Raw genomic sequence first — 488141 nt, 5'->3', positions numbered from 1 at the left:
TCTTTCGTACTGAGTCGCGGAACCATTCATATATATAAATCATATATTTACGGTATCAATACGGTCCTGGGATCTTATATACTGACGCTAATGTATGTGGTATCCACGTAAAGTCAGCACTTACATGTATGTACCTTGTATAGTAATCATTATAGGCAATCACCTAAGATAAAAAGTGGATTTCTTCTATATAAGGAATTACGGGAATACGGTATCGCAAGTCTACCCGGATCTACATAGTACGTAAAGGAGACATGTGACTTCCCCACACAAGTCCCTGGTCAGCAAGAACTTTGTAGTTGTAACTACCTATTTTATGGTGTGTTACTTCGTGCAATACAATATTTTAAATCTTGTTTCAATATTAAGCGCCGTAGTCGACGGAACCGCCACATTCTGAGCTCTGTTCATAAAGACATTATACTATATAAATTTGACCTGAATATTATAGATGGCCATTTATTATTCGGCTGTTACGGATGCTTTGGAACTATTGTTGTCAGTGCGTCGTACCCAGTACCCAGTAGCCCTAAACGGGCATTCCCGTCGGCCTTTGATCCAGATCCAGGGCGACGGTTTTCCTCCCCTGGATTTTACCCTCTAGCTGAATAACGAACCGGGGCTCTGGACAAAAACATGCAAGGGATGCTGTCGTCCAATAGGCAATGGTGAAGAGGTCCGTTTCTTTTTTCGTTATCAACATATCGAAATCGGGATTGCTAATTGGCCAATGAACGACACGGTCCGGAAGATAGCTACCTATCTTTCACCCAAGCTCGAGGTGCTAACTTCGCTAAGACAAATACGCTATACGACTTTAAGAAAAAATGAGACAACTACCTACATAAGTCTAACAAGAGTTCAAAACTGCGTGGGCGGCACAGTCACTACACGGACAAGAGTATACAATTATATGGAGGTTATTCGACCGCCTTTCCCGTTGTTTCCCAAAATACTGGATAATACCGGAGACATTGGTCATCACGACTTACGTTCCAAGCATTGGCGGACCCAGGTAAACTCAACGGTCAAGCTTACCGATATATCATACTGCGACTTTCTTCGCTGTCGCCGATATAATACCAACAAAGGAATGCGTGGTATTTTCTCAACCCCTTTTGTGCTTTCAACCACAAAAAAAGACAATAACGAGCCCATATTCAGAAGCAACCAATAGATTACCCAGTAACACAATGGCAAAACGGTAAACTCTGTCACAGCTCATTGCAAACTCGCTTGGATTGGAACGATATAATGGCGATCCTAACCCAATACTTAGCCAAGACGTAGGGCTGAACCAATCGATACCTAATCGGGAGGTAACATGCGCGAAACGAACAAATAAAGACTTATACATACCTACTATTAGTACCAACCCGGCGCCACCGCGCCCGCTCATCGAGATTGATACTACCATAGTACTAGTTCCGGCTATGAATACATATCAGAAAGAGACCGAGCATTATATTGCGTAGCTGAAAACAGTCGCCGGTTACACGGCTGAAAGGAAATTATTTCTCTCAGCATATGTGGTTGTAATCGACATTTGGAGGCCGCAGGCTATGTCAGATCGGCATCGGTCCCTCGGTCTCAAGTACAAATGAGTGGTCTCTTTGATGGCCGGGTGACGCTGAGATGATAGGAACATAGCATCAGAATATGCGACGCCAGTCTTGCGGGTGCCCGACCCCATCCACTTCCCCCCTGTCCGTCAGAACTAGCGGTAGACCGTTCGTGGAATTGACTCAGCTCGCTGCCGTTAGCGAATGAAACGCGAGCGCCGGGGCTGCGAGTTTGTGGAGGAACGTGGCTAACTTAGCTTGCAGACGACGTTGGATTGCATTTCCGTTTCCGATCCTATTAAAAGGTCTTCCCGATCAAGAATTATAATTGGTTGCCGGTCGAAAATCAATTTCTTCGTAACGATGATTTCTCCTGTATGACGATATCCTATCGAGTTAAGCGTAACACTCTCTTTAACACGCTGATATTCCCTGCCAACATACCTCAGTTAAACGGCAATTCTTCAAGGTTACGGGACTGAATCTGGAAATTATCGTCATTCCACTAAGACGGGTCAATTTACGAGATTCTCCTTTTCGAATTGGTCAGCCAAGGCTTCTGGAATTCGTATCGAGTTTTCCGTCGGTGCTTCTTATGCCATTAGACAATATCTGAGTCTGCTATTTTTGACCGGCTGCTGCATCCCTACAGGTACCTACATTGGTTACCTCATATGCCATACGCAGCGTAGACTGCAGGTACGCTACAACACCGCAGAGAGGCTGGAGACCCGGTGCCCAAAAAGAGGAACAGTCGTGAAACCCACCCCGCGAGTACGAACAGAGCTGTGCTTTTTATCTGATAAGCGCGTCATAATAGCACTGCCCCATCACCTCCATCTTATCTTGTGCTTCGATCAACTTGGTAGAGATACTCTAACTTACCGTCCGGTGTAGCACAGTTGCATAAGTGTCGCCGGCATCATCCCGTCCGCCATTCGCGACATCCCGGCGCAAGATCATGCCCTGCGGGTTCCCGTAAACGTGAATCTACAATATAACAACACCGTACGATCCCGTCAGCCCACTTCGTGCAAGTGTAGGTAAGCGCGTGTCGACGTAGCCCAGTTCCGTCGAAACAGCCCTAGGACTCGGTTAGATTCCGATCGGAAAGGATTTAAGTATTACGTTGGTCGCACCGGGGCCGCGGAGAATTTCATCATTCGTCGTAGATACCGCCGCCACTCACCCTCTTCGCCCCTCGAATTATCTGGGGACGGAGAGTAAAATTAGTGTATTAGGAAATCCAACTAAGAACCGTATCGCGGAAGGCGTGGAATTAGTAAGAGGCCCCTTCATTGGCCGCTATTAATAACGCCGTCTGACTTGGGGGGCAGCCTTTACCGAGTAACCTGCCGCTGAAGATATGCACACCTTTAAGGCCCGGGAAATAGGTAGTAAGCAAGAAAAAAAGGGACGATGCCGGCCTTTCGTAAACGACCAGGGACCCGAGATCCAGGTCAATTTAGATTGCGAGTGAGATTTCTCACATGGCAGCCCTGAGGAACGTACCTACATACAAATCCCCACCTCTCCAACCGGTCGGTTCGCCTTGCCTTGTCTCACCTCGTCCAGAGCCCCGGGATCCCTTTTCTCGCCACCCGTATGTAGGTAGGTACCTACGTACGAGCCACCACCAACGTACATTAACTGCACAGCATCGGTATCTACAACCGATCTGGATATGACGACGCGGCGTGGTCACGCGGATTGGTCACGCGGATTTACGTATATATATGATATGATATGATTCCTGTTCTGCCCCGGCCGTATAGGCGACCTGGTCTCGGTAGGTGATAGGCAGACAGACGTAGTAATTTGTCTACCTATGAGACAAAGGACCTGGGAATGATATGGTAGTATGTAGTAGGAATAGGATCGCGTTCGGCACCGGGGTCCGCCGCAGCGCGATATACCGACGAACTATACAAGATAATATCAATATCGGATGTCTCGACGTTGTCGGGTATAGCCCATGTCACATAACATTTATATGAGATAGATATCGAATACCCGGACTACTACTATCCTCCATCTTCAAAATACATACCTAGGCTAAGACTCAATCCCATAAACAAGCTCATTCGCCCCCGTCGACCCCCTTTCCGTCCGGGTCCATCATTCATACATGAAAGCACTCACTTCCACTCTCCAACTCCGCAGGCCACATATCGTGACCTAGCACATATTTCCCATCATAAAGATAAAAGATACAGATAGGTAGCTAGCTGAAAAAAACAAAGTCCTTAATACCACCTCGTCCGGGTCGGTGATCCAACCGCTCCCGCCCCGTCCTATCCCGCCGTAGCATTGCATCGGGGTTTAAACTCGTCCAATGGCAGTATATAGGTTGAATCTTGGTATATGCACCTCCGCTGCATGCATATATCATAATACATGAAGATAAAATGCATGTATATAGATAGAGAGGGAGGGGGGAGGGAGAAATGTAGTATTCCCATCGCTAAACGTGGAGAGTTGCAAAAATACTACCTACCTACCTACATACCTAACAATGATCGTCATTCATCCGGTCCCATTCCAGGCCTCCTTCAGCACCCATATAGCAGCAGCCGTAGGACGTTTGTGTGATATCATTTGACATCTACTCCAACACACATCGTCTCTTTTCCCTCTCTGGCCAATTTGCCTTGGGTAATTTTAGTCGAATACGAGAGTCAACATCTTGCTTGTTCATAAAAGTTCGTTTCGTTCGTTTTCATGTCCTACATACGATCCCCAATGCCCAGCTCTCCGAGCGCCCTATTCGCCCGAGAAAGGCACAGCTATTCCTTGGTAATCATATCATACATTGTATCGTAACCCGCCAGCCAGCCAGTTATCAATCCATCCAGCTGTCTGCCCTACGCCACGCCAAGTTCCCCCATGCCCGCACCTAGCTAAGGCATTCCTTCCTCGATAACGCAATGTGATCCGCCGGCTCTGAACGGCCCCCTGCATGCACGGAGACATGACATCGCGACGGCCCCCAACCGCGAATCCGACGATCGTCCAGCGACTCACCCGTCGAGACGTGAATCCTTCGACGTGATGGGCGGACTATAATCCAACTAATACGTCGTGCCTGACAGCCACGTCAGGCAGCTCACCACCAGTCGCCCTGGTCGTGCATAGCCTGAACGACCCTAAGGAAACCGGCAATGTTGCCTCCAGCGACCAAGCTAGGCAGCTCGCCCTCCTTAGTCTCGACATACTTGTTGGCATTCTCGATGCTCTGGTCGAAGATACCCTTCATGATCTGGGCAAGGCGCTCGTCGACACGCTCCTGCGTCCAGCTGAAACGGCTGCTGTTCTGCGCCATCTCAAGACCGGAAACCGCCACACCGCCGGCGTTGGACGCCTTACCCGGCGCATACCAGATGGCGTCGTTGCCCTTCTCTTTTCTAACGGCCTCGAACACGTCGATCGCATCCTGCGTGCAACCCATGTTGGACCCTTCGGCGACGAACTGCGCACCGTTCTTAACTAGCGTCTCGGCCTCCTCCTTGTTAACTTCGTTCTGCGTCGCGCACGGAAGCGCGATGTCCACCTTGCCGACGTGCACCCAGGGGCGCGCGCCCTCGATGTACTTGAATTGCGACTTGCCGCTGAACTCGGTGATAGGTTTGCGCTCGAGCTTGATGTTGGCGATTTCGTTGATGTGCTCAGGGGTAAAGTGCGCGTCGCCCTCGGCAATCAGGGAGCCCTTCGAGTCGGACAGAGACACGACCGTAGCGCCAAGTTCGATGCACTTCAGAGCAGCGTATTGTGCAACGTTTCCGGATCCAGAGATAGCAACGCGCTTCCCCTTGAAGCTGCCCTTGCCGGCGTACTTGAGCATGTGCTCGACGTAGTAGACGAGACCGTAACCGGTAGCCTCTGTTCAAAAATTGTTAGCTTCGTATGTTCTTCTGAGCAGCTCGACGGCGGTGTCGGCGCTTACCTGGTCGGATCAAGCTACCACCCCAAGAGAGACCCTTGCCGGTGAGAACACCTTCCCACTTGTTCCTCTCCTTGCGGTACGTGCCGAACATGTATCCAACCTCTCGGCCGCCGACGCCGATATCACCAGCGGGGACGTCAGTCTCGGCGCCGATGTGCTGGCAAAGCCTTCGCATGAAGGCCTCGCAGAATCTTCGGATCTCATTGTCACTCTTGCCCTTGGGGTCGAAGTCTGCACCTCCTTTTCCACCACCCATGCTCACTAAGACGGGCCATCGTTAGCAATGCTCAATTCTTCTCTATCGCGAGCGCAAACTTACATCCTGTCAAGGCATTCTTGAAGATCTGCTCGAAGCCGAGGAACTTCAGACTATTAGGCACTCATGTTAGTAGGACTGGTTCGGTTGAAATTGACTATTGCCGTTTTAGGTAAGAGGTCTTCTTACATGGACAAGTTGACGGTAGGGTGGAATCGCAGGCCACCCTTGTACGGGCCAAGAGCCGAGTTGAACTGGACGCGGTACCCGCGGTTCACTTGCAGGTTACCCTTGTCATCTTCCCAGACGACTCTGAATTGGATGACACGCTCCGGGATAGAAACGACCTTCAACGCGGTCCTGTACTCGGGATGCTGCTGGAACAGCGAGCTCTCCTCGAGGGTAGCCACAAGCTCTGTCTCTCGTGTTAGTCCAGGTCGGCATCTACCAGCCGTGTTATTTTTGGTTCTTTACCTTTGTAGGCCTGCTCGAATTCGGGCTCGGCGGGAAGGTGAGACATGGTTACGACGTCGGACTTAAGTCTGGGTATAATTGTTTTTATGAGAGGGGGGTATCAGCAAAATTGGGTATCTTAAACTGTGTCTGGCACGACGCTAATATAAACGAATAGGAAATATGCCTCCCGTGAACGAGTCGTCAGAAGTGCGAACTTTATTTTTCTACTTTGGAAGAGTCAAGAAAATATCAGAATTGAGGGAAGGGGAGGCATTATATGGACCTCCCGCTCGAGCAAGGCAAGACGGAAAAACACCGTCATCGGTGCTCCTCTAGACTAAACGATTAAGTGGTGAACATGCCGATCAAGGGTTTGACTAGACGTTGCCATTGTATAAAGGTGGCCCTCGATACCTGAGACACGCCAGGCAACCCGAGCCTTGACCTGGATGACCACAATCTTTCGCTAATGGGAGAAGGTAAAATTGTATGTAGCCTCGCCTGTCCGGGGAGAAAGGTGTGGGGGGCCTAGGCCACAAAGAACGATTCCGGCTGATTTTTTTCTTTTTACCTTGATATTATTCTGGCCTTGCCCCTGTCTGACTGAGGCAATTGTTGGCCCGTTGGATGAGATCAAGATATATGCCTCAATCTAGTCAACGCAGATCCATATCCTGGAGATTATACCCAACCTCTAAGTTCAGAGCGTTGTCGGCGAGGACCAAGGACCGCTCGCTGATGTTCGTACTATGCACGGTACAATAGACCAACTTCCGGAAGCCGAGCGGTCATCTTCACCAGAAACTGCTGGGTTAGCTACATAATAATGACGGGGCTATATTTTTCGATGCCCGCACAAATTTTCGTTAGCGAAAAAAAAGAAACCACCGTAAAACACCGTAGCACGTGCTCTTTGAAGTCAAGATGCGCATGCGAGCAGCAGAGCGGTGACGGAGTTCGTGGCGGCTACTCCGAAGCCATGTGGTTCCTCTGTGGGGGAAATGTGTGAACTATGAGCTGAATCGTAAGCCTGGGAGAGAATCAACCAACCATAGAGTCAGGTTCCGTTGCCCTACGGTAGGCTACGGTAGGCTACGGCAGGGTAGGGATCAAACCCAGAGAAGCGAAGAAGTTTAAGCTTCGCCACAGATGTGCGGCATCTTATCAAAGGACGATGATTCGTCAGTTGAGTTTGCGACGACAACAATATTCACGTCAATTTAAATGTTCGCTGACAGATTCGATAGGTAGATCTCCACGGTTGAAATCTGTCGAACATGGAATCCCCCAGCCGCCGTTCGCGGAACGACCCTGCCAAGGGCTTGGGACGACTAGGAATGAGAGCGGACCCTGCAAGACATGCATCTCGCGGAAATTTCGATCCAGTAGCATCTCTCCAATGCATATATGTTGCGTAATAGCTACCAAAGTTGCGCCGACTAGCGTCAAAAAGCTATTTGGCCGAGATGTCCCACGACCGGAGTAATTCGGATCAGGCTCTGTCTAATTTCATATTGAACATGGCTACGAAAACTAACCGCGAGCGAAGCTCATACGACTTTTAAGCTACGAGCATACGGATCCGTATCTCTTGGCAGCCAAGGAGTCGAGTGTTTGAGTCGAGCGTTTGTTCGAGATGACCTTGAGAAGAACCCCTCACTTTCGACACCGGTATTTGTGCTAGTTAACTAGGCTAGTTTGTTAGACCATGCCTTCAAAAAGCCCGAGGATTGAAACGTTACTAGTATAAACATTACTCGCACGCTAGCATATACCAAGACTGATATAAACCTCCACGGCAGGAACCTGTGGTTTTTTTTATTCCTCGGGTAGCTCTTCTCAGTCAACTTGCCTATTCTGTGAATTATTGCAGTGATGGTTGTTAGAGCTGTGCTGACAATTCTCGCGGCATCATCTTACAAGGTGGCGTGCTACTACGTGTACGACGTGATACCCCCCGCGATCCCAGAGAGCGTGATGATGTTGTCGATGAGATTGGTAATTCGAGGATGAGAGAAATGTTGTATTGGGGAAAGTTTCGGACGGGACTCGTTGACTCCGATCTGAGGAATTCCCGCTGCACAATGCTCATCGCACTTTCCCTAAGGTAGCTGAAAGGTAGCTGCCATCTACATGATGTGTGGTTATGATGTAAGCCACTCTACTGATTATAGTTTCTAATTTATTTTTGACTATGGAGTAACTTTCGAACCTTGATCAATCGATATGGCTTCAAAACCAGCATTGCTTTTATTCAAGTTGCGCCAAACTCCAAAGGAGTCTTAATATTAACAAGTGTGTCATTTTCGAGTATTCTTTATGGCATTGATTATATGGCATCAAAGCCGAGGACTTGAAAAATAACTAGTAGTAATTAATAGTTTAATTAACACTCACCCGTGTAAAGTTGTCAGTACATAAGAACCAGCAATAAACTTGATAGGACCTAATACCTTCCAGGACCAACATCGAAACCATACCAGCAAAGGAAAAAAAAAGTATCTAAAACCACCGCTTCAAAGTAACCATATCATCCCGCTATACCCAATAAACCGCCAGCTTCGCTTCGCCAGCAACGTACCACGCCCTCGGGGCTTCTCTCACTCATTCACTCGCTCACTCACCACCCTTACCACTACCACTACCACTACCACCACCTTTACCATTACCACTACCACCACCACTACCACCACCTTTACTACCACCACCACCACCACCTTTACCATTACCCTTCTCCCTATCCTTATCCTCACCATCCCCATCCCCATCCACAGGATCCATCAAAGTAAGCCTCAGCCCCTCAAACGCATTATGAAATTCACGAGTATACGGCGACATTTCCCCCATCCGGTTAAGCTGCTGGACAAGTTTATGCCTCTGGGCGATAGTCATCATACAAGTTTTTCGCAGCATATTACTGTAGCATTGGGAGTTAGGTTAGTTACCTATACGAGATCTGCACTCACGAATAAAAAGATAGGGGGAGGACTTGCGCTGCACTTATAGCACTTGCGACACGCTTTTCCCTCTGGACGTCCATTTCTGCTCGGATTCTTTCCCTCTGCTCGTTCTGGTAGTGGGCTGCGAGGTTGAGGGCGGTGAGGAGACACACCTGGTAAGATATACGCGTTAGGACTGTGCGGTGGTGATTTTTATTGTGTTTACATTACTTGCCCCGGTGATGAGCACCTTCTCGCTTGTCTTGATCACCATTTTGGTCTGCGTGGGCTACTTGGAATCGAAGTAACAAGTATGTGTAGTCTCGAGGTTGTAGCAAGAATGCTTCAAAGGATATTCGTAAAAGAATGGGATGGCAAGAATATTAGTAGAGGCGTGCTATTCCCGTCAAATTCGAAGTACTGATTTTGTCCTGAATGATGGATTGACTATATCGTATATATTGGCGAAAAGGAAGCAATAAATTAGAAACAGGATCATGGGGATACTAGTAGACTAAGAGTATTTGGCATCTGGCTATCTGTTCTATGTAGAAGGAACACACCTCAACTCAGGGGAAGTCGGATCCTCTCGGCCAGACATCTGGGTAAGGACATGGTAGTCTAATAACAAAATGTTATTGCCATGATCAAACATTGCCAAAGCCCCTGTAAATGGCACAACTTTACTATAATTGCAACGTTAATAGGTATATGGTATCTTCTCCCGTGGCGCTCGAGTCTGCGAAGCACTATTATATATCACTTTGCCATCCATAAATATAAAACCGTCGACCCGGACTCCATACAATCGTACAACCTTGACATAACGCCGACTTCTCCCGGGCTCGTGGATGCCTTTGACTCTAATATCTTATCGTTACCATATAGCAGATTGGTCAAAATCGAACCGCTTCAACTCCTTGCTCCCGTCTTCCACGTCCTTCTTCGCCTTCATGCGCATGTAGAAGATGGGACAGTCCTTGCTACTGCAGATGACCTCGCCATGCATACTACCCTGGCACCGCTGGCATTGTGTCCACAGCCGTCCAAATCGGACTTCTAGATCGGATACCTTGTCCAGTGTCTTCTTGTATAATTCACCCACGCGTGGCGCACAATCTTTGCAGACAGCACCACCACTTTCCTCTTTGCTCACGAGTGGCTTCTTGCAACCCATACATGTCATGGTCTTCTTTGCAAACTTCATGAGACCGCCCACTGTTGGCGCCGCTACTGATACGGAACGGGTATGATCACCAGTGAGGAGCGACTTCGACTTCGTTTCTCCAAGGATAGGGTCGAAGATACGGCCGAGCGGCTTGGCTAACTGGTTGTCGAGGTAATATCTCGTATCGATAGGCACGTTATTCTCTAGAACGAAGATCGGATCTTCCGACTTCTCGAAATTTCTCGCTCCGCTTGCACCTTTCACCATAACGTATGCTACTCGGTCACCTAACCCGGGCGCGGAACCAGCATCTCGCTTCTTCATACGCTGTGCAAGTTCGACGTGGGCTTGCTTCGCATCATAGCTTTCTTTGGTGAGAGCTTTCGTAATCACAAGCTTAGACATATCTACCTTGTTCTGAAGCAGATCCGAGATTGTATCCTTGACGTAGCTGTGAAATCGGTCAGTATGTTAATGTTTATAAACTAAGGAAGTAGACGTACTCTTGGGCCCCCTGGACATCCCGGTCGATCAGGATCATCCTCAGAACCTTCTCAATAACGGTCTGTACTAGCAGACAGTTATCTCTCCTGACGGTCTCGATACCTTTGGTATCCATCTTGTCGAACTTATCGGGTCTCGTCCAGAAGAGACCCGCATATCGCTTCTTGTTGATTAGCAAGTACGGAAAGTAGACTTTTTCAAACTCTAGCTTGATGGGCTTCACGAATTTTGATGATACATAATTCGCCGCCTCCTCGCCGAGCTTCATCGCTTCGGCTAGGTCCTTCGTCCCGAATTTAACCATGACGGAATCCGTGTCACCATAGATGACTTGGGCGTCGTGGGTATATCCGTTTGCGATATTGTACTTCTTCTCTACTTCAGCCTTGGTTTTCTCAATCATCTGTCGACCGAAACTTGTGGTACTACTGGCGATCTCGAGACAAGGGAGCTTGCCAGTTGTAGCACCTGTAAGACCGTAAACACTGTTGGCGCTGACTTTCAACGCGAGCTGACGACCGTTCAAGACGGCCTTCTTGAAAGGGTCGGTCTCGACAGCTAATTCTCTTTTAGCCTGCTTTCTTGCCGAGAGCAGTTCCTCGAGAATCTGGGCAAGAAGACCCTTTCGCTGCTTAACTGTGACGAACATATCACCATTAGGCGTAACAATATAGTCCTCGTCTTTTTTGAGGTTGAACTTCTCTACCGCCTTCTTGTTTACAAGAGTTGTGTAGCAAAGATTGTGCGCTTGCATGATACTGGGATATAGCGACGCAAAATCGAGAGTTGCGATAGGCACGTCATAGTAACCTCGAGTAGGCTCGATAACTGTAGCGCCTTCGTACTGGTCATCGGAGCTTTCTGATTTCATATTTGGAATCACGAGCTTTTGCTCAAGGGCCTTCCGGAATAGCTGGCTCATGAACTTGACCTGTTGTCCACGCGAAAGAAGGAAGTTGAACGGAACACCTGTGACCCTAGCCATTTCTGTGTAATTCGCAAGACAGGAGAGTTTGTCCATTAACCGCTGAGGTAGGTAGGCGTCCTTCAAGCAATACAGCGCCAGACGACGTCTAGACTCCGGTGTACCGTTAAATAATTCGGTAATCATCGTGTAGTGGACATCTTCTTTTTGTTCTCCTAGGAAGTGAGAACACACTGAATTGAGGGTATAACTTCTGAGATGATGATCTCTCTGAATCAATTGCAGGAGGTCAAGCTGTAGTCGACCATTCGTGTTCGTGGTCTTCGTATCCCGATTTCCCATTTGCTTACTCGAGAAATTCGTTTTTTTGGAGAAGGTTTTTACACTAGGCAGACGAGTCCAGTAATCGAAACCCTGGATCTTGAGGTGATCGGCACGATCAAGTAGATATGGGAAATCGAAGTTGGCAATGTTGTAACCAGTAATCAAGTCAGGGTCTACTTTGTCGAGAAATCGCTTCCAAGCCATAAGCATATCTGATTCCCTCTCGAAATCTAGGATCTGGGTTGCTACTATCGGGCTCGTCCGATCTAAGCAGAATACGTTCCGAACAAAGGGCTTGCTCTCTCCGTAGCGAGTTACGACGTTCGCAATTTGGATTACCGGGTCTTGGTTCGCTTCTGGGAAGATGCCTTTTCGCCCGGCGCATTCGATATCGAAGGACAGAATCCGCAGAGGTGCCATCTTAGACCACTCTCCTTTCGGTTCGTGGGAAATTAGGTCTCGGTAGCTAATCTCGGCTTCGATCTGACAGCTTGATTGCCGCTGGCCCTCTGGTATTAAACGGTATGACTTAGCGGGTGCTTCTACCCATGACATGCCAGGAATCTACAACGATCAGTATGCCTCCTTTGTATAGTTATCATAAATCGCGTACCTTGCAGTCAACCATAAATCGTAAAACGTATTGTAGATTGTCAAACGTCATTATTCCTCCTTCAACTCCCTTCCACATTCCCCTCCAATTTGCCTCATTTTTCTCGAAGGCCGAACGCACTCTCGGGATATGCTTTGGGTCTGTAACGGTGATTTTGATATATGGACTTTGCGTGTTGCCTTGGAAGCCGTATATATTCTCTCGTAGGACAATTTGGCAAGAATATATGACAGGTTGAAGTTGGGATAGCTGACTCTCAAGGTAGGCTTTAAATGGTTCGCAGTCCTGGGGCGTGAAGGAGACGGGAGCAGCGACGTAGAGGTAGTGCTTGAAGTCTGTGACGTGCATCATCACGGAGTGGCCATTTTCGGTGACACCGAAGAGCTTGACAGTAGTCTTTCCGCCATGTAGAGTACCTTCTTCGGCTTCAATCTGTTGGAAGGTGAGGTTGTCCCGAGCGGGGTCGAAGTTCACAACGGGAGGGCGTTCCCATGCTTGGTCCTTTTCTGAATTGGACTGCTTGAGCTCTGAAATATCTTGGCTTAGCTTCTCGAGAACTTCTGACTCGAATGCGCTTTTCGGCTGAGTTGATGTTAATTTTGAGCCGGGGCCCTGCTGAAAACTGTTGAGGCGCGACGCCGGGGCGGATGAGAGCGGCTCGAGACGGGGCTTCTTTGCGTTAGGGTTCGATTGGAAATTTCGACGACTTGAAGCATCCCCATGGGCGCGCTTCTGAGGTAGGAATTTAGTAGCCATGGCTATGTCTTTCGAGGACGGACTCGATGGGAAATAGAGAGATGGCAATTAGAACATTAGAACTACTACCTAAAGAACCACTGATGATGATGATGGTATATGGAGGTAGTGTAGCAAAGCACGAGTCACCCATTAAGTGGTTTAAGTGGTTTTTAGAAAAGCGCGTCGCGTTCAGAAGATAGCAGGGGTCTTTGGCGGGGCGCACGCGTTAAACCGTCACGTCACTAGAGTACAGCTCCGCTTATCATGCTTATCATGGGGCATTTGATTGGCTAGCGGTGCATCGGTTCATATGCGCGTATGCGTACCTTCTTTGATGCGATTCTTTGATGCGACTATCTTAGGTTTAGCTGAAGACGGCATAGAATGTTTGTTTATTATTTACTATATTACTGGTATATAACCACAACTCTTCAAATACCTACCTAGGTAGTTATGATATTAAGCAGTGTTAAGGGGCATAGCATGACATCGTTAAATTTTCTTTTCCCTATGCAGTATATGGAACCCGTCGAAAGCGACAGTTTTGACCGAATAACCACGCAGTAAAATTCGTATAGTTCAAATACGTGAGGGTAAGGCAACACAGTATTTCATTAAGTCAAGTATGACTGTCTATATAGTTAAGTGGTCTCTAGTGTATACTTTTCACGGTATGAAGATCTAAGCTGGTGAGATCTATAGCTCCCGTCCACTGGCCTTCTCAGCAACATCCTCGTCTTCCTTTTTCTCTTCGACCACCTTTCCGGTAGGGGTCCACTCCAGCGCCTTCAGTCTCTCCGAAAGGATGGGGTGGGAGAAATGGTAGCTCGCATACAGCGAGTCTGCATCCATCGTGCTAAGATTCTGGATCTGCAGCTTGATGAGAGACGAAGCTAGCTCAGCCTGGTAACCCAGATTGCGAGCGAAGGCATCAGCCTGGAATTCGAATCGTCGGCTCATGATGTTCATCAATAGCTTAATTACGAGGTCCATCGGTGCCAATGCGTCAGAGAATAGGATAAATCCGATAATAATAGGGTGCTCATTGATGAAACCGAAGTCGGCATACAAGGAGTTGTTATTGACGAATACCGAGAACAAGCTGAAGATGTAGAACACGTTAATCTATCGATTGTCAGTATACCTTTTATATCCGAATTGGGTATTTTGAACAAACCTGAGAGATACCGAATAGCCTAGTAGTGTGACCAAGGCTCCAGTGGCCAAGCTCGTGCGCTAGAACGGCAACGACCTCCTCCGGGCTGCTTTTCTCGATCAATGTGTCATAGATGACGATGTGCTTCTTCCACGGAAGTCCGAAAAAATAAGCATTGCTGTGCGCGCTGCGCTTGCTACCATCGATGACGAACAACTCATGGAGAGGGAAATTCAACTTCTTAGCCAATGCCTCAGTCTCGGTCTTCAATTTGCCTTCCTCAAGAGGGGACAATTTGTTGAACAGGGGTAGGATGAAGATTGGGTAGACCGTGATCATGAAAACCTGAAGAACAGCAGTGAAGAGCCAAAGATACGTGACAAACTGGGTACCCGTCTTCTTTACGATGGCGAGGAATCCGGCAAGAACAGGAGGCGCGATGACGAAAGCGAGCAAGTTTGACTTGATCATATCCGTGATAAACAGTTTGGGCGTCTGCTTATTGAAACCGAACTTTTCTTCCAAGACGAACGTATGGTAGATGTTGGCAGGGAGGGACAGGACTTGCTGGATCAGGATGAAAGTGAGGACGAAGACAATTGAGTGCGATATCTCGCCGCTAAACCGAGCGGGAGCGAAGCGAAGGAGGCCGCCAGTCCATGTCCACAGTTTGGGGAGAACATCGAAGTGAATGAATGCAATATTCTGGATTTGACCCCAGAGACCTCTTACGAAACCAAACTTTGCTTTAGCGCGACCATATTCCTGACTTTTATCGTAGACATCCTGAGCAACTTCTTTCTCGAGAACCTTGGGGGGCTTTGTCTTCTGTAAGACTCTGTACTGGCGCAGTGACAAGAATTCTTCGAAGAGATACTGGGCGACAGAAAACCCGATGATGAGCTTCTTCCACGGGAAGAGGGGTCGGTCTAAGAACCGAGCTAGACGCTAATTATACAATGTTAGGAATTTTCTAGTCGTAAAAAGGGTTTATAGGGCATACCTGAAGGATATCCATCACGCCGAGATCAGAATGTTTGGTGATGATGGGAGCATTAAGTCTTTGGTTGGCTGAAGGAAAGACCTATAATTAAGCTCGTAAGCAGTCATCGAGAAACCGTGTCAGGTCAGACGTCAATGTGGCTGGTATATGTGGTACGGGGGTACAAGGTATGGCACAGCGTCTGCACCGCCTCATGGACAAGTCTACTAGAGGTACCTGGCAGCCTGGCCAAACTTCAATTTTCAACACAATCACATTTACTACCTATTCGCCCATATCACGGGACCAAAAGGTCAGTAAGGAAGAAGATGATGTTCTGGGGAACCAGAACATCAATAGGCTGCGAGGCCTGAATATATACACATGTAAGGTGATGCCTGACTCAGGTACTGAGTCATGTAGGTGACTGGCGAAGCCAGGTAACTACGTGACTCCTGACCGTGACAGCCCAGGACGTATTTGTAAGAAATACAATTCTTCAATTTACTAATTAAATAGGTATCTCATGTAGGTATGCGCGTAAAACAAGACTTAACGGTCGATAAATCATTAACTCATAGATGGGAAACCTTATGCTTCCTTCTATTCTTTTCAATGCTTTGGTAAATGGCACTTTTCGACTTCCTGATCGCTCCTATACCAGACCGGAGTAGGCCGCTAGCATTGCGAACGGCTACTAATAATTCGCCCTACCTCATATTTGCCTTAACCCTCTCTAACAGTTGTTCTCGAGTATCTCCTTTCTGGGGATGAAGGTTGCGCTAGACGTAGTTAGCTAACAGAGTAGGTTAAATAGAACATGGGAATATTCTTACAGCCGCAAGCCATCTTCTGAGTTCCTCCCGTGTCCAAGTCTCGGGGTCTCCCTTCGGATCATCCTGAGACGGGAAGATACTCCCACCGGCAAACGACCAAGCGAGAGCGGCCGTAACGAGCCCGGAGAAGGCTTTGATATAAGCACTCATCAGTATGGCGAAGATGCAACGATTTATATATACTCAGCAGATGTACCTAGTACGGCGTTCTGCTCGCGTTGAGTTAGTTATAATATCTTTAGCTACCAATGAAAGACTGATAGACGATGATGTTGAGGGTTGTGCACCTTGGATCTCATGGCATTATCAAGGAGAGTAGGCATGGTTGATTGGTAAGTAAGACGGAACTTATATACGTAAAACGAATAAGTAGAGGGCTGTATTATGAATCACCGATATCTAAATTCGGTGATTAGGCAACTCTGTCCAGTTCAAATCACCTTTTGTAGAAGGACCAATCCCCTGTATCTACCTAATGGAATGGATGAGTCTTCGACTTGTGATAGTGGAAGCTAACGCCACGTCATCAGCCACGTACGGTATTAGTGGAAAGCCTCATCCTTCCACATCGATGTAGGTACCTAGGTACCTAGAAATGGACCGTGCACATAGTAACTGCCAGTGGGACTTATCTCTTATCAATCACAACAACCCTCCCCACTATCAAATTGGGAAGTCGCTTAGAACCCTGTCACGGAATTTCGCCCACACAATTTCGCAACACCGGCAGAAAAGTCAACTTCTCGATTCCTACCTCTATCAACATCGATTCCGCCATAATACCGTCAAAATGCCTCAGGAAATCGCCGATATCAAGAAGGTACAGTTGCGACTCTACGAATCTGTTTAATCGAATTTTGGCTAACAATTGAGTTATTTAGTTCATCGAGATCTGCCGGCGGGAAGACGCCAAGTGTACGTGACAAGATAATGAATAGAAAGAAAACAGTTATTTTGGTGTCAGCGCTGGTTCTAACAATTTGCTTTTTTTAATACAGCCGCCCGGATCAAGAAGAACAAGAAGTCGTCGCAGACCAAGTTCAAGGTCCGATGCTCCAAGCACCTCTACACCCTGATCCTTAAGGACTCCGACAAGGCCGAGAAGCTAAAGCAGAGCTTACCCCCGAGTACGCATTGACTCTTCGCAGACTGAAGCTTCGAATAATCAATCACTAACATTATAACCACAGACCTACAAATCAAGGAGGTCCCCAAGAAGAACAGGAAGGGCAAGCACACGGCATAAGTTCTGACCACGCGTCCGGGGAAAGGAAAACTACCAATCGCAACTGGGGAAGTCTCAGGGTGATGGACGGATAGGCGTCTACGAACGCGGTCATCGAGGACCAATGGGGAGTGATGCATATGCTCTTGTAGCTGGGCTGGTATTTTCATGAGGCGGCGTCTAAGGATACCTTCCGAATTGATGTTTCTCGAGCACGATAACGCTTGTAGACAATTCACAACAATTCACAACAATTGCACAAAATCCCGCGATCGGGGCCGTTATTTCTAAAGAGCAAAAGAGAGAACTTCTTATTGTGTGTGCCTAATCATGTCTTACAGGATCCTCTCGTAATGCTTGGCCTCGGTATCCTGCGAAAGAGACAAGAGCGCTGCCGAGAACTGAGGGAAGTCTTTTCCTCCTGCGAATTCCATGTGCTTCTCGACGCTTGGCCACGAGCAAGAAAGAATAAACTGCTCCAAGCTCTCGTCTTCCTTTTCGATGCGCCACCCGAACTTAATTAGTGGTGTATATGCCTCCAATAAGTGCTTATTTTCAACCCAGGCCTGCTCGAATGCCTTGCGTTTCTCGGCCGGAATGGTCACGCAGCTTAAACTAACGATAGGACTTTTTAATAGGGAGATCTCGCCATCCGGTCCTGATGCATCGAAGAACGCAGCGTCTTCGAGGTGAGACACGTCTGTCTTTTCTAGCGTGAAGTGCTCTTTGAGAGGGGGGTAGGCCGTCTTGTTCTCGGGCGAGGCCTGCCAAAGCCGGTGCTGGGAGACGGATTCCCAGTGTGCCGTTAGGAGGGCGATAGATGGATCCTCGATTTGTCGGAAGAAGCCTACACCACGAGCTTCTCTGCCCTTAGGTAATGTCGGAGTATTACGGGCGCACCAGTCATCCTGAACGATTAGGCCCCGGTTCATAGCTTCCTTGGCCTCGTCTCCAACGGGGCCGTGGGCACCTGTAAACCATGCCAACTCTGTGACTGTCATGATGACTTATTGGTGATATAGTAATGGGATCTGAACTGAACTGAACTGATAAATAACTTTTACCACGTAGGATGATGTAGAGGTAAGCTGATGACGAACGAGGTTATATAGCTTTCCTAGTTGGGCCGCGTTGCAGAGAGTTGCCTTGCCTTACCCACCCTACACCGCATTTACCCAATCGAGAATCCAGTCGGGTCCGTTACGTAGGGGTAATTCCGAGACGGGTTTTAATGGAATTAAGAGTGTGACATTGTCGTATTGGAATGTTCTAACTTCTAAGACCACCATCCACCTGGGGCCCGGGCAGGAGGTACATCTCATAATATCATCATCGAGTTTTATAATTCAGACGATCCGTCGCCTAAGTATTTTATTCTCCCATGTCCAGAATGAGGTACCAATGGAAGTGATTTTTCTATTTAAATATAACCAAGCGCCATGTGTGCTCACATATCGTATTATTCGGAGTTGCACTGCCGCTTGGAGGGGCGGATCTATAGGCTGACTCTGCGTATTTATGATATTTGGTAGTATTTATCTCAGCTGCACTCGCTTCAAAGCTCTGGCCGCCTGGCCATGCTCTGGTTCATGCCTCATATTCACTCATTCACTCAGCTTGAAAGTCTTACAGCGAGAATCGAGTCTAGAATAGGTGCTATAGAGGGATGGGAGACCCCTTAGGAGCAGTCGGCTCTATTGTGGGCATTGCAGCTTTTGGCCTTCAAATCGCAACAATGCTGCAGATGTATATCGAAGCTGTGTTCGAAGCGCAAGAAAGCTTAAAGGACATAGCCTTGGATGTCAGCGCAACAGCTTCTGCCCTGGAACAGCTCGATGAATTCATTAAACCTGATCAGAATAATAAAGCAATTGCGAGTAAATCAGGAGTGGAACAGGTAAAGCGACTGGCATCGCAGTGCGAGCAAGTTTACGGCGCTATCATCCATCTTATTGCCAAGGCCGTCGGCGTGCCAAAGGACAACAGCGGTAAAGTGACCCACGATGCATTGAACTTGCATAGTTTAAACGCCCCGAGTCGGATACAAAAGCTCATATGGCCCTTCCGGGAATCTCGTATCAAGAGGCACCAGGAAGACCTAAGATGGCTAAAGATCAGCCTGCTTTTTCACCTGAGGCTCATGGAGCTTGCAAAGACAAAAATGACGTTCGTATCGCCTGTAATTAATATTGACTTAACTGATACTTGTTTCCCGCACATAGGGCTCCAGCTAGATCTCCCGACGCTTATGAGAAAGAGGTAGCTTTACAAGCTGCTCTGGAAAAGCTCTTGTCTGAAAGGGAAGCGTATGCCAAATTGATAGCCGCCCAAAGGAGAGGAAGTAAGAAGGGCAAGACCAGAAGGAGATCCCTGGTTGAATCTACTTCCTCGATTGATTTACATAGGAGAACGAGCTCTAAGAGCGAGCAGCACTTTGTCAAAGTCCCTGAACCCAGTCATGCAGGGCCATCGTCCCGGGCGAGGGATGGGATGGGAATAAAAAGTACATCAGCAGCAGCAGCAACATCTAGTAAAGCTACCGACGATAAGCCAGAGTTCGTGTCACCAGAACGTCTTCCAGAGCCGCCTCAAGTTACGTCTAGATCTCCTAACAACCCAGTGTCACCTCCTATAACGTAAGAGAACCCAACGACGTTGCGATGCCCTGCGAACTAATAGGTACAGCGACGATACGCCTAATAAAAGAGCCGAGTTTCATGGTAGTTTATTAATCGAGGGCAATAACAATCTAGATAATGATATTGGCCACCCAAAGCGAACCGAACCATTTCGGCAACTCGTAGTTCAGGATACGCTTGACGCAAACCCTGCAGCTCCCCAGACGCAAACCAATACCCAAACAAATGCCCGAAGTTCGCCAGTAAGCGTAAATACTAACCGTCCAGCACCCAGCTCGAATCTAATAAATACCGACAACGAGGAGAACCCTCCACATAACCACACAACAAGACACTCCAAGGGCAAGAAAACGCACAAGCCCAGGCTCTCGCTAGGGGCCCTCGGCCATCTCCCACGGATACCAAGTCTCCTTGGGAACCGAAACAAGCAGCCCACCCGTGACTAGAAGAGCCTGGATCTCGAGGCATACCTCGTCGAGAACGACTTCCGCACATTCCGCAAGATCCCTTTCGGCCACGAGGAGCTAGCGGATGAGCTGAGCCGGCTCACCAAGTCGACAGGGGGCGGCGTGTGGACCCAATACGCGTCGCTTAATCCCGCCCAGCGGGAGAGCGTAGACCGAGTGGCGGCGGAAGCGAACCGTTCAAGTCACCGCTCGAGGACCTGCGTGGCGATAAGCCGGCAGCCCCAGGGGAGAGAGTCTTGCATCGTCGCGTTTTTCTCCCTCGGGCCTCCCGTCCAACCTGTCCACGTCAAGTACGGCGAACAATATTTCCAGTTCGCGTTCGAGCTGTGCCGGAAGTGGGAGGTAAGTCGACTTCTCTCTTGGCGTCATACATACCTAGATAACAAGGTTGGCAAAAGCTTATTTGCTTATTGGCATCAGGACATGGGCGACCTTCTCGAGGAGACCGTGCCCGATATGAGGGGACGTAATCATCGCTGCCGAAGCGATTTGTACCATCTTAAAGGCCTCGATAACCACGTCATCCCCCGTGCGATGTGGAGCGCTACCGTCTGTCCCGGCCTCGTCGTGTTCCTAGTCATTTACTTGCCTTCGTCTATGCCAACGTCACCGAAACCGCAATTCCCCTTATCTCTGCGCGACGCACGGGAGGATAGCCCGTCCGTAGACTATCGAAGCGGGGTCGCATCTCCGCGGGCTATCAGGGTGATAGGAGTCGATATAAGTGCAATAATAGACTTAGAGGACCAGATGACAATTCCACCCGCTGCAGAATCGGTCGAGGGCTCGTCATGTACGCCACGATCTATAAGTTCGGACATGAGGCTAAGAAGGGAAAGAGAATCTTTTTCTCGATGGGCCAGACAAATCGGGGTTGGGTATGACTCCTGGCCAGGTAACGAAAGGAACGGGGAAGAAGATAGCGAAGAAGACGATATCATTGACTTCGAAGAAGAGCAAATGCATGGAGGGCTCGGACTAGGCGCCCAACTAGGCATGTGGACTAACGTGTTCTCATCGGCGGAGAACAACGAGAATGATGAGAGCGGATCCTAACGTATACCTACCTCATGCCTACCTAAGGTACCTCGCAACCTCACTCTCTTAATAGGCGGCACAATTATTTTTATAAGATTTCATTCAATGCTGAGTCTAATATGAAAAAAGAACCGTAACAATGCATATGTATTCAATATATACTCACATGCCTAACGCAAACGCATGTGCACAAGGGCTATCTACAATTTTTCAGAAGCGAAGAGTTCCATCCCTCAACTAGGAGGTGCGGCCGACAGTATGTATAAAAAACTCGTTCCCATTTTCTCACCACGGCATTAATAGGCTACCACATGATTCTTCCCGAGAAACCACAAGCTCGCACGACCTAGGTCAAAAAGGAGATGGGGCTTAGAAGGCGAAGTACATGATTCCGCTGGCGATGACGAGAGCAGCCACGCTGGCACCGAGACGAGCCTCGGCGCGGGCTCCGGCTCCAGGGGCAACGGGAGTGGCGGTCGCGCTGCCGGAGGGGGCGCTGGAAGAGTAGCCTGAGGGAATGGAAGAAGGTCCAGTAGGGACCTGGCCACCGGAAGACGAGCCACTGGGAGCAGGGGTGCTGGATCCGGAAGGGACGGGGGTGGTAGGGACGCCAGTGCCAGTGGGCACGGTAGGGTAGCCAGTTCCCGAAGACACCGGGGGAGCCGGGGAAGAGGAAGAAGGCGGGGCGGCGGTCTCCGAGCTGGAGGGAGACTGAGTAGGGTAGCCACCAGCAGAGCTGGAGCTGGGCACCTCGGTGGAGCTGGAAGGAGACTCCGTGGGGTAACCACCGCTGGAGCTAGAGCTCGGGGCCTCAGTAGAGCTGGTCTCCTCAGAAGAAGAAGACGGCGGCAACGTCGGGTAGCCGGCGGAAGAGCTGCTGGTAGGTTCAGGAGTAGGCTCAGGGGTTGAGCTGGTAGAGGACCCAGTTGGGCCAGCGGCGACGTCGGCACAGAAGGTATCGATGCCCTTCATGACACTACCTATATTTGCTATTAATTTTCTATTCTTCCCTTTCATATCATGTACAAGTAGACGTACCATAGTCGGTCGCAGAGCAATCACTTCGCAGGCAGATCTCACCGTCGCGCTTGACGGTGTAGACGGCGGCGCAGATACAAGTGTTGTCGCCCTCATCGCAAGTAGTGTGCTTGTCGACGGTCTCAGTGATACACGGGGGTCCGCAAGCCGGGACGTAGTCAGCTATGTTGATGGCGGTGGCGACGGCGGCGAGAGCCGGAAGAACGAGAACGCGTAGAGGTGCCATTATTAAGTAACTGGTAGGTTTTGTTTGGGTATATTATTCCTTAGATTCCTTAGGATAAGTAGATAGCGAGCGAAAGTGTCGAAGCGAGCGTGTTTATAATTCGAAAAAACAAAAAACCTTTTCCCGATCTTTACAGGTGAATCACCTTGGCTACCTCGGTATGCAGTTGGATATGTTAAATTACAGTTGGAAGCAGATGGATGGGGAGGAGGGTTGTTTTATAGATGGGAATCGGATATGTGCACTTTCTTAGAAGGTCGGTAGAAGATGGGGCTGATCTACGTTCGGTGATAATGTAACTACCTTACGGTATAAGTATAGATGATCGACAACGGGGACGTAAATAGAGATTGCTCACGACAGGCCTAATTGCCCGAAACTTCAAACTAACCCATGTTCCTTTTCGCCCGTCGTGCGGTACGAAGAGGCACATGGGAAGCAAAGCTTGTACTATGTAATGCCATAACTGGGGAGATCGTGGAATTTGGAGAAAGCCACCCTGCCACCGTTCTTCCCCCTTGAATGGGTTAGATTGGCTGATTGGGCAAGATCGAGTTACGTACCCAGGTATAATCCAGGTATAATCCAGGAAGGTATACTGCAGTATACTAGGTATACCCAGGTAAGGTAGGTGCAGCTTCAACCATGAGTGGCCGAAGTTACAACCGCAGTCCCACATTCTTGATCTCTTAACAACCTCTGGCAGGGCTTTGGCACCTTAGCAAGTCACACCAACCACAATTAATCACCACTTCATGCGCGGTTGCGTTGTTCACATTAAAGTTTTTCGCCCCTGTCGTCCCTGCATTTAGATGGTAGAGCCAACCACAGCCCGTATACGACCCGGCATGGACGCCAAGATCCGTCCGTAGGCCTTGTTTCAAGGTCCCGATCTGGCAGGTGGAGTGCTTGAAACGCACCGAAGGAACAGCCCATACCTTACTCTATTGGCCTAGTGTAACGTGCCATCGTTTACCCCGGACTCACTATTTTTCGCTATTTTCACTATTTTCATACATGTATTTTAGGTATCTGAATTTGTACGACCGCTTCATTAATACGGTACTCCTTCGCCCGCTCCGTCTACGCAGGGAGGAAGCGGGAGGAGTCAACGCCTCCTTATTGGTCCCAGAATAGCAATATGCGCGCCGCAGACTAACAAGATAAAATCTTTACATAGTCCACTTCCAATGCACAACGGGGAGAGAGTGATGATCTTTTCTATTATCAGTTTGTCTCCTTCGTGTCTGTTGGATCTGATTCCCAAGTAGGATTGGTAGTTTCTTTCGTCCCTTAGCTTTTTGCCTTTATCGGTGTTGCTAGTTACCAGCCAACAAATTCAGCCATGTGAAAGCATCGTATTCCTGGCTTAGCTCTGAATCAAATCGTGGCTGTTTGGGCTTGGCTCGCGTGTGGTGGCCTGTCAGCCTGTTGGTGCGCCGCAGCCACATATATATAGGTATATATCCACTCGTATATTCCGTACTGCCAGATTTCTATTGGTATAATGGTAAGGTCTTGGTGGAGGTTACATCCGTGCGCTTCATGCCTCGTAAAATAGACCAACTGATATTTTTGACAATTCCCGAGCGGCTGGCCAAGAGTATAATAATGTTATAGTCTATATCTCGTATACGACGACATTTGACTAGCATAATCATATAGAAGTCATCGTATAAATTCTGTTGCTAACGATGAGAGTGCTATCCTTCTAGAGAATTTACGAACAGGGACTTAGAGGTACAAACGTTACATGGCCGAGTACCTAGCAATGGGCGTGAGGCCAAATCGGGCACCAAAGCAACAATAATGTTAGGTAATTATCCGCTCCATAAACAAAATCGGCTTTGCCATAGGATTGACTCTACCATGGATTGCCGCCAACGAGCTGTATGTACGGCCACATACCGAATATCGTCTTGGCGGGAACAACCCGCCTTTGAAAAGCGGGGGAAAGGTCGTGATAGCGATCTGTTGTTGGTGAGATTTACTAAGAAGACGACAGAAACGGCAACAAACCCATGCCACTGCCTGGGTGGCCTCACCCTTGGGTCATGTGAAGTGGCTAATGACACAGCAATGTACCATTTCGGCCACAAGCAGCAAGGCGATCTACACAATGGCCTCCAAAGGACTAGGTAGACTATAGGAAACTGAAAAGTCGTATCGTCGATCATTAGTCTAACAAATCTCAAGCGAATTATACTGTTGGGAAATGGCCGCCTAACTATGGATGTGTCGCCACATAAGTCGGCGAATAGTTTGAAAGCCATGTGAAGTCTGCTCGAGTACATTCAGGCCTAGTTTTCACCCTATGTACTCATCTGTCAGATAAGTCGAGTAACCCTATATTTTGAGAAAGTTTTATCTTCTTCTAGCCATATACCAAAGGTTAATTATTCTTTGTCATGGTATGTTTTACTACAATCTGCTAGTATGGCGGCGTATCGTTCAGTGGGATCAATGACCGACAAGATAATTGAAGTTATCTACGCAGGTACATCAGGTATATGAAAGCTCACTACCACTCGCAAATATCATCCAGTTTCTTCAGTATAATCAATTCACATTTACACTAAATAATATAGGTGCTGTTCAGTTAAATAGAAATGATATTAGCACGGCAATTGTAGTTAGAGTGACTATGCTAACTTTTGAACCGTGGTACCTTCTAGGGGGCACGGGATTGACGACGCCACTATCAGGGATACTTGTGAGGATAGGAATAGAGAATATAATATGAAATAGTTTCCGTGTAAATAGTTATAAACCTACCCAAGACTAGACTACTGTTATGACTATGAACATTCTCTCTAAATATTTCGGTAGTCCAGGGACCTAGCAATGTCACTCTTCAAGATTGGATGAAGAGCCGCATGGAATAAAGGAATTCGTCGGTCTAATAATTCTATAAAAATGACACAATACGGCACAGATGGGGTCTCGTAAACAGGTATAGCGAGGGGACTTTTTATAGGAAATAATCTAATCAGGCCTAAATATGAGTTATAACGTAGAGTACATAGGTAGATGGCGTTGTAAGTTATATTATAGTACACGGAGAGGTGATCAAACTTTTCTATACCTCATATCTTGATAGAAAAATCCTTTGGAGGTAACTCAGCGTCCACTTCATTATCAAGTCGTCGTATGTGATAAAGTTACCAATAGTAACAACAACGGTCAACTACCGGGAAATTTTCCTTCTATATATTTTCGAAATGATTGAGTAATCTAGAGCGACATTGCTGGGATGGCTTCTTGGTAGGCAACAATCACCTCCTATACCCCCTTTTAATTGCTTTACCTGTTAGACTTCTAAACATAGGTACGTTTATAACCCCCGAGGCGTATACGTAATTAAGCGTATTGTTCTTCTAATAAGAATTACCCTTATCCTTACCTCTTGAGCTATAGAGTTGAGCTCTATAACCAACCGCCACGACCGTGCGAGACTTACTCGAAGCTACCGTCAACCTTCATAAGGACACATGGCAACATTTAGACATTTAGCCGATCCGAAATAGACATAAATTCAAAGAACAGTGAGGCATTCTAACAATCGATCAATGGCCAGGTTGGTACGGTCTAGCAATGATTCTCCGCCCAATAACTAGCATAATTGCATCCTTATGGAAAGTCGCTAGGCCCTAGGGTTAGATTCCTTAGGTGGCTGCATTACTCTTTTTTTCTCTTTTTTATCTGCGTATACTACATCGCACTTATTAGATAGTTCGTATGCTACGTAGGTAGTCTACTCGGTTAATATCTCCGTGATACGTGATATTTCCAAGATTTTATGTAGCTCATCTAGAATCCCGGCGCTGGGTCTGTCTCGTGATAGACACAGGCAAGACTTTGGCAGCTTCGTTCTTTGCCTGACATATAGGTGGATATATGCATTCGCCATTAATATTTCATTATTCACACATATTTGGGGATGAAGTTTACTTGTTTATCTTGTTAGGATGTGATTCCTTTTGTTTGGCGTCCTGTATCAAATTGTTATGCGATCTGTTGATGCTGAACACACGATCAAATTTATACGAAGTGAAATTCTTGTCCCCTGATACGAAATATGTTCTTTATAGCTGCTAGGATGCTGTGAAACGGTATCGAATCCCATATATACGACCTAGGAACACTTGAAAATAAGAAACACTGCGCGGTCCTGATGTTAGTGACATAGACAGCCTTGCCAAATCTCCCGGTTCAAAGGGAGAAAATCGTGTAATAATGACCTGTCAGATATCACGATACCCCCAACCGCAGCCTTCCGCCCGCGCAACATCCCCTCAATTTCAAGAACGTACTGTGTAGCTTTTCCCCGGTCTGGAATCGAGTCACTTTAAGTGATTGGATTTAGGCAACTGATTGGAAGGGAACTTGCATAGTATTGGCCTAATTGAACTCGCGTTTGAGCAGCCGGTTGGTGCCACGACCTCCACGCTGGATGACTCGAAATGCATGTTTGGTCGCACAACGTAGTTATGGGCGGGATAATGGTTTCGAGTTGAGGCCGCGAGAAGACCTCGATTCATGTTATTTATTGTCGACTCCCAGCTTTCAGGAAACATGATGGTTCCTTGGAAAGCTAGTGAGAATGGGACCTAAGAAAACATCAGGAAGGCTGGGCATGGACCCGTACTCGAAATTACTTCATCGATTCTATGAACCTTTGATTCTATCGAGAGTCCTCGGCCAGACGCGAGGGACACATACTTCAGCTCCTCATGATGACGAGAGTCAAGCCAGACGTAGAAGGCTGCTCCGCAACCTTTCTTACCTTTGCGACTATGATAAGGGTGGTGATATGACTTCATCTATTGCTCTTGAGGATAACGCCCAATGCTACGTCTTCTGGGTTGCTTCGAATACAGTTCGCGCGGGCAACAAAATTATAGGATTCCTACGATCGTCCCTAGAAAAAATACATCACATCATCGAAAAGGAGGAAAGGAGTCTCCTCGAAGCTGAATTCGTCCGCAGATGTATAGCTTTTGCTGAACCGAGGGTGAAGAAGGAAGCCAAGTTACTATCCAAGGCGATCAAAGAGTGCAAGAAATCTATCAACAAGGAAAGTTCTGTACCAGGTTAGAGGTTTTGACTAACCACCAAGTTACTTCAAGCAAGCTTTACTTACGCCGAATATTGCAGATTCCCAATTAGCCAAATGGCTACAACAATTCATTCCGGACAAAGGGAAGCTTATGGAAGATGTTTGCTTCCAAGCCTATGATCAACGAAAGGCGCCGGAGTTGCGTTCGCTGGAGAGCGATACTTACTCCGGCAATGGAGATATCAATATCGGCAAATATGCGCCTCCTTTCGCAGAAGTACGCCATCGTTTGGGGCGATTGGCGCATCATGTGCGAGCGCCAAAGGAAGTTATCGAGGATTCGCTTGAATTGGGTCACCTATTCAACGAATATAAGATTTGTTTGGTTAATCCACCACCGAGTAACCCACGACCCCAGGCCGACTCTCTTACCGAGCTTCACAGTATCCTCAAACGGATGTTACCGGCCAACGACCCGAAATTGGAAGAATATATAGAGGCTCTAGTGTCTCTGGATCATAAGTTTCAAATCACAAACCGAATCCGCGGAGAATATAACAAGAAACACTTCCAGCCGCGCGTCCACGCCGAGGTTCAAATTCTAGAACATTTCTGTACGAACCAACTCCGTTACGTCGATGATGACCGCTACATCGGATGCAGCAAGCCGGCATGTTATTGCTGCCATCTCTACTTCCGGCACCACGAATCTAGGCCCGTGGAACCGGAATCGCATCAGAAGATATACCTGAATTGGGGGGTGCCGGTGTTGCCCGAGGGATCTAAAAGTCCGGGCTACAATACGCAGCGAGATCTGATGAATAAGATGTTGGAAACGATCAGGAAAGATGCCCTGGCGCAGATCATACGGAAAGCAGGGCCGCTTACATGGCACCCCGATTCGCTGACGGGGATTACTATTTCAACCATGGCACTTCCCGCGGAGAAAGTATATGAAGAGAACCCTCTCGAAAGGCAGTTGACAAGTTCGAGTTATGGTGTGTCTCACCATGTATTCACATTCATCCTCGCTTGAGCCTACTGCAGGAGACTAATACCTGTACACAGACTCAACCGTGCCGGAAGTCATTCCTGTTACAACAGATACACAATCATGTATTGCCGAAGAATCGAGTAGCTCCTCTCTCTCGAACGATAATTCGTCGACCTGCGAGACTCGAGGTGAAGCCGTGAGTGAATTTGACTCCGATTCGGACTCTGGTGGCGGGGTCTCTTTATAGTGTTGCGACTTCATGTCGCGTGTTACCTTTTAAAATAGGACGCCGTGTGAAGGTAGGTTTCGTTGACTTGCAGCTTTATTCTCGTTGAAATAAATTATCTTGATGTCGTGGACATGCTACGCTAGGACTGCAATTGTTTTATATCGGAAGCGGTCCCAAGTATAATTTGAGTATTCGTAACTTCATATCGTCCGAGTGAAGCTGCGATAATAATTCGAGGTTAATGTTGGTGTTGCAAAGTTAAAGTTTATCCAAGGCAGCGAAGGTCATGTCATTGTCTTAGACTGGACCTCGGTCATCAATACCTTGTTGGTCAAGGTCCGAGTCGGAAGGCGTGGCCGAACAGGGATATTTTCCTCTGGGGGACCTTCTGCCAAGAGTGAGACCGGCAGCCAATTCTCCCTGTTGTGTTCTAATTGGCTCTGTGTGACTGGTTCTTCTTAAAGAGGCTACGTCTCGGTTCCCACTGATTCCCATTGCAGCGGCGTCTGGGTTGCTATCGATACCCTGGTCAGGTACACGGATACATTCATATCGAATTGGGCTAGTGGAGCTTTGACAAGGTACTTTGACTCGTCCCTCTAGTTCCTCTAATCAACATTATCAACAAAAAGGGGTGGGAAAATTTCCCCCCCTTGCTTGCCAGCTCTGCAGCTTTGCGCCCACTCGCTTACCTTACGTTGATGGCCAACACCTACCTACATACACATAGCACTGCAGTATATCTCGTCTCGGATCCCTACACCGATTCTTGTCAACTCTGCAGCTCCGTTCAATTCTATAAATCAGTCAATATCGACTTGCAGCGTGTGTGGCTTACTGAAAAGAAAGAGGTGTGATCGTGATCTCATCACATTCACCTACGGTAGCAAAGGAGCATAAATAAGCAACATAATGCGACATAACCAAACATAATTACCTAGGAAGAGCCTTACCGAGATTACGACTACCTAATACTACTACTATTTTTTATTTAATAATCGTTACCAGTATCATCTCATTCCTACATCGCACGACTCGAACCTAAATCTTTCTTTTCTTTTCCTGCTCGTTTAACTCTAAGCCCTTCCAATCTGGTGCCGCTTATACCTTTTTTATACCTTTTACCACTCGCGTTGCTCTCTGGGCATATATTAGTCAAAATTACGTGGGGTTCTGTTCCGTGTTGGGAGCTACATAAGCCACCTACCCTACCTATCGTTTCACACGGAATTCTGCAGCAAAAGTAGTCGCATAGCGTAAGACCCTAGGAAGGATATTCTATTAACTGAACGATTCCACATGACTTTTACTCCAACAACCCTTGACAGCGCATCCTCGGAAATGTCCAACGGCATCAATGGTTTTCATAAGGAGATTGAAGCACTCCATATAAACGGCAATGGGAATAGTACGAACGGCACGAACGGCACGAACGGTACAAATGGTACGAACGGTACGAATGGCCGATCTACTTTAGATGAGAGCGACAAGAAGAAAAAGAGAATGAGTCGCAAGCTCTCTAGTCCTATGATGCCGTCCTTTATGGTATCAGCTCCGGGCAAGGTCATCGTCTTTGGCGAACATGCCGTAGTCTATGGCAAGGTATGATATAACTTGCTTTCTTAATAATTAATTACTTCTTGTGCACAAGTTCACCAGTTTTATAGGCCGCTATCGCTGCCTCCGTCTCGCTCCGCTCCTACCTCCTAGTGACGCACCTCTCCAAATCAAAACGCACAGTAACCATGCAGTTTCCCGATATCGACCTTATCCATACGTGGAATATTGACGAATTACCGTGGGACATTTTCCAACAGCCTTCTAAGAAAAAGTACTACTACGATCTTGTCACATCTCTTGACCCCGACCTCGTAAAAGCCATTCAACCGCACCTTTTAGACATCTCGTTAGGGAAGTCGGAAGCCGAGCGAAAAATACACCAAAATTCCGCAGCCTCGTTTCTATATTTATACCTATCGCTAGGGTCGCCGAAGTCGCCAAGCTGCAGGTATACCCTTCGTTCGACAATACCAATCGGGGCTGGTGTTGGAAGTAGCGCCTCGATTGGCGTCTGCTTAGCTGCAGCTATGCTGTTACAGATTCGCACACTGTCTGGCCCGCATCCCGACCAACCCCCCGAGGAGGCTCGTTTACAAGTGGAGAGGATTAATAGATGGGCCTTCGTGGCCGAGATGTGCATACATGGCAATCCTTCCGGCGTTGATAATACGGTCTCTACACACGGCAAGGCGGTGGTGTACCAGCGGACGGACTATAAGAAGCCGCCGACGGTGACGCCGCTATGGGACTTCCCCGAATTGCCATTACTCCTAGTGAACACTAGAACACCAAAGTCTACGGCTGTCGAAGTGGCTAAGGTTGCGAAGTTAAGGAGCACGCACCAGGAACTGGTGGGAACAATTTTGGATGCGATAGACAAGGTCACCAGAAGCGCCGAGAGTTTAATCGAGGAGGAATATTTCGACAACGAAGAAACGGAGAGTCTACGGCGCGTAGGAGAGTTGATGACAATCAACCACGGCTTACTTTCGGCTTTGGGCGTTTCGCATCCTCGCCTCGAACGAATACGAGAACTAGTCGACTGCGAAGGCTTCGGATGGTCGAAGCTGACCGGTGCGGGCGGCGGCGGTTGTTCGATATCGTTAATGAAGCCGGATATCCCTCAAGAAAAGCTGGATAAGCTGCAGCGCAAACTCGATCTGGAGGGATACCAAACATTTAGGACGACTCTTGGCGGAGACGGTGTCGGCGTGTTATGGCCAGCGGTGTTGAAGAACGGCTTGGACGAAGATGAAGAGGGCGGCATGGAGATTGATCTCGAAGGTTTCCTAAATGCACCGGGTAATGACGGCGTGGAGAAGTTGGTTGGAGTGTCTGGCGGCTTAGACGGAGCTGAGAGGGAAGGCTGGAAATTTTGGAGGGTTGAGAGCCAATGATGAAATTATGGGAGAATGGAAGGCGGTTTCGGGAAATAGTTGCTTCAATGGATTGTAGGAGTAATGTGGTATCCAACTGAGGGTGTATTCGGGGCTCTCGTTCCGGTTGCACCTGGTATAATAATTACCTATAGAGAAGCATCGATATAAACGAAATCGACGAAAGGGAATGACCTAGGGGGTTTACTAGAGCAATATTTTAAGTTTAAATTTTAATAAGACTAATCATTAGCCAAACGCGCCTGTCTCTTTTTTAAAAGAAATAAGAGGCAGGTTCAATGTTCTGAAGGGTGGTTGCGCTTGCCCCTCCATCCCTCTATATGTACAGTACGCCCCCTGAAATAATGTTACCTTTTCGGCCGTGCACGATACAAAACTCCAAAATAGGGCTTCGAATTCTGAATAGAACAACGCCCTTTAAAGCATCTCAACTATTATACCAGGGTTTTATAGCATAGAATACTCCGAAACAACGTTTTCAGAAAACTACAACGACCTCCCAGGGCGGCAATAGATATACGCTTCAGGATCTCAGCGAAGTAGCTCTAGGGGTCCGCTAAATAACATTATTACAGGGGGCGTACTGTAGGTCCATAACAACTAGTGGGATTTTTGTTGTCATCAACCCTCTATTCCTGAGACCCCAATTATAAGGGTATTTATCTGATTTATTTGAACCCCACCATTCACACAACATCGCAGCCATGCCTCCAAAGAACAAAGGAGGTGCTAAAGCAAAAGCACCCGAACGTATATTATTCTCATTTAATCTTTTTCTTTTTCTTATTCGTATAACTTAGAAGATTTGCTAATAAGTAGATCGCTTAGCAGCAAAGCAGGAACCTCCGAAACAACCACAGACCATTAGAGAGCTCGAGTGGCAGTGGTACTACGAGACGAATCCTTACCAAAAGTCCTTCGAAGAGCTCGGTCTCCATGGCATGACCCCAGCTGATCGACAAGCCTACCTCAACCAAGAATATCTAAAACCGGGCGCTGCCAAGACCCTCTCCAACAAAGCCCAAAAGGAACTGTGGAAGCAGTTAAACGAAGCCAACGTTCCTCTACGCAGCTTACCTCGGCCGCGAGATCACCAGTGGGGCCGCGACAAGAACGGCCGCGACGTCGGCGATTACACCGTCGAGGAGTACGAGGCCCGCGAGGCGAAGAAGGTTAAGCTTCTGTTGCTTCTAGACGAAAGCTCAGCTTTTAAGACCAAGCGCGCGAAGGCCAACGAAAACAATACCCACGACGAGAAGACGTTTACTTGCACCGAAGAGGACGTAGAAGCTGAAATGGCTAGGCGGAAAGAGATGTCACAATTACAGCACGAGCTGTACGGCACCAAGATGGATCCGTACGAGCTGGATCCGGACTGGGATGACGTCGTACCGATACCTCAGATCGAGCCCGAGGGAGCGCTTGCCGCTATCGCGTATCCGGACGAATATGCCGAAGGTATGTTCATATGGGCACCGGTCCGCTAGGATATAGTTGAAAAATATATATTAATGGTTTCCTAGCTATGTCCTACCTCCGTGCCGTTATGGCAGCGAAAGAGTACTCACCGCGATGCCTCAGACTAACCGAGCGCATCATATCCTTAAACCCGGCACATTATACCGTCTGGCTGTACCGGTTATCTATTGTACAGGCTCTAAACATATCCATCCCGGACGAAATCGAATGGCTTAACGAAGTCTCGCTCGCACACATCAAGAACTACCAGATTTGGAACCACCGGCAACAGCTGATGGAACATTACTACCCGGCGATCGTGACGGTGCCCTCGGAGGTAGCCGACCTAGCTAACAGCGAACGGCAGTTCCTAGAGAAGATGCTTCAGCTGGATACGAAGAATTACCACGTGTGGAGCTACCGACAGTATATAGTGCGCAAGCTGGGGATGTGGGGCGACGCCGAGCTGCAGAGCATAGAGACCCTGATCCACGAGGACGTGCGGAACAACTCGGCCTGGTCGCACCGCTTCTTCGTCGTATTCTCGGACCCGGCGTACGCGACGCCCGACTCTCACGCTACGGAGCACGACCCCAAGATACCGGATGCTATCGTCGACCGCGAAATCGAGTACGCTCAGCAGAAGATCGAGCTCGCGCCGCAGAACCAGAGTCCCTGGAGTTACCTCCGCGGCGTGCTAGTCAAAGGAGGCCGGAAGCTAGTGACGGTAAGGGGATTTACGGAGCAGTATGTTAGGAATCTGGGCGATGCGGAAGGAGAGGAGGTTCGGAGTTCGCACGCCTTGGACTTGCTGGCGGATATATATAAGGAGGCAGGAGAGCTGGAAAGGGCGGATTTGGTGCTTAGACGGCTGGGCGATAAGTGGGATCGTATTCGTCGCGGATACTGGGAGTACAGGCGGAAGTTACTAAAGGAGGACCAGCGTTAGAGAGAGCATGGTCAGCCCGGAGCTCCGCTGTGGGAGCGGGTGGTAAAGATTCATGAAGATTTTGTAAGGGGAGGGGAGCGGGAGGGTGATGAATAATATCAATATCCTTAGAGTGGGCAGAGTTATCCTAGAATTACTGGGTAGGCACTTATCTAAGTAGGGCCGTAGCGATGTGTCTAAAGCTACCTATGAATGCAGCGTTGACTTTATGAGACTTTACGAACAGTGATGAGGTTTAAGAGCCGTCAGTGCCGGACTTGTTGAGATAGATTTTGGTATATCTACCTAACTAACCCTTTTTCTATTCTTCCTCGGGATCAACCACGTCCTCTCCTCTTCTATGATCTTGACACCGTTTCTAGTTCTTTCCCCTCTGCTTTTTGTAAATACATGCTACCTTTCCTCCCTCTTTCTTCTAACAGGTACCTATAGGTATCTTATTATTCTTGGATAACCAAGTTGTAGTCTCATGGACTTTGTCATTTTCCCGAGATGAAATCCATAGTATATAGGTAAAGCTGTATGTATGTAGTTAGTTAGCGACGTACCAGAAAGCCTCGTCTAGATCTATCATCTCATATCTCATTCACCGGGATGTACCTAATGTATGTATGTATGTCTACCGTCCACAATCCTTACAGAAGCTGCCTTATCTATCAAAACATGCAAGGGCGTTAGAAATCCACGGCCTCGCTCCGTTTGCTCGCACCCTTTACGAGTTTGCTTCATCCCTCCCTTATCCCTCATCCCTCATCCGACTAACTACCTAGTCCCCCCCTCTCCCCCCTTACAGAGCGCGGAAGTTCTGGCTAACAATAACCCACTTCCTCAGGCCGCGGGGCGCATTCCTCCCCCAAGCCTCCCAATGCGGCACCAGTAGAAACGACTCGTTAAACAGCTTCTCGAGGGGCTCGTTGTCGTTGTTGCCGCTAGTATCCCCTCCAACTCCAACTCCCCCTACAGCCACCACCACTGCGTCCCCGGCCTTCCCGTCCCCGTGCCCCCGCCCGTACCTCACCACCCCGCTGACCTGGACCGCGAAGCTCAGCCTGTCGCCGTTCCGCACGGCCGCGGCGGTAGTAGCGTCGCGGCCTGGGCCGACGCTAGCTGTTGCTTCCGGCTCGCCGAGGCGGTAGCACGGGTTCACGGGGTGCGCGTCGAAGGAGGCGACGTCGTAGGTTACGGGGCCGCCTTGGGTTTCTAGCAGCGCCTCGTAGGCGGATGCGTCGGGGACTAGGAGGCCGTTTATGCTGATGTCGGGTTTGGCGCCGGCGGCGGTTAGGCGGGGCGAGGTGGAGGCGTAGAATTGGCTGATGGGACGCCGCTTGCTGAGGGCTTCGTAGAAGTGGTCTACGAAGGATTGGGCGGCTGGGGGGGAAAGTGTTAGTATGGGGGTTTGTGAGATGAGGTGAGATGAGATGAGGGATGAAATATGGTGAGGTGAGGTGAGGTCAGGTGAGGGCTGAGTCAGATAGAATAGATACCTTCGCTAGCTACCTTGGCTTGAGTCTCTGGGGTTGGTAACGCCATTTTTATAGAGCTTGAGGATCTTAATAAGATATTTGTCTCTGGTTTGGTGGTTTGTGACCCTTCGCTCTTATAAGCGACGAGCTGGGTAGTGGGTAGTGGATGTATGTATGTATTGCTGAACCAAGCAGGTTTTAATTTCACAAATTCGCAGTATTTGAGGTTATGAACAATAAAGAGCAACCAAGGCTTAGTCTTTCGATGTTATACAATGAGATATAAGTGTGGACTTTGGAAATTAGGTAGACAGGTTGAAGTTGTAAGGATTAAATTATTGGAGGTTTAACCACAGGGACGACAGTTGAGTAAGTGAGTGAGTGAGTGAATCAAAGGTTGAGATATCATGGAAACAACTAGTTTTGCCACACTGTGGGACTATTCCCCTCTTAGTTATGAAGGCTGCTAAATTCAACTAGCAGCACAGTCCGAACTACAAAATTAAATACGGTATACGTACGTATCTATGAACAAGAGCAACTGGCAGTTGATCGTTTACATTGAACTTTCTACTTTCTATACCTTTTAATATTCAAATCTTCCATCTATCTCACAACTAAAACCTCCAAGTTCAATTTCTTATAAATCCCCACCTCCTCCATAGGCCAAGCCATAAGATATCTATACTCCGGCGGCACCAACTCCTCAATCTTCACCAGCAGCGGTTTGACCCTTTCCTTCAGCCACCACCTATCCTCCACCCGATGCAGCAAGACGCACCAAAACGCCATGATGATAAGTGCCGCCGGATGTCTCGCGGCAAGATCATCCCCGATCCGCTGCTGATTCATAAAAGGCGGGAACCTGAGAGCAGCGTTCTTCCGATTGAGCGCCGTGTCCGCCCGGTCTGACAAGTAGAAACTTAGACGAAGCTTGTACATGACCTGCGCGTACGCTTCTTTGTGCTCGGGCGCGATGGGGAGTTCCTCGCTCAAGCGGAGAAGCCTCGCGTCTGTAGGTCCGCCGCTCAGTTCTTCGGGTTTAGGCGAAGATAGATCTCCCAGAAGCGCACGTAGAGGGGATTTCATAACAGTAGGACCGTGTTCTATGGTGACCGCTGCAGTTCCATGGATTAAAACCAGCCATTCGGCTAGAGACCCGGCCTCCTCGTTGAAAAGAAGCGACAAGGCGTCCTTTGCGACAGCGAAGTGATACGGTATGAACAAGCACGAGCAAGCAAACAGCGGGAGGGCCGTCTCAGCCGAACTAGCAGCCAAGGCTTCCCGAAACAGGGGAATAGCTCTAGCCTGGTGCTCGGTAGCCACGCGCTCTAGAAATTTCGCATGTTCCGGTGTAGCGGATCGGAGGTGCAGCGCCGCGACCGCGAGGACCTCGTGGAGAAGATAAGGATGCCGCGTCGCGAGATCAGGGATGAACTCTCGCCAGACCGCTATCGATGCGCTATCGTCGGCCTGCGCGGTAGAAGTAGACTTGATAAAGTGTTGATACAGACCGAAGTCGGTAAAGGTAAAAGACGGCTCCTCGTAAGGCCGGACGATCACTTCCGGCGTATTTGAGTCCGGTCTGCTCCCGGGTAGCGACGCCGGTACTAAGCTACACGGAAGCTGTCTCTTGGCGCAGTAGGAGCATGGTTGTTTCTCGTCGCATTTGACCTTTTTGGCTTTGCATGTGGTACATCCGGCCCGACTCTTGTGGTGATATCTCCGGGATGTGGATGACATTTTTAATTGAGTTCCTCTCTACCGCATCTTGTAAGATTTTATATTGGAGTATTGGAGTTATTAATAGGAAATTTATATCCATCAGAATATTATATAATAGTATGTATATAGGTTAGAATGCTTAGGTACGATCGGGAAGTACTTGTAAACTTGAGCACGGCATCCTTCTTTATGCATTTACTGAATCGTAAGCTATTCCAAATCAGGGCCGAGAGGAAGGCTTGCGGCCGGAACGCGTCTGTGGCTACAATCTAGCCCTCTAAATACCTACATATTAGCAAATCCAGGGAGGGAAACATTTAACACACCTTCAGATACCTCAACAAGGCTTGTTGTTGACGTGTCGAAAATGTGCGAATCCCAATTTGCCAACGGTAATATAATCAACCCACCGTTTTCCGACAGGCAATCCGTTTTCTCCGCATAACGGTTTGCAAGCATGCAAGTAGTCGATGCTGAGCTGAGCTAAGAATTCAGATCGTATCCCAGACCTTGAAATCAGCTCTGTTCGTCAAGCATACATAGCGAGCAGAAAGAGAAAACAAACCTGCTAGAGATGAAAATCCCGATTAGAAGTCATGATTATAGTTTTAAAGTTGAGTCTAAGGCTTGGATCTAAACAACCTTGTACAGTAGCGTCTACTGCACTTTCCTCGCCTGTATCTTTTATCCAACTCCCCGTTGAGAACTTTAAGACACGGATTAAAGGAAATATGACGTAGTAAATCCAGTAGTGTTATACAGTTGTATCAGTCAACAGCTTCAATTATAAGTTAAACAAACAAACGTAAGGGGGCATTTAGACAGCAGTTTGAAATATTAATTGCCAGTAATATGCTTGTGATGATGACTATATTTAATCATTAGAACATAGCTGGATCCAAGACTCTCAACAGCGCTCAATGTCTTAAAATAGTCTTGTAAGTATATTCAATGCTAATAAGCTCTAACGCTTGAAGTATATACTGCTATAATCGCGGGAAACGCGATTAAAGATCCGTAGCGACTGCTCGTTCGGTATAAGCCGTTCGTTAGATCAACGCTAGGTAGCGTAGTGCTATTCTTTCCTCCTCTTCTTGCATTGGAGTCGCAAAATATCTTGACCTTGCGCCTATCCTTCTACCAACCAGTAATCCTCGCGTTTCCCTCGCTATTTTCAAACGGCTAATACGTTCAGACCCGACACATAGGTGCCCGGATATTGGAGCGACATTTATAGTCGACTCTATAATATCATCGTCTTTAATCTCTTTTTTGTAGGTTCAGGCCGTGGCATTTATTTCGGGAACTGCCACAGGCCTAGTCGTTCCACCACGCTGTATCCCATACCCAAGAAGTCGCACAGCTGGACCCAGTTCTCCGCCTGCGAACTCGCCTTCAGCGCAAGCACGTCTAGCTCTAGGAACTTGCGAGAACGCTTCTCCTTGGAGAAGAAGTTCCGAGCCGAAAGTATGTAGTCTTCTTCGCCTATATGTCGACTGCCTCGGGGTAGTATGAACTTGGCATCGGGTTGCGATCGAGCGATCTCTGCTAGCTGCATGTTGGACGTTACTTCGACATAGGTGTTTGATAATATTGTCTGGTCTAGTATGTCTGATTCGAGGTCCAAACGACTGTATCCTAATGTGTCCAAGGCTTTACTGAGAGCGACTGTCGCAGGCGGCGACGTACTTAGGATGTAGACGGACGGAGATACTGTGGTTGTGTTTGAGGCGAATATGCTCGAGGCAAGCATGCCGAGCTCGAACGGCAGTGCAAACTTCATGGTCGATCTAGATCGTAAATAACGATTGGCTTCGGATATCGTTCTATTCGGCGAGCGTGTATTATTTTTTTCAGGGCAAAAAGAAATGGGCGTAGCTACTGTAGAATCAGGGGAGCGGTATCTACATATACGGCGACCAGCTTAAAGGGGTCTATTTCTACGGGTAATCTTAATATAGGACAGCGGTCTGGTCCCATGGCCCACCTGAAACTGGGGAGAGTAAAAGTCGGATAGAACGCTAACATACGTGGTGTACTATCGTATCAGGATCCATCGTTGGAGATACTTATATCATATTAGAGCCCAGTACGAGGTGTTCGGTATCCAGATCTCAGGCTATTCTACATATTCCGCACATGACCATAGTAGACAGTCGAAAAGGGCGATTTTAAGAGCCAATTGGTCCCTTCGCTCTCCATATTGAGACGAAGAGATATTCGGACACACAACTTTCATATTTTTGTTGCGCTTCGGACAGATCGTCAGGGATAGTCCAGATTTGAGCCCGATACCTTCCCATAATGGATGGTCTAGGGGTCGCGTTGTGCTGTAAAAGAAGCGGGACATGAGTCCGATCTACTAAATTCGATTCAGCTCAGCCCCGTTTGTCGCTTCATCGGCCGCCCTTAGATATTAATAACCCCTTTTGGTTACATGTACTCAAGAGGATTAGGGGTCTATGTACATATGTACAATACATGCAGGCATTAATGGGAGTCTGAACAAGGATCCTTCTGTCGAATCTGGTAACACTGGAAATATGATTGGTTGAATCGAAAGGGCTAGGACAAAGCTTAAACTAGGTTGTGGAGACGTACCGAAGCGATGAGGTACGTACTGTAAGTTTGAAACCGGCTTGGCTAATCTTGTCGCGACCCTGAAACATGCCACATGGGAAAATGCATATAACTTTTAAGAATTATTCTATGAATCTGGAAGCTTGTTGGATGTATTAGCACCTATGTACTCCATCCGATTCTAAAATGACTACCTAACATACACAGCGCATCTGTTTTTGATTGTAAAGGGATACTACAAAGTAAACCTATCTCGCCTCCCCCTTTGCAAGTATCTACATAAGGTAGTAACCCATGCACAGCCCCTTCGCCGTTATCATGTGTGGGTATGATTCTTGAGCATAATTTCGGACGTAAATGTAGTCGCTTACGGTTCGAATAACTATGGGAGCAAAGCTAAACTCTTCAAAGACTACATATGAAAAAGAGTGTTAGTCGGTGGCAGCAGCTAATAACACCACGATATAAAACTCCAATATAAACTGTGATGTAGTAGGTAACCACTTAGGTAACGATTATGTATAACGGTGGCCAGCATCGGCAATCGACGGTAGCCGAGCCCGTTCCCCAGTTTCGGGTACCCGTGGTTTCCACAAACCCTAAGCGGGCACCCGTAGCTTTGCATTAGACCCTTATCGACGGGACCTGCGGTGTTACCCTCCCCGTCTTCCCATTGGACGCAATCACGGGTACGCCTTAATGTCATGTTGCGTATAGCTTCGTCCGATACAGGAAGAGAAAGTATAATGCTTTTATAGGGATTTATAAACGGTGGTGGAATAGACTAAACTCGTCCTTGGGAGTATCTAAGAAATTTTGTTTAACTAACTAGACTCTTATTACATAGATTCTGAGAGAGAAAAGTTACTGGCTGTAGTGTTAAGAAAATTTAAACACCCCACGGATATAGGTACGACATATCACAACATATAATTCAGAGGAAGCAATGCTAACATCAATCTAGATACCACCGTTATTAAGCCAGACACACAAGAAGACGTAACAATTAGGTTCCAAAAGACCCTAACTACACATATATTCATCTGGCATTTATCGCCAATAAACCCAACGAAATGGGCTCCTGCAACCCAGAGCTTCAGAAGCTCTTCATAGAGACACCATGTATACCATCAATAGCTCTCTCGCGAGTAGCAGGTTGGTCAGGACCCCCTTCTCTCCAACCCCTTTACTCTCACGCCCAATTTAAACTAACACAGAAAAAAAAACAGCAACATCTTCCTCAAGCTCGAAAACCTGCAGCCCTCAGGCTCGTTCAAGTCGCGCGCCGTGGGAAACATGATGTACCAGGCGATGCTCGCGAAACCGGCCGGCGGTGACGTGCACTTCTACTGCTCGTCGGGCGGAAACGCGGGCCTGGCGTGCGCGACGGCGGCGGCTACCCTCGCACAGCCGTGTACTATCGTCGTGCCGACGACTACTTCCCAGTATATGATTGAGAAGATACGACGTGAGTTACTTACTTACTCACACACTGGCTTGCCCCCCCCCCCTGAAGATCTGCATTCAGCAGTAGATACCTATGTTCTAGCTTACCCCTTAGAGCCAGCCATGGTATTTCTAAAGGGGCTACCTCAAAGCCCAAGCCCCCCCCCCCTTTTTTTTCAAAAATTTACCTACGTTAAGGAGACAGTCAACTTCACAGTCAACTAACCTCCCCCTCCCCCAAACGCAGTCCTAGGCGCCCAAGTCCACCAAGTAGGCCCCAACTGGGCCCTCGCCGACTCGCACCTGCGCACCGCGCTCCTCGCGCGCGACCCGACAGGCATCTACGTCCCGCCCTTCGACCACCCGGACATCTGGGCGGGCACCAGCACCATCGTCGACGAGCTGGCCGCGCAACTCGGCGTACCCCGCGTCGACGGCATAGCGTGCAGCTGCGGGGGCGGCGGCCTGCTCAACGGGATCATGGCCGGCGTGCGGAAGCACTACACCGACGTCGGGGTAAAGGAACCGACCGTCCTGGCCGTCGAGACCGTCGGCGCGGATAGCCTAAACGCCAGCGTGAAGGCGGGAGCGCTGGTGACGCTGGCGGGGATTACTAGTATCGCGACGAGTCTGGGGGCGCCGCGGGTTTCGGAGCGTACGTTCCGGTGGAGTCAAGAGGCGGCGGGGCATCTGAAGAGCTTGGTGGTGACGGATGCGGAGGCGGTGATGGGGGCGGTGAGGTTTGCGGACGACGCTAGGATGTTGGTGGAGGTGGCGTGCGGGGCTACGCTTGCGACGGTGTATAATGGGGATTTGAGGAGGGTTGTGGGAGGAGAGGGGGAGGAGGGGATTAGCGATGAGGAGTGGAGTAGGAAGAATGTGGTTGTGATTGTGTGCGGAGGGGTGAATGTTACGTTGGAGATGTTGAGGAGTTATGGGGAGAAGTATGGTGTGAAATAGAAGTGTGTATCTTGTTTGTTATACCTAGGGTATTGGGATGAAGGGGTAGGTAGGTATATATGGTAGAGTTGGGAGCCGCTCTTCGCCATCGGGGAGTCACCTGTATAAATAATACATAAGATGCATATACCAATAGATCTCTACCCGTGACATCTCACATCTATATCATAGAGCTCACTCATCGTCTACTCTACCCTTCAGCCGCGATCTATCATAAACCAACTCCCTATACGTATCACCCATCACAGAAGGGCTCGTCTCTTCCCACTCCTCCATCTCCCCAAACCCTTCAAACACCATCTCTATCTCGCCAAAGTAATTCTTCTCGCCTCTCTGCTTGAACCCGAGAGCTTGGAATAGCACGATGCTAGCCTTATTATCAGCGTTAATCTTAGCCACGACATCTTTCAACCTAGGCTTGCTCTTTGCGGCAGAGGTGTCGAGGGAGCCCGTGTACTCGGCCAGGATACCGTCCAAATGCCGCCGTACGAAGTACAAGAACGTAGCGACGGCCGCGCGGCCGAGACCTATGCCCCGGAACTTGGGGTCCGCGATCATGATGTCGATTTCCGCCGTGTAGTACGTCTGGGTTTCCTTTTCGTCTCCCCTTTGCGCTTGATCCTCATCGTCGCCATCCCAAGGGCTCAGAAACAAATTAACGTCCCCCACCATCCTGTCTACCGCATCTCCTACTCCCGCCAGCACGGCTTCCCCCTTTTTGCCCGTACTCGGAACATCACCATCATCACCATCGCGCGGCAACGGCGCGCACACGATAAACGTGAGTTTATCTCGCGACTCGCGCCACGACGCCTGGTTCTCGTACTCCTCGTCTAGCGAGAGGCGTTCCGAGGCTGTGGCTTCGCGGATAGACTAGATGCTGTTGTCAGCGGGTACACTATGTATACCCTTCTCTTGCTAAGAAAGGGGAAAAGGGAGAGAATACGGGATCTTCCATCCACCTGTGGTATTGCTGTACATGGTGCGCGTCGTACGGCACGAGCAGGACCCTGCTGGTCGAGATGGCTGTTGGAAATATGTGTTAGCGATTGTTTATTCGGATTGAGTGAGGACCCAAGTAGGGCGGCCAAGGTAGAAGATAAGGTAGAACTCACCAATATTCTCATTCAACCTCATTTTCTATGATAAATTTGGACTTATTAACCCAGCTATATGTATGGTCGATGTCGCATATTTTTATATGTTTATGAGTTTAACTTAATAGCTTATACTCACGACTTATAATTGATGAGAGAAATGAGAAATTGTAGTTGTAGAATGATGTGAGGCGCAAATTATTTTATCTTAGTCACACGTGTTTATTTTAATAGCCTAGAACTTAAACTATCACCGAAATAGAAGATATCTTATGAATTGCAAATCTTATTATCGCAACGAGGTCATTAGAGTTCCCAGTAAATGTATATAATAAAAATATTTCAGCCCTACTCATAACCATAGCCTCAATTGCGCATAACTAATCATCACACCACTACCATGTATAAAGTTCAATGCATGTGAAAAGGGGAAATGCCTTAGGGTATCTATCTCAGCTTTACAGAATAACTATACATATCCAAAGCTACACATTTTATATATGATATACACAAGGCCGGTCCACCACAATTAAGTGCTTAATCCTCAACAGGAATCGGCGGGAACAAACTACTCTGCGCGTTCTCGCCCAGCCATATAGTCGGCGTCCCATATGTATCATCTGCAAATAGTCGCGCATGCTCAAAAGTCCTCCGATCGGGACTAACACCCAGCCTATCCAACAGCTCGCTCGACTTCTCCGGAATAAACGGCTGTAACAGAATGCCCGCGATGCGCACCGACTCCGCCGCGAAGAAGATGATCTGCTCTACGGCCGCTGTATCGCCTTCCCTGCTCCTTTCCCAGGGTGCTGCTTCTTGTAGGAATTTATTTACCTGTAGTACGTGTTAGGATGCTGCTGTGAAGACGAGAGAGTGTGGCGGCAATAAAGGTCCTGGGACTTACCTCGAACACGAATTCCATAATCTCTTTCAACGCCTTGCTAGGATTTAATTCATCCATATGGCTTGAGACCTGCTCTACGATAGACTCCAGGTATTTCTTCTGGGTATCAACCACCTTAGGGACCGAATGAGACTTCTTCGCGTGCATAGATATCACCGCGTTCCTCACGCTCCAGTTCTTCGACCTGGTAATTCGGTTGAGTAAATTACCTAGACCTCCCTGTAGACCCTTCTTGTACTTATCGACGATGAACTCGTTGCTGTAGTCTGCATCGTTGGCCATCGCAGCGTTGTATATCAGGAAATACCGCATGGTATCTACGCCCCAGCGATCGAGGGCGAAGAAAGGGTTCACCACATTTCCGGTTGATTTAGACATCTTTTGCCGACTCATCAGCCAGTGGCCGTGGCTGAGGACGCACTTTGGTAAGGGTAAGTCCAGGGCCATGAGCAGCGCGGGCCAGTAGATGCTATGGAAACGCACGATATCCTTCCCGACCACGTGTACGTCGGCCGGCCAACCTTTGGCGTGTTCGGAACCGGGTGGCCATACGGGATATCCCGCTACCGTAATGTAGTTAATCAGAGCATCAACCCACACATAGATGGTCTGACTCGGGTCGTCAGGTACAGGAATACCCCATTCCAGACGACTGACAGGCCGGGATATAGATAGATCCTCTAGATTATTCTGGACCCAACTGATCACCCCGGCGAAGCGATTATTGGGGACAACAAAATTCGGGTTATCGGCGTAGAACTTGAGCAGCCTATCTCGAAAAGCCGTCAGCCGGAAATGGTGATTCCTCTCCTCGGTCCATTCCACAGCACTGCCCGTCTCGATGCACGCCATAAACGGCTTTCCCGTCACAGGCGACACGCGCTTCTCGACCATAGAATCGGGGTAGTAAGTCTCGTCGCTAACGCAATACCACCCTTCATGTTTGGACTCGTATATATACCCGCTCTCTCGTAACCTAGCCCAGAAGTATTCGACCGCATCCCTATGTTCCAGGTCCGTCGTGCGAATGTAGTAATCGTATGAAATATTAGCCTTCTTGGCCAGATCTTTGAACGTTTCGGAGTTGGTATCGCACAGCGCCTTCGGGTGAATATCTTGCAGCTCAGCCGCGCGCTGGACCTTCATTCCGTGTTCGTCGGTGCCGGTGCTCAGTATGGCCTGTTTGCCTTTGAGGACTTGCCATCGCTTGAGCACATCTGCTATTATCATACTATATAGGTGGCCGACATGAGGAGCTTCCGGATCAACTAGTTAGCACATACTTGAACTGCTACACATTACTGATACATGACTTACACGCATTGACGTAGAAAATGGGTGTCGTCACATAATACGGCTTGTCCTTGAGCTCTCTGAGGGTTGCGCTGCTGGTGAATAGCTTCCGCGGGGCTTTGTTGCTTCTACATGACTGACATATCCACCCCATGCGCGCCCTTTGCCCGTTCCTAACTGTCGACAATTGCCGGCTCAAGGCCCCCCAGCGGCTCTTCATGACCTAAAGGCTTCCCGTCTTTTGTAATTGCGACAGAATGTTATTGGCCCATCAAGTATGTACTTGTGAAGTTGCTACGTTAGGTAAATACTAATAGTTACATTTTTTGAGTGGGATGATTAAAAAACATCGGCAAAAATGCAATATAACACCGATCAAAATCTTAGTGGGGTAATTTAGGGACTACTGGTACCTGGTACCTGGTTTTAATCTGTCGGTTTAATGCAGTTAGGCAGTATAATTAACTTCACTTTAAGCAATGCATGAAGAAGATATTAGGTATGCTTGAGAGAAGCAATCTCATAATTTATGAGAATGCATAATTACCTGGTATTGTTCGTGAATCAAAGTCATAGCTACCTAGCTAGGAAGATAGCAACAAAAAGCAGCAAGCAGCAAAAAGCAACCGTAGACACCTGCTCACAAATCATGCCATGCGTCGTCCACCTCGAAAAAAAACTTATGCGGAGGGGTTATCATCAACGATTTTGCCGCCCTAGAATCCCTAATATAGGGGCCAAATCATGCCTCCCTTAACTTGCCATAAAAGGGTGTATTGTGCCACTGGTACGAACCTATCGTACAAAACAACGATAGAAATTACGGTAAAACCCGAGATCTCAGTCGAAACGAAGAATAATTCTTGTCAAAGGCTGGAACAACTTAGTCAAAGTGAGACTAATGTTGCCCAGAGGTAGGTAAGAGAAGTCGAATCAGGGATGTGTATCGAACCCAGGCTTGGTACCGAGTCGAAAAAAGGAATTTTGTTGTCCATAAAAACGTTCGTCATGGGTCATCTTGTCCGTAAAAATGACGGCTTCGCAAATAAGACGAATTATAGTTTTCAAGGGTGAAATTGACATCATAGCTGTCAAGAGGTAGCGTTGCCGTGAGACCACCGTCTCTGAAGGTCTGAGAATCTCAGACTGAGATTGAGATCGTCGGAGCTGAAAACTGACATCCTCAAAAAAGTAAAAATCAAATCAAAAAAGCAAAAATCGAGTCCCCCGAGGGCATGGGTGACGTCGCCAAGACACATGTGGCGCCAATACAACGAAGGGGGGGAAAGCTAAGTTCCTTTGAAGAGGAACTGGAGGTCTTCATGTGTGAGAGCTTCTAGAGATGCTTCATCCGAGTTGACAGTTGAATTGATCATGCTAGTCTTCTTCTCCTGTAGCGAAACTATGCGGCTCTCCACAGAATCCTCAATACAGAGACGTTTGATGATGCATGGGCGCGTCTGTCCGATACGATGGCATCGGTCGGCCGACTGCCACTCTGCTGCCGGGTTCCACCACCTACACAAGAGAAATATAGTTAGCACACATTTATCATAGATAGATCAGGGCCAAGCAACTTACGGGTCGACGATGAAGACTCGCGACGCCTCTGTAAGGTTCAGAGCAACGCCGCCCGCCTTCAATGACACCAGGAAACACTCTACATCGACGTTTTTCATGAAATGGTCGATCGAAGCCTGTCGCTGAGCTGGTGTCATACTTCCGTCAAGCATGACCGTCGTGATACCGGCGCGTCGAAGACGCCATTCGATCAGCTGGAGCATCGTGGTGAACTGCGAAAAGATAATTGACTTGTGCGAGGCGCTGTCCGATCGCAGCCTGTGGAGTTCGTGAACAAGTAGCTCGATCTTGGACGACGATGTCCAGTTCTCCATCTTGATGCGATTGATGATGGACGATTTCTTGACGAGCATTGCGTCCTGTTCAATCTCAGGCTGCTCGAGGTCGATAGATAGGGAGATGTGGCAGCGGGGGCAGTCCGGTGCCTCCTGAGAATTAACGTAATGCTGCGCACACGAGCGGCAGAAGTCATGCTTGCACTTGGATCGGATCGCCTCCTCGGCAGGTTCGTCGCAGATGCAGCAGACCATCACGTTCTGCCCTCCCTCTGCATTCTTCTTCAGGATTAGATCGGGGTGGTTAGCGACCTGGCGCATCTGCATGATCAAACCAAAAATATTGGCGTAGTTGTTAAGCAGCACACCTTGAGCTACGTAGGTGTTAAACTTGCGCTGACTGTTGTCCGTAATACTGTTAGCAAAGTCGTTCTCCTCTTCGCTCAAGAATTGGCGATCAACGTAGATCTCCTTGACGGGGAGTTCCATAGCATTCGTATGATCTCGCTTGAGACGGCGAAGCATGATTCTGTCCGTGAGGAGACGGAGTTTGCTAAGGGCCTCCTTGCCTTCGCCGCGGTTACCGTTGCGAGTGATAGGGTGCAGAAGTTCTTGATTGAAGACTGAAATATGTGACATCATGTAGTGACCACCTAAAACTGGTTAGCAAATTCACTTCACCTAGTTTCTTGTATTCATGTAGAGACTTACAATGTGAGCAGTTCTTCATTTCATCTACACACCATTCAAGATTAGAACAAGGACACTCTCTACAGAAATATTCCGCGAATGGTGTAACCTTGAGGAACCGAAGCAGCGAGAAGAACTCTCCAATTCGGTTCTGCAAAGGGGTTCCGGTTAAGCACCAGCGGTACTCAACTTTGAGGGCAAAACATGCCTTCGCAGTCATGGTATTTCTAGACTTTAACAATCCGTTAGTATGGGGGCTGGTAGAGAGGGATTCTGTAATTCTGTAGGCCTACCTTGATACAGTGAGCTTCGTCAAGGATCACGCGGTGGAATTTGATCTGGTGGATAGCACTCTTCTCCTTATATGTACCCTCTTTCCTCGTGAAACCCTTCTCTTGTTTGCGGAATAGCGACTCGAGGGTATTGTAAGACATCAAGATAACGTCAAATTTCTTAAGTTCTTTGGTTGTCAAATTCTTGGCCTTGGCATTAGTACCATGAAATACCAGGGTCTTCAGCTTCCCATCTGTGTAGGACTCAATTTCCGATGTCCATTGCATCAAGGCGACGGGTGGCATCAGCACCAGCGACGGCATCTTCGCTGGGTAGTCGGACATGATCAAAGAAACTGCCTGGATTGTTTTACCAAGACCCATCTCATCTCCCAGTAGACCACCCTTCCACTTCGTTGCTTCCATAGCCTTCATCCAGGCAAGTCCTTCGAGTTGGAACGGCTTTAACTGGCGCGAGATGGTGGCGGGTTGCTCAGCCTTATCGGCCTTGAGAATGGGCATGTTTTCAAGGTCATCCCACATTGTAGTGAGCTCCGGATGGTGCCTCGTCAGTTTCCTCCTCATCGCCTCTTTTCTATTTAGGGGATGACGAACACGGATACCGCGAATGCGATGAAAGCTTCGGGGCTGGGGGGGAAGCGTATTTGTTTGCGAATTAGTTTGCGAATTAGCAGTCGGGTCGTCAAAGTCGGATTCCGAACTATCTTCATCAAGAAGTTCTGCACTGGAGATGTCGAACATGTCGTCAATGGGCTCCTCATCATCAATGTCTTGGTGGGGCTCATCATCACTTTCGGGGTCGGTAAGTTTTGGCTTCTTGAAAGCTGGAACTGACGAAGAAGTAAAACCGCTTTCAGCGCCGGAATCATGAGACATCGCAACACTAGGTCTCTTGCGACCAAGAACCATACCACTCTTAACCGGGGCAGGATCTTCACGGGGTGCCTCCATCATATTCATATCATCTTCCGAATCCTCCTCAGTGTAGGCAATGGGGGCAGGTCGGCGACGTGTAGAGACTCTAGATGAAGTCGAAGAGCCAAGGCCGCTGGACTTTGTGCCTGTTGCAATCGAGTCTTTAGGGAGCTTGGGTAGTTCAACGACCAAGCGCGACCGACTCCTACTTCCCAGCTGAGTAGGTTTTTTAGTTATAGAAGGCGCGGGAGTTACAGCATTGCTAGTTGCTGGGGTTGAATACTCGCTATCCGAAACAGTTGTAGCTGGTGTCTGTGCAGAAGAGGTTGAATTGCCATCAATAGCGGTGGCTTTGGAGGATCTTCCACGTCGTTGAGGAAGGGCAGGCTGTGAGGCAGGAGTACCCCCAGCGCCATCTATTGCAGAACTGTCTCCCGCAGCCTTCGAACGTCTAGTTCGCGGCGCCATGGTGTCGCAAATGTGAGAGTATGCAATTATGATTAGAAGTGAATGATAGTCAACGGAATAAAAGAGCGGTTAGCACATATACGTATAGGTCACGTACGTGAGGCTACCTAAATTAATGGTGAAGGAAATGGTGAATAGGCAGGTTTGGGTTAAGTGGGCTGGAGGGCTGCATGTAAGAAATAGGCAGGCAAAAAAAGGATAAGTCAGCTTTGCCTTTACTCCAATTATTAACGAAGAAACCCGGTGGATATTTCACTAGGGGTTGCTTGCAAAGATTGTATCACAGGCCCCGAGCAACAATGGCAGATCTCAGAGCGCTAAAGAGTAGCGCCAGATCGGGTTGGGTTGTTGATCATTGATGATGGGAAGATGAGAAAGATTCCAGACCGGAGAGAAAGGCGCATAAAGATTTTGGTGGGGAAGGATAGAAGGAAAAGAAGGAAGTGGGTCTTAGTAAGTTACCGGCGCGACCAATACACGCAAACTCGTGACTTGATCGCCCCGGGGGAAGGAACTAAGGGAGGGTCTTTGGATGGGCTGGCCAATAGGAGTACAAAGCTGGCACTTAAAGCCCCTGCAGGTACGCCGGTTCTCCGACTCTAGCGGGAAAGAAGGGCCCGCCACTGCCCCTCAGGTACGCTAAAAAGCAATTAAACTGATAAGATCGCTGCCTGAAACGGAACCACTTAACGCGCCGTTAGCTGCAGTAGGCGGCGTCAACCGTGTGTTAATTCTTTGCTCTATCAAGCTATCTTATTTGTTCAATGAGTCAATACACTTTCTTTTTTTCTTTTCTACCAGACCCCAGCACATAATCAAAACTGGCTGACTGGTAAACCTGAATAGGGGGCTGAGAAGATCCGTAGTTTCCGGCACCTACGTACTTACTCAGGTTTTTCCCTTTCTAGGTCATTAGGGAGATCTTAATAATTAGGTACTACATTCACTTTCACATTCACATTCACTTTTGCCGCCCGTGCTATTCCATCGCACATTCCTTAGACGAGGCTCAGCCTAACTCCGGATTCACACCATCGTTTCGTCTAATTCACGGTCGCTTCGCATCAAGCATTACCTATAGATCTTAATAAGGCCTTAATCGGAGTCCTTTCGGATTCCTTTCGGATTCCTTTTGGAGTCCTTTCAGAGCCCTTTCAGAGCATCTCCCAAGTTGATAAGATGTAAGCTGTGACTTCAGATTGTCTAACTAGCCATAAGAGCCACAAGCAAAACTAACAATTCAACCCAGGCAGCGAAACATTCGGGGGCCTCGATCTGCCCTCACAGATTATCTGGCTTCCCAGAATATTTCGGCCAGGCAAATCCGCGCTAATCACGAGGCTCGCCTTAGGTCTGCTGCTGCTACTGCTGCCTCAGACCAAGCCGTCGCATCCACATCAACAACACAGGATGTAGAAACTACAGAATCCGCAGGGGCCGCAGAAGCCGCAGAAACCGTAGAAGATGGTGAGGACGACGCCGACTCTTCAGTGGCTGCAAACACCCGTCAAGCAACGACCCGAAAGCGGAAGCAGGCAGTTGCGGCGCTTGAGAAAATCAAGAACTCCAAGCCATCCAAACAACGCAAGTCGCGCCGAAATGCCCCTGACAACGAATCCGACGACGAGGTACTTGATAGAAGCGCAGCTCCCGTGCCCGGCCAGCTTGAGAACTGTGAGCAGTGCGGCAAGCGATTCACGGTAACCACGTATTCACGTGCCGGTCCGGAGGGAGGCCTGCTTTGTGCCCAGTGTAGCATCAAGCTAACCAAAGAAGAGAATGCTGCTAAGAGCGCTTCTAAGAAAGGCAAGCAGAAAGCGACCGCGGTTCCTACTAGACGTGAACGAAGAAAGATTCAGAGCCTTATACTGGATGGCCAAATCGGAGTCAAGACCTTGATGACCCTCTGCGTCGAGACCCTAGCTAACAACATTCACCTTGCTGACGATCTCGGTGATCTACCTCTACCTGCTATTGATCGCATATCCAGACAGCTGTCTAAGCGCCGTCTTATGAGCCCTAAGACCCTAGATCTATTCCTCCAGCCCCAAATTCAGGATATCATGATTTATGATGGAGGTCGCCTAGGCTCGGATGACTACACCCGAATTTTCCAAATCTGCTCCAATCTTAAGACCCTCAAATTGCGCAACGCGATCCAATTCAAAGATGACGTCATGGAGTACTTGATCGGAAGACATTTCGCTCTGGATGCCTTCTACATATCTGGCGCGAACCTACTCAGCAATGAAAGCTGGGATAAATACCTAAAGGCGAAGGGACAAAGCCTTCAAAGTCTCCAAGTCTATTTCACAGATCGTCATTTCGGTAACAGCACTGTAGAGTCTCTACGCAAGTACTGCCCATCTCTAACCCGGTTGAAAATATGCCACAACCAAGCAGTCACCGACGAAGGAATAGAACATATTGCACAGCTTCATAAGCTCGAGCACTTAGGTCTGCGTCTTGTCAGTCAGACCCAGACGATGCCTTATGTCAATGTTGTAGAGAAGATAGGGAGCCAGTTGCGTACCCTCTCTATCAGAGATGTCCCTGCTGTTGACGATCGCCTGCTTGATGCAATCCATGAACACTGCGCTCGACTAGTTAAGCTTCGCATCACAAATAGTGAGGTCATGACCGATGCAGGCTTTGTTAGGCTCTTCAAAGATTGGAAGAACAGACCCCTCCTATTCGTGGACCTAGAACTATGCCGTCATATCGACGCAGGAAACCCCAGAATAAACCAGCATATGGTTGGCTTCTGCTCGGGCGGTTTCCGAGCCTTGATGAAGCATTCGGGCAAGCTCTTGAAAAAGCTCAACATCCACGGATGCAGACACATATCCGGTGAGGCGTTTGAAGATGTGTTCGCTGTTGGAAAGGTCTATCCTGATCTTTTAGATCTGGAGATCAGTTTCTGCGAGGAGGTGACAGATCTGATCGTTGGGCTGATCTTCAAAAGCTGTCCCAGTCTAAAGAGACTGAATGTCTTTGGATGCATGAAGGTAAGTCCATTATTTTCCCGTCCATGTTGATAGAATGAGTGGATGAGTGTCACGTCCCAGCCTCTATTTGATCCCCCCCTCCCCCCATACTACTATCACGCTTATGCGACACTTGACACCAGATGTAACTAACAATGTGGCGTGTATAGGTGAAGGACGTGCGAGTCCCTAGAGGCAAAATCTTAGTCGGTGTCCCGAACGCAATAGGGATGATCATCGAAGGTACCGAAGATTGAATCGGATGTGTTTATCCTCCTTTTAAGATACCCGACTTGAACGCATATTAAAGATACCAGGCGTAATGCAGGGCACGGCTCTAAGCATTTGGCGTTTGGTGTTGGAGGCATTTGGCCCTGGTACTGGTTTTTACGACGACATTTACGTGAAGCATAGGCGTTGAAAACAAGTCATTCTATCCGATCAATTATGGTGCATAGCCAGCCTAAAGTGTTTACGGTAGGAAATTGCTTTGCTTTGCTGATATTCTTGTGATTTTTCTTGCGGGACACTGCCGTCGTCAATCAACGAGCATGTCACATATGATGCCACCAAAAAGGTGTCGACGATAATAATCCTTCATTGCGAGTCAATAATCTCCGCGTGCTTTACATGGCTCACAACAAACGTGTACATATCCAGGTAGTCGGCCAGTTGAGTTATTAACTTAGATACCTTGGAGCACGATATGCTAGCTTAGCAATGCGAATGATTCCCTATAATTACTGCCTACCTAAGGTACCTTAGGTATATATAAGTTGATATGCGAAGTGTAGTGTTGTGGCGCCGGAGAGTCACGCCGTAGATAACCGTAGCTTAGAATTGCGCCATCGACTTTGCTCGCTCATAAGTGTGATCCACCTGATAATCATTCGATTACTTTGAAATATTTTCTTCGATTTATATATCGCCTATGCCTCGTCGTGTTAGTACACATTTTCCCTTGTACTATAGTTTTCAACCCTGCTATTTACCATATCCGTGGAGGCTTTCCCCAATAGCACAGCCAAGCCGTTACTTTAAAAACACCCTACTATTCTCATACCCATATCCATTTTTCTCCGCACGCCATCCCGGACGCCCCGCTCCGACTCCGCAGCCGTCCCGAGCGATGGGCTCATCATCCCTCTCCGCGGCCACGCCCGCCGCTCCGTTCGACGTAAAGAAGATCGCCGTCATCGGCGCCGGGCCCAGCGGCTTAGCGGCTGCGAAATATCTACTCGCGCAAGAGGGCGCGTTCCCGCGCATCGACGTCTTCGAGCAGCAGGCTGAGGTAGGCGGCGTGTGGAATTATAGCCCCGTGCCGCGGCCCGCTGAGGCGCTGCCTGTGCCGCAGACCGATGCGCATCCTAGGAGGCCGGATCCGCCGGTTTATGTCCCCCAGGGAAAGGAGAGGGTGCCGCTGTTTCCGTCTCCGATGTACGATGACTTGCACACGAATATCCCGCACACCCTGATGAAGTACTCGGACTTGGCGTTTCCCGAGGGCTGCGACATCTTTCCGACTAGGGGGGATGTACAGGCGTACTTGGTTGAGTACGCGAAGGACGTGCGGCATTTGATTAAGTTCTCTACGCAGGTCACTAATGTTTCGCTACGGAGTGTCGAGGGCCAGCCGAGGGAGCGGGAGCAGTGGGATGTGAGGACTACGGATTTACTTACCGGGGAAGAAACCACGGAGACGTACGATGCGGTGGTCGTGGCGTCGGGGCACTACTCGACACCGTATATCCCGGACTCTGTCGAGGGTATTGCTGCTTTCCACGCCGAGCACCCGGGGGTTATATCGCACTCGAAGCTATACCGCAACGCGGAGCCGTTCCGCGGGAAGAAAGTCGTTGTCGTGGGAACCGGCGCCTCGGGGCTGGACATCGCGGCGCAAATCCAGCGCGTGTGCAAGACGCCCTTAATCCTCTCGGCGCAGACGGCTGCGCCCCCCGAGACTCTCGAACATATTGGAAACCCCGTGCAGGTCGGGCAGATCAAGAGATTTTTGATCGAGGAGAGGGGTGTTGAGTTCTTCCCCCTTGACGGGGATGAGGACGATAGCGCTGAAAAGAAGAACAAAGAGACGGGAGAAACAAGAATCGAAACAGATATCGACGCCATACTCTTCTGCACGGGATACCTCTACACCTTCCCCTTCCTCCCCAACATCCCCCTCGTCACCAACGGCCGCCAAGTCCACGGCCTCGCCAAACACTTCCTACACATCACGCACCCGACCCTCGCCTTCCCCGGGCTCCCCATAAAAGTAATCCCCTTCCCGCTCACCGAGTCCCAAGGCGCCGTCCTAGCACGTCTATGGTCGAACACGCTGCCCCTCCCCCCCGTCTCCGTCCTCGAGCAATGGGCGCGCGAAGACGGCGAGGGGACCAGCGAGGGGAAGTACCACGTCTTCCCCAAGGGCGGGGACGGGCGGTACATTAACGAGTTGCACGAATGGTTGGAGAAAGAAAGTTCGGATTTGGGGAAGAAGAAAAAGGGGAAGGAGCCGCCGCATTGGGACGCCGAGATGCTCTGGCAAAGAGGCATTTACGCCGAGGCGAAGATGCGGTTCGAGAAGATGGGGAAGAAGGCCAAGACATTGGAGGAGCTAGGATTTCGGTATGTGCCTGAGGAGGTAGAGGTGAAGAAGGCGGAGGATGTGGAGGGGAAGGATCCTCATTTGGATGTTGCTGGGTAATCGTATGCATATATCGTTCTTCGGCTAGCAAGCTTTGAGATGGCTAGATGATATAGACCATAGTTAAGAGAAGGAGTATCACGGGGCTATATACCAATATAGATACCTAATTAAACTAGATGGATATAAAATCTACGCTCAAAGAAACGTTATATACAGGGTATACGATAATGTACAGTACAACACACACTTCAGACCCGTCTAAAATCCCAGATAGATCTTAAATCCTTAAATATGACCAATTACGCCATCTCCGTGTAAATGAATCCCACAGAATACAGCGTCGCGCTGCTTCATATCCAAAACCAAAATATCCTACCGGAGGATGGGACTAAGCCCTGGGCGAAAAAAAAAGAATTTACTGCGTCAGCGTCGCCGCGATCTCGCGGTCCTTCGCCGTCCAGTCGTTGAGTTTCGCAAGTATTTCCTCGTCCGAGACGTCTCTCCGGCTACCTCTCCCCTCGAGAGCGCCCTCGAGAACGATACCGCCTAGACCGCATGCGCTGATGTGCCTGAAGTAGAGTAAATGGGCAGGAATGTCCAGTCCGTCGGTACCGCCGTTACAATCGGTGTTCGCGAAACCCTCGCATATCTTGATATCCGAGGGTGCGTATAGAGTGCTATTGCCGTGCTCGTCGGATAACCAGTACTCCGGGCTAGTGTGTCGGTAATCGACGAAGATGGGAGGTACACGTGGGACCGGGTCGTCTAGATGCGTCACGCGGAACTCACCGCCCGGCTGGGCTGTAACGAAGTTGACAAAGGCCTGGTTGCCTACGCGCGGGCTACCGTAGGTGTAGAGGTCGAGTTTATAGCCCATATCTCGGGCATAGGCGGCAGCGATTGTGGCGACAGCTGCACCCAATGAGTGTCCCGTGAAGACGACCTTGTAAGAAGGATTGGCTAGTACAGCTGCCATTACACCGTCCAGCATTTTGTCTTCTATCTCTTTGTACGACAAGAAAAAGCCACTGTGGATTAAGCAGCCGTCCACGAGGTCACAGGGCAACGGTATAAAAACGAGACTATATCAATGTTAGACACATCCTTCGTGATATATACACTAAAGTATCGTAGACGATAAACTTACTCGGCAATGAAATTACGAATCGAATTAGATCCCCTTACGGACGCCACGATCAGCTTATTGGTATCATCCGTCGAGACAAAGCCTTGGATATCAGTGAGGTGTCCACTTATAAAGTGTTAGCCAGATATGTTATTTCTTCATATCCCTTTCACGCCTATGATTTGAAGTAATAGCCATGATAGTCAGTGACTTACGAGAAGGTCGCTACCACCTTAGCACCAGAAGAAGTGACATCCGGACAGGCGTCATTGGCGCAAGTGACAGTGGAATTCAGCTTTACCTTACTGTTGCAATAGGCTGCTGCGGAATACTGAGCGAATATTTTGAAGGTCGAAATGTCGCCCGCGGTAACCGAACCTGTTTATCTATTAACATAACCTTCCACTTGGGAAAATCTTTAAGAGACATACTGCCATTGCTAATCTCAAGGTGAGTAGCAGGAACCGGGCTCGCAGTAGCAAGCAAGGCAAAGGCAGAGGCTAGGACGCAACTAAACCGCTTCATCTTGGGATAGGATTAGAGAATATGAGAAGAAACTTGTGTATTCCGTGTGGATGTCTTGTACTTATTATCATTATTATTATGGTAAGGGAGAGAGAATATATGTCAGCGTGTGGTTTCGAGACACGCCGATCTCTCTCCCATATTGATCTTATATACCTACCTATGTAGGTAGGTTACTCTGTACAGACATGGAGACATGGAGAATCCGTGTTTCGATTTGGCTAAGTCGGCCCTAACAGCCCGAGTTTAAAACATGAAGAAACTCTTTTCCGATCTGGAGGTTTCAACTGTTTAGAAACGCTTTCCTGAGCCACAATCCTAGCCATACCAAGTCTAGCACGGGTACCGTGCATGGGTAGCAACGCAAGTATGTACGCGGTAGCCTTCCAGGTTCCCCATGTTTTAGAGTAACAGGTGAGTCAGCGCTGGGTAGTCCGAAGGGTTAGAAATCGGAAAACGGCCCCTATACGCAGGACCTTCTAGGCATTGTTTGAGGTGGTGGTTAGGGAAGCTTGGGGGCCCGCGGCGGTGAAGGATATTGATTGGTCGCTAGAGCATCCATGGAGCGACCGATTAATAACCCGAATCGGAATGCTTCTAACCTTCTTATTCGCTGCTTGATCCCGAAGTGAGAATATCTACAAGACATACATAGAAGCTCAGCGCTCGCATATGGCGTCTATCTCGGGGAATACACTGTAGTCAGCCATCCCAACGGTTCAGTCGTGTAGTAGAAACATGGTGACACTGACAAGATCTTTAGTCTGGAATAGGACATTGAATAATGAGACATTAAAGGGGCTATGGGGTATCAAAGAAGGATTATAAGATTTAAATCTACATATAGCTTAAATCCTATTAAGGTTCTTACGTCCTCGCTAATCGCTCCCCAACACAAACAGACGCAAATAGATCAACTTTGCCCACGTGAAGCTATGTACATTCTGGGTAGGTGCTTAAGGTTTGTGACACGTGCAAGGATAATCGCCTATGCGGACCCATGCAGACACATGCTTGGCACTTGATTGGATGAACCTTATATCGTGGCTTGCCTTACTAAAAGCCCCTTAAAGACATGATGCAACGAACCTTATTATTGAAACACCTTATTATTGAAACCGTCTCGACCAATCTCCTTGAACGTGGCTGAGTTTGCGAAGACCGCGCATACCTCTCTATATACTTTGAGCTTGGTTCATTGTCTAAAATCTTTAAAACCTCCAAAATAGTATTTCGCTTTGGTTAGTATGCAACTCTAGCAGCACACGTTCCAACATACGTAATCTAGTCGTTTACCCGGTCGCTAGGTACAGGATTATTCAAATGCCTCAGGTTAAGATTTCAACATTATTAACTCGGAACTTACTCAAAGGAAGAAGAGAAATGAGTAATGAGATATTATGAGTCAAAGAGAGTCGAGACAACATATTAGGTAGGTAGTGGGCCTTTAATAGGGACGCGGGAGGGTAACTTGACAGACGATATTATGTCCTCAATTGCCGGCGAGATAGGTTTATACTCTACCTCTTATTAACAAATCAAGACTTTGAGAAAGACTTGCAAGGCGCGAAGATAGTCCTCCCTAATACATAGCTGTTGGAGTGACAAGGTCCAGATGTGTATACACGTATTACGTAAGGAAATAGAGAGTATGAAATGACTGAAAACGATTGGTACTGATTGGTTGATTGATTGGGAAGATCTATGAAAGTGGGAGGGATCTCTATTTACATTTATGTGGGTGGGTATGCGCGTGTGTGTGAGTCTGACCCCAGTGTCACTGTCACGTGTGTACACCACATATATTAAGTTGGATCATCCCTCCTAGTAACTTGGACAATACAACCTTCTTATACTACACATATTGTGATAGTCACCCCAGTCATGTGACTGTGGTGACTGTGATCCCAACAATAGCACCAATATTTTAAGCACAAGGATTGCTATAAAACGCATAATAACAATAACGACAATCTTATAGGTATAGTAATTTCAGTATAGGTAGTGCTTATCATTATGTCCTACATAGATAAGGATCGTATAAACATTTTAGCTGTCGGTGGACAAGGTCTAACGTTAGAACTTCTAAGGTCAGAGATGGGTGCGCAATGGCAGTGAGAGAGATAGAGTAGATTAACGATGATATGAAAGTCTAAGTTCTAAGGAGACGACGCCTATATATGTTCACATATAGGTTACGTAAGGTACTACATGACTAGCACGTAGCCGGCGCGCAGCTAGCGCACAGCTGCACTCCCAACACTACATATTAAGATTAACTACCTAACGTATTAGTTGATAAGCGCAGTTACTAACTTATACATATTCATAATTCAGTTGTTATTATAACTTAATCAACTCGGTTCTAATCGAATGTAGCATATCAGGTAAGTTATATTGCTCCTTACGCGTTCGCCCGGTAAAAGACGATTGAAGGCTCTTAAAAAGGTATGGTTGCGAAGATTTCGAGATACACTAGAGATAGCACCAACTTTTAAAAGTCCGGGAAGGATTGAAGGAATAATGGAGTTCCCTAATTAAACTATCACTTCTAACCTATAGGATTTCTCCGCCTATGCCGTCACCCGATTCCCTGGTTTCTCAGTTTGCTATGCAGTGTCACATCCTCGGCATGCAAACGCATATCTAGTCCAAGAATCTCCCCTAAAATTGATCATAATCAATGTGGAATACGAAATACGATAATCGTACCTAGATCGTGGAGATATTCCAGGAACATACTTACTATTTTATAGCCACTTTGAGTATAGCATCGGAAGCTGAAATCTACATCGAGATTGCTTCCCCGATGTTGTGTAGCACCTATGCTGCAGTGGCCCATGTCGCTCTAATCTTGCAGCTTCGCAACACGTCACCAGCCCGCCCGACAAGGTCAGATGCTAAATGATGGCTGCCGGAATGCGATGCCGTGTCTGTCAAGCCTCTCTACTTCGTCGGTGCTGGTACCGGTGGACCTGGGAGGTGACCGCTATTTGAGTCGTCGTATGCGGGTGACAAAGTCGCGTACCACGTCTTTGCATGCTACACAACCTGACTACCTGCCTATGTAGGCCTTTGCCTTTGAATAAACCGGCTGTCATTATCGAGTCGTCCGGGTCGATGGACCGAAGAAGCTTTCGCGAACATGTCTTGGCCTAGCACTTACCTACCAAGCTGGTGATCCAAATCTCAAAGCCCGTAAGCAAAGCGAAATACGGAGATTATTCCTTGACCTGATCCACTTTTCGAGCTCAATGCCGAGTAACCATGTGCTGGGTATGCTGGATATGCCGGCATCACCCAAGATCTTGGTTCGGCATAGTAATGAATAGGAAGGAGAGCACCGCTCGTATCGAACCCGAAGAGCGACCTGCATGCCTCGTACAGCAAGCAGAACCATGTTTTGTGCAAGATAGGCAAGCTAGACAAGCTGGCTGAGCGGCTTCGACCGTCGAAAATGCAAGCTTCCCGTGCCCCGTACCTGGATCATCCTGCCTGTCATTCATATATTTATCTAAGGCAATCGCCAATCACGAGTGTGACAATGGTGTTGCCTTCCTGTCCAGCCACACAGCTCGCGTGTTCACGAGTCCGCGATGCACTTTTAAAGTGCTGCGAATATATACGCTTAATTACCTAGGGAAGCCCGTATTACCCTATCCTCTTTTTAGCATAATTATTATAATAATGGTAATCTTCAATATGGGGTGCCCTTCAGGACTCCGTAGCCTTTCGTTATGTTTGCTCGCGAGCACGGCGTCAGCCTCCGTATTACTCCCCCGGGATCCCGTCCCGGAGGGCTTCGTCGCCGCCCCGTATTACCCGACCCCTTACGGCGGTTGGGCCGATGACTGGTCCGAGAGCTACGAAAAAGCAATCAAGCTGGTGTCGCAAATGACACTGGCCGAGAAAGTTAACCTAACCGCTGGTACTGGTCTTTGGATGGTAGATTATATGCACGACTTATACGAGAGCTTCTTGCTGACTGTAGATTAGGGTACGATAACTAATCAGAACTACCCCAAGTAACGTTTTAAATACTAACGTACGACTTTAGGTCGCTGTGTTGGAAATACTGGCAGTGTACCACGGTTGGGGTTTCCGGAGCTATGCTTACAAGATGGTCCCCTGGGCGTGCGCACAACAGACAACATCACTGCTTTTCCTGCCGGCATCACTACCGGGGCAACGTTTAACAAGGATCTGATATATGAAAGAGGTGTCGCCATCGGTGAGGAATTCAGAGGTAAGGGAGCCAACTTCTACTTGGGACCAAATGTTGGACCCCTAGGAAGGAAGCCGAGAGGTGGCCGAAACTGGGAGGGCTTCGGATCCGACCCCGTACTTCAAGGTATTTCCGCAGCCCAGACGATCAAAGGCGTGCAAGATCAAGGAGTCATCGCCACACTGAAGCATTTGGTCGGATATGAGCAGGAGCTTTACCGCATGTACAACCCAGTACAGCAAGCATACAGCTCGAATATCGGTAGGTGTATATGGAAAAAAAATATTGCTAGTTTACGAGACTGATTGGGTCGTAGATGACCGAGCGATGCACGAGCTATACCTCTGGCCGTTCGCGGATGGCGTGAAGGCTGGAGTCGGCTCAATAATGGCCTCTTATAATGCGGTACGTTAGCTTACGATTGTACTTTGATCTGGGCGGGTCTTATTAATTAAGCTGTAGATCAATGGATCTGCTGCCTCTCAGAACAGCTATATTCTGAATGGCCTCTTGAAAGATGAACTTGGCTTCCAAGGCTTTGTCATGACCGATTGGCTTGCGCAGATTTCAGGCGTGGCGTCTGCTCTCGCCGGCCTCGACATGTCCATGCCTGGAGATACAGTTGGCAACAACATACCGCTCGATGGCTATTCGAATTGGATGTACGAGCTTACACGATCAGTATTAAATGGTTCCGTACCTGTTGACCGACTAAACGACATGGCTACACGTGTCGTCGCTACGTGGTATCAGCTTGGCCAGGATAAGGACTATCCTCCTCCCAACTTTTCTTCGAATACGGCGGATCGCGAAGGACCACTTTATCCAGGTGCACTCTTCTCTCCGGTCGGTGTCGTCAACGAATACGTCAATGTCCAAGCCGATCACAAAGTCGTTGCTAAACAAGTGGCCCAGGAGGCGATTACGCTACTGAAGAATAACGGCAGCTTTCTTCCGCTATCAACTTCGGCGCCCCTCTTCGTATTTGGCACCGACGCTCAGGCTGATCCCAAAGGTATCAACTCGTGCACAGACAAGAGCTGCAACCGAGGCTTGCTCGGTATGGGATGGGGTTCAGGATCCGCGAACTACCCTTACATAGATGACCCGATCAGTTCGTTCAAGCGAAAAGCAACCAACGTGACATACTACGCTACAGATAGCTTCCCGTCCGTCCCAGCGCCGACTGAAGACGATGTTGCCGTTGTGTTCCTCACATCTGATTCCGGGGAAAATTCATATACTGTCGAAGGCAACCATGGCGACCGCGATGCGTCCGGTTTGAAAGCTTGGCACAATGGTGACGAGCTTGTTCAGAAAGCAGCCGCGAAGTACAGCAATGTTGTCGTCGTTGTCCACACTGTTGGTCCTATCGTTGTGGAACCTTGGATTGATCTTCCTTCTGTTAAAGCTGTCCTCATTGCCCATCTTCCCGGGCAGGAAGCAGGCGACTCATTAACCGAGATCATATATGGCGAGGCATCACCCAGCGGACACCTACCGTACAGCATTCCCGTCTCCGAGGACGACTACCCTGATAGCCTCGACCTAGTAGCTACGCCTCTCAGTCAGACGCAGGATACTTACTCGGAAGGCCTCTACATCGACTACCGGTATCTAAACAAGCAGAACATCAAGCCGCGCTTTGCCTTTGGTCACGGCCTAAGCTATGCGTCTTTCAGTTTCTCCAACGCTACCATCACCCGCGTGACAGAGCTGTCCGAAGTACCACCAGCTCGGCCCGCCAAACCCACATCTCTTCTTGCTAGCCTAAACACTACCATCCCCGCTGCGTCCGAAGCGTACTTCCCAGACGGCCTTGACCGCATCTGGCGGTACCTCTACCCGTGGCTATCTAAGGGTGACGCTGATGCCGCATATAAAATCGGCGTAGCCGGCGACGAGAAGTACTCGTACCCAGAGGGCTATTCAGGCGTGCAGAAGGAAGACGTTCCGCCCGCAGGCGGCCCCAGCGGCGGAAATCCCGCCCTCTGGGACGTCGCGTACACGATCCAGGTGACGGTGACGAATACCGCAAAGGAGGGCACGACGGCCGGAAAAGCCGTCGCGCAGGCATACGTGCAGTTCCCCTCGGACGCGGGCGTCGACACGCCCGTCATCCAGCTGCGCGACTTCGCGAAGACGGGAGCCGCGCTCGCGCCCGGGCACAGCGAGACCCTGTCCCTGAGCCTCTCGCGCAGGGACCTAAGCGTCTGGGACACGGGGCGGCAGAACTGGGTTGTGCCGAAGCCGGATGGGAGGTTCAAGATCTGGGTCGGCGAGGCGAGCGATGCTTTGCCGGTGGTGTGCTACTCGGATAGCTTGGAGTGCGAGACGGGCGCTGAGAGTCCCGTTTAGGGGGCGGGAGATTTGCGGCTGGGGAATGAGACGGTGATGGTGGATATGAGTTTGGGGATGGGAATGGGAATGGGAATGGTGGATTGGTGGGGAGATGGGTGGGAGATGGACGGGGTATTAATAGAGCTATAAGGCTCTGTAACTACGCGTTTTCTAGTATCGTTATGAATGAATGGGTCGTATACGCCTAAATGACCCTTTGAAGCTATCAGTCTGAGCTTTCTCGTGAGACTAGACTTTCGTATGTTAGAGATATATCACTTATTCTCTTGAAAGCTATTATAAATTTGGGATTGGAGGTTAAAGTAGCATGCCTCTGATAATGGATCTGGGAAGAGGGTGACTACGAAGTACTCAACAAACAAACTTATATACTAGGTTAAAGACTACTTTGACCGGTTGAATCTTGGGGTCCCTGGTTTGGAGATAGTTCTTAGAATATACAGTTCTATATGTAGTATATAGTACATCCCACGCTCTCTCCTCTACTACACCGTCCTCAATGAGGGCCTCGAACCAGTTCCCACTCGTGATTTAGCCAGCATCCCCGTCACGAATTCCTCATAGAAGCTCGTCATTTCATCCCGTGCGTCGTCTCCCGCGTGTCCGGATACAGCGTATAGACCCCAGACCTTAGCGAGGCGCGGCACAAGGAGCCATGCATAGCACAGACGACCCTAGTTCGACAGCATAGACCTCTTCTTCTCCTTGCGCCGCTGCAGCGTCTTGCGCCCGTTGTGCGAGCGCACGCGGCTCAGGAACCCGTGACGCCGCTTGCGCACCAAGCGACTGGTCCGCGCCATCGTCGGCCGCGGGCCGAAACGGACCTGGGCTGCGCCGGAGAGCGACGGGTGCGCGGTTAGGGAGGTCTTGGGTACGAGGTCTGCTGTTGCTGCTCCCGCTCCGGCGCTGGGTTGGGGAGCGAAGGATTGGAGGAGGCTGTTGGAGGTGGAGGTGGGAGACCGGAAGATGGATCCGGGGGACGCGCGGAGCGTGGGGCGCAGCGTGGGGAGGGAGGAGAATTGTCTACGGAGGGTTAGAGAGAAAGAGGGAAAATAGATAAATATATAAATATATGTTGGGACTGGTGGATTGTTGTACGGACCTTCGTGTAGCTAGCGATTGTATGGATGCGGTTGTTGAAGTTAAAGCATGTTTACCGGCGCCGCGAGCTCGTGGCAGAGCGGCTAGAGCGAAAGACCGCATTGCGTGGGAGGAGGACAGATGATCGAGGCGGATTTGATTTGATTTGCTAGCGACGAGAGATGTGTATGTGTATTCCGAGGCGTGCTAAGGTTCAATGTATCTTCATGCTTCTTCTTCCTATCTGCCTTCCCCAAGCATAGATCCCCTGCCCGATTGGCCCTACTCTGGTTTTGGGCTGGTGGCAATTGGCGTTTCGGCGGATAGAAGGCGGTTGTGGTCGTTCGCTCTCGCGGGGTTTAGTGAGGCTTCTCGCGATGTCGAAAATTCGGATAGAAAGATTAATTGAGTAGATTTATGGATCGGCCCGTCAGAACCCGTAGTCAGCTGTCGCCTTATCGATAAGAAACAATATCGCAGCATACAAGGGCAGACTTGCGATTTGAGGAAGTATGGATTGGAGATGGATCGAATATGCACATTACATAGTCGTCTTCATGATGATATATGCTAGTTACTACGTAGAAGCATGCTAGCTAAACGTTACATATTGCTAGATAGGTGGTACCTATGTAAGGACATTACACGTTTGTCGGATACTATAAGACGCGAAGCATAAGATGGATGGCTGATATACATCAGGAAAAAATGCACCGAATGCAACAAGTCTTCATTCGAAATTTTATGTTTAAAAAATCAATGACCAACTGCCAGCACTGTTTACAAGATGACTCAAAATAGGCTGAGATCGATATTACACGTCCAACGATTCCTCTTCCTCATGCCGCTGCTCAAGGCACCGGTCATAATGAAAAGATGTGTGAAAAGCAAAAATTCCGCTCCCTACGATCCACGAGGGATAATAGAAGGGGGTCAGCTCCGCGCTGTGCAATGCAGGCGTCTCCCCTTAAGAACCCTCATGCTTGAGCGAAGGTTCTTGGAACAAGGTAAGTATGAAGAAGAAAAGGAAAAGAATTCTAAGATTCGGGGAGGGTGGCCAGTTATTTATACCCATTTCTGAGGGCGGTGAGTGGGGCAGAAACAAAGCAAACAAAGCAAGTGCGGCAGAATTCCAGGGCAAGGGAAGAAAGAGGCCAATCAGGAAACAACGATCCAATTAGCAAACAGTATCTTTCAGCCGCTACTACCCCACCACTTAGAATGCGAAAGGGTCTGTGCACGCATGCTCAATTACGTGTAGGTAGAAAGTGCGATACATTAAGAAGGTACTTTGAAATTGCAACATTTTTCTAAGCTCTGAAAGTACCTACCATGATTCTTGGGTCAATCAAATTGCATAGACTACATCGCACCTTCTCAGGTACACCTACCGATCTTTACAGATCTGGCCAGAATAGACACTTGTACAAGGTACCCAACCTACTGCGTCTGCCTCATGTCGGCGATATTTGGTATATACGCTATTCTTTCAAGAAGGTACGACAGAGAGCACGGTCCACATCCATATCCGATAAAAGGCACGGTCCAAGTCGAACGCGCTAACATGGCATTTACTCCACACTATATAAACGCTAGCCTTGATGGAGTAATTCAATTTGCCAGTCTCGACGCGTTTCCTTCCTTAGCAACCCTGGTTTTCGCGTTTGAACGCGTTGATCCACCAGCTAATCCTGGACAATCGCTCAACTCAACCACTCCTTCACCAATTGACTTCTAACCAAGACAATGTGGTGAAGCCTCATACTACCGCATATTCCTGTCTCCAAAAGAGACTTGCTGAGTTTGACTGTCTACATTTGCCTGCGATTCTTTATTGGATCTAAACTTCTCCAGTCTTCATTCTATAATCAACCTGATCTTAGATTGACTGCTAGTTTATTGCCTATTGCCCTTAACCTGTAATGTGCTAGGGAGAGCCCGCCCTTAATTAATTACCTCAATGCCTCTATTTTCGATATCCCCAAATATTCAGGAGTCACCAACAACACCGAGGAAAAGAACACACGAGGACTTTGTTGACACTCCTAGCCAGCTTGCCATTGGAGATCCTTCTCATTCAGAGAACCTAGGAAAGCTGAAATCTGCTGAAATGTCCGTCCCTGCTATCAACCCTCCGCGTAAGTATTGTCTTTTATGCTGTACCCGGCAGCCATAGTGGCTAATGCCTATGTTATAGAGTTGCCTACATTGATGGCGACAATGGATGCGACCCCAGGAAGCAGCCCCGCGGCTTTAACTGAAGCCGGGTCCAGTCCAGCAATGAGAAAATCACTCTCGCCGAATAAGACACCTCTATCATCTCCCTCGGCATCGGGAAGCACAGCTTCTCAGCCCACACAATCGGATCTTCTTTCCGCGCCTACAGCCCAAAAAGCCCAAGGAGCTAAGCGAAAGCCGTCAACCATCGAGGAGAAGCTCAACGCCACTAAGCGGCAGAAATTAGGGGTCAAGGCGACAGAAAGGCTAGAGAAGGAAGAGGCTAAAGGTGCTGAGAAAGCTAAGAAAGAAAAGGAGGCCGAGGAGAAGCGTCAAGCAAAAGAGGCGAAGGCAGCCGAGAAGGCCAAAAAAGAAGCCGAAGCAGCTGAGAAACGCCAGAAGAAGGAAGCCGAGGCGGCTGAAAAGGCTAAGAAGAAGGCTGCCGACGAGGCAGCTAAAGCAGCGAAGATAGCTGAGAAGGAGAAAAGAGATGCTGCTAAGGAAGCCGCCAAGCGCAAAAAGGAAGAAGCAAAAGAGCGACAGCAAAGCATGCTGGCGGGTTTCGTCCAGCGAGCTGCCAATGCGCCCCCGAAGACGAAGAAGGCTGCCGAGCAAACCGCGAAGCCTTCTGTGGAATCCGATGCCGCCGACAGCTCGCCGAAAGCTAAATCTAAGTCGGAGAAGTCGGCGTACGACCGATTATTCCAGCCCTTCTTCGTTAAGCCCGACGTCATGCTAGCTCCACAGCCGTTTGAAATGGACGACGAGACCAAAGATATCAAATCTAGAATTCTGGACCAGTACATTCGTGGCGAGCGAGGCGAATTCAACCCTAAGCCGTTCAACCCAACGGAAACCTTCAACTTAGCATTCACGCGAAAGCGTGGTATCATCCCGCCGAGCGTGAAGAGCATCATGGAAAGTTTGCACAGCGAGGCTGAGCAGGCGGGTACAAAAACAGAGTCGCAGACCAAAAAACTAGCTGAAAATGCTCAAGAACGACTCAACGCTATCACAACGAAATACCTGTCGTTCTACGAAGACGTCAGACCACCGTATTTCGGAACCGTCACTACGCCTATCGAGGCCACGAAACTCCGCTTCATATCCCGTAGACCCGTCGGGAAAGCCCTCCCACTGAATTACGACTATGATTCTGAGGCAGAATGGGTGGAAGACGACGGTGAAGACCTAGACGATGAAGATGACGATGACGATTCTCATGATGGCGATGGAGAAATGGAGGACTTCCTCGACGATTCTGAGGATCAACCTACTACGGCCCGACCAACTTTCCTTGGTGAAAAGGAGCCGGTCAGTACTGGTATTTGTTTTGAGGACGAGACGAGACTCGGCCCTTGTCCTACCACGTATAAGTATCAACTCGAGTTCCTCCTAGGTGAGTTCTGTCAAATTAACGATTTGATATCTTGGACTAACAAAGTTACAGATACACTCGACCACTCAGGAATTGATCCCTTCTCAACTTCCTACTGGCCAGCTCCTGCGAAGAGAGCCACAACGAAGAGCGCAGTTACATCTACACCTGCTCCTCCTACATCTATGCCTCCGCCTGACGTACCCACAGGCGCTTCGGCGCTTGCTTCGAGTACGGGCAGTTCTCTCCAGGCATTAGAAAACCAGAACATAGTTCCGAAGGACGTCTTTGATGAGTTCAGGCAAGCTATCATCAGCGATGAGCTCAAAGAATTTACCAAGGGAACGATTATAGAGATGTTGGCGAAGAAGTTCCCCAGCTGTACGAAGACACAAGTGAAAGTGACGTTGGACAAAGTCGCCCACCGTGTTAGTGTCCCGGGCGCGAAGAAGAACGTCAAGCAATGGGCACTTCTACCAGCATATGCCTTGTGATTTTGTTTTTGAGTTCTGCACAGCACATTCACATTGAGAGGAGTGGCGTTATGATACCAATGCGTGGGAGAAGATTCCTCTTCTGTTCAGGGGTTTATGCATGGCCTAGGTAAGGGGGAGGTACTACTGTATTGCATTACATTGCACTACCAGAAGCAATGGCGGACACACCATACAAGCTTTACTTTTCTTGCAACACGGAAGGAAAAGCCCACATCTACTGTACATTTTGTGTTTGAGATTGCAAAATCTCGTCGGCGGGGATCTTTGCGAGATCCGGTTTGGTAAGGGGGGATTCTGGACGGACGGACGGCTGGTTTTTGAGTTCACAGGACAAGGTCAAAATTAATGACATGGAACGAACTGATTTCGATTTCAGTGTATTTCTTTTTTTCTCTTCGGTGACGTGACGTGATGTTTGTGATTAGTTGCCATTGCGATTATGATGATTAATTGTTGTTATTCTTTCTTATGTCTTTGTGCCTTGATTCTTGATAGAACTTGTTGAATCGACTTTGCAGTTGCAGTTGCTTGATAGGACAATCATTATAGTGCTTAGGTAGGCTTCTAATTGAGTTGCTTTGCTTATAATATCTTGCCCCAGGTTTTGAAAGTCCGTAATAGAGGCTTGGACAAGTGTATGAGGTTCTGGTAAAGGGGACTAACTAGGTTATATCCTTATTTACCTAAACCTATAGGAAGTTGAATATGACGATTAGGTAAACGCTAGAGTAGTTGCCTCACATTCAAAAAAAAAAAAAAAAAAAAAAAAAAGAAAAAAAAAAAAAAACCCTCGTGATTCATGAGCTGCATTATAGCGTGATATACGGGAATCCTTGAATATTTAAGAACCCCGTACCATAGTATAGGTAATTTGCCGAGCCATCTTCGAAGACGGTAGGCCAAGTTCGCGTATAATAACGAACATAACTAAGGGTAAAAGTAAGGGGCATATATTCTCCCCTTTAACTATACGAATCCTCCTGGTAAATAGATTAGGTACCTATACATGTTCATCGGTATTTAGATGTAGAGAAGGAGTCGAGTAGAGGACCTCTTCGGGTTATTTTCCTAAGGCTTATTTCAAGCTTGTGGGACTAACTTCCTGGTTGAGCTTTGAGTTTCTTGGGGGAAAGGAGTATATATATATATGTGTGTGCGTGTGTGTGTACCTAGGTAGGTATACTTCAGGTATACTTCAGGACCAGACCACCATTGGCAAGAAAGTTCTTCTCTTGACCATAGTGAAACGACTCACATTGGGGTTGGTATCTTCCACAACATAATCACCAGTGTTACGTTATACTCCGGCCTGGAACATCTCACGGGCTAAGCGTCCAAATATCCCCTTTAAGTTCGCACCCAGAGTATCCATACAGCTTACGTCTTCCCCTTTAGGAGTCAACGTCCGATCCTAAGAAGCGTTCTCCCACTTGCCAAGCCCACGAACAGATTGTTTCATCTTTTATACTGTTTCGAGCATATATAGGTATATAGCACAATCCTCCTCCACGTCTACATTCATTCCGGAAATACTACCTACACATATCCCAGAAGACTCGATTCTTAAAGTCCTAGCTTCCTTAGATTTTCATCATGTAATTAGGCCACCGCCAGCCTCTAGCACCTGGATTTTAATACAGCTACCTATACAATACATCAAAGCGTGGAATCATACGGCCCGATAACCTAGTTCATGGGACCCGTCCTTACCAACCACAAAGGGGTGGGTGTTAGATATTTCGTTTCGTTTCTTTTTTTCCCGTCAGACACATTCAACCACACACACATAAAAAAGAAACCCAACATGCCGCAAGAACCTATCATAATCGTATGACACCCCCCCTCATAATGTACACATACAACACATAGACACACATATATGCAGACGTCATCGGCATCTGAAGATCCTAGTTACACATTCATCCTAAATCCGGCCTTTAGGGACAAGGAGGGTAAGTAGGAGGAGCCATTTGGGAGGGTTTTTGTTTTCTCGCGTCATGGCTAGCAAGCAAACATAGGGCGTCGTCGAGGAGGAGACGAGACGTTTGAGACGAGACGAAACCTCAACAGGCAGCACCAAGTAGCATAACGTAACAAACAAAAAATGGCCTGCTTTCGCATTGATCAGAACGCTTCTACCCTAATACAATTCGCTGCTTGTTTTTCTAGTCGGGACCGTCCTCACCGTAATGATTGTGCGCGGGAAAAACCATGCATGCAAATGCGAGTATTTAACAGCAAAGCCACCTCATCGTCGACGGCGCGGGGCTCGGAATAGTTGATCCCACTACGATCGTTGCTGTTCGTCTTGTAACTGTCGGGGTTTGTTATTGTTGTTGTGAGTTCGCTTGTCGCCGTGGTGGTTCTGCGCCGCCTTCTCGCGGCGCATCTCGTCAATAGCAGAACGCTGCTGCATGCTGGCATCATGACTTTTGAACTCGATGCGAGTTTCGGGTGGACAGTTCAGCACGCGCCGCATCGTCTCGCTAATAATCGTAAGCAAAAAGAACCTAACGAGAGCTATAGTGAATAGACGTACCGGATCTTGAGGACTTTCTGTCCAGTGCTACGGGTCCAAATACTCAGCACGTCCTCTCCGTTGCGCATACTCAGTACAACACCACAGAGCTCATCGGTCTCGTCTCCAAATTGATCGCCAATACAGGCCATTAGGAGATCTTCATAGTATCGATCGGCGACACCCTTCTTCAGTCGCAGAACCCACTTTCCGCCGAGCTTGTTTTCGTCGTCTTCCCATATTGGACGGATACCCTTCTTGAAGAGATGGTAGTCCGATACCGTGGGCAGCGACGAAGGCCGCTTCAAGTGTGAATAGGCCAACCAGAACTCCTCCACAGTCTTGACTGACATCATGGCATGTAACGTCTTGTCATATTCGATGTAGCCGTTAGCCTTGGTAATAGGCGGCCTGTACCAAAACACCCACGTGTCGCGGAGAGGGTGTGTTGATGCCGCGGACGCCTGCTGGGCGCTCGTCTCAGAGATGGAGCCCATGGAAGGTTTGCCGACGGTGGATCGCATAGCTTCCTTTGCCGTCTTCTCGGAGGAGGGGGTCTTGGCGCCGACTGCACCCATGGCTTGCTCGAAGGGATTTCCTTGAGATTTGGGAGTCTTGGCCGAACCGAACGATGCGAATGCGCCGGATCCGAGGCCAAACTGATTAGCCCCTCCGGCGCTAGTAGGAGAGGTCAGGGTGCCGCCGGGAGTCGTCGCGCCAAATGGGTTCGAGCGGCCGTGGGATGAAGTGGTGCCATTTCGACGTGCTAGACTCGAGAAGTCCCGCGGGGTTGTGGAATTATCGGACTGACTCGGCGTGGACAGAGAGAGGTTGGTAACACTACAGAAGTAGAAGTAGTTAGTACTCAAGACGAAGATGGAATCTCGACACGGACAAGGTCGGACTCACTTGTTACGACGAGTCCATATCGATTCTTGTCTATCCATGTTGAACTTCTAGCACGTACGTCGGTCGCTCCCAGTAGGACGAGTATGTTGAAACTCCCCAGTACCACCAATACACCGTCTACAATTCAAAAACTCGGCAGACCACGTTCTTTCTAACAACACTGTTGGGAAGCTTCGCTAATATGATACGCCACGTGCAGGTGAGAAGTGGGAAGTGGGAGATGGTGGGCGGTTCAAGTATACAGATCTAACGATGTGAGAAGATGAAAGTGATGATCTTAGGTTTGTGGATGAGGTAGTGGGTAGAAGGATTCTCGAATTTTAGTCGGTACTGCTGTATAGTATGTATTTTTGGTAAAGTGAATATCGGGAAGATTCTTGGTATATTGTATTGTATTGTATATTAAGTTATTCGGCGAGCTCATTCGTGGGGAAGAAGTTTCAAAGTTCCAACTTTTCCAGTGATCCTATGGCGTATGATAAATTGGGCCTAGCTCCCTTTCGTTACCTTTGTCGCTCCAGCGCTCTTGCCCATTGCTTAGGCGGTTTTATTTAGCCAGCCGATTGCCAGGTGATCACAACAGCATGTTTCTGTCCGCTCTTGCCTTCTACGGTAACTAATTCGGTGGAGCGGTGCAAGTGGAGCCGTTCCGAGAAAAATTTCGACGTTAAGTTTTCATGTTTTTTGTCTGTTGACTTTTTTCTCTCTTTCTTCTTTTTTCAACATTTGAAAGACCACCAACTCAAATCATCGCCAGCTTGCCAATTTTGATTTCCACGCTGCTGACGACTCCGATGTGTGTGTCGAGAGTAACTTCATTGTATCCCTTGTTTAAAACCATCATCACGAGGGCCCTTAACTGCTGGCTACCATGATGCGATGATGACCTGAAACAAGTCTGGACAGCCGATAACCATACCTGGAAATTTCTATAGATACCTCAGCCAACTTCCGTAAGCGCAGGTTAAGCCAGAGCTGTTTGATATTGTAGGTAAGCCATGCAGATTTTTTTATACCGTATTCTGCATTAGCTCTGATGACCTCTTTTTGAGCCTGGTAATCCAATAGTGTTCAGCCAACAAAATGTGTAATCTGTCGTCACGATAGTCTGCGCAGTGGTTGAGCTTGCGGAAAAATTCGGCATGTCTGAACCCTGTGCTACGAAACATCGACGTCTAGAGGAACCAGCGCGGATATTTACTAATACAAGTTAGCAGCATCCAATAACTAAACCGTCGCACAATGTGCTATATTTATAAAGTCGTTGTGCATTATCTCCTGACGAATGTCTACGTAAACGCTCCAAAGTCCGAAATATGACTATTGGTATAATCAAATTTCGGATAATCCATCAGTATATTCCTACTTGCTAGGGGCGCCGAGCCACTAAATTGCCCTATCACGTTATGATTATGCGTGCATGCACATACTGCAAGGTCGAGTACAACCTTTCGAATGTCGTAGGCATTTGATATCGACCTCGACATTTAGGATTGTGGTAAAATGCAATATCATTTACGGATTAACCTTTATACGCACCAACCAACTCAGTTCTATAATCGTCCAAGGAAACAATTTCTAGGAAAGGACATGGCATCCTCCAACACGATAGAGATCATTTCCCAACTGTATCACAACTATAGTTGTTCCATTCTTCTTTAGGGTGGAAAACCCTGGTCATGGACTGTCACTGACAAGTGCCAGTAGTCATGTCGACTTGACGAATTTGTATCCACTAGAGCATGCGTGGATTGCTCTGCTTGTCCATGCTCGTAGCGGCGGCCCGATCAAATAAGTTAGTTTACTGGTCCTTGCCAAAAGAGTCGGCCTTGGCGCGCAAGTTGGCAGCGGTTGAACCGGACTCGGAAAAGTGTCGTCCAAGCATTGGCTGTAGGAAAGATCGGAAGATAAGTTGGGCGCCGCTACATATTGTTAGTCCGATGAGGTAGCTGAAAGCTGTGTAATAAAATACGAACCTGAACACGGGCAGCGAAAGCCACAGCAAGAAGACGAACTTGAAGGTATAGTAGAAGGGGAACCAGTAGACAACGCTGACGGCACTCTCAATAACGCTGTAATATAAGTTAGTGACGTAGGACGATACGGGAGGGCCGCGTAGCTTGTTCGCTTACGAGAAGAGGGCAAAGACAACCCAATACTAAAGCAAGTTAGCTAAGGAAAAATTTTGTCCGGATCAATAACGGAACGTACGGTCAACCACTGAGTGTCATCTGCCTTGGTGGTACTGAATAGGGCAGCTAGAGAGTAGTATCCGGGGACAACGAAGCCGGCGAAGTTGGTCAGGAGTTGACCGCCAAGGTTGAAGATGATGAAGAATAAGTAGAGGGAGGCTACGCCGAGAACGGCATAAACCTTAGGAACTCCAAACTGCTTTTCGAGGTTGTTGAGAGCAGGGTATTTGGAAAGCTATCTTCTCGTTAGTCTTCAGGAGCATGCGACCCGGCTGATATCTAGATAGCCCAACAGGCTAGGACATAGGATATATGAATAGGGTATACGGTATGGCGTACCTCACGGTCGAGCTGGGATATATAATGCTGAACACGATCCTGCGCAGACATTTTTGCTATGATTTATTCGTAGAGCTGTAAAAAGGTTCGAAGAATGTCTGTGAGCTTGAAAGTTGATAAAAGACAATATAGTTGCGCAGAGGCGGGGGAATGAGTAGCTGCTGATGTCAAAGCAAAGTAGCTGTGGTAATTTTTAGGGTTAGCGAAAAGCCACCTTGCTTAATATGTACACGTAGGAATGGGGACAAGGCGGCTGGGATGTGGGATCCGGAGACTGCCGGACTTACGGCAAGGAAGTTTGATTTGTTGGTATTGCTGGTATGCTAGTATGCAAGAAAAGAGGTATCGCACGATGAAGGTAAGGTTGTTATTTAGGTGGTTAATGAACTAAACACGACTACTTATGCTTTTATAAGCTGTTAATAGGCTGGATAATGGTGATGGTATTGTAAGAAATCGGATGCCGGATTGTGGGAAAGGGGAGCAACGAAATTACGTAGTGGGTAGGATGCGAAGGAAACGATGACGGAAGGCCAACCACGGCTGCGAAATCAATTTACCGTAATAGCTAATTCATTGGATTGAGGACCATATCCGTCTACATACGCTACATACGCTAGGTTAGGTCTTATGTTAGGTACCTGATAGCAATTACCTCATACACGTCCACTACCTTCTATGCTAAATTTTACGTGGAATATGTCTCATATGTAATCCGTACGTGCATATCTAGATAGGTACGTATCTTACGGAGGTATTCTGCGTACCCCGCCCGGCAGCCCGGTGATTACACCAAGCAGATAGTAATCGCGAACGAAATTAAGTAGGTACTTGCACATACCCAATTGTGTGAGCAGGTACGCAACGTAAAATATTTGATGTCTTCATTTATAGCAGTGCTCCATTTATATAAAGTTGCATATATTCAGATTAATGATACTGCCTACATACATACCTATATAGGAGGTCATGTAGTCAGCGCAAGGGACAGTATTCAAAGGTAAATGCTTAGGTACATAGGTACGTTAAGGTACGGAGTGCGTCTGTGGATTGAATCCTACCGGAGAAAGTGCGGGTTAGTTATGTAAATAAAAACTTTGTTGTTAGTTAGCGCGGCTTCCATAGGCCAAAGCTTAAGCACTTAGGTAGCTTCCATCCGAGTACCCACCCAGGTCTATCTTCGCCCACCCCTGCTCTTTAAAAGGTATTTACCAGCCACAAATAAGTAACCTTCCGTACTTCTGGCTTAGGTACTACTTCCGCGCTCAATTTCCAGCCATCCACAGTTCAGCAATCCACCGTTGCCCCGACGAGAGTTTTCTTGTTGTTTGGCTAGTCGTCTCCGCCATTTTCTGCCTCTCATCCAACAGAATCGTCAAGGGCTTGTCGCTCGGACTGACGCAGCATCGCGATACTCAATATTCTACTGCATGCACTAACCTCGAGTAGTGCTTCTACTTTATCACTTTATCTTTATTCTGTATTCTTTCTTTAATCGCCTCGTGGCGCGTTTCTTTTCTTCGCTACTCGCCGCTTCTTTGCCTGTGTTTATATTGTGGTCGCATCTCACTGTTCGGGGGTAAACAACCCTAAGCACATGGAGACTGGTAAGCCCATCTTACTATTGAAGCCCGCGAAGCATGGCCGAGTGTCCACTATGATCTCACATCAATTCGATGCATGACTTTCCCTTATTATGTCCTCTAATTATCATATAGACTCTCAGCCTCTTGAAGCCGGCGCAATGTCGCAGCATAACCAGAGACAGAGGACTATATCGAGGGCTTCGACAGCCTCGATCCATAGCGTCGCGACACAACCAACGCTTGACCAACAAACCTTAATGGCGCACCACGGCGCTTTCACGGACCAGTGGGTTTCAAACGATCACGTCCCCCCGAGAGATATGTCATCGGCAGTTCAACCCATGCCAGCCGGAGATATGATGCTTCGTCCTGCCTCCCAGATGCCGGTCAACCAGTCGTTCGCGATGAGTTCGAACATGCACCCTGCCGTCGGGCTTGCTATGCCGTACGCTCAACATCCCAACCTGCATCCTGCTGTATCAACCGAGACCTTTACTGGAAATGCGAGTTTCACAGACGCCGATAGCCAGATGATGGATCGTGATGAGGCCGACGAGGTTGATTCGCTTGCTGGACGACCGCGAGGCTCGAAACCAACTTCGAGCCGCACTAGCGCGAACAACGAGCTTGAGATGCGCCAGCTATTTCAGGCCAATAAGACCCGTACTCTCGCCGATGTAGCAAAGGAGCTTCATGGCAATGAGCGTGGACCTAACTCCGAGCGCGCTCGCCAGATCTTCGCTATGCTATGGTAAGTTATTCAAGAGTTGAAAAAGGATGTTGCTAGTATAAATGGGATAGGCTCTGACTCTGTGTAGGATCAATGGGGTTTGTGCGAAGGGTAGAGGTTCCGTACCTCGAGGCCGTGTTTATGCCAACTATGCATCCCGCTGTGCGACGGAGAGAATAACTGTCTTGAATCCTGCTAGTTTTGGGAAGCTTGTTCGAGTCCTTTTTCCTGGTCTTAAAACTCGAAGACTCGGCGTCCGTGGAGAATCAAAATACCACTATGTCGATTTCACTCTGCTGGGTGATCAGCCCACGTCCAGAGAAGTCTCTATCCAGCCGGCGATTCCTTTCCCGGAACCAGCCCCTTTTACGCGTTCTTTGAGGTCCGTGTCACCCGCTACTAACTCGTTCGCAAGGCCTGTTCTCATGCCCAACAGTGTCGCGCAGTCCCAATCCCCTGCATTGGATGCACAACATTCAGCTCTTCCGTCACCTACGCTCGTACAGCAATCTGATACCCCGGCTGGCTCACGATCGGCCATCTCCCGAACTCACAGCTTATATAACCAATGCGAAGTCAAGCATCTCGATCAGTTGCATTCGTCTAACGCTAAGACTGCTATACGCTTAGCATTTATAGAGCCTGAGCATCCTTCCAAATCAGCCGAGGCTCTCGTTCTACCTAAGATCGAGCCGTTTTTACCCAATGGAACGGACCCAGATGCGGCAATGTCTCTAACTGCTCTCTACCGATCTCACTGCACATCCCTAGTGGAGTGCATTCGCTATTGCAAGGAGAAGGCTTTCTTTCACCTCTATACCTCTTTTCAGGGTACACTCACCATGCCCGTGCAGAAACTCTTCTCTCACCCCAGCATCGCGCCGTGGATAGAAGAGTGTGATTATGTACTTTACCAACGCATGATCCAGATCATCTATAGCCTCGTCTTACAAGCCATCCCGCAACCCGTACTGAACGCGTTCGAGAAAATATCGCAACAATTAGTCTCTCACATTCGCGAATCTTTTCATGGGCAGCCGAGGCATGTAGTCCAGGCCAAGGAGGCCCCCGCTACTATATTTGCCGGTCTACTCGACCGTACTCTACGAGTTAACCTCACAGCTCACGCTGCAGCAAATATGCTTTCGATTTCTGCGAATAGAGACCAGATGTATCTCGATTGGATGTCAGGGGTTAGGGTCCGCAAACTTGCTGAATGCGTCCCAACCAGAGGAATGGATGATTTAGTTGATCTCTTGTTTAATGAAATCCGAGACCTAATCGACCCCGTAAACGTCCCTTGGAGTGAAGAGTGTAAGTACCTTTATGGGGAGATAGCACTCAACAACAGACGAGGGTTACCGTCGTCAAATGCTTCTAATGGTAGCTCAGAGCACTTTCTTGAGCGCTGGGTCGACTTCTTATTGTCTCTCCAGAAACGTTTCCCCTACGCCACGGCGACGGATATTGTTTGGTGTGTGCAACGTGTCGGGCTAGAGGTCATGCGGGACCTTACCATGCGCCAGAGCAATAGTTTTGGAGCGTGGTGGGTGACAAAGTGCTGGCTCGACGAGATGGTTTCGTTCCTGGCCGAATACGGCGGTTTCATGAAGTCGAAGAACTCGCTACCGCCCGTTGCTGGCGACATCAAGCCCCCGGTAGATGGTAACGACGTGACCCTTCGAGGTTCGCGTGTTGGCAGCGACGATCAAGGCATCTCGCATATGTCCCAGCCGCAACCGGACCGTGCCCCATTCCCGTCTCAGATCGAAGTCAATGGGGCAGACTCCCTCCACATGTCCGTGAACCACGACGATAGCGGAATTGGGATCAGGACTCCAGAAGAAGACTTTCCTATTGAGAAATTCGACTACCAGGAGGGTCAGGACCAGAGCCTACATTCTCTCAATTTAGAGGAACCCGTCCAATAGGATCGGCGCGAGTCTTTATGGTTTTGAAGACTATATATTAATATTCGGTGTCGGTGGTGTTGTTTAACTATTTGCCCGATTGGGTAAGACATGACCTACGTACACGAAGGTATGACGGTATGACCGAAAACGATAGACAGCCAGGAGACCCCATGGTTCGAGGATTTCGGGGTATACGCCTGGCAGGAACGTTTGAGTGGTAATTTTGTAACGGACAGGGCGCACATTTTCGAGGTACGGAAAAGAGCTTTTGAGGGTTGGGCCGGTATAGTTGGTCCTTGTTTACATAAAGGACAAAGTGCATGCATGCATGGTCAGGAGGAGGGCTTTTAGCCCCAGGTGTATAAGGGGCGGCATGGATATTCGCCTTGGTACTTTGATAGGATCTTTGATAGGATAGGAGATCCGAATACTTGTGTAGCATGGCTTGTATGATACCCGTAGCTATTTACATCTGTCCACGCGCAGCCAGTTGCGCTCTGAAGGATTCTTATACTATGGCTGCTTTTCTTACGTGTTTTATGAGTGACGATCATGGTAGTTATGAGATGTGGTTTATGATATGTAAGATAGGGCACCGGACAGATCCAAGATACTAACCTAGATGACTACCTAATATAGGTATAGCGAGATGATTCGGGAATTTTGAGAGCTATTCCAACAACCTGCCGATTAAGCAATGAGTCACAATCAGAAGAGGTATGTTGCCAGTATTTCGTGGTGCTATGATATACCTCTCAAGGTAAGTCTCAAACGCATGTTAACTTATGACCTCAATTACACAAGAACAAGGCTACCTGCAAAAAGGGAATAGGGGTCCCGCCTTTATGCCCCACAATTCAACTATGAGCTATGTATTAGCCGGTATGCTGCTTCCACAGTTTCCACCATATGAAAACCCGAAACGGATACCATTTTTTCATTCGCTACCGATTAATTGTGGCGTGGCACCGCCGTTGAACCTCCGATTCGGGGCCCCTTTCTAGCGAAGACTAATTCAATTTTTATGTCTGAACCCGAAGAGCAGCAAGTAAACACCTACCAAGTATATCATAATTCTTCCAATCAACTGCCTACGTATTGTATTCTCTTTTCTTTCATTTGAAGTAAACATATGTGATTTGTATCACCAATTCTAAAAAGGACATTCAAATTGTAACTCAGTTTAGTTACACTGAATCTGCCCCGCCATCAACGCACACACTTTTACATCATTCAGACTCGGTATACAGACTCGGTATACAGACTCAGTTGCTTTTACTACATATAAAATCTCATCAACACCGAGGCGGAATTTTATTTCATTCATTCTTATCTCACAATGGCCATGGACGCTATACTCCAAGGCAATACCAGCAGCGAGGGCTGGATAGTACAGAAGTTCGGAGGCACAAGTGTTGGGAAATTCCCAGACAGCGTTTGTGATGCACCGACCCTTTCTTGCCTAATGCAGTATGACTGACATTGTCCTACTTGAATATAGATTGCTGAAGGAATTGTTCGGTATGGGATTGCAAATTTATCCCTCTACGAGACGTTACTAACTCTATGATAAGAGCCAGCTTAAGATCGAACAAAATTGCCGTCATTTGCTCTGCTAGAAGCTCTGGCAAGAAGGTGACCGGTACTACCAGCCGGTGAGTCACTGGATGCTTTATGAAAGGGCAACTGGCCCAATTGATCTAACACGATATATTCATATAGATTACTAGAAGTTTACAAGCATTTACGCGCTATATCGGCAGCGACGAGTAATGAAGTCACTCAGCAGGACCTCGTCGAGAAAGCGAAGCTTGTCATACGAGACATCTGCGTCGACCATGTCGCAGCAGCGCAGAAGTGGATAAAGAATCCCGACCTGCAAAAATCTGTATCGTCCAGCATAGAAGAGGACTGCCAGGAACTAATAGACTATATAATTGCGGCCAAGCGATTCAATTTGGAAGTTAACTCGAGATCAAAGGATCGAGTAGTCAGCTTTGGAGAGAAGTTGAGTTGCAGATTTATGACGTACTTGTTAAGAGATAGGGTTCGTTCGACTTTTACATGAAGGCGTCACAATGTTTAACTGACAATATTTGTAGCATGTTGACGCAGAGTATGTGGACCTGTCTGATGTTATGCATTATGACAGTTCCGACCGATTAAGTCCAGCATTTTACAAAGATGCAGCCGCCATTTTCCGAAAGAGGATACAAGCCTGCAATGACAGAGTGCCCGTAGTCACGGGTTTCTTCGGCAACGTCCCTGGAAGCTTGATGGATGGAGATATTGGGCGAGGATACACTGACTTATGTGCCGCTCTGGTCGCGGTTGGAGTGAAGGCCCAAGAGTTGCAGATATGGAAGGAGGTAGACGGTATATTCACGGCAGATCCCACCAAAGTCCCAACAGCGAGGTTACTCGCGTCTATCACCCCGTCAGAGGCAGCAGAACTCACATTCTACGGTTCTGAAGTCATTCACCACCTAACGATGGATCAAGTAATCAAAGCGGATCCGCCGATACCAATTCGCATCAAGAATGTGAACAATCCTCGTGGAAATGGTACCATCGTGGTTCCAGATCCAGTGCAGTCTCCGGCACAGAAGATCAAGAGGTCCCGGCCTTCGGACTCCTCGTTGCGGAAACATCCTCGGAGACCCACGGCAGTCTCTATCAAGAACAACATCACTGTTATCAACGTACACTCGAACAAACGTTCTATTTCTCACGGTTTCTTCGCCAAAGTGTTTTCAATCCTCAACAGTCATAGGATATCCGTGGATCTTATCTCCACAAGTGAGGTTCACGTGTCAATGGCCATCCACTCTTCCAGCCCATCCGTCCGCCATTTTGAAAAAGCCATGGCAGAGCTAGAAGAATGCGGAGACGTTAGTATCTTACTCAACATGGCTATTCTAAGTCTAGTTGGTGCAGAGATGAAGAATATGACGGGTATTGCTGGCCGCATGTTCTCGACGCTGGGAGAACATAACATCAACATCGAGATGATATCGCAAGGTATGTGACTACGTATACAATACGCGTGGTATGGCGCTTCGGGCATTTTGCTAACTACGATAACAGGCGCAAGTGAGATTAATATCTCATGTGTCATCGACGCAAGGGAAGCTACGAGGGCCATGAGCATACTGCATACAAACTTGTTCACATTCCTCGATTAGTAGCACGACATACTCGCATTTAACATGACATGCGTGTTTCGTGTTTGTGAAATAGGTCACTATAAAACGGTGGTTAGGTAGTCAGTGTGTACCGGTTGAAAAAGGGGCTTGGGCATCAACACGCCCCCATAACCAGAGCTAAAGCTACCTATGCTTGGCTACGTATAAAAGCTTGATAGATATAGAGGCGTCAATTTGCTTAAAGCGTGTTTAAATAAGAGCCTCTTAAATAAATGAGGCAATTTGCTTTTAAATTCGTGATGGCCGGTGTCTTTTCTAATTGTGTTTAAGACCACAGATGATTCAACAATATTCATTTAGGCAGTCCGTTGATATTCACATATAGATCAAGAGGTCTCATAAATTTAAAGATTCAAAATTTTAGTGATACACAGGTCCTGTTACTGGTACCCTTAAGCAGTGATGGTTATTTCCAGCATTTGCCTAGCTGGGTAAGTCTGAGGTTAAATCTGGGCGTTGATTCGTTGTTTGCATCTAGGCCAACCAAGTATGCCGAATTTCGGCGGCCACCTGTTGCTGTAGCAGGGGTAGGTACCTGTCTTTATCGATAAAGTCAATAGCTGCAGCGCCACACTTGACCTTTCTTATCTTCATCGCTATCCGTCGCATAGTCTTCATCATTCATCACCGCTGCAAATCGTCAATCTCTCCAACTACGACACGATACACTTTCTTACCCAACCAACAATCCAAACACCTAAATTCTAAGCTCCGATCATCCCACACCAATACCGCCAAAATGCCGAAAGCAGAATTCGGATCGACGAAATACCTAAACAATAAAATGAAATCGAAGGGATTACAACGACTTCGATGGTACTGTCAAATATGCGAAAAGCAATGTAGGGACGCCAATGCATTCAAGATGCACACCCAAAGCGAGTCTCACACGAGGAAGATGCTGCTAGTTGGCGAGGATGCGAAGAAGTATATCGACGACTTTAGCAACCAGTTCCTCAAAGATTTCTTACAGCTACTACGAACGTCTCACGGAGAGAAGCAAGTGCAGATCAACCACTTTTACCAGAACTACATCGCCAACAAAGAGCATGTCCACATGAATGCTACCAAATGGCACTCTCTTACCGAGTTCGCAAAGCACCTGGGAAGAGAAGGAATTTGCAGAGTCGAGGAGAATGATAAGGGAATTCATATCGCATGGATAGACGACTCCCCGGATGCCTTACGCCGAAAAGAGGCGGTGCGGAGGAAGGAGATGCAAGATAAAGGCGACGAAGAGCGCGAACACATGTTAATCAGGGAACAGATCAAGCGCGCGAAGAGGGAAGCGGGTGAGCAAAACGAGGACGAGGTCGACAATTCGGAAGGCAAAGAGCTTAAGAGACAGGAAGGAGAGAAAATCAAGCTCTCCTTTGGCGTCAAACCCGCTATCCAACCAGCACCAACATCCTCTCCAGATAAATCCACCCCAGAGACATCAGCGTCGCCGCCAAAAGACGCAGAGAAGAAAGAGGAGCCAACAGCTACACAAGAACAACCTTCCACGACCCCGAAACCTGCCGCCGCGCCCATTTCGCTTAAAATGGCAGCCAAGCCTCAGCCCAAGAACGTCTTCGCAGCTGCGAAAAAGAACGCGCTCGCAGGGGCGCCGAAGAAAGCACCGGCTTTTGGAGAGCCGAAGAAGATGAGCGAAGCTGAGCGTATCATGAAGGAGGAGATTGAGAGGAAGAGGGCTCGGGAGAGTTCGGGTAGGGATGGGGGTTCTAATAAACGCCAGAGAAATTGAAGTATACTGGTTTTTGGAGAGGGTCTTTAGGCTCTTTAGGGTTTTTTTTTCTTCTTAAAGCAGCATTGCGATAGGCGTTAAGGTATACCATCCGTTGAGGTTTGATAAGGGCATATGGAAATTGGTATGGGCGCTTAGGGCGGCTATTTATTCAAGAGAATAATAGTGTAGTCGTCAACTTTCAAAATGAGACGTTCGGCTGGTCCTACTAGGCTAGGATAGGACTTGAGAACAGTTCTAGTTTTATGCGTGAATATAATATTTCTTCATGTTTAACACATAAGCCCTATCTTCGTTTTTCCTATGATAATCACGTAAGGCTACGGCTACTCACAAACGTTTGTTTCTACCGGGGCCTTACGTGGGCTATTTGAGCCGCGTCATCATTCATGTATGATGCGATTGAGGCTCCATTTGGAGAAGCGCTTTCTACATACTACAACGTCACATGCGCGACCGGACGCTTTCGACTGCCTATACCTTACCTCCTGCCGTAAAATCCTTAGGGCTGGGGGAGCGGTGAGGTATAGTTTGCGTTCGCTTGGGGGGGTTTGTTGGGTGCTTACCTATTACTAGAGTCTGTAATGGGCAGTCCTATCCAGGAAAGGTATGCATCGTCATCGTGCCAAGAGTCTACATACATAGTATAGAACTGCGAAATATAGGTGCCTATGCTACGTATGTCCTGTATAACGCCGGAGAGGGGAAGAAGTATAGTATAGGATTGATTAACAATCACCACATGCGATCCCGAGGTAGAGTAGAGTCATCGCCGGAGGTGAGATGTGTAGGACTACGTATTTCTACGCGCACTTTCGATGGTCTATAGAGAGGAGATAGGCTAGGACTATAGCTTTGCTGACGTACCCTGCTATGAAGTGTGTGTCGCTTGTGAGGGCTAATCCACCGCTGGACATGATGATCGTGATGATGATGATGATAGAGAGATTAGGAGGCAGATAGGCGGCGTTGCAGTATGCATTGTGTATACTGACGATGTTGTATAGTCCGCGCACTACTCTTACACAACCCATGGCTATAGCTATGCCTATACCAGCATTGCTGGGTATCTCTGGACTGGCTCGATATCTCGGCCTGTTGCGCATTTGATGACGACGGCTTCTAGAAGTGACTCATCTGAAGCAAGTAGAACACATATCTCATTATTACGATGGAGTTGAGTATAAGATTGGGTTCACGGCGAGTGCATAGGCAACACTGTCACTGCAACGAAAGTAGACAAGCAAGCGAGTAACTGAACTCAACGACCCCTTTGCGACGATATCAACTCATAGACTAAAGCGCCTATACTTAATTCTAGTTCTAATACTAATATCTTAATGCTCGTCGCTACAATGGCCGGCCCATTTCCCGTGAAGAACGCAACAGTCCCGTACTGGCGGACACAGCTGCACCATCTCGACTCCCACCGTAGCACCCCGGAGCTCCCCGAGAAGCAGGACATCGTCATCATCGGCGCCGGGTTTGCTGGTGCGGCTCTAGCGCACTATCTACTCAAGGGCAGCCCCGAGAACGAACCTAAGCCAAGTATTACCATCTTGGAGGCCCGAGAAGCTTGCTCAGGGGCTACTGCTAGGAACGGTGAGTTTTGCCACGCTATACTTTACCTATAGTCTCATATCACTTTCGCTTGTGATCTTATAACTACTCACTAACGTTTACCAGGTGGGCACATCCGGCCCGATCTCTTCGTCGCGCTCGCAGCGCGCATGCAAGCGCAAGGCCTGCAGACCGCGAACCAAGTTGCGCTCTTCGAAGTCGCCAATGCGGAAGCCGTCGCCGCACTCGTCCGCGACGAAGGCATCGACTGCGACTTGCACGCGGTAACCACAGGCGACGTGTTCGTGGACGCCGCCGAAGCCGCCAAGATCAAGAAGCTATGGGACGCCATGACGAAACTCAACTGCCCGACCCTGCGCTCCGTCACGTACCACGGGCCGAGCGACGCGGAGCGCGTGTCGGGAATCGCCGGGGCCAAGGTCGCGTTCACGTACCCGGCGCACGTGGTCTGGCCGTATAAGCTGGTTATGCACTTACTAGAGGGGGCGGTGGGAAAAGGGGTTAATTTGCAGACCAAGACAACGGTGCACGGGATTTCCGAGACGGTGGACGAGGAGGGCTATTGGACGGTGGCGACGGCTAGGGGGGCGACTCGGGCGAAGCGGGTTGTTTTTGCGACGAATGCGTATACGGCGGGCTTGTTGCCGGAATATGACGATGCGATTTATGCGGCGCGGGGAACTGTGTGTAGGGTTGTGCCGGATGCGCAGAACAGGCCAGCTGCGGGCATACCGCTTGATTCGGCCGGGCTGGAGATGGAGAGCCCGAATTCGATCGATTCGTACTATGGTTTGCGCCGGGATGGGAGTATCATTGTGGGAGGCGGGAAGAGCGCGTTTGTTGATGAGAGGGAGGAGTGGTATAGGAATTACGACGACTCGACACTGATCAGGTCTACGGTGCCGTATTTTGACCGCTGGGCTGCGAGGACGTTTATAGGGTGGGAGGGGACGGAGACGGAGACGGAGAGTATTTGGACGGGGATTATGGGCGTGAGTGTCTTAGCTTTTCTTGATGCTATACTGAGATGTCGTCTCTTGATAGTCCGACTTAAACTAACACTCGGGCTTATTTATAGTACTCTGCAGACAGCGCGCCACACATCGGCCACGTACCGTCTAAGCCGGGGCAATACATCTGCGCCGGCTTCGACGGTCACGGCATGCCGAACGTGTTGCTATGCGCAAAGGGGCTGGCCGAGATAATCAAGGACGGCCGTCCCTTTTCGGAGACCGGGGTGCCGGCCGTCTACGAAACTAGCGCGGCACGGCTTCGGAAGATCTCCGAGCTGGTTGCGGCTCCTACCGTAGGACGGGCGCGGGCTGATATTTATCTGAAGTTTTAATCAAGGACGTTGGAGGGCAGTGGAGAGGAAATCTAGCACGGAGACAGGGAGAGCAAGGGGTATGTAGGTAGGTATGTAGCTATGAGATTGTGATAAGCCGGAATAGAAGCTTTTTTGCATAACTCATTATCGCCGTATCATATGTATTATGTATTCATCGTTCGACCTAAAGTTGACTGCTCAGCGGATACGCCGGCGATCAAGATTTAAAGAGTGCTTAGGAGTTGCTTGACGAACCAGAGACTTGAACCGGGGAGTTGGGAAGTCGGATATCGGAGCGCACCGTGCTAAGAGTCGATACCTAAAAATAAGCTTCCAGGGCTGGAGCTTGTATTGTTAATTGGCCGCCGAAGCTTTATAGAATCCACCTGGTTATGACCTAACCAATTACAAAGAAGGCAGGGAATGGAAGCAATGCAGGCACGGAATCAGGGACCCGTTCTGCCCGTACTTTACGTCGAGTTCCCATTTATGTACGGAATACGTGTGGAAGTATGTACATGATGTACTCATCTACCAAGATTCCGCCGTACATGTACATGTTTGGGTACTCATGTGCCTCGTCTCCATGTACACACCTACATTACCTAGAGGTACCTAGTGTAATTGTTAAATTAATAACGACTTAATCACTATCGAATAAGCAGAGATGCCAGATTTTGTTGCCCACCGGCAGAATAATATTCGGGCTTGAGAGATATAAGCTGTATATGGCCAAGTATTAACTCGATTAGTCGAATTACCTATTCGGCATGCGCTGACTTGTCGGATAATTACAATAGCGGACATGTTGTCTTTTCGGATTCCAATTCCATCTTGGTTATGTCATTTATTTCGCAGTCCCGCTAACCCAGGTGCCTCCTAGCGTGGGTTTGTGCTGTGCATAAGCAGTGTGGGTACATGGACCACTGAAGGACCACTGATGAGAACATTGGCCTCAACGGACGATAGTACCATGTAAAGTTCAAAGTAACCTCTTGTGGATCTGCCACTTTGCCTCAACTTTCCCATTTTTCCCTCCCAACTTCCTCCCAAGTGCCCCAAGAATGCAATAACGATAATTGCTCCTTTTAAAAATATGATCATGGAGTTTGGCTTGTAACGAGTCCAGAATAAACGTCTTTATTAGTTGTTCTTGTATAAGTGAGTTGGTTTCTGGTTTGGTATGAGTCGCGCGATCCATCCCATTCATTCCCTTGCTATCTAATTATGGCATCGCGCTGTTTGCCCCTATCAATTTCTGGCATGCGACTTTGTCCCATACTTGTTGATGACACGATACAATTGTAAATCACGAAGCTAACTGGTCCCGATCTCGCAGTACCATTTCCTAATTCTACTTCACGGGGGCCTTTCCATTTCGATGCTTATCTAGTTCGCGATCATTATACTCGGAGATGGATGCCCCAAGTGCGACGTGGCATCCGGCTAAGATGCCATACACTAATAACGATAACAATCAAATATCAGAGCTCGACTCGACGCAGAATCAAGATGTGAATGCCGGTAACGAGCACGCGATTGAGCAATCAGCTCAGGATATGTCAAATAACGAAATAATAGAAGAAGGCGCTAAGCCTCAAAAACCAAGCGACAGCGCGTTTCTAGACCAATTTAATCATGATGACGCTGAGGATAACCCGTGGGATCTTTCAGGAACTTCACCCGCTGCGACTGCGCAAGGTGACGATGCTGTCGTACCTGATTACGAACACGAAATTGCCCAAGCGGAGACTACTCGGACGAGCAACGCGGCCAAACATTCCAGCACAACCTCGTTTGCGCGTACCGTGTCTCACGAGGTAAGCTTTAACGATGACGATGAGAGCGAGTTAAGCCTTCAGCGATCGGACACGGACCCTTTCAAGTTCATGCCGCCGAATGAGAGGACAAACTCATTTCCCGCCGTACCGCAAAGGGAAGATGCGACTGAGGACGAATTCGATCGCCTACCCCCATCATCCCAAGCCCAAGACATCTTGCATGACTTGGAGAAGGACAATTCGGACGCCGACCCGGTCGTACAGTCTGAATTTCCCGATACTCTTGGCGAAGACCTGCCCGTCGACAATGAAATTGGTGAAAGTGGAAGCTCGTCTCAGCAATATGTTGGTGGAGAGCTTGTGGGTGCCGCAGAGGAAGAGTTGGATGCTCGATTCGAGGAAGGTTTACCGTTGATTCCACAAAGTGAACAGCATGACCCAGAGAACCATCATGGACCTAAGGCTTCAGGTCTTGGGGATGTTTTTACGCAGGATGATGTTGAAGGGGGTGATGACTTTTTCAGCCAGGTAACCAAGGATGCTTCTCGTTTAGAAGGAGATGCTAGCTTTGAGCATACTTTACAAAGAAAATCCACGGCTATGGTAATGGGACAAGTCACAGACTCTGTAACGGGGGTAGAAGAGTCGAATTCAGAGCTCCCGTCTCCGGTCAAGGATGCTACGCCGGAAGAACCGGCGAACTTAGATACGCCTACGCAGCAGACTGTGGACGGTGATTCTGAAGCTCATTCGAAGGAGGGAGCTGATACTCAGCCGGAACCCGTCGATATCGATGCGAAGTGGGCTGCTGCTTTTGATGATGATGAGGACTTCCTATTAGACTCAAATACCGAGACCAAGGAGCTTGATCCAGCAGATATTTTCGGAAGCGACGACGAGGGTTTCTTGGAGGATACGACTGAGCAGACGCCAGCGGCACCGGTAGTATCGATATCTCAGCCTAATATAGCTGCGCAACCTCGGTCGACAGGCTTGAACGGTCGTTATACTCCTGATATTTTCCAGCACCCGGCGCAATTAAGCCCAAACCCTTATGCACCACCTCCAGTTGTCAGTCAAATGCAGTCGCCGCAACCTCCTTCCTATGCGCACCCAACTACGGCTCCTCCGTCGATAAGGGGTGGATTTGAGCCACCTCCAAAGCCAGCCATGCCAAAAGCTCAAAGCTTTGCTGATAAGGCCAAAGGTGGATATCAATCTCCGTACGATCTCCCGATGGAAGTTGTCAAACCGAAGAAGCGGATTAGTATGCAACAGCTTCCACGAGCAAACAGCGCATCTTTGGGACCGCCACCCGCCCCCCCAAGGAGTGCGAGTTTGTATTCCCAACCACCACCACCGGGAGCCTCGAACGCCAGTTTATCGCCTCCTGGTTCAAGCCATTCAAGCCAACCGCCGCCACCACCAGCGGCAGCCCAGAAGTCTACCCCTCAGTTGAAATCTAAATCTAGCTTCTTCGAGGACTTACCTCTAGCGTCGAGGCCCCGGCCCGCGTCGCGACTCAGTCACCTTTCCGCCTCACCTCAGCTTAGCCCATATGGACAACCGCCACACGGTCCTCCTCATGGATCACCCTTAACATCGCCTGCTTCCTATCCTCCCCATTCTCCTCAAGAGCAAGGAGCTGGTATCGCGTCACTAGTTGCTCCAGAGCGTGTTAATCCTTACGCCTCGGTGCAATCCAATTCGCTACCTACGCCAAGTGCGCCTCCCGTCGCGGTCTCGAGATACTCTCCCGCTCCGCCTCAATCATCGGTAGCAAACGGTGTCCCACCGCCTGCTTCTAGCCGATATTCGCCCGCTCCGCCTTCTGTCCGGTCATCTAGTGGTGCATACGCCGCTGTTCCACCCCCGATGCTCGCACACCAACCGCGAACTTCTAGCCCCCTTGCTCACTCTCATTTTGAAGTCTCACGCGATAGGCCGATGCCGACTCCTACGAACGTTGAAGGCACCTCTGAACGTCGAAGCTCATCTCAGTATGAGCCTCGTCTTACAAGAGTGCCTTCATTACCACCGACGCAGGAAGTCGAGGAAGAGCAATCCTTACTACGCTCTCCGCCAGTTGCGCCCAAGGCTCCGTCCGAATCCAAATATAGTCCAAGACAAGTCAGGCATACCCCCCCGCCTCTCAGCTCTCCTGCATATAATGCGATATCTCCCCCTAAGAGAGCGATATCGAATTATGCCCCGATGTCCCCCGCATCCGTACCACACAAGGAGGTCAACTTTGTGCCACCACCTCGGTCTCAAACCCAATCACCTGGAGCTCTTTATGGAAATCGGGCTGGAATAAGGCCGATCGACCCTGTTCCTCGGCCGTCTTCCGTGCAAGGTGCTTCCTCTCCACGAGAGATACCGAATGCGGATGCAGCTCGACCTGCTGTTAGAGCCCGGGGCATGTCTCAGCACCTCAATCTTGTCCCGCCAACCGATGGTCGGGAACAGGACCCGTTAAAGAGATGGCGGGGTTGTCCCGTCATTACATGGGGTGTGGGAGGAATACTTGTAACCTCTTTCCCAACGGATGTCCCGCGGTATGGCATCAGCCAGGCGCTCCCGATGATCGTGCGTAGTCCAGGCGAGGTGAAAATACGGCATGTCAAAGATATCCAACCGTTGGAAGAGCGTCTAGCCAAATTTCCAGGACCTTTAAAGGGCAAATCGAAGAAGAAAGAAACTGTTGCATGGTTGACGGCTGGTATTGAGGTTCTTGAAAGAAGTCTTCCAAACCCTTCGTTCTTACATGCTGTTTCACATGAGGACAACAGAGCCATTGAGCGGGTATTATTATGGAAGATTCTACGGGTTTTTGTTGAAAATGACGGTCTTCTCGAAGGAAATCCTACAGTAGAAAAGGCTGTTAGAGAGGTTATCTCCCCTGGTCTCGACACTAGTAACCCTGAGCTTGCTGCTACGATCTCTAGCGGAGCCGATTTGACGGGGATATCTTCAACTGTAACTAATATGCAAGCGGACGCCGTCGATTCTACGACTGTCGAGCAGATCCGGCACCATCTGCTGTCCGGCGACCGAGAGAAGGCGGTTTGGGCTGCGGTGGATAAGAGGCTTTGGGGTCACGCGATGCTTATTTCGAATACGATGCAAAGTCCGGAATTGTACAAAAAGGTTGCTCAAGAGTTCATCAAGAAGGAGGTGAACCATCCGGGCCACGGAAACGAGTCGCTCGCTGCTCTTTATGGCGTTCTTTCTGGAAATTTTGAGGAGTCGGTAGACGAGCTCGTCCCGGTTCATGCGCGGGCAGGTCTTCAGCTTATATCTACTTCGGCTTCTACTGGTGCATCCCGGGATGCATTGGCGGGTCTCGACAAATGGCGCGAGACACTTGGCTTAATACTTAGCAACAGGAGTTTTGGCGATGCTCAGGCCTTACGGTCGCTTGGTAACTTGCTCTCTGGATATGGAAGAGCGGAAGCAGCTCATATCTGCTACATATTTGCTAGACATTCTGCTATTTTTGGCGGTCTTGATGACCCTAACGTCAATTTCGTCCTTGTTGGAGCTGATCATCGTCGCCAAGCCGACCAGTTCGCGAAAGAGACGGAGGCCTTGCAACTGAGCGAGGTGTACGAGTATGGGCTGTCCCTTGCGGGAGGCTCAAATGCTGTTCTGAGTTGCCCACACTTGGCTGCTTACAAGCTACAATATGCTATGACCCTTGCCGAACATGGGTTTAGAGATAAGGCTTTACATTACTGCGAGGGTATCTACAACGCCATCACTGCGCAGACGAAGAGGTCGCCTTATTATCACCCCGTTTTGGAATCTGCCGTGGACGATCTTATGAGAAGATTGAAGCAGGCTCCGAAGGAAGAGTCATCTTCGTGGATCCCGAAGCCTAGGATGGACCAGGTGTCTACCAACATGTGGAGCCGCTTTAACAAGTTTGTCGCTGGCGACGATGAGGATGGTTCCGGTAATGCAGCGTCGGGCGAGGCTGGCGCCGAGTCTGGGCCCTTTTCTCGTCTTGCAGGTGGGACGCCGACGATCAGTCGGTCTCCGTCCGTCTCGAACTTCGAAGCATACGGAAACGCTAACCCATCACCTACACTCCCAGCCACTAAAGCCGCTTCACGCTACGCGCCACTAGCATCTCAATCCTCTAATAACCCATACGAACCTAGTGCTTACAACCCAGCTCCTAGGTCTTCAATGGAAAGGACCTCGGGTGAGATTACACGAAGCTCTTTCGAGCTACCTGTAAGAAGAGGATCAGACATGCAGTCTGCGTTTGGAAGCCCTTATACCCCTAACAATAACTCGTCCACTTCTGCATACCAACCTGTAGCACCAGCCGCCTCTCAGGTATCCCCGTATATGCCAGTCTCCCAAGGATCAGACTCAGCTCCACAACCTACGGGTATTGGAATTTCGTTCCCGGGTTACGATCCGTATGGAGCCGCACAAACCCCGCCGAACCCCAATGCTTCCCAGTCGCAAGCCTCACCTACGGAGTCGAAACCGGAAGTTTCAGTAAATGACACCAGCGCGACGCAGGGTTATCAGCCTCCCTCGTACGGATATGAGCCGCCATCGACGAACTCCTTCGAGGCTCCTTCAGGACAACCCGAAAGTTACTCGGGTGGATACGAACCACCTTCATACCAACCTTCTGGCTTTGAGCCTCCGTCCTACGAGCCAGGTCCGGGTGATAACGAGGGCGATTCTCCCAGCGAGTCGAGGCCTAAGAAGAAGAGCTTTTTTGACGACGACGAGGATGATATTCCCGGCCTGAAGCCACAGGGGAAGAGCAAGGCGGATATAGACCGGGAGAACGCGGAGATGGTTAGGAAGATTGCTGAGGAAGAGGGTGAGTACAAAACTAACGTCTCTTATCCGCATGTTACTAACAGACTTTTAGAAAAACGCGCTGCCGAGGCGAAGGCGGCTAAGAAAGGCTGGGGCTTTGGAGGATGGTTCGGCGGTGGTGCCAAAAAGGAGTCACTCGAACCAGCCAATAAACCAATTAAGGCTAAACTCGGTGAAGCAAGCAGCTTCGTATACGATCCGGATCTCAAGCGCTGGATCAATAAGAAACCCGGTGCTGAAAACACTCCTGTTAAGTCGGCAACGCCGCCTCCTCCTCGCGCCGCGGCCACGCCTCCACCGCCGGGATCTACATCCGTTCCTCCAGGGGGCTTAGGGGCCCCTCCCGCCGGCCCTCCCCGTGCTCATCTTACGCCTGCGCCTACACTGCTTAGAAGTGCTATTTCCCACGATAACCTCATGGTTCCTGGTGGTGCCCCGCCTATGATGCGGTCCGTCTCGGGCCAGAGTACTAGCAGCGCCCCAGGCGGGCCTCCTAGCGCACCGCCTAGCAGGCCGGCTACAAGCCTAAGCAACGCGAGCAGCATCGACGACTTGCTCGGCGCGGCGGGGCCGAGGAAGGGAGGCAAGAAGGCGAAGAAGACAGGGCGCTACGTAGACGTCATGGCGAAGTAAAGAAGGAACGCATTGAATGGTGATAAATGATTGACTGACTGATACACGCATAACGGAGGTGATAGGGATTGGCACAGGCGCGGGCGCAAGGCTTACATTGATTGATACATCTGTTACGGCTCGAAGCTCGGATACATATGGGCGCGCTGCCGGCTTGTATTATATAGACCTAGAGATTTTTGTAATAAAAAGACGACCAGCTTTTGAGGCTGGTGCGTGTGTGCTAAGAGAGAATGAATTGGGTACTGTTTTGGATTTATGTATTTTGGTCTTTTTGGTGAAGCGAAACCGAACAGCTGCTGATGGACCCCTTTTTGGTGGTAGTGGTAAAGTAGATCTATATTCCGGTGTAATAAATCATCTTTTTGTTTAAAGGCGAGTTTTGTAACATATTGTATATAATTCAATATATGAGGCTTATAACTATATCTGAACCATCTTCTTTTCTAGGGTTATTATTTTTAACCTAGACGATGAATATCTCGTTAAACAAATCGACGGCGTAACAGAACAGGAGCTGCTTATAAGATGACATCATGTCGAACAAACCGCTATACCACTAAAAGGTTATTCGGTAATAGATTTGATCCTATTATGTATTTTATATGTCGGACAGATAGAATATCTGACACATCATGACGATGTAGATCCGCGTATAAGCCGGAGATGAACTTACTTTGTACCTGCATAGAAGATGACTCGGTCTCGGCCAACGGCACGGGGGACTGAGGTATTAGTATGTATAGGTGGACGGCCCCGTGGGAAGTAGAAGAACGCTCTCGTTTCGAGTATTCATATAACTACATGGCAGTTCTACTCTGAGTTCCCATTTCTATTAGTTATCTACTACATACCATCCATCTGTTGCTTATAACCCAACACCTACACAACATGTCATCCCAATCCCACCCAAGCAGCCGCCCCGACATAGAGAAACACCCCGACCCGGACCCCATCGCCTACGAGGCAGAGGTATACCAGCGCGGACTGCGCTACCAGCGACCCCCCTTCACCTTCAAGCCCCTCGAATGGGAGCGTCTAGCCGCGGAGCGCATGTCCGCCGACACGAGGGGCTACGTGCTCGGGTGCGCGGGCACGGGGGAGACGGCGCGCAAGAACAGGGAGGCTTTCGGGAAATGGTCTATCGTGCCGCGGCGATTGGAGCTAGGGCGATCCCCCAAAAGGAATACTACTACTACTGCTATAAGGGGCAAGGGGGAAGACAACAACAACAAGTCCGGAAAAGTAGGAGTATTCCCGGATCTTTCTGTCAACGTGCTGGGCAGAAAGCTCCCGTACCCTATCGCCTGCGCGCCCGTCGGCGTCCAGAAGATCATGAATCCGGACGGGGAGCTGGCGGCTGCTAGGGCGGCGGCAAGGGAGGGCGTCCCGTTTATATTGAGCACGGCGAGTAGTTCCAGCATCGAGGATGTGGCGCGGGCGAGCGATTCCGGGGCGGAGGAGGAGGGAGGGAAAGGGAAAGGGAAATGGGAAGGGAAGGCGGAGAGGTGGTTCCAGTTATACTGGCCGGCGAGAGAACACGATGATATTACCGTGTCGTTGCTGGAGCGCGCGAAAAAGGCTGGGTATAGGGTGTTGGTGGTGACGCTCGATACGTATATCTTGGGCTGGAGGCCGAGTGATATGGATAACGGGTGAGAGAAGCCGTGCCCCCTTTCTACAATACCTTTCCCTATCTATCTATCTATTGCTATACATACCCCCTATCCCCAAGTTCTAACCTATCAACCCTAAGATACAACCCCTTCCTCCGCTCCGACCAAGTCGGCATCGCCATCGGGCTCTCGGACCCGGCGTTCCGGTCCCACTTCAAAGAGAAGCACGACGGCGTGTCCGTCGACGATAATTTGGGCGCCGCGGCGGCAGAATGGACGCGGACCATCTTCCCGGGCACGAACCACACCCTCGACGACGTGTCTTTCCTGCGGCAGCACTGGGACGGGCCCCTCGTGCTCAAGGGCATCCAGAGCGCGTGCGACGCGCGCGCGATGGCCGCCTCGGGGCTCGTCGACGGCATCGTGGTGAGCAACCACGGAGGCCGCCAGGCAGACGGGGGCACGAGTTCGCTCGGTGCGTTACAAGGAATCGTATCCGCCATCCGCGCCGTCAACGCCTCTGCACCCGACGGCGGCGAGGGCAAGGGCAAAGCCCAAGTCCAAGTGCTGTTCGACTCGGGGATCCGCAGCGGCGCCGACGTCGCCAAGGCGCTTGCGCTCGGCGCGGATATGTGTCTTGTCGGACGGCCGTACGTGTACGGGCTGGTGCTCGGGGGCGAGGAGGGCGTGGCGCATGTGCTGCGGAGCTTGCTCGGGGATCTGGAGCTTACGCTGCATTTATCGGGGGTGGGGTCCGTGGCGAAGGAGGATTTGAATAGGGGGGTGCTTGTTAGGGAGGATGAGTTGTTTTAGGCTGGGAGGGGGGGATATATATGTGAGTAGTTAGTTGGATAGATAGATGTTTGGGGGGGTATGGAATAGGGGTGGGATTTAAGATGGAGAGGGAGTAAGTAAGAAAATGGCTTCGTTTTGACTGTGCTAGATATCTTGGATTTGTTAAGGAAGAGTACCTAAGGTATCTAATGTATCTTTACGATATTATGCTGATCCAATGTAGCCGTATAAGTGTTCAAGCAGTCCAAACAAGATAATACAGAGTCGTCTAGGCTACATACATAGATACCGTAAGGTACATACAGAAATAGGGGTGCCTAAAACGAACCGAGGGCTGCTGCATATGGTCCTAAATTTTGAACCTCCTAATAACTAAAAGCCCGGTGGTGCAGTGGGAGCACATTCCATCATTACGCGCTTCTGATAATAACCTCAGATGAGAGGTCGAGGTTGGAAAGACGTGGGTTCAAATCCCACCCAGGCTAACTTTACTTTTTTGCCCTCTTCTCCTAGGTATTTCATCGATGATACCTATATGCTGGGATGAGGTTTTTCGTCTTTACTCTAAATACTGAAAGTAAGTAACACCATGGGTTGTTGACTCAAGGCTTTTTATGAGAAGTTCATGAGCATTGTCCCTTGTATTTCTAGACGAAGTTAATATTTTATACATAGTAGGTGGCGGAGACGTGTATAATAAATATGACGGCACATTATGAAGCCTTAATACCTAGCACCCCTATTTTCAAGCCTCTCAACGTCCACTCAAATAAGTGAACCTTACAGCAGTTCCAGTGACAAGGTAGACTCAACCAAAATAAACAACTTTATGCCTTTAGGGCACTGCACATGTATAACCATCACCGCATCACCGCATCACATAAAAGTACAAGACAAGTTAAGCAAGAAGCGAATTATTAAGATATCCCTTGATCGTAGAGCCTACAAACCTAGGTAATATACTATGCGTATGTACGTCCCTTTTCCCACACACTTTCCCCTGCTCTTCCAACTAGGTAACCCTCGCCGGCCCTTATAAGCCCGCCCACCTTCCGACATGAGAAAAGGGTTTGGCCCGTCGGTCCGAGAACTCCCCCCCTTCCTTTTCCTCCGCTTACAAAGGGAATCTGGCCCGGTCTGGCCGTGTGTCTTCCTTAGCACCTCTAAAAGAGTCCCTTCTCTAGTAGCCTCGACTATCTTGCCGCCAAGCCAAGTGTAACTAATACACATTTATTGAAGATGAACGAGGTTGGCAATCACTCGTGGCGAGTGTGGTGACGCATTTGATCGAATCGTGGGCTTGTTTGCTCATATGCATCGAAGCCCTCGTCAAACGGAGGTACTGATTTAGCGATCCAAGGTTCAAAACTAGTAATTATACAGTAGGTTTATGCTCCGGGCTTCGCTCGCACGTGAGCCCTGGTTTCGAATTGCTCTACAATAGCTTTGCAAAGCTCCTTCGACGATGATCCGCATACAATTCCCCTGGGGCTGGCTTGGCAATATATTGTAGACATTATATATCGTATCGGTTGGATAGATGGAAGTGGTGGGGTTTCGATTCGACACTGCTTTTCACGCCGCCCTTTCATTCCTCTGCGGCTACTTCAGCCGCTGTTTCTTCGGGTATAGGTGTTTTGGCACCTTCGTCCGTTTCGGCGGTACCGGAGCTCGGACCGGAGCCGCCCTTCAGCCGCCGTCGTCTAGCCCTCCTTTCTTCTGCCGCTGATTTCCTCAAACTATTCTTCTCCGGATCGTTGTCATCCGCTGCATCACCGCTTCTCATATCTTGTAACAGCATTGCAGCTCTCTGAGCTAAACCATCCTCTCCATCTCCATCTCCAGCTCCAGCCGTTGAAGGAGCTTCGCTGGGAGATGGGAAGTCCGGGCTGAGGGGGTTACTATCAGAATCTGCGATACCGTTGATACTTTCTTTATTGATATTAGTTTCGGCCTCTGGCGACTCGTTGAGGTCGGGTATTTTCTGGCCTGAGGCGATGCGAACTTGGTGACGATCCTTGAGACGTGCACGCCTTCTTCGGTCTCTTTGATCTCTTGTTTGCGGTGCCGCAGCGCGCAACTTTTCCAGAAGCGAGTCCATCGCACCGGCGGAGGCCGGCGACGGTGGCCCACTCTCGACAGCTCCCGTGACCCTGAGCTGGCCGTGTTTTCGTTTCATGCTAGCTTCGTTCCTACGTCTCGTCTCCTCATATTGTATATTCTTCTCTCTACTCTTCTTCCACTCTTGGAGGAAGGAAGCAAGCTTGGCGAAAAAGTCGCGACGGGCGTTATCGTCCTTCGGGTCTTCGCCGTAGAAGACCATAATGTCGTCGTATGTACGGATCATTTCTTCCAAGTACAAAGACATCTGTTCTGCTTTTCGGCGAGCATCCTTCATACACCGCTGGACGATTTGCGAGACACGGTCCTGAGGATGGAACTTCTTAGGGTCGCTGAGGTTGCCGCTGTCTAGTGACATCTGTATGTTACGAATGTTATCCACGTATTTCCTGGCGTCCGCCTGTAGCTGCTCGATATTGATCTTTTGAACGGTAAGGACGGCTTGGATATCACCCGTGAAGCCCTCCCACTCGGGGTACTGGTTGCGAACGATACGCTCGACGAGATCTGCGAGCGTTGACTGGTTCTTGTCGTCCTTCACCATTCCTAAGCGGGCGAGCGAGCTGAGCTTGAAACCTCTCGCTTGCTTGTTGGCGTCGTTCATGTAGTTTCCGATATCGAGAATCAAACCAAGCACGTTCATCAGAGAGACGGAGTCTCTTAGAGCCTCCGATACTGATACAACGTGATGAATCTTTTCGTTGATTTCGTCGTAATCAGCTTCGTAACTCCTCGTCAAGGCCAACGCACGTATTCTACTCTTCCAGTAATGGTGTAGCTCAAAAGCCGTGTACAAATAGATTTGATCCTGTCTGGTAAGCTCATTTGGATCCTGTTCACGATTCTCCTTGCTGGCTTCCGGACCAGTCCAATCCTTGCTATATGGCGCCATGAGTTTCGCAGTGTTATCCGGAATGTTGCACAAATCATCTTTTTGGAGGAAATCCATGACGACAGGATTGTCAAGTATCTCCTTGTCGCATTGAATGATCATCTGGACGATCTTTTCTACAGAGCACTGTGAAAATTTGGCAAAAGCGATTTCTAGATCAAGTTAGTATTTTATAGGTTTTGGTAATTGCTATGTGGAGATTGAGCTTACCGTAAGCTTTTCGAAGGTCGCTAGAGATAATTTGCTTCTTGTCATCCTTCTTAGAGGTGCCAACGCCAAGCTTCTTGATCTCTTTGGCCATGAATAGCTTCTCAACTTCATCCAGAATACCCTTCTTGCTGAGCTCGGCATACTTCTCTTCTCTTGCTTCTGCGGAAGGAGCATGCGCTGCCCAGTGACTGGTTTCGGGAGTATCAACCTTGTCCCAGTGAAGGGCCTTGAGCTTCCTCTTCGGCCTGACAACAGGGAGGCCGATTGTGGGACCTGATGCGAAGTTATTTTGCGCGGAGAGGAAGTGACCGGACATGGCACCAGGCATTGGCGGAGGAGGGGGAGGCATTCCTCCTGGAGCTCCAGGCATAGGAGGCGGCGGAGGTGGAGGGGGTGGGCCACCTGCAGATGAGGGTGATAGCATTCCTGGCATTGGAGGAGGAGGTGGTGGCGGAGGTGGGGGTGGAGGAGCGGCTCCCGGAAGTTGACCGGGCAATGGAGGTGGAGGCGGAGGCGGAGGCGGCGGTGGTGCTCCGGGAAGTTGGCCTGGCATCGGAGGTGGAGGAGGAGGAGGGGGAGCAGCCGTGTCGCTAACTTGAATCTTAGGCGGCTCAACTTCGCTTGGGGTGATGGGTGACTGCGACTCGAGGCTTGGGTGAGATGGGTTGGTTGTCGCGCCATCTTCGGAGTCGCTAATATCGTCCCTCTTGCCCTTCGCTTGAATCTCCGACATGAGGCTGGCAGCCTGCTTGGGATCCATGACGGGCCTCCTAATCTCGACGACTCTTGGCTTCTCGTATACAATGTCATCGTCACCTTCGGTGACGCCTTCGTCAGCGCCGGAGATATGCTGTCCTGCCGAGCCGACGGGCTTCCTGGACAACCTCGTGTGTCTGTTGACTGTCCCAAGCATACCAGACGGTGGGAGTCCTGCGCCTTCCGGTGCCTCGGGGTAGCTCTCTGCATAGCCTTCCATCTCCTCACGTAGTGCACGCAAGCGGTCTGAAGGGCCAATAGCATCGCCCCAAACTCTACCCTCGAGTTTGTACTGGGTCTTCTGTCGTTCGAGCTGCATAGCAAGTCGGTCCATAAGCTTCTCGCGATCTAGAATACCTTGCATTCGAGCAGGATCCTCATCGGCCATCTTGTTCCCAGAAACGCCCTTGACGGCCTGAGAGGCGGCTACGTCTTGGGCGTCCCTAAGCATAAGATAAAGTTCTCTCGTTTCCAGCTCGTACCGCTGCGCTTCCTTAGCACGCACCGTCTGCATGTTCTCGATTTCAGCTTTAAGGCCATCTGCTTGGCGCTTCTGGGCTTCGATGAAGCGAGCTTGCTCATCCAATTGTCTTTGTAGCTTAGCAACGAGACCGTCCGCACCAAGTTCTAACTGAGCTCTCATCTCATCCCGCTCTGCCATGGCAGCATCGGCAATCTGCCGAGACTCCAAGGCCTCGTCCAGAGCTTGCCTGGCTTCGGAATCTGTATGTAGCTTATCTAAAAGACTCTGGACCGTGAAGTTCAAGCTTTGCTTGAGGTCCATGTTCGGCAGACGCCGATCCATGGCCACATAGCTTAACATCGAGTCGACGAGCTGGAACATGCGCAACCGCTCTTCTCCGTCATTATCTCGGATCAGAAGCAGATGTTGCAATGCGGATATGAAATAGTCATGTGTCTTAGAGCCTTGGAGTCGTTGCTGAATGGCGTCCACGATCTGGGTCGGGTCGTTGAGGTCCTTAACCTCGCCCTCGACACTATCTTTCATGCTACTATTCTCCCGCTCAAGCATATCCTCATAGTCGATAGCCTCATTTGTCCGGAACCGCTCGACCTGCTTGTCTATCAAGTCATATTGAAACGCCTCCATCTTCGTGAGGATCCGCTTGATCCCACAAGCGCCGAACTGCGCCCTGATATGCATGCGTAGCTGGAGGTCGTTCTCGGGCGCATCGATGATCGAGTTGACGAGGATGAGCGTTGCAACTGCGTATTCCATCAAGAGGTTCTCCATGCCGATACCGCCACTGCGGACTTCATCGCTGGCCCCGACGAGACTGCCCATCTTCCCTCGCCCGTCTACGGTGACCTCGACGAGTCGCATCCAGGAGTCGAAGCGGCCATTTTCGTTCTGCTGGCTCTTCACTACATCCATAGCCTGGATCACCTTTATGTGACCCTCGCCCCCGTCCCAGTGGCATAGGAAAGATAACACATCGCTGACTAGTTTTCGTGTCGTAAGCCTCGGTGATATGAGCGACGTGACGAGAGCCACGACCACTTGCTGATGGGCGAGCGCATCGTCAGCGCCATATTTGTTGTTGAGTAGGGCCTTTAGGCACTTTAGAATATCGTATTCCTTGTCGAGATTCTTATCGCTCGTTTTTACGTCGGACGGGGCCGCAGGTCCAACAGCGCTCTTCCGGTTGAGCTTCAACAAGACGTTGGTGAGAGCGACCTGCCCTTGACATTCGATGAATCGCTTCACCCAACCGATTTGCTGAGTACGCAAGTTGACCTCGAGGCTACCTAACCCTTTCAAATCCAATGTATTATCCATAACCTTTCGCACGTACCATTCGGGAGTTCCCTCCTCATCAGAGGATGCGGCGATATCAAGATTTGATGTCGGATATATTCCTGTTTTCGCCGCCTGCTGCCTCCTCTTTTGCTCCCCTTGCAGTTCCGTCAGACGATCCTGGTAGATAAGTGTCCATTTTTTGGATGATGGATATGCCTGCATTTGCCGCCGCGCTTGTTCCGGAAGATTATGCCAACCTCGCTTCTTCATCAACTCGAAGAACATCTGTTCCGTAATCCTATCGTCGTCCGGTCTGGTGAGTGGGAACCCGTCCCCGCTCCCGGGTGGAAATACTGGGTTCCCTGGAGGTTTGACTAGGCGATGAGAATCTCTACTCGAGGGCTGCGATGCAATGGAACTCTGGGAGGTAGCACTGGGTAGTGCTGTTCTGGATGAGCGCATGTTCGTGTAACTGTTAGGGGGTACTCCATTACCTGCTGAAAATACGCTGGATTGGTCGCTTTGTCTGGATGTTCTACCGAAACCGGGCACACCATAACCTGGTAGAGAATCCCACCTTTCATTGTAGCTGCTGTTTTGCATCGAAGAAGCTGTGCTTGCACGAGGCGCTGGGGAACCGCCCGAGGCTGGTCCCCACTGATGGAATTGAGGCTGTCGACCAGTAGACGCCATTGTGACATTCCCGCCGTTACCAGTACTGGGGCGTTGCTGAACCGAGTGCTGAGAACTGGCAACGCTTACAATCGAGGCCGTATCGAAAGATGGATACTGATGGAAGTCACCGGTGCCTTTATTCAAGTGATGGGGCTGGGGTAGAAGATCCCGGCGCACGGGTGGCTGCTCGCCTCGAGGAAGGTATTCGACAGGTATTGGACTTCGTTGGTCGGCATGCGTGCTGTCATATGGGATGGCAGTAATCACACCGGCGTTGGTATTAATGCCGGTTTCGGGAGAGCTCGGACGGTCGAGCGATACTATCGACGAGTCCCTAACATGTCGAGAGATACGCGACGAGGAATCATTATCCAAACCGAGGTATCGCCCTTCTTCGCTGCCAGTGTGTCTCTTATCACTCCTATGTTTACTCCTAGAGAAGAAGCCCTTACCACCGGACGACATGGCTGCGTGAGGCGGAGAGGGCGCGTTAAGACGCCGGCGCTTTAGTCGCTTTCTATTGATGATCTATTTACCCAGTAGCCGAACGTTTAGATTCGATTTTTAGGACGAGGCGAATGAAGCAATCGAAACCTATGGGGGATATCGGATTCGTGCCGTCAGTGTATTGGATGTTGGAGATGTTGGATGAGTTGCATCATGTTCTCCGGCGAAGAATATGGAGTCGGCAAGGAATATACAGGTTGAAATTGCAGATCTAGGATCGAATGAAGGCCTGCATTAATGTGTGGTGGTATTAGCATTATATTTGGCGATGAAGCATTGCAGGCGAATACAAGGGTATTTTTTTGTGTGTCGAATTCAAAATGATTTAGTGAAAGGAGAGAATGCGCAATGAAGAAGGGGGGGCCGTACGCACATAGAACTGAATACGGCGCTAGACTACATAAAATGCAGAAGGAGAGGAAGAAAAAAAATTAAAGGTCAACAGTTCTTCGTTATTGAGTCGGCAAACGTCAGTTGCTGAACGATTCGAATTCAAAGTAGGGGCGGGAAAGAAGTGGTCATAGTGGTTTGTAGTTATCGGGATGTGATATTGTTGCTCAAAGGAGGTTGCTACCGTCTGATGAGACGCCTGGACGCAAGGTTGCAGGCTGCGGGTTGCGGGTTCAATGTTGTGCAATGTCGCAGTAGGTACCATACATAATGCCGAGCACTTGTGGTTGGCTTGTGGGAGGTAGGATGCAACTTGTAGGGTACAAAGCCGATTACCAATTGAATTTACACGTTGACCATTTCCCATCTTTTAGCCCCCCCAATTTGCGATAAGCCCGTATGTATGAATTTGTCTTAAAGCGAGAGAGTTCAGCTGAGGACAAAAGACTCAGGAGGTATCCAATTTTTGCAATTACAATAATCAGGGGTCTTTCATGTACATAACATGCAGTAAGAGAGCGATAAGACCTGTCAGTAGCGCTAACGTTTAAGCAATGATCAATCAGATTAGCGATTTGTTTTAACAAACACCATTTTCATTTTTAATAATTCTTCAATGGTACATATCTTGTATAAGTCGTAATGTGGAAATATTTCAAAAAATCGATAAATCCCACAATGCCACCATAGAAAGGTGTGGACGATTCTGAAACATCAAGTGGAACATGAACCCCTGGAAGATCCCACATTGCGATGGCGATAATGATGCGATCTGGAGAGGTCCTGGGTCCCCGGCTGCTTGGGCACTTGATGCCACAGATTAGAAGTGTACCGTAGACGCAGAGACGGTAGACATAATTCAGAATGGAGGCTAATGTTGGCGTAGACACATTATAGTGCGTATATAAGAGGGCATCTACAAAGTGCCTAAGCTCGTGAAGAAGTCTTTAGCCGATGCGCAGAAAAGGGGCTGCATACTGTCGAACACACCACTATACCACCAAAAGGTAATTTCGTAGTAGTGTCTGTTCTACTCTTTTTGGCCCCTCGGTTCTAGTCAGGGGATGGTTACTACACTATGTGTACTTAGTGTAGGATAGCTAAGCGCTTAAGGTAGACTATTAGAGTACTCCATGTCGGATCTAGAAGGATTCAGGGTGACGATAGCCGTTCTACCTATTTTCCTATACTAATCGCGGGGCTTGCTATGCATATACTAGGATTATGAATACTTATCGCTATTACTGACTTACAGATGTGATTATTACCTCAACCCTACCCACGCCAGTAGACACAGAAGAATATCAGTCAAGATACCGAGAAATTACACAAGAGTACAAAATAATATCCAATACCGGCAATACGAAGTGACAGCAAGGTTGTTTAAGCTTAGATATTATATATGATAAGCGGCCCGTGAGAAGTGACCCGTGAAAGTAGCGCTGTCCTACCTTTCGAAAGCAATTCGGCCAATAGCAAAGAAGTCTGAAAATAACCTGTATCTGAGAAGGGTGGATACCGCTACTTATACTTATGTAAGCACTGACATGGGGGAGCTGGAAGTTGCGACTGCGCGTGCCGAGACGTACGTAACCATCTTCATCTTCAGCCTTACCAAAATACAATTGAACAAAGAGGCAAACTTATGCAGAGCTTCTACGTGGTGCAGAAGACGTGCTTGTTACCGAGACTTGCCGTTTCTGATAGCTCTATATAAACAGTCTCTGTCGATTCTTTCTCTCCCTTACAACTAATAATCGCACACGAACGCGGATTGCAGAGTCGGATCAGCCCGGTTTTAGAATCTACCAGACTTGACCTCATATCATGTCCTCCTGGTAGAAAGGAGTATTGCGCAGTACCGCCAGCATGATGAGCACCACAATATCCGTAATCAAGGTCAGTTTGAGCTATGACTTATACATAATGAGCTGTCGCAAACCTAACTCTTACAGACGCTTATAATACCCGCCGTCATCTCCCTCATCCTCTTTCTCCTATCCACCTACGTGTTTGTCCCATTATGGCGGCATTACCATGCGCGTTATAGCCAATACCTCCCTCTCGACACGATCTCGAGCCACACAGTATCCCTGCGCGTCAGGGTGCAAGATGCAATAGCCCGATGGATGGTCCCATCGAGGTGGCGCATTAATATGCATGATCGCGTGGTAGTCGGAGCCGATGACGCATCCGATATAGGTTTCAGCTCCGAAGAAGGCGAAGAATTGGACGAAGTCGACGATGATCGCCGGCACGCGCTATCGTTAGATACCCACGATCCCGAGCGTGCGGACAGCACAAGAAGACTAAGCAGAGAGTAGGTTAAGGAAACCCACTGTCTAAACTGTTGCAGTTTTACATTAGAACACAGGGCTAATTTCAAGGACCTAGTTTAGAGGAAGGCTTCCGAGATGATAGCGAAGAGGAAAACGACGCGCGTCAAAGCAGGCGGTAACGACCCCCGTTGTTAGATGATGATATTAGCAATACGGCTTTGGAATAACTACACCATCATTGGGCGAAATGATTCGCCGCTGTTTTAATACATGGGAAGGCGTTGGAAAACTACTACATTATTAATTGGTCATAATTCTGCTTGGTACCAGCTATACTGCAACGCGCGGCGCAGGAGGATCTTGTAAACAAGTCTAGTGAGTTTGGGGTTTCGAATGGATCTTCATTCTTTAGGGCTCGGCCTATGCATGTCTCTAACTATAGGTGGTTTGTTTCGAGAGCGACGTTCAGGGTTTATTATGTCAGATGGGTTCAATTATCTGCTCGAGTCCATATTACTGGATAGACATGACGGGGTGACTTATACGTTGGTAGACACCATCATGAAGCATTTCCCATAGATTATCGAGGAATAAACTGACAGTCCTCGCAAACCCCAGACCAAGCTAACTTTGCTAACTTTACTTCTTACCCAAACAAGTGACGGGCAGTATTTCAATACGCAGAGAATACTACCTCCTTTTGTGGATACCTAGGTAGCGTTATAGTTTGGGACGACATATACTAAGCCTGTCGGATGATTCTATATGTCGAACAGATAATGCCCGACTGCTGCAACTAGCGCTTAATTGATGCAATGAGGTTGTATCGGAAGTCATAGGTTGATTCATGCTATTTCGGGAATAGGTATTGGATCTATTAAGATAAGACAAGTCATCTCAACTAGGTGATTATTACTTTTCTGAACGTAACGTATGATATTTATAAACGCTAATGTCTCGTTAGACAATATGAACCTATCATTTTCCTAAAACTGTTCTAGAAATAATCTTGATTTATTCAAAACAGATGCCTATCTAACATATGGCCTAGTAAACCACATCCAAACCAACATCAAGTTGTATACACTATTTCCACGATAGCATCATTGCATTGGACGCCTGTTATGAGATAACAAAGAAGCCAGCATGTCATTTAAGATGAGCGTATCTATCGGCATATAAGTCTGCACGGATGATCCCTAGGTCAATCTGGCCGGCATGCAGCCTTTAATGGTCATAAAAAGTAACTTCATAGCAACTTCTCGATGACCAGCAGATGCTCGAAACCAACCTGTTACCTAGGCTACCATAGCGGCAAAATGTGGTTTCGTGGAATGATTGCTAAAATTGGAATGGCTTAATAAAATATGGAACCTACTACAAATTTAAAACCTTTAATTAGATGATAGGTAATAAAAGTAGGTAAAAACCTGGAATTATTCCGTAAATATCGGAATAATTTTTAAAAGTAAAATAATTTTATTATATTTTTTTTTAAATAAAAATTATTAAGTTTTTTTTAATATAAAATTTATAAAAGTAAAAATTAATTAAACTTTTATATTAATTTAATAAAATTAATCATTTTATTTTATTAATTTAAACGTTTAAATACTTTATTATAAAATAATATAAACGCGGGAGTTATAAGTTTAAAAATTAATCTTTTTAAATTTTTAACTTTTTTTTAATTTTTAAACTTATTTTTTTAAACATTTTATACTTTTAAAATTATTTTAATTTTTATAAAATTATTTTAACCTTTTTAAAATCATTATAAACTTTATAAAATTATTATAAGCTTTATAAAATCATTTAATTTAAATTAAAACATTATTATACATAAAATTATTATAATAAATTAAAACTATTTCACGAATTTACATTTTACCGTTATAATAAGTATTATAGCGGTAAAATGTAATTTCGTGAAATAATTATTAAAATTAAAATAGTTTAATAAAATGTAAAACTTATTATAAATTTAAAACCTTTAATTAAATAATAAATAATAAAAATGGGTAAAAGTTTAAAATTATTTCGTAAATATCGGAATAATTCTTAAAAATAAAATAGTTTTATTATATTTTTTTTTAAATAAAAATTATTAAGTTTTTTTTAATATAAAATTTATAAAAATAAAAATTAATTAAATTTTCATATTAATTCGATAAAATTAACTACTTTATTTTATTAATTTAAACGTTTAAACACTTTACTATAAAATAATATAAACGCGGGAATTATAAGTTTAAAAATTAATCTTTTTAAATTTTTAGCTTTTTTTTAACTTTTAAACCCACTTTTTTAAATATTCCATACTTTTAAAATTATTTTAACCTTTATAAAATCATTTTAACTTTTTTAAAATTATTATAAACCTTATAAAATTATTATAAGCCTTATAGAATTATTTGGTTTAAATTAAAATATTATTATACATAGAATTATTGTAATAGGTTGGAACCATTCCACGAACCTACATTCTGCCGCTATGGTAGTTATTTCAAATACGACTTAGCAAAGTTGAGGTGATGGGAAAGGAGTGACAAAAGTGGCCTTGGGTGCATATGTATGTATATTTACCGTTGAATTCAGTACATAAACGTCCCGACCAGATACTAAAAAGGTTTCGTGTCACTTTACCTAAGCCACCCAACACCCGAAAGCTTGATCGAGTATTACGGAGGTTAGCGCGGGAGTGGAAGCAATTGCCAAATCTTAAGGGAAGGGACTTTCGAAGCCGCATGCGGAATGACCGACTTGAACATATGTAGCTTCCTAGCTGACGCACCTGCCTACGTAGTAGTCTATCTCTACCCGCGCTTGCATCTACATAGCATATATGGAGGCAGGTATGGCATGTAAGTTACATGTACGTACGTATGTACATCGACGCAGTTATGTACGTGCTAATGAATATAATTGCGCCTGACTTGCACGTGGTTAGCATCACATTCCAGTCTTATCTCGCATGCTGGCAACCACCACGAATTCGGACAGCTCTAAACGGTAAATAACATGAACATGCGACGCTTATCTGCCTTTGGGGTCCAGGTATACTACGATATAATTCAGCGCACATGATGCTTTGAAGGAAGACTTGACTTAATTAGTTACCTGATTAACCTGTCAGCCATCGATATTATATCAGGTTATACCTGGACGTAGCAGGTATAATGCAAACTCGTATTTGGTGTAAGTTATTTCATCATTCGTTCTCTTATACCTACTACCAAGGTGCTTAGGTACCTATCTAATATGGTGAAAACCCTATGTAGGACTAAAGGTAGACAGACATATATATACCTAATCCAGACGAGAAAGACCATTGGATCTCACAATATCCTCTTCCTTTTTTAATACTGGACCTTACCCGAGCCCAACAGGTCCACAGGTCAGTGCTGATTTGAGCAACACTTTTGAGCAACACTTTTGAGCAGTCTATTTCGACCTACCCGGTTCACAGATGAAGCTGCAGCCGGACACACGTTGAGCGACTTAAAGCAGACGCCTAGCAACCAATCGTGTTTTGGCCGCGACCGTATCTGAATCATTTTGATCACATCATTAGGGCATGCTGGATCTTCCCTCCCTCAACACTTAATCTCTAGGTATTAAACCTCGCGACTGCATGATACTTCCGTAATCGTGAGCTATTCCACCGTACACCCGACCGAAATATTCCCGTCGCATCAAGGTCAACCCAAGTTGCAGACGGCAAGTTACGAGAGAAGCGACAAACAAGCAAACATACGGAATACATACAGTCAGGTCTGTCTCGAAAAGCAAAAGCGTCTTACTTGCACTGTCCATTGATTGGACCGGATTCCCCAGTCAAAAGCCGAAACAGGCTAACAGCTTACTTGAGTTAACTGTGTGTGTACGGTCTCGGACGTATACTGTAGCCTGTGGTTACAGCTCGCTTGAATTTCCCTCGACATTATCGCGTATCCCAGGTCAAATACAATACTTTCACGCTTGTATACCTACATTTACATTTGCGACCCAGAATTTTACTAGGCGGGCAGGCTTACAGCCTTGCCATCAATTCCTCCTACTTCTACTTCTCCTCTCATTCAAATACATATACCTTGTTCTTTACTACTTCGCGTTATCCGAAGTCCCAATCAGCGACCCACCAACCATGAAGATAATACCCAAGGTCGGCCTAAAGCTTCTAAAGAAGCTGTTGCCAAAAAAGAGCAACAATGGCAACCCGATAGCTTCGGACGCACAAGATGATAATTGCCCCAAGAATAAGAAGCAGTCGTTACCTGAACCTCGTGAAGAATGCCCTATATGTCACGATCCCGTCGGTATCGCTAATCCCGAGGGCATCGTTGAATCATGGACCAAACTACACTGCGGTCATAAGTTTGGCACGCACTGCATCCAAACTTGGCTACAAGAATCTGTCAACCGCGATCCGAATATCAATCCGAGCTGCCCCATCTGCCGAAGTACGGCCAAGCATCCTTGCGGACACTTGATAAGTCCCCCACCCTTCCCATCTCTTCACCTGGATTGGCAATCACCTCGAACCCCGCCACCACCTCCGCGACGCCACCAGGTCCGTCGCCGCCTTACGCGACGACCGGGTCATCCACTCCGTCCCCCACCCCAACCTCGTCGCCGAGCCCAGGTGGTTGGCGAGTGTAGAACCTGTGCCGAGAATGCCGACTTCGAGGAGCGGCTGCGCAGCAGGATTAGGGAGCGTGGACGGCAAGACACAGGCGGATCTTCCACTAGCGCTGGCGGCCGGTCTGCAGCCGCTATCAAGTCCATCATACCGGGACTAAAGAGATCCACGAACAACGTCCGCACCACCGTCATTCATGTGGGCGTTGACCCTCACGAGGAGGGACATCCACGAAGCGTCTTCTGCGTCTCGCCGCATGTCTCGTCACGCCGGATGCCTCGACACTCGACGCCGCCTCCGGGGTATAATAGACGTCTCAGCATATAAAGGACTACTTTAATGTTTAACAGCATTAAGCGTATGGCCTACGGGCTAGGTGGGGCGGAAGGGATAGATCACAGGCTGGATGGATGGATGGACGGAAGGATGGATTTCTTTGCAGTCTCTTGATGTTTTGACGTATCATGGGTTAGATCTGTCTACCCATCTTACTTGATAACGGAAGCTATGTATAGCTATAGCGAATAATCTATCGCATAGCCGGAGTGCACGGTTCATAAGGAAGCTTAGGAGTTCTTAGGCTAGGTCTACACGGAATAGCGCCCGGTTTTGGTATTTGATCTGCGCGATTGCATTATGAATTCGGTTAGGCTATAGGAATCTTTGCTGGGCAAGGTGAACGGGTGGATATCTACGTGATGTTTACTTGTCGAGTTAGTTGCCCAATCCATTCTACCGTTTTCCCTGCTACATATGTAGTGTATGTACCTCTTGCATATGTACAGCTGAATCTGATGGCGGGGTATTTTTCCACTCTCGTTGTTTTTTTCGTTAACGATAACGTCGTAGGCGGGGGTGGGAGCTGGGGGGAGGGGCTCGGATTTCCTCCACTTTCCTTGGTTCTTTGGTTCCTGAACGGGAAGCTGGATGGGGGCGGCAGGGGGTAGCTAGCATATCGCTTACCCCGCACTATAAACAAACATACCTACTAGGATCAACTAGGATTAGCGAGCTTTTTAGGCTTATCGATTAAGCTAATTAATACGGATTACTGACGAATTGCTATCATTCTGGAGCACGAGCCGTCGATATCCATTTCTTATCCGCGATCAACTTTTGTTTGCGCGGTTGTTTGTCGCGTCCCCGTCTTACATGACAGGTTCCTCACATAGTCGTACCGAGGATATGGTGGTGGTGGTAGTGCATTGCCTTTTGAAGATACAGCCAATATGAGGTTCAGATCGGATCTCAAGAACACGCGCACATTCTCGAGTGAGCTTAGCTTGGAACATGTTCGAAATATATGCCCGTTTCTAATTCTTGTCCTAACTATCTAGAATTGGTGGCCGCTCTTTCGTCCCTCGAGAAGATCGCATGGTTGCGTCTTGACGATGATACCGTTCGTTTCACCGTGATCCCGGATACCGGGTCGCAAGTTTGGGCGTTCGTAGACCCTTCTATACTCTAATCTTTGCGCGACCAGAGTCTGACCATACCGTCTTATCTAGCTCGTTTTCTATGGACTTCATCTTCGACAACTATGCCCTCCAATCCGCCGAACCGAACAACACCATCAACCTCGAACTACCTCTTGGACCTCTCCAGCGCGCCCTCAAGTCCGCTCTCAATGGGGTCTCGGCGTCCATCCGCCTGACCAAGAAAGACGGTATACCCGTGCTATCGATGACAATCACCACCACTGCCGCACCGACCAAGGAGCCCCAAGGCGTAGCTCGTCTCGGCGCTATAGGCGCCAACCCCAGCGTCGGGAGCCGAGAAAACTACGACGACGAAGACGGAGTTTTCGCCCACGAACCCCTCGAGACAAACCTGCACCGCGAGCGCGAAAAGATCATCACGCAGGACATCCCCGTGCGAGTCCTACACCCCGACACCGTGGAAACCATCATGCAGCCCAAAGTCCGCGAACCCGACGTGCACATCCAACTGCCCCCTCTCCTCCAGCTCAAAGCCATCTCCGACCGCTTCACCAAACTAGCCCTAGCCTCCCGCGCCTCCACATCCTCCAACCCAGCAGCGTCCGCGCCCTCGTCGTCCTACTCCCCCAAGCTCGAGCTCAGCGCCAACATGCACGGCGGCCTGCGCCTGCGCCTCGACACCGACACCCTCGACGTCGAGAGCCGGTGGTCCGGGCTCGAGAACCCGGAGCTGGACCCCGCGCAGCTGCCGTGCGCGCTGGAGGACCACCCTAGCACGCGGTTCCGCGAGGCGGGGCCGGAGAAGTGGGCGACTGTAAGGGTGGATGGGAAGGACTGGAGTAAGGTGCTTAGCGTGGGACGCTTGGAGGGCCGGGTCATTGCGTGTTTTGCGGATGATCATGCGCTGATTATGTATGTGTATGTGCCGCAGTATGATGATACGGGGGCGGAGGACTCGGTTGTTACGGTGAGTTTTTTTCCCCTTCTTATTGCCTGTCATTGGTGTGCTTGTTTTTGAGGATCGTGGTGTGCTGTGGTGTACTGATGCGTTCTAGTACTATGTGTCTTCGTATAGCATGTGAGTGGGTGAGTGAGTGGTACTCTGCGGGTAGGAGTTTAGGAGTATATGGCGGTGGCGTCTTACTTTTTTTCGAGTGCGGTTGGGGCATTTGAAGGTTCAAAACGGATTTGTAGATAAATAGGTAGTAATGCTGGCTTTGAAGTTTATAAGTTGCTTTAGGTGTGAAATTGCTGGATAGGTGGACTATAGATTACTTGTAGAATGAGACGCAAGTTGATAGACATAAAACTGGTCATCAAGCAACTAGTCTAAAGTGGTTTCATATGTGAGCTTTAAGTTACATTGGTTATAGGAATACGGGATATATCTAGTAGTCTAGATGCTAATTTGATTAACTTGGGTTGGGACTTTTTTTTTATAACTGTGAGATCTACATCTTAAAATCTATAGTTTATAGCTTATACACCCTATAAGATAACGTAGCACAATAGATAGGTACTTTACGCCCTTCATACATCCATCTATAAACCCATGCGCGTCTTATACACGTTCTATATCCCACACTGGCCCTTTCCCCTAGATAAATCCCCTTATATAAATAATACACGCAATCAATCACCTTGCCGGGCGAGCGAATTCTATATAATATCCATCCCCCTTAGCTCAGCCTGCACACTACATAAACTTCTTCCCCCCCTTTCCGGCATTATACCACCTATCTACAACTTAAGAACAAGCCAATTCCGCCCCGCCCCTCCCGTCTTACCTCCCCCATCCCGCATTATCTTCTCCAGCATCCCACGCACGGGGCCCTGCCTCTCGGTTCCCCCAAACCAGCGCTTCGGCCCCGCGTACGCCGCCACAAAGCCGTCCGGCCCGGACACGCAGATCAGATCTGCGCCTGTCTTGGTCTGCGGGGAAGAAGAAGATGATGATGGGTGGTCCCGTGCGCAGGTACAAGGCGAAGAATGTCGTCCGGCGTCGTTGTCGTCGGGAAGGGCTACGAGCTGCGCTGGAGAATGCCATGGACACGACGGGGAGGCGGGGAGGATGGGGGTTGGTGATGAGGAGGAGGAGGAGGAGAAGGAGGAGGAGAAGGAGGAGGAGTCTGTTAGAGCGAGGTGGAGATCCTGTTCTTTGATGAAATGTCTTTCCTCGTCGACGAAGTACGAGATGCGGAAGTGGCCGGGGTGTTTGAGTTGTAGCTCGCGGATCTGGAGCGCGAGGGACGACTCTGCTGGTGTTTGTAAGGCATGCCGATCGGTCTTATTAGATGAACGCTGCTGCTGCTTCTGTTGTTGTTGCCGCCCTAGCGCGTCGGCAGCGTACCGATTCGCCCACAGGATCGAGACGGTAGGTTTATCCTCCCCTAAAGTCGCCGAGCCGTGACCGTCCAGCACCCGCCGCGCAACCTGCAACGCGGGCGCTATCCCCGTGCCCCCGGCAAGAAACACGACTCGTTTGCCGGCATCGCCCAGCCGCCGCGCGACATCGAACCCGAGGTGCGGGCCCCGCAGCCATATCTTGTCGCCTACGCGCAGCTTCGACAGGTACGTCGACATCTCGCCGCCGTCGACCTTGCGGATCAGAAACCGCAATTCCCCCTCCTCCTCCCCTTCTCCATCACCACCGGCAATCGACAGACTCGTCGGAGGCAACGGCGTATAATGCCGCGCGATCTGCAACTGCGGCTGCTTGATCTCGACGGACCAGAGACCGTGGTCCCAGGACCGGCGCAACAACGAAGAAGAAGAACTCTCTTCTCCGTTCTTCCGAGCCGGTGGTGGTGGTTTCTGCTGCTGCTCGGCGCGGACGCTGAGCACGAAGGCTGTGGGCGAGACCTGCTCTTTGGCGGTGATGGTGAAGGGGCTGAAGGAGGTGGTGTTCATGGGGGCGTTCTTGGCAGCGCCGTCTTGGGCGTGTATGCTCTTGAGCACGACTGCCGTGATGATTACGCCGCTGATGCCGGCTAGGTTGAAGAGGATCTGCGCGCGCCATGTTGAGCGTTGTTTTGGGGGCGGCGGCGGTGGTGGTTGCTGCTGCTGCTGCTGCTGCTGCTGTTGGGCTGTTTGCGGCTCGTTTATTGGTGGAGATTGGGGTTCGGTGTTTTTCCCCGGTGGGAGGCTTGAGAAGCGGCGGCTGTGCGGAAAATAAAGAGTCTTGCTTAACTGCCAGCTTCTCGGAACGGCTCGTTGTAGAGGTCTAAGGCGGAAGGCCTGGGACCCCGGGAGCAGGCGCGGTACTGTCCGGCCGACGCATCTTATTGTTGTTGATGAAGGACTCATTTATTCTAACTCATACTGAACCTCTCGAATGTCAGTTTGGTAAGAACACGCTTATAGCTCGTGTTGTAGATACTATCTAGTATAAGCTCGTTGAGTGAGCTGGGTTTATGTAAGTGAGGTGAGGTGTAAGTGTGAAATCCAAGCTATCAAAATTATTTATTGGGTGCCAGCTGGAACACCCTGTTATACCGCACAGTGCCAGCCGTAATGAATCAATGGCACTTGGCTATCATGCAGCTTCAAGCCCGCGAAGTCCTCCTTAATTGAGAACTAAAACAATGTCACTTAATATAAGTATAGGTACTTATTTATTTCCAATCCGGTAGCACGCCTCTCATAGTTTATCTTGTATTGTGAGGCTATGGTCTATGTTCATGAGTTGAGGTTTAATGGCGTAGGTATGTAAAGTATAGTACAAGATCGCGCGTCTATCGAACGAAGCGACATCCCGTCAGTTCCGAATCCCTCTCTATAATCTAATAAGCTCGCTATTCTGGTTGATCCCACCTCTAAAATGGTCTGTGATAATGTTGCCGTTTATAATGGTCTCCTTAATCACGCCTTCTACATGCTTTGGATCTATCCTGCCGTACCAGATTCCGTGGCCGGCAAGCGGGTGCGGATTACCCGCGCTGTTTGTGAGGGTCGGCGGCAGGTAAATAATAACATTTCCGGCAAATTTGTGCCCTCCGATGTGGCTGATCTGGCCTACCCTCGCTGTGCGTGGCGTTTCTGTCCCTGTTGTGCTACCAGGGAGCGGCGGTGCCGATACACTCTCGTCTATCGCCGGCCCGTGAAGGACATCTATTCCTGCCCGGGGCAACTGCTTCTCGAATTCTTCTTGCAGGATGGGCCCGTAGATGCCACATCTCGTATCCCGTTGTCCATGCCCGCAGATCAACACGAGTACATCCTCAACATCGCGCACGCCGTATAGCAACTGCTGATATGCTTCTTTCCGCAATAGCCGGTCCTTATGTATAGGCGATAGTCCCTCATTCATCGGATGGAGCTTCTCCGGTAGTAGATACCCCTTCACTAGAGCTTGTACAGAGTCAAACGATACCCTCGGGAGGAACGGAATGTATTTGAAGCTGGGGACGAGGTAGACAGATGTGGTTTGCACCTCGGGCCGCGTCGAAATGGCGGAGGGGAACGAGGCGTTTACGACGGATATGTTATGGAAAGGCTATAGATTTTCTTGCGTTAGCTAACGTGGCTATTGATATACTATGTAGTATCCAGAGTATTTGGGAACAGTCCTCTAGGGATTAAGCAACCAAACTCACATCGCTGTACATTCCTCCCCGACCGATCAACTCCTTGAGGTCGGCAGCCAAGTTATCGCCGCTGTTATCCTCTTCTATGCGCGACGACCAGTCATCCTTACCGGTACATATCAAGACCTGTTGCGCATAGGATGCTATGAGGCCGTTCAGGTTGCCATCTTTATCGATACCCTTTCCCAACGGCATCGACGGCGTATCAGCACAATCGCACGTCGGTTCCGGGCATTTCGGGACCGTATTCAAACGTCGTCGGGCTGTCGTCTCAAGTGAAATTTGATGACTTATTCGTGATGAGGCGGCGCGCCTCCACCAAATCGCTCTAACTAACGGTCGCAAAGACATGGCAATTGTAAGACAGGTTCGCAACCCGCTTGAGAACTAGGTTAGTATGTTTAGTTGAAGCCATGTCAACAACGTCTAGGATTCTCGGCTTTGCGCATTTTCTAATCTGTGTGCGTGCGGTTCGTTCATTACGTCGACTTGCCGGCTGTACTGTACGTAGCTCCGACTTTTGTAGCTCCGAGAAGTCGGAGTTCCGAACTGGCGGGTCGATAAATTGGAGCAGTAGCGGCGTATTTATTGGTAATCGCATCCTCGGTGCGAATTGGGCAGGTTTAATTGGTTGAAACGGCTTACATGAATGAGGTTAGCAGAAAAGGGGTTACTTTAACAAGTACCTAGGACCTAGGTACTATGCAGTTAAAAAATGCAACTGTTAGGATTTAAGTAATGAGGGTCATTAGGAATAAAAGAATTAACCCAACTCCCGACACCTAACAACAGCAACCTCCCCATTCCTCGGGCACAGAAAAGACTTCTCCGCATCCCAGATAACACATAAAGACAAATTGTCTCTATTGATCCAATCCCCCGGCAGCACGAAAAGCTCCTTAGACTGCTTTATAATAGAATTATCAGATCCAGCAACCATACTACTGACAAGCGTCGTCCCCAGGTACCCAGGATCAGACGGGGCTTTCCAGGCGTAGACCGAAGAGTCTCTGGAGAGAAACGTGAGGTGTCTGTTAGAGTGAAATAGGAGTGGCAGCGCAATCTCTGATGATACCTCTTTGGGGAGTGTGATTGGGGTGATCGTCACCGGGTCGCTCTCCTGATCGTTGCTTGGGGCTGTTGGTGGTATCGATAAGTCGGAGGCCTTCAAATAATGCAATGCCTTCTTCTCCCTTGAGTTATGGTTTTGGGAAGATGTTTGGACTAGCAAGTGCTCTTTATCCTGGGTGACGAGTACTCTGTTCACAATAGCATGGTCCGGGTGGCCTTCCAGGTTGACCACGTAAGACTGTGTATGAGTCAAGTTCCAAGTCATAATATATATTCGCTTTGTCCCAAATCCAACCACTAGCTCCGGGTCTTCCGGGTGCGCAATCCATTCGTATTCAGCTGCGTCGAATTCTACCGATCGAGTTACCGATAGTGTCGAGGTTGAGATCGCGTGGGCTGTGGTGGAAGTGAAGACCAAGACAGCCATCGAATTGGGTTGGAAAAGCAATTGTGTGATCGGGCCTTTCGCCATATTCCTCACTGAAATCTCCGCCTTGGTTTCCGCAGTTGGCTCTGAAGTACCTGCGCCCGGATTTATCAACTTAATACAGATCTTTTTAGCAGAATCGGAGAAGCAAAGGTATCGCCCGTCGTCGCTCCAGCGCATTTTCTCAATACTCGGTGGGCCCTTTAGCGTATGGGTGTCGATAACTTTCTCCCTATGCAAGTCGACGATATAGACTGTTCCAGTCTCCGTACCGTGACTGTATAAGCGTCTGGTTGGTGATACTGCCACTATCGTAATAGCATCGATCCTCCAGGGTGGGCTGGAGTCGGTTAACGAGTTAGGATTCAAACTGTCCGTCTTGCTTCGTATCTTAATGCTATCCGTCTGCTCGGGGAATTTCATTAGTACGGTCGGTTCCCACACGTTTCCATAATTACCCCTGATATCGTAGAAGCGTCGATGATCCGGGCTGAACGCTATCCCTAGGACCGTGTCCTGGGATGTGAGGTGGTATAGTAAATTGAGATCAGACGTGTCATGGACCTTGATAGTTCCGCGTGCGTCGCCGGTAGCAAGAAGGTTGCCATCCCTGCTAATTGCTAGTCTAGCTGCTCCCGTTCGCATCTCAATGATATTACCATCGTGAGGACTCCATTTGAAAAGCACCCCTTCGATGTAAAGACCGAAAAGTTCGAGAGAGTATGGATGCCAGACGGCATCGATAACATCGCCTCTATCCCTCTCGTCGTGAGTTCGCCAGCAATGCCCTAAGTGGACCGGCCCGTCTATTTCCCATGCAGAAAGGGGGTGGCCTCGGTAGGCCACAGCAATCAGAGTCCCGTCCTTACTCATAGCCATATAGCTTGATGAGTTTAGGATGTGGCCTTCGAGCTGTGGTTCTTCCAGATCCGCTACGAGCTGCCAGACCGGAGATTGTTGGTTCAGATCAAGATATCTTATCTGCTTGTCTTCGCTACCAACAAGTAGAGTATTATTATCTTTCGTAAATAGCATACAAAGTGGCCGGGGCCGCGAAGCGATGTTATCAACCGAAAGTTTACAATTTCCAGTTGATGTTTCCCATACTTTGGTTGTCTTGTAACCATAGGTGGCCAGCAGGGTAGCAGTATTGTTAAGCTCCATCCGGTATATACTCTCGCCATGTTCGATGGGAGAGGCTATCATTTCTTCAAATGTCGAGGAGTCGTACACGAACACTTTCTTCCGGGAGGCGAGAATACCAACAAGAGGGCCAGACGCCGCAATGGATGACGCAAAGTTGCCAGGTCCCAGCGATATGCGGGCAAGAAAATCGTCCCAGCTCTCAGTAGATATACCTAGTACCGAAATATTCTTTGCCTCTCGCTTGCCGAAGATTTTATATATTGAAGAATTTCGGGGGCAGAGGGGCGGAATTAGCTTGTATATCGATTCCGGATTTCGTCGCAAATGAGCACCAAACTTCCCTACTAATTTCACAAAGTCTATCGACCAACTTTGAAGAAGTTCCTGTTCTACTATGACTCGTCCTCCATCTCGTTCTGCTGTGTTGTGTTGTTGTAGCATTGAACAATATTTTGACAGATTCCTTGAGGCTTGTATTAGTGTTTGCTGCTGGTTATATGAAGCGAGGACGTGTATCCATGTAAGAACCCAATGGTTAGTTAAGAACTTCTTGAGAATATCGCCAACTTGTTCACTCTCGGGGGATGTTGATATCAAGTGCGACGACCAGTGGCTTGATGCATAATCAACAAATTCCGGCTTCTGATTCTGGTTCACCTTTCCACGGAGGCCAATGGTCATAAGGCACTTCATGCAACTTTTAAACATGCGCTCGTGGGCATCCCTGGAATCAACGTTGAAGGGATGATCGCTATTATCTAGCAAGTACTCGCGCGCAGTTTGATGCATCATCGTAACATTGTCGCTGTTATCAACGACCAGAAACCCACCACATAAGTCTATAATCGACCGTTCAAGGTCTAGTATTTCAGATAGGTCTTCGTCTAGCGCTTGCGATAATTCCGCAACTGTCAATCCGCGAATTGAGCAAGTAACGCACTGAAGAATGGCCAATGCTAAAGCCTTATTAGATGACGATGGATTTTGGGAAATCGACAACGCCATGCGATGATAAACCGCATCCATGCCAACTGGTAGTTCCTGGAGCGCACGCTCAACATCTGCGCGTCTATGGCATAGATTTAACTCGCTAATGGCATGCCGTGCCCACTATAGGAAAATTTTAGTCTCAGGCAAGGGGTAGGTTAAGTCTACTATGAACTTCACTAACGAGGAAATTGTTCTGCGACTTATCCACCACTCGTTTTACTATCGATTCCTTGAAGTTGGGACCGCCAGGCATACTTAGTTCTTGGCGCGCATAACATTGTATATCTTCCAGATGGCCCTCAATATTTATAGATCCCGATTTTAGATACTTTGGGACTTTTTGGAATGCGAATTCAATCTCCGAGGTTCTGCGGCCGACAAGTAAGATGCGAAGCGGAATCGAAGAGGAAGAGACGTCTGATAAGAGTCTGAAGATAGCTCGAGGATCATGGGCCTCATCTAGGCCATCTATTACCCAGTAAAGGGGTTTCCGCTCTTCCATATTAAATAGGATGGACTTAAAGATCCTTTCCCAGATCGTCCTGGAATCTATGGTTTCAAAGTCAATAGCTTCGTCGGTCAGCTCGAGGAGTTTCTGTAGAAAGGCTGGGATGGCCAACGCTGCCTGGTAAGCTATTGAACGTAGTAGTGTACTCAGAGTGCGTTTCTTCTCATCGCCAAACCTTATGAAGAAATATTGACAACAGGCATCTCGCTCTACGAGGTGGTTGACAATGAACGAAGATAACACTGACTTTCCAGTTGCAGCCCCTCCATTCAGCCATAAGATGGACGATGTTTTATCAGGCGCCTGGAGCCATCTGTCAAAATTTTCATCTCGAAGGACCCATTCACAAGTGCCATGTGCCCATTGATCTCGGAAGAAACTGTAATCGACGGTTGGAACTTCTGTAATGGCCAAAAAGGATCTCAGGCCATGCGATTCCTTTTGAATCGACACGGTCGGCTTAGGATTGCTCGCCGATATAGCCTTCCTGAGGAGTGACTTGAGTACATTCCTTACGGCGATGTAGTCGGGGTCGTTGGGACTTCCATATTTGCAAACTCCATGGTGATCGGCATTTAGCGGTTTGGATATCTCTCCAGGATATCCAAGTACAGAAGAATCTTTCTCCACCACCATCTACAATACGTCAGCAGAAGACCGCGTCATAGTTAAGTCGTGCCTACAATTCGTTTAAGCACGACCGAAGTAGGCTGGGTTTCATAGAACGAAACGATATCCAATCGAGGCGCAATGTGACGAAATTGCTCATTAAGCCTCTGCAATGTAAAGGAATTATTCACAAGATCGGATATGTATGGCTTTGAATTTGTAACTATGGTAGCTTGTAAGATCCGGTTCAATGTTTCAGCAAGATACGTCCCTCGATGCGGCGTGGCTAGGAATATGATTGCCGATATAGCCTTGATGATAGATTGGTACTCCGGGTCATTCTGGCCTTGGATATACGCCTTTCATTATAAGCAATGTGGGATATACACATTAGAGAGTATGCTTACCTCCTTAATGATAAGTCCTCCCATACTATGCACAATGAAAACAAGGGGTACCTAGTTTCTGGATTAGGTATGTCTCATGTTAGGTATATGTATCATTTTGGGCCATGCCTACATTTCCCAGATTTAAATCTTCATTTTTATTGTCATTCGCATATTTCAGGTTAAATAGCAGATCCTTAGCAAAGTCTAACACGGAAATACCAATACTTCCGGCTTTAAGGAAGTTGGCATTGTAACCGAAGGTTAGTACTCTAGCTAGACAGATGTCGGACTCAAGGGGCAGAAACTTCGACGGCCAGAATAATTCTGGATCTCTGTTCTTCGACCATGTCCATCTACTAGTTCCGCCGAGCCCATGTATGAATACGATGTCAGCCTTGTGAGCATTTTCAGGGGTATAAACAACAGTGAGACCAAGTGGTCCAGCATCGTTATGACTTCCAAATTGGCTGGTACTGTCAATAGTTTTAATGGGTATTGGCGGATGGAGAGTTCTTGTAAGTTCATCTTGGTCTTCTTTAATAACCGACCCGGAGACACTAGATAGGCTCGGACCGGAGACTTGAGATTCGGACTCCGTTCGATGAAACCGTAGCGGACGACGCTCACTCCGATCTTTCCTTCTAAGATTGGAAAGCCTCCGAAACTGATCAAGTATTACTTTCTGGGTTCTGAAGAATGGGCGTGATAACTGACCATGCCGCAGAGATGCTATTCAATCCTACAAGTCTTGTTGACCCTAGACGCTGGCTATTGTGGGCGTGTTATGGGTTATGAGCGTAAGAAAGCATATACAATAGATAATTAGAGCTAATTTTCGTATTTATTGATTTGATAGATCGTATGCCCCTCTATTAGCTATAACAGGGGTCTTCATGCGTGGCGCAGGTACAGCTTACATGCTATATCTGAAGTGTTGCATTGTGCATCAAGCCAATTAAAGAACAAGTAATACGCCCACATACTAGGTATCCGCCTGGCATACCGTAAAAGCCAGCAAATTGCCTCAGGTTGAAGTTAAACTTTTATGACATCTCTTGTAGGCAGTTAATACCTTCTATGTTCATGTAGAATTTAGAGAAAACACCCCCTCTGTAGAATTGTGTCCAAAGTAGGTGAATCTTTTCTATTGCAAAGGACTTACAAGGCAATATTCATATAGGGGCCATAGTAGTTCTCCTATGCATCTAAGCAATAAATTGCTTGCTAATTCTCAGGTCTATCATAGTCAACACTATGAACTACAGGAATACTTGAAACTGATGTCGTTAATGCATACAGAAAAAAAGATGCTCTAAATATCTAGTTGGCGCCAGTGGGTATTGTAACATGTAGACTTAGAAATTCTAGCGTAATAACAAAGTGGTTTTCATGTCCCCTAGGTCGATCTTACGACAGTTATATCACACCTACCAAGTAGGTACATCACCGCTACATGATTCTACGTTCTTTTAGTTCTGAATAGCCGTATCTAACCTTAGAGGCAATCCGTAGGCTCTCTTTATCAGTTCCTAGTAACATGACTACAACCTAAGTTAAGAGATACATGATACATCACACAGTTAGCACAGTTAGCACCGACCACTTTCAAATATTTTATGTTTGCTCCTGACGAGGGAACATTTTTCAAGGTACTTTCGGTGAAGTAGAATCTCGTAGAAGGAAGGAACGAAGGAAGGAACGATAACTACGGCTTTCCGAGGGTAGCAGCTGCTAATAGCCTGGCCGTAGCAACGGACGGTTGTGGACACCTGAGGAACAAGTACCTGACTCACAGTTAGTTCCTTAGAAAGAACAGTTAGTTCCTTAGAAACTGCCGTGGGGCGGTGAAGTGAGGCCTTTCCGGGCACTATTAAAGAATCGCGTGCCGCCGCCGAAGATAATTTTTTCTTCCTTCCTTTCTCTCTTCAACTCATAACCAAACTACCTACCTAACCTAAACCAGCCTCCATTTAATGGCGCAACACAACTCAATCATCCGATAATAACTTAATAACACTTAATTATTTTATTAACTCCTTTCATCCAACATTAAGGACATATACTTTAATACTTTAACGTCTCTCTACAGTTAAAAGATGTACGCAACACCATTCAGTCAACACTTGGCGGAGCAACCATGTCTGAAGCCAGGAAAAGGGAAAAGAAAAGGTACCGACCAGGCTGGCGTTGCAGCACAACTATCCCTAGGCATCAGGGATGGCAATCATACGGTTTGTGCAAAACGTCTCAGTAACTAAGCCATAATTGCGACCTACCGTCGACAGGGGCGTGGGACACGAGCGTGGCCTGCGGACGGCGGTGGTGTGGTGCCGTGTTGCTAACTATACGTCAACACATCGCCGTCAACACATCGCCGTCAACACATCGCCGTCAACACATCGCCGTCAACACATCGCCGTCAACACATCGCTGATGACGGTGGTGTGGTGCCGTGTTGCTAACTATCCGTCAACACATCGCCGTCAACACATCGCTGATGAATGCGGCTGTGGGAACTACACTATTGGCTACTAAGGCGTACAAAGTACAGGCCGCGAAACCAGGCGGTTGCCCGAAGGCTGCTCTCGCCTCTTTCGAAACTAACAATTATTCTATCCTTTCTATTCCTACACAATCCATATCTTCTACTCCCTCGCCTACTTCTACTTTAACCTAACTACATCAACTCTATCCCTATTTCCACTCCCTACACAAAATCTTCTGCTCCCTCGCCTACTTCTACTCCAACTCCTCCTTCAATTCCTCCTTTAATCTAATCCCGTCAACGCAACGCCATTTCACAACAATGGTTATACACCTTCCAACATGGACATATACCTTCTAACAACATGGACAATAATAATTGCAGCCATCCTTCTTGTCCATGTCCTGGTGGCTACCGACAACAACAGTCTACTAGCCCGCATATTCTACCACATGAGATTGTCGAGGTGTCACCGAGGTCTCCTGATTCCCTCGGACTGGTCTGGATGTTATTTGCCTATATGTGGTGTCACTGCAGTAAGTACTATTTTACTTGAATGTTGTTTATCACCTACCTTTACCACACTGCCTACGCTGCACTATTCCTACTGGCACTACCCTATTCCTACTTCACCCCCTTCCTCCTCCACCCCGCCTTCATACCGCGAGTAACACTCATGACTGTTGCCTGAAATGAATAATATGGTTGCAAACGAGCACATGATGTCACTTAACAGCAACTACCTTCGATAAGTTGACTAAGTACTGACCCCATCTACCACAGGATTCAGTGGCAACCCCACTCCCCTCGAATACGGCAACGGCGATCAGACACTGGTCGGGCGTCATCATGCTCGCGCTCATACTCCAGCTCAAAGTCTACCTATGGTGGCTTCGTGTCGCCCTTATCGCAGAAGAGACGTCCGAAAGGCCCCCCACTCTTCGTGCGGCGCGCCTTATCGGTATTTGTGAGCTAAGCGCTCCGCGTGCTTTTCGCCATCGCCGCGGCCAACAGGCCAAAGATGCACTGGCGGGTGCCGGGTGGCGTGGTTGCGAATATCATTCTACTACCTTTGTTCGAGTTTGTCTTGGTAGCCGCTTTCCTACTATAAGCGATGGACTTTCTTGCGAGGCTGATTTGGTCGGTTCTATGGCTCGCAACTCATAACCTAAGGTCTACTATAACTCGGATTTTGACGAACCTACCAAGCCCCCGGATTCCTACGATAATAACCTAACTTAAGCAAGAGTTTGATACCGAATCTTTCGATGTCGGCTTGGGCACATAATTGTGCACTAGCTCGCATTGGTTTTTCCCATCTAAAGATGGAAGCTTAACGGATGATGAGGGAAATGATCGCAATAGATGGAAAGTCGAGGCGAGAAATACAAAATGTCGAAATCCGAATGATGAAGGGTTGCACTCTAACCTACCAACTCCTACCATGTACCTAATCTACCTAACTAATGTATGTAAAGGAGTCACATCACATGGAACAGCAGTTTTCACCAAATCAAGTCAACACAAAGAGGTGCGCCGAGTTATCAAGACTATCATAATAATAACAACACAAGGATCCTTTCGCGGACGCAGAATCTTCGCACTACGCATACACCAAGTCAAAAGACGGCAACTTCACTGCCATATACTTCCGCTGCCATATCCAGAACAAATCCAAGATCAGAACGGCATCAGGTACTATTCCTAAGGAAATCGCAACCTGGCTTCAAAGTGTCCAGAAAGAATAAACTGTCTACACGGATACTATGGTCTTAATCTGGCTAAGGCTCTTGTTTTTCGTGCAGAAGCATAGCAGGTGTACACTACTTGCTCACATCATCACGAAATGGTTGATTCCCAGAGCCATGATGATATGAAGCTAAACATCTTCGCCCCGTCTCCATATTGTTCAATGGTACGGATATTCGTAGCCCAGTTCATCTTTGCATTATGCGGTATGAGTTAGGTATTTATGTAATGTGGGAAGAGGTAGCAACCTAAGTCACGGCAGTTGGTCCATGTTCCATTTTAGTAGTGGGATAGCATATAAACACAGAAACCTCTACAACCTTAGATAGGTACACACACAATAATACAATAAGCATCATCACGCATCTAAATCTCCTTCACAACAATAATAACAATAATAACGTTACATTCCCCGTGAAACTAATATGCCCCCGCGTCCAACCAGATGTTGTAGGTGTGCCTTGACTATTCGGGCAGGTAGTAAGCGTAACCTATCGCGGCCTGTCCCTCGGTGCGCGCGGATCGACAAATATAGATCGGTACCGCCGATCTTGCATTAACAATGGATGCTGCTCTTATATGTATATGTATATGTATATGTATATAAACACCCGAACCCCTGGATCAGATGAGCTTGACCAAGAAGCTTAAGTGAGCCTCCCCCTCTTCTTCCTTTTCTTCCTAACCCTATCCATTCATTCATTCTTTACCCGTAGGAAGAATACAGATAGCGCGATGAAGCTCTCTACTTTCGCAAGTATCCTCGCCGCGACCGTTCTCGGCACCCCTGTCGCCGCAGCTCCAACTCCAACAGCGGCTTCGGCAGGGTCTGCAGGGTGCGGGAAAGCTCATTTGCTCCCCGGCGTAACGACATATAATAGCCTTACGAGCAGCGGGCGTGGGCGGAACTACTTCATCCACACGCCGGGGAACTACAGCGAGACGACGCCGTATCCGGTCGTGCTCGGCTTCCACGGCTCGAGCAGTATAGGGCTGTTCTTCGAGGTGGATACTGGGTTGAGCTCTGACAGCTTTAGCGCAGATGTATGTGGTTTTTTTTATAACTTCGCGTGTTTATAGAATACGATTACTGACAGAAGAATTGCCTAGAAAATCATGGTCTACCCGAACGGTGTCGGCGTAAGTCGCTAACACCCCATGCTCCAATGAACTGCCGTGTCTAACAGTACCCTAGGGCGCCTGGGCTGGCGCAAACTACTCCGAGGTCTCGGTGGAAGAGGACTTGCAGTTTGTCTCGGACCTGCTAGATGATGTCCGGGATTCGTACTGCGTAGACGACAGCCGGATCTACGCCACGGGGTGCGGCCCCTTCCTTTCCCCCAATCTAACGATCCCGCATCTCTTACTTAACACAACACAAATACTAACAAAAAGAAAAAACCAGCATGTCCATCGGCGGCGGCTTCGTCAACACCATCGCGTGCAGCGACGTAGGGGGGCAATTCGCCGCCTTCGCGCCGGCCTCGGGGTCGTACTACACGGACAACGACGCTACGCACGGGGCCTGCACGCCGGCGCGGAGCCCGCTGCCTGTGCTCGAGGTGCACGGCGGCGCGGACGGCAGCGTGCGCTACGACGGGGGAGACGGCGAGGGCGGCGAGGAGCCGAGTATTCCGACCTGGCTCGGGTGGTGGGCGCAGCGGAACGGGTGCGACGACGGCGCGAAGCTGGTCGAGGATAGCTTTGGTGGCGACGTGCATCATACTACTTGGAACAACTGCGGGGGCGAGGAGGGCGTGTTGCAGCATTGGAAGGTCGATGATATGGGTAAGTCTAACCTATTTTTTTTCTTTTCCTGTCCTTTGGATTTTACACGTGTGGTGTCTACTCGCTTGTATTCTGATACCTCCTGCAGGACACTGCTGGGCGTCGACCGAGATCAACTTCTCGCAGGTGGCGGCGGGACAGGGGCCGACGCATATCCAGGCGTCGCAGATAATCATGGAGTTCTTCGATAAGTTCACCAAGCCGTGAAGAGAGTAGATGCGCCCGTGTGGTATTTTTGGGGGGATGGAGTAATATTCGTATATATATATAGGGTACATAGGTAGGTAGCTGGCTGTATACTATTAGCTGTAAATACCGCTCCCGTCGTGTATATAATAATATATGTCGTGTTAAAGATCGGGTACCTACCTAACCTACCTAACATATATTCCAGGGCCTTTGTATTGCTTTACGATTGGATTTGTTTTCATATTCGTATAAATTAAGCCGACGAAGAAACACAACCCTTCCATTACCACTACCCCTGACCGGCACAGTCATACCGGCCACGTCCACGCTCTCCGGCTCGCCTTCACGAGGTTGCATATCCGGCCAATCTCTCCATATCTCGACTTCTTCTGCGTCGCTATTGCGTTCACGCGCCATCTGCACCACGCGGACAGCCTGCGCCAAGTCGCCCACCTCAAGGACCACAAACCGCGGCCGGAGTATCTCTGCGACATCCAGAATCCTAGCGTAGAACACGTCTTCGGGCAGGACAGTCGCATATGACGGGTTATCCGCCAACGGCTCCGGGACTAGAGCGAGACGGGGTTCGTGGTTGCGCACCGAACGTTCCGTGTCGCGGTCGAACCCCTCTCGTGATATATACGGCGGGTTGGAGACGAGTATATCTACGGCGCCTCTCTCCGAGTGCAGTAGTCTGCCTCGTGGGTTATCAGTAAGAGAAAAGCTCACTTGCTCGAGGATCGGCGCGAGCCAGTCCGCAGAGAAGATATCCGTCTCCTCGAACGAGATAGCGTCGGCATTTTGTTGCTGGAGCAAGCCGCGCTCTACATTATACGCGAGGTTCTCCTTCGCCAGCGAGACGGCCCTAGGTTCGATATCGAGCCCCTGGACACGTATCTTCGGAAACTTGCGGAATAAGAGGGAATGCAATAGCAGCGCGATGCAACCGGAACCTGTACACAGATCGAGAATCCTCAGATGCGCATGTATCCCCTCCCCCTTCATATGCCTATTCACTTTCCAGGCCCTGCGCATAAGCTTAGCGAGATGCGTAGTCCAAGCCTCCGTCTCGGGGCGCGGGATCAAGACCCCGGGACGGCACTTAATATCGATATGGCGGCCGAAGGGCTGGGTGCCCAGGATATACTGGAGCGGATACCCGCGGCCCCTGAGGCGGCATAGACGGCGGAGCAGGGCATTCCTGCTCTTCTCGTCGTTGCCTTTAGCCTCTGCGATGCTCTGGAACTGCGGCGCGAGGGTGCAAGACCACACGTGCTCGCGGATCCAGCGCAGCTCGTTGTGCGCCGAGTTCAGGGTTTTGCAAGTGGGGAGCAGAGCGGCCAGGAGCGGCGTGTTGGCGTGTAAGCGCCGGATGGCCGGCGGTGAGAGCCGTGGCATTTGAACTATAGGGAAGTAAGATATGTGAATAAGATATGTGATGGAAGGATGTATTACGAAATTATCTTTTGGTGGTGGTAAGCCAATCTGGCTGTATAAGCCCTGTGTTACTACTAGATGAGACGGACTTTGAAGGCAAATTTATGCCAAAAAAAAGGAAAAGAAAAAAACCACTCCAGCATTCGGCTCTACGAACATATAAAAGCTCGAAAAGCAAAGTATAAATATGCGCCAGGCTTGGCCGTGATGTGGTGTACCTACCTAAGTTAGTGGTTTGTCTCGATGGTTTCTCTAGGAATTAACTATGCAGTCCCACTTTAATAGAATTGAGCACGCCTATTGGTTAACGATTAATGTGTCTATACGTATACGCCAGCTTCAGCACCCCTTATTCTTGATAGGGGGTCGATTACAACCAAAACGAATATATATTGTAGAGGTTCATCGGCCAGAAGTGCTCCATATGTTACTCCTCTCTATTATATACATTCATCTATCTTTAGTAGTTATACACGTCTAGCCAAGCATTGAGCTGGGTATCTAATCAAGCATGTACTCCTTTATCCCCTTTATCTACACCTTTTTCTTTGGAATAACATAATTGACGACCGCGCCGCCTCTGACGGGGAACACCTTGCTCGCCTTCCTGATGTCGAGATCGCCAACGAGCTTAGCCTGCGCCTCCGGTGACTTGAGGATCTCCTCTGTAACCCAGTCGCGGAATTCATCACCACCATCTGCGATCTCTGCTGGCTTCGTTGGTATATCCACCACGCACCGCACCCTACCGTTTACCTGGACGGCGCAAGAAACGTGGCTTCGTCCTAGAAGCTGTATCGATCCGTCTAGGGTAGGCCAACTGCGTTCACCCTTGGCGAATATGCTTCGGCTGTTGGGCGCAAGGATGCTCCGGCACTCCTCAGCAAATGCAGGCGTGATGGGCGCCATCATCTGTATAAGCCGCCGTGTAGCTTCGCGCTTGATTATATCCGAAGCTAGCTGCTTTTCGACGAGTACATTTGTGAGGCCCATCAGGCTTGATACCGTAGTATTTAAGGGGTAGACCTTTTCCAGCGCATTGGTAACGGATGCAATAGTGTTCTGCGTCGTACGCCACACCTCCACATCAGCAGCCCATTGCGCTGATTCCTTTTCGTTCATCTTTTGTATTTCATCTACGGAGCGGTTGAAATAAGCTTTCCCATCGAAGTTAGTACTGGATATTGACTCAAATTCCCCTGATTTTCGAATGCCCTGGACAAAGTCGTATACTCGACGCAACCAGCGCGTGACGCCAGAAATCTTATCTTCGTCCCAGTTCAAAACCTCTCCAACGGGTGCTTGGAAGAGGATGTGAGCTCTTGTAGCGTCAGATCCATATTTGGAAATAAAGGAGGTCGGCTCTACACCGTTGTGTTTGGACTTGGACATCTTCTCGAACGATACTGTCGCGGTCTTTCCTGACGCCACTACTTTCGGCTCAGAAGGATTTGATAGGTCTACTTCGTCTGGCTTCAAGAAGCGCCCGCTTTCAGGGTCCGTGTACGTCTTGCCATGTACCATGCCTTGGGTGATGAGTCGCTTAAAAGGTTCTCCTGAGAAGTCTAGTGGCGAATTAAGATGTCCACCTTCTTTATTAGTGACGCCCATTTCGGGATACAAAATACTCATAACTGCCTTATACACAAATCTAGCGTAGAGGAGGTGGAGAATCGCATGCTCGACTCCGCCAATGTAGATATCTACTGGGAGGTGGCTTTTTGCCGCGGCTTCGGACACCGGGACCTCTGAATTGTTGGGGTCTGCAAACCTCATGTAGTACCAGCTAGAATCCACAAACGTGTCCATCGTGTCGGTATCTCGCTTGGCTGGGCCGTGACACTTTGGACACGAGGTGTTAACCCAATCGGCGGCGGACTCGAGAGGGTTACCGGGACGGCCACTTTCCCAGTGATGATCGACTTTGGGAAGGGTGACTGGAAGTTGATCTTCGGGGACAGGCTGCGGGCCGCACGTATTGCAGTGGATGAAAGGAATTGGAGTCCCCCAATACCTCTGCCTGCTAATTAACCAGTCCCTGATTTTCCATTTGGTGTTACTTTCTGCGAGATTGGATGCAGCTTTGATCTGAGAGACGATATCCTTCGCTGCAGCGCTAGAGGGCGTTGCGCAGTAAGAACCAGTAATAGGGGTCAAGAATCCTGCCTCTAAGTAAGGCCCATTCTTGAGGGTAGAGATAGATCCGTCTGAGTCGGGCGAGACAGCATATTTTAGTGGCTCTTCAGGGCGATGCCTTCTCCAAAATGCAAAATCTCTTGCGTCGTGGGCTGGGACTCCCATAATTGCTCCGGTTTCATAATCTCCTCTGACGTAAGGAGCAACATATACCGGAAGAGGTTTGAGATTTTCTTCTGGAACGTCCTTGAGGGAGGAAAGTGGGCTTATTGCATTTAGTTGTGATATCTGGTAACCTTCTGTGGTATCAGGGGGAAGATCCTTTACGCGCTCTATAAACTCCCGAAGTTCTGGATCATCTTGTGCTAACCTTTGTACGATAGGCGAATGTGGGGAGAGAGCGAGGAACTGGGCTGCGAATATAGTTTCTGGTCTTGTTGTGTATATCTTTACCTTGTGAGACTCGGGTCTTCCGTCCTCGGTATTGGCGAGGAACTCGTAGTAAGCACCCTCTGTGCGTCCTAGCCAATTTTTCTGCATAGTCAAGACTCTCTCGGGCCAGGCATCATCCTCGCCAAGCTTCTTAAGATCTCGTAGCAACGATTCCTTGAATTTGGTAATATGGAAGAACCACTGCTCAAGCTCGCGCTGCTCGATCTTTGCGCCCGATCTCCATGATCGACCATCTGAGTCGACCTGTTCGTTTGCCAACACGGTCTTATCAACAGGGTCCCAGTTCACAGTCGCTTTCCGCTGACTCACAAAGCCGTGCTTATGAAGGAGAAGGAATATTTTCTGCGTGTGCTTGTAGAATTCCGGGTCACATGTTGCAAATTCCTACGTGGTTATTAATATTCGGTGCCCTGATATTATCATGGTATATCTGAACGAACCCGTGACCAATCGAAGCTCGCATTCATCGACTCGAGCTGCTCTTTCATACGAGCAATGTTGTCCCTCGTCCAGACAGCGGGGTCAATGCCGCGTTCAATTGCTGCATTTTCAGCAGGTAACCCGAAGGCATCCCAGCCCATTGGAAGAAGAACATCACGGCCTTGTAACATGTAGAATCGTGCTACTACATCGGCTATGGTGTAAACACGAAGATGGCCGAGATGTAAGTTGCCTGAGGGATACGGGAACATAGAAAGTATGTACATATGGTTGCTGGTGGACTGAGAATTATCACGCTTTAAAGCAGTATCACCACCTGTTTCACCACGAAGCTGGCCACCCTCTCCGGGGCGCTCGCCGCGCCTCGAAGCTTGACGCCATTTCCGGTCTAAAGCAGGTAAGTCGAGCTGTGCCGTAGCATACGTCCGGCGAAGAATGCATGATCGAGAACTTGAAGACCATACGGTTTTAAGCTTCAAGTATGGTCCCGACCGACCTGCAATATTTCTTACAACGGAATACATCGGGTAGCTCGCATGGCCGCTGCCCTGCGAGAACGAGCCTGCTGGCTGAAGATAATGATATAACGAATTTTGTGAGCTTGACGAATAGCTTCAGGCTTCTACCTGTTATTCATTATTCAAAACAATCCAAGGTTGTTATCTTATCAACATGCCTCGTAATTGGCACTTTCTCCGTTTGTTACATAGGTAATAATACGTTTATGTGCCCATCCATCTCTTTCACACGATAAGTGCATCTTTATAGAACTATCCGATCATTCGAAACCTTTAAAATAAAATATAAGAGACATCATGAATTGTGAAGAGCTTTACCCAGACATAAGCTTTAGATAAAGACGAACTTGGCTTTAATTCCATTGGTAAATATTGGCCTATTCTTATCAGCACATACCAGCTACTTAAGGAATCTAGAGATGTTATCATAGTTCAATCACCTAGGAACAATATGGTAGTAAGTTTTAACAATTTGTCTGTATTATTAAGAAGTAGGTAACAAAACTAAACTTTTGCAATTGTAAACATTAAATGACGACTATCTGTATATATTTAGGTAGGTACCTAACTTAATTAAACGGCTTCTCCCAGGTCGGACTTACCATCTAAGGGATGAAGTAGATCTTCCTCAATGTGTCCCCCTGTTTCTTATAGCATTTACCATACTCATCCAGTCACCATCATCATTATCACTCCATTCAATTTCGTCATCGATTAAAAAGGGGTTCGGAGAGTCAACATCCTCTACTTCAGAGTCTTCGTCATCGCTTGAATCGGGGTACAGAGGGTCAACATCTTCTACATCAAAGTCTTCCTCATCCGAAGTATCAGGAAAGTCGTTAAACAACTGTTGAAGATCTTGCTGGACTGCATGTATATCATGGAAAACCATCTCTGAAACCCGCGCAAGCTTAAAGTTGTCTTCAGAGTCCCAGTCAGGGTAGAGCTCGTCAAACCTCATGAGGTGCGAAGAGATCGCCGAATTTCTAGTCCATGCGCGACCAAGTTTCTTGATCCAACCTTTTGCGGTTACGCGGCCTAGGGGAATGCTTTGGACCTGTCTATCAGCAGTCCCCGAATCGGCATCGTCGCCAAAGGGGGAAGTACCTTCTGATTTTAACAGGCGGACAAGCTTCGTTATTTGAAAGAGAATCACTTTGTGAATCTCATTAGCCTCTTCTGATTGCTCCGAAAAATTAACCTCGCGGCCTACGAGAGAGCTGACAAGTGCTACTACCCCAGGGTTGACATCCGGGGCATCTGTGCTGCCGGAGAGGATGGTGACAAAAGAGCTGCGCGAAGAGTTACTAGAAGATGATTCGCCAGAGTGGCTCTCGGTGTTGCTGTTAAGAGACATATTGGAGACCGGTTATAAAGGTAGATTAGTATTATTTTATTAGGTGTATTTTCTGAGATTGTTGTCCGAAGTTGTATTATGTGTATCTTCTAAGTTTGTTGTTCGAAGCTGTGATTAGTCTCATTTGAATGCATCCTGATGGGCGTATATATAGGGATATAAGTATTCAACGACAATGCAAACATGCTTGTTATATTCAACCATGACAATCATATGGTTTAGCTACAAACCTTTTTGCGAAGGTGAACAAGTCTATTCACCCCTATCTTCAAACAAAGACAACGTTAGGGTGTTTGTTTGATGATAAGAGCTTGTGTACATACATATATGCACCTAAGCAATGAAACTATATGTACCTATCGTATATCGATATTAGGTAATCACTGGGTAAGGTAACCATCATGCGCCAAGGATTATGTCCGGTACTTGAATTATTACTTGGTCCCGCACAGACCTCCCTATCATTGCTTGACTTGAATAAGGGGAAGGAGCTGTGGGGGGGCGTGTGGAAGATCCAGAAACAACCCATCGCAATCTCATTGTTCCATCTTCCGTAGTCATTTGGTTTATTCAGCCCTTTCAGCCTTTTCCTCCTTCTACATAGACTCCTACAATAACCTGTCCAGTCTATTTTCCTGGCTTGGGCTTTTCAAGATAATCATAGAAACTCTTGTTTCAATATTAGCATTGCATCTTCTTAATTCCAAGTCTTAATACAGATATTCTTGGCTATTTGAAGGTCTGACATCACAAGCTCTTGACGCCACGAATTTCCTCCGTACGTGCGCGACCACTTATAACCGACCATGATTCCTCTTCGACGACATAGAAAATAGACAATAGCCGAACTCACTATCTTTTGCCGGTACCGACATAACCTCAGCTAGCTGCGATGCCAGCTCAATATTCGTCCGCCCTCCACCCAGGCGCTCGGGATTCCCTCGAACTAGCCTCGTTAGCATCCTCCAGTCGCGGTCCCGATACCTACTCGGACACAGACTCTAGAGCGTCGCTATCCTCCTCGCGGAAACTTTCGCTCGAGCAAGACGACCCGTTAGATTACAATAATCCCGCGAGCCGTTCCGATTTGAGATCCGGTCACGGAAGAACGTACTCGGTCAATTCCAACTTCGACTACGCCGCGAATCTCTTCCCTCTCTCCTCATCTACCGCTCCTGGTTATGCCCCCTTAGGCGCGCCTACGTCAGCCGCTCAGCGCCATGGTGGGCTGGGCGGACCCTCGCTAGAAAAACACAAAACGCTGACGTACTTGAACGGGTTGGGTTTAATTGTAGGCTTAGTGATTGGGTCGGGGATCTTTTCGTCTCCAAGCCAGGTCAATGTAAATGTTGGCTCGCCTGGCGCATCCCTGATCGTATGGGTGATATCAGGCGTCCTCGCCTGGACGGGCGCGGCGAGTTATGCAGAATTGGGGGGCGCCATTCCTCTCAACGGAGGCGCGCAAGCTTATTTATCCAAAATAATGGGTGAATTGGCTGGTTTTCTCTTCACGTGGGTAGCAGTCCTCGTTCTCAAGCCCGGTAGTGCCGCTATAATCGCCATCATCATGGGCGAGTACCTCGTGCGCGCCGTGATTGGAGCAGAAGCAGAAACGGTAAACCCCTGGATCAACAAGAGTGTTGGCCTTGCCGGATTGTTCGTCGTGACGTTCTTGAATTGCATATCGACCAAGCTTGGAACCCGCGTAAACGACACGCTTATGTTCCTAAAATTCATTGCCTTGATAGGCGTTACTATTTGTGGGATCGTGGTGGCCCTTACTGGGTTTTCCACTTCTGGCAAAGCTAACGTGGATTGGAAGAATCACGCGTGGTTTGAAGGTACGAGCACGGACGCGACCCATTGGGCTGTTGCCTTGTATGCCGGACTGTGGGCTTATGACGGCTGGGATAATGTGAGTCTTCACCTCGGAGATGAGAAGAGTCCTGGCAGTTCAGTATAGCTAACTATCGCAACATAGACGAACTACGTAGTTGGCGAGTTTCGAAACCCCTCGAGGGATCTCCCGCGTGTAATTCACACGGCGATGCCTCTTATTATCATTTGCTATCTGCTCGCCAACTTTTCATATTTTCTCGTTTTACCTCTAGATGTTCTCAACTCCACTAATACTGTTGCCGTTATGTTCGGCAACAAAGTATTTGGCCCCATCGGCGCACTTATCTTTGCACTGATCGTTAGCGCCTCTTGCTTCGGCGCTCTCAACTCATCTACGTTTACTAGCAGCCGGCTTGTTTATGCCGCTGCTAAGGAGGGTTACGTCCCGGCCATCATTAGCCGTGTGGGTATAGGTTCTCGGGAACCCGGCATGGCAACTACGAGGACGAGGAATTGGTTTTCTAAACGACTACACAATATGATCGGCGATGAAGAAACGGGGCTTTTCTTTACGCCGTTGTACGCGTTAGCGCTGAACGGCACTTTGACGGCTATATATGTGATCGTTGGTGAATTTGGGGAACTCGTTACGTTTTATGGGGTAGCAGGATACTCGTTCTATTTCCTCACCGTTCTGGGATTGATCATCCTAAGGGTGAAGGAGCCGCAGCTGGAGCGGCCATACAAGACGTGGATTACGACTCCCATAATATTCTGCTGCGTAAGCTTGTTCTTACTCAGCCGCGCGATATTTGCTCAGCCGTTGAAGACGCTCATCGTCATTACGTTTGTCCTATCTGGGATTCCGGTATTTTTTTGGAGGATACAGGGTCGGGACCAGGTCTCCAAGCGGGAGACTAGCTCCGGCAATGCAGCGACGGGATGGAAGTTCTGGAAACGATGGCGGAAATGAGCTATGACTAAACATTAACATCCTAACTGCTTAGGAGGAGCGTTTTTTATGAAAGTTTCAGCAATTGGACATAGCGAGCATTTTGAATGAGCACCAAGGGCCACTGGAGTACATGGTGTCATACATACCAGTTTGTAGACTCGAGTTGGTGGTATCAGTAAATAGCGTATATTGCATAGTCGCGTGCATTATAGTGTAATATGAATGAGCCAATAGAAATAATGACACAAGCAACTGCTTTAGTGGGCTATGAAGAATAAATAATCTAGTTTGGATTTTAATCTAGAGCTACATTTTATTCTAAGTCCGTAGAATAGGCGATGAAAAGCATGAGGATAGGTAGGCATCAACTAAGCTGTAATGCTTCTACGAGCTGTCTTATCGTCTTCATGCGTCTTAATGGTGGTTGCCACTCAGACAGCCATCTAAGCTCCTTCCTGAACCTCTCGTCTTCAGCGGCTGGATCACGGCCCTCAAAAAGCTAGGGCCAACCTTCACAGGCCAACTCGACGTCGTCGTGTAGTTTCATGGTTATGCTGAGTCTTATGCGGAATAATGTAATTTTCGCTTCTTAAAACGAATACGATGCAGACATCCAGCCTGTAGTCCATGAATACGTGCTCCTACTTAGCGTTGATAAAGCATTTGGGTTGTATGGATTAGCCCCTGCAGCTCTCACTAAAAGTTAACGTTCGATAGTGTCTGGTCGACACAGACAACTGCTGGATATGTATCATCGGAATAGTAGCGAAGCCAGCAGTACTATCAATCGCACACCCTCGCCAGAACCCGACGAGGAGAATATCGGTGAATCGAGGATGCATTCTGTGGAGACTGCTGGTATGAAATTCCATAGTGTAAACAATCGTGGTGGCGCTGAGTAGCAAATGCTGTATTTATACGATGATGTAGTGCTGGTTATCCTTGCGAAACAGGGGATAGACGGGATGACGCGGTGGAAGAGAACGACGAAGAAAAGCCCTTTACAGTGGCAAGTGCCGTCCCCCACAGCAGCAAGAAGTGCAGCTGGCGGCGCTGTGGGATACTGTGATATCACCTCGACCCACCAGATGACTGATGAGGATGAAAATATAATTGAAGTCGACGTATGACTTCGCCGGTTTAGAGCTACTTGAGGCATCCAAGGTTGGCCGTGCAGTGTTTGGATTTGCTGGGCGTAGGTTTACAGTTGGGATGATAAGGAAGATGGGGGACTCAGCAACGGGTGTTCCTTTTTGGAAGCTTGCTTTTACCACGTCCTTCTGTTTTATTTGACCAAATATGCCACCTGCGCAGTAAATCATTTGTCCAGGCTGGAAGTTGAGTTGGCTACTTGCAACTGCCCAACGATTTCTGTTCTGTGAGGAACTATCAAGGTAAAGGAATATATAAAAGGTAAGAGCTCCTCTGGGCAAAAGTATGTCTCTTCCCGTGGCTTTCCTGCGAAGGTAGAAGTGGACCTCCATGATGCGGATATACAAAGTTGTCGGATGGTTGTTCAGGATAGATAGGAACGCGTGGCGGTGTGTCCGGCGTTCGACAAACACGTCCTATAAAGAAGCATGAAATGGAGTGGGTCTGTATAGGAAGGGCAAGCTTTTCGGGCACATCTAACGGTACCCTAAATATTGTTAAATATATATAAACACATATAAGGTGTAACGTACCGTTGCATAACTCTATCCGAAGTTTGCGGTGGACCCTGCAGCTCTCACTAAAAGTTAACGTCTACGACCATGTTCTGGATCGAGTTTGTGGTTTTAATCCGGGGCCATCGACAACGTTCCGCGATGGTGTTGTTTGGGAAGAAGAGAGGGCGGTCAATCTCGATCTCCTGTTCGAAAATTCTGATCATGGCCTTCCACTGTACGCGTTAGAAACGTCGAGATAGGGGCGATGAGATTGAGGATAAGAAAAGGGGATGATGAGGTTGAGAATAGGAAAAGGAGGCGATGCTTACTTAATATCAAGGCTCGTATGATATTCTGTTTCCGAAACTTTACTTTCTGTTGAGGTTGGCTCTAGCCCAGCGTCTCTCACGCGGTAACTTATGAAATACAGGATGGCCTCAGCAAGGGCCTCAGCCCTAGTTTCCCGAGGAAGAACTGCAGGTTTCCAGTATATTTGATTTGGATCGGGATGGTAGCCTCGTCTTCGCTCAATTGATTGTTTGACGGGTAAAACGTTTCCAGTCTTGGAACCGATGAAATACAATTGTTTCCCCTAACTTAGGGGCTAATGACCGTGTCAAGTAATGTTGAATAGAGAATCAATATGAGTATCCCCGAGAGTCTCCGTCGGCCAATATTGTTGTTCCGCAACAGACAATGTTCTTGAGAGGAAGGCGATGGGCTGTATCGCTGTCCGTGGGGCTAGGACAATGAATTATTACTGTAATACCAAAGCTTTGGATTTTTGGATCAAAATCCAGATGCTGAACTTAAACACGCTCTTCGACAGCTTTGGGTCGGATAGAACGTTGCTCCATTTGGCGTTTCCTTTCGAGTTTAGCGTAATGAAGTCCGGCGTGGGTGAAAATTTTCCCGTCTTTCATCAACGAAGAAAGTGTGTTTTCATCGACATGATAGACAGTCACACCGATGCCCTTGCGGGAGACATCAAAGTCGATGCAGAGGATTCGTTTTCCATCGAAGAAGTATATTCGAATGGTGGAGGCTCAAACTCTTCGGGATTTAGGTAGTATCCTTCTGGAGGATATTCGAAATCAGCCATGTAGGCTTAAACCCTCCATCGATTATCAGGCATCTTACTCGGCTGAAGCCCGTGAAGAAGTCCTTTGCAGTAAAGACGTCCGCCCCTGTCGGAATGCGAGGATAGTCGAGAGTGATATTTAGTTGTCTGCAGTCCATTGTGGTTGTTGTTGGTATGAAGGGCGGTAGTTGTCGCGATAGCCTCCTCGCTGATCTACACAACCACATTGATTTGGTTGATTCTACTGAGTCATGTTATTGAATAGTTCCAAGTTAACGCTTTGCTGGTTGAAGGTATAAACAACGCTAGCGTTCCTAACCCTATCTTGGCCCAAAGACCTTACTGAGCCGTCTTGGAGGCGACGAAGTCGCCTGCGGAACCAAGCAGTCTGTCTGGACTCAGTATCTTTTCGCGGTGGTTTGCGCAGTGGTTTGCGCAGTGCCAACTGCGCTGCGCGATCGTCATCGATGAGTTGGCCTCGATGACCTTGCTAGAGTGGTTTTAGGTGTCCCATGAGGCTATTATTCGGGATGGCGATTTCAGAGTCTGTATCGTTGCGAACAATGACTGCTTTATCTTTTGGGGCTTGCCCTGAGCAAGATTATTCGGTGAGACCGAGTCACGCTGTTCTCGTCTCTCCGATCTCCGAACGCTTGTTTGATAATATGAAGCTCTGAATCTCTGGATGGACCAGAAACGAATTCGCGGGGCTCCGTCTCCTCTGGGGTGGCACGGCGTTTTGATAAGAGTTTACTAAATATTAGATTATGTTCGCAATGCTGATCCTCTCCGTACTGCGGCTTCCTGACGCCGCTCCAGCAGTTGGGCTATTTCTACTGTTGACGATTTCAACCGTGCCGCCCCCAAGTATATTCCCTGGTATATTCACGCCTTGTTCCACTTTGATCGGCGGAAGCGTTTGCCGACTGGAATTTGTTGGCGGGTTGCACAAACTGTTGTGTTAGGTAGGTACCTTACCGTTGAACTTATAATCGTTTTGTTCTCGATATACTTTGATTGCTTGAAGGGCATTTCGGACGTTAGTATATAATTTTGTCTCGGATGGTTGTTGATCTGGTTTGATCTCGGTTAAGTACTGGATGACTTTCTCTAGGTTGTAATGGGTCCTGGGTTTGAGGCAGTGATATGTTTAAGAAGGATATAACTAATAGTTTTATGTCTTAATCCTCTGTATGTATTTTTGTTTAGAATAGTTATCGCCGATCAAAACTTTGAAACGTGAAGGACGAGCGGGATGTTGATTAAATAGGAGTGGATGAGAAGAGTAAGGAAAAATCTTCATTAGGAATTGTGGTTGTAAGTGTAAAGATTGTAGAGCTGAAGGTCTGGGGTTTAGATTTTAAATATATGACCCAAACGCCCGTCGTAGTTGCTTTGCTCGTGCTTTCCATCGAGGAGCAGCTGTTTCCTAATTTTGTGTAGGAGCCTGCAGTTGTATCTGGGGCAACTACCTTTTAGAACAAGTTAGAATAGGTGTTGCCCGGATACCTAAGGGAAGGAGTATTCTCGGGAGAAGGTACATTAGCGTCAGGATATAAGACCTGGGTACCGTACATTTACAGTAAATAGGGACCAAACCGTAGATCTCCCGTTTGAGGCTCTAATACTATTTGAATGCTCAGATGTTTTAATATTTCAACCGGTACTGGTTTAAATGGTATATATTTGGTTGGCTATTCGAACGGTTTATATATGTATGAATGGTTTTTTCTTAACGAATGGTTTTTTTACGGTCCGGGAAGGTGCAATACTAGTAGGTAATCAAGTAAGGAAGTCGCGAATGCCACCTTATATACCTAAGTAATTACAGGCTATACGCGTGTATGTATGTATGTAATAGTCTATTTGAATAGTACCTAACCTCGTAGCCGTAGCCGTAACGTGTTCGAAAGTAATATAATGTCTGCCTACCTACCTACCTACCTACCTACCTACTTTAATGACTACTGCTGTATAGTATACTTGTATTGAGGCAAGTACGTACAGTAGTATATGCAAGTAAGTTTTTTTTTACTTACCTACCTACCTACCTACCTACCTACCTATGTGCTGCACCTTCCCCGACCGTACTAGGACCGCAAAAAGACCGTTGGTTCCCAAAAAAAACCGTTGGTTCCCAAAAAAAACCGTTGATAAAAAAAAACCATTCGTAAGGGAAAAACCATTCGCACAAGAAAAACCATTCGATATACTAAACCGTTTAATCGCAAAAATACCATTTGATACCAATACCGTTGGTAGATGTAGCTACCGTGCTTCTTTCGTACTGAGTCGCGGAACCATTCATATATATAAATCATATATTTACGGTATCAATACGGTCCTAGGATCTTATATACTGACGCTAATGTAATGTTCTATCTTGAGTAGGCACTTACATGTACCCATGTAATGAAGTCTCAAGAAGTTGCGACAGCTCTTATTAAAATTGATAGTAACTATCGTATCTCTTAGCATATCAACTGGTCATTTCATTTTGATATTGATATGCTAGTAGGTAACTAAATGGGACAAGACATACACAGCTGCCTCTTACCAGGACCACGATTAACTCTTTATGCACTTGCTATGATAACCAGCAACAGACAACTCCGGGCTTATTCCGCCGTGGCAAACCTCAGTTACGTCCACAAAACTCCAATATGCTATAACATATCCCGCGTTGCATTAGTCTCGTCTGTATTGACGTCTATACTTAATTTTCACACGCGCGCGGCTCATGAGTGTAGCGAAAGCTGGTATTTCGCATTATACCTTACATTGCTTATCCTCTCCCCTAGTTATATAACCACGCGTTGCCTGATGAACTTCTGCGGTCTCGTCCCCTCTCGTACAGCCACTTGCTGTTCAACCCAACCGTACTTCTCTTCCCGCTTGCAGGGCTGGGGCTGGGGCTGTCGGGGACTCCGCCGTAGAACGAGGAGAATCCTGTGCTGGCACCCATAGGACTAGGCGATCCTAGGGAGCTTATCGAAGAGCGGCGCGCACCGTTCATGGCTTTCTGTAGTAGGGGGCTCTGTGGAGACGCTAATCCGGCGAAACTTCCATTTCCATTGAATCCATTAGAACTGCCGAAGTTAGAGACAGAGCTGCGAGGAGAGCTGGAGAAGCTGCGCTTGCTGCCCGCAGACCCGGAGATTGAAGGGGTTCGGGAGTAGCGGGGCGGCGTGCTGTATGCGGAGCCTGGAGTAGGCGGCGCGGAGGTCGGTGGTAGGCCTAGTAGTTTTCGCTGGGCGGGGGTTAGGGGGATATCGGATAGATCATCTTTGGGCCTGAGCAGAGGCAGGAGATTCGTGCCGATGTTGAAGAGAGGTATGGCAAGAACTGTCCAATACGCGTATCGCGAATAATTCCAGACGCTGCGCAAGTTAGTATCGTTGAGCTGGTTAGATTAGGATATGGAAGCGTACGCGTAGGGGAACGATTTCTTAGATGGTAGTACCCGCGCCAGAAGAGAATGGAGAAGTATCAATGCTATGAGCACGACGACATTAACGGCGATGCGCTTGACGTTCCCATCGGTGAATGTAGTGGCCTCCTGCCGCCGGATAATTTCTTGCAGACGCGGGTGTTGCCATGTGCCTGGGCTGTCCGTGACTGGCGGCTCAGCGGGTGTTGATTTCTTGGGGGTGACGATCGTCTTTGCCATTGATAAAGACATGATTGTTATGGCTGGTCTGGTGTCTCGAAGTCGAGAGTACAGACGAATCAACCGAATATCGTGTCGTGTCGAGAATACGTGTGTGGGCTGCCGTCTTGAAACAATACCGATAGTAAGACCTCGTTCTGCAGAAGAGAAAGGAGAAAGGACCTTTGAATTCAGAGTGGAGTCAATCGAATGTCATTTATCTGCTGCTATTAACTACCTGTTCTGTTAGTTGGTACCTGAGGTTAGTATAATACGGTGGCGCCGAGAGCGCAGCCCTCGTCGTTCGTCGGTAAGCTACGTCTGATGGAATGAATCTGCTTTGTTTTCTTTGGGGGGTGATTTTGGTTGTCAAGGCACTTGCGAAAACAACCTAAATCTACTGTTACATTTCTTAGTCATCAGTTATCAAACCTACCTGCAGCATCGCAATCTTAGCGCCAAGATCCACTTCAGGGGAGCTGTGACGCACGGGCCATGGTACTTTGGTACCTGCCTTAGTATCATTTTTAGGCTCGGACGCTCCTTGCGTCACAGGGCTGACAACAGTTCTCTAACAAGTCCGAAGTCCCAAGTTCCAAGTCCCCACCGAAGCATCTCACCTCATCGGGATGCCTTGTACTTAGATCGCGGACAGATACATCTAGAAAGGATTCCGACTTTCCTCAAGTCTACCTCCTATTTCTTTTTTTTACGACCTCGATCTTTCCGCCGTTTAATGGCTTAGCCATAGTTGCAACCTATTTATCTATCCTTTCGAGGGGAAACCTACTGAATCGTAACTTGATATCAGCAATATAAGAGCTGATATCTAACTCTTAACCAACATGAGCGCTGGTAGTCTTTTGACCCAGTTCGACGAGGGACTGAGCTCCCTCTTGACCCAGTGGAATGGCTACTCTACGCTAATTGCCACGGCCTTGGTGCTGCTCCTAACATATTCTATCATGAACCGAGTTGAGCCTGATATCCACCCCATGCTTCTCGCTCGCCAAGCTTCAAGCTCGCCAGTCCGGAATGAGGGAGAATCACCTGTCTACCGCGGCAACTCAGCTCCTCATGGTCTACCTCTTAATACCGGTTTGAATGTCAAAGATCCGGGCGCTTCGAAATGGGCCCAAGGTCGAGACGGAGACCTGAGGGATGTCTGGCGTAGAACCGTATCCGGTCCATCCGATGAAAGCGGTCCCAAGACAAGGGGGCGCATCTTCACGGTACTGGGAAGCGAGAAAGTCATCGAACATGATCTCAGTAGGTCAACCCTCTTAGTTTTGGAACACGAATTACGACTAACAACCTAATCTAGACGATATCACACGACAGATTAATCTAGTTGGAAAGCACATCACTTCTCAAGGTGGGAAGAAGGTGGCTATATATCTTCCTAACTCTGTCGAGTTTATTGCAACTTTGTTCGCCTGTAGCTTCTACAATTTGACTGCAATCCTATTGCCCTTTGACCAGCCAGAGGATGCGATAATCTCGATGCTCCAGAGGTCTGGCGCAGACACCGTTGTTACCGCACCCGGTGCTTTCCCGTTCGACAACGCTGTTTCGAGTTACCCGGGTCTTCGCCAGCTTATTTGGGTAGTTGATGAGGGTAACAAGCATCTCGACTGGAACGAGGTCCCTAAGGGTGTTGGTGGTAGCGTCAATGTATCTACTTGGCAAGATATCCTGAACGACAACCCTGTCACGGCTGGTACTGAACTGCCCCCGGTCGACCCCAAGGCTGAGATCCAGGATGTCGTCGTCTTTTGGCAGTATAAGTCGGGCACTCTTGAAGAGATGGTTCGATTCACCCAGGGAAACCTTGTCTCCGCCATCTCGGCCCAGCTCACGGCAATCCCTCAAAAGGAACGCTTCTCACCTGCCGATCTCTTCTTGTCTTCCGCCTCCCTATCGGCGTCTTTCCCTCTAGTCCTAACACTCGCAGCTCTCTACTCCAATGCCTCCGTGGCTTTCAACTCTGTCGCCGGTACTACGTCCGACCTGATCCTGGCCACCACTGGTGTCGCGCCCACCATCGTCGTCGCCACCCCCCAAACCCTCAAGAAGACTCACGAAGAGACTAAAAGCAAAGTCGATGCCTCACTCCTTACGCGTGCCTCGCACTGGGTGCAGACGCGCAGTCTCGTCCAAAATGGTGTTATGCCCGCAGCCTCCCTCCTCGCCTCGTACAATGACTCCCTGCACCCCCAGATCGGTTCTTCCCCAACTCCAACTCCTAAACCCGGCAAACTCCGCCTCTTGTACGTCGCAGACCCCGCAGGCACCGACGCCCCTCGACTTTCAGAGCAGATACTATCGGACCTGCGCGTGTTTACTGGCGCCCGCGTCATCTATGCCCTTTCTGCTCCTCGAGTTGCAGGCGCCGTCTCCCAAACTCAATTCAACGACTACCGCGTGCTGGGCGATGGAAATGGCGTGCATTTTGGACCCCCCGTAAGCGCCGTCGAGGTTCTGTTCAGAGATACGGAAAGCCACAAGATCACCGACCAGAGCTACGCCGGCGAGATCGTGGCCCGTGGTCCTGCGGTTGCGGGTGGGGAAGCGCCGTTGGGTGTTGTCGGTACTGTTAGGGTGGATAATACGATTGCTTACGTGTAGGCTGGACGATTGCGTTATAGGGGTCGCTATGATAAAAAGTTGGATGATGACGAGAATGGGATAAGATTTCATTTATTATTTTCCTGTGGCTGGTTAGGTGGTTCTTATATCAGGCAGAGGGGACGGAACGACCCTTTGTCTATCGTGATTTAAGAGGCAGATAGTAAACTGCTAGCGCCGTTGATATATCTCTATGCCATACCCTGATTGAATTTTAGGTAACTATTCTGTTAATTCTTCAAATATGTCCGTAATCGTGGCGTAATTATACTAAACACAATGTCGTGGATAAGACGTAGTAAGTAATTTCTTTATTCAACATCCGCGTCGTTCGTAATTACTACCATGGCGTACTCGCATGTAAATTGCATCTCAGAATCATAACCACGTACGTCGATACCCTTATTGTCGAGCACAACCTGAACGCCGAGCCAGCCAAACGAAGCAGCTTCCATCATGAATCACATAGGCCATATTTAAACCACCTCATCTCATCCGCTCTAAGCACCGTTCCGGTATACCTGCGCACCTTGATTGCGGAACATAATCGTATCCCGTCTCTGCAGTATCATAAGCGCGCGGTTCAAACTCTGCTCGCTGAACCCCTTTCCTTCCACCATCTCGCGGCGTAGGGTAGCCAGGCTGGTGCTCCACCCAATAGGCAGGCGTCGGCGAAGCTCCTGCTCAAGGCGCGCGACTTCCTCGTTCAGCTCGCGGCCGCCTTGGTTTGCGGTGCCCTGCGTGACGGCGTCCATGGTCGAGCACAGGAATAATCTGATGGCTTCGTCGACGTGCTGCTCGGTTGCCATGGGGGAAAGGGTAAGTTTCGCGAGAGCCTCTGTGATACGCACGATGGCTTCGAGTTGTCGCACTGTGATGGGGATGCTGGAGCGCGCGTTGGCTTCGAGTTCGGAGGCGTGGACTTGTTTCCGGATCGAGACGAAGTGCGAGGATAGCTTCTCGGCGGCTTCGGGAGAGAGACGAGGGGCACAGCGGCTGGGAGATGGGTTAGCGTTTGCTGGCTATGGGGACAGTTAAGAAAATAGGCGTGACTTACGACTTGCAGTAGCTGAGGTACCGCCGCATCGTCTCGACGGGTACTTCGCTCTCAACTTGCTCTTCGAGGCCACGACCGCCCATGTGGATGCCCATGACGTGCTTTGCGATGCGCTCGTCCTTGTCTCTGCTGTGATCGTCTTTGACGATGAAGATCATGTCGAAACGGGACAGAATGGTCGTCTGGAAGTCGATGTTCTCGCCCGGCGTCTTCATGTCGTCGTATCGGCCGAAGATGGGGTTGGCCGCCGCGAGGACCGAGGTTCGTGCATTCAGGATCGTTGTTATGCCTGCCTTGGCAATGGAGATGGTTTGCTGCTCCATGGCTTCGTGGATCGCGACACGGTCTTCGTCTCGCATCTTGTCGAATTCATCGATACATACCACACCACCATCTGCTAATACCATTGCACCGCCTTCGAGGTAGAACTCTCGCGTCGAATGGTCTCTCTGCACGGAAGCCGTTAAACCAGCTGCCGAGGAACCTTTGCCGGACGTGTAGATAGATATAGGAGCAGCTTTCTCAACGAATTTCAACAGTTGCGACTTCGCTGTACCGGGGTCACCAAGGAGGAGCACGTTTATGTCGCCTCTTAGTTTCATGCCGTCAGGTAAGATCTTCTTGGATCCTCCGAGCAGCAAGCATAGTATGGCTTTCTTAATATCTCGGTTACCATAGATGGACGGGGCAATACAATCAGCCATGACGTCGTAGAGATCAGGCCTTCGGCTAAGTTCCATGAATTCCTGTTCTTCCTCTTCAGAGAAGACTGAGCTTCCTTTAGCTGTGGCGTCCATATCTGTCTGAATACCCACGGCTCTTAAATAAGGTGTTCTTATAGCAACGGCGCCACCAGTAGACGAGTTCTTGGAACCCTTGTTTTGGTAGATAGAGAAAATGCCCATTATCGTGCACCTTGACCCTGGAACGACTCTATTCGTAAGATATCGGTCTGCGGAGATGAGAACATGTCGTGGAAGCTCTCCTACGGGCACCTGGTCCGGGGCTTCTTGGAGCTTTATAATCTGCTGATCGACAAACTTGGACTTTTCGTGAGTGATAAAGTAAGGGTCTAGAGGACATTTTTCGGATGGGTCATTGGGAGGTCTCTGGCGACCACAAGTTCGGGGAAGCGTTACACCGGTAAATCCACCTAGAACGGGGATCATCTGCGTGTGTAGACAATTTCGGCATTGTATGTGTAGCTCTGTGGCCTTAGAAGACATAACGGAGGCGCCGATGACGATACCAGGCACCCTAACAAGTCTTGCGATAGTATCAGAATCCAGATTCCGGATCGAGACATCTTCTGCGCTGGAGTGGAGGAGTAATTGGTGTTCAGGGATGACGGCCTTAGGGTCGTGGGGGAAGATGATTCGGTGTGTGCATTTTTTGAGGGCCCCTTCGAACTATTATATATTATTAGTTAATCTAGATCGCTATCTCAGTAAGCAGTAGGTGGCATACGAGAGGAATAATCTCGGCGGGTTCTGTTACTATTCGGTGCGCAAGCTCTTCGTTATACTTGATTAAGTCGGTAATGTTAACATCGCAATAGTACTTCTTTAATAACGCATTTTCTCTTAGTTGATCTCGGTAGACGAAGATGTTGTCGTGTCTGAATTCGAGGATAAAAGTTACAAGCTGTTCCTGTATTTGCAGCCGGCTATCTTCGTTTGGTCCAGAGTTGGACTGGAAGACGGAAACTGAGTAGACTGATTGGCGATCCATCTTGGACACCGAGTATTTATGTTCTTGAGTGTTTTGTTCAGAGAATCGTAATAGTTGAACTGGGTGTCATGAAGTTTTGGATCATTAGCGACTATCGTGATTCGTGACTATGAATCGAGGGGTTGAGAGTTGAAAGATTTAATTTGGGTACCCGCGTTAATTGACACGCAAAATGGAGACGCGTTTTTGCAAAGGGCGCGTTGAGAGGTTGCATATAACGCTAAGCCTTGTTTGGAACTCAATGGGTTAACTAACCCCTCAGCCCCTGAATGTTTCTTGGTAGGCTCAAATCCGACCACCGATATCACGTGTTATACGATATCTCTAATACATACATGTCTCAGTGCTAAACAGGCCAATTATGTAATTATGTAGTTATCAGCATTAAACCGTCGGGAAACGGCATGTAACCTTGGATTACTAGCGCCGTCAAATGAAACGTATGGGAACTTGTATGATTCGGTGCATCTGAGCTAAGCTGGCTACAAGGGCATACCTTAACATATACAAACATAATATTCCGTACATACTAAGAACCAAGATCCAGGACCCAACTGTTTGCGATACCTACCACAGATACATATACATTGATATCGGTGTCAACTTACCTATATCGACGGCCTGTCTACCAGTTGACCTTCTAACATACAGACCTAAACATACCTGAAGAAACTCGAATACCTTCGTCTTAGACCCTGTTGAGCTTCTAGCTCCCTCCTTTATATCGATCGAGTTGCGCCGGCGAGTCGCAATTTGTATTCACTGGCGTCTTGTACTAGACGTTTCGTTCGCTTCGGCATAGCTATGATTCCCCGGTAGCCCTTCGCGAGCTTTGTCAATAAGCCCTCCGGCTTCCCTCGCAATGTTCTCCAACGCAGAAGCTCGCAAGTCTGTCGACAGCCTACCACCTTTATCACCCACCGCCCGAACCGAATTCCCGTTTCATCGGCAAGGCTCCGTTGCTTCGCATGCCACAGCACGACGAGGCTCGACCGCGAGCTCCATACATTCTATTCGCTCTATTGGGGGTCATCTTGATACATCAAGTAGTTGGTCGCAAACCGTTCACGAAACAGGACAAAATGCTATCTCTACCCTACTTCAACCGCCGATAGTACGGACGGGTCTACTACCCCATACGTCCGCTCCCGCCTCTAGTACTCATAAACCACCTACCGCGCGAGATATACCACCTGTCACATTAACCAACATACCCCACGTTGACCCTTCCGACTTCAAACCTTACCTGACACAGGTTGGAGCTCTTTATGAGCAGTTAAGACGTGTAAAAGAGAGCGATGATGACGGAAGTGAGCATATATTCGGACGTGGCAGGGCCGAAGAGTTTGCAAGTGCTGTCGACGATGGGCGTCTGAAACCGGGTAGCCGTCCTTCCAGCTCTCGAAAAGTGTCAGGGTCTTCCATCAGGTCGATATCACCGATCGAATCACCTACGGTACGTCCGATGCGTAGAAGATCTAGTTCTAGCTTCAGTCGGAAAGTAGCGAGTCAAGGTCCGCCACCCTTATCTACCATTCCGAACGTCTACTTCGATGATGATTTCCATTTGGAGAATCCTCGCACATTTGACGTCGTTAGCGAACGATCCGAGGTCGTGCGACCGCCTCCTGGTTCTACAGGAGAGAAAAATGCTCCCAATGGGGATGTGCCCGCCCCCCGTAAAACACTTGCTACGAATGCGATATTACAGGAGAAGCTATCGTGGTATATGGATACTATCGAAATGCACCTCATCTCGTCTATATCAACGGCTTCCACAACTTTCTTTACGGCTTTAGGATCTTTAAGAGAACTGCACTCTGAGGCAGCTGAATCCGTGGAAAGGATAAAGACGCTACGGCAAGAGCTTGAGACCCTTGATCATGAGATTGCCACCAATGGGTTAGAAATCGTCCAGAAGCAACGACGACGCGAGAACCTACAGCAGCTGAATGATGCCGTAAAACAGTTAAAGGAGATTGTTCAATCGGTCGCGGCATGTGAGGCTTTGGTTGACTCAGGGGAGGTCGAAGAAGCATTGGAGAGTATCGATTTTCTTGAGAAATTAATTGCAGGCGAGCGGATATCACGTCCCGGAAAGATTGAAAATGCCGATTATCAGTTGTGTGATCTCAGAGACGCTGTTGCCCTCCAGGGTGTGAACGATGACATTTCCACTCTTCGATTCCGCATAGGCAAAGCGCTTGAGATTAAGTTCATCGATATATTGTTAGGTGATTTAAAGCACCATGTTGATACCGTCTCATCCCAGGAGGTTCTACTAAGGTGGAGCAGTTCAGCCATGCGATCTCGCGGTGTACCTAGCAGAGAATCAACAGGGCATCCGGCTTATTTGGCCGCAACTGGAGGTCTCCGCGCCCAACTAATGCCAATACTAGACGGATTGCACCGCTCCAAGCATGTTACAATTGCCATAGCGTCCTATCGAGAGGTCGTCCTACGGGAAATCCGACAGCTCATAAAACGGCCACTTCCGACCTCTAACGACGATGACAGCGAGTCTGTAATGTCTGCATCTACAATGAGCTCGAAGCCCTTAACTCAGCAGGAAAAATCATCTATCCTCGCACGGAATCTTCGAGCGCTCGACGAACAAGACGCCGAGGCTCTCTTCGTCAAAATGTATATCAGTGTCACAGAGACGCTGCGGAGGCTGAGCACTCAGGTCAAAGTACTGTTTGATGTTGCAAGCTCCTTGGGTCAACAGCCCCTAGATTTTGAAGCTGCCCTGAAGTCGCCGCCTCCTCTAAAATCCCCACCTCTTAATAGTGCAAATCGTGATTTGCAGGAGGATATTCACCTAAACATGGACCTAGCGAATCTTTACGGACAGGCGGTTGATGTCTCCCAGGAAAAGATCGTAAAGGTGCTTCGTGTCCGGTCCGAACAAAGCTCCCATCTCCCTTTAATATGGTTCTTGCGGTACTTTACGCTCAACCTTTACTTTGCAAACGAGTGTGAAGCGATTTCTGGTCGAAGCGGAACCTCGCTCAAAAACATTGTTAACTCCCAAATCAAAGATTTCATCCAATCACATGGCGATGCGGAGAAGCAGAAACTGGCCCAAGGCATGGAGTCGGATCAGTGGAGCGCCAAAGATTTCACTGAAGAAAATACCATTTTACTCAAACGTATACTAGACAGTAGTACGAAGGATAGTGATGCCTGGTTAGAAGGAAGCAAGATCTGGATACCATTCTCTGAAGCGGGTAGCAAGCAGAGCTCCAACGGGCGGCCGAGGGCCGAGTCTAATGGCGCAACGAAGGAGAAGACAAGGAGTGCAATAATAGATGGCGAATCGTTCATACTACCCAATTCAGCAATCCTATGCCTAGAAGGAATGTCTCACTTCTTGCATCTCATATCTGGAATTCCGTCCATGGCGTCTGACGTGTCCAGCTCTCTAATCGGATACTTGCAACTTTTTAATTCTCGGTGCACACAACTTATCCTGGGCGCGGGCGCCACCCGTTCAGCAGGTCTGAAAAACATCACGACAAGACATCTAGCGCTGGCCTCGCAAGCTCTAGCGTTTATCTCTACGCTCATTCCTCACGTCCGCGAATTCGTTCGCCGGCACGCGGGTTATGGTCCCAACGTCAACAACGCCAACGTGGCTAACCTCATGGGTGAGTTCGACAAGGTTAAGCGCCTTTTCCAAGAACACCAGAACAGCATATACGACAAATTAGTCGAGATCATGAGCGCTCGCGCCTCAGCGCATGCAAAGAGCATGAAGGCGCTCAACTGGGACCAGAAGACCGAATCAACTGTGAATCTATACATGGAAACGCTAGTCAAGGAAACGGTCACACTTCACAGGGTGCTCACAAAACATTTGCCAGAAGGCACTGTAAGGCTGATCATGACGCCCGTCTTTGACAGCTACAAGAGCCAGGTGGGCAAGGCGTTTCAGGGACTAGATCCTAAGACCGAGACGGGCGTTAAGCGGTAAGAGCAATATTCATACTTGTTATCAGTTGATCAACTGGCTAATGGAACCATAGGATGGAATCCGATATCGAATACCTCATCAGCCGACTAAGCAAGATAGACGGCTTCGGAGACACGGGGGATAGTCTACTCGGCATCGTCAAAACGAAGAAGCCGGAGAAACAGCCGGAGCCTCCCGCATCAGATAATAAGCCAGAATCGCCCAAACCAGGTGACAGCAACTCGGAAGAAAAGAGCGGCAACGCAGACAATGCAGGTGAAGCTAGGGAAAAGAGTACGGAGAGCACTTAGCGGGTTTTGGAGTTGTTTTTACATGCCGTGTTTTTGCTTGTACATTGGTTCGTTCTTGGCATGAAGGCAGGCGTTTTATTTTTTGTAGTGAAGGAAGGGCTACGCTATAGTATTGCGGCGAAGTGTCTTTCGGTTTTTCTTTTCTTAACTGAGAGACGAAGACATATGAAGATGTGAAAACCTTGGTTGTCATGATATGAATGTTATAGCCCATCGCCACGACAGATGTGTATGTAGGTAGTTGTACGTTGATGCCTCGTTCGAATGTGAAGCTTTGGCTGCTACAAATTCTTCTATATTATGTCTAGCTTGCCATGCGGGACTACGCTGTTATATGCTAACCGTAGCAGTTTATATTTATGCATATTTCCTGTTATTCTATAGGTACCTACCTACGTACCTAAGCTATCTATATCATGCAATGTGCTGCAGCCTGGGAGTGCAGGTATCAAGTCCGGTGTGGATGTCTTATAACCACCTCACCCGTCCGACTCGGACCGCTTGCCTTACATGCTAGGTATGCTGTCTGAGCCGCCTTTTTCCTAGTCCACGTGTTTCTCCCGCGAGACATTGTCTCACTTTCCCGTCTTCTCCACACGCACTTGCATCTGATGTATGTCTGTGTTTGTGCCGTGCTAGGCACATATACTCGCACAAAACTCTACGCTACAAACATCGTTTTCGTGTCCCCTAGTTATAATGACTTAGAAAACCTAAGGCAGAGAGAGGGTTAGTTAGATAGAGAAGTAGTCGAGTCCTATTACGTGCCACGACGTTAACAGATCGCGATATAGGACACTCTTTAGAGTTCCCTTTTTTCCGTTTACATAGGCTAGGTACACACTCCTGTTTGGGGGCAGGTAAACGCCAATAAATATTCGAAAAATGACAGGTCATAACGATAAGACGTTCGGAAAGTAACACGGCGGCTGACTTTGAGGTCCCCTATTCGGCCATCGGCAGGTCGTACGGTAGGTAAGCGGGCCGCGTTTAATGGCCTGCTTGTACGCTGCGTTGCCCGTCTAGGTAGACAAAGGCCCCGCGGCCGCCCGGCTTGCTTGCGACTGCAATTACTACCGGTAGGTAGACAGATGCTGGATCCCGAGGGAAGGCCAAGTCGATATCGGCACGCATTCATGCATGCAGACCTGCATTGAACAAAGAGCTCTGCCGGCTTCGGTGATATGCAAGGGAAACCTTGGAAAAGGTGCATGGTAGGTAGGGTAGGTAGGGTAGGTAGATCGTTTCCAGGCACCGGATATCAGCCCCGAGGGCGTACCTACATTGTAATATTGATATTTATAAGCGCATTCATTGTCTGTACGACGGCAAGCACGCACTCGTTAGCAGCGGGAAAACGTGGAGTGTGTTCACGTTGCTAGCCGCTCGGCACTTACATAAGGGAGATAAGACCCTGAATAAGCGGGATGGAGATTCTGCTTCTGCTCTTGTTTTGTAATTGGTCGACTTGGGAATGTAGATGTGACTTTCATTGGTGTATGTAGGTATTGAGCTGGATTGGATAGGATAGTTGCCTGCGGAGGACGAATAGGCTCTACCCGCCCGTCTTACCTGCGGGTCGTTGAGGTAATGTAGGTAGGTTAGGTATTTAAGGTAAGAGGAAATAAGATGCTGAGAGCCGCTGTCACTGGATGGATGACATATTTGCAGCGATCGACATAACTAACATACTAAAGCGCCCTTTACAACTAACTACACATAACTAGCTAAGAGATAGTATAAGTAAAGTAAACTCTTTACGACTCTCAATGTCTCGCATGCCAAGCATAACAAGATCTCCAATACCCACAATCTACCATATGCCAATCAAGAGAGACTGGGGGGAGGGGTGTGCAGTTAAGTACAACAGATAAGAAAGAAAGATCACCCTCGCATTGTGGCATCGAACCGGGATATCGAAAAGCTTGGCGGTTGCGGCTTTGGCACGTTTTTTTTTTTTTTGTTCTTGTCTTTATTTGAACCGCGACAAGTCTTGGCGAGGCATTCATGTTTTCACCTATACACAGCATGGGCAAGAAAGTATACAGTAAGGTGGTGTTAGTGTTAGTATTAGTGTCAGGGTCTGTGTAAGTGTAAGTGCTCCCACAACCATATCCAATAGCCTACTCGTCCCATCGCCGATATAGCAATGCATGCGCTCTACCCTGTGGCTTAAGGACAGCTGGTTTAACAAAAGGCGACATCGCGGCGCAAGAAACGAAACAAAGCAAAATGCGCCTTTCGGCGTCCGAATAATACCTACATACATACCAGGCACTTTATTACGAAACGTCGCCGAGGCACTTCGATCGTTCCAGGCGGCACGGTATCGGGAAGTTGACAAGCTAATTTAAGGTCTGGGGGATCGACCCGAACTTTGGCGTTCAAAGGGTGAAGGTTCCCAACGCGGTAAGTGGTAGTATATCAATAAATAGCCCACACCCTCCCTGTTCGTCGACTGGCTGGACTAAGTAGGACTAGGACTACGAGTTAAATATAACCTCTTGGAAAATCACGACATGGGGGCCGAATTAAGCAACTACAGCTCTAAATACCTTTTTTCAAATTCCTATAATACGACACATACCCAGGCATGTAAGTAGGTTAGACAAGTAGTTTAATGTTCTAATATAGTGATCGGGCTTGGCGTTTATATTTCCTTCGGTTTCTCTTTCGTTTCGTGGCTGAGTCTGGGGTCTGAAATTGGGGTGCATTTCGATGCTGTGCCGCGTAATTCTGTCGATAAGGCGCCACGCAATCCTGCGGGGTTCAATAATTTCTAGGTACCGCCGGTGTTGATAGCTTTTTACTTCCAATATCTTTCTAGCTTAGTAAGTTATGTAGGGTAGGACCGCTTCACTTAACATCAGTAACTGGAAATGATTTCGAAAAGGGGGGGAGGAAGTGGGAAACAAAGAGATAGTCAGAAACAGTAAAATTAGAACCATGTGTCGAAGTGTGTACCTACGGCTTTGACACCACGTGAAAGGGTCTCGAGTCTAGACCCTACTACAAGACAATAGACATAACAAAGCAATACTTTTCACGTGGACAATGAACAATTTCGTTTGTTTGAAATCAACCGTTAGCTCGTCTATTCGTTCTAACTATCTGGTATCTCGCTATAGCACGACCAAAGGGGGTATAATTGTCCCTTCCAAAGCAAATCAAGAAGTGCGACCCTCAAGTATATACACGTAAATAGAAAATTGCAAGATATAAGACAACGAATGTGGAGAAGGGCGATAAGTATCGGGTTTGTTTGTTTGTTTTTGTTTCCAGGAAGGGAACCTGACCAGCATGCCATCTTCTACTCCGCCGGGGAAGTAATATTTTTTTACCAGCACGATCCCTCGAGGTCGTGAATGTTGCGCAGAGCACCTGGGCTCGCGGCGGGTTGGCGGTTGTAAAGGATGGGTAATGCCAGTAGAAGTAAAGTCGTGTCATCGTTTCCGAACGCCCAGCGCACAACGCCTTCAAGGCAGTATAAGGCTCCGCTTACGCAGAGAGCTTGCCGAGAACGTAGTTACGCGGAACCACCATGGCTTCAACGTCACGGCGGGCAGGGGCACCACCGCCGAGGGTGACGATAAGGTCCGCTTCTGTGGTTGTGACGGTCTGGATGTCGTCAGGGTGGTAGTAAGCGGTACCGCAAGGGAACACTTGGCATCCGGATATGGAAACCTTAGACTCGGCTTGCAATTGGCTGGCGGGGTACATTTCCTTGACACCGTTAACGTCGTTAGGGTTCACGATGGCCGAGACGTCAAAGTACGTCAAGCCGTTCCAGCCGTTGAAAGCAACCTCGGCGAGCATGCCCGGGACGTCAGGGGCACCATCGTTGAAAGCGTAAGCATTGCCGATCCATCCCTGAGGGAAGTCCACTCTAGCCTGGTCGTTTCCTCCAATCGTGATGGGATCGATAGTTGCTTGCCCAGCAGCCGGGGTAAAGGTGATGTGGCGAGTGGTGCCGTCCTGGTTGATGAATGTGAACGAGTTGGCACTAACCAGAGTAGCCGAAGCAGCAGCAAAGGCGGCGATTTTAGCGAATAGTCCCATTTTGTTTGTTGTTGTTTATTGATAGAAGTGATAGTCAGAGTATCTATATCTGATGGCTTGTTGCCTTGTGGTTTCTGGATTCAGCTGATAGGGAATGTATGTTGTAGCTAAGGGTATATATAGCTTCGTGTTAAATGAATGTACCACGAATAAGCTTTGAAAGGAAGGAATAATAGCTACCAAGAGCTGAAAGAGAATGTATAGAATCAGAATATTGATTGCGGTATAGAAGTGATAGACAGACTTAGGATGCGGGATGGAACAAAGTCTTATATGAAATCTGGAGGAACAAAGACCACGCGAGGTCGGCTCGTGGCTCTACCATCATTGTTCAGCTCAACCAATCGTCGACGAGTCTAACGTATCCAATGTACAAGAAACGACAAGCAAGTCCAGAGCTAGTGCTGCGTTAGTATGCAACGGGGGGTCCCCTAGACCAATTCCATGATCCAGGATCCATCCAATCCCCCTGGTGCCGTGGATGTATCAGCGCAGCCACAGCAGCCCGAGGAGGTAGTTGCGGAGGCCACAAAGGATGACATGTCCGCCCGTTCCTGAATTAGGGTTGCATCCCAAGTAAACCGGCCCAGCAGCTTAAATGGAAGGCCTCGCACTAATGGTTCCTTGTAGCCGGGACAAACATTGCTAAACCCATATATTTGGGCCTAGCATGAGTCTAGCGGCGGTGAGATATGGAATGCTAAAGTGACTGCATCAACTCTTAATCTGGATTATGACCCTCCGAGCCATTCTAGAAGACATTAGTGGTCAGCGGTACCCCATTAAAATGCGCATCCTCGAAAGTCGCGGAGCCTGGCGGAGGGCATCTGATGGAATCTTGGCGATACTATTTTAGGGCTGACAGATAACGATGGGGTGTGGGCTTATGAACTCTGCGAGGACGAGGACGGTCACCTAGGCTTCACAAGCAAGAACTTGTGCTTCCACCAATCCAAGAGACTCGGGTGGGCTGTCTACCGGGGTAAGATAAAAATTTACAAAGGACTCGAAGGGGGTGGCACACAAAGAAAACAAGTAAAGGATTTTTACCCTGCATTAGCAACTGCTGGATTCGATCTGGTTCTAGAACCCGATTGGTCGGCTTTAAGATCTTGTTCCTGGTACCTGACATATTCCATGTGGCATTAGCACTGATGTGGCAGGCCATGAGAGGGTACAGTCTCGCCCGACAAATGTGGTGAGAAAGAGGCATATTCTATCACCGCATCTAGGTCCGCGATGATGTAGCCTAATGGACCGTCGTCGCCATTGGGCTTTTCCGCCTTGGATGAAATTCTTTGCTCAGTCGCTCTGCCGAGAGTAATCCATACGTGGTACCATTTAGATAAAATGTTCACATTGCTAATACACCGCTGACAATGACAACAACCTTGTAGAACATCGCGAAGGTGGTGATATTGGGATGGAATAAGCACATCCCTTGCGCCCGAGATGGAACTTCATACGGGAATATGGTTCCAACTGAGTGAGCGCGACGGTATAAACGGACTAATAATTAAGGCTTCTCGAACTGGGTTGACCTATGGCCGCAGCTTGCAAAAAATTTCTTTTTTTGCCATTCCGTAGCCAACGCAACGTAGTGACACATGTGATGAATTAGTGTATTGAACAGGCTGCAGTTGCATGAGCTCAATAAGGCGCTATAGCACCGGCGCCTGAGCAAATTTCTCAACCAAGAAGACTAGATCTCGTGAGAGAGACAAGGTAGACGTTCTAGCCTTTCGCTAGCTAGATATGGTGATATAAAACTTGTGGGAACCTTGGGGAAATTTGGCATGGCCATTGGTGTCACGGGAGTGCGGTGCCGATAAATATTAGTAAAAGGCTCAACTGTCGAAATCGTCGGCCTTGCGCTATTCACGGTCGAGTGGATCAGCAAAAAAAAGGTGATCCATATTGACCTAGCTGTGTAGCCACTAAGGCACCCGGGTGTTAAGCCGGAATGGACCGATACTAACGCCTAAAGACTTAGTCACCGAATTGGATACCCGCAACTCCGGACCGTCGAGCGCTAGGGGCCGCACCTTCACACCATCCACTACGGGACCGGGGGGGTGGGGGGATCCAAGAGACAGGATAGCATCCTGATTTGCTTTTGCCACGCATGCATCGAGATCCACATAGACTTGAGGATATATTGCTAAACCGTAGTGGACGACATGTTTGTATATGGCGGACGAGGTAGCTATTACTCAACAGCCAACCATAATCAAGATAATCGGTATAGTCCTCGGTCATTCATATACCGGAGAATTTTGGTCGAAGCTTCAATCTCGTCACTCTTCCTTCACGTTAGGTACCGACCACTGGCTCATCGGCTAAGGTGCGGCCTTTCAAGTCTATCCACGGCAGCCTAGTTGCCAGTTGCCATGAGCCATGAGCTATGAGCCATGAACTAATGCATCGACACCAGATCCCTGACCAAATCCGATTCTTGGAAGAAGAGGCGGTATATTCCAACCAGCATGAGTGGCGCGTGGAAGTTCCGAGTAACCTTGAAGTCGCATACTGCTTTAGCTAACGACTAGTTATGTGGCTTGGGTGTGATGATTCATCAAGATACTTGTGGGTGAATTTTAGCCATTAAATAACCCAAGTTTTCTTGAGAGGGTGAAGAAAGATGCGCTGAATTACCACTTTCAACCAAGCCTCGACGCTGAACCTGGCCTCCTCCTGCAGCCGAATCACATAGTGCTAGACAGTTCATTGGAGCAAAGCCAGACTGTAGGTACACCCCTTAGAGAGACACCGAGAAGTTGAATGTACTATTCGAAGCCGGTGAGGGTTGACCTAACAGTCAGCAAGAAGTAAGATACCATTACATATGCAGGTACGGACGACCTATCAGAAGAAAGCTAGGAATTGAAAATTTTCCGGGCCGTTGCTTGGCATGTTCGCTTGCTAGATATCCAATGGGCATCGGCGGAGGACTGCAAGTCGAAGCCGAGCCCATCAAAATTTTCAGGAACCGTGATGTAACGGAAATGTCGGTGATGACGCGCTACTGGCGTTTTTGGATAGGTTGTAGTCCATTCGGGAGAGAACAAAATACCTCTTCCACCATTGGTTCAACGGGGAAGGCCTTCTCTTAGGTATTGTACTCTCATTCTTGCGGTCACTATGTTGGTGGCCTACACAGAAGTCCGAAAGGCTCACATTTTTGTCGCCGGTCCTCCGAATATCGCCGACTGATTCTCATAAGAAGCCGCGGTTAGATAAGCTAACCGACATCGCTGGGAGTTTCTCTATCCATGCCCTGGATTGCTGGAGAGACGAGGTAGTTATGGCCAAGAACCCCGTGGTATTCCTGTCAGACCTAATAAATTTCTTTCGACGGCCTGGACAACCAGTGCTCACTGGATTTTTCGCTAATCCGAAGGTAATCCGCAGCATTTACATATATTTGTCGTAGTACCATATATCTGTCTGAATTTCAATATCTCGCCGTTGGGATATTTGAGTTAAGTATGCCACTTCAACCGAAGAAGCATAACATACGTTGTCGAGATATTTTAGATGGCGACTTCAGGTTTGCTTGCGATTAAAAGTTCTAAAGGAGAGAAATATTTGGGGAAATTCCATTTTCCATTATCCGAATGTTTTTAATGCTCGTCGAATGTACTTGCCTATCATAATTGCTATCTTTATCTACAGAAGCCACGGCTATCGCGTTGAGTTATTCTAACCTTTTTGGAAGCTTTGATCGGACTTGAATCTCCGTCTGTGATCTGAACCACGGTACATACAATCGCTCTTTCCTATAATGTAGTGATACATATTCGCATATCTTTATCGTATCCAATTCATTCAACCTATAAAATCTCAACCAACCCCCCCACAATTAAGCACAATCCTTCCTTCAACAACACAACATACCTAAGGAGGTAACTTTCGGATTTTACTTACCTAGATCAAATAACTCACTCTTCTCTATTATAAAATTTCATACGAAATTTATTAGTTAATCGTTAATCACCAAAGTTCAAGATATTTACGTCTCAGATTCTCTAATCTAATCTCATCTTGGTGGGTGAGAAGAGAAAACGTTGATATTCTGGAGGGCTTGGCACTCCGTTTAGACTGGTGACTGGTGACTGGTAGCTCAGCAACACGAGGTTTGGCTCGGTCCTTTCGGTAGAGTTGTTACATTGATAAGGCCGCAAGAGGTATAGACTCCTAACAGCCACCGTGTCTCTGCACCAGCCCTGCCAGCCCACTTACCAAAAAGCGACTGTCGAAATATATGACGTGCCCAATCAGCTCAAGTCAGCCTCTGTTGCTCGACCAGAATGGCAGGGGAGGCTCTTCGAACGCCTATCATATCCTCAGCTCAGCATCACCAACCCCGCCTGACTATCTTGTTACCTTATCTATCGCACGATCTAAAAGAGCTATTTGTTGAAGAGATACGCTGACATGTCCGTACATCCCACGAGTAACAATCGTTTACCGAGACTGTTACCTCGTATCACACTAAAGAAGACGGCCATTCTATAGTAGAGCTCCTACTCCGGCCTGGTATCGCTGGGTGGGACCTAAATTGGATGCAACGTACCTTACCGCCGCTCCGTAAAGGTTAGGCTAGACATCTAGATAGCCTTAGCCTTGGGGCTAAGTATCGTTCGGTTGCGATCTAGTGTAGGGTTGAAAATAGCTCTTCTCATGGCTTCACGACGAGTCATTACGAGATGGACAAGGCAATTTAGGATGAATCGTGACCGGGATGGTTACCTCTATTTATCAAGGCGATGGGATGGCCGTATCACACATCCGACCGTACGACGCCTACGAGTGTAGAGATGTATCGGTCGTATGGTTGTTTGCCTTTGTGGCTTGTTGACCCCGGGCAAGGGTCGGTCGATATGGTAACTGCCCGCCATTGATATGCATGGCATCACTCAAAGAGCTCCCAGCCCTTGAGCTTGTAAGCCTGCGATTGCGGGCTGGACCGGCCGGGTCGGGCTGCTTGCCATTGCCCACCATAAGGTTGCAATGAGAAGTCAACCCTCCCCAGGTCCGAGAGAAAAATAAATAGGTGGCTGTCCTGCATGCACTTCCAACATACTTATCTCTTCAACATCTTATATCACTCGGGATCTCACAATCGCTACCTGTCGAATCTCAACTGACATCACAGTCGTTTTGCAAACACCAATCGCTTAGTGATTCAAGTCAAAGAATAATAATAATAATAATAACACCAGGACTTTCGCTTTACCATCGTGGTCAATATACAGATCAAAATGAAGCTAACTCAGATCCTCGCGCCTGCCGTTGGGCTGTTTGCTGTTGCGAATGCTTGGGGTGAGACCGCAGTTTGGACAACGGTCGTGGAAACCGACTACACCACTTACTGCCCGGTACGTATAATATTTTAACACATCATAACTACTGCTACTTGAACATTAGTCTAACTGACGCTTCGGCTAGTCTCCTACTACTTTCGCCTGGCATAATGTGACATATACTGCTACTACGGAGACCACTCTTACCATCACCAGTATGTCTAGATTAGTTCATTGTACTGAGGGTTACGGAAACTAACATTCTAAAAGACTGCCCTTGCACCGTTACTTACTCTCAACCTCCTCCGGTCACCATAACGTCGTACCCTCCGTCAACTTTTATTCCTACGGGGACTGCTCCTGTCCCCTCTTACCCCTATTCCAACGTGAGCTCTACTGTTATCACTTACACTCCGACGCCGTCAACTTACATCTCCGGAACTGTCCCCATCACCACCACCCCCGGAGCCCCCGGAGCCCCCGGGGTCCCGACTAACGTTCCCATCCCGCCCACGACTACTTTCTCCATTCCGCCCACATCCTCCGGTCCTGTGGTAATCCCCACTGCGGCTGCCGGCAAGGTTGGACCCGTCGGTGCTCTTCTTGCTGTTGGTATCGCTGCACTTGCTCTGTAAACTACACAATACGAAGCTTCGTACTATTGCGTTTTGCAGATACCCATTTTTGCTTTTTTATAATACCTAGGCGGCGAATGATTCCCCTCACCTTTTGGATGAAGCTATGATTTGATATGGTTGGCATCTGGAAGCGGAAATGGTTAGCGGCCTCGTTCTATACCCTCATTAAACCAAGCGATACCCCTGGGAGCTTGGAATGCTGTTTACGATGGATGACTTTGACGAGATAATGTGGGCTAGCATAAAGGAAGGCGGAATTATGTTGAGGCTCACACAACGGGAGGGTTCACATATCTAGTATATTAATCTGCGTGTATGTACGCATATTGGCTAATTCGATACCGCAAGCTTCGAAAGTACACTCCCTGAAGCTGACCCGGTATCTGGGTGGTGCAATAATAACGTATATAGAAAATACCATAATAATCACCAAAGCTGTGCCTTATATTCAATCGTAACTCTCACTGTGAAAACTGTGTATATACTCAGCCTGGTCGTCGTTGACTGGCGTATCTTAGCTTGAGCTGAACGCCATCTTCCTAGCCCGCAGCACTACTGCGCTCTGAATTACACCACCTTACATGCTGACATGTAGTGACCGAAGCCTCACGCACGCACCAAAGCACGTTCTCACATACCCGGCATTCCCAACCTAACCTAACCCTCTTCCTCCTCTACTCAGTTCGGACAACTGGCCCCCGCGAGCTAACCCACTACGCAGAGCATTTCTACATTCGTCTTTCTTATCATGCATACATATACATGTAGGTAGTCCTAATGCTGACAGCACCAATCTACATTGGCAGCTCACGGCACAGCTGCAGCAAGCACTATGCGGTGGCGAATAGATGTTTGCTTATTGCTGCTTTCGTCGGCTTAGCTCCGCACGAGGTAGGGATCTAGATGGATAGATGATGTATGCACTTTACATGCAGAGATGAACGGGTCCCAAGTTTTTTTTTCGTACCGGAATTTTGGGATATGTTACATAGCAGCATAGTTGGGTAGAAAGAATAAGAAAAAAGGAATTCTTCGAAGTTAGGTACTTTGTTGAAAGGGTTGGTAGGTATGACGTCCTTCCCTTGAACGAGTAGGTGGGTGAGTTTCCCGCCTCTTCGCTCGGGCTCCTGTACGACTACACCATCGCATTCGATGCCCCTGCAGCGTGAAATCGGTGCTGACAGGCGGACTTTCGGACGTTGAATTTCATGAACCGTTTAGTACATAGAGAACTTGTCAGAGCCTACACTACTGCAAGTCTGACGGCTCACGAGCGAAGTTTGTATATATGATACCCCGTCTAAAAGCAGCCAGGTAAACTTATCCAGCACCCATCCTCCGAGAAGTCGTCTTTTTTCGTCTCCGCCTAATTAAGACAGGCCGCCACTTAAATTCCTCTCCCGCCCCTACATATGTATGTATATAGTAAGTAAGTGCTGGATAACTATGTATATTACGTATGTATGTATGTGCGTAGGTATCTACTATCTAGGAAATGTAACGATATGCATTGTGATTGCGCTCCGCACAGGTGGTATGTCTGCGCCGCCAAGATGTCATGGAGCTCGTATTTCCTCTGCCGCCATGCAGCTAGTCCGCGAGCTGGCGCGGGGCAAGCAAGCAAGGAGAGCTGTCATTCACTCGCTTGCTTGCTGGGCTCGTGCGATATATAATTGACGTGATTAAGAGTTTGTTGGAAAGCACATATATCATAGCGTGAGAATGGGGATCTATAGCGTATGGATTGTGGCTGGCAATTGGTTTGTGAAAAAGGAAGAGACATGTCTCTGTCGTAGGCGGAACGCCGCTCTGCCTCGCCAGCTAATACTTTAGGGCGCTTATTAGACCCATCTTATACGTTTCGAGGCATCCACGGGATAAATCTGCGATTGTGGTAGCACAAGCAGTCTATATAAGGTCCATATATGTATAAATCGTATACGTATAAGTCGTCTACCGAGGAAGACAAACCCAGTAACAGATCGGTCACAATATCCCTACCTCTTGTTACCGAGAGCCGAGCTAGATTTTGCTCTTACTATACCTACCTCATAATCCTACTAATACCAATACACTACACACATCCCCTACCCTAGCTTCCACACGTGAGAATCCGTATCTTTTTATAGAGGTCACCTAAGACACAATGCCACCATCCTCGCGCCGTATCTCTGGCTTCGGTAACCAGGACCTCACTGGGCCTTGCTCGCGGCGCAAAGGAAGAGCCGGATCGAAGTGAGTTCGATGTAACCCCATACATACCTACGCAAACCTACGACGGCCACTGCCAAGCCCGCACTCTACTTGATATGAGGCAGCAGTAGATATCCGTCCCGATCAGTTAAAAGTAGCACCTTCGATATGTGGAATATATTTAACTCCGACCCGGTATCTTATAATCCGTTGGATATATGTATCTTACCTACCACGCATAATGGAAGACACGGGAAATAGCGAGTAAAAAGAGTTGAAAAAAAAAGAAAAAACCCCCCCATGTCTCATGCGTTGGCACATTGTGATTAGTCGCAGAGATATTATCTAGATCCCCCCCCGTCCTGCTCTATATACCTAACCTACCTGCCCGTCATCGAAAGGTCTTAGTAATTAGTACCTGAAGAAAGCCTGCCAAATGCAAGGGTCCATACAACCAACCACTACGCCTCCGTATGGTATCTAGATCTCAGTGGTTTCTAGTGTGGGAGTCCGCCGGCGTCGAACGAAGTTTGGTATTGGTGTCTGCTTTTGAAAGCTACACACATAGCTGGGAAATGAGACTGTCTACACTATTGGGTACCTATGCAATACGGTCGATACTCTTAAGATTTCTTATTCTATAGGTATCTAAGTGAAATACGAATTTCACTTGCGCTGATGACTCCTACTCCCAAGCTTACGAGACCGTAGAACTTCTAGTCATCCTGATCAACAAAATTTTCAATGTTGGTAGTAGGCATGTTACATTGCTGAGAGGTTCATGTAAAGGTCAACCGCCCGGCGCGTGCGGAGAACATTCTTGCTCTCGATATTACAATCGGTTGGTTACCCACCGGAAGCCATCAGCCCATAACCCATCTCTAATGGGATACCTCGGGCTCACGTAAACCACCATAAAGGTCAAATTTCGTATCCTCAAAGCGAAATCCACACTTTCACAAATTTTTCATTCATGCAGATATTATAATTCATTAGCCATAATCGATGCATGGGCCATGGCTTCCAAACCACCTGGTGGCATTAAACATTCGTAATTCGTGAGTAGCGCAATGTATTATAGGAGGCTCATCCCGCCGACGGTAATTCCATTCCGCTAGCCTCCATCCTGGACCTAACTTCTCGTATGAGCGCCTTCGCTTCCTCGACCTCAACACCATCTTGGCATAGCTCGTTTGCTAAGCGGTTTGCCGTAACGTAATCCTCCGTCCTCATCGCGTGGCGCGCAAGCCACATCCGGGCCTTGCTAGTAGCGGCTGTCACCCCCGTACCTCCCTCTCCGCGTCCGGCACGATCGCCGTCGTCATCCGAGCCTTCTCCCGGCGAATCGTTATGGATTGCGATGCCTTCACCTTGGCTGTCGCCTACTCCGCCGTCTTCTTGCGCCACACACATTTCCATGTATGCCTTTGCGTCTTCTTCCTCGCCTATGCCGTCGTACATGTTCGCGATCTGTAACAAGATCTCCGGGTCCATGTGCGCGCCTCGAAGACTACCCGCTATTCCGCCGCTGCCGATGCTGCTATTAGTGTCGTAGTAGCTCTCGGCGAGTAGTGCCCGTTTTAGAGCCTTGATCCCGTCTTGATTTCGGTTCATGCGCTGTAAGCACGAGCCAACGGCCATCCACATCTTCCCGTCCCATGGTCTAAGACCGGCTGCCTTCTTATAATACCACAATGCATATGCATGCATCTCTAAAATCTCGTACGTCTGCCCCAATCCGTACCATGCACGGTAGTCTCTTCGATTTACGTCCACAGCTCGTCGATATGATTCAATAGCCGCATGCGTATTTTTAAGTTCGACATACTCATGTCCCATGAGTGTCCAAGCGGACAAGCATGAGCGATCCAGCATCAACGCTCGTCGGAAATATTGCACAGCTTTCTCGTGCAAGGATAATAACGAGTAGTAATTGCCAATTACCACGCAAGATTCTGGGCGAAATTTATCAACACTACTGCATAGATGCGCTAAGAATGCAAGTTTTGGTCGTGAGTTCATGACGTAAAGTATGTTAGAATAATGGTCAAGCGAATCGAGTCGATGGGGGTGAAGCGATAGAATATTGCTAAAGTGTTGTTCTGCTGCAACGAGATCCTTCGCGTGGTAGGATAGCAGCGCATCGCATGTGAGCAGGAAAGATGACGTCGGGAATATATTGAGTAGTTGGTCGAGGGAATTTGCAAGATTCGGATCGTGCTGGTAGAGCTCGAGCGAGGTGTGTATATGAAACATAAAGGAGACGATGTTTTGCGGTAAACGAGGCATTATGCGATTTAACTGTATTAAATTAGCGATCATCATCCTGAACAACACCTTAATGTGACATACATCTTCTACTCGTGAGATAAGTGCAGTCATCTCTAGCCAGCAACCCCAATTCATAGGGAATAGGTGTACGCTGCGGACTAGCCAATATAGTGCCAGCTCTTCGTTCTTTTCTTTAGCAAGAATCATACCGTAGAGGTACTCAAGCCACCCTTGGCTACCTTCTATCTCTTCACCGTCGTCTGTTTTTCGTTGCTCGAACCATGTTTCTAAAATGCGACTGACTGTCAATAGCTGTTTATTGATGCATGTGCCAATATCTTGAGGTCCCATTACTATCTCGGCATCCTCATCTTTACGTTTCTCTCCCGAAAGAAACTTGGCATATAATGCAAGAAACAAGCTTTTTTGACTCAGTTGTGGTAATATCTCGGTGCTGCTTGTCCTGGTGCTAGGCGCTGTGGCCTTGCCTTTCCCCTTGCCTTTGGGCGTTGCGTTATTCGGCTCTTTCGAGGATGCCATGCCAGCCAAGGTAGAGTCGGGAAGGAAAACTGCAGCGCAGCGGTCATATTCTCGGCAATCGAAGAGGGACTTTGCTAGAAGGTACTTGTTTATCTCTTTAGCTTCGAGTATTGCTTCGTCTGGGTCGCCATTTTGGGCAAATGCTGTCGATGCGTATCCATTAGATGCATCCGACAGTTGAGAATCGTCAGGCGACGCCTCGGGTTCAGGAATAGCGTTAAGTAGTTCGGCTGCCCTAGAGAATATCCTGGATTAGAGCTTGTAATATGTGGCATTTCGAAGAACGGAGATCAATGAATACCATTTTGAAGATTGATAAAGACATCTCTCTGAACATTTTATAACTGCTTCCTGTAGGGCGCTTCGGAGTTGTGATTTTTCCTTACTGTTAAGAGACATCTTTGCGTGCTATATATGCGTCAATTCAATCAAAGAAACTTCGTTATGTCGCCTATGGCTGGTTCTCGCGGGTTGTATAGCTTGGTGTAGTTCGACGCGACATGGACGAAACCGCGTCGCAGTTCAATTGTCCCTGGAGCTTTGGGTTGTATGCATGTAGGTGTGAATGGTAACGAGCTTTAGAGGCAGTATAATCTAGTCACGTTACATTTTCAAGAGAAATGGTCCTACAGTTTTTGTTTTGCAGCAATGAAGCTTTATAAAGCTCTTAGCACATGAATCATGAATAGAATGAACAGGAGCTACGTATGTCACATTCTCAGCTTGCCCCTCGAAAATCAATATTGACCTAGGATAAGATAACGATAAGAGATAAAGATAAGATATCGATCAATTTAGGTTAGGTTAGGTACCCACCCATATTTGGATATCCGAAAGATCGACCAGATAGTGCATGGTCCCTTGCACCTCACCGCTATCAGCTTCAAGAATTGAAGATAACTACCTACCTCCTTAGGTAATGTAGGACAAATGACGCAGAGTACAAGATTCGCCTCCAGAGATTTGTGTTATTAAAGACAGATAATCCCAACATTATCTGTTAAAAGGAGAGATTTATTAACCACAAACATTCTTGCTGGACGCTGGAACTACCTTCTAGATATGCATATCATATGTATCATATCAGTTATTAAGTGAAGCAAATAGGTTAAGCACTAGTGCAAGTGATACCCTGCACTGAGCTGAACCCGAGCTAAAAGTTTTACACATTCCCAAATTCGTAGCACAGTATTTTTCACACTATGGCAATAACGGGACAACGGCTGTAATATCCAATGCTATTACGTAGTACCGTGCAATAACCTTTTGTCACACATAGCTGCAACTCAAATTAAATCTGTAAAACTTTCAAACCCCCACCATCTTAAGCTAACGTGCTAAGATACGTAGGCACTAAGAAGGTACGTACTAAGATACATTAGGTTAGGAAATTACGGCTCGTCAACAAAAAAGTCGACCCGGTGTGGGGCACCTCCTATACAATTTCCCGGGCCGTTATAAGAAGAGACCCTACTTCCCTTATTTCCTCCCTTGTACCCTAAGTCCAGAGGCATATCCCAAGGCATATCCTAAGACATACCTTATTAGTTAAAAGTTCAACACCGCGTCGACAAGATGGCTAAGAGAACCACCCTCAAAGAGTTTGAGTCTGTCTTCGCCAAGCTTGAGGAGGATCTCCTGGCTTGGGCGAAGCAATACCACTTGCCTCAGGAGCAGCAAGATTATTACAAGAAGGTGAGATTTGATTGTTATTATCACTCAACTTTATGCCCCCCAAAGAGCATTGAATATAGTTGAATCTCATTTGCCGCATCCCGTACTAACCCTACACGCAGATGCTCGAAGAAAACGCCGTTGGCGGAAAATGCAACCGTGGAATGTCAGTTCCTGACTCGGTGTCTATCCTTCTTGGCAAGGAGCTGTCCGAAGAGCAGTACTTCCAAGCTGCCACTCTAGGCTGGCTAATTGAGTTTCTTCAAGCTATGTTCCTCGTCTCGGATGATATCATGGATAGCAGCATCACCCGTCGTGGCAAGCCATGCTGGTATCGCCAGGAAGGCGTCGGTATGGTTGCTATCAACGATTCTTTCCTACTTGAGTCTGCTATCTACACCTTGCTCAAGAAGCATTTCAAGACTCACCCCTCCTACATCGACATGGTAGAGCTGTTCCACGAAGTAGCACTGCAAACCGAGTTCGGCCAGCTCTGCGATCTTCTCACAGCTCCGGAGGATGTCGTGAACCTCGACAACTTCAGCTTAGACAAGTATACCTTTATCGTCATCTACAAGACCGCGTATTACAGCTTCTACCTTCCCGTTGCTCTGGCGCTGCACATGCTCAACATCGCGACCCCTAAGAACTTGAAGCAAGCTCATGACATCCTCATTCCCATGGGCGAGTACTTCCAGATCCAAGACGACTACCTCGACAACTTTGGTCTTCCGGAACACATCGGCAAGATCGGAACCGATATCCAGGATAACAAATGCTCTTGGCTTGTCAACCAAGCCCTGGAGTTAGCTACTCCTGCGCAGCGTAAGACGCTCGAAGAACACTACGGCAGGAAGGACAAGGCCCACGAGGCCGAGATCAAGAAACTCTACAGCGAAATGAAGCTCGATAAACTGTACGAGGACTACGAGGAGAGGAGTGTCGGCAATATTAAAGAATTGATCTCTCACTTGGACGAGAGCGAAGGGTTGAAGAAGGGTGTTTTCGAAGAGTTCTTACGTAAGATCTACAAGCGAAGCAAATAAAGAAGTCGAAATGGAGGAACGAAGCTTACGAAGTCAATCTGATAATCGAATCAACTGGCAAAAGGGATATCTAGGATGACGCAGGAGGAATTCTTCGAATTGACTGTAGATTTCTAACTAGACGGCGACATGAATAATACCCTTGAAATTTACAATTCAATACCTTTTGCATTCCCACGGAACATAGGTCCCTCGTCATCCTTAGGTGGCCCGGAAAGGAAGACTCCATGCGTTACAACTTACTCTACTCGACTAAGGTTATTCTGGACTAAGGTTATTCTGCTCGCGGAGTTGGAAATTGAGAGGGGCCTTCTTCCACATCATATCCATTCCCGCGGAACTAATTCAGCCTTCGGGGTTTTACACCACCGGACATAAAAAGCATACCTAGATCAACCTCGTTACGGTAACCCGCATTTCTAGATTGGCTTGTGCAATGCCTACGTAACTCCTAGGCCCGGTGCTAACTGGGAAGGTCGTCGGCTGCGAACTATCTTGCGTAGAAGATCATTCCTCATCTCTCGACTGTCGCTTAGGTACCTAAGGTTCGAACCCGAAAGAACTAAACTCTAGGGTTTTAGCTGAGGGTCACCGAGACGCTGAGGCTCTAACACTAGGGTGAAACTGGTCGTCTACCATCTCGCCGGGCGATAGGATACCCTCTGTAGTCCGAATGCTATTGGCGGACATATTTTCACTGTCCTGTCTACCTCCTAGGTTAATATAACTTTTATTGACTAACTCCGCCTTAAGATTCCGTTTGCTTATCGGTGTCGTATGTCCCTCCAGCTGGTGATTTCTAATTGGGTTTAAGAACAGTATTTGGGTATCCAAGATGTACGAGTTCGACACCGTTTACATACCCATACTCGATCGCTCGCCCTTTTTGGCAACGAATAATACGTTACTTACGTCTTATGACTTTCAGCCATTTCTAGTAACCTTTAAATGTTAATGTTAAATGTGATGTTTATTTTAAAACTATCTAACTTAGCGAGTGACTGGAAACAAGTGCGTTTTCAACTATCTACGCTACACCGAAGCAGCACGCCTCACCAACAGCGAAAGATAGTCCTATTCGTACGACGTGAAACGTGAGGAGTCACAGTTAAATGAAGGAGAATGTGATAGACGCGTGTACACGACCGCCTGTTCTCCTTGACGATCGACTGGAATGTTTAAACCGCGGGTTCACGTCTCACCAAGACCAATATAACGAAGCCCACTGCATCTGAATCTCGCTAACATCCTATAGGTAGGTCCGAACTCCGGGGCACTCGCGTCAAGCAACTTAACAGCACAGCCCTATGTCGAGGAGCGATCTAATCAGTCTAAAGCGTAAAAGTGTCAACTGCATCGCCAACCGGTTTAGTTGTATTTCCTTCGATAGTCTTACACTTTGGGATTTATGTTGTTCTAGCGACATACATGCCAGGACCCGATAAGATTCACAGTGTCCGTATTCGTGGGATTTATGAAAAAAAAAAAAAAAAAAAAAAAAAAAAAAGGTACCTTTTAGAGGGTTATAAGATACGTGCAACCTCGGATCTGAGCCGCATCTGTGAGTTCCACGACATCGCAGTCGTTCTGATCCCCAGTCCAGAGTAGGTAAATGGGATGAGAGCCCTCGACGTCATCCAAGAACGCAGCTATCGGATTGCACCTAAATCGTGGCTTAAAATACCTATTCCAAGTAGATATCCCTGATTCGACAAAATTTATACCGATCAAAAGCCCAACCTTCGTTGAAAGTGCTGGCGCTGTAGATCATCAGCCCTATTTCGGTGATCATGAGTTACCTACCTAAGGTATCTTAGTACTTAGTACAGAATATCCCGAGGAAACCTCCCGTAGAAATCAGGTCGACCTTGCTGGCTTCGTTTACCTACTGCGAACAGGACGGCGGGGCGGCCCGTAGCCGAGTTCCCTGAAACGCCCAAGAGTATTTCCTGCCGCATACACAACCATGGTAGATAGAAGAATAGTTGTGGCTCATAATACACGTGAAGCTATCCATGTCTGTGTTGTGGGAACCATTGCCTAAAGTGAGCTGGGCAAACGGCCAGGGGAGTAAAGAACATATCACATAACAATCAACTCCAATAGAATACCTAAGTAAACCCCTAAGAGGGATTTTCATTATACAGCATCTAATCGAAAGCATCCGTTTCAGATGCAGAGTATTACAAAAGAGGTATCTAGTCTAGACACGCGGGCCAGCTATATAGGTAAGGTAGGTAAGTAGGCAAGACATCTATCGACCTCGACCCCTCCTCCTAAAAACAGTATTAACCATGCAAGAAACACAGGCACTATATTGATATCCATATCTCATCTTAAACAGATTCCAACATATTGATCCGTGAAAAAAGTCCAAAAAAGCACATTTCCTCGCTTCGCCTCGCTTTCCATGATGTTATCTTCATGACTGCTCGCTCGCTCTCCATGATTAAATGTCCCCGGAACTCCGCCGCTTTTGTGAGAGATGATCTTGAAATAGGAGGTATATAAGAAGATGTAGGTAACAAAGTACCCCCCAGCCGTTAGTTTGACAAAGTAAATAGGCGACGTTCGGCGCGGTATTAAGGATTAGATAGTGTAATATATAGGTAGGTAGTTTCATAAATATGTCATTATACCACTTTCAGAGTGCCTGTCCTGCCGGGTACGGAATTGTACGAGTTATACTCGCGTTCTTTCTCCCTTGTTCGTTCTCTTTCCCGTTCCCGATCTCTGCTTCGTGGCGGTGGGTTTAACTTGAATTGCTCCCGATCACCACCGCGTCCAAGTAGAGGCGGGACAGGGGGAACGTTTCCCCCTACCGGAGTTCTTGGGGGAGGTGCGCCTTGAGTTTTGCTCCTAGTCCGGGAAAGGCTCGGGAGGGGGGCTGTGTGGGAAGGGCGGCGGAGGGCACTTCGCGGCGGGATTTCGGGTTCCCCGCTCTGCTTGCTTGGGTTCGAGACAGTAATAAGGTCGACCAGATGCGCCGTGCCGGCAGGAGCTTTGACGCCATGGCCAGTATTTTTCTTCGCCCACTGTGGTGCCTCTTGGAAGGTGTTGTCTTCCAAGTCGACTAGTGGTTTCGGCCGATCACGACGGTTCGAGTGGGAAATTCCAATCGGTTGTGAGCTAAGGGGATGCGGGTGTTCGTGTACTAGAGGCTTACTGCTTGAAGGGAGGGGTGGAGGTCGTGATGATGAAAGAGAGGGTCTTCGTGTGTGGGTATGCGTATGGGTATGTGTAGGCGTGCGGACGACACCCGCAGAGGTACTCGGGCGTGTGGAAGAGGAGACAGAACCGACACTGCGCTGTCTTGCAGAATGCTCAAGAGCTGATGGGAACCAAGGAGATCCTGGGTTTTCAATCGGCGTCTCCGCTTCGGACTTCCGATTCAACAGCGAAGGGCCCTCCGTAAACCCATCATTTCTGTGTCTTTGCCGACCTCGCTCTGGCTGATCTGTTTCTACATGGGCATGTCTTCTCTCTTCATACCCTTCACCAAGCAAGCCGTTGCCGGTGAACCCATCGTCAATTGTCGTATTGATTCTGTCTATCAATTTCCGCTCGTTCTTGTTGTTTCTGCCTATATTTTCGGTCGTCGCATCGGAATTGAGATGATGGGAAGTAATATCTTTTGGCATGGTCGATACATCTGGCACAGATGGTAAGAAATCCTGTCCGAATTGAGATAATCGCTTATCAAAGCGCTTCATGTCGAGAAGCGGCTCAAATTGGCCGATCGCATAAGGTGTTTCATCAACTGACACTTGAAGACGGTGGCCATTGATCGAAGCAACATTTGCCGACTTCTTTGGAGCCTGAGCGACCGAAGGGGATGTGATTTGAGGCGGCTTGTCGTCCGTCTTCCTGATCGAGATTTTCCTCAATGGTTTCGGGGCTGCTGGCCTACGATCCACGAGGTACCAGCTGCGCCAACCCTGTACCTTTTCCCTAAACTGGGCCGCAATTTTAGGGTCTTCCGTACAGAAATACTGGACATAGTTCTCGGTATTCATAAAGACATTGGTCTTCTGTTGACTCTTCACCGCGAAGCAATATCGCTTGGGCGGCTTGATATGCCTCCGCATCTGAGACTCGGTAGGTGTATAGATATCGTAGTCGGATAAGCGACATAGGCTCGTGGTATCCTTGTCGGTTGAGCTAGCGTTCGGCTTCTTGGCACAGATTATCTGTCCATTCTCGAGAAGGGTGATCCATCTCTTGTTCCACTTCCCGGGACGGTTTGAGTGGTACATGTATAATTGGAAACCTTGCGGTGGCTCGTCGAGGCTTGGAACTGAGTCGATGTCCAACTCCTGACCCTGTTGTTCGGATTCGGATAATGCTACCGTCAATTGGTTCTGGGTATCTCGATCCCAAGAATTCATGACATCTCGAATATGCTCGTAGCGTCGCAAACGGCGCTCAAGACCTAGTACGCTATAAGTTTCCTTAACGACGTAATTCGACGGATTAATATCGCTGGAGCCCATCATCTTAAGGGCGTAGGCTATTATATCGTCCGCAGTCGTTTCGGGGGTGACCTCCACACTGAAAGTATGCTGTCTATAGCGTACCGCAACATTCTAATATCATATTAACACATATCGCAGGTTGCGTCAAGCCATAATTTGCACTTACTCTATCTCCAGCGTTGATCGCAGAGTGAGGCGCATCCGTCTGTGGCACAATGCCTCTCCCGCCAGGCTCTATTCCGGTTGGTTGAGTCTTTATAGGCTCGACACTGGTGGTTGAGGACGTTGGAGAAAGGCCAGGAGATAATCCATCCCTGCTTTTCCGCCCCTTGGTCAAAAGGACGAACTTTTCAATTACAGGACTTCTCGGCTTGGGCGAATGCGCTTGAAACGATGGCCTTGGACTGTTCGCCAACTCCACTTCTAACCTTTGGAGGTCTTTTCTCTTCTGCTCGATTAATAGTCGATGGTTTTCGGCCTCTAAGCGTGCGACTTCTCGCCTCAACGCCTCGTCATCCTCCCCGCTGTTTAGCCTGTTCCGTCGCCCATCTCGACTAGCAAGCCTCCGCCACCCGCTCTCTTCGCCCTTTGCGCTTTTCGCCGTGCTGGGACGGCTCTGATACTGATCTGTCATACTTCGACGCAGCGTACGGCTTCGCGTGCTCTCAGTATGGCGCACCTGATGTCGCGGAGGAGAATCGAGCGCGGTAGCCGGGGCATCACTCCCCTTTTGTGTCATGCTGGCGGTCCTTAACCGACGTGGTATAGTAGGCACAGGGGGGGCTATCGGAGGTTCCCATGGGGGTGGTGGATCGGAATTAATTTTTTGGGTTGCATCGACGTTGACAGTAACGCTATTACCTGCCCGTCTACGGTAGCGAGACATGGATCGAGCAATAGTACTCCCAGATGTGGTAGTCTGGTACTGCTCGCTGCTTTCGCGACGACCACGTTGAGATGTCATTTTGTCTACTGTGTTTGCGGTTAATGGAAGGCTTCTGTCTCTTAGACTTGGGGCTCGCCAATTGAGTCTATTTTTGAAGGGGAAATCTAGACGAGAGAAGTTGGGCGGTGACGAGCCACTTGGTAAAGTGAGCGTCTCGGACCCTGTCGACATCGTGCCAGGGATGTTTGTGGAACCAAATCGCCTAAAGATAAATGATCAACAGGCACATAACAAGGAGAAATCTGTGCCGCTAAAACCCACTAGCCAGCTAGTTTGTACACTAGGAGTCTAGGACAAGATAATGACGATGTCTGGATGTCTAGCGAAGTGTGCAGGGAGCGCAGAGTGCTCACTAACAGATCGTACCCAGAACAACCTTGGCTTCAAAGCGCAATGTTCAAGTACAAATCTATGTAGACGGTTTGTCGCAAATGAAGGTGACGGCGCATGGTAGTAGTTGGTAGGTATAGAAACGGCAGAAACGGCACCTAGCACGAGGTGAAGGCTAGGGTGTTTGCTCCTTTTCCGTCTACTTTCTCCCATCCATGATGATCGGAATAGTGCAGTGAAGCGTATGTCTTGGGGGTTTAACTGAAGATAGAGATAGCGCTGTAATCTCCATATACTACGCGCTTGTCACCATCAATCATATCATTTGACGTACGGGGATGATCCTGCCGCTAAAAAGGTAAAATGGAAGGATTCTCAATCAAAGCAATTGATCAAATTTGGCAGATTGCCGAGTAATCAACTCTAATTGTTATTGGTAGGAGAGGAAGAGCAAGGGGTATCTACCGGGCCATGTCCATATCGGGTCTAAACATGTGGAGTATTAAATCTCAATTATCGCGAATAATATTCGGCTGGTTAATTGGCTGGTGCATGATTGTAGTTTGGCTACTGGCATGACGAGCAGCAAAAAATAAATAAATAAAAGAAGCTACATATGCACTAATCGTACTAATCCAAGTTAGGTAATCTTGGCTTCGGTAACTTTCCAGCTAGGCAGTATACACTAAGGTTTCCATGCAAGGGCCATTTCATGTCATTAAAATGCAGGGGATCCCGCATCGCGTCAACGATCCACTAGACTAACCTAGCGTACTTTGGACGACCAAGGACCAATGAAGGCCTGTGCTCGTCAGGCACAGAAAAGCCAAATTCTCAACTTTGGTACCGGCCGATAATTGGTTCCACCTACTGTCTTTACATAATGCGCTTGTCTTTGGTCCAAGCAGGTCGGAATGCATGTGGCATCTTTAAAATCGACATGTGGCAGGCACGATAATCAAGTAAGACAAAAAGGCTACACGAAGTTGCTATTATACAGTCCATATACTTCATAATTATTTATACCAAATAGTCAACTATTCCGAAACTCCGCCCACTTCAATGTTACCATTACCATGACTTACCCCCATTTCGTACGCGTGGTTTGCAGGAAATATCAGGTCTTAAAGAGGGTCTGCATATATGCAAGATGCGCGCAGGCACAAGCAAAATTGGTTTCCATGCAAAATGCTAATGGGGCTGGCTAACAACACCGTTAATACTGCATTCAGCTGAGGGTCCAAAGCCAAAAATAGGTAATCTGCTCTCCGATACTCTATATTTCGGGCGGAAGCCCGTAGAGTTTATTATTGACATCAACTCCTAGGTAGGTAAGGATGATCGTTGAATTGATACGAGGTTCCATTATGTTGGGTTCTTAGACGAAAAAGTGTCTCGTGTCGGAATAGAGCACATCTAACACATCTATAATTGATGTACAATGTGTAAGGAACATCGTATTGATTTTCGTAGAACCCGATGATTTCGTGGTTTTAAGTTAAGTAGGTAGGTAATTATAGCTTTGGCCAGAACTCGGGGAGCAAATGCTTGGCTCCCTTACAGATAGAATTCGTAATACCACTAAGCAAACATCTTAGATCTCTCATTTCCTAAATGCTTTAACACTCCACCTCCACCAACCGGTAAAATCTTGAGTGGCCACGTCAATACCGATATCTTTGAGCGCTTTTGTGCTGAGGTGGCAGTCGTATGGCCTCTGGACTGAAGCATTCGGGTCATTCCCCTCAGTATTGGGCTCGATGGCTGCAATCGATAGACCCATGATTTCGCCGAAGAGCTGGCAGATCTCATACTTGGTATACTTGCTCTCCGAAGAGAATTGTAGGATATAAGGCAACTTGGATGGATCATCCGTGCTTAGATATTTCTGTGAAACATCTATTTCCAGGTGTTAGCGAGGAACAAGCGAACTAAATGTAGAAAATAGCGTTCAATGCGAAGAAAACATACCGTAGCACACCCGTCCTACGTCTTCAGTCTACTACGTGTCAGTATCACACATAATTATTTCAAGTGTGCATTTGTGGAAGGGATAAAACAGCGGCAAACGATATTACAACGTACTGCGAACATGTTAGCGTCCATTGAGAGAAGAATATATGCGAAAATAATTTCGAAGACACAATGTTTCAAGCTTACCATTGGTAGGGTAACGTAGAGCCCAGTGGTCCATCTTAATCTTGGCACCTGGTTCTTGTGCTTTCCAGACGGATTCCATAAGCACATTCACAGCGCTCTCAGATGGCACCTCGGCATCGCCGTATAATACGGGAACACGTAGGACAACACCAAGACCTGCCTTGCCAGCGCGCTGATACTCCTCTAGTACAACTTGCTCCCCATCTAGCTTTGTCTGCCCGTATAAGTTGGTAGGCTGCGGCTTTGCATCCGCCTCGTACGGTGCCTCTCCAGGCTTGCCCGGGAAGACATAGTCGGTGGATATATAGATTAGGAAGATACCGCGCGCCGCGCACAGAGAAGCAAGTTTCCTGGTAGCTTCGACGTTTAGGGCGCGTGTTCCCTCGGGGTCATTGTCACACTTGTCGGGGAATCGATTCGCAGCGCCTAGCTAGCGTTAGTTTTGCGCGAATCCATGGGTGAGTGAGTGAGAATGGGTTACAACTGACAGTGAACTACAACTTGTGGCCTTGGAAAGAGAAGGCAACGTTAGCAATTATACTCTTATGAATGGATGGCAATATCGATAAGGTAGGTAGGTATTATATACTTAACACTGTCAAGGGTAGCCTCTACTTGCTCTGCATTCACAAGGTCGACCTTGAGGATCGAAGACCCGTCGGCGCGAGAGAAGCCTGTCCCTTTAACGTTCCACTTGCCTCTTTCGAAGGCCCTTACAACCTGTCTACCTAGTAGGCCGGTGGCTCCAGTGACTAATGCGGTTTTATCGGACATCTCTGATTAGTAGGTCTTTTGGTAGTTGAGGAGACGAGTATAAGTTTAGGCTAGTACTTTAACGTTAACAGCACAAAAGAAGCTTGGAGGGGTAGCTCTGATTTGAGATGCAGAATGTCATTGTAATAGCGGGGGTGGGGTCACCGATAGCTCTACTACCCTGTAGAGTGGGGCCATTATAGAGTTTTAATACTACTAGCTTCATCTCTCATTTGTCTTAAGACTACTTAGGTACGAACGCGTTGGAGGTATTGATCCTTCTTCTCTATAACAAGACCCAATTACCAGTTTAATTTCGAAGCTCCCCTCAAATCATCCACATTCAGGATGTCTGCGCCCTCTTCCATCAATGTGCGCCAGACTTTGTTTCTGATACCAACTGGCCAGCTAGGCGTATCCCAGTATCGAACCTTTAGTCCCCTGCGATGAGCACCCTTAATCTGGCCGCGGATCGTACGAAGTTGTTTTTCACTGAAACCACCTAGGACGATCCCTATAGTATCTGCAAAGCTCGTGCTCGCATAAAACGAATTAGAGTCATTGTAGATAGGAACTTCGGTAGACTTCGTGTCCGAGGCATCCGGGTCCTCCCACATATCTGTTAGGGGGGCATCGAAGAATGCATCTCTATACGTCGCATTTTTTGCGAGTAGGTCTAACGGTGTATTTCCTGTCCCAACAACGGTTACTTGGCGCTGATGGACAACCCCATTGTCAAAGGAAGTTAGCCAGCCTCTCGACCTCAAGGGTTCGAGCTGTGCTAATACATGTGGCCAAGTTTTAGCCCCGTCAGTCTTCAAGTCCACAAGAAGAATTACTGTCTGTTCCGGGTCGTAATCGAAAACACCCCGACGTGTCTCGTTATAGAATTGTGTTTGTGGGTTCGTGCGATTGAGTAGGTCCACTAGAGGATTTATGTAGAGGGACGTAAAGGTGCGATTTGGAGTTAAAGCTGCTTCATCATGCCCAACGTAGAGTTCCGGATCGTCATCAAGAAGCCAAACATCTGCTTCGACCCCGATACAGCCAGCGTGTAGGGCCGAGAAGAGAGGCACCTTGCGCCAGTAGTCGTTATGCGAGTGACATCGAATCGGAACAACATCGCGGAGAAAATCTGTAGGATACCAGGCCAATCCTTCTGTCCCCGTACCCGGCTTGCCCCAGTTCGCGAAAATTTTATCTGGGTCATCTTCCAGACCCCATAGACTCCTAGCGATAGAGAGGAGTAGGCTTATGAGTAAGAAAGAAGCCCTATATTTTTAGGTTAGTTGTACGAATTGATGTGGTCTACGTTCTGATAACGACGCCTACAATATGACCAACCCCCAAATGCTACCGCATGTGAGATAGCTTTGCCAACGTTGCCTTTTCGGGTCCGATTGCACTATTTTATCCACTGGGCCTATCCTTGCCGCAGTAGGGTTCTCATTCTCTTCGGATTCTTCGACAGGTAGATAGTCATGAGGACGTTGCCGGTTCCAGAGGTTACTTAAGGGTAACTTCATTTGGGAGTGCGTAGTGCTTATATTATCAGAACGGGCGTGGCTTGTTTATTCTACCCAGGTGGGAAAGACGAAATTTTTTGAGTCGGCAATTACTTCAATTGTCTGTTTGACTCGATGATTCTAGGTACTCTTTGTACTCGGTAATACGTCTCTGACGTCAGTTGGAAAGCAATGAAGGATACGTTACATCGAGTTTACTTAATTGGAGACAGAATAGTCGAGTATGTATGTCGAGGAGGTATATTCGTCAAGCAAGATATATCTATGGCAATAGGTTCAGAATACCTAATATAAGTCTATTGAGGTTCATGGGTGATTCGGACTTGGCGGCCAGTTTACTTAGAGTTGGTACCTGATCTTATCTAATATAGGTGGGGCGTATGTGCTACACTAGAGAAAGCTAAACTGTACAAGTCTCAAGCTTAAAATGTGGGGTTAAGTAACGTACTCAAAAATTTTGGAGCTTCCAAATTTATCGCCGGTCTCCCAACTTCATTGACTTCTTCGGAGATCACAATTTAGATCAAGATGCCGCACAAACATACACGCAGGGAAAAAGACCCTTCTACGTAAGTAATATCCTGCCGTGTTGACTCTAGGCTAGCTAACTTCTATACCTAGATACGATCTACCTCCTTCGCAGATTGCAAAGCCTCTACCAGTAACGTCCAAATCGCAGAAAAATGATACAGGGAAGCAGGCCCAAGGCCAACCTGGGAAGGGCCAAAAGCGCAAGCGAGATACGAAACAGAAAGATGATGCGCCTCGAGCGTTCAAAAGGCTGATGGCCTTTGCTGGAGGCAAGAAACCGCGGTCTGGATTAGATAATGGCGATGAACCATCTAAAAAAAGCAAAAAGAGGAAAGCCGAGGCTGTAACAAATACCGAGGCCGAAAGCAAGACAGAAACAAAGGCAGAAAAACAACTTCCTAAAATCCAGCCTGGCGAGCGTATGTCGGATTTTGCTGCTCGAGTAGATGCTGCGCTTCCTGTCAGTGGTTTGATCAATAATTCGGTTAGGAATGGCAAAGATCCCCTGGGCCTAAAAGTATGGAAGACCAAGAAGGAAAAGAAGATGCACAAGTTATACGACGAGTGGCGAGAAGAAGATCGGAAGATTAAGGAAAAGAGAGAAGAAGAACTGGAACTCTTAGCAGAGAAAGAACTAGAAGATGAAGAATCAGGTGTTACGTGGAAACTCGACTCACAGAGTGGCGGTAAGAAGAAAAAGAAGGGGAAGAGGGCAAAGTATCTGGGCGAGGCTGCTGGCGACGAAGAGGACCCATGGGAAGTATTGAAGAAGAAACGCGGCGAGACGAGAGCTGGCTTGCACGATGTCGTTCAGGCGCCCCCGGAGCTTACCGTCAAGCCACAGAGGAAGATGACCGTTAGAGGCGCAACGGTCGAGGTCGGCGGTATTCCGAAGGCTGCGGGAAGCTTAAGACGAAGAGAGGAATTACAAACTGTAAGAGACGATATTGTCGCCTCCTACCGGAAGTTGATGAGCGAGAAACGACCATCCTTACATACGACCTAATATTAGAGTGTCTTATATCGGCTTTGGACAACATAGATACCCTAAAGTCATGAGGATTTGTGATATTATTGCGAATGAAGTTCCAGCTAGGGTATTGCGTAGAATACCACTTGTCGTGTGGGTAGCAATCGGCCGCCTAGTCATCAGATGTTACTTGATAACCTGAGTATCTCAAATTCGCGGAAAGGATACACTAGCGGTAACCTCAGATTGACTGTTGACTGTCATACGTGAAGCAAGAAATTACGCGGGAGTCTAGCAGAGACTAGTTGCTTAAAAGCACCTACAAGGAATAACAAGACTTCGCTCTCTCAATACAAGAGTCTCGTCACCTAGATCCTTTTATTTAGTAGTAGCTGATCTCGTTACCTCATTGGCGATTAACTACCGCGAAGAGGATCAACGGTATAGTGGTAAAGTTAATACGTACAGCGCAGCGTACCTCGCCGATTACGTTGACCTATATGCACACCACTTCACGGCACCGCCTACCGAGGGAGGCCGGTCCGAGTATTACACGACTCAACCAAGGTCAATTAGCGTGTTGGAAAATTGCGAGGTATCCCCAGAGGGCTACTGTTGTCAATGATGCTGGGGACCTAGCTAAATAATACCGAAACAGCACTATTCAAATTGCAAGCCCCAAAGCGTATCAAGCGAGAATAGTAGCTACTTGGACACATTCTATCGAAACATGTTCTAACGGTATTCGAATTTCCCGCGAATCTATCAAGCACATAAACTATAATGATTTACGGGATATTAATGGAGCTCTTTAATAATTCATTACTAGGCGACTTCGTTGCCTTGAGAGTCCAAAAAAGAGGCGTTCAACGCTGACTATGTACGTATAGGGTTATAAGGCTAAGGGCATAAACTTGAATGGGAATTTTTCATCGACCATGATGCATGGATTGAGAGGCAGGAGCTTGTAGAATAAACCGCTATACCACTAAAAGTTTATTTGGTAATAGATTTTATTCTATTATGTTTTATATCGGACAGGTAGAATATCTGACAGGGCCTAACTTGTAATATGTACATTGGGGGTTGGGGGGGGGATGGTGCCCTTATACCCGCCTGCTAACTAGCGGAGGATAAGTATTATCGAGTCTTTGAAACAGCAGGTCTTCATCTATCGGACCAATCGTCCTCGATGGCTCTGAAGAAAGCCCAACCAATTACCATGGCGAACTCTGGGGGCTGTGTCTTGTGTGCTTATGCATGTAATAAGCCGCGAGGCTTTCCGAACTCCTCATGGAAGGACACAGCGCTCACTAATTTGAATTTATCGTCATCTTTTCTATAATCATATAACCACTATTTATGCTAAATTTACTCCTGGACCTGAATCAAATAGATTAACATTGGTATCAAGATCAATTTTATGACAGGCGCATGTGGGAGGGCAGTTGACTTGCCGTCATCATGATCCGCCTCATCCATTGCGGTGAATGGAAGTTCCACGAATTTGACCTTTGCAATTTGCCTGGGTATGCTATTTTATCACACAGGTGGTTCAATGATGCAGGCGGGAATCCAGAAGAGGTGACTTATCATGATTTTCTGGCGCGGTTAAACAACATCACACAAGGCAAAGCACGGAGCTGGGCGAAAGTCGAGAAGGCTAGGGATATCGCCTGGGGGCTCAACATCAGATGGATATGGATCGACAACTGCTGCATCAATAAAAGGGATGCATCAGAACTCTCGGAAGCAATCAGCTCTATGTATCAATGGTATGCACAGTCACAGGTCTGCATTGCGTACTTGAACGATATGGATAGGACCGAACTTGGACCTTCATCGTGGTTTGAAAGAGGGTGGACATTGCAGGAGCTAATTGCCCCATCCCAAGTCCTATTTTATAATAAGAGTTGGCGGTACTGTGGGAGCCGGAATGGGTATAGAATTGAAGATGCATACGATATAGCCACAGACCTTAGCGGTACGATCTCTAAGATTTCAGGGATCGAGAGGTATCTTCTGAAACTAAACGATAGCAATCGAATCAAACGCCACTTATCTTCTATTCCAGCTTGTCAGAAGATGTCATGGGCAGCTAAAAGGAAAACGGCCAAAAAGGAAGACATGGCGTATTGTCTAATAGGATTATTCGGTATTAATCACATGTACCCGAAGTATGGAGAAGGGGAGAAGGCATTTATCCGGCTTCAAGAAGAGATCGTCAAGCAAACCAGTGATCTGACCCTATTCGCTTGGGTAGTAGGGGATCTTAATAAGTGCGACCCTGACAATCTATTGACGTACAACGATATCAATGGCGGTGATGATATTGAACATGACGATCGTGTCTTCAAATTCCACCAGGCCCTCCATGGGATCTTCGCCTGCCACCCACGCGAATTTGCATCAGCCAACAACATCAAACCTACACAAAACGTCATGTACAATGATGAAATTACAGTTACCAGTAAAGGCCTCAAATTCACTACCGCTCTGTGGGGGACAGGACCAGATTCCCTATTTGCAATGCCTCTTTATTGTTACGATGAGACTCCTTCTTGCCCATTGGGAATCCATATGAGATGGGTCGGGGGAGACATTTATGCCAGAACAAATGTCACGAACACGATTTATTTGCCCACGGAGCAAGCTCCTCTTCCGAGCCAGGACGACATTTTTGCTACGCATAAAATATCTCACCTTCAAGACTGCCTCCGTGTCCTCCATCGAAATTCCATACGGATCCCTAAATTTATCTACGACAAAAACGGGACAATGAAGGCTAGGCAACTAGAAAGGACTAAGGTCTCGCCGGGCTTTCTCTGGTGTGAAGAACGTGATCTTTTAATGACACAAGGAGCTAGATTCCCTTTAGCTTGTGTGACTTATCAGATAATTGAGCAACAGACCAAGGTGGTTGTTCTGGTTTTGGGGCTCGATCACATGGAAAAGCCTTGGCTGTGTTTAGTTGAGCCTGGTTCGAAACTGGCGCCATCGCATCTAGAAACAAGACGAGGATATCTTGATAGAATATGTCGATCGGCAAGTCAAGAACGATTTGAGAATATCCATTTCGTTGCCAATGCTACTTGGGAGCACAAAACACAAACCTGTGAATTTAACATAAATGGTCGATTCCGAAATCCTGGTGACTGGCTTGATGGCCAACCCATTTTCAGCGTCAGCCTAGAAGCACATATCGTCCCGGTGTCTCCAAATATGGCAAACGTTGATAACATAGTTTCAACTCCCGGCACTGGGACAAACCTTGTATTAGATCTGACAACATGGATAGGGGCAATGGATAACTCAGCCCAAGGCAACCACTTAACAACTCATCCTTTGCCCGTTTCTCTGACCACTTCTGGGTTAGAAAGGGAGCGGATGAGAGCACAACGCGACCCGAGTATTCCAGCTAAAGCTTCTCAATCGCTTAGAAGTTTAATAGGCCAGTATATCTCTAAGAAGATAAGCAACCCCCCCATTATATCACAACAAACGGAATCGACAGATACACATCCTATCGCCACCCGGTCACCAAATCGGATTTCTGAGCATTACTCATCTACCGTAAACCCAGTGCCCAGAAGAGCTAGGCATACTAACCCCCTAGGATCAGATAAAATTCAGTATCGAGAATCCCGTGGATTGTCCGTTGTTACTGGTACCGACGTAATTTCTACCTCTCACTCCGTGCATACCTCAAGCACAGTTGGTTACACTGGCATAGGGAATACACCAAGGCAGTTTAAAACCGCTAGTTCCATGAGCATATCAGAAAATAATTTCATATAAGTTTATTGGGATTTGGCTTAGATTACCCCTATCCAGAGATTTAGCCACAATACCTTATATAATACCCCAATCAGATAAGAGCATTCCATCATAAACCTACTATTATTTTACGCATATTTAATTGATTCATCCCACAAATGCTTAGAGGGCTGCCCGCCTACAGCCACCGGTATATATATTGAGTGTATATAAGGAGCCCTCGAAAGAGGATAGGACAAGCGTCCTTAGACCCCAACCACTACACTGTTACTTTATGGTAGCGAATCCGCTGCTTCTAACATTTATTCTACATGTGACATAAACCAACGGTCCTCTTGGCAATTTCTAAGACCCAAGATTTCCCCCCGAGGCATCCTGTCACGAGGTAGAACCAAACAGTATGGAAACAACTTCGTTGTTCCGCGAGGAACTCTAAACCTGTCTAGCGAACCTACGGCTCGTATATACAAACATGTTTTTTGTTCTGGGCGTCACGTTTAGGATCCTGATACCAGGCACCTAAGATGTACCTAGGTAGTCAAGTGGCGTAGTTAGGGTTTTAAGTAAAAGCTTCTCACTAGCTTATTACCTGTTACATCACGGGTGATGTATTATGCTAAAGGGATAACTGAAAGTTCTAGCCTAGATTGAGTAGTAGTATGGATGTCCGTGTTTAGAGGGCAGCTGACGACGATCTCATACGACTAACATCTCTTGTAAATGACCTATATATTGTAGCAGAGCGTTTTAGTGTCTGTATATAACGACGTGGGGTAAACCGGAAGCATACTCTAAAAACTTTAGCTCTTGAGGTTAATTCGGTAGTTTTATATTCGTAATAACAGGTACCTAGGTACTTAAAGCTTGCGACAGGCTTTGAACGCCTGAATGATACGTAGGTATCCCAGGCGGAGAATGGAATTTCTGTAGTAATGACCGTTCCATGCTAATTGAGTATACCATATAATACCCTGCCGACCATTTTCTATGTTTTTTATTCCTCGATTCGAGCTTGTGTGTCGATATATCCGGACGATCAGCGCCGGAGATCCTTTATGGAACGCACTAGGTATTATGATAAAGTTAGAAACTGATACATCCCGAAAGCGATAAAGAAAAATATTACTAGAACCACGTACAGTCAATCTTGCGTTTTGGTAGCGGCATTCTGTGATGGAGGATTAGCTACCTAGCCGTTTAATATAAAGCTCGATGTTTCGGGGTTGCTTACTACCATGAACAACCGTGGAACTGTCGGAGGGACCGGCATAATACTTGCAACTAGAGCCCTCCTTATGGGAGCAGTTGTTTGGGCAGTTACAGGCAGCATCTATGGAAGGTTAAATATTGCGTCGAGGTTTCAAATTCATTAAAGGTCAAGCGAACCTGGGTTAGTAGCGATGAGAGCGGCGCCCATAGCCTGGCCAGCGAAAAGGAGCGCAATGGCGGAGACGATGGCGGTTCTAAAGTACATCTTGAATAAATATCTCTAGTGATATTGCTAGGAGCAGTCTTGAAGCTTTATGTTTTGTGGGTAATTGAGTAGATGTTGGTGAAGAAGAGAAGTCGACAGGACCGGTCCCTCTTGGTCCTCTTATACTTCCTAGCTCGATTATTTACTATGCATCTCTTACATATCTACCTAGTCTATGAGGCAAATTTTTCTTTCGTTTCTTCAAATATCACACCGCCTGTATTGTCATGAACTTTCAGGCGCCTGCATCTCATCAGATTTCTTTCCCCTGTCATGAGTGCTCTAAAGACCGATATAGGGGGGTAGTATGATACGATGTGGCTACACGGTGGAATGAGACATATCATCTTCGTGCTACCAATAAATATTACTAGTGTAGAATATAATAATCATATCAACCATGGGGGCCGTGCGTGAAAGCGACAATTTATGGGAGGAAAAGCTCTAGAATCTCCTATAATTTACTTATACCTCAAAGTCACCATTGGCTGCAAGGCCTCTAAGTAGTTCATCATTGTGATCTCTACCTGTTTAGCTCACTGGATAGACAAATACCTAGCATTAGTAGCCTGACATAGTTTAATTATGAAAATTTCACTCATGGGCATTTAAATCCACTATATACTGTGACAAGTAAAAGATAATATATGCGCGAAGTTATTGATCACCGATCGTTCGACAAACGTAATCCCAAATGTGTATTGGGAGCGAGCTGAAATTAATAAGTCGTAAGATAGAGGTAGTACGGCTTGGAGACTCTTGCGGGTCTTAGCACATGTACCGACTTAAAATACCTCAATGAGTAGTACTAATTGGAAAGTCTTGCTGGCGAATCTTTCTAATTAAAAAACGTTGGGAATCGAGGCCGATACCTTAGAGGTTTTAGATGTCCGTGGCGTCTAAACCTCCGGCGGTATAAGGGGTCAGTATCTATTAGATAGGTAGTCAGCCCTGCCAGGTGCCCAAGGAAAACACCAGTTACTAATGCATAGGTCGTTTTTACGATCTTAAAACCATTAATTGGATTATCATGAATTCAATAACCTCCTTTGACATCCTAATCAGCATATTGGCTATGTGACATACTGGTTCTTCTGAATTGATCATGTAAAAAGCTTTTTAGCCCCTTAATGGGATAAACTTGACAACTACGCTACGAATTTACGCGAACTCGAAAACTACTTAAATCGACTATAATCCTAGTTTTAATTCGATGGCAACATGGATGACTTTTGAAACTGTTAGGTAGTTGACGACGATAAAGCCTTATATTACTAACTGTCCTTATATTACTGTCCTTATATTACTAACTCTCCTTTCTAAGCAACTTATATCCGTAGCGACGGAGATCTTCAAATTGCCTAGTTACCATTTTCCTCAGTGCCATTCTGCTCAGCGGCAGAGCCTACATCAATTTCGTCTTGCTCCGCGGCAGAGCCTGGGCTAAGACGAACGCACTACATTTGCGCAAGTTAGTAATTAAAATCCGTACTGCCGAGGCATTTTAACGATAACGAGCTTCCTTCATCTGCTCAAAGGAAGGTAGAGGTGAACCAAGATAACTATGGGAGTTACATACAACTTTTGTGCCTTTAACCTTCTGGCAATCTATAATAAAAAATTAGTTCACTGTCAAATATAATATTCGATTTCGATTTCTCGGTATCACTTACGCCCAAGGTAGATTATATGGCGGAGAGGACTAGAATAGTACCTGCATTTGTTGCCTTCTCTCTTCAGGCAGTTGCCCGGGCAGTTGCAGGCAGCGTCTGCAATAGATGAGTGAGTTAGACTGATATCAAGCTTTGGGTTCAGGAAAGGCGAACGAACATGGGTCGGCGGCGGTCATAGGATTCATGTCCTCACTCATGGCCTGACCGGCGAAGAGGAACACAAGAGCGGAAACGATAGCGGTCTTGGGATACATCTTGGATGGATGTCGTCGAAGTGGCAATGGAGATGGAAGTAGTCGTAGATTTCGATGTCTTATTTTGCGTTGGGTGTCTGGATGTCGATGGAGAAGAAAACTCGACAACGAGCTGTCTTTGAGGTCTTCTTTATAATCGTGATCCTCAAGATGTTTCGTATGTAACATTGTAGCCTTGAGTCAGAAGATGACGAGTTTCTTCAAGTCACCAAATAAAGTTAAAGTTATATCTGTGTTAACCAGTTGCTGTAAAGCTACAAAATTGCCATATCGGGAATTCCGCGCGTCTTGGGAGTATTTACAAGACGATTAAACGTTACGAATACGGCATATATGAGTACATTCCGGTGAGAATTGGAGTCATCTCTCAGATGACCCTGTAGGTTACGTAGATGCCATACTGCGTGTCAGGATTCTAGATGAGACATCTAGGACAAATCACATGCATGTATATACGAGCCATGGGCTCGCTAGATAGGTTAGAGTTCCTCGCGGAACAACGGAGTTGTTTCCATGCTGTTTGGTTCTACCTTGTGACACTGCGAAAGTAGGCCTCCCAACTCAGCCGCGAATCCTAGTAGTGATTCCTTTGATGCGGTTGTATCAATGGAAAGATCAACTTTTCAACGATAGGTACTAACCAAAGTGGTGCTTATTCATCAAAATAAAATTCAAGAATTCTATACTAAAAAGTATCAATGTTTAGTACCACAACATATAAATTTGTGTGTAAAGCTGCCTATTAGCCATGTTGGGTTAAACATCCCCATTTAGCCGTAAGTGCTATTAAATACCTACGGAAGTCCCCATCAAAAGTTTTGTCCATAGGCCAGCCCCTGCAGCTTTGACCAACTTTAACAGGGCTTGGCAACAGTTGTAAGCCATGGAGTATATGTACTATCCATATTACACTTTTACACTTTTACATATTATTATCTTAAAGCTAAAATTGAATATGTTGCAAAAGGTAAAGTTTTATATACATTCATAATCTTGGCTGCCGCATGGTGTCAGGCCCCAGACAGCTGCATCAAAAGCTGTCAGGTGGCACCTATGGACAAAACTTTTGATGGGGACTTCCGTAGGAGGCAGTAAATTGAGTAACGCGAGTACGGGGACTAAATTCACTTGTAACTCAAGTCTTACGTATACCTAATGTATGAGGGACTTGACCTTGACTTTAACTTCGTCTACCTACTTTAACTTCAAGTGCTTTGTAGATAATAAATTAAAGTTTAACTAGCCGATATTAAGCCGTTTGACTTGGAACTGTGAGTCACCTGATACTAATCCGTATTGGAAGTGCAGTTGAAGTTTATTAAGGTACCTAGGTACCTATGTACATGCGTGCCCCACAACTTGGATTCGCTGCCAAGTTTTCAAGTTCCCCTCACTGCAAATCATTCTTCCATTCTCAATTTAGAAACGACTTCATGCGCGTTTGCAAGTCAGATCCCCGAAGCACACTGGTTCGATCCTTTTAGCGCCTAAAATTCTGTCACCATTTTCTCCCTTTTTTTCCCATGCCTGAATACCCACGTGCAAGATGGAGATTGGCCTCGACGAGCTGATCGAGTCCCTCCTGACAGAAATAGCCTTCTCTGGCGTTCGAGGTGAGTAAAACATTTGAATCTACTAAGTCTCTCGACGATTCCCATTAGGATTTGTTGAGAGCTTCTCTATTTAATAGCCTCAACCAAAGCTTACTTATTTAACCATCAGGATGTTCGGTTTCTACATTATTGGAGAGAATAGACGCTTTTTATAGTGGTGCTAAAGAACAGACCAGTAGTTCTGCAGCAGAGCATCGCGATGAAGGACATAAGCCAAGCGATACGCCACAGACCCGCCAGGATGCTCGCAGCTATGATCTTTCCATGTGCTCAAAAGTCTGGGGATGGCTAGTATCAAGGGCAGACGTCTCTGTGGGCACTAACAGGCAATTCAACCACTGCAAGCTAGAGGAGATACTCGCGCTTCCGGAAGAAGAAGAAGACTTGCCTGCAGAGGTGGTTGATATACCCAAAAATCAAACTTCGACTCCAGTAAATGAGCGTCAGCGCCCTTTAAAGGGCCACCGAGGGCCGGAAGGAACTACTTCGAAGTATAGGCCTCGTCTTCATGTTTCAGATGAACGACAATGGAAGACGATCGCTGGCCATGGCCCAGATCTTAAACGGCTACCACTATTTGAATGGAAAGCACTCGTTGATATTGCATCCGTGAGGGAGAAAGGTATTCTTCAAGGCGATTTGGTCCGATTGTCTGGCCAAGACAAGAGATCTCTCCCCACGCGCACGGACGCTCTAGCAAAAAAGGGCTACATCATCAAACAGTCTATTATTCTTCGAGGATGTCGCTCCAGTAAACTGTGGCTTGCTCGTTTTGCCGATAACGCGAAAGAAAACCGCGACGGCCTCAATCTCGAGAAGCTTGACTTATCAAAAGAGACTCTAACTAAAGATCTTCGCCCGGTTCCGTTTAGCGCTAGCTGGAATGGCGAGAGACTCGATTATATAGCCATTGCACAAGCATTTAATGCTGTCATCAAAGCATGGGGCATTATGAGATACTGCGATGTTCGGACTAAGTTGGATGCTAATCGCGTGCCACAAATGAGAGCCCTAGCGAAGACGTCTCGGTGGTTTACCAGCATAGGAGCAGTCACGTTTGTGGCAGCAAGATTCGCGAACGGCCAGAAGCTCTTCAAAGACTGTGTCAAATTCATCAGAGAACCGACGGCTGAGGAGTGGAGAGTCTTCCGAACTACGCCAAGTGCTCATATTAGAGTCCCCTCGGCGCGACTAGGAAAAAGAGGGCAAGCGTCGCGAGCTCGATATAATAAGGGGGTTAAGTTCAGTCCTCATAGTCAAGTCAAATCCAAGCAGTCATCAAGCCAAGAGCGCCAAACTAAATCGTCAGATAAAGAGCAATTGGTACCATCTTTGTGGACTCCATATAAGCCTATGGTCAACACAACGTTCGAGATAATCAAGAGAGCTGGCTCCAAGGGGTCCTCGAATCTCGAAATCGGCCGCCAGACATTGGGACATAGTTACCGCAAGTACATTGCCGCACTTACCGGGACACTATCATTGCCCAATTCCCAGCCCCCTCATCTACAGCACCTTAACGTTACCTCACAGCTTAACCGCATAGGAAAGACCATGACCTACCAATTCTTCGCAGATGGCGAAGCAGGCAACTCCGTTGCCGACAACAGCAACGAGAATAAATCTAATGACCAAGAAGGAAATTTGACTGGCCGGATTGTGGATGGACAAACTTCGCCATACGATATGATGATTCCGGGAGCTAGTTATGTGTATTCGCAGCCCCAATCATCTAAATTTGCGTCAGAACCTGTCTCACTCTCCCACCTTCAAGATACCCTGCTAGCGCCAAGACCAAAGAAGGGTAGGAAGCGGAAGAGAGGTTCGCACGAGGAACCCACGAAAGACACGAGCGGTGATAGGCAAGAACATCCCAATAAAATGCCTAGAATAGAGGAGCCACCACCGGAAGATATTCAGGGAGATGAAGAGATGACAAACGACAACCAGGGAGTACATCTAAATGTGAACCAGACTATTCCCGTACCTACTGCTATTCTACAACAGCCTACCCCTGACCTAGGGTCACCAGCTTCTCTTGCACCGCTTGCACCGCCTCCGCCAATTTCTCGACCACCTGGTGTATATCGTGAGCCCGACAACTTGTTAGACCCCCCTGGAAAGAAGAAGGGGCGACGGAAAAAATCGCTCGTCCTCACATTAAAGTGTAATTCACTCAAGCCTTGGTTGGAACGTTTATATAATAGTCAACCAGCAAACTCTGGTGAACGTTCTTCGAACCAGCCTGATTCCCTGCCTACGAATCCGACGCAAGGCTCACCACAAGCTGAGATTGAAGGCAACTCTACCTTATTGGCAGAACCAGAACCAAACCAGGCTAAGCCGAAACCGACAAAACGTGGCGGTAAGACAATATTTAGGTGTGATAAGTGCGGCAATAGTTGGAAGAACCCGAACGGCTTGGACTATCACCTTAACAAATCTCGTACTGCTTGCAATCCCGCTTATGTCCCAACCCCGCTGCCACCTCCCAGGCAACTTGCGAAGCCAAAACCAAACCCCAATACGATATCGTCACAAGCATCCAATGACCAGGAGCAGAGCCAGGGCTTCGATGATCTCCGACTGCCGGACTTAGCTCGCAAACCATCACAGCGTAACTCTGATGTTGGAAGCGGCCGGCCCCTGCTACCTCCTAAACGTATTCGCCTTAGTGAGAATCTCGTACCTAGTGAGAATACTAGTGGTTCAGTCGCGCAAGGATATGTTGGAAGCTCTATCGTATTGAAAGACATAGAAGCTTATGATGTTATTGATCATCGAAAACGAAGAGAGAATAGCCAAGCAGCTTTGCCCAACCCTTACGGCTCGGTTGCTCCAATACACCAGGCGAACCAAATGTTATTCCAGGTTACACCCAAGAAACAGCCTCAAGCTAGCGGACCCGATATTAGGCAAGGACAGGCCAGTGCTATTACACGAGAGAGTTCTCAGAAACAAGAAAGCAACCCTGCCCTAGCACGCGACCGCGACCGAAAATCTAGAGCTGAGAGACCCGAGTCTTATACTACAGTCCATCAACCTCATTCGGAACAAACGGACGCTAGGAACGGGGAGCCTACGCCATCTAGTTTCAATCTACGGCCTACTTCACTAAAATCGATCACACCTATTAACCATCATATACCCGAAGCAGCTGTCCCGCCGGCCGCCATCAGTCACCCTCTTAATGACAATGGGAGAAACAATATTCCGGGTGCTGGGATGGGCGACAGCCAACTAACCAACGAAGCTACACTGCCGAACCAATTGACTCCGAAAAAGTCCCGTAAGTCATCTACACTTACTGTGGGCACGGTACGTAAGGATCGAACAACCGGTATCATCCAACATCTTCTTGACAAGAACAACGGTGTCTTCCCGGGACAACGATCTTTGTACTTGGCTATGGTATCCCTCTGGGTCAAAAAGTACAGTGATATCGAGCCCCCCGACTGGAAGGTATGTCAGAATGTAGTAAATAAGATGGAGAAAGCCGGTGAACTATCACAGCAACGCTTCTTTTTCCTCGACGATAATGGCAAGCTTCAAGAATGTTGCGTACTTGCTAAGAAGCAGAAAGATGGACCTACTATCACAGATTTAGCTGCTGATCCCAAAGTGGTCATGGTTAAGGAGAAGATGAGAGAAATGCACCCGGAACCGTATATCCCAGAAGAGTTTTCGCTGTCTCAGGATGAGAGCGAACTCTTCGATGCGCTTGCATCGAAATATAGAGAATCCACGCCTTCTAACGGACCTCGAAAGCAATTTGGAAAGTCGAGTGTGACCGAAGATATTGAGGTATTACAATACCCAGCTTATGTTGTCAATGATGCCTCTACACACATAGCCGGCTCAAAGCGGCCCGCCGAAGTAGACGAATTGTCGGATGTGACACCCGCGAAGAAGATTCGTGTGGATATTAGCACTATGGATAAGCCCAGGAAAGCGCCCAGGCCGAGGAAACGAGGCGAGCAACGTGAGTACTGGGCAACTGCGAAAGTTGCGAAATATATTTGGAACCAAAAGCAGAATCCAGGTGAAAAATGGGGCCAGAGACACGCCAATCTTCAAGACTTTGCTACAGGAGCATGGTCAGCTTCGCCCCAAGAGGCTACCTCCATACGACCTAGTATTGATAGGATCCTATCTTCACTTCGAACTTCCCGCGAAAACGCGTTAGTATCTATGAGACATGTTTCCACTAGCGGGCCTAATGGCACGGAGGGACCCCCGAAGAGAAAGAATGTTAACTCACCTGGCGAACTTCTTTGGAGCCATGATTCGGCAGGAGGTGAAAATGAAGAATATTGTGATAAAATGATGCTTGACGTAGCAGAAAGGGTCGAGAAAGACCCAGTCGATCGATTTGTGAAACCTTCTATTTCTACGTCGTTTGTACCTGAAGATTCAGGATCTGAGGAAGAAGACGACGATATATCGTTAACCGAAGTACATCACGCAGACATTGTGGAAGAAAACTCCAGCTTCCCCTCTGAAGGGGTTAACACTACGTTCGCAAAGAGCAAAACGATTCGGAATACGCGAACTGGCTGCTGGCCTTGGCTACCGGTCAGCTTTTTCGAGTCAAACTCCACGAGCTTCACATTGGCCGGGGCCATGCCAGAGGCTCGATGGTTCCAACGAGCGAACTTGCCACAGAATTCCGGGGATATTATCAAATCTCTCCGAGGGAAGTCCCAATTCAATTCTTGGGCAGACCCCTCCTACGGAAAGTTTCTACGAGAAGTGAGCATAATCGAGAGATGGGAACAATCAGCTGAAGGGTCCCAGATTCTCTTGCACGGATCGGTCGCACCAGATTATATATTCATTTCCCTCTCATCTGAAGAGTCAAAGGCAAATATGAAACCCATTACTCTCGAGTGGCCCAGCAAAGGCCAGTATACCGTGGATAATATACCGGAAGAGATCAAGAACGCGTCTCCCGACGATGAAAATGCGGGATTGTCGATAATCCATCGCAACAGGGGTAGACCAAGAAGAGAACATTTTGTTGAATCACCGCCTAAAGAACAAGCTAAGCCCAGCGTAAAGAAGCCTTCAAGGAAGTCACAAACAGTCCCAGAACCCCAAGCAGAAGTTAAGTATAAGACACGATCACTCAGACCCATACCTGTCCAGCATCGGGGCCGCGTGAGCATACCACGCCCGAATGAGGATAATCTTGGCCTCAGCGGCGAAACAGAAGTCATAGCCGCGTTCGTGGTATTCAAAACACTCCTAGGTGGGATCGATAGGAAGGCAGATATTGGCTCAATACTGAAGGCTTTCCCTAAATTCTCCCACTCAGCGCTAAGAAAATTCTGGCCTAGAGTTAGTAGAGAACGGAAGACATATATTGATGCTCTGACGGAAAAATTTCAATCGGCATTTTTAGAGGCTTATGAAGCGGGGGAAGTTGAGCCTCTTAATTACGACGACATCGACTCCTACGATTGGCAATCTCTAATCATCTGGGCTACTAAATTAGAGACGCACGACAAGATAGAACTTCCTGGATCCCGACGCGATCTAGAAGAGACCTATTCCCTTGAGGATGTAGGCAACGAAGCTACGGATTGGAGAGAGACCTGGTTTCAGAACTTAGCTTCTATCTACTCGCGAGTTGAAGCAACGTCTGGCGAGCCTATTTCAATTCCTTTGAGTCACGATATTTCAGCTGAAGAAGAAATCACTGGTCGAGCGAGGTCGTGGGTTCGCTCTTTGTGTGTAACCCCAATACGGGGTGCAAAGATGCCCGAGGAGATTCGTGCGAAGCTCTTAAGTTTAAGTGGCGGGAATGAAGCAGAAACAAACAAGCTACTCAAGAAAGTAGTTGATAAGCTTATATCAGAAAGGGTTGCGTCAAGAAGCAAAGGGAAGATATTGGGTCAGTCCTTGCGACTGCACGGAGTCTTTGCGAAGCACCTTGAGAAACCGGCTACCGTCGAGAAATTCGCACAATCTGCCAATTTCAAAACACTACTAGATGAGAGCTTTCGCAAAGGCGAGGGGTTTGTTGTCCCGTACGTTGCAGATGACGGGACAATCATGGCGATTTTCAACCTCCAAGCGCAAGGCCACATCCGCGCAGAAGCCACAGACATCCCTAATATTCCCTTTGGGTTTGAGCCAGGCAATTACGACGGCCGGACGTTCCCGAAAAGTTACTATCACTTCAATGTAATGTTATCACCTACGGCGAGCTACGTATTTAACGAAGATCTGCCAGTTCTCCAGCAAGCAGGGCAGGTCGGGGTACCCCAACAGGGACCTCTAAATGAGATACCGATCTGGGTCGATTTCTTCGGAAATCTCGACAAGACCCGCTGGATTACATATCTCAGCATGACAACTTTAGCGCTCGCAACTAAAGGCCCATTGACACCGCAAACGGCAAGCGTGCTGCTGAAGCCGTTCGTCGAGCCGTTCGAGGCCAAGTTAATTATGGATTGGATTGATGGTCTAGGCATCTTGGAGCGCTATGGCTCAGGGCAAAGCGCCACGGTGGGGGAGTGGTGGTGGTTGGTCGTGGGCCGACTAGCACTTGATGTGATAGGAAGAGGTGTTTCCCAAAGCTAGGATTGTTAAAGAGAGCAATTCATTGTAAATTAAACCAACGCAAATTTAGTGCACGGCATGGAAAGGCGGCATATCAGGGCGTTTGATGAGAGTGATATCCATCAGTTTTTTGCAAGCATTGCGAGACTTTTCTTGTTAGGATCTCGGCAGCGTCGAACAGTAATAGTCAAGTTTATAATAATGCATAATTTCGTTTAAAGAGGTAGTAGCAGTGCATTCGTGGGACTTGAATGTGTATTTTCTTAGTACCTGTTATATTTATCTCGCTCGTCTCAAGCTACGGGGAGTTACGTTGGTGGTAGGACAATAGGTATCATATGATGTAGCTGCGGGCCGTAGGTTTGAGACAACGGCCCGTGTAAACAGCGATTCCATCATGTTTAACGCCGAATTCTTGGCTCTTTTCTTTTCGAGTTAAAACTTTGCTAGAAGTTGTCGACTTTATAGGGAATATTAATTACCATACTCGATGAAGTAATTAGGCGTTGGGATAGAATGTAGTAACTTACAGCCGTGGCATTAACGACTTCCAACTAACCACCCAGTTCTTCAACCACCATCTCATCATCCATCCTCAATATTATAGACCGCATTAAAGAGATAACTTCAATTGCAAGTTCCCCATATGTTTCCGTAAGCTTAAATTCGAGTAGCTCGTTTCGGGTAGCATCCGAAGCCTTAAATTCAATCTCTAACTCAGTTCTTGGTATCACTACCCCCTAGTTATCACATGTAACTCAATTCAATCACATACGCCTTGATCCCCCGCCCGTAACGCCAATTGCCCATGCTCGCTCCCCTCTAACCACCACTAACGACCTATAAGGATCTTCGTTAACATCGCAATTAATATCACCACCAACGACACGATGGCGTAGTCGACCCACGGCGGTACTCCCGCGTTCGGATCCACCCTCCTTGTGGTTTGCAGCGGTGCAGGCTGTCCTACTACAGCCCCTGGCAGCGGTATCGTTCTCGTCGGCGTCGGAACCCCCTGTGCGGGCCTAGGAGCAGGCGGCGGATCTTCCCTCCTCGGCACCACAGTCTGCACAAAGCCTTCCGCCAACTCCGCACTCTCCGCGTCCTCCTCCTCCTTCTCGCCCTCGCTACTAGCCGCGGCTCTCGCCTTCTCCATCTCGTCGCGGAACCCCATCTTCAGCTCGGCAGGGACCTCGTCCTCCTTCCTCTCGCCATCGACCTCGGCGCACCGCTGCTCGCACTCGGCGATGATCTCGGCGTTCGTCCTGGCGCACACGGGACAGCGCCAGCCGCGGCTCTCGGCAGCGAGCTTGCGGCGCACGGCGTCGCTGGTATCGAGGCCGCCGAGCTGGCCGCGCGCGTCGGTCTCCATGAAGGAGCGCAGCGCGACCAGCGCCGTGCGCACCCCCCACGCCGGCTGCCACGACTCCTCGTGGTGGCCCGAGATGCTCAGGCAGATCTCCCGGTTGGCCTCGAAGCGGCCGCTCGGCGTGGCGAACCGGAACGACGGCGGCCGGTGCGGGTACGCCGGCGGAAGCACGATTCGCCCGTGGTATATCCCCTCCGCGAAGGCGGATTTCGGTGGCCCGCGCAGCGTGAAGTGCCATTCGAAGAGGTCGGATTCGAGGGGCGATGCCGTGTAGTCTGGGGAAGGGGAGGCGGAGAGCTCGGCTGCTTCTTTTACTGTTTATTTGGGGGTTCGATTAGTAGGCATGTATGTCATTTGGCGGTGCTGGAGGGGGGAGGTAATGGTCGTGTACGTACATATGCGCCTGATGGTGGGCGACTTGGAATTGAAGGTAGAGGTAGCCATGATGGCTGATGATGTTTATAAGTGGTCTCTCTTATTAGAGGTAGAGGGAGTAGAGGGGGGTTATCGATTACATATGTAGAGCTTATTACGGGATGGAAAATAGGTATAGTTTAAACACCGACAGAGTTAAGACGTGCGGTATTTTAGGTTAATAAGAGAGAGTTTGACTGGTTATTTCTGGTTACTGGTTCTAATAAAACGAGGCCAGATTGTCTTGATACACCTAGAAGTCACGAATTGATGGGATGCATGCACTGTATAATACAAAGGACAAGTACATATATAGATGGGACCCTTGTTGCGATGAGACGAAATACGTAGTCCTACGTAAGCCACTCAGCCACTGCCGAACTATGTAATAATAACGCCGAAGACACGTGATGATTTTCACTTTCTGTCATATTCAAGTCACGTGCGTTGTGACTTCTCACACCAGAGTTGGGTAACTGCCTACCTCAACCAGCAACCTCTTGCAATAATATGGGCAACTTCCATATTATACCATTAAGGAAATAGTGTTTCCTTCCAGACTGATAAAACACATAAGGACTATAATTGCTATTACGATTGTTTGTCAGCAGTAGACTATTCACCATAGAAGCAAGCCCCTTTCCTCCTTAAGACAAACAATATAAGTCACCTACGGCGGCTTCCACCCTAGATGTAGTACATTCTAGAACAATTAAAATCTATATTGTGCGCTTGCCCAGTTAACAAAAGTGATTTACCCGTTTGGTTGTTCTAAGCGATAAATTGGTACCTACGACATATATATAGGGAAGTCGCTCCGGGATACATGTAGTTAGTACAGAGCAGTAACGGCGACTTCCCAGAGAAGGGGGAAGGTGCGCTAAAGAAGATATGGTTGTTTGGTTATCGTGCCTACCTAAGGTACCTGACCTAATTCCGACGCGCCTTCCCTTAGATATAATTCCTTTTCCGCCGGTCGAGTATATAAACAAGACGTCCCCCGCGGTCACCACCGTCGGTATCGACTTTGAAGAAACAAACTCCGAATAGGTAATTTTCAACTTCATTCTTATCCGTCCGTCCCTTCTCCAATACATTAGTCAAGCCTTCTACGGGAATTTCTACCCTTCTCTTTTTGCACTTTGGGGAGGAACCATGGCGCCCAAGGTGAGCGGTACTCCCGCCGCTCCTCTGAGATGCTTGAAGTGTATGGCCACATTCGCCACTCAGCGTGGCCTATATCTTCATCAACAGAAACAGGGGCACCTAGCCTGTGGTTTTTGCAAACTGTCTTTCCATGATATAACGGCCCTAATCCAACACCGAGCAGATGTAAGTCCCCCTTTGAATGGCAACACGCTCATCATATAACTCACTAAACACTCACTCATATAGGACCATAAAGCGGAACAAGACCTTCCTTGTCCCGGTTGTCGCACCAAGTTTATCTCTGCAGGAGAATGGATTCGCCACGTCGAAAGGGGCGAGTGCCATGCAATCTTTCCTTCGGATATATCCGGAAATATTGTCCAAGCTGTGGAGTCCATCTCGAAGGCATTAGCCGAATCCAAATTCGAGGATGTAGACTACACCGTCAACTCAGGCAAATCGTATGCTGAGATCAGTGACACATGGAAAAACGACGAGACTTGGAACAGGGAGCAGAGCCTTGACGCACGAGACAACCCCGAGCGATTTCCGAGAACCGCAAGGCAAGAGTTCTACCAAGGCGGATCGAAGCAGACTGACCTGCTGACGGGAGATGATGGGGCCAATGTTGAACAGCGCCCATTCAATGCTTGGGCTCAGAAGAAGAATCTATTCCCGGAGAAGGCAGCATCTCGCGCTGTACCACCTCCGCCATCTCTCCTTGAGAATATGACAAGACCGTCCCCCTCGACCCAACCTACTGGACAACGCATCATTGACCCAGACCACCCGGGCTTCAACGCCGGATTGTTTTGGAATCCCATATTAGAGGTTTTCAAATGCCCTCACAAGGATAAATTTGGCAAGGAATGCGGGTGAGTGCTTGACCATTCGGATCACCACCTCTGAACGAAGTGCTAACGTTGTTGTAGCTCGAAGCTAAAGAATTCAAAAGGGTTGATTGCCCATCTAAGGTCACCAGCACACACCAGCCCTCGTTTCCAATGCCCGGGATGCACAAATGTATTCACATCTGGTGGTTCATGGGCCCAGCACGCAGAAAACGTGAACGAATCCAAGTGCCGTATTCGAAACACACCATTTTATAGGCAAGCGCTAAATATGATTACCAATGGTGCCTTGGATATCGATACCCTCATCAAGCTTGCAAACGATATGGCAAAGGTGAAGTTTGATGCCGCTTGGGCTGCATCTAAGCAGCGTGATGAGTCTGGTCCTGTGCCAGGCTCGGAGGCGTGGGTAAGGGAGAAGGAATCTGAGGCCTCCAAGTCTCAGTCAGACTCGGAGAAGGCCCAACCAGACTGGTCCAAGTCTGAATCAGGTACAGGAAAGAAAATTACCCTCGAGGAGTACGATTGGTGGTAGCCTTACGAATGAGGCTCTCGGAACTCAGTGGCAGGATACAGGCTTCTTGCGGATACGTTGGTATAAGTGGACGGTGGTCTCTCAACAGAACACTTGGTTTCCACTCTGAGACAGCTGGTTGCTCAACCAATCATAGTTTGATCTCCAGGCATGATGGTCGGGTTTGCGTTGATTTCTATGCGTTGATTTGCGATTTGCGTTGGTAATTCCGGCTTTGCGATTAGATTAGGTAGTTGAGATCAACAGCTTGATACCTCATGATACCTCATAGTCCTGACTATTAGTTAGCAGAGGTCTACTGTAACTTGCCAATATACGCGATGATTTCTCTCAGCAATACCCCCTCGGCTTAGTGATGTGATATTTAATGAGGACTAACTAGATCTCAACCACTCATCAATACTCTTAGACGCTCTAGCCAATCAAGTAATAAGAAACAACCCCATACTTTACCGTAAGGCATTTTATCCATGCAGATTATGATTGAATTGCCCGCATATCACTCTACACAATTCAGCCGCCAAGTTCTAAACGTACCTAGGTAGAGCTAATTACCAGAGTAGGTAACCCATCCCTTGTTGCGAGTCGACATTTCTTACTCTTTCTACATAGTTTCGATGCACAAAGCATTCGTGTTGATCTTATATTACTCTGTAATCTAATACAATAATTCGAGTCTTTCTGGTATCGCCATATGAGCCCTAGGAGACACGTTTGCTCCCGCGCTTAAGGGTGTCGCAACTCGCGACTAGGTTCTCCGCCTTCCCCAACTGCAGCGCGGGTAATCTATTGTTACGATGGGCATTGGCGTGGTGTTGAACCCTGCATATTCATATATTGCCCAGTCGGCTGGTGATCATCTTTACTGAGAAGGGGGTCGGCAGATGCACCCTCACGCGTGAATTAGACTCTGATTACCAGGTCGACGCCATGACGGTAGAGAGGGGCCCGGTACGGTTGGGGGCATTTATATAGGCAGCCGCCCTATTTCAACATCACCTCCGATCTATCTGGCATCCATCGCAATCTCGGCCATTTTTTAACGGCGATCATGCACGTACGCGTAGCGGTCACGGCCGCGTGGCTCCTTGCCAGTCAGGCGGTGGCTCAGGGCATCGGTAACATGGATGCGCACCCGCAGCTTACGACGGAGAAGTGCACCAAGGCGGGCGGCTGCGTCAAGCAGAACACGTCCATCGTCTTAGACGCGAGCTTCCACCCCCTACGACAGGTCGATGGGACCAGTAGCTGCGGGGGGTACGACGGTGCGCTGAACAAGGAGCTGTGTCCGGACCACGAGGCGTGCGCCAAGAACTGTGTTTTCGACGGCGCTGACTATGAGGGCAATGGCGTGCTTGCAGATAGTAACATACTTACGCTGAATATGTACGGAGAACGCGATGGTAAACTTGCGACGCTGAGTCCGCGCGTGTACCTGCTGGATGCGAAAGAAGACGATTATGAGATCCTACATCTCAAAAATCAGGAGATTAGCTTCGACGTGGATGTATCGAAGCTGATTTGTGGTATGAATGGCGCGATGTACCTCGCCGAGATGAACCAAACTGGAGCCCGCAGTGCTCTTAACCCGGCTGGTGCGAGGTATGGAACAGGATACTGTGATGCGCAATGCCCGAATCTGCCGTTTATCAACGGTGTGGTAAGTTTTACCGCGCCCTAAATCCTTCCTACCTTGAAGCTGATAGGATATCTATAAATCCAGGCCAATATCGATTCCCGAGGGGCTTGCTGCAACGAGATGGACCTCTGGGAAGCCAACTCGCTAGCCTCGGCATTCACAGCTCACGCATGCAGCCAGCCGGGCGTGTACGAGTGCGAAGGGGACCAGTGCGGTACCCTAGGCGTCTGCGACAAGTCCGGGTGCGCGTACAATAACTGGAAAATGGGCAACACAACTTACTATGGTCCTCGCACGCCTCCGCCGGGCTCATCGGATAACGGTAATTCGACGCGGTTTACCGTCGACACTACGCGCCCGTTCACGGTGACGACACAATTCCTCACGCAGGGGAATCCGCCAGATATTACCAAGGGGATCTTGAACGAAGTACGAAGACTATACATTCAGGATGGCGTGGTGATTGAGAATGCACCAGTGATAGCTCGTAACAGTATGTGATATCAGTTCCCCTCCCCTTTTTAGTCTACCCCGAGAGTTGGAATTTCCCGAGACACTTCCGGACCCCTAAACTCTCTAGTATCAAGTAAATGAAGCAGGCAATTATTGTTAACTGTTGCAACCAGTGCCTCCCGGAGACTCGCTGCGCATGTCGCACTGCCAGGCCGTAGCCGACAACTTCGAGAACATGGGCGGGCTGACAAACACCGGGCAGGCCCTAGACAGGGGAATGGTGCTGGCGTTTAGCATCTGGAACGACGACAAGCAGTTCATGAACTGGCTGGACGCGGGAAATGCTGGGCCGTGCACGTACGAAGAGGGTAACCCGGAGCTCATCTGGAGCAAGAGACCAGATACGAGCGTTACGTTTATGAATATTAGGTGGGGAGATCTGGGGAGTACTTATAACAACGGTACGGTATCGTGAGGGTATACGCTGTAATTGTAGGAGGGGAGTGAATAAATAGGTCGATAGGATATTATAAGTAAGGTATGAAGAAGTTAAAGAATTATTTCACCTATAAAATTTCCCAGGGTGATACCTGCGTTGAGTGAATAAGAGAATTGTGCTTCTCTATTTCATATTTTCTATACCTATAATCATCTCAACATTGGATTGATGCATGACCTCTAATACCGTATAAGCATTAGAAAAGCACTGCCCAGCCACAGCCAAGCCCCGTCCCTTCCGTCATCCCTGTCTCTCTCCTCCTTGGTCCACGTCAGGTCCACTTATAAGATATGTAGAGTCTGGTCCGCAGTCTGGATCCTGGAATTCGTCAGGGGATGTTCGTAAGCAACTCATCCCAAAAAGAAAAAAGTACCTAACCGTTAAGTGAATCGGTTTCATGATGTGATACTTACTTCTTTCTTTCTTTTGGTCGGCAGAACGTCACTTTTTCCTTTCGCTATCTATTTTATCCATCTCTCTTTTTGCTTTCTTTCTTTTTTTTTTGAACGGATTCGAATTATATGCCTGCGTTATTGTAACCTCATGGATAGAATCCCTTCGCCTTCGTTGCGATCACCTCCGAATATGGCTCGGAGATGGCTACGGCGCATCGAGCGCTATTGCTGCGGCGCCCTCACCTACTTTCCCCTCGCCTTCGTCTATAGTATCACCACATGGGCCGTATGGGTTGTCGTTAATATTGGCTCCAGCGCCATGTCAAAACCTGGTTGGATAGGTTCGTATCCCAAGTCTATTTTATATTTTATTTATTTTTAACTACGAGCCATGCGACGCGAGTTATAGTCTTTACGAGCTCGAGACTAAGATTGAGATTTAGAAGTTGAAGGCAGAATTAAAGCTTGCCTAAAGCTAACTTCCATTCATAGGAACTAAAACCTCTATCGGCGGAGTCTTCCTCTACTTAATGCTTAATTGGTGCTACACCACCGCCGTCTTCACGAATCCCGGTAGCACCACCAACGACTCCGGTTATTCTACCCTGCCCACCGCCGCCCCGCCGCAAGCTACCTCTTTCACCGTCAAGTCCAACGGCGAGTTGCGCTTCTGCAAGAAATGCCAGGCCCGGAAACCCGATCGTGCGCATCACTGCTCGACCTGCCGCCGCTGCGTCCTCAAGATGGACCATCATTGCCCCTGGCTGGCTACCTGCATTGGCCTACGCAACCACAAGGCCTTCCTCCTATTCCTTATATATGCCACTATATTCTGTTTCTACAGCTTCGCCGTTTCCGGGACCTGGGTGTACGCCGAGCTATTCGCCCAAACTCAATATACTAATACCCTCATGCCCGTCAACTTCATCATGTTGGCCGTCGTCTCTGGCATTATTGGTCTCGTCGTCGGCGCCTTCACCGGCTGGCACATATTACTCGCGAGTCGAAACCAGACAACTATCGAATGTTTAGAGAAGACTCGCTATCTAAGTCCGCTACGAAAGACGCTACAGCACCAGTTTGAGGCGCAACACAACGGTGAGGGTATCCCGTTACCGAGGTACGGCCAACAATTACTGGACATCCACGCGAACGCGCTGCCCGGCGTCACCAGGCCGGAGGAGGGCGAGGTGACGACGACCAGAGACGACATCCCACCGCGGCAGCTATCGTACCAGGAGCTAGAACAGTATCGCGCAAGGAAACGGTATGAAGAATATATGGACGAGCAGGACTCGGAGAAGCTGCCAAACGCCTTTGACCTCGGTGCTAAGCGAAATTTGTTACATTTATTCGGCCCCAAGCCCATACTTTGGTTTTTCCCGATCATCAACACGACAGGCAACGGCTGGACCTGGGAAGCGAATCCCAAATGGATAGCAGCGCGGGAACGGCTGGCTCGAGAGCGCGAGCAACAGCGACAGCGGGAAAGAGCTGCTGGTTGGGGCGAACCTGACCCGGGATTTGTCCCGATCAGGGTTGAGCGGGCCAACGGAGGTGCCGGAAGACACTACCAGGCATCATTGCCGCCACAACCGCCGCAGTACCAAAATCAACGCGGCGGTCGACGTGTCCCGTCTAAGGCGGATCGCGTGTTAGGTCGCGATCCAAACCTATATGTAGACGAGCCACCAAATTCGGTATCGATGCGGACGCTAAATCGACAGGGTATGGCGATCGAAGATGAGTTCGGTGAGGAGAGCAGTAGCGAGGAAGATGATTGGAAGGATAAGGGAGAGGAGGAGGATCCGGAAAGTAAGGCGATGAACGTAGTTACGAACGGCGGATGGGCGCGAAGTGGCGCTAGTGGACTATTAAGAAAGCCGAGCACGGGAGTAAGGAGTGTGAATAGTGGGAGTGTATCACCGACGAAGGGGACTACTAAGCAGCAGAGTAATGATGAGGATGAGGTTGATTGAATGAGAAGGTTAAGGAATAAGAAAAGGAGTGTCGAATACATGATCCGCGAGGAAAAGGAAGCAATAAGGGGGATTGATGGAGGGACGAACAAGCTTTGTCACAACATGTGGCATTACTTTTGTCGTGTCTACGGTTCTTCTCTTTCAGGCTTGTGGATATCACTGCATGCATGCATGGCTCAGGCGTTTCAGATGTAACAGGTACGATTGATATTTAGCGTCTTCTTTTACCATACCTTGAGTACCTTTAGGTACGGTATGTCACGTTGGTTGGTATACGGATTGAGGATAAGATGTATTATGATTCTCGCTGAGGCAACATTTGTATATTGGAATATCATCCTGGCGCTCTTGGAAAGACAGACGCGTGGCCAAGACAGGAATAGTTACATGAGTTATGGCTAATTGTTATATCATTTTTACGTTGATTAGGGAGTTTGCGGAAGATTAGAAGTGGTAAGGTTGTGCAAAAGTGTAGAAGTGCTGTGGAGTATGGAAAGGGGTAGTATATGTGACGTGTCAGGGGTTGTTTATGTAATCTGGTCTTGAAAAGGGGGGCCAACGCCTAAGAATCTTAGGTATCATTTCATTTCTCTATTCCTTTCTTTTACGGTTAATGGGGGTTTAACGATCTGATATCTGAGCATATCATGAAATATTTTGCATATTTCTTTTTACTTTGTATATGATTTGGTTGCATATGAATTAATATACGTCTTATAAAGCAGAATGAAAGATTATGGAAACTGGCGAGGGCAATTAATCCCTTAAAGAGTCAACGTTATACCTATTATAACAAATTGTTCGTTATAGGTAAGTTAAAGATATAGTATTCTGTGTTATGAACTCTTACTTATTTTAGAGACCTCCCAACTAGTTTAATCTCTAGCATAATAGAACCTCCTTCTCAGTAATAGAAAACAAATTTGTCTAGGCAGCAGGACAAACTGCTGGTCTACAAGGTCTAATGATCTAAATTCTACATAACTTACTATTTTGCGACGGTAGGTTTCCTAGTATCATCTCGGACATCTTCCAATCTTCAGACCCAACAGCTGTGTGGGCATAAAAGACGCCGAATGGGTCGTATCGCTGCTTAAGCCGATATAGTCTCGGATATTTGCTCCCGAAAAAAGCTTGGGTGAAGTCAGGCTCGATGTAGTCTGCCTCGGACATGTACGCCCCAGATCCGGGCGATACATCTCTCCAGCGCTGCATCCAGCCGAATGTCAGCCTGTCGCTTGTAGCTTTGATATCCGAGTCGGTATTGGTAGCATTCCATAAGGAAGCCATAATGGCATGCATAACAGTATTTCGCCACGCTGGATTTACCGCGTTATCGGGATACCCAGTCTTGGGGGCGGCGGCAATGTTGAATGCCACCACGTACGCGCCCTCTTCAACTACATTCTTGATAACATCAAAGGTGGCATTTAGCTTCGCGGCATCTTGCCAATTCGATTTTGGAAATAAACGACTGGCCTGCCGAATCGCGTTGCTCCCCCATGGTTCGACGGGGAAACTCGCGAGCCACGCGTCGTAAAAATCATCGTATTCCGTATAAACTGGCTTAACTTCCACGCCCAGTTCTTTGAATTTATCAAACAATGGGGCCACCAGGGCTTCGAGTTGAGACTTAGACATCCCAGGGGCGAACCACGGGCCCATGTCAGAGATATATTGATCGTTTCCGACCTTCGAGATCCGAAAATACTCATAATTGCCAGCATCGGTATATGTGATGAAACCGTCAAAGAACGCCCGCAAGGCAGCCCAGAACTGTACGGATGTGACCGTTGGTCCTGTCGCTAGAATATATGTCATTGTTGTAACTTTGATCTTCGGATGCGCTTTGACAACGACCGACGTAACTATGCCGAAGGTTGACCCCCCGCCGCCGCGCAAACCCCAGAATAGGTCAGGATAGCTTGTCTCGCTTGCAGTCACGAACCGACCATCAGCCAGAACCACTTCCATCGAGAGTACCTGATCGGCAGCCATGCCGTAGAGGCTGGATAAGGGAGAATGGCCGCCACCGAGGAGAAAACCCCCCATGACACCCACAGTCTACGTAGCGTGATTAGGATTAGCTTCATAAATATTAGGGGGCTTACAAAACTTACGCGACCCTCGCCACCAACTATAGTGACGTTGTTCTTCCTAGCAGCCTCGTACGCCTCGAAAGCCTGAACACCGGCACCGAGCTTGAAAGCAGGGCCGCTGTAAAGTCCTTGCCTATAGTTCTTAAAGAATCGGATGTCTTTTAGGTTATGAGTCCAGATCGAGAGGGCCCCCATCCCAACCGATTTCGCGCTGAAATCGTGGCCGGTGTTTTTGATCACCAAACGCAGATTCAGATTCCGCGCGAAATTGACCGCGAGCTGGATTTGCGCGACGTTGCGGATAGAGACTGAGTATGTAGGATATCCACCGATTGTGCATCCGCTCTTCGAAGGTACAAGTGCTGGTGGCATGCAGGTCGCCCCTTGAAATAGTACAGCATTGACTGATGTCGGATCCTCGGTGCTATTAGATGTCAGTAAAACCTCCACCCTTGATGCTTAATACGTGGTCATACTGATAGATAGATGCATTGATCCAGTTATTGGTGATGAAATCGCATTTGGACGTGTTGCGATTCCCAAAGCTATCATAGCAAGACGCCGCATAAGGGACGGTCTCGATTAAACCACCGCCGAGTAGGATGTTGAAGAGCCCCCAGGTAGATGGGAAAGGCCAATAGGGGTCGTCTGGATATGTCTTGCATAATCCAGATAAAGACCGCTTAGATAGATTCTCTGCCAAGTCCGACTCGTTCTGGAAGCTAAAGAACGTGACATTAGACAGCTTTAGGTCAGTGAGGTTGGCCAAGACGGCATCAGTCAGCTGCAGGGTCTCTCCTTCGAACAGATCCGCAGTTGAATTTGAGGTTCCCGCGTCGACACTGGCTACGGCCGGGGCAACCGTGGATTCGTTGGCCGCTGATGAAGGAGTTAGCCGTTATATCTCACGCTGACTGTGGGTTGTATAAACTAACGAACTGTTGAGTTGTCTATGACAATTGTCTGGGAACACACGAAGGGTAGCACGTGAGCCAAGAGAGTAGCCACAACGGCCTTTCTGAGGCGAGACATCGGTGCTACACGTGCCCAGAGAGTCGGCACGAGCTCAAATAGTGCGGCTTGGGATGAATAAGAGATGTTGGGGGTATACTAAATAGATGACATAGAGCGAGCCCATCATCGCCGTATATATTTTATATATCATCGCGTATCTTACGATATATCCCTACCTTCAGATCCGGTAGGGATGCCGGCCAGGGCACCGTCGCCCGTCTGCGTGGCCAGGGCGTCAAGCATGGATGAACGACGCCGCTCACCAGCGAAGTACTACAGTAGCTGCAGATCCCTCACGCGAGGTCTAGACAACTTAGAAAGACGGGCAATACCCAACAGCTCTGCCGACGACCCGCAGATAAGTATAATTTGGTAAGAGCCCCAGCTAGGCCGCCCAGAGCTGCAGGGCCGAGATAGTAAACATTACATCTAAGGGTATCATATTCTCGCTTTCGAAGGGAAAGCTAGGTTGTATAAGCAAGCTGCTCAATGGTTATTGGTTGACGCTGTTGATCTATTAGAAGCAGTCCCAAGTAACCTGGATTCCTCCTCGCGGAAAAGTACCAGGCCTAGTGAATATCAGTTGAAGTGGCCGATTACGCGACCATATTTGCTGGCAGTTATACAATAGAATGTTTCTTTCCCCGTCCCGACAAAGCCGTGAAGGAGAGAGGTTTGAATTCTGCCTGGACCCTTGCAGGCCGGTTGCGTTTGCGGGTAGTCTGGATAAAATGGCCGACGAATAAGGGGGCTGCTAAGCCGTTACGATCCCCGATGCAGGAAACGTAGGTGACCTTTACCCCAGGTATGACTTCGTGAATAATGCACTACAAAGACGTGCCGTGTTCTAGATTTGCAGGATGCTAAGCTCCTCCTCCGCATTATGTCCCTGTTCCTGCGCTGCAACGCTATAGAAAAGTCGAATCTCGGTTGTTATTCGATAGCTGACCATTGAGGATGTTGATTTCGAAGAGTGGCATCGGTAATACTACACATAAGTAACACTCCTGGGCGCGTGTTCGTGAGACAATTGCTATTGGCTTTGTAAACACGGCACATAGATTTATTTTACGCTATTCTTTCGGATGCCATATATCATGGTTCATGACGCCTTTCTATGATCTAACCTAACAGAATCTGAATAGTGTCCGATCAGTTAGAACTAATAATTAGAGTATAAGTCTCTGCTATTGTATATAGCGACCAGTAATTCGGATAGGCCTGAAGGCGCTATCTGTCGCATTGCAGGTTAATACCGTTGAAATCAACATCCACAAGCAATCATGTGCAAATCATCATAGAGTAGTTCATATAAAACATCTTGGCTGCAGAAAGATCCCGTCCGTACTTCACCAATCCCGATGAGATAACTGCTTTTAACCAAATAGGGATGTGGTGTAGTGAAGTAAAGAGGCTGAATTCAGAACTACTGTCGAACAAGGAAACTTTATGGCGTATGCAAGCCCGGCGGAGCTGCCCCTGGATGCGAACTGCATGCTGCGTAATTTGTCCCGAATATGTAGGGCCATGTTTCTATATAGATGATGCCGTTCTTTGCAGCTCAGGCAATGTCACTTAATCTCTTGATGGCCTAACGGATCTGCTGCGTAACTGGCAGCTCGTAAGGCAATGGAGTCTTCTCTATATGCGTTTATATCGGACGTGGCTAGACGACAGTCCGCTGAGGGGATAGGCAAGCCTTCTGGTGCCGTTACCGACGACTATCCGTATTCGCCCCTCCAGCATGGCGGTTTATTCATACTGTTCTTTTTCCCGGCCATCGCATTTATCGTCGTGGGACTTAGAGTTTATGGGAGAGTAAGAAGCAGGCAGTTTGGCTGGGGTAAGTTACCCGAAAGCAAAATTAGGGATGGGGGTTTCATTGGATATCTATCTGGTTCTTCTCCTTGATCAGTAGCTGATGGCGTTTCGCAGACGATGGCCTAGCATGCATGGCTATGGTAAGAGGTGGCTCTTACTCTTTAATATGCCGCCGCTCACATATATCAAGATATTCTCGATCGCGGAGACGGGGTGTTCCTATATGGGTATGTCCTAGGATGGGGATTAGCTTGACTATATGTCATATAGACCGACAGACGTGACTAACCTTTTCCGCGACAGCCATGCGAACGGCATTCTTAGGAGTCCACGTCTACGATATTCCGATGACCGCCGATGTTAGCCTTGGGATGTATTGGAACTATGTTATACAGATCCTGTATAACCCGATACTCGCGCTCGTCAAGTGCTCCGTGTTGATGTTCCTCCTACGAATAGGGGGGCAAAGGCGACAGATCAGATATTCGATTCACGCCCTTAATATATTCACCCTCGGATTGATGATCGCAATCTTCGTGACCGCGATCTTTCAGTGCTCTCCAATCCCATATTTCTGGGAACGTATTACCAATCCAACGATGCCGGGAAAGTGTATCGATACGGGGATATTCTATGTGGCGACTGCAGCATTGACGATATTCACTGATGTGCTCGTTCTGGCCCTCCCTTTCTGGATATTCATGGGATTGAAAATGGCCCCCAAGATCAAGTTCGCCATAATGGTTGTGTTCTTACTGGGAGCCGTGTAAGTCATCATACTCGCAGTTGGGCGGATTGGAAGCCCGGAAACTGACAGGTTTTCTCAGTGTTACTGTGGTTAGTATTCTCCGGATGCTATGGATCATTGAGACTTCGCTCTACCCGATGAAATACGACTACTCGTACGATATTCGATTTACCTATTCCGCCGTCGAAACGAACTTAGCAATAATCACGGCATCGGGACCAGCACTACGACCCCTATTTATGGTTTGGTTCCCTCGGTTCTTCTCCTCTCTCCGTGGAACTTCGAACCAGAACTACCGTTACCGGGACGGGCCTTACGCGTTGAATGATACGGGAAATGCCAATAAATCTAGCGGAAACGGAAACGGAAACAGCTCCAAAGGAGACCATCTCTATGGCACATCGTCCTTTGCTCTTAGAGACATGAAGAGGCGGACAGAGATACGGAGTCACTCGCCGACAACCAGCGAAGAAGAAATCATGACGTACAATGGTATTGTACGAACAACAGAGGTTGATATTCAGTTTGTTGCACGACCCTTGTCGGCTCATCAGGTACAATGACGAAAGTCTTACTGAGAAGTAATGTAATATTGAAAAGGGGGATACGTATATATGGCATACCTAGGACAAGGTCTGGCTTACTTTGCCGGAAATAAAATTATCGCTTCTAATGCTCGCGAAAAGAGCGCGGCGCTGGTATTTATGTAGCTCTTGAATTATATAGTAAAGGTAATGGGTAGTACCTGGCTTGCTAGTAGCTCAGTAATAGGATTCATATCATGTAGGAATATAGGGGAATGTTTATAGAGTATTAAGGCTCGTAACCCTTTATATCTACTGTAATAGTAGCAAAGACAACCAGCTGAATATTATCGTCCAGACAATGCATCTAAGCTTATTTTCCTCGATACACCTATAACCTATACTGTGAACCGACCTAGGCATCCATTAGATTTGATATCGTTACTTACTGGAAGCCTATGCCATAAATAACGTATACAGGCTCACAATATTAGACTGCCCTGATCGATACAATATTTTAAGGAAAGATTCCCCGTCGAAGCTAAAAAACGACGTCGTAATCGCTAACGAACAATTGCGCCTTATATTGTGCGACATTCCCTAAATAGATAGTATTTGCGTGTTCCTCCGTCGTAATTGATGAAAGTATCTAACTTAGGAAGCACCCTGAGGACTAGCTCCGACGCCTGTAAAGTAATAAATCGTAACTAACAATATCATGAACACATTGATAAATAAACGTTCAACATTACGAAACTTAACGGGTATGTCGTACTATCTTTTCTCTTCTACATTCATGTTGTCGTTGCTAAAGGTTTCGCTACAAGGGTTTGAGTAGCGGCCTTCAAGAACCCTTATAGTACCTACTACTCAAGTACTACCCTAGACCATTTTTATCATTAGATATTAGATATTAGATATTAGATATTAGATATTAGATATTAGATATTAGATATTAGATATTAGATATTAGTTATTAGTTATTATGGCCTTCCCTCGCAATATCTTAATGTATCTAATTCTTACGAAGCATAGAAAACAAGACTTTGAAAACCACCTTGATAGTTGAGAGCTAGGCGAAAAAATAATAAGGCTGATGAAATTATATGTATCTTATTAACAATAATACTTCAGGCAATTCTCCAAGATAAGAATGTTAAGGGGTGTCTTAGACTTGTCATCAGGCAAAGCTTGTTTTGAACCTGACGGTTGAACTAGTAATATATCTAGTACTACCACCGCCGTTTTCTCTGCTCTATTACTTGAGAGAATCGAGATTTTGGGTGGGTGTTACAAATTAAGTATCCGTAGTTGAGTAAGCCAGCAGCCGCAATTGACCACTAAGCCCTCTCGCGCAATCTAGCTTATACCATGTTAAGATCATATAGATCTCACCAACTCCAAGAATCTGAACCCATTCAAGTACTACGGACCTCCACGACGGGTCCTATCAATGTCAAAGCGAGATGCAGTGACAGCCTAACGCCGTCCAAATACAGGGTGCGATCAGCAGTACATCTAGTCACTACTTGACACTTAAGCGGCGCCTTAAATACTACCTTTTCTATACAATTTACAAGATAGGTACAGTATACTCTGCCACGCCACTTACACTATATACTCCAGCAAAGAACTGCTCCTTATTAATTGGTCCCGATATGAACACCATAGGGGTGGTTTGGATCGAGATATGCAGACCATACCAATATTACGGCGTATTAAGCAACACGAGTATAATTGACCCATTAGGCAACCACCTTGCTTTATTCGAAGCTGAATCCCTGTAGCTTACAGAAGGCAGTTCTCTAAATCCCGCATTATCATGCGTCGAAGCCACTGAGACACCCCTAGTCTCTATTTCTTCGCCAATGTCCACCTCCACGGCGCACGTCGTATAGGGCATGCCCGAAAAGCATATGAGGCGTAAATACCTAGCTATGTCGGGATTTGATATATCGCAGGGTTAAGTATAATACCTCCTTTCAAGGCTTTAATCGTTAGTATCCGGAAGAATACGTGAATAGGGGCTGTGGTGGGGTGACGTCTTGCCACAAGGAACAATGGGAGCACCCACGTACGTTTGCAAAAGCAATTTCCAGGGTCGTTTTTGCTTTTTCGTCTTTGGATTCATTGCAAAACGTACCTATACTTGACAGGATTGTTGCTCTCGATACGACAGCCGGGGATGAGAGCAGAGCCCGCCCTGGCTCTAGACGTCGTGCTGGAAACTGAACACTTCTCGGCTGGTACTCAGACGCTGTAATGCACTATCGAGAGAACAAGTACGTCGGACCATATGAACAACTTAATACATACAGAGTACTAGAAGTCCCTTGCAAATACCTCGTATTAGGGCGGCGGCTGCTCCCGAGTTTTCGCCAATGACGGCAATATTACGTACCTGAGAGGGGATGTCAATATTAGTTATAAGCGTAGGACTTGACACTGTTATTGGATCTCCCCCCAAAAACTAATAAAAATCTATTCTTACTCTCCTTAATATCACTACTTACTCTTTTCTGCATATCTTTACCTACGCAAGGACTACATACCAGGTAGCCGGACAACAATTGCACTGGGGCACAGCCTCGACAGCAAGTATAGCCTATAGGCTCCTCTATTTCGTATTATGACTATACTTGGTTATATTACATGGAGTCCTAGAGTCCTACTCGTATACCTAAACGGTGAGGGCCTCGCAGCGCATTCTGCATACGCGGCTCTCCCATCACCCACTCCCGAGGCCGCCTGCATTCAACCCCAGGGCCAAGACAGGGGATGAGAACAAGCAAGAGATGCTGACGGCGCGGAACTTGTACCTTTCAGCATCCCGGACTTGGCAAGCCACCGTTGATCTAGCCAGGTGCCGAAGCTTCCGCGGAGTTACGGCACCGCCGCAATTCTGCTCAAACCCCTTTACCCCTGTCTTCTCTTGCATAGATCTTAAGAAGGTTTGGCGGCGGACAAAAAGGAGCACGGCTTCACACAGCGTATCGCCTCCACAGCCGGACACGTCTGTCCTCCCCATGCCCAGATTCTCGCCTGACAAACTGCGTAGGTATTGTCAGGACAGAAGCGACAATCGGTACTATTCCCCGTATCGCACAGCATCCTTCACCTATCGCCCCCCATCGCCCCCATCGCAGGGATCTCATCGCTTTCCTTACCACCCCATATCTACTGGTGGGACAAGGGAGGGGGAAGATAGCCCTTCTTCGTACCTGAACTCGTTCTGCATGGCGAAGTGGGGAAGTGGACGTACATACAGATCTCGAAAGTCGCGCACCAGACAACAATCAGTCCAGATGTGAGCCGATTTCTCTCGTTCGTGCGAGCTGTGAGATTAGGGAGGAAGAAAAGGGGGAGATGAAAAACTGGTTCGAGAGCCGGCTCACAAAACGGATTACTACCTACCTAGTTCTCGCGGCACTGGAGCCTGGCGATGCCGGATCGCCCCCGTCCAGTAGGGTAAAGTCCTTGGCCGCATCAGATATATAAAGCATGGGGGTTTGCACGACGTAATACAGGACATTCGACCAAACGGAAAGGCGACATGAGGAATTGGCTCGCGTGGTCTCCCTGACACGCACGCGCCATATCGCCTGAGGTAATATATTTCTCGATCGCGCAGGGAGCCATTTCGGCCCACCGCTGCCGCGGGACAGAGTTCCACGATGGACGACCACATCTTCGGCCAGGGCGCACAGGGTACAGATGTGATGTATCAGAGTATTACTTATTTGTCTGCGGAGTCGGGCGCGTTTCTGAGGTCATTCCGTCTCCGCAGGTTTCCGTATGCCTGGGGTAGGTAGTTGGATGATGTGGCATGATGAGTGAGTGATTCGGCCATGGTGTGTTTGTGGCCCAGCGCGGTAGAAAGGGAAAAATAAAAATAAAAACAGAGATTGACTTTCCAAGGTTAGTTACCGATATGGCCGCACGGGCATTATGTTGAGCACGTCGGTGCAAAAATCTACCTCCGCGAGACACGCATAACCCCAATTTACAAGGACGGGCCTTACAAGGACGGGCCTTGCAAATACGGTTCCGGACTGCCAACTGTAGGTTACGCATGGGCGAGGCAAGAGATGAGGCGTCCAGGTATCACGGCATTGTGCCGGGATTACGGATTAGAGAGATGTGTACCCAGGAATCGTACACTATAGATCCAACCGACGCATTGATTTCGACAGGGGGAAGAGCTACTGTACGAGTTCTGGACGCCGTCCAACCTTTTTAGAAGTGAGACAAGAGATGATGGGCCTGTGGGACGTTTCACTATCCCCACAGAATCTGACACTCCTGTAGTACGTAGAAGTCTGCAGGAGAGAGATGATATCGAGCGGAAGATACGAAAAGTTGTGTAGCCAGAGCAGAAACAGAACAGATCAGAGCAGGAGTAAGCAGCTGAGCTGCAATGGGGATATCTCAGCTGCCGACTCGCCTTGTCGCCCAGCAGTTGCCCAGTCGCCCAGTCGCCTGCCCAGTCTCACTAGCTAAGCCGACTTAAGCGAGCACCGCTACGAACGAGACGTAGTTAATCCAAAATGATGTATTTCTTTTCTGTTGTTGTTCCATTCTCCCGAGAGTAAGCGCGTATAAGGGAATGATCAGGAAATGCCACGTCAAGTAGCGCGGCGTGTGGTTGTTTAAGAATAAGCCAAGGAGGAGTACCATGACAGCACGTGCGGGAAACTACAGCTTGTTGGACTCCTTACATGTGCATATAGCGTAGCCTTGTGACGGTGCGAGGCTCACTAATAATACGTCAGCCATATAAGTGTGTGTCTACGTATGTATGTGTGTGCGTATATGTGTGTATGTGTGTGTATGTGGGTGCGAGGTAGGTATAGATGATGTATGTACCCAGGTTTGTATCCCCAAGTACGTGCGTGCGTGCGTGCGTACCTATTGTATATGATATCTCGGACCTGCGGCCCCGCCAAGGTATACGAGCAGGGAGGCTAGAAGCGAGCTGCAAAACACCGTTAATGGTACCATCAGCGGCGCCGAACCGACCACGTCGTTTTTCGCCGATCCTGAGCGGGACCCAGACCCAGCGCAGTGATCGGTTTGGTTGCAGGGCTGAGACGAATGAAACTCGGAAATATCACCCCGATCAGCGTGGTATTCAAAACCCGTCTGACCGGTATTGTTCGGAGAGGGAGGGGGGTGGTGAGTAAGGCCCCGTTCCAGGTGCCAGGTATTCCAGCTTCGTGGGCTCCAGAAAACCGTCTCGGGCCCAATCTGGTCTAGGGCGACGGAAAGGTGCAGCAAAGCACCGAGTGCATCCTGTTGCTGCATCACGGAGCTATTTCTGGGGGGCTTGGCCCCAAGGTACGGCACAAGGCGATGCAGGGCTGGTAGGGTGTGTAGCTATTTGGACCCCACGGCACATTTGATGACGCTCAGATGACCCAAGATTTCCAAGCTGTGTTGCTAACTCCTGCAGAATGTACGATAGGAGATCTCGCTACTAATTCATGCTAGTCATTGCTAGTAATCCCCCTAAGGCGGTCAGGCGCCCAACAGAGCTAACCGGGCCTAGGCTCAGCATGTCTAAACTATAGAATGACTGCAGATGAAAGGATGGCATGGCCTATAGCAGTAATCGTGGACAGGCCGACAGAACGCCGTGATAGGTTCTGAGAGTAGCGGTCGGATCAATAGTTGACAAAAAGAAATTTTGTATAGGTAATCGGGCTTTGGGGCTGCAGACCGGAGAATTCGTTGAAGAAAGAGGACCCCTGGAAAAAAGCAAGCCACTTCATCTGGGTACCGTAGACGTCAAGCCCAAAGCCTTTGCGGAGAAACTAAGGGTCCCAAAGGACTGGGACTGGGACAGGACAAGGGACGGGACGCGCGGAAAGGGGAGAGATGGAAACGGCACGGTGCGTCATTACGAACTTATTAGTGATCAGATTTGCCGACATCTTCTCTGTTACTGGGTAGGCATAGGGTATCCTAAATAAGCCTGTGGTCTAATATGATGCCGTATTATAAGGGGATATGTATATTCGCTGAGTATTACTCTGTAGCCGTCCTATTATCCTACTAAGGTCATCATACGAAGACATGTGCCGAAAGTAGTAAATGTCTAGACCGTAAGAAGATGAAGTTTAATTGTATAGTTCTCTGTCATGCCTCTGCAGCGTACTCTTTTCGGATTACCAGAGTCCAAATCCGGTCGCCTCTGCTCGCGTGAGGGTAGCCCAACGTGAGGTAAGCTGATACCGGATTTGATGGAGAGTCTGCGTCGCTTAGCTTGCTGCAGTCATTGATTTTTATTATTTTTATTACTATTATCATTATCATTATTATCCCCTTCCGTTTATTAGATTAGTTACCTTAGGTATGTAGGTTGCCGAAAAAACTCGGCATGGTCTGACGACCAAAACCGCGCTGCACTAGAGGACTCTAGGGAGAAAAAGCGACATGTATCCAGAGTTCACGCTGCATGGCTAGCCCGTCACTCCTAAGTACTGCTACTAAATGCTACCCGGAGTACCAGACGCCCCGTTGACTCAACTGCCCTTGTTGACGATCAGGTTCAACCCCAATAACCAGAGCGAAACCTGCAGCGAGGGGGCAGGGGGGTTTGACTTCCTGGGTCGGCCAGCAATGGCTGGGGACCGTAATAAAATGACATGTCAGGTTCGTATCACTCGCTCTGCTGCCGCTATCGCTGGCACTCCCTATGAGGCTGACTGACCTTGGATATGCCATGGCGGAGTAGGTAAAATCTCAGGTTACTAGCTTCGTCGATCTTGTTCAACAGCAACTTCAGTGGACTTATAGTAGCCTGCCGTGTCGCTACACAGTAGATCCTACACCCGTCACAATTTCATCACCGGTACAATCCTCGGCGTCAATTATTCCGTTAGTTGACGGACAGGCTTCACGAGACTTCTAGTTTTTTTTTTTCTGCACGACCAGACTCCAGGAGCAGAGGGCCTCCGGAAGAATAGGTATAGCCTTGGTGATAGGTCAGGTAGCACACGCATGCCGTTGCAGCGTTTGAATAAGGCCGTTCTCGGTGAAGATTGGCTGGTTTCACCGACTGACCTTCCTTCTTTACGTGCCATGATCTTCTTCTATTGACCTTACAAGTCAGATATGAGGGAAGAGATATGCAGCTAAAAGCGTCTGGACCCATGGAGGCTGTCTTCGTTTATCATCCTTCTGCATAGATGCTGATCTATGAGGGGGATGGGCGCACAGAGCATAAGGGCCGTCCTTCCGAAGATCGACAAAGACGAGCTCGTATGTAGGTAGTTTATGCGGCTGTGTATATTATTTGAGAGTTACTCATGCCATCTTCGTGGTATTAGACGGCGATTAAATATATATATATATATACCTCCTATATATATATAATTAAGGGTGCTGACGTACTTGACCATACGGCAACGGTAACATCGATTAACGGCCCTTTCGCTTTGCATAGTTTAGCTCTACGTAACCCGGTAGCGTAGGGCCTAGTGTTAGGTACTCGAGGTGAATCAGTGCTGTACCATAGTAGGGGTCATGCCCACAGGGGCGCGGATGGGCGGTCAAATGTGACAGGTCATATTATACTTGATTGCTGCGAACCGAAACACAGACCCGTTCGGGCTAGCTTGCTGCCCAAGCGGGATGCCGACCCCCATCCCCATCTCCTGTCGGCGCGATTACGACCCAAGAAACCATTTCCCCCGTGGCTTTTAAGCTTATACCCTCAATAGGTGTGTTGCTCCTACGGATTGGGTTCAGCCTCTGGGGGAGGAGGTTGCCTACTATCCAGAAAAGGAGTAGTACATTGCACGAATTCGGAATATGTCCGTCTTTGCGAATGACGTTTGCAGTTATTAACCCGTACCGAGTCCCTACATGGGACTTGTCATGTCTCAGGTCGGGTAGACCGTAATAGCTCGAGCTAAGCGCCGCTATTAGCATTCTTCTGCAAGCTCTCTCTCAGCTTGATGGAACGTCAGAGGTCTGTCCCCAACATGTTTCCTTGCATATGTAGCGAGGGGTGACCGCTGGTAATGTGATGTCGCAACCTATGAACATGCTTTGGACCCTTGAGTGTCAGATCAGGCTGAGCACCAACCCGCATTGACAGGTCTGTGGGGTAATGCGCCATAAAGACTGGTGGCGCACAATGTATGTATTCTCGGTGCCAGCTTGCCGTCTCACCTGGCTCGAAGCTCGTTGCATATGTAGTAAGTAACCGAGGCCATTATCGGACAAGCATGTATGGAATGTGTCCGTTCAGCGTTCGCGATAGATTCCGGGACTGTCCCGGCTTACGAGGCGGCGCTTTGACCGTCGAAGTCAAAACCGGAGTTGCTGAAAAAGGTAACCAATCTACAACACCTGCTGCTGCCGCTGTTGCTGCAGTTAAGGGGTATCATGTCAGGTCATGTTGAAGATATGTATATTGTAAAGCAACTATAGGGATGTTTCATGTGTTGTTTGTGGGTTGACTATAGTAAGATACAAGCCGCGCGTCATTATTAACTAACGATAAGAACCGTAGTCGCGGTATCACACCCAAGAACAACTAAAAGGGGTAGAGTAGACGACCCCTTGACAGCTTAACGGATCCGACTGCGTGGTTAGGGGTCCAATTTTATTCACGTGTAATCGGGGGATCTGCCTGGGATGTTGGGTTAGCTTAGAAGCCTTTCTCACTCGTTGGAAGCTTTCTAGAAGAGGAAACGGAATTCGAGCAGTTCTCTCAAGTTCCTCGGCTTAATGCAGGACCGCTTCGTCCAATGGGATCTTGCGACTGGGGGGGTCGGCTCGCGTCAAATCCAGAGCCAGTTCTTCCCGAATATGATGACTCTCTACTAGAAAAGTTGCATCTCGTTGTCGTATCGCTTAAGCTTTTAAATGGGGGAACTTCCAACCACGTCCGCGAAAGTAAATGAATACCCCCCACGATACGAAGTAACGAAGCACGTTGTCGATGAGCGTTGATTAACACAACGGCACATGACGAAAATCGGCACGGTGAACCTTGGAACACAGGGAGCCGGCGCCAAGTGATGATGCTCAATCCGGCCGAGATGACCAAGGCAAAACCCCCATGCTATTTAGGGGGGGGGATCATGAACTTCTCTAAATTGTCGTACGATTGTTTACGATGTGGAGATGAACGAGAGGATAGAGAATCCTCTCGGAGAGACTCGAAAGCAAGCTACTTTACCGTAGTGGCTAGCTTAATCTTAGAACGGGAATATCGCTAGATTCACATGAGCACGGCAAGTGGAGATGTGGATTCGGTTCTTTTATCCTAGACTTTCTATTCGACTCGACGAGAAAAAATAAAAATACTGTGTATGTAGGCGTATATAGTAAACCCGAATTGCATATGGAACTGTTTGGAATGCCATTCCTAACCGTGGAGCAAGAGAATTCGCGATAAGACTAGCCCACGTAGGTAGACTACGATTTCTATGTATTTATTTTTTATTTTGGTTTGGTTTGTTTTCAACTCGAAAATGGGGCTGACGGAGTAGATCAACGTGCGCTACTGCATCACGATAGAGACTAACGATCTGATCTTATGATAAACCAAGTTTAAACCTTGAAACATGAAAATCTGGTATCGGATTCGTACAAGTAGCTTTTGTGATAATGTTGGCGGGAAAAGAAAACGACGGTTCCTACGTAGTGTAACTGTCCTATGTATATTATCTATATGAGGCACCAGTTAATTATGTTATTTACCTAAATGTATAAGCTATAGTAAGACTACCCAAACTAGGGCGGAATATGGCGCGCTCCTAGGGGCGTCTTTATTCTTATTGATGAATTGGTAGACTAGGCCGAAGAAACCATCAATAAGAAATCTATAAGGTGTAGCACAAACAGAACAACGTAGTAGTGCCGTGGTTTGCGATTGTCGAGTTGAATGGTGCAAACATGGTCTACTAGGCTCTCCCCGGATGATGAATCTGACATATATTAGATCCTTCCGGCTAACAATACCTGGTTGGAGGGGAGGGGAAGGGGGAAGGGGGGGTTAGATACGGCGATATGTATGTATCATCAGTGCGTATTTGGAGCAAATCACGACAGCTAATTAGGTACGGCGGAAGGGCGGAAGAGGGGTTAATAGTGCGCTATTCCCATTGCTCAATGCTAATGTTCGAGGCAGCTCTATGATTCAGCAGCTTCATCAGAAATTGGTAACCGAGAAAGTGCAGCCGAGCAATTGATGATTCGATGATTTGATATGTAGGTATAGTAAGTGCTATAAGTGCTGACTTCATGCTGTCGATTATTCGAGAGCGCACGTGGCCGCGGGACTTAGAAGCATACCTAAGGCATAGGCATAGGCATAATACGGATTACACATTACTTCCCTAAACGGTGCATCCGAGGGTTTCCGTTTTATTAAAAAGACAAGGAAAACAAACGAATGGTGTTTGTGTACTGACTGACTGCATATCGTTTAAGTTATAAGCATTTCTATTATTATAAGCTGTCGGATGCTTCGCTTATGGGGGGAGATGGAGACGATGGGGGGGAACGGAAAAGGTCAAGTAATAGAGTAATAGGAGGAGATTGGTGGTTGTATTGTAGAAATTACTTCAATACGGTGCGTATGTAGGTAGGTATGTAGGTAGGTATCGACTCTATTTTTATCAATCGTAAGGATACCCTGGATGAGGACTAGGTTCCCCTATCGTCGCCAAGCGGATTTATCGAACCAGCAGTGGCTGTTAATACATACCTACCTACGTATGTAGTACTTCTAAGTAAGTGTCACTACGCACACAAACCTCGTTTTCGTTTTCTCCCCTCCCCTTGATATCTCTAATAAATATCAGAGCATAATTGATCTTGGTCTTCTACCGTGGTAGCATGGGTCTGCCGGCCCCGAACGCATTGTCCCACTCCTGACTTCCGATACGCCGTCGCTGCAATACCACTGACGCATTATTGACGGCCGATGCTAGGTTTGTCCAGCCATACTTCCGTAGTGTGTAAAACCTTATAGCATGTCCGTCGAGGATTATATGTTGTATCGGGTAGGTTGTAGCTCGACTCTAACAGGAACATGGATACTTACAGACTTAATTACAGTAGTTAAGAGGTAGTTAATAGGTAGGAATATAAGCTTGTAGCGTATGTAAACAGCAACCCCCATCCCCCATCCCCGGCAAATGCAAAAGGCCGTATAGAGTATGGGTAGGGTAGTTAGGTAAGTATATACCTCTATAGGTAGCCATTTATAGGTAGTCAAAAGTATAGTTGAACTGGATATCACTCCATGTTAAGTCTGACGAGATACATACTCGATTGCTCGACTACCTCGAAAGTAGCATCCTACCGGCTTTAGTATTTAATCTGGCCTGACTATTCCGGTGCGGCCAGGTTTCAGCGCATTGCGCGCCGACTGCCTCATCAGGAAACTACCAAGCGACTCCATCGTAGTAGCGTCGGTCGATGGGGGCTGAAGTGATCGATTCTTGAAGATAGACGATCCCCGGGACGTGGCCCGTGGTCCGACGCGGGTCCCGTCTGAGGTTGCCGTCGCCGTACCCGTAGTCGCACTCATCGACCGATCGAGAAAAGAATACCGCGGATCAGGCCGTCTTTTCCGATAGTTTGGCTCGTGGCTTTTAGGCGAGCATGGGATATAATACGTACAAAAAGGAACAAGGGTGTCGAAGACCAACGCAGCGTAGCCATGGGGCGACTTTTTTTTTTCTTCACCTGTAGAAAGAAAAAGAAAAAAAAAGCTAATGACGAGAGAGAAGACTAGAAATATGGAGGGGCTGATCGCGAGGCTCGCCAGCCAGTCAGCTACGAAACTGCCGTGGGAAGATCAGCTCCCTGACAACTGGCTCGCATGCAGGCCCGGGCCGTTTTTCGCTCTGTACCGTAATAAACCATGCAAGCACGCCCACATTCAGAGTAGAACAGAGCTGGATCGGCGCATGGTGTAGACGTTGTCTCCATAACACAAGCACCGCCGGGGCGGGGAAGGGAGAGCGTTTTTTTTTTTTTTTCGCTTTCTTTTGATCGTTGCACGTTTTCGTGGTATTGAGGGGACACAGTCCGTTCGAGGTCTGGAATGGGCGCTGGTTACGTCCTCAATTTCCATCTGCAGCCCGCGGCTGCAATCTCAAGATGCCGCACGTAACGACAAAGAAGAACCCAGAACACTTCCGTAAGCACGTCTGGTCTTCCTTTTGTTTTCCCCCGTAGCGTGCCGCGCAATGTAGGAGTAGGAGCTGTGTGAAGCCGACTACACTACGCGATGCTTATTGCCATTTCGTGACAAATATCTCTCGAGGGATATAATCTACCATGATGGGAAAAAAAGATATGTGCATGATGTTTTATGATGACTTCGACATGTGAGTTTAGTCAGCTCGTCGCCGTGCAGATGCCCACGTTCATGTCATGTACGTTACATGTGAGAGTTGAGACAAGAATGGAGATAGATCATCGGTCGACGAAGACGTCTTTAAAACCGAACTTGAAAATATGATGGATCACGATGCGAGTACGATGCGAGTCCGGGGAAATTTCCCATCGTCATAAAGCCAAAGCACGCGACATTGGAGCCTCGCCTTGCAACGACGCCGCCGGGGACTATCCGAAAGGAACTATTCTGCATCACTGCGACGATACAAGTGCGCGGATGGCATCGTGGCCATGGACGGTGGTAAGAATGGTAACTGACGATGGGCCAGGGTGAAGGATGCGGCGTTCCGTCGATACCAAAAAAACCAACCAAGAAAGAAAACGTAACCTACATTTACTTACATTTACCTACATACATCGTGATCAAGTGGTTCCGAGATAAACGATAGCCCATTACCAAGAGATTCTCTGCGAGCCGCTTTTAGCGAGGTTGACGTGCAGGGATCCGGCTGCTGCAAGAATCGTCATTCTCGAAGCAGAATGTGGTTAGGCTTGTAAGTTAAAGCTATCTTGATTGTGCAAAAAGCCCTATGCAAGTCGGCAGGCAGGGGTGGCTGTCCTTTTCTTCTCATTTTATTTTATTTTATTTTATGTTTTTTTACTTGCATGGGGACGTTACCTCGCGTCGTGGCTTGATGCTGGACACGCAGTCCCGGATCGACGAAGAGACACTGCACTGCTTGCTCACGATCCTCTTCCCTCTGTATTGGGTACTGCGGTGGCGTCTAGGGTAAAAGACCGAAGGGCCACCCCCGCGTTAGTGATAACCCGACGAAGAGGAGTAGGGCGTCTAAAGGAAGAGTAGGAATGCGTAGTTGTTATTATCGCGGCCATATCCATCATCATCAACATCATCATCATCCCTCTTCGGCACCGTACTACATGAGATGCACGCTCTTTATACACGGGAAAGCCCGTGGTCTACTATATAGGTGTAATACCGTACCCAACCTAACGTATCATGGCCTCGGCGCTTGACGAACCTTGATACAATAAGTCGTAGCGTAAACGCAGTTAGAAGAAATGCCCCAATGCCCTCAATGCCCCCAATGTCGTGATATCGCCCTGCATATGAAAGAGACGTTAGGATATAATAGTATGGTCGAAAACGGTCCTCGTGACACATGCCCCTGGCTTGTTCCACGCGAATTGTTAGGAAGGGTAAAGGCGATAAGCCAATCAACTTCAGCAACAGTATTCAATCAGTGGTCTTAACAGCACCAGTCAGCGTCTGCATCAATTCCAAAACGGGTTTGCCCATTAGGCCTATTAGTCGTAGCAAGGATTACACGGGAGCCTATGATATGTACCCGTCTCGTCATCAAGATGGGGCTCCTTCTCGATCTCGCATTTGGCGGATGCTGTACAGGGACTTTACAGGGAGATAGGGAGATCAACCATCGTCTATTCGACAGCGATTCGACAACGTGGGAATGGTCATGTGTCTGGAAGAAGCCCAGGAGAGGGGTTTAGGCCGCTTTGTTACCCTTTTGTTACCTATAGGTGACGAAAACGACCGTGATGACAGGCACCGGCGCATCGAGAGACAGAATCGTGCTCGTATGGACCTAGTCTGCTTCGCTTGATTCGACGGCTTGGGGATGATTTGACCCAAGGCGAATTCTCCACCGTGAGAACAAGTCTGTGCCGAAGATGCCGGTGAATCTCGTCCGTGACTCCGTGGCTTGCAGCTTGCTCCTCTTCACGTTCCCTATCCTGGAAATATAGGACACAGTACATTACGAGGGGGGTTGATTGGATTAAGACGGTTGATCTGCCAACAATCCGATTTAAAAGAGCTGAAAATCGATCGCCGCCAAGGACAGACAGCCCGACGGACTCGCTCGTAACTTTTGCGATGAATGCTACGGTTCGAAGTCGAAGAAAAGAAAAGAAAGACAAACGTGCCGAACCTAACTAACTATTATTACCTACTAGTAGTTTATTTTATTTCTTTTGGCCACATTTCACATAAAACCCTCGGATGTCCGATAGCAATGCGCCGGGACTAAGATGCCTATTTGGGTCAGGAAAGTGTCTGATGGGATGGAAGACGGTAGCCGAGATATTATTACCATGAACATGTATGCATATTCTGCTATAGTATAGCCAATGCACGAAGCATGTATGTGCAGTATATGTGCAGTATGGTAATGTATATGTATGGCCTCCCATTATGTAGGACTAGGTAATAAGTTCTTGCATGGGAATAAGCCAACCAGCTGCTCCCCGCCTTACGGGTATGCTAAAAATGGTTCTTCTCACTCTCACAGCCTTAAGTGGCTGTGTCTGTGCTCTGTGCTGGACTTGCTGAGGTCCCACGGAGGAACAATATGAACCAATGCTTTCTATGAGTGTATCCGAGAGCGCTTTAACCCCTCGAAGGAGCGCTGCTGCAGTACATACATACCTAGGTCCTACATACATACATACTACAACCATTAAGACCATTGGGGGGCCATTGGAGCTATTGGAGGCCCGTAGGGTGCGTATTTCTCCTCCCTACGGACAAATACGATACGAAAATACGGTGTTGCGCAAGTCAATGGATCGATGTCGAGCGACAAGATTACGATTGGCTAGTGCCTAGGAACCCCCCTGACGCTAATTACAACATGATGATGTGGAGTTGAGCACGCATCCAACAGGGTCCTTGAGGCAGGGCTGCAGCAGAAGAGAGATCTACCTTCTCGAAGACAGTTTCGGCGTTTTGTTACAGCAGTGGGAAGCGGTACATACTTTGTGTACCGATGTACCAGGCGTGGCATTGTACATCGGATCGTCGTCGCCGGTCCCTCCACCATCACCAGTAGATAGAACTCCCTTAACTCCTAGTTAACTCACCCATCAGCCCATCACCAACCAATTTAGGTATGAAACCGCTTAACACGCTAGGTCTTCCTGGATCCGGGGAAGATTATCTTGACGTATGTATGAAGTCGCACACCGTTACCAAATGATGATGAGCGAAGCGAAAGACGAATGGGAGTTTTGTTCGTTGTGGAGAGAGATGAAGTTGATTGCAGGACCTGAGGACCTGATGATCGCACTAGGAATTTTGACGTAATTCTTTGGTTCTTTATTTTTTATTATTTTTCCTTTTTTCTTCTTTTCAGCTTCGGCACCCATCTCCGCGACGCCAGGTCGTCCTTTAGTAATAACTAATGGTAACAAGGCGAAGTTGGCTTTCTCCACCGGCACCTAAAATCCGCCGTCGAAAACTTGGGGCAGGCAAGGTAACGGACCAAGACGGTGAAAGACAGGGGGACTAGAATATTCTAAAGCATTTTCTAAAGCATTTCCGAACTTGGAATGTCCTTGCAATAGTGGTATTTTTAATATATTGAGGATAATCTTGTAGTGGTATCAATGCAGATGTCGCTATCGTCATCATCAAACTTATGAATGAATGAGTCCTACTGTGTAGAGGCGGTGAGCCATCGTGGGTTCTGAAGGAGAAAAAAAAAATCAGACCAGCGAGCAATTGGACCAGACGCTCTACCAAGAATTTGAACTCCGGTCAGGAATGTGTTAACCGAAATACATCGCGACTAACTGACCGCCTCGGTGTCGTTGGGCCAGGTGATATGAAGAGCACTGAAGAAACACACAGAGCCGCGACTCGTCCTACGGTTGGGCGGAGGTTCAGCACCGCCGTCATACGAGACAGCGAGATCTACAACTACGGGGGTTGAGGCATGGGGCCATGCAAGGTCGGGCGTGTAATGGTAGGTTGCGTCTGGTTTCTGGCTTCTAAGCGCTTTTACTGGCTACGTAGCGCAGGCAACGTTTTATTATTATCAGGAGAGGATGGCGATGAGAAGCCATACCATATAATACCAGGAGATTCGAAGATGGTCTGCCAAGAGATATATGCATGGCTCTCTGCTGACCGCGAAATTATCCATCGGACACGATCCGCGAAGGTCTTCTCTAGCGAGGGCGGCGGGAGAATTTTGTCAGAAGCAAAAAAAGGAGAGAGCGGGAGCATGTATGTATGTATTGTACATGTTCCTTCGAAACGCGAACAGCAAAGAACAACAAAAACCCCCACGATATATATCTAGATATCTTGATTTGAGTGGGTTTCCTCTTGGTTAGAGTTGGTAGCGGGCGCGCATCATCGTATGTCTTGCAGCATTGCCGCCCCCAAGGTTTTAATTTACTGGCTTTAGGTTGACATTCCGAGTGCCGAAAAAGCAACCTTGAACGGTTTTACTACTTGCATTTTGTTCTTTTAGGAAAAGTTGCGAATCTTAAGAGAGTAATAAGGTTGATGGGGGACCTTGTTGTGCATGACCCCTGACACCCACGATGTTACATTTTGATTTTGATTTTGATTTTGATTTTTTTTCGTTCGCCTCCCCCTTAACTACCCGTTTGTAAGTAAGTTACAAAGTTACAAAGTTACACATAATAGGTTCATTTCCAGGCCAAGCTGGAGTGAAACAAAACATTTAACGTAATGTACCGGATTCGATCGCAAACAAAAAGAACGATATCTACCTTATCCATGCGTTAATAACAGCAATATAATATATATGCATAATAATAAAGTAAGAAAAGGGGACGTAAAGATTACCAGGTTGAGCCGAGGCGCTTAAGCATTGCGGATAGCCTTTTCGTACGTTTACCTACCTAAGGTATGTATATACGAAGTACTCGATTTTATTTTCGGGTTTTATTTTAATATTTTATTTTCTTCTTTTTTTCTTCTTTCCCTTCCACCCAGGTCTTTGGTACACCCCCTGGACCCCTGTCAGAAACATGCCTGTCGCTACATTTTTTCTCATCTTGGGGAAGCCGAGCGCGGATCAGGCTTAGATGGTCGATGATGTAGTTATGGGACCACCGCATCTGCCACCTGGCTCAGCACCCACCTTGGTTCCTTTGCCCTACCTTGCCCTACTCACTCTGGCGCCCTGTCTTGGGCGGCCCTGCCCTGACCCTAGCAGCCTAGCTGTAGCTGTCCTAGTCGAGCTGGACTTTTATTGCCCATTTCGGCGTAGCGCCCATTGTCTTATTCTTTTCGCCTTTAAGCCGTTGAGTTACCGACGATGAAATGCGCTCCGTCGATTTTTTTCCTGGCTCGTCAGTTAGATTGGACATGGTCTCCTTTTTCCAGGTGTCCACCGACGATAATCAGAAAATATTGGCATTCGCTCCCTCACACCTGAGAGAACCCACAGCGAGTATGTTTGTTTCAGTTTTGTAAATCACTAACCCAAGTGCCCATCGCAATAGGGTTATAGCCAGCCATCCTTCAGGTGGAAGCGTCTGCCTCTTTTCTTGTTGATATCACAGCCTATCCAAAAACAAAACCAGGTGGATGCAAGTCCAAGTTGGTTGGGGATGCCTCTCGGGCTCTTGTCTCAGACATACAGGTAGCACTTAAGCTTTTTTTTACTACATGGACAATGTATTCGAGCTTTCGATTCCCGTTGGCTCGGCCATTATTGTCCCTCGTCTTTTGTCATTAAACTTCGAGTTGACAAAGAGCCGGCAAAGCGCCTAGCTTCTTGTTCGAGACGACAAGCGGGAGACCACCTGACCCCGTTCTCAAGTATTGTACATACATACCCGTACATGTAAGGTTGTAAGGTTGTAAGGTAGTGCAAACTGCATCACGCAATGAGCGGCTTTTCCCCTGGACGCTTCAGTTAAAGAAGTTCATAACATAGCCGTGCGATTGTGCCATCTTCATTCGTGTACCTGAGGAAGATCCCCCCTGCGGGCCTGCGGGCAACGTCGAGATATGACCATATGTTTATGACCATATGTTCGAACGTGTAAGCGACTTAGAAGAAGAATACGAAAAGAGTTAAAGTAAGCCATCATCAATGCAATGCCTCGGGTGTAATCCTTCAGCATCGAGCTCCCGCTCCCCCATGAATCCATAATTGTGGTATTACTTACATACATATGGTACAAAGTACATGCATACCTACATGTATGCATGTCTGCATGTATGTAGGTACAAGGATACTTTTCAGCCCAGTCCCAAACAGTGGAAGAACAATGGTAATGGTAACTTAAGTATCCACATCTACAAAGCCGACTGCTCTTTCTCTCTCTGTCTCCTTCTCATCAATGTGTGTTCAATGTTGCCATTGATTGAATTATTGTGGATACGGTACAACGCACATGCACATACATACGTATGTGAGGTATGTACATATATGTGTATGTATGTATGTATGTACATACGTACATGGTACATGCACCTCCAGTTCGGTCCAAAACTGAACGTGCTGTCAACCAACAAGAATGAGCTTCAGTATCTTACTGTATTCCGTACCCAGACCCAGAATTACGATACCATAACGCCAACCTAATTGATCCCTTGGGAATTCTACTTAAGGTTAGGTTCTGATATGAGAAAACAGAGTCCTATTACAATATTATGTTCAATTCACACTAGCCCCCCCCTTCTTCTAAAGCTTATTAGATTATAGTACCTACCGACAAGGTAAGTTAGCAGGTTAGGTTTGGTTAGGTTAGGTACACCGTTGACACAACGCAACTGTCTACGGGTATAGATGTACCTATAATCTAGTATTCTACCTAGTATTCTGGAGGTGGGAACTGGAATAGGGCAAGTACGTACCCATTATTTTAGGGGACCGTCTGCTAAAAAACTATCTCTTCTTTTCTTCTGACTCCTTCCCTGCCTTTGCCATGCTTTAATCCCTTCCTTTTCTGCTCCGTCACTTAATAATTTCCCGACCCCATTCTCCTCCACCTGAAGAAGGGCAAGCAGAGCTGTACACCTCATCAAATTCGCGGAAGAAAAAAAAATACTTTGACGTTATTACTTATTTGTTTATTGTATCTTTTTTTTTATCTTCTTCTCCTTATTCTTCCTACGTTGAGCATTTGTTAAGACCCGGTTTCCGGCCAGCCCAATTCCGCAATACCTAGAAACAAATACCTGCCTAGAAAACAAATACGTTTAAGCGCAATACCTTGACGCCTACGCTGTCAGATACAGATTTTTTTATTTTTTTTTGTACATTCCATTGACGTCGCACAAGGATCTTCGCTTCGCTGTACGCTGTACCGTAACAACTCATAAGTTCACCCTGTCGGCCATTCTCCTTTTTACAATTTCTTCTTAGCTGCTGAGCCTCACTGGACGTCATCACGCACACTTTTGGCCAATTCTGTTGTACAACCGGCAAGCAAAAAAATTACTAAGAAGAGAGAGGGAGTCATCACCACACCGCAGGAGGATCCACCTTAACTCACAAGGAACGAAGCGGCAGCGCATAATTTTTTTTTATTTCTGGACGTGCCCGACAGGACAGCCCAAACGTGGGGATCTGAAAGTTAACAGGCCGGATTCATCGTACGAGATATATATATAAAAGTATATATATCTCTCTGTCGGGGCCTTCTTTCAAGTCAATCGCAAGCTAAAACCCAGAGAATAATTAGAGACGAGTGTAAACTTGCAGGGGGGCTGCAGCAGAGCAATATCAATCCTCCTCGTCTCCTCTTGGAGGACTATCTCACTTGGAAATCTGACGCTTAGGAAAATACCCATTTCCCCCAACTTAGAAATACCCAAATCAGCGACCTGCATTCTGGCCTGCCACCTCACCATTTTTACCGTGAGCTATTGCAACATCAGTCCCCCATACCCGCCCTGTTTAGGTCCTGGTCTACCACCTAGGGCAACGCAGACGCACAGCACGCGCGCAGAGGGCAGCTGGCCGTGCCCGTACCTCGACGTACCTCTGTCAGAGGGCCGTACCAGTGACAGACCTGTACTTGATTATACCACAGCTACTTTCTGCTGGTTACTGCTCGGCCGCACCCTTGCGTTCCGGACCGCAATCGACATCTACATACGTCGTGGGAAGGCGCCGAGTATTCCTGCAGCCTCGAACTTGGCTTCGATTTTAATAAGTAGCCTTCCCCGGTGTGTACATTCACTACACATCTAATCTACTTCACGTCCAAACCTACCTACACACATTACCTACATACATACATACATCCATACATACTCGCTTACCTACCCTATCTACTTACATTCACTCCCCCCAATTCCCCTTTTCTTGGGAGGTGCCTTTATGAAAAACATATCCGGGAAAATGAGGCCCACAAGTTCAGCCCTCCTCATATAGACGCTGTCTCATATTTTTTGTACTACACGTACTACCAACGATTCACGCGTGGGCAGGCTTCCGGCCCCCCCTTCGAAATCTATATCATGACTGCAACCCCCAACAATAACGATCCTTTACGTCCCAGCGTCGACTCCCGGGTATCTTCTTCTAGTACGCCGATCATGGCCGCTCAAGGTTCTCTGTTGCGGCGGCCACGCCCAACTCAAGTTCAGACTAGCCACCCACCTAGCACGCAACCTAGCTCGATGCCCACCTCAGCCATCAGTGCCTCGACGGCGGCGTCTGGTTCTTCACAACATGATTCTCCTATCATGTCCCCAGACCATGCGGTGTTAACCAACACCAGCAGTTCCATCCAACCTTCGCCGGAACCTTACCGTAGCCAAGGCCCTGACGTCGAGCAATTCCCACCTCCGCCGCCCTTGCACCTTGGCGATCCTCTCCTCACTTGCAAGTCTAGCGGCAACAGCTCGGCCAATGCCAGCATTGCAGCAACAACTGGTAGTTCCATGGCAGAAGCCCTGAACAATAGCCATTCTTCTGGCAAGGGTTTAATAAGACGGCTCTCCAATCGCGCAAGTAAATTTGCCAGGACTCGACGTCAGTCGGCGGCGGCGCCTATGAGACGGGAAGGAAGCATAGGTCCTGGAATTCTCCGGCGTAGGAGTGACAGCACCAACACGGCCCCTGCGGCGGAGTCTGTTTTGTTGACGGATTCCGACGACGAGTTCCACGACGAGATGAACGAGCCTAGCTCGATCTATGGCGCGGAGAGTATGGTACGGGATTTTTCTTCGGGAAGCGGTGCTCCGTCGCTAGCAGGTTCTGCATCATTTATAGATGCTCCTACCGGGCCCGTCGTACCCATGGCGTTAGTGAAAGGGACTGTTCTTGAGAAGATATCCAGGAAGAAAAGGTCGAAGCGGCTCTTCATTCTCGAGGCCGCCGCCGGTAAGGTAATCTGGGAGAAAGGCCGTACCACCAAGTGTATCTATATCGATGACATCAAGGAGGTCAGGATAGGTTCCGACATCCGGCAGTATCGGATTGACTATGGCATCTCAGAATCCGACGAGGGTCGCTTCTTTACTATCTTCTACGCAGTTCCTGACAAGTCTAGGAGCAAGACAATGCACTTGATCGCCCCAGATGAGGAGACGTTCGCGCATTGGGTTAATGCTCTGGATCTAATATCGAAGCACCGAGAGGTACATATGGCCTCGCTGATGGCATTCAATGACAGTGCCATCCGTGGATATTGGAATGGTGAGATGTCGAAGCAATTTGACAACAAAGAACACTCGCCAGCTCTGGAGGAGATGGACTTCCCGGGTGTTGAACGCGTTTGCAGAAATCTCCACATCCACATGGCCCAGAGGGATCTCCGTGCCAAGTTCGCCATTGCTGACACCACCAGGTCTGGGCGACTAAATTTTTCCGAGTTCCAGGTATTCGTCCGCGAGATGAAACGAAGAGAAGATATTCGACTGCTGTATCTCAAGCTGGCTTCAGATGCAGAGCGGGGAATCACATTCGTAGAGTTCTTGCGGTTCTTACGGGACGAACAATGCGAAGACGTCGATAGCAATCCTAGCTTCTGGGAGAATAAGTTCCTCCGTTGGGCTCGCCGAGCTGGCGGATCTAGGGCGGAGACTGCGTCGTTTCGGCGCCTCGACAAGGACTCGGCCACAATGAACGAGCAAGCTTTTGCGGCCTATCTAACATCAAAAGACAACTTCCCACTTGTGCGCCCGCCGTCCGAGTACTCGCTCGATCGACCCTTCAATGAGTATTTCATCTCTAGTTCTCATAACACCTATCTAGTTGGCCGTCAGATTGCAGATGTCGCCTCCGTCGAAGGTTATATTTCGACTCTTGTCCGTGGTTGCCGTAGCGTCGAGATCGATTGCTGGGATGGATCTGATGGCCAGCCTATAGTCAAGCACGGATATGCCATGACAAACGCCATTTCGTTCCGCGAGGTGATCAACACCGTCAATAAGTACGCATTTGCCGCAAGCCACTTCCCACTATGGGTGTCGCTCGAAGTTCATTGCAATGGACCACAGCAAGAGGTCATGGCCGACATTATGAAAGAGATATTTGGTCCTCGCCTTGTGACTGAACCCTTGGACCCATCCTCGAATCAGCTCCCGTCGCCCACGGAACTAAAAGAAAGGATACTGATTAAGGTAAAGGGGACGCATCGAAGCGCCACGCGTAACGGCGGTGAGACTACAGGTCGTCGACGCGGCAACAGCCTAACATCTCCTTTCTCGAAGCCGGTATCCTCTGACAACGCATCTATTCCAACTCAATTTTTATCAAGTCCGCTCCTCGCTCCTACCGGTCAACCCCGACGTGGTGTGCCAGCAAAGCGTGTAGATACCATCAATGAGGGTGAGGTTCACGACACGGTTAGTAGCAGCACAAGCGAATGCGACAGCGAAGAAGAGAAGCGCGGCAAAAAGAAAACGAGCAAGATTGTCAAGAGTTTAGGCGAGCTCGGTGTCTACTGCAGTGGCATCAAGTTCCATGGCTTTGAATCGGCAGAATGCAAGAAGAGCAACCATATCTTGTCCTTTATGGAAGGCACATTTAGGAGGCACTCCAAGGCTTCGGATTCCAAGTTGGCCTTGGCCCGCCACAATATGCGCTATATGATGCGTGTATATCCCCAATACTCCCGTCTATCTTCTGACAACTTTAATCCTCTGATGTACTGGCGGAGGGGCGTGCAGATGGCTGCACTCAACTGGCAGACCTTTGACCTTGGCATGCAGTTGAATCAAGCCATGTTTGACGGCGGCACTGATCAGTCCGGATATGTCCTGAAGCCTGCGTCGATGCGCGAGATACGCATACTCCCCGACGGCCTCCCTCTGGAAGCCATTGGAAAATTGGAACGCCAAAACATGTCCTTTGACATCAATATAATCTCGGCGCAGCAACTCATTCGTCCTTCCAGCCTGGGCTCTAGCCGCACTCTTGATCCGTACGTCGAGATCGAGATCTTTCACACCAACGATAAGAGGGACAAGCATGACAGCATGGCGGGCATACCCATACATACAGACACTCCACTCAAGTCAACTACGTCCATTGTTAAAGAAAATGGGTTCAATCCCGTTTTTAATCACAAGGCTCATTTCAACGTCACGACTAAGCACCCCGAATTGCTCTTTGTCAGATTTAGCGTCAGGCTTTCCACTGACGGCGAGTATTCGACTGGTCGCAGTGCCCTTATCGCAACTTACACAGCAAAACTTGCTAGCCTCAAACAGGGTTATCGAACCTTGCCGCTACTAGATTCTAACGGGGACCAATACCTCTTCTCGACCCTGTTCTGCCATATCAAAGTTGACCCTACGACCAGTGTATACGTGTCAAAAGTATCCGAGAGCAACGGTGGAGAGGCCGCTGTCGGCAAGTTAAAGCATATTGGTCGGAATGTGTTTAACAGATCGACTGCTAACAGCACGAAATCGAGCTTTGAAAAGAGCGTCGACGGTGATACATAACCACATTTCATTTGATCGAAACACACCTCTCTAAGCGGAACCGGCTTTGAATCATATTGTACTTGTACATCTTTTATTTGAGTTAACAGCCCAGTCTCGATGATTTCCCATTTTTGGTTTGAATCTATAGCGAATACCCTCATCGGATCACATACTCTCAAAAGCGAGGCGGCGTAGCACGGCCATAAGCGAATTTTTACGATCTGGTTTTGCATTTATTTTTTATCGAGGGCGTTCCATATCAGTCGTCCACTCGAAGTACTCCCTTTGAGCAGAGTCTCGGGAGCACGAGGGATTGGCGAGAAAGGCATATCATTGGTGTTGAAGGGCAATTTCAAGATAGATCTGGGAAATGACAAAAAAAACTCTCATTTGTTTTTCACATGGACGGTAGCATTCGGGTCAAAGGTGTTTTATTTGGTAAGGGGGGTTTTTATGACGACTTTTTCTTAGTGACGAGGACACTATCCAGAGCATTTTATTGGACTTACATATTTGCATTCGCTTTTACGAGTAGGACCTATGGTGCAAGCTGAGGCGCAGGGTCGCAATGGACCAGCAGCACAAAGAAGGATCAAATTCCAGGTGAAAGATTCATAATCTGACCGGGGGGGTTTGGGGGTTTCGGTGGCGGGCGGTTCTTGATATCTCGAAGTGCATCAAGTTTTCACTTCGACACTCCATTTCTCCCCAGCAGGTTCTTCTTCAACTAGCATTGGCATGTCGGCTCGCATTTGCATGAACTCAGATAAACAATACCTGTGGCTCGCGCTGCACACTATGTACTGGATCCACAGCGATTCTGAATTACACAAAGCTGCATTCATTCGTCGTCGTGTCATTGTTGTATCGTGTCTTGGTCATCATCATCATCATTATCATTTTTATCACTGTCTTCATATTTCTATACTTTATCATTTATGATAGTAGACTATCATATCATGATGATGGCTGTCCACTAAGGTGTTGACAACTATTGCTAAGTAACTGCTGACTACGAGCTAGAATCGATAGACCGCACAGAGGCTTTGAAGTGGCTGCTTACCCTTTAATGTAATGAATTGCCAAAAGCGGTAGGAGTTCGTCCGCTACGGGCCATGGCGCGTAAGCATACCTTGCCCATAGGATGCCCATAGCTTGCCCAGACGGCGGCCTCGGTTGGCTTGGGTCTCGGAAATAATGTAACTCTACGGAGGTATATTTGGTTTATTGGGTTCTTAGACCTTGTTCAGCCTCGATTGGGTCTAATTTACCGTTTCGGGCGAACCCCAACCTCGGGACCTGGGAATATATGGAATAGTGTATGTGTACAGTATGCATAATGCATCATATGCAATGCAGCCCCCTTGGGTCTGACATACAGCTCATACGGTCCATACGGTTTATATAACTCAGTGTGCTTGCGCGACGCGTCCAGTCCCGTGGGTCACCCAATCTGGCAGCCCCGAACATGATCTGATCTGACGTCTAGGTAGCATATATGACTACCATACTAGGCAGGCCGCCGGAACTGCGGGATGTCGATCTTCGAGTTACTCGCGGCAATTCACCGTACCTATGGGCCCATGGTTGAAGTCGAAAGGTTACCCACCCAGAGGATAGATCCTACTCTAGCTGCTTTCAACGTAAATGCATGAAGTGTTGGCATTTGAACCTGCCGCAGTTGGGGCGCGAATTACCAGGTAGCTGTGTTATTACCGGGCAGGTTTCCTGGATACGGTAAGCCACCGTCAGCCCAGCCTTCCAGTTGCTGACGCTTAGAAGCTTCGAAGGGAGTTAGCTCCGGAAACTTGGCTTACTCACCAATCCCGTCGCCCATGAAGAGTACTCTGTATAAGAGACGGATAATGCGGACTACATTAGTAGCATGTGCAATAACCCAAACGATAGAAACCTACATAGGTACCTAAGTAATATCCGTCGTGGACGAATTACCTACGTCGTATTATAATACCCAACGCAACAGCAGGTGTGGGTAGTAACGAGAAGGAGAGCGAGGGACAGGGGAGGGGGGAAAGGAAGTAAAACGCGTCTCTCAGCTTTCAGCAGCTGCCGACAAGAATCCCATGTCCTCGGAAGCGAAGTAAGGAGGGCAAAAGGGTGATGGAGATGTACCACGCTCAGCTGCAACAAAAGCCCCCGTGGCTATCACGTACAGCCATGTACAGCGTGCCTAGCATGCCCAGCACGCCTATTGTTGCTACGGCTTGCTTCATGCAATGCACGAGGCTTCAATTTCATCACATTCCTTCTTGCCCAAACGAGCCTGACTCCCCTGCCTTATTGGTAGACGATGCGGGCTGACGGGACGTGCTTCCCTGACACACCCCCTCGCCTCTCTCCCCCGTGTTCCATCCCACTGGAGAGATAGGACAGGGCTATACATGCAGTGCATGATGACGAGCCGCTTACGAACCGCATATTCCAGGCGTCCAATGATTTGCAATCCCAAGCCTGTCAAATCCTCGCCGACAGCCTTACCATGCTGTCGGGTCCTGCAGCTCGCTCCCGAGCATCCTTCCTCACCCTCCTGTTCACCTCAAACCCCGGCGGTGACGTGAGCGCTGGACGCGGGGGTACAGTAGATGGATGAGCACTCATCGACGCTAGCACATGGGGGAGAAGATGGTTCACGCTATTGTATCGCATGGCTAGCTAACAGCCTACTTTGGCTGTCAGAAAAGGACCTGCAGGATCGATCAGCCGTACGCTGTACCACCACGTACGTTATAGGTACGTATGCGGCTTTTGCTTTGGGCGCGGGACGGGGGAGCATACGAAATAGCCCCCTAGGTGTGGTCAATCCATGCTGCCTGCTTCCCCTAACTCCGTTCCGTTCTGTTCCGTTCCGCTTCGCTTCGCGTCGGCGTTTTGCTTCTTTCTCGGATTCTATTTATCCTCGAATGGAATCTATATCCTACGCTCCGTGGCAATACCTAGCAATGCCCAATGCTTAGGCCGGGGCATCTGTCGTCGACCTACAGTACTTGAATATATCAGAGACCCAATCGAGGACGCAAGGTGGGTAGGAGGAGCTTGTGCAGCGAAGTGAATACAGACGATTCAGTGTACAGGATGCAAGTACCAGCTACAAGTTACGGTATAATACGGTGCAATCCATGCAGAATTCCTGCCGTCCCGCTTCTTCTAGTTGCCTCGATCGTGCTATGCATCATGTACGTATAACGCCATACACTCTCATTCTTCGCTACCAATACCAACGACACCATGTCCTCGGGTTAGTGATATTACTCCTACGTAAAAGCCGCCGGATATTTTGTCGGAGTATTTTGTCGGAGCTCCTAAACCCCCTATACCAGGCTCTTATAATCCGCCGATGCCTAACTCTGGTTCCGGGAGAGCCATAAACCAGGGGGGGCCGGACTGCCTGCCTAAACTGCCCAAATACACATGCCTACAATCCCCATATAGGCACGTCCGCACCTACATGGCTACGTGCCTACATATTACGAAACAACGCGCGGCACTACCCCTTCTTCAGCGGCAAGAGCGGCAGGATGCACTCTTGCGTCGACTCCACGAACCATGGAGACGAACGGTGGAGGATCGCCAAAATTCCTACCTGATCTTGCCGGCGGCAGATCCGTGGCCAATGCTGAATAGGGCCTTTCGCAGCGGAAACTTAGCGGGGGATGCTACGAGTTCGTTCACCGCTCTGGGGACACCAATGATGAGGTAACGGAGGATTTTCCGCTCTGCATGTGTGGGTGCGGGCCGGGACGACGAGCTTAGTGTAGGCACAAGCATACAAGCATAGAGCATGGGGTGGGATGCCCTCGTGGAGTGACGTAGTTGAGCGTAGATAACTACACTAGCTACCTCTTGGCAATAAACAGCACGGCAATTTGAACGGGAAACTTGGAATCAGCGGGACAGTACTGTACTTGAAGATACCTACCTATTGTCACTTTCCCATAGGGAACCCCTTTCCTGCATTCCTCAGGTCCACCAGGCGGAGACGCGTAGTTGGACGCCTCGAAAATATTGATGTAGCATCACAGGTCACTAGATGCTGGAGATCGCTGTGCTTGCTGTTATCACGAGCATAAGACGGGTTTCGCATCTTGGCTCGGCATCTACGTATGTATATACCTACCTATGTATGTACGTATATATGTAGGAAGAGAAAGGCAGGGCAGGGAGGGAGTCTTACCCCGGACTTTCGTGGTTAGTTATCGTCCACTTACGTAAAGACGACATCTTCCCCTCAGGCTTTTCGTGTCCCCTCGAATACCTAGCCTGTAATTCCATCCATGTACAATATGGGGGGCCCTTTGCGGTTTTGGACAGGCCCGCATGAGCTAGAGCCGTTTGGAGCAAGTTGAGTGGAGGACCGTTAGACCGGAGCCCGCCCCGCGTCCCCTACCTACTTACATACCTACCTACCTACCTACCCTCTCTCCTCTCTGTCTGCTGCGGTGGCCTCGATAAGCCGACGCCCCTCCTCCTCTCCCCGGCCGGAAGCAGGCAGGCACCGAGGGATTAGGATATCCCACGCGCTTCCAGCTAGCTAAAAGCCTAGGTTAATGTCCCCGGGCCCGTGGAACGCGAGCCCCCAAAGCCGACGTCTGCCGCGCTGGGCGCGCGCGCGCACGCGGACCTGCCACGTGAGGACCAACCACCCACCCCGCTACTGTATGTAGTAGCCCGGTTCAGACGCAGGTCACGCTACCCTGCGCCTGGGCAAATTGGGCTCGACCGGGCGTGGCATAACGAAGATGATAGGTAGGTAAGGCGAGGTACGGTGAGGTTTAGTTTCGGGAGCGTATCGGCGAGTTATGCCTACCACGGCGGCGAAGCGTATATACCCCACTCACTCCCAGCTCGTTGTCGAGACGGCCCCGTGCTGGAGGAACACGTAGCCGGAGGTTATTTCCAAGGCCCCCCTTTCTGGCTGGGTTGCGGGAATCGGCAGTGTGTTAGGTATGTAGGTATGTAGGTATGTATCGTAGGAAAGGTTGAATGAAATTGGAAAATTCCGCCGAGAAGAGTTGCGTAACGTAATATATGTAATGTTGTGTAATGTAATGGATGGTGGCCACGTGATTAACTGGTGATCGACAGGAGATGGATGGATGTATGGAGGGGGAGGGAGGGATGGATGAGACGTGACATTGCCACGAGCGAGCGTTAGATAAGTTGCGTAATTCTTGCTTCATAAATTGTAATGCCATGCCCGTTATTGCTCATGTGGTTCTGCTTCGAAAAGGTATCGGGCTGCTACCTACCTCCTATGTATGTACTGCGCAAACGGAGAGGGTTGTAACACCGCAGGTATAAAGTTGTCGGTGAAGGATATTTACGGTGGCGATAGTGACCTTGAAAAGGCCTCGATGTATTTTATTTGTTTCGGTACTTTTAAGTGATGTCTGATACTGATCTCTACCGAAAGTCTAGGGCTTAGTGTATACTGTTTAAGTTGTATTGAAATATTATAGGAAATATGTCTTTATGATAGTGTGGAAGATTAATATTAGTGAGAAGATATGAAGCAAGATAAGTGAAAATACCGGGGCGCCAACATTTATGTGCAGGTGATATAGGAACTTTCTTATGTTTAAAAGCCTTGGTAACTTAGTTACTTGTAAATTGCTATCTATTAACTATTATTTTGTTAGAGTTGGTTAAACTGCTAGATATATTTTATATCTAAAGACTATATCCTTCATTCATGTCCACTTTAGTTTAAGTGATAAGTAGTAGAATGCGCTTTTGTCCTTTCGAGAGTTTGATTATAGGAGTGTTTAAACATTACTGGTTGGGTACTTGAGTAGATGTTTTTTTGTTTACCCCTTTTCAGTTAATATCTCGGGATAATACTCGAGTTACTTCAATTCCGTTGAAATAATATTAGAAGACTTTAAAGAACCATCACCTTTGTTATGGAGTTGTTAGATTGTAGATATATGGTTTTCTTTAGCTTGATAATGAGTCTCGAATGATTGAACAGCCCCTTAAGGCCCATGGTGCTAATTTCAGGAGGAATTTATACACCCATTCGACAAGTAGCAAGAACATATTATCCTAGTTAATCGATATAGTACTTGACGGCACTTCTATAAGACTATTACTAAAACAGTGACATGGTTTCACGAGTACACTGTAGCGATTCTACCAATATCTAGTAACGCCTAAGGTAGCTCGGCCACAGCCGTGTATTCACGACTGTCAATAGCCCGTACAGACCGTGACAGTAGTGTGGAGTTTCAGCTTGTCTATTTGTGGGCCGCGTATTTGGCTAAAGCTAATGAGAAACAGCTGGCGTCTTACCATACGTACTATTAGGTAAAAGTAAAGTGAAGACTAATTAACAGGCCGTATGGGTGAATTTGACTGCCTCACGCGCCAGCGCTACTGGGTAGTAAATAAGGGAAACATGAGTTGTAAAAACCCCTAAGATGATTTACGGAAGTCCATGTAATGTTTTACATTTACATATTTAATCGGGCCATGTTTAAATGCTTAGAGAATTTGTTGGGTTCTAGAAGTATCATCTAAAAGGATAATAACTACTAAGAATTACAATATGTCCTTTAGATCTTCGGAATTGAACGGGACAGATCTCGAGCTCATTGGACTTTAAGAACATTACTTTATCTTAATTCATAATATAGAATACTTAGGGTCTCAATGATCATTTTCATCCCATGATTAGAGAATCTAACATATTATGCAAGATTTTAAATTCATCGTAGGAACATGTTAAAACCATATAAGAGAGCCGGAGAGTAGATAGGTACTTAACCTTTTATACTTGCCTATTTATTCTACCTTTTAATTTTTACATATATATATGTTCGACGACGACAAGGAAGTTATTTACCCATACGTATACCGTATACGTGAGGGTTAGTGAGAGTGGAAGTTTGCGCCTCCGTGAATGCAGGTCATTGCCGTCCGAATATGTACCGGGAGAAGCGGGGTAGTACGTACCTAGGAATATAATACAAAATAGCGCAAACTCCAATCACGGTGAGATGGCCGAGTTGGTTATGGCGTGAGGTTAAGGTCACCTTAATATCATATCCTCATGGAGAAATCCGCGTGGGTTCAAGTCCCACTCTCATCATTATTTTTGGGTTTCTTTTTTTTTTTTTTTTTCGTCTTGCGAATATCTTCTTTTTTATCCCACTCACTATCTAATTTCGCATACAATTCCCCCGCTCACTTTTTTGTGCTTCATACATAGTGGAGACCGTTCATTAAACCACGAGAAACTTCTGAATCACAACTTTTACCTATTATATTCGCCTGTACTGCGCCTACTCGATACTAATCATTTAATTTTGAATTAGATGCCCGGGGGGTGGGGACATTACATATAGGCAATGAATCCAAGATATATCATACTGTTTTAATGAACTGCAGTGCATGAGCAAGCTACGTTAAATAGATGTACGTTAATCAAGAGATATTGAAACAAGTAATGATAATAAAAAGTTAAGAAAACTAATCTTCGTTATCATTATTCCTATAACGCTACTCAGGCACGATTCGCCAATTATTATTTTCCAAAGAGACATCCCCATCAGCATCCCTATCAAATTGACCCTCCGGGATTGCGTACGGCTCTGTTAAACCGGGCCAGATGCCATCGAGGTAGTCTGGTTCATTCTGCGTTCGTATTGGACTCTCTTCACCCAGTTCATCGTCGAAAGGAAATTCGGGAAGTGTAGGTTTGGCGAAGGTCGCATGGTTCTCACTAGGATCCCACGACCATACACCCGAATCTTTTCTGCGTTGTCCTCTGTAAAAAGGAGCCGGTCCGCTTGATAGATTGTCTAAAGTATGTGTCGAGAGGAGCTTTGGATCGATGTTCTGAATGCTAGGAGAGAGTGCAGTAGTAGTAGTAGTCGCCGCATTTGCATTTTGTCTCGTGTCTGGACGCGGCTCTTCGGTTTTCTTCTGTTCATATAGTGACTCCAGATCCTTTACGAACTGCCAACGAAGGACCGACATTTGAAATCCGGGTAGGTGGTCTAGGCCTGGTCAGCGGTGTAAAGGGGTAAGAGGCAATCCAGCACGGCATCGTTTTACTTACAGGGCTCTTGGATCTCGATTTTTGGGTCAGGTCCCCATAACGCACAGCATATTTTCTCGTAGCATCGAAAGGGGCTCCCTTTATCTTTCTGAAAATTGAGCTGCCCATACGCTTCATCTTGATCCTTGTTCATCCATTCAGCATCTAATTCCGTCAAGCTCTTGATCGGCTGTGTGCAATTGACCATGTGCTTCCGTTTTATTTCGCCAACTTCCTCCTTTTTTGCTTTGTTAAACCTCATGAGACACTTTTCGCAGCCGTTCCATAGGCAGTGTACCCTCTTGATATGCTCACTGGGGAATTTATCAGCATAAGTGCCGGGAATAGTCAGAATAGCAACGAATAGCTACTCACGTTAACTTCCCAATATTCTTGAAACCAACACCAGCCGTACATGAGTTCTTAACACGAAGATATCGGGCGGGATTATGCTTCCAGAAAGGGCAAGCTAGGTACTCCTTGTGCTCTTCGTCGTCTGTCAGTTGGCTAACTTTAGAGTTAAACAGGCTGACTATATCTGCTAAAGGAGCTGCCGTCACCCCTGTATGAGGGAGAAGCGAATCGCATAAGGGGCCCCCGCTCCCACATGCCATGCGTCCCCTCGCCGGCTCATTCAAGGTGTCAGGCATATTTCCTGCCCGCTATGATCTGGGGTTTATTACCCTCTCGATTGCGGCGAGCTTTCCTTGGACCCTTGCTTTTCGTTCCCCTTTAGGAGGTACTTTTGCCTTTCGATCGAACTCGTCTTCGACGAGCTTCACGGATATGGGTGGAGTTGGACAACGCATCCAACGTTCGATGCCTTTCGACCCTTCCTGATCTTCCGGAGAGTCGGCGGAATACACGCTCTCCTGATAGAAGGGTACCGACCGGCTACGCAAAAGCATCAGCGCCACGCTGACAATGGTAACAGAATGAAAAATACCCAGGCGGGAGTTATAACAAGACGTCTAAGTGGAAGCAAGACTTCAAACAGCCACTGAACCGTACCTATTGTTGGGGAGTTGTGTGTTCATTTGGCATTGTAGTTCTACGCCTTGAGTTTTCGATTGTTGAGGTAGAAAGGATAGTATTTGAGGTGGTTCTAGAGAGAGAAGACGGATATTTATGTGTGTGATCAACTCCCCCAGTCATCATCGCACATGCGATTCTAAAAACGGCAATCCAGTCTCACATGTCTAGTGATACCCTACATCTTTATTCTAACTGTATCGAGTATTCCGACCACGTATTATGAGCGCGATTGTAGGTGGTTAGTCTTTCCGTGGTGTTTTTGTTCATATTGAGCAGGTGAGTTGGTTTGGATAGGGCGTTTCAACCCCCCTATTTCACGCTGGGAATCGTATGCGCACATACATATACGCCATAAATCTCTCTCAACTTTGCATTAGATGATTTAAAAGATATTTACTTTCTAATGGGCCTTAGTATTCTAATAAATAATTATTACAAGAATGGTACTAATATTCAAACTGGGGGGCTCTCTATAATTGATTAACCTAGGTACCTTGAGCAACTGAACGTGACCGATGACAGTCAAAAGTACAAGATAGTTCTTAGTATAAATTTATCCTCAATACTATTTTGGATTTGGCGTTTTTAAGAAGCTCTAGGAATCCTTTTTCTTGGTGGAATAACAGGTGAGCTTGAAGTCAAAGGCAGCAAATCAGAGCGATTTAATGAGAACATAGTAAAATTCTATAGGTCAGAGTATAAATGGCATACGCAAATGAAAATTTACAATTCACTAAATATTTGATGAGTCGGCTCGGAATAATCTGTGAGGTGTGTAAATGCCCTCGGTGTTTATCTGAGGATGGACCTCGATTCTTAAGTCCTTGAAGAGAAGATCGGGAGTTGAGCCATCCAAAGAGACCAAAAGCTTCCACACGATCTCATCATACGAATGCTCCTGACGAAACGTAGTTATCAGTGAAATAGCGCCCCCAATGAATAGTGTTGGTATCCAAGCAACCGGTGAATTTATATTCCAGAATACTAGGCAAACCATTGACCAGAGGGGGACCAATATCGCTAGAGCCGCTCGTGCCCAACCTTCCCCGTAGATCAAGGGTATTGGACTGGAATTCGCACCGTCTAGGTCATTATATAACCAGAGCAGAATAATATTCATCGCGCTAGGAATAAAGCTTCCCGTTGCTACGCTTATTATAATCAATACTGGTGCGATGATTCCGAGAGTCTGTTGTGCCTCTTCTATAGAAAGTCGATTTGAAGGCATTGGTCGCCAAGGCTTGTTGATAGCATATTAGGCCACCGACCCGGGGAGCCTCTGATTCGAGATATCTACGACGAGCAAACGTATCCAAAGCCAAGCTAACATCAAGAGGACTCGAGATACTATGTAGCTAGTGGCGGGTTGGTTCGTTACCGTCATACCAAGCTCGACTCCAGAAAACCTCAGAGAGATCGCGAAGACACTCAGTAGCACAACTATAGTTTTGAAATTAGATTTAGTAAAGAGATATAATGCCTTAAGATGGAATAGTATGCTTCGATCTTTAGCCTAGTTTAAGTATTAGTATATAAATCTACGGAAGCTAAACCTAGGCTAGACATGGTGTTATCCCTTACGATATTCTCTACTTTAGTAACAATACGGTTTGGCTTGCGATAGGAATCGAGGTGCTTTGGGGTAGGCATCATAGAGATGGCTTGCGTTCTACATTAGCAGTAATCATTTGAACATTCTCTTGAGTCGTCTTACATGAATGATGGTGTCTGATGCTGTGGAGCGAAACTTTAATTCTTAGTCGATTGGGCATGCCTATACAGAAGATCTTCAGGGGCCCTGCTAGATGATATCATTAACAAAGCGTCGGATTAAGTCTATGCGTATATTTCTACGGAATACTCGGATGAGGCTGAAAAATAGATGTGGCTAAAGTGCCGGGACTGGTAATAGGGGTATTGATGCATCTCATTCTTCCTGATACTCCCTTTAACTCGGTGCCGACTTTAGAAGAAGTTTTAGTTCTAGGCTGAGAGGACCTTTCATTTAAGAATAGATTCCGTCTTTAGTGAAGTGTTTCGATTTACATCGTAATATATAAAGGTGATATTTACTATCAGTGTTTACCTAGTCACTCCCCGCTTACAGATGGCGTTTCTCTTGCTATATAAAATACGTCACACGTGGCTGTTAGCCAAGCCTGTCAGCGTGTGGCCAGTTACCTACCACGGTTGTAGAGAGGATCCGAATCTTCGGCAATTCCTATTCCAAACCTCATTAGCATTATGTTAGACCATTGTCGGTTATATCGGCATTATTATGCTTCGCTACCTTCGAGTCTCACGACTGGACTCTAAATTGGTACCCTTATTAAGGCGCCTAGGCGGATGACTATACCTTAATTAACACATACTAGAGGGTATTATCTGCCATGTAATGGTACCGTAGATCTAAGTGCGAATGACAGTGTGTTGATTGAGGCTGTAAGTTAGATATATGTCCTCAAGTGCGAGAGTGCTACACAATAAATAAACCTCTTTAGATATAGGAAATTTGATTGAATCAAAAACTCTCCTAATAATCTTTGATCCTCGCATTTGAAGATATAGTAGACGCGGCGGAGAGATACTTTTATAAATAGTACAGCTGATTGGGTGATATTAAGATGCCAGTCAGATCTGTGACATTATTTCGTCAGCCAATCAGAAACCGGAATGTTGGAAAGACTTGCCCAACTGAGCAACCACCGGCTCGGATTATCACGTGCCGCCGGGCGAGTCACTGCCGGTGACTGAGATAGCTGGGCTACGACTTGACAGGGACCAATGATTTGAGAAGACGTTGGGAAATGTACGATGCGCCGTGTTGATGGGTTATGCATGAGGTGAGATTTCGTCATAAAGAAATGTGCTCATAAAATAAGCTTTTCATGATGATCTCCCGTCCTCGATCTTTGGGTCATTATTTATAATTATTAATGGGTAGGATACCTAGGTACCTAACCTAACCTATGTAGGTTAAATGGTAACGCAGAGATAGGTAGGTACATCTCCGACTTTGCGCCATATTACGGACGCGTATTCTCGCAGTGATCAGGTACATAGATGATTCAAAATATTGAGCCTCGGAGCATCATGCCACGACACCGGTAATTTCCCCTGGAACAGACGGCAGGTAATAAAGTCGCAGATTGCGAATGGTGATCGTGTTGGGCTGGGAATAAGTGGAAGCGGTCGACGGGTCGGCGGTCGGCCTTTGACTCTGGCGACAAGTTTATTTGGTCATTTGGTCGCGGCAATATAGCGTTATGACGTACTACGCGAAAAAATAACCCGTATGCCGGTAGGCCCACTGCGTTGAAACATATCCTTAATTCTGCTGTTACTGTAGCAAACTAATTCAATTGCAATTCTATGCAAGTTGTACGTACCTACAGCTCGTCAGTGGCTGTGGTCGATTAGGATCTGACCTGCGTTATTATGAGGTAGGTATATGAGGTTGCGAAGTGCCAAGCTTCGAAGGCTTAACGGTCTCCTATCTAAGTAAGTGCCGAGCCCTATTCCAAGAATGTTGGCTTTTTTAATTAGTTAGTAAGTTAATGTACAATGATGAATAGACTTTAGGGGGCTGAAATACTGCTCTACAATAGGTAAGATGCATCTTGTAATTTGGTGGTTTGGTTTAGGTAGTCGTCACCCTTTGGTGTAAGCGGCGTCAACACCCCTTTTCATAGCCCCACTACGGCGGGAGTCCATGGCCCCCGACTACCGACAGGAACCGCGACTAGCGAGACTTTGTCATTCTTGCCCTATGATTCTTTTTTTTCTTTTGGTACCCAATTTCTTAGACGCCTTTCTTGTTTCCATCACACATGTTTGACGCAATCGTCTGAAGTATTGTTTACGTTTCTATCGGCCTGTAGCTGGACAGCGATGCCGACTACATACAGTCTACAGTACCTAAGGTACCTCATAATAGACTAAGAATATTTTGGGTCATTCATTACCTCATGTACCTAACCTAAGGGTAAGTTTCTAACAGTAACGCCAACTTCTCCAGGCGTGGTTAGCATCTCGCAGCCCCCCATGTCAGCTGCTTCTTCCTTTCTCCACGATTTCCTACGATGAATCTCATCCACCCTGCGTTTTTAGCCCCAGCTCTAGAATCCTGGCACTTCTAGATCGCTCTTTGGTTGGCTAGGAGAGTTGGAAGTTAAGCCAGCCTGCACCCCTTTTCTATACTGCCCAATCACGTTTCTCAATAGCTGCCATGTCTCACCTCGAGACGAATCCTTTACAAGACTTACCGCGATTCCTGGGGTAATGAGGTGAGTTTGGCGGTAATCAGCATCGCATCACGGGATACAGCAGAACGCATGTCTACGGTTCCTACGATCACACTCGGCCGAGTAGTTATTGGCTTGTGGCTTTCGTGGAAACTTGCCTTACCTACCTGCCTTTAGCTACACGCGCAGATAAGCGGAAGCCAGAAGTAGGTAACTTTGCAGACGGGACGACGCAAGCTGCCCACTTTCTTTGATTTAGTTATCTCGGCATCGGAACCGACGAGTCTTAAGGCACGAGCTCGAGCGAGTTCGGCTAACCGCGCCCGAAGCCGCAGGATACCGAGAACAAATCTGATCACCTGTCACCTGTTGGTAAACTAACGCCGGCTTACCGCAAGGGATTCGCCATGGTGCGGGACGAACTACATATGTTAAACTACATATGTTACGTGTCAAGCGTCATCCTTGGTTAACCGCATCATAAACAATTTGTGTTAGGCTACGCGTAGCCGCAGCTGCATTACCTTTTAGTTAGGTGGTTAATTATGTGGTTAACCTGCGGTCTGGTCTGCTGGTCTGCCAGTCTGCCCATGGTCAAAGTACAAAAGTATGTACACGGAGAGTCGGTGGCCGCGGCCGCTTTTACTCGGGACGTCTAGTGGGCAGGTGGGTTGAGTAACTCGCTAGTCTGCTGTGGCTTTGAGCCGCTTCATCAAACCACGTTCCAATCCCAGGTCCCTTGTCTGATGAAACTTTCGTCAGTCACCGCTAAGGGTTAGGTACGGTACAATACTACCCGATAGTGCCTAACCCTTTGACTGTACCTAGGGTACCAGTTTAGGTAGTCTCGCGCCGGCCCACGGCGTTCGCTCTAAAGAAAGTCTGGACCCTTGAGAAGCGAGTTGCTTGTTCATCCTCCCCCCGTCTGTCAAACGTGGGTGTGGGGCAACAAGTAATGACAATGGTCCATGGATAATGGATGGAAATAAAAAACCCCCCTCCTCTTTGCTCGCATATAAACCTGACAACCCTCAAACCGCATGCGGCAGTTCCCCGTGTATGATATTAATCTGTAGACCCCAAATCCTACCTATGAATCCTCTCAAACGTGTTGCGGGGCTGATTCTTATGTACCACCTATAATTCGTACCTATAAGGACGTTTCAACTGATTGATCACTTATATTACGCATCGATCACGCACACACCCTCGCTTGGAGTTGGAAGAAGTACTGCATCAAGTATCCCATCCTACTCCAAGAAACCAAGAAACCCCCCTATAGCCTACAGGGCTATACATAACCATGCCGGGCAGGACGAGCCACACCCCAACTATTTATTACGATGTGCCCGTCGCCATGATACCTGTTGTCAGTTCGATACTGTTACTTATAAGGCTTTATCGTTGGCAACAATCTCAATACTACCAATTGCTCAACCTCATCGACAGCACAATGGAGGGAACATTATCACGAGTGTCAAACAAGCTTCAAAGCCCCACCACATTCAGCAAGTTCAACGAGCTCCCCCCGGAACTACGGATCAAAATATGGCAGCATGCTATGCCTGATCCTAGGACGGTCATCGTCAAGTCACCATACACAGGACAGAAGCAGACTCCTAGGTCATTGGAAGAAGCTATATTGGATTCGTCTAGCCAAGGGGAGACATGGTATTCAACCACACAGATCCCCGCTCTATTACATGTCAACGCCGAAGCTAGACACGAGGCTCTCAAACATTACAAGCTTTCACTTGGCGTAGGCAGCATACAACCGAGAGTTTACGTTGATTTCAACCGGGATACCTTATTCTTCGGCAACTCGGAGCTGAAACCGGAATGCTCATCGTTATGGGCCTCTACGCAAGGATTAGATCAAGTACAACGCCTTGCAGTTGTCCCCGAGGGCGCATGGCGAGTGCTACGATGGAAGAAGGTTGATTTAAACTCGCTGGAACGGATAATATTTGTCCACGACACAGAGAAGTTCGAGTTAGGGCCTCTCCCCCAGCTAGTAGAAGACGAACCACAAGATATCGAGGCGGAGCTGCTTGAGGGACAGGTGCAACGTCTGGAGGAGTTACAGTTACAGCAGGAGTTACAAGAGAACGGCACATTGGATCCCATGAAGAAGCGGATGCAGGCAGCCCGTGAGGAGATCGACACGCTAATGATGGTACTACCAGCGCAATGGGAGAAGGAACCAGCGTTGTCGACGGCAGTGTTTAGGAAAAGCCGCGGGGATAGATGGACATGTTGATTCGTTGTTGTTTTTTTAGTGTAGACACTCGTCAAATGCGACATGTCTTGTCTCTTCTCATCTCACGCTGTGCATTATGCTGTACACCCATGAATAATTGAACCAACCAGATGAAAGAATTGCTCGTCTCTAGCTTGAGTAGGAACTAACTTTCAAACGTGCTCAGCATGGAGAGGAGATCAATTGCTTCATCGTGATGCCAAGGGTGACGAATTACATAAAGACCCTGATACATGGCAAACCGGCGTTACTATGAAAAAAACCCCTAGAATTCGATACCTAGCTTCTAAGACATCCATACGCAATCTAATTCGTCTTGCTAAACTTGTCTTGTCCTACCTGTAGGTAGGTATCTAACCTACTTATTTACGATGATTACGTACGCATGTCCATCGATTGGCTTTTTCTCATGTTAATCGATCGACATGATGTAAAACGAGGTGGCCAGTACGGTGCATACCGCCCCAAGCCACAAACGAGGGACGCAATGACCCGCCCCCTACCTCTCTCTGTGTTTCTTTTTTCTCCGTTACGCAACGACGAAATGCATGGCCCATCCGATGGGTAGGTTAGGTAGGTAAATGCATCATGCAAGCCACCCCAACCAAGCCTGTGAATGTGAATATCGACAACTGCAAGTTACCTACCAGACGAGACGAGACTACGGTACCGTACCTAAGATGTTACGTATGTACTATACACTAAGTACATAGGTAGGTTAGGTTAGGTAGATATGTATAGAGGGCGAATGGTTTGAGTCATGAATGTTTCTTCCGCGCAAACCTTACACGCGTCCCCGCGGGGTTCTCGGAGTCCCTTATCTTGTTTTACTTTTTATTTTCTTCTTCTGTTCACCCTTGAATGGGTGGGAGAGGCGGTGATAGGGATTCTAGGTATGTACCTAGTGAAATGACGACGACAACGACGGTAGGTAGATCTTACTATTACATTATGTAGGTACACACATACATACTGCGAATGATCCTACATAGGTATATTCCAATAAAGTTCATACCGCCCCCAAAACCAGACCAGATCCCAAATTTCCAAATTCATGATCGTACAAGCCCTTTTCCCCCTTTGGGGCCGATCCTCCCGAGTCCAACTTTAGGACTCTGCCTTCGGTGAGAAATGACGAGGGTGGGATGCATCCATCTATGTACTATGTAGGGTATTCCCGCGAAATAGAGGTAAGGTCACACTGCGTCTATGCCATGTACGTAGTAAGGTCATCCATCATCTTCCCCCTCGGTGCCGGTAAGGCGCGTACCGGCTCCCGGATGCGGACCCGGCCGCAGATCGTAGCAGTATGTGCTTGGGTATTGGATGTCAGCCTGCTTACATGGAGATATCTTCCTTACTACCTTACATAACTACATGTAAGGTTCTAGGTATGATGTATGCATGCGGGCGACACTGCCGGGACTTGAGTGCCTACACACACACATTCTTCCATCGGGTCTAAGCCTCACAGCTTACTCTTCGCACTCGCATCGACGTACTCGCTCCCCAGCCTCAGCATCCGCACCGCACCATCCACCATCTCGCGGACGATCTCGGCGGCAGGCTGGACCTTAGTAACAGCGCCCGCGACCTGGCCCATCAGGTGCGGGGGATCGATATCCTCGACGTCGTTCTCGAGGTCGTGCTCGATCGGCACGACGCCCCTGTCGCAGAGCTCGCGTATCCTCTGCGGCTGCGCGTGCCACCGCGCGATATACGCGTTGGTGCGCATGCGCAGCGGCCGCCCCGTGAGCACCAGCGTGCGCTGCGTGTCCTCGAAGCCGCACGTTACGACGCTCTGCTTGTGCTCCTGGCTGCTGGCCGCTTCGACGCTCGCGACGAAGCGCGTTCCCACCCAGACTCCCGCTGCGCCTTGCATCAGGCTCGCGGCTAGCGATCGTCCGTCGTTGATACCGCCTGCGGCTACGACGAGGGCGGGGCTGCCGTTCAGCATCGGCGGGTGGTACCGCGATGCGACGTCGGCGACGGCCGGGACGAGCACCGAGCTGGCTATGTCGCCCGTGTGTCCGCCGCCCTCGCCGCCCTGCGGACACACCATATCGACGCCGAGATCGAGGGCCTTGACCGCGTGTTTCGGGTGTCCGACCATATTCATCACCAGTATGCCCGCGTCATGCAGCTTATCGATCACGTACTTGGGCGGGACGCCCACCGCGCTGACGAACAGCCTCGCGCCGCTCTCGATGGTGATGTCGATGAGCTCGTCGAGCTTGCCGCCCGTGTAGTCGTGGTTAGTCTTGCGCGCGGACCCGCCGATCTGCGGCAGCGCCAGGTCCACGCCGAAGGGCAGGTCTGGGGACCGCAGGGCGGCTTTGAGCTCGGCGACGATGGCGCGGAGTTGCGAGGGCGTGTATTGGAACCCGCCGATGACGCCTAGGCCGCCGGCGTTGGAGACGGCGGCGGCGAGGGCGCCGCCTGAGACGCGGGCCATGCCTGCGAGGATGATGGGGTGTTGGATCCCGAGGAGGGTGGTGAGGGGGGTCGTGATGGGGCCTTGGGGTTGCGGCGCCATTGTGACGACGGTTGGAGCTGCTAATTTACGTACGTATTTACGTGTCTTGGGTCTATAATCGCGGGTGGGAACCGTGCCGCTGTGATGCAAGGTGGAGTATGGTTGTATGCGAGCGAGTCAAGTATATGTAAGGAGATGCTTTGCCCGAGGGCGAAGCTCAGCAGTCTTATCGAGCAACCTGAGTTCGGTCACCTCGGACCAAAAGTGTCACGATACAATCCGACCCGCGGTATAAGAAGCACTGCGGGCGGCTTGGATGTTGTACGACACGAACTTTTCGTTTTTACTAAGTAGGTAGTTAACAGGTAGTTATGCGAAGTTCTGCGTACGTTACGCGTGTTTAACTATACGCATTACTCGTGAGTAAGATGTAAGAAATAAAGGGGTAGGTTAGAAGACTACCTACCAGGTAATAAAATGGAAGTTGTTGAACTTATACATACGGACCACACAATAAAGCCCGATGGTTCTCGGGAGCTAAGCTCGACGGTGCGAAGCGGAGATCTGGGGTAAACTGGGTAAACTAAAAAGATGCCGAGGCACATCTATTTTCGGTAATGGTCTAAACGATGGGCCTAGGTATGAGGTAACTTGTCTGACCTGAAGTGTCAAGTCAGGAACTAAGAATTATCGTTTATCGGTATACTAAAATATGACATTTGACAAGCGTTGTTATGCAAGTAGGGTAATATCAAGGTAGATAAGTATATTCAAGCTTGGTATCTTGTCTAGTTAGAATTAATTTCAAAATTCCCATTCCCAGCAATAATAGTAACATCAAAACCTTCGCTATAGCAAAGGTCATTGCGCTTTGCACGCTCTATAAGGCTTAGGCCGCTTTCTCGCTCTGCCAACCCTATAGTTTTCATAATTCCATATTTACACGTACACACATTGATTTACAGGTAGTGAGATAGCTTGATCGCCTACACTACCAATTACACGTTTCCGACGTGACGCTGAATCCTTATCATCAAGCATAGTGTCATGGCTCATCATAGGCGTTATCAAACCTCATCTGATTGGGGCTCTGGTTCGTCTTAAGCATAGCTTAAAGCCCTGTGATAGAATCCGCCGGCGTGTTGCATACTGGCCGCGAGGAGTATTAGTTCGAGTCGAAGTTACGGGTTGGTAATATCTGGTGATATTTCTCATCGGAAATATGGTAGTCGTGCAGGGACAAAGTCTTCTTGTGGCGGATCTTTCGGTGCTGGCGATTGTAGCTGGTGAGCCTCTCCTTCTGCAGATCCAGATCCGGCCTCGTCTTGTCCGTAGTCTGATCCCTTATCAAATATAGCTTCTTGCGGAACCATCGGCCTTTCTACCCTGACTATTTCGGATTTCACCTCCTGGACGGATTCGATTTGAAGATTATCCCGACTCAGCCCTCTCCTAAGAGCCAAATCCGCAGCAACCTGTCTCTTTTTCTCTACTACTTCATTTTCCTCCCGTTCCAGCCGTTCTTCTTCGAGTCGTAAATCTTCCAGTGATGCCATTGAAAGCAGCGCTGGGCTCTCTGGGACCGATCCTGAACCAAAGCTGGGGTGTAAGGATGGCCTTGCCGAATCTATCGTCGCCCTCGAAACACTCCTTGGTATCCTGCGATCTGCAATCCGTTTCCCCTTGCTGCTCCTCGTCTTACTACTCTCGCGATCATCCGCGTGATCTAGCGCGATGGCGAACTCGTCGTCCAGTGGTATTGCATCTTCTTCCCCTTCTTCGTCGCTTGGGAAAAGATCACCTCTCGATCTATACGAATCGCTAGTATCTCCACTGCCTACCGTTCCACTTCGGTTCCTACTATGCGACTGTGATTCGTTAGTGTGTGCCTCATCGTCATTTTCGTCCAACAACGGCACGCGTTCTGTATCTAATCCCGACCTTGATGCTCCGGGATGCTCTTGTAGATTTGCTGCACTAGGTTTATATCTCAAAGGGCCTCCTCCTATCTTGAACGGTAGACGGCCCAAAAATCCCAGAGGTGCAGTGCTCGGAATGATTGTCGGATCTTCGTGAATACTGGATCTTCTCCGCGGTCCTTTTGTGCCGTAGCTCATTCCGCGCTTTCTCTTTGGTTGCTCTTGAACGTCACCTCCGCTCCGCTTTTTCCCGGTGCCTGCAAGTAATTGATCCCAATCTTCACCTCGCCAACTACCGAGAAGTCCCCCTGCATCGTCACCGCCTCCCAACTCCTCATCCCAATCATCGTAGAAGTCGAAGCTATATTCGGCCCTTCCTCGCGCCCGCTGACGTTCCCTTGCTCGTCGTGCTCGTTCTTCACGATCGCCGAGGCAGACGGTCGAGCAGCTCTCCAACGCTGAGAAGATGGAGGAGAAACACGGTGTGACGTATGTGTGACCAAAACTCCATATACCAGCGGCTGCGTTCTCAGTGACAGTCTCGGTTGTATGAGAGATCTGGTTCCATCGCTGCCGAAGACGAGGATCTTCGAGGAATGCCATTGCTCCGTAGGGGCGGGTGCTAAGAGGGTTTTCTTTTATATGCAGGCGAGCGCCAAGATTCGCGTTACGGACGCTCGATGGAGATGTTGGCTTTTTCCGGGTCAGCTAATCAGGTGAATGGAGATGCTCGCGCGTCGGACCTCCGGTCTGACGTCGTTCGTTTCTTCGTAGCTCAATTGCCAGTAATCATGCGGGAGGTGATCCTGAAGGAATCATTACCCATTTGGCAATGGTAAAGAGAGACTAAGGGGTAGTCGCCTATAATGTGTATATTGTATGAGGGAGCGTGATATAGTTGATGTTGACGCAGGTGAAATCAAAGTTTCCATGCTACGTGGACCCTTGGAATAAGAAGATGTTGCGCGGAGTCGGGGCGGTGTTTATAGGGGATAGGTGGGAATTAAGAATTGGGGACTCAAGCATTTCAGTGTTTGAGCATTAATAGAGTTGCGTTGGCCCCAGAGTTTAGTAATAATAATTTAGTAAAGGGAGAAGGGGAGAAGGGGAGAGGGAAAAGAGGAAAATGCATAAAAGTTGCGCGCAAATCCAATGTCGGCAAAGCAACTAAAAAATTACAGCCGCGAAGGGATTAGTTACGGTAAAACCAAAGTAAAAGTAGTGTAAGAGTTATAATAAGTTGCAATGACCTCATCCCCAAGTCAGGTACCTAAAGTGCCTAGGAGGTATGTAATAAGCAGTTACAGTCAAGCCACCGAGAAATACTGCGGGGGAGAGGAATGTTTGTCGCTTCCATCCGTAATCTAAATTCTAAAGTCACAAGTGGCCGAGTTAATGATTGAGTTGTGTTGTACAAGGTACTATGTACCTAGGTGACTAAGAGGTAGGCTAGTGCTAGGTCGCTTACGGATAAGCATATGTAGAGCGGTCAAGTCAGGCAAGAATCCAGCTTCCGCTTGCAGACTCCAATGCCGCGCCGCGTTGACGATCGCAACATCGTCAATCGTTAGCAAGCAAAACCCAGCACTTCTAAAGAACAACCAACCCTTATATCACTTAAATCCGTATATCGAAAGTCTCTAGCAGCTATTGGCATTACATGTCCTTTTCAATCTGTACACGCTCTTTGTCCGCGCTTCTCATCTGAGCAGCATTTTGCGCGCGAGGACGACGGTTCTTTGTGCCTTTCCGTGCACAACTTCTTCGGTCCCCGTCCGCCCCAGTTTGCACCTTTCCCTCTCGGCCAACCTCGATCACTTCTTACGATCCATGACAAACAATATAACAGACCCGGCGGTAAAGCGCAATGCTTAATCCCCAGATGCAGGGTGGCTGGGGAGTCGGCCAGGCGCCGAACCCGCCTAGCAACCGTAAGTTGAATGGCTTTCCTTCCCCGACCGACGATAAAAGCTATATATGCTACGAGCGAATCCAATAACCTTCGGTATCTTGGAGTATATATTGGTACTGGAATCAACAAAGCGATTGGATCAGGCGAGAAACAAAGATGAAGCCGGGATACGATATGATATAAAATCAAGCAAAAAAAGAAAGTGAGGATGTAAGGATGTTTAAAGACCACTGACTCTATTTCTTGAATTATAGCATTTAGCAACCCAACGTCCACCCAACCGGCCAACCCGTTCGCTCCGCCCAAGGTCAACCCATTTTTGCAAGGACAGTCTGGCGGCGCAACGCCCACACCAAATCCTTTCCTAGCAAATTCTGCTCAACCTCCTTCATCGAATTCTTCGATGCTGCAGACTCTGACCCAAATGGCGAACGGGCGGCACGATGACTTCCGGATGCCAAGTAATATGAAGAATCCTTTTGAAAAGAAAAACGTCAGCTCTGCTATAAACACGAACGGCCAGTCTACCGCTTCTCCTTTCAACCTAAAGCCGAACCCGTTTAGCAGTCCTAGTAATGGGCAACCCCCAAACACGCACAACCCGTTTTCGACGCCGACAACTAGTAGTGCCGAAGTACGGCCTTCACCTTTTAGTCAACAAGATTCAACTCCCAAGCTCGAATCATTCGGCCGACCTAGCTTTACGCAGACATCCAAACCGACAACAACCTCCGATGGCAGCTCCTCAAAACCCAACCCCTTCTTGAAACCAACGCCGGCATTTACCGGTGACATCCAAGCCTCAGCTACCACCGGTGCCAATGGCCTAAAAAAAGCTTCCGAATATGTGCAACCAGCGTGGCCAAAGCAGGCACAGGCTACTAATTCTACACCAGCTAATACCACAACACTCACAAATCAAGTTAATGGGAAGCGAAAGAGTGGTGATGATATCCAGCGGAGGACTAAGTTATCACGAAAATCGCCAGGCTCAGAAAAGGGTAATAAGCAGGAAACCTCGACTGAAAAAGGCGTGCCGGGAAACCCAAGATTCAATCAAGATCGAGATGAATTCGCTAAAAAGATTCGAAACCAGTTAGCCAAGGATAAAATCAAACCACCGCAATGGCCCGAGAATCCTGGAAGCTTTGCGCAACGCCAGGCAATAGAGCGTTTTCGTGAAACTTATAAGGCGTACCGGGAAAGGGCGCGGAAGTCGCTCACACGAGCTGGCCTAATCGACGATCCAGACAAAAAGCGAAGGCTCGACGAGGCGCTTGTGTTCAAGGGAATCTGTGAGGATATGTGTCCTGAGTGGGAGCAAGTGACTCGTATTGTCGAGCACGATATCAGAGGACCGGAGAAGAGTAGAGACGAGAATGGCGATCTTGTCGCAATGCCCTCACTTATGGTTAAGCGACTTGCTCGTTCGGCTGCAGGGCAAGACGCACCCCTCCCCATGGACGTGCGATCCGTCCGAACCCTCTGTCGCACTTTAGATTATTTGATCGATCTTGTTTCGTCGGACGACCTATTACCGCAACGGCATAGTTTCCTTTGGGACCGAACTCGAGCCATCCGAATAGACTTCTCATTCCAGAAATACGCTATGACGCCCGACGAGATACTAGATCAAATATATTGCCTCGAGACCATCACTCGTTTTCACGTTACGTCGCTTCATCTTCTCTCTCGGGATGGCTTCGCCCCCACGGACTTTTCGGAGCAACAGGAAGTCGAGCAACTAAGCAAGACCTTAATCTCCCTAATGGAAGTATATGACGACTGTGCACATCAGGGGATCGAATGTAAAAACGAGCCCGAGTTCCGAGGGTATTTTATAGTATTCAATGCCTACAATCCGGCGCTCATGGAAAGGATAGAAGGCTGGGACGTTCGATTTGGGAATGCCGAAGGAATCAAATCCGCAATAGCTATCGTCCAATGCATCGACAATATCCGAAAAATGCAGGGTCCTCTATATCCAGAAACATATAGTCAATTAGCTATTGACGCGATCTCGATATTCTTCAAGCTCATAGCCCACCCGGCCGTTTCATATACCATGGCCTGCTTTGCCGAGATACATTTCAACAACGTGCGAAAAGGGATATTGAAAGTTATTAAGAGATCGTTCTCGAGACCTCGGTTCGGCCCGAAAGACCTGACTCCGGCCGTTTTAAAGCAATGCCTACACACTGATACAGAAGAAGAGGCAGTTGAGTTTTTTAAAAAGCATGGTATTCAATTTCATGAAGATGGATATGCTATTCTTTCCCAAAATAGCGAGTATATCGATGCTCGAGTACGGCATTCTTTCTCAGGGGACATAGTAGAACGTAAACGTTCTGGGCGAGCTCTTCCGGAAGTTATTCGTACAACTGTCTTCGAAGAGAATGTCATCGCAACAACCAGCTCAGACGAATCTTCCGAGGAAAGCTTATTTGTCAGTGATTCCCAAGACGTCCTCCCGGCGGATAGCAACCGCCATGGGCACGAGAATCTTGATGGATATGGTCGCCAGGCAGAAGACAGTCAACCCACGCCACCTCCCAGCCTCCTGACCACAGCAAATCCACAAACATTTGGGAACCATACTATTACCAAGCCGACGACTGCCGTTCCCCCTAAGCAGTCTCTCCCCCCACCACCCTCTAACACGATACCTGTATCTCAAGAGGCTTCTTTTACTCCGGTCTCTACCCAAACTAGCGGAAACTCTAGGACCGAAACCGCATACACCGCTCCTACGGGACAGCAGCCATCGCTCTTTACACAAACAGGCAATTCCATGACCTCTAGCACTACGAACACCGACAACAACGCTGCTGCAACATCTAGTCCATGGCTGCAACCCACCATCAACGGTGCTAATAAAAGTCCAAATAATGATGGGAAGAATTATGACGCAAATTCTAAGGTTATATTCGGAAACAATGTTTCAGTATCACAAGCAGCCCAACCCACAACGAGCATATCAGATCCAAATTTCTTCGGTTTTCTAAACAGCGACAAAGACCTATCGATTCCACCGCCTAAGTCTCTCTTCGCGAATCTTGGAGCAAAGGCTTCCGACTCGTCGAACAAAGACGGATCACAACCTCCTGCACCCTCTGGTTTATCGATCACCCCAGAATCAGTATCAAAACCCCTTAACCCATCAAAATCTATCAGTAGTGCGCTTCAACCTACAACAGCTAGCCTTTTTTCCACATTCCCACCACCCACGAATGGCACACCCTTAGGTGCCCCTGAGGCCAGTAAACAAACTTCTCTTACGAGCCAATCGTCAATATTTTCACAACCAGCGTCAAAACCTACCTCTACATCACAGCAACTCTTCCCTACAAGCGTTTCTGCTCCTCAAAGTATACCCCAGAACGACCCGATGAGTGACTTTACTCGTTGGTTTGTTTGTGCGGACCGAGGGTTAATGGAATCACATCTTCAAGAATTTGCAGTTACTCACATCTTGAAGAGCATTTGGGATGAGTTTCATGCTGCGGAAATTGAGCGCATACAAAGGGAAGAAGAAGAAAGGGTCAATGCTAAAGTACGGAACTTTAGGGAGAATAGTCTCAAGCTGAAATACTTTTGGCGTTGGCATGATGGTTTTCGTAAACGTCAACGTATTAGACGTATGAATCAAGAAAAAGAGAAAGCGAGACAGTGGAGATTACCTGAAAATGTAGCAAAACGCGAGCGTGCTGCTAGGGAAAAGCAGGAAAGAATCATTCAGCAAACGACGGATTCGATGCTAAGGAGGAGCCAGCACAGAGTTGACGAAACCGCCCAACTAAGGGCATCAACTGGACCAAGTCTTGAGTGGAGAGGACGGGAAAGGGCAGACACCCCAACACAACTGCATGCCCAATCATCAAGCCCGGTATCACAGTCACGGAGCATCGAAGAAGCGCTACTTGCTACTGGTATTTTCAATGGGGTGACGGATGAAAGAGCTGCAGCTCGATACGCAGCCCGGGATTACGACCCCGAAACTCAGGCGGATCTGGTCCAGGAGAGAAAGATGCGATTAAGGGCTGAAAACAGGAGCCGAATTGAGCGCGGAGTCCATCCGCTCAAAGAGTTACCAGAGCCGAAGGTTTATAAAGAGGGGTCGAAGACAGCAATGCTCAGAGCTCGCTGTCGCGGTGCTGGTGGAGATACCTTGTCCACATCAACTGGGAGCTTCCGTAACTCAACTTTTAGCTCGAGCTATCGCTCAAGTGTCGGCTACAACAATGGTCGAGTATCAAAATCCCGATCGAGAGTTCCGGATCCATACTGGACTTTGAAAGCCAGAGGGCTTGTCCGAATGCCGAACGGCGAATTCTTGCACGAGTCAATAGCATTGCCTATGTTGCGAGAAGGGAAACGAATACCTGGTAGCTTTGGAGATTACGGATTACCGACTGCTGAAGAAGCACCTCCCAGCCAGTCGCCGCCGCCGGAATTAAGCAGTCTATCTCCGCCATTCATACGAGCTGATGAATTAGGGGTAAGCCAAATCAGCAGTTCACCCTCAGAGACCCGGAGCCAGAAGCGAAAACGCCGCGCAAACGGAAGCTCGCCTATAAATGGAAGTGAGTCGCCTGCCAATACGAAGCGAGCCAAGAGTGGAGATGCAAAAGCCAGCTCGCTTACGGACGCCGATGAGCACCTTGCCGATATCGCGAATTTCTTAGCAATGGTTGAAGGAAGGACCTCAGGACGTGGTAGTTCTTGATAATGTCTACGGAAAGGGGTTAGAGGCGTCATAATAAGAAGTCAAGGAAATGGATATAGTCAATGGCATAAGGGGTCATAATCACTTGGTACTATTTTGGCATTGGCACAGGATACATACATACACCCTTGGTGAACGTGATTGGCAACAGGATATCAAAGAAGCAGAAAGAAACACGATAATTAAAAAAAAAAAAAAATTTGTCTGATCAAATCGGCGGAAGTGGACAGCCAAATGGGATTGTTTTCGCCGACATTATCGTTATCACACCATTCATGGATCGGCGTTACCAGAGGCGTCATTCGAAAGAAAAGAAAAATCAACCGACACGAGATCATGATTTCTTGTTATTACTACTGCTACAACGGTTTCTTCTGACGCAAGCGTGAACTTTTTCCGGCCGGCCTCTTTTGTTTATTTATCAAATCAATTAATTGTATATTTGAGATACCCGTAGGTGTAGTAGGTTAGGTTAGGTAACCCTAACATTGCATAGAAAAGGGGTTGTTGGGTTAGGTTTGGCAATTGGGAATTTAAAGAATACATTACATGTACGGCACGGGCACAATACACGGCATGGCGATGGGATATATCTTCTTGAATGAATCTAATCGACTCTTGTTGGATGCTATGTTATGATCTTGACGCTTTATATATATTTGTTCATCTAACTACGTGAAGAACTAACTAACTACACAATGGCGCTCATGTTCTAATAGATATTTTTATAATACCAAAAGACATATGCACGTGCTTACTAGTCCTGGTCTGTATCAAATAGGTAGTGCATTATGACATCTATTAAGAAGACAGTGATGCTTTTGGCGTTGCAGTTATCTTTGACCATTGAAAGAGCGCCTTACATGCGGCAATTCTTTTGCTTTAGACGTCCATTATGCTAACGACTACGCGAATGAGTTTCCACGGCAGCATTCTGATCGGGACAATTAATACTATCCACCATATAAATAGATAAATATATCAGTAGGCCAAGTCAAGCACCTTATCTCCCTTTTTATAACAAGCAGGCCGCCAATTAAACTACCAATATTGGATGTGATGATAGGAGTGGAGTAGCTTAGCAACAAGCCCTAAATACCTATCTAAAAGACTCATTGAAAAAGAACCATAGTTCAGATTAACCAGTTATGTACGCCATCTAAATAAGTAGCTCCGCATTCCAAATGGGTATATAACCAATCTACACCTTATCTCGCTCCAGTCTATGTACCGCTCAGAAGAAAAATGTTGCTGGTTTCCGTAAATCATTAAGCACGAAGAAAATTCTCACTAATCGAGAGTCCTATTTCTTCCTCACACCATTTCCCTATCCCGCTCGGAGCGGTCGATGCTCCTCCTCATCGTCATCGATCGCCCGAACATATTCCGATGGATGCTGCGGCCGGTGCCGCTTCCATTAGAAGGCAGCTTTTCTAGACGCTCTCTGCTGCCGGTCATGGAGCCGCTGGATTCAGCGAGCTCCTCGTTGATGCGCGGCGGATGATTAATACCCGAATTACTCGGCTTACGGGCCACGAAGACGTCTTGGAAGATGTCGCCTGTGGTATCCTGAGTGTGCGAGTTGGCACGTCGACGGGTAGCGGTTAAGAGTGCAGGATTTACTGGAGGCGGACGATCATCATACGACGGAGGTTGAATGTTCGATTGGAAAACGGGCCAGTCTTGTCCAGAAATTTGGAACTGCCGACGAGGTTGTTCGATACCGAGCGCCACCATCTGGTTCATCAGCTCGATAGCAAACTTATTGTGACGGATGAGACGAGTCAATTCGTTCTGGAAGCTTGTCTTGTGGAAACAGATAAAGTTGACCGTCATGCAGTACGCATCCTCGAAACTTACAAGCTCCGTAAGGATCTTGCTAGTAAAATCGCGCTTATTTTCCATTACGTACTCCGTCATTCGAGCCTCGAGCTCTTGTATAACGCTGGACGGGGTGCCATATCTCATTCGAAGTTCGAACACATCGGCTAAAGTACCACTGCGTCGGTGGTTAAGGATAAATATCGTATTAAGAAGGGAGTTGGGCGCCTGGACGATATGACCCTGCATTTTCTTGAATTCGGTATAGAGTAACGATATTTCAGTCACATAGTAATCATCGCCTCTCATTAAGGATCCAGTATTGCCGTAGATAGTGACTCGGTCGCCAACGTCGAACGGATGCTTGACGAAAACGAAAATGATTGACTGCAGGAATTCCTGGGCAGTAGCTTGAAGTACCCACGCGAGACCCAGAACGGCGGTGCCCGCAGAAGCTAGAGCCGCTGCTGTAGAAGCAGAGATGATGGAGATGAATACAATGACTGATATGATGAAGATAATGAAAAAGAAGACTCTGTCTAGTTTCGTGATGACAGAATCCAAGTCCTTGAGCGAAGCTGCAATAGCTTTCTTCTCCCGATGAACCTCGTCGCAGAACGCCTCAAGCTCGTCCATTGAGACATCCCCATTCAAATCGCGGTCGAAGACACTAAAGGCAGCCTCTGCGTCGTCAATAGAAGGAAATGCCGGATTCAAGTCCAACGGTGTTAGGACATCGGCACCAGGCTTAGCAAAGGTGCGGAAAAGACGTCTGGCGAGGACCTGGGCGGAATTGCTATTACGGAGCAGCTCGGACACGACTTTCCGCGGGTGGTTTCTGGCCTTTACTTCACGCCCAGTGAAATCACCTGCCACACGGTTGGCAATATCACCGACCTTTGCCATAGTATCACGAGCGTTGTCTGAAAACATAGCCATGGGAGTCCTTGCGCCAGAGCCCGGTCCTTGATTATCCATAACTGATGACTCCGGGACCAACTTATCCTTAGAATACTCGTAGAGATGAACTAAGTATCTATTAAGCGTCAGTTAGCGATATATGTTAATAACTTAAATGGTAAAACGAATGTAACTTACGCAACACATTGCTTATTTGTCTCAATACGTGACGAATATGTTCGCAAATGGAAAGATTCGGCAATCCATTGGATCAAAATCTTCTCAACCCAGTTCAAGATGGCCATAACAAAAAATGCCACAATAACCTTGTAGACAACATCGATCCAGTTTATAAATGGGTATTCTGTGTCGGCTTCTTCGGGTACCTTGGCCTTAACCTTGTGGTTGTTGAGGATCGGGTAGTGCGAGATCAGCACGGCAAGCATCCAAAGGAACAGCGCAGTGTGCAACTCGAGCTGACGGGCTATCTCCCTCCATTTCTTAGAATTACCGGAGCCCAAGACCTTAGCAACGATGCCCACGATAAACGGCAGAATGGAGGTGGCTATTCTCGCCGCCCACAGGGAGAGCCAAACAACCTCAAGCCAGATGCCAAACCACATTAGATCCTCACCACCGGGCCCTCCAATGACAGTCTGTTGGTCTTTTGGCGTAAACCTCCCGAGTAAGACAGGGATTAGTAAAATAGTTGCAATGGGTAAGCTGTACAAGAAATATCGAACTATGCGAGGTAGACCCTTGATTCCCTTAAAAACCTTATTTAGTTGATTAGGATTCTCCAGCGGTATAGTAGAAGAAGCTTGGGCGGGTTGGTTGAACACATCCTCGGTTTCGGGCTCATGATTGCGAGATTTGGAGTGAGCACGGCGAAGTTCATTCGATTCCCGATGGCTAACCGCCTGTTCTGCCTGGAGTAACGTGAGATCGTCAACTAATCGAGTAGCTTGGTCTCTAGATTCAGTGTCTGAGAGGTGGGAATGATCCGTCGGCATCCTCCCTGGTTCAGCAGGAACTTGTAGGTGTTGTGATCGCTCCGGAGGATATTTCTCCGTATACTTGTCTTGTTCGCCAGCTGTGTCTGAGGCAGTTGGGAAGTGAGTTAGAGTAGGAGAACCCTTCTCGTCGAACTCGTTATGATTGCTTGCATAAGGCATGTTGAAATGAATATAATCCCGAAGTATCCTATCAAACGGCGATTCAGAAGCGGTGTTGAAATTCTTATCAACTGAGAGCTATCACCAGTTACCGGTACGATGACTAGCAAACATTAAGATATCCAAGCCCCTAAATCAGACCAAGAGATAGAGAAGATATGGAACAAGAAATATGCTGTTCAAGTTATTATTACAGACCGGTTGTCGAAGGAGGAAAATATGAGTAACGAATGATGAAGCTATTGAATAGGGCTGCTGTGACGGATCGTAACACACAATGAAGTGGTCCAGATCTGTATGTTCCTAGGACGATCCCTGAATCCCTATTGAATGGGTAGAAGTCGGGGATGTCTGGAGAAGAAGCAGTAAATGAAACGTTGGGTAGGTAGCTAAAAAAGAATGGAAATTGGATCGGAAAACGAATGTATATACTATGTAGCACTATGCCTTCGGGACTTAAGAGAGTGGATTGGACCGAGATGGAGATTTTTTTTCAGGAGAAGATCATCGATATATTCAAGATTTAGAGATGACGCGAAACCTTGACCCACCCAGCCCACATGCTCCCACTCAGCTTTGTTCAAATTTTGATAGGAGCGGATCCAGGACCTGCCTTGGGACCTTCTTGGCTTCCAGGGCTTCAAGGGAAACGGCAAGGTTGCTACCTCTAAACATGTTACGCTAGTGGCCAACCATCACTAGATTGAGTGGGGGGTTAAGCACTGTGAATGCTCAAAGATACATAAAGGAGTTGGTAGCAACTACCTACTTGTCTAGTCGTTACTTCTCTCTTTGTTTACGTGTACCTAAACACAGGTACGTATGTAATATAGGGTAGTGAGGTAGTGTAGTGTAGTGTAGTGATACCATACGCATGTGGATACTGTACGAAGCATGTGGGACCCTACGCATTGAAGGACATTTAAAGACATTTCATCGTGGCCAGACAAGGTGGATAATAGAACTCTTGAATGAGATCTAGATTCAATCTATTTATAGACTTGCCATTATACATGGAAACGCCGACGGGTGGCTTGATATAGTACGGAAACACAACAAAGATGACCTTTTAAAAATTCAATAAAGATAAATCAACTATCTATCTCAATACGCAAGATGGATGTTGGTTACCGATTTATAGTAAATCTCAATAGGTTAGGTACATAGGTATGTATGATGGGAGCACGATCATGTAGGTAGTGTAGTGTACAGTAGCCTATCACCTATCAACAGACCTGATTTAGTACCGACGGTAAGGTTACTTGCGCTACACAACTTCAAATTATAGGGATACAGTGTCTAACCATCCGCAATGCACACCCCCACTCCACATACAAATCGCTCCACTATGGGGCTACGGTATGTGCGAGCCCAACCCCCATTCACTCCGCTACAATGCTGTCATAAACCTTTAACTTTACGATTATGGTACAGATGAAACAAGATGACAAGCGCAAGATAGAGCCTCAAAGAACAGCTGAATATTTCAAGCCAAATGGAAGCCCTCATAGTATAGTAAGTCATATCGAAATTATAGCATTATGTGAACTCTGCTTAAAATCACATGCAAGCATAACTTGTTTCGTTTTAGTTCAAAGTCACAGTACGAAGTATTCACCAAGCACACCGTCCATATTCAACAAGACTTATTAACCTATCAGGTACAGCTATCAATGCAGGGGCAGTGGGGCTCTAATAGCCTTAATAGCCTTAGACTTAAAATTTTTGTAGCGGACCAGCGGGAACGACGCCTCAAGATCCTCATGTTAGACTATTCATCCTGTTATACGATTGGTTGATTGGGCCAAGCCGCTTAATTAGACAACTGCACACCAAAGCAAGCCTAGAAAGCCCAGAGCCTCAACCAAACAGAGTCATTTAAAGCATCTAGGTAACCCCGGTCGTTCCGAGAGAAGGAAGATGCGTCGACGTTGTGGACGTTGTGGGCATATGCAACCGAATGTGAGTTCACCGCATTTACATCACCATTCTTTATCTTAATCCCGCGATGCGATCGACAAACGCAGCTGCAAGATATAGTATCAAAAAGTTGAAAAGCGAGATGCGGGATAAACGATATAATTGTCTGGGAATAAGAGGTACTTTAGAATCTTCATATACAGATTTACAAATAGTTGCGCAAGACACCACACCATCCAGCTACTGCTTATCGACGCCATCTACGCCATTAGACATGATAAAGTATCATCAAATGCGAGACCGACCCTTATTGAACCCTTTCCTTATTGAAGCTATAGACACTCTGACGTCAATGTCTTACCTAACTCGGCTCAGTGCATATTTTCGGGTTCCCAACTTGTCCGCCGCCGCACGCGAATTCCATGTTGTATAGCGCTACACTAATAAATAAATACCTCCTCCTTCTCTTCTTCCCCCCCTCCTCTGCTGACATACCCAATCCACCGGCCGAATATGCCAACCCCGCAATCTATGTATCTCTGGGCCGTGGAGTCCCCGATCGTTTTCTTACGAGAGATCCAGCGACGATCTTTTGCAGGAGAGACCCAACGTTTGTGCGCCTGTGGGACCGCTGCGCGCCAAACAAATGGGTCTCCTGTCGTCATCTACGCCCAGCTGTTGCGGAACGTATGGGGACAAGAGTCTGACACGTTGCAACGAACTGCGGGAAACAATACTTCTGATGCAGCCTGTGTGACGACGCTCTTAATTGGTCAGACGAGAATGCAAAATATCGGTAACTCGACGATCGCAAGTATTTACGATAGGTATTGAAGCATACTAGCAACGAAGGTCTAGGGAGTCAATTGACTGTGGTCAATGCGCTCATTAGCTAATCCGTACATGCTATTGCAAGTCAGAGTCTAGTGTAACCATCAAAGCAGTTTAAGAACGGTTTACCCCGAAACCTACTGCTTAGAAAATAACTCATTTTATGTTCTCAAGTGCGAGAATACCATCCTAGGAATAATATCAAAGAAGTCAACCAATTAGGTTAGACCAGCAGTGTACCTGTGTTTTTCTCGCACTTGAGGACATCGTGACTTATGTACAGTAAAATTGACTCATTCACTATAATGTATGCTGCTATTATTTATTAGCAAGAATAAACATATTGCCACTCCCGAACTCCTTACCTATCAACTCATTGTTAGCAGTTATAAGTTGATAACGTCAGGCCACAAATCATATCTTTAGATCCATACCCGATTACCCCTGAATCGAAGTATGAGGTGACTCACCATGACCGTGGCAATCGGTTGAGATCTCCCCTATTCCCGTCGAAAAGTTCAAAGGTACAATTCCACGTACTTAATGGAAGTTGCCGATGAACCCAATTTTTTTATCTACCAAACAAGCTTATATCGTCCCAAGAGCAATTAAAGTTGAAACACCCAGAAGCTACCAAGAAATGCAAAATAATAACTAAATTATTCAATCGATCAAAATGCTATACCTAAAAAGTAAGTAACAAACATGCAACCGAACACCCTTTAACATGCGCACAGCAGCGTTCTAGACCGCATGGCGGACTCCGCGTGGCTGTATCTCGTATCGCGATCGTGATACAACACCGACAATACGGGGATTGAACTTCCCTTGAGAAGTTTGTCCCCGGCACGATTCCACGCTATGCGCTGCAATCTATCTCTCGAGATATCCGCATATGCAGCCTTACTATAAATTTATATTCCGATTTGTTTACCCGGGATTACCGTTCCGTTATGAAGAAACGCTACTTCAAGTGCCTACGCACGGCCTTGGCGCCGCTCGGTCCATTTGCGTGGTTTGGGGGGTTCTACACTACTGCGTCCCTGTCACGAAGTGGAACCAAACGGAATGGAGACAACTTCGTTGTTCTGCGAGGAACTCTAACTTAACTACGAGACCTATCTATACATAGCGGCTAGTCTTCTGCAATATGTGTCGACGCACCTTATGCTACAAAGACTCTTATACCCTCCAGCAGGGGTTATACCACAATAGATAACTTATAGTTAGTCTAGTTATAAGACTTTTATTTAAACTTGTACGAATATACTATAAAGTCTTTACCTAATTACAAATTCAACCTAAAGAAATTGTAGACTATTAAACTATCTTCTTTAGTTATCTATTATGTCGGTGTGATGTTTTAGGTTAGGTAACTCTTTATATTTATTTAGATTTATAACACTCATAATCTTCTTTTCATCAATGTGGCCTTAAGACTTTACTTACAATAGGTATTGATATTCAGATATTATGTACGAAGGTTTGGGTTACAAGTCTTGCCCATCTGGTCTTGGTAAACAACGTGCGAGTAAAAAGGGACAGCACGGTATCATTTGAGCTGTAGTGGCTGATGTCGCTAAAATATAGTGATGAGCCACCTAAATCTAGCGTACGGGCTACTATTCAAATTCCAGCTTAGCAGGTGGCTGGTACAGTATTAATAGAAAATGGTAACATTGAAATACGGTGCTGGGGACCTCCACATGTGCAAGACTTCTGGCTCAGACCTTCATATCTATTGTTGTTTCGCGATACTCAAAAGTTAAAGCTAAAAGTTGTCGAACAAACAGCTATACCATTAAAAGGTTATTTGGTAACAGATTTCATTCTATTACATTTTATATGTCGGACAAATAGAATATCTGACAAAAGTTCATGAGCTTTCTTTATTTTTATTAGCGAGACCCATGCAAATCATGCTTTAACCAAGGCAGTACCTCGTCACCTAATCATAGTGTTGAGGTATAATCCGTGAATATATTAAATTCTATTGTGACGTAAAGATTTGGCCCGTGACTCGAAGTACATCGTAGTATATTCAGAGTAATTTTTATTCTCGGCAAGCAATTAACATGCAGTGCGTGACAACAACCATACGCAAGTGCAGAACAATAACAATTAGGACACATGAAACTGAGCTGTCACTGTCATTTAGACAACTTGCATCCAATCGTTTCAATCAAAACTGAGTATCAACGAAACTTTCCTACACTGTAAATAGAAAACCATACGGACAACTACGTTGGCAATGAAAATTGTTGTTTTACGAGATATTTATTTTATTTAGACACCGTAACTATGGAGGTTCAGTACGTAAAACTCATCAGCAAATATGTGTCTACCCCTTTCAAAGTAGATCAGGAACACTGATAAATGTATATCGGGGTTAGGTGCAGTCCACTTATCAACAGCGAAGTCAACTCTCCAGCCGATGTAATGGCTGCCGAAATAAAGGCATTCTCGTCGATATCGATCTTTACCGATGACGAAGACGAAGAGTCCACTGTTGCGGATTTAGGGGACTATATCGAGACTTGCTACTACGGTGATGAAACAGACCCCTCCGAGCGCCGCCCGATATTTAAACAGGGTGTCGGATATTATAGACCGCAGCTCAGACAGGACCGGACAAATCGAATTATTATATACCCTGGAGTCTTCAACCCCCCGCACCGCGCCCATCAGGCCATGGTTCACTACGCCTTTTCGTGCTCTCAAGATATTGATGCCATCGCTGTGATAGTTATCCCCGTAAGCGACCGCACGTCGAACAACTCGTCGAACAACTCGTCGAAGAAGTATGTGGAAGACGCATGCTTTACAATGGCCCAGAGGGTCCGATTATGGTCAGGAGATAATGGACCCCACGATTGGCTCTGGGTTTATGACCAAGGTGGCAGCAAGTGGGATACTTTCCGTAGAGATCTTACGTGCGCAATTCAGAAAGATGGTTTTATTTTGGAATTTGTGTACTTGAGCGGGCCAGACAGGATTGGGCGCAGCCCATGGGACTGCGATAACATAATTGTCAGTAACGTCGGGAGAGAAGCGGATTTTGTGATTGAGGGTGAAGTTTGCCTACAGCTTGACCGCTATGGGAGTTGGAAACGGATTCTCTATCGAGGTCGCCCACATCCTTGGGAGGCTATCAAGAATATGCCACCTTGGCTTCTGAGTTCACTCGCACTCATAATGCAAGGTAAGTTGGGGTTTCGAAGAATTTAATTCGTATCGACTTAAGCTAAACTACGTCCTACGCCTAGGATCTAATGCTGAATCGACCGAGAAATTACACCTAAGATATATTAAGATGGTAACCCGAATGCGTGTCTGCTGGAACAGGCGGCACCCCAACTGGTGGATTCGCTGTATCCCGGCTAGCGATAGCAGGCTACACATGTCCTCGACGGACATTCGGTATATTATAAAGACTTGTCCACCCGATGAGTTACTCGAAAAGCTTAAAGGGAAAGCTCTCCATCCGGAAATTCTTGTGCAGTGCGTCGAGGAGTTTAGACTGCGTAAATCGGCTTCCCAGTCGGAATCTCCGGAACAGATGGAATAACTACTTGTGGTTGTGATATGATAAAAAAGGAGTCCGCGCTAAAGTATCGGCTTGATATTACTATGGTGGTCATTCATCCAACTCTGGAGGAGAGGGGTTACACGGAATAAAGCTAGGCCGGCGTGAGGGTATAAGGTTATACGGCTGCTGACGTCCGAATAGCCTCGTTCGCCCCCGGAGTAAGACGAAGGCCGGAAGCGGAGGATTTGATGTCACGCGAAACTCTATCTCTGCCTACCTTGAAGGGGGCGCTCTGGACATTCAACGCACTAGTGTCATGCCTCAAGGTGACTGAGTATGTAGGGATCTACATAGATGATATATACATCCACTAGACATCCACGAATTTAGGTATAGCCATAATCATGACCATCATTACCTGGCTATTGATTTATACTATATCTAAAGTATCTTCCATGTATGTGAAACGGTATAGTACACCAATACTTGCCAGTGTCGAACTCAATTCATTCGATATCTAAGCGTTCTTAACTTGAATAACGGCTGGACAATGGCCGGATGGGGAATTATGTATAAAAGTAAACTATAGCTGTACTACGCCCGAACGCAGTATATTGTACTAAACCTGACTGTATTATACAGCTACGTACTAATTTGGGGTAAGACAGGACCCCTATCTAAGCGTTGAATGGGGGTATAGAGCCTCTTCAACATCCGATTAGGTAGAATGTTTTCGTGAAGGCAATTCATGATTCGTTAATATTTCGCTTACCGTTACCACGAGAATCTATCTGTAAGAATGATTGGGAGCTAAGTTGAGCATTCGTTTGAAGTATATGAGCGCGTGTCTCCTAAGCTTTGAATGGCTGACCAGGGGCCCCTGCTCGAGCTGAAATGCTGATGTTACTGTAACGTAGATCTGGATCTAGAACCCCGAAGACAATAGTGGATATCTTGAATATTTCGTTCAATATTATTGACTTATTATAGCTATGATATATGAATTCTCCTTCAACCTATTATATTGGGATGATTACAACTTCTTCAGAAGTTTTATATTATGGTCTCCTGATAGACTTGCTCATGAGCTTCAACGCCCGTGGGGAATTAATTTGGGATTGGTGGTTTGATTGGCAAACAGACAAACTACTACGAAAATGGTTGTTTCGAAGTTCAGCTGCTGCACGCTATACGCCACCATTCGACGGACCAATATCCAGAATGGCTAGACATCATGCTAGACCACGTGGGAATTGGGAGGCAACACGCCCTCTTAGAAAGAAGCCTGCAAGGCAATTTACCGTGGTCTCGACCACTTCGGGCAACAAGTCAGCTCAGGCTCTCATACTTCCGCCTAGGAAGGGCCTCCTTCGCTCTTGTCATCTGCTGAAGGCTGTTCAGAATTTACTTCCTCAAGCCATCCGTTTAAGGAGATGCTAATTTTTCTCGTTCTAATCTGGCCTGGCCTGATTTAGTTGGCACTGAGTTTTATTTTGCGTGTTTCGAGCCCCTCTACTATCCAGACCACGATTCTGCCGTATCGCATATACCTTTAGCCCTCTTTACCCCACTGAGAGGGTAGCCGTCGTCCTAGACTCGCATTTCTTGACGATGGCACATATTCCCGAAGGATGGGAGTCCGATTACGACGGTTGTCGGTGGTTTTACCGCTTCAAAACCACTGGCCTTACACAATACCATTTCCCGCGACCAGGCGACGAGTTTCCCGAATTAGTAGGCATCGGTTTCGGGCCCCTCGACATTACTCCAGTGAATAAACTCGTTGATGAATATAAAGTTACTGAGAAAGGCGCTCCAAATGTAACCAGAAATGACGGAAAGACGGCGCTGGCTAATGGAAAAGATGAAATGGGGGCTACGGGCTATTTTGACCCAGACGACTTTATGTACTTTGGGCTTAACGATGGAAGCTCAGCCGGTAATGAGAACAGTGTCACAACCGATACGACCGCAGGGCCAGCATCCCTAATGAACAATAAGAGCAAATCACCACTAGCAGAACTTGAATCGTCGCAAAGATGGTCGCCCGTAGGATTCGTTTCCGAGCTTGCCAGCGGCGACACAGAAAAATGCGCAGAGGAGTTAGCTCCCATCGAAATGGATGCAACCCAGATCGCCCAAACACCCTTACAACCCAATGTTCACCAGAATGCTGTTGTAGAATTGTCGACGGAGAGGAATCCAGTGGAAGAGAAAGCACCGGCACAGCATCCAATTCGAGAGACCATGGAACCTGTTGAAGAGTATCCGCTAGTTTCGGCTTCATTTGCCTATCCTCCGCTAAAAAAGACCATTAAGCCCGTGGATGGCGCGCAAGCGGAACCCCCTCAGGCAGAACAGAAAGTCGTGGCTTCTCAACGGCCACCAGCGGCTAGGATAGAGCAGAACGAATACGAGACATGGAAACCCACACATGGAATCAACAGTGAGGAACTGAAGAACTCATATAGAACCTCTATGACATTGTCCAGTATATCAGTTCTTCAGTCTCAAAACACAGAACTTGGCCCTATCAACCAGAAGCGGCATTCGCTTTCAGGGCTTGTTGAACCCTCGGAAGAGACTCATAACCTCCCCGGTATTTTGAGGCAACCGTCAGATCCTAGGACGTCAGCAATTACATCCACACCTCTCCCAGAAGTTGATACTTCACCTATTCCAACTGTCCTCCAACCCGCAGTGCCACCAACAGAAGTAACACAAGATAATTCACAACCGCAGCCTACACAGACCAGCATCCCAACCTTGCCAGGATCTGGCGCCAGGCACGAGAGTATCTCTTATGGTTCGGGGGTTTCTGTTGTTGATTCTGGTCCAGCTCGTATGCCATCGATACTCAGACCTGCTCATAACTTGAATGGCACCCCGGGGGATCAGCGTCCGCTCCAGACGGCAAATATCACTCGTCCAGGTACTCATCGGGTCAGCACTCTACCAACTCAACTATCATCTCATATACCATCCCCGCCAAAGATAGGGGGACCCGGAATATATGTCTTTCAGGAAATACCAACAACGACAGGATCTATGGCCGAGCAAAGCAAGCCTTCCGTTCCTGTCGCAGCCCTGGCTGACTCGAGCGGCCAAAGTGCTTCTTTCCAGAACCCTCATCAGCCTACGGAAACTTTCCATCCTATCATGAACGAGCCGCTCCCTGTAGTTGCTCCGCTTTCCCTATCTAGACCTCAGAAACCAGCAAGTCCAGACAGAATTTCGAATACTAGCGCCCAAGGATCCATATCTAGCTCTCCTATCTTCCAAAGTAAGCCACAGAAGAAACCTTTAGCTTCACAGAACACTGGAAACGCTAGCCCTACTTCTGGAACCCCTGCGATGGGTTCAACTAATATTCCAATACGACCTCATCCTACGTCTCAACAAGGACTTCAATCATCTATGGGACCCCTTAGACCTGGTTCTGTACCACAGGTCCATCCTAATCCCATGGTACCTCAAGTATCTCCTGGGAAGCCAACTGGACAACCTATCCAAGCGCATAATTACCAGAAGCCATCAATATCGGACTCATCACAGCACTCTCCTCAAGTTTCGCAGAGCTCGTCGATAACACATGTCTCTTTAGACAGTACACACTCACAATGTCAGACGATTATAAATAATACGCACAATCCACAGGCACCTGTCCAAAGACCCAACCATGGCATACCGACTACAATTCAGGCCTCTGGTAGTATTTCAGCTAATGCATCGAGTCAACCCACAACCGCACAAGCCATCGCATTTAATCAACAGAGACCACCATCAAATTCTTCCCCTAGTCAAAGGCCCCAAAATAACCAACAGCCAGGCCAGAATATGCCGACCGGTATAGCTACAGGGCAACATAAACCACAGCCTCCATCTCCTCTAGCCCAACCTGTCTCTCCATTACAGAGTCAGGTTTCTTCGCCGGCTCCTTCGATCGCCTCTCTCCATCGACCGCCATCCTCCGCATCGTCACATACGTACGGTACTGCGCAGAATGCTGCAGGTCAAAACCGACCGCCGAATATGACCATTCATCAGAATTCTCCTCATGTTATAAGGCCGACGGCGGCGCAAGCGTCTCAAGTTCAAGCGAGTCAACATATTACTCAATCACCCAGCCCTGCTATCAACGGTGCTTCAAAACCATTTCCCATGCTCCCGGGGCAGGTGAAGCCACTGCCTTCCCAAGTCGGATCGCCCCATATTCCCACACAGAACCAGTCAATACCTACTACTACAGCACAAGTTCAATATATACAGGGACAGACGGTATCAGTGAAGCCTACCCAGCAGCAACCCGGAGGCCAACAGATGGTGCAAGCGACAGTGCAGAGACCGCCTCAGCAACAGCTCATAAATGGAAACCATGTACAACTTTCCGGAAGTTCAGTATCTGGGCAGCCGACTCAGTCGACAGTACAGCATGGACAACCTCGACCGACTATACAGGGGGCACCGACTCAACAACAAACCCTTGTACAATCACCCGTAAATAATCAAAATCATCCAACATATATGCAACAAAGCATGGGTAATCTTAATCAATTATCCAGTGGACAACCTGGGCAAGTAGTTACGAGCACAATACATGGAGCCACTACACAGTCGCAGATATCTCAGGGGATCCAATCCCCAACCATGCAACAATTCGCCGGTCAGTCGATGGTACAAGGACAGCAACAACTAACCCAAACCCCCGGGCTTAATTCTAATTTCTCACAAATACCGGGACAGAATAAACCTTTCACCTCGGCTCAGGCAGCTGCTGCACTGTCCGATGCAGGCAAGAAAATGAAGAAATGGGCCAAGAAGACCTGGCAGAATCCCGCTTTAAAACAGTCTTCGGCGGCGATAGGGGGCGCAATTATTGCCGAGTCAATTGGAATGAATGGGGCAACCGGAGCTTCTCTGGGAAATAATATATATAATAATATGCAAGGTCAACCTCAAGGCCAACATCAGAGTCAGGGTCAGCTTCAAAACAGCCAGCAACAACGGCCGCCAGGTGTACAGCATGCTTATACTACGCCACCACAGACACAGATACTTCAAGGCGGAGGTATTGCATCCCAACAGGTGCAGGCCATGAACCGACCTCAGCTACAGCAGGGCTTACAACCCGCTGGTGTTCAGACACCGGGTCGGCCCCCTATAGTACAGAACCCGGGGATGACAGGAACTCCGGCGAATTATAATGCTGCACAACCAAATATGGCAAACCAACAAGCCCCTTATCAGATCTCACGGCCTCCAGTGGGACGACCACCGTTATCTCAGATGCAACCGCAACCGCAACCGCAACCGCAACAGCAAATACAGCAACAGTTACAACAGCAGATACAGCAACAGATGCAGCAACAGATGCAGCAACAGATGCAGCAACAGGTGCAACAACAGGTGCAACAATCTGCTGCTTTTGGACAACCAGGATTCCAGGGTCCTCCCGGTCAACCTTTCTACCAAGTCCGTCCTAACCAGGCCGCCTACCAGATGCCTCCCGGCCAACCCGCGTATCAAGGGCAAGGAGGTGCAGACCCTTACGCAGTCATAGGCGCCACAATCGGAGGTGCTCTTACTGCTTTAGCTGGAGGTAGAACTGATGCACCGGCTTCTACGGCTCAGCAGCATCAAGCTGCAAATCCTGAGCAGCATACTCAAAATTCTGAGCCGCAGCACGAAACTTATTCTGAGCAACAGCATGGGGAACAATCTGAACAACACCATACAGAACAGTCTGAACAGTACCATGGAGGTTATTCCGAGCAACAATATACGAACCAGTCAGAACAGCATCATGAGTCTTACTCCGAACAGTATCAGGAAGCTCAAACCGGGGCCCATGAACAAACTCACACCGAGCAAAACTACGCAAATCACGATGAACAGCAAAACACCGGATACGCCAACGAAGAACACCAAACATATTCCGAACCGGCTCCCGCCGAATCTCACCAAACTTCGGAGTCGTATTACGCGCCCCAGCCAGAAACCACCATCATTAATAACACGACAATCAACAACATCGAGAACACCGCAATGGCCGAAGCAACGCAGATGAACATGAACTACACAGATAACACGCAAATAGCAGACACGACGCAGATGAATACGAACTACACGGATACTTCGCAAGTGGAAAATACAACGAACATGAATACGATGAACACGGAAACGACCGCATATACGGACACAGCGTATACGGACGCAACGAACAGCAACGCCAACACAGAAGTTACCGCGTTCGCAGAAGCGGCATACGTGGACTCTTCAAACATGAACATGGATATGAACGCGAATATGATGGCGTACTCGGACACAACAGCATATATAGACGCATCGTACGCGGACGCAACGTACATGGACGCGAACGCGACGTACATCGATGCATCCGTCGCCGTAGACGTAAACGTCGACATGAACGTAGACATGAGCCAGACGGCGTATATGGGCGACGAGACGTCTATGATGGCGATGGAGGGGAGTTTCAGCGTGGATGCTAGTGCGAGTTACGTGGAGACGGGTGCGGTGGATTATTCGGGCGGTGATTGGGGTGGGGGTGAGTGGTGATGGATGTAGTGGAATTTACCTACTACTAGAAGGACTGGATTTGGTAGTGTGTTGGTGCAGTATATATATTGTTTATTTCATTGGAATCGGGAATAGCGCGGATACCATTATTTATATTGTACCTATCTACATGAAATATATGGATTTGGATCGTAGTAGGTTTAAGTAGGTTTATGAGACGGAATATATTGCATTTATCAGCCGGCCAATTAGGCCATCATTTCTACGTGGTAAATCATATATTGTAGCCATTTATTCGTAAGCTTGTTATACTCCTGGATTATACCTTAGGTTAAGAAACCATAGTTACCTACCCGAATTATCAGCCTCTGTTTTACTTCGCAATGACTTCGAAGACACGTAAGAGCCCCTTTCCATGACGATATACTAAGTCGTCTTGGTAGGTTACTACGCCACCTTGAGAGTCTGTATCTGTAGGAATTGAACTCTTGGTTAGGTTAGAAGGAAAATTAAAAAAAGGAGGGTACCTAAGTTAAGGAAATATACTCCTAAGAAGCTTGCTCACTTGCTCTAGGTAGTCTTTAAATATAGCTTTGCTAGTCGTATCGTGCGACTCTCCCTACGAATCTGGCGATACTTTATAGTACCAGGGCTACAAGTAATTTCAAACGACAGGCACGAGGAACCTTTCGTTACTGGTCGCACATACGCGAGGGTGTGTTGTGTCTATTGGTATCATAATCAATGTACATGTTTTTACAGCGGATTTATATCTCACTTCAGCTTGCTCAATATCTCTTGAGCCCGCTCTACCAGCCCTTTAGCTTTAGCCAACTCCTCTTGGCCATCCACCCTATCTTTGGGGGCAGGACCTTGCTTCAGAGCATCGCCAATCACACCTTCAACACCTCGGACCGCTTTGCGGCCTTCCTCTCTTACTTCCCCTTCCCAGAACTTCCGCGCTGTTTCCCATTGCTTCTGCATGCGTCTCAGGCTCCATGCGATACCCAATGCGGCAACCGCGCCGGCTTCGTAGAGCGTTGTTGTCAAGGTACTGAAGTAAATAAGCCCGCTAAGTGCAGTTGTGAGCCCCGACGTGCTAAGAGTTTGCAGCGTGAGTTTTTGCGCAAGTGCTTGTAAGGCGGGGATGGTTTCTGTTTGAAGATAACGGCGCGTGGCGGGGATATTTACCGGCCAAGGGACCGTTGCGGGTGTAGCCGTCTCAACATCCAACTGATTGGACTCAGCACCATTTTCCTCGGCAGATGATGGATCTGGGAAAGGTCCCAAGGCAATACCCGCTTCTTTCATTCTTCCAGCAAGAAAGATGGCATTTCTCTCTGATCCTAGTAAGAACCTTTGGCTAAGAATATCATTCGTGAGCATCCCCACGTCATCCACACGCCAGAATAGTTTCCACCACCCTAACTTGCGCCATCGTTTGCTAGAGAATGCCAAGTCAAGTTGTTCTTGTAGTTCGGTGTGCGCGTTTTCTGCCCAATCATCAAGGCTATTTTGTAACACCGTTGGGGGTGTAGGTGAGAGCGTTGCAGATAATGACGAGCCGATCCGGCGGGCTTGTTCTTGCTCTATACTTGCGGACGTATTCCTGAGTAGTGAATCTATGAGCTCCTTCACGGGTGGTTTAGTCGTGCCGTCAGAAGAAGACATGATGTCCGCCTTTAACCACTCGACCAACTTTGGAATATTGCTTTGGAACCAGAGATGTTCAAACTCGATGGCATTATTAAGGTTCTTGCGAATCAGACCCAATCCGACGCTTGCGGTTCCAACGTCAATAAGAGTAAACGGCAAGGAAGAATCACTTGCTGCTTTATATTCGGGCAAATTCACCGCAGTAGTGATCACATTTTTACTTTCCCGTGTAGGCATCGACACTATCGACGCAAGACCAAGAATTCCATCTGCCACAACTAAGGCTTTGTGCACTGGTGTCGTTAGAGGAGTATGTCTCCCCGTACTAGAAGTAGGGATCTCGACTGAAGGAACAAGCGCCGAATCTTCAAATTCCCCAAGGGCTCCCATTTCTTGCGCAGACATGGATGGATTTACCTCCATAAGCAGTAACTCTAGATTGTGTCCATTGAGCGTCGCAGACGAGACATGGATCTCGTGTAACAAGCTATCCCTCGTAGAGACCGAGATAGATCCAAATTGTTGGGGTATATCTTCCCCAACTCGGATGATCATGGGCTGTGTTAAATTGTGTTTATCGACTTCTTTCTCCCATTCTTCCTCCGACTTCAGCGGATCAGCGAGTAAGAGTTTCAGCACTTGCTTTGCGGTCTGGCTAGATTCGATCCCATTTGTTAGACCCAGCACAGCTACCCTTATGGATTCATTGCCCGGCTGTTGCCGCAGACCATTGATGGCCAACTGCAAGCGGGGAAGGTTGACATAATTGGCAGCGTGCTTTTCAAGATCGACAAGAATATCCTCCAGTTCCTTGCGGGGATTGGCGACCACGCGATTGGAACTAGAGGAAACCGTCGAGGCGAGACGGCGAGGATTTGGTGACTTTCGTCTTGAACGACGACCGGAATTTGCGCTAGGTCGACTCGATAACGAGCAAAAGAAACATACCGAATTCCTCTCGGCGCTCTGGGTCTTTAAATAAAGGGAACTTTTGCGCCTAATAGGCTGCAAACCAAATCGAGGAGGCATGCTGCCTCGAATCCTTGAAAGTGGACGCAATTAGAAGTTAGAAGTTCTGGAACTTTTTCAATTTTAAGCTCAAGTTGGAAGCTTTGAAGCTCCCACCAAGCTCCAAATGGAAGCGCGGCTTCTATCGGAATAACTTCGGCTTGTCTTACCTAAGTAGTGTAACCATCCTGACATGAGGTTGACCGGCATTTAATTGTACAATAGGTACTGGAATGTACTACAGAAGGCGAGTTCCCTTTCTCAAGTTAAACCCCGCCAATGATCTGCGTTGACTGACATTTATTCCACTATTCCAGTACATACTGCATTTATTCCTTCCCCCGTGAAAACATCAGCTGCATATTCACGACTTCACGAACTCAAGTTTTATTCATTCATTCATTCCTGCCTTGGTTATCTTCACCTTACGATACGTCCATAAAACAAAGATTGATCCTAGACCTAAAACCTAGACTTTAACGTACATACAAAAACCGTAGTTAGAAATATCGCAAAGATGGCTCAATCGACAGCCCACCGCCGGCTCCTCCAAGAGTATAAGATGCTAACTAACAACCCTCCTGATGGTATTACGGCCGGTCCAGTTAGCGAGGACGATATGCTTCATTGGGAAGCCCTAATCCAAGGCCCCGAAGGAACACCCTTCGAAGGTGGCGTCTTCCCTGCCGAACTCAGGTTCCCCAAAGACTACCCATTGGCACCACCCAAGATGTCCTTTCTGGGCGAGATCTTCCACCCCAATAGTTTGTCTAACCCTTACTGCATAAATCCAACTAAACCCTCTCTAACATTGATCAAACAACAGTCTACCCGAGCGGCCTAGTCTGCATCTCTATCCTACACCCGCCCGGAGACGACCCAAACCACTATGAGCACGCGTCGGAGAGATGGAGTCCTATCCAGTCGGTGGAGAAGATCCTGATATCTGTCATGAGTATGCTAGCGGAGCCCAACGACGAGAGCCCGGCCAACGTCGAGGCGGCTAAGATGTGGCGGGAGAACCGCGCGGAGTACGAGAAGAAGGTGCGAGATGGCGTCCGACACATGCTTGGCCTCTAGTGGGGAGAAAAGACATCACCCTCCGTCACCAAGCTTATAAAAACAATGCCTCATCGCCAGGTTATCCAAGAGGTCGCCGGTGCCATCGAGTTCTATACGCTACCCCGACCAGAAGAATGGTATCATAAGGTAGACCATTGAATGGACATACTCACGACATGGCTCTGAACCGGATTCCATCATGAGATTATGATAATAGGGGATAAGGATGTAAGAATAGGCCTCAAGGCGAAAGAGATTCTTCTTACAATGGAGCGACCAAGGATAGCGGAATAGCAGGACAGTCGACCTGTTACCTTTTTGATAATGACGCATAGCGAAGGTGTTCGGGTTGTGTCTTTACATAAATTACATACACAAACAAGATTACTACTAGGATCTCAAGGACCACTAAGTACGTGTTCGCATCAGCACTTAAAATAATAAATTCATGCTATGGCTAAAACGCAATGCAGTCCCAAAATTACAATCGTTTCTGTACACTTAACGCCTGTGCATGTACGTGTGCATGCTATGCAAATTCGTAGCTGATTCCTCGCAGAATCGTCATGATCATCTAGCTTTCCGAGAACTTTCCAAGCATACGGTAAGATACGCCAACTCCCAACTCCTAGGCAGCTTAGGTATTACCTGCCTTACGCGGCCTCGATGGTGATGTTGGCACTGTGGCTCTGGATCTGGGTCATGCCAGAAGCCTGTGTAATTCGTCAGTCTTTGTATAAACTACATAATAGTCTCACGATTCTCAAAAGGAGAGAGAGAGAGAGGGAAAAGTACTTACGCCGACGAGATACGGGATCGCAGCAACGAGCTTGTAGTCACCAGCAGTGAAGGAGTCCGGGATGGGGACGTCGATGGTGAACTGGCCGGGCTGGGGCTGGTTGTCAGGGAACAGAGAGGTGTAGGCGACGCGCCGGCCGACGCAGACGATGTCGCCGCAGTCCCAGGCCTCGGGCGCTAGACCCCATACGATGCCGAAGTCATCCCAGTTCTGGATGTAGATGGCTGCCGTGAGCGTCACGGAGACGGTCGAGCCGGCTTTGGCCGAAGCGGGAGCCGCGATGTTGGTGATGTAGGCGGATGAGAGGGGGAGGGCTGCGAGGGCAGTGGCGAGGAGGGACTTGATGGAAACCATTTTGGATTATGGGGTTGGTTGGTTGTTGTTGTTGTTTTTGTTTGGGTAGTTAGAGAGAAAAGGATGAATTAGGAATTATGACGGCTTGACTTTATAAATTGTAGATATGAAGTCTTTGTAACTACAGGTGAACTTGAATTCTCTTGTTACTTAGGAGACCAAAATATCAACCTACCAGCCGGGCAACCATTCACATTTTATATATCACAGCAACCCCTCGCCCCCTTTGCGAAAAGAACAGAAGAAAAAAATGGCATCACTAGTCACATATCTAGCACGTTGTTTGCGGATAATGCGCCCACTCGGGATTCCTGCTCGGGAGTCGGAAGGCTTTTCAATACGAAGTGATCGACACGAATTAGCTGGCCCGAGCAGCGAAGATGCCGGTATTCGCCAGGAGGGAACTCAGCTCCGCCTTGCTTAGCGCAGCTCGTTCACTTCAATTCGCTTCCTCCACCGCCTCGTAAAATAGAACCAAACCCAGGCGGGAAGGGTCCCTTACTTTTATGCGCGTGCCATGTGGCCTAGGTACGAGATGTTCTGTTACACGTACAATACTTAATATAGGTACATACCTTTGCGTGTGCCGCAATGCCGGGTCATTCGGTTGGTTTAGAGCTGAGGTGAGATGCTTTATTCAAGTTCGGGCTCACAAAGGGCTGAAGACTCACAGATGGGAAGTTTTAGGGGAATTTCTTAGTTCGTATGCCGTCAAGAACACGGCATATACTTTCTACATACATACATGTACAACCTTAATCACGTCTCTTCGACGTCATGTCAGGTGTCTACTAGCAAATGAGGTTCCGTTAAGGGTTTTTATTACCTAATGCGTCTGTGGGGTGTTCTAGTACGTGGTTATGCTAGGGAGATGCGCTAAAAAGCGCTTAGCCGGCAGCTAATGAGGCTTGCCCAGGGGACAGGTACGACGCTGTTTTTAGCATCTGCATCTACCGCCGGATATTCACTAAAAGCACTGCCGGATCTTCCATTAGCTTCCACTTTTCAACAGCTAATATATCTTCTGGGCACCTTTATGGTTATATTTTTCTGTTATTCCCGGAGTTTTCGCCAGTGAAAAGTCGTCATTACTTAGACTAACCATTCCATGCGCATAGTAGATAATATGTTATTAATTATTAATCAAGGACTGAAATGAATTTCACGCTGTAGTCTTATGCAGTTGATCAGTCCGACAGATTCTAAGACTCCTTTAATGGATGTCGATACGAATGGAGACGCAACGTGACATTGACAACGAGCCTCAGTGGTCCATTCCAACGTATCGTTATGTGAGCCGATAGGGCTGAAGTCCTGCGGATATTTGCATATACCTAGGTACGTTCGAATATACCATACCATAATATCCGCGATGGTGGCGCAGCAGATAGATGTGGTGAGACATTGTTTACACCATATCCTCCTCATATCCTCTTCCACTAGCATCGTATACAACTGTCCTCTACGAAGATATACGAGATATGCCAGAAGCTCATCCAATGACGAGCTTTGCTAAATATAACTATCTCCTAAAGTTTGGATGAACTTTGAGTAAAATTCCTAATTTGACTTCATATACATATATGCTCTTAGTGAAGTCTTCTAGGTAGCCATGCAATTGCTCTATCCCGATGAAATCACTATTGGGCATTCAGTAAGATAGGGGGAGAAACCCCAGCGGCATCTACAAGCGCATCACACAAGTTTTACAACTGAAGACCTTACGAAGGCACCAAATATACGATGATCAGTAGGCGTGGTCGTGATATTCTCGGCTACTTAATCTAAGTAGTAAAATGCACCAACGCAACATTCCGTAAGCTACCTGGGACCTGGGTACCAGGTATTCCTCCGCAACTCCGAACGCGCAACGAGGATAATCTAACACATATGTAAGTATAGTAACTATCGATTATGGTATCGCGTCTTACTATTTGCTCTTCGGAAGTCGTGCCAGTTCGACAGCCAGATCCTTCATTTGCTGGGAAATAGACTCAACAGTGCTGTAGGTAATAAATAAGTTAATTGTTAAGGGAAATAGTTGAATCTATTGCAAGTTACTATAAGTACTTACTCGCCTGAGATACAAACAGCAGTTGCCATGCCCGATTCGTTGATATGAACCTTCATCTGATTGCGACATTCATCGATATGAGTATGAACGTCAGCAAGCTGATCCTCCAGCTGTCCGAGGCGGGTATTTAAGCGCGCCTCCATGTTTCGGATGTCATCTCGTAGCCCGTAGATGATGCTCATGAGTAGAATTCCATCCTGTATTGCGGGAATGTTGGCGGGGCGCGCCATTTCGGTTGATGGGGTTGCACGGGAGCTATGTTGGGGTTCAGAGGCCATGATGGATTGGGTATCTTTATGTATGGAATTATCGCGAGGCCGAATTCGGGAGGCGATATTGTTGATGGTGTTCTAGAAAACTAGAATAACCTCGTAGTATGCTGCAAGGCTCCTATTTATGTTACATACGGGCCTGACTTAGATACCTAAGGTACTAAATTAGGAGGTTATATGGTCCGTCAGGCAACCTTATGGCCATAACAACCGCGAGTCAATAAAGCATTTTCCTTGCCGGGCAACCACTTTAGATATAGGTACTCGGATCGCAACGAACGACGAGAAACACGTCGGCCTCACGAGTGCGTACAATATATAAAACCCCCTAAACAACCTTCAGCCAAAGCAGTATCAGCTCCTCACATCTTTCACTTCTACTTACCTCTAATTTGACCCTACGTCTGGAATATCACGATGTCAGACGCGTATACTCGCCTTACAGCTGGTAGTAAAGCCTCCACGGCCTTAACGCTAGGCAACACCGCTTTGCATTGCTAGCTAATTTCTAAAAGTAAGACCCGCGTACATTAGGTTAGGTTAGGTACCTATTATATATGCGTCATACATATGGCATCTTCAAAGTTGAGGGAAATCATCCGTGGTACCTAGTTGTCATAAGATACATCTAGAAGGCATCGAAACAATTTTGTTATTTCTCAAGGACATATAAACCCAATTGTGGAAGCCTACGCCTATACATACTAAAATATCATTTTCTTTGTATGTTTCATCTAAAATCATAATAGTAGTTCATACTGATCCCCTTATGCGAAACAAGAAATAGAAAATAAAGTTCCATCAAATAGCAAGCACAAACAAGCATTAATGCCTCGTCCCACCATAAATAACCAAAGTATCTCCTAAGTACGTCTTACTACGAAATCCTAGCAAGTTATGAGAAGGATGACAAAGATAACACCTTACTGAGTTATTAGATGTCTTTGAAGATGGTTTTAGCTATTGTTATCATCCAGTGGATAAAGATACCACAATTAGGAGGCGCCAAACTACGAAGGGTTACCTATGCTATCTTGCCGACTATAATTCGTGAGATTGTATCAGTTATCAGTCAAAATATAAAAATTACATCTATCTTGGAAAGGCAATAGATATCTAATGCGGTAGCTTGGTATTTAACCGAAAATCAAAGATCCCATAAATTTAGAGCTATAAGTACAGCACCATTATTGAGAAATAGTAGGACCCCAAGGGATATAAGTACCAGGTAAGTATCCATCTAGCTATCAGGTTAAATAAAATCAGAAAGGCGGTAAGTAGGACCTTGACATTACCTTGCTAGCAGTTGCTAGATTTAAATATCACGAAATTGTTTCCACGCCTTCTAGTTCTACCCCTGTGATAAAATAGACTCAACACAGGGGGGGAAAATTACTTCCCTTTTCATTTTTGGGTATCTATAGCTTCATGTATCCCCCTTCAACCAATTATTTCAACTATTTTTCATACGGGATGATTTACCCAACTCCAGGTGAGTACATCTCTATACACCAATACCCACAAGTACACCACCATATGCAGCTGGAAGATTGAGCCTTAGCAACCAAAGGTAGGCGGAGTTATGATTATATAATTAATATAGTATAGAAAGCGAATTCTATCAGGAACTTCGGGTATCACTGAATTACTTAAGTTAGGGACTTAAATACCTCATACCGGATTGCGGGAATACCTAATAACGGGTTTGTATGTTTACAGAGAACATCCTTAATGAGAAATCACAGCGAACATGTCTGCCTTTGAGCTCCTACTTTCCTTACCTAGGTACCTAAGCTAATCGTTGTGTCGACTATGGGATTATATACCTGGGTACTTTAACCTGACATGTGTACCTAGGTTAGGTAGTCTATACTGGCGCCGGAGGAAAGTACGAAAAGAATTATGAGCCTGGTATATTATCAAAAACGGTGTAGTTAAAGTTTCTTACTGGCCTAGTATCAGTTATTTGGCTCGAAAGATGTTGATTGTCAGTTTAACGGGACCAGGCGTCTCTCGGGAAGGGGTCGGGATCTGTCTAGGCGACAACGAATCTTTGGATTTTTATAGGAAAAGTGAGACGTTGGATGTGGAGACAACTTCCAGTAACCCATTATATTATTGTTGGGGCGTACAGGTAGGTATATGTGTGAAGGTTGTTTCAATTTCGATCGTCAAGGCAAGGTCCGAGAGCTCGAGGGTATTTTCCTTACGAGGTTATGTCGTGTCTAGCCTCGACTAGGAGACCTCCGAACTAAGCCGCTGTCCCATACCTAAGCCGCCTTATTTTCTAGCAAACCTTGCACTCGGACTATACAATATCAAGCCATCTAAATGCTTCTTAGTGTAGAATTCATAGAGGTTACCTATCCCACCGCTTTCGTAACGCGCAGTAAGCTATACAGCCAAGACAACACCTGGACGAGAATTCTCCTAAATCCACGGTTTTTAATTTAAAATAACTACCCTCTTCGCCAATACACTTAACTCCGTGCCTATATATGCAAATGCACAAACTATTTATAAACACTCGGTTATTCGGGTCCCGTTCAAGTCAGGAGGCCAAGAAGCAGTTGAATAGGGTAACCCGGAGCATGCCTCGTATACTATACGTATACATGGATCCAAGTCCTCGCAAGTCTAGGTCATGACCTGATCTACATGAATAACCAACTTGAGTAGCCGTGCCTAAAGTTTATGTGGCAAATTTCTTTGTCTGCTCTTGTACAGAATACACGAGACTAAATTAGGTGTCAAGGATACTGGCAACCAAATTCGCTTCACTCCGGGGCTAGTACTCCCCTATACATATACTTCACTACTTTGTCTTCGGATTACCCTTTTCGTCGAATTTCATAACTTCCCTAGCACAAGGCATGGGGGCATAGTCACGTATTTTATTCACCCACGTACCAAGGCAAATTATCTAAATCGCAGGAAACGTCAAGAGTCATTGTAATTATTGTCCCAAGAAAATATATTTCATCCCAAATTTCTGGAGCCAAAGCTTTGTACGGTTCTCTTATGTGGTGGATATCTACAGCGTAATACAATTCGAAATAATCTCCAGCTCCAGCACTTTCCAGCTATCTATGGTAGTTTGCCATGTAAGACCTAGGCAATACAAAGTAAGGGACGTAACAACGCCGATACGTGATGGGTATATAACATATGTTTAACCGCGGTTCTCGACGAAAGCGCCACCCTGGGCCTTCTCAACATCCGTCGCCAGAGAGGCCGATCCAGATCCACCGCCCTCGTGGTGCTCGGGGCGCTCAACGTGGGCCTTGTGCTCCTCCGTCTCTTCGTAAGCAATAAGTAGCTCGCCGTTCTTGCCGTAGCGGCGGGGCTCCTTTTCAGCCACGTCTACGACCGTAAAGTAGCCCTTAGCACCGTGTACCTTGTGGAAGATGGTATCCATTTCTTCAAGTGAGCGGTATGCCGTCTCAGGGAAGAAGAAATAGACCGACGGTACCATGAACGCGTTGATCACCGCGAAGATGATGTAGGTCTGGTATCCAATACTGTTGAATGCTATAGGTGTAATCATAACGACGAGGAAGTTGAAAATCCAGTTGGAGGAAGTAGAGAGCGCGTTGGCGGGCGCACGGGTCCGGAGTGTTGTGATTTCGGCGGGGTATAACCAAGCTAAAGGAAAAGGAGAAGTTAGTCACATTCCAGCAAACGTTTCCGCAAGTATGGGTTCGTAGGAATACACCATAGGTTCTTAACACCCCAGAATAAGGCTAGAGTGTTTTACAAGATCCGCGAGACAACATGTGGGAAGTAAAATGTACTTACTCATTCCGAGCCAGCCAATAGCGAAAAATGTGTTGAAAACGAACAGAAAGGCGATGGCAACGCCCTGAGCTGCTTTGTTATCGGGTAAAGAATTTACACCAGCTAAAATAGCCATACTGATAGCTTGGCCGGCGGCACCGAAGAGCATGAGCTTTCTACGTCCGACCTTTTCAACAAGGAACACAGCAGGCCACGAAGCAAGGAAGTATTCTGTACCGTTGATCGCCGCGAGTAGTCGAGCCATAAAGTCGTTCAAACCAAGTCCGTGGTAAATTACTGGTGCATAATAACTGACGAAAACATCCCATGTTAGCTTTATAACCTTACAACCCTGGGGATTTTACTGCTCTTTTCCGAGTGAGTCGAATTGATAGGGTAATCGAAACTTACTGCTAGGCGTTAGCTACTGTATACTTGAAACCTATTCCAGGAGGTGGGGGATGAAAGTAACAACACGGGGCGTTTTTATACATACCGTGATTAAATTAATACCTGAGATTTGTTGGAACATTTGGTTGACGAAAGCAAGCAAGGTGCGATGCAAGTTCCTGTCCTTGTCCATAGTAAAAAGGTCGCTGAAGCTGCCTTTAGACATCTCGAGGACAGTGTCCTTGATAGCAGTAAACTCGTTTTGCACTTCTACGGAGTCGACCGTGGTGTCTCCTAATGCAGCAAGGACTTCTCGGGCTTCGTCTTCGTGGTTCTTTAGGATGAGCCATCTCGGGGACTCGGGCAAGTTCCAGATGAAGGCTAGGATAAACAAGCAGAATACGATTTGGAAGGCGAGCGGAAATCTCCAAGCGACACTACTATCGATGAAACTGAAACCGAGATCAATCCAGTAGCTAACCATAATACCACATGTAATTAAAGCGCCTTCTATCATGACCAGCTTGCCTCGCTTGTGGGCGCGAGACGTCTCCGATTGCCAAGTAGGAACAGTTGATGTATTACCTCCGTTTCCGAGTCCGGTGATTACACGGCCGATGATGAAGTGAGGGAGCGTCGTAGCACTGGTCTGTAGAATAGCGCCGATGACCATGATTGAAGTACCGAGAATAATCATCTTTCTTCGACCGAGGGGGTTGGAGATAAAAATAGTAGCGACCGCGCCGACAAAGCACCCCAGGTTGTATGCTGCAACAGCGATACCCTGGGTTGAGGCTCGCTTTGATTGTTCCATCGCATCTATACCCGCGGCGTCTGGATTTATATCCGGGAAAGCCTCAAGAAATTGATGCATTGTGAGAATACCGCCCATAACACCCTGATCTAAGACATTGTTAGGCTATTTAAGTCGCGCTTATATGGGATGGAGATATCTACCATATCCAAAAAGTAGGAAATCACATCCTGCAATTATGCCTATGGCATAGTTGAGCCAGTTGCCTCGAAGGCCGAAATATTTCCCCATGATGAATGTGTCAAATATAGCTAGCTTCGAGGTGGTAGGTGAGATTAGACTCAGCCGAGATGACCCAATAGTTTGTATAGTAAGGGTTCCTCGGCGTAGAAACTGGAGGGATATGAGGCCCAAGATCACTCGCGCGATGTAGATCTGTGCGCCGATGACTTTCTATTTATATTGGTCCCACGTCAATGTCGATCAAGCTGCGGGACTAAAGATGTTCGGCTATAGTCAATGCTCGTAAGAATCCGCCTGAGGACTAAGCAACAATGGGAGCATAGGTAGGTAAGTATAACCAACAAATAACCAACAAAGACAATTAGAAAAGCAAATTCATGATTTGAGGCAGGCTGACAACAGATAATATATATATACTCGGCGGTAGGTCAGACGGTTAAAAGACATAGACCGCTACACACGACAACCTTGGAAACTTTTCCATCATGTCAACCGCCAACCCCAACCAACCCACGAACGCAGAAAGCCGGGGGTGGAACCGGGGTCTCCAAACCAACGATGCACCCCAAGTACGGAATTGGTAGGAAGTTAAATGGAGACTCATGGCGCTTTAGTGGGGCTCTAAACAAGTCGGGATCTACGTGAACGGAATAGCGCCCTTGGCCTCGTGCTTTAAGTGGCGGTGCGTTAATGTGGAATGTGGAGGAATTGTGGAGGTCCTGATTGGAAGGTTTGGAGGTTTTCAAAATTGCTTGGGCAATTGGGGAAAAGTTCTTTTTGGGGTAGTTTCTTTAACAGGTATGCTATAATGATGGTATAGTTAGGTAGTATACTTTGGATAGCTATGTTAGGTACTTGGCGAGGTGTTAGTCAAAGCGGAGGTCCCGACAGAAAAATTGGGTTTGGATAATTCGATGCAAGCACGGCCGCCACTATATGCAGGTCAGATCGCAACATCTCGTACGGTACCTAATCGGTTCAAGCAAAGGTAAACTTATTTTTGAGGGGAAATGTCTTTAGGGGCCCAACCCCAGAAAATCATATAACCCATAATAACCCCATTCCAAAAGGGGTCCCCCGCAAAGAGGCCCAAACATGCCTACCTAGCTGACGACTTCGGGAAAAAAGGCTAATGGTAACGTTAGCATGCGACCAACGCTTTTGGCGGCGACGCTAGAGACATTGTTCATCGTCGGATTTCCTAACTCGGTAAACCGAAGCCGCACTCGTCGCATTGGATGCCCATACCACTATAAATCTATGTATAACCAAGGATATCAAGCAGAAAGCGGAAATTTTTGACGTAAAGTGCAAGATCAACTTTCGCGAAGAAAAGAGACAACCCTGTACCACAGCTACTTAGGTTGTGAGAGGATGACGTCGATCCGGGCTGGGATGTTTGACTCGTTATCGGTCTTATATCGGTGATAACGGTTCCTTTCCACCAAGTAATATCTCATCTTTACCAAAAACATGAAGAGGAATTTTCATAAGGATGCAACCAACCTTGAGGTTATTTTCATTTTTGGTATTCTTGGCTTTTTGGGATGACGAAAGAGCGAACAAGTTCCGACAATATGTGACAAGGTCGGGACCCCAACATCCGGACCCGGGTAACCTAGCTTAGGTAGGTAGGCACGGAGCTAACAGAACGCTAGGATTAGGATATCCGGGGTTGATAATGTGACTGATGGTTTTCTGACGGCAGAGCAGCTACCTAACTCGATGATCGCTGTTCGGATCCGGGGTAACTGGAAATGAATATTAGAAATTGGTACTCATTGGCCATCGCTGTGCCGTAATATATTTGTGATCATGGTCTCATTTCTATCTACACTATTAACGCTTTTGGATTTGGTATATCCTCGCATCGTGATGCTATTGAACTTATAGCCCGTTCTCCGCTTTGAACTTATCCCAACTTTCATTTAGGGTGGCAAATACCGTGGCGGCAATAAGTCTTACCTCCGTGCTTGCGTCTTGAGGTAGCTATACAAACGCTTGTTAGCATTAAAGATACGGTATGAATGTAAATAGTTATTTTGAAGAAATAAACAACTCACCTTATCAGGATGGCACTTAGCAATGGCTTTCATGTAGTGTATCTTGACCTTGTTCGCAACTACTAACTCATGTAAGCCGACCTTCTTCCACCCACTGTTCTCCCATAGCACCTGGTCAAGACTTCCGAGAAGGGCCCGTAGATTATCCCTTTTCCCATCGCGCCATGAAGCGATCTTCGCATCAACTTTCTCGCTAAGCGCAAATTTCTCATCATCAGCTGCCTCAGCTGCCTTATTAGCCTGCCTCAGGCGTTGTACAGCTTCCGAGCTTCTTTGTGGATTGAGGTCTGATACGGCGGAGGGTTTCGGTCGAGGCTTAACCACCTGTGCCGGCTTCGGGGTTGGCTTAGGTTTGGGAGCAAGCGCTTTCTGACAGCGTTGTCGGCCAGCAATCGCGTTTGCACCACCAACGCCCGCCTCGACGCATTGTTGCCAAACATTCCCAGCATCCGACCACTTCTCCATTTGCTCAAGAGCCTCAGCTTTTCGGCTGAGCGCTTTACCGTACAGATCTTTCATTTCGCGTGTTTCGCCATCAGGCAATGCGACCTTCTCGCCTTCGCCGTGAGAGGGCCCTATAATGCCGATCGCAGCGTCCGCATCGCCAACAGCCTGTTTGGGACTCCCGGTTTTCAGTGCAGTGAGTGCGCGATTAGTAAGCAGGACAATGCAAATGGGATGTGACTGTGGTATGCCGGCGAGCGAATTTGTGTAACTTGTGTGCGCAGCGTCGTAATCACCCCGTTTGAAATGGGCTGTTCCTTCGAGACGGTGCCGTGTAGAAGCTTCTAAAGTTGATGGAGAGATAGTGGGGATATTTCGAGTGGGCGGGGCTGGCCGTGGAGTGATGGGCTTTGAAGGGGCTCGTGTAGGTGGTTTAGCTGAGGGGGTTGATGACTGAGCGGCGCGCCGGGGTTGAGATTGCGAAGACTGATCAAATAGTAGGCTCGGTTCAGATTCAGATGGCGGTGCGGGCTGAGGTGCTGTCTTTTTTCTCCTTGCAGGACTGACATACGCCTGTGCGCTTTGCTCCTCAATATCTTGCTTGTTTAAGCGCACCCGGGGATCCCGGGAACTTGGCGGTGCTGCTTGTTGCCATTTAGGTACCCCTGGGGAATGCGTGCGCGGTCGAGTGGGTAAGGCCGGGTATTGGTCTCTCGGTTCACTATGCCGACTTTGAGTAGGCCTGGACGAGTGTCTCTCTGGCCGTGCACCGGATTCCAGCATTAGAGCTTCGTCCGTGGTATTTTGAGACTCACGCTTCCCTGCATGTGACTGATCTGCATGGGCTGAACGCATCCATTTTGGTTGGCTGGGATCGCCACCCTCTTGCTGGAAATCAGCAACTGCCTTTTGGACCTGCTTCTGTCCACTCTTCCAAAGGGAATTAGCCGTTTTGAAGAAACTGGATCCTACTGCCGCGGCCCTTTTTGAGAAGTCATCCCCAGAAACAGGCGACCTATTGTCTCTCCGTGAAGGAGGATCACCTGTGTGATCTCCACTCATCCACGCGGGATTGCCATGATTTCTAGAACGGTTATCGTCCCTCCTAGCTCGTTCGGGGGCGGGTTCTGCAGGAGACTGTTTATTACGAGCTTGCCTATGTGCATCGTCTAGAAGCCACCCAACAGCTGCTTGAACATTCAAGCCTGCCCCGCTTTCCGTTAAACCTCGCCTTGCGTTCTCGGCTGTGAATCCCATATCAACCAATTCTGCAACCGCCTTGTCAAACGGATCAGAGCTGGCTCCCCTTGGAGGCATTTCGGGTTCGGAGTCCGAGTCTGAGACTTCGATGGGTCGACCTGGTTCTGGCTTTGGTTGAGCAGTTTGGTTTTTGCGCCGTACCTCCTCAACAGGCTTCCCAAGATCTCCCAGGAAATCATCATCTTCGTCATCATTAACTAGTAGCTGTTGCTGTGGTTGTTTCTTCATCTGGTTCAAGCCGAAGGGGTCATCGTCATCACCAAGTTCACCTCCACCTGAAGCCGTAGGCTTATTCCATGCGCTAGCGTTGGTTAAGTCTATCTGAGCGGTATTGGCTGGAGTATTCTTCCCGGATAATTGCTGCTCGGGAGGAGGAAAGTGACTAGCATTGTCAACTTTTGTATCTCTATTGAATGCGGCAAAGAGGTCGTCGTCATCATCTTTATTTTGTCCATTTTGACCCCCTATCCCGCTACCGACTGATGCTGATGGGATAGCTGGGGAAATAGTTCGGGACGCAGGCGTAGAGCCCTGTCCAATGTTGTCCCAAAATTGGCCGCCTCCATACTGTGATTGTAGTTTTCGTCTGTCCTCCTCTTCTTTCTGACGCCTTTGAGCTTCTAGTTGTTCTTGCCGTTCTCGGAGGCTTAGGTTGGCGTTGCTCTTGGCGCCCCCAAAGCTCACGAGGCCGCTGAAGCTATCGGTCGCCGGTTTACCGGCTTGTGGTTTCGGGGCATTGAAGCCGGAGCCTTGGGTAGAAAGCGGAGTGGTTCGGCCAGAGAGCTGAGGGGATGGCGTCGGGCGTAGAGTGGAATAGAACGAAGGTGGGTTCATAGGGGGAGGCTTGTTGGCCTCTTTGCTCGGGTTGGTCGAAGACCAATTAAGGCCGGAGAGATCGTCCATGGTCGCGCAGAAGGAATGGAAATAGCGTTACATCAAAAACACCGCATGATTAGGTTGAGATTAGGTTGCGCCTCTAACGGTCACGATGTTCATAGGAACTATCTGCATCAGCTGTCGCAATTCGAATTGTTCCAATGTCAATGGTTTGGTTAAAACGTGGCTGGTGCTTGGGAGGTGGTGGATCAAGAATTGTGGCTTGTTATCTATCACATTACATAATCGATATCGTAGGTACCTATCGGTACCTATGTAAACCTCTTTCTTAAATTCCAGTCCCTTCCCTTATCTAGGTCACCTTACCCATTTGCATATGCATGATGTGTAAATTTTATAGTGGAATCTTGATTTTCTATAAAATCATGACTCTTATAAGGTACGTATTATTGCAACTCTGTAAATTATTGACGCTATCCAAGAACCTTTAGGTTAGTGATATTAATCCAATAATATCGCATTTTAACTATTCCATACTTAGGTAGCTTAGGATTTGGTGTCGATCCTCCTTTTCCGCATAAGAGCCAAATTCAGTATAGGAGAAATACCCCTAAATTGAAGGGTTTCGCGGTAGAAGCGAGCAGGATGCATACGCAAGCCATGTGGCAAGTAAAATCATGAAGGGGCACCTGCATGTGTCACCTCATTTAGGTGAAGAATTATGTACCTAGGTACACATGTTGTCGACGAACGGATTAACAACCAGCACTGAGAGGATCGTAGACATAATCCCCTCGTACCTACAGATAGATGGTGTTTATTTAACAGGATTTAGAGAGAGAAGGAATCTCCTAAGGTGTGATGATAAGATTTTATGATAATGATAAGTTAGGTATATCTATGTGGAAGTGGGCATGATGCTGGTTCCATACCCTTCTTCAGCTTTAATTGTGATGAGCTGAATAGCGTTTGCGAAGAGGGGCCAATGATAGCATGCGCCTTGTGCTTAAAGAAATTCCAGCGGGTAGATCATTTCGTCATTTTTTTTTTTCGTCCGTGACCTGGTAGCCTGGGGAAAGTATCATCAGTGCTACAATTCAGCGATATGAAAGGATATCTTGTGCGACTTTACCCGCCAAACCTTGCTTACACCAATTAGAATTCAACTTGAATTTTGTGATTGTTCTTACATGTATTTCATAAGTACCTGAACGTAGTTCCGTATTAGTGAAATCAATAAAATGAAGAATATACTCTTGGCTTGTACTAATAATTCTAGCTTCAACTAAGGAATTTTTTAACCATGGTCCTAATCTACATTCCCAACCGAGTAATCATTAGATCAAATATTCGCTTTGATTGGCTAACCTTATATACTAGGGGCTGAAACTTGTTTCAGGAACCTGGATGTTCCCCTCTGTGCTCCTACCTTGATTTGGCTCTAGGTACAGAGCAGGTACGTGGTCATTGTTATTGGTATATACCCACCCGGTGAAGAATCACAAAAAGGTGCAACGAAATCAAAAGGCATCTATTGTAGTAGTGTAAGTCGTACTTAACTAGCTAATTTCTGCAGTACTTGTGCAAGAGGTTGTGGAAATGAATCATATTCAGCACACCATAATCACCTTGTGTTCAACTACTTGTATGGAGTTTGCAGATGCATTTACTATTTCATATGAGGTTCCAGCCATGAGATTAGAAGCAAGCAATACCAAGAGGCCAGCTCAATCAGTAAATTTAATTATATCAGAATGTGGATAGATCATGAAGCTTGGATGAGCGATTAATGCGCACACCGCATCCACTATCAAGCAAGCACACGCGTTAAAGGATTTTTAATACTGTAAATACGTAATGAGAGATTTCCTAATAATCTTACTACATACACTAGCTGCCGGGGAGACCAGACGCCGGTGATTTGGCAGACCGCCCATTATGGAGGACTGTGGATGGCTTCGTGCAGACCCCTCGTGCACCCGATAGCGATGCCCAAGCAAGCAAACACTCGGTAAAGAACTACGGACCCAGGGACCATTCTATTATCGATTAGAGTTACACCTGAGAAGAGAAAAGAGAGATGTTTTACGAGGTGCAGTTATTTTTGAGTAAAATCCATCTGGCTGCGCCGTTCTTTACGATGTAGTTTCTTTATGTGTAAGTGCCTTAGGTGATTCTATATATTAGGTACGTGGGTACATCGTTCGGCTGCAACCGCATCTTGCGCTGTCGCTTGGGAAATTGGAGAAACGGGATCTGTACCTGCGTGGGACAAGCTAGGGTGCCACCCCTTCGCTCTTGTCCCTGAATATCTCCGGCCAATGAGCGTTATTAGGAAAGAGCCCCTTGATGACATAGCAATCAGTAGTGTGCGCCTCGCGATCTGGCCTAGCAGCCTAGGCAATCTAGCTTCTCTGGTAAAGCTGCTTAATCTTTTTAGGTAGGAATGACGATCCTACAGGGTTTCCTGGAACCGAGCTTGTCATTTTTGCCAAGATCAGCAAGAAAACCCTTCTTTGCGCAACCACGAGGACGCGCAACCACGAGGACGTTATCAAGTCAGCTTTCAGCGGCTTTTGGGAAATGCGCAGGACGAATATGATGCTACTGTATACGAAATAGGTGCAACATAGGCAACATAGATACCAATAGCTGTGCGCATATGTGATTGTACAAGCGGTTGTGATCTGATATGTGTAGAAATGCTTACGTGCAATGCTTACGTGCATAAGTACTTCCTAAGTAAAAGGAGGTGCGTAAGGTACCTAATGGTAAGTTGCGACTGGCCTCTCTATTTCCCTTTTTGGATGTATCTATGTACAGGATAGTACCTACCCCGTACTGTCTCACGATGCCCAATACCTCCTTATGCGCCAATCCCCACCTACCCTCCTGCTCCTTTACCCTTTGCCCTTTCTACGCGTCGCTATTTTCAATATCCCCTCTGCCTTCGCCGCCCTTCTTTTCGTCTTTCGTTCTGCTCCTCTTGGGACTTCACCCTCATCACCACCAAAGCATTTCGTTCATTACAACTCCCGACGGTCAACGTCAACCCACGCTCTTTACCAATATTCACAGTAGTCTAGATTTTCATCTAGATTATTGGCATCATCACTCTTTTCTTCTTGTTGATCGCATTCATTTCGACTCTGAGAAATCAAGCAAATATTTGTTCCGTTTGGCATCGCGCAGCCCTGAATTTGGATGCGAAAAAAGGCATTTAGGTAGTCAACTTCGGAAACCGTCGTTCCCTGCATCTGGATTACTCGATATCAACCCTCATATTCATTTCACGCCACTTGACTTAGGTTACGCACAGGCCAACCAGATACTTACCGATTAAGAGGGTCAAAGTTCTGATTGCTCTGGATAGCAAGTGTGTATTTGGCAGAAATAGGGAATTGGGGAAACCGAGGCGGAAGGAATTGGCGATAGTATCGGCGGCCTTGGGTGTGCCATTCGGGAATTCAGTATACTGCAGCAAAGGGCGCCAGTTCCTCGGCTCCCGTCAGTGAATTATCCGTATTGGCAGTAACTGAGTGTTGAAACCGAACCATCCAAGCAGTTCACGGCCGAACTACTGAACTTAAATTCATCTGACCGTTTGCGCTTCGGTGCCTAGCGACCAGCAAACCACTACACAAAGCAACGAGATTGTGAGCCGGCTACACTTTTTCTTGCAAACCGAAAAAAAAAAAATAAACCAACAACCCTTAGTCAGATAACGACTCCGCGCAAAACTTTTTGATCAAATCGGCGAACATTGTGCTTCGAGTTGAATCTAACGATCGCAAAATGGCGTCCAAAGTTTTCTCCGCCTTCTTCCTCCTGAGCACCTTCGGAGATGTGTCAGCTTTTTGGCGCATGGAGTGCCATGGCCGCACAGGTCTAGCTCGTATTGATCCGATTATGGATGCTGGTGTGCTATCTTCTCATATCCATACCGCCCACGGCTCTTCTGGTATGTTCCTATATTTGCTAATGCGCCTGCCTATCTGTCTTGCATGTTGGATATGAGGGATGTCTATTGACCAACTCCTATAGGTTTTGGGCTCAGCGCTACTTACGATGATCTTATTCAGGCGAACTGCAGCTCGTGTGCCGTGAAGCAAGACAAGTCGGCATATTGGACCCCTGCGCTCTACTTCCAAGACAACGAGACCAACACATTTGAGATCGTTCCTCAGGTTGGAGGGATGCTTGCGTAAGTCCTAATGATTGCTTCCTCGTTCTACCTACTGCTGCAAAACCTGGGTATTTAGGTTGGATTATTCCATACCTTTTTGATGCATTATCTAGGAGATCGCCTATCAACTAACCCCTTTATTGGTTATCCCTTTCGCGTAATGCCGAGTGCCTGATGTCGAAGCTAATATGAAAAATAGATACTATCTTCTGCGAGGAGATAACGTTACGGCATTCCCAGCCGGATTCCAGATGATCGCTGGAAGCAACTATCGACGAGACTATACTGTCGGTGATCCACTGTCGCCTGACCCTCCTCAGTCTGATTGGGCTGCTCTCAAGCAAACCAGCCAGAGCGACCTCGAGCAACGTGCAATCGGGTACAACTGCATGAACTACCAGAAGGCGGCCGAAGGTTCGCTGCAACGTCATTTCTTGCCTGACAAGGATTGGCTCGACGCAAACTGCCCTGATGGCCTCCGCATCGAATTGATGTTCCCATCATGCTGGAACGGTAGTATCACAGCTACGGACCACAAGAGCCATATGGCGTATCCCAACTTGGTTGGAAATGGTGACTGCCCCGACACCCATCCGAAGCGATTAGTTACTCTATTCTACGAGACTATCTGGGATACCGGCAACAAACAATTCAAGGGCCGCACAGGAGAATTTGTCGTTTCCAATGGTGACCCAACTGGTAAGCAGACATACTCGGAGCTTGTATAAATAATATAATACTAACATGTTTGGAAGGATTTGGCTATCATGGCGATTTTATGACTGGCTGGGACGTTGACTTCTTGCAGGAAGCTGTTGACACCTGCACGAACGCATCCGGCAACATTCGGGACTGCGATCTCTTTGTTAACAACGGGCCTCTCCAGACTGACGATGAACAAAATTCTTGTAAATTCGATGTTCCGTCGATACTAGCCCTGGAAGATGGTTCTGCTAGCAACCTTACAAGCCTCCCTGGTAATGTCCAGATTCAGGCCGGTCCACAGTCTGCCACCCCTGGTACCGGCGATGCTAACCCTATCATTTCCGCCGCCACCAGCATACTTGGCGGGTTATTCGGTGGTGGTGCCTCGTCGTCCGCTACGTCCTCTAGCATCCCAGCTGTTACATCGTCTAGTGCATCTCCGGCAAGCACAAGCTCAATTGCCCCTGTCCAATCGGTTCCGGTATCTCAGAATTTCGGTGCCCTTGCAGTGCCACCAACGACTACTCCTGCCCCAGCAGTTACTTCAGACCCTGGCGTCTCGTACGAAGTGGTCAGCACGCAGACCATTACGCGCGGTTCCCAGGTTGAAGTTGTAATCTGGAAGGAGCCCGTTGTATATGTAACGGAGGAGTCCGTCACGACTGTAACAGTCGAGCCGCCCGCGGTAAAGCCACGAAGATTCTATGGTAGACATGCATTGCAGCACGGACACCATGCTCGGAGGACTTAAAGGATCAACAAAGCTACGCGTTCTTTTATATTCGTTTCGGTGGAAATACTTGCTCGCCAATATGGACCGGCGATGAATTTTTGCATCATGTTTCAGGGTCTGATCCGATTTCACCCAGAGACTTTTTTTTTAAAAAGAAAACACGTTGTGGAGGCTCCTTGTGGAAAAGCAGCACATATGCGATGAGTTAGAACGGAAGGCATTAACGCAAATACGATTGCATTAAATTTCACCACCCGATGCATACTTGATGCCTGACTGAAAAGTGATATTGCATATGGGGTTCATATTTCGGCGTTCAGTGACCCGACTGTAGGGGCAGTGGGTCTAAATGGTCTGATTTGAAGCATACAAGCTGGCGTATTGAAGGTACTCGTTGCATTTTCGGGATGCATCTCTTCTGGCAAGAGATCTTTTCAATGTCCCTTAGCCTTGAGTTTTATACCCATCGATGAGCCATCTCAAGACAATGAAATAAATCAGTCTACCGCCTGTGTTTTTGAGTAATTCGTCCGTCGTGTTCTCGACAATGTGTCGTGGTTTCTATTGCACTATTTTGGCAATTCCTGTAACTTGAGTTTAACTTGTTTAAGTAGCTTGCCTATGTAGCTATTCTAGGTCTGGCAGTAAGACGAAACCAATTGCAGTCTGTCTTAATCTTAAATTCGACCGTAATTAGCTGTAGAATGCATGCGTTATGAGCGGTTATTCTTCCCGCCCACGGCCAAATGCCTTTGTCTCGTTGGCCAGGGATGGGCTCGCTTGGAATGCGACTTGCTCTCTACGGGCCCACGCAACGCGCCTGGTGCTGATAGCAACGCATTCCAGCAGTAGATTTGGGACTCGAGATGACGCATGCTGAGATTACTTGGGTATTGTATGGCTTGTAAGTGTTTAGGGTTGGGCATGAGGATTTTGATTTGTGTTGTTTTGATTTATTCTATGTCGACCACCTCGTCTTGAACCGCCTCTCCTCTCCGTTCGTTAGTTCGTGTGATTTTGTTGTTCTCCCTGGTGACTAACTACACTCTTTCGCGGATTCGTGAAGCATCCTCCATATCCATGTAATGTCAATACGAAGTTTTACACGTCCTACTAACCAAACAGCCCGCGAGTGAGCGAGGAAGGAAGGCGTGAGAAGAAGTACGAATGCGATCCAAAAGGAGACCAAACACACCTTTAGGAAGTCAGTTCAGTCAGGCATTACCTCGACTATGATACAAGAAATGTCTTCCTACATCAGAAGTCGGAATACCGCGTCTGTTATAGCGGCACATGAGGCCGGCACCGAGATGGCTCTCTCGACAGGAGCCATAGCCGGCATCGCAGTGGGCGGGGCCGTGATTCTCTTCGCGGCGCTTGCGCCTCTGCTCATCAAACTTGCCAGGAAGCGGGATCAGCGTCGTGTGTCTGCTTTTCCCGAGTCGGCGGTAGAGTCCGGGGACACGACAACGAACGAAACGGGCCCGCGACGACTACGCAAGAAGAGCTTTATCGGCGAGCAGGTGGCTGTCATGATGGATAAGGACGACGAGGTCGGGATGGAGGAGAGTAGGAGCAGACGCTCGAGTCTGAACGTCATATCTCCCGCTCGAACACGTCCGGGAAGCTTTTCTGGGGGAGACGGGAGCAGGAGAGGCAGCGTAGATACGCAGCAGGGACAGAAGCCGCGGTCGCCGGACAAGGAGCGCGGTTACGACATGTACCAACACAGACGCAAGACATCGTGGATCGACGAGGATGCGCTTCACGGCCCGACTATCACTTCTCCAAGGAAGTCAAAACAGAAGCACAAACGGAGAGTGAGCTGGTTCGACGGTGGTTTAGGCCGTTCCTTAAGCCGTCTCTCGACAAGGAGTGGTATAGGGGAAGTAAGCCCTACTCTGCCGTATACCGAGACGGGAATAGAAGAGCAACTCAACGCTCCTGCGGACGACCCCAACGAACAGAGGATGAACGGGCCACCTCAGGACACAAACGTAACCGGGTACACAGCAACACCACGGCAGAGTCAACACCAGCCGCAGGTCTACACCAGTCCTCAAAAATCATACGGGCCCTCGAACAACCCAAGCCCCGGGTCCGCCTCTAACAGCCCGTCAAAGTCACCACCAGATATCATCCACAACCCACGATACCGTAACAGGGTTTCCTTCCAAGCCGCCCAACAACTAGCCGGCGGAGCGCGTCTACCAGCCCCTATTAGTATCCCGCAGGGGCAGACGCAGAGACAGCCGATCTTGAAACACAGCGCGACTGACACGGAACTATCGGAAATTCTGCGCATGACTGCGGAGAGATTACAAGACGGGAATAGGAGCGCGCGACGGCAGACTCTAATGGCCCCCCCGTGTACCCCTGGAAGGGTGCTTAATGGAGGAATCCAAGGAAACCATTATGGGGGGTATATGGACTTCAGTTATGAGACTCCCAACAGAGGGGACATCAGTCCCGTCAAGAGCCACAAGAGCGCTCCGGCAACACTGTCGTACGCGGAATTAGAAGGATCTACTCCAAAGCCACCACAGTTATCTCAACGTCCGATGCGGACTCCTGGGCATTCGCGACAGCAATCCCACGTATCGCGGATATCGCAAGTCTCGATGCTATCAGAACCAGATAGCCTCGTTGCGTCTAAGAGGGAGTCGTACCAAGACGTACGAACCGCTTTGTCCAGCCCGAGCCGGGTCAACAGGTCGGCAGAACCTAGTCCTAGCCCGCAAGGGAGCCAGCCGGCTCGTCCATTCTCAAACGGTAGTACTTTGTCTTCCGCGTTATCGACACTGTATAGCATGGAAGAAACATCTGTCCGCAGCCCGCCGGTCGACTCGATACCAGAGGGCAGCGTAGAGAGGCGCATCCCTGGCAAAGTTCTTTCTAGTCACGAGGTGCTCTCTCCAAGCAGAAACCGCGAGGCAAACCCAGAGCGAAGCCCCAAGTCTCGCGTCAAGGAGGAAGAAGTACCTCCTCCCCTACGAATTCGTCGAGGAACCTTGGGGATGGACACATCGCCCGCACCTCGGTTATCCTCGCGACAGAGTATAGAAACCAATAGTATACCAAGACGTAAACTATCATTCACGCTCCCGTCATCGGACGAAAACGACGACGACCCATTCACTATGTCAACGCCGCCGCCGCAAAACCCCGCTCGCTTATCAAAGGTCTTCTCACCACTTCCAGCCGAACTACCCCGTAAACAGTCAGACGCGAAATATCCCGCGCACAAAAGAACCATATCCCAAGAGAGCGCCTCCATCTCAACCCCGACGCCCTCTCCCTCTCGCAGACGAGTATTACCCTCCCCCCGATCCATACTCAACTCGCCCACCTTCGCAAACCACCAACGCGCCCCCAGCCCCGTAGTCTCCGAAGCCGGGTTATCATCCGTATACGACAGTTATAACTACAGCTACAACGACACCCCCGACGGCTCGCCCGAGAAACTCGTCCACACGATATCCAACTCGGGCCGCTCCTCGCGCATCGGGTTCCGCATCCCGAACTACGGACAAGCCGAAGAGCCGCGACAGTTCAACCACGAATCCGTAACATGGGTGCCCGCATCGCCGCCCCCGCCGCGGCGCAGCATGCCCTCCGAAGGATCCATATACTCGCAAGACGAAGACCAAGTCCCGCCGCTGCGCGCGCAGACCATCAAGCGCAGCAAGACGGTGCGCATGTCAACAGCCATTACCGAGCTACGGCGCATGAACAGCCAGCTAAGCACCATGAGCGACATCAGCGTCGCCAGTTCTACGGTCGTAGGGATGCGAGGAGGCGGGTTTAGTCCCGGGCGGCAGAGCGGCGGTGTGAGGAATTATCTCGCGCTAGGAGGGGATCTGAAGAGTAATAGCAACAGATTGTCCCAGTCGAGCGTGGGTAGCGGTACCGTAATTCGCAACGCCAGTTCCAGTTCCAATACCAATATCAATACCAATGCGAGAAACGGCAGTCCTTTACGACGAAGTGGCGCTGGGAGAAGCCGTCGGGGCACGGTGGTGGTGCAAGGGTTAGACGCCAAAAGGGGGAGCAACATCGGAACAGACGCCGTAAAGCACGCCAGCCAGATCATGACGCATGCCACGAAGCTAAGTCGCGAAGAGGCCACGGCTAAGCGGGCGAGTGTTGAAAGCCTGTACGACGCGAAGGGGTTCCTGAAGGGCTAATTGTAGACGCCGCGACTTTGTATACCACGCTCTCGACGAGCGCAATATTTCCTCTGTAATGTAAACACAGTGTGCTGATATCTTTAACCTTCGTCGTATATTATATATATCCTGTTATGCAACTGGGTTGGGTTAGGGGGTTCCAATATAATAGTTATTTAAAATTTCAGAGCATCTATCCCCGACTTTTAGATACCGAGGATACTTATACTAGGGAAACATTAGGTACCCTAGAAGATACCATATAATCGGATTATTCAACTCTCTTAATGAACTACCGTAGTCGGATCCAGTATTAATCCAGCTTCAAGGGGTATATATCTATCCTAGTCTTACTACATATTGATATTTTAGTTTTAATTAAGAATCAAGTGAGTGGTAAAACTTACCAAGGTATGAAGCTCTCTTTAACATCGTAAACTACGAACGAACTGCATTAAATTATTACATGTGTGCCCGGATGGTAGCACGAGTCGTAAGTCGTCCCGAATATCAGGCAAGCCGAGAGTACATGCTCGCGAACCCGGTTGGACGCTTGGTTTCCATATATAGCTCGCTTATTCGGTTCGCGGACGTTTTGGGTCAGCACCGTCGCCATTTTCTACTCCCTCCATGCCGTCTTGGTCTACTTCGACATGTCCTCGAACGCGACCTGCGCCATCTCCGAGTTCACCACTCACACCGTTCTCCCCGATCCAGTTGCCATCTTGATCGAAATATTGGTTGACATTATCAGCGGTAATCCAGCCGGAGCTTCCCGGCATTGGAGGCGGCAGACCACCGTTGAGGTCTCCCCTAAAAGCACCAGGTAGTCCTTCAATCGCACCTCCCTCCGCATTACCCTCGAACACGATGCGGTCGAATTCATTTCCGCCTTCCTCTTCCTCTTCCTCCTCATGGGGGTCAGGGTGTAGATTCGAGCACGCCGAGACCTGATTGAATAACGCAGTAGCACGCTCACTGTTTAAGGGGTCGATAATTAGTGTCTCAGTTGCGGATTGTTCCTTTGGCAGTGCCTTGTATGGGATAAGCGTGAGCTCGATGGGATCAAAGATTTCGTCACCCTCTCCACTTGAATTCGAGAACTCGAGTTGCATGTAAACTCCGATGAATTTGGACGAAACCTCATCTGGTTTCTCTACATGACGGAAATTTTTGATGGCGTGGAGTGTGATAGCTGGATAAGGAATCTCGATTCCAGTTCCACTCTTATGAGAGAAAAGTGTTAACTTGCTATTAGAAGATGTTAGTAACACTCAGTTATGAGATCTAGTAAAGGAATATTTACTTTGATGCAACGAATACCTCGACCTTCTCCTCGAATAAATGCTTCCCCCAATTATTCTCGAGCGCATAGCATTCCGGCGGACTAGGATTTAAGGGTGTAAGGCCGTCCTCGGAACCTTTCGAGAAGATATATAGAGCTTCATATTGCTCGTTTGATACCCACACCTTGACGTTTTCGTCATGATAATAGAGGATGGGCTTCCCATCGAAGAAGGTATCTGGGGTTTGAGCTTGATATTCACTTAAGGGCTGGAAGTCGTTGTCTACCGAAGGACAAGTTCTAATTACGGTTGGAGGCAACATGGCTTATGGAATTCTCGCCGCGATTAATGATAATAGAGGTTATTATCCAATATCAGCCGCGTGTTGTCGCGATATACTCTAAGTCAATATATGAAAACGTGAAAATGAAGTTGTTAGTTGTTACTGGCGAAAGGCTGTGGCGGTCTTGAATTATGTATTTGGTTTAATCGAGAAATGGAATAGAGGGGCTTATCGCTTATCGATATCTCACGTCATACACGTCACGGCAGCTTCGATACTTGGATCTTACATAGCACAACCGAACCTGTCCCTTATCCGTCAAGTCGGGTACCTTACCTTTGGTAATTACCAACAAACAGATAGCCCAGAGATAAATTCCACTCTATTGCCTTAGCTGCAAGAGAGATATCAATTGCACAATGGTCACAATGCGCGATGATCGTAAGCATCCACTCCCTCTTAATCGATCCTACCAATACAGAACGGAATACTAACACTCATCTAACCTACCTACAGGCACGCACCCCCTCCTAGCGCAAATCCCCCTAACCGTCTCCCCCTTCGTCTCCCTCCCCACGGCCGCCACACTCCCCTACACATACAAGTCCATGCCATCGACGCTGCCCCCGCCCTCCAGCGGCGTAACCGGCGCCAGCGACGCCAAAGTCAAATACGTAGTCGCGCAGTCCGGCCACGCCGCGCACCCAGACGACATCGTCGCGTCGTGCAGGGCGCTGCAGGCGCACCTCGCGCGCATGCAGGAGGACTCGGAGCGCGTGCTGCGCGACCTGCAGGACCGCATCCGCGACCGCGAGCTCGCCGAGAAGCGCCGCGTCGCCCCGGGCTGGCTCGACAGCGACGCGCGCCTGCTGCAGCCCCAGCGCACGGGTAGTTACCCTGCTGCTGAGGCGGAGGTGGTGGTCGCGGGCCGGTTTGCGGAGATGAGTGTTGCGGATGGGGGTCCGGGGGGGACGGCGGGGATTAGCGAGATGGCGGTTGATCAGGGCGAGGAGCTGGATCGCGCGTTTGGTGGCTTGAGGTGAGGTGAGGTGAGGTGGGACGGGATGAGATAAATGAATAGGGGTTGAATGCAAGTTGGGCGTTTACGAGCGATGCTTCATGTCCTTGTACTAGGTATTATACCTCTTAACTTAGTCTTTACATTAAGGATTCTGGCAGGGAGTTAAGGTGTTTGAGAAGGTAGTAATCAATCATTAATAATTAATTTTAAATAATATGATTCTATTTAAGAGCAAACTCGGTTGATTGACTATCTTAAGTTGCTTCTATCATTTTCAGGATGAAAGACACTCTCCGGATACATCTATCTAATACCAATATCTTCTACCTCTATCTACCTTTGCCTACGCTATTATAGTAAGTATAAATTAAAAGTCCATGAACATATACTTATAAGAAACAGCTTTTTCTGGAGTTATTTGACTTACTGGTTAATTTGACACAATTTCTCGCGAATAGCCTTGTTTGTATCTACTAGGTAAGACCTCTCCGGTGCAGTTATCAGGAAGTAGTTGAAAAGTACTTTCAGTATTTTACTTAGCAATCGATGGCTAGCTTACAATACGCCTATGATACTCGGAGGCTGGAATGCAGCGCCTGCTAAGTCTAAATATCCCTAACAGATCCTGTTAGGATACGTGCTCCGCGTCGTAGTGACAAGACAGCGATCCCCGAAGGATCGAACGCTGGCGATGGCGCTTCTTTCTAGGCCATTATGCCCTAGGATTCTCTCCTTTTGACGTCCATACGCTTTCTTTCGAGAAGTATACTTACCTCTCATTCCCAGCGTGAATAGTCTCACACAGAAAGAGAGGACCCCTCCAACCGTCGATAGTAACTTCTGCCGTAGTATCGACTATCGAGTAGCTTGATAGCTAATCCTACCTAGATTTTCTCTAAACTAAGTAAGGCGGCAGGTAAGCATTACATTTCACGATACGGAAATGCTTAACGCGGCAAACGCAAGCCGCTAAAAACCCAGTATAAGTTCCTTTCTAGCTCCCCTCCGGCATCATAAAGGCTCTGGACGGCCTTTGACGTTTCGTGATGTGCCTCCAGGACTTTGCGGTAGTTTTCATCGCTCGTGTGTGCCTCCGCCACATCCGGATCATCGAACGGGGAAACACATCTCGGGACCTGATCTAAAATATCTTTGGCGTATAGCTGGTCCAGCAACACGGTATAAGCAATCCATAAGGAGGCCTGAACGGCGAGGTGACTTTCTTCTTCTTGGTGATGATTCCCACGGCTGAGTTCAAGTACGTGCTGAACTACCTCGTAATAATTTCTTTTCTCTTTTTCTTCTTCTTGCGACTCGCTGAGGAAACCGGGTCGTGATAACAGCCTATAGAGGTATGGCCAGACATAGTCGGTAACATACTGGCCTAGATCTGGAATATATCTGTTGACACGGCAAATGATGGAGTTTCGCTGGTAATACGATGGCTCAAATAGTCGCAGCATCTCAATAACTGGTTCGGGATCAAAGTCTATCTCAGGGACTCGAAGCTGATACCAGGATGGTGCAACAAGTCGAGCAAGGTGCTAGATAGATTTATATACGTTAGAAATTCTTTCGTACAGGCGATTGTATAAAATAGCGACTTACTTGAAGTACACTAATCTGGGCCTTGATATTTTTGACCATAGTAACCTTAAGGTCAGTCCATTCGGTGCTATCTTTATCCTCCGTTCCTATTTCTAGACTGAAATTCTCGAGAAAGGGAAGAAAACGAACCCCTTGATATACGACGCGCAAGCTTGACAGGTCAACATCGCATGCAATTTGCGAATCCCCGAGAATAGCAATATCGTTCAGAAGACCGTCTCCTAAATGACGGACACCCCGTATCATACCTAACAACGGTACCGGTCGGTCATCATAGCCAGCACCATGTCCTCGTACTCTATCATGGATGCTCAGCAGCTCACAAGTAGGGTATTGTAACTCGATCTCGAGCCGTTTACGGTCTTGGCCGTGTAGACGAGGCACTAGACTGGTTAGGTTAGGGATGGCTTGAAGTTGAGTGTAAATTTGAACTGCACGATCGAATTGTGCCTGATTCTCGAACCGACGTGTAGTTATATTAACTTGCTTGTCCTGGCGATGATGACGACGATGACGTGCTCTGACTGGGAATGCTTCTTGCGCTTTTGTGATATGTTTTATCGCGATCTGTTTGATAAGAGGCGTTTCGTGTCGTTTGGCTTTGTTCTTATGAAAGACCGCGACGGTCTCAAGCGGTTGACGTGGCGGGGGCGTTCGGCTATGAGATAGATCCATGACTGGTGCTTGCAATATATATCAGGTGAATATGTGCTACGGGAGATCTCTTTTATCCTCTATACTATGCTTCATGAAGGATGATGATCAATGATTTTGGCAAATATTTTGTACGTGGAAAGCACACTGTGACTGTGCCAACTTGTTGCCTAATGAAAACATCTTGAAGACAGTTTGTATTGGTCATAGCAGTTACATACGTACTGTACTGTGTGCTACATGATGCCAGAGGACCCAGATACTATCAGATGATAAGGATTACGATAGGTATATGACGTGATAAGGGGTTTAAGATTTAGCTTGAAGCTATTTACTAGCTAGTTATTTACTATATTGTATATAAGGGAACTTTGGTTCCTTTTTAGATTTAGGAGAGGGCAGGCGTTAGTAGTATTCCGAAATATATACCATATGAGTTATTTACCAGCTAGTTACCTGTTACTCCGTAGTGGTGATATACCAAGGGCAGCCTCTGATAGATACCTACGTGTAGTGCATTTGTCTACGTAAAACAGTGTACGCAAACATTATATCGTGGGTAATCTAAAAGGCCCGCAAAGAGGTAAGAAAGCAAGATCGATGTATTAAAGAAGATATGTTTTAAAATCTCAGTCCCAATGTCTCATATTAAATGTCATATGTTAAACCCTCGTTCCCCTCATGCCCACCAATCCTCTTTCTTTTCAATTTCTTGCGTTTCTTACCGCTCGTGTCCGTTGCCCACCCCCGTTGCGTACCTAATCAACCTGCAGAGGCACTACCATATCCAATAAGGTATACGGCCCTCCCGTCGGATCTATAGATGCGGCTGTAGGAAGCGGCGGTTCATTATTCAGTAGGGGTTTCAGAATACTCGTCTCCGCCTCCTTACATACACGAAGCATAGCATCGCCCACAATAGTTTTGAGGAGGTTCTCGAGCTTAATATTAAGCTTGACACGTTTACATCCCCCCTTCTCAATCCCATCGGATTGGAGCTTCTTCCTCCAGCTGTACAAAATTTAGTTCGTGATATCGTAATCAGAGCATGTGGGAAAAATACGTACTTATTTTTGAGCTATCGTGAATCAACTATGGGGATCACGCCTGAGCCGAACACATTTATAATAGTATTAATAGGACCGTTGTGATATGCAAAAATTTTCATGGCCCTTTTCGTCTTGAACTGAAGTCTTTCCCACAGAACGTCGTATAAAACTGATAGGCAGTCTTGCTTTGTGCGTATGCAAAGCGTGCGGTGTCGAATATAAGTCATCATTTTCTGGTAGCTTTTGTCAGAGCCGAATTTCAATATGGTGTTTAATGTACTTATAACTCTTCGATGAAACTGAAGACTATCTTCTTTTTGGAGCTCTACGAGACTCTCGTAAAAAATCGGTTTCGAAGTTTTCATGAAACTCTTCCGAAGATAATGCCAAAGACTTCCGTACGAAAATTTGAGTAATGGTGTTCATTATGGTCGTATAGTAAACAATAACGGTTGAATAGTTAGTGGTTTAAGGATCACGTCGAATTTGTTGTTATGTTCTTAAGTGTTTTGATGTGACAAGGATTTAAAGTGGTAGACCAGGATCTAAAGTGGTAGACCGGGATCTAAAGTGGTAAACAAGGACTCTAAGTGGTAAATGCGTTGACGCGGTCTGGTATGTAGGGAGAATAAGGAGGCTCGAGCCCTCGACGATCGTGGGCATCCACTTCCTCATATCTGCATGGCCTAATATGACAATGTAGGATGTCCAGCATTCCTATGGAACTCTCCTATTTAAAATACAGATTATTATAGGCCTGGCGTATAACGGCGAAGCCTCGCTATCTCATATACATACGGTTCAGGCTTTGTGCTCTTTCATATACTAAAGTACTTGCTACGGAACTACCTGGGTTACTCTACAAGTCTGGGTCTCGATGCACTGGGGCCATCAGGATCCTCTTTCGCTTTCCTCTTCGTCCCGGCAGTCCCCGTTGTTCCAGCACCGTCCACACCCGACGCATCTTTCAGGAGGACTAGCTCTTGGTATAGCTCTTCTCCTAAGAGAGATTTCATATACTCGCACTTGAACGGTCTGAGTTCCCTATTGAGGAACGTAAGGCGATCTTGGTAATCCTTCATGTCCTCCTCAAACTCCCTTCCTAGCTTAGTTACGACCAATCCGTACGGCGCACGGCCTGTCTTAGTGCGGCAATGGAAAAGATTCTTCGGTAGCTGACTTTCAAGGTGTTGTCGTTGTTCCGTAGCCATGGTAAATTCGCGCTCTTTCTCTTCGCTATTCACAAGGAAGGAGTTAAGCTCTCTGCAGTCCCGGCAGTTCATGGAACAGTTTATCGGCTTGTGTTTCCAACCACGGGGCTTTGTGGGACGCTTTGGCAACCTTCCGATCAAGATATCGCGGAAGAGAGCTACAAACATGTCCCTGACGCATTCAAGGGGAGGGACCTTGTGTTTCTGTAGGACCGCTAATAGATCTTCTAAGAAGTTCTGAACTATACCGCGAGGGAGGATTTTCTTTCCTTTTAGTATCAGGCTGGATCGACAGATATTAGTACAACTTATCTCGAGAAGCTTAATGGCCTCTTTGGATAGTCCCATGTCCAGACCTAGGCTTATAACCTCTATGATCTTCTCGAAACTTAAGTTATTTTCGCTGAAAGGTATGGAAGGGTAGGGGTAAGGGGCTGGGAAATTGCTGTTGCGCAAAGCCAGTTTTTCTGTACTGCTTTCCAGAATGCACCGGTATGCATCAGTAGCTCTCGCGAGTGTTTTGCGCCTGCGATTGTAATAGAGCTCCCGTAATATTGTATAAATGAGTTCGTTGGAACCCTTCTTTGACAGTGTCGGCGCAAACCTAATTAATAAAAAATATGTATCAGCCCGTCGTAATCTTGCGTGCTTCAAATCACTGTACTCACCAGTTTGTCAACCACGCCAAGTCATTAGACTGTGAAAATAGCAGGCGAACCAGGTAATCATGATCTTCCATGCCCAGCTTTTGCTTTGGTTCGACCATTTTTTCTGACATCGATGTCTTCCAGCTCTGAAAAGAAACTTTTAGATCGTCGTCTTGTATCAAAGCGTCTAGACGATTCAATACATCAGCTTGGATTACCAGAGAAATCTCGTTAGTCTTAGAAAACGCATCGCCGAACCTAGAGTAATTAGAGAAAGGTCATTAAGATCACTAGAAATATGGACGTACCAATAATCCCAGTTCGGGTGTTTCTGAGTGCCCTTGAGACGATCCTTCATGAGCCGGACTATTTTTTCTAGTACTAACTGTCGAGGAGCCGAGTCCCTTAGCGCAGTACGAACAGCTATCTGGTACAGTGTCTTCCTTCGCAACTTGGTAGCTAGATCGATCACGCTGGATAACAATATGCCATCGGCCAAACTATCGGGAAATGCACACTCCAAAATGGTCAGCATGGAGGCATGAAGACGATGATCATCCGGCCGGTGTTTTAAAGTATGGCTGACCAAGCTCAATGCAGTACGCACGCCGGGTATGGGAATAAATGAGGGCAGTTGGCTCATGGGCACTATAACAACTACCTGAATTAAGTTAATACAGGGGCCTGAAGACAGAGATTAGGCTATTGGTGAACTTACGGTGTCGTGGTAACGGAGGGTCGACGGCATACTTTCATTACCAGTAAATTCACCTTCTTCTACACTGTCGGGGGTTCGGTTCCATAGGCCGGACCCTAGGATATCTTCATCCTCCAAGGATTCGCGATTGCAAACAGTCAATCCATCACAAGTCCTCACGTCTTCCAGTTCTGTCGACTCTTCGTCATCATACCCGTAGCGTTCATCGCTTTGCGTTCGGGTCATCTTGGCAAGAAAAATGGTGAAGCCGCAGCCTAGGCCAACTTCGTACAGACATTGACATACAGCGCTATCCCGACCTTTAAGATTGCTCAGCTTCAGGCTCGACTGGGTATATTTGTGGTCAAGCATATAAATTAGCTTCTCCGTAGACGGTAGTTTTGATTCCCACTTAACCAGTACCGAACGGAGACGCTCTGATTGCTTTCCGACCAGTCCAGCAGATATGCGCTTGCGACCCGTATGGATGATGTTATATGTCAACACCAAGCGGTACCCGGACTTCAAAGGTTTGATCTCGTGCGTAACATCAGAGAACCACGAGAGACACGTTAGGCCGAAGTCCGAAGTCTTGTCTGTTTCAAAGACATAGCTCTTGCCAGCATGAGATAGATGAACACTACCGCCGTCATGTTTCGAAGGGAGGCAAATGACCATCGTTCCGATCATTCCTGGGACCTTTTCCGAGTCTTTATGACGTTTGAAGAAAGAGCCTTCTTCATATAGAAGCAGCTTATAAGGCTCAGCCCTCACCTCTGACATAGCCAAACTTCGCGCAGCTTCGTCCAATAGGGAGGCGACGTAGGGTTGCCAAGCAGGATTCGCAAATGTGAATTGAGTGTGGTCAAGTTCCCACGTCTTGCGTACCGAAGTATCAACCACCGTCTGCAGTAGCATAAGTTAACGGTCTGATCATGTGTAACTCTCGAGACCTTTTTTCGAGTTGAGACCATTCCTTTCCTTCGCAGGAGACACGTGGCTTGCATTAGAGCTACATACCTCGTCACCTCTACCAAAGGGAGCTTCTCTAGATACACTTCTAATCGTCTCAGCATCACGAGGCGCCAATGGCAATGGTATAAGAGTATCAGCAATCTTCAAACCAGGGTTGATAAACGTATCGTGCTGCTTAGATACAGCGACACGGCCAGCGGTTTGGATTTTATCGAGACATTCTAGTAGATCTTTCTTTATCTCGTCCAGACACTCCTCGGAATCCGTGACATCTTCGTCATTCCCGGAGGAACCATCCGAGATTTCTATGGGAGCTTCGGGGAACCCATTCATATTGAGATTTGTTGGAAGACCAAATCGAGTTGATGATATCTTAATATCTTAATTTTCAATTAGGATCGAGTTATCTGATATTGGAATAGTTTACACTAGGAGGTGGATACGAGATCGTAGACGCGAATAGGTAATGCTATTGAAGGCGCGTCTTACTGACCACTACACAGTATGTAATCCCCGTCAAACACAAGTTCGATTAGGTACATGGCCAAGACCGATGCGCGTCTCTAGCACAAGACAGTGTCCGGACATGGGTTAACAATTATATCCACACGTTATCCACACATCATCCACTACAATACAAAGCCTACCTGTTATCCATAGATTTAAAGAATCAAGCTCGTTCAGCGAGTTCGACAAATTAAATAAAAGCTTGACTTGATTCGGGCCTGACTTGACTTGGCTTGGGTAGATAGCTTTTGTGGGATATTTGCTCAGGTCAGGTATAAAATTTTTTTTGCCTATTAAGCAAATAAGTTGAGGCTGTCCAGGCCCACTTTAGTATATATCTAGGGATATGATTGGTCAATGTAAGGCAAACTATCAACGGCAACGTTTTATATTAAGGTAATTACAGGGTCTTTTCTAGCACCTTTGTACAATTGACGTAATAATAAGCTATTAAGATGACCTTATTCTATTTTATTCTAAGTACGTATCAGGGTACGTACCCCTATACGTATAAGGTAATGAGGCTATTCGTAATTGTCTTTTTTAAGATCACGATAACTTTTTGGTGTTGGGGGTAGAGCTGGGTGGGTATATCTTAGATTACCCCGACTCTGACTAATCGGATCCCGTAGATTTTATTACCCGGACTTTTGCCGGTATCGATACCGTAGGTGCCTTAGAGTTATTTGGCTTGATTTGACTCATCGAACTCGCTGAGCTCGTTACCAAAAGAAAACCCTCTCTTTTCCACGATTAAATCTACAGCAACCAAGATAAGATCTTAAATAGACCCAATTCATATAAGCTCTTCTTAGTGTATTTTATACGTCGAGGAAGTGGATATAATTTACCTATGTCCAGGTCTTAAGGGGATAGGTAACTCCTACGAATCCGCAAACAACGTAATGGACCTATCAGCATAACATGTATGTATTCAGTTATTTTGACGTGAGGTACTCTCAACTGTACCTAGGTACATATATACCTAATGTATTAAGTATCGCAGTATCGCCAAATAATAATAAGATGTTTTATACATAAGCACTATGTCCTCAAGTGTCAGCCAGACACGGTGGAGTCTACCGTGTCGGGCTGGCACTTGAGGACATACATAGTCAGGATCGGGTTATGTAGCGGTTGGGCCATGCAGTACCAGATAGTATAACCATGTAGACCATGGCACCATGCAGTTAGTGTAACCACACCTATGTATAAAAGATGGGCAAACGCTCACAGGTTATCGAGAGCCTCCGATCTATTAGCCAATGATGGGAGCTTGACATAGACGATCCCGCCTTTAAATTATAGAATCAGACATTCATTCAGCTATGTGAGACTCGCACTCCTGTACATTACAATCCGTCGTTGAAGATGATCGAACACTTTGGAGACACCCTACCAGGTACGTAAGACGAAATCTCGCGTATCGAGTAATGTTGACGGAAAAGTGCTAATGCGGTTATAGGAAACTCGGGAAGTCCGGTGATTAACTCCTCAGGAAACATCGTTGCCGTGCACTTTGGTTGGGATTTCGTACACGGCAGGACGGTTAACCTTGCGGTAGCAATCGAACGTAATGGTAATAACATTACGGCCCTCCGCCAAGCCCTCTTCAAGATGTTGGCAGGTCCGAGCTCCCCTCCACGACACCACCAGCAAAACGTCAATGTCCAACAGTTTATGGAAATCAGGGATGCTGGGGGTCGAATCTTCGCCTGGTAATGTGGTGGGAGGGGGTAGCGGAGATGAGAATACGGTTATGTGCCACACGATTGTTATGAATGTAGCGTTTGGATCGGAAAAAGCTAGAGGACAAGGTTATAGATGGACACGGCTTTTGGTTCACGATATTGTATATATTGCATTAAATATAAACCAGTCTCAAGTGGTTACCCCTTGGGCATAAGGGACATAGTCTCGTATTCGTCTTAATTCGTGCCCCTATTCCCAACCCCCCTCCTATCATAGACAGCTACCTCACCGGTGCCATGGCATCGATTCATCGAAGCTTTAACAAGTTAACGTCCTTGACTGTTTACAGAAGCAACTTCAGGTTGGTTCTTCGAAGCCGCAGCGACTGCTTCATTGTCGAGCGTCTGGGTCTTACGTCTCCGAAGGAGTACAAACGCAATAATACCCACAATCGCAAGAGAAGCTACGATTACGCCAACGGCGATGCCTGCCTTTGCGCCGCCGGATAGGCCATCGCCAGATGAGCCCGAGCTAGGGGCCGCGTTTGCGTCAGATGCAGCATTTGTGGCGCTGGGTGCTGGGGTAGAAGTAGATGATGAGTCGCCGGATTCGAAATCTGCTACTGTTACGTTGAAGCAAGGAGGTTGGATCTTCATGTCTTTGGGCTCGACGAAGGTCTACAGAAGGCGTCAGTATACAGTACATATATAGGGTCAAGTGCCGTTGATATCATACAATGTCAGCACAGGCATAGAATGTCTGATTTCTACCATTGAGCTCATTGTCAACATTCGACCAATACTCCAATTGGATTGTGGCATTGGTTCCCGCGGTTACGGTGTTCGGGACGTCGGCAATCTTGTAGCATTGGTGGCCAGGCTCAATCTCCGTGACTTCGCTAACGACTTGCTGACTGAACTGGCTCTGGATAGTTGGTGCTGGGGTGCTGTCAGTGTTGAAGCGCACGATATACACGATAGTACTAACTATTATCATACGCGATGGAGAAGTTGACGTTCCAAGCATCGTCGGCGATTGATAGGGCAACAGTTCCCTGACCTAAACGGAGACAAGGTGAGCTCAAGATATACTTGCCCATGCCATTGCTATGGGTACTCACTGAGAGGGAAGTCAGTTCTGTTAGTCACGCCGCTGGAGCTTCCGCACGGCCCCACGTTGTCGGCTGAAGCGCTCCAAGGTCTGTCATCAGGCCAGAGGAAAGCAACGGGACCCATGACGCTGCCTTCGAGACCTTCGCCGTGAGCCTCTCCATCACCGGCGACGAGCTGGCTCCCAGCGAGCGCAGCAATATAGGACAACTGACTGAACCTCATATTGAATAGACAATATACCGCAAGGAGCTACCTCTGGTATGATTATAATGATAACGTGGGTGCTTGCCTATATAGCTACGGGGAGGTGGTCGTGGCTGGGGGAGCGTTTTGAAGGGTGAAGACAGGCGCAGAACGATCTTATAAGTGTTAGTCGTGCAAGCCGTGGGAAGTTCATTTAGGTCATATAGCCGGCACCTTGTCACAAGCCAATCACTTCCTTGCCAAGCTCGATTCCCACCATCGACTCGTTAAAGGATACGCACAGTCATTCGTCCGAGATAAGCCGACCCAAGACGTTGTTAGATTCTACAACCTGCGTCTACATAGGTGGCAACCCTGGGTAACAGTTCCTTGCCCAAGGAGATACTAGCCAGCTACCTAGTGAAGAATAGGCATCTCGGATTTGTCGACGTACTTACGGCGTTCATGTCTATGTACTATAAGATTTTCTCGTAACAACACCCGAGTACAAACTAGTTCGTACGAGAAACTAACATGTCAGGTCGGGATGTGATACAATAGGCCTAGCCAGCTTTAGACCCCGGGCCACGATCGAGCTAACACTCGACGATTCCACACTCCAAAGAGTGGGACAAGCCGGTCTTTGAGGACCCAATTGGCCGAACAAGCACCGTAGGCGGTTACAGAAGACTTACATGTCCCCTGCGAGATGTAAAGGTGTAGGAAGAGCAATGATCCGATGACGGCAGAGTAATTGGTGGTAAGGAGACGGCCGTCTAGGTTAGGAAGGTCTCACAAAGACTCGTTTATTTTCCTCCCAGGTTAATAGTAGATGGATGCCCTAATTCTACGCCGTTGAGGACCGTTGGACTGCTTATGCCGTATCTGGAGCTATGTGTATGGGTATTGGAACTCTCTCTAGTTGCCGAATTTACCCGTTACCTCTCTTTGTTACTTACTCCAAGACATACCTATGCCCTATTTCAACAGCACGTATCCCTTCCTTCACCCGTACCTTAACGGAACTAATCATTGGAATAACTTCAAGAATGTCAACATATAAGTCGTAGCTTCGATGACCATGACGTATATCGTGTACTCAATCATAGTGCCAGAAGCAACAATTTAGGAGTCATCGCACAGGCATCATGAGTATCAGCTAAATGTACTTTCCAAGTAACAAGTGACGGGATATCCCGCTGCTAGTAACGTAGTAACCAAGACCACCTCTCGCCATCGCCATCTTGGAATAGTCGCCTGAACCGTGTGGGGACGGGTTTATCAATCTAGCTAGCATGAGTATAGATAGTATAAGCCTAGGAGAAAATAAACGAATCAGACCTGCAGATTGGCACTCTGACAGGACGGACTTGGGTGGCTAGACTGAATCGGTGGTATGATTTCTTACCAATCCTCAGATCGCGAGTCACCTCGGCTCTCATGCAGCCGAGCCTTTAAAGTCAGGTCACTCGCGTAACGAAAACTCGAATCGAAGCGCGGGAGGTAACGACGCAACCTTAGGTACCTCTTAGTTGACACGGGCATATACGGCCGCAGTGAAATCTGGGAGCATAATGAAGCAAAATCCGACTTACACCTGGAGTATAGGATCTACGTATATGATATCGCATCGTATGACTACCGTGACTACCTCAGTATTATATAAAAGGCTAACCAGGACACAAGACAGAAACTCCAAAGCCGTAGAGCTTCACCTCACCGTTTATTCTTCCCAACCAGCCAACTTATGTTTATCTGATGGCGCTAAGAGGAGATCCCCTTGTTCAATCCTTGCTAGCTCGCTCTTGGGTTGCAACGGATCAGACTCCATAGCGGAGAAGACTCAACAGGGTGTGGCACTCCATCTAATCTTATCAATCTAATCAGATCGAACATCCAATACGGGTCCAGAACTTCATTATTCTCGTAATGGGTTCCAAAGAGGTTTAGTAGTAGGCGACGGGGGGAAAATCTCATGACCCGTTGATTCCGGAATACTGACACCCGCAGAGTAATATGATGGCATCGAGCGATGATATCGAAGACTCGGCCGATATTACAGCTAGTCTGTCCTGTCTACAAACTATGCAGAGCTATGATAGACAGATGAAAATGGAATAAAGCCAAATATTAACTCTCGGTTTAACAGTTAACCTAATTATCCATCCTAAGGTAAAGGGTATCCCAGCACATGCGATGACACGTGCAATACTACCTAGGTAGTGTATAGGTCATCGTGCCTCGGAAACCTTCGCTTGGGAAGTCTATGTACCAGGCCAGGCATTAGGCCTAGCCTATAGCCGGAATATGAATTCCTTTACGGAAGCAATTCTCAAAACAGGCCGGACTACTCAAAGTAGCGACTTGATCCTACTTGGAATACCTACAGCTCAATCTCCGAGCATCGGCTACTTTCATACCATTCGTCCACGGATCCTAGCCAACGTTCGGTGAAACCCCCTTGCCTTAGCTGAATGTTTGCATGCATTTCCCGGTTACCCTCTGTTAAGCTTACTTGTGTCCAAGATACATATCTATAAGACGGCGGGAGCCGCTGTCACCTTTCACTTTGAATTTACTTGTTTTCGTATCGATCTCCCCTCATAGCCGGACACTTCGAAATAAGTCACTCGTTCTAATTTTAACCAACACGTTCGTTCTTTTGGACATACAACTGCCAAAATGATTGTAGCTCGCTGGACTTTCGGAGCAATCCTTGCCGCCACCGCGGCCTCCGCCTCTACGGACGAGCTTCAGTTCTTTGCTCGTCTGCTCAAGCGTCAGGACCCTGGGTCTCCTTCTTACAACTGCCACGATAACTGTGGTAAGTATTATATCCTTGATTTCTACCGGGAAATACGAATTGATAGATATTGATGTTCTTCAACCTAGGCCAAGCTATTATCCAGGGAAGAAACAGCGAGGATGTATGCAATGACGATATCTTCCTAGCCGACTACAAGGCCTGCTTGCAGTGCGCCGGACCCGACAACGAGGACATCTGGCAATACTACGGGAATGCCCTAACAAAGAGCGCAAGTTCATGCGGCCTATCAACGTCGCCTCTTTCCGGTGAACAACCCGATGTGGGGCCGGCGGTTCCCGCCGGTTCTTCCAGTGCGACAAGTGCGTCGGAATCTGCTTCACCTACTGCATCCGCCACCGCGACCTCCAAGTCCGAGGCCTCTGAGACTGAGGCGCCGACTCTTACCGAGGTCCCTACCGAGACTCCTACCGGGGCCCCGACTGAAACTCCCACTGAAGCTCCTACCGAAGTATCAACCTTTACCGGGTTCCCGACAGAGACACCCACTTTTGGTTCCAGCACCCAGGAAGTAACTCCAACCGAGTCAGCACCGGCTTCTTCCGTCACCGAATCCGCATCGGCGACGAGCGCTTCCTACACAGCCTTAACCACAAACACCCCCACGGGCACCAGCAGCGGATACGGAAATGGAACAGCACCCACCGTCAGTCTACCCCCTTACTCTAAAGAAATGACTTTTAGCTAATGGAGAACCAGTCATCCGGAGTTGTCGTAGCCGACAATGGCGCCAATTCCTTCTCCGGCAGCGCCATTGGCTTCTACGGTGCGCTGGCGCTCGGTGCTCTATATGCCGTCGCGCAGTAGATGTGGCACAGAAGGGAGTCATGATACGCTGTACGCCTATGTACCTAATGTATGTAAGATATAATATAGTAACCTGATACTCACACACTTAATACATATTGTACTATTTAACCAAGAATTCATACGATTCGCAATCTCGTCTCTGCCAATGCCATCAGATGCTGGAAGACCATATGCTCTAAGGAGACCTGTCGAGTCGAGGTACTTGTTTAGTAGTTCAAGCATTTCACATCTGAGCAATAAGCAAGTCTGGCGAAGAGTTTATGAATAAAGAAGAAGCTATTAACTACTTCTGACTTTGGTACCTTACTACCTTAGGAGGTACTTATAAAATATGACCCAGGTCCTACGGCAATCGAAACTAAAATAAGCAGGGTACGTCGCCTTGCAACTCCCCTGCGATCTCCTTTATGACCTATCCCCTACCAAAATATCGCCTACTAATCTGCGCAGTCTCCCTCGAAACTGACCTACTTGATCTCCTCCCCTACCTCCTCTCCCCACTTACGAATTTTATGCTTTCATATCGTAGACGTGTATGCACATTTATCATTTCCGAAGCCCCAGTCGAAGTTCTCCTCGTTCAATACCTATTTATTCTACTACTCTTGCGTCCTACCGTTTATCCTTGCGATTGAGTCCGGCTGTTTCTGCTCAAATGACACAGATCAACCCGGGCATAGATCTGTCCGGATCAGATAAGCTTCGATCACGGACGGTGGAGGGATCTCGAGTATTGGAAAAGTCCAACAAGACATTACATTACAATCTTCTTTAAGGAGTGCGAGGAACTATATCGGCGTACAATGAGTTTAGCTGCTGTACATAGTAAAATATTTACTAGTGTAATCATACCCAACCTTACGTGGGCCGGGATGTATCTTGCCGTCGCTACTCTTATTCATCGTTTCAGTTTCAGATTTGAAGGTGCGGGTGCTGAAGACTGAATACGATAGCGATCAATTCTCTACTGGAACTCATAGCAAAAGGGCGTTGAAAGCACGCCAAAGGATCTCTTAACATAGGTAACTTAGGTATGTCTCCTTGAGCTAATAGCCCAGTAACTGGCAGTGACACAATTGATATGAATATTATAAAATCAACTAGACATATAATTTCAAGGCATTCTTAACCTAACAGCAGTTATAATCTACCTTAGGAGGCCAATATTCATAGATGAGGTTTCCGTGCATAGTAAAAAGTGTATGTCTCTGTCCAAGTTCTGCGAGGTTCATTGTATCAATGTACTTTTCCCGCAAAGCCCTACGGTATCCGAATCGTAATCTAATACCAGCGCGTTCTGTCTTCGAATTGTAAGGTTATAATTCAGAGTTCTTACTTACCTTGGGCCGAGACCAGCGTTTCTGGGTCGGGTTTTCCAATCAATGACGAAGGTGATTACGCAGCTATAAAAGGCCATCGGCAATGATCCTTCTATATAGTACGTCAAGTAAATATCGTTTAAGTCTAATCACTACCTATTTATATTTCATCCCTTTTTACGACACATCTACCGCTACTTTGGGAAGCATCCTAGGTATTTATTGCTCTCCTATAGTCAAGTCCAAAAGCACCAACAGGGCTAATCGCCACAGTTACAGTAACGTAACATCCCTCGTAAAGCTCACCACGTTTCGAACAGCCATACTCTCCAAGGATTAACTTGTACACGTCGTATCCTTACTTGCTTCTTTCTCGTCTACATTTATTTCTTCCCTTCTTATTCCGGCTGGTCCATGACTTCCAACATCCTTCGTCCTAAGCCCCTTTTCTTATTACCGTACTATGTGTCTCACCCCTTAATCTGCTGGGTTAGACGTGAATAAGTTGGCTCTCCTATATGCGAATAATCCACATCTAACTCTTGATAACTAACGTATGGATAGCAGTTCATAGGGCGCAGCTTCACTTGGAACTTCAATATAGATATTCAGAGGTAGTTGAAGAGTATCGGTGGAGATAGACTAGTAAAAACTACAATTATGGTCCCCGAATGAGTTGGCCAAAGCGACTTAATTCGCCGACCAATTCTTATGTGGTACATCCCCTAAATCACCGTATATTGTCGTGATTCGAGAAGCACGGCAAGATTACGCGACAGCAGTTGACGACGTCTTGCTGCATGTCGATCTGAATTAACCAATATCTAGTTGAATCTAAGCGGTGTTACGCAATTAAGATCAGATCTGAAGCCTAGAGTATTCAAATCTTTGAACAACGCAGACTCTCGGCATACAATAACGAATTTTCGACTGGTTCGGACGAACCGGGACCATTCCTGTGCATGGATATAATACCAGAAATCAGATAGGCTATTGGCAGTTATGTATATTCAAATCTGTAAAGGTATAGGGACCTATCGTATGGATTAGAGTATGAAAAGTTTCCGACGAGGTTCAAATTACTCCGATCCCATGTGGAGAAACTTTTCTAGCGGAGAGAGCAAGTCATCAGTATCGAAGATGATTATATTCCTTTCAAAGCTCTAAAGTGCAGTCTACCTTCAGGTAACCATACCTAAGGCATATGTTAGAGCAAGGGCCTTAAGCCTTATAGCTAGTATATTCGGGCGTCGATACTTAACATAAGGATAATTCAAAAATGCATATGCCCTGATGGGGCTGGGCTCGTTGATCGACACAGCTGTCTCGCCCCGTCAGCCCCGTATGTCCGCATTCAGTTGCCTCAATCTCAGGGGAGATGGGATCGGCAGAGTGCCGGTGCCACCCCCCAGTCAACCTAGCCAGTAGCAGCGCCTAATTAGAAGAAAGCGTTTAAGCCCATTCAACTTGCCAGCATATCATTGCATGCATTTCGACCATGAAAATCCTATCCAGGGTCTCCATGATCTTGCTTCCTACAATACGAATAGGAGCGGTTGTGTAGTTGAACTGGACCCGGATACGGGACAAGACAACGGCACTCAACAACAACCACCGCCCGAAGTTAGGGACCAGATAGAATGTGGCGCAAATGTCGGCCTCGTGTAAAAGCCCAATCATGGTTCATTCGGCTCAGTCCACAATGCGGCCAGTGTCGTATGAATTTGTGGCCGTACCGTACTCACCGCAAATAAACTATTGACACCTCTTACGCCTCGTAAATTCTTTCCAATGGATCTAATGAAATCTCGTCCATGGTAAAGTATGCCGGTACCCAATCTCGTGTTCGAATACCCACGTGTATGCACCCCGGCGCAAAGCGAATAGCGGCTGAGCGCAGATCTTTCTGTGCCCCGTCCTACCATCATCAGCCTCCGGGGAATTCTAACGGGTGGTGATCGGCACACGTATTAGCGCTTACCGTTAGAGCGGTCCGCGAGTCTAATAATGGAGATGATGGTTAAGGAGTCGACGACAACTTCCTATAAAGCCAGTAGATAAGTCCTGCAAAGTCGAATCTTAATCAACACATCGACAACGCAATCTTCAAAGCAAACTACAATTCAACAAACTCACCAAACAATTCTCGTAATCTTTAATATCGACATCAGTCAACCCCTTCCAACATTCAAAATGCAGTTCTCCGCCATCTTCGCCTCCGCCATTGCCTTCACCGGCTTGGCCGCTGCTCAGGTCCAGAAGCCTTTCGCCCAGATCACCGTCGAGTCTTCTCACGGCGGTGCTGGCAACGGTCTCGTGAACAAGACCATGCTAGTCGGTTTCGAAGGTCCCCAGACGAGCGCAGTCCTTAAGGAGGTTTCGACTCTTTACCTTACCGGCGCTAATGGAGTTGATATCAACACCGTCGTTTGCCAGCCTCACAAGAATGCAGACGGGTAAGTTTGTCCAGCTGCAATAATCAATCATTGGTTAGTGCCTAATTAACATAATCTAGCTCCGACACTGCCGCCAAGACCTTCGACGTCAACAACCCCGGTCGTCTGTCTACCAACACTGTCGTTATTGGCAGCATCACCTGCCGCCACTCTTAAGCTGGGGTCATGAGGACTACTTGGTGAAGGTTTCGCGTTGAAGTTGCTTGTCATTCGGGGGAACTGGAATCATATAGAGGGAGGAAAAACCTGTGCGATGCATATATAATGGTGTTTACCGGCGCATATGATTCAATTCGCTCGTTTGTATCACTGTTAGACTATCAATATAAAAGTTGCACCCTACGTCATTTTGTCTTCTTGATTCGCTTATCTCGGGTTGAATGTGCCGTCTGAATTGTGGCTAGGATTTTAATGCTTGTATTTTGTGGCGAAAGCTTCCGTGCCTTTGGCTTGGCGCTATGTACCCTACCCAACTGATGGAAGGTACTAGTGAATAAGGTATCATTTATAAAGGTAAATGTGAATTTGAATTCGGATTGTGGCCAAGCTTAGTTTGAGCTCATTGGAAGGTTAACTTTATGAGGTATGTATTGTGTTATTACCTATACATACATGTATGTACCTATGCATGTTGACTTTCAGCGGATTTTTAATAGTGCTACTTCAAAATTACAAGTCGCGACCTGTCAGGATGACCTCAGGTACTTATGTACGCCTACCTAATTTAGCCAAGATGGACCAAGCCACAAGCATGTACCCAAAGGCGTATATCAGCGCTAAATGGTACTTCACTTATACGCGTAGACTCCGCCTCCGCCACGAAGCTAGTTGCCATTTACTTTAACGGAAGGCAGAGGTTTCTTTGTTCAAGCTGGCCCTATTACGACATCTATCGAAAATCTAGACGGAAGCTATCGTTCACTGCCTCAGTAACGTGCGAGGCGCAAGTTCTAGGTAGCAACCTGAAATCAATAGGTGCCTTATCTACATGTACATCGCTTAAGAGTCATCGCTACCTATGTACCTAGGCTAGGGTAGTTACTATCGTCTTATTTTTTTTTATATCTATCGCTTAGCAACCTGTATTACTTCATTCCTCCCTTCTCCCTCCTCCCTCCTCCCTTCGTCTACTCCGCTTTTGAACTACATTTTCATATTCTGTACATCCCCAACAAACACCCGCAAAATTCCTGGATAGCAATTAGTTATAGACCTTGATTACTCTATTAAGAAACATTTTCGGATCAAAGTCTGAGTGATAGGCAAATTCTAAGCATGTCATACCCTTATGGCCAGCCGGGTTATCCCGGCCAGCACCCTCCTCCGGGTCAGTATCCTCCTCCGGGCCAACCACAGCAATATCCTCCGGGTCAATGGTCGGCACCCCCTCCTCCTCAGGGGTACAATCAACCTCCTCAAGGTTATTATCCACCTGGCCCTCCTCCCGGCCCTCCTCCCGGCCCTCCTCAGGGTTATAATCAATACGGGCCCCCTCCTGGTCCTCCTGGTCCTCCTCAAGGGTATCCTCCTCAAGGATATAATCAATATCCCCAAGGCCAATACCCCCCTGCGCAACCCCCATATGGCCAGCCTTACCCCCCAGCACCCGTAGGACCGCCTACACCTCACAGTCTAGGCTATGGGCCACTCCCGCAAATTCAATGGGATGCAAACCCTGACGCGCGGACACTAAGAGGCGCCATGAAAGGGTTCGGCACAGACGAGAAGGCGTTAATTCGTGTCTTATGCTCTAAAGACCCTATACAGATCGAGGCTATCAAAGCAGCTTACTTCCGGAATTTTAGCCGGACGCTCGAAAAGGATATAATGTCAGAGACGAGAGGATGGTTCGAGATGGGCTTGGTCGCGATTGTCAGGGGGCCCTTACTCCACGATGTGCACCTCTTGCATTCGGCAATGGATGGGCCCGGGACGAAGGAAAAGGTCCTCAACGACGTCTTGCTAAGTCGCAGCAACGCGGATATGAATGCCATCAAGAGCATGTACCAACAAACCTTTCACCGGCCGCTGGAGAGCGATGTGAAAGGAGATCTCAGCATGAAGACCGAAAGGCATTTCATGATCGTACTAGGCGCAAACAGGGCTGAAGACAGTGCTCCGGTCATCCCCCAAGCTATCGATCAGGACGTCATGGAATTATATCGCGCTACAGAGGGCAAAGTCGGTACGGATGAAATGATGGTGTGCTCGATATTATCTACGAGAAACGATAATCAAATCCGGGCTATTAATCACGCCTACGAGCAAAAGTTCAGGCGACGATTAGAGGATGTTATTAGAAAGGTGAGTTTGATTAATTACCTAATACATAGGCCACCCCGAATTCCAAGTGCTGACCTTTTTGTAGGAGTTTAGCGGGCATATGGAGGCGGCTTTATTATATCAACTGCGGAATGCCATCGACAAATACATGCATGCAGCCGCTTTACTCGAAGACGCGATGGCAGGTTTAGGTACGAAGGATCACTTACTAGTCTCGAGAGTAGTCCGATACCACTGGGATAAGCAGACGCTGGAAAATGTCAAGGGGGCATATCATCACCGTTATCATCGAAGTCTTGCCAGTCGTGTTAAAGGCGAGACGAGTGGGGATTATTCGAGGCTCATGCTAGGCTGTCTTGGGGAGCCGGTATAAATGCACGTTAAGGGGGCCCTTTCATTAGGTGCTTTTATCTTCATTGGTTGGCGTTACTCAGTGTCTTGTCGGGGATGTCTTGTACGGCTTTATACCATTTTGTTGATGTTATCCTACTACGCACGCTCTTGTTGTATAAGCAATGGTTGTAATACTACTACAAGCGAGACACGGTCGTCTACTTTCGATCAATTTAATGTCTGTTCTAAGCGCTATGACTGCCTTTTATACGTAACTGCTGAGAAACTATAACTATAACTCTAACTTCTAACTATGCAGATATTTAACGCCATGACACAATATCCGTTGAGGATGGTGCAACCTTTTCCTGCACGCACCCGCAAGGGAATATGTTAAACCCCACAGCGAACAGCTGCTCTCACCTGCCAGGACCCGAATCTTGGACCTCGATACCTCGGCCTCGGCCTCGGCCATTGTGTCAACTTAACTTTATTGCTTGGTTGTTGTTTATGTATTCCCCCCCACAAAGCTTTTGAATCAACTCCAAGGGCTAGCTAGCTTTACTAGCCGTTGCATAGCTCTGTTTGGCTTTTATTTTTTTTGCCTAGCTTACAATAATAAGCTTCCGCCTCCCGCTTAGATCTCTTGTGCTACCAACGAATCTGCCGCTAACCTGTTAAGCCTAAAGTTGGAGGCCGTGCCCTTTGGAATCATCCATATCTCAAAACAGCGATGTATGTACGTAGACCTCAATACATACCTACATAGGAGGTAGAGAACCAGTAACAATTTTTTTAAACTTTTTTTTGCGTCTTGCGAAGGGAACTCGTAATCTCATTGGCCTTTTTATTACTAATAAAACTCCGCCTTGCTGACGACTCCCGCTTTTAGAGTCGCGGGGCCGTTCACCTTTAAATTATGGATACGGCGGCTCAAGCACCTTTCTCCCGTTCCTCGCCATGAGTATATATACGAGCCAATATGAATCGTTTGTGTCTTTTGCAGAGACAAACCATTCTTTCCTTTTCGCTTCTCACGCTCCTTTGGATAAACGCCAAGACTTGACCTCCATGGACGTCGTGTCGCAAACCTCGATCGCGCAGGCGGTAATTGCCGGTTGCTGTCTTCTGTTGTATACCGCCCGCGGTCTATTTTCTAAAGGACCTCAATGGATCCGCCCCTTTGCCAAAGAAGAGGCACTATTGCCTGGTATCTGTACGAGATCTTGGAGTTTTTGGACTTTCATCCTGTTGGCTTTGTCCACAATCGGATTTGCTTTGGCTATTTTGACCGCTGTATCACCGCCATTTAACACCACTAGGATTTTAGAGTTGGCACCATGGGCCGTAGCTCTATTCATCACGGTTTCAAGCCGTCCCAGGAAGACGCCGAAGTCTTTGCTAATTTTATTCACTACCACCGTCGTGTGCGGTTTAATATCGCTTGTGTCGTGGTACGGTGAGACGGAGCGAGTGAACATTATCCATGTCGCCTCTGTCGGTGTGGCGCTCGCCGCTATATTTCTAATCCTCTCGATGCCCATGCGAGACCCAGACCTAGATCCAACGGGTATCGCAAACTCTAATTATCCCCCTACTTCGCAGCTTCGCAGCCCCGAGGATAACTTGAGCTTATGGCAATTCATGACTGTCTCATGGTTGTCTCCGCTGATCTCTCGGGGGTATAAAAATAGATTGGATGACGAAGACGTCTGGCTGCTACCATATGACTTTCAGCATGAAAGGTTGCATTTACTATTTCGAGATCTTAAGGGCTCTATAATAAAGCGTTTGGTTAAAGCGAATGGGTTGGATTTGATCATCATCACATTTTTGGGACTTGTAGAGACAGCGGCTAATCTTTCAAACCCGGCTCTTCTCCAACGCTTGCTACAGTCTATCGAGAAAGGCCTCACTCATAGAGATGAGTCTTTCGTCTACTCGTTAGCTATCTTGCTGGTCCGCCTCGTCGCATGTCAGTCCGGCGTCTTTCTTCTTTGGTATAGTCGGCGCGCATATGAACGGTCGCGGGGAGAGCTGCTTACAGCAGTTTATGCTAAAACCTTGGCGCGGAAATCATTTGGGCTTCGCACGGATCTGGGTGAGGCTCCCCAAAAGAATGGTGTTGAGGATGGCGTCGACGATAGCATCGAGCCGGGAGAGGAGACGTCGTTGCTCGGTAGGAAGCCCAAGAAAACGCGCTTGGCTCGTCTTCTCGAGTTCCTGAGACTTCGTAGAGTTAAGGAACAAGGCAAAACCAAGACCAAAGCAGAGCAACCTGCGACTATGGGAAAGATCCTCAATTTGATGAGGAACGATGTATATGAGATAGCCCAGCGATTTTGGGAATTCCCGAACCTCATCACGAAACCGTTGCAGCTGATTTTCTCCCTGGTTCTCATCTGGCAACTCCTGGGATGGCCTTGTCTCCTTGGATTGGCCTGGGCAGTGGTTCTTCAAATCCTGAATGCAGCTTGTGTTCGTTCACTCATCAAGGTTGAGAAGACTCGAAGAGTTGCGACCGATGTCAGGCTTCAAGCAACTACACAATTTGTCGAGGCTATTAGACCCCTCCGATGGTATGATTGGCAGTCTAAGTGGCTAGGAAACGTCATGCACGCACGGGCAAAGGAACTGCACTTGAAGATTATCACCAGCTTATGGACCATTGGAGTCGGTGCTTCTAACCTTGCTGCTAGTGCTCTTTTCCCAGTGTTCACTTTCTTTGCGGTAACCTATATCGCAGGGCGCCCTCTACCAGTTGACGTGGCCTTCCCCGCCCTTCAGCTCTTCACGATGCTAGAGTCTAGCTTGAAAGAACTGCCTAACTTAATAACAGTACTCTTGAATGCATCTATAGCGATAGGGCGTTTAGAGACATTTATGAATGAACCGGACAAAGAAGAGGGTGACTATAACGACGCCAACACCGAGATCGAGTTTCGAGATGCATCATTTGCGTGGCCGACCAACGGTAAATCGGTTCTCGAAGACCTAAATTTGCGCTTCCCTACAGGCCTGACTCTTATTTGCGGCAAGGTCGGTGCCGGAAAGACCGCATTGCTTGATGCTATCCTGGGTGAGCTTAACCAGGTCAAGGGCGATTCTACTCTACCCAACGAGATGGTAGGCTACTGTGCTCAATCTCCATGGCTTCAGAACATGAGCATTCGGGACAATATCCTTTTTAATTTCCCTCTAGACAGGACTAGATATAACGAAGTCCTTGACGCGTGTGAACTTATGCCCGATCTGGCTAATTTCGCACATGGAGACAAATCCAATATCGGAGAAAATGGTATCGGCCTGTCGGGAGGTCAGAAGGCAAGGGTGGCGCTAGCAAGAGCTGTGTACTGCCAATCTCGAATCTTACTACTCGACGACCCTCTCGCTGCACTCGACTATCAAACAGCTCAGTCTATTGTCCGCAAACTATTCCGCGGGCCCCTTTTGAACGGCCGCACAGTTGTACTAGTTACGCATCGAGTTGACCTATGTCTATCGCTCGCAGATCAAGTAGTGGAAATCGTGGATGGCAAAGCTCGTATCCTTGACCCAGATGAGTATCCTAGAGAAGCCGATATGCCATCGCAAACGCACGATGTTGCCGCCGAGGACGAGGTCAAGGTGGTCACCGAAGAGCTAGCGAATGCTGCAATTCCAGACAAATTCATCGAGGACGAAGCTCGCGCATCAGGTGGTGTAGTTGCCAAAGTTTATTGGACATATATCAAAGCAGGCGGCGTGGCATGGTGGCTGGCGGTTATTGGGATTTTCTCCCTTTTCCGGTTCGCCCGCGTGTTCAACTACTGGTTTCTCAAGGCGTGGGGCGAAGCGTACGAGAGAATTAAGGCACAGTCCACTAGGGGCCTCTCTGATATGGCGGAACATATCTTTGACGGGTTGCCAAGCCCTGAGGACGATGTCAGGCCATGGCTCGAGTGGTATGCCGTCCTTGGGCTACTTATGACCATACTGTATGTCTTGACACAATGTGGTCTTACCGTCATCCTATACAGGGCATCCAGGAACTTGTTCGGCAGGGTCGTTGACCGAGTGAGCCGTGCGACATTCCGCTTCTACGATGTTACCCCAGTTGGACGTTTGATGAACCGCTTAACTTCTGATATTGGAATGCTAGACGGTGGTGTCATTTACCCGCTTCAGAACTTTGCTCTTTGGTCTCTGACATGGCTAAGCTCCCTGGTCGTTATCGCTTTAACGACGCCAATATTCTTTGCTGTCGCACTTGGGATGACAGCCTGGTTTATTGCCATTTTTATGCGGTTCTTGCCTACCTCACAAAGCCTGCGCCGGCTGGAAATGGTGACCCTCAGTCCGTTAATGTCGAATTTCGGTATCCTTGTTGACGGTCTAGCCACCATTCGAGCTTTTAAGGCGCAGTCTGACTTCCAGAACCGTAACATCGTCGCTACCGACATGTTCCAGAAGATGGACCATTTCTACTGGAGCTTACAAACATGGCTCCAGCTCCGATATGATCTATTATCAGCTTTCTCTATATTTGCCTTGACGATACTAGCCTTGGCTCAAGGACTATCCCCCGGCTTAACGGCTTTCGTGCTCACAAGCGCTGCCCAGCTGGTTGAGGCCACTCACGTTCTGTGTAAAACATATGGTCAACTTCAGATGGATTTCGTATCCGTGGAGCGAGTTGCTGAGCTCTTGGACCTAGAAGAGGAGCCCAATGGAGATGTCAAACCCCCTGCGTCTTGGCCTTCTTATCAGGATAGCATCACGTTCGATTCGGTGACGCTTAAGTACGCACCGCATCTTGAGCCTTCACTAGTTGATGTCTCCTTTACAATTCCTAGCGGATCAACCTGCGCAGTTTTAGGCCGAACGGGATCCGGCAAATCTACACTGGCTCTCGCCCTTCTGGCAACGATGCACCCCGAAAAGGGGCAGATCCGCGTTGGTGACCAGGATATCTCTAAAGTTGACGTACATATATGGCGCCAACGAATCAGTTTCGTGGCGCAGGACCCCGTACTATTCCCAGGCACGATCCGAGAGAACCTGGATCCATTAGAGCAACATTCAGATGATGAACGCAAGGAGGCATTACTCCGTGTCCTGGGGCCGGAATGGTCCCTAGACTCGATCATTGATGTTGGAGGGAAGAATCTTAGCCAGGGCCAACGTCAGCTCGTGGGTATCGGACGGGCCATTCTCAGGAAAAGCCCTATTATCATCTTGGATGAGGCAACTGCGTCAATTGATAGAAAGACGGCCCTTGCAGTTCAAGATGTACTTTTGGCGGAATTAAAGGATAGCACTGTTATCACGATTGCTCATAGATTAGAAGCGGTTAAAGATGCCGATTATTTTATTAGATTAGATGCAGGTCGAGTGGTCGAAGCAGGACCAGCTGGCGGGTCTAGATAGGGGGTCAACGGAGGTACCTAGGTACCTTATATATGTGTACCTACCTTAGGTAAGGTACAACAACACAGCAGATTGGATATTGCCTTAGGCACCTACCTAGAGGTACATAGATCACCAGGAAAGAGCTACCGGATAAATTAGTCAAATGTCAGATTGACGTCAGGTACGATACACCTGAAAAATAATAAATGAAATAAAAAGAAGTCACATCCCTCTTACTCCACTACATTAAGTACGTATGACAACGCCGTTTCCTACAAGAAGGAGCATTTGTTTGCCATTGCCGTAACATACTAGTTCAAGAGACCTATCAAATGACCAAAGACTCATAAAGCGTAAGTAGTACCTTCCGAACTACGTAACTTCTCTAGAGAAACCGGAACTTCGTCAGTGCATCTGCATATCATTCGTGACAGCATCACCTTCCCGATGGAATGGAACATGGTCACTAGTATTGACCATAGCATTAAATATATTTCCTATATAAACTACGGAGTTTCCATCGTTAATGGTACTCGTCGTCTCTTCTTCTCCTTCTTCTACATGATCTACCAACAAGTTAATTAGACCAAGTTCTCTTCGAAGAGAGCCATCAGATCAACCATGGCTAGTGACTATCCACTGCTCGCCAATTGCGCCCAGAGGGGTACGCCCATACGGGGGTGTGCTCTGTCTTTTAACGACGCGCCTGATCTCACTAAGCTCAAGTCGAAGTTCAATGAGGTATCGACTTTCGATTGGTCGTATCCCAGGGCACAGCCTCTAGGACCAACTATCTACAACGTCTATATGCGTAATATAGATGAGTTCATCTGTTCTTTTGAGTTGAGCCGTGAGAACGATGACTTGGAGCAGTTCAAAAGTACCCGCTTACACCCGGAATTTGCTTCTCTCTCAGATGAGGAGATCTTGAAGCAGATAGCTGACCTCGCGCAAGACCGAGCTCTCATGATCAATTACTTACTTAGTTCTCGTGTGTCACCCGTCTACCACCAAGATTATGTTGATGACCATAGCCCTCCGGATACCGAATATGAGAGACAGGAACTGAAGAAAGACCGACCACGTATGGCGAAGAAGATAGTCGAGGCCTTCTGGGGATTCGCACACTCGGGAAATCCCCTGCCAGCCCACCGTCACAAGCAACTGGGCATATCCTCTTATGATCGCTGGGCTGATCGTATTGATGACAAACTAACAGCAATGGCTGAGAGACTCAAGAAAGACCCACAGAAAATGAGGGATCTGTTCTAGGAGAGCGGACCTCAACCTCGTCTTATTCCTCAGATCCGTGTGTCAGTGAATGCCACTACTAACATGGGTAACAACAGCAACCCAATCGTCATCGAAGACGATGATCCTGTTAACGAAGCCGACGACGAAGCCGACGACGAACCCAAGCACGTACTCGAGGACGTGACCAACACTAAAGGGGGCACCAAGTTCACTAAAGAACTCTCCAGCGACCGACATACTACGAAGAGACGCATCGTGCTACCGTTCCCGCCGAATCGATCCTCTACTCCAGATACAGAGCAGACGTCGGAAGAAGCCGATAAGATGGTCTCGCCTAAATTTGGAGAGTTCCAACTCGAAAGCCCAAAGAGGAAAGATCGAAAGTAGGAGTGAACTTAAATCGGATTTTCGTTGAGGATAAGGACAAGGTACGCGTGTAACTTTGGCCTGTTTCTTTTTCGTTATTTGTTTGGTGTAGCTCCGCAATTACAGCTTTTGATGCTTTAGGGATAAGGAGGAGGAAGGATGTGAGATCTGAAGCTCACTTGTCTGAGGATTTGACCAAAGGTCTAAGGAGTTTGACTTCCATTTAGGCATGTTTCTTCCTCGCCTACTTGAAATAAGAACAGCTTCATAGGGACTACTAGCGACCTATGTGTATGTACAGTATATGCAAAGTTCTCGTTAGCCTACTTAAGATTAGCAGTCTTACGAGGATAGCTCATAGTCAATGACGTTTGCGTTGCGTTGATAAAGTATGATGAGAATTCTCAGACATTAAAATTTACTTGCGCGTTTCATATATGATTCGTATCCATGCTTTATTTTAATGCGATTTGCCTATTCCCGTAACCCGATAGTTGAGAACAACATGTATATATTAGGCGTTGGAATGCGACTTGCCACATTTCTTATAATTAACGTTATAACGTTAACTATAAAATATAATTGCTTCATACCTACATCATATAAAAACGAGCATTACTATTTCAGTAGTATTGGAATTTCAGTAGTAGTACCTTTTTCAGACCCACCTTCTACTAGCCACATCATCCAGCCACAAGCGGGGGTCACGCGGGAGTCCCATAAGTACTACATGTATTCCCATACAGTTTTATCGGTATATGCATGTATCTTTCATGTCAATCCCGCGTAGTCCAAGATGCACCCAGCCGCATTATCTAATCCAATCAATCATCTTATATAATACAGCTACCCAGACCTCGTTTTCAGCCTTTTTACCCGGATGCGATCGAGTAATAGTAATATAATTAGATCTAAGGGCCTTGCATAATAATTGAGTTGAGTTGAATTAAATCGACTTAATTGAATTGAATGAAAAGCCGTCGCGGCCGTAAGATAAGGTGCGAGATAAGGGTATTGCCAGGCGGTCGAAAGGCGTTGTGTACATAAGAATTGTAGTGCATGCCCAAGAAGAATGAACATGAAGTACAAAAAGATACGGGAAAAATTGTATGGGGGGGTATGTACCTGTTGTTTGCCCCACTTTGACTGTGGCTTTTTAAAAGGTACTACTACTGAAATTCCAATACTACTGAAATAGTAATGCTCATAAAAACCCATTATTGAAAGCTAGGGGAAGGATTAGTGCATTCATTTTGATAGGTAGGTCGCCAGTACGCATAAGAAGTTCGTGGCGATTGAAATGTGTATTGCATCATCCAATATGAAGGTCCACGTCATGATAGAGGCCTGCTTATAGAATAGTTGGCTTACTCTCAGAGTATCGCATTGGTTAACTAGGTAGACAATGCTTTGGAGTGATTGATCAATAAAATAACACGGTTCAAGATGACTTCGATGCGTCACCTCCATCTTAATCCATTAAAGAGGCAACCCTTACTCAAAGATCAAACGGCCCCTAATGAAGACACCACGAAATTACCGGTGAAAAAGGTTCACACCAACCCTCAAGGGTCTAATAATAATGAAGATGCAAGTATATACTTTGTAGGTACAGCAACAACAATCATCGAGTGGCAAGGACTTCGAATCCTTACCGACCCCAACTTCTTGCATGCTGGCGACCACGTGCATTTGGGTCCAGGAGTAACTGCTCAGCGGAAGACAGACCCGGCGGTAGATCTACATGAGCTGCCAGCCATTGACTGTATCCTGCTGTCTCATTACCACGAGGATCACTTTGACCAGCTCGTTGAAAAATCGCTGAACAGGGCGTTCAATATCATCACGACTCCACATGCTAAGGAATGCCTCTCGGGCGAGACCAAAGAAGACCCGTTCCAGTCTGTGCACGATCTAGATTTCTTCGAGAGCATGATACTCCACATTGACCGCAAAGACCCGTCTCATGCGGGTGGGTACGGCAAGGTGCCAGTCATCAAGGTAACGGGAATGCCGGGGAAACACGTGCCTCCGGGGCCGCTCGCTATGGTCAACGACCTCCTCCAAGCCGTGCCGCCAACGAACGGGTGGCTTATTGAGCTTGGTTATAGCTTTACGAACCCGACTGGAGGTGATTCAGGCTCCATCGACACGGGTTACCGCATCTATATCTCGGGAGACACGTTATTTGTAGACGAGCTGAAAGAAATCCCGAAGCGGCTTAAGAACGCGAAGATTGACCTCATGCTGGTGCACCTAGGCGGGACGACAATTCCGAGCCCGTCAATACCCCTTTTAATGGTGACGATGGATGCCGAGCAAGGATTGAAGCTGATGCAGCTCATGAACCCGGACGTGACCATCCCAATCCATTACGACGACTATGATGTCTTCTTGTCGCCTCTATCGGATTTTAAGAAGAAAGTTGACGAGGAGGGGTGGAATAAGCGAGTCGTTTATCTTGACCGCGGGGAGCAGTACCAATTCAAAGTCCCGGAAAACTGAATGAGTGAGAGACTACCTACCTAAATGATAAGGAGACTTGAATAGCAAAATGATCTGACTTTGTGCTGTGTGGCACAGCGAAGACGGGAATCGGGAATTTCTGCAGGATCGCGGACCGCGTTTTGGACGAACTAAGTAAAAATTTAATTGACCAGTCATATAATCGTTATTTAATTTCCCCTTTTCAATAACTGTATAAACAGCCTAAACTGTATCGATATATGAAAATGATATATCAGCACTTTGTATCTTCTTAGCCCTGTTTAGTAAGCCGTAAACCGGGTTTGTACAATACGATCGTGTAACTAGATAATTTCTTCGAAGCCCATCTCGGATGGGATAAGGACGGCCTTGTTCAATAAAAGATCTTAGTCCTAGCGTCCGGGTTAGTTCTCTGTTGTCTTACACTATTTCCCGAGACCCAACAAATTGTCCTCTTACATAGTATGAGAGATGTACAGGTTTGTTTGTAATGCATCGCACCGCAGTTAGATATGAACACTTACTTATATAAACGTCGAAACATTACCCATTACCTACCTTAAGCACCCACAAATTACTAGTGCGGAGCGTAGCCCGTGCACATGAAATATACCTTACGTACATAGCAGTCGAGGAGATGTCACGCAAGGCTTAAGGGTGATATTAATAAATCAAAAATTGTCTGCATGAGGTACAGTACCTACCTTAACCTAATATGCCCAGGTGTTACTTACATTACGTATTGCACCCAATGTACTTGATAAGCTTTCCGGTCGCAAAGAAGAAAGGATACCCTCAGGTACTTAAAAAAGAACGTGGATTGTACTGGAACCTTATTGATTCATCCGGGTTAAGACATTTGGGGCTTCCCATGTTAAAGAAGGGCCAATGTCACACCTCTCGCGTAGCAGGATGGAGTACGAGCCAATCATGGATGAGCTTTCTCTTTGAGCGTGGGCCATTTATAAGTTGCCCAAATATTAAGTACATCCACTTTCCTTATTTAATTAGCACTAATCGGAGGTAAAATCAGCTACTAATAAATGTAGATTATGTGGCCCCACCAGTTAAAAAAGTTAAAAAGACTTTAATAGTCTGGGACATCCTCTTTACCTTGTCCGTTTGTTATTCCTGCTGGTGTTGGTACGTTTATACTGTTAAAAAAGGAGCCTGCTAGACTCTCTTCCCTAGGAACAGTAAGTAAATACCTGACTGATATAATATGTCATGCGGTCAGATGAATACGTGCGCTAATAGCTTTATCAGGCACCAATAACAAAGCAATAAGAAGAGAGGATCTTTAGGTGGACAAAAACCGAGAAAGGTGCAGGCAAGTGGCTCATTATAGGATTAAAAAAAGGGAAAGAGAAAAAACCTATAGAGCGCGTCCCCACCAAGCAAAGCCTCTTAAGTACAATACAAGAGTATTTACCACAATTTTATGTACAAAGGCGGCGCGTGGACCCTTTAAGGAATCATCCACATTTTAACGTTAGCAAACCGACTGATCGGCTATGGAAGCACAACCGCCATCAGCACCGGCTGCATCAGCTGCAACGGCTGTAACAGCTGCTGCGCCTCCCGGGCCTAGTCTATCACCTACACAACAGGTGCAAGCTCCGTCGTCGCCGGGTAACCAGCCGGTGAACCCTCCGCCAAACCCGGAAACACACTACCCAAACGGTCTCCCTCGTAGCATCAATGGCCTTAATGGGGATGCGGCTACCGGTTCAGAACCGACACCTCCGGCAAAGGGGTCGCCCGGTTCGACAACACCGGCTCAACCGGCAGTGCCGTCCCCGACTGCGACTGCGACTGCGACACCGTCATGGGCAGCCCGGGCGGTGGCGGCAGTAGCGGCAGTAGCGGCAAGTTCGTCGGCACCTGCGCCGGCACCACCTCCGGCTCCTGTCTATACCTCTACACCCACTCCCATAGTAGCAAAACCACTCAAACCAATGGTAATATATACACCTTCCTCGCCGCATCCGCATTCTCAACCGCGTCAACCTTTGCAGCGCCAATCTTCCACAGGATCGGCGCATAAGATTTCCATCGTAGATCCGCCCCGAGCCTATTCGCGACCGAGAAGCAACTCGCAGCTACCAAACATCTCTCCTACCCAAGGCTTCCCGTCTCCCCGAAGAGAGCACCATCTCGAGAACCCCAAGTTTGCCGATGACTTATCTCGTCTCACTCATGCTATGCAGCAATCTGTTCCCGCTGCGGTAAGAAGGGTCATTCGCGATAACTGGGAGAAGTGTCTACTTGGTTCAGAATTTCATCACGCGTTCCTTGTGTGTATTTTCCTCTTTCCTTTCAGCTACGTTTCAACTATACTGCCCTATCATTCAACCTCTTTATTCTCATCTTACTCGTCATATTACTATTAAGTGACATTTCATCCTTCCCACCACGTTTTCTAGCTGTTGTTTGTTAGCTATTATCTCCCTCTCACATTACGCTTTCCCAAATACATTCAATTGTTCTTGCATCCTTGGGATTACATCACAAGATCAGCAGCTATTTGGAGCTTTTAGTGATCCCTAGTGGACTTGTGCGCTCTTACAGATTTCGCACTTTTCCACAATATCATTTGGCGCATTGTCATTTATTTTTCTTGCGTCGCCCCCGTCCCCTAGACCCCCCAGGACCTTTGCGCCTTCAACCCAAGAAGGGACTTCGCCTACGTTCCTACATACGCGGGACTTGATAACCTAAACTCCACTTACTAACGTATTACCAGTTGAACGCTGTTATTCACCATTCTAACGGGGTTATAATTCGACGGTCTATCAAGGATTTTGGTGCCAAGATGGTGTCCGAATCAAAGCACGAGATTATCTCCCACCTCTCAACTGCTGATCTGAATGAACTAGTCAATGAAATACTCGAAAAGGCCAGTGACTATTTCTTAGACCAAGCGCTGGAGAAACGACTAAGGACTATTGACGCGCGCTCTCTAATCAACGCCCTTGCTCGCGCTGAGCGTCTTGGTTATGAGAATAGCGATGTGCTTGATGACCAGAAAGGAAACAGGTCTAGATTCAATCCAGCACCCTTCGATCCGTCACCCCAACCTGTCCAAATTACGCCTATCTCGAAACCACATCAAAAGCCTGGCATGCCGACTCAGTTGCAACCACTAGCACGTGGTCCGGCTCCTCCCACCGTGTTGCAGTGTCCTCTGTGCTGGCGCAAGTTTGAGAACCCGCAGCCTTACGAATATGTGAGTCTTCATCAACTCCCTTGGACACATTTGGCGCTAACCCAAAGATAGCATGTTCAAAAGCAAGTGTGCACTAAAGAACCTCCGAATAAGGAAGGGTTCCCCTTTTCATGCATGTATTGCGGTGCCGGCTTCATTACTAAAGTTGGTCAGCAATATGTAAGCGAATCTATCCTTGACCTTGCAAATAAATAGCTAATATAAACGACAGCATGTTGCCAATCACGTATGCGGTGAGCATGGTACCGTGCCAGCAACGCCTAAAGGACCGGCGAACGCTGGGTCGCCTATCACGCTCTCATCAGGCAACAACAGCCCGGTTCAGCCTCCGTCAACGCTAGCTTACCCTCCGGGAAGCCAGCAAAAGCTCCCTGCCACACCTCAGCATACTGCGGCACCTGTATATCATCAGCCGGTATCGACTCCCAGATCTCAGCCTAAGGAGCAGGATGCGTATGCCCATTTGCATCCTGCTACACGGGAGAGACTGGACGACGAACTACGGCAAGCCGAGCTCACGTATACCGCTCGATTCAAAGAAGCAGAGGCGATACAAGATCCAGCTCAACGGCAACTCAAGATCGATGGTCTGCAGAATAGTTTCAGCACTAAGCAGAGTATTATCAGGAAGAAGTACGGCGTTCGGCTTAGAAACCGGCGGACAAGGGCTGAGATTGACAACGAGCGTCAACGTATGGGCTTCAAGCATAGCAATCCCGTCCAGGCAGAGGATACACCAAGCGCGAAGCGTCAACGAACTGAAGATGGCCCTTCTCATCCAAATCCTCAGGCTCCTCTAAGTAGCAATGGCCCCGAACTTAACAGTAATCATATACCTGTAGCAGATATGTCATCTGGGTTAGGCGGATCGAGCGCAACAGCAGCTACCACCGACCCTACACTACCGAAGCCTTCTTCTTCACAGCAGCACCAGAAATCACCTGAGCAGAATAGCCTCTCATCACTACAACGCAAAGGCTACCGAGTCTCATCCCACCTCCCTCAGTCAAACCAAGTTTCCCCAACCGATACCACGATAGAGGGATCTACTCCCCAACGAAGCGGCTCGGCGTCAGCCCCCGTAATAGTGGATGATAACGACTCTTCAGACAGCGACTCAGATGGAGATATACCCGCGAGTCTACCACCCCGCAGAGCCAGCAATGAACCTTCAAGTACGAAGGGCTTAGCGGGATAGGGCCACGGACTCCCTTGATGATAACGTTTACGTCCTTGATGATAACGTTTACGTCCTTGATGATAGCGTTTACGTCCTTGATGATAACGTTTACGTCCTTGATGATAGCGTTTACGTCCTTGATGATAACGTTTACGTCCTTGATGATAACGTTTATGTCTATTGGTCTGAGCTTTCCGGAGTCTCGCATTAAAAAAGGCGAAGTATCTTTGCGATAATCGAAGCTCGAAACGCAGTTGGAGAGGTTCTTGGTTTATCATCATTACTTAGTTCGAAGAGGGCTTTCAATTCCGTAAATATACCCAAAAGTTTTGTGCATTATGATCATATTGTACAAGTACGGGGTATTGTACAAGTACGGGGTATTGTACAAGTACGGGGTATTGTACAAGTACGGGGTTGTGTCCGGGGTTGCGTGGCCTACCTACCTACTTTTCTGGCTTTATTACAAGGCGCGACGTACCCTTTTTTCGCGAATTGTCTTTGAGTACATAGACCATCTTGAAGGTTTTATCGACCTAATTCTGGAGAGAGAAAGAGCACGAGGTGATGAGGCAGGCGTGGAAAAAGTACATAGGCGGATAGGCACACATGATTTTAGCATACCAAGCAGATGTGTTTGTTGGCGGTTAGTCGTTGTTTATAGAGATACTCAGCATGGATTCGAAAAAAGGGGTCTGTTTGGCCTAAGGTAGTGTCTACATAGGAGTGATCGCGTACCTTAGCCAAGGTTTAATTCGTGGCTGAGCTCAGTCGAAAATACTAGCTACTTATACACAATTCCAATAACTACTCCATTCCATACCTGCCTGTTATATATATATGATGGCCCTTCGTTTGTCTCCTCGCTGGGATAGATTATAGTTTCTTTCTCTGCATCTACATGCATGCCTCTTTTTGCTACTTAATGTCCACAACGCATCCTGCACTAACAGTATTATGAAAGAGAACAGCTATGTAAGTGTAGTGCATATATCTGAAGACAAGAGAACAACGGGACTTACACCAGTATACATAAGGAGACAAGCAAGAAGAGAAAGGGAGAAGTCACTCTAGGACCTAATTGAAATCTCACTGCATCTAGATTCTCTCCTTATACAATATTTGCACAACCCTTTATTTTCTTTACCCCTTTACGTCTGCTCGTATACATAGCATACCGCAAACCGCATTGATCTACGTCCGCTCACAAGGTACGCTCAAATATTTAAACTCATTCGCATTCATATTTACGATTACACTTCCCTTCGTTACCCTCCCTGACTTTCCTCTCTACCTATCCTACACTTGACCTCGCCCCGCGGGGACCAGAAACAAAAAGCCACATAAATGAACATGCCGCACAACTCCATGCTTCCACCTGCGTGCCTGCTACATACATACCTAGGTATCTCGATGGCTCCCCTCCTCTCTTCCTAATCTCAATCGGCCCCGCTCTTCTCCTCGGATAGTAAGGGAGGAGTAAGGGGGGAGCACGGAAAGCGAAAATAAACCGAAAAAAGAAATAAGACGAAGCGTGACATAGTCGTACCGTAGTCGTAGCATAGCATGGTATAGCGTCCCAGTAGACCGCCCCTTATTTCTGAAAACAAACGACCAAAAAAGCTCACAAATAAAACTCGAGGATGCTTATCACCCTCGCTTCCCTTCCCATGAGGAAAGTCTCAACTCGTTCTGGGTATCGTATTATGGAAGGCGAGCAATCCAGTGCTTCTTCAACGACGTAAATCTCGCTGCCAACACCGTTGCTACTATTACCCTTACACCCGCCTAATAACCTATGTTCGCTTGTTCCCTTCTTCTCTACTCCCTGGCTCTGGTACTACTACCCCGTAACCCTCCTCACCCACAACGTGGTCGGCTCGTATTCCGCATTGCGATCGAGTCTCTTGTAGGCGCGGTGTAGCTTTAGCCCAAGATCATAGCTCTCGCGCTCAACATCGGCCAGCTCGAGCCGCAGCGTCTCCACTTTGCGTTTTTCTTCCTCGCGTCGTCGCGCCACTGCCTCGCTCGCTAGGATGTGATCCGTCGGCATAAGCTCCGTCATCTGCTTGATCGCAGTGTTTAGGTTGATGCGTCGATTACCTAGCGCCCGTAACCGTGCGTCTAGCTGCGCCACACGATCCTGAGCTTCCAGTGACTGCGTCTCGGGTGGTGCTGGGGGGAGGGATTTATCCATTGTCGATGTGATTGAAAGTTTCGAACTGTTGTCGTGGAGGCTAATGTTATTCATAGTCTTGTTCTTGATATTAGATTTGCTGGTGCTGCTGCCTTTGACACTGCTTCCGGCCCCCGTCATGTAGTACGAATCTAAGCTAATCTTGACAGGTTCGACGGGGCTGTTTTGTCGTGGGGAGTTGTTATCATAGCCTGAGACTACCGGACGCTTGCGGTCAAGGATCGAGGGCTCTGGAGCAGCGGGCACCGGCGGCGCGTCCTCTTCTATACTCTCCCTATGGGTTGACTGGTCTGATGTTGCGTATGTGGTGACGCTGAAGCGAGAAGGCGGTTGCGTCCAACCCTCTGGGGATGTGTCAGGTGGTGCCTGGGCTGGGTGGATGTCTTGTTGGGAGTATACGGATGAGGAGGTTGACTGATGTGGCTGGTGGCCGGGGGCTCCCGTTGGCTTCCTACGAACTGCCTTGTCGTTCGTTGGGACTTGCAGAGATTGCTGGGGAGGATTGCCGGCCATGTTATCGTTCGAAAGGGGTGAACTCGGATACGTATGCGGATTGGCGTTTGTATTGGTAACTGCAATACTGGGCGATTGCGGCTGGGAAGTAATTTCAGAATCGACAGAGTCGATACGAGCTAAAGCACCAACGTTACGGGCCACTCGTTTACTACTTTTGCGAGGTAGCTGCAGTGGGGCTACGTCTTTCGTATCGTTCACAGGTGCAACGAGAGTCGTTCGACCACTAGCTCCTCGCCATGCCGGTCGTGGAGCTGATTCAGGTTGAGGGCTACCGCTGGTTTGTCGTATTCGACGCAAACGGTCGCCAAAAGAAATGGGGCCTTGGTGAGCCGGCTTGATCGGTGGCGGAGATACCGAACCTGGGCGATCACCAAGGCCCTGAACATATTGTTGCGGATTTACTTGCGATGGTCTACCCTTCGTATCTGTAGTAGGCTCCCCGGTATCCGGGTCCCAGCGTACATCGTGGCCATATGGCCGCTGCTGCTTTAGCCTCTCACGAGACTTGGCCTCTCGAAGAGCATTCATGGCAGCGTCTGAGTTCTTCCGACGCTCGCGACGGGCTGCTGGGATATTGGCGCGAGATTCATTCTTTGCGGGACCCCGAGGGTCTATGGCGAGTTGAGACATGCCTGGGATATCGTCGATAGGAGAAACATCACCTGGATTAGGCCTGAAACAAGAGAGGGATATTAGCTTAAACCTCACGACGTCTCTGCTCGAACAGAAAAGGTTTTTGATCTTCATGATGTATCCAAAGGTTTTGGTATCAATTGACGGTTTAAGTAGGGGCGTCATTCCAAAAATAACTCCCAAAAAGAGCGCCAAGTTCATGACACAGAGGACAGGGGATTGGAGAGGTGATATGTCCGGTTGACGATGGTGATATGAGGCATGACGCCAAACACAGTCACCACCAGTCCATCTTTCCATGCCACTGACTCAATCCTCTTTACTCCTTCTCCCTTCCCCCCTTACTCTTTCTCATAGATAGTTGTTTCCATTCCCTTCCAATAGGCCTAAGGGAAAAAAAGGAATGATCGCACTTACTCGTCCTGTGGTGAAAAGGCGTCAGGGGAACTCGGCGGGGAAACTTCATTCGGATTATAAGGCTGATTGTAAGGCGGGACTTCAACTCTTAGCTGTTGCGCAGCGAAGGTAGCGGCGGCCGGCGAAGGTTGTGAGTAGACGGAGGATACGGGACGTGGGTAATTCGAATTGCGATTTTGGTTCGGCGCTTGTACGGGGGGCGCAGGTTGGAGACTTTGCCGATTCTGCTGACTGCGATATCGTGACATTAGCATCGTCTCGTAGATCAGATAATGCGATGTAGAATTGGGAGGAGGACGACATGTGTGAGTAATCTGACGAATGCGGTGCGAGGATTACGATCCTCTTCAGCTCCTTTTTTTTTTCGTTTCGAGTCGACCGAATTTGTTTATCCAATCCTTCAATTCGCTGACACAAACAGACCAGATGAGCCGGGAAATACATGTGATTATTACAACGTGCAGAAGGCCGTCGCCCGCCGACGTACTATCGTTTCCACATTGCCCATGGCTAAACCAGGCGGTTCCAAACTGTGAATATACCACCTAAAATGAAGATAAAGCCTTACCGTTGAGTCGGGTAGACGGGGTCTCTCGGCGGCCTCGGGGGCGGAGGTGCTCCTCCTTTGATAGAATACTGGTAATGCGCGTCTCCTCCTTTTACACCCTGAGAGCGTGATTTCTGCCAGGCCTCGAGTTTCTTCCTATCCATCGCCGGCGCGCCGTGATCCTTTGAGGAACTTCGTAAACGGTCAAACATGGTGAGTTGCCTCCGGGGCTCTCTTAGATACCAATGCTGTCTTTCGTTGCCGCCTCTTATTTGTATCACCAACGCTTAGGGCGCGTCGGATCGCCAGCCAGGGTGCGATGCTTCACACTAGTAATTAATCTTGGCTATTCTGAAGAAGTGGTATGTATTAGGAACAGCGCATGAATCCGGACGGTTCCCAAGCTTTAATAAATCGGCTGCTTTTTTCTCAATGCTTTCTTCAAGTGCCTTCAGGACAAGAAGAAAAAGACCATTAGTCGAGGCTTGATAGTTGTTGGGAAATCCCCCTCTAATATCCTCTAGTTAAAAAGGTGGTATTTTGGCCTCCAGCGATGTTGCGTCCTGGATTATTTGTTTGTCGATTGCTTCGTAACTTGTTATTTTCTTGGCAAGCCTAATGTTGAAAATCACGCCTCTTTATTTATTATTCAGCTGAAACTTGGGAAAGTTAGGCAAGTGCAAGCCAATTCCCACTATGGCACAGGCGTACTATGCAGTAGGCGCAGACGCAGGCACTGGTTTCCTTGTTGTCGTATGTACCTATTATTTAAGACTCGGGATGTCGGGGCCAAACGGTCGCATGACGGGTCCCTTTCCACCTATCGATTAAGTCAAAGAGCTAAAGACCCCCGTTCCTGAAGATCGGTAAGCTAATGTCGTGCGTTCTCGTACCTAGATTAATTTTCTAAATTGTGGTAATATACTGTATATATAGGTATATATTTGTATGGATAGCATCTATTTCAAAAGCAAATATTTGTCATGTCAGAAAATAATCTAGTCAAAAGAAGGAGAGTGGATAAGTCACTACCCTTCCATATGCTGGCGTTATTATGTGCAGGTCCTTTAATGTCAATATTAGTACATACATGTAGCTCTCGTCATCACACCTCAAAGAGTCACCTTTCCGTCAGCCTAGTGATAATCCTTCTCCCGCTTTTGGCCATTCCATATGCGTAGTTCAATCCCAATATAGATTTCGGACGTGAAGGCCTTAAAGATCCGGTTTGCGATCGCCCCTCAAAGTGTTATGAGATAGGTACATACCAATGCCGGCAATGCATCACGAAATGAACATATTCCGCAGTATCGACGTATTTGTCCTTTATCCCTATTACGTAGATTTTGAGATAAGAGGCTAATAATATTTTACTCCATAAACTAGATACTCCTATCCATATTCCAATATCCTTGAGAACCTTCGAAGCTTCGATAAATCATATGTTGCGTACAGCTTCGGTTCAGGGACCAACATCGAAGAATCGAATGGCCCTCGAGGCTAAAGAACCCGGATCCTCGTAAAGACGCAGGGCAACCCGTTTCACCTTAGACTGCCTTACATGCCTAAGTTAAGTACGCTCAGGGGTTCGCCAAAGGGAACTTGACTGTCTCAATTGGGAAAGTGGGCTGGTGGCTGGCTGTTCACAGAGCCAATCGTTCAAATCGTCTACATTAGACATCAATCCGCCGCGTAACGGCACGTCACAATACATTTACTATTTAATTTTACACATATGTTATGTTATGCTTTTCCACGCTAAACCATAACGCGGATCAATCTCAATATGTAACATTCGGCGTTTATCAGGGTTGTGTGAGTTAAAGTCATACGAGCGCTAGGGTTAGTATATCATCTATTTCCGACACTGGTAACTGGCTTCTGGTTTGCTACTTTAGATTAGCTAGACAGTCTATCCAGGTCCACATGGTTAGGTAGACAGCACTCTCGAGAGCCATTTAGATAAAACAACTAGCAACAAGAGCTCTAAGCCTACATCACAGCATCTACATGTTAAGAACGATATAACCCATATGAGGTAAAATATTGTCTGTAAATACTGCATATTCTCACCCCACACAAGAAGGTATATATAAGTAAGGTTAATCATCACCTAAGCTTAGTACTAACATCTACTTCGGAGTTTATTAGTGTCATAGTTGGACTTGCAGTGACATTTAAGGAACGATAGAGATGGGCAGCGCGTGATCTTACCTATTGCCGTTGTAAGCTACCTCTTATCATTACATACTCTGCTACTCATATTGCTGACTCAGGGGTCTACACCAATATTCATCACTAGACAGAAATTGGCAAGTTATCTCTAAACAAGATCTATAACTTTAAGGATTCAACTAGTTACCCAGTTACTAAGTCGTATGTCTATTAATTGATTAACTAGTTAGTTAGTTGATGGAAAGGAATGTTGTGAAATTTAAAACCCCGTTTTAGCAAAACTTGTTGATAAAAGTTAAGGACAAGACTCATAACTACATATCATATAATTAATGACTTTAGTAAACACTTAAATAGTTAAATAAGCCTCATAGACTTACATTTCCCTTGCATGCGAAGACAAGTTTAATAAAGTCTTCTAAAGCATTATAATATCGAGTTCATAGTCCCCAGTTTGGTGGGATGGGTGAAGCATAATGTGGTTTTGGAAATAACCATCAGAGTAGTTAGATTTAATCTAAACCTAAACGGGTAGTAAGTATAATGTACCTAAGTACATAGTACTGGAGGGGGAGGTTAGGTAATCTTTTAGGCACCCATTTCCCAGGCAAACACATGCAGTGCACGTGATGTATTATGAATTTACATAAATTGTTCAGATCCAATCATGTGCTGATCAGTCACGTGCATGCATGCTTGAGTGGAAAAATCATTCTCCATCAAAGCTTTAAAGCTGTACAAACAATGGCTTAAAGTTTATCCGAGTGCACTTACCAAAGCAACCCAGGGTTTATCCGAGACCTGCACTCGCCACAATTGTCTGAAGCTTATTTGTGTGTACCCGCCACAATCGTCTGAAGCTTATCTGTGTGCACCCGCCCTAAATCCAAAGCTTATCCGGGTGCTCCCGCCACGGCCCCACCAATACTTGGCCCCACTCAGGTCTGCCCACCTACAGTGGACCTTGCAGACCGGACAAACAGTTTTGCCTAGCGCCTAACAATTTCGCCTAGCGCCAAATAATTCTACCTAGCGCCAAATAATCTCTTAGCGCCAAATAATTCTGCCTAGCGCCGGATAATCTCTTAGCGCCGGGTAATCTCTTAGCGCCGGGTAATCTTCGGCTAAACAATACACAAATCTACCACCATTGTACCAAAGATGTGGGCCCCTAAGAATAATAACCCCGCCATTTCGGCACCAGCAAATTTACATTTTCAGCTTGCACTTCGCGACGACGACTCCGAAGAAGAAATTAGAGCTGGAACACGCCGCGGAAGACGACGCCAGCCCTCCAAGAAAAAGAACCACAGGCCAATCCAACACTTTAAGGTGCCAAGCCAGGCCATTTCTTCCACATCAACCTCGCCAATTTTCCATCTCAAACCTGAAGACGACGACTCCGGTGGCGGTTGCGAAGAGCCTAACGACGACAACTCCGGCGACGAAAGTGACGAATACCCGGACGTCGATCACACCCAAGCGCTTCTCAATTACGTAACCCACCGACTCGAAGAGCTAATTGCTGAGCGCGTAATCGAGGAGCAACCTAAGGAACTACTTGAAGAGTCTTCCGACAATATTTTCGATTGCAACATGGCCGCTCAAGAGGAGCAGCAAGAATCGCGTCAGCAGTATGCTTTCGTCGACGGCAGTTTTGCGGAGCTAGCTCAGGACTTGGCCAACCACCTCAATGTTGGCGACGAAGTCCAGTCTATTCTTGAGAAGGACGAGAAGGATCAGCAAGATGAGGTGCTCAAGAAGCTCATCATCGCATCTACTTCTCTACACTCGGTTCCCGAGAGAGAGTTTACTGCTAACTACAACCTGCTGATCTACCTGGTCTTGCAATCTGATCACGTCGGCATGTTCCTCCCCCGAGTTTGCGACAATCTCATGAAGCCCGTCACCTCTTCGCCAGTTCACGGCCCTGCACTCGCTCTCCAGGCACTCACCACCATCTTCAATCTGCTTCAGCAAGAGAACGAGCAAAACTACGAGTTGCGCTTCAACGTCCTCATGGCAATCTTGCGATTCATCAAGTTGAATAGCATGTACGACAATCTTAAGAAGGCCTTACCTAACATCAAAGAGTGGCTAAAGCAGTGGGAGACTGACGACGAGGATCAGCGAAAGCTATTCCTCGAGATGGCGGAGGTAGCTCATGATGCAGGCGATGACGAGTGAGTTACAATTTCGCATAGTTTTACTTGGTCAATTGCTAATCTTGTACCTTGGATAGGGCTTCCTACCAGCATGTCCTCAGTGCTCTACGCACATTCGATGAAGAAGACGTTAAGTCAGAGGAGGCCCAGCAATTTGCCCTCCGTGCTTTAAAGACGGCACTTCTATCTCCTACCCACAACGACTTCCAAGACCTTCTTGCCGTCCCCGCGATTCAAGCGCTCTCTGACTCCCACCCTCTCTACTTCGAACTACTCACAATCTTCGCCGAGAAGGATCTAGAGGACTACAAAGACTTCAACGACGAGCACGAGGGCTTCATTGAGAAGGAACACCTTGACGGAGACAGACTTCATCGCAAGATCCGACTGCTCACCTTTGCGAGCTTAGCAGCTAGCACCCCCAACCGCGAGATCCCTTACGAGAACATCGCCAAGGCCCTTCAGATTCCCATCGAGGAGGTGGAGATGTGGACGATCGATGTAATTCGTGCCGGCCTAGTCGAAGGAAAGTTGTCGCAGCAGAAGAAGCACTTCCTGGTCCACCAGACATTCTACCGAGTATTCGGCGAGAAGCAATGGCGCGAGGTCGGCGACCGTCTCGATGGCTGGCGAACCCTGATCGCTAATGTGATCGCTAACCTACGCCGAGAGCAAGCCAACGCCGATGCGCATAAGAAACGCGAGGCAGAAGAACTCGAGCGACGCCTAGCGAGCGCGGGTATTAGTGGCGGTAACCAGTCAGGTGCTGGTGGTGGACGCCGAGGAGGTGGCAACCATAGCGAGCGAGCGCCTCGCAGAGAGCGAACTGAGGATGATGATTAGACGAAGGCATATTCTCTTCTCTCGACGTTTCCGTCTTTGGATTGTCTGCATCAGGTATGGTCTACGGCGTCTTACGGATTTGCAGGGCGAGAGTTTTAATTCGGTTGCGAATGATTTCCAGGTTTAATACGCGGTGGTCGGAGGCTAGCTACGTGGCGATGCATTCATCTCGTCGCGATCGGTTGCGGTTTACGTTGCATTATGTTGAAGCTCCAGGTTTGCAGGAGGGAGGAGTGGAATGTCACATGGCCCAAGTATAGATGATGAGGATTGGCCCCCCCGCGTTACTTCACGACTTGTATTTAGAGGATACAGAAAAGTTGCCTGGGAATGCGTTGCGCATCGCATTTTAATCGCAAGAGTTCATCAACAGATGTCTTGCTTGTGCTTCTTTCTATCTTATAGAAAATCGCTACTCGCCCTCGTAGATTATGCAACCCAGACAGACCCTTGGCTGTCTCTGCATTTACCTATATATCCCCTAATTCTTCATAGTCCGTTATCATTCATAATCGTATCTCTTTTCTCTCTCTCTCTATAATAACAATAATGGGATGGAAATGCCTAGATTCTATATTATCCGGAATAACTACCCCTTTCCCTTCGTTTGAAATCTACCTCCCCGCCGTCACGGCTCACAAGCCTACCTAACGTAGTAATAAAGCTTCGCTTTACGACCAGCTCTAGCTAGCTAACTAAATATAGCCTGCTCAATTCAGACTCAGAGGTGGAGGCGCTTCTCGATCTCCTTCTGGGTAATCGCGAAGACTTCGTCCGGCTTCAGACGAGCGTCGACCTTGACAACGCGATCCTGCTTCTCGAAGTAATCGACTACGGGCATGCTGGTATCGATAAAGGTGCGGAAGCGCTTGCGGATGGACTCGGCGTTGTCGTCCTCGCGACCAGACGTCTTGCCGCGCTCTAGCAGCCGGCGCTCCATCTCGGCCTCGGGGCAGTCGTAGAACAGCACGAAGCGCGCGGGCACGACCGCCTCCTCGAATTTAAGCGCCTGGTCGAGCTTGCGCGGGAACCCGTCGATCAGGAACTTGCCCTTCTTGCGGCCTTGGGCGGCGGCGTCGGTCGAGGTCGAGGTCTCGTCGAGGATCTGGCGCATGGCGGCTTCGAGCAGGGCGATTGTTACTTCCATGGGCACGATCAGGCCGTTCCGGATGTGGTGCCGGATCAGGTCGCCGAACTCGCTGTCGGGGCGGTTCTGCTCGGCGCGCAGGAGGTCGCCGGCGGAGAGGTGGGCGAAGCCGTAGCGGGCGACTAGGCGCTCGCATTGGGTGCCTTTGCCGGCGCCGGGGCCGCCGAGGACGAATATGACGGTGACGTCGTCGGGGGAGAAGACGGGGGTGGTGCGGTCTTTGAGGGTGTCGATGGTGGACATTTTGAATAGGTTGGTTGGCTTTGCCTTTGTCTATCTATCTCTTGCTTGGCTGGTTTGTTTTCTAATCGGTAGGTATTTGTTTGATAGGTCTAGTTCTAGGGAGGAACGAATGGAGGAGTAGGAGGAAGAGAAGAAGACGAAGGAAAAAAGGAGCAAGAAAAAAGGGGGGTTTGTTTACCGGGTGAAGCTATGCTATGTTGGCATAGTGGAATCTCATGTGTGTGTGTGTGAATGAATGAGTGGTACAGGCTTAATTTCTTGATATGTCCCGCATTTTGATACTTGGTACTTGGGTACCTGTTCATCTATTGGCCAGCTGGGCGGGAACAGGGATACACATGATAAGTTCATGCGAGCCCCTCGTTATTTGCACCCGTTATCGATTGCAACCTCGAGTATTCCGTAATAAGGTAAACTTCGCCAAACCGTTATTACTCGGACCCTATGTAAATCAGGTCTATACTATATGTATGTATTAAGGCGAGTAGGTATAACGGGGCTACCCGAATCACTAACCGCCATTTCCCCCATTTAGGACAGACCCTCTTTGTGGGACAGGTTTACACCAAAACCGCTACCTTTTCAACCTCGAATAATACTACGTATATCGATGCTATAGACTTGAGATTAGATTCATTTGGTAGACAATTGATTTGCGTTCATGATTATATAACCTAGGTAGTTATGTCTATATATTGGTTAACCATACTGTGATTACCTAAAATAAATAGCCGTATATCTTATTAGATTAAGTTGATGTTGCTTTGCAATATTTTCTCTTATTTCTCGTCACTTCAAATACAGCTTTTTTCTCAGGTACTTAGCTGATATCTCATATATTCCGTCGTAGTAGACGGAGATGAGCTTAACTTATACGTATCAAATTAGTGATCGAAGAAGCTTCCTCTAATCATGGTATTTCCTATTTTCCTTCTCTACCCATCTTATACAGTCAACTTCTCTCACTCAGCCTTAAACGAAAGCATTGTGCTTAGTGAATCATGTACGTATGTATGTATGTTGGCAGACCGGAAACCCATCCACGCCCAATCGATAATCATACATATAATATACCATATGATCTATCAACTTTGACATAGTCTTTGCCGAATAAATCCAATAAGGCTGTAAGGATGCCACTACTGCAACCTCCTCACCGGTGTATTCCTATAACACGACTCGTCAATATAATACCACACAGCCTAACCACAACATAAAAAAATGAAAAAACTCACCTGCTCGCGGCCTTAGCCCTTACCAACATAACATACCCCGCGGTCCCCAGGCCGATGATAGCAAGGAACGGCCAGAACTTCACCGTGTTGTTCGAGCCTCTTGGGGGCTGCGTGCTGTACGTTCGAAACCGGAAGGGCGACGCAGGCCGCACCAGTAGCCGCCGCGCGCACGCCGTAGCACCACCACCTGCCATTGGATAAACCCGTAGGCCAAAAAGTAATTTGGGGGCCGTCTCCTTTTTTTTTCGTGTGCGAAGATTTTGCTCAGATATGAATTGACCCCCACAGCCTTGCTGCACTTGAGATTTCGGTATGCGCCCACGGTGGTGATAGGTAGGTAGGTAGGTAGGTACGCTGTGACTTCGCAAGTGGTTACATAGGTAGGCCAGAGCAAGGCTTGATTGATGATGCTGGAGCTTATAAGCTTGGAGAAGCTTTTGGAAACGGCCCACCTATGAACTGATGATGATATACGGCTGGTCAGCAGCTGGCAGCACTTGGATATATGGAGATACAAGAGTTCAAGTTCAAGTCTACTTAACTAGCTACTTTCACATTTCCATTGATACCTCATAGCCACCGCCTTTATGAGCATGGATCTATATATTGCTTACCTACATCCTATGAAAGTAGATCATCATTCCCCAGTACGAGGTCTACCAAATATATAATTATCGTACCTCCAATCTCAACAACCGCTCGGAGAATACAACCCGATTAATAAACCCAAGACCCAGAGCACGACCGCTCGTCACTTGTTCCTCTCACCCCGAGCCAACTGCGCCATCCGGGAGAGCTTTCTCCGTACTCCTACTAGGCCCAGATGTGTAGCCAGCCCTGCGGCTCTGCAATAAGTAACCCTTGCTTATTTGTTGCAGAACGTTGTGCGTCCATAGTATTGTACCGACATAGCCACGGAGAGGGTCTCATTGCTACGACCTACATATCACGAGAGCCTACCTGCTAAATATCTGACGTGTATATATCTGACGCGTATGTAGGTCCATTCATGCATACCTACCCCAGGGTGCCATGCGTTAGCGAGTAGTATGTATGTATTATTATAGACATCTCACCGAAAACGAAAGCAATTTGAGAGGAAGTAGTTTGTTGAACTGATATCTCGTTGTTCAAGAAAAAAAAAAGCTATGCACATTGTAGCAGGTAATTATGATGTATGTAAAAGTTGCTTGTTCCATCCCCGAGGTATATTCCAAGTTCGCCGGTATCCAAAAATTCATACACAACCCACAACCCACACCCTCCCTCTCCCCAATCATATCACCTCGAGGACGCCGCCTCGTCGTTGGGTCAGTTTGATTCGTCGGTTTTCCTACGTTCCTGCATGATAGAACATAGAACATAGCGCGTGATAAGTAATAGGTAGGTAGGTGGGAATCCAAACTTGGATCGATGTGACCCGTTTCCAGCTCAGCTGAACAAAAGAAATTAAGTATATCCAAATAATAGTTTAGTTATTTTTTATTTTTATTTTTAGTTTCCTTCCCATATCGCACCCATTTTACCGCGGGTGGCTGAAACTCGTCTGTGCTGGCGGCGGGCTCTTGACAACGGCATCATTATACGCGCCGGGGATAGGTACGGCATCGTATTGTACCTCGCCAGGTGCAACTGGGCCGTGCTCGTTGAAATTGGAGTTGAAGCTGGGTCCAGGCGCGGTGGGTGTTGTAGGTGTTCGGAATGCACCCTGGCTCGTCTTGGGGGTGGCGGAGGGAGCCTTGCTGGGAGGAGCCTGCAGCTTAAATGGCTTCTCGGCGCTCTTGGGTTGGCTCGCAAAGGAGGATTGTGGCTCGGCCATCTGCGCTCCCGGCGTGAACGCGGGTCCTTCCGAGATATCCCCAAGAGACTTGTAAGCCGAAGGAGGGAAGCGCGGCGACATGGCGTACTGCGAGAATGATGGGGACTTGGGGCCGAATCCTGGGGTGTTGGGGGCTGATTGCGATCGGAGCTGGGCTAGGTATAGGTCGGATCGAGCGCGGTCTCGCAGGTCCATCGACTTGGCTAGACGTCGCTTGGTGTAGTACCGGTAGAAGACGACACTGTAGAGGATGATGGTAATGACGTCGATTACGATCTCGATGATGATGCAGATCAGGGCCCAATTCTAAGGAGATTATTAGCTATATGATCAAGTAATTGGATAAATTTATCCAGGCGCTCACCTGAAGTCTGCAAACAAGTTCGTAGTCAACCTTTTGCGAGAAGAGGTCGGCACGTTGGTTCTGGACACATGCCCATCCCCACAGGTCCTTGTTGCCGCTGTTGTTCCTTGTGAATTGCAAGACACCTGCAGCGGCAGCCCATAGAATCACGGAGACGATGAACCAGCCAACTGCGAACAACGTGTAGTATACACCAACTTTCTCCGCGCGGTGGTGACCTCCTCGGCAGTACCCGACGAAGATGAGGATGCAGATGAGGAGATTGGTGCAGGAGACAGCTAACACGAGTATTTGCGGCCACGTGCTCGTGCCTGTCGCCCATGGAGGCAGGCCGTTTTGTGCTGGTAGACTCTTGGTCGCGTGGAAGATAGCGAAGGATGAAGAAAGCATAGCTAGAATAATGGCACTGCAGCTGAAGCTGACACCTCGGAGTGCGAACTTGGCCATCCGCACTTTCGTCTTAAGACCCTGCACTGGGTGTTAGTCTAGATTCTTACACACTCGATCGTAATTCAACCTACCAAGTCTCGTGCTTGCTCTTTCTCCGTGTCCTTCTCCCGCTTCTCTAGCATCTCTTCTTCCATGAATGTCGGACTTAAGGGGTTCTCAAATTTCCTCCCTGGCGTACCTGGTACCTTCATGGCACTCTTTAGGGGCGACTTTGGTGTCATTGGCATGTTTATTACGTGGCTCGACTCGTCTCCGATATATCCAAATCCAACATCAGCCGGTTGAGCGTGAGCTACATGTGATCTATCGTCTCTTCTAAACGGCGTATCTGGTTGCTCCACCGGCGAGTATACTGTAGTAGCTTCCGCGAATCTTGGTGTCCTTGGTGGTTTGCCCAGTGACGATGTGGTAGATGTGGAGCCGGTAGAGGAAGATCGCGAGGGAGCCAGCTTAAGGGCGGAAGGCCGCCTCTTTTCGTCTTGCGGCGCCATTTGGCTATAGTGTGTGTATATGATGAGGAAGAAAAGTGAAATAATAAAAGAACAAGACTCAGTCTATGTGTACAGGCTACTATATGCTCGTGATACCCTTAGGAATAGGACCAAAAAAAGGACCAAAATGTATGTGGCTTAAAGAGAGGAATGGATTAATACGAGAATGAATTGGAAGAGACCAGCTATCGAAGGAAAAGTATTTCAGAGTTGGATAGCTGGGAAGGTGGGTGGTTTTGAGTAGGCGCCGCTGCGATATCTTGTCACCTCATTCGACCTTTTTCTTGGAATATTCTGCATGGGATAGTTAGTCGATGGGGCTACATAAAATGCAATGGGATCGCTCACGATGGACCGGGGGGTAGGAATAGACCGAATGCAAGTCTCTGATAGGGTGGCTAGAGTGAACCCCAATATCCAAGTTGTACGATTATGAAAATAGACGCCCGCAGGCCGTAGTCTAACGCTGAGCACTTGCTGGGTTGTATCGGAATTACCAGATCAACGTGTCAACGTCGATTTAAAATCCAACGGGACAAGTCACAGGCTTCTGATTACCGTCTTTCTCACACGGATAAGAAAGCGTCTGGGTAAAAACGAAACGAAGAGGGTAAAGAGGTATACCGAGAAAAAGGCTGAGTATATGAGTGAGAAGAGGGAATTGTTGGTCCTATGCTGGGGAAATGATACAATGGTATCTAGAGCCGACAATACTTTCGCTACCACGGCTATACAGGTATGGGATAAGCATGAAGGAGTCTCTCGCACCTACATCTATCACCAAAGAGGTACATTAACCCATGGTTAACCACATGTCCATGTACATCATTTACTGCAGTACAGGTATTAGACTGGGCAATCCCTCTTTGTGAGCAAGAGTCTCTTGGGTGCAGACCTGGACCGTAATTGGATGCACCCGGCATACCAAAGTGCCCACTACGAATGAGGTTGAAGAAAAGACTTGTTAATACCAGGGGTCCCTACCCAGTCGAGCGCAAAAGACGGGGAGAATGGGATGTGGTTGGATGCGTGGGACTAGCCGGCGCGAATCTTCCTAGGCGCTTTCATCGACCCCAGTCGACGATCTACCGATTTGATAGGCAGATAGCATCCCTGACAAGACCCGTGCCCAGATACAAGGTAGAAAGTATAGCCAATCAGAAGCTGAAGAGACGTGATACCGCACGACACTATGCATGGGATTAGGTTGTGCCTGGGCGGTAAACTCCTACCCACCATGTTGAGCAACAGGAAACGACCGGCCCCGTTCGGACTTTGAGCCCGAGTCCCTATTGCTTATTATCCTCGCGCTCACTTTTGTCACCGCAGATATGTAATGGGGATGTAATGAGAAGGATTCCGGACCGTAACACCTCAGACCTTGATCGTAAGACGAAGCGCAAATGTTTATAAGAGCTCCTGAGAACTCTGAAGTCCGCCGGCTAGATGCAACGAATAGTCCATCATATATGTTCCCTTTTTTAGCACAGAGAATAATGACTCGACTGCGGACTCGGCCAATTTGAGGAAAATAATCGGCAAGGTGATTGTCGTGCTAAAATGTAACCCAAGCACCAAAAAAACCTGCCCCCCACCCCTCCCGGTCCCTTTACCATGATCGGTTGCACGGACAGGCGGGAATGGAGGCCAATTTCTGACGAATCTGCATGCCATCGTGGTACTGGACCAATATAGCTCTTATTTGATAATTTATTAAACAAAATAAGACTGTCTTGCTGCCAAGGATATAAAGGCTATTTTTAGCGCTTTGGTTCTCATGGCCAATGAGGCGGCGCACTGTCGTGTGGGTTATATCGCCTTGAAAGTAATATACCTAGTAGTTCTGCTATATCGATGTTGCTAAACCACACGTGAACGAGGATGCTTTCATTAATATGCCCCTAATGTTGCTCTGAAAACTATGATATAATTCAATGACGCTATGTAACTTACATCAGACAGGATATCATGGTAGGGCTGCATATATGAATATATTCCTGCAGACTGTAGTTTGAATCTTGGTTGCTAGTTACCTTAGTGCCGACATAGTGACATTGACCTACTGGAGGCTTATAATGGCCTCTCTATGAACGTTCGTCTAAGAATAGTCTTTGTCGAACGACGAGGAAATGATCGTCTCGGGGCTTTGACGGCTCATGAGAATTGAGCTCAATATTGGATAAAATATACCCTACAGTAACGATGATACCACGGCTGATGCTTGGATGATTACTAAATTCAACGGGTTCCGGATTGACACGATGCTGAACTGCTGCTGCTGCTTGACTTGTAATGAGAGGAAACCGATTATTGCGCTAACCTAGAAATTCAAACTCATTAGCCGTACCTACATATTGGTATATAAACACGTGACCTAACCTCTTTAATTGCAAGTAGCAGGAAGTAACGGTTTAACAAGAACAAGACAGTTAGAGAGATCTGCCAGGTCTTACCGTCCTCCACAGTTTCCATTTCTTGTAGGTTAGTACGGAATAAAGTCAGGTACGTCAAATTTTGTACCTAGGTACCTTACCTACCAAATTTGCCCCTCATTCTTTATCTTATCGCCGCTTGGGAGAAGACTCATACACAACTTTCGAAAAAATCCCAAACTCCACGCCTAAACGTCATTTCGTACAGTCGTTAGATTTCACTTAACCTCGAGCACCCGTTTACATACAGGAGCCAGCGAAAGAGCACATAGATAAAGGCACAAACCAAACAACACATATATCACAATGTCCGCGCCCGACAGGTTTGGCAACGACATCGAGTCCGACTCCGATTCGGGCAACGAGTCACCCATCAACGATGGGGCCGACGATGGCGCTGAGGAGTTAGATCAGAAACCCCTCAAGTCAGCTATGAAGAAATCCCCCTCAGGTCCCTCGCCTCCGATTGAGCGTCCTCCTCTCCCTCCCCAAACAGACGCCAAAGACCTCGATCTCCAATCACTAACCCCGCTTACACCTGAGATCATCGCGCGACAAGCCACTATCAACATTGGTACCATCGGTCACGTCGCTCACGGCAAGTCGACCGTTGTGAAGGCCATATCAGGTGTCCAGACTGTCCGTTTCAAGAACGAGTTGATCCGAAACATCACCATCAAGCTGGGATATGCGAATGCCAAGATCTACAAGTGCGATAACCCTGAGTGCCCTAGGCCTGGATGTTATCGAAGCTACAAGAGTGAGAAGGAGGTAGACCCCCCTTGCGAGCGTGAAGGATGCAGCGGTACATACAGACTTCTACGCCATGTCTCGTACGTTTATTAATTGTCCTAATTACCTTTTTATGTTACTGACGATGTCTAGCTTTGTGGATTGCCCTGGTCACGATATTCTCATGAGTACTATGTTGTCTGGAGCTGCGGTGATGGACGCCGCTCTATTACTGATTGCTGGAAATGAAACTGTACCTCAGCCTCAAACTTCTGAACATTTGGCAGCTATCGAAATTATGAAGCTTGATAAGATCATCATCCTTCAGAACAAGGTCGACCTTATGCGAGAAGAGGCCGCCCAACAACATTACCAGTCTATCCTGAAGTTCGTCCGTGGTACTCCTGCCGCCAAATCGCCCATCATTCCTATCTCTGCGCAACTGAAGTTCAACATCGACGCTATCAACGAGGCCATTGTAAACACCATCCCTGTACCACCCAGAGATTTCACTCAAGAGCCTCACATGATGGTTATTCGATCCTTCGACGTCAACAAGCCTGGTGCCGAAATTGAAGAGTTAAAGGGTGGTGTTGCAGGTGGCAGTATTCTGCACGGTGTGTTGAAGCTCGGTGACGAGATTGAAATCAGACCTGGTATTGTGACTCGAGACGATAAGGGTGCACTCCAGTGCAAGCCTATCTGCAGTCGTATCGTCTCTCTTAACTCAGAGTTCAACGATCTGAAATATGCCGTCCCCGGTGGTCTCATTGGTGTTGGCACGCGCATTGACCCTACTCTTTGCAGAGCTGATCGTTTGGTTGGATTCGTTCTCGGCCTCAAGGGACGTCTTCCCGCCATCTACAGTGAGATTGAAGTCAACTTCTACCTCTTAAAGAGGCTGCTAGGTGTCCGCACAGCAGACGGCAAGCAAGCAAAGGTGGCTAAATTAACCAAGAATGAAGTCCTCATGGTAAACATTGGATCCACCTCAACTGGTGCCAAGGTTGCCGCCATTAAGCAAGATGCCGCTAAGCTATCCCTGACCAGCCCTGCCTGCACAAACCTTGGAGAGAAGATCGCTCTTAGCCGAAGAATCGAGAAGCACTGGCGTCTCATTGGATGGGCTACCATCACAGCGTAAGTTCCTACCCTGGTATACTGAATGTTGGTTGCGTCAACTAACCTATCTAAAGTGGTATCACATTGGAACCTACCGAATCGTGAAGTCTAGGCTAAGTATAAATTTCTTGACGAAGCGTATCCGATAAGCTATAATTCTGAGGGGTGGGTAAAGGGGAAATGAGTAGGTATTCCTAAGTACGGCGACCAATGTCAGGGACACGGCTCAAGCGCTTCATAAAGGTAAGAGATGCCTTAGTCTGTCTGAAGCTACTAGGGCTAAAGGGGATGTCCCTAAGAAGGCTATGTATTTAGACGATGATGACGAAGCAAAAGGAGATAAAGGCGTACCTGAATACGGATCTGTTGCACTTTACGTCCTGGCCCTTTTTGCAGAGACCGTAGTCTCCGGTGGCTTTTGTCAATCTATAGGCGCCTAACGGAAAAAAGGAATATAAAAACCTATAGCCATCCGATTATCCAACCCACCACTTCGCGAGGCTTAGGTCCTTCAGCATGTGATATAATGTAATAAATGTAAACAAGCCAAAGGTGGCATAGACGGTAAAACACTACATATTATTGTATCTTAAAGATATATGACAGTGGACAACGGTGTTTTGACGCTACGGAGGATTTACAGGGCGAAACCCGTCCAAATATTATCTCTCTTCACAAGGTCGATAATGCTATAGAATTAGATTCCCCAAGTATGTAAAGTAAGATAAATTATTATAATAGTACTAAAGAGAGGTTACTTGTAAGTGAGACTCATTCTATTTTACTAGTAATGGCTTTATGAACTTAATATAGAAATTACCTGTCCCTGGGCAGTACTTCTGCTATAGCATATAAGAGATGATCAAAGAATGACGATCAAGGAGGTATTTTATAGTCCCTAGTTACCCTTATACTATGTTTTGGTTTCATATAACTAACTAATATTTTAACACTCTGATAGATGCTATAAGGAGACCAAGTTGGCTGCTGAGTTGTCTATGTTAGGCAACCTTCACCGTATCTAGGGCCGAGAACTCACCCCCCTTGGACGTACTTCTAGGGATGCTATATGTATAATGATAGCATATATCGATTTTCACTTCATCCCGGAAAGGAGTTACGACATAGACTAAAATATAAAACTGAGCATTGAGGCTAGGTAGTTAGTCGTAAGGTACTTCTTGCTAGCAACATATCTATACTTTATACTACTAATAACGAACCATCAAGACTAGAACACGATACCTAGCGCAACAAAGGCGAATTGCACATCTAGGTAGTATACCTATAGGGCGTCGCTTATCACTATTAGGAGCCGAGCACTAAGATACCGTTTTGCTGGGACATAAGCCCAACGCAGTCATTAGTATTACTATGTTGACCCATTTTCCTATTTCCTAGTTTTCCGAGCATGCTTCACAAGGTTTTCTATCACGCCCTCGAACGCCTCGCGATCGCCAATCTTCTCGTCCGTTCGTTTCTTCCAATACTCCAGCACATCATTCGCCAAGACCTCCATGTCTTGCAATTTCTTCACGTGCTGCCGGAGTTCCTTGTCCGTCATGCCGCTTAGAGCCTCGTCTGTGGTTGTGCAGAGCTGCTTCGCGGAAACCAAATCCAGGTCGGGTGCTTCAGGTGGACCTTTTTGCCGTTTCGATGCGGACCTGGGCTTCTCCTTGCCTTGGGAATCTACTGATACCGAGGAATTGTTATCAGTGTCTGGCTTCCTGAGCCTGGAGACGGAGCGAGACTCTGATGATGTGCGTAGCGAGCCGGTTGAAGTGACACGATGGATGGATGGTAGCACAAGTTTCTTTTGCTTGGAGGCAGGTAATATCTCGTCCAGATCCACTGGTACGCCGAGGGAAACTAAGAATAGGCGCCGTATGCGAGACCGGATCCAATCAGGGGGTTGAAGAGGTGGCGGTGCTGCCAATTGCGACCAGAGAGAGGCGCTTCTAGGGTTGAAGAATATTGGGTTGTCCTTTGGTGGCGACGGTAAAGCTGGGAGCTCTTGTATTTCGGGAGAGAACAATGCATCTAGGTATGGTTCTGTTGCAACTATGATATCTTCTGAGTCAAGCCCATCAAGGTCTAATATTGGCTGACAGAGAATATAGTTAGCATAAATATACGACTACCTAGAGAGGGACCTAAACATACAAATGAGGGTATTGCGGCCTGAGGCTGAGGGACCGGTATGGGAGCCGGTCCTTCTGCCTCGGCCGTCTGAAAGCCATCGTCGAAGTCGCCAAAATCAGCATCTTCATCACCCTCTTCAAACTCGTCAAAGTCGTCGCCAAAGTCACCAAAGTCATCAACGTCATCGCCATCAGCATCCTCTTGACTAACACTTCCCGTTGATTTTGCTGCTGACGATTTCCTCCGTCGATGGGTCGATGGTGACTTAAGTGATGGGGCTACAGTCGCGTTATCTACGAGGGCAAGGGTCAATCGCGCTGGGGAGCTTAGGAGGACTTGGCTGCCGTACCAGTTGCTTCCTTGGTGGTATCAAGCGAGGAGGGTGTCGGACTTGCCTCGCTAGTACCGTCAGGTTTCCGAATAAAGTCTGGTTCGGCATCCGCACGATGAAGATGTTCGCTATAGCGACGAGTTGAAGAACCAGGGGTATCCGCTGATTCGTCAACCACCGTCTTTGGAATTGGATGACCCCCTGGCGTCACAGGTCTGTCTGGAGAGACGGATTCTGGCTTCTTCTCGTGGATGATAGCAATCTCATCTGGTTCGGCATCCTCTGTGCGCTTACTGTAAGCTTCCGTACCCGGGACTTCACCGTAAGACGGTTCATCGTCTACTTTTTCGACTCGTGTCCGTGGTACCGGAGAGGTAGCCCCGGGACTATTCCTCGGGGAGGATTGAGCATCGGAGAAGTGCTCGTCGGAATCGGAGGAGGCTAAATTGGACCAATTGTTAGCTTATTGAGGGAATTGTAAGGGGTACACTACAGCATACCAAGCTCACGAGCACCTGGATCTTCTATACCTTTTCTCTCGGGAGCCTCGAGGCTAGATGACCTCCGCTCTCTAGACATGGCAAAGAACTTCTAGGTGGTATGCCGGGGGTGGTGTCACTTGGTTTGAGAAAGTTGACAGGCCTATAATATAATATCTAGTAGAAAGTTGCGGTCCCTTTTGAACAGCCGTTGGCTGGTTTGAGGGGTACTGTATAACAAATCGACCAGATGTAGGGCCAGATAGGTCGATGGCTCGTGGTTACTGATCTTAGGAAAGGCTGTATGATCGATTTAAAGATGTGCGAGGCCAGAAAACTAAGCCTCCTATTGTTCTGGCTCTTATGTGAGGTAATCGTAGAGATCGAGACTTCAGGTCAGGGATCGGAAACACATGTTTCCTGGTTGGGCAGGCGGCGGAGAGCGGACAGGGCTGGCAGGTCAGTTGGTATTGGCATACATCGTAAGAGACCTAAACTGATTAGATAAGGGAGCCTAGAACTCCTGTGGCTTGGCCTAGTAAGTGGCCTAGTCAGTACGGATTACCTAAAGCTAATACCTAGGTACATGAGTACGTACCTATGGAAGGTACCTCTGTGTACCTCCAGGCTCACACTGCACAGTGAAGGCTGAGATCCACATGTGGTTAGTGAATGCCCTGAGGTAGGTGGTACATGCTTACAGTACTACCTAAAGAGGTAGTCGCGTCGAACTTTACCACCTTGGAAGCTTGTCGCGCAAAAAAAGTGGTCGGTCTGTGATGCATCACCAAGTCACCAAGGCAAACTGTAAGTAAAAACAAACTACTATTTTCACAGTTGTATTGCACAAATTGGGGTTTTTATATACGTACTAACCATTCCAAAAAAGGATTAAGATATATTTTCATCTTCGACGTTTATCATCATCGTCAACCTTGCGCTGCCCTTACGGTTTACCCAGCGAATCACCAAACGCCGAAACCCCCAGCCTTTTCTGTGCTTGCGGCTTGGGGAGGAGTGCAGATTTATAAACACGGCTGAGATTAGACGAACCTACATCACATTCCAATAGCTAGATCGGATATAACACAACATATAGCACATTCCTTCCTTACAAACACCGTCCCACCATGTCGCTCTTCGGCAATTCGAGCTCAGGAGGGCAATCCAACAACAATGCCACCACTTCCAGTGCACCACCTGCTGGCGGTTTGTTTGGCTCATCAACCCCTACTACTTCGGCTTCGACCAATCTCTTTGGTAGTTCAACCACCGGCACACCTGCCTTCTCTTTCGGAAACCTAGGTGGTGGGAACAATAGCGCTGCTGCTAGTTCATCGGGACCTACTTCTGGTGCCTTCGGAAACACGGCTACGAAGCCAGGAGAACAAAAGCCATTATTTGGGCAAACGACGGGAAATAGCGCACCGGGATCTACTCCTACGTTGGGTGGTGGTAGCTCTGGGATGTTTAGTGGCAGCTCCCAGACACCTCCCTCTAACACTGGCATCTTTGGTGGTGCTGCGAAGCCTGCGCAATCTACGAATCTATTTGGAAATCCAGCCTCAACAACACCGACGTCGACTAGTACCGCCCCAGCATCAGCATCGATGACAGCAGGGTCTTCTAGCACCCCTACCTCGGCTCCCGGGCTCTTTGGTAACCTTACCGGCGGTGGCAGTGGTCTTTTCAACAACGCCAACACAAGCACTACCCCGACTAGTAACGCCCCCGGTTCTGGTTCGCTATCGACACCTACAAAAGCCATGTTTTCCCTGAACTCAACAACTCCTGCGGGCGCGCCTCCGACGAAGCCTGCTAACCTCTTTCCGAGTGCTGCGGGTCAACAACCCTTTCCATCTACCCAGCAAGGAGACAAGAAGGAAACACAAGGTAGCTCTTTGTTTGCAAACACGGCCAGCTCCTCCCAGACTGGTACCGCGGCGAGCAAGCCATCATCCTCTACCCCAGGCGGACTCTTTGCCAATGCCGGTCAAAGCTCAGCCCAAGCCTCAAACATCTTTGGGGCTTCGAAACCTGCTGATGGTTCTTCCGCCTCAAATTTATTCGGCGCGAAGCCTACCACTGCACAAGGCGGCGGAGCGGCACCTGCAGCCAACCCGCTATTTGGACAGCAACCTTCAAAGCCTGCCGAGGCATCCTCAACCAAGCCCGCAAATCCACTCTTTGGGGGGTCAAGTACTACACCAGCAGCAGCAGCAAGCTCATCTTCGTTATTTGATAAAAAACCTGCATCATCTGCAGCAGCTACTACATCGGCAGCTCCTGCTTCAGCATTTCCGAGCCTTACCAAGCCCTCGGGCACTACCTCTGCCCTCGAGCCAGCTAAGACACAGGCGGTTTCTTTGTTTAATCTGGGGAAGCCAGCATCCGGTACCGGAACTACTGAACAAGCTAAACCTACATCTGGTCTCTTTGGTAATGCTGCCTCTACTCCAGCAGCAGGAGCAGCAAACGCCACGTCAGCCGCAGGAACAACAGCTTCTGCCACTTCGGCCTCAACCGCTACCGCAACGGCAGCCCCAACAAGCTCTCTGTTCGGCGCCGCGTCAAAAGCTGCTACATCGTCTGATAACACAGCAACACAATCTACTACGGCAGCCAGTAACGCATTGGGAGCATCGACCGCTGGTCCTACCTCATCCATGGCGCGGCTAAAGAACAAGACAATGGATGAGATCATCACTCGGTGGGCTACTGATCTCTCAAAATACCAAAAAGAGTTCAAAGAGCAAGCATCCCAAGTGGCCCAGTGGGATCGTCTTCTGGTTGAGAACGGGGAGAGGATCCAAAAGCTCTATTTGGAGACGTTTGAGGCCGAAAAAGGTAGTCGTGAGATCGAACGACAGCTCGTCGGCATCGAGAGTCAGCAGGAAGAGCTCGAATCTTGGTTAGATAGATACGAGGGTGAGGTGGATTCGATATTTGCCAAACAGATTGGACATGGAGATCAGCTTGCGGGACCTGATCAGGAGCGCGAAAAGACATACAAGCTGGCCGAGAAAATTACCGAAAAGTTGGATGATATGGGCCGTGACTTGTCCAAGATGATCAAGGAGATTAACGACATTTCCGGCACATTGAGCAAGGGCAACAAACCAGATGACCCGGTAAGTATTTTGCATAAACCACACAAAAAAAATTATGTATTGACTAACCCCCTTTTTCTATAGCTGAGCCAGATCGTCCGAGTCCTCAACAGTCACCTTGCTCAACTTCAGTGGATAGACACTAACGCTGCTGCGCTTCAGGCCAAGGTCGCAGCCGCACAAAAGGAGCGCAGCACAATCGGCAACCATTACGGTGGCCCAGAACAAGATAATGTGGACAGCTTCTATAGGTCCTACATGGGACGTCGATAAGCCCAAGGTTTCTTTAATAATTACTAGACTACCGAGGAGGAATTTGAGAAATCCTTGTTAGGGGGAAGTTTGGTGTAGGAGTTTAGGGAACCATACACGAAAATTCGAGAATTCGTAGATGATGACATGCACTAGGATAAGGGAGACCTTCAATCGGGCAGGTATGCCGTGACAAGAGCGAGAGTTAATTCTCAAGATAGCAACAAGAGCACGCTGTACATAGGTGTAGCGGCTGTATTTATGTACACTAGGACATGGCAAATGCGATGGCTGAAGAACAAATCTAGGGTTTTAAATTGTTTCTAGTGACACCGCAAAGACTCACGCGCAGATGCTAGACATCATAACGAGCGGAGCTTCAGCATTCCTCCTCTTTACGTGCTAATACTAATACATCTAGTTGTGTTCGCCGCCTTGGTCCTTGGTCAACTCGTCGCTATAGCGAAGGCATATCTATCAGTACATATTGCCGATATAGCAAATCCCGCAGGGGAAAATGTTCTAACTAGGTAAACTGGATAGACTTACATGTGGTCGGACAGCTTCTGGAGGTGGTCCTGCTGCTCGCGGAGCTTCTTGCGCAGCTCGAGGAGCTTCTCCTTCTCGCGCTGGCGGATCGCGTAATCCTCGTTAGCCTTTTCGCGCTTCTGGAAGGCGTCACTGTTTTTGGGGGGAGTCTTTGTTAGTCTTCTTTATTATATTCTCTAGTTTTTTATCTATCCCCCATAGTCCCTGACTTCCGAGCGGGTTTTCTCCATTGCTCTAGCGAGCTAGGAGATACCGGCATCTCGGGACACCAAATTCCAGCTTTTTGGAACGGGATTGGCGGGGTTTAGGTATTGGATATTTCGGAATAGGTGGATGGATATGCGACGTACCTTTGACCGGCTAAGCTGCCTGCCGTTTTCGGGGCGCCGGTGTCGCCTGCTGCCATGGCGCGGACGGTCGTCGTGAATGCGCGGCGGGAGAGGCCTCGAGACGGGATCTTGGTCAGAGTCTGGCGGTACATTTTGGGGGGTTTTGGGGGGGGTTTTGAGGAGGATTCTCAAAGATGTCGCTCGCTGGATTGGGGGATAACGTTTAGTATTTGAATTGCCTTATTTTGCCTTACAAGTAAATCACGGGATGGAGGGTGTAGAAAGCTAGTACCTTAGGTATTTAATTAGTTTGCTGTTGTTGTATGTGGTGTGGTTGATGATTGATGAGGCACTTCCAAAATTTGGAGGTTCAATTGGAGCTTAGCTTATGAAGTCAATGGTAGGTAATGGCTGAATGAGGTTCCAACCTCGGCGGAAGAACACGGGGTGCACGGACGCAAACGGAGCGGAACTCTCCTAAGACCGTCCTTTACCTCAGTGCTTAGGGTACAACGTCTATGTAGTGTATACCTGCTCAGGCCATACATAGCATCATTAGCGACCACTGATCACGCAAAAATCCAGCGGACCGGAATAGTTTAGGGTCATCTGATATAATGAAAATTCCGTAGGCTGCCTACTACCGTAATAGATTTGCCGCGTATCATTATTAGGAGAGGTATGAAAGCCTATGGGATTTCTTCCCTATTTATATTGGTCTTGTATCGTTTGGATGATTTATAAATATGTCTTTAAAAATCTTACGAGAATAATACGCAGTTTCGACTACTACATATGCGTACTAACAGCTCGTGTTAATACGAATTTTATATTTTCGTCGAGGCTGAGCATGCCGTATTGCATGAAAAAAAATTATACCTACGCATAATCGACCGTAGGCAAATTTGTTATGCAATAACGTCTAAATTTGGCATGATAACTCTCAGCTATGCCAGACGCGAGAAAAGAATGGGGCTAAGTATCGTGAGGCTCTGGTTTGGCATGATATCTTCCAGGAGTTAGAGGAGCATAATATTTTCACCGGTTCCTGGCCCCGCAAGGGAAAGATACTTGGCAATGCATGGGTTTCATTCCCCTCCAAGAAGAAATCAAGTCGGTGACGTTTTTAACAAATCGACTCTTTTCCTTCCCTACTCTTGATTCTTGATTTCTAGGTCAACTTCGCATTGACGATAGTTGAAATGGATCAGACAAATGAGAGGCCAAGTTCCCGTGGTGGCTGGCGCGGGTGTGGCCCCGAATCAGAAAACGAGATGCAGCACTGTGCATATGTGTGAGCTATTTGGGCTGCATATGTTGACGTAGGCTGAAATTCTTTTCCCCCTTATCGCCCAGTAGCGGCCGTGGTAGGTTGGTAATTCGGACAAAGAATGTAATGGCTCGTGCTTCGAGTAGCCTCGAATTACCTAGGTCTCATCTCCCAAGGGTAATTGGCTAACTCGAGTGTAGACCCTTTCTTGGTGACTATTGAGACATAGAACAAGATTTAATGAAGGGTCACTCCAATACCCTTTTTATTGCGGGTGCCACCGGACGGAGGGGGTACGATAAAAGGGAAGATTATATGAGCAAAATAAAACTTGGATAACCTCATAAATGCTTGCCTTAGGTCATCCTATATCATTTGAGGCTTGACAGCTTGTTGGGTGTCTATGAAGAATGCCTCATGTACTGGTACAAGCACGAGACGAAATTTAATTGTTTCCTCAAGTACGTGGGGTACGAGTTCAAGTCTTCTTTGATAGTATTAAAACTGACGTAGGAGACCTACCTAGACAAGGGAGGGAAAGGAATTGAGCTTCTACACTAGCAACAGGGACATTTGAACTAAGTTTTTTATGAATGACATGTAATTGGTAAGTACATCGGGCATATGAAGAAGGCACATGACAACCACGTGAGGCGTAACTTCTTCAAGTCACAAAGGTGGTTTAAAAAAATGGAAGGTGAAATGGAAGAGTCAGGAGTGCCTTACCAGATTCAATCTACGCCTCGATACTATCAGGGTTGTGTATAGTGTACGCAGTTGTATGCAATGTCATGCCCACAACATAAGGTAGTTTACCTATGTACCCAACTATGTATATAGGTACTTATGATATGTAATGATGCCAGTCGTTCAGTCATTTAAAGGACGAAAGGACGGAGGTACCGAAATATTTCGATTTGAGGATAACCCCTTTCAAGCCTTGTTCTATTATCAAATGATCCGCTGTCTATTGCCCGTTGCCAAGTTTACAAGCTTATGGCTCTGCTGGTTCAGGTCCAGTTAGGCTCTACGTAGACGGAACCGGTGCTACCAGTTAGAATTACCTAGGTAGGTTAGGTACCTACAATTAGTGGAGGCGTTACCTATACATACAGCCCTGGGGGAGAAGAGATATGGATGTAGGCAGGCATGTACAATACTTTAGGTTAGGTAACTCGAGTAGGTATGTACAGTACAAGTACATATACATATGTGCCTAAGGATTTTAGAATGTACCTGAGGTTACTATTACCTTTCCCCCCTCCCCACGCGCGCACTGGGCACACCCGCCTCTGAGCCCGTCACCCTCTTTCTCCTTCACCTCAGGCTCCCTCTGTCTACCAACAAAACCAAACTGCTGCACATCCGCCGACACAAAAACTCTCCCAAAACTTTTTGCATCTCATAAACCTCCCAAATCCAACAACCACCAACTTATTCTATTCTCCGTCCTCGCACTTTCTCTCTAGTGCATCTTCCACTACAGGTCGTTCCTTGACAACCAAACCTCGAAATAATAAACAGAAGGTACGTTGACCCTTATCCCATCCATCTCCTATCCTTTAAAAATAAAAATCCCCTTTCTTTTGCACTTGCGGTCATGTTCCTTGGCCTACCCTGATTCCCGCCTTACACTTTCGTCATCGCCCACATCACGACCGCCTCCTTCTTGTCGGCCGTACATACAACAGCAAATTTATCAACCGCCTAATACGACCTATTCCCTAAATCAATTGATTATTGCGACAACATACACGCCTATCCGTCTACCTTTACCTTAACGCGTTTTCCATTCGCATCCACTGGCGCAAACCCCACAGACTGCGGGGGGGGTTCGTCTTTGCTTCACCGTCACAACTTTCGAGCCTCTCGATATCCACGGCAAGGTAGCGCGTTCCTCTGCTTTGGGTTGTAAACACTTCCAGTATCGTCCTGGCAACTGTTTACAACCCCTTAGCTCAATAATTGCTGCCTGTTGCCATGCAAACCTGCATTTCTTTTTTCCCCTCTTCCTACTATTTCACACCTATACTGCATACACTTTTTCCATCACAACAAAAAAACAAACACATTGTCCGACCGAAACTAGAGCTGACTTAATAAACTAATCTAGTTTTCTCGTCTCACCGAGTCTCACACCGTCAAGATGGGTCACGAAGATGCTGTGTATCTTGCCAAGCTGGCCGAGCAGGCTGAGCGCTACGAGGGTATGTGACGCTATGGATGTGGTTGCTGGACCTTGCAGAGTGGCAATACTAACTTTTATCGTTATCAGAGATGGTCGAGAACATGAAGATCGTCGCTTCTGAGGACCGTGATCTTACCGTCGAGGAGCGCAACCTCCTCTCCGTCGCCTACAAGAACGTGATCGGTGCCCGACGTGCCTCGTGGAGAATTGTCACCTCCATCGAGCAGAAGGAAGAGTCCAAGGGCAACTCCTCCCAGGTCGGTCTTATCAAGGAATACCGACAGAAGATCGAGGCCGAGCTTGCCAAGATCTGCGATGACATCCTCGATGTCTTGGACAAGCACCTCATCCCCTCTGCTAAGTCTGGCGAGTCCAAGGTGTTCTACCACAAGATGTATGTTTTCCTCGGTGCCAGCACCTGTTCTAAACCCAGAGATTTCTAACCAACCAAAATAGGAAGGGCGACTACCACCGTTACCTGGCTGAATTCGCCGTTGGTGACCGACGAAAGGAGTCGGCTGACAAGTCGCTCGAGGCGTACAAGGCTGCTACCGAGGTCGCCCAGACCGAGCTGCCCCCCACACACCCCATCCGTCTTGGTCTCGCCCTGAACTTCTCCGTCTTCTACTACGAAATCCTCAACGCTCCTGATCAGGCTTGCCACCTCGCGAAGCAGGCTTTCGACGATGCGATTGCCGGTAAGTACCAGACGCACGAGCTAAAAGTAGTTTGAAGCTAACTTAAACCTATAGAACTTGACACCCTGAGCGAGGAGAGCTACAAGGACTCGACCCTCATCATGCAACTCCTCCGAGACAACCTGGTATGTATTCGTATTTATCAAGTATTAGTTGAATCTGCTAACATGAAATTAGACCCTCTGGACGTCTTCTGAGGCTGAGCCTCCTGCGGAGTCAGCCGCGGCCCCCGCCCAGGAACCGGAGAAAGCCACCGAGACCCCGGCTGAGGAGCCCAAGGCTGCCGAGTAAGAAAAAAAAGAAAAGCCCACGTCCCTTATTAGTCTCTAGATTTTAAAGGGGTCGATTGAAGTTGGGTGGACTCTGGTGTCTATGGAGTGTTTGCTTGAGAATTCTCTTGCTTGAGATTTCTGTTCTGCATTGATTTGATTTTTCCCCCTTCACGTGGCAAATGCACAGAGCAAAGACTTGGACGGTTCTCTTTTTCCCGCAGGCAAAAGGGCTAAAGAGCTTTTGGGAGGTCTTTCGCAGAATGCTTGCCCTTTAGACTCTAATGCAAATTCGTCTGAATAAACCCCATACTTTCTACTTGCACAGGCAATATTAATGTTATGAATTCTTCATGAGCAATGGACTCTCGTAGGATCTTCGCAGGATGAAATTAAAGCTTAGGCAGTAAATAGTCCAGTATACGCCGAAACTGCCGATACGAAAAGACCAAGACACGCTGTTGTGCATATACATTTAGCTTTACTACTAATCCGCAAATATTTACATCTTTATTTCTAAGAGTATCTGTAAGCCTTTCACTGTACGGGTAGATAATATCTTGCCCTTTTTGATTATACTGCTAGCTCGTTAATCATTCACATTATATCATACCCGAGTAATTCCACGCTCCACGCACTCTCTCCTACTACCCAGTATGTACTCCTAATATGCCCTTCGTACTATGTAAGTATACCACAATAGTAAATCACCTTTTCCATCGATTTAGATGTAGACGTCCAGGCCACGTGATATATTTCATCTGTTGGGGTAGAAGCGAAAGCGAGCCTATCGGATCAAGTTGTGACGACATCTACAACGAATCCATGTCTCGTGATAGATATTGGGTTATATCCCGATGTCTCTTGGCAGCCAGCTGCTACATCCGCGAACTGCTGCTTGTGCTGGTCCCCGCCGTCGCGGACCCCGATAATGAGAGGCCCCAGTTGAAACTCCAGTTAAACGTGTAGTTCCTGCCGGTGCCGCTGCCCCGTCTCTCCCCTGCCGATGTGACGGCGTCTGCGCTTCTTCCTATCGTTAGTGCGACGGCCGCCGAGCGAACTGTAGTGCTGGCGCTTCTCGCGAGGCTGGTGGTAGTAGCTACGACGTTGTTATCGTCGTTATCACCATCACCATCATCGTCATCGTCATCGTCATCATCAGCCGCGGCGAATAAAACCCGGATCCAGAGACTGCAGTCGAGACACTCGACCATCAAGACGCCGTCGTCTTCGAACTCCTCGAGGTTGTCCTCGGTAAACGCGTACCCGCGCGCGTTGCCGCAGCGGCAGGGGCGGTAGTACACCCCCGTCCGCTCGTCGAACGCCAGGTCGTCTAGATCGACGGTCTCGACGCCCGTCTGGAAGGAGGAGGAAGACTGCGAGGGCCGCTGGGAGGGCGCGGTGCGCAGAGCCCGGTCGTAGTCTGCGCGCTGCTTGCGGTCTGAGAGGACGGCGTAGGCGTGCTGGATTTGGTCTACGGTGTATGTGATGCGCGGTTGTGATGTCTGTTTGGGACCTGGCTTTGAGGGAGTAGAAGTAGAAGTAGAAGCAGAAGGTGTTGGGGTGGATGTTCTGCTGCCCTCGGGAGGGTTGCCACTGGCTGATTTGTCCGGGTGGTATTTTAGCAGCGCGCGGTGGTATGCTTGCTTCACGATCTTCTGCTGCTGGGCTATGCCGGCCTGGCCCGCTAGGTGCTTGGGGGTTAGCGACAGGATGTCGTAGAGCGTGGGCTCGGCTGATGTATTGGATATAGGAGGGGCCATGCCGGCGGAATTAGATTCACACAATTTTTTTCTTTTTTCTTTTTGAAACGAATTAGTAGTCAACTATATCTGTTGGATCTATTGATCTGGTGCGGGTTTGACGTTCTCATATTAAGAGGCAAATTCCATTGTTGTAACTTGTAAGTGGCTTATACCAAGACCAGGATGGGATAACTTCGTGGCAAACCGGTTTTGAGGTAAAAGTTCAATAGCGCACGTGGTCACGTGAGACTTGCTCGAAGTTTTGCTGGTAAGCTATACGAACAGCAGAAATAAAGTATAAATAAGACTTAAATATAGAATAAATAGGGGGAAGGGAAGGGAAGGGGGAAAGAAAAAGAATTAAGAACCTTCGACAATAAAAATACTTACCGTTGTTAAGTCGGCTACGTTCTAGTACTTTTTGATACTGACGCCGAACAAGAAGACATGTAGCTTACAACACGGCAATAGGGGTAGTTTCTGGGCTTTTTGAAAGATTTCTCCAATTCTTTTGAATAGAGTAATACATAAATTTTGTACATTTTTTTCCTTGCCGGCATCGTGAAGTCATGACATGATTGTTCATTTTGGATACTTGGTCCATCTGTTCTTCCCGATCTATCATTTCTTTGTCAGTAACATATATAAGTAGATAGAAATAAATAAATGACTTACCTTCCGCCATTCTCTGACCAGCCTCGGCATGCCCAGCATAGCCGTTCTTCTCTTCTCCATCCTGTTCCTCTTGTTAGTATCGAATCATAGGTAGAAAATCTTCACCAATAACGAAAATATTAGCTGGGAGGGATTGTATAGCTGTGACGTACTTGGCAGCCAGCATTCTTTCGTGCAAGTGACCCTTGACAGATTGTCCAACACCAGTACCGCGAACCCTCAAACCGTGCGCAACTCTGTGCCGTATGCGCTCCTCAGTGCCCTTAGATGTGAACGGCAGTAACTCCTCCACTCCCTGTTCCCTCGCCAATTTTACGAGTTCCGCTTGCCGCCTCAGGGAGAATTCTGGATCATGCCATTTCCCAGTTACCGGGTGCTTATGCGGCAGGAAAGGATTCGGCGTAGCACCGTCCTTGATTGTGTTCGTCCTCGTCGAAGTCGGGAGGATCTGGTTCGGGGGGTACTTGGCGAAGAAGCGTGATAGTCGCGGGTGCAGCTGCTTGGCGAGCTCGATATATCTCGTATTTAACGCCATCCCCCCGGTCGCAATTAAGGCGCTCCTCTTTTATTGCAATTGAGAATTGAGTAGTTGGGAAGACGTCTTGCTGGTAACGTGAGAGAAGTCGCAAAATCCGTAGAGCTCCCAAATTTTGGTTGCGAATGGCCGAAGTGACAAGGTTCCACTATCTCGATTAAATCTCCGATTGGCTCCCGCCGTTAGCGTTAGCGGCTTAGATAGCAGTACTTTACTACACGTACCCCCGACACGCCGATGTCAGTGTTTCTATCTCTTTGCCTCCCTCCAACTTAAACAAAAGCAACTTGCGCTCTGCATTATCTTAATCTGAACACAGTTGGCCAACTTGATCCTTGTAGTAGATTAAATACTTTAATCTCTACAATAGGTATCCATCATCCGAATTAATATCGAGATTTATCAGCTGCCTGTTTCAAACGTTGAAAGCAATTCCAAAGCTCTAGAAGATCGTTACAAAGACCTATCGTTCTACGTTAAGTAAGGCCTTTGCGACCATGGGTATGCAGCCGCGAGCCGGGTCGCTAGCCGATACCAACGGAACCAACGGCACCAACGGCACCAATGGAACAAACGGCGAAGCGAACAGGCGGAAAGCACCCTTAGATATCGAAGAGATCTTGCGCAAGAAGAAAGAGGCAAACGAAGCTGCCGCGAAACCAAGATTTATACCTAAAGCTGAGCGTGAACGCTTAGCAGCAGAGAAGCAAAAAGAAGAGGAGGAGAAGCGAAGGCGGAAAGCGGAAGAAGAAGCACGAAATAAACCTACTAGCAGATCTACGACCGCGTCGGGACTCGACGGACGACACCCGGATCGTCGCGACAGAGATCATGCACCAGCCGTTCCGACAGGACCTAGGGCTATGCGTCAAACTGGTCACGATAGGCGCGATACTAACGACCACGAAAATGGAGATGCGCGAGGGAAATCAAAGGGCAAGAAGGGGTCAGCTGGGGAGAAACGAGCAGCACCAGAAGAAACAGAAGCCGCCTCAATACGAGCGCGATATATGGGGCCAGAAATGAACCAGTCTACCTTCTCGGCCAAGAAGAAGCGGAGAAGAACAACGGAGAAGAAATTCAATTTCGAATGGGATGCGGAAGAAGACACGACACAGGATCACAATCCCATCTACGCAGAGAGGGCTGAGCCTACCTTCTTTGGAAGAGGAAGGCTGGCCGGGTTTGGTGACGATATGACGGAGGAGAACGCCAAGAAATATGCCATGTCTCTGATCGAACGTGATCCTGAAAACGGAGCTCAACGAGCACAAGAGCTACTGGATATGATGCGTAAGGCCAAGGAGAGGGCTAACCGTAACGGCCTAGGGAAGCACTGGTCAGAGAAGAAGCTAGAGGACATGCGCGAAAGAGATTGGCGTATCTTCAAAGAAGACTTTGGTATTTCAACCAAGGGTGGACTCATCCCAAATCCAATGCGAAATTGGCAGGAATCGGGTTTACCTCGTCGTCTATTAGACATCATCAGCAAAGTTGGGTACGACGAGCCGACTCCGGTCCAGCGTGCTGCAATCCCTATTGCTCTACAGGCAAGAGATCTAATTGGTGTAGCTGTCACTGGTTCAGGAAAAACAGCTGCTTTCTTACTACCTCTACTAGTATACATCTCGGAATTGCCGCCATTGACTGAAATCACCAAGAACGATGGACCCTACTCATTAATTATAGCGCCAACCCGAGAATTAGTTCAGCAGATCGAGTCAGAGGCCAAGAAATTCGCTGTTCCACTAGGGTTTACCGTTGTTAGTCTTGTTGGTGGACATTCACTTGAAGAACAAGCATTTGCCTTGCGAAACGGTGCTGAAATTATTGTTGCCACACCTGGTCGTCTAGTCGACTGTATAGAACGACGTCTATTGGTACTGTCTCAATGTTGCTACATCATCATGGATGAAGCCGATCGTATGATTGATATGGGTTTTGAAGAACCAGTCAACAAGATCTTAGACGCGCTCCCCGTCACTAACGAAAAGCCGGACACCGAGGCCGCCGAAAATCCGCAACTGATGAGGCGACATCTCGGCGGCAAAGATCGATATCGACAGACAATGATGTACACAGCCACCATGCCGTCGGCTGTCGAGAAGATCGCGAAGAAATATCTACGCCGGCCTGCTACAGTAACAATAGGCAACGTGGGAGAAGCTGTAGATACGGTCGAGCAACGGGTCGAATTCGTCCCTGGAGAGGACCGTCGCAAGAAGCGCTTACAGGAGATCCTATCATCTAATGAATTCGCACCGCCTATTATCGTATTCGTCAATATCAAACGCAACTGCGACGCCGTCGCTCGAGAAATCAAACATATGGGTTTCTCAGCTGTCACACTCCACGGCAGCAAGACCCAAGAGCAGCGAGAACAGGCTCTCGCCTCAGTACGCAGCGGCACGACAGACGTCTTGGTCGCGACGGATCTTGCTGGTCGTGGTATCGATGTTCCGGACGTATCCCTCGTCGTCAACTTCAACATGGCTTTGAGCATCGAAAGCTACACGCATCGTATCGGTCGTACGGGTCGTGCTGGCAAGAGCGGTGTTGCGATCACGTTCTTGGGCAACGAAGATGCGGATGTCATGTATGACCTACGGCAGATGCTCTCGAAGAGCTCTATATCCAGAGTACCGGAGGAGCTGCGTCGACATGAGGCTGCACAGCAGAAGCCAAATAAGGGACCCAAGAAGCTTGAGGAGAAGGGCTTCGGTGGAAAGGGGGGTGGATGGGACTAGAGCTAGTTAACACTTGCTTATTGTATTCATGTAACATATCAAGGGGATACTATCACGGCTGCGGCGGCTACTATACAACGGTGATACTTAGGTGTGCGCCACCTATCTGGCTAGTTTAGCCGTCACTGGAGGATTTATTAGATACCTTACCTAAAATTACTTGAACATCCGCATAAGGCAGTCTGAATAGTCGCATGAGGGACTAATTTGCTAGTAGTTTTGAGAAGGAGCATCCGTGAATATAGGATGTTGTTGTATTGTTCTTATTAACTGGGCATATGAAGCCAAGGCTCCGGGATGTTTATAGATGATATATCTTGAAACTAAACTATTCGATGTATACAGGAGAGATACTAAAGGAGTTTAAGGGGTAAACGCAGATAAGAGACATCATGTTGTAAAAGATGCCTAACTTACATGGCTTGTTCTAGGCTTTACATAGATACCTAAGGTATGCATTAGTATAGGTAGGTAGTTATAGGATATTGAGTAGACGACTTTTGTTATAGCTTCTACTAGTTACAAGATAAGGAAATAGAAGAAAAAGTAATCTGGGAATAAAAAAAGAAAAGAGCTGGCGTCTGCAATATATTAGGTATGCAGTGCCGAGTAACATGGCGTTCTTATCTTACATTATAGGCACATATATCAGGATAAAGTATACTCTCGAGTGTCAGGTATCAATAGGTAGCACCGAACGGATGGGTTTCTACCTGTTGGACTCAGTTTCGATCGTATGGGGATCTGCATTCCCTACGTTCTAGAATCACCAATTAAGATGCGACCCTGCATGAAATTTTGTTTCCAAAGGTCGCAGTCTCGGGGGAAACGGCCGGCTGCAGCGCTACTGATACCAAACATACAGTTACATCTACCAGCTCTACCAGTTATTACCAGTTACCGGAGTAGGTAAGTACTCGCTCTGTCGGTATCCAACCCCTGCAACATCCCGCTACACCGCCTGCCCTACGTGGCGTTATTTTTGCACTTTCAACTTTTTTTTCTTCTTCTACTTTCCCTCTGCCGCACCGAAATATCCTTATCTTATATATTGAATATTGATTTTAATACCTTGAGGGCCGATTATCTAACCAGGGCTTAGTTCGTTAGGTACCTACCTACCTAGCACACATACAGAAAATTTCATCTGTTGTTTGTTTGTCAGGTATGTATCTAAGCCGTCTCTCTGGTTATTTGATAGGTGCCTAATGCACGAATAGGGAATCTCCCTGGCTGCCCCTCGCTACAAAGAAGAACTGAAACTGTACTTGTACGTACACACTTATACGCCTGTACCTTAGGTAACTTGGGTACCCCTCCATTGTAGTACCGACTACCGCATGTGAATTTCCCGGAGTCACTAGGCAATCTGCTAATCTGCTAGGTTAATCTGTACTATATTTGACAATTGCATTATATGACAATCGTATTATATCACCCTCTTTCCCCTTCTCCTTCCTTGCACATCACATATGTCTGCGCGCGCCGCTAGTCGTGTCGACTTCGTCCCTCGAGTCTCAACAGCCACACGACTTCGATTAAGACCACGTACTTCACCACGTACTCTTCCTCCAACCGCATCTCAGTGGAGACAAAATCACATCTCGTGCACTCCTGCCTTATCCTCTCCACATTCCTACCGGTATTCTTAACCTAATTGACCGCTCTTCTAAGCCAATTAGACTCCTAGACTAATGCGGAAGCTAGGCTAAGTCCACGTCTTGGGAATCACTCTTTACTCACTTCTGTCTCACGAACATCTCCTTTCGAGAAGTCTAGAAACACCACTCTCTCGACGCCCCTTGTTCGACATTGCTCATACCGGAGACAAAATATGTGTAAGCTTGCTGGAGACATTGACCATACCGGAGGGGCTACCCCGGACCCCACCCAGGGCCGTGAGCTCCTCCCGACCAACGTCATCCCGAGACATTACGATGTTACCCTAGAGCCCAACTTCGAGAAGTTTACCTTCGACGGTAAGGTGCTTATCGACTTCGACGTTCAAGAAGACTCCAAGTCTATCTCTCTCCACACCCTTCAGATCGATATTCACAGCGCCAACATCAAATCCGGAGACAGCATTATTAGGTCAGCTTATATCTCTGATTAAGTTAGCAACTACTACTATTCTAACACGTCTGAGTAGCTCATCCTCCGCAATTACGTACGATGAGTCCAAGCAGGTTACTAGTATCGAGCTCAAGGATGCCATCCCAAAGGGCAAGGCCCAGTTGGAAATCAAGTACTCTGGCCAGCTTAACGACCAGATGGCCGGTTTCTATCGCTCTACCTACAAGAAGCCAGATGGTTCCGAAGGTATCCTCGCTACCACGCAGATGGAAGCGAACGACTGCCGCCGGGCTTTCCCGTGCTTCGACGAGCCTATGCATAAGGCCAAATTCACCGTCACTCTCATCGCAGACAAGCACTTGACATGTCTTAGCAACATGGACGTCGCGTCAGAATCAGAAGTGCAATCGGAATTCAGTGGATCCATAAAGAAGGCCGTCAAGTTTAACACTACTCCTCTTATGTCGACTTATCTAGTCGCCTTTATCGTGGGCGAATTAAGTTACATCGAGACCAACAAATTCCGTGTCCCAGTTCGAGTATACGCCCCGGCTAGTTCAGATATTGAACACGGCCGTTTCTCGCTCGAGCTCGCAGCGCGGACTTTGGAGTATTACGAGAAAATATTCGGAGCCGAATTTCCGCTGCCCAAAATGGACATGGTTGCTATCCCCGATTTCGCGGCGGGCGCTATGGAAAACTGGGGTTTGATCACCTACCGTGTCGTCGACCTTATGCTGGATGAGAAGGCCAGTGGTGCGGCAATGAAAGAACGCGTCGCCGAGGTCGTCCAGCATGAGCTAGCACATCAATGGTTCGGCAACTTGGTGACTATGGACTGGTGGGAAGGCCTATGGTTGAACGAAGGCTTTGCGACTCTGATGAGTTGGTTAAGTGAGTTTTCTGTGTCATTCTGGTTAATATGAATGATTGACTGACAATAACAATCCACTTAGGCTGCAACTACTTTTATCCAGAATGGAAAGTCTGGGAGAATTATGTTACTGACAATCTCCAGAGTGCCTTGGGACTGGACTCGTTAAGGAGCAGCCATCCTATTGAGGTGCCGGTCAAGCGCGCCAGCGAAGTTGACCAGATTTTCGATGCCATTTCATATTCCAAAGGTTCATGTGTTCTTCGTATGATATCTACATATCTTGGCGAGGAGACTTTCCTGGAGGGTGTCAGGAGATACATCAAGAAGCATGCCTACGGTAACACACAGACAGATGATTTATGGGCGGCCCTTGAGGATGCTAGCGGCAAACCGGTCAGGGAGATCATGTCCATCTGGACTAAGAATGTGGGCTATCCCGTGGTCCAAGTTACGGAAAACGAGATGGACAGTTCTATCCGTGTCAAACAGAATCGATTCCTAAGAACCGGTGACACTAAACCTGAAGAGGATAAAGTGTTATATCCGGTTTTCTTGGGCCTCCGAACGAAGGATGGCGTAGACGACTCATTAACCTTGACGAAGAGGGAAGATGTGTTCAAGGTTAAGAACTTGGACTTCTTCAAGCTAAATGCAAACCATACTAGCATCTACCGCACGTGCTACACACCGGAACGCCTCACAAAACTGGGCCAATCTGCCAAGGATGGGCTGCTAACAGTCGAGGATCGTGCTGGTATGATTGCCGACGCTGGTGCTCTCGCCGTGTCGGGCTACCAGAAGACTTCTGGTGTTTTGAACCTACTAAAAGGGTTTGACACAGAGGAGTCGTTCGTGGTATGGAGTGAGATCATTGCTAGGGTTGCAACTGTCCAATCTGCGTGGGTCTTCGAGGACTCAGCCGTCAAGGATGGCCTCGAAGCCTTTGTTAAGGAGCTTGTTAGCGAGAGAGCCCATAAATTAGGATGGACCTTCTCAGACAAGGATGGTCATGTTGAACAGCAGTTCAAGGCCATGCTATTCGGCGCAGCTGGAATGGCTGGTGACCAGAAGATCATCGACGCGTCTAAGGAGATGTTTAAGAAGTACATGGACGGCGACAGGTCAGCTATCCACCCGAATATCCGAGGAAGCGTTTTCAGCATGGCTCTCAAGTATGGCGGAAAGGAGGAGGTAAGATTTATATGTTGAATATTCACCTAACAACTACTAACCCGTATTCTAGTACGATGCGCTTGTCGACTTCTTCCGCAAGTCTAGTAACAGTGATGAACGTAACACAGCCCTACGATGTATCGGTCGGGCAAAAGACCCGGCCCTAATCAAGCAGACATTAGACTTCGTCCTCAGCGGCGAAATCAAGAGTCAGGATCTATACCTTCCAGCAAGCGGACTCCGCAGCCATGCTGAGGGTATCGAGGCGCTCTTTAACTGGCTAACCGAAAAATGGCCGGAAATATCTAAGCGACTTAGCGGAAACGCGCCTATCCTAGGTTCGATGGTTACTATCTGTACATCTAGCTTCGCAAAGGCGGATCAACTGCAGAGAGTGGAGGAATTCTTCAAGGACATTGACACTAAGAACTTTGCCCAGCCTCTTGCTCAAAGCAAGGATGCCATTCGCAGCAAGATTGCGTGGCTGGAGCGTGACCGTGATGACGTCGCGAAATGGGTTAAGGAAAACGGATACAGTTCGTAAGCGATGAATCGATACGAAATTCCTATACGACTTTAGAGGGTATTCGCTAGGGATGTGTTTAGAGGAGAAGCACAAGAGATACCCGTAGAACAGGATAGAAAAGCAATCGCCAATCAGAAGAAGTAAAAAAAAGCATTAACTATATTTCTTCCTCCTTTCTTTCCTCGTAAGTTAATGAGTGGGCTTGCTTGTTCGTCTATATATAGCATGTATAAAGGGCGTTGAGTATACTTAGGGATATAAGTACCTGGTAAGTAGCATGTGAAAATTCGGTTGTTTCCGTACCAATAACATCCTATACTATGTATGTTATACATAAACAGGTATTACCCTCGTGTTTTTATTAAGACCACTAACATCGAATATGGCCTTAGTATAGAATCAGAAGAGGGTTGTCTAAAGTTGTTACATAATAACCTTTAGTCAGTGCTGTGACGGTCAATAGTATACCTTACCTAAGGCATTGACATAAAGGCCCCTCTTCCCAACAGAGCTTGCGAGACAAGGCGAAACTAAAACAATTTGTAAAGCCCCTACCCTTGCAAAGTAGCCAAGTAGGTTAGAGCCTTCTAAACTCCTACATACTGCAGGTGTCCTTAACGTTGTGTCGGGCCGGTAAGGGGCCAATAGATTAGGTTACCTAGTCAACAATTTAGGTTAGGTAGGTAATTTTTATTACCATCTCCATAGCCACACTATGAGGTAGCTACTACGGAGTAATTTGAGGTACTTTCTGTGAGGGTACTTCTGTAGCCAAGTAAGCTTGGCAGGTAAGACATGTATAATTGTGGCACACAGTCAGAACAGTAGCCCCTCCTTCCTCCGATGTCATCCTGGTGAGGTTCGTCGCCGGACCCCGCCAATTGCTAAGTCCAATTGTAAGTCATGCCATTCCGTTTGTTCACTCACGTTGTCCGTCCAGCCCACGCTGCAGCAGCCCACTTACACCAAACGGAGGCGTTACTAGGTAGGTACCTCCTAACCTTACCTACCCTTAGGTACCTACCCTTACCTACCTCTAACATTTCTTGCTTTGTTGAAACTCGACTTTTTTTTTCTTTTCCTTTCTACTACTTCTTTCTTCAATTCATCTCGTCACACCAAGTCCTAACCTATACCCTTTGAAAATAGTAAGTTTACAAGCTTCATTCTCTCAACCTGTTGTGAATTTGCTTATACGCCAATACCAATGCCAATGCCAATATCCCAATTTCTTCTATTGATGACATCTTGAGCTACCCCGCCATCCCACCATCCTCCCCCTCCATTTCTGACGACCCCTACACTTTTCTTCTATCAATACTCAACTCTTGAGGCATATATCTACATTTCGGATTGAGTCACTTATCAAGATTCCTACTGAGCGAATTTCCTGTCAGCGTACATCTTTTTATTAATTACTTGGACGCTCGCTATATTTCTTCCCAAGCCTTTACCGACTTCGACCACTCGTAGCTAACTCAACGGTTTTCTCCAGTTCCCAACTTATATTCCGACATCAAGATGGCTATCAAGAAGATCCATGCCCGCTCGGTCTACGACTCTCGAGGCAACCCTACCGTAGAGGTGGACGTTGTCACCGAGACTGGTCTTCACCGCGCTATCGTTCCTTCTGGAGCTTCCACCGGTTTGTGCCAGTATTACGAATTCTCTCAAGATATCTTACGGACTAACGCGGTATAATAGGTCAGCACGAAGCCTGCGAGCTCCGTGATGGTGACAAGAGCAAGTGGGGCGGCAAGGGTGTTACCAAGGCCGTCGAGAACGTCAACACCATCATCGCCCCCGCTGTCATCAAGGAGGGTCTTGATGTGAAGGACCAGAGCTCAGTTGACAAGTTCCTCAACAGCCTCGACGGAACACCGAACAAGACGAAGCTTGGTGCCAACGCTATCTTGGGTGTCAGTCTTGCTATTGCCAAGGCTGGTGCTGCTGAGAAGAACGTGCCTCTGTATGCTCACGTCTCGGACCTTGCCGGCACTAAGAAGCCCTACGTCCTACCCGTTCCCTTCCTGAACGTGCTGAACGGCGGTTCTCACGCCGGTGGCCGCCTAGCTTTCCAAGAATTCATGATTGTCCCTTCCAAGGCCCCCAGCTTCTCCGAGGCCCTACGCCAAGGTGCTGAGGTCTACCAGAAGCTCAAGGCTCTTGCCAAGAAGACCTACGGCCAATCTGCAGGCAACGTCGGTGACGAGGGTGGTGTTGCCCCCGATATCCAGACTGCCGTCGAGGCTCTCGACCTCATTACTGAGGCCATCGAGCAGGCCGGCTACACAGGCCAGGTGAACATCGCTCTGGATGTTGCTTCCAGCGAGTTCTACAAGGAGGACGTCAAGAAGTACGACCTGGACTTCAAGAACCCTGACAGTGACCCCACCAAGTGGATCACCTACGAGGAACTTGCTGCCCTATACAGCGACCTCGTCAAGAAGTACCCCATTGTCAGCATTGAGGACCCCTTCGCAGAGGACGACTGGGAGGCGTGGAGCTACTTCTACAAGACCCAAGACATCCAGATCGTCGGTGACGACCTGACTGTCACCAACCCTATCCGCATCAAGAAGGCTATTGAGCTTAAGGCCGCTAACTCTCTACTCCTAAAGGTCAACCAGATCGGAACTCTAACCGAGTCCATCCAGGCTGCCAAGGACTCTTACGCTGACGGCTGGGGTGTGATGGTTTCCCACCGATCTGGTGAGACCGAGGATGTCACCATTGCCGACATTGTCGTCGGTATCCGAGCTGGCCAGATCAAGACTGGTGCCCCCGCTCGATCTGAGCGCCTCGCCAAGCTTAACCAGATCCTCCGCATCGAGGAAGAACTCGGAGACAACGCCGTCTACGCTGGCGAGAACTTCCGCAAGGCTGTTAACCTATAAATGGACAGGAACTCGGAAAATCCCATACACACTTAATGCGTTACGATAGGAACGACTGGGGGCGGGTGAGCTCGGGTAAAAACGGTCACCTAGATTTTTAGCTACCTAGTTAGTAAATTCAAATGAAATGTCTGAACAACTTGATTTGAGCTCCTTTCCTCCTAGAGCGTATGCATACTCTCCGTGTCTCCTAGCTGCTACCGTCCGGCCGAAGCCGAACTCACGGCATTAAAACGTGAACTATTCGGATGTCTACGCTAATTCTCCGGCTGCGTATTGCGGCTCACGGATATGGCGTTCCTCGGTATTCTAAGGACGAAAGTAGCCCGGTTCTTCCTTACTGTAATGTTTTGGTATGCGGGATTTATGTGCGTATAGAGGACTTGGGGAATGGCGATGGTTTCGGCATGATATATATGGGCGTAAACATGCAGAATTCTTGACCACCTAGATCTACACACGTAGCAACATTGAAGACAGGCCAGTTGAACTTCCACTCGTCAATCCAAATCAGCTTTTAGGAAGGGCCCGGTAGCTTATTCATCTCAACATAGGTTTGATAAAAAGCCATAGCAACTCCCAAGAGCTATCCATTGCAGCTTCGAGTTCATACTTAAAATTTTTCTCTACGATAGAGTTGAGCGTATTACGTAGATCCTACCTCTGCATATCGTTTTAAAGATATCAACTTGGCTACAGTGTATGGTAAGTGGGTGCGTGATAGCTCAACAAGCTACAGGGCTCGTACGATGACCTACAGGAAATATGAGCCTAGTCGAATCTGCTTTTTCAATCTCCAAAGGAAGGACACAAAAGATGCCGAAGGTATTCGTGTATTGACAAGTAGGTGGACAGAGCAATGTAGTCAAATCAAAGACTTGCTGATTTTCTTGAATGGCATGATCTTCTATTACTATGACTCTACGTCTCCATATAATATATAATGATAACTGGCACGACATGGTACGAGATAGACAATACATAGCTGAGACATGGTACTACATAATTAGATAATCAGGCAATAAATCACGGAATACGTCGACGCAGACAGTATCGATGTAAAATCATCCGATGTCATTATAAAGGAGCTAATCTAGTCCCAGGAGTTGCTCTACCTCATCGGCAGCGATCCTATTCTATATCCTCGCAGATAGAACTGCTGCTATACGTATATTCTAAGTTACCTGCCCACGATGTTAGTTGAGCTTCGATTGCTAGACGTGATTCATGTAGAAAAAGCAAAAAAGCGATTGATCCGTCTCCGTCAGAAGTCCGTTTAATACATTTCAGACCCGAAGGCCCGATGATATAAGAGGTACCAGAAAATAATATGAAATAGGTGTGTATCATCATGAGAAATGGAGGCGGAATCGAAAGTAGAGGAGGGTTGGAAAGGCTTACCTGTATGATGGATTGTGATATAGAGAAAGCTACTCGACACAGCTGAAGGATATATTCCAGAACTGGCCTTGACATACATGAGTAGGTGCCTCTGCCGAGTCAAGTTGCGAATGATAATTATTGTTGACCGAGAGAAAAAAGAAGTTGGGAAGTGAAGAAGCTACGAAAATTTGTCTTGGTCTGGACCAGGCGCTAGCAAATCCGGCAAATCTTCGGGTTAATAGACAAAAAAGAAAGTGGAGTTAGCGCATTGACCACCGGAGGGCAACGGAAGCCGACACACAATTTCACCCTGCATCTTTTCGAAAAAATTAAATCCTCCAAAAACTTCACTCACGATCTCCAAACCTCAGACACCTCCGACAACCACCACAAGTCGACAAACACATCCGCCAAAATGGGTCGTCTTCACTCCAGTGGAAAGGGTATCTCCGCCTCTGCGCTCCCCTACTCGCGCAACCCGCCCGCGTGGCTCAAGACTACTCCCGCCCAGGTCGAGGAGCAGATCTGCCGTCTCGCCCGTAAGGGTGCTTCCCCCTCTCAGATCGGTGTCGTCCTCCGTGACTCCCACGGAATCACCCAGGTCCGCTTCGTCACCGGTATGAAGCAATTATCCCAATCAGTTGTCGCACGTTGAACACTGGCTAATTCCGAAATTTAGGTAACAAGATCCTCCGAATCCTCAAGTCCAATGGTACGACATGAATGAATGAATGAACCCTCCCCTCGAAGCCAGCGAAATGCTGCGCAGTCCAACAATCCAAATATCACGAGTGTTCCTGGAACGCCGTGGTATATATAATAATGCCGCTGTTGGTCAAGGCTGACAGTGCGATCTTCATATAGGCCTCGCCCCCGAGATTCCTGAGGATCTGTACATGTTGATCAAGAAGGTGAGTCGACCCGTTCATAAGACATACTATCTCGAAATGCTAACGACAATATTACGCAGGCCGTCTCCGTCCGAAAGCACCTAGAGCGCAACCGCAAGGACAAGGACGCCAAGTTCCGCCTGATTCTGATCGAGTCCCGAATCCACCGTCTCGCCCGTTACTACAAGACCGTCGGTGTCCTACCCCCGACCTGGAAGTACGAGAGCGCCACGGCCAGCACCATCGTCTCATAAGCGTAACCAGCGAGCGCGCGCGCCGAGGATGATTTGCATGTGGAATGCCTGGTCTGGTCATGGAGTTCGTGGAAAACGGAATTGCTTTTCGGGCAGCCACAAAAGTGATGAGTGCCTGATTATTCTACTAGTTGCCTGAGAAAGGCGATGAATAAACAATTACACAAGAGATCAATACGAGTCTCGTGAAGAACAACAGTATTGATTATTTGCTTAATCCCTAGTGCTCTCGGTGAATCTAGAATCTGCAACGTCCTAGCAAGTCTATATTTGTCCTCCTAATAGTAATCGTTCCGTTCCTAAAGCAATGGTATCATCGTGAAAGACGAAATCTATAATGCGGAATCTGTAATGCCATAATTGAATTTTTTTTTCCCCCTTCCCCGAACTCCATTCTCATGCTTGCTTGCCTACTACCTGGCTTAACCCTCCCTCACTATGTTGTCGACTCGAGTTCCTTGGAGCGCTGGAGCAAGTACTCGCCTAGAGCGCGCAGGGGATCCTTGGGCCTGTGAACGTAAACATAATATTAGCATTCGTACCGTAACAATGCATAATTGCACATTCCATACTCAAGCCAAACCAAGTAGGTAGGCTTCTAAGCAATCCTCGACGCAAATAGACATAGACAGACAGACAGACAGACAGACAGACACATAACAATCCTAATCCTGACCCCAGCCTCAATCCTCCATACCAACAAGTTGTAAAACAGAAAAAAAAAAAAAAAAACTTACTGCTCCTTGGCAATCATCTTCATGCCGTCCAACAACGGGCCGGTCACTTTGGAGTTGAGGTACTGGCGGACGGGGGCGCCGTGGGGCGGGGCCTCGGCGGGCATGGTGAACCCCGGATCCGGGTGCTGCGAGGCGGCGCGCGAGGAGGAGGAATTAGCAGCTTCTTGCTGGCCGTTGGTTGCGCGGAGGGGCGTGCCGGTGCGGGCGGGCGGTGCGGCGGTAGTGGTGGCGGCGGCGGCTGGGCTGGGACTTGGTGCGTTGGAGGGCGTTGTTGCGGGCGCGGTTGTGGGTAAGGGTGCGGGTGCGGCGTTGGTGGTTGTGGTTGTGGTTGTGGTGGGGGCTGGAGACTGGAGGGGGGAGAGGGTTGGTTAGTTAGTTGATTGAATGATAGATCGATTGGTGAGTTTGGTGAGTTTGGTGAGTTTGGTTTGGTAGGTTGGGAGGGAAGTGGTTTGCGCGTTGGGCAGACGTGGAGCTGGAGCTTGGACTATGTATGTACGTACTGCTGCTTGCTCGGTGCTGGGAGCGAGAGGTGGTTGCTCGATGGTCATAGCTGCTGTGTCTCCGGCGAGAGACGTCGTTGTAGTAGTTGTTGGTGGTGGTGGTGGTGTTGCTGTGTCGGTTGCTGGGGCTGGTTGCCCGTAGACGTGAGGTACGGGGATGGGCGTCTGGCGGATCTCGTCGGCCATGTTTACAGCGGGTTACTGTCACTGTTGCAGCTGTAGAAAAGAAGAATTGTTCCCTAGGGTGACGGTGATGGTTTGATGGTTCGTGGGGAATTTGAGCTTGGGATGGATGGGGGGAAATATGGATATGCGTATGGGGATGTACCTACCCTATAGAAGTACAATATACGTCGTACTTTCTACATAGCAAGAGGCAGTACCGATGCATAGGAAGTACTTTCTCTATACAAACTCTGATCCCGTGACTGCGCGTTCCCACTCTAGTCTAGTTCCTTGCGCTAAGGGAAACCGCGTCCCGCCACGCGTTTCATTGTATGAAGTCATCTATCTTGTATCTCTTCTCCATCCAACTTCATCCATGATGTATTACCTGTGGGGTGAGCGAAAATGGACGCTTTTCTTATTCGGAGAGCACCCCAATTGAAAGATGGGCGTGCTCATGCGACGGATGAGCCGCCTCCTAAGAGGATTAAGAGGGATGAGGGCCACGTGGGCGCTGAGGAATCAGATGAAGACCTTCGGCCTAGGAGTCCACCGTTGAAGCGCTTGCCGGCGGTGCGACGGGTAGATACTCTGGTTTCTGAGCTTGGTGACGAGGATACACCGCACAATTCGGAGGCAGAGGGAGAGGGAGATGCAGAAGCTGACGCACCGAGACGGACTGCCATTGAGGATTCACTGCCCGAGATCAAGTCTGGAAAAGAAGCACTGGAAGAGTATGAAAAATTCAAAGCTTCACAAGACGATAGCGGCTCTGCATCTGCTGCGTCGAGACTAGACTCGAGGAAGTGGGTAAGAGGTAAGACGTCACTCTATGTTGATGCTTTTAACCTCGCTCTTGGCACGGTTCTCGATGAGGAATCTCATTTATTCGATGACAAGGAAATGCATATCTTTGGTCGATGGAATAAGTTGAGCTATGGCGCCCAATTCCTGTATGTGGCATATGAAGCTCATTCTGTTGTCGTTCTCTTTTCTGACCTAGAATTGTAGATACGTGCGGCTATTCCTTAGGAAGACTGCATCGTGGCACCGTATCGCTCGTCTACGCTATCACGATGATATTTCAGATATCGAGGCGGCCGTTCGTGAACTACAGGAGAACCGGGATTTACCAACTAGTTCTTCCGGTACTGATCCTACCTTTTTATCTACGGGTCCGGAACCTGATTCTTTGGCTCAAGATCAATGTTTGTTTAGCGACAATTTCACTTTTGCAGATGCGTCAGAGCAGTATATTACCAGTGTCGAAGAAGCTGTGGAACTACTAAGCTTAGATGAGGTCAAAGCCTTGGCTAAAGAAGCCAAGGTGCAAGGCAAGAATAAGGCCGAGCTTGCAAGATCTATCTGCAGAATGAGCAATCAACAAGCAGGTCTCTTTTCATTAGGCCTTCGCCGGTCTAGCACCATTGCTTCTGTCGACTCACCAGGCCGCGATACACCAGAGGCGGACCCTCCAACCCCAGATCCCAGTGAAGATTCTAACAGGAGAAAGCATTTCTTGGATAAAATATTAGCTATGGCTGGGCCTTGTATACGACTTTCCGTACCCGTTTTCAAATTATTTGAGAGAGTTCACCTAGTCTTTTATAGATCTACCGAATGGACAGAGAAGTCTCTGACCACGATTATTCTTGCGAAAATATCAAAACGAAATTTCCCCAAATACGTCGTTAGCAGGTCTGCAAACATTTTTAACTCGAGGGCTCAACTGTTGGAATTCGAGACGGCTATGAGAAATGAATACGCTGTTGACAGTATTTTGGAGCTTAACGGACCGATCACAGAGGTGGACTTCCGAAAAGTAATAGAAGTTTTTGAGAATATATACCCAAGATGGAAGACACTTCTTCGGGAGGAACGGGAGAAAGAGGAGAGAGTCTATGAATCTGGAGAAGGAGCTTACTTGAGGAGACTCAATCCTGCTCATCCATACACTCGAATCGTTCATAAAGCAGCCCACGTTTTCGGCCGGTTGAAAGAACACCAGCGAGAGCATGCACTTCTAGCCGAATTACTCGATCAGCGCCTATTCCACTTGGCTCGTCGGGGTTCTTGGTATCAACGAAAGGCTCTGCTGGAGGAGCACTACATGTATGCTCTGGAAACCGATCCTACCTATAAGGATTCAGACCTGCAGAAAAAGCATTGGAAACGCATTGCAGCGACTACCTGTGAAACTGCCTTGGAGGATCGAGATTGCCATATGATATATCATTATGATATACAGAAAAGGTTGGTTAAACTTGAGAAGCAGCTCAAAATTCCGAAACGTTTACAACATGATTTTGGTCACGTCCGACTGAAGAAACCTGAAGAGCATTTTGTCGAAGGAATTCAGCTGAAAAAGGACGATGTAATAGGGAAGAAGGGAAGGGGTGCGAGTACTAAAACTATATGGGTGGACGAGGCTGAGGGCGGAGGCGAGTGCAGCGTGGAAGCCATGTGTTTGAATTGGTATAGGGACCAGGGCTGGAAAGGATACCATGCCGAAGGAGGTATCGTAAGGACACTCTTCGCGTACCTCTTTTTCGATATACTCTTCCTCTACATACCGAATGTCTTTCAGACCGAGTACCAGACATGCCCGCTGGATCTGCACACCGACGCCTTCTACCCCACCAGAGCGTCTGAGATCAATCACCGCCTAGTCGAGATCGCAAACGGTGATGCGGTGAAGCTGATCAAGGAGGTCGACCGACGGGAACGCGATAATCGTACTTGTGTTGTCGGCCTCAACTGGGATTACGAGTTAGAGGACCTCCTCGAACTAGCTGGCTGCTTTGACGGTGCAGCACTAGCCGCTATATGCAAGGTCATGGCACAGGAATATGGCCAGAGAGGCGGCGGCATACCAGACCTGATCCTCTGGAGGACAGGACCGAGCAAGGAAGTGATGTTCGCTGAGGTTAAAAGCGCCAATGATCGTCTCAGTGATACGCAGAGGCTGTGGATTCACGTCCTTACCGGCGCTGGCGTAAGGGTGGCTCTATGCAATGCCGTGGCAAGGGAAGTCAGGGAGGTCAATGGAGACGACAGAAGCCAGTAAAATGAAGGCGCAAACGAAAACAGAAGAGATAAAGGCTAGATCTCTCTCCACGATGGCTTTATTAGTGGCGCGTTGGTGGCGTTCACGCGTGGGGGATGCGAGCATGTACGGGGACATCCACGAATAAGTCGGAATTTCGCCTGCCTCAAGCAATCTGTATGTATGCCCTAGATGCAGCTTCAAAATCATGCGAGACTTACATGAGACGCAAGCCAGGGAAGAGGTGATTTACTACCGACGCATTCCGATTAGCTAGTGTGCTGTCCCATCCAGAGATCACGGTAAAACGACAGACGAATCAGCATTATCGCACGAGTAGCCGCTGTCGGGAATAGGTAGCTACCTACTCAAGAAAGAATATGAGCTGTGCCATCTACTCATGACTCTCGCCTGCGAAATTCCTTAATTAGCTGGTCTCATTGACAGTGCTAAAAGTAGGTAAATCGGAAATATTTCACCTTGACCTCTGTCTACTCTACGGCCTCTCTCACAAATGGCGGTCAATAACTCACGAAGCGGAGCCCTGCGACTCGAATGCATGTATTGAATGCCAATGTGGATACTCGAGCAGCCGAAAGAAGCGCGAAGTACATCACGATGCGTCGATATACTCCTCATACGCCTCAAGGCAAGATGTACTTGTTCTAAATAGGTGTGTCCTTAGGTATATATCCTAACCCCTTTAAATTTTTGGTAACGACATCATAATTGTTACCAGCTCCGGGTGTTCGCTCTCGGGAGCGACGAAAGACGATGTAAATGTGCCTCTACCGGTGTTAAGCATAGTATACATTGCAATAGCCAACAGCCGGAACAGAGTTATACGCACGTATACCTGCCAATACCTCAGCCCAAGAAATCTTACGCGTAAGAATAACTGCCGTGATAGTTCAGATGATTGCCACGTATCTAGTTTTGCTCGTAACTCTCTCTACGCGCTTAAGCAAGCATACGGTAGAAGCGTATCATAGGGCACTCTAGAGCAAAATGTAAACAGAGATGCTAGAGATGGACCCGGTTAGTCGACGGCACCGGCTCCTTCTCCAGTATAGATTGGCCTATATGTAGAGCCTTGTCTGTCTGGACGAGCTAACAGATGCGTGACCTCATGGAGTAGGATCTAGTTGATCCCGTGTAGGCACTAGAGCCAGTAGTCCATGCTTGACATTGCCATTCCAGCCTATGGCGAATTCGAATGCTACGGCGGCATACTGCATCGTCTGCTAAAATCCAATAGTTAAAGGTATCTCTACTCCTAACAATAACACAATAACAACAACAAACACCTCCACGACATCGGCACTGCGATAATCGCCACGCACTAGCTCATATTAGCTCCATCTCTGTTGACGACCAGGTGAGATCCACGTTGCGCCTAACATAGGATTCGGCACGGTACTTGTTCGCCATCCTAAAGATTATATCGGCATCCGGTTACATGTAAAGTGTAAAGACCAACACTCGATGACATGGCCGAGCTATCTCCAATACGGCTTATTTTCCGCATATTGAGACCCCTTAGCTCGTGCACTAATGCTCAAGTTAGGCGCAGCCATTTCCTGCAGGATAGCGACGAAACCAACATCTTTAGCAACCATGAGCAACCATGCCGACGAAGCTATATGATAAGCGCGCAAAGGCGACTAAGGAGGAACCTTTTGAGGAATAGTTGGCGTAGGAATTAGCAAGGTTAACCGGCGCTTAGATGGGGGCACGGCGCCTCCACAGCATTGGGTCACTTGGCAAATCTGACTGGCATAGAAGGTTTCTAGACGAACTTCACTTCGAGTTAGAAGTTTATTGTTTATCGTTTTGATGGCCTCGCGCTCTGGCGTTATGGCTAGATAGACCCCTCTTTTTGGCTGGCGCTCATACTCCAGCCTCGTGGAAGCGCGCGCTGGGGGAGGCGTCGAATATGAGACTTAGAAAAGGCTTTCGTGGTAGATTGTAGACTCCGACTTCCCCCAAGGCAGACTCCGTTGAGGGCCTCCTAGCCAACGACAGCTCGAGGATGTCTTCGATCTATGTCGTGCATCATGTGGCGCGCGCTCCGCTCCAGTCTGGCTAAGACAAGGAGCCGCAAAATAGGACAGAGGATCTATTCACGGGAAGTACATGGACCTTTAATTGAACAAATTAAGCGAAAAAACAAAACAGGCATGGGCGAGCCGCGCGCTGGATGAAGCAAGAAGCATGAAATTAATGTAAAACAAGGCTTGAAGATTGTAGATTGTTGAAGATTCGAGAGAGAGAGAAGCAAGAGAAGACTGAACGAAATCTATACATAAATGAGGCCCCGTCCCCGGATTTCACGATCATGTCTTTGAATAGCAATTGTTGAGTAATACACAGCGGGAAGAGTCTTGGCTAAACTCATCGACAACCTGAAACAACGTTTCTGAAAATATCTTACCTATATCTATATCCACGTACGACACTACTACATAATATCTGCATCAGCATCCCTTATCGACGGTCATCCCGTGGTCCACTCTTCAGCTCGTTCAGCTTAACCTCCAATTACCAGGTGGAAAGCTGACAGTAACACAAACTTTGCTTTTTTGTGCGCGTTGTGCACGAAGATTTACTGTGGTAGTGGTAACTCAGCCACAGGGGGGGTGGTTTATTGCCGCTGAAAGTTTTAAGTTAAGGTGAGTCGTGAATGGTGATGATTTTTGGTATTGGCGATATGTAAGTGGTTGTTCTCCGTGACGGGAAAGCAAAATAAAAAGACAGGGGGGGAAGGCCGAGGGGAAAGATCAAATCAGAAGAGTAGGCAACGGAACGGCGCTAATCAGGAGCCAAATATAGCAAATACACAGTAGCGGCAGCGCTTAAACCCAAGTACCGAATACCTCCGAACCACTTAAACTCACCAGCGACATCCCGGGATATTGCGCCTGGCAAACCGCACCGACCGGGGGCCTTTGACCAATCAGATATAAGATTAGCTACGCACTTGAACAAAGCTGGCTTAAGTCGACGGTAACCCCAGTACAGGTAACTTATACCTTTGGGAGCCTTTTTTTTTCGTTTTCGATCATTTTATTTTATTCTCTTGGGGGTGAATCATTTTTAAACAAGCATGTAAGTCAAGTGCTCCCTTCTATGTGTATATCATTATCGTCTAGTGTACAATACGGAATAGACCCCCTTTCGATTCTTTACATACCTCCCTATTTGCCTACAACCTTGACCCAGCTTAACACACACACAACCTACCTAAGAACCTACCTAAGACAGGTAATCAGACTAATCAAGAAAAATAGAGTCAGCAGCACAGAGAAGAAAAAAAAAAAGAATACAATTACTCAATTGTACATTACACACATTACAATCGTATATACAATTGAAGCTATAAAAGGGTTGGTTCTTTAAAGACACCTGATCCCTGTCGCCTATTCGTAGCCAATCCGCAGCCAATCCCGAGACGCCTTCACTTTACACTTCTACCACTGGCTCATTACTGCCGCTGTCCTCGACTAAGCTTGACCTTGCTCTACTCTTCGCGCCAACGTTGACTACCTACTTTTTTATTATTGTTATTATTATTTTTATATCTCTCCACCAGCAGGGCCACAAGTTAACCCTTCCTTGGTTCAAACAAACACTGGAATTCGTCTACAGCGCGTACGGGTAATAATAAACACAGTTAGCTATTACTAGGTACTTTTTACCTATTGTCACCAGAACAGAACAGACGCCTACCCCGTCTGAGCCCTCGCATACAATACCCGGGGACTCACTCCTGGAGCCACACCCCCCTACCTTGGCCCTACCTTGGATCTGTCACATCGATTCTAGCGTCCCTAACCGGGAAGTAGCTTAGCTTCCCGTTGGCGCCTTTGTCTCAGCATCGACTAGGTACTCTGCCACGGTTGCTTGCCCATCCCCATTATCCCTGTCCACCACGCAGCAACCTTATCCTTGACCCGCCAGAGTTACATATTATAACAACCATCACTCCCTCTCGCCCACGACGCACATCTTCTTTTCGACTCTTCCTCTACCACGGCGACTTCTCCGCAGCTCCTAGGCATCCCGTCTTCTCATCCTTCCGAGTCATTCACTTGACTTGAAGCTACTCAACTATTCAACAGCCAAACTTTCTACTCAACTACCACTTAGACACCATCATCATGCCTTCAGCCAAGCCGAAGCTCGCCCAGCTGAAAACGCCGGTCACGGCAACCTTCCCTTCGGAGCTCTCTGCTCTATCGGCCAGGACACCCCTCTCCGCCGTCCCGGACTTTATCAAGGAGGAATTCCCTACCAGCGCAAAGACTCCTATCACTCCACCTACAGCCTATATGGATTTCCTAAAGGCTATGTCGATGCCCTCGCCAGTTGTTACGGGGAAGAGGTCAGGAACGAGCAGCCCTGAAGATGACTCAACTCAGGATTCGGTCCCATCGACCGCAAGCAGCGAACAGACAGACTGTTCTTGCAAATGCGGCAACCACAAGTCACTAGCCGGTATTCCTTCAAGCCCTCTTCCAGGTCAGCCCATGTCTGCACCACCAGCGGGAGTGACATCATTCCCGAGCCTTCACATGCCTCCATCACCCGCTGTATCAACGATAGATTCGCCACTGAGCTCAACAGCACGATCTCCGTTCAGCGCAAGATCGGTACGGTCACCGTTTGACTGGGAAGCGGCATTGAAGTCCAGGTACTCGCAGGGTTGTAGGGCACACAAACCGTCGGCCAAGACTGTACGTCACATTCGGGAGGTTGTCACGAGGACCGTCACATATACGCCAAAGATGGAGCCGGCACCGAAAGGCAAGCGGAGGAAGACAACGCATCTAGACTGTTCCAAGGTCCAAGCAGCGGCGGCGGCAGCAGCAGCAGCCCGGACGAACACGGTTTAGGCAACTCACTTGATTAGACCATCTTACCGAATTACTTACTCAACTACGAACGAACTAAAGTCATGGCACCATCCCCACCCCTGATTCTATTTTGGCATCTACGCCAGGAATTGACATCTATTTTCCATTTGTTCATAACTATCACTCCCTTCCTCTCGCCTACCCACCCGCTCGCTCATTCATTAACACGCGCAAATTACCAACTTACTCTCACTCACTCTCTATTTCTCCGATATACTTATCAGTACTACTAAATCAACAACAACAACAAACACGACGACAACAACAACGAAGCCGCTGTTGGGATCGATGGACCTATTAATCTCCATCCGACGTCCCTCGAAAAAAAACGGTGGAAAATGACTTTATGGCTTCTTACGATTCTAGATCCATGGCGTATCTGGCATTACAAAGAGGGGGGGGATTTTTTGGGTGGATTTCTGTTAAGAAACTATGATGGAGTTCATTGGCGTTTTTCTTTTTCTTTTTGGCTGGTGGACATCAGCGATCCTGGGAATCGGAGGCTTGCGCAGCGATACCACGGAATTTTTGGATTATCATTATCATCACTATTATTATTATTCTTTTTTTTTCCGTCTCTATAGGCTCATGTATGGTGGTGGTGGTGGTGGTGCCCCTTTGTTGTGGAAAGGGGACCGAGAGAGGGAGCAAGCAAGCAGGCAAGTACCGATAGGTTGCTGCGTGATAGGATAGGACCGGGTCGAGACTTTGGTGTAGCCAACATTCACGCAATTACATGGCATCCCTTAGCTTAGTAGAGCTTAGTGCCCAAACAATATCAATACATCAATACGTGTTTGACGAAGAATTGGATCTATAGGCGGGCCCTGACGTGAAGAGATTCCCTTTTCCGTGAGGGGGTCTTTTTTTTTGTGTGTGTTTATTTATCTGTGTATGTATATAATGTATGGTATGTATTATTCGTATGGGGATTTGAGGGTTTGTATGGAGTTAGTATGGAGTCCCAGACGGGAAAAACGGACGGTGGACGTTGTTTTCCCTTTGCTCTCTGCCCGCTAAGGCGACCTAGAATGCGGCCGGGGAGGTTGGGCTCGTAAGCGTTGACGATTCGTCGCTTGGCTCTGGGCCAAGTTTCGGTCAAGAGCGCAGTCGTCGTTGGTGGCCCTCCTTCCGCCGCCTCCGCTTCGCTACTTAACTATAGGTTAGGTTAGGTAGGTAGGTAGGTATAGGTTATTCTGGGGTTCTAGCTCACACGCTCACACACACGCTCGCACATACCGACCGTACTCACTCGCACAACACACGGGCTTTTGTTATTATTGCTACTTATTTATTTATTTATTTTTATTTTCATTCTTGTGACCACGCGAACTGCCCGCGGTACGTAGGTAGGTATAGGCAGGGAGCCAACCGAGATTGAGAAGGTGGTTGACCAAAGATCGCCCACATACATACACATGCACACACTTTATTTTTATTTTATTTATTTTTTCGTCTGCGTATGCGTATTTAGGTAGGTACCTCCTAGGTAGGTAGGTAGGTAGGTAGGTATGTTTCTTACTCTGATATTACGTATTGTGCTATCACGAGGTAGCTGTCTCAATGGAGGGGACTTACGAGGCCTCGTGGACACGGCATATTGCTTAGATGATGCTAACCTACCTAGACAGCTTTGTTCGAGAGTCCGGCTGTGCTACATACATACTCTTACTACTACAGCTATCATCATCATCACTTATTCGTTTTCTTAGGTACCCGGAGTCTAGAAATATCCCCACGGTGCTAAGCTATGTAGAGGCAGGCTACTACTTATTACCTACTACCTACATACTCACTTACAGATGTAGGTCTTATACATTATGTACCTTGGTAAACTCGCGACGCCCGACTGCGGTGGTCTTTTACACACGATTGGTCGGTTTGTGCGTCCCGACATCCTGGGACTTGCATGGCGGGGCTCGACGAGGGGTGACAGGGGGGGAAGGGGAGGGGGAAGGGGGAAGGGGAAAGAGGGAAGAGGGAAGGAAAGGAAAAAAGAGACTAAACTATACATAGCGTTAGCGTCAGAGTGTTCGCCCTTTTCGAAACTGGGATGGAAACTTTCAACTACCACAGCCGGCGCGCAATCTTCTTTAAGCGCTGGATCCATCGCCCGAGGTCGCAACCCCATTGGCTCAACCTTAGCCTTAGCTTTTAAGGGGGGCCATGGGGTGTGTCATGCAGCGGTTCGAACTCGGCTCCCGGCTTGTTATTGGCTGTTGGCGGGTCCAGTTAAGCGCCCGCGACCTTTTGCTGTTAAATTGCACCTTTTTTCCTTTCTTTTCATACTACCTAATCCGTACATACCTACGAATACTCTCGAGTCGAGTCGAGTCGAGTCCCTAGATCTTCTTCTTCATCCGCCGGCCCCCTTCTCTCTCAACGGGGGTTTCAATCCCGCCGAAGGCAGACGGATGGAGATGAAATATAATATGAGTTGTACACTGACTGACTGACTGCAGGGTAAATATATAGGTACCTACCCAGCATAACATAACGTACGGGGAAAGGAGGGGCTTTTCTTTTATACCACGTTGGGAATAGGAAGAACAAACCAAACCCAGAAACCAGAAACCAGATATCAGAACCAACTCCTTTCCCTCGACCGGCGGTGAGGATGTAGATGGGGAAAAGCCTTTGTTATTTGTTTTGTTTTTGCCTACCGCGACGCGGACGGCCGCTGCCGAAGTGGCCATCCACCGGAGGCAAATGCTTAAGAAGTGCTCTCTTTGCAAACGGCAGCCGGGCAAAAACATATATACATACGTACCTATAGGTAGGTACACACGCACACCCGCGGGAAGTGGATGACGATCGCGCCTGGCCTCGCCAGCGGGTAAGTAGATTGGGATCTTGCTTGCCAAGACCCAGGACCCCAAATGTGACGATGCCGGCTGCTTTCTTGATCACGAAGACGGGTTCGAGCACCGTGACTATACATACATACCTACCTACATGCCTAACATACATTGGGTAGGTAGGGAGGGAGGGATGTAGGTATACCTATACCAATGGGAGAAAAGAAGCAAGCAAGCAAGCAAGCAAGCACGGACTCGACAAAAATCTATTATGCCGCTTCGGTCTACAACTCTCGGACGGCAATACAAGGCGCAAAAGCGCAGTTGGCTGGAGGAATCCCGTGGAAACGGTAGCAGTGCGCCGTTTGTCACGCATCGCATCGGGGCAGGCGAAAAAAAAATGTGACGAGGGCCGCAGTAGTCTGTCTGTCTGTCTGTCCGTATGTACCTAAGGTATGAATGGCTTACCTCCTCCTGAATATCCCGTGCCGCAACTCTTAATTTCTGTCTAGAGTGAGCGGTCGGGCTTGTCCTCCTTGCGTGTATTTGTCTGTTTAAAGCCCACTGCTTTTCCTTTCCGTCTGGTATAGGTATTATATTACACTAATACCGGTTATGTACGTATATATGTATGTATATGCGTGTGCGTGTGCGTGTGCATTGTGCGTGATATATTATATCCGAGTGCCATCACATAACATACTAGACTAGCCATGTATCCGTATCTTGGGAACATCCCTATAAACACAGATACCTATCACAATCCCAATCGCGAGATCCTAACCCTGGTAGCTAGTCCCAATCGACGCGTTGTTCTGGAAGAGAGGAGCAAGCAAAGAAGATGGTTATTCTCCGACACGACCAACCTCGTCCCGATCGTCGCCCTGGGGCCCCAACCGTGGGACCTATAAGTCCCGTTATTATGATTATCTGCTGCACGTCGAAAAGACACCGCTTAATAAAAGCCTCATGGGATCCACGTCAAGACACCGACATTCATTGATTACCTACCTCCTAGGTATTTTTCAAGACGCGCAGAACAGAACAGAATGCAGAGTATTCTTTTTTAGGATTAACAGGTAGCTATACTATATTGTATAATATCTTACAGTATATATGAGCGACCGCTTTATTATTCATAATACTTTAGGCGAAAGTATCCTTCTTCATCGGAAACTACCTACTATCGTGTTCCTGTCTATCTCCTGTATATATATGTACGTCTGCGGCAAAGACACATGCATTTAGGTAAGACGAGAGTTTTTGAGATGCCATCTCTACCTACCTACCTAGTGTATCCCCTCCCCTGAACAAGCAGACAGGCAGGCAGACTCTTTCCGACGCTCTTCCCGCACGTGGGAGGAAACACATTATCCTGGTTCCGAGGGGACTGTCCCCCCACGCGGATGTGAAACGACGCGTTGTGGATTCGGGGATGGGATGGGATGGGATGTATGTATGTAGGTTAGTATGGCTGGGGTTTTTTTGCTGACATACATTATCTAGGTACATACATATAAAATAGGGTAGGTTAGGTTAGGTTAGGTTAGGTGCTTACTTGCGTGCTTACGCCACTCATCTCGCCGCAGCCTCGCATGTCCTAGGTGTCTCGTGCCTGCGGGCTCGCTCGGACCTCTTTTTGACTTGGGGAAGAGGGAGGAGGGTTTTGGTGGGTAGAGAGCGGCGTTGTCAACTCCATAGGTATGTAAGAGGTTCTCTATATCTTGCTACTATAGGTAGGTAAGTTTCTGGAAATTATAATATTCTCGGTCGGCGGAATAAGTAAGACTCGTACATAAGTATCATTGCTCGTCGGAAAACTGTCAGACCGGCTCATTGCCGGCAGGATCTCGCTTTCGCTTGTCTTGGCTTGAAAGCTGCGCGAGAGGCCTTTTCGGCTCGTTCCGCTAGGGAGGTGAAAGATTCCGTGTTTACGCGCATATTAGTTATCTATTGTAAAATACCTGCCTCGCCTTGTCTTGCCTTCCTAGAAGCACGTCGATAATCGTCTGACTCATGTATCCCTGTGCTCCTGGCGAAGGGCTGGAGAGCTGCCTAGTTGTTGACTCCACTTGTACGGTTATATCGTGGCGATAAGTCCTATGTTGTACGTGATAGTCTTCTCGCCGTCGAGGTGCGGGACCGTAGTTGAGAATGATACTGGAACTGGCAGGCGCTTGAGTTAACCTGAGAGGGTGATGAAACGAATACCGTTGCTTGCCGGTGCAGGACTTGTCTAGAGTCGATCAAGAGTCTAAGCGTAGGCTGTTACCTAGTCGTCGCAGACCATGGCACTGCTGGTCTGGCTCGCTGTAGGGCTGGCTGGAGACTACCTAAGGCAGTCGTGCCCCGGCGCCGGGTCGACTGTGCAAATCTCTGCCAGGGTTCTAAAGTATACGCTTGTAGGCCATCTATCATATACGGCCCCCAACTCTTCTCCTGCCATATAGGGCTACCAAGTGGCGGTTTAGAAGAGTCATAGTACCTAGGACTCCTAGAGGTACGGGAGGTTCCTCGCGGAAGTAGTTCTTCTACTCCCCGCCGGCTAGTTCGTGTTTGATGGGAACTAGGGATGGTGGACTTGGTGAGTCACTATGTTAGACGAGGAGGTATATGTGTACTTATGGGTCTCGGGGGCGGCGGCTATGGATGGGATGGGAACTATTTACATACTTAGATGATAGACATGCATGCCAGGGTGTCTCCTTTCAGGTAGTTTCCTTGCCTGACTAGTAGAATACCCAACTATAGTTATGACATGTACTCTACGTGATTAACAGGATGTTCCTTTTGCATTTTAGTATCACGAGGTGGAGTTATAAGGCGTGGGATTAACGCCATTGTTCTGCAAGGAACTCTAAACCTAAGCTATAGAGGCCAATACTGTATACGCCAAGAGCACCTCCCTTTCCAGGTGTCTTATCCAGAATCCTAATATGTAGCCTGTGCTCTCTAAATGTCGGCGGATTGTAATTACAAGCGTTATTGACTTGGTTAGCCCTGTTATGATGTGATCAAAGAGTAAGAATATAGTTGTGTTATATTAAAGCACAAACTTAAGATAGCTCAAACTATGCTACCGGTATAGCTGAGAATCTTTCGTCTTAGATGCTTCGGTAGCCCGGGGATCTAGCAAGCCCCTTCATCTGAGAATTAACCTCTACTCAATACATCCCCTATCTTTATCAATAATACTGTTGAATGTACGGTCATGGCCCCAAAGGAAACTCAACAGGGGCCCATTTACCTCCTGAGATGTCAACTGGCTGTAGGGTCATCTTCTAGCCAATGGATACCCAACTAGAATTGGCATGTATATTGCGAGGAAAGCCTCTTCATGATTGGACCAGGCGAGTTTTATATAATAGAAAACAGACTGCTCTATGGTTGATTGATACTTCAGGATACAGGATAGGTAAAAATATATCTAATTAGAGCACAAGGGGAGTAAAGGGGTAGTCTCGTATGCCTTATGTGATAAATTAAGATTTTGGATCATTAACCCGTAAATTGAGTATCTAAACTCTATAGGATACCTGAAGCTCTCCTAGGACGGATGATGTAAACCCCACAACCACGTCCACTGTCTGTGAGACGAATAGCCCGGACGCAGACTCAGGGGCGGAAGCCCTATCCAGTAACTAGGTGGTCGATATCTTCTGGGCTAGAAGAAATGCTTTAGTCTAAGAAGTATATTTAAGCCGCCCAGAAAGCTCCAGGTCAAAGTTGTACCCAGTAGCAAGCAGAACCCTAAAGCCATAGAGACCCTATTAAGGCGTCATATACGGGTCATGTCATATACGTAGGCCCTATAGAGATACTAGATTGTTTACGAATACGTCGGCACGAATCCATTAGGTATTTTCGGGGATAGGAGGAGGACGAAGGTAATAATCCTACCTTTCCCAGAGCTCATATCTCTAACCGAAGGTAGATTGCCGTATACGTTTGAAAAAACAAAACAAAAACAAACTGTTGTATAACGATGGTTGACTATCTGTTACATGCTTTCTAGTATCAGGCCATTTAGTTGGGAAAATAAAAAGGGGGTAAAGGATAGATTGAATCTTAGATGATAAATAAGAGGATGTCGTATGGTTTTGAATAACATACTACTATATCCATCAGTAGGCGCGTGGTGTGTATGAGGGCCATTCATCCTACCAACAGAGCTGAACAGATAATATTGTCGCGAAGACTATTCAGTAGTATGATAGGTATTAGGGCTACCAGATGATAGATTGACCAGCTAGGTTTACTACAAAACAGACTTCCAACACTATCCTCATCTCCGTTAAAGGAACGGGAGGGCGTGCCGGAACCCACCATGACCGGGTAAGCGTGACGATAAAGATAAACACATTAGCGAACGTAGAGAAAAGGGGACACCTAAAGACAGAAATATCGGGCGCAGCATCTCTAATTAACCTAATATCTATAGATCAATCTGGAAGACACCGGCGGCCCAAGACTACTGGATCTTTATAATCAGGGCCTAAGTAACCTCCATGAAGAAGTTCAAAGGCGACCCTACAAATGCTCAAATAGGCATGCAAGCCGCCATCTGCAATCGAGCTCGTCTTGTAAAGAATACCCCATTCGTCACCTAGGCGATGGGACCTTTTCAGCTCTTAAATGTGAGTATATCACTCACCCTCTTCACGATCTCTAAGAGAGGTTGTGTTCCAAAGCGCCAACTGGCTATAAGCCAAGTCAATCCTAGGGCGAAACGTATTGGTAAATGTCCTCAAAGGAAGGTCCCTATCAATGAGAACAATCAGATATCTTGCAACTTTACTTGATTCGACTTGTATTAATCCAGCGCTTTGGGATGTAGTCGCTACCCCTATCTACCTTTCAGGTAAGTACTCGGGTACAATGTTGAAATGACCAAGACTAAAGACCGCACATTGATTTTTCTAGCTTCTAAACTTATAAAATTCATATGAAGGTCTTTATGACAGCTTGTGTACGCGTGAGTCTTTATCCCCCAAACTGGTATAAGACAGCACCTCTGTTATTTTCAGTACTAGTACGTCAAATTAGCTAAGGAATATAGACTACCTGGTTCTACGTTGTTGGATGGGCTTTTTATATTTATTATAGAGGCACATCACAAGGTCTTCCCTCTAGCTTATAGTATGATATGTATTGTTGCTTGGCTTTTCAAGAGGTAGTTATGTCTATGAGGCTGTGGAACCGTGTAGTCCAAAATAGTAACCCCCTGAGCGACCTCGTTTATATATCTATGCTTAAGTGAGTAGTCAAAGATATATTTCCATCCTCAATAGCGGCCTAGAAGGATTAATTGCTGTTAGTGATAGCCGTGGCTGTATAGGCATTTTAGCAAACTATATGCGCGTCCCATATCCGCGACATAACATGGATGGTCAATAATCCGGCCACCCTACATGCATAGCTATTGGTAGATTAAGACAATATATAGCATATAAGTTCATATATAAGTGCCTTTCATCATTTTATCTAAGTAGACTAAAGACCTTAGGTACCAATAGACAGGTATGAACAGCTTTCTATTTAATATCACTCCTAACGGGTCTCTTGTGAACTACCACCAACTTCTTCAACCCTGTATGCTGTTCTGGACTCGAAAGCCATTTGGTAGCCCTTTGCTCCCCGACAGGTATCCCTTCGTTTATACTAGGAGTAATCGTTGCGTTGGCATGTTCCATTTTGTATAGAACGTATGATTAGTATAAATACGATCGGCTTAACCTTATGTCTCACGGGTTGAAAAGGGGTTATTGAGAGCATGATCCAAATGCCAACGCGCAGACCCACTAAGATTTAAGAATATCATAGAGCCCCAGATCGAGGGTTAGGTTTATTTTTGCGCACAATAAATAATGTATCATTTGGCTCTAAATAGAGGACGGCCCGGTAATGGCCATATAGCCAATCACGACCCGGTAGCATAGTCCCATGAGTAGAACTCCATTCTAAGTGGGGAGAAGGTAACAAAGTAGGAACTACAGAATTAGATGTTAACGGAGGATGTGTTCATGACTATTTTTTATACATCTGCTGCTATAGTCCCCTGAATGCCATGTCTGTTTACCCAAGGGCCCACGCTACCCTGGGTGAATAGTCAAGTAGAAGACATTCACGGCACTGATTCGAGTGTGCTTCCGTCCGGTATAGAAGTCGCAAGGTATTATACCGGAACCAATAAGCAGGCTAAGGTATGGGATATTGGACTAACTATCCGCGACGAAATTATGAGTGACATCGTCGCTAGTTCAGGGGCATTTGAAAACATCACGCTGGAAGGAATTCGCACAACATGCGAGTTCAAATGCAACCGCAGCCTCGTAGTGTCGGAAACCTACAAGGATATGGAATAGTAACAGTAAAGGAATCTATTGTAGAAATCTGTTCGATGTTGCGTCTTCTCCTAAACTTCGGGCATGTCGAAGAGGACTACCTCGACACTACCAAAATTAACAACGTCAAAAGAGATGCAATGCTATTACATACCCTCTGATAAAATCAGTTAAGTATAAGACATGATCACGTAAGTATCGAACATACCATTACACGACTAAAGCCAATGTCATCTTTCATGACATTGCTAACCATCGTAGGATAGAAAGTCAACCGTACCCCTAGAACTATCCGAATATTCATCAATAGGGGCTTGAATCTAGACGTAATCTTTCTAAAGCACCCTCCGAATTATTCCTCTATCATATGCGATATTTCCTCCCGTCCCAGGGCGTGTCTATATTATTAAGGGGTCTAAATAACATGATTCGCCAGGTTGTCAGGCACAACTTATCGTTGGGCCTGAAGTTAAACAACGCAACCCAGTTAGCTGTGTCCAGGTGGCCCTCCATCATACCCGGACAGCCATTGGATAAATAACTGTGTACCTACTGTATGCGGGACTGTGGGAATATATTCAAGGGAGGACGTGTACGGCGATCATCGCGCGGGCCGGAAAAGGGGCCGTCACCACCCTGACTTTTACCCAACCTCAGGATAGCCACGGAATGCAGACAATTAGCTAACACAAAACTACTCGTCATCTGTTATCAATAATCATAATGAGCTAAGAGACGTCGTGAATAGGAATAGTGCCGGAAACTACAGGCCTGAAAACTTCGTGTTCCGAGCTCTCTCGTCCTGACCACGACGTTGCTCTATCTTGTTACATTAGTGAGTTATGCACTGTAACTAAACAGCTCTTGTCTAGAAAGGCCTTTTTATTATACTGTGTTAATGACGACTTACGCATTTGAGAAGTAGCTTTCCCTAAGCCCGTGAACCCAGGAAGCTTTCGTACGACCAGTGTAACGTACAACGACGACTACACTCCTCAATTCCGGATTGAATATAGCATACCAGTATACTACGAAAGTTCAAGATGGAAACAGCTTGCAAAGCTGAAAGTTTCTCCATATGTATGTAGGCTTGCATCGGCGGGGAACACTTATTCCTGTAGCGTAATGCGGGATTACGGGGTCGGATGTGTCTACCAGCTAACTCTAAGGCCATGTCTATAGCTAATACCAGGAAGTTAAACAGAGGAAAGCCTCAACGAAAGCTGAGTTTATTGGAAAACTACTTTCATTGGGCCAGCGCTTCGAAAAAAAACGAGATGGCGTTAGGGCCGATGAGTACCGTCGAAAGACGCAGCTGGAGATACCCACACGTTCCCCCTTTTCGACTCGAACTCGCAGACTGGAGCCACTTCTTTGCGTTGCTAGCGAGGTTGATAATGATACGTAGACAATATCTCAAGAATATGTCATGCTGGGAGGGCATAGAGGCCACGCTAAGATCAACTCGTGTTGCGTGGCAGGTCGGTTTGAGCTCATCGCGAGTGAAGCTGACTAGCTCATGACGACGGAACTCTCAACAGACTTACCAAGATCACTAGATTGTCGTGGCGATAATAGATCTCGACGGAGCTGAGATCCCGGGGCTCCATGTATGCGAAGGCTAGATAGTTCGCCCCGTCAGCTAGATTGCCATGTCATTAACATAGGGGCACACTTCATCAGAGACTAACCTGAAACCTTGGTAGTACACAAGAAGTCAAACTGTTGTAACTTCTCCGGGATTCCCCCGGGGTCCCGGAGATGATATTCGGGTTACGCTGATTACCTGTTCAAGCCCCCTATCCTATCACCGCGAAGATCTAGCTCTGACTGAGCCCTTGGCGGTTGATAGATGCCAATAGTGCTGGTGCCATGGAGGAATACACCCTCGAGTCGGCTAGACGACGATAATACTGTGGATTCATCAATATCTAACAACTAGCTTTCGACTTTGTGTTTGCCCCTGATATAACGGAAGAGGGGCAATCCTATCGAGTTAGTTTTCGTCCAAGATCTCCCTTACGCCTTAGTAATCTCTACTTTAGGAAAGTCGATAGCTTCATTCTAGGGCACTACCACTCAAAGGATCATCATGAGCCGTGATTAATGGATATACTCTAGCTTCCGGGTTAGAGTGTGATCAAGAGACCAGCGATAGTCGCGGTATCACATAATCATGATGAAAGAGGCTCCGGAGAACTACACTCTTTGGGTCGTGAGATCTCGGGGATAGGGGCACTAAGGACTGTGGCGTATCAACGTTCGTAATAGACCGAGCTACCTTTTAGGATGATGTTGTACAGTTGCGGCTGAACAGCCATGTCCAATAATCTGAAGTCGCTCCCAGACGAAGTCGGAATATTTCCGAGCCATACTCATCGTTGCAGATCATGTCAAGCACAACGAGTATCTACACCACTACTTTATCGGCTTACTCATTTACCACGTCGTGGCTATTACCACTGTTACTATCTTAAAATAAGAAGGTGTCCCCGTACCCAGACTATTTCATATAAAAGCGGAAATAAATAGAACGCCAAAGTCCTTTAATAATAAACTAGTTAGACCTTCGAAAGGTGATATGGCCGGTAGCGACACGGCCGGGAGGAGATTTAGCGCCAAGGGTTTAGATGATCTACAGAAGAATCTACCTACTTGAAATTACAAGTGATGACATGAAATAAGACCGAAGTAAGTTCTTAGATAGACGATATTAACGTTGGTGATGGGCATGTGACGAGACTGGTGGAAGCTCGAATACACCCCCGACCCTTTATGCGGCCTAGGCCCTAGACCCTAGGCGCCAGGTACGCGAGACAAAGGGTAAGCATGAGCGTGGAGATGGTGTGGGAGGGTGAATGTCGAATTGGAGGGCGAATACTCGACTCCGAATTCTCATTCGCCAGCGTGCCCCCAGAACGTTGTCTCATGAGCTCATTGCAGATTTGGGAAATTGGCGGAGCTTGCTTGCTTTCGTCGTGGGCGATTCGAGAAGCTCTCGTCCCCCCCTGCAACTGGTTGGCTATCAAACTGCAGCTATATCAAAATAAACGGCCGGGAAGATTGGATAGGTAGGGGACGATGAGGCTGAAAATACATGGTTAAGCCCATATTTGTTCTCTTTTCTGCTAGGTACCTAAACCCTGGAGAAGCGTGACCAGAATATTTTCGGAGATTCTGTCATATCTACCTTGTATCTCCATATCGTTCGATACCTACATATGTACGCTCTGTAAGTATACGCATGGGGAAATCAATAACTTAAGATATATATGCTTAAATAAATTAATTGCCTGGGCGAGATGTCAGCAGCCTTTGGTTACAGCGACGCTTGAAAGATACGATACGAGACGAGACGAGACGATTCGAGAACAAGACCCTGACGGAATGTAATTCGCGCTATTGGGCTCCAATGGACCCGTTCGCCGAAGACGACGATGTGCGTGCATGAATAGGTTACCTAGGTACATTTGCTAGATAGATGATGCGTTGAAGCTTTATTTTGACAGACTTATTCCGTACATAGTAAGACTTAAGAGAATAGACTTAAGCTCTATGTGATGTCGCCCAAAGAGGAATGTGTACACTAAAAGATGCGGATCAACCCGCGTGTTTTGGGTGTTCGCCTTCTAGCAATGAACCGATATCGCATGTGACAAGCCTTCTGATCGATGCGAATGGACGAGTTTAGGTCTTCTGCACTGCAAGACCCCTCATAACGAACATTATTGATGCTACTACATCTAGGTTCGCACCGAGCCTGGCAACGGGGTTTGAATTGATATGTGGTTATTGGTCTGGCTGATCTCTGCAACCAAATCCCTTCACTTACCTACCCTGCTACCATCCAGCAATCCTCTCTCTCCCCACCAGCAATGGCAGCTATCTAAGCTCTTCCTCCCCCACTCTGACATCTTAGCTTAAAGTCGCTGCGTAAAATGGTCCACTGAAGTGCTTCGAAAAGAGGAAATCCAAGACAGTTCTGGACCAGTCACAAAATTCATACGGGGTGGAATTTTCAACCACTCACGATGCGAATTGAGCCTGGCTTGTAAAACCTCCCCTGCAACAATTGTATGTAGTGTATGTAGTGTAGGTAGTTTACCGCCTCGTTCCAATCAACTTAGTCCTTCTTTTTTATCTCCCAGTGACGACGACATCGATCATCCTAATGGAAGAGAGTCAACCTTTCTACATAGGATCTCGGTCTAAAGTAAGCTACCTTACTATAATGTCTCATTACACCGACTTTTCTATATATACCTACTGAATATACGTCGGTGCTCAGAGGGGTCTGCGGCGCGCAAACGGACGGTTGATGCTTGAACGAGAAGGGGAATAGTGTAGGCTCCGCCCGCCACCATTCTCTCTCACCGTCAGAATGATTGCATCCACTTCCACTTGGTGAGGACGTGTTGTGTGGTAGCCAGTTTCACAGTATCTCCGTTTATGTGGCATAATTCCACACTGTGATTGCTGACATGCAGATAAAGTGCGCATAAGTGTTGGAGCCGCCTGGCCTAAGATCCCTTTCGTAGGTATGTACTGCTTCCGAACAGAGCTAGGCGGCCCCAGCTTCTCCGTGACGTGTAAAGCTACCTAGGTAGGAGTTTTGGAAGTCGTAGTTAGGTAGATAAACAAGAACGTTGTCGGTTTCTTGGTTTCTTGGTTTTTTGCTATACTAAACCCTCAGAGAATGGATATGCGATGGATATGCGTATAGCGCGTTACGTGGATGCTGAATGGAGGAGTGTCCTATTATTAGATTTAATGGTGCTCGAGCTCGAGCTCCGGTGGTCTAGGGCGTCGTCCGTGAGCCATGTTTCTTCCTCGTCTTACGGCTGGATATATATTGCAACATACTATGTAGCGTACATACACTACAGTATAATATAGGCCGGGATGCTTAGCATAAATAACAACTGTCGCCAAACGCCACAATGATCATCTGCCATGCTGGCGCCGATCTGGGGATAGACTCGGGAATCCTCAATGTAAGAATCCTCGATGTAAGGGTCATCATTATGGCGCCGAGTTTGAATTGAAGATAAAGATAATTTGGTAGAAGCGACTAAGCAACTAACTGCTGGTGACGATGTTTACTTGTTTACCGAGCTCCGTATGTATAATGAAAGGGCTGAAGGGAAGAGGGTATTTTTGTCCACCAGGCTGCCAGGACCTGGGTCAGTTTGGTCTGCCGCCCAAGTGTCCACCGACCGGCATCTATCCTTGGTTCTTGGTAAAGCCGAAAGTTACCATGATTAGCCAAACCCCGCTGAATCTCACTATTTGCAGGAATAGTGTAACTCGTAAGGCAGGTAGAATAATGAGGTAGTGTAATGAGGTAGTGTGCGTGGTAATGTACCTAACCTTTGCTAAGCTCTTGGTGCTGCTGTATGAGATAATATGAGATAAGTACCTAATTTATGTATGTATGTATCGTATAAGAGAGATGCACTGCAATATGCAAGTGTGAAGTTCTGAAGTTCTGTGCGGGGACTTTGGAAAAGGACTTGGGAAAGACTGGCCTATCCCTGTCAAGCATGATTCTCTGGTGCTATGTAACTTGACATAAGCCGCTGACACGTCAAGCGGAGTACGTAAGGATAAGGTCTCGCAGAGGGGAGGGGGCTGGGGGCTTTTTTTTTTTTTTTTTTTTTTTTTTTCCTTCTTTGTTGGAGAGAGACATTAAGGTACGTACAAGACCCAGCCACCGGTTCCGACGCTTACAAGAAAGCATTTGTCACCGTATCCAGGTCTTGTCTTTTTATTTTCTATTCTTTTATTACTACACTACGTAATGTAGCATATGTAGTACAGATAAGAAAATGTCCCGTTGGTTAGGTATGTTCATATGTATGCCGTAATTATATGGTGCATTGAGATCATATGAGGAAATATTAAAACCTTGCAATCACAACGCGACTGACGCATAGTACAGATGTGATGAAAGGAAAATAAGTCGCATTTGGCAATGTAATAATAATAATAATAATAATAAAACGTTGCAAAAAGACTAGGGAACCAAAAGCAGCAAAGGAAGCGAGGAACCAGGAGAATCACCCTCAGCCCCAGGCGCCACAGAAATTTTCAGCGGTAACAGGGCTGTTCTTGTAATCACAGTGTGTCTATCCCTACGCTGGCACAATAGCGGGGCAATAAGTGATCCACATCCGATCCACAATGGCCCACAACGCAGATTTTAACAAGGCAGCTGATTAGTCACAAATGCAGCCCCATTAAAACGTCGGGACCCTCTGGGCTCGCTTTCCCTCACTTTTTACTTGCCTCTGTCCATTTCTCACCAATCAATCCCCTCTTGGTCCACCACTTATTAAAAAATTCATCGAATCAATTGGCCTTCCTTCCCACGCTCTGTCTTTTTTCATCCAAACAGCTCCCAGAAAGTCTGTTTCTAAAACATCGAATCAAATCGAGTCTTTTGAATGCCCTGGCTGCCTGGTTTTATAACTCTATTACCTACCTATATACTTGATCCCGTCCAACATTTATCCGCTCCGCATTATCTGGGCTGATAGGTTCCGCACATCATCCTATCTGTCCAGTCATATTCTTCTGGTCACCTGAAAGATCCAGCATCCAGGTACAAAGACAAGCACAAACTGGAGCATATAACACAAAAAATTACAGCCAACCAGGAGCGACGCGCTACACGTCGGTATATATCAACTTTGTCTGCAACTATCTGCGACTGTCTGCATAGCCGCCTGCCGACTCTGATACTCCTATTGTAGGCAGTGCTGTCGGATTGACGCGCAGAGAGACTCTTATGCGCGCGACCGCAAGAGTCTCTTGATACTCTTTTCATTCTAACCGGCCGCCCTCGTGTGTGTACATACACAAAGCCCGTCGTGTTGTATACGACTTACATACAACTTACACTGCGGCTAGAACAAAGTGTCGCAAGACATCCTCAAGGTACGGCGCGTATTGTTTCCTCCGGTTACTATCCCCTCCCCCTTTGTCCTCATAAGCAATGAGACAAATTCCCGTGTCCCTTTGCGGTTTCTTATCCTTTTCTTAAAATCTATAAGCCGATATCGAACGGGGCATGTCCAAGAAACAATTCTAGCCAGTAAGCGCTCCAGCGCAAAAAAGGCGACAAGAAACCCACTCGGATCCAGCAAATCATCGAGCTCTTCAATGCCTGCTATATAACTAACCCCTTCGCGAATAGATACAGAGGCCTATCACTGTCAACAAAACTAACTTCATTATTGCCATTGGCCCTACCTACTCATCAGGTGATTCATGCTATCTGCGGACAACAATTGTTAAGATTTCCTCGGCTCAATCAGAATACAATCACTGCCTTCGTAGCTCTCGCTTCTGAAAGCCTCCCCGGGACGTGGAGAGATCTTGAGGCGCGATATTAATTTCTCGCCCTTTTCCCCTTGGTATGTTGCCCCTACCTACTTACCCTACCTATCTACCTACCTACCTTACATCATACACCGTCTTCCACACCGGCTCGTGTGTTAGCCAGCTTCCTCCTACACAAACAACTCCGAGCTACCACAATCCCGGTAATTATAGCTACACCCAGCTATTTTTGATCATATATTACGTTGTCGCAAGCTTACCCCAGAATGCTACATCATTCCCCGGATGTATCTGTTCTACAATATTCTTGTTCATTATTCCCTCTTAAGCATAGTAGCGATTATCGCTCCGGTCCAATTCATATAATTGCTACTCGTTCATTTTCTCCCTCTGAAATTAATCTACTAACATCCTTTTGCGACATAGGCGCGACTGGTCCCATCAGCCCGGCACCCTGCGTAGGTTGAACCCAAGTACTCGGGAACCTGCCAAAAAAGGGTATGTACAATATACAATATTCATGTATTTCGCACACTTACGCCGCCTGTCCCTTTATCCCCATCTGCCCGTCTGCAACGATACATCCACACACCATTCTCACCGCAACCACACCCATCCCGTCTCTTTCCCACTGAGGTAAGGCTTGACGATCGGATATACCCTCTTCGAGTCGCAAACCCCTCCACCCAAGGCACCAACCATTCATTGTTGCGTAACTCGTCTCGGTCCTTTCCTTTTCCTTCTTGTCCCTTTTCTCTCGCACACCTTTTTCTATCCTTGGTGTGGCTAGCAATCCACTGTCTCTTCCTAAAAGAGCTACATATATGTACGTTGCATGTGTTCGAGAAATGCATATGCTTCTTGGCCAATTGCCCATGATGCAGCCTTGGAATTTTCAACATCTCAGAGCTTTGGATAGCCTAGCTCCTATGGCATAAGACGGGCTCTTTCTCGCAAGGTCTGGCATCGGGCAGCCTTTGCCTTGCGCCACTTGCTGGGCAATGCGAGTTGGATCTTCTGTCGCTCTGTGTGAGCTGGTCGACAGGGTGGGGCCCAGTCTATGCATATTCCGTCATGCATGCCAGCGCATCAAGTGGTGGTCCAGCGCGAAAAAAAAGGACGATTTCTCACCCCCTCCACCCCCCCTCCCATCATCCGAGCTTTCCTTATACTTAACAAGGCGAATCTAATGTCTAATATCTTTGGTTGGATAGATCTCCACATCCAAACGGTCGTTACGAATAGGCCTTGAGAACAACCTTGAGCTGTTTAGCTAGGCTACCCGCTCCCGCAGAACCATTATCATAGGCTCATTGAATTGGATAGCCTCACAGCGGCTCACGTATCCCCCGGATTCTCACGTGGTTGTCGAGTTTCCGTCTTTGTTAGGATCTGGAGCACTGATCCCACCCCGCGAGATACATTCGCTTTGCATATGCTCTGGTGCGACCATCTGCGTGCACCTACCACATCATTCATTGCCAGCTCATCCGCGCATATCCAATAGATTGGATGCACATCCAGCCTACTTCGCGGCTACCTAAGTGATCAAGGGCTATCCCAACGCGTATGCCCAACTGTAGCCAACCCTACAGCCTTTTATCTCAAGGACATCAGGCAACCCAAGCCGAGCTTTGAGCACGGTCTTAGTTTTCATCATCTCAGCAAAGAGCCTGTACCACTAGTATCTTCTAAGTGGCCAACGGATTTTTATTATTAGACCTACCCGCTCGTCTCTGATTCGCATCGCAAGAGGCATCGACGTTTGGGTATTGCAAAATCCCTGCCGCCCCGCGCGTTATCTGTCCCCGATAATGATGGACTACGCGCAATACCAGCAACCACCACAGTCGGCGCATTCTGGTTACACAAATTCTGGTCCTGGGAACAACATCACGTCCCCGACGAGTCACAGCATACATCAACACGGCGTTCAGACTTCGCCAATCCTACCGTCGCAACACCAAACCTCGACGCCGGGACAAGGACACAACATGTACCAAACTCAGTATGGCGTGCCCCAGCAGGGGATGCACTACGGGGTACCCCAGATCCAAGCGGCTGCCATGGCCGCGACCGCTGCCGCTGCCGGTGGAACGGGCTATTCATCATACATGCCATCGGATCCTAGCCTCCCTCAAAATTCGCCGAGGATGACGCCCGGAGGGAAGAAAGACTCGCGCGACCCCCGATCACCTCAGCAGCTGAACAATGTGAATCAACTGCCCGGACGACGTCTGAGCCAGGTCACCAGCCCTGGCGTCCCGAGCGCGCCGATGATGAACCATACCGCCGGCCGTTCCGCCGTTGCACCTCCCCCAATGCCGCCGACACAATCCATGCCTCCTCCTCAATCGCCCGAGATAGCTGCGGGTGCAGAGGAATCCCCGTTATATGTCAACGCCAAGCAATTCCACCGCATCTTGAAGAGAAGAGTGGCCCGGCAGCGCTTAGAAGAAGCATTGCGCCTGACGAGTAAAGGGAGGAAACCTTACCTTCACGAGTCTCGGCATAATCACGCGATGCGAAGACCTCGAGGTCCCGGTGGACGATTCTTAACTGCGGAAGAGGTAGCCGAGATTGAGAAGAATAGGTCCGCAGGCGAGGACAAGGATGGCGGCGTGGGCGAGACGGCACCTGTCAAGGCCGGTTCTAAGAGGAAGTCGGACTCCAATTCCACGGCGCCGAATAAGAAAGCTAAGACGCAGCCGGAGACGCCCGATGATGATGAAGACGATGACGCCGAAGATGATAGCTGAAAGAAGCTTCAAGCCACATGATACTTTGCTTTGTGAGCCGTTACGACGTTACGACAAACTCGATTCTTTAACCTATACCTTTCCATATCCGGTTCCGGGCGATGGGAGCATAGTAAGGGGAGTCATTTTGGGGGGACAGTGTTGAATGGGACTGGTTTCAGTGGCCGGTCGATGCGAGATGCTCTGCGACTTGCAGGTTTCGAAAGTTGACCGGTGGAACATGAATGGGGGGGCGTCAGGACACTCGCTCTCGATTTTCCTAAACCGTTTCTTCGTCGCCCACGCGATAATTTTTCATTCCTTCTTTTTTTTTTAATGCGATTGCATATTTGGCACATTCGGTGGGAAGGATACGGTCTCGGGAAGTCTGAACGGGAGGAAGATTGCATGGAATGAAATGAGACAAACGGATGGATACCCCCTTATTCGCCAGCTCTGGTTGCCGTTGCTTTTATTTTTCCCTTCAACTTCTTCTCTCAGTTTCCCTTTTTATTTAGTTCGTGTCTACTATTTAGGGCGGAGTGTATTTTTGCTCGGACACGCACATAAGTGGTCAGGCTACCAAAGATGTGCAAGGCAAATGGGGTGGCGTTGATTTCAAGAGACAGCTCTGCAGAGGGAAAAAAGAAAAAAGAAACAGAAAGCAAGAAATGATGGTCAAACCCTGCCAAGATTGGAAAAAAAAAAAAAAGAGGAATCTCGCTGGAAACCTGGACCCCCACGCAGGGATGACGGGATGGACATAGATTTCCAATGGTAATCCGTCGCCGGATGATAGGGACAGAGACATAAGGAATACGAAGTATAACTTACACTTCCATATGGTCATGTGTGTTACATTGTTATGCGTAAAATGCCTTTTACGAGTTTAATTTGTCTGTTTTCATGTAGTGTGCATGGTGATTTATTTGATTTGTAGATCAGATCAATTTTTTTGTAGGAATTGGCGATAAAATGAATTGTTGGCGATAAAAAAAGGAATGCAATGGTTTTCAATGATAGTTTAGTCACGTGACATAAATATGACATTGCTCCACTTTTATTTATATGTCTTGGAGGTGCGACTTTGAAGTGATACGTCGAGCAAATCAAACAAGTCGGGCATCGCATTCACATCAAACCACGGTGTAGCATTCGGATTTTTAGACTCCCGTCCAACCCTAGAGGACTCATTAAATTGTCAAGATGTTATTCTTCAGGTACGTTTTCAAATTACATCATTTTTATCTTAATCCCGCGGTTGAGAAAGCGAGGTTCCCCGACCGAAGATATCCCGTTTTCCATTACGAAGTTGGGTGTGATGTAGGAGCGGTGTTGAAATGCCGGGGTTGCTATTTTGCGATGTAGTTGCGCTGGAAGCTCGCGACTGCGCTTGGGCGGGGGGGAGCTGGTCTTGTTGTTGTTCCTGTTTTCGTATTGTACTTTGGGAGTGAGTAAGCGCTGCTCTTTCCCGTGCTTCGTCACGTGAACTCGAGGCGGGAGAGAGGGTGGAAGAGAGAGAGAGATATATAGGAGGGGAACGCGGGAGAGAAGAGAGAAGAGAGAATGAATGAATGGATGAATGGATGGGCTGACTCCAGCACGTATAAACAGTTTCTTCAAGACGCTCATCGACCACGAGGTTACGGTCGAGCTCAAGAACGACATCCAGATCCGAGGCACGCTGAAAAGCGTCGACCAGTACCTCAATATCAAGCTGGATGATATACAGGTTGTCGAGGAGATCAAGTACCCGCATCTGGTGAGTTCCAACTGGGGCGGGTGGGGTGCGCATTGTGTGTGTGTGTGTTTTTCGCCTTTTACTGACTTACCGGCGATAATAAATACAGAGCTCCGTTAAGAACGTCTTCATCCGGGGCTCGGTCGTGCGCTACGTCCATCTCCCTGCCGCAGCCGTAGACGTCCCGCTTCTAGAGGACGCGACGAGAAGAGGTTTGTAGTTACCCCTTGGTTTCTTACTTCATTCCATTCCATTCCGTCTCTCTCCTATTATCACATTTGAAAAGTCAGACTTGCTTGCCTCCACCCCCTCCCCTTCTTCCCCCACCGTGGATTAGCGGGTAAACAATAAGTAAAGACCATACGGCTAACGACCCTCACAGAAGCCGCGCAGCAAGCCGGTAAGGGGAAATGAGCAGATACCGTCCAGGGCATCTAGGACTACCTACCTAGTCGGGAAGAAGGGACGGTAATAATGCGTGTTAATTAGCAGCAAGAACCCCGCTGTCGATATCAACAGGCGGGACCGAAGGCGTATTATTTGACATTACATACATACGTACCTAGGTATGTAGCACAGAAGACGCAGGGGAATGGAATAAACAGGTACTACTGTTTCGCTGGTTCCAGCATGAAGGAGGAAAAAAAACCGGAACCAGGTAACTAGGCCGTTAGGAGACCTGGAAAAGGAAGAAATAATTAGTGTCGTTATGATACCACGGATAGGGATGAAGATATTATAAATATGTGGCTATTAATTATAATCCTCCAATTCCGCCTCGCGATCCCAGCTTAGTCAGTCCCCTGAAGTGCTCAAGAGTAACGATATTCGGGCACCGACTACCTAACCTAACCTAATCTAACCTACAATTAGCTTATATCTTGCCTCGTCTTGCCTCACTTAAACATCTAGGTAGGTAGATAGATACCCTTTTCAGCGGCAGTGAGTCACTACGTACACCAAGCTGCAAAGCACTGATAAACGATCGAGAATCGTTATGTATAAATAATCACATAATATCCTAACAGCACCCCAAAACGGCGAACGATATTTCAGACTACCTACCTACCTACCTATCCATATATTATCCACCAACCAACTAACCTACCACCAAACACCACCCCCCTTCCCATCTCTTCCATCCCAAAGCCCAACCCCCATCCCCATGCCCTTCTCCTCCCTCTTCTCCTTTCCCTCCCCTCCCCCCTCCTCCAAAACCCTAACAACACCCCCCTTCCTCCTCTCCCCAAGCCACCTATCCACCCACCCCTTCATCCGCCTCCGCCCCGCCTCGCTCCCCACGTTCACAGTCGGCACGACCTTCTCCACCCGCAGCGCCATCAGGAACAGCGCCAGCTCGCGGAAGCTGCTGTGCTCCGAGTACGGCACCCCGAAGCACATGGCCTCGCGCGTGCTCCCGCGCTGCGCCGCGAGATCCCCCAGCCCGAAGCGCGGCCGCCAGGCCGGGCCGTGCAGGAGCGCGGTAGTCGGCACGCTGGCGGGGGAGGTGTTAGCGTTGCTTGTAGCAGTGGTGGTGGTGTTTTTCGCAGCGCCCGCTGCGGGTCGGTAGTTCCAACCGCTAGGCCGGAACCCGACGATGCGCGAGAAGTGCGGCTTGTACCCGTCGAGGTACTCCTGCAGCGTCTCGGCGCCTATCTCCGTCAGCATCTGCATGTGCACCTGGGCTTCGAGCGGGTCGCTCGTCATGAGCGCCGCGAGCTCCGGGTCGCCTAGCTGCGAGCAGATTTTGATCTTGGCTGGCGACGCGAAAATCTTGGTCCCTAGCGTCTGCGCGATGGCCTTGCATATGCGCTCTTTGCCGATGGAGTAGGTGCCGCAGATGACGAGGAGGCGGTTCTTTTGAGGGCTGCTTTCTGCTTTGGTGGCGGACGACGAGCTCTTTTCTTCCTTCTTGAAGAATTTGCTGACTTTGCCTTTTTCTGGCTTTAACGTGTCTAAAATTTCGGCTGCATCGCTGTTCTCACCAGATATCAACTTGCAGAATTCGGCACAGGTTGAAATAACGTCGTCTTGTGGAGGGAAGGAGTAGCGAGGGTTGAGGTACGTCGTATCTAAGTAGCAGACGTCGATCTTCTGCTGTTTGACTTTTCCAGAGACGGTATCGATTATCTCAGGTTTTAGCAGTGAATGGTTGACGTGTGCTGGGCAGGCCCGAAAGTCGCCGCAGTGTAGGATCCGCTGCTTTCTTGGATTAGGCCCCTTCCCGATGGTCTTTTCGAAAAGAAACAACGAACTGCCCGGACAATGGTTGGCTGGTATCATGGTGACTGTTACCCCCTCGGTTCCCGGAACTTCAACGGTCTCGTCAAACTCCAGCTCTACTACCCACTTGGCCGCAGTTCGAAGTTGGTTCTTCACGAGACTCCCCGTGACCTTACTGCAGTATATAGGTCCGTGGGACCAATTAGCCGTCAAGCCAATGTAGTGATCGCTATGAAAGTGACTTAGAAAGTAGGCATTGCAGCCTTTCACAGCACCGTATCGAAAGGCATCAACACAGATAGAGAACCCGGGCATAATCTTGTAGAAGGGACATGTTCGTTTGTACGCAGGTTTGCCGCGGGACGCGTGTTCCGCAGCTGCGGCCGAAGCCCATGCCGCATCCTCGGCGTGTCCCGACATCAGCTTGCTAAAAGCCGAAGTAGGTTTATTTGCCGTGCTTCCGATACTGATCGGGTTGGCTTGACCGGGCCGCGGCACGGCGGCTTTGGCAAACCGCTTGCTGACCTGAGGTGCATCTACCGTTTCTAAAGGCGTCTGAATTTCCGGCTTCGGCTTCGGCTTCGGAAGAGGTATCGGGTTACCATCTAGACAAGCATTTACGTGGACCGTTGCCTGATCCGGAGTAATACCAGCCAGATTCGCATTACACAACGGACAGCATTCTACGATTCCTTCGGTCTCCTGAAATTCGCCCATGACGCCATCGGAAGTATAGTTTCCTGCCTCTTCAGCTTCGAGTCGCGCCTGTTCTTCCATATAACGTCTTTCCCGGAATTCTTCGCCATCGGCATACTCCTCAACGTCGTCAAATAGCCCTTCTACATCCTCAAGGTCTTTAAATTCTTCATATACAGACTCTCCTTTATTAAGGGGTGGAATATCTGGGGTTTCCGGGCAACTCTCGTCCACCGGTAGGTTCGGTACGGGGACTACATCCAATTCTGCGGTTTCATTTTTTATTTCGGGTGAGGCAGCAGTTGTCCCAATATCCGTAGTATCTTTCGATGGCGAGGACTCTATATCATCGTCTTCGCTATCGGAATCGATTAAAAATGGAACCTTCCTTCGAGCTGGCTTTGTAACCGTCCGTTCTAATACCGTTGGCCTCGCTTGATCGGATTCTTCACTCCGCGTGCTCTCCGAGTTTTGTGGTAGAGTTTCGTTTCCATCATGGCTTAGTTTTCTCCGTTTAGGAGATCTCGCCTCCTTTTCAATGTCCTGGGATATGCCTTCATCTCCGAATAGATCCTCGTCGACCTTCGGTGGAGGCGGCGGCGGCGCAACGTTGGGGATAGAAGCGGACGTATTCGTAGGGCCGGCGCAGAAAAGCTGTTCTTCTACTTCAACCTTTTGGAAGAAATTCAATATATTTCCATTTGCTGGTGGTTTTTTCTTCCCAATGGGCGTCTTTCCACCCTTGCCGTTCGCTGCAGAGCCGAAGTTTAGCTTCGACTGCTTTCGAGGGGTCATTGACTTTGTCAAGGCGGACATTGCGAGGAATAATTTGGCGCAGACTTTGCGCAATCGAACATATCACCAATTCGTCTACGGTAACAGCGTCGCAAGTTCGAAATGTGAAAAATTCATGGTAGATTTATTAGGTAAATAGACAAGATTGTAGATTTCTTTGGGGGACAATTGTAGGTATTAAAGGTGCTAAAAGTGCTAAAAGAAATGTTACCCCTCGAGTAATGACACCCACTTTTGACGCGACCGAAGGAACTCATTTACGCGTTGTCACTTGACAATTACACTTACTAATAAGGTACCTACCTATAATTAACCCAGATCTCTTCGGTATACTTTTAAGTGTGTATAAGTGCGAATAATTATAATTTCACAGTATCGAATAACACATTTGATAAAGATAAATATATATATCATGTAATGGGAATAGTTATTAATACTTTCGCCTATAACGCCATGCTATCGATCATTCCACGGTATCGAAAATCATACTTAGTCTCATCCAGCCCTCACTCCGTGAGGATGTCATCACAATCCCACCATTGACCTGAGAAGTGCCCACTCTAACTATATACATAATATTTGCCCGAATTCAAAGCGAAGTGCGTCCATTTAGCTTGACGAAGAATCCTTAGGGCTCTTTTCGTTCAGAGTTTGCTCTTCTATCGTATCGCTGGGCGCGCCGTTCGAATTGGAAGGTAACGACCTGTCTACCCCTTTTTCATGCTTTAGCGAGTTGACACTACTAGGGGCGTGACCCTTGAAGTAGTTGTAGATCTCGTGAGTGTAGTCCTCGTCGTCTTCAAGCGGGGCCGCAGACTCCGAATCGCTACCAGCTCTAGCGGCCTCTCTTTCTTCCCAGTCCGCGCGCATGTCCCTAATCTTGGCCTTCATGTCCAAGTCGGGGTGATAGTTCTTTCCGACACCAGTCCATCTCTCCCAGAGCGAAAGATGTTGAGGGTGAATAGCAATGCCATGATACTCGTTCTCGCGGCCATCGAGGATATATTGCCACCGGCGCTCCTGCTCCTTAAGATCAAGACCGGTCGTATCGGGGAGCCAAAGTAACGTGATGAGCATGCCAGCAAGACCAAACCAGGGAACGACGTAGAACTTGGTTCGGGTATCGATATAGTTATATAGCACGGAAGCCAAGAGAGCACCGGCCTTTCCAATCATGGCCGAAAACCCGTGGGCGCTGGCTCGAATCTGAGTGGGGAAGACCTCTCCGGCGACAAGGAAGGTAACCGAATTGGGCCCGAACTGGTTGAAGAAGGACGACAGGAAGTACATGGCCTGGAAAGCGTGGATCCCGGCCGGACTGCTGTAGTAGTCGTAATGAAACGCCGGAACCACGAACATGACGAAACACATCAGGAAGCCAACCTAGGTAAATGTTAGTGGCACATACGAAGACAGGGAAATAGTGGATAAGACTAACCTGTTGCATAGTTTTCCTGCCATACATTTTGTTGTCGATCAGCATGGACGCAGCGTAGTAGCCAGCAAGCGAAACGACAACGTTGACCAAGTTCCATGTCCACGTGGTCATGATCGATTCTGGGTTATCAGAGATAACTTTGATAAATTGACCTAAAGCCGTGTAAGCTTATGCAGTCGAAGAGTCAGGTTGGCGTGGGGACTTACTTTGGAAGAGCTTGTTGCCATAGAAGAACACGTCGTTACAAAACCACCCACCGGCGGTGGCTAGTAGACGTCCGCCAAAGTTACCGATTGTCAACTTGAGAGATCGAACATCGTATCCCGTCACGTTCGACTTCTTCTTGGCCGCCTCCAACTGTTTGCTGGCAGACTTCATTTTCCAAGTACGATAGTAGGCCAACCACAAAGTGCCGATAGCTGGGAAAGCAAAGGACAAGCGGAAGGCGTACTGAGCAGCAGTTGCGGAGTAGGGAGGGTTACCGGAACCGCGGTTGAAAATCACCAATAGTACGATGAGTACGACTTGGTTGACAAATTGACCCCAGCCTTGCATCAAAAATGCCATCGTGACTTTGCGACCACGGTGGAGACGATCATCTCTGGTTGACAATCTGCCGGCAGTAACAGCATTTTCCATGGACGATGTGGCTGTGATGGGGTATTCACCACCAACTCCGATACCTAGTATCGCACGTGTTAGCCCTCACGATATCTAAAGGGCGCGCAAATTGCAGGTTCGAGCATTCTTACCGTAAACGAATAGGGACCATGCGTACATGATAACCCAACCTTGGAGTGTCGTACCCCAAGATCCGGTCAACATGAGAAGACCGAGTAGCATAACCAAGGCGTCTTGTATCAAACCCCATCTGCGGCCAACCCAATCGCCAATGATCTATAAAAAGAAGCTATTAGTAACATTCCCCTATTTCAGTCCATGAGGATTTGGTGGAAAAGACAGATCTTACCCCGACAAAGACTTGGCCGACCATGATACCAATAATCTCGAGGTAGGTCACGGCGGCCACCCAATTCTTAGTACACTCAGTACCCGCCTTACCCCAGCAGGTTCCCCACACGCTCTCAAAGAGAGGCTCTAGATTTCCGATGGAGAAGAGAACGTAGCCTTCCAAGCCCAGTCCGGCACCGGGTAAAATGGCGTTCCGGAAGTACCAAGAGACCGGGCTGAGAGGATCTTCTTTGACCATGGCCCAGATATTTTTGGCTTCCTCGGCGCTTTCAGCTCGGTCGACCTTGCTAACGAAAGACCAGCGCTTCCAGAAGGGTAAGTCAGCCCAGTAGACGCCATCAGTCGTATACGAGTCGTCAGGGTGCGTTAGATGCGAGAAGATTTGCCTCTCGTAATCGGTAGCGTAGCTAGTAGAAGCCCCTCGAGGGTAGTGCTGGTGCTCGTCACCCGTCTCGGGTCCGTGAGGCACGGGTATTTCTCCTATCGGGGGATCATGTTCGTGATGACGGCGAAGAAATTTCGCCATGGCTTAACGGATAGGAATGCGGAGAAGAAAGGAGTAGAGTAGGACAAGTGAGGTGAGGTATCCCGAAGGTGTTGGGCGCTTAGTAAAGTATATTCTATTAAGCTTTTGTTATAAACTTGGCGTAATGAGGTTGCGTCGTCTTGGCTTTAGGGGAATTAGTGAAAAAAAGTTCTGTAAAAATAGGCACGCGACTAGGTTAGTGAAGTCTGTGTGGCGTTTCCCCAGATGTACGTATCAAGGTACGGGAAAAGCAACTTGAGCACGAATATAGTGCAGTTGCAAAAATGGAAGAAGCAAAATTTATAACTTTTGGGGGAGGAGAAGGGCCAAGCCCACAGTTATATAAAATAGGAACGACGAGTTATTAAGCAAGAAAAATTGCTACGGAGGTACCGTGGCGAGCTTCCTCACGAAGGGTCGTGTTTCAATCGATCAGAGATGTTACGATTCGGTAGAGATTAATAGTATTAGACCAGTGGACTTACATGGTAGAGTTGGATAGACTAGGTAGTGTAGACTGTACGGACTAGGTAGTACTGGGGCACGATGGAGATGCTTGGCTTCTGACTGGCAAGCTGCAATCCCTCGCAATCCCCCACAAAGCTGTAGGTATTCCGTATAGGGGACCGAACTTCTTTATGTACCATGCGGGTCTACCATCCTGTCTAGCATCCTCTTGGCGATGGGGCTGCATCCATCGCCTGCGTCAGCGACTTAACTGTGGGCACGCGAGCGACAAAAACAGGATATAGATGGAGAGAATCCATCATAGTAGGTTCTTTTCTCATACCAAGTTTCAAGAGCAATCCAATGCCGACCCGTAATAGACCACACGTGTGTAATCATAATATAGAAAGTGATTGTTGAGCGTAATCCTAAAGTGACAGCTGAAATAGCGATGGGATTTTCATTCGTTGACGTAAAAAGGGCTAAAAAGAAGCGAGTTACGCCTCGCAAAAGATGCTCAGGCAGTTCAGGAACTATCAAGTTACTATGTAGATGTTAGCTTGAGAAAGATATCTCTGGATCTGGAGGCGACGATAGATGAACCAATCAAAAGCGAGAATTGGACCACGTTTCTTTCCTAAGCCAGATGATTCGGCAGAGGTCCCTGCAAGACGCTAAGGAAGGCGATATCCTCCCGACGGGGACAAGTACCAGCGCTTAGAAAATAGGCCTGTTTGGTACACGAGATATAGCCAGGGGTATAGGCGGGCCGAAGTTTACTCTTGACGTTATGGACAAGGGTAATCCAAGAGGGTGACGGTGACCGAATGCGCTGGACCTGCCGAGGAAAGCACTAAGCCGAGCCCCCTCCGGTTCTAGTAACAAACCTACATAGTAGTACCGAGAGGTGGTTGGTCAAAAATAGTTTTCTCACTCTCAACCTGTCTTGACAAACGTGTGAGTGTACTATGCTAGGTATGTATGTGTTGCTTAAGCTACCTAAGCTTTTCCTCGGCGCTGCACGTAGGCTGCTTGGCTGCAAGAAACATCGCCAAGTTGCTAGGCGAGCAACCATTTTTCTAGGCAATACACCTCAACAGTCTCGACCAGAAGGGACTTTACCCGAATTCGCAAGTGGTCGTGTGATCTCTTGCAATTTCTGTCGCAACCGCAGTTAGCTATATATGCTGTGCGCCGAGATATATTCGTTTATGACAGTTTGGAATATGTCACGGCATGGGAACCAGAACAACATTAGCCCTTACATAGTGGGGTCTCTCTCACTTGGGTGCTACTTCGTATATACTATATACTGTGCAGTAGGCAGCTTATTGATGAATACCTAGGACGAATAGCACAGTACATAAGCAGATAGCCTAATTGAGAAGCTGAAAAAGAGGCGGTTGTTGATACGGATGTCTCCGACGATAAGATAAGTTGAGGCGTGGGTTGCGTGGGTTGCGGGCGTGCTCTCGTTGCTTTTTCTTCATAGTTCCTTTTTTCCTCATACGACATCTCAAAGTTCAATGTGACAACTGACAAGAACTGGTGATATGAGCATTGCTAAGCTTACCTCTTATTAGTTGCAATTGATAATCGGTATTCTCAATCCGTTTACCGGGGATATTGAGGCGTCAGCTTGTGGTTCTAGAATTTGCTTTAGAATTTACTGTTAACTACGGAATACATGCATTATAGTTCTATATGTATTTTGGAGGTGCAACATCGAAGTGGCAGAGTTGGTTGTCTCGCTGTTTGGGTAAAGTGGCTTATCGATAAAGATCAACTAGTTATAGAAAAGAATTCCGAGTTTCTAAGATTGAATTGACAGCACGTGAACACGGGTCACCACATTTCGCGATCAGACGCGCTGTCAGACCCCAAATCTCGGTATGTAATCTCGGTATGTAACAGATTAGATAGCTTATACGGTACACTTCCGCTCATCCCCTATCTGCACGTCGTGATTTTACAAGAACATAAGAGATATTTGCACCTACACATGTCCGCTCACCTTGATTTATACCTGTAAAATCAACAAATTCATATACAACGATGCCTCCTCGCCAGTCATCTCGGCTTAAGAAAGTCATTGCTGATACTACCGCCAATATCAGCGCCCCTGCTAACGGGACATCAAAAGCCAAGGCTATAAAATCCAAAATCGCCGAAGAAGACGATAAGGACGAATCATCTGCTGCTGTCGAGGAACCCAAGTCCTCCAAGAAACGAAAGGCAGATAAGATCGAAGACGAAGAAGAGGACCAGGCCGAGGACGAGCCTGTCGCCGAGAAACCCAAAGACGGGAAGAAGCCCAAGACTGCCGCCAAGGCAAATACTGAAGATCTAATGGCCCTCGCCAAGCGCACCATAATCGACACTCTTAAGAAGTCTATGTACATTGGTGCACACGTCAGTAGCGCGGGAGGTTTGTGACAACTCAAGCTCTTAACTATCATATCTCATTCCAAGCTCACATCTATCCCCCAAAGGTGTGCACAACTCCGTCAACAACGCCGTCCACATCGGCGCCAACGCCTTCGCCCTATTCCTCAAGTCCCAGCGCAAATGGGCCAACCCTCCCATAGCGCCCGAAGCTGTCGACGGGTTCCGATCCCTGTCCAAGCAGCACAAGTTTGAAGTCCACAAGCATTGCCTTCCGCACGGCTCTTATCTCGTGAATCTAGCCCAGGCGGAGAAGGAGAAGGCCGATCAAGCGTATAGCTCGTTTCTAGACGACCTGCAACGCTGCGAGTCGCTTGGCATCAAGCTGTATAACTTCCACCCGGGAAATACCAATGGCGATTCTAGATCTGCGGCTATCGGCAGGATAGCGACGCAGCTGAACAAGGCACACAAGGCGACGAGCACCGTTATAACCGTGTTGGAGAATATGGCTGGACAGGGCAACGTCATTGGTTCCAAGTTCGAAGACCTGCGAGATATTATCGAACTCGTAGAGGATAAGAGTCGTGTTGGAGTTTGTATAGATACGGTAGGAATCTTCCCATATCACCCCTATTAAACAGGTATTCGCCCGAATTCAGGCACAGGGCTAACGTCAGACACCGCAGTGCCACGCCTTCGCCGCAGGTTACGACCTCCGCGCCCCAGAAGCCTTCGAAGACACCATGTCCAAATTCAACAGCATCGTCGGCGCCGAGTACCTCAAGGCCTTCCACATCAACGACTCCAAAGCGCCCTTCGCCTCCCACCGCGACGTACACGCCAACATCGGCACCGGCTTCCTCGGCCTGCGCGCCTTCCACAACGTCATGAACCACGCCGCCTTCCAAGGCATGCCCATGGTCCTCGAGACCCCTATCGACCGCAAGGGCCCCGACGGCAAGTCCGTCGAGGACAAGCAGGTCTGGGCCGACGAGATCAAGCTGCTCGAAAGCCTCATCGGCATGGACCCCGAGAGCGACGAGTTCAAGGCTCTCGACAACCGGCTCCAAGCCGAGGGCGCCAGCGAGCGTAGCAAGATCCAAGATCAGGTCGATCGCAAGAGCGCCAAGGATGCGAAAAAGGCAGCCCCCAAAAAGGCCGCCCCCAAGAAGCGAGGCAAGAAAAAAGCCGCGGCTTCGGACGAAGAGTCCGAATGAATGAAGCGTCAAGATGTTTGTCTCGGTTATACTAGGCTAGGTAGGGTCTGGACACTCTTTGTAAGGAACATTATTGTATTGATCTAGAAAATTGCAAGGCGTATTGGGGGGGTATGGTATGTAAGCATGTAAAACAAGTACCTAATTCTACGCGCAACGCAACGCGGTGGTATGAGAAGTAGGATAGGTAGGCAGTTAGTTCAATAAGAACCGAACCGATTCTATCCGCTACCATTTCATACCATTCCGTATCGTATAAAGTGCCATGCGCTCCGATCCCAACCAAATATCATAAAAGTGGGAATATAACCGCTGCCGCCGCCCTTCCATCCGCGCTCCGGAAACGGAAATGGAAATGGAATCCAGTAACGCCTAGTGATGATGATGCAAAGTCGTCGTGCAAGCGTTAACAATACTCATCGTCGCTCCTCCGTCCTCCATTCTCCATTCTCCATCCTTCATCCCTTCTAATACGTATAAAATAAAAATAAAAAGGGAGAAAAAAACCAACCACCAACTCAAACAGTCAAGTGAGTCAGTCAATCAATGCCGCCGACTCCTCGCCATAGCCTCCACCCTAGCCATCAACCCCCTCAACCCGACGCCCTTCTCGCAGTTCCCTTCCAACCACTTCTCCATGCGCTCCCTGACCCTCCTCATTCCCCTCGCGACCGGCATCCGCCGCGCCTCCTCCGCCTCGACGTGCGCCCCCGGGTTGAGCAGCAGGTCGAAGCACTCGGCCCAGATGTCCGTCTGCCAGTACCTCTTGAGCGGCTCGCGCACCTTGTACCTGCGCGCCGCGGACAGTCCGCGCTCGCCCGAGTCCGCGCGCACCGTCTCGATGTACTTGCCGAAGAGCAGCGTGTGGATCGTCCCCGCTAGGCCGTGGTAGTCGAGCTGCCAGGTCCACGGGCGGCCCTCGCGCACCTCGGCGCAGTCGTGCTGGTCCGCGCGCCAGTCCGCCACGAACTGCACGTCCGGCTCGAACGCGCGCATGTCGATGCCGCGCCCGAAATCGATCAGCACCACGCCGCGCGCGGCCCAGCCCGCCGACCCGTCTGCTCGCCAGGGGCCCGAGGGCGGGGCGGTGTCGTCGAGGCGGAGCAGGCAGTTGTCGGGCTTGAGGTCGCCGTGCATGATTTGCTTCGAGTGCAGGGCTTCGACGGTGCGCAGGAGCTCGATGCTGAAGAACATGGCGAGGGGCTCGTCCATGGGGCCTTTGGACGCCTCGCAGAAGAAGTTGACTACGTCGAGGAGGGTGCCGTGTTGGTGGAACGGTAAGAATAGGAATCCCTCGTCTTGATATAGGTGTAGCTCGTGCGCGGCCGAGATGGACGCTGTAGCGCGGTGGTGCGGGCCTAAGCGTGCAGCTGAGAGCCGCATCATGTGGAATTCCCAAGCCGTAGGCGGGTGCTCCATCTTCAGAGCCTCGAGGGTAGCGCGGCGGGATGTGGCGAAAACGCCTTTACCCATGGCGACGGGGGCGTTTTCGTCGTTTTCGTCATCTTCCGGCGACGAGTTCTCGACGAGATAGACAGGTGCGAATGCGCCAGCGCCCAACTCCCGCTTCACGGTATACTCGCCCATGATTTCGGGAAACTCGAGGACGACCGGAGTGTGAATAGTGCCGGTCTTTTCGCTATCTCTCTTGCCTCCCGACTTTGCTACGGCTTTGACGAACTTGCGGATTTCGGCACCCTTATCGCATCGCTCGGTCCGATGATCATAGAATCCAGAATACGAGCTCAGCGATGGGCGCATATGCGTAAGGATTTCCTCTCGAATAGCCGTATCAACAGGGTTGCACATGGGTTCCTTAATAATTGGTCCCTTCTGCACCTCCTTTGCCTTCCCTTGGTTAAGAGGGGTTGCAGTTGTCGTTGTCTTGAGCTTTTTAAGAAGAGGTTGAGCGACCTTGGGGGGAGATCGACGCTCACTAAGAACTTCCCGCAGAGGACTACTCAACGGCTCGAAGTCTTCGTCGTCTTCCCCATCCTCATCTTCATCCTCCTCCGGTAAGTCGATATCGCCGCTGGGAGTCTTCGTACCGTCATAACGCGGTTTTGCTCCCGTAACTAGGCCAAGAGAAGATTCTGTGCGTTCCGTGATAGGTGTCATGAACGGGAGGCGGTTGTTAGCCACCTCGGCCGGGTCCCTATACGGCCGTGTAGGTGCCTCGTAATCTTCAGGTGGTATAGGAATGAATCTTGTCCTTGGAGGAGAGTCCTCTGGTGTGCCAGCATCGTCCTCTCGAGGATCCTTGGTGTCAATAAGGTCCGACATCTCTGAGTCGCTTTGCTCTCCTTCGTCCTCCTCCTCATTATCGCTCCTGCCGTCTAATTTCGGGACGTGCTTCTGCACCGTAAACTCAGACCATTCGCTCACGCTCTTGTCATCAGGTATCTCATCGTCATCACCAGCCTCACTGGTCGAAATCCGTCTAGTAGTATTGACGCTCTCTCCACCACTAGTATAATCGTCGTCTGTCGTGTATTCTTCCTCTTCGCTCTCCTCGGCTTCCTCCTCTTGAGCAGGCTTGAGAGGAGCGTTGAAGATATCATAAATATCATCAGTTGCCGCCCTAGTGTGCATCGTCATAGTAGGCTCGGAATTTGCACCGTTGTTTTTCTTCTTCTTTATTTTTGGTCCTGAAGGTGAGTCCAGCTTTGCTTTGACTGCGAAGGAATTAGCGATTTTGTTATTTGATTGATAGAGTAGAGAGAGATTCTTGGGTAGGTGCGGGATGAACTGACTGATTTGGGTCTCGTTATACTCCATCACTTTCTTCTTTTTGCTTTTTGCAGGCCGTGAGCTTTCCTTGATTGCCCCGTTCTCGTCCAGCTCTACTACATCTTGGTGAACTACTAATTTCTCTGCGACCTGGTTACTGAGCATATCTACTTCCGAGCCTTGCCCAATAATCGGTTCTTGTAGTTCGTCTGCAAAGCTGTCGTCCTCCCAGGACACATCGAGCCAACCCTGATTCGCGGCCCAAAGTTCTTCGAAAGAAAGTTCGGTTCCGGGTTCCTCCGGAGTTGGATAAACAGCATCTAGGTTAACAAAGACACGCTCTCTTTTCCCGCTTTGAGGGTTCACGATTACTTGATGCTTAGACGGGGCAATGACAATATGAGAGTCTGCTATTCTAGACAAAGACTAAATATACACAATCGCACAATCGCCACAAATTAGTCCTGTTTCCATCAACAAATAGGCATTGCCGCATAGGGATGGAAGTTTTAACTTACAGGATCCCGAAATATAGCCATCTTCGGACCATTGCTCTTCTTCACCTGCGTCGTCAACGTTTCTCCCGCCCAAGGCTTAGCCTCCACCATATTTTCCTTCTTACGGTCCCCCAATGATCCTATCGTATCCCACCCCTTGGAGCCCTCTCCCATCTTTGACATTGCGCTAGGCTCAGCATCAGCATCTAAGAATATTGTGAGCTTAGTCTTTGCAGGCTTTGAAGATTGACCGCCGACACCCATGTTTGGTCTCGGGGCTTGAGGGTCGGCTGGCCGTGCCGGAGCAGCGAAGGGGTCAATCTTGGCTACTAGTGCAGGTCGGACTGTAGGTATTGCTGGCGACGACGGGGCATTTCCCGCGTCGGGTTGTGCTGCTCGTCTCTGCTCAAATTCGCCAAATTTGCGAACTAATCTCTGTACTGGTCTCGCATCTCGCTCGATACCCAGCTTATATACTTCCTCAGCTTGCGCCCAGCGCCCTGCGCTCTCCAGCCAGGCAGCGTATTCCTCGTAGAACAGGGCTAGTCCTTCGCCAATGCTATGGCGTGATAGGAAGACATAAGTTTCCCTGGGAGAGTCGGAGAAGAATCTAATATATTGAAGCCAGAGCTTTAGATACCTCGGATCATTCTTGTACTGGGCTGATCCAATGAAAGTTTTGGTAGCGCGTTCCAATAGAGTGTGTAGTTGTGATTGGGGCGTGGCTTGTGCTGATGGATATGCGTCAAAAGTCCAGCGAACATATCGGTCGAAGACGTCGAGAGGGTCGTCTGACTCGGAAATGTTTGCGATCTCAGCCTCGTACTCGGCCCTGATGCAATCGTTGATGTTCTTGGTATCCGACGGTGTGGGTGTCGAAAGTTTGTGTAAAGGCTGTAAAGGGGAAGGCGAAAAGGCTTCAACAAGCTTCCTTGCCGACCGTCCCCCGGGCAAGGATTGAATATTTTCCTTCTGCCCCTCGATTATATCAAAGTCGATGAGATCGCCGGCGGCCATTTTGGTACTGAGATTAGAAAATGGCGATAATGGCGAGCCTCAGTTGTAAGAACCTGTGTCGTTAGTATTATTCGATGTTGTACAAATTTGAGAAGATCAACCCGCGAAGACGATGGCGTGGAGTAATCAATCTAATAAATAGATCAATTAGAGTTATTCCTTATCGCTTGTTGACTGTTTTGATTGCAAGGTTAAATGCCATCGTTGCTCTGACAACGATAAAATATGGGGTTTATCCCGGTAATTAAATTAAGCGAACGGTGGAATTCGCTAGGTACCTAGGTACGAAGGTTGGGGCCAAAAGTCTTGCACATGTCCAAATCTTGGCATCGATTTTCGTACGTCTTTTAACTTATTAATACTATATCAGCCACACGCTAAGCTGAAGGTCGGATAGTGGCCTGTCCACTGAATTCAGGTGGCTTACCACTATATTTATAGCGACTGCAGCCACTATTACTTAAATAAGGCCGTGCAGTCTCTTTCTGCTCGCACGTCGCTTTGCCAAGCTTAAATGTGCAAGACTTTCGGCCCCAACCTTCCAACTACACCAACCACACATCAATATACAAGTTTTGGTAACAGTTTCTCTCTAGATAACTTCATCTCTCCAACTCAAACCACTCCCCTCAGCAGTATAGTCTTCAAGCCACCATCGGCCAGAACGACTCTTCCAGCACCAAGACTTTCTTGAAGATTGCCATGGAGCCTGCGGCGATGACTTCTTCCGGATCCTCATCCTGACTAGCTGCATAAGCATCCAGGCACTCCTGACACTCCTTCACAAAAGCTTGGAACTCCTCGGAGGTCCAGTTAGGGATGAACTCCTTTCTTAAAGCCCCGCCGTCGAGATCCTCCTTCGTGTCTGCATTCGCCGAAGCCTGTTGCTTTGCGTATGTCCAAGAGTCAAGGTAAGCCTTCTCCGTAGTCCAAAGTACCACCAGCCCATCCAAGAGAGTCTTGGATAAATCTGCGTTAGGTCTCGCAGAGAAGGAGTCGAACAGGTTGATGTAGTCCTTGGTCACCTTATTAGGTCCGAATGCAGCCGACTTATGTGATAGATTATCTCCTTCCGCCACAGGTCCGAGAGCTTCGAGGTCCAACCCATATTTCTTGGCAGTCTCTTCGAAAAAATTTAGTTCCCTCGTGACTCCTAACATAGCAGTCTGCAATAACGACAATATTCGCCATTGTAGCGTCTTCGAGGTTTCCTGTCCGTCGATCTTGGTTGGTAGCTCAACGCGGGATATCAGTCCTCCCGCAAAGCGGATATAAGCCTGAGCATAGAGCCGATCTTGAGATAGCCACTGACAGAGCACGTCTGGGGGAAGCTGGCCCTCACCAGCAAGGCTGAGAAACTGGGATTGCGTAGCTCGTTCATAAAGATCGCCTACCTCAGGGCTCGAAAGCAGATATTCTGATATAGGTAGTTTAGCCATGATGATTTAGCGTGGCTTTAATACGTTTACTTCGCTAAATATTTAAAACCTAAAAGGTAAAAGACTTGAGTAAAATAATTTTAAGCAATAACTAGATTAGGGATAGACGCTTTTATATAGCACTCTGCGTGCAACTGTTCAGAAGCCTACCTACCTACAATACATTGGTTCAAACAGTAAAGGTTACGTAAAAGTGCAATCATTCTACGCTAACGTTCCATTGAAGAAACCGTTGATATTCGGCAGAATCATGGTTTACAGGTTTATTGGCTTATATTATATAGATGAGAGCCTCTATTCAGATCTCTAGGCCACTTTGAAGGCATTCGTCGAACCCAGTAGAGGTGTATAGAATATAACAACCTTATCAATCATATACTCCAGGAGAATGACTCGTTCAAAATACAAAAACAAGTTAGCACGAATTTATGACATTGCCGAGCATAATCTATAAGTAAATCATTGCCATAATTAGGATGGCGGGATTTAAAATAGCTAGCAAATCATCCGTTCTAAGCACATCTACCCACATCTAGGTATAGTAGCTACTCTATAACTTCACATTTCAGCCCATGACTCGTAACGATTATTATTGTTATCGTTCTAATGAATGATTAACACGTGTATCAGCCTTAAGGCCGATAGTGCTTGTAAATTCACCTGATTAGTGCACTACTCCCTTCGCGCACGTCTGTTGTTGTACAGTTCGCAACCTATGGATTTCTGCGATACCTCAAATCTGACCTACCCATGGGTTGTATTCTCGATATATCAAGTCACTACACCCAAGGGTAAAAGGGCAGCACAAGCCCCTTTTCCGCCATTACCATGCTCCTACTTCAAAATTCTCCTATATATCATAAGTTAGAGCTGACTAATTGTCTTAGAGAAAAGGGGGCGATTACCTCTGGGAAATACGTCGTTACGACTGTACGGTCAGCAAATTTTCGGCCTGCGAGGGCTCGCAGAGCATTCTTCGCCGACTCAGTCGTATCATATTTGACGTAAATCTTCCCAACTCCCGCGGATTGTCGACTACCACCAGTAGGTCGCGGTACTTTAATATCCAGCACACGGCCAAATTTGGAACATTCCTCTTGGACATCCTCGCATATTTCTGTTTAAAATTAGCACGCTCAGATATACAAAATGGAGCGAGGCATTTACCTTGATAATCGTCGTTGTCCATTAATTCCTCTGGGGTCACCATGTTGAGTAACTGCAGCACCCGAGTCTCCTCTGAGTCGTTGGCAGTGGTGCCTGCGAGCATAGACATGGCGTTGACACCCATCTCAACACCAGCTACTTGGGTGATCCCTATGCTAGCTTTTCGCACTTTGAGATTCTTGTCGCCGATAAGCATATTATTTAGACCCTGAATCGCGATGTCCGTCGCGGCAGGATCCACAAATTCGCAGAATGCGATGCCCTACTGAATGTCAGTCTTCAAAAGCCCAAGTAATTTTGCACATCGTGCATGACTTACGCGAGATTCTTCCGTTCCCGTATCCTTGACCAAGGCCAACGCTTTAAGCTCGCCAAATGAGGTCAGAAGCTCCATAACTTGCTCTTCGTTGAGATAAGGGGGCAAGTTTGTGATGCTAATCTTATTGGGGGTATCAACGACGACGTTAGAAACGACACCAGGTTTATACGGGGTCTCTTCAACAACGGCAGGCACAATGTAGTCCTTCGGTCGTTGTATTTTTAAGCCATGCCCGCTCCCATTAACCGAACCATTCGTAGCATCCTCTGGCTCCATCGAGATACCATCGAGAGCAAGAGCAACAGTAGCTTCAGAAGCGTGTCTAAATTCAAGAAGGGCGAATGACTGATCCTTGGATATTTGGCATAGAACACAGGGATCGGTGCTCTCGACAACATTGAGGCCGTTTAACTGAAGGTTGAAGAAGCCCATGATACTCTCCTCGGTCGAACCCGGAGGAATATTGTAGGCGATAAGTCTCTTGCTCTGTCGGGAATTGCCTGGTTTCAATGCCGCGCTGTTCACCGTTCCACCTGGTTGATTCATAAAAGCCTGTAGCTTCGTAGGATCCATGGGTTGTTGTCTAGGCGCTCCGGGGAGAGGGAACATTCCGGATAGCTTAGCTTGTTCAGCAGTGACATTCTCGTAGCCGGGGGGTTTGATATCCCACTGTGTCATACGTCGCTTGCGCTCTAGAACAGGAACAATATCGGTCAGATCTGGCGTCGGCTCCCGCTTCTTAGGTGGCGGTGTCGGACTACGCCCTCGTCGATTCTGGGCGAAGAGGTCTTCATCTCGCATCCGATCAATCCTTTCGCGATCCCGTCTATCACCACCAGCGCCGCCGCCGCCGCCACGCCTCTCTTCGAACAAATCGCGGTCGCGTCGAGGAGGTCGAGCAGCTTCCTCGCGACGACTGTCTCTCCTCGAGCCCCGGTCGCGATCCCATTCTCGGTCTCTACGATCTCGGCCACCTCCGTATCGATCTTCGCGCTCGCGGTCTCGATGGCTTCGACTAGAAGCATACGCATCCTCATCCCTAGCATCACGATGCGACCGACGGGGCGATCTACTTCGTCTTCGGTCTCGTCGATCACCTCGGTCTCGGCGGTCATCGCGAGGATAATCCCGAGACGAGCCGTGACGGGCGTCTAAATTTAATGATTCTATCAGCTTCCCTTCAATTGTAACAGTAGAAAATCGAGATAGTCACTCCTTACCTCGAGAAGAATAGCTGTCGCCGTTCATAGTATCGACTTAGTCTCCTATGTGTGTATGCAGTTCGAGATAAATAGGAGATGAATAATTCTTAATCGGGAATGAAAAGGGCGACAAAACAAGGCAGGGGAATTGAAAGAAATGTCGAGCTGTAATTGCATGGCGGTAGGATGAAGCTGTTGACAGTGGAGCTGCAGCGCGGCTGGAAAATAGAAATTTTGGCTGGCCCAGAGTGGAGCGCAGTATGTGTGACTAATCCGTATTAGGCTTAGTGGTCATAGATTTAGCAGATAATAGGCCCCGCTTTCCCTTTTAGGGATCTTTCTGTAAAAATAATGGGCAATCAGGAGGCGAAACGCTAAAGTCCCTATAACAACTTGCATTAGACAACTTTTAACGTTAGTTTTAGTGAACATTTGTAACTCATATAATATCGTCCATTTCCCTAATAGATGGCTCCTATACGCGTATCAGAGTGGCGGAAACTCCCCCTTAACTTAACTGACCTCTGCATCGAAACAACTCTTCGTTGTGGGCAATCTTTTCGATGGCGCAAAATAGATGATGAATGGTATGTTGCCTCATGATCGAGTACCCCAATTAGTATTAATGTATCATCAGGAATTGTGTCCTTTATGGACGACTGCTCTCATTAAAGCAGGATAAGCATTATCTTCACTACAAAGTAGTTTCATCAACTGCTATTCCATCAGCGTTGACACCCCCATTATCCACCAAAGATGAACACGATACCATCAATTATGATGATACTGAAGCTCTTCTTAGACACTATTTCAGTTTAAAGCATGACTGTAGGTACATCTCAAATTCAAGGATAATTGGTATTTTGTTACCACCAAGAGCATATAAATGTCTCCTATTTCCAATAATACGGTAAAGGAACTAGCCGTTGGGTAAAACTTAATATTAACAACTCTCAATTGCTCATATACTAATTCGAAACGCTACAGCAACGGCTCTATACGATCAGTGGTCAAAGTCCGATCCTAACTTCCGGAAGAAAGCGTCAAAGTTCATGGGGATTAGAATTTTAAGCCAAGATCCATGGGAAGCGCTGATCGCGTTCATCTGCAGTAGCAACAATAATATTTCACGTATTTCTCAGATGGTATATTATTACAGTCTTCGTCTTTCATGGTAGGATATCAACCATACTAATGCCGTACAGGTTCATAAACTTTGTATACACTACGGCCCGCTAGTTGGGCACATCGGAGATGAGGCCTTTCACGATTTTCCAACACCCCAGGCACTTAGCGGAAAGAAAGTAGATGCTCATCTCAGGGAACTAGGGTTTGGCTACAGGGCCAAGTTCATTGCCGAAACAGCCCGTTTAATCTGTGAAGAGAAACCAGAGGGTTGGCTTGAAAGCCTCATAAACCCCGAAAACCCTGGCTGGTCTAAATTGAGTACACCTAAAACCGCAGAAACGTCCACATACAGACATGCCCATGAGCAGCTTCTCCTTCTTCCAGGGGTTGGCCCAAAAGTCTCAGACTGCGTCTGCCTAATGGGCTTGGGTTGGGGAGAAGCAGTTCCCGTGGATACACATGTATGGCAAATTGCACAGAGAGATTACAAATTCGGCAAGGCCAAAACGAAGACCTTCTCCAAGGCAATGTATGACTCCGTTGGGGATCATTTTCGAAAGATATGGGGTCCACAAGCGGGATGGGCCCAGTCGGTGCTTTTCACCGCGAACCTAAAGTCATTCTCAGAGCAGGCAACCGGCAAGGTCGAAGTTGTTGATGTCAAAGTGAAGGTTGAGGAAGTTGGAGACACTAGAACCGACGAACCCCCAGCCCGTACCCGGAAAAGACGCCAGGTAATAACCGAAGCAGTGAAGATTGAAAGCAATACTTCCACAGAATCAGTACGAACTAGCAAGAGGGTGAGGAGAACTAGAGGCTGATTCCGAGCAACCACGTTCGGAATATTTTACCGTCCTCGCCAAATTCCTCTCACGTCAAGGAAATGAAAGCTCTACAGCAGCTTTTTTTTTCCCCGTTATTATACTTAGCTCCGTAGATATCCCCGTTTCTCTTGTCGATAATCAGATCGGAAACTAGATCTAGAAGCATAGACATCTCCCAGTATTAAAATCGCGGCGTCTAGAGCATCGTTAACATCAATCATCGGCAGTATTGATATTATGCATTATGTAGGTAGTAATATAAGTAGCCCAGGTCAATGCCATAAAGCTTTCTCACCATATATTTGGAGACCCGCCATTATTCGGTATTGGTATCCTTCTCGGTTCCTTAACAGAGTGAAGGTAAGAAGCCTTTACGGAGAATGCGCCATACTCCTTAGAGGACCCAACATCTAGATGTCCTTCTTATATTTCGAATAGCAGATAGGACAGGGACGTTACAATCTACGCCAGGTCTAAGAGTAACACGATATTCAACGAGGTTGAAATAGGCAAACACTGAATCTACAAGACGAACCAGACACCACCAAATTATCATCCCTCGAACTGCGAGGCGCTGTGCTGCCAATTCAACTCCGACTTGAGTTCCCTAATCAAGACGTCTTCCTCCTCCACGCTTTCCGCTCTCCGTTCCCAGATGTCTCTCCTAATATCTCGTCCCTCCCGACTAACCGCGTCAAAGAAAACCACACTCAGACCAACCTCTCGCCTCGCCCCATCCTCCCCCACCCACTCCTCCTGTCCTTTCCTCACGATAACCAACGCCCTCCGCCAATCACAGCCCCCGAGGTCATACCGCTGGATACACCAGTGCTTATCCTCGACCCGGGAAACAATCTCGCGTCTTTGGTGCTCCACGCAAGCAGCCAGCACTTCTCCTTCTAGCTCCAGGAACGGCATCCCATACACGTCCAACCGATCGCACTCGGCGGTGTCTCTACCCTGATGGCGCTCGGGAAGAATACTCGTCTCTAGGGCCCGGGCAGCCGCTTCCAGACGTGCGGGGTCGGCGGCATCCGGAGCGGTGTAGTATACCTGGAGCGAGGGGCGGGGACGTGGTGCGTGATGCTGCGAGCCAAAGGGTGAGTTCATATCGCGGCGCCATGTAGCCGGGGAAAAGACGCTGGCGAGAGGTATACACGGGTCGCTGTGGGAGGCGTGGTGTGTGATGTCGATGGGAGGAACATCATTGGCGCGAAGCTGCGCGGCGTCACCGAGGGATTTGGGCATTTACGATATCTTATATGTCAATCTCTAGAACACTTTTGCTTGGGATTATGCCTCGGAGCTGTCACGACCGGTGTGATTCAATTGTATGTCACCGTGGAGGGTGAGTTAATAGCAATTTGGCCTAAAACTTTCTACGTCAAATCGTTAGAATGTATGTTCTCTCGGCATTGTTTACCTTGACTTGTCTGAGAGAGAAAAAAAAGGGTTTTCGTTGTAAAATACTTCTAAACGCAAGAAATTCTTACAGGAATTTTTCACAAAATAAACGCCTCGTCCTTCGTAGATCCTATAGCGTATCTTAGTAGCTGAACACACACATATAACTAGACTCTTGGTTTGCATCTTCCACTTCGATTGGCCCATCATGTCGCTAACACTAGACATCCCCTTTACAACTTTAAGATACCATAGTCGGGATAGCAAACCAGTCAACTAATCTAGGTTCCTAAGAGCCCGAAACCCAAACGCAAGCCACCGGGTAGGTTTATCTAATGCCAAACGGATTTCTTTTTCTTTTTTCTTTTGCTTGAGACTCAAGTGAGAGTCTTGCCTCGTAATTTCAGAGTTAATCATAGGAACTTAGAGTTTCCGCCCCCTTTGTTTTAGGACTGACGAAGAAAGGGGCTATCGCTAATGTATAAGGATGGCATTGGTACCTATGTACGAAGTATTATTTGCATGCTGTTCCTCCAGCTCGGGTAGCCAGAGGAACTCATTCATCATTAGATGTCTATAAAACTAAATCGACTACCAATGTACAAATCTTACTACTCTTACTTATATTCTAAACCACTCCAAAGTATTGAGCTCGACAGCTACAATATACCACTGGTTATTGTGTCTCGGCTCACCCGATCGCACTTAGTGCTTTAGATACACGGCCGCTTTCATTAAGAACACGGCTTCACCGCACCATACGATGACCTAGAGTTGAGTCATCGTCCTCGTCAAGGTAAGAACAAAGGAGTTATATGCCTCGCAGTGAGATGAATGGTCCATATCCACTGCAGCTAGTAAAGTAAATACTGTACAGTCAGGGGGCTCCTTGATTATGCCAAATATATATATTATATATGATACATAAATAAAATAAATAAAGGCACTACTGTTACTACCAAAAGCTATGCGTATAGCATTGCTTCTACTGACGTGACGAAGCCAAGATAAATTCAATACTATGGCCATTCCCATCTCTTACTACCAAAACAACTACGCATACACAACAAGTCTCCAGAAACCTACGTCAACAGCACAAAAGTCCCCGACATATTAAATCCTTTATTCAAAACACCCTTTCGGGGGCTGAAGTACCTACGCACCGGCCAGGCTCCGTAGGACCGGGACATCGGGAACCGTACGACGTTGCACACATTTAGCCGCAAGGTCTCAGCCGACAGCGGGCAATATCAAAGACCCGGATTCCTCGTCGCCCTAACCCAGATAGATATCCAGAACAGAGGGTGAACAGCGTCATCTATGTAGGCATATTGCCTCCCAAGCTCGTATTCGCTACTGCGACAGTGATATAACGACGGCCCGGTGGTGGGGAGGGCCACGGCGCTTTATATCATCGTAACTGATATATATTTCTCGATATAGGCGGTTCGTCTTCGGATCTTGGAACGTTACGTCTGGTTTCCTAGGATGTGACCTGGGACGCGTATGTTAACCTATGGTAGAAGCCCTTTAATAACTCGTGATCCGTGTTGCGGCGACATGCTATATTGACGCCGAGAGCACATTTACCAGAAGGTCCTAACAATTATAACTAACCATTATCCACCACAATGTTTAAAGCTCCAATCTAAGTCTTGTTTATGTGACACTAATGGAGTCTGACTATAGATATCCTTACGATGAGCTTATGTCCTTGTTGATTGGCTGGTGTAACGATGGATTCTATAGAGTTGCCTGGAAAATATACGTGATGGTGTCTTCAAGGGGGGCTTTTCCTCCCTCAAGCGCGAGGATAGAGGTAATCTACGAAGGGATAACATATATTAACTATGTCGCTCTGCAATATAAGTAAATCTCCGAGGTCTTTAAGTCTCCACGTTTTATTTACCAATGGCACTGCGTATTTCATAGAACCTAGGTCATCTACATACGCGTGCCGATTTTCCTGTATCCTACTATTGCTGTCTATGGTTGTAACAGTGCCTGGTTCGTCGATGCTTTGATTTAATGGATCCGTTGATGTTAGAGATGAGTTTTCGTGTGTTTTCCGTTTGCATGGATGGTACACTGCCACATCCTGCAATAGAAGAAATGCCTGTGATGGTAGGTTGATAGGTTGATGATAGGTTCTAGGAAGTAAAGACATCGCGCTATCCATTCCTAGAACGATATGCTCATTGTCACCTTCTTAGTAAGGGCTTGGGGCGTCTATTATCTTAGACTACTTTGAACGTGTTACGATGTTGATCCTTACTCGTGAAGTCGACCGATTTATTGAGATTAGAGGATGGTTGACTCTCAAGAACTGGCTGTCAGCACGAGTCACCAAGGAGGCTCTTCTTGAGGATTGCTTATTGCCTATTGCCATACAGGGTTGCGAGACAGGAGATTACCTATGCATGCATTGTCTAATTACAGTCCATACCTCTCTGAAGCAGTGGACACTTCTACCCTTCACTTCGTCAATATTGTCCTATTTCAGTAACATTGATCAAATGCTTAACTCTCGAATACTACATAATAGGGGAAGATGAGGCATAGCCCCAACGATTTCGGAACCGCCGACAGCTGACAGAGAACTGCATGGATTCTTATATGTGCAAAGTCAACATATATACATGGAATAGTAGGAAGTGGACCGCTAAGAAGTGTTTGCGGTCAGTAATAGCCCATATCTCCTTTGCGCAGGGAAGGCTGGACTTGTGCGCTGTGAATTTAGTCAAGGAGTCTATCAAGAGTGGTAAAATCGCGACAAAGAGCGAAAAGGTATGTTTCCATTCGCGCTCGTGTCCCTAGAAGATAGGCGTGATAGATAGTGCTATGGGTTCGGGGTGACCTCGAGCCCTTAGTTGGGGGAGGCAATGTTCACGAATAGAACCATCACAATTACTCGTCACCTTTCGGAGTGTTTGCGGCCAATATTCGCCATAGAGGAAATAAGTCGTAAGTCAGCCACGTCGAGCTCGAAGTTGTCACAACGACGAGGAACAACACGAACACACACCTTACACAACTGATGGCGGTGCCACGAAGTCCGGGGTTGTTGAGGCCATGTTTAAACTTTAAATTATCCACATTATTTCCCCATAAACTCATAGCCTATGCATAGCAGCCCTATCATCGTGAATGGATGTCTCGGGGAGATAGTATGACTCGGCCGCATGTGCTAGGCGAGCTGACTGTCGATGGTCTACCTACTTCGTATGCTCGCTGCTCGCTGGAAAAGTCTCCGTCGACTGCATTTCCCATTCCCTTGTACTATGTAAGCCCGAATGCAATAGGCTGTCTTGGCTTGAGTCCTATCTGATATAAAGCAATATCATTGGAGGGTGCTATTTGGCTGCAAGCCTCATCTGCCATTTTTATGTCCGAGCCATAGTAGACGATATGTCGTCGGCCGAGCTGGGACAAGTATTCACTCATCTAGGTACTACCTTACGATGTATTGGCTTGACTGAAGTTCGCCTTTGATTCTATACTTATTCTGTACTTTTTGATATCAGGTTGACGACATCTTTGGCCTGACAACTCGTATCGGTTGATGACTCCGAAATGGGGAAGGAAAGAAAAGAAAAGAAAAAAGTCAGAAGCCTCAAATAGCCGGAATAGCTATCTAATGGGTGTCTGCAACAAGGCTCCGCATGGCATGTATTGAATCCTTGTGCTAAATATTACCTAGTGCGCTGGGGAAAGGCTCACAGGAAATTTGCCAATGACACCCTCGTCGACTTTGGTCGGCGACCAACCTCTAGTTACTCCTTTGTCCCCTCAGCAGCCGGCTTCGGCAGCGTGGGTGCGTTGGCTAGCTCACTCGACACGAAGCCGTACTAGTTTTATCACATTTTGGTGTGCAGCTTTTACGCGGTCATGGGAGTACGTAAATGTAGTTTTCTCGAAGGGTATTCTTCTGGTGTAGGCTGCCCCTTCGTAGTAAGCGTGGTGCCAAGACGAGGCAAGTCTACCGGATCCTTGAATACCACTTTACTGCCGTGTGGGCAAACGTTGGATTAAACCCTGGAAGCCCGGTATTCACAACCAGCCTACATAGGTCTTAAGATCTCTTCGTCTGCCCCTTCTTAATTGCAAAGAAGAAAATAGCCATTCATACAATTACTTGCCGGAACTGGGCCTGAGGAGAACGAACCCCCGTCTAGTGCAAAGCGCCAGGGTAACCGATAATGGGGTTCACTCTCTTATGATATTTTGTCGGGTAAGGTACATAATGTAATGGAATCCTGTGCCAGAGGCAAAAGCTGCGTGGTTGCTGAGATGCAGATGGGGGTGCAAGGGGGGGTAATGCGGTAAGGTTGCGCTAGACACCGTCTCTTATAAGATCTCCAGGAATGGATATGATCGTCGACTATCTGCCAGGCAAACAGCCGGGGTCGAAGTTGTATTGCCAGTGCGACTTTTGGGGAATGCCAGTCGAATTTCTATATGAAACACACCCATGTTCCTTGGCCATCCCTGAGTCTTCTCTGACTGGACCGTTTATATGTCCCGGAGCAGGTCAAAGTGGACGTCAATATCTCCTGCGCAATTTGGAGATAAAAATCACCATTGGCAATCTGTCTATTTAATAACACCAAGCTTCTAGAAAGAAGAAAAAGGACTGTGCTTCCGTATGGATTTAACGATCAAAGGAAAAATAAAACGGGACTGAGATGTTGTGGTAGGTAGTGTATGTGCGTTTGTGGGAAGTTAGGTAAAGTTCCAACTTGCCAGAGATTGGATCTATTTTGAGGGGTTCAATACGGTACCTGAGTTAAGTACCTCCCCATATACCACATGTATATACCTACCTGGTAGGTACTTGAATGCAACATTGAACTTAAATACTCAGAGTTGTATGGCTGCCACTGTAAATGGCAATTACGATATTTGAAACATAGTACAAATCTACCGTTGATACCCAGAAAGCGGGAGAGTGAGCTTTATGGTTCTGGTAAGTGCCGTTGACACATTTGCTAATCACCGACGTTGCGTTGTTCGGGAATCTGATTGAATTGCCATTGCCAAGGGGAGCGCTACAACCACATGCACTTAATAAACCATATGCATTCAAGATCAATATATTAGTTCGAACCACTATTGACCTTTTTGGACTTGGACATTTACATACATATCCATACATGTCCATTAGCACACACAGACTTGTCCGTATCTGTATTATACACAATATCCTTTTATATTAGCCCCAATACAATTCAAGGGGATCCTGCGAGCGTATGCAGGTGTATATGCATGTGCGTGCTGACAGGTTGTAATAGTCTGCCGTAACGAGACAATAGACCTAACTTAGCCTTATCGTTCGAGTTCCAAAACGGCTCAAGCGCGATGGAAAGAGACGAATGCCAAGCGGTCAGAAAATTGCCATGCAGCAGTCTTCGCGGTGCCATAATATCTGATGCAGTTATCTAATGCAACCTGGTCTGCGGGTATGTGTATGTGTATGTGTATGTGTGTGTATTAGGTAGTGTATATGTGATGTTGACGATGCAGGGTCTGGTTTGTGGACGAACTGATCGTCCATAAGGCCATTGCTACGGTATTATCACCCTTCACCAACCAGAGAAGAGTATTAGGCTTTATTTTATTACATAGTATGTAGAGTTCTGAAGTAACTCTACTGAATTAATGATGGGGAAAGGAAAATAGGAGTAGTGTTTCCTTCTTCACATGACATATTCGAAATGTGATGGATGATAGACCTCACTGGGATCGTGCTACGCAAGTAAATGACTGAACCATTTACCCACGTGCATGTAATTTGATCCCCGAAAGCATGGTTTACCCGTACGGGGTGAAGCCGTGCGAGTTACAATGGTTTCGACGGGGGCGGATATGTTTAATATCAAACGCCACTTTTGAACTCGCCCTGTCATGATCGAAATGACGAGCAGGTCATCTCATCATGCATACATAGACTAATAATTCGGTACCTAGATCTGATATGGGTTATATGGATGTTTTAGTGCCGACCACGTGTTTAGGCAATTAAATCTATTCCCCTAGACTAGGGGGTATCCGCACGATGTATCATGACCTTTAATACATACATGGTAAAGGCATGTAAAGGGTCTGAGGACATGTAGATGATATGACCCTGTACATCAATCCACCGGGCCAGAGACGGCGCCGTGATGGTTTCTCCATGGCGTTGTGATCCGCATAGGAACCGCCGGACTGGATCACGGAAGTCATGGCTTGCCGGTGGCTTGTACTATGTAAATAATAATAACCTGACTACATTAGTAGGTCGGTAGGTAGCTCTAGGTAAGTAATGTAAATAGACTAACGTGTAGTGTAGTGCATTTACATGATTCATTCGATGTTTCGACTCATTCGGAATTCCTAAAAACGACCGAAGGTTTGCCCGGGCCGTGCTTTTGGCCCTTCCACTAAAAATTCAAGCTTAAAAGAAATTGGCAGATTGGAACGCTGTTGACTAAGCCTTGTTTTAGCCTTGAAGAACCTCATCTGGCAGATATGACGTTCCCTAGATCGTGAACTGCCGCTTTTATTTGTTTTGTTCATTTAAGCAGTAATTTAACAATGGCGCAACTACTACTCAACTACTACTTTCGTTGATTACGCTTTCCCTTTTCGAACCCCCCCTACATTGTACGTACATAGTAGGAGATAGGGAAAGTGCGTGTACTTACCTGTGGCTCTTACATGTAGCCTATGCGGGCAGGAGAGATGTAGTATACTCCGAACAAGTTATACTGTCAACCATCTGCAATCTGTAACTTGAAAAGTGTGGCTGCATGCGTACCACATCTTCGTATTGCTCACTCGCTGCTACGGATGAGGTTGTATTTGAATGGCTTTTTGTTCTTTATCAGGAATGAAATGAAAAAAAGTTTTCTCAAGGGTCTTCATCCTTTCTTTCACTATCCTCCCGCGGCATATTACATAGTATATTAGCCCATGTATATTAGCCCATGTATATTAGCCCATGGTCACTTTTATTAAGTTGTCAATATTGATTGGTCATAGCTGAAGGGTTATTTTTTTTCGTCCATTGAAAATTATTCAATTGTGTCATTTGAGATATGTGGAGGCACTTGAAAAGACACTTGGCTGATGCTGCATTTCCCGCCGACCAGATTCTAGCCAATCAACTGCCTTTCGCATTGGACACCTCAAATCCTCCTCCCGATATGTTTAAGAGCTATGACGATATCCCGGTAATCGCCAAGAGATTTCCCCCGTCAATGAGGTTAATGTAACTGTATCTCCCTGACCCGGAAGCAAGCATCATCGCAAATAAGTGCCAGAGAAAAGAAAATAAATCGACCAGTAGATACATAATATTTCGCACAGGAGTCCCTATATTCGGGGACTTCTGCATCGTGTTAATGACTGTTGCGAGGCATTTTTTTTATCTCGTCGTCGTAGTCGTCGTCACTTATTACGAACTCATCGTATATATTGCTCCAGCTGCCCAGTCTTCTACTTGCAAGGCTAAAGGATATATGATAGATGATGTTGTACAACTTGTCAACATCTCACCGCATGGGGTGCAAGATGCTGGAGTACCTAGACGAAACATACCTACCTAGGTACGCATGGTTTATGCCCACCCTACACACTACATGTTCGCTTACCACATAACTGTCGGGTTAGTTAGATTGAGCCCCAGATGCCCCTCCCCATCTATGTAGGTATTAAAGACTGCCATAGACAAGGCCTCGTCGGGGCGCCGCCGTCATACTTGTACAGGCCTTACTTCGCTTGCCAATCCTGACCGACGACGTCAGTCTTGTGAGCACTGGGCAATACATAGTAGCCATTCAACTTCCCCCGAAGCAGTACCGCTTAATTAGCTTCAAGGTCTTGGGGAGCTGGCCCGACTGGCTCGAAGATATCGTCATACATGCAACCCTCGGTTTCATCCCGAGCACTCTTGTTTTGTAAAGTCCTACTCCATTACTCCCATTACTCCATACGTACCTATGTAAGTGGTAGGCGTGGCTATTCCATCGTCATTCCTCTGGTTGGGTTTAATCCATTCTTATCACACTGCGCCGTAATCGCTGTTCTAAAAATGCCAAGATATCGTGGGCTGGACACGAAGGCCACACTGCCGCCACGATTATAGTGCGGGACCGAACATGGAAAGACTTGGCTTAGATGCTGTTGGGTTTTCAATACGATGGAAAAAGAAAATACGCATGATGGGAAAAAATAGTGTTAATTATCAGTTCCGGATAAGAAAGACAAAACAAATTTCCCTTTCTCCAGCGCCATTTCTTTCCTACTTATTCATCATCCCTTGACACCGGCACAGAGAACTCCGATTGTCTTTAGTCATCAAACGTGGGTTCAATGATGTCGTGTCTTGGATTCCATATGGAAAAGCAGGTGCATGTTCTTCGCTCACTTCAAGGAACCACTTTTATGGAGCATTTTAATTGTATCCAATCACTATTCACACACCGCATGACGTCGTTAGTTGCCAGGAGACCCAAGCTATGTCACCCTTAGCTTCATCCTTCCCACCAAAGAGGAAAGGGTCATGTTGTGGGATAGAGGGGACAGATGGGAAGCCCGACTGCAAGTACCGTGTTTGGGTATAGTATAGTATATGTACATACCTACCTAACTACCCTAATACTGGAACTCCTCTCCTTCCACCCGTTACTTAGAATGGTCACTACCTACATACACTAAAGAGAAGGTGATAATTTGTCAGATAGGTTCAAGTCGTATTGGTGTAGTCAGGGACGGTAGTAAAATAGAAATAAAGAGACAACATAAAAAAAGAAATAGTGAATAGAGAATAGGCTTATGATAAAAAGCGCTGAAGCCGGCTTTGTGTTCCCTTCAGACCCTGCATAACGGCAACCCCCATCCTCCCATCCTCCGCATCAGTGGCGTAAGCTAAGAATGAGCCTTATTGCATACGTGCCTACCTGACCAAACATGTATGTATGTACAGTACTGCCTTCCGTCCATATATTGTACTTCGTACGTGTAGGTACATTGTCTATACGGAAAGCGGACAAGGGTTGTCTCTTTGGTTGGTGCCCACCCGTACCGGTATGTACAATTAAGCTAGCCATCCTGCCATCTCAGCCGCCGCACCCCCCGTAGCCTTAGCCGTAGACCCTTGCCGTTACCTTCAACCATACCCTGCCATGTTCTCATTTGCGTACCGTACCTACCGCGGTACACACACTCTCTTTCTGATTACATAGGTACCTTAGGTACACAAGTAAATTCTGGCATTTCCCGTACCTCAACTCTTTTTTTTTTTTTTTCTCTTCGCCTCCGTTAGAGTATTCGATCCCTGTGCTTCTTGTCCCACTCGCCCCAATTCATTCTGAGGTGCGGGTTAGGGAGACCCTGATACCCTGGATGCTTTTAACAGGCCCGCGTTGGAATTCCCTACTTCTTTAATTCTCTAGTGCTGCTAGTTGACGTACCAGCTGGCCACTCCCATCACACCTAAACTACCAGGAACCTACCAGGACTACCTAACATAGGTAGCCGAATAAGACAGACAATCTATGTATGTAAAAGCCTGCCATCCTGCCATCTCAGCCTGTGCCTCTTCCGCTCATCACCTCACAAAAGCTTTCGACGGAACATCTCACGTCTCAACGTCGACCAACCACGGCTGAACCGTACAAACCGCCGTCTATATTACGGAACATCTAACTTCGTCCCTAAACACCAAAACAAAACAAAGTGATAGAGGACTATAACTATACATACAAAGATCAACATTCGTGCTGCAATTCCTTGCTTAGGTCTTCTGTAACAACAAGTACACTCACTCGAATTATATGTACATCTGACCTCCCGGATATCTGGCCGCTGCTGATCTTCTACACTTCGGTCTTGAAACGAGCCACCGAACTCCACATTCTCATGATCAGTGAAGACCTAAAACGGCTGCTATCAAATTGGACACCATCTTTCCAAATTTCAGCCCCGGTTCGATCTTTTCAATATCCTACCCTACCGTGCTCTGTGTAGCACCCTACAGTGTGTCCAACCCTGCCCCGACCTGCTTTAGTACGGGACATTGGATTGTCGATCAATCTGTTCACCGTCGTCACTGGACTTGCTGTAAGCTAAAGGGCATTGGTTCCACCTGTCCCAATTGCTGGAGAGCGTTAAGCTTCGGACGATTGGACTGGCCTTAAAAGTACCGGCCGACCCCAGTGTGTACCTTCGTTCACCTATTCGGGGGTTCCTGGTCGCATACTTCCTGAAGTGTTCTGCCAAACACACTTAAGGCTCGCTGATCCCCCTCCCGTAGCTCGTGACGGATCTTCTTCACTGGATCTTGAGAGACAAGTCACCGCCTCGGCAAGGTGACACGAATCTGTGCCCCTTCGGGATCCCGCATCTGATCAGCGAACTATTCCAAACTTCCCTATTCATCTTTTTATTTTATTTTAATTTTTTTTGACACAGGGAAAAATAAGGAGTCGGGTCCAAGTGTTGGAAAGCCTCATATTTCCAACCATTCTTATATGATATATTGCGTCGAAGATGACTATGACTCTTGACAATCAATCACGACTCGGGGCCCTCAACTTCGAACACATGTCTTCCTACTCCAACCCTCCGCATTTCACCAACCCCTGGGCCGCGGGCTCATCTAGCCAACATCATGGCAGCCACGGCATGTACTCGCAAGGGCTCAATGCCAACTTGAGTGGCCTCGACTCTATGGCCAAGCAGCACGCCGCTAGGACAGGCACCAGTGGTGCCTCAATGGCATCATATGGGAGCATCCCGGTGACAGCATCTTCAGCAGGTAGCACTCTCATGGCGGGCCTCTATGGACAGCAGGACTTACTCAATATGCCGCAAGATATTTTAAATTTAAACCGAATGCAAACAACGTCGGCTGGATACGGAGAACCCGCGTACGCGACAGCGACGGCGGCTTCTCCGGTAAACGCGACGTACTCAGCGTCACCGAGTTCCTATGATAGCGTATCCGGGTACGCGCCGGCACCTATGCGCTCAACGTTCGCTCTCGCGCCAGAAGCCGACAATCGAAGGTATTCCCAATCGTCAATTTCTTCACTGCCGATGGTCGATCATGGCTCAGACGCATCTCGCTCTCACCGGAATTCGTTGGTTGACTTGCATCACAGAGGTATTCAGAATGATGATCGGAGGAGCTTTGCGGATGCTCTCGACGCTGGTCAAGGTATGCTTGCGATGAGCCAAGAAACCCCTAGGGCGATATACCCTCCCGGAAACCGTGGCAGGGGCTCCGCCGACTCGTATGGTTTCCCTTCGACGCATTCGACGAATTCATCCATTTCCTCGGCGAGCAATTACGGTAGTGGATATTATGCGGGATCGGTCGATTCATCCGTGAGCGATTATTCGACAGCAGGCTCTGATATTGAGTCGGTTACTTCCCGGACGTTGCCTCGACCGAACTTAATGACGCAGCCTCCTCCCGCCCCGCAATCAATGATGGGACAGTTCAGCTCCAAGGTTTCATCGAGTACGCAAAAGAAGCACAAGTGCAAAGTCTGCGACAAGCGATTTACCCGACCAAGTTCACTTCAGACGCATATGTATAGCCATACAGGCGAAAAGCGTAAGTATCGAAGCCTCTGGACGTGCGAAGCCGAATCGAAAGCTGACGTGAAAGGATAGCATTCTGCTGCGAAGTTGAAGGCTGTGGGAGACACTTTTCCGTTGTATCAAATCTGCGTCGACATCGGAAGGTACATAAAAACGATGCCAAGTCCGATGCTGGATCGGAGGATCACCACGACGATCACTCCGACTAAAAAAAAGAAGCCAATACTTCATGACAAAAATATGTTCAATTGTGCTCAAAGTTACGATTTAGAATTGTTTACGATTATCCTTGTTATGCGGATACCTCATGTTGAATCACGTTCGGTTCGGTCTCAAATGGTTTTAGAGGAGACTAATCACCAGCATTTTTTTTTCCCACCACCTGATGCCACCAAAAAATGGGTTGCAAATTTATGTCTCTTGTACGAAGACGCCATCATCATCATCATCATCGAGATTCGTTTGCGCTGTTGGTTGGAGCGATATCCAGGAGAGTTTGAAGCGCCGGGTGCATGGATGAGCTTATAGATTTGGGTGGGCTCATTTTATGGCATTGTTTTATCGTCCTTTCTTCGCGTCTATCTCTCGTGGCTTCCAATTGGGTTGGGACAGGTCACACATCACATCCGGGGGGGTATTTGGGATTGTTTTATTTTTATTTCCCATTCGAGGAGATACCCTCGCAGACGGCGTTTGGGATATAAGGGGTTATGGGACGGGCGAAGATCGCATGCATTCGTTTACATCGAGAAGCAGCAGCAACAGCCTCAGGCGTTTCGTGCAATTCCCGTGGCGGCAGCTTCTTGGGAGCGAGAAAAGAGAAAGACCAAAAGTGACACGGGCGAGCGAGAGCAAAGAAAGGATAATCTGTATTATTAGCTACGCTTCGCATATACCCCTGGAAGGCAGAGCATTCCTCCCCAGAATGGGGAGCCTCCTTTATGGCGTCTCCTCTCGAGGAAAACTCACATTCGCTACTGCCTTTGTAATCTAATTGTTATATAGTTATACGGCGTTGATACAAAGATAAATGTCTACGGGTATACTTTAAGCTCGAATACAAGGAATACAAAATTTCGCGTGGCATATAAAACATGATTTTACGGGCAGCATTTCCTTGACATGCGTACTACGATATTTTCCTAATTACGCATTATATTTACTACTCAAAGGTAGAAAATAAAAACTGGCATGTATATAGTGAGCTGAGCCGGGTTCCAACCGAATCTTCGCTGCTTCGTTAGATCCGGAGGCGCTAGTGAGCTCCCTTACAGTAGCGTAGATAGGTTATCTTTTAGCATATGTATATACAGTACGATATCTAGTCGACTGGCTGGGCGAGCTGGGGAAACCCTGACTCCGCCGACTCCTCTTATACTATTTAGAATATACTAGTTAATATACTAGTTAACTAATATCTAACTAAAGTACCTAACCTATGTATTCGCCTACTCCGGTGATATTCGGGTATCCCGAATGGAGAACCTTCCGAGCGCTATACATAAGCGCTATACATAAGATACTATAGTCCACTTATAACATTAGGTAGTAAAAGATATAAGCATAACATAAACGTAAGCAGAGGAAGAAGGAAAAAAAAGTCGGACTTTCTCTCCGTCCCGCTACGGGGCTTGACTGACATCGGGATTGGCGTGAAGCACGTATTGGCGGTTCCTTTCCCACTTTATTATCCATCCCATCGGTTACCACCCACATAACGCAACTGCATACATACATACATACATGCATGGGCCGTTGTTGTTCCTTCGAACGTCTTAGGTCTTATCGAGGACTTCTGGTGGCCCAATTCGCTATATTCGCCCTGCCTATCTGGAAGGAGATGCATCATCCTATTTCCATTTCGTGCGTTGTACACTCCCACACGCACACACGTATACGTATATATGTATTATTATTATTATTTTTTAACAGAGAGAGCGAAGGAGAGAGAGTGAGAGAGAGACTGTGAAAAAAAGAAAGAAAGATGCGGGACGCATGCAACCCACATATGGTTGCCCCCCCGTCGGTGAGCCGTTAGGATTCGCTGATTCGTGCTTCTTTCAAGGCCCGTAGATTCGCGGAAAAGCGAGAAAACCGGGATCTAAAAGTGTCCGTCCGAGTCGTGCACATCCATCCATCCATCCATACATACATACATACATACATACATAACCGACCTACCTAATACCTACCTAACATGTGTACATCCCCATCTCATCCTCCCCCTACATGCCGTATGTAAAACCGCCGCGAACAGCGTTGCTACATACATACATTCGCCGCCTTCTATTCTCGGTTTTGGTTATTTCTTTTTTTGTCTGGTCTGTATGTAAGATGGACCTATCGTTATATCTGCAAGATGGTTGCCGCTACATGCATACCTAGGTACCTACCTACCTTAGATAACTTACCATCGCAATTGATCCATTCATATAGCGTATACATGGATCTTACCTACACTACCTAGATATTTTAGACTCTATCAAGTATGTACCTACCCGGTTTTTTTTTTCGAACCGGGATCGCATCCCAAGTACCTCTTAAGGTTTTTTCCACCCCCAAGATGCTTCCTGTTTAGGCTTCCTGCGATCGCCATGGACTAGCATCTTAGCTTTTTATGCACATATAACGTACAGCTACATATACAGAGTTGCAGTCGCAGTTGCAAGTCTACCACTTACAACCGAAAGGCCACAAATTATAATCGCGGGCGGGCGACGGCGGCTCTTACCCACCCCTCCTTCGAAACTTGAAACACGCTTAATGCTGCGACGCTACTCTAGTGCACCTGCGCTACTGTAGATTGTGTGGACTTCTTCTCAATGTGCTTTCCCGTTTCTAGAACTACTTAGGTACAACACCGAGTATGTAATACCTTAATCCTCTTTTTTCCCTCCTTTTGCTCCAAGGCTGATATACTATACTACATACATAGTATGTAAGAAAAAAACCGGAATCAAGCCCATCGACAAGACTGCCCAACAGGGCAACTCGTAATCTCATTCGCCTGCCGCCTATCTGTTAGCGTCTTGGGGCCATGTGAGGCTATTCATTAAAAATCGTATCATTATGACTACGTCTTCTCCAAATTCGTTGGACGATTAGATATTTTCCCCGCGCGCCCCCTTTCAACTTGCGGCCGCGGGTACCTCGACTACCGTCGATAAGCTTGCTAGCCTGCACACAGTAGTCCTACACTTCCTCTGGTGGCTCTGCGTATCGCGGTTGTTTCTCTACGAGCAAGTTAGGGGGGCGGGAGAGCCGCGATCCCTTCCTAGATCGGCTCGGCGATTCTGACTGGCTCCGCACGAGGAATCCGGAGAGGATAGCCTGCCTACCTATTACGGACAGCGCGGCTGACCCGAACAACAACGACGACGTCAGCGGTACCCTTGCCGCTGCCATGTGCTACTGTATTTGGGGGTATTATTCAGCTGTCCCCGTCCTAGATCTATCCTTTAAATAATATGTGGGTAAATTACAAACGAAGAAGGTTGCTGATGTGGCCTCTTCTTTGCCGCTGGAGGCAATAGAACAACACGATAGAGACTTGTTGGCTGTGTAGCCATCAACAAGCGTATGAAGATCCTTACCAACTGCTACGTGTGTAGCGGAGAGACCCTGATGGCACCTTTCCACGTGAGATGGTGCCTGGATACCTCCACAGTCGCTCCGGCACGATGTTTGATGTGTGCTGGGTTTTTATGCTAACGAGACCGCCTCGGAAGGTCGTCCCAACCTAAACGTATCAGTTGCACGCTTTAACAGACAAACCAGGACCATGGTTCTACGCTGTAACTCTTCATCCACGAACAAGGCCGGCTAAAGGCCCGATTCTGTCCACTGGGAGGACCTCTGATGGAAGATGAGGAGCGGACCACGTTAGAATGGATCTCCTGGACGGAAGACTACTAGATGGGCGATGGATATGTCCCCCCATATCAGATGTGAGAAGTGCGTAACGTGTCACTGACGATAGCTGAGACACGCCATCCGCACACCAATGAAGCTGGTTTGCTTTTTGCTGCCCCATTCTTCCTGTCGGGTGCCACTCTAGCGCAGACTATTGCGTACGAAGGGAGAGCTCGGAGCGGAGAGAAGAGCAGAAGGGAGCGGCAAGCGAGGAGAGGGGTAGAACAGGAGCCAGTCTATACGGCACTTGAGAATTGGCATCACAGATGGTCGTGTCGTATGCTAGCAGGAAAGCTGGTCTCGATATCTAGAAGCCGGTCCAATGGGCCAACCTATCCTTAGACGAAACGTCCCGCCCAATGACGACACAGCTGCTGGTTGGGTGCCTTATGACGTCGATCTAGTACATGGGTCGGGCTACGGCCGACGAGTTCAAATCGGTGGATTCGGCCAATGGAGACGCACTAGAGGGTCAAACGGCTAGCTAGCTACGCAGCTACGACAAGGAAACAAGCATTGGCCAGGCTGCCAGGTGGTTGTGAAGTCTCAAAGCCAAGACTTCGCATCGTACAGCCACATGTACAGGACGTTGTGATCTTCAGGGTCTTTCTTGTGCAACGAGGTCTGCGGGGAGACGGGCGCTCGCTGGTAGAATGACATACGGTTCTTCGCGTGATTGGAAAGTGTAACCTGGACTCGAAATATTTCTGGTTTGGGGTTCTCGTTTCTCCAGATTATCCCAGGTCACTGTTGCGAAAGCTGTAGTAACACCCCAATAATTGTCGAAAAGTGATGCAATATGGGATTCATGGGATCCCCTTTCGCCACTTGGGGATCGAAGGGGGGGTAGTGCCGTGCGCACGTTGCTGTTTATATAAACTACTATGCGACGAGAGATTGATGCTTAGACGAATCCGCATAATGCCCGTTGGAAAACGGGGGTTCAGACGGGGGTGTGTTCAATCTCACAGGATGCATAAACTAGGTGCTAGAACAGCGGAGCGGATAGGATGAGATGAGATTCCTTGAAACGAAACCATGAATGACCCGTCACCCGCGCCAACTTCTGATGAATCTACATATCTTAGCTGCTTACATATAGTGTAGGTAGTAGGGTCTCTTCTGAGATGACCCCTTCACTGCCAAACTGGCAGCACATCCCCGTAATGGGACATACCAATGGAAATCGCCAAGCTTACGGATTACAGGCCAAGCTTTTTTCCCTCAAAAACCGTTGACGCGTTTCCGCAGAAGGACGGAACAATTGGTGTGTGGCCCTGCGATGGGAAATGGGCAAGGGAAAGGATAATTTACCTTACTGTGGTGCACGTATCTTGCATGACGACCTCCACAGTCAGATAGCTTTATTTTATTTTTCCGCAGTACCGCTCTCCTTCCCCATGGAGTATCGCGTTTCAAGTCCTCTCACTGCCGGGCTCGATAGATTGGATTGGATTGGATTGGACCGGTTCCATGTTGATGGCCGTGGGTCTTCGTGGAAGCTCTCTCATTTCATGGATTCATGGATGCGGAGTGTCGCACCTGGATTAAATACGTAGTATGTAGCCAAACGGCCAACAGTTTTCTCCAAGTGTGTCAAGTGTGTCAAATGGTTCGTATGTCCTATCCGCTGTCGAGTCCACAACGGTCGACCGGGAGAAGTGGTAACGGCATTAATACATAGATAGTAATAACGATAGATAATTGGAGAACTGGGCACTTCGGGATGCTCATTCGACGGTGTCGGATCTACTCGGATACAATATGATAGAGAAGGGTTAGATACATAGTAGATAGTATGTAGAGGGGGGCCAGGGGAGAGAGAGGGCATTGCGAATATTGGCGCAATTTCGAGGGCGGTCGTTGGGAATTGCCTTTGGGGGCGGTCAAGCGAGCTTGAAAATGACATCACCTCGCATGGTGGTTTTCTTGCTAAGATTTGGTGCGGAATTATAATTGGATGCTAGCCCCGGCAGTGGTCCACACAGACATGTGCAGGGGAATTCATAGCCTGCCTCAATATTGGCAGGGATAAGACAGCCAAGTGGTTAGAGACACCCCCCTTCTCTCTCTCTCCCTTCTCGTTCGTTATCAATCGCGGTAGTACTACACGTACTACACATGTAGGTATACATACCTTTCCCACATACGGCCTGGTACTTGGCCTTCCCCACAGCGGAATACGCATGGAGGGTACAGATGCGGCAAAATTCGGACACTCAGAAATCAGTAAGAGCTGCCATTGCTGCTACTACTTCTACTTCCGCATGACGGTTTATCGTATAATGTATGTATGTACTTTTATCATGTAAGTACAGCTACACTACACTTTACAAATATATAAAAGGTAGGATTAGAGTAGTATGTAGCATACGCACTTACACGCATATATTAAAGTCGAGAGCATACCTACTAACTGCTTCGTCTTTATGATGGGCATTGGTCAAATGCCATTTTTGGGGTCATGGGAATGCGTTTGTTGCGCATAAGGGAACCCTTTTTCCCTATGTATGTAATATTCTTTGTCTTTTATATATTAGTACCTAAGTTATACGTTTATATACATCATCTACATTCTCGCAATGTTCCGAATAAGTACTTAGCCATTGCGGAACTTAGAGATATCATATAATTACCTAGGTATTTTATCCAACTATATAGTTATATAATAATGATATATACGTTTTACTGTCTCGGAGAATTCCCATATTGGGGTCTCGTAGGTTGTTGTATATTGGTTGTATATATGAGGTAGGTATGTATACTAGGTATTATGTATGTACAATACGTACTATGCTGGTAATATAATAATATAACGAATGTAATCAGTCATCTCGCTAATTACATCCATCCCGCTTATTTGATTAATCAGATTCTCATATCGCTACTTACCTATCGTTACCATACATACATATTACATATAATTTTACTTTGCCATGGACTTTTATTACTCCTTTTACAGGCCATCATCCTATATCATCATATGCACTAGGGGGCGGTGGGTAGTATGATATATCATCATCATTCGCCTTTTTTATTATTTATTATTTTATTCTTCTTTGATAGCGAGTATATTATTGATTCAACTATTCGTTTTGTTTGTCTGTTTGCCCCCCAGCCAGCTAAGCCGGTCTATGTAAACCAACCTCACCTCACCGCTTCTTGTTCAACAGATGGATATGTAATGCACGCACGCACAAGCAGGCACGGAGAGGGCTCAGCGTCTAACTCAACTCACTTACTCGCTCACGTATACATATATGTAGGCATGTATGTATATGTATATGTATATGTAGGTATGTGTCGGTTCTAAGTGGACGGGACGCGGCTTGTCCGTCCCTCGAACAGAAAACCCGGGGTTCCCTTGCTCTTCTTCCCCCCCTCCCCTTCCCTTCTCTCTGCGTGTTCTGACCTGCTCATGCACGACTGCCGATCCCTGCCGAACTGTGTGCGTGGTCAGAGTCGCATACCTACCGACTACCCTAAAGATATATCCAAGTATTGTATGTATGTAGGTATGTATTGTACACTACATCACCGCTGCCCCCCGCGCCGGAACGTGGTATATCCTATGTATCGTCTGGATATGTATACTTAACTACACTAACTACCTAATGTATGTACATAGACACTACGTATATACGCGCCTAGGTAAGTTGCTATGTAATAGCGTCAATGTCCTAGGTTAGTCCAACGCACGTGAAGGAGGATCCCGTCTCCAACCCAATATGCAGTAGATCCGGTACAGAGACAACATGTATGTTCTTACTGCCGGTTGTAGACCGCTCCCTGCCTCGCCTGCCAACTACATAGCTCATACGAAGGAGCCAGCAGAATGTGTAGTAGGTATACATACATATGTACGCACGGTAGTTGAGCTACACTACGTAAACAATTCGCCTCTCCGGAGTTTCGAGCAAGACATTGACTCTAACTCTCCCTACCGTCATCATATGTAGTCAGGATCATACACACATAGATATGTAAGTTAGGATGTATGTATCACCTCGCTCACGTACATCCGGCTTACCTCGACGGGAAAAAGAAAAGGAGAACGGTTTGTTTATTTACACTAGCCAGAGAGACCAGACACTTGGCGCTTACTAGCCTTGTCTAAGCCTCAGGAGGATAAAAAGGGGGAGGACAATCACGCAATCGAAGGGTCTGTCACTACTATGTACATATGTATGCCTGTACAATACGTAGTAATGGCAGCAGCAATAGTAATAATAATAGTAGTAGTAGTAGTAGTAGTAGTAGTAGTAGTCTGATGTGAAAAGGGGGTTCGTGGAGATTACATAGGGATAGAAACTAAATACATACAGTCTGAAATACATAACACCATGCGATGGCGCAGCGTTTTTATTCCTGGCCTTGAAACGGCGGTGCTGCCGATCTATCTAGATATCCATCCCATCCCATCCATCCTTCAAACGTACGTACCTATCTACCTACATACATACACTAGAACAAAAAAAAAAAAGAGAGAACGCCGTTCCAGAGCACTGGATCCGGCACTCGGGAACGCGGCGCTGAAAGAAACGAACCCCCTTCTCTACATACATACTCGAAAGCCAAGTCACTCAGTCGTTCCTTTTCCCTATAAAGTATATGATAAGCCGTTGATCGACAGGCCCGCGTCGCGTGGTTGAACCGCGAGGCGTTTCTGGGGAAATCGAGCGGACGATCTTCCTTTTCTAAGGATAGAAATAAAAAAATATCTTTACATACGCAGACGTAGAGAGATCGGCAGAGAAAGGTTCTAGAAATTCTCCTTCGCGTTTCTACGAGCATCGTACGACTACGTACCGTATGTATGTATCCCTTGGCTAATCCGCCAAGGCGTTCGGAAAGATCCTTAGAAAGTGTCTTTAGGGATTTACATAACTATGTACTTTGCGAAGGAATAATTAGAGTGCATGGTGATCGCAAGGAGAGGTTGGTAAACACTTCACTTCGTGGAGCTGGTGTGACGATTTAGAGCTCGACGTGTATATAAACATCCCATAGTCACGCCACTCTCTCTTAAGACGGTAAACGGCTTGATTAATGTGTACCAACTCCTCTCTTTTGCATCGTTAGCTAGTGATACCTACTTCTATTGGGTTGCTGACATATATCCGTTGCTTGTAGGTAGTCGGTTTAGGTGATGATTGCCTCAATACCCCTTTTTAAGAAGACTCTTAATATTTTAACCAAATGGGGAATCACCCAGCAACCAAGGTATGCTCAACACAGAAGATTACCAATTATGACCTATAAATCCCCGTGAACAAGTAACTCTATTCACCAGACAGTCAGAGCGCCTAACGCCCTAATAATACCCATGATCGCTAAGATCCGATCGATTTAACTACTGCTACGGGATAACCCAACTGAATCGACTCGGCCCTCATCGCACTCCTCATTATTTTGCTTGATTTGAATCTACTGTACACCGCCAGCCAGAGGTCCTGAACTCACGTAGCTGAATAATACTAGCCATGCGTTTTAAACAAAAAAAGAGAAAATATTTCTATAGCACAATAGCCAATTCAGGCCTATCGATGCCGTCTTCGCTCAGGTTCGGGTAATAAGGCACCATGGCGTCGGCGGCCTGCACGTACGCGTCGTTGTAGAGCCTCCAGTAAGGTTGCCGTACCTTGCGGGCGGGATGGAATAGGCCTGCCCATACGTAGTTCAGTACGAGTCCGGGTCCGACGGCCATCCGAATAGCTTCGATGGCTTCTACAATACGGTCTATAACGTGCGGGCTGGTTTCGAAGAGGTTAGGCCAGAGAAGGTTGAGTAGGTGCACCATAGCGTCTTCGCAGCCCAGACCAACTACACCTAGTGCGATGTGCTTGACCACGGACGCGGCCGTCTGCCGATGTACCTGGTCACGGTCGATCAGGGCGTCTTCTAGGAGTGGCGTCACGGCGTAGACGTAATCCTTGGCCATTTCTCCAATGTACTCAAAGAGGAATGATAAAGACTTGAGCACACCATTCTGTACGTTAAGTTCGGGGACCCGATACTCGTTCATCAGAGCAGGGAGCACTGTGAAAGGAGCACAAGTCTCGGCAACAATACCAATTGCGACAGCCGTGCAAACTCGGGATTGACGCTCCTGGACGCGCAGGTTGTTTAGTAAGGTAGCTAACACATCTTGCGGTCCGATAGCTTTCGCAATGAAACCAAACGTGTTATTGGCTGCTCTTCTGATGCCCTTCTTGTGTGCCTTTAGCATATCCAACAGTTCGAAGCAAATTCTCATCCATTCTCTTGCGTTGACACTCTCTGGTCCCCGATCGGCAATACGGCCGACGAGATCGATTGTATTCTCCTGTACCTTTTCGTGACGATTTCGTAAGATAGGAGTAAGACGAGGTAGTAGATCCTTGATTGGAGGCTGCATTTGGCTGATACCAACAACGGTAACAATGCTTCGGAGAGCCGAGAGGATCGAGCCAAGAACTTCAGGGTACTCCTCTCCGAGGTATTCGTACAAGACAACACCTAGCTTACCCATAAGGGCATCCTCGCCACACTGCTTCATGACTATAGCAATCCTGCTGATAAGATCCGCGGCTTGTTGACGGATCGTTGCAGATTTGTTGTTGAGACGCCACAAGATTGTTGACACTATTTGGGGCAAATACGGCTTACAGCGCGTGCCAAGGGCGTTAACCACCGTGCCGAAGCCGTTTAACATAATGACATCTTCGACGCTTTGCTCCTGGAAGGAATGGAGAATGCCATCAATAAGTCGCTCCTCCAACCTCTCACCAATGTCCGCCGCTCCTAAGCTGGCAACTACCTTCTCCACGGTCTCGACAGTCATCTTGCGGTAGGCCTCGCTCTCATCTTTGAGATTGCCAACAATTCGCTCAAGAATCTCGCTGACGCCAACCTTCTGGCCAATATCAACGGTTGTTTCGACCTGTAATAATAAAATTAGCAATGAATATATAACGAATGGGGTTAAGGAGGTTAACGTACCACTTGTCGATAGTTTCGCTTGTCTAGGGCCATCCGCCTAACCCAGAAACTCTTGAAGAACTCATCTAGAACGTGTTCCTTAAGGTAGCCAGCTGTCACACCTTCAGTGCCCGCGCACTGAGATACAACTTTCAAGACGACCTTCTTCATTTCTTCGTCTGGAGACGAGAATTCTCGGAGAAGGATATCCATTACTTGTGAGGTATAATAATTGGCATATTCTTCATCCATAAGGGGAATGATATAGCCAACAGCCTTGAGAAAGCCAGCGAGACCCTTGCCGCGTTGCTTACGTGCACCTGTCCATAGAGGGTTTAAAATATCATCGAAGCTTTCAATACCGTAAGGGTTAGAGGCTTCGGCAAGAGCAGCAATAGCCAAACTAGTGACCGTCCGTACTTTTGTTTGCTCATCATTCAGGTTTGGGCCTATGCAGTCCACGAGACCTTTAAGATGAGGTAGAACGGCACATCCCATTAGGATAGGAATCTGTTGCACGATCTTGACACCAGTGTGTCGGGCTTGCCACGACTTCTTGCTTCGACATACTGCTCGTAAGAAAGGTAAGAGAGCGGGAATACCTAGCGCCGAAGCCACAACCGCAAAGGCTCTTGCTGTTGTGTTACGTACGTACTCGTCGACGTGGTCGATATCCGGCCTCATTGTGCTGATCATAGTGGCGAGACCGGCGGCTTTACTGAGATTAGAGATAATCTCTCGACCCTCAACTCTTGCATAATAATCTTGGTCAATGAGGAGCGGTTCAATGACGACTAGAATTTTGTGGACGTATGGACGGACAAGGTCGTCAAGCTTCCATAGGATACGGTCGATTACTTTGACGAGCAAATGACGTTCTTGGTCTTCCAGCGTCTTCTCCATCAGAAGAGGGAGAATCTGGTTGAACAGAGCTCCAGCACCGAACTGCCTTGCATTATCTGTGAGTTGTCTGAGAGCAGTCTTTCGCATAGGAGGAGTACCATTCTTGATCTTCAAGAGAAGCCTCATAATCTTCCTCTCCTTCAGCTCTTCAACGCTTAGGCTATTTTCATCGGAGCCGTCTGCCAATTTTCCGAAATAAGCCATATCTTCCTGCTTGAAAAATTGTAGTTCACCGACGCCAGGGATTTCTTTGGGCATCTGACTCCCTCCTAATCTCGTACTCTCCGGATCTTGCATCATGAAACCACCATAATTTGGTGGTAGCGGTGTCGCCGCGACCCTATGGAGAGGGGCATGGCCGGTAGGATATCCCGACGGCGGGTCGAGAATCTTGAAGCCTTGCTCTTCGCCAGGAAGTAACGCGTTTAACTCTTCATCGCCAAGAATGCCACCAGGGCCAGATATGTCTGCTTTTGCTGCGCCAACTCCAAGTGAGGATGTGTGCATCGGTGTAGCTAAACCGGTATTACCGACAGGAGTCGCAGAGGGTGCTTGATCCCATCTCGATCTCTTCTTGGCGCCATCAGATGCGCCGGGGGTAGGGAGGGACGGCGCCTGGTCCCATCTGGATCTCTTGGTCTTCCCCTCGGCAGAGTCTGACGAGGGTTCATCCACAGCAGTAGAAGCAACATCCCATCTCTTCTTGCGCTTTCGCCCGGCTGTTACTGCCTCAGTAGATCCGGCGTCTGTATTCTCTTTATCTCCGTCCTTGAGTGTTGCTTCGTGATCGCCATCAATTTCTTTCCCTTCCCGCTTCGCCTGGATAGCACGCTTTACCCTTTCTTCTTCCCTTTCTATTTCTCTCCGTTCCATAATATCTCGATATGTATTTCCTTCTTCGGCGGCACCCCCCTGGCGATTGAAGGCATCGGCTCTTGTCGGGGTGAGAACGCGATCGAAGCGACGTTTCTGGTAGTCAGTTTCGCGATCAACAATCCTCGTGCTGTTTTCGCCTCTTCCTGCAAATGGATCATCCTCTTCGACTCCATTACCGTGGGCGAATTCGTCAATCTGGGCACGCGTCGCGGTATACTGGCCAACTAAACGACGCGAGTTATCGGCATCTTCCATTTCTTCATCCTCGCCATCGGCAGCGGGGATGGATGTGAGATATCCTGCATATTTATCATCTCCATCGCGGTCGTAGAGCTCGGTGTCGAAAGACTCGGTAAGCTTTGCCTTGGTTGAGCTCTCAGATCGCTGGTTCTTGGGGTCTCGGCCGCGCGACCCTTTCTTAGTAGCTGCAGCAGCGTTCCGCTCAGCCTGAAGCTTTCTAACGGCGTCAAAGTCAGCGTCTGACATGATGAACAGTTCAGCCGGACGCTGTCTTGACCTTTTATTAGATGGAAGCGTGAAGGAGAGAGGCTGGTTAAAGATGAACGAGATTTCATGCGCTGGTGAGGCTCTAAATGGTTAGTGATGAAGTGATAACGAAAAGGTGTCGCTGGAGAAGCTCCACTCTGTACTTGATAGTTGCTAATCTTGATTTGCCGCCTTCGGGAGTTTACATAATGTAAGGTGGGTACCTAAAGTTGTGGCAAACCGCCTGTGGCTAGTACATTAGGTACCTGTGTATATCTACCTAGATGCATAGTGTAATATAAGCACTTATATAACGCGATAGTGTTCATTAATTACTCGAAACATGTATGTACCTACCTAGCTTAACTTAATGACGAACAATACAATATGCAAATGTCAATAACAAGGAGGTTACAATTCCCTACTTAATCCAATGAGTTAACAAGTCCAAATCAGTTAGTTAGGTTAGTATCGGATAAAAGCAACGTCCCGTTCAACCAAAACTCACGCTAGTTACTAACCCACGCCAATGGAATATTTTACTCCCTCTGTCCCTTCAAATGATCTCATAACATCCACGTATCAAAGTGCACAAATATAGCAAAAATCACACACGGCAACTCAAAAGCAGCTATTTCGTAGATTGACTACGTAACTACCGCCGGAGCGGTGTAAATGATTGCTCAGCGTCGAGCTAAGTTCGGTCGAATCCATCTGTCCTCTCACTGAGATATAACCCTTTTACTCAACCCTGAATCTCCGCAAAATATGTCCGCCCTTCCTATCAAAAATGCCATCGACCTACTGTCCTCCGAGCTTGCATCGGCAAGACCAACCCCAAAGCAGCCGGGGGACGGGGCTGCAAGGTAATTGTGAAATATACAAAGGACGGCGGTGAAGGACTAGTAACACATGTAGGTGTGAAGATAACTAGACATGTAAACATTAAAATGGTTGGCGTTGTCGTCATTCATGAAGTCGCCAAAGATTAGTAAATCCGTAGCGGATATTTTCTGCTCCTCTCTATTTCCTCCCCAATCCCCTGATCTCTTCGCATCGACAGGCCTCTGTAGGCCTCTGTCGGTTGGGTATCTTCGATATGGCATCGATTTGCTGACTCTCCGTAGTAGTCAGGTCTATTACTGTTTGGTTCTAAAAATTGCAGTACGCATGTATAAAGATTGGTGGGTGCCGAGAAAACGCCTTCGTCCTAGGCTCAATTATCGCAATCTCATGGCATTCAAAGTAGCCTTGTTGACGGGACTCCTTAAACATGAGGAGGTCCCGGTCTACCTTGGCTTAAGGAATTTAGTAGCTCATGCGGTGGTATCCGCTGCATACCGCTACCGCGATCGAACATGGATGTAGGAGCTGGGACGTAACCCTCGCGCTTCTTGCGGTATCGGTCTAATGCCAGACCAGACAGTACAATGAGTACCATGAGACCTAAGGATATGGCTAGCCCAATAAGAGCCACAAATACGAGGGGCATACCACTATCACCTGACGACAAAGTTAGTGGATATACAAGTAGACATTCAGACTACAAACTTACTTTGGGAGGTAAAGAAGTTGTTCTTCTCTACGAAGATTCGGGATATCGACCCGGGCGTGCCGTCGATACTTGAGGTAAGTGCGTAAGGTCGAACCGTCGTGCCATTGAAGATGACGCTCGATGCTGTGCCAAATCCCGGTATCGCAATAGAGCCGGCCATCAAGAGGACTTGATCGGAAGCGACAAGATCGGATGAATCGTGAGATTGAGTCACCGTAAACATCTGTAGGCTGCTGATTACGGTCCCTTGATCGAACGTGACGCCAGCAGATTTCCAAGATGAGCCATCGTGCTTCATCAGATAGGTAGAACCATCAGACTGCGTACCGGCAACCCAGATCTGCTTTGAATCACTACTCGCAGCAGTTAAGGCATTTACAGGACCTGGTAGGTCTGAGGCGTCTGAGTATGCACTCCAATGAGAACTTGAGACGTCATAGGAGGCCAGAAAGGCCCCGCTATCATTGAGGGTTAGGTTACCACCCGCGAGCAGAACTGAATTGCTCGACCACATCATGCAGTTGACATCGCCGTCAAGTTCAAAACCAGGCCGATTCCACTGGCTAGTTCCGGTGTTAAAAAGACAGACGCTAGGACAAGGAAGCGAACCGGCTCTCTCGAAAGAGCCACCAACATAGACATCTCCAGTCTCCGGGCGGACAGTGACAGAAGAGACAGTTACATTGTTGCCAGCGAGAGCAGGGGGCTGCGAATTGAACGATTTGGATGCAAGATTGTACGAAATGAGACCATTAACAGCAGACCCCTGAGCAGTGCCATTGACTCGTCCGCCAGCATATAGATTGTCGCCCTGGATCGCCAATGATAAGAATACTGAGCTTTCGGATACTTCGGCGCCTAGCCCCGTCACGGAGTTGGAATCTGCACCGTCAATGAAAGCTAGGTTATAAATAGTTGAACCATTAGACGCATTCGCAATAAAGTGCCCGCCAAGTACCGTCACGTTCTTCCCATCACTTGCGTAAAATGCTCCTGTGACGACGCCAGCAACGGTATCAGTACCGTTCTCTAGGTTCGCGCGCTTCGAGAGTCCATCCGCAGGGGTGCTAGACTGGCTGGCTGGCGGGTGAATTTTGATGGGGAAGTTGCCAAATCCATTAGATACGGTTGTAGCACCATATGCGCGGAGGACCTGAGAAGATATCGATCCAGCATATATAGTCTCATTATCTGATACTGCTACCGCCGTCGTAAGAACACCATTTAAAAACGGAACTGGAGTATCCAAGTTCTGCAACCAGTTCTTTTGCGATTTGACCCAGACTGCAAAGCCTTGCACCTCAGCAACGTCATTATTGTCGAATGCTAGAAGGTGTGTAAATTCACCAGTTAAGGCGATGACGTCTTCTGCTGCGCTCTCGCTGAGGTTCATAGTTGTTGGTACAATACTTGTAACCGTTCCGTCCACGCCGGCTCCGAGTGGTGTCCATTGGTTACTTGAGCTGTCGTAAATCGCAACGTTTGCCAATCCCGGCGTCGAACCATTCTGGGTATTGTTGAACCGACCACCAACGAATAGACTATTGCCATCCAGGTACATCGACAAGACTTCGCCATTAATGCCACCGTCAAGGGTTAAAGTCTTCCCATCATTGTCGATAGCAACAATGTTACGCTCGCTGTCGGAAGTAAAATTACCGCCGATATAAGTTCGGTCTTTGCTGGCGACTAACGACGTTACCGCGGATTTGGGTTCGAATGAAGAACTGAGCTTGATAAAAGCAGAATTGGCAAAATCAGAGGTCTCAACTGTGGCCTGGCTGGGATCGTATTCGAACAGCCCGTTTAAGCCACCAGTAGAATTTAGAAGCTCGAATCCAACTCTTTGGGCTACCATCACGAAATCATCGCCGGGAATAGACTCAGCTTGGCCAGGTACAGGTGACAAGGTAATACTGGGCCTGAAGGAACTCGAGCTAGCATCAACAGAACCTATATGAAGTTGGTCATATTTGTCGTACTCGTTAGTCTGATACAAAGTTATCGGGTCCATTGTTTGATTGGCACCAGTTGACGTCAATGTCCCTGATACCGTAACCTGACCACGTCTCTCGCAAGTGTTATCCTGAAGACATCCAGGCGTATATAACTTGATGATGTACTCTCCAGATTCTCTGATATCGGGGTAGAACACAACAGAAGCAGCGTCAGAGGCGACTGGTTTCGGTAACTGAGCTGATAGATATTGAGCGTAGCTTTGTCCCGACGGGGTCACTGTCCATGTTCCTGTTGTAGTCGCTTCTGAAGGCGTTGAAGTATTGGCGCAGCTAGGTTCGTTAAAATCATTGATCGCGAAGGCGAAAATATCGTCCTGGAATAGTTCAATCCCAGCCAGGCCTCCACCATTACCATACCAGGCGGAGATGTCAAGTCGAAATGCGTTCATCCCAAGCCGGTTTACAAAGTGGAAGTCCTGGAATTCAACCGAAGAGTCGTCGCTAAGCGGGCACTCGCTAGTACACGTAGAGTTCTGCTTAGTGACCGGGTCGATGTAGGTGAAGTTCATGATACCGTTCAGCGGCTGCGCAGTAAATCTCCAAGTCCGAGTTCCCCGACCATCCTGGTGAGTATTCCATAGACGAAGTTTAGTAGGTTCAAACCCGTAGTTGAACGTTGCCCTCCATGTTCCTGGTGTATTGTCCTCCAAGAGCCAAGCATTACCAGAACCGTCAGTCCCATTGGTTTTACAAACAATGTTCTTCGGGTCATTGAAACCTGCGGCCGATGTGCTCTGATCAGCTTCGATAGTCGCGGTAGAAAGATTTATAACCTGGCCATCAGGCGTACTCGGCGCACTCGTGTTTCCTAGGCCCGTAAAACTTCCTCCGAAGATTATATGCCCAGTAGGTGCCTTCGTAATCGAGTTGACGGGTCCATTAAAGCCAGCAAATGGTAGACTTGCCCAGCTTTTCGACGCAAGCCACGTAATCGCGTTGGTAGAGTTTGCTGCCCTAAAGCTACCACCAACATAGACCTTACCAGCTGAATCATCGCATAACAAGCTATTAACTTGACCCGAAAGATTAGCCAGAGGAGTGACTTTGGAAGTATTCGGGTCGAAAGATGCGATGCCTGATGATTGGACACCTCCTAAGCTTGTGAAGTTGCCACCCAGGATGACCTGCCCTTGAAACATGCACATTGTCTGGATAGATGCGTCCGCCTCTAGGAGATTGACGAACACCCCATTTGGAAGACGCGTCAAGAGCTGTTCAGATCCATTAGAACTGAAAGGCAGCTCGGACTGCCTATCATATTGGTAAAGAGAAATGCCGCTAAAGTCACCGGCGATTCCAACCCTTCCAAGTTGATCCGTATCGAGATTCGCATCAGGTATCTGATTAAAGGTGATCGCTCCCGATAGCGACGCGAACGATGTGAGGGCAAGGAGCCATGGCATCGGAGCATGACTGCGCTTAGCGCAGCCCTGGCGGAATGCTATTTTCATAGCTGCTTTGACCTATGGCCGAGTTAAGGCCAACGTGCCCCTGTCTCGACAATACCCAATTTAAAGTTTCCCTATTAACGAAAATCTCGTCTTCCAACACGGCGCAAACTCTTTATTTTCCGACGGAGTCCATAACCTCGAAGAAATCGATATATAGTGCGCGCGCGGGAACTAAAGTTAGAGGCTAATAGGTAAGTGCGGATTGAAGGTGTCGCGATGTATCGTGTTATTGCGAAACAATTACTTCTCGAGAATAGGTACAAGTTCAGCGTCGAAAAACAAAAAAACTAAATGAGTGGACTGGCGGGAATCCCGAGGCGACAAGTGGTATCAATTAAGATTATAATCTTCAACTGACTTTTATTATTGTACTCGGCCGTCGGGACGGATTGCGTCGTCTCCTCGAGTTCCAAGATTTAGAGGAAAGTGGTCCTTGGTGAGTGCCCGGATCTAGCGGTAATAATTAGAATGGGCTGTGCTGCGGTACCCGAGTGACTAGTGTGTTGTCACTAGGTGTGGGGTGGTGCCTGCACTGGTACCCTATTAGCTCACGTCAACCACTAAGATTTCCTCCAATTTTAACCTAAACTAGCCTTTCTTCAAAGGGAAATCCAAATCGAGATGAAGGAAAGTTTATCATTGGAAGAAAAAACACAAGACGAGGTAGATAGTACCGAGGCAATCCTCTATATCAATTTAACAAGCAAACAATTACAATGTGGAACAAAAATAACCCCTCGCTCGCCAAAGGAAACATCTAAGGAGTGTAACGAGGAGGAAGGGAGACTTATCACTGACCAGTACTCAAATGATACCAATGCACAATGCAACGGTCGTCCGATGGTATCACCTTAGGAGTGATGTGTACGGCCAACTGTACTACCGTGACGAAAAGCAATGCTTTTCTACTGATAGGCCACCACTGGATCCCAGTCTCGTAAACTGGATTGTTTAACTTGATTTTTGCTTGGTTGCGTGTCCAGGAGTAGGAACTTGAACAACGACAGGGACTAGGTAACTTAGCCCAATATGCCAGTGCTAGTTTTTGAAAGTGTCTGGCGGTGATTCTTCGGAAACGAGCGACGTACGGATGCTGTATAAATCCCTTTTGGTGGTGAAATGAACGAATGTGGGAAACGGTAACGACGCGATCGAACTTGGTGTGTCTTAATTGTCCCAGAACTTGGTGCTGTCAAACGTAGTCTGCCGGATAATGCTGTCCTCAGATCAGGGGTTTAGAGGCAAGTGTTGATTGGATCGTCAAAAAACGCGAACGAGTGACTAAAAATGAAAAACGACTGCTGTGAAAAAAGAAAATGCCGTATTGGCGAGGATAGTGCAACAATATATTGTTACACGCTTCACGTATTAACCTAGAGTAATAAGGAGGTAAAAGGAGTGACAATACTCTTTGGTGTTTTCTGCCTCTTCGTTGTCGAACGTCGAACGGGTGAGAAAAACGGCCAGCGTGCAACAATAGGAAGAGCTAGAGCGAAATGTGCAAAGAAGGGAGAGGCTTGGGAGGGTCTGCACCTGCAGTAGCGTAATTTCTGCTATGTAAGAACCTACACTATGTACAATACGTACCTAACCTAGCCAGCCAGCCAGCTCGCCTGGTGCAGACAGGGGCTTACAGGGATCGTTCCTGAGGGAAGCCACAATCTCGTCTTCCCAATCTGTAACTAGGTAGTCTAGTCTCATCGTCCAACTGCAAGTGGCCGTTTAAAAGAGGACTAAGGGTGGAATCTAATCCGAGCCAAGTCTCACGGGCGGTTTTCTCGTGTTTCTATTATGCGAATTTCATCATTACGCCGGCTGATCCCGTACTATGTAGCATAACGGCTTCTTTAACAAGATTATCTGAATAGCGATTATCATCTCCGACAATACAAATCGGTATTACACTCCGTATACATCTTATATACAATTTATATGTAGTTCAATAAAATACATACATAGGTAACCTACTTCAGCTATATACCTCCTAAAAAGGTAATTAGAGGCTTACATTTAGATGATCGTCAGCGTCGAAAAGCTAACCAATGACAGAGTAAGCAACAACAACTCTTTCCAATTTTAACCCATAGGATCTTTTATAATTGCTTTGCCGCCGCCGTAACGTCGAGCGTATACAATCACCGAGAAAATAGCGAAAACAAATACCAACCCTTTAAGACTACGGACACGGAATTAAGCATGTAGGAATTCAGGGGTTCGTCGAAACATGCAAGATGCAAGATGCGAGATGCAAGATCCATTAACCTAACCGCGGTCCTGGACTGAAGAAATATCACTATACTTGCCAGTCGCAAGAGATTCCGGGAGAGCGCGGAGATCCGCACATAGATCGGATAGAATTGGTTGGTTCATCCTCTATGCACTCCTTCCAACTCCGCCTTCTGTTTTCTACTAAGTGGCTGACCCAATATATACGGTTTAAGGCTAAGCCTTATGTGCTTGCCCATCTCACAAATTAAGATGTTTTATTCCGTTGGTTACTTTTTCAATGGCATAAGTCACAAAATAGGAAAGTCTGATAGAACTAGTACGATTAAACGATATCATATCTCATCACTTCGTGTTGCTATTTTGCGATTCCCCCACGCCCATTCGGGTCTTATAATCGCGAGGGCTTTCGAAGAATTGCGGGTTGCCGCCCCACATCCCTCTCTTCGCAGCCTTTGCCTTACTCTCTGCGGCCTTATACTCCTCCTCAAGACCACCAAATTCAGCACCAGTCTTAGCCTCGTATGTTGTAGCCAGACCTCGCTTTAACATTTCCAAGCCAACATCGCGGCGGATCAGGAACCGCCTTACATATACGGTAGCGACGATACGATCATACTGGTCACGTCTGTAGATCTTTGCTCGAACCCTTCGCCCAAGTATGTATTCGGATAACCAGGCGAGGGCATCCGTCGAGAATGGTTGGGCGGGCCGTCCCCAATGAGCGCCTTCCGGTGCGTCAATACCGGCGATACGTATAGGAATCTAAACCGTTCAAGAATTAGATACGGAGAGCGGTCAAATAGGGTCATGGCTGATTTACCGTCTTATTCTTCAACTCTACCTTCTTGACCGGGACCTTTCGTAGCCATCCCCACCCCGCTAGACGACCACCCGGTGTGTGGTATAAATGGAAGTTATCTCCATCTCCGACACTCGTAACTTGACCGAAGATGCTTCTCCTCCTGAAAGAGCTCGGTCGGATGTGTATAGTGCCGGGGATGCGACGCAGGTATGAACGATAGATCTGCAAAGAGGCGACAACGGTTGTCGTTACAAGCAAAGTCGGGACCCAGTTTCTAGGGTCTTTGTAATGTTGCCAGTCGGTTCCGTTTAAACTATCAGACCAGGAGACTGGTCGTCTCGAAGAATCACCGTCTTTCCCAGAGGCAGAGGTGAAAGGCCATACCATTATTGTGATTTGGAGAGGTCGAAGACCAATCCCTGAGTTGAAAGTAGAAACTGTTGCTTATTTTGGAGTCCCCAAGATTAAACCGATCTGACCGATCAACAACCAACAACCTTGAGACTTTCCCCAATAGAGCAAGAACTAGTCTTATCTTATCAGTTTGCTTGCTGCAGTGCCACCTTAGCCCCCTAAGCAAGCCAGGTCAAATGTTGCATCTTGCATGTGTGAAACAGAAAGCCCCGTCGACGTCAATGTGCAGCTATCAATAGGTAATATCAAACTTAAAACTATACCGATAAATAAGAAGGAGCTTGGGAAAGCTCAAGTAGCAATTAAAAGGTAGTAAAGCACACATAGCCAAGACATCTCAACTCTACCTAAGGTTAGGGCACCTAAAGCTTAACAACTTTTATTGCTTTTCAGAGACGGATGTCAATTTGAACGTATATATTTTCATAAATCAGCTTGTTGCACGTATGGTATTCACCACGAAAAATATATACCTACCTATCACACGAATCCAAGGCATCTTTAAGCATCAGCTCGTCCTAACGACAACGATATCCCGGAGCTACGTCAACGACAATCCACGAACAGGCAATCGGATACCACGCAGCATCTTATAAGAGGCTTATTTCTCCATTAATTAAGTAAGATCCGCAATCATTGGTTGTGAAGCTTGATGCTATTTTATGCACCTCCATTGGTTTAGGCAATTAGGATTCTTCGAGATATATTGCAACCCGATGGACTAAGTGCAAGTTTGTACTTCTTCTTTGAATGCTGATCTCAAGACGCCACCATGTTAAATCCTCGTCGGCGAGGAGTTCGACTACAAGAGTCTGAACACCAGCCTCTTTTGAATCGTGTCTTTTCTGGCCCGCCAGAACAAGAGCCGCCCCTCGCTAACGATACGAATGACAACCTCCACCTACCGGTGTATACAAATATACATAGGATACGAAGAGATGTCATCAGCATAGTCGAAGACTATCTCACTTTCGAGCAGTTAACAGACCTCCGGCTCAATATTTCAGTTGTTCGGCCGTTAGTAGACAAGTTATACGAGCAGAATGACATATCTATCGGTACGTGTACTTACTCGTTGCGCTAAGTTGTTTATATACTATATTTCATCCTAGTACCTACTTGTATAGACTATGAAAATGAAGCTAACCACGAAATAGTTTATTGTTTGCTCGTAAACCGCTTTCAGTTTCTCCGTGAGCAGGAACATATGACCAATAGAGAAAATGTTCACTTTACACGGGCGACCCTCTGTGAGCTCGTGGCTACGCGCATTCTAAGACGTTATGGCGATGATAATCCGGGCTCGGAAGGACTCCTTCTTTTAGCTAAAATTCTGGTTACTGGGTTTGGGCCATTTCAGAACGCTCCGGAGGAAGTTCGTGAAGAGGCTTTTCTTGGTCCTACGTGGAGCCACAATAGGACTTTACCGGCACTTGAGGTGGCTATCCTAAGTAGTAGCAAGTATTTTCTTAGTTCTACACATTGTCAAAAAGTGTAAGTTTCTCCAGCTGAGAATCCGCCACGAAACTCACAGATATTAGTGTCAACGCAATCTACATTGGACAAGTCATTTATACTCCAACCACTTTTGGTATGTATGAGATTGGTTCAACTTCATTATATTAGCTCGTTTTCTCCATCTTCTTGTCTTTCCGAGTCTAACAGGATAATAGTATGTGACCAAAATCTTTTATTTCGATCGAAGCCATCCATCCTCTAGCAGGCAATGTTCTTATGATAAATTAATCATATACGACGACTTATGTGATTGCTAACGCTAGTAGCTGGATATGATACCCGACCGATACAAACAAAAGCCTATCTCGTTATACGATCCCCGTGAGGCACCCTTGCTTAACCAGTATCGACTGATAGTGCCTCGCACGAGAAACATACTAGAAATAACCCAGTTCATTATCCTACTTACCTTATATCTCCTATTCATGCTCGAGCGCAACCCGGAGTATTTGAGCGTTTTTGAGATGGCATTTTCGATATACGCGTTCGGCTGGGTTCTTGATCAGTTTGCAACGATCTTAGCACATGGATGGTAAATTAGTTCGAACATTTTTATGTCTTTACCTACTAAATAAGATAACAGGAATGTATACACGCAAAACCTTTGGTCATTCTTGGATGTCATGTTCGCGTTGGTCTACTGGATATATTTGATATTAAGAATATACGGTTGGAAAACCGGACAACCCGGACCAGGCCAGCAAGCTCTTGACGTCCTTGCAATGGGAGCTCCAGTGCTCGTACCTCGGCTAGCGTTCAACTTATTATCGGATAACATAGTGTTCCTATCCTTACGATCTATGATGGCGGATTTCACTCTACTTACAGCCTTGGCAGCGTGGTTCGTATCCCCAAGCACACTGCGTGCTGCTACCTGATGAAATTCTGTGAAACTAACGACGGCCAGGTGTTTTTGTGGATTCCTCCTCTCTATGGTGTGGCTCGCAGAAGGGCGTCACAATACCGTGTAAGTATTTTGGTTGCAAAAGCTCTTCATATACTAACCGTCCACAGAACTATCAGTAAATGGATGCTATGGATTTGGTTCGGCTTGGATGGCACTGGCATTTCACGCTCTGTGAGTGAGACTAAACACGTTTCTATGCTTGCTTCCCTAACATCATATCCTACAGGGGGAATTTCACTGGCTTCTAGGACCGACCCTGATGGTTGCATTCGCGTTCCTAGGTAACACACTATTCCTAACCATCTTGGTTTCGATGCTCTCGAATACGTTTAGTAGCATTGTCTCCAATGCTACTGCCGAGATCCAGTTCCGAAAAGCGGTCATGACGCTTGAAGGTGTGAAAAGCGACGCGATATTCGCCTACCAACCTCCATTCAATATAATTGCCCTGTTCGTATTGGTTCCGATGAGATTCTTTGTTAGTCCTCGTTGGTTCCACAAGATTCATGTAGCAACCATCAGGGCAATCAATCTACCGGTGCTACTCCTCATCGCCGGGATCGAGAGGCAGCTCCTATGGTCGGATACGGAGTTGTTGGAATACCCGACAGAACAGCTACCAAAGAAACGTCGTACGCGGAGCTGGTTTTGGGAGAGATGGAGGATAACAAGCCACAGGGACATCCAGGCTGTTTTTGATATTCCTCCGCCGGAATCAGTTGAGCGCGAGATTGCGGTCGACGATGAGCTAACACGCCATATGATTCGAAAACAGTTTGCTCGGCAGCAAAGTTCGACGCTATTAGAGTCGAGTAAGAATCAAGACAACGAGCCGAATCAGCCGCCACCACCTAAGACGCCGAGTCGCAGGGATTCTATAGCCCCATATGGGATGCTATCAGACCAGATACGAAATATCATGAGTGAATCGTCCGAGATCGAAGACCTATCAAGCCGTTTAGGCAAACTAGAGAGCACTACCTCGAGGATTGAGCAGATGCTAGCAAGGCTGTGTAACGATAGGAGTGGTGGTAGCAATGGTGATGATGCCGGAACCACCTCGGAGCAGAGGGTCGATGATGGTAATTGGATATAATATCTTGACTTACCTACCTAGCAGCTATCTATGGTAGCATGTCTAAGCTCTTTCAAATTAATAAAAGCGTAGGCGTACGAGATAACTTGGAGTAAAGGGGGTATATATCGAAATCAAGGATTTATATAGCATATATTGAATACTGTGTTAAGAGGGACCGAGCTAATTACCTATTCATCCTAAAAGCCACTGTGAATAATGCCACAAAGAAAAAAAAAATTACACCGATACACTCAGCTCTATTGATGGTGTAAATCGGGTGACGAGAATTGGCAGGCACATGGAGGTGCGTAAGTGTTTGTGTAAGTCAAACACGCACCTGCACTCCGGATCCTGAGTTCAGATGAAGGAAATGTTCCTGCCGTCTTTTGCGTCGTGATATAGTTATTCTTTCCTAGGTAAATATCAAATCCTAGACGAATTTAAACCTGATATTAGACAAAACACCATCTCCTAACAATATCAGCTATATCTATACCTACCTATCCATCTACAAGCGACTCTACTCGCCGAGTAATACACACTACGCGACGCATAATAGGAACATGTGTAGAACGATCCGTGCGTATATTCCCTTGAAACATAACATGGCACGCCATGTATACCTATATACCTGTTATACTAACATGGCATACGTAGATTTCCGCAGCCGCTGCTGCAGACACCACTGGCTGCAGATCTGGCAGCCGTGCTATCCCGGCATGGGGTTCAACACGTGCAGCATGTTTGGCGACGGCGTCGCGCGCGAGCCCGCGAGCATTGCCGACGCGGCGGGCTTGTGTCCTGCCTGTCGCTTCTCGGGCTGCTACGACAAGAACAAGACTCGCATGATCATGGATATTAAGAGGCGCTGGCGCTGGGGGTTCGGCCCGAGTAAGTACGATCCGGGATGCGAGTGCGCTGTTATGTGAGATGCGGCGGGTTGGGTTGGGAAGGGAAGGGAAGTTGCGTATCGCGTATTAGGCGCGGAGGGATAGGGATAGGGATGGGGAGGGGGGAGATTGCGGTTACTTTATGGGTATGTTGGATGATTTCGTCCCTGTTTGCGATGTGGTCGGATGCCGTGGACTAATCGTCGAATAGCTCGCTAGACTACCATTACCAAGATATTATTATTATCAACACCATGTACCGGTTTTATATCGCATCAAAGTCGACTCAAGTCATGGCCGTTAGGAAATAGTGGTGCTGGTTCGGGCAGAGCGAAAGGTAACCCGCGAGTAGGCTCCGGCTGTAAAGCCTCTCGTGAAATAGGACACCTAAATAAATACCCAATAATCATAGGTAACGAGGCTACGTCTACTCGTATTAAGGGCATATAGCAAACCATTCGCCGTCGTCGAGGCCTATTAAATAAGAATCAATATACTACCTACCTAACTCATCGTTATCCTACCACATAAGACAAACATATCACGTGCTTTAGGTTTTTTTTGTGATGGGAAAATTTATTAGCTCGATCTTAACTCTCCGTCTGTATCGCTTTACCATCGTAATTCGGATTTGCTTCAACGACTAACACGGCATAGAAGATAGGTATGCTGCCGACGCCCGATACCTCACACGTGGCGTACGAGAGGGTATACGAGCCAGCGGAAGACTCCTTCCTACTGCTAGACACGCTCTCCTCCGCCTCCGAGACAGCATTCCTCCAGACCCGTTTCGGAGACGGCCATGTCCCGCTAGTAGTCGAGGTAGGCCCCGGCTCCGGCGTAGTCATCGCCTTCGTCCACGCACAAGCGCAAGCACTCTTCGGATCGCGGGACGTCTTGACAGCAGCCGTCGACGTCAACGGGCACGCGTGCAAGGCGACGGGCGAGACGGCGAGAAAAGCCGCCGCAGAAAACGCCGCGACGCACGGGTCCTTCCTCGGCGCGGTCCAGGGGGACCTGGTTGCGCCGCTCAGGGACCAGGTGGTAGACGTCTTGATTTTCAACCCGCCGTACGTGCCGACGCCCCAGCTGCCGGACTTGCCGCATCATCATCATCTAGGCGCGGCGACGCCGACGTTCGACGACGACTCGTATATGCTCGAGCTGTCGTACGCGGGCGGCAGAGACGGGATGGAAACGACGGATCGGCTGATTCGTAGCTTGCCGCGGGTACTTTCCCGCAGGGGGTGCGCGTACGTCCTGCTGTGCGCGCAGAACAAGCCGGACGACGTCAAGCAGCGGATCCTAGGCCTCGGGGAGGCGTGGAAGGTTGCGACGGTGGGGACTAGTGGGAAGCAGGCCGGGTGGGAGAAGCTGCAGATTATCAGGATCTGGGTAGAGTAGGCTTGTTAACAGACACGTGGGAGAGGGGGATATTTGGTTTTTGGTTGCCAATGGGACTTTATATTTGTTTGGCTCTCGTGAGCTTTCAGCTAGCTCCTCATGAAAGAAGTAAAGAATTAAGTAGTGTTGCAAAGGAGCCATACCAGCTTTTGCCATTCTTTCATGGTTGTGTCTGTGTGTTGTGTTTTCATTTGCCTACCCCCCAACGCCGTAGAAGTAATGCCTACCAACTTGTCTTCCGTACTTCCTCTCGACTTGACTCTTATAAAATTTGCCTAAATCTGTAACGTAGCCTCTTCCTCCTTCTCTTTCTGTCCTGTCCTCTCGGAGGCGCAAGTATGCTGTAATATAGCATGACTGATACTCCTAAAGCTTGCTGCTAGGGCTCTCCCTCTCACGGTCTACCCCGTCCACGGCCGCGGCCTCGTCCTCGTCCTCTACCACGCCCGCCTGCCCGGATACCTCTGTCCGCAGCCTCCTTGCGCGCCTTGTTCTTGGGTTTCACCGAGTCGTCGATTAGGAGCGTATCTAAGGGCAGCGAGTCGGGCAGGATGATGTAGCGGATCGTAGAACCGCGGATGTTCATGGTGTCCAGGGAAATAGGGTCTTGGCCGCGGGCGGTCATCTTGACTGTTCGTAAGGCAGTGTTCATCAACGGCGAGACCGACGTGATTGTGCCGTGCACGATTGTTCCTAAATAGCGCCGTCGTTAGCCACTGGATGGAGAGATAGCATCTTATCCAATTAAGAGGTTTATTATGGCGCGTACCATTCTTCAGCTCGATCGTCACCGTCTCGTTGACGCACTTCATCAAGAACCTGGAAAACCATCACGATTAGCACCGGAGTCGTAGACGTAGCTTTGTGAATACTTGATTTAGCACACAATTATGCGCCGTGTGGGAATAGGTTAAGCTTACCTAACGAGCTTCATCTTGGCTAGTTATTCGTGTTTTGCGAGATAATGGGGTGTGAGGTTTGTATTTCGGGATAATGGTTGGAAGCTCAAGGTCGGACAGTCGCGTTTAGTGAGCTTTTGGTTACAAGGCGAAGTTCTAGGGTGGTGAAAATTAAAGGCCGTCAATTGCAGGCTGCGTACCATCACGTGACCGATAGCTATTTTCTCGATTGGGTACTTGGGTACATGTATAAGTACCGTTGTACCTATCTCACTGATGTTGTGTAGACGAGAGCTTCAATTCGTCATTTTAAATATGTGTAAGGCGCCTAACCTTAGGTAAATATATCAGATATTCCAGGCCATCTCAAGACACATATTGACTGTTATTTATATATTGACAACCGGTTAAACCAAATAACTAACTAAAAGAAGTAACTATCCCTTCATTTATAAACATGCTAGCAGATATAGAGGAGACCAAGGTGATAATCAACGCCGGAGTTCTGAAATGCAAAGGTATCTATGCTACTGGCCCAACCTCGCTACAAATGCTCGTGCAAATGCCACCCCAGCCCCAAGCGGGTATGATTATATTCGTCTAGGCTATAGTTTATTTGTCCTTCTCGTTCTCATTCTCGGATACTTTTTCCCACTCGTCCTCTGTACTAGCGCTGGATTTTGTTCCGGATGAAGGTTCAGTTCGAAGCTTCAGGTCTGCCGTCTGTTCTATAACTTCCACATCCTTGGCTACTGCTGTGGGTTTCCCTTTTGCGATGAATGCGGTTTCTACTTCGGTTTCTTCGCTTTCATCCGAGGATTGTGCGGCCGCTCTTTGTTCGGAACGCGCCTTGTCCCGGGCTTCCTTGGCTTGTGCTACCTTCAACTCGGCTGCGAACCAGTTGATAGCCCACCAGAGCCCCCCACACAGGAATGAGAGTATCACAAAGTGAATACTATATGTCCCAACCAATAGGAGAAGAAGTACGAGCTGTAAACACGCGAATGTAGCGTTGGTGGCGACGAGGAGAGTTGGAGTCGTTCCGGGAGTGAAGATGGACTCCCAGAGATCTGTTACGAAGCTTGCCATGTTTTCCAACGTAGAACAAAACTCGGGGTATAGATGCGACAAGTGATATTGGGTTCGAATCGATATGCGACAATGGACAGGTACTGATTCTTGTGTGGTCCAGGTTAATCTAGAGCGTTACAAAGTTAGCTTAGGAAAGCGGTCAGTTTAAATAAGAGATAGCAATAAGCCAGAGGGTCCGGTGAATGTTCAGACTGACTTGTGTTAAGGCCAGTGTGCTGTTAGGCAGTCACCGATGTAGTCATAGACAGGCTGGTCATAGACAAGTGAATAGGACACGGCGCAAGAAGCAGACTGATTTAGCCACAACACAAAGCGCGCGATGGGAGGAACGGGAAACAATCAAGCGGGGCAAGAAAGGTAATAAGGTTACCTACATACCTGCGTACTAACCTAGGTCCTAAGATACCAAATCTGTAATGTCGGAGATAGGTAGCTAGTTCTCAGCTTAATCAGCTCCTCACGGAAAAATAAAAGAGTCGGCGGCAAATATAATAAGTCATAGGTTACAACCAAAGCAGACTTATATGGGCTATGTAGAAACCCAAGAATAAAGAGGCTGGGAAGAACCGGAGGATAATAAGGAGAAAGAAAGCGGATGCTCTGTTGTAAATACCTATGAACGTCGCGGGGAGGTACAATATACATGCAAAAGAGGCGGGGCTTTGGAGGGGCTCAGGTTGGCAGCTTCCAGTCCCTCATGACTTTATTGTAGGTACCAGGTATTTAAAAGGGCAGCAGGTATGCCTGATCAGTGCAACGTCAATCTTTCACGCCGATGCGTTGACTTACATGTATGCATGCACCTATATAAAAATTTTCCAGTTGTCTATTTTATATCTTAGGTAGGCAATCATAAGGATGAATGGCTATTGTTATGTAGGTATATCACTTGCGATATACATCTATACGAAGCTGCGAATTATCGTTTTGGGATGGGAGCTAGGACTACGAAGTGGAAGCTATGTCATCGACACATGTGTTAAGGGATGGTTGAACTATCTCCTCTCATATGAACCGTGGTGCAGTTTCATGCTGTGCCTCGTGAAAAACTAGCTTGGTAACGACGAAGCAATGACGAGAAGCCAACTTTGATCTCATCCAATCGCATACACTACATAATATATACTCCATTTTGATATCATCAATGAGATGTGAGATGCTTCCAGATTTTGAAGCTCATATTGAAGTCTACCTATTATAAGTTAGTTAGCTGGTTAGTTACTACCCAAGATTAGATATCTTATCGATAGGTGGTTGCGGTACCTCCGCTGTATGTATTTCTGCGTAGATCCCTTTTGAGTTAGGTGCCAACCTTATGTTTTACGCGCTATGTGCCCCACGCCTTCCCTGCCTACCCCGTGCGACAGGCCAATTAGAATCCACTTAGAGGTTCTTGTGCTAAAGGCGTCAAGTACGGGAAACCTACCTAGATGCAAGCCTCGCCTGAGTTGAAATCGACGAAATACATCCCTCTTTCATAACCAACTACCCTACGACATACTGCTAGAGCAGCGCTTCAGGCTCTTGTTTTACAGCTTTAAATAAATCCTTAACCATCCTTGTTGAATCGCTTACCCACGCAGCGGTACATTAATCAAATACCTATTAACTTGCCTACTTAGTACATAGCCCTTCCAGCGCTCCAGACTCCAGTGCTCCGGCGACGATCATATTACTAGTTGCTACTCACCAAGTAACTGGGAGTTGCGTATAACATCCATTTCGCGCGACGCAATAATACTGCCTCCTAGTTGTTTCTACCTCATATCTAAAGCCCCAATATAAATATTTAGCGATATCCATCATCGCTGACAGCATGCGATTCGATGCTCCAGGGCGCCTTTAGCTTCAAGCGATATCATAAGTCAAGGCGAGCATCGACAAAGTATTATGGCTGGCAGCGCAGATTCAAGCCACTCCAGCTTGAAGGACCTTCTAACTTCGCATCCGCAAACGAGACATGAGACCGGTCAGCCTCTGCCGGAATCTTCATCGTCGGATATTCCTGTGCGCGACCCGCCCGTGCCGAACCTATCCAAACTTCTTAGAGGCAAAGGACGAGAGTGGGAAGCTATAAAATCCAAGCCTAGGCCGTTGCAGCTCCTCGACCTTCCGGTCGATATTTTGAGACTCATCGTTAAGGAGGCAAGCTGGAGACACCTATGAATAGGTCCTATGTAAGGTGTACTGACATCTGCATGCTAGGT

The 488141-nt window shown here is 47.8% G+C and overlaps 143 protein-coding genes and 2 non-coding genes across 145 annotated transcripts in view; 76 read left to right on the top strand and 69 right to left on the bottom strand.

The window, feature by feature from the left end:
• Positions 1-4668: 4668 nt before the first annotated feature.
• F5Y00DRAFT_259629 (NADP-specific glutamate dehydrogenase) lies at positions 4669-6281 on the bottom strand (the record flags this gene model as incomplete). The annotated part of the gene is made up of 5 exons (XM_048010909.1): positions 4669-5441; positions 5506-5766; positions 5825-5874; positions 5951-6176; positions 6236-6281. 5 exons carry the CDS (start codon positions 6279-6281, stop codon positions 4669-4671), a joined length of 1356 nt encoding a protein of 451 aa, XP_047867556.1.
• Positions 6282-8027: 1746 nt separating this feature from the next.
• On the top strand, positions 8028-9346 carry F5Y00DRAFT_13876 (uncharacterized protein). Its single transcript, XM_048004329.1, has 2 exons — positions 8028-8368; positions 8678-9346. The coding sequence occupies exons 1-2, from the start codon at positions 8351-8353 to the stop codon at positions 9221-9223; spliced, it is 564 nt and encodes a 187-aa protein (XP_047867555.1). The 5' UTR covers positions 8028-8350; the 3' UTR covers positions 9224-9346.
• Positions 9347-9724: 378 nt separating this feature from the next.
• On the bottom strand, positions 9725-13609 carry F5Y00DRAFT_13856 (DNA polymerase family B-domain-containing protein). The gene is made up of 3 exons (XM_048004327.1): positions 12691-13609; positions 10828-12641; positions 9725-10775 (listed from the first exon to the last, which is right to left on the bottom strand). The coding sequence occupies exons 1-3, from the start codon at positions 13444-13446 to the stop codon at positions 10034-10036; spliced, it is 3312 nt and encodes a 1103-aa protein (XP_047867554.1). The 5' UTR covers positions 13447-13609; the 3' UTR covers positions 9725-10033.
• A 196-nt stretch (positions 13610-13805) lies between these two features.
• On the bottom strand, positions 13806-16034 carry F5Y00DRAFT_230273 (peptidase family M48-domain-containing protein). Its single transcript, XM_048006890.1, has 3 exons — positions 15588-16034; positions 14606-15532; positions 13806-14553 (listed from the first exon to the last, which is right to left on the bottom strand). The coding sequence occupies exons 1-3, from the start codon at positions 15600-15602 to the stop codon at positions 14125-14127; spliced, it is 1371 nt and encodes a 456-aa protein (XP_047867553.1). The 5' UTR covers positions 15603-16034; the 3' UTR covers positions 13806-14124.
• Positions 16035-16045: 11 nt separating this feature from the next.
• F5Y00DRAFT_230272 (uncharacterized protein) lies at positions 16046-16919 on the bottom strand. The gene is made up of 4 exons (XM_048006889.1): positions 16690-16919; positions 16599-16611; positions 16403-16533; positions 16046-16348 (listed from the first exon to the last, which is right to left on the bottom strand). Exons 1-4 carry the CDS (start codon positions 16723-16725, stop codon positions 16277-16279), a joined length of 252 nt encoding a protein of 83 aa, XP_047867552.1. The 5' UTR covers positions 16726-16919; the 3' UTR covers positions 16046-16276.
• A 141-nt stretch (positions 16920-17060) lies between these two features.
• F5Y00DRAFT_230269 (ribosomal protein L38e) lies at positions 17061-17910 on the top strand. The gene is made up of 4 exons (XM_048006888.1): positions 17061-17222; positions 17284-17317; positions 17401-17529; positions 17593-17910. The coding sequence occupies exons 1-4, from the start codon at positions 17193-17195 to the stop codon at positions 17646-17648; spliced, it is 249 nt and encodes an 82-aa protein (XP_047867551.1). The 5' UTR covers positions 17061-17192; the 3' UTR covers positions 17649-17910.
• Positions 17911-18788, bottom strand: F5Y00DRAFT_230268 (uncharacterized protein). The gene has a single exon (XM_048006887.1). It carries the CDS (start codon positions 18626-18628, stop codon positions 17963-17965), a length of 666 nt encoding a protein of 221 aa, XP_047867550.1. The 5' UTR covers positions 18629-18788; the 3' UTR covers positions 17911-17962.
• A 505-nt stretch (positions 18789-19293) lies between these two features.
• F5Y00DRAFT_267773 (uncharacterized protein) lies at positions 19294-21867 on the top strand (the record flags this gene model as incomplete). The annotated part of the gene is made up of 5 exons (XM_048012123.1): positions 19294-19793; positions 19850-20263; positions 20313-20508; positions 20713-21075; positions 21154-21867. 5 exons carry the CDS (start codon positions 19294-19296, stop codon positions 21787-21789), a joined length of 2109 nt encoding a protein of 702 aa, XP_047867549.1. The 3' UTR covers positions 21790-21867.
• A 10-nt stretch (positions 21868-21877) lies between these two features.
• On the bottom strand, positions 21878-23730 carry F5Y00DRAFT_230264 (uncharacterized protein). Its single transcript, XM_048006886.1, has 2 exons — positions 22810-23730; positions 21878-22751 (listed from the first exon to the last, which is right to left on the bottom strand). Exons 1-2 carry the CDS (start codon positions 23033-23035, stop codon positions 22141-22143), a joined length of 837 nt encoding a protein of 278 aa, XP_047867548.1. The 5' UTR covers positions 23036-23730; the 3' UTR covers positions 21878-22140.
• Positions 23731-27638: 3908 nt separating this feature from the next.
• On the top strand, positions 27639-29335 carry F5Y00DRAFT_259621 (uncharacterized protein; the record flags this gene model as incomplete). Its single annotated transcript, XM_048010908.1, has 3 exons — positions 27639-28128; positions 28193-29092; positions 29163-29335. 3 exons carry the CDS (start codon positions 27639-27641, stop codon positions 29333-29335), a joined length of 1563 nt encoding a protein of 520 aa, XP_047867547.1.
• A 615-nt stretch (positions 29336-29950) lies between these two features.
• Positions 29951-32624, top strand: F5Y00DRAFT_230260 (mevalonate kinase). The gene is made up of 2 exons (XM_048006885.1): positions 29951-30919; positions 30985-32624. Exons 1-2 carry the CDS (start codon positions 30617-30619, stop codon positions 32272-32274), a joined length of 1593 nt encoding a protein of 530 aa, XP_047867546.1. The 5' UTR covers positions 29951-30616; the 3' UTR covers positions 32275-32624.
• Positions 32625-32927: 303 nt separating this feature from the next.
• F5Y00DRAFT_230258 (protein prenylyltransferase) lies at positions 32928-34852 on the top strand. Its single transcript, XM_048006884.1, has 3 exons — positions 32928-33024; positions 33103-33732; positions 33798-34852. Exons 1-3 carry the CDS (start codon positions 32979-32981, stop codon positions 34679-34681), a joined length of 1560 nt encoding a protein of 519 aa, XP_047867545.1. The 5' UTR covers positions 32928-32978; the 3' UTR covers positions 34682-34852.
• Positions 34853-35323: 471 nt separating this feature from the next.
• On the bottom strand, positions 35324-36530 carry F5Y00DRAFT_230256 (uncharacterized protein). Its single transcript, XM_048006883.1, has 2 exons — positions 36166-36530; positions 35324-36049 (listed from the first exon to the last, which is right to left on the bottom strand). Exons 1-2 carry the CDS (start codon positions 36209-36211, stop codon positions 35469-35471), a joined length of 627 nt encoding a protein of 208 aa, XP_047867544.1. The 5' UTR covers positions 36212-36530; the 3' UTR covers positions 35324-35468.
• A 177-nt stretch (positions 36531-36707) lies between these two features.
• On the bottom strand, positions 36708-38244 carry F5Y00DRAFT_230255 (uncharacterized protein). The gene has a single exon (XM_048006882.1). The coding sequence runs from the start codon at positions 37885-37887 to the stop codon at positions 36751-36753; it is 1137 nt and encodes a 378-aa protein (XP_047867543.1). The 5' UTR covers positions 37888-38244; the 3' UTR covers positions 36708-36750.
• A 478-nt stretch (positions 38245-38722) lies between these two features.
• F5Y00DRAFT_230254 (uncharacterized protein) lies at positions 38723-40170 on the bottom strand. Its single transcript, XM_048006881.1, has one exon. It carries the CDS (start codon positions 39650-39652, stop codon positions 39164-39166), a length of 489 nt encoding a protein of 162 aa, XP_047867542.1. The 5' UTR covers positions 39653-40170; the 3' UTR covers positions 38723-39163.
• Positions 40171-41522: 1352 nt separating this feature from the next.
• On the top strand, positions 41523-42942 carry F5Y00DRAFT_267759 (tryptophan synthase beta subunit-like PLP-dependent enzyme; the record flags this gene model as incomplete). Its single annotated transcript, XM_048012122.1, has 3 exons — positions 41523-41608; positions 41679-41917; positions 42143-42942. 3 exons carry the CDS (start codon positions 41523-41525, stop codon positions 42853-42855), a joined length of 1038 nt encoding a protein of 345 aa, XP_047867541.1. The 3' UTR covers positions 42856-42942.
• F5Y00DRAFT_13667 (GNAT domain-containing protein) lies at positions 42943-44164 on the bottom strand. Its single transcript, XM_048004304.1, has 3 exons — positions 43971-44164; positions 43802-43881; positions 42943-43728 (listed from the first exon to the last, which is right to left on the bottom strand). The coding sequence occupies exons 1-3, from the start codon at positions 43990-43992 to the stop codon at positions 43030-43032; spliced, it is 801 nt and encodes a 266-aa protein (XP_047867540.1). The 5' UTR covers positions 43993-44164; the 3' UTR covers positions 42943-43029.
• Positions 44165-44369: 205 nt separating this feature from the next.
• On the bottom strand, positions 44370-46487 carry F5Y00DRAFT_230250 (tRNA synthetases class I (M)-domain-containing protein). The gene is made up of 3 exons (XM_048006880.1): positions 46174-46487; positions 44857-46112; positions 44370-44786 (listed from the first exon to the last, which is right to left on the bottom strand). The coding sequence occupies exons 1-3, from the start codon at positions 46367-46369 to the stop codon at positions 44490-44492; spliced, it is 1749 nt and encodes a 582-aa protein (XP_047867539.1). The 5' UTR covers positions 46370-46487; the 3' UTR covers positions 44370-44489.
• Positions 46488-47172: 685 nt separating this feature from the next.
• F5Y00DRAFT_13653 (SNF2 family N-terminal domain-containing protein) lies at positions 47173-50525 on the bottom strand. Its single transcript, XM_048004299.1, has 4 exons — positions 48989-50525; positions 48717-48927; positions 47731-48658; positions 47173-47667 (listed from the first exon to the last, which is right to left on the bottom strand). Exons 1-4 carry the CDS (start codon positions 50369-50371, stop codon positions 47439-47441), a joined length of 2751 nt encoding a protein of 916 aa, XP_047867538.1. The 5' UTR covers positions 50372-50525; the 3' UTR covers positions 47173-47438.
• Positions 50526-51071: 546 nt separating this feature from the next.
• F5Y00DRAFT_230248 (RNI-like protein) lies at positions 51072-54076 on the top strand. The gene is made up of 3 exons (XM_048006879.1): positions 51072-51552; positions 51621-53379; positions 53529-54076. Coding segments are annotated over exons 1-3 (1848 nt in total). The 5' UTR covers positions 51072-51550; the 3' UTR covers positions 53616-54076.
• A 215-nt stretch (positions 54077-54291) lies between these two features.
• On the top strand, positions 54292-56241 carry F5Y00DRAFT_13636 (FAD/NAD(P)-binding domain-containing protein). Its single transcript, XM_048004295.1, has one exon. The coding sequence runs from the start codon at positions 54488-54490 to the stop codon at positions 56060-56062; it is 1575 nt and encodes a 524-aa protein (XP_047867536.1). The 5' UTR covers positions 54292-54487; the 3' UTR covers positions 56063-56241.
• Positions 56242-58057, bottom strand: F5Y00DRAFT_13640 (alpha/beta-hydrolase). Its single transcript, XM_048004296.1, has 4 exons — positions 57563-58057; positions 57347-57509; positions 57153-57257; positions 56242-57087 (listed from the first exon to the last, which is right to left on the bottom strand). Exons 1-4 carry the CDS (start codon positions 57654-57656, stop codon positions 56421-56423), a joined length of 1029 nt encoding a protein of 342 aa, XP_047867535.1. The 5' UTR covers positions 57657-58057; the 3' UTR covers positions 56242-56420.
• Positions 58058-61358: 3301 nt separating this feature from the next.
• Positions 61359-64239, top strand: F5Y00DRAFT_251749 (glycoside hydrolase family 3 protein; the record flags this gene model as incomplete). The annotated part of the gene is made up of 4 exons (XM_048009856.1): positions 61359-61590; positions 61714-62142; positions 62198-62286; positions 62344-64239. The coding sequence occupies 4 exons, from the start codon at positions 61359-61361 to the stop codon at positions 64237-64239; spliced, it is 2646 nt and encodes an 881-aa protein (XP_047867534.1).
• Positions 64240-64594: 355 nt separating this feature from the next.
• On the bottom strand, positions 64595-65768 carry F5Y00DRAFT_230222 (uncharacterized protein). The gene is made up of 2 exons (XM_048006878.1): positions 65345-65768; positions 64595-65265 (listed from the first exon to the last, which is right to left on the bottom strand). Exons 1-2 carry the CDS (start codon positions 65443-65445, stop codon positions 64917-64919), a joined length of 450 nt encoding a protein of 149 aa, XP_047867533.1. The 5' UTR covers positions 65446-65768; the 3' UTR covers positions 64595-64916.
• Positions 65769-66630: 862 nt separating this feature from the next.
• Positions 66631-69936, top strand: F5Y00DRAFT_230220 (chromatin assembly factor 1 subunit A-domain-containing protein). The gene is made up of 3 exons (XM_048006877.1): positions 66631-67460; positions 67520-68938; positions 68990-69936. Exons 1-3 carry the CDS (start codon positions 67283-67285, stop codon positions 69409-69411), a joined length of 2019 nt encoding a protein of 672 aa, XP_047867532.1. The 5' UTR covers positions 66631-67282; the 3' UTR covers positions 69412-69936.
• A 1036-nt stretch (positions 69937-70972) lies between these two features.
• On the bottom strand, positions 70973-73504 carry F5Y00DRAFT_13453 (translation initiation factor eIF4e). The gene is made up of 3 exons (XM_048004260.1): positions 72842-73504; positions 71954-72772; positions 70973-71900 (listed from the first exon to the last, which is right to left on the bottom strand). Exons 1-3 carry the CDS (start codon positions 72877-72879, stop codon positions 71702-71704), a joined length of 1056 nt encoding a protein of 351 aa, XP_047867531.1. The 5' UTR covers positions 72880-73504; the 3' UTR covers positions 70973-71701.
• Positions 73505-74642: 1138 nt separating this feature from the next.
• F5Y00DRAFT_259604 (TB2/DP1, HVA22 family-domain-containing protein) lies at positions 74643-75423 on the bottom strand (the record flags this gene model as incomplete). Its single annotated transcript, XM_048010907.1, has 5 exons — positions 74643-74763; positions 74818-74913; positions 74974-74999; positions 75053-75268; positions 75373-75423. 5 exons carry the CDS (start codon positions 75421-75423, stop codon positions 74643-74645), a joined length of 510 nt encoding a protein of 169 aa, XP_047867530.1.
• A 911-nt stretch (positions 75424-76334) lies between these two features.
• On the top strand, positions 76335-80298 carry F5Y00DRAFT_230203 (uncharacterized protein). Its single transcript, XM_048006876.1, has 3 exons — positions 76335-77709; positions 77777-79649; positions 79723-80298. Exons 1-2 carry the CDS (start codon positions 77069-77071, stop codon positions 79617-79619), a joined length of 2484 nt encoding a protein of 827 aa, XP_047867529.1. The 5' UTR covers positions 76335-77068; the 3' UTR covers positions 79620-79649; positions 79723-80298.
• Positions 80299-80416: 118 nt separating this feature from the next.
• F5Y00DRAFT_230183 (aspartate kinase) lies at positions 80417-83040 on the top strand. Its single transcript, XM_048006875.1, has 6 exons — positions 80417-81036; positions 81103-81122; positions 81176-81256; positions 81324-81648; positions 81704-82622; positions 82689-83040. The coding sequence occupies exons 1-6, from the start codon at positions 80941-80943 to the stop codon at positions 82784-82786; spliced, it is 1539 nt and encodes a 512-aa protein (XP_047867528.1). The 5' UTR covers positions 80417-80940; the 3' UTR covers positions 82787-83040.
• A 369-nt stretch (positions 83041-83409) lies between these two features.
• F5Y00DRAFT_230181 (domain of Kin17 curved DNA-binding protein-domain-containing protein) lies at positions 83410-84806 on the top strand. The gene has a single exon (XM_048006874.1). The coding sequence runs from the start codon at positions 83547-83549 to the stop codon at positions 84552-84554; it is 1008 nt and encodes a 335-aa protein (XP_047867527.1). The 5' UTR covers positions 83410-83546; the 3' UTR covers positions 84555-84806.
• A 1103-nt stretch (positions 84807-85909) lies between these two features.
• On the top strand, positions 85910-87480 carry F5Y00DRAFT_259600 (FAD dependent oxidoreductase; the record flags this gene model as incomplete). The annotated part of the gene is made up of 3 exons (XM_048010906.1): positions 85910-86156; positions 86241-87127; positions 87214-87480. The coding sequence occupies 3 exons, from the start codon at positions 85910-85912 to the stop codon at positions 87478-87480; spliced, it is 1401 nt and encodes a 466-aa protein (XP_047867526.1).
• A 1010-nt stretch (positions 87481-88490) lies between these two features.
• Positions 88491-95075, top strand: F5Y00DRAFT_230179 (Sec23-binding domain of Sec16-domain-containing protein). The gene is made up of 3 exons (XM_048006873.1): positions 88491-88623; positions 88802-94095; positions 94147-95075. The coding sequence occupies exons 2-3, from the start codon at positions 88878-88880 to the stop codon at positions 94725-94727; spliced, it is 5799 nt and encodes a 1932-aa protein (XP_047867525.1). The 5' UTR covers positions 88491-88623; positions 88802-88877; the 3' UTR covers positions 94728-95075.
• Positions 95076-95618: 543 nt separating this feature from the next.
• On the top strand, positions 95619-97156 carry F5Y00DRAFT_267750 (putative FMN dependent dehydrogenase; the record flags this gene model as incomplete). The annotated part of the gene is made up of 2 exons (XM_048012121.1): positions 95619-96382; positions 96484-97156. The coding sequence occupies 2 exons, from the start codon at positions 95619-95621 to the stop codon at positions 97154-97156; spliced, it is 1437 nt and encodes a 478-aa protein (XP_047867524.1).
• Positions 97157-97515: 359 nt separating this feature from the next.
• Positions 97516-97623, top strand: F5Y00DRAFT_t37. Its single transcript has one exon. It is a non-coding gene; the product is annotated as a tRNA-Asn (tRNA).
• Positions 97624-98035: 412 nt separating this feature from the next.
• F5Y00DRAFT_230175 (FH2-domain-containing protein) lies at positions 98036-104687 on the bottom strand. The gene is made up of 2 exons (XM_048006872.1): positions 100362-104687; positions 98036-100303 (listed from the first exon to the last, which is right to left on the bottom strand). Exons 1-2 carry the CDS (start codon positions 104017-104019, stop codon positions 98727-98729), a joined length of 5235 nt encoding a protein of 1744 aa, XP_047867523.1. The 5' UTR covers positions 104020-104687; the 3' UTR covers positions 98036-98726.
• A 1046-nt stretch (positions 104688-105733) lies between these two features.
• Positions 105734-107516, top strand: F5Y00DRAFT_230174 (uncharacterized protein). Its single transcript, XM_048006871.1, has 3 exons — positions 105734-106350; positions 106407-106771; positions 106846-107516. The coding sequence occupies exons 1-3, from the start codon at positions 106321-106323 to the stop codon at positions 106907-106909; spliced, it is 459 nt and encodes a 152-aa protein (XP_047867522.1). The 5' UTR covers positions 105734-106320; the 3' UTR covers positions 106910-107516.
• Positions 107517-110712: 3196 nt separating this feature from the next.
• F5Y00DRAFT_13255 (uncharacterized protein) lies at positions 110713-111829 on the top strand. The gene has a single exon (XM_048004232.1). It carries the CDS (start codon positions 110878-110880, stop codon positions 111697-111699), a length of 822 nt encoding a protein of 273 aa, XP_047867521.1. The 5' UTR covers positions 110713-110877; the 3' UTR covers positions 111700-111829.
• A 629-nt stretch (positions 111830-112458) lies between these two features.
• On the top strand, positions 112459-114192 carry F5Y00DRAFT_230166 (Hus1-like protein). The gene is made up of 4 exons (XM_048006870.1): positions 112459-112644; positions 112710-112815; positions 112881-113778; positions 113867-114192. Exons 1-4 carry the CDS (start codon positions 112602-112604, stop codon positions 113891-113893), a joined length of 1074 nt encoding a protein of 357 aa, XP_047867520.1. The 5' UTR covers positions 112459-112601; the 3' UTR covers positions 113894-114192.
• Positions 114193-114240: 48 nt separating this feature from the next.
• F5Y00DRAFT_230163 (uncharacterized protein) lies at positions 114241-116317 on the bottom strand. Its single transcript, XM_048006869.1, has one exon. The coding sequence runs from the start codon at positions 116115-116117 to the stop codon at positions 114552-114554; it is 1566 nt and encodes a 521-aa protein (XP_047867519.1). The 5' UTR covers positions 116118-116317; the 3' UTR covers positions 114241-114551.
• Positions 116318-116402: 85 nt separating this feature from the next.
• F5Y00DRAFT_230162 (FMI1 protein) lies at positions 116403-118095 on the bottom strand. The gene is made up of 2 exons (XM_048006868.1): positions 117407-118095; positions 116403-117306 (listed from the first exon to the last, which is right to left on the bottom strand). Exons 1-2 carry the CDS (start codon positions 117746-117748, stop codon positions 116587-116589), a joined length of 1062 nt encoding a protein of 353 aa, XP_047867518.1. The 5' UTR covers positions 117749-118095; the 3' UTR covers positions 116403-116586.
• Positions 118096-118105: 10 nt separating this feature from the next.
• Positions 118106-123371, bottom strand: F5Y00DRAFT_230157 (uncharacterized protein). Its single transcript, XM_048006867.1, has 6 exons — positions 123252-123371; positions 122668-123201; positions 122556-122606; positions 122223-122507; positions 121213-122175; positions 118106-121151 (listed from the first exon to the last, which is right to left on the bottom strand). The coding sequence occupies exons 1-6, from the start codon at positions 123252-123254 to the stop codon at positions 118161-118163; spliced, it is 4827 nt and encodes a 1608-aa protein (XP_047867517.1). The 5' UTR covers positions 123255-123371; the 3' UTR covers positions 118106-118160.
• Positions 123372-125363: 1992 nt separating this feature from the next.
• Positions 125364-126189, top strand: F5Y00DRAFT_259590 (uncharacterized protein; the record flags this gene model as incomplete). Its single annotated transcript, XM_048010905.1, has 2 exons — positions 125364-125558; positions 125806-126189. 2 exons carry the CDS (start codon positions 125364-125366, stop codon positions 126187-126189), a joined length of 579 nt encoding a protein of 192 aa, XP_047867516.1.
• Positions 126190-127133: 944 nt separating this feature from the next.
• F5Y00DRAFT_267746 (carbohydrate esterase family 1 protein) lies at positions 127134-128852 on the top strand. The gene is made up of 5 exons (XM_048012120.1): positions 127134-127815; positions 127882-127911; positions 127967-128091; positions 128177-128559; positions 128648-128852. The coding sequence occupies exons 1-5, from the start codon at positions 127507-127509 to the stop codon at positions 128764-128766; spliced, it is 966 nt and encodes a 321-aa protein (XP_047867515.1). The 5' UTR covers positions 127134-127506; the 3' UTR covers positions 128767-128852.
• Positions 128343-130404, bottom strand: F5Y00DRAFT_230151 (S-adenosyl-L-methionine-dependent methyltransferase). Its single transcript, XM_048006866.1, has 3 exons — positions 130204-130404; positions 128648-130151; positions 128343-128559 (listed from the first exon to the last, which is right to left on the bottom strand). The coding sequence occupies exon 2, from the start codon at positions 130144-130146 to the stop codon at positions 128938-128940; it is 1209 nt and encodes a 402-aa protein (XP_047867514.1). The 5' UTR covers positions 130147-130151; positions 130204-130404; the 3' UTR covers positions 128343-128559; positions 128648-128937.
• Positions 130405-130555: 151 nt separating this feature from the next.
• Positions 130556-133823, bottom strand: F5Y00DRAFT_230149 (leucyl-tRNA synthetase). Its single transcript, XM_048006865.1, has 2 exons — positions 133215-133823; positions 130556-133158 (listed from the first exon to the last, which is right to left on the bottom strand). The coding sequence occupies exons 1-2, from the start codon at positions 133737-133739 to the stop codon at positions 130720-130722; spliced, it is 2964 nt and encodes a 987-aa protein (XP_047867513.1). The 5' UTR covers positions 133740-133823; the 3' UTR covers positions 130556-130719.
• A 1801-nt stretch (positions 133824-135624) lies between these two features.
• On the top strand, positions 135625-138142 carry F5Y00DRAFT_230147 (amino acid permease-domain-containing protein). Its single transcript, XM_048006864.1, has 2 exons — positions 135625-137005; positions 137072-138142. Exons 1-2 carry the CDS (start codon positions 135983-135985, stop codon positions 137900-137902), a joined length of 1854 nt encoding a protein of 617 aa, XP_047867512.1. The 5' UTR covers positions 135625-135982; the 3' UTR covers positions 137903-138142.
• A 694-nt stretch (positions 138143-138836) lies between these two features.
• On the bottom strand, positions 138837-139545 carry F5Y00DRAFT_13104 (uncharacterized protein). The gene has a single exon (XM_048004214.1). The coding sequence runs from the start codon at positions 139366-139368 to the stop codon at positions 138886-138888; it is 483 nt and encodes a 160-aa protein (XP_047867511.1). The 5' UTR covers positions 139369-139545; the 3' UTR covers positions 138837-138885.
• A 3523-nt stretch (positions 139546-143068) lies between these two features.
• On the bottom strand, positions 143069-144603 carry F5Y00DRAFT_230144 (NPCC-domain-containing protein). The gene is made up of 2 exons (XM_048006863.1): positions 144046-144603; positions 143069-143994 (listed from the first exon to the last, which is right to left on the bottom strand). The coding sequence occupies exons 1-2, from the start codon at positions 144294-144296 to the stop codon at positions 143412-143414; spliced, it is 834 nt and encodes a 277-aa protein (XP_047867510.1). The 5' UTR covers positions 144297-144603; the 3' UTR covers positions 143069-143411.
• A 505-nt stretch (positions 144604-145108) lies between these two features.
• F5Y00DRAFT_259583 (uncharacterized protein) lies at positions 145109-146891 on the top strand (the record flags this gene model as incomplete). The annotated part of the gene is made up of 2 exons (XM_048010904.1): positions 145109-145532; positions 145588-146891. 2 exons carry the CDS (start codon positions 145109-145111, stop codon positions 146889-146891), a joined length of 1728 nt encoding a protein of 575 aa, XP_047867509.1.
• A 255-nt stretch (positions 146892-147146) lies between these two features.
• On the bottom strand, positions 147147-149815 carry F5Y00DRAFT_13085 (MCM-domain-containing protein). Its single transcript, XM_048004210.1, has 3 exons — positions 149416-149815; positions 147949-149357; positions 147147-147887 (listed from the first exon to the last, which is right to left on the bottom strand). Exons 1-3 carry the CDS (start codon positions 149677-149679, stop codon positions 147392-147394), a joined length of 2169 nt encoding a protein of 722 aa, XP_047867508.1. The 5' UTR covers positions 149680-149815; the 3' UTR covers positions 147147-147391.
• A 263-nt stretch (positions 149816-150078) lies between these two features.
• Positions 150079-154239, top strand: F5Y00DRAFT_230142 (Vps54-domain-containing protein). Its single transcript, XM_048006862.1, has 2 exons — positions 150079-153651; positions 153708-154239. The coding sequence occupies exons 1-2, from the start codon at positions 150542-150544 to the stop codon at positions 153943-153945; spliced, it is 3348 nt and encodes a 1115-aa protein (XP_047867507.1). The 5' UTR covers positions 150079-150541; the 3' UTR covers positions 153946-154239.
• A 3204-nt stretch (positions 154240-157443) lies between these two features.
• Positions 157444-158004, bottom strand: F5Y00DRAFT_259580 (uncharacterized protein; the record flags this gene model as incomplete). The annotated part of the gene is made up of 1 exon (XM_048010903.1): positions 157444-158004. One exon carries the CDS (start codon positions 158002-158004, stop codon positions 157444-157446), a length of 561 nt encoding a protein of 186 aa, XP_047867506.1.
• Positions 158005-163094: 5090 nt separating this feature from the next.
• F5Y00DRAFT_12946 (uncharacterized protein) lies at positions 163095-164098 on the top strand. Its single transcript, XM_048004188.1, has 3 exons — positions 163095-163385; positions 163456-163525; positions 163581-164098. The coding sequence occupies exons 1-3, from the start codon at positions 163269-163271 to the stop codon at positions 163943-163945; spliced, it is 552 nt and encodes a 183-aa protein (XP_047867505.1). The 5' UTR covers positions 163095-163268; the 3' UTR covers positions 163946-164098.
• A 2696-nt stretch (positions 164099-166794) lies between these two features.
• On the bottom strand, positions 166795-169651 carry F5Y00DRAFT_12912 (anaphase-promoting complex subunit CDC23). The gene is made up of 3 exons (XM_048004186.1): positions 169254-169651; positions 168494-169187; positions 166795-168442 (listed from the first exon to the last, which is right to left on the bottom strand). Exons 1-3 carry the CDS (start codon positions 169349-169351, stop codon positions 167228-167230), a joined length of 2007 nt encoding a protein of 668 aa, XP_047867504.1. The 5' UTR covers positions 169352-169651; the 3' UTR covers positions 166795-167227.
• Positions 169652-170274: 623 nt separating this feature from the next.
• On the top strand, positions 170275-171707 carry F5Y00DRAFT_12901 (terpenoid synthase). The gene is made up of 2 exons (XM_048004184.1): positions 170275-170647; positions 170749-171707. Exons 1-2 carry the CDS (start codon positions 170528-170530, stop codon positions 171670-171672), a joined length of 1044 nt encoding a protein of 347 aa, XP_047867503.1. The 5' UTR covers positions 170275-170527; the 3' UTR covers positions 171673-171707.
• A 2510-nt stretch (positions 171708-174217) lies between these two features.
• F5Y00DRAFT_230130 (uncharacterized protein) lies at positions 174218-177819 on the bottom strand. Its single transcript, XM_048006861.1, has 2 exons — positions 176314-177819; positions 174218-176258 (listed from the first exon to the last, which is right to left on the bottom strand). The coding sequence occupies exons 1-2, from the start codon at positions 177262-177264 to the stop codon at positions 174306-174308; spliced, it is 2904 nt and encodes a 967-aa protein (XP_047867502.1). The 5' UTR covers positions 177265-177819; the 3' UTR covers positions 174218-174305.
• A 589-nt stretch (positions 177820-178408) lies between these two features.
• F5Y00DRAFT_230129 (NAD(P)-binding protein) lies at positions 178409-180453 on the bottom strand. The gene is made up of 5 exons (XM_048006860.1): positions 180173-180453; positions 180072-180091; positions 179585-180009; positions 179395-179422; positions 178409-179322 (listed from the first exon to the last, which is right to left on the bottom strand). Exons 1-5 carry the CDS (start codon positions 180355-180357, stop codon positions 179027-179029), a joined length of 954 nt encoding a protein of 317 aa, XP_047867501.1. The 5' UTR covers positions 180358-180453; the 3' UTR covers positions 178409-179026.
• A 22-nt stretch (positions 180454-180475) lies between these two features.
• On the bottom strand, positions 180476-182183 carry F5Y00DRAFT_230127 (PLC-like phosphodiesterase). Its single transcript, XM_048006859.1, has 2 exons — positions 181669-182183; positions 180476-181608 (listed from the first exon to the last, which is right to left on the bottom strand). Exons 1-2 carry the CDS (start codon positions 181860-181862, stop codon positions 180639-180641), a joined length of 1164 nt encoding a protein of 387 aa, XP_047867500.1. The 5' UTR covers positions 181863-182183; the 3' UTR covers positions 180476-180638.
• A 207-nt stretch (positions 182184-182390) lies between these two features.
• F5Y00DRAFT_259573 (uncharacterized protein) lies at positions 182391-183399 on the top strand (the record flags this gene model as incomplete). Its single annotated transcript, XM_048010902.1, has 2 exons — positions 182391-182431; positions 182484-183399. The coding sequence occupies 2 exons, from the start codon at positions 182391-182393 to the stop codon at positions 183397-183399; spliced, it is 957 nt and encodes a 318-aa protein (XP_047867499.1).
• A 1428-nt stretch (positions 183400-184827) lies between these two features.
• F5Y00DRAFT_267738 (uncharacterized protein) lies at positions 184828-187161 on the top strand (the record flags this gene model as incomplete). The annotated part of the gene is made up of 1 exon (XM_048012118.1): positions 184828-187161. The coding sequence occupies one exon, from the start codon at positions 184828-184830 to the stop codon at positions 187159-187161; it is 2334 nt and encodes a 777-aa protein (XP_047867498.1).
• Positions 187162-188193: 1032 nt separating this feature from the next.
• Positions 188194-188614, bottom strand: F5Y00DRAFT_259571 (uncharacterized protein; the record flags this gene model as incomplete). The annotated part of the gene is made up of 4 exons (XM_048010901.1): positions 188194-188205; positions 188280-188308; positions 188372-188470; positions 188527-188614. The coding sequence occupies 4 exons, from the start codon at positions 188612-188614 to the stop codon at positions 188194-188196; spliced, it is 228 nt and encodes a 75-aa protein (XP_047867497.1).
• A 1246-nt stretch (positions 188615-189860) lies between these two features.
• On the bottom strand, positions 189861-190934 carry F5Y00DRAFT_230123 (uncharacterized protein). The gene is made up of 4 exons (XM_048006858.1): positions 190445-190934; positions 190288-190383; positions 190194-190222; positions 189861-190071 (listed from the first exon to the last, which is right to left on the bottom strand). The coding sequence occupies exons 1-4, from the start codon at positions 190707-190709 to the stop codon at positions 189976-189978; spliced, it is 486 nt and encodes a 161-aa protein (XP_047867496.1). The 5' UTR covers positions 190710-190934; the 3' UTR covers positions 189861-189975.
• Positions 190935-191975: 1041 nt separating this feature from the next.
• Positions 191976-198943, top strand: F5Y00DRAFT_12865 (uncharacterized protein). Its single transcript, XM_048004173.1, has 2 exons — positions 191976-192154; positions 192264-198943. Exons 1-2 carry the CDS (start codon positions 192088-192090, stop codon positions 198740-198742), a joined length of 6546 nt encoding a protein of 2181 aa, XP_047867495.1. The 5' UTR covers positions 191976-192087; the 3' UTR covers positions 198743-198943.
• Positions 198944-198963: 20 nt separating this feature from the next.
• On the bottom strand, positions 198964-200829 carry F5Y00DRAFT_230120 (UBC-like protein). Its single transcript, XM_048006857.1, has 3 exons — positions 200486-200829; positions 199252-200404; positions 198964-199181 (listed from the first exon to the last, which is right to left on the bottom strand). The coding sequence occupies exons 1-2, from the start codon at positions 200532-200534 to the stop codon at positions 199554-199556; spliced, it is 900 nt and encodes a 299-aa protein (XP_047867494.1). The 5' UTR covers positions 200535-200829; the 3' UTR covers positions 198964-199181; positions 199252-199553.
• Positions 200830-201659: 830 nt separating this feature from the next.
• On the top strand, positions 201660-203039 carry F5Y00DRAFT_259567 (uncharacterized protein; the record flags this gene model as incomplete). Its single annotated transcript, XM_048010900.1, has 3 exons — positions 201660-201836; positions 201900-202528; positions 202586-203039. 3 exons carry the CDS (start codon positions 201660-201662, stop codon positions 203037-203039), a joined length of 1260 nt encoding a protein of 419 aa, XP_047867493.1.
• A 1051-nt stretch (positions 203040-204090) lies between these two features.
• Positions 204091-205606, top strand: F5Y00DRAFT_259566 (glycoside hydrolase family 7 protein; the record flags this gene model as incomplete). Its single annotated transcript, XM_048010899.1, has 3 exons — positions 204091-204699; positions 204763-205171; positions 205305-205606. 3 exons carry the CDS (start codon positions 204091-204093, stop codon positions 205604-205606), a joined length of 1320 nt encoding a protein of 439 aa, XP_047867492.1.
• A 350-nt stretch (positions 205607-205956) lies between these two features.
• Positions 205957-208311, top strand: F5Y00DRAFT_12784 (palmitoyltransferase PFA3). The gene is made up of 2 exons (XM_048004160.1): positions 205957-206366; positions 206518-208311. The coding sequence occupies exons 1-2, from the start codon at positions 206174-206176 to the stop codon at positions 208002-208004; spliced, it is 1680 nt and encodes a 559-aa protein (XP_047867491.1). The 5' UTR covers positions 205957-206173; the 3' UTR covers positions 208005-208311.
• A 665-nt stretch (positions 208312-208976) lies between these two features.
• On the bottom strand, positions 208977-211138 carry F5Y00DRAFT_251728 (FAD-binding domain-containing protein; the record flags this gene model as incomplete). The annotated part of the gene is made up of 4 exons (XM_048009855.1): positions 208977-210071; positions 210128-210530; positions 210583-210985; positions 211042-211138. 4 exons carry the CDS (start codon positions 211136-211138, stop codon positions 208977-208979), a joined length of 1998 nt encoding a protein of 665 aa, XP_047867490.1.
• A 1611-nt stretch (positions 211139-212749) lies between these two features.
• F5Y00DRAFT_259563 (uncharacterized protein) lies at positions 212750-214252 on the top strand (the record flags this gene model as incomplete). Its single annotated transcript, XM_048010898.1, has 5 exons — positions 212750-212963; positions 213056-213081; positions 213132-213168; positions 213245-213707; positions 213769-214252. The coding sequence occupies 5 exons, from the start codon at positions 212750-212752 to the stop codon at positions 214250-214252; spliced, it is 1224 nt and encodes a 407-aa protein (XP_047867489.1).
• A 2475-nt stretch (positions 214253-216727) lies between these two features.
• On the top strand, positions 216728-217815 carry F5Y00DRAFT_12712 (uncharacterized protein). Its single transcript, XM_048004147.1, has 2 exons — positions 216728-217512; positions 217632-217815. Exons 1-2 carry the CDS (start codon positions 217009-217011, stop codon positions 217683-217685), a joined length of 558 nt encoding a protein of 185 aa, XP_047867488.1. The 5' UTR covers positions 216728-217008; the 3' UTR covers positions 217686-217815.
• A 1306-nt stretch (positions 217816-219121) lies between these two features.
• On the bottom strand, positions 219122-219517 carry F5Y00DRAFT_259562 (uncharacterized protein; the record flags this gene model as incomplete). The annotated part of the gene is made up of 1 exon (XM_048010897.1): positions 219122-219517. The coding sequence occupies one exon, from the start codon at positions 219515-219517 to the stop codon at positions 219122-219124; it is 396 nt and encodes a 131-aa protein (XP_047867487.1).
• A 15769-nt stretch (positions 219518-235286) lies between these two features.
• F5Y00DRAFT_251726 (PLC-like phosphodiesterase) lies at positions 235287-238298 on the top strand (the record flags this gene model as incomplete). Its single annotated transcript, XM_048009854.1, has 2 exons — positions 235287-236043; positions 236074-238298. The coding sequence occupies 2 exons, from the start codon at positions 235287-235289 to the stop codon at positions 238296-238298; spliced, it is 2982 nt and encodes a 993-aa protein (XP_047867486.1).
• A 6992-nt stretch (positions 238299-245290) lies between these two features.
• On the top strand, positions 245291-245388 carry F5Y00DRAFT_t38. Its single transcript has one exon. It is a non-coding gene; the product is annotated as a tRNA-Leu (tRNA).
• Positions 245389-245478: 90 nt separating this feature from the next.
• F5Y00DRAFT_230096 (uncharacterized protein) lies at positions 245479-247418 on the bottom strand. The gene is made up of 5 exons (XM_048006856.1): positions 247351-247418; positions 246715-247233; positions 246361-246653; positions 245789-246298; positions 245479-245714 (listed from the first exon to the last, which is right to left on the bottom strand). The coding sequence occupies exons 2-4, from the start codon at positions 246987-246989 to the stop codon at positions 245799-245801; spliced, it is 1068 nt and encodes a 355-aa protein (XP_047867485.1). The 5' UTR covers positions 246990-247233; positions 247351-247418; the 3' UTR covers positions 245479-245714; positions 245789-245798.
• Positions 247419-252921: 5503 nt separating this feature from the next.
• On the top strand, positions 252922-253878 carry F5Y00DRAFT_259558 (uncharacterized protein; the record flags this gene model as incomplete). Its single annotated transcript, XM_048010896.1, has 1 exon — positions 252922-253878. The coding sequence occupies one exon, from the start codon at positions 252922-252924 to the stop codon at positions 253876-253878; it is 957 nt and encodes a 318-aa protein (XP_047867484.1).
• Positions 253879-255299: 1421 nt separating this feature from the next.
• Positions 255300-256814, bottom strand: F5Y00DRAFT_12444 (2-nitropropane dioxygenase). Its single transcript, XM_048004106.1, has one exon. It carries the CDS (start codon positions 256412-256414, stop codon positions 255347-255349), a length of 1068 nt encoding a protein of 355 aa, XP_047867483.1. The 5' UTR covers positions 256415-256814; the 3' UTR covers positions 255300-255346.
• Positions 256815-257100: 286 nt separating this feature from the next.
• F5Y00DRAFT_12432 (uncharacterized protein) lies at positions 257101-259200 on the bottom strand. Its single transcript, XM_048004103.1, has one exon. The coding sequence runs from the start codon at positions 258874-258876 to the stop codon at positions 257566-257568; it is 1311 nt and encodes a 436-aa protein (XP_047867482.1). The 5' UTR covers positions 258877-259200; the 3' UTR covers positions 257101-257565.
• Positions 259201-259809: 609 nt separating this feature from the next.
• F5Y00DRAFT_230076 (SAC3/GANP/Nin1/mts3/eIF-3 p25 family-domain-containing protein) lies at positions 259810-265543 on the top strand. Its single transcript, XM_048006855.1, has 2 exons — positions 259810-260204; positions 260440-265543. Exons 1-2 carry the CDS (start codon positions 260141-260143, stop codon positions 264909-264911), a joined length of 4536 nt encoding a protein of 1511 aa, XP_047867481.1. The 5' UTR covers positions 259810-260140; the 3' UTR covers positions 264912-265543.
• Positions 265544-266225: 682 nt separating this feature from the next.
• On the bottom strand, positions 266226-268807 carry F5Y00DRAFT_251723 (uncharacterized protein; the record flags this gene model as incomplete). Its single annotated transcript, XM_048009853.1, has 2 exons — positions 266226-267768; positions 267831-268807. 2 exons carry the CDS (start codon positions 268805-268807, stop codon positions 266226-266228), a joined length of 2520 nt encoding a protein of 839 aa, XP_047867480.1.
• Positions 268808-273997: 5190 nt separating this feature from the next.
• On the top strand, positions 273998-275180 carry F5Y00DRAFT_267733 (uncharacterized protein; the record flags this gene model as incomplete). The annotated part of the gene is made up of 2 exons (XM_048012117.1): positions 273998-274760; positions 274825-275180. The coding sequence occupies 2 exons, from the start codon at positions 273998-274000 to the stop codon at positions 275124-275126; spliced, it is 1065 nt and encodes a 354-aa protein (XP_047867479.1). The 3' UTR covers positions 275127-275180.
• Positions 275181-276613: 1433 nt separating this feature from the next.
• Positions 276614-281867, top strand: F5Y00DRAFT_12380 (uncharacterized protein). The gene has a single exon (XM_048004092.1). It carries the CDS (start codon positions 276699-276701, stop codon positions 281661-281663), a length of 4965 nt encoding a protein of 1654 aa, XP_047867478.1. The 5' UTR covers positions 276614-276698; the 3' UTR covers positions 281664-281867.
• A 452-nt stretch (positions 281868-282319) lies between these two features.
• Positions 282320-284376, bottom strand: F5Y00DRAFT_230062 (uncharacterized protein). Its single transcript, XM_048006854.1, has one exon. The coding sequence runs from the start codon at positions 284307-284309 to the stop codon at positions 282399-282401; it is 1911 nt and encodes a 636-aa protein (XP_047867477.1). The 5' UTR covers positions 284310-284376; the 3' UTR covers positions 282320-282398.
• Positions 284377-284518: 142 nt separating this feature from the next.
• Positions 284519-285764, top strand: F5Y00DRAFT_230061 (ubiquitin-conjugating enzyme/RWD-like protein). The gene is made up of 2 exons (XM_048006853.1): positions 284519-285052; positions 285115-285764. Exons 1-2 carry the CDS (start codon positions 284806-284808, stop codon positions 285366-285368), a joined length of 501 nt encoding a protein of 166 aa, XP_047867476.1. The 5' UTR covers positions 284519-284805; the 3' UTR covers positions 285369-285764.
• On the bottom strand, positions 285765-286720 carry F5Y00DRAFT_230059 (uncharacterized protein). The gene is made up of 2 exons (XM_048006852.1): positions 286150-286720; positions 285765-286063 (listed from the first exon to the last, which is right to left on the bottom strand). The coding sequence occupies exons 1-2, from the start codon at positions 286501-286503 to the stop codon at positions 286004-286006; spliced, it is 414 nt and encodes a 137-aa protein (XP_047867475.1). The 5' UTR covers positions 286504-286720; the 3' UTR covers positions 285765-286003.
• A 5301-nt stretch (positions 286721-292021) lies between these two features.
• F5Y00DRAFT_251720 (general substrate transporter) lies at positions 292022-294061 on the bottom strand (the record flags this gene model as incomplete). Its single annotated transcript, XM_048009852.1, has 4 exons — positions 292022-292494; positions 292648-292960; positions 293123-293919; positions 293974-294061. The coding sequence occupies 4 exons, from the start codon at positions 294059-294061 to the stop codon at positions 292022-292024; spliced, it is 1671 nt and encodes a 556-aa protein (XP_047867474.1).
• A 1723-nt stretch (positions 294062-295784) lies between these two features.
• On the bottom strand, positions 295785-298850 carry F5Y00DRAFT_230054 (uncharacterized protein). The gene is made up of 2 exons (XM_048006851.1): positions 296077-298850; positions 295785-296002 (listed from the first exon to the last, which is right to left on the bottom strand). Exons 1-2 carry the CDS (start codon positions 298681-298683, stop codon positions 295901-295903), a joined length of 2709 nt encoding a protein of 902 aa, XP_047867473.1. The 5' UTR covers positions 298684-298850; the 3' UTR covers positions 295785-295900.
• Positions 298851-302186: 3336 nt separating this feature from the next.
• Positions 302187-304608, top strand: F5Y00DRAFT_12222 (uncharacterized protein). The gene is made up of 4 exons (XM_048004068.1): positions 302187-302578; positions 302662-302821; positions 303003-303502; positions 303559-304608. Exons 1-4 carry the CDS (start codon positions 302413-302415, stop codon positions 304257-304259), a joined length of 1527 nt encoding a protein of 508 aa, XP_047867472.1. The 5' UTR covers positions 302187-302412; the 3' UTR covers positions 304260-304608.
• A 689-nt stretch (positions 304609-305297) lies between these two features.
• On the top strand, positions 305298-308707 carry F5Y00DRAFT_12224 (uncharacterized protein). The gene has a single exon (XM_048004069.1). The coding sequence runs from the start codon at positions 305474-305476 to the stop codon at positions 308426-308428; it is 2955 nt and encodes a 984-aa protein (XP_047867471.1). The 5' UTR covers positions 305298-305473; the 3' UTR covers positions 308429-308707.
• Positions 308707-310153, bottom strand: F5Y00DRAFT_12214 (regulator of volume decrease after cellular swelling-domain-containing protein). Its single transcript, XM_048004066.1, has 2 exons — positions 309717-310153; positions 308707-309661 (listed from the first exon to the last, which is right to left on the bottom strand). Exons 1-2 carry the CDS (start codon positions 310016-310018, stop codon positions 308986-308988), a joined length of 978 nt encoding a protein of 325 aa, XP_047867470.1. The 5' UTR covers positions 310019-310153; the 3' UTR covers positions 308707-308985.
• Positions 310154-310407: 254 nt separating this feature from the next.
• On the top strand, positions 310408-311022 carry F5Y00DRAFT_259542 (uncharacterized protein; the record flags this gene model as incomplete). Its single annotated transcript, XM_048010895.1, has 2 exons — positions 310408-310420; positions 310496-311022. 2 exons carry the CDS (start codon positions 310408-310410, stop codon positions 311020-311022), a joined length of 540 nt encoding a protein of 179 aa, XP_047867469.1.
• Positions 311023-311947: 925 nt separating this feature from the next.
• On the bottom strand, positions 311948-313283 carry F5Y00DRAFT_259541 (uncharacterized protein; the record flags this gene model as incomplete). The annotated part of the gene is made up of 2 exons (XM_048010894.1): positions 311948-312544; positions 312609-313283. 2 exons carry the CDS (start codon positions 313281-313283, stop codon positions 311948-311950), a joined length of 1272 nt encoding a protein of 423 aa, XP_047867468.1.
• Positions 313284-315042: 1759 nt separating this feature from the next.
• On the bottom strand, positions 315043-318185 carry F5Y00DRAFT_267723 (uncharacterized protein). The gene is made up of 5 exons (XM_048012116.1): positions 317887-318185; positions 316888-317772; positions 316478-316830; positions 316191-316427; positions 315043-316126 (listed from the first exon to the last, which is right to left on the bottom strand). The coding sequence occupies exons 1-5, from the start codon at positions 318172-318174 to the stop codon at positions 315166-315168; spliced, it is 2724 nt and encodes a 907-aa protein (XP_047867467.1). The 5' UTR covers positions 318175-318185; the 3' UTR covers positions 315043-315165.
• Positions 318186-319085: 900 nt separating this feature from the next.
• On the top strand, positions 319086-320183 carry F5Y00DRAFT_230042 (uncharacterized protein). Its single transcript, XM_048006850.1, has 3 exons — positions 319086-319274; positions 319355-319750; positions 319814-320183. Exons 2-3 carry the CDS (start codon positions 319720-319722, stop codon positions 320068-320070), a joined length of 288 nt encoding a protein of 95 aa, XP_047867466.1. The 5' UTR covers positions 319086-319274; positions 319355-319719; the 3' UTR covers positions 320071-320183.
• Positions 320184-320189: 6 nt separating this feature from the next.
• Positions 320190-321610, bottom strand: F5Y00DRAFT_230041 (uncharacterized protein). The gene is made up of 5 exons (XM_048006849.1): positions 321570-321610; positions 321161-321511; positions 321028-321099; positions 320776-320978; positions 320190-320717 (listed from the first exon to the last, which is right to left on the bottom strand). Exons 2-5 carry the CDS (start codon positions 321372-321374, stop codon positions 320367-320369), a joined length of 840 nt encoding a protein of 279 aa, XP_047867465.1. The 5' UTR covers positions 321375-321511; positions 321570-321610; the 3' UTR covers positions 320190-320366.
• Positions 321611-323618: 2008 nt separating this feature from the next.
• F5Y00DRAFT_12179 (uncharacterized protein) lies at positions 323619-324984 on the top strand. The gene is made up of 3 exons (XM_048004059.1): positions 323619-324159; positions 324228-324805; positions 324859-324984. The coding sequence occupies exons 1-3, from the start codon at positions 324018-324020 to the stop codon at positions 324964-324966; spliced, it is 828 nt and encodes a 275-aa protein (XP_047867464.1). The 5' UTR covers positions 323619-324017; the 3' UTR covers positions 324967-324984.
• Positions 324985-328349: 3365 nt separating this feature from the next.
• On the top strand, positions 328350-329386 carry F5Y00DRAFT_12147 (uncharacterized protein). Its single transcript, XM_048004052.1, has 2 exons — positions 328350-328744; positions 328804-329386. The coding sequence occupies exons 1-2, from the start codon at positions 328482-328484 to the stop codon at positions 328898-328900; spliced, it is 360 nt and encodes a 119-aa protein (XP_047867463.1). The 5' UTR covers positions 328350-328481; the 3' UTR covers positions 328901-329386.
• Positions 329387-329414: 28 nt separating this feature from the next.
• On the top strand, positions 329415-331612 carry F5Y00DRAFT_230016 (Annexin). The gene is made up of 2 exons (XM_048006848.1): positions 329415-331048; positions 331113-331612. Exons 1-2 carry the CDS (start codon positions 330020-330022, stop codon positions 331398-331400), a joined length of 1317 nt encoding a protein of 438 aa, XP_047867462.1. The 5' UTR covers positions 329415-330019; the 3' UTR covers positions 331401-331612.
• A 465-nt stretch (positions 331613-332077) lies between these two features.
• On the top strand, positions 332078-336980 carry F5Y00DRAFT_12113 (canalicular multispecific organic anion transporter 1). The gene has a single exon (XM_048004044.1). It carries the CDS (start codon positions 332321-332323, stop codon positions 336767-336769), a length of 4449 nt encoding a protein of 1482 aa, XP_047867461.1. The 5' UTR covers positions 332078-332320; the 3' UTR covers positions 336770-336980.
• Positions 336981-337372: 392 nt separating this feature from the next.
• On the top strand, positions 337373-338392 carry F5Y00DRAFT_259533 (uncharacterized protein; the record flags this gene model as incomplete). The annotated part of the gene is made up of 2 exons (XM_048010893.1): positions 337373-338016; positions 338101-338392. 2 exons carry the CDS (start codon positions 337373-337375, stop codon positions 338390-338392), a joined length of 936 nt encoding a protein of 311 aa, XP_047867460.1.
• Positions 338393-339703: 1311 nt separating this feature from the next.
• On the top strand, positions 339704-341040 carry F5Y00DRAFT_230011 (Metallo-hydrolase/oxidoreductase). Its single transcript, XM_048006847.1, has one exon. It carries the CDS (start codon positions 339818-339820, stop codon positions 340874-340876), a length of 1059 nt encoding a protein of 352 aa, XP_047867459.1. The 5' UTR covers positions 339704-339817; the 3' UTR covers positions 340877-341040.
• An 851-nt stretch (positions 341041-341891) lies between these two features.
• Positions 341892-345441, top strand: F5Y00DRAFT_230009 (uncharacterized protein). Its single transcript, XM_048006846.1, has 5 exons — positions 341892-342054; positions 342125-343155; positions 343605-344087; positions 344139-344246; positions 344299-345441. Exons 2-5 carry the CDS (start codon positions 342373-342375, stop codon positions 345283-345285), a joined length of 2361 nt encoding a protein of 786 aa, XP_047867458.1. The 5' UTR covers positions 341892-342054; positions 342125-342372; the 3' UTR covers positions 345286-345441.
• F5Y00DRAFT_230006 (uncharacterized protein) lies at positions 345298-345636 on the top strand. Its single transcript, XM_048006845.1, has one exon. The coding sequence runs from the start codon at positions 345303-345305 to the stop codon at positions 345501-345503; it is 201 nt and encodes a 66-aa protein (XP_047867457.1). The 5' UTR covers positions 345298-345302; the 3' UTR covers positions 345504-345636.
• Positions 345637-346489: 853 nt separating this feature from the next.
• On the bottom strand, positions 346490-350514 carry F5Y00DRAFT_230002 (uncharacterized protein). Its single transcript, XM_048006844.1, has 3 exons — positions 349599-350514; positions 349031-349261; positions 346490-348653 (listed from the first exon to the last, which is right to left on the bottom strand). The coding sequence occupies exons 1-3, from the start codon at positions 349787-349789 to the stop codon at positions 347111-347113; spliced, it is 1965 nt and encodes a 654-aa protein (XP_047867456.1). The 5' UTR covers positions 349790-350514; the 3' UTR covers positions 346490-347110.
• Positions 350515-352913: 2399 nt separating this feature from the next.
• Positions 352914-354879, top strand: F5Y00DRAFT_267717 (PCI-domain-containing protein; the record flags this gene model as incomplete). Its single annotated transcript, XM_048012115.1, has 2 exons — positions 352914-353935; positions 353995-354879. The coding sequence occupies 2 exons, from the start codon at positions 352914-352916 to the stop codon at positions 354758-354760; spliced, it is 1788 nt and encodes a 595-aa protein (XP_047867455.1). The 3' UTR covers positions 354761-354879.
• A 512-nt stretch (positions 354880-355391) lies between these two features.
• F5Y00DRAFT_12014 (uridylate kinase) lies at positions 355392-356380 on the bottom strand. The gene has a single exon (XM_048004032.1). The coding sequence runs from the start codon at positions 356148-356150 to the stop codon at positions 355482-355484; it is 669 nt and encodes a 222-aa protein (XP_047867454.1). The 5' UTR covers positions 356151-356380; the 3' UTR covers positions 355392-355481.
• A 428-nt stretch (positions 356381-356808) lies between these two features.
• F5Y00DRAFT_229994 (uncharacterized protein) lies at positions 356809-357802 on the bottom strand. Its single transcript, XM_048006843.1, has 2 exons — positions 357386-357802; positions 356809-357317 (listed from the first exon to the last, which is right to left on the bottom strand). Exons 1-2 carry the CDS (start codon positions 357577-357579, stop codon positions 357290-357292), a joined length of 222 nt encoding a protein of 73 aa, XP_047867453.1. The 5' UTR covers positions 357580-357802; the 3' UTR covers positions 356809-357289.
• A 1105-nt stretch (positions 357803-358907) lies between these two features.
• On the bottom strand, positions 358908-360509 carry F5Y00DRAFT_259526 (uncharacterized protein; the record flags this gene model as incomplete). Its single annotated transcript, XM_048010892.1, has 3 exons — positions 358908-359510; positions 359569-360036; positions 360090-360509. The coding sequence occupies 3 exons, from the start codon at positions 360507-360509 to the stop codon at positions 358908-358910; spliced, it is 1491 nt and encodes a 496-aa protein (XP_047867452.1).
• Positions 360510-363091: 2582 nt separating this feature from the next.
• On the top strand, positions 363092-365294 carry F5Y00DRAFT_229992 (eukaryotic translation initiation factor 2 subunit gamma). The gene is made up of 3 exons (XM_048006842.1): positions 363092-363774; positions 363827-364813; positions 364870-365294. Exons 1-3 carry the CDS (start codon positions 363248-363250, stop codon positions 364898-364900), a joined length of 1545 nt encoding a protein of 514 aa, XP_047867451.1. The 5' UTR covers positions 363092-363247; the 3' UTR covers positions 364901-365294.
• A 667-nt stretch (positions 365295-365961) lies between these two features.
• On the bottom strand, positions 365962-368486 carry F5Y00DRAFT_229991 (uncharacterized protein). The gene is made up of 5 exons (XM_048006841.1): positions 368359-368486; positions 367769-368238; positions 367287-367709; positions 366959-367230; positions 365962-366899 (listed from the first exon to the last, which is right to left on the bottom strand). Exons 2-5 carry the CDS (start codon positions 367845-367847, stop codon positions 366186-366188), a joined length of 1488 nt encoding a protein of 495 aa, XP_047867450.1. The 5' UTR covers positions 367848-368238; positions 368359-368486; the 3' UTR covers positions 365962-366185.
• Positions 368487-368877: 391 nt separating this feature from the next.
• F5Y00DRAFT_259523 (Nsp1-like C-terminal region-domain-containing protein) lies at positions 368878-371130 on the top strand (the record flags this gene model as incomplete). The annotated part of the gene is made up of 2 exons (XM_048010891.1): positions 368878-370878; positions 370942-371130. The coding sequence occupies 2 exons, from the start codon at positions 368878-368880 to the stop codon at positions 371128-371130; spliced, it is 2190 nt and encodes a 729-aa protein (XP_047867449.1).
• Positions 371131-371543: 413 nt separating this feature from the next.
• F5Y00DRAFT_229985 (mitochondrial ATPase inhibitor, IATP-domain-containing protein) lies at positions 371544-372302 on the bottom strand. Its single transcript, XM_048006840.1, has 2 exons — positions 372009-372302; positions 371544-371790 (listed from the first exon to the last, which is right to left on the bottom strand). Exons 1-2 carry the CDS (start codon positions 372137-372139, stop codon positions 371655-371657), a joined length of 267 nt encoding a protein of 88 aa, XP_047867448.1. The 5' UTR covers positions 372140-372302; the 3' UTR covers positions 371544-371654.
• A 3101-nt stretch (positions 372303-375403) lies between these two features.
• F5Y00DRAFT_259521 (putative 14-3-3 family protein ArtA) lies at positions 375404-376434 on the top strand (the record flags this gene model as incomplete). The annotated part of the gene is made up of 5 exons (XM_048010890.1): positions 375404-375464; positions 375533-375839; positions 375902-376143; positions 376198-376268; positions 376321-376434. The coding sequence occupies 5 exons, from the start codon at positions 375404-375406 to the stop codon at positions 376432-376434; spliced, it is 795 nt and encodes a 264-aa protein (XP_047867447.1).
• Positions 376435-376933: 499 nt separating this feature from the next.
• F5Y00DRAFT_229980 (uncharacterized protein) lies at positions 376934-378324 on the bottom strand. Its single transcript, XM_048006839.1, has one exon. The coding sequence runs from the start codon at positions 378173-378175 to the stop codon at positions 377291-377293; it is 885 nt and encodes a 294-aa protein (XP_047867446.1). The 5' UTR covers positions 378176-378324; the 3' UTR covers positions 376934-377290.
• Positions 378325-378640: 316 nt separating this feature from the next.
• Positions 378641-379473, bottom strand: F5Y00DRAFT_229979 (uncharacterized protein). The gene is made up of 3 exons (XM_048006838.1): positions 378985-379473; positions 378833-378893; positions 378641-378775 (listed from the first exon to the last, which is right to left on the bottom strand). The coding sequence occupies exons 1-3, from the start codon at positions 379365-379367 to the stop codon at positions 378740-378742; spliced, it is 480 nt and encodes a 159-aa protein (XP_047867445.1). The 5' UTR covers positions 379368-379473; the 3' UTR covers positions 378641-378739.
• Positions 379474-379621: 148 nt separating this feature from the next.
• Positions 379622-382482, top strand: F5Y00DRAFT_11749 (DEAD-domain-containing protein). Its single transcript, XM_048003994.1, has one exon. The coding sequence runs from the start codon at positions 379865-379867 to the stop codon at positions 382112-382114; it is 2250 nt and encodes a 749-aa protein (XP_047867444.1). The 5' UTR covers positions 379622-379864; the 3' UTR covers positions 382115-382482.
• A 654-nt stretch (positions 382483-383136) lies between these two features.
• F5Y00DRAFT_229977 (peptidase family M1-domain-containing protein) lies at positions 383137-386963 on the top strand. Its single transcript, XM_048006837.1, has 7 exons — positions 383137-383279; positions 383335-383384; positions 383499-383756; positions 383822-384205; positions 384264-385081; positions 385144-386255; positions 386308-386963. Exons 3-7 carry the CDS (start codon positions 383587-383589, stop codon positions 386779-386781), a joined length of 2958 nt encoding a protein of 985 aa, XP_047867443.1. The 5' UTR covers positions 383137-383279; positions 383335-383384; positions 383499-383586; the 3' UTR covers positions 386782-386963.
• Positions 386964-388284: 1321 nt separating this feature from the next.
• Positions 388285-390035, top strand: F5Y00DRAFT_267708 (enolase; the record flags this gene model as incomplete). The annotated part of the gene is made up of 2 exons (XM_048012114.1): positions 388285-388408; positions 388468-390035. The coding sequence occupies 2 exons, from the start codon at positions 388285-388287 to the stop codon at positions 389658-389660; spliced, it is 1317 nt and encodes a 438-aa protein (XP_047867442.1). The 3' UTR covers positions 389661-390035.
• A 1264-nt stretch (positions 390036-391299) lies between these two features.
• F5Y00DRAFT_11600 (40S ribosomal protein S13) lies at positions 391300-392406 on the top strand. The gene is made up of 4 exons (XM_048003969.1): positions 391300-391660; positions 391723-391755; positions 391908-391954; positions 392014-392406. Exons 1-4 carry the CDS (start codon positions 391459-391461, stop codon positions 392185-392187), a joined length of 456 nt encoding a protein of 151 aa, XP_047867441.1. The 5' UTR covers positions 391300-391458; the 3' UTR covers positions 392188-392406.
• Positions 392407-392435: 29 nt separating this feature from the next.
• On the bottom strand, positions 392436-393688 carry F5Y00DRAFT_11301 (uncharacterized protein). Its single transcript, XM_048003927.1, has 3 exons — positions 393428-393688; positions 392925-393271; positions 392436-392696 (listed from the first exon to the last, which is right to left on the bottom strand). Exons 1-3 carry the CDS (start codon positions 393611-393613, stop codon positions 392624-392626), a joined length of 606 nt encoding a protein of 201 aa, XP_047867440.1. The 5' UTR covers positions 393614-393688; the 3' UTR covers positions 392436-392623.
• Positions 393689-393997: 309 nt separating this feature from the next.
• F5Y00DRAFT_267707 (VRR-NUC domain-containing protein) lies at positions 393998-396659 on the top strand (the record flags this gene model as incomplete). The annotated part of the gene is made up of 2 exons (XM_048012113.1): positions 393998-394545; positions 394604-396659. The coding sequence occupies 2 exons, from the start codon at positions 393998-394000 to the stop codon at positions 396657-396659; spliced, it is 2604 nt and encodes an 867-aa protein (XP_047867439.1).
• Positions 396660-400314: 3655 nt separating this feature from the next.
• Positions 400315-401760, top strand: F5Y00DRAFT_11139 (uncharacterized protein). Its single transcript, XM_048003912.1, has one exon. The coding sequence runs from the start codon at positions 400799-400801 to the stop codon at positions 401531-401533; it is 735 nt and encodes a 244-aa protein (XP_047867438.1). The 5' UTR covers positions 400315-400798; the 3' UTR covers positions 401534-401760.
• Positions 401761-419398: 17638 nt separating this feature from the next.
• On the top strand, positions 419399-420860 carry F5Y00DRAFT_11019 (CCAAT-binding transcription factor (CBF-B/NF-YA) subunit B-domain-containing protein). Its single transcript, XM_048003898.1, has one exon. It carries the CDS (start codon positions 419855-419857, stop codon positions 420797-420799), a length of 945 nt encoding a protein of 314 aa, XP_047867437.1. The 5' UTR covers positions 419399-419854; the 3' UTR covers positions 420800-420860.
• Positions 420861-421270: 410 nt separating this feature from the next.
• F5Y00DRAFT_11030 (uncharacterized protein) lies at positions 421271-421766 on the bottom strand. Its single transcript, XM_048003901.1, has one exon. The coding sequence runs from the start codon at positions 421626-421628 to the stop codon at positions 421353-421355; it is 276 nt and encodes a 91-aa protein (XP_047867436.1). The 5' UTR covers positions 421629-421766; the 3' UTR covers positions 421271-421352.
• A 128-nt stretch (positions 421767-421894) lies between these two features.
• Positions 421895-423398, top strand: F5Y00DRAFT_229901 (U6 snRNA-associated Sm-like protein LSm2). The gene is made up of 4 exons (XM_048006836.1): positions 421895-421998; positions 422393-422540; positions 422629-422731; positions 422902-423398. Exons 1-4 carry the CDS (start codon positions 421985-421987, stop codon positions 422931-422933), a joined length of 297 nt encoding a protein of 98 aa, XP_047867435.1. The 5' UTR covers positions 421895-421984; the 3' UTR covers positions 422934-423398.
• Positions 423399-423623: 225 nt separating this feature from the next.
• Positions 423624-426417, bottom strand: F5Y00DRAFT_267705 (DRMBL-domain-containing protein; the record flags this gene model as incomplete). Its single annotated transcript, XM_048012112.1, has 1 exon — positions 423624-426417. The coding sequence occupies exon 1, from the start codon at positions 426252-426254 to the stop codon at positions 423624-423626; it is 2631 nt and encodes an 876-aa protein (XP_047867434.1). The 5' UTR covers positions 426255-426417.
• A 425-nt stretch (positions 426418-426842) lies between these two features.
• Positions 426843-429169, bottom strand: F5Y00DRAFT_259507 (MFS general substrate transporter; the record flags this gene model as incomplete). Its single annotated transcript, XM_048010889.1, has 5 exons — positions 426843-427616; positions 427672-427823; positions 427878-428354; positions 428424-428568; positions 428642-429169. The coding sequence occupies 5 exons, from the start codon at positions 429167-429169 to the stop codon at positions 426843-426845; spliced, it is 2076 nt and encodes a 691-aa protein (XP_047867433.1).
• Positions 429170-431233: 2064 nt separating this feature from the next.
• Positions 431234-433493, top strand: F5Y00DRAFT_10917 (AP endonuclease). Its single transcript, XM_048003894.1, has 3 exons — positions 431234-432044; positions 432109-432611; positions 432691-433493. The coding sequence occupies exons 1-3, from the start codon at positions 431672-431674 to the stop codon at positions 433219-433221; spliced, it is 1407 nt and encodes a 468-aa protein (XP_047867432.1). The 5' UTR covers positions 431234-431671; the 3' UTR covers positions 433222-433493.
• Positions 433257-437761, bottom strand: F5Y00DRAFT_267703 (Mad3/BUB1 homology region 1-domain-containing protein). The gene is made up of 3 exons (XM_048012111.1): positions 436470-437761; positions 435975-436377; positions 433257-435896 (listed from the first exon to the last, which is right to left on the bottom strand). Exons 1-3 carry the CDS (start codon positions 437463-437465, stop codon positions 433765-433767), a joined length of 3531 nt encoding a protein of 1176 aa, XP_047867431.1. The 5' UTR covers positions 437466-437761; the 3' UTR covers positions 433257-433764.
• Positions 437762-437976: 215 nt separating this feature from the next.
• On the bottom strand, positions 437977-439012 carry F5Y00DRAFT_229878 (heme oxygenase-like protein). The gene has a single exon (XM_048006835.1). The coding sequence runs from the start codon at positions 438902-438904 to the stop codon at positions 438110-438112; it is 795 nt and encodes a 264-aa protein (XP_047867430.1). The 5' UTR covers positions 438905-439012; the 3' UTR covers positions 437977-438109.
• Positions 439013-439382: 370 nt separating this feature from the next.
• F5Y00DRAFT_229875 (uncharacterized protein) lies at positions 439383-441786 on the bottom strand. Its single transcript, XM_048006834.1, has 5 exons — positions 441611-441786; positions 440391-441541; positions 440072-440333; positions 439810-440021; positions 439383-439754 (listed from the first exon to the last, which is right to left on the bottom strand). Exons 1-5 carry the CDS (start codon positions 441636-441638, stop codon positions 439728-439730), a joined length of 1680 nt encoding a protein of 559 aa, XP_047867429.1. The 5' UTR covers positions 441639-441786; the 3' UTR covers positions 439383-439727.
• Positions 441787-441934: 148 nt separating this feature from the next.
• F5Y00DRAFT_229873 (DNA glycosylase) lies at positions 441935-443840 on the top strand. Its single transcript, XM_048006833.1, has 4 exons — positions 441935-442179; positions 442230-442420; positions 442580-442737; positions 442798-443840. Exons 1-4 carry the CDS (start codon positions 442061-442063, stop codon positions 443539-443541), a joined length of 1212 nt encoding a protein of 403 aa, XP_047867428.1. The 5' UTR covers positions 441935-442060; the 3' UTR covers positions 443542-443840.
• A 26-nt stretch (positions 443841-443866) lies between these two features.
• Positions 443867-444855, bottom strand: F5Y00DRAFT_267693 (uncharacterized protein). Its single transcript, XM_048012110.1, has one exon. The coding sequence runs from the start codon at positions 444790-444792 to the stop codon at positions 444097-444099; it is 696 nt and encodes a 231-aa protein (XP_047867427.1). The 5' UTR covers positions 444793-444855; the 3' UTR covers positions 443867-444096.
• A 7344-nt stretch (positions 444856-452199) lies between these two features.
• Positions 452200-453436, top strand: F5Y00DRAFT_229868 (uncharacterized protein). Its single transcript, XM_048006832.1, has one exon. It carries the CDS (start codon positions 452852-452854, stop codon positions 453074-453076), a length of 225 nt encoding a protein of 74 aa, XP_047867426.1. The 5' UTR covers positions 452200-452851; the 3' UTR covers positions 453077-453436.
• Positions 453437-454929: 1493 nt separating this feature from the next.
• Positions 454930-456918, top strand: F5Y00DRAFT_10731 (uncharacterized protein). Its single transcript, XM_048003867.1, has 2 exons — positions 454930-456553; positions 456613-456918. Exons 1-2 carry the CDS (start codon positions 455482-455484, stop codon positions 456747-456749), a joined length of 1209 nt encoding a protein of 402 aa, XP_047867425.1. The 5' UTR covers positions 454930-455481; the 3' UTR covers positions 456750-456918.
• On the top strand, positions 456851-457703 carry F5Y00DRAFT_10740 (uncharacterized protein). Its single transcript, XM_048003868.1, has one exon. It carries the CDS (start codon positions 457088-457090, stop codon positions 457532-457534), a length of 447 nt encoding a protein of 148 aa, XP_047867424.1. The 5' UTR covers positions 456851-457087; the 3' UTR covers positions 457535-457703.
• A 292-nt stretch (positions 457704-457995) lies between these two features.
• On the bottom strand, positions 457996-458499 carry F5Y00DRAFT_229861 (uncharacterized protein). The gene has a single exon (XM_048006831.1). It carries the CDS (start codon positions 458287-458289, stop codon positions 458074-458076), a length of 216 nt encoding a protein of 71 aa, XP_047867423.1. The 5' UTR covers positions 458290-458499; the 3' UTR covers positions 457996-458073.
• Positions 458500-463422: 4923 nt separating this feature from the next.
• F5Y00DRAFT_229857 (uncharacterized protein) lies at positions 463423-464051 on the top strand. The gene has a single exon (XM_048006830.1). It carries the CDS (start codon positions 463460-463462, stop codon positions 463763-463765), a length of 306 nt encoding a protein of 101 aa, XP_047867422.1. The 5' UTR covers positions 463423-463459; the 3' UTR covers positions 463766-464051.
• A 1416-nt stretch (positions 464052-465467) lies between these two features.
• F5Y00DRAFT_229853 (armadillo-type protein) lies at positions 465468-469833 on the bottom strand. The gene is made up of 2 exons (XM_048006829.1): positions 467434-469833; positions 465468-467374 (listed from the first exon to the last, which is right to left on the bottom strand). Exons 1-2 carry the CDS (start codon positions 469675-469677, stop codon positions 465968-465970), a joined length of 3651 nt encoding a protein of 1216 aa, XP_047867421.1. The 5' UTR covers positions 469678-469833; the 3' UTR covers positions 465468-465967.
• A 1030-nt stretch (positions 469834-470863) lies between these two features.
• On the bottom strand, positions 470864-475217 carry F5Y00DRAFT_10639 (cortical protein marker for cell polarity-domain-containing protein). The gene is made up of 2 exons (XM_048003851.1): positions 471233-475217; positions 470864-471180 (listed from the first exon to the last, which is right to left on the bottom strand). The coding sequence occupies exons 1-2, from the start codon at positions 474699-474701 to the stop codon at positions 470945-470947; spliced, it is 3705 nt and encodes a 1234-aa protein (XP_047867420.1). The 5' UTR covers positions 474702-475217; the 3' UTR covers positions 470864-470944.
• Positions 475218-476807: 1590 nt separating this feature from the next.
• Positions 476808-478274, bottom strand: F5Y00DRAFT_10601 (SNase-domain-containing protein). Its single transcript, XM_048003848.1, has 2 exons — positions 477751-478274; positions 476808-477692 (listed from the first exon to the last, which is right to left on the bottom strand). Exons 1-2 carry the CDS (start codon positions 478117-478119, stop codon positions 477273-477275), a joined length of 789 nt encoding a protein of 262 aa, XP_047867419.1. The 5' UTR covers positions 478120-478274; the 3' UTR covers positions 476808-477272.
• A 78-nt stretch (positions 478275-478352) lies between these two features.
• On the top strand, positions 478353-481829 carry F5Y00DRAFT_229845 (uncharacterized protein). The gene is made up of 8 exons (XM_048006828.1): positions 478353-479204; positions 479304-479640; positions 479688-479736; positions 479931-480196; positions 480248-480505; positions 480572-480631; positions 480679-480742; positions 480798-481829. The coding sequence occupies exons 1-8, from the start codon at positions 478919-478921 to the stop codon at positions 481665-481667; spliced, it is 2190 nt and encodes a 729-aa protein (XP_047867418.1). The 5' UTR covers positions 478353-478918; the 3' UTR covers positions 481668-481829.
• Positions 481830-483028: 1199 nt separating this feature from the next.
• Positions 483029-484161, top strand: F5Y00DRAFT_10553 (putative methylase). The gene has a single exon (XM_048003840.1). The coding sequence runs from the start codon at positions 483206-483208 to the stop codon at positions 483941-483943; it is 738 nt and encodes a 245-aa protein (XP_047867417.1). The 5' UTR covers positions 483029-483205; the 3' UTR covers positions 483944-484161.
• Positions 484141-485060, bottom strand: F5Y00DRAFT_10546 (Sm-like ribonucleoprotein). Its single transcript, XM_048003839.1, has 3 exons — positions 484864-485060; positions 484713-484762; positions 484141-484636 (listed from the first exon to the last, which is right to left on the bottom strand). The coding sequence occupies exons 1-3, from the start codon at positions 484875-484877 to the stop codon at positions 484338-484340; spliced, it is 363 nt and encodes a 120-aa protein (XP_047867416.1). The 5' UTR covers positions 484878-485060; the 3' UTR covers positions 484141-484337.
• A 147-nt stretch (positions 485061-485207) lies between these two features.
• Positions 485208-486648, bottom strand: F5Y00DRAFT_229840 (Pkr1-domain-containing protein). The gene is made up of 2 exons (XM_048006827.1): positions 486313-486648; positions 485208-486040 (listed from the first exon to the last, which is right to left on the bottom strand). Exon 2 carries the CDS (start codon positions 485929-485931, stop codon positions 485455-485457), a length of 477 nt encoding a protein of 158 aa, XP_047867415.1. The 5' UTR covers positions 485932-486040; positions 486313-486648; the 3' UTR covers positions 485208-485454.
• Positions 486649-487355: 707 nt separating this feature from the next.
• The window catches only part of F5Y00DRAFT_229837 (uncharacterized protein), a 3424-nt gene continuing 2638 nt past the window's right edge, over positions 487356-488141 (top strand). The window contains exons 1-2 of the mRNA XM_048006826.1: positions 487356-488079; positions 488140-488141. The exon at positions 488140-488141 is cut by the window's right edge and continues 1756 nt beyond it. Coding sequence (XP_047867414.1) covers positions 487825-488079; positions 488140-488141 — 257 coding nt within the window. The 5' untranslated portion in view covers positions 487356-487824. The remainder of the gene's footprint in view (positions 488080-488139) is intronic.

This window comes from Daldinia vernicosa (assembly GCF_022497035.1).
Source record: "Daldinia vernicosa strain CBS 139.73 unplaced genomic scaffold F5Y00scaffold_10, whole genome shotgun sequence".
Classification (NCBI taxonomy): Eukaryota; Fungi; Ascomycota; class Sordariomycetes; order Xylariales; family Hypoxylaceae; genus Daldinia; species Daldinia vernicosa.
Note: the sequence above shows the minus strand (reverse complement) of the source record. Positions and strands in the feature narration are given on the sequence as shown.

Bases quoted from the DNA above. Each gene is read 5' to 3' on its own strand.
- F5Y00DRAFT_13856 (XM_048004327.1), bottom strand. From the start codon at position 13,446: ATGGCTACTAAATTCCTACCTCAGAAGCGCGCCCATGGGGATGCTTCA. The intron at 12,642-12,690 runs GTACGCGATTTA...TGATCGTTGTAG, and splicing joins GATTTATGGTTGACTGCAAG to ATTCCTGGCATGTCATGGGT. The intron at 10,776-10,827 runs GTACGTCTACTT...CCGATTTCACAG, and splicing joins GATGTCCAGGGGGCCCAAGA to CTACGTCAAGGATACAATCT.
- F5Y00DRAFT_230273 (XM_048006890.1), bottom strand. The intron at 14,554-14,605 runs GTTTGTTCAAAA...GACAATCGATAG, and splicing joins GGCTATTCGGTATCTCTCAG to ATTAACGTGTTCTACATCTT.
- F5Y00DRAFT_230272 (XM_048006889.1), bottom strand. From the start codon at position 16,725: ATGCCTACTCTCCTTGATAATGCCATGAGATCCAAG. The intron at 16,349-16,402 runs GTAAGAATATTC...AACTACGTCTAG, and splicing joins TCAGAAGATGGCTTGCGGCT to CGCAACCTTCATCCCCAGAA.
- F5Y00DRAFT_230269 (XM_048006888.1), top strand. From the start codon at position 17,193: ATGCCTCAGGAAATCGCCGATATCAAGAAG. The intron at 17,318-17,400 runs GTACGTGACAAG...TTTTTAATACAG, and splicing joins CCGGCGGGAAGACGCCAAGT to CCGCCCGGATCAAGAAGAAC. The intron at 17,530-17,592 runs GTACGCATTGAC...TTATAACCACAG, and splicing joins AAAGCAGAGCTTACCCCCGA to ACCTACAAATCAAGGAGGTC.
- F5Y00DRAFT_230268 (XM_048006887.1), bottom strand. From the start codon at position 18,628: ATGACAGTCACAGAGTTGGCATGGTTTACAGGTGCCCACGGCCCCGTT.
- F5Y00DRAFT_230264 (XM_048006886.1), bottom strand. From the start codon at position 23,035: ATGGCACCTCTACGCGTTCTCGTTCTTCCGGCTCTCGCCGCCGTCGCC. The intron at 22,752-22,809 runs GTACGTCTACTT...TAGCAAATATAG, and splicing joins TTGCTCTGCGACCGACTATG to GTAGTGTCATGAAGGGCATC.
- F5Y00DRAFT_230260 (XM_048006885.1), top strand. From the start codon at position 30,617: ATGACTTTTACTCCAACAACCCTTGACAGCGCATCCTCGGAAATGTCC. The intron at 30,920-30,984 runs GTATGATATAAC...CCAGTTTTATAG, and splicing joins ATGCCGTAGTCTATGGCAAG to GCCGCTATCGCTGCCTCCGT.
- F5Y00DRAFT_230258 (XM_048006884.1), top strand. From the start codon at position 32,979: ATGCCTCCAAAGAACAAAGGAGGTGCTAAAGCAAAAGCACCCGAAC. The intron at 33,025-33,102 runs GTATATTATTCT...TAGATCGCTTAG, and splicing joins TAAAGCAAAAGCACCCGAAC to CAGCAAAGCAGGAACCTCCG. The intron at 33,733-33,797 runs GTATGTTCATAT...ATGGTTTCCTAG, and splicing joins TCCGGACGAATATGCCGAAG to CTATGTCCTACCTCCGTGCC.
- F5Y00DRAFT_230256 (XM_048006883.1), bottom strand. From the start codon at position 36,211: ATGGCGTTACCAACCCCAGAGACTCAAGCCAAGGTAGCTAGCGAAG. The intron at 36,050-36,165 runs GTATCTATTCTA...TTTCCCCCCCAG, and splicing joins AGCCAAGGTAGCTAGCGAAG to CCGCCCAATCCTTCGTAGAC.
- F5Y00DRAFT_230255 (XM_048006882.1), bottom strand. From the start codon at position 37,887: ATGTCATCCACATCCCGGAGATATCACCACAAGAGTCGGGCCGGATGT.
- F5Y00DRAFT_230254 (XM_048006881.1), bottom strand. From the start codon at position 39,652: ATGAAGTTTGCACTGCCGTTCGAGCTCGGCATGCTTGCCTCGAGCATA.
- F5Y00DRAFT_13667 (XM_048004304.1), bottom strand. From the start codon at position 43,992: ATGAGGTTGAATGAGAATATTG. The intron at 43,882-43,970 runs GTGAGTTCTACC...TATTTCCAACAG, and splicing joins GAGGTTGAATGAGAATATTG to CCATCTCGACCAGCAGGGTC. The intron at 43,729-43,801 runs GTATTCTCTCCC...AACAGCATCTAG, and splicing joins ACAGGTGGATGGAAGATCCC to TCTATCCGCGAAGCCACAGC.
- F5Y00DRAFT_230250 (XM_048006880.1), bottom strand. From the start codon at position 46,369: ATGAAGAGCCGCTGGGGGGCCTTGAGCCGGCAATTGTCGACAGTTAGG. The intron at 46,113-46,173 runs GTAAGTCATGTA...TTGATCCGGAAG, and splicing joins CATTTTCTACGTCAATGCGT to CTCCTCATGTCGGCCACCTA. The intron at 44,787-44,856 runs GTAAGTCCCAGG...CACGTACTACAG, and splicing joins TTATGGAATTCGTGTTCGAG to GTAAATAAATTCCTACAAGA.
- F5Y00DRAFT_13653 (XM_048004299.1), bottom strand. From the start codon at position 50,371: ATGGCGCCGCGAACTAGACGTTCGAAGGCTGCGGGAGACAGTTCTGCA. The intron at 48,928-48,988 runs GTAGGCCTACAG...GGATTGTTAAAG, and splicing joins ACGAAGCTCACTGTATCAAG to TCTAGAAATACCATGACTGC. The intron at 47,668-47,730 runs GTAAGTTGCTTG...TCTCTTGTGTAG, and splicing joins CGAGTCTTCATCGTCGACCC to GTGGTGGAACCCGGCAGCAG.
- F5Y00DRAFT_230248 (XM_048006879.1), top strand. The intron at 53,380-53,528 runs GTAAGTCCATTA...TGGCGTGTATAG, and splicing joins ATGTCTTTGGATGCATGAAG to GTGAAGGACGTGCGAGTCCC.
- F5Y00DRAFT_13636 (XM_048004295.1), top strand. From the start codon at position 54,488: ATGGGCTCATCATCCCTCTCCGCGGCCACGCCCGCCGCTCCGTTCGAC.
- F5Y00DRAFT_13640 (XM_048004296.1), bottom strand. From the start codon at position 57,656: ATGAAGCGGTTTAGTTGCGTCCTAGCCTCTGCCTTTGCCTTGCTTGCT. The intron at 57,510-57,562 runs GTATGTCTCTTA...ATAGATAAACAG, and splicing joins CCTTGAGATTAGCAATGGCA to GTTCGGTTACCGCGGGCGAC. The intron at 57,088-57,152 runs GTAAGTTTATCG...ACATTGATATAG, and splicing joins ATTCGTAATTTCATTGCCGA to TCTCGTTTTTATACCGTTGC.
- F5Y00DRAFT_230222 (XM_048006878.1), bottom strand. From the start codon at position 65,445: ATGCGGTCTTTCGCTCTAGCCGCTCTGCCACGAGCTCGCGGCGCCGGT. The intron at 65,266-65,344 runs GTCCGTACAACA...AACCCTCCGTAG, and splicing joins CAATCGCTAGCTACACGAAG to ACAATTCTCCTCCCTCCCCA.
- F5Y00DRAFT_230220 (XM_048006877.1), top strand. From the start codon at position 67,283: ATGCCTCTATTTTCGATATCCCCAAATATTCAGGAGTCACCAACAACA. The intron at 67,461-67,519 runs GTAAGTATTGTC...CCTATGTTATAG, and splicing joins CCCTGCTATCAACCCTCCGC to AGTTGCCTACATTGATGGCG. The intron at 68,939-68,989 runs GTGAGTTCTGTC...ACAAAGTTACAG, and splicing joins TCAACTCGAGTTCCTCCTAG to ATACACTCGACCACTCAGGA.
- F5Y00DRAFT_13453 (XM_048004260.1), bottom strand. From the start codon at position 72,879: ATGGATAGACAAGAATCGATATGGACTCGTCGTAACAA. The intron at 72,773-72,841 runs GTGAGTCCGACC...CTACTTCTGTAG, and splicing joins ATATGGACTCGTCGTAACAA to TGTTACCAACCTCTCTCTGT. The intron at 71,901-71,953 runs GTACGTCTATTC...TACGATTATTAG, and splicing joins CAGAAAGTCCTCAAGATCCG to CGAGACGATGCGGCGCGTGC.
- F5Y00DRAFT_230203 (XM_048006876.1), top strand. From the start codon at position 77,069: ATGTCCTCTAATTATCATATAGACTCTCAGCCTCTTGAAGCCGGCGCA. The intron at 77,710-77,776 runs GTAAGTTATTCA...GACTCTGTGTAG, and splicing joins CAGATCTTCGCTATGCTATG to GATCAATGGGGTTTGTGCGA.
- F5Y00DRAFT_230183 (XM_048006875.1), top strand. From the start codon at position 80,941: ATGGCCATGGACGCTATACTCCAAGGCAATACCAGCAGCGAGGGCTGG. The intron at 81,037-81,102 runs GTTTGTGATGCA...ACTTGAATATAG, and splicing joins TTGGGAAATTCCCAGACAGC to ATTGCTGAAGGAATTGTTCG. The intron at 81,649-81,703 runs GTTCGTTCGACT...CAATATTTGTAG, and splicing joins CGTACTTGTTAAGAGATAGG to CATGTTGACGCAGAGTATGT.
- F5Y00DRAFT_230181 (XM_048006874.1), top strand. From the start codon at position 83,547: ATGCCGAAAGCAGAATTCGGATCGACGAAATACCTAAACAATAAAATG.
- F5Y00DRAFT_230179 (XM_048006873.1), top strand. From the start codon at position 88,878: ATGGATGCCCCAAGTGCGACGTGGCATCCGGCTAAGATGCCATACACT. The intron at 94,096-94,146 runs GTGAGTACAAAA...ACAGACTTTTAG, and splicing joins GAAGATTGCTGAGGAAGAGG to AAAAACGCGCTGCCGAGGCG.
- F5Y00DRAFT_230175 (XM_048006872.1), bottom strand. From the start codon at position 104,019: ATGTCGTCCGGTGGTAAGGGCTTCTTCTCTAGGAGTAAACATAGGAGT. The intron at 100,304-100,361 runs GTAAGCTCAATC...AACTTGATCTAG, and splicing joins CGACCTTCGAAAAGCTTACG to AAATCGCTTTTGCCAAATTT.
- F5Y00DRAFT_230174 (XM_048006871.1), top strand. From the start codon at position 106,321: ATGATGAGCACCACAATATCCGTAATCAAG. The intron at 106,351-106,406 runs GTCAGTTTGAGC...TAACTCTTACAG, and splicing joins CCACAATATCCGTAATCAAG to ACGCTTATAATACCCGCCGT. The intron at 106,772-106,845 runs GTAGGTTAAGGA...TCAAGGACCTAG, and splicing joins ACAAGAAGACTAAGCAGAGA to TTTAGAGGAAGGCTTCCGAG.
- F5Y00DRAFT_13255 (XM_048004232.1), top strand. From the start codon at position 110,878: ATGAAGATAATACCCAAGGTCGGCCTAAAGCTTCTAAAGAAGCTGTTG.
- F5Y00DRAFT_230166 (XM_048006870.1), top strand. From the start codon at position 112,602: ATGAGGTTCAGATCGGATCTCAAGAACACGCGCACATTCTCGA. The intron at 112,816-112,880 runs GTTCGTAGACCC...CGTCTTATCTAG, and splicing joins ACCGGGTCGCAAGTTTGGGC to CTCGTTTTCTATGGACTTCA. The intron at 113,779-113,866 runs GTGAGTTTTTTT...GATGCGTTCTAG, and splicing joins CGGAGGACTCGGTTGTTACG to TACTATGTGTCTTCGTATAG.
- F5Y00DRAFT_230163 (XM_048006869.1), bottom strand. From the start codon at position 116,117: ATGAGTCCTTCATCAACAACAATAAGATGCGTCGGCCGGACAGTACCG.
- F5Y00DRAFT_230162 (XM_048006868.1), bottom strand. From the start codon at position 117,748: ATGTCTTTGCGACCGTTAGTTAGAGCGATTTGGTGGAGGCGCGCCGCC. The intron at 117,307-117,406 runs GTGAGTTTGGTT...GAAAATCTATAG, and splicing joins GGGGAGGAATGTACAGCGAT to CCTTTCCATAACATATCCGT.
- F5Y00DRAFT_230157 (XM_048006867.1), bottom strand. The intron at 122,176-122,222 runs GTAGGCACGACT...GACGTATTGTAG, and splicing joins CGGTCGTGCTTAAACGAATT to ATGGTGGTGGAGAAAGATTC. The intron at 121,152-121,212 runs GTTAGTGAAGTT...ATTTTCCTATAG, and splicing joins AGTCGCAGAACAATTTCCTC to TGGGCACGGCATGCCATTAG.
- F5Y00DRAFT_267746 (XM_048012120.1), top strand. From the start codon at position 127,507: ATGAAGCTCTCTACTTTCGCAAGTATCCTCGCCGCGACCGTTCTCGGC. The intron at 127,912-127,966 runs GTAAGTCGCTAA...ACAGTACCCTAG, and splicing joins TCTACCCGAACGGTGTCGGC to GGCGCCTGGGCTGGCGCAAA. The intron at 128,092-128,176 runs GTGCGGCCCCTT...AGAAAAAACCAG, and splicing joins AGCCGGATCTACGCCACGGG to CATGTCCATCGGCGGCGGCT.
- F5Y00DRAFT_230151 (XM_048006866.1), bottom strand. From the start codon at position 130,146: ATGCCACGGCTCTCACCGCCGGCCATCCGGCGCTTACACGCCAACACG.
- F5Y00DRAFT_230149 (XM_048006865.1), bottom strand. From the start codon at position 133,739: ATGTATTCCGTTGTAAGAAATATTGCAGGTCGGTCGGGACCATACTTG. The intron at 133,159-133,214 runs GTTCGTTCAGAT...ATAACCACGTAG, and splicing joins CGAGCTTCGATTGGTCACGG to GAATTTGCAACATGTGACCC.
- F5Y00DRAFT_230147 (XM_048006864.1), top strand. From the start codon at position 135,983: ATGCCAGCTCAATATTCGTCCGCCCTCCACCCAGGCGCTCGGGATTCC. The intron at 137,006-137,071 runs GTGAGTCTTCAC...ATCGCAACATAG, and splicing joins CTTATGACGGCTGGGATAAT to ACGAACTACGTAGTTGGCGA.
- F5Y00DRAFT_13104 (XM_048004214.1), bottom strand. From the start codon at position 139,368: ATGGAGGTCCACTTCTACCTTCGCAGGAAAGCCACGGGAAGAGACATA.
- F5Y00DRAFT_230144 (XM_048006863.1), bottom strand. From the start codon at position 144,296: ATGTCTTTATCAATGGCAAAGACGATCGTCACCCCCAAGAAATCAACA. The intron at 143,995-144,045 runs GTACGCTTCCAT...TAACTTGCGCAG, and splicing joins AAGAAATCGTTCCCCTACGC to CGTCTGGAATTATTCGCGAT.
- F5Y00DRAFT_13085 (XM_048004210.1), bottom strand. From the start codon at position 149,679: ATGGATCGCCAATCAGTCTACTCAGTTTCCGTCTTCCAGTCCAACTCT. The intron at 149,358-149,415 runs GTATGCCACCTA...AATATATAATAG, and splicing joins CCGCCGAGATTATTCCTCTC to TTCGAAGGGGCCCTCAAAAA. The intron at 147,888-147,948 runs GTAAGTCACGCC...CCCATCTCCCAG, and splicing joins TACCTCAGCTACTGCAAGTC to CCGCTGTGCCCCTCGTCTCT.
- F5Y00DRAFT_230142 (XM_048006862.1), top strand. From the start codon at position 150,542: ATGTTCTCCAACGCAGAAGCTCGCAAGTCTGTCGACAGCCTACCACCT. The intron at 153,652-153,707 runs GTAAGAGCAATA...ATGGAACCATAG, and splicing joins ACCGAGACGGGCGTTAAGCG to GATGGAATCCGATATCGAAT.
- F5Y00DRAFT_12946 (XM_048004188.1), top strand. From the start codon at position 163,269: ATGAAGCTAACTCAGATCCTCGCGCCTGCCGTTGGGCTGTTTGCTGTT. The intron at 163,386-163,455 runs GTACGTATAATA...CGCTTCGGCTAG, and splicing joins ACTACACCACTTACTGCCCG to TCTCCTACTACTTTCGCCTG. The intron at 163,526-163,580 runs GTATGTCTAGAT...ACATTCTAAAAG, and splicing joins GACCACTCTTACCATCACCA to ACTGCCCTTGCACCGTTACT.
- F5Y00DRAFT_12912 (XM_048004186.1), bottom strand. From the start codon at position 169,351: ATGTCTCTTAACAGTAAGGAAAAATCACAACTCCGAAGCGCCCTACAG. The intron at 169,188-169,253 runs GTATTCATTGAT...GATATTCTCTAG, and splicing joins CTTTATCAATCTTCAAAATG to GGCAGCCGAACTACTTAACG. The intron at 168,443-168,493 runs GTATGTCACATT...AATTTAATACAG, and splicing joins TTATCTCACGAGTAGAAGAT to TTAAATCGCATAATGCCTCG.
- F5Y00DRAFT_12901 (XM_048004184.1), top strand. From the start codon at position 170,528: ATGGCTAAGAGAACCACCCTCAAAGAGTTTGAGTCTGTCTTCGCCAAG. The intron at 170,648-170,748 runs GTGAGATTTGAT...CCCTACACGCAG, and splicing joins AGCAAGATTATTACAAGAAG to ATGCTCGAAGAAAACGCCGT.
- F5Y00DRAFT_230130 (XM_048006861.1), bottom strand. From the start codon at position 177,264: ATGTCGACAGGGTCCGAGACGCTCACTTTACCAAGTGGCTCGTCACCG. The intron at 176,259-176,313 runs GTAAGTGCAAAT...ATATGATATTAG, and splicing joins CGATCAACGCTGGAGATAGA to AATGTTGCGGTACGCTATAG.
- F5Y00DRAFT_230129 (XM_048006860.1), bottom strand. From the start codon at position 180,357: ATGTCCGATAAAACCGCATTAGTCACTGGAGCCACCGGCCTACTAGGT. The intron at 180,010-180,071 runs GTCAGTTGTAAC...AACGCTAGCTAG, and splicing joins GCCACAAGTTGTAGTTCACT to GCGCTGCGAATCGATTCCCC. The intron at 179,423-179,584 runs GGTAAGCTTGAA...GACACGTAGTAG, and splicing joins CTCTACGTTACCCTACCAAT to ACTGAAGACGTAGGACGGGT.
- F5Y00DRAFT_230127 (XM_048006859.1), bottom strand. From the start codon at position 181,862: ATGAAGTTACCCTTAAGTAACCTCTGGAACCGGCAACGTCCTCATGAC. The intron at 181,609-181,668 runs GTAGGCGTCGTT...CTAAAAATATAG, and splicing joins ATTTGGGGGTTGGTCATATT to GGCTTCTTTCTTACTCATAA.
- F5Y00DRAFT_230123 (XM_048006858.1), bottom strand. From the start codon at position 190,709: ATGTTACATACGAAACATCTTGAGGATCACGATTATAAAGAAGACCTC. The intron at 190,384-190,444 runs GTTCGTTCGCCT...CATCTATTGCAG, and splicing joins TATGACCGCCGCCGACCCAT to ACGCTGCCTGCAACTGCCCG. The intron at 190,223-190,287 runs GTAAGTGATACC...TTTTTATTATAG, and splicing joins CCATATAATCTACCTTGGGC to ATTGCCAGAAGGTTAAAGGC.
- F5Y00DRAFT_12865 (XM_048004173.1), top strand. From the start codon at position 192,088: ATGGAGATTGGCCTCGACGAGCTGATCGAGTCCCTCCTGACAGAAATA. The intron at 192,155-192,263 runs GTGAGTAAAACA...TTTAACCATCAG, and splicing joins AGCCTTCTCTGGCGTTCGAG to GATGTTCGGTTTCTACATTA.
- F5Y00DRAFT_230120 (XM_048006857.1), bottom strand. From the start codon at position 200,534: ATGGCTACCTCTACCTTCAATTCCAAGTCGCCCACCATCAGGCGCATA. The intron at 200,405-200,485 runs GTACGTACACGA...CCAAATAAACAG, and splicing joins GCCCACCATCAGGCGCATAT to TAAAAGAAGCAGCCGAGCTC.
- F5Y00DRAFT_12784 (XM_048004160.1), top strand. From the start codon at position 206,174: ATGGATAGAATCCCTTCGCCTTCGTTGCGATCACCTCCGAATATGGCT. The intron at 206,367-206,517 runs GTTCGTATCCCA...TTCCATTCATAG, and splicing joins GTCAAAACCTGGTTGGATAG to GAACTAAAACCTCTATCGGC.
- F5Y00DRAFT_12712 (XM_048004147.1), top strand. From the start codon at position 217,009: ATGCTGACGGCGCGGAACTTGTACCTTTCAGCATCCCGGACTTGGCAA. The intron at 217,513-217,631 runs GTCCAGATGTGA...CTACCTACCTAG, and splicing joins CGCGCACCAGACAACAATCA to TTCTCGCGGCACTGGAGCCT.
- F5Y00DRAFT_230096 (XM_048006856.1), bottom strand. From the start codon at position 246,989: ATGCCTGACACCTTGAATGAGCCGGCGAGGGGACGCATGGCATGTGGG. The intron at 246,654-246,714 runs GTGAGTAGCTAT...TAAATTCCCCAG, and splicing joins AAGAATATTGGGAAGTTAAC to TGAGCATATCAAGAGGGTAC. The intron at 246,299-246,360 runs GTAAGTAAAACG...GACCAGGCCTAG, and splicing joins AATCGAGATCCAAGAGCCCT to ACCACCTACCCGGATTTCAA.
- F5Y00DRAFT_12444 (XM_048004106.1), bottom strand. From the start codon at position 256,414: ATGGCGCCGCAACCCCAAGGCCCCATCACGACCCCCCTCACCACCCTC.
- F5Y00DRAFT_12432 (XM_048004103.1), bottom strand. From the start codon at position 258,876: ATGGCATTCCTCGAAGATCCTCGTCTTCGGCAGCGATGGAACCAGATC.
- F5Y00DRAFT_230076 (XM_048006855.1), top strand. From the start codon at position 260,141: ATGCTTAATCCCCAGATGCAGGGTGGCTGGGGAGTCGGCCAGGCGCCG. The intron at 260,205-260,439 runs GTAAGTTGAATG...CTTGAATTATAG, and splicing joins GCCGAACCCGCCTAGCAACC to CATTTAGCAACCCAACGTCC.
- F5Y00DRAFT_12380 (XM_048004092.1), top strand. From the start codon at position 276,699: ATGGCACATATTCCCGAAGGATGGGAGTCCGATTACGACGGTTGTCGG.
- F5Y00DRAFT_230062 (XM_048006854.1), bottom strand. From the start codon at position 284,309: ATGCCTCCTCGATTTGGTTTGCAGCCTATTAGGCGCAAAAGTTCCCTT.
- F5Y00DRAFT_230061 (XM_048006853.1), top strand. From the start codon at position 284,806: ATGGCTCAATCGACAGCCCACCGCCGGCTCCTCCAAGAGTATAAGATG. The intron at 285,053-285,114 runs GTTTGTCTAACC...ATCAAACAACAG, and splicing joins CGAGATCTTCCACCCCAATA to TCTACCCGAGCGGCCTAGTC.
- F5Y00DRAFT_230059 (XM_048006852.1), bottom strand. From the start codon at position 286,503: ATGGTTTCCATCAAGTCCCTCCTCGCCACTGCCCTCGCAGCCCTCCCC. The intron at 286,064-286,149 runs GTAAGTACTTTT...CGAATTACACAG, and splicing joins CGATCCCGTATCTCGTCGGC to GCTTCTGGCATGACCCAGAT.
- F5Y00DRAFT_230054 (XM_048006851.1), bottom strand. From the start codon at position 298,683: ATGGACGATCTCTCCGGCCTTAATTGGTCTTCGACCAACCCGAGCAAA. The intron at 296,003-296,076 runs GTGAGTTGTTTA...GCGTTTGTATAG, and splicing joins CTAAGTGCCATCCTGATAAG to CTACCTCAAGACGCAAGCAC.
- F5Y00DRAFT_12222 (XM_048004068.1), top strand. From the start codon at position 302,413: ATGGCGTCCAAAGTTTTCTCCGCCTTCTTCCTCCTGAGCACCTTCGGA. The intron at 302,822-303,002 runs GTAAGTCCTAAT...TATGAAAAATAG, and splicing joins CAGGTTGGAGGGATGCTTGC to ATACTATCTTCTGCGAGGAG. The intron at 303,503-303,558 runs GTAAGCAGACAT...CATGTTTGGAAG, and splicing joins TTCCAATGGTGACCCAACTG to GATTTGGCTATCATGGCGAT.
- F5Y00DRAFT_12224 (XM_048004069.1), top strand. From the start codon at position 305,474: ATGATACAAGAAATGTCTTCCTACATCAGAAGTCGGAATACCGCGTCT.
- F5Y00DRAFT_12214 (XM_048004066.1), bottom strand. From the start codon at position 310,018: ATGTTGCCTCCAACCGTAATTAGAACTTGTCCTTCGGTAGACAACGAC. The intron at 309,662-309,716 runs GTAAATATTCCT...ATCTTCTAATAG, and splicing joins GAGGTATTCGTTGCATCAAA to CAAGTTAACACTTTTCTCTC.
- F5Y00DRAFT_267723 (XM_048012116.1), bottom strand. From the start codon at position 318,174: ATGAATGGGTTCCCCGAAGCTCCCATAGAAATCTCGGATGGTTCCTCC. The intron at 316,831-316,887 runs GTAAGTTCACCA...AACTTAATTCAG, and splicing joins CCCTCCGTTACCACGACACC to GTAGTTGTTATAGTGCCCAT. The intron at 316,428-316,477 runs GTACGTCCATAT...TAATTACTCTAG, and splicing joins CACCCGAACTGGGATTATTG to GTTCGGCGATGCGTTTTCTA.
- F5Y00DRAFT_230042 (XM_048006850.1), top strand. From the start codon at position 319,720: ATGATCGAACACTTTGGAGACACCCTACCAG. The intron at 319,751-319,813 runs GTACGTAAGACG...ATGCGGTTATAG, and splicing joins CTTTGGAGACACCCTACCAG to GAAACTCGGGAAGTCCGGTG.
- F5Y00DRAFT_230041 (XM_048006849.1), bottom strand. From the start codon at position 321,374: ATGAGGTTCAGTCAGTTGTCCTATATTGCTGCGCTCGCTGGGAGCCAG. The intron at 320,979-321,027 runs GTTAGTACTATC...ACAGCACCCCAG, and splicing joins CTCCATCGCGTATGATAATA to CACCAACTATCCAGAGCCAG. The intron at 320,718-320,775 runs GTATGATATCAA...CGCCTTCTGTAG, and splicing joins TCTATGCCTGTGCTGACATT to ACCTTCGTCGAGCCCAAAGA.
- F5Y00DRAFT_12179 (XM_048004059.1), top strand. From the start codon at position 324,018: ATGATTGTAGCTCGCTGGACTTTCGGAGCAATCCTTGCCGCCACCGCG. The intron at 324,160-324,227 runs GTAAGTATTATA...TCTTCAACCTAG, and splicing joins CAACTGCCACGATAACTGTG to GCCAAGCTATTATCCAGGGA. The intron at 324,806-324,858 runs GTCAGTCTACCC...ATGGAGAACCAG, and splicing joins GAAATGGAACAGCACCCACC to TCATCCGGAGTTGTCGTAGC.
- F5Y00DRAFT_12147 (XM_048004052.1), top strand. From the start codon at position 328,482: ATGCAGTTCTCCGCCATCTTCGCCTCCGCCATTGCCTTCACCGGCTTG. The intron at 328,745-328,803 runs GTAAGTTTGTCC...AACATAATCTAG, and splicing joins CCTCACAAGAATGCAGACGG to CTCCGACACTGCCGCCAAGA.
- F5Y00DRAFT_230016 (XM_048006848.1), top strand. From the start codon at position 330,020: ATGTCATACCCTTATGGCCAGCCGGGTTATCCCGGCCAGCACCCTCCT. The intron at 331,049-331,112 runs GTGAGTTTGATT...ACCTTTTTGTAG, and splicing joins TAGAGGATGTTATTAGAAAG to GAGTTTAGCGGGCATATGGA.
- F5Y00DRAFT_12113 (XM_048004044.1), top strand. From the start codon at position 332,321: ATGAGTATATATACGAGCCAATATGAATCGTTTGTGTCTTTTGCAGAG.
- F5Y00DRAFT_230011 (XM_048006847.1), top strand. From the start codon at position 339,818: ATGACTTCGATGCGTCACCTCCATCTTAATCCATTAAAGAGGCAACCC.
- F5Y00DRAFT_230009 (XM_048006846.1), top strand. From the start codon at position 342,373: ATGGAAGCACAACCGCCATCAGCACCGGCTGCATCAGCTGCAACGGCT. The intron at 343,156-343,604 runs GTGTGTATTTTC...ACGTATTACCAG, and splicing joins AATTTCATCACGCGTTCCTT to TTGAACGCTGTTATTCACCA. The intron at 344,247-344,298 runs GTAAGCGAATCT...TATAAACGACAG, and splicing joins CTAAAGTTGGTCAGCAATAT to CATGTTGCCAATCACGTATG.
- F5Y00DRAFT_230006 (XM_048006845.1), top strand. From the start codon at position 345,303: ATGATAACGTTTACGTCCTTGATGATAACGTTTACGTCCTTGATGATA.
- F5Y00DRAFT_230002 (XM_048006844.1), bottom strand. From the start codon at position 349,789: ATGTTTGACCGTTTACGAAGTTCCTCAAAGGATCACGGCGCGCCGGCG. The intron at 349,262-349,598 runs GTAAGGCTTTAT...ACGATATCGCAG, and splicing joins CCCGTCTACCCGACTCAACG to TCAGCAGAATCGGCAAAGTC. The intron at 348,654-349,030 runs GTAAGTGCGATC...CTCTTGTTTCAG, and splicing joins GCCTTTTCACCACAGGACGA to GCCTAATCCAGGTGATGTTT.
- F5Y00DRAFT_12014 (XM_048004032.1), bottom strand. From the start codon at position 356,150: ATGTCCACCATCGACACCCTCAAAGACCGCACCACCCCCGTCTTCTCC.
- F5Y00DRAFT_229994 (XM_048006843.1), bottom strand. From the start codon at position 357,579: ATGGCAGGTGGTGGTGCTACGGCGTGCGCGCGGCGGCTACTGGTGCGG. The intron at 357,318-357,385 runs GTGAGTTTTTTC...GTCGTGTTATAG, and splicing joins AGGGCTAAGGCCGCGAGCAG to GAATACACCGGTGAGGAGGT.
- F5Y00DRAFT_229992 (XM_048006842.1), top strand. From the start codon at position 363,248: ATGTCCGCGCCCGACAGGTTTGGCAACGACATCGAGTCCGACTCCGAT. The intron at 363,775-363,826 runs GTACGTTTATTA...GACGATGTCTAG, and splicing joins AGACTTCTACGCCATGTCTC to CTTTGTGGATTGCCCTGGTC. The intron at 364,814-364,869 runs GTAAGTTCCTAC...ACCTATCTAAAG, and splicing joins GGATGGGCTACCATCACAGC to TGGTATCACATTGGAACCTA.
- F5Y00DRAFT_229991 (XM_048006841.1), bottom strand. From the start codon at position 367,847: ATGTCTAGAGAGCGGAGGTCATCTAGCCTCGAGGCTCCCGAGAGAAAA. The intron at 367,231-367,286 runs GTACGGCAGCCA...TTGCCCTCGTAG, and splicing joins TACCACCAAGGAAGCAACTG to ATAACGCGACTGTAGCCCCA. The intron at 366,900-366,958 runs GTATGTTTAGGT...ATTCTCTGTCAG, and splicing joins AGGCCGCAATACCCTCATTT to CCAATATTAGACCTTGATGG.
- F5Y00DRAFT_229985 (XM_048006840.1), bottom strand. From the start codon at position 372,139: ATGTACCGCCAGACTCTGACCAAGATCCCGTCTCGAGGCCTCTCCCGC. The intron at 371,791-372,008 runs GTACGTCGCATA...CCCCAAAAACAG, and splicing joins GGCAGCTTAGCCGGTCAAAG to TGACGCCTTCCAGAAGCGCG.
- F5Y00DRAFT_229980 (XM_048006839.1), bottom strand. From the start codon at position 378,175: ATGGCCCCTCCTATATCCAATACATCAGCCGAGCCCACGCTCTACGAC.
- F5Y00DRAFT_229979 (XM_048006838.1), bottom strand. From the start codon at position 379,367: ATGGCGTTAAATACGAGATATATCGAGCTCGCCAAGCAGCTGCACCCG. The intron at 378,894-378,984 runs GTACGTCACAGC...CAAGAGGAACAG, and splicing joins GAAAGAATGCTGGCTGCCAA to GATGGAGAAGAGAAGAACGG. The intron at 378,776-378,832 runs GTAAGTCATTTA...AAGAAATGATAG, and splicing joins TGGTCAGAGAATGGCGGAAG to ATCGGGAAGAACAGATGGAC.
- F5Y00DRAFT_11749 (XM_048003994.1), top strand. From the start codon at position 379,865: ATGGGTATGCAGCCGCGAGCCGGGTCGCTAGCCGATACCAACGGAACC.
- F5Y00DRAFT_229977 (XM_048006837.1), top strand. From the start codon at position 383,587: ATGTCTGCGCGCGCCGCTAGTCGTGTCGACTTCGTCCCTCGAGTCTCA. The intron at 384,206-384,263 runs GTCAGCTTATAT...ACGTCTGAGTAG, and splicing joins TCCGGAGACAGCATTATTAG to CTCATCCTCCGCAATTACGT. The intron at 386,256-386,307 runs GTAAGATTTATA...CCCGTATTCTAG, and splicing joins AGTATGGCGGAAAGGAGGAG to TACGATGCGCTTGTCGACTT.
- F5Y00DRAFT_11600 (XM_048003969.1), top strand. From the start codon at position 391,459: ATGGGTCGTCTTCACTCCAGTGGAAAGGGTATCTCCGCCTCTGCGCTC. The intron at 391,661-391,722 runs GTATGAAGCAAT...TCCGAAATTTAG, and splicing joins CCAGGTCCGCTTCGTCACCG to GTAACAAGATCCTCCGAATC. The intron at 391,955-392,013 runs GTGAGTCGACCC...AATATTACGCAG, and splicing joins TGTACATGTTGATCAAGAAG to GCCGTCTCCGTCCGAAAGCA.
- F5Y00DRAFT_11301 (XM_048003927.1), bottom strand. From the start codon at position 393,613: ATGGCCGACGAGATCCGCCAGACGCCCATCCCCGTACCTCACGTCTAC. The intron at 393,272-393,427 runs GTACGTACATAC...TCCCCCCTCCAG, and splicing joins CCAGCACCGAGCAAGCAGCA to TCTCCAGCCCCCACCACAAC. The intron at 392,697-392,924 runs GTAAGTTTTTTT...TTACGTTCACAG, and splicing joins AAGATGATTGCCAAGGAGCA to GCCCAAGGATCCCCTGCGCG.
- F5Y00DRAFT_11139 (XM_048003912.1), top strand. From the start codon at position 400,799: ATGCCTTCAGCCAAGCCGAAGCTCGCCCAGCTGAAAACGCCGGTCACG.
- F5Y00DRAFT_11019 (XM_048003898.1), top strand. From the start codon at position 419,855: ATGATGGACTACGCGCAATACCAGCAACCACCACAGTCGGCGCATTCT.
- F5Y00DRAFT_11030 (XM_048003901.1), bottom strand. From the start codon at position 421,628: ATGACCATATGGAAGTGTAAGTTATACTTCGTATTCCTTATGTCTCTG.
- F5Y00DRAFT_229901 (XM_048006836.1), top strand. The intron at 422,541-422,628 runs GTGAGTTCCAAC...TAATAAATACAG, and splicing joins AGATCAAGTACCCGCATCTG to AGCTCCGTTAAGAACGTCTT. The intron at 422,732-422,901 runs GTTTGTAGTTAC...CGACCCTCACAG, and splicing joins AGAGGACGCGACGAGAAGAG to AAGCCGCGCAGCAAGCCGGT.
- F5Y00DRAFT_10917 (XM_048003894.1), top strand. From the start codon at position 431,672: ATGCCTCCTCGCCAGTCATCTCGGCTTAAGAAAGTCATTGCTGATACT. The intron at 432,045-432,108 runs GTTTGTGACAAC...TATCCCCCAAAG, and splicing joins ACACGTCAGTAGCGCGGGAG to GTGTGCACAACTCCGTCAAC. The intron at 432,612-432,690 runs GTAGGAATCTTC...CAGACACCGCAG, and splicing joins TTGGAGTTTGTATAGATACG to TGCCACGCCTTCGCCGCAGG.
- F5Y00DRAFT_267703 (XM_048012111.1), bottom strand. From the start codon at position 437,465: ATGGCCGCCGGCGATCTCATCGACTTTGATATAATCGAGGGGCAGAAG. The intron at 436,378-436,469 runs GTAAGTTAAAAC...GTGTATATTTAG, and splicing joins TGGCTATATTTCGGGATCCT to TCTTTGTCTAGAATAGCAGA. The intron at 435,897-435,974 runs GTCAGTTCATCC...ATTCCTTCGCAG, and splicing joins GTATAACGAGACCCAAATCA to TCAAAGCAAAGCTGGACTCA.
- F5Y00DRAFT_229878 (XM_048006835.1), bottom strand. From the start codon at position 438,904: ATGGCTAAACTACCTATATCAGAATATCTGCTTTCGAGCCCTGAGGTA.
- F5Y00DRAFT_229875 (XM_048006834.1), bottom strand. From the start codon at position 441,638: ATGAACGGCGACAGCTATTCTTCTCGAG. The intron at 440,022-440,071 runs GTAAATGCCTCG...AATTTTAAACAG, and splicing joins GGACAACGACGATTATCAAG to AAATATGCGAGGATGTCCAA. The intron at 439,755-439,809 runs GTAATCGCCCCC...TATGATATATAG, and splicing joins TAACGACGTATTTCCCAGAG to GAGAATTTTGAAGTAGGAGC.
- F5Y00DRAFT_229873 (XM_048006833.1), top strand. From the start codon at position 442,061: ATGGCTCCTATACGCGTATCAGAGTGGCGGAAACTCCCCCTTAACTTA. The intron at 442,180-442,229 runs GTATGTTGCCTC...ATGTATCATCAG, and splicing joins CGCAAAATAGATGATGAATG to GAATTGTGTCCTTTATGGAC. The intron at 442,738-442,797 runs GTATATTATTAC...AATGCCGTACAG, and splicing joins TTTCACGTATTTCTCAGATG to GTTCATAAACTTTGTATACA.
- F5Y00DRAFT_267693 (XM_048012110.1), bottom strand. From the start codon at position 444,792: ATGCCCAAATCCCTCGGTGACGCCGCGCAGCTTCGCGCCAATGATGTT.
- F5Y00DRAFT_229868 (XM_048006832.1), top strand. From the start codon at position 452,852: ATGCAACCCTCGGTTTCATCCCGAGCACTCTTGTTTTGTAAAGTCCTA.
- F5Y00DRAFT_10731 (XM_048003867.1), top strand. From the start codon at position 455,482: ATGACTATGACTCTTGACAATCAATCACGACTCGGGGCCCTCAACTTC. The intron at 456,554-456,612 runs GTAAGTATCGAA...GTGAAAGGATAG, and splicing joins TAGCCATACAGGCGAAAAGC to CATTCTGCTGCGAAGTTGAA.
- F5Y00DRAFT_10740 (XM_048003868.1), top strand. From the start codon at position 457,088: ATGGCATTGTTTTATCGTCCTTTCTTCGCGTCTATCTCTCGTGGCTTC.
- F5Y00DRAFT_229861 (XM_048006831.1), bottom strand. From the start codon at position 458,289: ATGCATGTATGTATGTATGTATGCAGTTGCGTTATGTGGGTGGTAACC.
- F5Y00DRAFT_229857 (XM_048006830.1), top strand. From the start codon at position 463,460: ATGATATATCATCATCATTCGCCTTTTTTATTATTTATTATTTTATTC.
- F5Y00DRAFT_229853 (XM_048006829.1), bottom strand. From the start codon at position 469,677: ATGTCAGACGCTGACTTTGACGCCGTTAGAAAGCTTCAGGCTGAGCGG. The intron at 467,375-467,433 runs GTACGTTAACCT...TTATTATTACAG, and splicing joins AGCGAAACTATCGACAAGTG to GTCGAAACAACCGTTGATAT.
- F5Y00DRAFT_10639 (XM_048003851.1), bottom strand. From the start codon at position 474,701: ATGAAAATAGCATTCCGCCAGGGCTGCGCTAAGCGCAGTCATGCTCCG. The intron at 471,181-471,232 runs GTAAGTTTGTAG...CTTTGTCGTCAG, and splicing joins CAACTTCTTTACCTCCCAAA to GTGATAGTGGTATGCCCCTC.
- F5Y00DRAFT_10601 (XM_048003848.1), bottom strand. From the start codon at position 478,119: ATGGTATGGCCTTTCACCTCTGCCTCTGGGAAAGACGGTGATTCTTCG. The intron at 477,693-477,750 runs GTAAATCAGCCA...TGAACGGTTTAG, and splicing joins TAGAGTTGAAGAATAAGACG to ATTCCTATACGTATCGCCGG.
- F5Y00DRAFT_229845 (XM_048006828.1), top strand. From the start codon at position 478,919: ATGTTAAATCCTCGTCGGCGAGGAGTTCGACTACAAGAGTCTGAACAC. The intron at 479,641-479,687 runs GTAAGTTTCTCC...CACAGATATTAG, and splicing joins TCTACACATTGTCAAAAAGT to TGTCAACGCAATCTACATTG. The intron at 480,743-480,797 runs GTGAGTGAGACT...CATATCCTACAG, and splicing joins GCACTGGCATTTCACGCTCT to GGGGAATTTCACTGGCTTCT.
- F5Y00DRAFT_10553 (XM_048003840.1), top strand. From the start codon at position 483,206: ATGCTGCCGACGCCCGATACCTCACACGTGGCGTACGAGAGGGTATAC.
- F5Y00DRAFT_10546 (XM_048003839.1), bottom strand. The intron at 484,637-484,712 runs GTACGCGCCATA...GGCGCTATTTAG, and splicing joins GACGATCGAGCTGAAGAATG to GAACAATCGTGCACGGCACA.
- F5Y00DRAFT_229840 (XM_048006827.1), bottom strand. From the start codon at position 485,931: ATGGCAAGCTTCGTAACAGATCTCTGGGAGTCCATCTTCACTCCCGGA.